Here is a 526,532-nt window from a genome sequence, read left to right as displayed (position 1 = left end):
TCTGGAACTTCCCTACAGATGGAGTTATACGATCAGAAGAGGTGGCCTCTTGTGTCTGGCTGCTTTCCCTTAGCCCATCATGTTTTCACTACTGGGTCATCCACGGGCAGCCCTTGCGAATCAGGCGCTTCCCATTCCTTTTCGGGCCAATAAGATTCACGTTGTCTGGAGAGACCACCGCGTTGTGTATCCATCCGTCCATCAGTTGATAGGCGTTTGGGTGATCTCCACCTCGTGGCTGTTGTGAATAGCACGCGCAGTGGCGTTCCCGTTACAGGGTTCTGTGGGAACACCTGTTTGCAGTGCTTTGGGGTAGATATCTGCGAGTAGGATTGCGAAGTCGTGAGGTAATTCTACGTTTAACTTATGGAGAGAGAACCGCCCAAGTGATTTCCACAGCGGCTCTACCATATCGCATTCCCAACAGCAGCGTATGAAGGTCCGATTTCTCTCACATCCTCGCCAAAACTTTGCTATTTTCCGGCGTCTGTTGTTTGCTAACAATAGCCATCCTGAGTGGAGTGTGGAGAAGTGGTAGCTCACGGTGGAGTTTGATTCACATTTCCTAATGGCTAATGATGTTGAGCATCTTTTAGTGTGCCTCTTGTGCCATTTGTACTTCTGCCCTTTGGAGAAATGTCGAGTTCCAGTCCTTTGCCCATTTTTAACTGGGTTGCCTTTCTTTTTCTTGTTGAGGCTGCAACAGTTCTTTATGCGAATTCTGGAAAAATAGGCCCTTATCCAGTTATATGATTTTGCAAAGTGTTTCTCCCACCCCATGCTGAGGTCCTGTCCTTCTAAGCTTTCTAGACAGAGTCGCTTTGCATGCACAAAAAGTTTTTTTGATTTGGGCCCTGGCCTACAATTTCTCTCTCTCTCTCTTTTTGTTTTTCTTTTGTGGCTGTGTGCTTTTGCTGTCATATTTAAGAAGTAACCATTGCCTCATCAAGGTCATGGGAATTTACATCTATGTTTTATTCCTATAGTTTTATAGGTTCATCCCTTACCTTTAGAGTCTGCTTGATTCATTTTTAGAGTTAAGTTTTGTAAATAGTGTGTGAGATTGGGGTCCAAACTCAAATTCTTTTTGTCTGTGGATATCCAGTTGCCCTGCACCCATTTGTTGAAAGAGATTGTTCCCATTCCTCCCATTGAATAGTCTTTGCACTGTTATTGAAAAATCCAACGCTATTTATAGATGTGCGGGTTTATTTATGACTCCAAATTCTAAAACATTGACCTATATGTCTGGCATCATTATGCCCCAGTACCACGCTTTTTAGGATTGCTGGAGCTTTGTAGTAAGTTTTGAGGAATTGGGAAGTATGAGGTCACTCCAATTTGATGTTCTTCATTCTCCAGATTGTTTTTGCATATTTTGCATCCCTTGCATTTCCATATGAGATTTTAGGATCAACTTGTCGAATTTTTTACAAAATAAGCCAGGTAGACTCTAACAGGCGTGGCATTGAATATGTATATTGCCTTGAGGGATTATAGCCGTCCTAACAATATTAAATGTTCAATCCATTAACTTACAGGATGCCTTTTTTATTCACGTCCTCTTTGATTTCTTTCAGCAATGTTTTCCAGTTTTACTAGCGTACAAGTCTTATGTATGCCCCTTTTATTAAATTTATTCCTCAGTATTTTTATTCTTTTTAATGATACTGTAAGCGGAATTATTTTTCTTAACCTCATTTTCCAGATTGTTCATTGCCAGTGCATGTAGAAATACAACTGACTGTTGCAGGTTGATCTGGGATCTTGCAACTTTGCTGAAGCCTCATCTATTGCATATTCAAAATGCGTTGTTGTGTTGTTTTCTAGTGGATTCTTTAATGTTTTATATATATATATATATACATATGTACTATATATATATATATCATCTATGAATAGAAGTAGTTTTACTTGTTCCTTCCCAATTTGGATGCCTTTAGTTTATTTTTCCTGCCTAATTGCACCTGACTAGAACTTTGGTACAATGTTGAATAAGAAGTATCCAAGAGCCAGACATCTGGGGCGGCCCAGTGGCTTAAGCTCCGCTACTGGTGTCCCGGGTTTTGGATCAGAGGCGCATACTGAAGAGCACTGCTTCTCCACGGCCATGCTGAGGCTGTGTCCCACATACAGCAGCCCCTAGAGAAGGATGTGCAACTATGACATACAACTATCTACCGGGGCTTTGGGGGAGAGAAAAAAAAAAAAAAAAGGAGGAGGATTGGCAATAAATGTTGGCTCAGAGCCGGTCTTCCTCAGCAAAAAAGAGGAGGATTGGCATGGATGTTAGCTCAGGGGCTACCAGTCTTCCTCACAAAAAGCAAACAAACAAAAAACAAAAAAATCAGCCTCTTCTTTTTTCCACAGAACCTTGTTCTTTCCTTATTTTTTCTAAGTATGTTAAACTTATTTTATGCTCTCTGTTAGTTCTATTATCTGAAGTTCTTGGTGGTCTAATCCTGCTCGTCATTGCTAACAATCAAAGAATTTTTTTTCCTTATGTGTTTTATAATTTTGATTGTGAGTTTAGGGATTTCTCAAGCAGAGCTTTATCTGTGGGACTTCTGTGAGGTCTAAAATGAGAATGAGTCTCTCAAGAGAGGTTGTGTGTGTTTACTCCTGCCAGGTGACCTAGGGGTATCGCTGTGGTGGTATATTGTTTTACATTAATTTGTGAAATTGGGGTTTCCTGGACTAAACAAGAGGCACTAATTCCAACCCTAGACCAGCATGACAATAGCCCTAGAGTTACAAATTATCAGGGGAAGCATTTTATTTTCTTCCACCAGAACCCACGGAGACCAAAGTCCCTTGTCATCTCCCCATGGTGATGGGCAGATTTTTTTTTCCGGTCCACCCTTTTTTTTTTTTATTTTTATTTTTTGTTTATTGCAGTAACATTGGTTTATGACATTGTAAAAACTTCAGGTGTACATCATTGTACTTCTATTTAAGCATAGATCACATCATGTTCACCACCAAAATACTAATTACAACCCATCACCACACACATGTACCGAATTATCCCTTTCACCCTCCTCCCTCCCCCCTTCCCCTCTGGTAACCACCAATCCAATCTCTGTCCCTATGTGTTTGTTTATTGTTGTTATTATCTACTACTTAATGAAGGAAATCATACGGTATTTGACCTTCTCCCTCTGACTTATTTCACTTTGCATTATACCCTCAATGTCCATCCATGTTGTCACAAATGGCTGGATTTCCTCGTTTCTTATGGCTGAGTAGTATTCCATTGTGTATATATACCACAGCTTCTTTATCCATTCGTCCCTTGATGGGCACTTAGGTTGCTTCCAAGTCTTGGCTATTGTGAATAACACTGCAATGAACACCGGAGTGCATGTACCTTTACAAATTGGTGTTTTCAAGTTCTTTGGATAAATACCCAACAGTGGAATAGCTGGATAATATGGTAGTTCTATCGTTGATTTTTTGAGGAATCTCCATACTGTTTTCCATAGTGGCTGCACCAGTTTGCACTCCCACCAGCAGTGTATGAGAGTTCCCTTCTCTGCACATCCTCTCCAACACATGTTGTTTCCTGTCTTGTTAATTATAGCCATTCTGACGGGCGTGAGGTGATATCTCATTGTAGTTTTGATTTGCATTTCCCTGATAGTTAGTGATTTTGAACATCTTTTCATGTGTCTCTTGGCCATCTGTATATCTTCTTTGGAGAAATGTCTGTTCCAGGTCTTTGCCCATTTTTAATTGGGTTGGTAGTTTTTTTGTTGTTGAGATGCATGTGTTCTTTATATATTTTGGAGATGAAGCCCTTATCAGATGTATGGTTTGCAAATATCTTCTCCCAATTGTTAGGTTGTCTTTTCATTTTGTTGATAGTTTCCTTTGCTGTGCAGAAGCTTTTTAGTTTGATGTAGTCCCATTTGTTTATTTTTTCTATTGTTTCTCTTGCCCAGTCAAACGTGGTGTTTGAAAAGATGTTGCTAAGACCGATGTCGAAGAGCGTACTGCCTGTGTTTTCTTCTAGAAATTTCACAGTTTCAGGTCTTACATTCAAGTCTTTAATCCATTTGGAGTTAATTTTTGTGTATGGTGTAAGGTAAGGGTCTACTTTCATTTTTTTGCATATGGCTATCCAGTTTTCCCAACACCATTTGTTGAAGAGACTTTCTTTTCCCCAATCTATGTTCTTGGCTCCTTTGTCAAAGATTAGCTGTCCATAGATGTGTGGGTTTATTTCTGGGCTTTCGATTCTATTCCATTGATCTGTGTGTCTGTTTTTGTGCCAGTACCATGCTGTTTTGGTGACTATAGCTTTGTAGTATATTTTGAAATCAGGGAGTGTGATACCTCCAGCTTTGTTCTTTTTTCTCAGGATTCCTTTAGCTATTAGGGTCTTTTGTTGTTCCATAGATTTTAGGATTCTTTGTTCTATTTCTGTGAAAAATGTTGTTGGAACTTTGATAGGGATTGCATTGAATCTATAGATGGCTTTAGGAAGTATGGACATCTTAACTATGTTAATTCTACCAATCCAAGAGCACGGAATATCTTTCCATTTCTTTGTGTCTTCTTCAATTTCTTTCAGAAATGTTTTATAGTTTTTGGTGTACAGATCTTTTCACCTCTTTGGTTAAGTTTATTCCTAGGTATTTTATTCTTTTTGTTGCAATTGTAAATGGGATGGTATTCTTAATTTCTCTTTCTGCTACTTCGTTGTTAGTGTACAGAAATGCAACTGATTTTTGTATGTTGATTTTGTATCCTGCCACTTTACCATATTCGTTTATTACTTCTAAAAGTTTTCTGGTGGATTCTTTAGGGTTTTCTATATATAAAATCATGTCATCTGCAAATAGTGACAGTTTCACTTCTTCCTTTCCAATTTGGATCCCTTTTATTTCTTTCTCTTGCCTGATTGCTCCGGCTGGGACTTCCAATACTATGTTAAATAGGAGTGGTGACAGTGGGCATCCTTGTCTGGTTCTTGTTCTTAGAGGGATGGCTTTCAGTTTTTCACCATTGAGGATGATATTAGCTGTGGGTTTCTCATATATGGTCTTTATTATGTTGAGGTACTTTCCTTCTATACCCATTTTATTCAGAGTTTTTATCATAAATGGATGCTGTATCTTGTCAAATGCTTTCTCTGCATCTATTGAGATGATCATATGATTTTTATTCTTCATTTTATTAATGTGGTGTATTACGTTGATTGATTTGCGAATGTTAAACCATCCCTGCATCCCTGGATTAAATCCCACTTGATCATGGTGTATAATCTTTTTATCGTATTGTTGTATGCGATTTGCTAGTATTTTGTTGAGGATTTTTGCATCGATGTTCATCAGTGATATTGGCCTGTAATTTTCTCTTTTTGTGTTGTCCTTGTCTGGTTTTGGTATCAGGGTAATGTCAGCTTCGTAGAATGAGTTAGGGAGCTTCCCCCCCTCCTCAATTTTTTGGAAGAGTTTGAGAAGGATAGGTATTAAGTCTTCTTTGAATGTTTGGTAGAATTCCCCAGGGAAGCCGTCTGGTCCTGGACTTTTATTTTTGGGGAGGTTTGTGATTACTGTTTCGATCTCCTTACTGGTGATTGGTCTATTCAAATTCTCTACTTCTTCTTGATCCAGTTTTGCAAGGTTGTATGATTCTAGGAATTTATCCATTTCTTCCAGATTGTCGAATTGGTTGGCATATAGCTTTTCATAGTATTCTCTTATAATCTTTTGTATTTCCGAGGTGTCTGTTGTAACCTCTTCTCTTCCATTTCTGATTTTACTTATTTGTGCCTTCTCTCTTTTTTCTTGGTGAGTCTAGCTAAAGGTTTGTCAATTTTGTTGATCTTTTCAAAGAACCAGCTTTTGGTTTTATTAATTTTTTCTATTGTTTTTTTGCTCTCTATTTCATTTATTTCTGCTCTGATTTTTATTATTTCCCTTCTTCTACTGATTTTGGGCTTTGTTTGTTCTTCTTTTTCCAGTTCCTTTAGGGGCATTGTTAGATTGTTTATTTGAGAATTTTCTTGTTTTTTTAGATAGGCCTGAATCGGTATAAACTTCCCTCTTAGAACCGCTTTTGCTGTATCCCATAAATTCTGGCATGTCGTATTTTCATTTTCATTTGTCTCCAGGTATTTTTTGATTTCTTCTTTGATTTCTTCGTTAACCCAGTCGTTGTTCAGTAGCATTTTGTTTAATCTCCACGTGTTTGTGGCTTTTCTGATTTTCTTCCTATAGTTGATTTCTAGTTTCATACCGTTGTGGTCAGAAAAGATGCTTGGTATTATTTCAATCTTCTTAAATTTATGGAGACTTGTTTTGTGGCCTAATATGTGAGCAATCCTGGAGAATGTTCCATGTGCATTTGAAAAGAACGTGTATTCTTCGGTTTTTGGATGGAATGCTCTGTATATATCTACTAGGTCCATCTGTTCTAGTGTGTCGTTTAAGGCCATTGTTTCCTTATTGATCTTCTGTTTGGATGATCTATCCATTGGTGTAAGTGGAGTGTTAAAGTCCCCAACTATTATTGTGTAACTGTCTTTATCTGTTTTTATGTCTGTTAATAATTGCTTTATATATTTAGGTGCCCCTCCATTGGGTGTGTAGATATTTACAAGTGTTATATCCTCTTGTTGGATTGTTCCCTTGATCATTATGTAATGCCCTTCTTTGTCTCTCTTTACAGTTTTTGTTTTAAAGTCTATTTTGTCTGATATGAGTACTGCTACCCCAGCTTTCTTTTCATTGCCATTTGCATGGAGTATCTTTTTCCATCCCTTCACTTTCAGTTTGTGAGTGTCTGTAGGTCTGAAGAGTGTCTCTTTTATGCGGCATATATATGGATCTTGTTTTTTTAATCCAGTCAGCCACCCTATGCCTTTTAATTGGAGCATTTACTCCATTGACGTTTAAAGTAGCTATTGATAAGTATGTACTTACTGCCATTTTTTAACTTTTTTTTTCTCAGTGTTTTAGTAGTCCTTCTCTGTTCCTTTCTTCTTCTATACAGAATTGATGGTCACTTTAGTATGACCTCTGTCTGAAAGCTGTACTCTTAACTCCCCTCCTCCCTCCTTTTATGTTTTTGATATCATATCTAACCTCTTTTTTGTGCATTTGTATCCATTACGTTCTAATCATGGAAATAGATAATTTTTCCTATTTGTGGTCTTCTCTTTTCCCCTTAAATCAGTCCCTTTAACATTTCTTGTAGCACTGGTTTCTTGGTGACAAACTCCTTTAATTTTTGCTTATCTGGGAAAATTTGATCTCTCCTTCCATTTTGAATGATAACCTTGCTGGGTAGAGTATTCTTGGCTGTAAGTTTTTTCCTTTCAGCACTTTAAATATATCATGCCACTCTCTTCTAGCCTGTAAGGTTTCTGCTGAGAAGTCAGCTGATAGCCTTATGGGGTTTCCTTTGTATGTAACTTGACATTCTCTTGCGGCTTTTAGGATTCTCTCTTTATCTTTAATTCTGGACATTTTGATTATGATGTGTCTTGGTGTGGGCCTCTTTGGGTTTATCTTGTTTGGGGCTCTCTGTGCTTCCTGTACCTGGATGTCTGTTTCCTTCCTTAGGTTAGGGAAATTTTCATCTATTATTTCTTGAAATAGATTCTCTGCCCCCTTGTCTCACTCTTCTCCTTCCGGGACACCAATAACATGGATGTTAGTGTGCTTGATGTTGTCCCAGAGGTCCCTTAGACTGTCCTCACTCTTTTTAATTCTTTTCTCTTTTACCTGTTCACCTTGGGTAATTTCTTCTAGTCTTTCGTCCAGCTCACAGACCCGTTCTTCTGTATCCTCTACTCTGCTTTTGAGTCCCTCTAATGAATTTTTCATTTCCAGTATTGTATTCTTCATTTCTGATTGGTTCTTTTTTATATCTTCCATTTCTTTGTTGACATTCTCACTGAGTTCATCTATTCTTCTCCCCAGATCAGTGAGCATCCTTAACACTCTTAGTTTGAACTCTCTGTCGGGTAGGTTGCTCATTTCTGTTTCACTTAGTTCGTTTTCTGGGGTTTTGTCCTTTTCCCTTACTTGGAATGTATTCTTTTGCCTCCTCATTTTGCCTCTTTCCCTGTGCTTGTGTCTACATATTAGGTAGGTCATCTACGTCTCCTGCTCTTGGATAGGTGACCTTATGTAAGTGATGCCTTAGGAGGCTTCCAGTGTGCTTCCCTCAGTTCTCAGTGTTCCAGGGGTGACTCCTATGTGGGCTACGTGTGTCCTTCTGTTGTTGCCTGTTTGCTCTCCCTGTAGACGCCCAGGGAGGCTGAGTTATGCTCCTGGCCAGCTGTTGTAATGCTCAGCTGCTTGTAGTTGTTGTGGGCCCTTCAATCTCTTTATCAGGTGTGGGGAGCCCCAGCACAGTTGGCTGCAAGTTCTAATACCGCATTTGTGTTGCAGTATTTCTTTTAAGTGAGTAGGCCCCCAGCATGGCAGGTTGTTAGGCTCAGGGCCTTACAATTGCTGTAAGCCTCTAGCCTACTAGGTCTCTTGTCAGCTCTCTGAGTATTGCAGCTGGGTGGGGCTGGCCTCAGGCACAAGAGCACCCAATCGTTTCAGGCTTTGGAAGGTGGGGCAAACTTCCTATGTGGGTCTTTGAGAAGCACAAGTCTTCTGCAGCTGACAAACCCTGCTGCCCACAGGTCCACACACACAGTCAACACAGTCCTGCCCCGTGTGAGCGCCCCGACCTCCCCAAGCAGACCCAGTCTTTCCACGGCAGGAGCCCCACACACTCCGCCACCGCCCCACACTCTCCACCCGCTCCTTGTGCACACCCTGCCCCGCTCAAGTCGGCTCAGTTGCCAGGCTGCAGAGAATCCAGTCACCAATCTATGCAGTTCCACACGCGTTGCCTGAGGGCTTGTTGTTGGATGGGGCCAGTCTCTAGGGTGGGCTGCCTGCCCTGGCTGAGCTGGATTAAATTGGTGCTCTAGCGGGTGGAGCAGACCCTGGGCTAGCAGGCCTCAGGGAGAACTCCAATGGCGTCTGTGTCAGCACGCCCACAGCAGGCCACAACAATGGCATCGCGCCAATGTCCCAGTCCCTGGAGAGGTCTCACCCCTCACCGAGATGCACTCAGGGCCTATTAGGTGAGTCTCTTTTCACCACAGCACTGTGCACCTTTCTTTCTGGTGATTTTAGGATGCTTTCTGACACGGGTGAGTTTGCGCGTGGGCCCTTTAAGAGCCAGTTTTAGTCTCTTTGTGAACCGGGTTTTCTGGGGGTACTCCCCAGTGTTTTAGCAGCAGGCACAGTCAGATATTATGCCACTGGTCTCGATTGTGTTTGGTCCACAAAATGCCCACAGTGGGGGCGCTCCCCAGCTCAGGGCCCCGTGCCTCCAGGGAGGCTGCGTACCTGTGAGCTGCTCCCGGCAGCCGTGAAGCTGGCGGCTTGTGAAGGCGGCATTTTTCCTCTCCAGAAGGGAGTCTCTGCCTCTTCTACCCCAGTTAGGATTGTCCGTTGTTGCAGGAGTTCCTCTTATGCAGTTTTCAGTTCTGTCTCAGGGGTAATTTTTCCACGAGTAGTTGTAAATTGGCTGTGTCCACGGGAGGAGGTGAGTTCCGAGTCTGCTTACGCCGCCATCTTGACTCCGCCTCCCCCGGTCCATCCTTTAATTGACTGTACAGCCCTTGTGATGTGAGGTGCCAAGGCTTTTCTCCTCTCCCTGATGGTCATTAAATCCTACCTGCCTAACATACACTCAAATGCCCATTGATCTGCTCTTCAGGTTCCTCTTTGGTTTTTGACACCCGAGAGTCAACTTCCATGGCCAGCTCATCATATATGCATTGACAGGGATATTTATTAAGTTTTATCCAGCTTCGTAAGGAGCTTGGTGGCAGGAGGGTTTTCAGGTTATGTAGTGTGCACTACTTCCAGAAATAAAATTACTTTACCCTTTATAACTCACGCAGCACTGAGAAGCTCCCACAAAATTTCTGGAAGAGGACCGTGATGATGGAGAACATTTTTCGTGAACACGTAGCCTCAGAGAAGGGTTAGAGCTCTGGGGTGCTGGACACCCAATGACAGCCTAAGATAAGGGTCAGCCTAAGATAAGGGTGGGGGAAGGGTCCGGGGAGTGAAAGAGCCTTAATTGCTCAAAGCCACATGTCATAAGAAATTTCTGGAAGAAGAGTTGCTTTATGAACTGGTTACCTTTGTGAGATTTTTCTGCCCTAGGATCAGAAGTGGAAAAATATGAAGATCCTGTCATGATGGGAGTCCTACCCTAGGCGAATGGTGATAAGACATGGTTGCTTTTTGTGCATTTATTACCTGGGGCCATATAAAAGCAGGTGCTGAAAAGTCACTCAAAATACGTGTGGTACTCAAGATACAGTTAAATCTACAACTCCCTGAGGCACAGGTAACTGATTTTGTGTGCTCTTTGAAAGAAAATGTGCAAAGTTGATTAGTATACCTTATTCAGAAAATAAAAAGCAGGAGTTAAGAATGAAGCAAAACTTTAATATGATATAATAGAAATGGTACAAGAGTGGACATTCTGCTAAACTCCAGATATGAGTATCCAATTGCCTCTTGGACGTCTTCACCTGGATGTTCCACGGGCACCTCAAACTCAAATATATCCAAGACTGAAAACATCATCTTCTCTCCAAGGTCTCTCCTCTTCTAATATCCCCTGTGTGAGCAAGGCATGCTCAGCTGACCACATCAATAACTGTCACTATTTGCAGATGACATGATTCTATATATAGAAAACCCTAAAGAATCCACCAAAAAAACCTGTTAGAAATAACAAATACAGTAAAATTGCAGGGTACAAAATCAACATACAAAAATCAGTTGTGTTTCTATACACTAACAACGAACTAGCAGAAAGAGAAATCAAGAATACAATCCCATTTACAATTGCAACAAAAGAATAGTATACCTGGGAATACATTTAACCAATGAAGTGAAAGACCTATACGCTGAAAACTATAAGACATCATTGAAAGAAATCAAGGAAGAGATAAGAAAATGGAAAGATATTCCATGCTCATGGATTGGAAGAATAAACATAGTTAAAATGTCCATATTACCTAAAGCAAGCTACAGATTCAATACAATCCCAATAAGAATCCCAATGACATTCTTCACAGAAATAGAAGAAAGAATCCTAAAATTTATATGGAACAACAAAAGACCCCGAATAGCTAAAGCAATCCTGAGGAAAAAGAACAAAGCTGGAGGCATCACAATCCCTGACTTCAAAATATACTAGAAAGCTATGGTAATCAAAACAGCATGGTACTGGCAGAAAAACAGACACACAGACCAATGGAACAGAATTGAGAGCCCAGAAATAAAACCACACATCTACGGACAGCTAATCTTCGATAAAGGAGCCAAGAACATGCAATGGAGAAAGGAAAGTCTCTTCAAAAAATGGTGTTGGGAAGGGGCCGGCCTGGTGGGGTAGTGGTTAAGTGCGCGCTCTGCTGCAGCCGCCTGGGGTTCGGATCCTGGGTGCGCACCGACGCACAACTTGTCAAGCCATGCTGTGGCGGCACCCCATATAAAGTAGACGAAGATGGGCACAGATGTTAGCCCAGGGCCAGTCTTCCTCAGCAAAAAGAGGAGGATTGGCGACACATGTTAGCTCAGGGCTAATCTTCCTCACACACACAAAAAATGGTGTTGGGAAAACTGGACAGCCACATGCAAAGAATGAAGGTAGACCATCATCTTACACCATACACCAAAATTAACTCAAAATGGATTAAAGACTTGAATGTAAGACCCCAAACCATAAAACTCCTAGAAGAAAACATAGGCAGCACGCTCTTTGACACCGGTCTTAGCAGCATCTTTTCGAATGCCAGGTCTACTCTGGCAAGGGAAACAAAAGAAAAAATAAACAAATGGGACTACATCAAACTAAAAAGCTCCTGCAAGGCAAAGGAAACCAGGAACAAAACGAAAAGACAACCCACCAACTGGGAGAAGACATTTGCAAATTATATATCCGACAGGGGGTTAATTTCCAAAATATATAAAGAACTCATACAACTCAACAACAAATAAACGAACAACCTGATCAAAAAATGGGCAGAGGATGCAAACAGACATTTCTCCAAAGAAGATATACAGATGGCCAACAGACACGTGAAAAGATGTTCAACATCACTAATTATTAGGGAAATGCAAATCAAAACTACAATGAGATATCACCTCAAGGCCGTCAGAATGGCTATAATTAACAAGACAGGAAACAACAAGTGTTGGAGAGGATGTGGAGAAAAGGGAACCCTCATACACTGCTGGTGGGAATGCAAACTGGTGCAGCCACTGTGGAAAACAGTATGGAGAGTTCTCAAAAAGTTAAAAATAGAAATACCATATGATCCAGCTATCCCACCACTGGGTATTTATCCAAAGAACTTGAAATCAACAATTCAAAGAGGTTTATGCACCCCTATGTATGTTCATTGCAGCATTATTCATAATAAGCGAAGACGTGAAGCAACCCAAGTGCCCATCAGTGGATGAATGGATAAAGAAGATGTGGTACACAATGGAATACTACTCAGCTATAAAAAAGAAAAAATGGTGCCATTTGCAACAACGTGGATGGACCTTGAGGATATTATGCTAGGCGAAATAAGCCAGACAGAGAAAGACAAATACCGTGTCATTTCACTTACATGTGGAAGATAAACAGATGATCAAACACATAGATAAGGAGAACAGATTGGTGGTTACGAGAGGGGAAAGGGGTTGGGGGAGGGCGAAAGGGGTAAAGTGGCACATATGTACGCTGGCAGATAAAAACTAGACTACTGGTGGTGAACAGGATGCAGTCTACACAGAAACTGAAATATAATAATGTACACCTGAAATTTGCAGTGTTATAAGCCAGTATGACCTCAGTAAAATAACTTTAAATAAAACAACCACCTGGGAGTCATCCTTGACACCTTTGTCGCCCTCAACCCCTCTCTCACAGTTAAGCGGACACCAAGTCCAGTAGACTCTACCTTCAAAGTGCCTCCCAAATCTATCAACTTCTCTCCTTGGCATTGCTGCTGGGCTGCAGGGCTGCAGGGCTGCAGGGCCCAGGTTCCTGCTCCTCTTGGGAACGACAGAGGTCTTGCCTCGTCTGCACCTTCCCCCAAGCTTGTGGAATCATCCTGTCTGGAGGCGATTTTTCCCCCTCATGTTTCTATAGAACACTGCTTAATGCTTTGAATTCCTTTCAGGCTCTGGGTTTTAGAATTCAACACAGAAAGAAGTTCAGGCTATTTGTTTCCCTCCAGGCTGAAATTAGAATCTTGAGGGCAGCGGGGAGGGCAGGCGTGTGCATTGTTGCAAACCCTCTCAAGTGATTCTGATGTGCAGCTCCGGTTAAGAGCCACTGCACAAGATGGTGAGCTATTTGAGTGTAGGGACTATGTATTTGTATTCAACTTTGTGTTCATCAGAGTACAACACAGCCAATACCTGATATAGAATGAGTGCTCAGTAAATGTTTAAGTGAATACAAGAACTAGAGAATGAGAGGGTTGAGAGAAGTGGACGAAAGGGATCTTAGGAGTTACTTAGTACCTTCCCTTCATTTTTTCAGTTGTTTCAGTGTTGGGATGGATTGAGGCTCCCAGATATTTGTAGGATGTCATTTTTGGCAACCATGGCCTAGTTATCCAGCTTTCCTAGGTGTTTTGTAGCAAGGATGGATTTCAGGTTATCTAGTCTGTGATGTTTCTAGAAACAGAAATTATTTCTTTTTCCTTTTACAACTCCCATAGCACCAGGAAATTCCCAGAAGAAGAACATGATGAAGAAAACCACTTTCCCTACACACACTTTTTATGGAACTGCCAATGAAGTAGTAGATGTGGCCAGAAGACACCACTTTCGTGGTATCTCCTGAGAACTCTTCTCTCACTGGTTATTTTCACCTGTTTTCTTCTGCAAGTTCCTTTTTGTTGAAGCTCACTTTCCATTTTCTCTCTACCCAGACTTGTTGGAAATGCAGGAGCCAATGTTTCCTGACCTTCCCACCCCAAATGTGTATGCATCTGTCCGTGCCGGCATCCGCACACACCCCCACTTCTGGAAGCTTGAGGAACTTCCAAGAGGAACTTAAAAGGTGAAGAGTTTTATCATTATTATTATTATTATTTTATATCTGAAATATAACATTTTGGACACATGGAGGTGCTCTAACCACAAAATTCCTGCCTATCACTGGAAAGGAGGAAGCAGTCTAGGATGGGCAGGGACCCACAAAATAAGTTATCTTCTCCCCATATGCATTAGGTCAAATGTATTTATAAAATAAAAGAGGCAGCTGTGGTGAGGCAGAAATAGTTTTGGACCCAGAGTTAAAAGAGCTGGGTTAGAGTCCTGGCTCTGTCACTTGCTAAGTCTCAGTTTCCTCATCTGTAAAATGGGGGCAGAGGTACCACTTCATATTAATATAACCTCTGCTGCAAAAGACTGGTTTAGGTACCCTTGTTCTGAGCACTCACAGACCCCTTGTGCTTACCTGGTATTACAATTGTCTGTTGATATGTCTGTCTCCCATGGTAGAAGGCGATCTCCTTGAGAGCAGAAATTGTAGTTGTCTCACTCCAAGACTGTGCCTGCCCTCTGTGTACAGCAGAGTAGTCAGTGAATGTTGGTTGAGTGAATGAAGAACACTGGAAACTTACATACTTTTGTCTGTCCTCTTAAGCTCTTACGTTTCTAAAAGAATAATTCCTGTTTTACAATTATCGGTAGGCTACCAGGATAGTACAAATCTATTTTTATTGTATATAAATTTGATGTATAGAAGTTGCAATTAATGAGAGTTGATTCACTCACCGTGTTACCTAACAACTAGTTTTGGAAACTTGTTAGATTCTCATAGCAGAATATTTCGGTCAATTTTCTCCCCTGGCTATTCAGTTGATGATGTGTTCCCAGGACACGTGTTTCCTCAATAATAAGCCTTTACCTGTGTGCACCACCACTTTAAAGATTTGTGAAAAGACATTTTCATGTGCACTGACTCATATGCTCCTCACAACAACCCCGTGAGATAGGCAGGGAAGGTATTCTTGCTACCAATTGACAGATGAAGAAACCAATGTTCAGAGACATTAATTGAGTCACCACATACCATACCAAAAGTGAGTTTGTGGCAGAGCTGGGCCTAGAATGGAACCGAGTTTCTCATTTCCCAGTCTGGTGTTTTTTTACACAATCCATTAGTTCAACCTGGTTGCATTTTGTGGTGTTGCTTCAATGACCTTTTTGCATGTCATTCTATTCCTGCTTTCCAACCGCCCCTCCCACTACTTGCCTTGGCACACTCTGTGCTCGACCAGGGCCTCTCTCTCTCTCTTCCCTGAACATGTCCTCCTTCGATTTCCTGCCTCTGGATCTTTGCATCGGTTTCCACCTCTTGGTGGGCACTCCCCGATTCCCACATCGCCGCCAGCTGAAGCCTTTGCACATCAGCTCTGCTGGATGAGATCTCTCTGCCCTTGAACCCACAGAGCAGTCTATGCATTGTTCTATAGGCATTTCCACACCTGCTTAATTCCCTTTACTCTACGGTGTCCCTTACTCTGTGCTCCCACCACCCCCTGTGCTGTTTTCACAGTGCTTATTGCTCTGTGTTGTAGGTCTGCTTTCCCACGATGACTGTGAGCTCTTTGAGGACTGGCATCTTGCCTGACTCATCTCGGTGTCTCCAGCACCCAGCACAGAGCCTGGAACACAGTAGTTGTCTCAAAAAACGTTGGATGAATGAGTGGATGGGTGAATCCTAGCACAACGCCTTGGATATACTAGTTGCAAAATAATAATGGATTGAATTGAGCCTTCACCCGAACCTCATTTCTTCTCATCCTATCCCAGTGGGGGCTGAAGGTGTTCTTCACTCTGCCTCAGGCTATCACTTCCCCTCGTGCTCTGGATTCCATCCCATCCTGCCTCCCCAGGTGTCTCACTCCATCAATGACCTCCTCTCTCCAGAATCTCTAATCTCACCCTCTTGTCTGACTGGCTCCTTTCTCTGCAGTAACAAACATGCTCAGGTCTCCCTTCCCTTTCTAAAAATAAATATCCTCAACTGGATGGGTCCCCTTCTCCTCCTCCTCTTCCTCTACCTCACAGTATCAAACTATGAGCCTCATTGTAGAGTAATCCATCTGGGACCTTTCTGGGGACACTTCAGTGTCAATATCCTTAGATATTTTTCTCTTGGGTTGTTCAAACGGCCCATAGAAGACTCTCCCAGCTGCCAGAATTTTAGGGTCAGAGTCAGAGAAGACTGGGGGTTTACAGCTTTCAGGATGCATACCTCCTCACTTAACCCCTCTGTTTTCAATATGAGACTCCAGCCCTTGGCTGGGTTTGGGAACTCCTAGTCCAGAGTCCCTCTGCTTTACCCTCTCCAGGGAACAACACTCCAGACTTCTGTCAGGGCAGGGAAGGGCCAGCCCCTCAGCGCAGTCAGGCATCGACTGCTGGAGGATTTGGAAATGAATCTACTTCTTAAACAATTTTCAAACAACCCTCATCATTTTGGTGCCCACCTCCCTTCACCTCCACTTCCAGGGTTACCTGTGTGCAGCCTTTGAAGATTCTTGTGAGGGGCGGAAGGGGAGTAGTAAATCAGGTTGCTTTTTGGCTTTTCCCACTAAGGGCTTATGATTCTTAGTTTGTGGCCTTCTTGGGTCAGCTAAGTCAATTACTACTCATCCATCTGCCTTTCAGCATTCAAAATTTAGTTGTTGTCTCCTTTCAAATATCATTTTATAGTAGTTTCAGTGGGGTTTTGGGAAGTGGTGGAGTTAGATGTGGAAGTATGTGTTCCACCTTAACTATGTATCATCACAGGCATGGGTGTCTGCCTGCCTGCCTCATTCACCCTACACACCTTTGTTACCAAGCCACTCTCCCTAAAACACTCCAGACTCAGCTTGTCTCATAAGGCTCTCTGATCCATTCCCTGGCCATTCTGCTCTTTCAGCTCTCAGCCCCCGGACCGCCTACCCCCAACCAACTTCCTATCCACAAACCCTCGGGCTGTGCTTAAAGTTCAGATGCCTTGCCAATATGTCTGTGCTTTGCTTTACGACCTGTCTACTCTCTCTGACCCCAGCATTTCCACATACTTTTCCAATTCTGACTCCCATAACTTTGCTCCTCCTCTCTGCCAAACACATAGGCTAGCCCTCGTCCCTCCTATTTGCTCAAATAACAATACTGATGACACGATAGACAACTATTAAGTACTGAGTGTTTATTATGTGCTGCTCACTGTGGTAGACACTTTCTATACACATGATCTCATTTTATTCTTCATCACAGCTTTATCAGGTAGATGGCATTTATTAGCCCCACTTTGCAGATGAAGAAACAGAGGCTCAAGGAGGGAAAGTGGCTTCCCCAAATTCACCAGGCTAGTAAGAGGCACAAATGGAATTCAAGCCCAGGTCGGTCCAAGTCCATGCTCTTCCTATGACACTACGCTGTCTCAGTCAAGGCATCAGCGAGGGAGACAGAAAGCAGAAGGTGAGAGGATACTGAGCACCTGAATTGCAGGAAGTGGCTACCATCAGTGGGACAAAGGGTAGAGCATGGAGAAAGATGGGGCTAACAGAGAAAAACCTTCACCAACTTCACAGGTTTGCATAGCGTTGGCCCTTGTGATCTTCACTTGTGCACAGGATAAATTACCATACCTATCTACCCACACAGAAAATAAGTTAGAACACCACTATTAATCTATATGATACACACCAACATGGCTTAAGATGATTTATCGCAATTGTAAAGGATGCTTGATTATTTTTTTCCAGAAAGCAAGCTTGCATTCCATTAATCAAGCTAAGACTTTATACTGCTTCATAGCCTGGCACAAAAACAGACAGTCATAACAATAAGCCTAAATCATCAAGAAAGCATGCAGTCATATTTTACAAACCCAATTTAGGGAATCAGGAAAGAGTAAAATCCACATGGGAAAGATTTCTATTGACTTCCCATTCAAGACAGTACAGTGAGTTCATGCTATGGATAGCCTGCTGCTCCAAACACATGGCAATGATGGACAAAATAAGGTAAAATCAAAAAGGAATGTCCAAGAGAAAAAAAGAAAAGACAACTGTCTCTCTGTTGAAGTGGCAGGCTTCAACTGGACTGGAAGCAAACAAAGGTAGCCAGAAGTTAAGCTCCTGTAGGGTATAAACGTCCAAAAGTACTCTGAGCAAGATGGAGGACAAAAGCCAGGCTCACAGCTTAGAGCCAAGGACTAGGATGGAACTATGCCCAAGCCCACCAAAGCTTGAATGTAAATCTGACCAAAAAAACCCCCTACTACCAGAACTGCCAGGGTCTTTGGCTCTGGCGAGCTGCAGGAGGTGAGGACATAGACATGGCCTGACCTCACATCTAGGAGCTGAGCGAAGCCACCAGCTGGCTCTGTGAGTGGATCTCCAATACACCCAAGAGCTCCCTGAGGCAGTGATATGAATACGTCCTGTAAAATAGTTTTGATCCTAACAACTGATTCGTATTTTGCAAGAGTGCAGTAAGAAGGAAAAATGCTGAATAGATTGATTTCCTTCTATCATCAAGCTTCCACCTTTGGAAGAGGTAAAATTAGAGAAGGTGGAAAACACATTTTAGAAAGTGAGGGCTTTTTTGTGGATGTTTGCAAACTATGTGCAAAACTAATCTAGATGTTCTCACGGTTCTTTTAAGATTTGTAGGAAGGACTGTGAAACTGGGGATGATGATTATTGTCTATGATAGGTCAGCCAGACTGTGTAAGTATGGAAAAGGGGGAGGGAATTAACATTTATTGAGCAATATGGCATATTAGTTAAAAGCACTGTCTCTATGGCCAGATTGTCAAGGTTGTAATCCAAACTGTGACATTTATTTAGCCATGTGTTCTTGGGTAAGCCACTTAATTTCTCATTGTCTCTATTTCTTCTTTTATAAAATGGTGATAGAGTTGCTGTAGGGATTAAAAGCACTTAGGACAGTGCGTAGCACATGGAAAACACTATGTAGGAGTTAGCTATTATTATTGGTCATCATCATGTGCTGCAAACATCTTATTTAATAATCAAAAATTTGTTAGAAAACCCTGTGAGGTAGGTATTTTCCTTACTGTACCCATATGAGAAAACTTAAGCTATGAGAGGTCAAATAAAATTACAGAGTGTCAGAGCCTGTAGATGCTGCCTAGTCCAAGGCCTCCATTTTAAACTGAAGAAGAGAAAACTGAAGAGTCCACCGTAGCTCAAAATAGGAGAGGGACATGTCTCAAGTCATTTAGTGAGTCAGTGGCATAACTTGGCCTAGAACTCAGCATCAGAGCTCTTCCCTTCAGTGGTTCTCGAACTTTGGCAGGCATCAGAATTCCCTGGAGTGCTTGCTAAAACACAAACTGCTGGGTTCCACCCCCAGAGTTTCTGATTTAGTAAGTCTGGGGTGGGTCCTGAGAATTTTCATTTCTAACAAGTTCTCAAATAATGCTGATGCTGCTGGTCTGGGGACACTACTTTGGGAAGCACCACAACACACTATAGTTCATATATCTTTTTTCCTTTTCATCATGGACTACCAAGGTCGTGATTCACAAGCAGTTGGACAGAAACAGGAAGCAGTGATGAAAACTAAAGAAAAATACATTGCTAGCAGTAAGAAGTTAGGGTGACCAACAGTCCTGGTTTATGTGGGACTTTCTCAGTTTTAAAACTGTTAAGTTCTGCAGCCCAGGAAACCCACCCCTCAGACCTGGGCACACTTGGATGGTTGGCCACTCTAGATGAAGGTGAACAAAATTCAGTGCCAGTGAACTGCCAAACACAAAAGGGCATGCTTATAGAGAATGTGGTAATTTCTGGTGAGTTTGTTTAAAAAGGATTTATCAATTTATTCTTATCCTGACAAATTTGTATTATGAAACACTGTTAGGTGCTGTGCTCCTGACCCTACTGATCCTATCCCACCACTGCAAAAGGTAAAAGTGACTCTACAGTGAGCTTGGTAGACATAGACCTGTGCTTACATTCTCAGGGACACCAGAGAGAGATGTAAAAAAGAAATGTCTCACATAGAAAGTTTTCAATGCAGCATGATAAGCACTCAAATAATTCCCTTCCCTCTTTCTTCCTCTGAAGGGAGTACGTTGTAGAAAAGTATTGATCGAAAATTCAGGAAAGTGAGGGTGAAATAATTAATGAATCAAGGTCCCAGGGGAGACAGAAGGTAAAGGGAGTCCTTTAGTGAGGGAGCAGATTGATCTGTGTCCTTGTCTCTCCAGGGCCATGAATGTGTCCTTCGCTTGTCATAAAGTCAATGCTGACCTCACTTAGAGTGTAATTTTCAAGGCTAATTTAGGCAAAACTTCAAAAAAGGTAAATATCCTGATGAAGATTAATGGCAACATATTTTAGGAGTACATAATAGTAGAAAGAAAAGATTGCCTGTTAAAATGTTGTTACTTCTGTTCTGATTGCTAATGGATATGGTCTTTAAGACTTGAACTTAATTATCAATCCTTTGACCTAAGAGGAAAATGAATTTCATGCAAGATTACTAAAGATTCCTATATAGTACAAGCAAAATGCAGAAATATTTTGAGGAGATAATTTGGAGCACTGGATGGGTCAATAAAATAATGCATAAACTATTAAATGTGAACTAGGAACTCCTTAAAAACATCAGATTAGGCTCTATTCTCTGTCAGAATACTGAGTGTTCTCTGCTTTGTGACTCTTATCCTCACTAACAATGCTTTTTTTCCCTCTTGTGCACATCCTAGCCTGGATTCTCTTTCATCATTCTACAGTGGTCAACGTGGACATTGTACAGCTTCACTTTCTACAAAAGCTAGGGGAAAATAAGCCTCATACCTATCTCAGTCTCTCTCTCTTCTCTCTCTCTCTCCATATATAAAGGAAGCCATTAAAAAATAAACGAAACAAGGTATTATACTTGACCTAGTCAAATCTTGGCAATTAACATGTATAATATTTTAAGAGAAGGGAAAAACAAAAAGAAAAAAGATCAGCAAAAATGGAGGAAAACAGATTGCATCCTAAATTTCATCAAAAGCCAAAGGGCAAGTTTAGATAGTAATCTCCAGTTCTTTGGAGGCACATCATCTCTCATGATGAGTTCCCCAAACAATCTTACAGGCTAACCCTCTGCACTCTCTCTTGTGTTGTGTGTGTGTGTGTGTATGAATTATCATATGGAACCTCAGAAGTCTCTAAAAACTTTCTGTAGTTATCCCTCACAGAACTACCAAACTGATGGGTTTCTTCCACAGGAACTATTGTGATTTCCTAGTTTAATTCCTTGAGAGATGACTTGGGTGGAGATAACCCTTCTCACAAGATAAAACACTATGTTTGTATTCAGTTCTCATCTTATCACTGAGCTTGTGCTATCAAGCAATTCCTACAATATCTGTAGTTCTAGGAGACTGTAGAGAAAAATCTAGGGTTTCAGCTAAACTCTTTAATCCACAGGCCTATGTAAAGAACTGTCCCAAGGTATCTGCCAGCCCATTGGTTCTCAAAGTGTCGTCTGAAGACACCTGGAGGGGTCCTTGAGACCCTTTTAGTGGTTCTGTGGGTTAAAAACTATTTTTATAACAACACTAAGATGACATTTGCCTTTTTTACTCTCATTATCTCATGAATCTACAGAGGAATTTTCCAGAGGCTACATAACATATGATAATGTCATCTCTCTGATAGCTGAGGGTTGTGTGCTTTTGTGTTCTTGAACTTTATACATTTCTCAGTCTTAATATTGAATACGATTAGTATCAATAGAGATAACCCACACTTAAGACCTCTTTGGCATCCTTAATAACTTTTAAGAGTGTTAAGGTGTCGTAAGACCAAAAATTTTGTGAATCCTAGAATGCATTTCTTTCTAACTGATCTAGTTGCAACAAGTTTTTACCTAGTGACTATTATTGTTTCCCTATCAATGTGGAGATTATATTTCTGAAGTAGATTGACCAAAACTATATCAAAAGGTCTAAAAAACAAATGAGCCCATGTTATAACTTGGAGAAGAGAGCTACCACACTAGAGGCCACTTTCCAACAGGTTTCTCCTACTAGAGAAAGAGGTGGCTTCTGTTTTGTGTGATGGGGTAAGGAGACAATTTGAAGTACATTTTGATACAACACTATTCCGCTGATATGAAATTCTGTAGCCAGGGTGCCAGGTGTGTTCATAATCGCAATGCTGTCAATTTTAAGCCTGAAGCCCCAAGAGATGAGCAGTGTTTAATACGTCATCCTCTGTTAAATAGCAGCCACAGAGTTGGCGGTAGCCAGTGAAGGATTCCCTGCCATGTAGGACACGCCAGTTGTCTATAAATAGGACCTGTAAATGGGCAAAGAGAGAGAAAAAACACCATCAGAACAAGGGCAGACCAAAGGAACTCTAAATCAGAGGAGATCATTTAAAAGAAAAGCTTTAGGTTGTTTCCTGGTTACATTCAATGAAGTATTTTTCTTTTGAGATTAAACAAACATTTGGAAACTACGATGTGCATAGCCCTGTAGAAGGCTAAATGGAAGTTACAAAGGCAACGGTAGGTAATAGACCTTGCACTTGAGGAGCTTATGTTTCTTGAGTAATTGTTTTCTTATCAAAGCAAATCAGATAATTTGTTTCTTTTTAAATTCTTATTATATACTTTCTCAAAGGGTTAAACTATTTCATTATGTTTTATGCTAAGCTGAAGATATTTTTCATCCAGAGGAAATATCAAGAGCAAAAGAAAAAGAAAGGAATTATAAAGCTGGAAGGACCCTTGGGGACTATCTCCCGCATCATACAAATAGAGTCACTGAGCCATTGATGCCTAGATACAGGGTGGGGCCTGCTTCCAGGTCATTCAGTGAGTGAGTGGCCGAATGAGGGCCAACACCCAGGATTCTTTTCTCTTTTTCCTTTGCAAGATTGTGACTCACATATTATATAAGTACCCATTCTTCACTCCTTCAGTATAACAAGCTTACTTGACATCTTCAGAGTTTGGCACCCATCCTGCCAGGCTTTAGTTTGACCCAAAACTCATTCTCAGGTCTCCTCAACTCTATTGTTAGGGTCCGATGTGCTGTATACCAACGATGGACAACATCATAAGGTACGGTATTGATGACAGCCCGGTCATAGTTGTTGTACCTAAAATGAAATCATGAGAAAGAAAGATCTCCTCAAACACATGTTAAAGACATCTGTTATTTATTGAGCAATTTTATATAAGGCTTTCCCTATATTCGTTACTTGTCCCAGAAATGAGGTGACAATAAGCCAACGTTCTCTCAGGACTATAGGATTGTAGAGAGGAGCTCCACTGCCTGCAGACCACATTTTGTTTTGTTTTGTTCTGTTTTTTGCTGAGGAAGATCGGCCCTGAGCTAACATCCATGCCCATCTTCCTCCATTTTGTATGTGGGATGCTGCCACAGCATGGCTTGATGAGCAGTGTGGCAGTCCACGCCCAGGGTTCGAACCCGTTAACCCTGGGCTGCCAAAGTGGAGCATGCGAACTTAACCACTACACCACTGGGCCAGCCCCCCTATTTTGTTTTCTTTAGAGAATCTAGGGGGTAGGGGGTGGAAGTAAGTTCTAGCTGGTTTCTCCCATCTTAGGATATGACGTTTTGCACATTCCCTTGGCCAAATTTCATAGAAGCACTGGGGAAAGATCTGAGCTTTCTCCTCACCAAGCTGAGGTGGGCAAGAGAGGTTGTAGTAACAAAGCTTTCTTTTTAACAGGAGGACTTACAACTTCTCAGGTGTTTCCCTTTGTGGGAGAAATCTCAGCTACAGCCTAGTGGACAGTTAACCCAGGGATCTTCATTCATCCATTCAACCCTAATATTTATATGAGCACCTGCTATGTGCTATGTGGTGTGTCAACATGATCACAGCCTTTGGGGAGTTTACATTTTATTGAGAAAGGTAGATGATGAACAATAAATACATAACTAGTTACAGATGCTATGAAGAAAAAAATAGTGTTACATGATAAAAAGTGACTGAAGTCTATTTCAGATGGACTGTTGAGTGAAGGAGTTTTTTGAAGAAGTAATATTTGAGCTGGCACCTGTATGATAAGAAACCAGCAAAGTGACAAGCTGAGGGAAGAGTGTTCCAGGCAGAGGGAACAGCAAGTACAAAGTCTTAGGGTGGAAAGAAGTTTTATTATCTTTGCGGAACAGCAAGAAGGCCATGTGGCTGGAGCTGAGTAAGCAAGGGAAATAATGGTAAGAAATGATGTGGAAGAGGTAGCCATGGGCCAGATCATGTATAGCCTTATAGGCCTTGGTAAGGACTTTGGATTTTATTCTGAATACTATGGGAAGCCACTGAAAAGGCTTTACTAAGATATTGGATTTCTTTTTCACCTAAGGCAAATTAACTGTCTACTGAAGGACAGTATATATACAGAAAAGTACACAAATCTGTGTCCTTAAAACACTGGAAGAATATCATTGTAGCTGATGGAAGAACACAGAGTACACCACTGAAACTCCACCCAGAGCCATCTTCTCTATCGCCCCTGCATTGAAAAAGCCTTAGTCTCCAGGAAGAACTTCAATACTGTAGCCTGGGGACACTGGTGGATATCAATGCAGCTGGGGAAAAGGAAGAGAGGGAAGTTCTACCCATGAAGGAGGAGTAAGAAAAATTTGTGAAGGCCATCCCCCAGATGCAGGTAGATGCAGGTGCACAGTTTTTATGAAAGCCTGAAAGCCTCAGAGAATGCCCTCTCCACTACACCCCACCACCATAATAACAAACATCAAGTAAAGATAACGGTGGAATATAGCTGGAACAGCTGTAAGAGACAAATGCTCTCTAGGAGCAGCACAAACGGAAGACCCAAAGCCAAGCAAGAAGACAAGAAATATACATCAGTAGAGGCATATGAACTAAGGGTACATAAGGGCATATGAACCATAAGAGGTGCCTGTAGTAACAACCAACTTCATTTCTGGTACCAAGAGCAATAACAAATCCCAAACACAGCTAAACTCCCGACCAGATTAACACAAATCCCTACACCAAAGGCCTAACTGAATGAAAGGTGTGCTATTCTCAAAACACATAAAAAATTTACCCAAGTATCAATTTTCCTATGCAACATTTGGCTTTCAACAAAATTTTACAAGGAATGTCAAAAGGAAAGAAAAAATACAGTATGAAAAGCCAAAGTAATCGTCAGAACCAGATTCACATATAAGACATGTACTGGCTTGCTCAGGCTGCCATAAGCAAATACCAAAGACTTGGTGGCTTAAACAACAGAAATTGATTTTTTCACAGTTCTGGAGGCTAAAAGTCCAATATCAAGGTGTCAGCAGGGTTGGTTTTGCCTGACACCTCTTTCCTTTGCTCACAGATGGCAGCTTTCTTGCTGTTTCCTCACATGGCCTTTTCTCTGTGCATGTGCACCTCCAGTGTCACTTCCTCTTCTTGTAGGACATCAGTCCCATTGTATTAGGCCCCCACCTTTTGACTTCATTTAACCTTAATTACCTCTTTAAAGTCCCTGTCTCCAATAACAGCCACATTGGGGGTTAGGGCTTCAATATATGAATTTTGGAGGAGTACAATTTAGTCCATAACAAGACAGATGTTAGAACTACCAAAAAGAAAATTTTAAATAACTATATTTAATATATTAAAGGATCTAATGGAAAAGGCAACACACAGGAAAAAATTGGTAATTTTAGCACAAAGATGGAAATTATAAGAAATAATCAAATAGAAGTGCAAAAAATTTTTTTAAAACTAAGTAAAATGAAGAACACCTTCAATGGGCTCATCAGTAGACTTGACATATCAGTGAGCATAAAGATAGGTCAATAAAAATTAACTGAACTGAAATGCAAAGAGAAAATAAAAGTGAAAAATCAAACAGAGTACCCAAGAGCTGTGGGATAGTATCAAATGGTGTAATGTATATATAATTAAAATCACAGAGAATAGGGGCTGGCCCGGTGGCACAAGCGGTTGGGTGTGCACGCTCTGCTGCAGTGGCCCAGGGTCCGCTGGTTCAGATCCTGGGCACGCATCAATGCACTGCTTGTCGAGCCATGCTGTGGCAGTGTCCCATATAATGTAGAGGAAGATGGGCACGGATGTTAGCTCAGGGCCAATCTTCCTGAGAAAAAAGAGGATTGGCATCAGATGTTAGCTCAGGGCTGATCTTCCTCATACACACAAAAAAAGAAAAATAAAAAATAAAAAAAATAAAAATTCTAAAAAAATAAATCACAGAGAATAAAGAGAGAGAGGGTCATAAGAAATATTTGAAAAAGTAATGGCTAAGAATTTTCCAAAATTTGTGACAGAAACCAAACCACATATCCAAGAAACTCAGATAACACCCACACATAGGCATATCAAATCACACTGCTGACAACCAAAGGCAAAAAGAGAATATTGGAGGGTCCAAAGGAAAAAAACACAATACTTACATAGAACCAAAGATAAGAATTATGTCATATTTCTCACAACAAACCATGCAAGCAAGAACACAATAGAGTCACATCTTTAAAGTGTTGAATGATTCAACCCAGAATTCTATGCCAATTAAAAATATCCTTTGGGGCTGGCCCAGTGGCATAGTGATTAAGTTCACACACTCTGCTTTGGTGGCCTGGGGTTCACAGGTTCAGATCCTGGGTGTGGACCTACACCCACTCATCAAGCCATGCTGTGGAGGCGTCCCACATACAAAAATAGAGGAAGATGGGCACAGATGTTAGCTCAGGGCTAATCTTCTTCAGCAAAAAGAGGAAGATTGGCAACAGATGTAAGCTCAGGGCCAGACTTCCTCACCAAAAAAAAAAAAAATATATATATATATATCCCAAGAAAATCTCCAGAAGAAATAAAGACTTTTTAGATAAACAAAAATTGAAAGAATTGCCAGCACATCTACCCTGCAAGGTATGTTAAAGGAAGTTCTAAGGCAGTAGGAATACAATAGAGGTTAGAAACTTGGATCTACACAAGGAAATTAAGAACTTTGGATATGGAATAAATGAATGTAAAATACAATTTATTTCTCTCATTTTAGGGGGTTAAAACATAACTGTCTGTTTAAAGCATTAATGGTAAAAATATATGGGAGGTTTATAGCATATGTAAAAATGAAATGTATGACAACAGTGACACAAAGGATGGATATGGTCCTTACACTACAGAAGAAGTGGTATAATATTACTGGAAGGTGAATTAAAATTATTTAAAAATTTATATTGTAAACTCTAAGACAACCACTGAAATAGTTTAAGAAAAGATATACAAATGATGTCAGTGGAGGAGATAAAATGGAAACATATAAATTGCTCAATTAAAACCAGAGAAGGTAGAAAAAGAGGGAAAACAACAGCAGATCTACAATGAATAGAAAACAGCTAGAAAGATGATGGATTTTAATCCAACTATATTAATAATAACTTTTAATGTGAATAAACTAAACACACCAGTAGAAAGACAGAGACTGTCACATTGCATAAAAAAGTTAAGACCCAACTGTATGGTGTCTTCAACAAACCCACTTACAATATAAAGACTTAGATAGATTATAAGTAAAGAGATGGAGAAAGACATAGCATGAAAACACTAACCAAAAGAAACCTGGATGACCTATGTTAATTTCAAACAAAATAGACTTCAGAACAAGGAAGATTATTAGGGATAAAAGAGACAATACTTAATGATAAAAGAATCAATTTTACAAGAAGACACAACAATCCTAAACAAATATGCACCTAACAACAGAGCTTCAAAATACATAATGCAAAAACTGATAAAAATGAAAGGAGAAATAGACAAATCCACATTTATAACTGGAGACTTCAACATCTCTCTATAAGCAACTAATAGAAGAAGCAGGAAGAAAATCAGTAAGAATACAGATAACCTGGACAGTATAATCAAACAACCTGTATTAGTCAGGGTTCTCCAGAGGAACAGAACACACACACACACATATATATATATATATACACACAGAGAGAGAGAAAGAGAGAGAGAAAGAGAGAGAGATTTATTAGGAGGAATTGGCTCTTGCAGTTATGGAGGCTGAGAAGTCTCATGATCTGCCATCTGGAAGCTGGAGATCCAGGAAAGCCAGCAGTGTAATTCAGTCTGAGTCTGAAGGCCTGAGAACCAGGGGAGTTGATGGTGTAAACCCCAGTCCAAGGGCAGGAGAAAATGAGATGTGATATCCTAGTTTCAACAGTGAGGCAGAAAAAGAGGGCAAATTCCTCATTCCTACACCTTTTGTTCTATTCAGGCCCTCAATGGATTGGATGATGTATCCACATTGGCGCGGGCAATCTACTTTATTGAATCCACTGATTCAGATGCTAATCTCATCCAGAAACACCCTCACAGACACATGTAGAAATAATGTTTAATCTTAGCACCCCACGGCCAGTACAGTTAATGTATAAAATTAACCATCACACAACTTGATCTGACATTTTTATAAAACTTCATCCTAACAACACTAGAATACACATTTTCCTCATGTACATAGAACATTCATCAAAATAGACCATATTTCTGGGCCATAAAACAAACATTAACAAGTTGAAAACAATAGAAATCGTACAAAGTATGTTTTCAGATCACGACAGAATTAAACTAGAAATCAATAATATAAAGGTATCTGTAAAATCCCCAAACATTAAGAAATAAGAGTGACATCATCATGATGATGAAATAAGAATTTCCTACCATCTTAGCTTCAAAGAACATCAATTTAGACAATCACCCATGGACAAGAGTGTTTGTGGAAGTCCAGGAGTCCAGCAGAGTAGTTCCTGCACACCATTGGAACAAAAATACCTGACATTGGACACATTGAAGAGGGTAAGAGGAACAGTTTAATTTTTCCCCATCATCCCTCCCCCAAGGAGGCACTGCTCAATGCCAAAGCAGACCATCTCAGCCTGTGATTTCTGCTACAGGGGAAAGTGAGAGTGTGTAAGTGAGCACATGGCTTCACCAGCTGTGCAGGGTGCTGCCAAAGACCCACTTCTTTCTTGCCCCTTCCAGAATACTGAGTGTGTTGCACTACTTGGGTGGTAGGGAGCTGCTGGAAAAGCAGCCGATAGAGCTGTGGAAGGCATTGGAGGGAAGCAGATCCTACAAACCTCATTGCAGACTCCATCAGGAAGCCTGCCCACAAGCTGCTGGGGACACCTCACCTGAAGATCCCCCCAACTGGCCCACAGGCACCCTCAGCATTCCATGCACCTCACCCACCCACCCACTCACACACACCCTGTGGCTAGCTCCCTGTGTGTGCTCCCAAAGGTGATGAGCCTTTGCAGATGGCTGGTGAGCATGTGCAGAAAATCAGCCTAACTCTGCAGGCCTGGAAGAAACACAAACTTGAGCACTCAACACCACCCTAAAGAAAGAAAAAGAGAGGCTGTCAGCACTCAGACTCACTTTGCAGGATAAAGAGAAGACATACAAGCTTAAGAATCCTGCCACAAGAGAAAACAAGAAGTGTGGAGCAGGCATACCCATAGTAAAGGTCTGAGAAAGCCTCAGAATCCCTAGGAGGGCTGAAGGAAGGTATTTCTTTCCTAAAGCCAGTTAGTAAAGACTGGAGGAGGTGACTGCTTCTTCAGATGCAAAGACAGCAAGGCAAGACTTCAAGGAACATGAGAAATCAAGGAAGCAATGTATTGACCTTATACAGACAGTCAGTTATTTCTCCAGAAAATAATGAGTTTATTAGAGATCAGCAAAGAATTGCAGTTTGGGGTTTGCAACCACAGCGAGTCATGTGCAAGTCCCCCAGCAGCAAGGGAGGAGAAACTCTTTCATAGAGGAAAGAGGAAGTAGGAGGGTTAATGTAAACAAAGAGTCCATTGGAGGAATTGAGAGCTCGATGTGTAGTGGCTTTTCATTGGCTGAGGTGTGACACACTGTCATTGGCTGAGCTTCTTGCTAGTCAAGAAGAAGAAGCCTTTCTTCTTCCTGTTGGGCTCTGCTATCAACATAGGGTGTGAGAGCTCCCCCTTTTGGCCTCCCAACTCCAATTTAATGAGGTTTCTGTTTATTAATTTCCACACATGACACCACCAACGGAACACAATAATTTTCCAGTAACTGACTGCAAAGAAATGGAGATCTGTGATTTGCCAGACAAAGAATCCAAAGTAGTTGTTTTAAGGAAACTCAGTGAGCTAAAGAAAACACAGAAAGACAATTCAACAATATCAGGAAAATAATACATGAACAAAATGAGAAGCTTAATAGAGAGATAGAAACCATAAAAAAGAACAAAGCAAATTCTGGACTTGAAGACTACAATGAACAAAATTAAAAATGTAATAGAGAGCACCACCAGCAGATTTGATCAAGCAGAAGAAAGAATCTGTGAAGTAGAAGATGGGACTTTTGAAATTATCCAACCAGAGGAGGATGAAGGAAAAAACTGAAAATGAGTGAAGAAAGCCTATGTGGACTATGAGATACCATTAAAAGAAACAATCTATGCATTATTGGAGTCCCAGATGGAGAAGAGAGGAAGAAAGGGGCAGAAAGTTTATTTAAAGAAATAGTGGCTAAGAACTTCTTAAATCTGGGGAGAGATTTGGACATCCAAGTTTATGAAGCTAATAGGTCACCTCGAAATTTCAACTCTAAATGATCTTCTCCAAGACACATCATAATACAACTGTCTATAATCAAAGACAAAAAGGGAATTGCAAAAGCCGTAAGAGAAAAAAATTCCTCATATACAAGGAAACATCCATAAGGCTTTCAGCAGATTTCTCAGCAGAAACCTCGCAGGCCAGGAGACAGTGGGATAATACATTCAAAGTGCTGAAATAAAAAAACTGTCAAACAAGATTACTTTACCTAGCAAAGTTGTCCTTCAGACATGAAGGTGAAATAAGACTTTCGCTAACAAACAAATGCTGAAGGAATTCATCACCATTAGACCTGCCTTCCAAGAAAAGCTAAAAGGAGTTATTCAAGCTGACATGAAAGGACACTAATTAGAAACATGAAAACACATGAAAACGTACAACACAATGTAAAGGTAAGTATATAGTCAAATTCAGAACACTCAAATACTGTAATATGGTGGTGAGTTAATTACTTAACTCTAGTATGAAGGCAAAAGGACAAATGTATTAAAAATAACTATAGCTACAATAATTTGTTAATGAATACACAATATTAAAAGAGGTAATGCGACACCAAAAACATAAAATGTAGGGGAGTAAAGGGGTAGTTTTTGTATGTGATCAAAGTTAAGTTTTTATCAGCACAAAACAGACTGTTATACCTATAATATGTTTTATGTAAGCTTCACGGTGACCACAAAGCAAAAACCTACAGTAGATACACAAAAGGTAAACAGAAGAGGATCAAAACATGCCACTATGAAATATCATCAATTAATAAAGTAAGACATCAAGAAGGAAGAAAGGAACAAAGGATCTACAAAAGAGCCAGAACACAATTAATAAGATGGAACAAGTAAGTCCTTACAATCAATAATTACTTTAAATGTAAATGAATTATTCTCCAATCAAAAGCCATAGAGTGGCTGAATGGATCAAAAAACAAGACCCAACTATTTGCTGCCGACAAGAGATTCACTTCAGTTCTAAGGTCACACATAGGCTCAAAGTGAAGGGATGGAAAAAGATAGTCCATGAAAATGGAAACCAAAGAGAGCATGGGGGTAGCTATACTTATATCAGACCCAATAGACTTTAATTCAAAAGCTGTAACAAGAGACAAAAAGATAATTACATGATGATAAAGGGATAAATTCATCAAGAGAACATAACAGTTATAAATATATATGCATTCAACATCAGAGCACCTAAATATACTAAGCAAATTCTAACAAATTTGAAGGGAGAAATAGACAACAATACAATAATAGTAGGGGACCTCAATATCCCACTTTCAGCAATGAATAGATAATCCGGAGAGAAAAACAATAAGGAAACATTGGACTCGAACTATACTTCAGACCAAAAGGACCCAACAGACATATACAGAACACTCCACCCAACAGCAACAGAATATACATTCTCAAATGCACACAGAACATTCTCTAGGCTAGATCACATGTTAGGTCAAAAAATGCCTTGGAAAATTTAAGGAGATTGAAATCACACCAAGTATATGTTCCAACCACAATCATATGAAACTGGAAATCAATAACAGGAGGAAAACTGGAAAATTCACACATAGGTGGAAGTTAAACAACATGCTCCTGAACAACCAATGAGTCAAAGAAGAAATCAAAATGGAAACAGTAGTGATGTCAGCATCATGGCAGAGTGAATTGCTCCCCTTGTCTCTCCCCTCTAATTTACAACTAAACAGACATTCATTAAGCAACAGAGGATTCCCTACACAGCACAACAGGGTGCCTGAGAGATCCACTCAGCCATACATCTGAAGGCGGGTGGACTGGACCCCCAGGAAGCAGTGGAACTAGATGAGTGGACCCCTCCCCCTCACCAGTGGCAGCGATCCAGGTCACAGATCTTCACACAGCAACCAGTGCAACTGTAAGAGGAAGTGGGGGCAGCCCAGCCTGCACGAGACTGCTTTCAGAATGGTAGGCCAGCCCACAGGAGCACCCACCATGCTGCAGCAGCCCCACCCATGGGAATGCTCCCCACTGAGTGCCGGCAGCTTAGCCCCTATGAAGGAGCCCCGTCCACCGGGTGCAGCAGCTCAGCCAAACCACCTGGGGCATAAGAGCTGGCCTGTATGAAAGAAAGCACCCTTCCTGCCTAGCACAGCAGCTCAGCTGGTCTCCTGCCGAGTGCAGCAGTCCCACCTGCATGAGAGCAACTCACCCACTGAGCACAGAGGCCCCACCTGAGCATTCATGTGAGATCTACAGAGTAGCTGCGGCCAGTCCATGCAAACACAGAGAAACCCTACTGGCACAACTTCCAGCAGTAGTGGAAGTGGAGTGGGATTAGAAAACAGCTCCTGCCCTCTCCCAGTGGTGGCATGTGGAATCTGCGACCTGATACTACCACAAATGTGCTGGCAAAGGATCAACTCATCAAACACCATGAAGAACTACAGTAACACTTCAGAGCAGAAGGAAAATGACAAGTCTCCAGAAACCAATCCTGAAGTCACAGAAATTTAAAATCTAAATGACATAGAATTCAAAATAGTTGTCATAAAGAAACTCAATGAGTTACAAGAAAACTCAGACAGTTCAATGAGCTCAGGAATAAAATTAATGAGCAGAAGGAACACTTCTCCAAAGAGGTTGAAGCCCTTAAAAAAAACTACACAGAAATTCTGGATATGAAGAACACAACTAATGAGATAAAAAATAATCTAGAACTCATAAAAAATAGAGCTGACCATATGGAGGAGAGAATTAGTGACCTAGAAGATAGAAATCTAGAAATGCTTCAGATGGAGGAGGAGAGAGAACTAAGATTTTTAAAAAATGAAGAAATTCTTTGAGAAATATCTGACTCAATTAGGAAAAGCCACATAAGGATTATAGGGATTTCCAGAGGTAGAAAGGAGCAGAGAGCTTGTTCAAGGAAACAGCTGAGAACTTCCCAAACTTGGGGAAGGAAATGGGCTTACAAGTACATGAAGCCAATAGAACTCCTAATGACATCAATGCAAAAAACCTTGTCCAAGGCATATAATATTAAAACTGGCAAAAGTCAATGACAAAGTGTTATGAGAGGTTTGGGGATTCGATCGGAGACGTAAAAGACACTTTCCACTCCAAACAAATGGACTGAAGGTATATTTTATTATATAGAGGATAGTAAAGGCGATAGTCCGCAAACAGATCCGAATAGGTCAAATAATAAGAGGGAAAAACACCAGCTCGACTGGAAAGGGAAAATATCCACATCGGCTGAGATAGCAGCAGATCCGAATAGGTCATATAATAAGAGGGAAAAACATCAGATCGATCGGAAAGGGAAACACTAGATCGACTGAAGGGAAATGACACAAATCAACCGGAAAGAGAAACACTGGGTTGACCGAAAAGAGAACACATCAAATCAGTTACTTCACGGTAAATCAATTTCTCATAACATCTATGCCCCACTGCCAGGAGAGTCCTGTCAATTGACACGGCTGGGCAAGGATCACACATCCTGGGCAAGGCGTCCCTTCCACAGGTGGAACTCTCACCGGGTCTCAGTCTCCAGCAGTTTATATAAGCAGTTACAGAGTTTACAGAGCAAGCATCCAGTGTTCCCATGCACAAATGGTTATCAGTGGCATACGTGCACTGAGCCCCTTGGCTAGCGTCCCAGCCCAGCAGTTGTGTACGTGCATTGTTTTCTTTGGTTATCGTCTTAGCCCGGTACAGATGGCCAGTCCATCCCGTGCTACAACGCTCCAAGAGCCTTGAAATGTTACAACTTGCAACTCCCTCCGTGGGAGAAGGGCCAATTCCCACCACGCAGAAAGCAGCTTTTATATTTCTTTTTGTGCTGGTGGCTGTAGGTCAATGGAGCAGCCAAACATGGCTGTACTCATGTCAAGACACAAAGAAAAATATTAAGGGCAGCAAGGCATACGAAAATAACGGACAAAGGAACCCTATCAGGCTGTCAGTGGATTTCTCAGCAGAAACCTTACAGGCTAGGAGAGAATGGAATGATATATTCAAAATACTGAAAGACAAATACTTTCAGCCAACAATACTCTATCCAGTGAAACTATCCTTCAGATACAATGGAGAACTAAAAGCTTTCACAGATAAACAAAAGCTGAGGGAGTTCATCACCACTAGACCTGCCTTACAAGAAATGATGAAGAAAGCCCTCCTACCTGAAACAAAAAGTCAAAGGTTTACAAAGCTTTGAGCAAGGAGATAAATAGACAGACAAAATCAGAAAATTGCAGCTCTATATCAGAACAGGTTAGCAAACACTTAATTATAACATAAAATGTAAAGGGAAGGAAAGAATCAAAAATAACTATAAGCACTTCAATTTAGTCACAAACTCACAACACAAAAAAGAATAATTTGTGACAACAATAACTCAGAAGAGGAAGAGGGAAGGGATGGAACCTGCTTAGGCTAATGGAGAAAAGATGCTATCAGAAAATGGACTATCATAAAAACCTCATGATAATCACAAAACAAAATATCAGAGCAGAAGCACAAATCATAAATAAAGAAAAAACTGAGAAAACCATCATAGAAAACCACCAAACTGAAATTGCAGTCAGAAATACAAGGGAAAAGAAAAAATGGAAATACAGACAACTGGAAAACAAGAGATAAAATGGAAGTATTAAGCCCTCATATATCAATAATCACTATAAATGTAAATGGATTGAATTCTCCAATCAAAAGACTCAGAGTGGCTGGACGGATTAAAAAACAAGACCCAACAATATGCTGCCTCCAGGAAACACATATCAGCTCTAAAGACAAACAAAGGCTCAGAGTGAAGGGATGGAAGATGATACTCCAAGCAAATGGCAGACAAAAGAAGGCAGGTGTTGCCATACTTATATCAGACAAAGTAGAATTCAAAATAAAAAAGTCAGTGAGAGACAGAGAGGGGCAGTATGTAATGATAAAAGGGACATTCCACCAAGAGGACATAAACCTTATGACTATATATGCCCCTAACACAAGAGCACCAAAGCAACTATTAACAGACCTAAAGGGAGAAATTGACAGCAAAACAATAATAGTAGGGGACCTCAACACCCCACTTACATCAATTCATAGGTCATCCAGACAGAAAGTCAACAAGGAAACAGTGGCCTTAAATGAAATACTATACCAGATAGACTTATTTATTTATTTATTTATTTGTGAGGAAGATCAGCCCTGAGCTAACATCCATGCTAATCCTCCTCTTTTTGCTGAGGAAGACCAGCTCTGAGCTAACATCTATTGCCAATCCTCCTTCTTTTTTTTTTTCCCCAAAGCCCCAGTAGATAGTTGTATGTCAGAGTTGCACAGCCTTCCAGCTGCTGTATGTGGGACGTGGCCTCAGCATGGCCGGAGAAGCGGTGCATTGGTGCACGCCCAGGATCCAAACCCAGGCCGCCAGCTTTGGAGCACACACACCCAACCACTAAGCCACGAGGCCAGCCCCTAGACCAGATAGACTTAATAGATATATATAGAACATTCCATCCAAACACAGCATAATACACAGTCTTCCCAAATGCACATGGAACAGTCTCAAAGATAGACCATATGTTGGGAAACAAGGCAAGCCTCAATAAATTTAAGAAGATTGAAATCATATTAAGCATCTTATCTGACCACAATGCTATGAAACTAGAAATCAACTATAAGACAAAAACTGTGAAAGTCACAAATATGTGGAGACTAAACAACATGCTACTGAAAACCCATTGGATCAATGAAGAAATCAAAGGAGAAATCAAAAAATACCTGGAGACAAATGAAAATGAAAACACAACATACCAACTCCTATGGGATGCAGCAAAAGTGGTACTAAGAGGGAAATTTATAGCAATACAGGCCTACCTCAACAAACAAGAAAAATATCACCAAGTAATCTTAAACTACACCTAACAGAACTAGAAAAAGAAGAACAAAGAAAGCCCAAAGTCTGCAGAAGGAGGGAAATAATAGAAATTAGAGCAGAAAGAAATGAAATAGAGACTAAAAATCCCAGAAAGGATCAATGAAACTAAGAGCTGGTTCTTTGAGAAGATAAACAAAATTGACAAAGTCTTAGCCAGACTCACTAAGAAAAAAAGACAAGGCTCAAATAAATAAAATTAGAAATGAAAGAGGAGGGCCGGCCCCGTGGCTTAGCGGTTAAGTGCGCATGCTCCGCTGCTGGCGGCCTGAGTTCGGATCCCCGGCATGCACCTAGGCACCGCTTCTCCGGTCATGCTGAGGCCGCGTCCCACATACAGCAACTAGAAGGATGTGCAGCTATGACATACAACTATCTACTGGGACTTTGGGGGGAAAAATAAATAAATAAAATTATAAAAAAAAAAAGAAATGAAAGAGGAGAAATTACAATGGATACCACAGAAATGAAAAGGATTATAAGAGAATACTATGAAATATTATATGCCAACACATTGGACAAGCTAGAAGAAATGGATAAATTCTTAGACTCGCACAACCTCCTAAAATTGAATCAAGAAGAAATAGAGAATTGGAATAGACAAATCACAAGTAAAGAGATTTAACCAGTAATCAAAAACCTCCCAAAAAACAAAAGTCCAGAACCAGATGGCTTCTCTGGAGAATTCTACCAAACATTCAAAGGAGATTTAATATGTATGCTTCTCAAACTATTCCAAAAAATTGAAGAGGATTGAACTCTTCCTAGCTCATTCTATGAGGCCAACATCACCCTGATCCCAAAACCAGACAAGGACAACACAAAGAAGGAAAATTACAGGCCAATATTGTTGATGAACATAGATACAAAGATCCTCAACAAAATATTGGCAAATTGAATACAGCAATACATTAAAAGGATCATACGCCGTGACCAAGTGGGATTTATACCAGTGACACAGGGATGGTTCAACGTCCACAAATCTATCAATGTGATACAGCACATTAACAAAATGTGGAATAAAAGTCACCTGATCATCACAATAGACACAGAGAAAGCATTTAACAAGATCCAACTTCCATTTATGATAAAAAAAAAATCTCAATAAAATGGGTATAGAAGGAAAGTACCTCAACATAATAATGGTCATATATGACAAACCCACAGCCAACATCATACTTAATGGTGAAAAATTGAAAGTCATTCCTCTGAGAGCAGGAACAAGAAAAGTGTGCCCACTCTCACCACTCCTATTCAACATAGTACTGGAGGTTTGGGCCAGAGCAATTAGGTAAGAAAAAGAAATAAAAGGGATCCAAATTGGAAAGGAAGAAGTAAAACTCATGCTGTTTGTGGGCAACATGATTCTATATACAGAAAACCCTAAAGATTCCACCAGAAAACTATTAGAAATAATCAACAACTACAGGAATGTTGCAGGGTACAACATCAACATACAAAAATCAGTTGCAGTTATACACATTAATAACGAACTGACAGAAAGAGAACTCGAGGATACAATTCCATTTACAATCACAGCAGAAAGAATAAAATATCTAGGAATAAGTTTAACTAAGGAGGTGAAAGACCTATACACTGAAAACTATAAGACATTATTGAAAGAAATTGAAGAAGACAAAGAAATGGAAAGATATTCCATGCTCATGGATTGGAAGAATAAACATAGTTGAAATGTCCATATTACCTAAAGCAATCTACAGATTCAACGCAATCCCAATCAGAATCACAATGACATTCTTCACAGAAATAGAAGAAAGAATCCTAAAATTTATATAGAACAACAAAAGACCCCAAATAGCCAAAGGAGTCCTGAGAAAAAAGAAAAAAGCTGGAGGCATCACAATCCCTGACTTCAAAATATACTACAAAGCTATAGTAATCAAAAAAGCATGGTACTGGCACAAAAACAGACACAGAAATCAATGGAACAGAATTGAAAGCCCAGCAATAAAACCCCACATCTATGGACAGCTAATATTTCACAAAGGAGCTAAGAATATACAATGGAGAAAGGAAAGTTTTTTCAATAAATGGTATTGGGAAAACTGGACAGCCACATGCAAAAGAATGAAAGTAGACCATTATCTTACACCATACACCAAAATTTACTCAAAATGGATTAAAGACTTCAATGTAAGACCTCAAACCATGAAACTCCTAGAAGAAAACATAGGCAGTACATTCTTTGACATCAGCCTTAGCAGCATCTTTTCGAATACCATGTCTACTCAGGCAGAGGAAACAAAAGAAAAAATAAAGAAATGGGACTACATCAGACTAAAAAACTTCTGCAAGGCAAAGGAAACCATCAACAAAATGAAAAGACAACTCACCAACTGGGAGAAAATATTTTCAAATCATATATCCAACAAGGGGTTAATTTCCAAAATATATAAAGATTTCATACAACTCAACAATAAACAACCCGATCGAAAAATAGGCAGAGGATACAAACAGACATTTTTCCAAAGAAGATATACAGATGGCCAACAGGCACATGAAAAGATGTTCAACATTACTAACCATCAGGGAAATGCAAATCAAAACTACAATGAGATATCACCTTACACCCATCAGAATGGCTATAATTAACATGACAAAAAATAACAAATGTTGGAGAGGATGTGGAAAAAAGGGAACCCTCAGACACTGCTGGTGGGAATGCAAACTGGTGCAGCCACTATGGAAAACAGTATGGAGATTTCTCAAAAAATTAAAAATAGAACTATCATAAGATCCATCTATCCTACCTCCAGATATTTATCCAAAGAATATGAAATCAACAATACAAAGAGATCTATGTACCCTTATGTTCATTGCAGCATTATTCACCATAGCCAAGATGTGGAAGCAACCCAAGTGCCCATCAACGGACGAATGGATAAAGAAGATGTGATATATATATATATATATATATATATATATATATATATATATATATATATATATATACACACAATGGAATACTACTCAGCCATCAAAAAAGACAAAATCACCCTATTTGCAACAACATGGATGGACCTTGAGTGTATTATGTTAAGCAAAATAAGCCAGACAGAGAAAGACAAACAGCGCATGATTTCACTCATATGTGGAAAAGAAACAAACACATGGACAAAAAGAACAGATTAGTGGTTACCAGAGGGGAAAGGTATGGGGAGTGGGCAAAAGGCATAAAGGGGCACATATGTATGGTGATGGATAAAAAATAGACTATTGCTGGTGAACATGATGCAGTCTATACAGAAACTGATATATAATAATGTACACCTGAAATTACACAGTGTTATAAGCCAATATGACCTTAATAAAATAATTTTTTAAAGAGAGAAATCAACAAAAGCACCCTCGGATATGACCCAGATGTTGGAATTATCAGACAGGAACATGAACATAAGTATAATTATTATGTTAAAGCTCTAGTGGAAAAGGTGGGCACAATGCATTATCATATAGGGAATTTCAACAGAAGATGAAAATTATAAGAAAGGCATAAATGGAAATGGTAGAAAATTTTATTTTTTATATTTATTTATTTATTTATTTATTTATTTTTATAATTTTATTTATTTGTTTTTTTCCCCCAAAGCCCCAGTAGATAGTTGTATGTCATAGCTGCACATCCTTCTAGTTGCTGTATGTGGGACATGGCCTCAGCATGGCCAGGGAAGCGGTGCATCAGTGCGCGCCTGGGATCTGAACCCGGGCCGCCAGCAGCAGAGCGCGTGCACTCAACTGCTAAGCCACGGGGCTGGCCCTAGAAAATTTTAAAATATGGTAAAAAGAAGTGAAGAATGCCTTTGGCAAACTCAATAGACTTGATGCAATGGAGGAAAGAATCAATAAACTTTAAGATTGATAAATAGAAGTTACCCAAACTGAAACAAAATGTTTCAGTAAGGACACTGGGAGAACATGAAATTTTTATTTAACTTTTTTTTCAAAAGTACCAAAGAGAGAATAGAATAATAAACCCATTACCTAGATTTAACAATTAAAAAAAGAGAAACAAAAAAAAATATCTTGAAACAAAGGAAAATGGAAACACAACATGCAAAAACTTATGGGATGCAAAAAAAGCAGTTCTGAAAGGAAAATTAATAGTGATAAATACTTGCATTAAGAAAAAAGAAAGGTCTTAAACAACCTAACTTTACACCTCAAGGAACTAAACCAAGAAGAACAAGCTAGGCCCAAAGTTAGCAGAAGAAAGGAAATAACAAAGATCAGAGCAGAAATAAAGAAATAGAGGCCAGAAAAACAATAGAAAATATCAACAAAACTAAAGCTGGTTTTTTGAAAAGATAAACAATATTGACTAACCTTTAGGTAGACTTACCAAGAAAAAAAGAGAGAGGACTCAAATATAAAATTAGAAATGAAAGAGGAGACATTACAACTGATACCTCAGAAATACAAAGCATCATAAGAGACTATTAAGAACAATTATACACCAACAAATTGGACAATGGAGAAGAAATGGATAAATTCCTGGAAACATACAACCTACCAAGACTGAATTGTGAAGAAATGGAAAATCTGACCAGACAAATAATGAGTAAGGACATTGAATCAGTAACCAAAAGCTTCCCAACAAAGAAAAACCCTGGACCAGATGTTTTCACAACTGGTAAATTCTATCAAATATTTAAAGAAGAATTAACAACAATCCTTCTTAAAGTCTTCCAAAAATTTGAAGAGGAGGGAACATTCCCAAACTCATTTTATGAGGCCAGTATTACCCTGATATCAAAGCGATATGAGGACACTCCAAGAAAACAAAACCACAGGCCAACATCCCTGATGAACACAGATGCAAAAATTCTCAACAAAATACTAGCAAACTGAATTTAATAGCACATTAAAATGGTCATACACCATGATCAAGTGGAATTTATTCCTGAAATGCAAGGATGGTTCAGCATATGCAAATAAATAAATGTGATACACCATATTAAGAGAATGAAGGATAAAAACATATTATCGTCTCAATAAAAAAAGCATTTGACAGGGGCCAGCCCAGTGGTGCAAGCAGTTAAGTGTGTGCGCTCTGCTGCGGCGGCCCGGGGTTCGCTGGTTCGGATCCCGGGTGCGCACTGACGCACTGCTTGTCAAGCCATGCTGTGGCGGCGTCCCATATAAAGCGGAGGAAGATGGGCACAGATCTTAGCCCAGGGCCAGTCTTCCTCAGCAAAAAAAGAGGAGGATTGGCAGATGTTAGCACAGGGCTGATCTCACAAAGCAAAAAAAAAAAAAAAGCATTTCACAAAATTCAATACCTTTCATGATAAAAAAAAAACAACCTCTCAACAAATTGGTTATAGAAGTAATTTACTCCTACTTAATAAAGGCCATATATGACAAACTTTCAGCTAACATCATAGTTAATGGTGGAAGTTTGAAAGCTTTTCCTCTACAATCAGGAACAAGACAAGGATGTCTACTCTCACCACTCTTATTCAACATAGTACTGAAAGTCCTACCAGAGCAATTAGGCAACAAAAAGAAATAAAAGGCATCCAAATCAAAAAGGAAGATGTAAAACTGTCTCCGTTTGCAGATGATATGATCTTATATATAGAAAATCCTAAAGACTCCACCAAAAACCTGTTAGAACTAATAAATGAATTCAGTAAAGTTGCAGGATACAAAATCAACATACAGAAATCAGTTGCACTTCTATACACTAACAATGAAATATTTGAAAAAGTAATAAAGAAACAATCCCATTTACAATAGCATCAACAATACTAACATGCTTAGGAATAAATTTAACCAAGGAAGTGAAAGATCTGTACATTGAAAATTATAAGACTTTGATGAAAGAAATTGAAGAAGACACAAATAAATGGAAAGATATCTTGTGTTTATGAATTGGAAGAACTAATATTGTTAAAATATTATGGTATGGTATGGAAAGTCCTTACTATCCAAAGCCATCAATAGATTCAATACAATCCCTGTCAAAATTCCAATGGCATATTTCACAGAAATAGAAAAATCAATCATAAAATTCTTATGAAACCACAAAAAACTCCAAATAGCCAAAATAATTCTGGGCAAAAAGAACAAAGCTGAAGGCATCACACTTTCTGATTTCAAACTATGCTACAAAGCCACAGTAATTAAAACAGTATGGTACTGGCATAAAAATAGACACACAGACCAATGGAACAGAATTGAGAGCCCAGAAATAAACCAATGTATATACAGTCAACTAATATTTGACAACTAATATATCTCCAAGAGTTCTCAATGGAGAAAGGATAGTCTCCTCAATAAACGGTGTTGGGAAAACTGGATATTCACATGCAAAATAATGAAGTTGGACTTATCTTACACCACTCACAAAAATTAACATCAAATGGATTAAAGACTCAAATGTAAGATCTGAAACTATAAAACTCCTAGAAGAAAACATGGGGGAAATCTCCTTGATATTGGTCTTGGTAATGATTTTTTGGATATGACACCAAAAACACAAGCAACAAAAGCAAACATGAACAAATGGGACGACATCAAACTAAAAAGCTTCTGCAGAGGAAAACAAACAATCAAAAAAATGAAAAGGCAACCTACAGAATGGGAGAAAATATTTGTAAACCATATACTGAATAAGGGGTTAATATCCAAAACATATAAGGAACTCAATAGCAAAAAAAAAAAAAAACAAATAATCTGATTAAAAAATGGGCAAAGGACCTGAATATACATTTTTCCACAGAAGTCATACAAATGGCTAACAGGTACATGAAAATGTGCTCAGCATCACTTATCATCAGGAAAATGCAAATTGAAACCACAATGTGATATCACCTCACACCGGTTAGAATGGTTATCATAAAAAAGGCAAGAGATAAATGTTGGCAAGGATGTGGAGAAAAGGGAACCCTTGTGCACTGTTGGTGAAAACGTAAGTTGCTACAGCCATTATGGAAAACAGTATGGAGGTTCCTCAAAAAATTAAAAATAGAACTACAATATGTTCTATCAATCCCACTTCTGGGTATACATCTGAAGGAAATGAAATCACTATTTTGAAGAGGTATCTGCACTCCCGTGTTCATTGCAGCATTATTCACAACAGCCAAGACACGGAAACAACCTAAGTATCCATCAACAGATGAATGGATAAAGAAAATGTGACTCTATATATTTCAGCCATAAAATAAGAAGAAAATTCTGCCATTTGCAACAACCTGGATGGACCTTGAGAGTATTATGCTAAGTGAAATAAGTCAGACAGACAAAGACAAATACTGTATGATCTCACTGATATGTGGAATCTAAAAAAGCCAAACTCATAGAAACAGAAAGTAGAACGGTGGTTGCCAGGGGCTGGGGGGTGGGGGAAATGGGGAGATGTTGGTCAAAGAGTACAAATTTCCAATTGTAAGATGAATCAGTTCTGGGGATCTAATGCACAACATGGTGACTATAGTTTAAAATAGTTTAAAATATACTTGAGGGCCGGCCCCGTGGCTTAGCGGTTAAGTGCTCGCGCTCTGCTGCTGGCGGCCCGGGTTCGGATCCTGTGCGCGCACCGACGCACCACTTCTCCGGCCATGCTGAGGCCGCATCCCACATACAGCAACTAGAAGAATGTGCAGCTATGACATACAACTATCTACTGGGGCTTTGGGGGGGAAATAAATAAATAAATCTTTAAAAATATATATATACTTGCAAGTTGCTAAGATAGTAGATCTTAAATGTTCTCACCACATACACAAAAAATGGCAATTTTGTGAGGTGACAGAGGTGGTAACTAACCTTATTGTGGTAATTATTTCACAATACATACGTGTATCAAATAATCACATTGTACATATTAAACTTGAACAGTGTTACATATCAGTTTTACCTCAATAAAGCTAGAAAAAAAGAAACAAAAGAGTACACTTCCAAATAACCCATGGGTCAAGGAGTAAATCTTTAAGAAAATGTAAAAATATTTTGAACTATGTGAAAATGACAATACAATATGTCAAAATTTGGAAATGCACGTAGAGCATTACTTTGAAGTAAATTTATAGAATTTAATGCTTGTATCAGAAAAGAAGAAAAATATAAAATCACTAACCTAAGCTGCCACCTAGGAAACTAGACAAAAAAGAGAAATTAATTTTAATTGGAGCAGAAATCAATTAAATTGGAAACAGGAAAACAATAGAGAAAATCAATGAAACTAAAATCTGACTATTTGAGTAGATCAATAAAATTGAAAAACCTCTAGCCAGGCTAACCAAGAAAAAAAAGATGGAAGAGAGGAGACACAAATTACCAATATGAGAACTGAAACAGGATATATCACTACTGGCCCCATAGACAGTAAAACAATAATAAGTGAAATACTACAACCTATGCCCATACATTTGATAACTTAGATGATATGGACCAATTCTTTAACTTTGTTGTTAGTGCCATTCAGTTGAATCTACTAACCTAGCAACTCTGTATACAGCAAAGCAGAACACTGCCCCATCTCTTCACACCATCCTCTCACATTCCAGCACTATATCAGACAATGCTCCACTGCTATTCACAGGGTTTTCATGGCCAATTTTTTCAGAAGTTGGGGCCAGGTCCTTCTTCCTAGTCAATCTGAGTCTGGAAGCTCCACTGAAACCTGCCCATCATGGGTGACCCTGGTGGTATTTGAAATACTAGTGGCATAGCTTTCAGCATCACAGAAACATGCAGCTGCCACAGTATGACAACCTACAGATGGATAGTGTGGTTCCCTGACTGGGAAATGAACCCGGGTCATGGCAGTGAGAGTACCAGATCTTAACAACTAGTTCACCAAATTCCTTAAATACTCAAACTAAAAAACTAAATCAAGGAAAAGTAGATAACCTCAATAGCCCAACATCCATTGAAGAAATTAAATTTGTAGTTAAAAACTTTTCAAAATAGAAAACTCCAGGCCAAAATGGTTTCACTCATGAATTCTACCAAACATTTAAGTAAGACATAATACCAATTTCACACAATATCTTTCAGAAAAAAGAAGAGAGAACACTATGCTACTCATTTTATGAAGCCACCATTATCCTAATTCGAAAACCAGACAAAGATGTTACCAAAAAAAAAAAAAAACCTACAGACCAATATCACTCATGAACATCTTACTAAAATATTAGCCAATCAAATCCAGCAATATATAGAAAGGATAATGAATCACAGTCAAGTAGGGTTCATCCAAGGAATTCAAAGCTGGTTCAACATTCAAAAATCAATCAATGTAATTCACCATATTGTCAGACTAAATAAGAAATGACAGATGATCATAGAAATAGATGCAAAAAAAGCATTGAACAAAATTCAATATCCATTCATGATAAAAGTTCTCAACAAATTAGGAATAGAAGGAAACTTCCTTAACCTGATAAGCAACTGGGTGATTTTCCCCTAAGATTAGGAACAAGTCAAGGATGTTCTTTCTCACAACTATGCAATATTGCACTGAAAGTCCTAGGTAGTGCAATAAGACCAGAAAAAAGAGAGAACAAAATAAAGGCATACATATTAGAAAGGGAAAAATCCTCTTTATGTAGAAAATCCCAAATAATTTATAATAAAACTCCTGGAACTACTTAGTACATTTAGCAAGGTCACAGGATACAAGGTCAACATATAAAAAACAATTACATTTCTATATACTAGGAATAAATTCTTGGAATTTCAAAGAAGAAGACAGTATCATTTATTATCAAAAAATGAGGTACTTAGGTAAAAATCTGAGAAAATACGTGCAGGATATGTATGTGGCAAGATATAAAACACTGAGATAAGAAGTCAAAGAAGGTCTAATGAAATTGAGAGATAAGTAATACTTATGGATTGGAAGATTCAATATTCTTAAGATGTCAGTTCTCCCCAATTTGATCTATAGATTCAATAAAATCCCAACCAAAACCCTTTTTTGTAGATATTAACAAGCTGATTTTAAAATTTGCATGGAAAAGGAAAGGTACTAGAATAGCCAAAACAATTCTGAAAGGGAACAACAAAGTCAGAAGACTCAAAGTACTCAAGTTTATTTCAAGATAAACTATACGGGCCGGCCCTGTGGCTTAGCTGTTAAGTGCGCGTGCTCCGCTACTGGCGGCCAGGGTTCGGAGCCCGGGTGCGCACTGATGCACCGCTTCTCTGGCCACGCTGAGGCTGCGTCCCACATACAGCAAATGGAAGGATGTGCAACTGTGACATACAACTATCTACTGGGGCTTTGGGGAGAAAAAAGGAGGAGGATTGGCAATAGATGTTAGCTCAGGGCCGGTCTTCCTCGGCAAAAAGAGGAGGATAAGCATGGATGTTAGCTCAGGGCTGATCTTCCTCACACACACACAAAAAAGATAAACTATAAAGCTACAGTAATCAAGACAGTGTATTACTGGAGAAAGGATAGACATATACATCAATGAAACATAATAGAGACCTCAAAATGGACCCATGAGAATATAGTCAAATATTTTTGACAAAAGTGCAAAGGCAACACAATAGTAAAAGGATCATCATTTCAACAAGTGGGGCTGGGACAAGTGCAGATTCATATGCAAAAAGAATGAACCTCAACATGTACCTCAAACCTTACGCCAAAATTACCTAAAAATTGATCATATGCCTTTATGTAAAATGTAAAACTATAACAGTCCTAAAAGAAAACATAGGAGAAAATATTCATTACCTTGAGTTAGACAAAGAGTTCTTAGGTATGACATTATAATTTTTAAAAGCAAAAAAATTTTAAAAATGGACTTTACCAAAATTTAAAACATTTGCTTTGTGACAGACAAGTGTCCAGAAAATGGAAAGACAAGCCACATTTAGGAAAAAAATACTTTTCAAGTCACATGTTTGATAAGTAACTCTTAATAAGATATAAAGTATCTTAAAACTCAACAGTGAGTAAACAAACAACCCAATAAAAAATGTCCAATGGTCCCAGAGAGTTATTTTGTGGATATCGATAAACTGATTCTAAAGTTTAGGAGCAGAGGCAAAAGACACAGAATAGCCAACACAATATTGAAGGAGAACATAGTTGGAGGGCTGTAACTACCCGACTTCAAGACTTACTATAAAGCTACAGTAATCAAGACAGTGGGGTATTGGTGAAAGAATAGACAAATAGAACAATGAAACAGAATAGAGAGCCCAGAAATAGACCCACGTAAATATAACCAACTGATTTTTGACAAAGGAGCAAAGGCAACACAATAGAGAAAAGACACTCTTTTCAACAAATGGTGCTGGAACAACTGGACATCCACATACAAACAAAATGAATCAAAATACAGACTTTATAAATTTAACAAAAATTAATTCAAAATGGATCACAGACCTGAGTGTAAAATGCAAGACTATAAAACTCCAAGAAGATAATACAGAAGAAAACCTAGATGACCTTGGGTATGGTGATGACTTTTTATTTTTTATTTTTTATTTTTTTTATTTTTTTTCAGTTTTTTTTTACTTTTTTATTTATTGCAGTAACATTGGTTTATAACATTGTATAAATTTCAGGTGTACATCATTATACTTCTATTTCTGCATAGATTACCTCATGTTCACCACCCAAATACCAATCACAACCCATCACCACACACATGTGCCCAATTATCCCTTTCGCCCTCCTCCCTCCCCCCTTCCCCTCTGGTAACCACCAATCCAATCTCTGTCTCTATGTGTTTGTTTATTGTTGTTATTATCTACTACTTAATGAAGGAAATCATACGGTATTTGACCTTCTCCCTCTGACTTATTTCACTTTGCATTATACCCTCAATGTCCATCCGTGTTGTCACAAATGCCTGGATTTCCTCGTTTCTTATGGCTGAGTAGTATTCCATTGTGTATATATACCACATCTTCTTTATCCATTCGTCCCCTTGTGGGCACTTAGGTTGCTTCCAAGTCTTGGCTATTGTGAATAATGCTGCAATGAACACAGGGGTGCATGTACCTTTACAAATTGGTGTTTTCAAGTTCTTTGGATAAATACCCAGCAGTGGAATAGCTGGATCATATGGTAGTTCTATCCTTGATTTTTTGAGGAATCTCCATACTGTTTTCCATAGTGGCTGCACCAGTTTGCACTCCCACCAGCAGTGTATGAGAGTTCCCTTCTCTCCACATCCTCTCCAACACATGTTGTTTCCTGTCTTGTTAATTATAGCCATTCTGACGGGCGTGAGGTGATATCTCATTGTAGTTTTGATTTGCATTTCCCTCATAGTTAGTGATTTTGAACATCTTTTAATGTGCTTGTTGGCCATCTGTATATCTTCTTTGGAGAAATGTCTGTTCAGGTCTTTTGCCCATTTTTTAATTGGGTTAGTAGTTTTTTTGTTGTTGAGATGCATGGGTTCTTTATATATTTTGGAGATGAAGCCCTTATCAGAAGTATGGTTTGCAAATATCTTCTCCCAATTGTTAGGGTGTCTTTTCGTTTTGTTGATGGTTTCCTTTGCTGTGCAGAAGCTTTTTAGTTTGATGTAGTCCCATTTGTTTATTTTTTCTATTGTTTCTCTTGCCCAGTCAGACGTGGTGTTTGAAAAGATGTTGCTAAGACTGATGTCGAAGAGCGTACTGCCTATGTTTTCTTCTAGAAGTTTCACAGTTTCAGGTCTTACATTCAAGTCTTTAATCCATTTGGAGTTAATTTTTGTGTATGGTGTAAGGTAAGGGTCTACTTTCATTTTTTTGCATATGGCTATCCAGTTTTCCCAACACCATTTGTTGAAGAGACTTTCTTTTCCCCATTGTATGTTCTTGGCTCCTTTGTCAAAGATTAGCTGTCCATAGATGTGTGGGTTTATTTCTGGGCTTTCGATTCTATTCCATTGATCTGTGTGTCTGTTTTTGTGCCAGTACCATGCTGTTTTGGTTACTATAGCTTTGTAGTATATTTTGAAGTCAGGGAGTGTGATACCTCCAGCTTTGTTCTTTTTTTCTCAGGATTCCTTTAGCTATTCGGGGTCTTTTGTTGTTCCATATAAATTTTAGGATTCTTTGTTCTATTTCGGTGAAAAATGTTGTTGGAACTTTGATAGGGATTGCATTGAATCTATAGATGGCTTTAGGAAATATGGACATCTTAACTATGTTAATTCTTCCAATCCAAGAGCACGGAATATCTTTCCATTTCTTTGTGTCTTCTTCAATTTCTTTCAGAAATGTTTTATAGTTTTCAGTGTACAGATCTTTCACCTCTTTGGTTAAGTTTATTCCTAGGTATTTTATTCTTTTTGTTGCAATTGTAAATGGGATGGTATTCTTAATTTCTCTTTCTGCTACTTCGTTGTTAGTGTACAGAAATGCAACTGATTTTTGTATGTTGATTTTGTATCCTGCAACTTTGCCATATTCGTTTATTACTTCTAAAAGTTTTCTGGTGGATTCTTTAGGGTTTTCTATATATAAAATCATGTCATCTGCAAATAGTGACAGTTTCACTTCTTCCTTTCCAATTTGGATCCCTTTTATTTCTTTCTCTTGCCTGATTGCTCCGGCTAGGACTTCCAGTACTATGTTAAATAGGAGTGGTGACAGTGGGCATCCTTGTCTGGTTCCTGTTCTTAGAGGGATGGCTTTCAGTTTTTCACCATTGAGGATGATATTAGCTGTGGGTTTCTCATATATGGTCTTTATTATGTTGAGATACTTTCCTTCTATACCCATTTTATTCAGAGTTTCTATCATAAATGGATGCTGTATCTTGTCAAATGATTTCTCTGCATCTATTGAGATGATCATGTGATTTTTATTCTTCATTTTATTAATGTGGTGTATTACGTTGATTGATTTGCGAATGTTAAACCATCCATGCATCCCTGGAATAAATCCCACTTGATCATGTTGTATAATCTTTGTAACATATTGTATGTGATTTGCTAGTATTTTGTTGAGGATTTTTGCATCGATGTTCATCAGTGATATTGGCCTGTAATTTTCTTTTTTTTGTGTTGTCCTTGTCTGGTTTTGGTATCAGGGTAATGTCAGCTTCGTAGAATGAGTTAGGGAGCTTCCCCCCCTCCTCAATTTTTTGGAAGAGTTTGAGAAGGATAGGTATTAAGTCTTCTTTGAATGTTTGGTAGAATTCCCCAGGGAAGCCGTCTGGTCCTGGACTTTTATTTTTGGGGAGGTTTGTGATTACTGTTTCGATCTCCTTACTGGTGATTGGTCTATTCAAATTCTCTACTTCTTCTTGATCCAGTTTTGCAAGGTTGTATGATTCTAGGAATAAATTCCTAGAATTTCTTCCAGATTGTCGAATTGGTTGGCATATAGCTTTTCATAGTATTCTCTTATAATCTGTTGTATATCCGAGGTGTTTGTTGTAACCTCTCCTCTTTCATTTCTGATTTTACTTATTTGTGCCTTCTCTCTTTTTTTCTTGGTGAGTCTAGCTAAAGATTTGTCAATTTTGTTGACCTTTTCAAAGAAGCAGCTCTTGGTTTTGTTGATTTTTTCTATTGTTTTTTTGTTCTCTATTTCATTTATTTCTGCTCTGATTTTTATTATTTCCCTTCTTCTACTGATTTTGGGCTTGGTTTGTTCTTCTTTTTCCAGTTCCTTTAGGTGCATTGTTAGATTGTTTATTTGAGATTTTTCTTGTTTGTTGAGATAGGCCTGTATCGCTATAAACTTCCCTCTTAGAACCACTTTTGCTGTATCCCATAAATTCTGGCATGTCGTATTTTCATTTTCATTTGTCTCCAGGTATTTTTTGATTTCTTCTTTGATTTCTTCATTAACCAATCATTGTTCAGTAGCATTTTGTTTAATCTCCATGTATTTGTGGCTTTTCTGATTTTCTTCCTATAGTTGATTTCTAGTTTCATACCGTTGTGGTCAGAAAAGATGCTTGGTATTATTTCAATCTTCTTAAATTTATGGAGACTTGTTTTGTGGCCTATTATGTGATCAATCCTGGAGAGTGTTCCATGTGCATTTGAAAAGAACGTGTATTCTTCGATTTTTGGATGGAATGCTCGGTATATATCTACTAGGTCCATCTGTTCTAGTGTGTCGTTTAAGGCCAATGTTTCCTTATTGATCTTCTGTTTGGATGATCTATCCGTTGGTGTAAGTGGAGTGTTAAAGTCCCCTACTATTATTGTGTTACTGTCTATTTCTGTTTTTATGTCTGTTAATAATTGCTTTATATATTTAGGTGCACCTACATTGGGTGCGTAGATATTTACAAGTGCTATATCCTCTTGTTGGATTGTTCCCTTGATCATTATGTAATGCCCTTGTCTCTTTTTACAGTTTTTGTCTTAAAGTCTATTTTGTCTGATATGAGTACTGCTACCCCAGCTTTCTTTTCATTGCCATTTGCGAGGAGTATCTTTTTCCATCCCTTCACTTTCAGTTTGTGAGTGTCTTTAGGTCTGAAGTGTGTCTCTTGTATGCAGCATATATATGGGTCTTGTTTTTTTATCCAGTCAGCCACCCTATGCGTTTTAATTGGAGCATTTAGTCCATTGACGTTTAAAGTAGCTATTGATAAGTATGTACTTACTGCCATTTTTTAACTTTTTTTTTTCTCAGTGTTTTAGTAGTCCTTCTCTGTTCCTTTCTTCTTCTATACCGAATTGATGGTCACTTTAGTTTGACCTCTGTCTGAAAGCTGTACTCTTAACTCCCCTCCTCCCTCCTTTTATGTTTTTGATAAGATATCTAACCTCTTTTTTGTGTATTTGTATCCATTACGTTCTAATCATGGAAATAGATAATTTTTCCTATTTGTGGTCTTCTCTTTTCCCCTTAAATCAGTCCCTTTAACATTTCTTGTAGCACTGGCTTCTTGTTGATGAACTCCTTTAATTTTTGCTTGTCTGGGAAATTTTTGATCTCTCCTTCCATTTTGAAGGATAATCTTGCTGGGTAGAGTATTCTTGCCTGTAAGTTTTTTCCTTTTAGCACTTTAAATATATCATGCCACTCTCTTCTAGCCTGTAAGGTTTCTGCTGAGAAGTCAGCTGATAGCCTTATGGGGTTTCCTTTGTATGTAACTTGACTTTCTTTTGCGGCTTTTAGGATTCTCTCTTTATCTTTAATTCTGGACATTTTGATTATGATGTGTCTTGGTGTGGGCCTCTTTGGGTTTATCTTGTTTGGGGCTCTCTGTGCCTCCTGTACCTGGATGTCTGTTTCCTTCCTTAGGTTAGGGAAGTTTTCATCTATTATTTCTTGAAATAGATTCTCTGCCCCCTTGTCTCACTCTTCTCCTTCCGGGACACCTATAACACGGATATTAGTGTGCTTGATGTTGTCCCAGAGGTCCCTTAGACTGTCCTCACTCTTTTTAATTCTTTTCTCTTTTACCTGTTCACCTTGGGTAATTTCTTCTAGTCTTTCGGTTATCATTCCACTCTCTCCTGGCCTGAGAAATCTGCTGATAGTCTAATGGGGGTTTCCTTGTAGGTTATTTCTTTCCCGTGGCTACCTTTAATATTCTTTCTTTGTCATTGACTTTTGACAGTTTTATTATCACGTGTCTTGGACAAGGTCTTTTTGCATTGAGATAATTGAGTATTCTTTTAGCTTCATGTACTTGTATATCTAGTTACTTCCCCCAAGTTTTGGAAGTTCTCAGGTATTATTTCTTTAGGTAAGCTCTCCACTGCCTTCTTTCTCTGTTCTCATTCTGGAATACCCATTATCCTTATGTTGTCCTTTCAAATGGAGTAGGATATTTCTTTTAGAATTTCTACTGTAAAAAAAAATCTTAGTTCTTTCTCCTCTTATACCGTGATGACTTTAGATACAACACCAAAGGCACAATCTGTGAAAGAAATAATTGATATGTTGGATTTCATTAAAATTTAAATTCTGATCTTGGTCATCATCATGGTGGTGTGAGAGGATCTCTTTGTCTCTCCCCTTCAATCCACAGCAAGTAAAACATCCATAACCCAACAAAGGCTACATTGCCCAACACACCAGGACACCAGAGAGATCCACCCATTGGTACAATCAAACGTGGGTGGATTGGAGCACATAGAGGGGGCTAAATAGGGAAACAGCAGAGGCTGAGCCCAGGGCCCTGGATGCCCAACCACAGAAGCTGAGCCATCCACCCTCACCCCCAGAGAACCCTCTGGGCACCAACAGAGGCAGGCCTGTGACTCCAGCCAGCCGCAGCAGCACCTGCAGCCACAGGGAGTGGAACAGCAGCAGAGGCAGAGCCCTGTAATCCTAGGCCTTCTGGCCACAGCTCAGAGGCTGACAGCAGGGAGACATGCACAGAACTCCAACATCCCAACCACAGCAGCACCTGCAGCAAGAAGATAATGGGCAACAGCTGAGACAGTGCCCTGCACACCTTGCTCCCTCCCTCTCTTCCCCCTCCCCCCACCACTATGGTGAAGCTTTCGACCCAGGTGATCCTGGAAGCAGCAGAGGTATCAGCCATTCCTGTACCCCGGCTGGAGAAGCCAGTGACCACAGCAACACTGGCAACAGCAAGGTATTAGTGACCCCCAGAGGTGCAGACTATGAGGACACAGTACCAGTGACCCCACCCCAAATAGATGCAGTGGAGGGTGAGTCGTGCAGATCCTCAAATATATCCAGAGGCAGGTCAGGTAAGAGAAACCAAAAACTAGTGCTGTAGTGGCACCTACTGAAAAACTTAAGAAAAGCCTCTAATAAGTTGGAATCAAAACAAAGCTATACCCAAATAAGAAAGGTGTTTGCTACAACAAATGCACCAGCAGAGGACAAACTCAGCAACTGCCACGAAAAGCCTCAGTAACATGCCATCACAAAAAGAAAATAAAAATTCTCCAGAAACCAAACATAAAGTCATGGAAGATTGTGATCTAACTGATAAAGAATTCAAAACAGCTGTCATGAAGAAACAATGAGCTACAAGAAAATTCAGAAAGGCAATTCAATGAGCTCAGGAATAAAATCAATGAACAGAAGGAGTACTTCACCAAAGAGATTGAAACTCCAAAAAAGGACCAAACAGAAATTCTAGAGCTGAAGAACTCAATAAATGAGATGAAGAATAAAGTAGAAAACTTTGGAAATAGCACAGATCATATGGAAGAGAGAATTAGCAAGGTTGAAATGATTCTGGTATAAGAGGAGAAAGAACTAAGATTTTTTTTTACAGTAGAAATTCTAAAAGAAATATCCAACTCCATTTGAAAGGACAACATAAGGATAATGGGTATTCCAGAATGAGAACAGAGAAAGAAGGCAGTGGAGAGCTTACCTAAAGAAATAATACCTGAGAACTTCCAAAACCTGGGGGAAGTAACTGGATATACAAGTACATGAAGCTAAAAGAATACTCAATTATCTCAATGCAAAAAGACCTTGTCCAAGACACGTGATAATAAAACTGTCAAAAGTCAATGACAAAGAAAGAATATTAAAGGTAGCCACGGGAAAGAAATAACCTACAAGGAAACCCCCATTAGACTATCAGCAGATTTCTCAGGCCAGGAGAGAGTGGAATGATATATTCAAAAATATTGAAAGACAAAATCTCTCAGCCAAGAATACTCTACCCAGCAAAGTTATCCTTTGGATATAAAGGAGAAATAAAGGCTTTCCTAGACAATCAAAAGCTGAGGGAGTTCACTGTCTTTAAGGCTGCCAAAGAGCTGAGCAGTGGAGGATGGTAACATGGTAACCTAAAATGCCACAAGGCTCTCTTACTGAAATTCAGCAGTTTTTTTCTTCATTAAGTATTCCCCTGGATATTGTAAATTTTTGGTTAGATTCTGCATTGCGGGTGCAGGTTGCTGCCAGAGGATATGATATGGACCTTATTCTCAAACAACTGTGGTTGTGTGCTTTGATCTGGTAGCACCCTGAAGGATTAGCTCAAGGATTTGCCTTTTTTTCACCTACTTTGGAGCTTTCCCAGAACTGAGGGAAACAGCTAACAATCCATAAAAGAAAAAAATGATAAATTGGACCTAATCAAAATTCAAAGCCTTTTCCCTTCAAAAGACACCATTAAGAAAATAAAAAGACAAGCCACAGACTGGGAGAAAATATTTTCAAATCATATACCTGATAAAGGACTTGTAACCAAAATATATAAAGAACTCTTACATCTCAATAATAAGAAGGGAAACAACCTAACTGAAAAATGGGCAAAATATTTAATAGACATTTCTCCAAATCAGATATACAAATGGCCAACGAGCAGATGAAAAGATGTTCAATATCATTAGCGATTAGGGAAATGCAAATCCAAACCACAATGAGATATTACTATCTATAGCTATAATATAATTTTTTAAAAAGGAAAAATAACAAGTGTTGGTGGGGATGAGGAGAAATTAGAACTCTCATACATTGCTGGTGGTGCATGTAAATGTAATAAATGTAAAATGGTGTAGCCCCTTTGGAAAACACTTTGGCAAAAGATTAAACATACCATTACAACAGGACCCAGCAATTCCACTCTTAGGTATCTACCCCAGAGAACTTAAAATATATGTCCACCCAAAAACTGGTATATGAATGTACATAGCAGCCTTATTCACAAGAGCCAAAAGGTGGAACTAACCCACATGTCCATAAACTGATGAATGGATAAATAAAATGTGGTATATACATACAGTGGATCATTATTCAGCCATCAAAAGGAATGAAACACTAATATGTGCCACAACATGAATAAACCTTGAAAACATCATGCTAAGTAAAAGAAGCAAGTCACAAAAGACCACATATTGTATAATTCCATTTATATGAAATGTCTAGAATAGGCAAATCCATAGGCACAGAAAGTAGATTAATGATTGCTTGATGTGGGGGGTGGCAACAAGGATTAACTGCAAATGGGCAAGGGAGAGGTCACTGGAGTCATGGAAATGTCTAAAATTGGACTCTGGTGATGGTTGCACCACTCGATAAATTTACTAAAAAATCTTGAAGTGTACACTTAAAATGGGTCAGTTTTATGGGATGTAAATTTTGTCTCAACACAAAATTTTAAAGACACTCTGGGAAGCAGAGAAAAAAAAGAAAGCTCATATCTTTGGCAACTTATTAGGTATCATACAGAGCTCATGAGGCTGTTGTATGTTGTTGTTGTTGTTGCTGTGGTGACAGTAGGAGTGGTGGTTTGCCCATGAGGGCTGAGGGTCAAGCAATGATGCTGGTATTTTAAAATAAAAATTTAAAAATCAATAAAACAGAATGTTGTTGGCTTGAAATTTGGAGTAGCAGTGGGGCAAAGATAAGTGGATGGGTTTAAAAATACTTAGGATGCAGAATTGACAAGATTTTGTGCTGAGTAGATATAGGGAATGGGGAAGAGTGAGGATGTCTCAGACTTGGCATGCTTACAGTTGAATTCCTGTTGTCCTCCCAAAGTTACTGTCCTCCTGTGCCGCTAATCTCAGTGAGTTGGATCAGCATCCCGGCACAGAGTAAGCATTCATTGATTGTCTTTGGAGTGAAAGAATGAGTGAACAGAGTGAAAATGTGGCCAAACAAAGCATTCACCAGGTCCTGCCAAACAGCCAGTCCTAAACTCACCCTCAAGGTTGGCTCAGCAGATGTCTATCACAATTTCCCGCTCACTTTATCGACCATTTGGGAAATCATCAGGTCCCATGCCCAGGAGAACACCCACCTTCATATCAGCCACACCTTGCCTAGAACCTGCAGGTGTGGCACAGACCAGGTTTTGCCAAGAGCCTCTTATCCTGCAAATTCTTTACGTGAGGGCAATGGCAGGTGCATGTACAGCATCGGGGACTGTTTTGGTGTTGTAGAAAGAGGGTCACGATGGTGCCCAACTGGTAGATCTATGTTCACTTTGGCTCCAGGCAGAAAGAGACTCTTCCCACCAAAGAGATTTATTAATCCAGGGACCTCCCTCCCCAGTCCTGACAGGCAGAAAACACAGCCGCCAGAAACACTGCAGATACCGAGTGATCAGTTTGGATATTTTACTGCTGTTCCCAGGGTTGACAAGCAGAGTCACGCAACTGCTTGTGTTTCCTGATATAGATACCAAAACCAGGAAGTGATCTGTCCCAGTCCACACTTCCCAGAAATAAAGAATGACGTGGGACACGCAAAAGATGCCCCCAGACTCAGGCAAACCAGCAAACATTCCCTGGTTATGGAAGAGAAGTGAAATTTGCAACCCAGAAGGGAAATCTGGCTGTGTGAGCAGTAGAATTGAGGGTGGAGACATTTGATGAAGTATACTTTTTTAAACCTCTGTTTAGATAGTATCATTAGATAAACATCCTTTTCAATGATAAAACCCAAGTCATTTCTGGCCCTTTTCCTGGAAGAGCTTTTTGCTGCCGTCAGTTTATAAGAACAGCAATAAGAGGCCATTTTCTGGGCATGGAGCCCAGGATTCAAAAGGAGGCTCTAGAGAACATCTGGTCTGCTTGATATATAGAAGCCAGCATTGCATGTGTGTGTTTGTGTGTATGTGTTTCTCCCATGCTGACTCATGGCATTGAAGCCTCTCTGGAAACACCCCCACCACTCTAGCCAGCCAATTTATACACACCCCTTCGGCTCCTCCTTGATTCAAATGTTAGGTCAAGAGGAAGAAGGAAACTGAATTCAAGAGCTGCTCTCAAGCATCTAGAATTCTCTGTACCTCACCTTTTGAGAAGAGAGACTGGCCCCAGCTCTGCCTCAGTCCACTGCAAGCTGGGCTCTCCTCTTAAAGCACCAACTTTATTTGAGCCTTTGGATAAAACTGAAAGAAAAGAGTCCACGAGTACTGTGGATTGTGCAGGAGGCAGGGGGCTGACAACTGGCAGTATAAACAGAAAGATGGCAGGCCCGATGCCCAGCATTGAAACAGACCCTGAAATTGAGCTTTTCGTGAAGGTAAGTCTTCTAGTTATAATAACAGCATATAGAATGTATTATTTCTTGACACTGGACCTCAGCTTCTTAAAAAATAGTCAACATTTGGGCTAGAGATAGGAAATAATTTTGTAGTTGTATTCCTACTCTGAGTCCTATAAGGATGCCTAGGTGTTTGGTTGCTCTTAGATGACAATAGGAAAACATCTCATCTGAAAAAGGCAAAGAGATATGGTGAAAAGAGCTCTAGACTGGTTGGTAGTCAGAGCAACTAAACTGTATTCTTAGTGGCTTCCTAAGTAACCTTGAACAAATCCTTCCCTCTCTCTGCACCTTTGTTTCTCCATCTATACAATGAAAGAGACTGACAAATGGTCCTTGAGGGCTCTCCAGCTCTCGCAATCTGTGTTTTATGAGGGAGGTTTTGGAAGGCCTGAATGGGGTGAAAAGAGGGCCAAGAATGGCCTGATAGCCCCATTCCCACACATAGCCCAGACAGAGCTTTCTAAAATTCTCCCACAATGGACGAACATCACAGCAGGGGCAGATGGACACTAGGGGAGAAAAAAGCCAGGAGTTTGTGTACCTTTTATACGAGGAGGAGGCATTTTAGAATGCTGCACTTCCTCTTTATGGTCTGCCTTGGGTTGTTTTTTTTTTATATCTTAACTTTTCAGAAAAGCCCTTTGGAAAACCCCTAAGGCAGGAGAAAGGAACATGTGTTTCTAAATTAGCTCATCAAGAAAAATGAATAATTTTGTGTGGGTTATTCCAAGTAGAAATTACATAGTTTTCTAAATCCTTGTTCATACTAATTATTTTTTCTCTATATTTTCATTGACTATTGGAAGTACTCAGGAAGATAATAATAATAATAAAAATATCTTGCTTGAGCCTTTTCTAAACACTTTACATATATTATCTCATTTAATCCTAATAACAATTTAGGAGATAGGTTACTAGTAGTATCAGCAGTAGTAGTGGCAGCAGTACACATCATTGTAATTTTTAGATAAGCAACCGAAGGCAATAAAGTTTAAGTAACTTGCCTCTAAAACTATATAGCCTCTTGACAACTTACAAAGACATAAAATAAGGTATGCTTACCAAATTTTAGGTTAAACATCTGTTAGCTGAAGTAATACTTTTATAATTATTTAAAAATATTTAACTGGTCACATATATACAGCAAGAACATAATCAACCTGCCTTTGCAAAATTATAGGAGAGAGATCCTTGTATGCCTGCATAGCAAAGTAATCCAAATAAGTGTTTGCTGGACTATGGGGCATAAGAGCTACTTCTCCTATCTCTGGATTCTAGAAAAACATGTGACTGCTCAGACGTGATATAAATAAGACTTAATTTCCTAACTGGCCTTTTACATCTACCAATTCTAGACCAGAGATAATGTCTCTTCATAGGGTAACTAAAGTGTTTCATTTGTCTAAACTATTCATTCAATCCAATCAAACTCCTGTAACCAGTTGTTGGCATTGATCTGTGTGTTTATATTCATAGACTTCCCATATTTGGGTGGTAATCTGGACAGGAGAAGTTAGCAAATCAAACATTGGATGAGGAAATGTTTAATTAAATAATAACTTTCAGGTTAAAATAATTAATCATTTATTGAGTACTGCTGTGTGGCAGGCACTGTGTTAAGAGGTTCATTATTAACTCTATTTTATGGATGCAGAAACTAAAGCAAAGAGTAGCTGAGTAACTTTGTCCAAGGTCACATAGCTAGTGAATGGCAGGGTTAGGATTCCAATCCTCTAAAATAGCTATGTCTACTATTATTCAATTGTTTTCAGTTTGGCAAACATTTTAGGAAAATTTTCCAGAATTTCATCGGGTAGAATCCTTTAGATGTAAGCTTATCTAATGACACTGATACAATTTACAGATTTTCTGGAAGAACCTTGAGTATCATCTGGTCCAGGTTTTTGTTTTGCTTTGCTTTAAGACGTGTTCCACAGATCTCTACAAGTTTCATATAAAATACTGGGAGGGGGCATAGGGATTGAGAGAGGTGAAAAATGTTAGAGTAAGTTTAAAAAACACGGCTCTTTACCAATGATACCAATTTATAGATAAGTAGTATCTTTCTAAAGAGTAAATGAGTCTATTTCTCCAGCTACCTCTGGCTGTTGCTTAAAAACCCTACCACAACTTCTTCCCCATACCACTGATAGCATCCCTACAAGAGGTTAAGCACTTTCCCATTACAATTAAGAATTTATATCACAGCACCTATGTGTTCCATGTAGTCAGTGAAAACATTGCCTTTCAGCTCTGAATAATTTGGGCAAGATTTATATCCAGGAACTAAGAACAAAGGATTTTCTAACACACATTTTATTTTCTCTAAATGCAGAGTTTATCTTATTGGTGTGTTGTTCTTTTTTTTTTTTTTTTTTGTGAGGAAGATCAGCCCTGAGCTAACATCCGTGCTAATCCTCCTCTTTTTGCTGAGGAAGACCGGCTCTGAGCTAACATCTATTGCCAATCCTCCTCCTTTTTTTCCCCCAAAGCCCCAGTAGATAGTTGTATGTCATAGTTGCACATCCTGCTAGTTGCTGTATGTGGGATGTGGCCTCAGCATGGCTGGAGAAGCGGTGCATTGGTGCGCGCCCGGGATCTGAACCCAGGCCGCCAGCATCGGAGTGCACGCACTTAACCGCTAAGCCACGGGCCGGCCCTGTTGTTCATTGTTAAATGGAGTTTTTGTGTTCTCTATCAAACGCTCTAAAATTTAGTTTTAGTAGATTTGTACATAACATTATATAATCTAACATTTGGGCCAAAATTCTGAATGTAATATTTTTGTCAAAAACATTTTATCTACATGGGAAAGAAGAAAGAGATGATACTCTTCTCTGAATGTTCAAACCATTTTCAAAGTCTCTTAGAACTATCATAAAGACTGACTAATAAGAAAATCCAACAAAACTATTAGATGGGAAAAAGCAATGTTTAAGATGGTGGGTTCTGGAGTAGACAGCCCTGGATTTGCTATGTGAGAAGAGTATATACATCATCAACGCTTGTCTAGCTGAGTGTTCTTGAGCGAGTCAACTTCTCTGAGCCTCAATTTCCTCATCCGTAAAACAAGAGTAATAACAGAAACTACCTCACAGGATCATCTTCATTGTGAGCATTAAATAAAACAAATACATAAAACACAGTAGCCGTTAACGTAGTAAACACTCAATAAATGTCAGATGTTGTGGTTATTATTATTTTTCATGTTTAGAAACTTAGATCACAAACACAAAGAGAAAAAGTTGTTTTGATGAATGAGCACATCCTGTGTTTTCCAGCTAAAGATACAGTACTTAAGAGGTAGATAATTCATCAATCAGGTTAAAGAATGTACATCCTAAAATTTTATGTGATGGCACTTTAAATCAGCATATTATAAACAGAAAAAAAAACTTCAGTTTTCCTGTAAAACTTTAGTGCATTTCCCCCACACCTCACTGTTTTGCCTTTCCTTTTGCCAAAGGCAACCCGCCCTTCCTGCTGTATCTATTATCAGACTCCATTCTTCTTCCTGCTTGCCACCTCTAATCATGTTTCCACTCACTAACCTCAGTTCTGATTGGATCTTTAGTCTAACTTCTGTTACAAAAGAAATGCAGCTACCAAGGTTGGTTGCCTTTTCCTGTACCTCTTCACTCCCTGACATCACAAAAGATCAACAATAAACATTATTTCTTCTGTCTCATCCACTGCCAGGGAAAAGAAAATTTGCCAAACAAATAGAATTATGCCTAGGGCCTCTGGGACCTTAATATTGCTAGAAATGACAGATCAGAGCAGCTTTAAGATGAACTACCCTCATTTCCTTCTACAGACTGAGGCAAAAGAGGAAAAAAAATTGGGTCCAAGACATGAGAGATGCTGATGGCTTGGACTTGGGTAGCTAGCACCTAACAGTGTCAGACAGATAGTAAGCATCAAATAAACATTAAATGAATGAATGATGTAATAACCATGGCAAATGAGAGAACTGAACTTATTTGGAGATATTTATAGGTAAAACTGACAAGAATTAGTGTTGGAATCAATGTTAGGAATGAAGCAGAAGGATTATTCCCAATTTTCTAGTTTGGGCAACTGAGTGGATGGTGTCTTGTCTGCTCAGGCTGCCATAACAAAATACCACAGACTGGGTAGCTTGAACAGCATTTATCTTCTCACAGTTCTAAAGGCTGTATGTCCTAGATCAAGGTGCTAGCAGGGTCGGTTTCTGGTGAGAACTCTCTTCTTGGTTTATAGATGGCTGCCTTCTCACTGTGTCCTTGCATTGTGGGCATAGAGAGAGGAAGTGAGCTTTCCAGTCTCTTCTTATAAAGGCATTAATCCCATCATGAGGGCCCTATCCTCATGACCTCTTCCATACCTAATTAACTTCCCAAAGTCCTCACCTCCAAATACCATCGCATTGGGGGGGTGGTTAGGGTTTCAATATACCAATTTGAGGGGGAACACAATTCAGTCCATAGCAGAAGGCAGTGCCATTCACAGGATTAGGAACCCTAAAGAAAGAGTAGGTCAATGTGTGGAGTAAAGAAAAAGGAAGGAATTCAGTTTGGGATATACTGAAGATTAAGGTGTCTAAAATCTGGATCTCCCATGAGGACACTACATTAGTTATAGCCCTCTCAAGAAGTGGTTGCCTTTTCTTCCTCACTCCTCTTGCCACTGAGCCTGGAGATGGGGTAGATGTTCTTGAAGTATCCTTGCTCCTCATTCCTGTTTCCAGACCATTCTACCTCCCCCATCCAGAGAAATACCTAGGTTGACTCTCCTAAAATCAGACTAAACCACCCATTAAGCCTCTTTGTTAGAGTAGTCTTCCCAACTCCAGGTCATTCTCCCTTATTTCTTGAGTATTTTAACTCCTGGATCATTGTCACTCTCTGCAACACTATTTCTGTCATAACGTTTGGTGATTTTAATATCTACACAGATGACCCTTACAATACTCTGGCCTCTCAGATCCTTGAGTTCCTCTCCTCCAGTGATCTTGTTCTTCACCATCTTTTAAGCACCTCCTTCCAGGGTCATACCCTTACCTTTGTCATTGCAACGTCTGCAACCCCTGCATAGTATTTATTTGAGGGTTTTTTTTCATAATATTTGTTCTGCTTTTTGAACTTTTGTATTTTAATACACCTTATTAAGGTATAATTTACATAAAATAAGATGCACCTATTTTAAGTGCACAATCCAAAGACTTTTGAAAAATGTATAAACACATGTAACCACCACCCCAATCAAAATATAAAATATTTCCATCACTTTAGAAAATTCCCTTGTGTCTCTTTGCAGTCAATCTTCCCCAGTCTACCCTGCTACTCCCCTGCCAGGCAATCACTGATTTGCTTTCTGTCAAAATACATTGATTTGTATTTTCTAGAATTTTCTATAGATTGAATTATACAGTAGGTACTCTTTTTTGGTCTGGCTTCTTTCACTCACCATAATTATTTTGAGATTTGCCTATATTGTGTGCAACAATAGCTCGTTTCTTTTTATTGCTAAAGTATTCCATTGCATGGATGTACAATGTTTATCCATTCACCCATTGAAGGACATTTGGGTTGTTTCCAGTTTTTGGCTATTGTGAATAAAGTTGCTATAAACATTTGTTTGCAAGTCTTTCTATGGCCATATGCTTTCATTTCTCTTGGGTAAATATCTAGGATTAGAATTGCTGGGCCATATGGTAGGTGCATTTTTAACTTTGACAAACTCTTTAGAAAGCAGTTGTACCATTTTATAATCCCAACAACAGTGTATCAGTTCCAATTGCTCCACATTCCTGCCAATACTTGATATGGTCAGTCTTTTTAATTTCAGCTATTCTAATGTGTGTGTAATGGTATCTCATTGTGGTTTTAACTTACATTTCCCTGTTGACTAATGATGTTGAGCATCTTTTCATGTCCTTAATTACCATCTGTATATCTTTTATGTAGTGTTTAAATCTCTTACCAATTTTTAAGTTGGGAAGTTTGTTACTGAGTTCTAAGAGTTCTTTATTCATATATTTCATATATTTTAGATACAAGACGTTTTTTATTTTCTTGTCAGTTCTTTTGAAAAGCAGAAGATTTTAGCTTTGATGTCGCCCAATTTATTGAATTTTCCTCTTCTCTCCCTCACTCTCTGAATCCCAGCCACACTGACCTTCTTTCAGTTCCTTATGTATGCCATGCTCAAACCTGTTGCAAGGTCTTTGTATATGCTATTCCCTCTGTTTAGAATGCCCTCTTCATGCCCATTCACCTAGTTAACTCTTACTTATCCTTTGAACTCAGTTCAAATGCCTCTTTTTCAGGAAAGGTCTTCCCTGACAAACCCCATATAGATTGCATTTTTCTGTTACACACTCTCATACCACGCATGTCCTTCCTTCAAAGAATTTATCTCGGTTTAAAGCTGAGAGTTAATCTGGGGGACTATTTTTTATTTTAATATGTTTTTCATAGATATAATGTCTGGTCTATGTTAAATACATGATTATTTGCTCAGTAAATATTTATTGGGAGAGTGGATGAATGAGTGAAGAATAGAGGGTCCACAGGTAAACTCAAGTATATATAAAACTTCAAAGCAGAAAAGTGCTGTTTTTCATCAGTAGGAGAAAGATGGATTTTTAAATGAATGGTTTTAAGACAACTATTAACTATTTGTAAAAAAAAAAAAAAAAGAAAGAAAGAAAGAAAGAAAGAAAAATACTAAAGCTGGAGTCCCAATACACTTCTTATGCCAAAATAAATTCTAAACAGATGAAACAAATGCAAAAATGAAACCATAAAGTTACTAGAAGAAAACAGAAGAGAACATCTTTATAGCAAAACAAAATAAGAAAGTAATTTTTTTATAATCTTGGTGTATATAATGGCTGTGTAAGCAGATCAGAAAAACCAGACTGCACAGAAGAAAAGAATGTGATAGATTTTATGTAAAATTTGTCTTACTTAAGACATGTTTTTCTGTAATGTGTATTAAAAAGAGTTAATATCTTTAGTAAACAAGTAATTTTTCCAAATCAATAAGGAAAAAGTCGTCACCTTAATTGAAAAATGTAAAATTGTCATGAACAAACAGTTCACAAAATAAGGAAATCAAATGGCCAATGAACATATGGAAAATATCTTTCAGAAAGGAAACTTGGCAGGATCTATCAAAATAGAAAATACACATACTCTCTTTACTCAGCACTCATTTTAAGAAGTAACTCTAAAGAGGATAATCTCAGAAGTGGAACAAGTTTTATGCCCAGAAATATTTGTTGCTGAAGTACTTAGAGTAGCAAAAATTTTGGAATATCTGAAATGTCCATTAATAGGAAATGTATATGTTATATAAATTCTGGTAATATATAAAATTTATTATTAGTAGTAGTACTCATCACACTTGTAATTTTGCAAACAATGAGATTATTTGATTCATTATCTCTCTCTATCCACAGATGGTAGAATCCATGGGATTAAGGACGTCTAACTTTGTCTCTAGCAACTAGCTCTTTTCCCAGTAGGCACTCAATACATACTTGTTGAGCAAATGAATGAAAGAGGTCTTTCTTCATCTTAATAGGCTGGAAGTGATGGGGAGAGTATTGGAAACTGTCCCTTTTGCCAACGCCTTTTTATGATCCTCTGGCTTAAAGGAGTTAAATTCAATGTGACTACTGTTGACATGACCAGGTAAGAGAAAGCATGACATGTTTCATTCTGGGGATTGAAATTGGTAGACACTAATACAATGTTGGTGTTTGTATAATGTGTACTTTATCTAGAGGCCTAACTCTGCTTATTTTCAATAATCATAGAAAGCCCGAAGAGCTGAAGGACTTAGCTCCAGGTATCAATCCTCCCTTCCTGGTGTATAACAAGGAGTTGAAAACAGACTTCATTAAAATTGAGGAGTTTCTAGAGCAGACACTGGCTCCTCCAAGGTACAGCATTTAACAGGATATTATTGTTCTTGAGATAATCTATTTTATTGGGCTATTTATTGCAGATTGACAATTCTTCTAAACATCTATTTTTCAATGTTAGACCTCTCTTTTGCTATCTTTCTAGAAAAGTTTGAAAAGATCCTTCTTGATCACTTCATATATTATTAGAAAACTTTGCTACAGAATTATTTATTTAATATATGTAAAACTATTAAAACTTTATGAGCTGTAGGTAGAATATTAGGGAAGGGAAAAGGATAGACTTGTAAACCTGGGAAACGCAGGTAAATTTGAGCCACATTTAATTTCAGTCACATTATCTGATCCATAATGAAGTTTGGGGGCATTTATACTGATAGAAATCAGACATTTTATTGTAGAGCCCTCAGAAGGTCTTCAATTTTGAAATAGCCTTTAATTCAGTCTGATTGCTTAGCTTTGCAGGTTGGGAAATATTACATCTACTATGCATAAACTTCCCCCTTAAACTTCAAATACACAAAGACAATAGATAGGACATTTCAAATTATTTTTTTAAATATATACCATAGTTGAAATAAGAAAGTAAGTTCTCTGTGGTCTAGAAATAGAGAAAGAACCTACAGTGGGGTAGGAGTGAGGGTGCAGGGTAATAACACTGTATAGCCCATGAGGACTGGTCAGGACTAGGCCTTCACATCACTGATGGCATGAGGGAAGAACATACCCAACACAAGAGCTAGAGGCCAGGAAACGTGTCTCACACAGTTAGCCAGAGCCCAGAACTGCGCTGTCTACACTTGAATGACAGCTGTATATCTCTGCCCACCCAGGATAGTATCTGGAAACAAGAAGCCTGCTGTACTCATTTTTTTTTTTTATTGCCGTGCAACAAATTACCACAAACTCAGTGTCTTAAAATGACATTCATTTATTATCTCACAGTGATCATCGGTCAGGAGTTTGGCTGTGAACTTAAAACTGCTCTAAAAAATAAAGTCTTGAGCCAGCCCTGATGGCCTAGTGGTTAAAGTTTGGTGGTCTCACTACCTCAGCAGCCCGGGTTTGTTTCCCGGTTGCGGAACCACACCACTCATGTGTCAGTTGCCATGCTGTGGTGGCAGCTCACATAGAAGAACTAGAAGGACTTACAACTAGGATATACAACCATGCCCTGGGGCAAGTCTTAATCATAAAATATGTATATAAAGGATAAATGACCATTTCTATCAGTCCATAGTTCTTCCTCCATAAGAAACTAGGGATACTATTCTAGATTCTCTTCTGTGTGCCATACTAGGTTTCTTTCATCCATTATTGATGACTTCTTAGATTTTAAGCACCTGCTCCAAGTTTGTCCTATAAGTATTGAGTCTTATTTTGTTCTTTTCTTATCCTCCTCTACTACTTCCTCCCCTTACACCATCTGCTCCCCAACCTTTTCTTGCTCCCCAAAAAAATCTATTGTGAAAAAATCTATTGTGTATCTTTCCATTCCTTTTTCTATGTTCATATAAGCATAACAACAGGAAGCATAATTTATAAATATTGCATCTTGCTTACCTCACTTCAAACAACATTGTTAAAATCCTTAAACTCTTCTAGGGTAGATTTAACTCATTATTTTAATGGCTGCATAATAATCCATGTCACAGATGTGCTACAAGTTGCTAAACTATTCCTCTACTGATGTACATTCCCTTTCCTTCCAGTTTTTTACCACTACAAACAGTGCTATAAATAACATCCTTGCTCGTGTGTCCTTATATACTGGTGTTTTTATTCCTATGGAATAGATTCCCTGGAGTAAAATTCAAATGGTATATATCTTTTAAAATTTTTACTGCCTTACCCATCAATGTATGAGAGTACACTTTTCCCACATATCTGTCATACTATGTGTTACCACTCTTTTTAAATTTGTGCCGATCTAATGGGAGTAGTGATATCTCATTGATCCTTTAATTTGCATTTCCCTGAATAATAGGTGAATTTGAGCACCTTTACATGTGTTGGTTGATCATTTGGTTTTGTTCTGTGAATCATTTTGTCAAATCCTACTGATTTTCTATTAGCTTATGTATCGGTTAAGGTTGCATTCAACTCTGGTAACTAGAGATCCAAAAAGTAGTGACTTAAGTAAATATAGGTTTTATTTTTCTCATATAATAAGAATCCAAGAATGAGGCATTGTAGGGCTGGAATGACAGCGCCATAATTTCACTGGGGATGCAGGTTCTTTCTAATCTTTCTTCTTTGCCATCCTTCAGGCGAAGCTTCCAGTCTCAAAGTTAACTCATGGTGACAATATTTCTGCTAGAATTCCAGGCAACAGATCTAACTCCCACATAAGAAGAAGAAGGGCAAAGGACAAAAGATGCAAGCCAGCTTTAATGAACTTTCACAGAAGCCACATTTAACAATTTCCATTTATAACTCATTATCCAGAAGTAATTCACAAGGTCATATCTAAGTACAAAGCGTAGCTAGGTAATGTAGTTTTTATCCAGTAAATATCTATATGTATATTACCACCTCTAACAAAATAAGGCTCAGTTAATAGAAAGAAAGAAACAGAAAAAGAAAATGGTACATAACTGTGTTATCTGCCATAGTCTGCCCTTCTAATCATCCAAGTAAATGTGTGCATCCTTCTTCCCATACATGGAACACACTTACTCCCAAGAGAGATAACTTCCAAGTCTCATACAGTTACTGCATCCAGCTCAAAGTCCAGGATTTTTGGATGATGTGCAACATCTCAATTAGATACTAATGGTCAAGCAATCAAACAAAATAAAAGACAAGTTCTCTCCACGCACTCCTTGACACATCCAGTATTCAATGGTGGAGCAGAAATTGGATAATTGGAATAAAAACTTCCATTTTAAAAAGGGAATATAGGGTAACACACACCAATCATTCATTCATAACAGTTACCATTGTTGGAGAAACAGCTGAAAGATTGTTTTTAAGTTTTGGTGTTACAAACAAAGCTAAAATCAACTTTCTTTTTACAAGGCTCTCCAGAGAAGTTATTTAGTCTGCCATATTGTTAGATGTGGGATCCCTTCCATATAAATGTGGTTTTATCTAAATTTTTAAAACCTGTTAGATACTCCATCAATGAAAATGGTGGAATAGAGAACTCCAAACTCCATCCCTCCATAAAAGCAATGAATATCCTGGTAAAAACTGTAAGAATCAACTTTTCCATAACTCTGGTGGACTTCTGAAGGATTGACTGAAGGGTCTGCCTTTTTTTCACCTACTTTGGAGCTTCCCCAGGCATTTGTGAGGCAGCTTCCCTAGTGGCATTCATGGAAGTTATTTAAAGGCAAATGTATTAGCCACTTCCACATGGGGCAATAACACTTGGGGAAAGCAATAGACAAACTTAAAATCTTGGGAAGTAAGAGGCTGGGATACTTGGGGGATACTTAGAGGAATAAGGGCTTTAAAAAGCATTCATGTATTCTAGGAAATCTAGAAGTCCACGCACATGTGCACATTGACTTATGCTCAGAAAAAGACTTGAGAAGACCCTAAGCTCTCACTTCTGGTTGAGCTTCAGGCACCATGCAAGCAGAAAGGGAAGGCTAAGGCAGAACTGCAAACTGCCTACCTAAGCATTGAAGGAGTGCCCCAACACAGAGCCAGCCTGCAAAGACTGGGAGAGCTTTTTTTTTCCTGGTTTCTTTGTTTTGGTTCTAAGAGTTTAAGGAAATCTCTGTCAAATCAATAACTGACTGAAGATAATGGGACAAAGATTTTAGTAGCTGTACACAACAAGGAACACAGACTACAAAATTACTTCAGAAAATTCACTAAACAAATAAACAACACCTCCCACAATGAGCAGCAACAACAAACTCTGGGGAAGGGAAGAATCTGATTTCCAGACTTTCCACATTAAAATATTCAAGTGTCCAGTTTTCAAGAAAAAAATATGAGGCATGTCAAGAAACAAGAAAGTATGGCCCATTCATGAGAAAAAAAGAAATTAATAGAAACTGTCCCTGAGAAAATCCAGATACTTGATTTAATAGACAAAGACCTTAAATCAACTGTCTTTTAAATATGTTTAGAAAGCTAAATAAAACCATGGACAAAGAACTAAAGGAAACCAAGAAAACGGTGTCTCAACAAGGAGAGAATATCAATAAAAAGATAGAAATTCTGGAATTGAAAAGTGCAATAACTAAAATGAACAATTCACTAAAGGGTTTCAACAGCAGATTTGAACAGATAGAAGAAAGAATCAGCAAAACTGAGCATAAGTCAATTGAGATCATCCAGTCTGAGGAAAAGGAAGAAAATGAACAGAACCTAACAGATCTGTGGAATACCATCAAATGTACCAATATACATATAATGGAAGTCCAAAAAAGACAGGACAGAGAGAAAGAAGCAGAAAGAATATTTGAAGAAATAATGGCTGAAAACTTCCCAAATTTAATGAAAAACATAAATCTACACATCCAAGAAAGTTAATGAACTCCAAGTGGAATAAATTCAAAGAGATTAACACCAAGGTACATTACAATCAAATTATCTAAAGCCAAAGCCAAAGATGATAGAATCTTGAAAGTAGCAAGAAAGAAATGATTCATCAGATAGAAGGGATCCTCAATAAGACTAACAGATGATTTTTCATCAGAAATCATGGAGGCCAGAAGGCAGAGAGATGACATATTTAAAGTTCTGAAACAAAAAAAGTAATCTAGGCAGAAATAGAAGTACAATGATGTACACCAGAAATTTTTACAATGTTATAAACCAATAAAAAAAAAAAAAACAAACAACAACAAAAAAGTCAACGAATTCCACATCTGGAAAACTATCCTCCAAAAATGAAGGAGAGGTTAAGATATTCCACATGAACAAAACCAAGGGATTTTGTTGCTAGTAGACCTGCTCTACAAAACATGCTATAGGGAGTCCTTCAGGCAGAAATGAGAGGTGACTAGACAGTAACTTGAAGTCATATGAAGAAATAAGGAGCACCAGTAAAGGGAAAAAAAGCACATGATCATCTCAATTGATGCAGAAAAAGCATTTGACAAAAATCCAACACTATTTCATGATAATATTCAACAAACTAGGAATAAAAGGGAGCTTCCTCAACCTGATAAAGAACATCAATGAAAAACTCAGATAACATAACTCAATGGTGAAGGGTTGAAAACTTAAACCCTAAGATCAGCAACAAGACAAGTAGGCCATTTTTGCCACTTCTATTCCACATTGCACTGGAAGTTCTAGCAGAGCAATCATGCAATAAAAAAAACATGAAAGTCATCCAAATTGAAATGGAAGAAGTAAAACTATCTCTATTTTTCAGATGGCATGATCTTTTACGAGAAAATCCTTAAAAATCCGCTAAAATTCTATAAGAACTAATAAATGAATTCAGCACAGTTGCAGATACAAATCAACATACAAAAGCAAATTGTATGTCTATACACTATCAATGAATAATCCAAAAAGTAAATTAAGAAAGCAATTCCATTTTCAATAGTATCAAAAATAATAAAATACTTAGGAATAAATTTAACCAAGGAGGAGAAAGACTTGTACACTGAAAACTACAAACCATTGCTGAAATAATTTAAAGAAGACCTAAATAAATGGGAAGACATCTATATTAGTTTCTTAGGGATGCCATAACAAAGCGCCACAAACTGAGTCGCTTAGCCCAGAAATAAACCCACACATATATGGACATCTAATTTTCAACAAAGGAGCCAAGAACATACAATGGAGAAAGGAAAGTCTCTTCAACGAATGGTGTTGGGAAAACTGGACAGCCACATGCAAAAAAATGAAAGCAGACCATCATCTTATACCATAGACCAAAATGAACTCAAAATGGATTAAAGACTTGAATGTAAGACCTGAAACCATAAAACACCTAGAAGAGAACATAGGCAGTAAACTCTTTGACATCGGTCTTAGCAGTAACTTTTTCAATAGCATGTCTCCTCAGGCAAGGAAAACAAAAGAGAAAATAAACAAATGGGACTACATCAAAGTAAAAAGCTTCTGCACAGCAAAGGAAACCAGCAACAAAACAAGAAGACAACCTACCAATCAAGAGAAGATATTTGCAAATCATATATCCAATAAGGGGTTAATATCCAAAATATATAAAGAACTCATACAACTCAACAACAAAAAACAAGCAACTCCATCAAAAAATGGGCAGAGGATATGAACAGAGATTTTTCCAAAGAAGATATACAGATGGCCAACAGGCACATAAAATGATGTTCAACATCACTAATTATTAGGGAAATGCAAATCAAAACTACAATAAGATATCACCTCACACCGTCAGAATGGCAATAATTAAAAGGACAAGACAAGAAATAAGTGTTGGAGAGAATGTGCAGAAAAGGGAACTCTCATACACTGCTGGTGGGAGTGCAAACTAGTGCAGCCACTATGGAAGACAGTATGGAGAGTCTTCAAAAAGTTAATAATAGAACTACCATACGATCCAGCTATTCCACTTCTGAGTATTTATCCAAAGAACAAAACACGCATGCATAAAGACATATGCACCCCTATGTTCATTGCAGCATTATTCTCTTAATAATACTACATTGTGTGTATATATATATATATATATACACACACACACACCACATCTAAGTGTTTTGTTTTCATTTTTTCATATTGGTTCTATACCTTTTGTATCAAATTGTTTCTAAATATTTTATACTTTTGTCACTATTATAAATGGATTATGCTGTAATATCCATTTCTATCTGGTTATTGCTAGCATAGAAAAGTTATTTTTTTTAATGTTTGACTTGTATTTAGTCACCTTGCCAAAATAGCTCATTAATTCTAGTAATTTTTTCCTATACTTTCTTGGGTTTTCTAAGTATACAATTATATTGTTGCTTCTCTTCCAATAATTATACTGATTGCTTTATGTTATTGCCTTCCTCCAATTGCTAGAACCTCAAAAACAGTGAATAAAATGGGCAAAAACTCTCTGCCCTAGTAGAATTTACATTCTAGCTGTGGAAGACAGTAAATAAGCAAGATAAAAAGAAAAACACAAACTATTTTAGATAATGATAAAAACCAAGAAAAAATAAAGCAAGGGAGGGATAACCCCTAACATAGTGGGTGTTAGGGACAGGGGAGAGTTTGCAATGTTAGATAGGGTGGCCAGAGAAAGGCCTCACTTGGAGGAGATATCAGAAAAAAGATCTGAAAGAAGAGGGGGAGCAGGCCACATGCATATATGAGGGAAAGCACTCCATTTAAGGGCAGACCAACTGAAACAGCCCTGGGGCGAGAGCTTGGCTGGCCTATTTGAACAAAAACAAGGTCAGTATTGAGTGAAATGAGTGAGGAAGAGAGTAGGAGGAGATGAGAGTGAGGAGGTAAGGTGGAGTCGGATCACATTGGGCTCTGAGTATGAATGAGATGGCCACAGTGCAGGGTAATGAGTAGGGAGAGACATAATATGACTTATATTTTAACACTATTGCTCTGGCAGCAAGTGGAGAATAGTCGGGGAGTGTGGGGGACAAGCATGGAAGTGGAGAGAATAGTCAAGAAGCCGTTGCAGTAATATAGGGCTTTGGACCACACAGTGGGCAGTGGAGGTGGTGAGAAGTGGACAGATTCTGGGTACATTTTGAAAAGTAAGCTGGCTGGAGTTGCCAATAGATCAAATGAGAGGATGGAGAGAAAGAAGGGAATCAAGGAAGATGACTGTTTGGTCTGACCATTTCTAGTTGCTGGTGGTGTTTTTTATGAATAGGAATTGATTTCCACTGAATACTTTTCCTGCATCTACTCATTATCATATGGTTTTCCTTTTTAATTTGCTAGTGTGATGAATTAAATTATTACATTATTTTATTTTATTATACTAAATGAACTTTGTATTACTAAGAGGAGGACATCTTGGCTACTTTTATTCATCCTCTCCATACTCTTTATTCCTTCATTTGTTTTATGAGTTACAATATTTAAAGTCATATTTTTTCCTACTACTTATCTTTGAAAATGTATTACCACCATATGTTCTGCCAAATAGGCTTTTAGGAGCAACTATGGGGACCTAACTACCATTTGAAACATTGTTTCTACAGGTAAATGAGCTCTAAACTCCAGACAGCTGATTTCCCAGTGAACTTTAGAAACTAAAGTATTCTGAGATTGGGGAAAATACATATTTCCAATGAGAGATTTCTCAGGACCTTCAGTTTCCAGCACAATTTTCCAAAACTTCCATTCTCAGTAGAGTGCAAGCTGGGACACCTTGTCTCTGTCTTGTTATGTGTGAATGATAGTGCAGTGATGTTTCTTTTCAAGGTATCCTCACCTGAGTCCCAAGAACAAGGAGTCCTTTGATGTGGGCTGTAACCTCTTTGCCAAGTTTTCTGCATACATTAAGAATACACAAAAGGAGGCAAATAAGAGTAAGATATCTTTTTTTAAATCTCTGTTTTTCTCACTCGCTCACTCTCACATTCTCAACCCAGATAAAATAGGATTTTCCTGAATATATAGTGTATGTTGGGGAATACCCTTCCTCTCATTCTCTGCTCTCTCCTCTGAAATTCCCTTGCATGAAGTTTTATTAGATTTAGAACCCAAGATTCAATTTAGCAATTACCAATTTAGCTCAATTAGAGCATTGACTTTCCAGGTGTGAACTAACTGCAGGACTGTATTTCTTAGCCCCTCAACTTTCCCAGTCCTGTGTACCTTTAAGATTTCTTAAATCATAGTACTACCATCTCCCACAAACATTCTTGAATAGGTTTAATATCCTCTGAATCATGAGAGCTATTAGTCTCTGATTCTACTTTCTGACTCTTCTGTGTTGAATGATAACATGCATCACTTTTCTTTCTTTCTTTGACTCTCCTCCCAACGCACCTCCTCAAGAAAAGTCCAAAAATATTTCCACTCACCATTTGATTAACATCTGACTCTGTCTTATCAGTGGGTAGCTGAGCGTTCTAGTTAACTATTTAGATTTTGAAGAGCCAGTGTAAGCAATGTGTATAGATAAAGATGTCCAAATGTGTGAAAAGCATATTGAGAATGTATTTAGTCATGAAGACAATACATTTATAAGTAACCCTATGACTTCATTGCCTCAGATTTTGAAAAATCTATGCTCAGAGAATTCAAGCGTCTGGATGACTACTTAAACACCCCACTTCTGGATGAAATTGATCCAGACACTGCTGAGGAACTCACAGTTTCCAGAAGATTGTTCTTGGATGGAGATCAGCTGACACTGGCTGACTGCAGCTTATTACCCAAACTGAACATTATTAAAGTAAGTCTTTATAGGGTAGGCTGAATGGTTTGTGAGGGGTTTTGGAGTTGTTAGCACAAAGCACAGTGACCATCCAGTACGAGGTTGTTATATGATGGCTTTTGTCATCATCATCATGCACAGTGTATGTCTCCTTTTTCTCCTCAGAGGAAAAATCCATAATCATCTCCTCTGGGAAGCATAAAAACTTCTTGTTTCCTTCTTCCTAAATCAGAAGGTATTTTCTACTGTCTTGTCTATAAAACAAGGGTAATATTACCTATTTCACAGAGTGGTTTAGAAAATTAAATAAATTAAGGCATTATAAGTGATCGTGTGGGCTATTAATATTATTGTGATAATTTAATCATTAATTTAACAAATTCTTATTGAACAGAACTTATTCTTTCTCAGGTCCTATGTGTCTACATGTCTATGCCAGACACAGAGATTACATAAAGAAATAAGACATAGTCAGGACCCTAAACAAATTCTTAGTCTAGTGGGGAGATATGTGCTCTTTTTCTGTGCTTCCTTCTTCTAAACATATTCATAATTAAATACAGCATAAATGTAAATATGATTACAAGCATATAGCTTTGTTTACATTTGTAGGCAAAATATTAAAGTAATAAATCCTAAATTCTTTAAGTTTATTTTGTAGTACTTTTTGTGTAGATAACATGTCCTCAATGATCTTGACGTTTGAGATATGTTTCTACACACTAGGCATGTTAATGTTGCCTCTTAATACCAACTACGTTTTTCTCTTTTTTTCCCTAAAACTTAGGTTGCTGCCAAGAAATACCGTGACTTTGACATTCCAGCAGAATTCTCAGGCGTCTGGCGCTATCTACACAATGCCTATGCCCGTGAAGAATTTACCCACACATGTCCTGAAGACAAAGAAATTGAAAATACCTATGCAAATGTGGCTAAACAGAAGAGTTAGGACAGCTCTTTCGGTAGAAAAAGCTCTCTTTTCACTTGTTATCATATTAGAAAGGTTTTTGGAAATAAGAATATGGGAAACATTGTTTCCTCTATCCAACTCTATTACGAAAGAGAGCACTATATTATCTGTATCTAGTTAGTCAAAACTATCTGCCCACTGTGTATTTTAAAAGTCTTAATATTGTCACTTCATTTTCTTTATTCCCATGGCATAACCACCACAATCTTAAAGACATGGAAAGCATCAAGATCTTTTGCTATATGATTGAGTTCCTAGACTGCATCATGTGTAAGCTCAACAGATGGCTGAAGTTACAAATGACATAAGTAGAGCCACAATCTCAAACTGTTCCTTAGAAACATTTCCATCTAAATCATTAAAACAATTTTACATTTTTCTTAGTTTAATACATACATGAATTTATTTCTGATGTGAATAATGAAATCAGAGAGTGAGCATATCAGAGAGGCAAATCCTTAAAAAATGATTTAAAAAGATCAGCTCTAGGAAGAGATCAAGACCAACTGGTTTTAGCATGGCAATCAAGACCTAGAAATATGACTGCCTCATAGTCAGAGATGCGAATATGATGTTTATGAGCAGATTATATTGTCAAATGAGCAAGCATTCATTGGATAACACATAATAATATATTTTTTAAAAAATCAGAAGCAAATACATGGCAAAGTTGCAAAGTAAATTGGATCTTTTATTCAATAGAAATAAGAAGGAAACCAAGAAATTTGACCAACCAAAAGGTCTTGTTGCTGTCCATAAAAGGATAAGGCACACCATCCTTAGAGGATAATCACAAAGCTTTCTACAGATTTTAAAATGTTCCATTACTATATATACTCAAATTTACATGTTAAAGTACAATCAAGTCACTCAAATCTGAAAACAAAAGCTGAACTGAATTCTTGGTCCTTCAAAGGAGAAACAAAGTTCAGCCTCAAAAAAGGAAGAGAATGTTACAGGCTTTAGGGGAAGGATGGAGTTTAGATAATTTTTTTTTAAAGTAAGGCAATGAGTAAAGAGTTAACAGGCATAGAAAGGGCTCAAAGTCCTGTCCTTGGAAACCACAGAGTTAAAATAAATGTGGTGTCTCCTCTTTGCTGGAAGCCCCCTGAAGTGAGAAATTGCACCTGGCCTAGATGGTGGGGTTGTGGATTTTCTGAACAGCTCAGATCCTTTCAATGTCACTGATGTGATTTCCAAGAGTAAAGTTTTTTAAGATCTATGATTTTAAAGAACAAAGCTTCTCAGTACCATGCCCTAAAACTCATTAATAGAAGCAGTTTTTACAGATTACACCATACTTAAAGTGCATTCATGTCACCATAAAGCTTCAGCATATAGCAAGATGGACAGTTGTGACAATTCAATTTAGTAACTACCTATTGAGTAGTTACTGTTGTTATTATTATTTAGTTATTTAATCATCACAACAACCCTATGAAGTATGTAAAAAAATTCTGCCTCATGCCAGAGGAACAGTCCCTGCTCTCACAAAATACACAATTCAATAATGGAGACAGGCAATTAGACATGCAATTACAATACATACGTGTTATGAAAAGAATACGCATAAGGTTATATAACAGAAGTATATCCTCATGTGTTCCCCCAGCCTGACCTCAAACAAGTTCCACCTCGTCACATAGCCTTTGCATAGCACGACCTCTGTGAAAGATGTGTTTTTATGAGCAGGTGAATATAGACCTGACACATATTTTTTCCAACCCGGAAAGACACATGACTCCAAGGTGGGGTCCTGGATAAACCTAGCACCAGCAACTTCTTCCCCTGATGTAAATTACCCAAGATGGGAAAGGGAATTTTTACCCTTTAGGATCATATTTTTAAAAAATAAAAAGGAAAATTTTTCTTATTATGAAAGCATTACATGTTGGTGCAAAAATAGATGGTAGTGGTATTCCAAACATGATAGAGAGATGTATGAAAACTTACTATCTGATAAGGTGGCATTTCTGATCAGTGGTGAAACACTAGAACACAATTCAGGCAAGTTCTTTGCCACTTTATAACAAGGATGGCTTTTCCTCCAGTTCCCAATAACATGTTTCTCATTTCCATGTGAGATCTCACTAGAACGGCCTTTACCATCCATATTTCTACCAACATTCAGCATATGATTATTTCTCTAAGAAGATAAAACTTTTCTCTATAGCTCTCCTCTTTTCTTTCTGAGCCTTCACTAGAATTACCTCTAACGTCCGTATTTCTAGCATGCACCTCAAAACTCTTCTAGCTTCTATCCATTACCCATTTAAAAAGTTGCTTCCACATGTTTAGGTATTTGTTATGGCAGCACCCCACTTCTCGGTACCAAAATCTGTCTTAGTGTGCTCAAGCAGCCATAACAAAATACCATAAACTGTGTAGCTTCAACAACAGACATTTATTTACATAGTTTTATTTTACATAGAGAAATACATTTATTTTTCATAGTTCTGGAGGCCAGAAGTCTGAGATCAGAGTGGCAGCATGATCAGGTTGTAGCGAGAACTCTCTTCCTGGCTTGCAGACAGCTGCCTTCTTGCTGTGTCTTCACATGGTGGAGAGAGGAAGTAAGCTGTCTGTTGTCTCTTCTTATACGGGCACTAATCCCATCATGGGAGCTCCACCCTCCTGACCTCATCTAACCCTAATTATCTCCCAAAGGCCTCATCTCCAGATACAGTCACATTGGGGGTTAACATTTAAATATATGAATTTGGGGGAGGGACACACAATTCAGTCCATAGCAGTAAGACATCAAGGTGTCCTACAATGTGCATGTGTCCCACACCTATAGATCACCTCTGCTGTTCCTGGGGCTCATTTTACTCCAGATTCTGCCAACTACGCCAAATTGTGGTGAAAAGAAAATACTCCACAGAATCAGAATTTTAAAACAAGACTGCTATTTATAAGAAAGAAGGAGGTAAGTGTATACCAGCCAGTGTCTGGGGATAGGCTTTCTTTTATACAAGTTACAAGCTGAGCCCACCTCCAAGATCTGCTTTGTGATCAGTAGGGGTGGAAGGGCCTTGAGACACTCAGGTAAGGAAAACAATATCTTGTGAATTCAGCAGAGTAGGGGATGGTGGATCTGATTTTCATAAGTTAGGAAACTTCAAAAAGACTATTTGATAAGACATCCAGGTTGCCGAAGACAGTGGTGCCTGCCTTGGTCTGTATCTTCCAATATTTCCTCCAAAAACAGTACGGAATAATAAGAACAAATTTTAAAAAGAACTAAAACCATATGGTAAGCATAACTTGAAGACAGATAAATCCCCAAACCTCACTATAACTGTAAGTTTAAAAAGAGAAAAAAAAAAAAAAAACAAATCCTAGCAAATACTCTCTCACATTCACGCTTCACCACAAATTTTTGTGGTGTAGTGAGCAAGGGTGGGCTGAGAAAAACTATAGGGAATAATGGAGCTAGTCATGGGCCTAAAGTTGATCTAAAATCATTGACAGAAAGAATAAGTCCACCCTAAGTATGAAAATATTTTTTAAGTGCCCTGGTAGACCAAGTAACAGCAAAGTAACTTAAAAGTATGCACAATTTGAAGTATCAATCTTCAAAAGACATGGTTTCTAGGGAAGAAATAAAAGGTACAAAATAACTAAGAAGCAACTTTTGGTAATTGGGTGTTGAAGGGAAAAAAAAGTAAAAGGAGAACATGTAGGGTCCTACAAGAAAAAAGAGAATCAAAAAAGATAAGAGAAACACAACTCCTCCCTTCACTATCAAAAAATAATAAAGGCTCTGGAATTGGGTACACTGGCAGAAGGTGGTGTGCCTTTAAACTAAGAATATTATAAACCATCACAAATCCACAAAAGGACTAGAACACACCTCAATAAATCTATACATAGTTATTACCAAAAAATCAGGAAACAAGATTCAGCACACCTCAACTGATAAAACATCCCATTTCAGAAATCAACTATGAAGCAGGAAAAAAAAACTGCAAGACAACATTGCAAACCGAATTAGGTATCTGCAAACAAATACTTGGGGATATGAAAAAAAATCACCTTGATTCAGACTTTCAATCAAGAAAAATCAAGAAAAAATAAAGAGAAAATTGATCAAACTAAAAAAATAAATGAAGAAAGAGACAAAATTATCCGAGAAGTGAAGATAAATTAAAAGCTTCCCAAGGGAAAACAGACTCAAGAAAATTTAATAAGGTGCATTCAAAAAGGCAGAAAAATAACTGAGAGAATGAAAATGAAATAAAGAAGGAAATAAAAAGGATCAGAAAGAAGTTGGTGAACTGAAAGAGAAGCAAAGAAGGAATAGCAGGTTTTCTATAAAGCAAATTTCTTATTTGTTTTTTGTGAGGAAGATCAGCCCTGAGCTAACATCCGTGCTAATCCTCCTTTTTTTGCTGAGGAAGACCAACTCTTGAGCTAACATTTATTGCCAATTCTCCTCCTTTCTTTTTTTTCCCCCAAAGCCCCAGTAGATAGTTGTATGTCATAGTTGCACATCCTTCTAGTTGCTGTATGTGGGACGCTGCCTCAGCATGGCCGGAGGAGCGGTGCGTTGGTGTGCGCCCGGGATCCGAACTTGGGCCGCCAGTAGCGGAGCGTGCGCACTTAACCTCTAAGCCACGGGGCTGGCCCCGGAATAGCAGTTTTATAATTGAAATCACTGGGAAAGAAAAGCAAAATAATAAAACAATGGAACAGAACTAATATTTAAAAGATTTAAAACTATAATCCAAGAAAATTTTCCAAAGTTAAAGACCTCAGTCTACACATTGCAAGGTCCCACTGGGTTCTTGGGAAAATTAACCAAAATGATCAACTCCAAGATATATCCTAGTAAAACTATTACACATGAAAGATAAAGAAAATATATCCTCAAGTCCTCTAGGCAAAAAAAAAACAATCAAAAAATTTATGAAGGCAGATGAATTAATCTGGCATCAGCCTTTCCAAAAACTACATACAAAGCAAGACAACAGTGATGCAGTATTTTCAAGAAATTCAAGGAAAGAAAGTGTGAACCAAGGATTTTATATACTGTGAAGCTGGTCTTCAAATATCAATGTTATAGAAAAAGAAAAAGTTTTAAACACACCAGAACTTAGAAAATTCTGGACCAGTGTGCCCAAAAGCAATTTTAAAAAGTTATAAGGACAATAGTTATGTAAACATTACTGCTGGGGGAAGCTACGTGATGGTTTTGTACCTCCTTGTACAATTTTCGAAACTTCTTTTGATTTTAAAATTACTTCAAAATAAAAAGTTTCAAAAAGGTATAAGTACAAAGGTAACCACTAGAAAAAAATCTTTCTGAAAGCACATCTTGTAGAGAAGGAAATATATAATATACATAATTATAAGATATTGTGACTAAATTGAGGCAAACATATCAGTTAGATCAATAAATGTGAATGGGCTTAATTCATCTATTAAAAGAAGATTTTCAATTTGACTCACAAAGAAAGACCCAATCATACGCTGCATGCAAGAGACCACGGAAAACAAAATGATTCAGAAAAGCCAAAAATAAAAGAAGGGATAAAGATGAGAGGATGGTGTAAAAAGACCAGGCAGAGTTCCACTCTGCTGTACACAGGATTGCTAGGAGCAGGAATCCACTCAATGGTATTAACAACAAAAAGATATACTAGGCTAATGGAAACAATAAGAAATCAGGGGTAGTGATTTTTATACCAGACAAAGTAGAATTCAAGCCAAAAAGCATTGACTGTGACAAAAAAGGGTGCTTTTTGATACTGAAATCCACAATTCAAAATGAATCAAATAATACAGCAACCAGTTTTATGAAGCAGAAAATACAGGAGATGCATAGAGTCATAGATAAAAACACACTAATGATATGAGACTTTAATATACCACTCTCAGGATAAGCAAGCATAAAAAAGAAGTAATAATATAGAGGACCTACACAACATAATAATGTTGATCTTATGCATTTCACACTAATATTAAAGAATACATTTTCTCAGATGCCCACGAAACAGTCACAAATTTGATCATATGTTAGATCACAAAGGAACAATCAGTAACTTCCATAAAGTACAAATATTACAAACGATACTGTCTGATCATAATGCAATAAAACTAGAAAGTATTAACAAAATATAAAAAAGGGCCTTCTGGGGCCAGCCTGGTGGCATAGTGGTTAAGTTTGTGTGCTCTGCTTTGGCCACCTGGGGTTCACGGGTTCGGATCCCAGGTGCGGACCTACACACCACTTATCAACCCATGCTGCGGTGGCATCCCTCATATAAAACAGAGTAAGATGGGCACGGGTGTTAGCTTAGGGCCAATCTTCCTCAGCAAAAAGAGGAGGATTGGCAACAGACGTTAGCTCAGGGCCAATCTTCCTCACCAAAAAAAATGGTAAAGATGGTGATTTTTGTGTTATGTTTTTTATTACAATTTTTTAAAAAAGGATCCAAAAGGATCTGAGTGAAGCCTCCCCCCTCACAAAAACTAGAAAAAGTACAGCAAAGTAAATGAAAGAGAACACAAGAAACGGACTAGTAGAAATTAATGAAATAGAGAATAGAAAAATAATAGACCTAATTAATGAATCAAAATCCTGTTTTTTAAAGATGAACAATATAGACAAACAACTAGCCAAGCTGATCAAAATAAAATAGAGAGGGCCGGCCCTGTGGCTCGGTGGTTAAGTGCGCGCGCTGCGATGCTGGCGGCCCGGGTTCGGATCCCAGGTGCACATCGAGGCACCACTTCTCTGTCCATCCTGGGGCCGAGTCCCACATGCAGCAACTGGAAGGGTGTGCAGCTGTGACATACAACTATCTACTGGGGCTTTGGGGGCAAAAAATAAAAAAATAAAACCTAAAAAAAAAAAAAATAAAAAAAAATAAAATAAAATAGAGAAAGCAAAAATACAAAAAATAAACAATGGGGAACTAGTAACTATTAAGCAGACGACATTTAAGACATAATAAGAGACTACTTTGCAGACCTCTATGCAAATAAATTTCAAAATCTAGATGATAGAGATAATTTTCTGGGAAAGCGAAGATTACCAAAAACAATTCCATTAGAGATAGAAAAATTAAAGATACCAATTTTCATAGAAGAAATTGAGTCAATTATTAAGGAACTACCCACAAAAAAGTACCAATGCCAGATGGTTTTGCAGGGGAATTCCACCTCATTTTCAAAGACCACATAGTCCCAATGTTTCATAAATTGTTCCAGTGCATTGAAAATGGAGGAAAATGTCCTAATTCGTTTTATTAAGTATATCATTGATAATTAAACCTGATGAAGATAGTACAAAAATAAAAACTACAGACAAATATCACCTTTGGACATTGATACAAAAGTACTAAATAAAACATTACCAGCATCCAATCACGTTAAGAAAATAACACACCATAGCCAAGTAGGATTTATTCCAAGAATACAAGGTTGTTTCAATATTAGTAATAATAATATATTCCTAATAATAGTAAAATATATATACACATATATTATTTAGATCTATTAATATGGTATATGATATTAATACATATGATTATCACCATAAATCCTGAAAAAGCCTTAGATTAAATATAACACCTAATAAAAACACTCAAGAAAGTAGGAAACAATAGTTATAGTCTTTTAACAATAAATTATATATACTTCAGTCCTAAAACCAGCATCTTACTTAATGGGAAATCACTACAAATGTTTCCACTAAGATGAGCAACAAGGCAACAATGTCCTCTACCTACTTCCACTACCATTAAACCTTGTACTAGAGAGGTTAGCCAATGAAAATATACAAGAGAAATAAATTATAGGCACAAGAATTGGAAAAGAAGTAAAACTATCTCTACTTACAGATGATATGATGGTGTACCTTTAAAACCTTAGAGGAAGAGTCAGCAAACTATGGCCCACTGGCCAAATTCAGCCCACTGCCCACTTTTGCATTTTTAAATGGTTGGAAAAAAATGAAAAGAAAATAATATTTTGTGAAATGTGAAAATTATACAAAATTCAAATTTGTGTCCATAAATAAAATTTTATTGGCACATAGACACACTGATCTGTTTAGATTTTGCCTATGGATTCTGAATGTTGCACTTTTAAGGCACAATGGAATGAGGATTATTTTGTTATCAAATTAATGGCAAAGAATTGTGTTTATTATGTAATGAGACTATAGCTGTGCTAAAAGAACCCAACATACATTGATATTATCAGACTAAGCACTCATTACAATATTCCTGACTCATAGAAAAGCAACAGTCAGAAAAATCAGAAACTATAAATAGGAATATCTCATAACAACACAACTTCTTCACAAAAATTTTAAAAAATGAAAAGAGGCTGCAATCCAAATAAGCTGTTGAGTGGCTCGTTTGTTAGCCAAACAAGAAGGTAGGAGAAAAAAGGAACTGGCAAAAGTAACTCTGGAAAATAGCGTTTTCATTGGAAAACATAAGACTACAGACAAAAGAAACTGTACATAAACACTGCATCTAGTTTGCAAAGGGGATATGGTTAAACAATTCTGAAACAGCCATATATGTATACTAGGATTGAAAAATAAGTAATGGATGGTGAATGAAAGAAACCAGGTTTCTCACTGTTAGAGAGAAGTTACAAATAAGCAAGGGAGGGAGGCTACAATGAACCATGTGCTTTTAGATTAGATTCAGAGACATCAGAATGTACCTGCGTTTAGCTTAATGTAGATAGAGGTGAATAGATACAAAAATAATTATAGATATATGTGTATACCTGGGTCAGTATACATACACAAATGTCCTAGCTCTGATGGCTGAGAGGGTCCAGAAGCAATGGTACTCCAGTAGCAACATGCACACTCAGTGCCAAGATATTGGTTTCACACCATTCTCCAAAGAAAGGAATCAGGACTCTAGTGCTGGAGCAGGGAAAATACATGATGAGCCTAGAGCATCTTGTAGCACCAGAAAGGAAGGAAGTGCTCAAAAAACAAAAGTATGGGGGCATGGCAGAGGGACAGAGGAGCCAACCTGAAAGAGTTCCCAATGACAAAAAGTGGAACAATTTGAACAAAAATGAATACTGCTGTATTGGATTATAACCCAAAGTATAAAATAAATATCCATGAGTCCATATGGATATATATAAATGATTAAATAGAGAAGAGGCAAGTCTCCCATACAGAATAATTCCAAACAATTTATGTAGATACTGTCCCCTCAAGGAAGTGGAGCTTAACTCCCCAGCCCTAGAGTGTGGGCTGAGCTTAATTACTTGCTTCCAAAGAGTATGAAAGTGGGAGGGTAGGAGGAAATTTACAGTGGAGAAACCTAACAAACAATACCTCAAAACAAGTGTATTTGTCAGGGTTCTCCAGAAAAACAGAACCAATAGGATATATATAGATATGTATAAGAGAAGATTTATTATAGTAATTGGCTCACACAGCTATGGAGGCTGAGAACTCACAATCTGCCATCTGCAAGCTGGAGAACCAGGAAAGCCGATGGTATAATTCAGTCTGAGTCTAAAGGCCTGAGAACAGGGTTGGGGGCTGTGCACTAGTGTAAGTCCTGGAGTCTGAAGGCCCAAGAACCATGAGCTCCAATGTCTGAGGGCAGAAAAAGATAGATGTCCCAGCTCAAGAAGAGAGAAGGAATTGGTCCTTTTTTTGCCATTTTGTTCTCTTTGGGCCCTCAATGGATTGGATGATGCCCGCCCACATTTGTGAAGACAGATCTTCTTTACTCAGTCTACCAATTTAAATGCTAATCTCTTCTGGAAGCACGCTCACAGAGACGCCCAGAAATAATGTTTTACCACATATTTTTGGCATCCTTTAGCCCAATTTGACACCATAAAATTAACCATCACAAGTCCACCTCTTGTCAAATCAGCACTTACATGCATCTCCTTACATCATATCTAATCTTCAAATAAGGACAGTAACAAGGTCATAATTCCACCTCACATGATACAACCATCCTGGATAAAGCTGAAAATGCACTAACAAACCCCTTCCCCAGAAAAGGAGTTAAAGTCATTGAGTGGTGTGTCCTCTTCCCCTGATATCCTATAACTAACTTGAATACAATGATGTAAAGTTAACAATACTTAAGTACTATGATATAAAGTCAATACATCTTATGTTACATGATAAAGGAATAGGAGAATTAAAACAAAGATATTTGTTTAATATATGTATATATACTCACAAACATATTGATAACAAAATAAGAAGGAAATACTCATGACAACTACAGTGCTTGTTTCTATAACTCGTCACATGGTCCTAGCCGGTATTTATAACTACTTTCTTCCACTATCTGTTCCATATTCCATTTGCCCTCAGCAAGCACCTCAACTGGTTGTGGTTTCTTAGCTGGTAGAGTGACCCAAGCTTCATTCCTCAAGTATAGTAGCCCTGCCTGAATTGGGTTATTATAGTTTTCCATTGGCTTTAATCATAGGGCATGGTAAGTAATCCTAGGAGATACCCTAAGAGACCTTCTATACTCCAGACATAGTCTTCCTTACCTCCATTCCCTAGTGTGGAGTAGCAGTCCAACGTCCCTTTGGTAGTTAGGATCAATCACTGCAGCCAGCACAGTAACTCCCTTCTTTGCCTGTTGATTCACAGAAGGGGCTCAAAGGCACCGGGTGGCAGCCTTAACTTCCAGTTCAAGGGAAGCATTCCTTCCTCTGAAACTAAGATCTTTAGGCCAGCAGAGCATAGGGTCACAGGGACAGGAAGCAAAAGTTTTGCTAGTGGGTCACTAGGGGTAATAGTGAGTGGTCCCACCACCATTTCCACCCCTTGGTTCCTGGACCCATGAATCCTTGTTATTGGAGAAACAGCCTTCCGGAGAACCTTGTCCCAGCCCTGTAAAGTATTGTCACCTAGCTGGCACTGTGACTGAGTCTTCAAAAGGCCATTCCATCGTTCTGTCAAGCCAGCTGCTTCGGGATGGTGGGGAACATGGTAGGAACAGTGAATTCCATGAGCGTGGGCCCACTGCCACACTTCTTTTGCTGTGAAGTGAGTTCCTTCATCAGAAGCAATGTTGTGTGGAATACCGTGAAGAAGATAAGATATTTTGTAAGTCCATGGATGGTAGTTTAGGCAGAAGTATCATGTGCAGGGAAGGAAAATCCATATCCAGAGTAAACGTCTATTCCAGTAAGGACAAAACGCTGCCCCTTCCCTGATAGAAGTGATCCCATGTAATCAACCTGCCACCAGGTAGTCGGGTGATCACCCTGGCAAATGGTGACATGTTGAGGGCTCAGTGTTGGTCTGTTGCTGGAATATTGGGCACTCAGTGGCTGTAGCCAGGTCAGTCTTGGTGAGTGGAAGTCCATGTTGCAGAGTCCATGCATCACCTCCATCCCTGCCACCATGGCCGCTTTGTTCACAAGCCCATTGGGCAAACACAGGACTGGCTGGGGAAAGAGGCAGACTGGTACCCACAGAACGGTTCATCCTATCCACTTGAATATGAAAATCCCCCTCTGCTGAGGTCGCCCTTTGGTGAACATTCACAGGGGACATAGATATCATCACACTTTTTTGCCCAGAGAGGCCTGTCCACATACCTCTTCTTCAGACTTCCCTGTCACCAATTTTCCAATCGCGTTCCTTCGAAGTCCCTGACCTACAGCCAGACCACTGGTCAGAGCCCATGGACTGGTATATAATCACACGTCTGGCCATTTCTCCTTCCAAGCAAAGTGAACAACCAGGTGCACTGTTCGAAGTTCTGCCCCCTGGGAGGGTTTCCCTTCACCACTGTCCTTCAGGGAGGTCCCAGAGTGGGGCTGTGGTGTTGCAGCTGTCCACCTGTGGGTGGTGCCTGCACATGGTGCAGAACCATCTGCAAACCAGGCCCAAGTCTTCTCTTCCTCTGCCAATTGATCAGGGGGAACTCCCCCACGAGGCCATAGGTGCAGGCTGGGAGAGAGAAAGTCATGTGGCAGGAGCAGGGACCATGGCCATTTGGACCACTTCTTCGTGGAACTCATTGGTGCCTTCAGGACCTGCTCAGGCCTGGTTGCATCTATATCACTTCCATTTGACGATGCAGCACTGCCGTGTACCCCCAACTTCATGGCTTGGTCAGATAACACTCAGTTCATGAGGGGCAGCTCAAGTCGCATGGTAACTTGGTGGCCCATGGTTAGGTGTTCAGTCTCTACTGAGGCCCAGTAGCTGGGGCCAAAAGCTGTTTCTCAGAAGGAGAGTGGTTAAGTGCAGATGATGGCAGTGCCTTGCTCCACAATCCTATAGGGGCCTGCCAGAAGCTCCAAACAGCATCCCTATTCGCCACTGATACTTCAAACAGCGTTGGATCTGCTGGATCACATGGCCCAAGTGGCAGAGTAGGTTGCAAGGCAGCCTGGACCTGTTGCAGAGCCTGCTCTTGTCCTGGGCCCCACTCAAAGCCAGCAGCTTTTCGGGTCACTCGGTAAACAGACAAGGGTAACACATCCAAATGGGGAATATTTTGCCTCCCCAAATCCAAAGGGGCCCAGTAGGCCTTGTGACTCCTTTTTGGTATAAGAGGGGCCAGATGCAGCAACTTATCCTTCACCTCAGAAGGGATATCCCAACATGCCCCACACCACTGGACCCCTAGAAATTTCACTGAGGTAGAAGACCCCTGATCAAGTTCAACTTCAACAGAGACAAGCCATGTTGATAGTAGCCTTGATATGCTGGATATGATGTGATGAAAATAGCACTTTACCTCTATGATCTTCCTACCAAAATCCCATAGCCCAGTCTAATCCTAACCAGTCTAAGCATGAGAAAAACAAAGAAATCCCAATTGAGAAACATTCTACAAAATCCCTGATCAATACTCCTCAAAACTCTCTATGTCATCAAAAATGTGGAAACTTTGAGAAACTGCCACAAACCAGAGGAGGCTAAGGAGACACGATTACTAAATGTAATGTGGTCTCCTAGATGGGATACCGGAAAAGAAAAAGTGACATTTGAATAAAGTATGGAGTTTAGTTATTACTAATGTACCAATGTTGTTACCTCAGTTTTTATAAATGTACCAGGGTCATGTAGATGTTAACAATAAAAGAAACTGAGTTAAGAAGATGTGGAGCTCTCTGCACTATCTTTGCAACTTTTCTGTGAATCTAAAATTATTCCACAATAAAAAGTTTATCTAAATTTTAAAAAATCATACGTTTATGGATTGATGTCAGTATTTGACAGTACCCGTTTAAAAAGATATATTCAAAAATGAAATATATAAAAATATCATTACAGATCAGCATTAACAGATGAACATTTGAATTGATTTTGATGGCAGTGATGGCAAGGAACACTAACTTTGAAACTTAGTTAAGCAAAATGTTATCCCAAAAAAGAATTGTAACCTTTACATTAGTAGACCTGTATTACAAAAGAAAATTGTATTTTATTATTACTATATTTTGAATTTCATGAATAAAAATTTTGTGGAATTTTTTAATTCTCTTGTTACATATATATTCTCAGTTTTGCCTCTTGGCCCATTCGGTTTAAAATATTTACTCTCCAGCTCTTTGCAGAAGATTGCCAACCCCTGCAGAATTGCCAACCCTTAGAGAATTAATAATAAAACTACCTCAAAAAAACAAAACAAAACAGAGGTCACTAAAGTAATAAGATATGAAATTAACATAGAGAAATCAATAGTCTTCATATATATAAACAATAACCTGTTAGAGGATATGATGGTAGAGAAAGCTTCATTTACAATAGCAGCAAGAAAGATGAAATATTTAGGAATAAACAATAAGAAATATTCAAACTTATACTAGAAAAAGCTTAAACACTCCTGAAAGACACAAATGAAAACTTGAGCACATGGAAAGACCTTCCTTATTCTTAGATAGGATGACTCAACACCATACAGATGTCAGTTCTCTGCAAGGTAACTTATAAATGTATTGCAATCCCAATAAAAGAGCCAACAAGTTTTTTTATGGACCTAGACATATTGATGATAGTAAGTTCATATAGAAAAAAAAAAACATGAAAGAATAGCCAGAAAAATACTAAAAAAGAAAATTATGAGGGACAAGGTGACATCAGATATTAAAATATTCAATAAAGTGTCTTTAAGTAAAATAGTGTGGTACAGGTGCACGAATAGACAAACAGACCTGTGAAGTGAATAGAATGTCCAAAAATAGACCCAAATACATATGAAAATTTAGTATAAGACAAAGATGGCATCTTAAATCTCTAGAGAAAAGATGAGACAACTGGAAAGCTATTTAGAAAAAGATAAAGTAGATCCATATCTCACACCATACACAAAAATAAACTCCAAATATATACGGGTCTAAATATTAAAAAATGAAACCATACAAGTATTAGGAGAAACCATGAGAAAATTTATCTTTAGCTTTAGTGAAGGGAAAGAATATCTAATTATGACTTAAAACCAGATGTGAAAAAATTGGTAAATATGACTTCATAAAAAATTTTAAAAATTAAAAACCTTTACATGGTAAAAAAAAAAGCACCATAAACAAAGTCAAAAGACAATTAACAAACTAGGAGAAAATATTTACAACATATATTGCAGATTAATGGCTAATATTTATAATTTATAATTTATAAATATATATCCATGCATGTCTTTTACACATTTTTCCATTGGGATTTTGAGCCTTTGTCCCTCAATTTTATATATATATATATATATATATGTATATTTAAATCTCACTCATAATTAGAGAAATATTACAGAAATGAAAATTAAAACAACACTGAGATACCATTTCTCACCATCTCTCATACGTTGCTGTTGGGAATGCAAACTGGTACAACACTTTTGGAGGGTAACTTAGCAGTATCTTTACATATGTACTTACATTTTGACTCAGCAATCCCATTTTACTGAATTTACCTCAAGATACACTTCTAACAATATGAAAACGTATATACACATGATTATTAATTGCAGCATTGTTTGTAATTGCAAAATATTAGAAAGAACTTAAACGCTAATACATAGGAGAGTTATTGAGAAAACTAAGGTAAATCCACACAATGGAATACTAGACAGCTGTGAAAATTAATGAGGAAAGTCTCTATGAACTGAAATGCGATTTTCAGGATATGTTTATTATAAAGTTAAAAAATCATAGTGCAGAAGAGTTCATACTAACCTAATTTTAGTAAGAAATAAAGGGAAATGGAGGCCAGCCTTGTGGCTTAGCGGTTAAGTGCGCGCGCTCCGCTACTGGCGGCCCAGGTTCAGATCCTGGGCACGCACTGACGCACTGCTTGTCAGGCCATGCTGAGGCAGTGTCCCACATACAGCACCTAGAAGGATGTGCAACTATGACATACAACTATCTACTGGGGCTTTGAGTAGAAAAAGGGAAAAAAAAAGAGGAGGAGGATTGGCAATAGATGTTAGCTCAGGGCCGATCTTCCTCAGCAAAAAGAGGAGGATTGGCACGGATGTTAGCTCAGGGCTGGTCTTCGTCACACACACAAAAAAAGAAATAAAGAGAAATAAGAGAACATGCTTATCTACTTATTTATATAGCATAAACACAGAAACAAATGAAATTAGCTACCCAAAGGGTGTGAAAAGGGTAGGGAAGGGGGGAGTATACATTTTTGTTGACTTTTGTAATAATGATAATGCTCTACATATTAAAAAGATACAATGAAATCAACAGGGATAGGAGAACAATAATCCTAAAACTAAATGAAAACAAACAAATGAATCCAACGATACTTCAAATAATTAACAACCACACTCAAGGGAAAAAAAAAAAATCCCAGTATTTTTTTTAAGCACAGTTCTTTGGCTATATATTCTCAACCTAAAGAAAAAAACAGAACATCAATAATATCTTGAACTCTTATTAGTTGGCTTGTTTTTTGAAGGGATATGGGAATAGCAATTCTGAAACTATTTTCTGTTTTATTTTAAATTGTGAAGAAAAAAGATTATTTGTATTGATGAATATATTTGAAATTGGTCATAGTAGTTGCCAAGGGGAAAAAAAATAAGGTCTATAAACAAGTCACAGTATATTTTTCAAGGGAATAATACATTAAAAATACATTTAAAAATTCCTTAGTTAATTGAGATTTTTAACTTTTAAAATATGTGACACAAAGATCTATTGCAAACAGCAATGGAGAAATATCTATCAAGAAAATCTACAAAAATTTTATAATAAAGGCAAGAGTCTGTAGTATTTGAACCAAGACCACTCTCTCCCTTTTTCATCCTGACTTCAGTTATATGTTGCTGAGGCTGAGTCCCAGGCAAGTGCAGTTGAGAAGTAAGTTTCCCTTCTTCCACCCAGCCCCCACTTGTGGGACAGAGGGTCTACCCTGGGTGCAGTTTGCTGAGAAGACTGGGATCCTGATCACCTTGTCCTTTCCCTGACTCATGAGTTAGTGGTTCCACTTCAGGCTAATGCCCTCCACCAAGTGTTCAACTCCTAGAGCAGGGGTGTCACTTAGAAAGAAGCTCGCCATTGTTCCCAACCCCAGCTCCAGAGCCCTGTCTCAGAGATTTTGCCTAGAGGGAAAAGAAGACCATAAAACAGCTCCTAATCTCTTCCCAAAGGAACTGATTTTATTTACAACAGAGCATGGAGAGGTTCAAACCTAAGGACATTCTCAAGAACAGTGGATATTGTAGTGAAAGGCACCAGGTAGGAGACTCATAGATTTAATGAAAATACAGACTATAGCCCAGGTAGTTGGCAGGAGAAAACCAGGAAGAAGATAGCTGGGAAGAGCCTTCTTGGGGTCTGAACAAATATCAAGCATGAACCTCAGAAACTATTCTTCAAAGGAGCCACAATTTGATTGAATTAGTTTGAAGAAAAATGTATGCCCCCTAAGGCTTTGATGAAAACAATAGAGCAATCAGCTGGCAACTAGTGGAGTTTAACAGCTGGATGTGGTTAGGGAAAGAGAGACAGAGAGCCCCACCAATATCACGGTTATTCCAGGGTGATTGTGGGCACACCCAAAGCTGTGCCTCCTCAAGGAACAACATCAGATGCTTAACACTGTATGTGGGGTGGGGGTCAAGATCTACTTCACTAATATAATCCAACTAGTCACCAAAAAAAATTAATTAGGGGCCGGCCCCATGGCCTAGTGGTTAAGTTCAGCATGCTCTGCTTTGGCAGCCTGTGTTCAATTCCTGGGCATGGCTCTACACACCAATCATCAGCAGCCATGCTGTGGCAATGACCCACATACAAAATAGAGAAAGATTGGCACAGATGTTAGCCCAGGGCAAATCTTCCTCAAGCAAAAATAGGAAGATTGGCAACAGATGTTAGCTTAGGGCCAATCTTCCTCACCAAAAAAAATAAATAAATAAAATTAATGATAACAAGCCCCAGGGTGGGGAGGGGACCAATACCCAGAGTTGCTACAATACATTATCTAAAATGTTTAGTTTCTAACAAAAAATTATGAGACGTGCAAAGAAACAAGAAAGTATGATTCATACATTGGGAAAAAAAGTAAGCAACACAAACTGCCTGTGATAGCAAGCAGATGTCAGATCTACCAGAAAAGGATTTCAAAGTAGTCATTACAAATATGTTCACAGAACTAAAGGAAAGCATGGTTAAAGAAGTAAAAATAGATATGATGACAATGTCACATCAAATATAGATTATCAATAAAGAGAAAGGAATTATTTTTTTTTAAAAAGAACCAAAGGGAAATTCTGGAGTTCCAAAGTGCAACTGAAATAAATAATTTACTACAGGTGCTCAATAGTAGATTTCAACTGGAAAAAGCAACAATTAGTGAATTTGAAGATAGTTCAATAGAGATTAGGCAAGCTGAAAATCAGAGAGAAAAAGAATGAAGAAAAGTGAACAGAACCTCAGAGAAATGTGGGACACCATCAAGTGCATCAACATAGGCATAATGAGAGTACCAGAAGGAGAGGAAAGAGAGAAAAGACTAGAAAAAATGTCCAAAGAAATAATGTCAGAAAACTTCCTAAATTTATTGAAAAACAATAACCTATACATCCAGGAAACTCAATGAACTGCAAGTAGGATAAACATAAAGAGATTCACAAACAGACACATCACAGTAAAAATGCTGAAAGTCAAAGAGAAAATCTTGAATGCAACAAGAAAAAAATGACTCATCACTTAAAAGGGAACACCAATAAGATTAATAGCCAACTTCTCAAAATAAATAATGCAGTGGGATAACATAGTCAGAGTGATGAAAAAAAAAAAAACTGTCAACCAAGAATCATATATCCAGCAAGGCTATCTTTCAAAAAATGAAAGCAAATAAAGACATTCCAAAGTAAGCAAATAAGAACTGAGTGAATTTGTTGCTAGCAGACCCACCTTACAAGAAATACTGAAGGAAGTTCTTCAAACTGAAAGCAAGTGACCTCAGATGGCAGTTCAAACACACACACACACACACACACACACACACACACACAAAACAGAGAGCACTCGTAAAGGTAATTATGTAATTATAAAAGACTGCATAAATGTATACTTCTCTCCTCTTTTTCCTTAACTGATTTAAAAAACAATTGTATAAAATAATATGTATATGGTGTACAGTTGGGCCTATAACATATAGGAATGTTATATATTTGCCAAAAGCAGCACATAAGACGTGGATGGGAGTCAAGCTATATTGCTAAGGAAATGACTACAGATGGTAAAGCAATAATTATAACAATGTATTGTTGGTTTTATAAAATTAATGGACATTACAAAATTAAAATAGGTCTAACAATAATATCACTAAACGTGAGAGAAGGAATAGAGCTATATAGAAGTATGTTTCTATATATCATATATTATATATACCTATATATTCCATATATATGGAATTAATCTGGTATACACCTGAAGGTGATTCAGATAAGATGTATTTGGTAAACTCTAGAGCAACTATTTAAAAAATAGTTCAAAAATATAGTGAAAAAATCATTAAAGAGATTAAAATGCTATGTTAGAAAATATTCACTTAATGCAAAAAAAAGTCATAAAGAAGGAATAGAGGAACAAAAAATAAGATACATAAAAAAGGAAAAAGTAAAATGGCAGATGTAAATCCAACCTTATAAATGATAACAATAATAACAATTCAATAAAAGAGCACAGATTGTGAGATTGGATAAAAAAATGATACAACTATAAGCTGTCTACAGGCAACACACTTAAGATTCCATAATACACATTGATTGAAAGTAAAAATTTGGAAAAAGTTATATCATGAAAACAGCAACCACAAGAAAGCTGAAGTGGCTATACTAATATCAGACAAAATAGACTTCAAAACAAAAGAAAGTTACTAGAGATAAAGAGGGACATTTCATAATGATAAAAGGGTCAATCCATCATGAAGATACAGCATTTACAAACATATATGCATCTAACAACAGAGCTCCAAAATATATGGGGCAAAAACTGATAGAATTGAAATGAGGAGTAGTTCTACAATAATAGTTGAAGACTTTATACTCCACTTCCAATAATGGATAGGAGAACTATACAGAAGATCAACAAGGAAAGTGAAGACCTGGGCAACACTAAAAACCAACTAGACCTAACACATATATATAGAATACTCTACCCAACAACAGAATATACATTTTTCTCAAGTGCACATGGAGCATTCTCCAGAAAAGATCATATGTTATGCCATAAAAGGAACCTCAAGAAATTTAAAAGGATACTAACAATACAAAGCACGTTCTCTGATCACATGGAATGAAATTAGAAATCAATGGCATGAAAAAAATGTGGGAAACTCACAAATGTATAGAAATTAAACAAAACACTCCTAAATAACAGATGGATCAAAGAAGAAATCAAAAGAGAAATCATAAAATACTTTGAGATTAATGAAAATGAAGATATAAGATACCAAAACTTATGGGGCGCAGATAAAGCAGTGCTCAGAGGGAGATTTATAGCTGTAAATGCCTATATTAAAAAAAAGAAAGGAAGATCTCAAATCAATAACCTAACCTTACACCTTAAAAATCTGGAAAAAGATGAGCAAACTAAAAGTAAATCAAGCAGAAGGAGGAAAATAATAAAGATAAGAGTAGAGATAAATGAAATGGAAAGTAAATAAAAAATAGAATCAATGAAACCAAAAATTGGTTCTTTGAAAAGATCAACAAAATTGACAAACCTTTAGCTAGATTTACCAAGGAAAAAAAAGAGAAAAGACTCAAATTACTAGAATCAGAAATGAAAGAGGTGGCATTACTACTGACTTTAGAAAATCAAAAAGGATTATAAACGAATACTATGAATAATTGTATGCCAACAAATTGGATAACTTAGATGAAATGGAGATATTGCTACCAAGATACAAACTACTGAAACTGACTTAAGAAGAAATAGACAATCTGAATAGACCTATAACAAGTGAAGAGATTGGATTAGTAATCAAAACACTACTCATGGTAAGTGAAAGAAGGCAGCTACAAAAGTCCACATATTGTATGATTCCATTTATATGAAATGTCTAGAACAGGGAAATCTATAGAGACAGAAAGGAGATTATTGTTGCGTAGGTCTCGAGGTTGAGGGGAAAAGAGGCATGACTGTAAATGGATACAGGATTTCTTTTTGGGGTGATGAAAATGTTCTAAAATTGATTGTGGTGATGGTTGCACAACTCTGCGACTATACTAAAAACCATTGAATTGTACACTTTAAATGAGCGAACTGTATGGTATGTGAATTATATATCAATAAAGCTGTTTTAAAAATAATTGAATAAGGCAATGATAAAGGATTACATATAAAAAAAATACAAAGGATTTGAAGAGGCAATTCCCAGAAGAGGAAATGCAAATGGTCAATGCAATGAGACACCTTTTTATTTAACTACATCAGATTGGCAAGAATTAAGAATATGATATATGATGCTTGGAATAATGGAAAGAAATGGTCTTTTCCCACATTGCTGACTAGAATTTAAATTGCTAAATATTTTTTCAAAGTATAGTGCCTGTATGTTTTACATTTAAAATATGCATACTCTTTGATTATCTGGTCCCTCCTGTAAGACTTTATCTCATAGAAATAATGTGTGTGACTATACTTAGAATCTTTATTGTAGCATTGTTATGGCAAAAGGAAAATGAGTTGGAAATGCAGAGATGTCTATGATTCTTTAACTGCAAAAAGCAAGTGTCAGAGTAATGGTCCAATCTGATCCAATTTTTGTAAAATCAAACAGCAATAAATGTGTATAAATACACGTGGAAGAAAATATACCAAGCTATTAATACCTTGGGGAGGGAGGGGGGCAGATAATTATGGAGTTTCCTTTTTATGTACATTTTTATATTGTTTCACTAGTTTTAAAGAAAAGGTATTACTTTTTTTTTTTTTTTGCTGAGGAAGATTGTCCCTGAGCTAACATCTGTGCCCATCCTCCTCTATTTTGGTATATGGGATCCTGCCACAGCATGGCATAAGCGGTGCAGGTCCGCGCCTGGTTCAGGGCCTGCGAACCCTGGGCCGCTGAAGCGGAGCGCCGGGACTTAACCACTATGCCACCTGCCGGGCCCCCTTACTGTGGCAATTTGAAAGATAAAGAAAATTTGTAATTAAGAAGAGGGGTTGGGTGGAGGAATTAGAAATAAAGGGAACAGAGCTGTTTTCGTGGCCGTTTTTGTGTGCGCTCCTCTTAGAGACAGTGCGGCGGACCCTGGCGTAGCGTCTACTCGAGCGATTACAGTAACCTGGTTGTCAGTGATGAGTCAGAGTGCGCGGTGCTGATGCTGCTGCCATTTCATCACCCCTGCGAGCACAGCATCCATCCCTCCGCTCTCCCTGCGCCTGGGCCTACCTCGCCTCGGGCTCCCAGGCCAGCGATGCGCTCGCGGCCGATCTAGATCCGGATCGAGCCGCGCTCTCCGAGTCCTCGGCGGAGCGCCCCCTCTCGCCGCCCACGGCCCAGGCCAAGGAGACCTGCCGAGCCCCGGCCATGGAGGCCATTTGGCTGTACCAGTTCCGGCTCATTGTCATCGGGGATTCCACGGTGGGCAAGTCCTGTCTGATCCGCCGCTTCACCGAGGGCCGCTTTGCCCAGGTTTCGGACCCCACCGTCGGGGTGGATTTTTTCTCCCGTCTGGTGGAGATCGAGCCAGGAAAACGCATCAAGCTCCAGATCTGGGATACCGCGGGTCAAGAGAGGTTCAGGTGGGAGCGCAGTCCGGGCCCGCGAGCAGTGGGAGGGTCTTCGGGGCTTGCACAGTCCCTGGGGAAAAAGGACTTCCTGGTCCTGGTCGCGGCCAGTAGGGACGATACCAAGGGTCTGGGGGTTTCTGCTCAAGCCCACCTTCAGCTAGCTGAAGTGCAGGGAAAGAAGCGCCCTGGCAGGGAAGGCCCGTCTATAGTACGTATTGCTTGCACCACTACTCCACCAACCTGCCCCTTGGTGGCTAATAAACTAGCTGGAATTGATTACTGTAATTCATCAATCTCAGTGCCTATGCTACATACTTTTAAAAATGTTCCCGGGTCATCCTGACATAACTGTCACATATAGATAGATAGGCGATATAGAGATAGATACAGGTATAGATATATTATATCCATATGAAATAGATACTGATGATTGACGACTTCTTGCAACCAGCTCACATTCAGTGATCATCCGCTACGTGCAAGACACTGGGCTTGTTTCTGGGGAAAAAGCCTGAGGAAACTCACACAAGGGGATGCCATGTAAACAAAACAGACACAGGCCCTTCCCTCTTACAACTTCTCTGCTAGCATAGTAGGGGGAAATAGATAATGAGCAATTACACAAAGGAGTGTCTTGTTCATATTTGTATGCCCACTCCCTACTATAATGCTTAGCACATAATGAGTAATCAATGAACAGGTTTAATTTTCTCTTACAATGCTTTGCTTTTCCTTTGTAGTATGTATCGTTTGTAATTATATGTATGAACACAGAGGAGGGTAGGCTTCCTGGAGAAGATGAGGCCAGATGAGTATGACTACCCAAGAAAGACAGGAAAAGCCCAGAGAGAGGAAATACCATGTAGAAAGACAGAAGTGCGAGAGAGCAGTGTACACACAAAACTTTGAGAGAGCAATTTGGGTTAAAGTCATGTGGTGTAGCAGGAACTAGATCAAAATGACTCAGTAGCCCATATTTATGATCATTTATTTACTTATCTATTGAACACTAATTCAGCATAGAAGATACTGGTTAGGTAGTTGAAGAGGAGTAGGGAGAAGAGATAATTACAAACTTAAGTTGTCTCCAACTCCCTACCTTCACAAACAACACTTTGACAAATATCCTTGTACAGGTTCACTTTGAACTTGTCATTGCATTTCTCATATTATAAGTGAAGAAAGGTGTCTTTTACATGTTTATTGGAATTTCTGTATGAACAGCCTTTTCATATCCACTACTTATTTATTGGATGATATTGATTTGTAAGAGTTCTTTATAGATTAATAATATTAATTATTTTCTGTCATGTATGTTGTAAAATATTTTCCCAGTTTGTCATTTGTTTGTTAACTTTGTTTAAGAAACATTTTTAATGTAAAGAAGGTTTTAATTTTTATGTAGCCTTATGTTTTGCTTAGAAAGGGCTTGGTTGCTTTCTAAATACTCACAAACCATTAATGTAATAATGTATTTTAGACTTCTGACAGGGATCTACAGCTTGCTTATTGATTTCTTAAACCAAGCTGTTCATAAATCAAAAGCTCTGTTTGTTCATGTCAAATTTTCTGGTACACCTACCATTCTCCATGAATCTTCAAACATAAGGGAATTAGAAATGCTTTCAGTCTCCAGGGCTGATTTGCCTGGTCCTGGAGACTTGAACTCACTTGTAAGGTTTGCTCTTATCATCATGTAGCTTGGACTTTAATTCACTGGACAACGTTTTTTTTTTTGTGAGGAAGATCAGCCCTGAGCTAACATCCATGCTAATCCTCCTCTTTTTGCTGAGGAAGACCGGCTCTGAGGAACACCTATTGCCAGTCCTCCTCCTTCCCCCCCCCCAAAGCCCCAGTAGATAGTTGTATGTCATAGCTGCACAGCCTTCTAGTTGCTGTATGTGGGACGCGGCCTCAGCATGGCCGGAGAAGCGGTGCGTCAGTGCGCGCCCGGGATCCGAACCCGGGCCACCAGTAGCGGAGCGCGCGCACTTAACCACTAAGCCACGGGGCCAGCCCTCCCTGGACAATGTTTGTTCTGTTATCATTTGGCTATTTGCCCTAAGTCTTAAGCTATTGAGTCCCTCATTGTTTATCTTCTTCATCCAAGGAGATCGAAAACCTAAAAATAGACATAGATCAAAAAGCACAGTCATCTAAAACAAGTGATTGTAGAAGCAAATAGTTGTACACCTTCTAATAAGCTCTAATGCACTCTAAGCAAAGTACCATAATGTATATTGATAATGAAGCTCCTCAAATCAAGAAGTTAAAATATATGAGGTTTCTTCTGTTTAAGAAGTACAGCAAATGTATAATAGGATTTAGAAATATTCTAATTACAATCCTTTAAATAAATCATGTCATTTCAAAGGGAAACTTTGGGTATTTAGGCAGTTTTTGCCAGCTGGGGGCTCCTGAGTCAGCCTCTCTGAAATGTGTCAGGAAGTAGAGCTGACAGGCACTTTGCTCAAGGCCTTTGCAGATCATCCCTCTTTTTCCCATTCCCACATGGCCTGAAAAGTAAAAAAAATTGTGTTTCTCTTCACAGAAGAGATTGAGGACCCCTGTTGGATTATTAGAATAATAATAATAACAATAGAAAGACAAACATGGTAATGATAAGTGGAGTATATTGCAATATACCTATATATTTATAAGCATTTTCTGTCAATGATCATAAATTCATTTTTATTTTTTAAAAAATCCTGTTTCAACTACTAGAATTTGTGATGAGCTCTCCTGGTCACAGAACACTATAATATCTATTATTTCATTTTGCCTCATGATAACCTGGGACTTAGGTATCCCATTTTGCAGAAGAGGAAGTCTCATTCAGTTTTCCAGATGTAGGGGTGGGAGAGTTAGCTTTGGTTCTACCTGCATCAAAGAAAAAATGCCTGTAAGTCCATGAGCATTCATTTCTAGAAGATGCCATCTCAAAGTTTTGCCCCATTGAAAATTCACATATCATTATTATTATGGAATGAAAATTTGTATTCCTTTGTTAAAAAAAAAAAGAATCATTTTTACTAAAGGACTGTGTCAGTAACCAGAGACACTAGAATACCCTATCTGAGTTCATTGAAGTGCAGGAGTTTGGGCATGGCCTTTATTCTTTACTTCTTTCTTGTGTTTTAGATCCATCACTCGCGCCTACTACAGGAACTCAGTAGGTGGTCTTCTCTTATTTGACATTACCAACCGCAGGTCCTTCCAGAATGTCCATGAATGGTTAGAAGAGACCAAAGTACACGTTCAGCCCTACCAAATTGTATTTGTTCTGGTGGGTCACAAGTGTGACTTGGATACACAGAGGCAAGTGACTCGCCACGAGGCAGAGAAACTGGCTGCTGCGTACGGCATGAAGTACATTGAAACGTCAGCGCGAGATGCCATTAATGTGGAGAAAGCCTTCACAGACCTGACGAGAGACATATATGAGCTGGTTAAAAGGGGGGATATTACAATCCAGGAGGGCTGGGAAGGGGTAAAGAGTGGATTTGTACCAAACGTGGTTCACTCTTCAGAAGAGGTTGTCAAATCAGAAAGGAGATGTTTGTGCTAGTCAGCCCTTTTATTTCCAAAACATGCTCTCCCACCTGAACTTAAAAGTGATCAAAATGAATAGAATCTTTGTGTGATTGAAGAGAACTCAACCTCCATTTTGAATACTAAGTGAGCCTCCTTCCAAAGGGGGACTCTGACAGGCCATGGGTGGGCAGATGGGGGAGCCTGGGTGCTGTGACTGAGGGACTAAATTATTGACATGGGCCAGGCACTGTTTTCCTGCGGGGCAGTGGCTGCTCTGTGTGCCCTTTGTGGACCACATGTCAAGGGGCTGAGATTTGGGGAGTTAGGCCCCAGAAAAATATACCCACAGACAGGACAACTATTTCTTGGTATTTCAGCTCAGTCATAGGTCACAAACAAAAAGAAATATGTAAAGGGGAAAAAAGTATCACATTGGCAACAATTAGCAAAAGCAGAAAAGACTATGAGATCAACTTAGTGAGAATATCCTACACCAAATCTGTGTGCTGGGTTTGATTAACAGGTACCAATTAGCTTATAAACAGCTCATCTGTAAAATGAGGGGTGTGGACCAACTATTTACTAAGACCCTTTCAGGGCCTGGTGTTCTACTAAAAATGGTGTGAATATGAAAAGGGAGGCTATTTACACAGCTGTGTAAAAGAAATTGTCCCATGCAAATATGGTGTAAGTAGAAGAGAGAAACACTGCAATCCAAACACCACGCCCTTTCTCCCCTCTGACAATGCCTGGGGTTTCACCGCATTGGCGACTGCAATCTAGAAGTAAGCAACCTGTGGCCTCTTCAGGTACCCGAAGGCAACAAAACAGGGATTTGCCTCTGGTGGTGAGCATGATGCAGTCTATATAGAAATTGATATATAATAATGTACACCTGAAATTACACAATGTTATAAGCCAATATGACCTCAATAAAATATTTTTTTTTAAAGAAAGAGCCCTGAGGCAAACACTTGCTCATCAATCCTGTACTGAGTACCTGCTCAACAGGAGGCGCTGTAACCCTTACAAACATGGTACAGTCACTTGAGTTACTTATTTGATCATTATAACAGGCCTGTGAGGTTTTCTTCCTCATTTTACAAAAGAATAAACTAAGAGCCAGGAGACTCACTTGGCCAAGGTGAAGGTCTCCTGACTCCTAGTTCTTGTTTCACTGCATCATCCTGCTGTCAGATGAATGAACTGTTATTAATTTGTTTACTTTGGAAGAGATATAACTGTAAATAAATGTTCTCTCCATGTTAGGATATGTTTCCTTATTGATTACAACTCAGATATAATCCTGAGGGAACCTGGGGATGAATCATAGGTAAAGCCCTTTCAGGTATTATTGACAAGAGGACTTTAAACAAGTGAATAATTGCACAACTGAGAATACATTAGAACTGTGTGGGCTATAAGTGTTCTTATCACTGAAACATAGTGGACATATTATTGAAAGGAACCAAATGCAGCTGGGGAGTGGGGTGGGGGAAAAAGACTCACCTTACAATGACCTTGGCCACCTGTTTGCCATATACCTACACTGGGTTCCTGTCTACCCTCGAGAGTCAGCTCTTAATTCTCAGGTGAACAGACAGCTAACTGAGTCATAAAATTGGAATCGTTGGCTTGAGGTTCCATTATCTTCTTGAAGAGAGGTGATCCTTTAAATTTTTTTTTGGATTATAGCCAGTTCAGCTAGGCAAAAGCCATACTTTTCACAGTAAGAAAACAATTCTGATTAGAGTCAGGTTTCTCATATCCATTGTAATAGGAATGCCTGAGAATGGTAAATTGCTTTGAGAACTTCAGTATGAATGTGACTGAATCTGAAAGTTTGGGAATTTACTTCAGCCAGAATAAAGAAGCCAAATGATGAAAATTATGGAAACAAACCACCTTGGACCAATCTGCAGCATCAACTACAAGCAAACCAATCATCATCTCTACATTCGTTTAACATGACCTGGCTAGGGTGGAGTCATTAAGTTGCCAGCTTTGTGGTTGTAGAAGGCAAATAAAAGATGATAAATTGGGTTAACACAAAGCAAGTTATCCAGTGGATAAACAAGAGTTGACTGGATTCTGTCAGTTCAAAAAACAGGATACAAACAAAACTTCTCTATGGTTTTCTTGACTAAAATACATTATTTGTATACTTTTCCCACTCCTTCCATTTGTTTAGGCAGGTTTAAAAATACTCAGCATAGATCCAGCAGAGGTGACTGGGCTTAAATTGCTTAAACAAATTCTAGAAACTTTAAAAGTCATTTTAGTAGACTTCAGTGCTGTTGTCCCTGCACTAAGTGGGTTTTAGAAAATAAGTGTGAAAAAATCAGGTGTTAATACAATACTAAGGATAAAGCTTTAGAAGCTATTTTACTACATAGGTAAAGAAAAGATAAACTAACTTGTAACGAAGACCACAACTGCATGTTGGATTAGATTGTCTCATATTCCAGAATAAAATGTACTGTATACTTTTCCTCACTTTGTTGTGCACTGTAATGAAATGTGAAACAATGTTTTCTTTAGCTGTATGTGAATGAAAATATGCTTGTACTTTAGTAAAATGGTTGATTATGTGACTGTGAGATTCCAAGTGTGTATTATAGCTATTTCCAGAGTCTGTCAGTACAGTGTAGCAAACACTACCAAGGATATCAATTAGGTATGACATATACTATGCACAACATTATTCACCAGTATCTCAAAGCCAGAAAGAGAATATGATTTTTGAAAGTTATGTGATCATCATGTTGAAAGTCACAGAGACCTCACTACTGCATGGGAATCCCATGCCATTTTGGAAAAGTTGGTCTGTTAAGTCTAAATCTGAATCATTGCAATTTTCAGTCAAGGATCTTAATTCTGATGTCAGGTAGCTGATTACAGCTATGGTCTTCCCTGGAAGGTCTTCTTTTCTCCAGGCTAACTTGCCTCAGCTTTTTCAAGTCCTACTATGGCATGCTTTTTGTGTCAGGATCACTTAGAGTGTGGGGCCCAGATTGGAACATAATAGTTCAGAACATTGCCTAGGGTTTATAGTACATATTTAGGGGAGAGTGAAAAAAGGGAAAGATGTTTCATTCTGAGTCTAGGCATAGGTAGGCTGAGTTCTGCACAGCTTTATCGCTTGTATAATCATGAGTGAATGAGGGAGGGAGGGAGCAAGGAAGAAAGGAAAAACCAACAATGCAACAGCATATAATATAGTTCATTACTCTGTTCTCCTTAAAACACTCCCCAGGGCTTGATCATCTTTTCCTCAGTTCTATTAATTCCCTTGGCGACCTCATTCAGTCCCTAGTTGTAAATACCATCTATAAACCAATGAATCCTGAATTTATATCTCCAGCTTGTCTCTTTCCCATGGACTCTAGACCTTTATAACCAACTGCTTACCCGACATCTCCATTTGAATGTCTATTAGGCATCAGAAATTTAACATATCCCAAACCAAGCTCCCAATCTTCCTCCCCAAATTAGTTCCTCCCTTAGCCTTCCCCTCCTCAGTAAATGGCAACTTTGTCCTTCCATGTACTCTTGCCAAAAACCTTGGAGTCATCCTTGACTCCTCTCTTTCACAGTCCACATTCAATCTATCTGGAAGTTATGCTGGCTCTACCTTAAAAGTATAACCAGAATCTGACAGCATTTCACAATTTTTACTGCTAACACACTGGTCCTGGCAACTATCATTTGTTGCCTGAGTTATTGTAATAGCTGGTCTCCCTGTGTCCACTCTTGTCCCCCCCACAGTCTATTCTCCACACAGCAGCCAGAGGGAGGCTGGTAAAACATTAGCTATAAGCAATCATCTGTTCATAATTCTCCAGTGGTTATCCATTTCACTCAGCTTAAACCCAAAGTCCTTCCAATGGCCTGCAGAAGGACCCTTAGAAATGAATTCCATCCCCATCCCATCACCTCTGTAACCTCGTTTCTTACTGCTGACCCCTTGATCATTCTACTCCAGCTACACAAGTATCTTTCCTGTTCTTCAAACACACCAAGTCCATTTACATCTCAGGGCCTTTGTACGTGCTCTTCACTCTATCTGGAATTCTCTTTCCTGAGATATCTGCATGGATTTCTCCCTCACCTCCACCAAGTTCTGGAACCAACAGCTTCCAAAATCTGCAAGCAGCTTCCTGATCCTAGAGAAAAGTGGCTCCAGAAGCCATTTCTGACAGCTCAATGTAAAGTCTAACTCTTTAGCCTTCCCTGGGGAACAACAAAGTTTAGGGTGTACAAAAAACGGAAAGGAAACTTAGAAGGAGAGAATGGAAAACCTGGAGAGTACTGTTTCACAGGAAGGAGTGGACAATAGTATCACAATGCAGCAGTGGTTTCAGAAAAAGACTAAAAAATGTATCCATAGGATTGGATATATTCCAATATAGGAGCAGGAAAGGAGGGAGCAGGAAATCATGAGTGACCTTTGCCAGCATAGTGTTGGTGGAATGACTTCTGCCTACCCCAAGACTTCCTTCTCAGGAAGATGGTGTTCTCAGTTCTGTTGGAGGCCCAGTTCTTTTCTTGCTCTTCATCCTCTCCTCTCTCTAGACATTCTTACCTACTCTCATGACTTTAGTTACTATCTTTGCATTGATGACTCCTAAATGAAGGACTCCAGCCCACTCTTCTGAGTATTATACCAATACAGCCAACTTGCCTACTAAACACATCCACAAATTCCTCAAACTCAACATATCCAATATGAAATCAACATCTATCAAAATATGCTCGTTTCACCCCGGTCTTTCTCATCTCTATAAATGACACCACCATCCACCTCCTTGTTCAACAGAGAAATTTAGGCGTTTTATCCTTAATTCCTCACTTCCCCTCACCTCCCATATCAAATCCATCATCAAGCACTACCAGCTCTATTTTCAAAATATGTCCAAGTCGGCCATTTTTCTCCATCTCCATCGCTATGACCTTAGTCCAAGCCACTATCAACTCTTTCTTGAACTACTTCAATATCTTCCTAACTGGTCTCCCTACTTCTCTTATTCCCATGATACATCCTCAACATAACAGCCAGAATGATCTTTTCAAAACAGAAATCAGATCAAGTCATTCCCCTGCTTAAAACTCACCAATGGTTTCTGATCACATTTAGAACAAAATCCAAATAAACCTTACATTTCTTAACGTGGCTACAAGGCCTTGCATGATCTGGCCTCTGCCTCCTCCAATGGTAAGCTCCATGAAGGTAAGAATCTTATTCATCTTGTTCACCAGTACTTCTGCAATCTATAGCATAGACATATGCTTGAATAATCAATTTAAATAATCATTGACTTTGTTTCCCTCCCTCTTTCTCCTGGCTTTTGTGGTCAATTGCATTTAAACCATCAGTTCCTAAAAAAATAGTTGTTAAAAGTTTGGCCTATTTCCTTCTAGATTTTTGTATTTTAGTTTTCAAAAGGTTATTTAACATAGTGGTTTAAGAGTATAGATTTTGGAGTAAGACAAATATGGGTTCAAATTCTAACTCTGCCAGTTAATAGATGAGTGATTCAATCTCTCTGAGTCTCAGTTTACACATATATTAAATTGTGTAATAATAGTGTTTAACTCATAGGGTTGTTGTCAGGATGAAATGAGATAATCCATATAAAGCACAAGCCCTGGCACTTGGTAAACATCACATAGTAAACATACGCAGAAAATGTTTAGGTATTATAATATGTTTGCACCTAAATGAATCTTTTTCATAAATGGTCTCACGTAACACACACTGTGCTGTTGCCTTTTTCACATACAGTATATTTTCTGTAAATACATGAGGGCAGGAGCTATCTATTTTTGCTCATTATTATATCGCTATAGTCAATCAGTGCCTAGTACCTATTTGTTGAATGTGATTAGGAGGAGAGTTAGTTGACATATTGAAGATGACAAAGCAGACATAGAAGAGAGCTAGGTCCTGATGATGCCCTTGAGCTACAGATTTAAGTACCCTGCAGGCACTCTATGCGAAGACAACTACATGAGATCATGAATCTCCTTTTAGTGTATGCCAATTTTTTCCACTTGTAGCTGAAAGTCTCCTAACTGATACAACAGCATTCTACTGTATGGATATACAAAAAGTTATTTAATCAATTCTCATTGGAGGACATTAGGTTGTGTACAATTTTGGCTGTTATAAAGCAATTCTGCAATGCATATATATCTTTGTGTATTTGACCAATTATGTCCTCAAATGAAAATCATAAAAGTGGGATTTATGAATCAAAGAATATACATTAAAATTTTGATATAATTAATCAGATTGCACTATAGAAAAGTTTTACCGAATGCCCATGAACAGTGTATGATAATGCCTATACTATTATTGTCAATCTTTTAATGCTTTGCTAATCTGAGAGGTGAATAATATATAAATATTCTTAAATTTGTATATCTTTGGTTATTGGTTTTCTGTTGCTTGCAGCTGAAAATAGTCCTAAAATGTGCCAGCTTTTTTCTTATTAATTAGTAATATCTCCTTATATATGGAAATCAATTCTTCATCCATCACATATATTACAATATTTTTTCAAGTTTTTCTGACTTTTAACTTTATTTATGGTGTTCACTAATACAGAATTATTTAATATTTAGTAATAAATAATATTTATTATTGTGTTAATTGATTATAATTTTATTATCTAAAATATAATTGTTATATTAATTAATTATTAAAATAAATTAATATTATTAATAATGTTATTTATTATTTAATAATTATTTAATATGTTGTCTACAAGAAACTGGAAACAGTCATCTCATAGTTGGGGAACTGGGTGGTTGGAGGACAAGGTGTGAAGAAGACAATTTCTATTGAATAACATTTTGTACCTCTTGATTTTTGTACCATATACCTTGTTATTTTTCTTACATAGCCTGTTGTCTTAATGTTTTGTGGCAATACTGTTAGTTTTATTTATTTATTTATTTATTTTTATTTATTTATTTTTTGTGAGGAAGATCATCCCTGGGCTAATATCAGTGCCCATCTTCCTCCACTTTATGTGGGACGCCGCCACACCATGGCCTGGCAAGCGGTGCGTTGGTGAGCGCCCAGATCCAAACCGAGCCGCCAGCAGGGGAGCACGCACACTTAACTGCTACGCCACGGGGCCGACCCCTACTGTTAGTTTTAGATAGGCCTTCTCCACCCAAATACTAGAAAACCATTTTCGTATGATTTCCTGTAATGGATTTAGGGTTCCATTAGAAATTGGCATATGTATAGGATATGGAGGTAGGGATAACAACTATTTTTCCCAAATGGCTATTTACCCCCCACTATCCAAAGAATACTTCATCCTTTCTTCAATGATTGGAAATTCTACCCTTTTCACATATTAAATTGTCATATGTACATGGGTCTGTTTTGGGACTCCTGTTATACAGTTCATAAATCTGTTTGTCTATTCCTGCCGTAATACTACATTGTTTTTGTCACAGTAATTCCATAGTATGTTTTTATTATCTTTCTTCCCTTCAAAATTTTCTTTGATGATATGCTCATGTAGTATATCAGAATTTAAGAATAAATGTGTCAATTTCTTTATCCATTCATTCGTTGAAAAAGCCAGACACAGAAAGAAAACAACTGCATGATCACACTTATATGTGGAATTTAAAAAACTCGAATACATAGAAGCAGAGAGTAGAATGGTGGTTACCAAGGGTGGGGAGGTGGGGGAAATGGGGAGATGTTGGTCGAAGGGTACAGAGTTGCAGTTACACAGAATGAATAGGTTCTGGAGATCTACTGTACAGCATGATGACATAGTTACTAATGGTGTATCGAATACTGGTAATTTGCTGAGAGACTAGATTTCAGGTGCTCTCACCACACACACACACAAATGGTAACTATGTGAGGAGATGGATATGTTAATCAGTTTGACTGTAGTAATAATTTCACTATATGTGTATATAATATATATCTCTCAAATCATCATGTTGTACACTGTAAATGTATACAATTTTTATTTAAAAAATAAAATAAAATAAGAATAAATGTCTCATGTTTCCCCTCAGGGAAGGATGTTGAGATTTTGGGTTAGGATTTTGATTGCATTAATTTACTGACACTGATAGAATATGTCGTTCCATTAATTTAATCCTTCAGTTTATGTTTATGTCCATCAGTAAATTCTCATAGTTCACTTGTTTTAGCTATTTTCTGTTTATGCCTAGATATTTTAAATATTTATATATCATAAGTATGATATTTATACTTTATTTGAATGGGTTCCTTTTCTCATTACATGTTCTAATTGGTCATTGCTAGCATGTAGGAAATCTGTGGATTTGTGTATGTTTACATCTTGTAACCAGACACCTTACTAAACTCTTATTACTTCAAACAGTTTTTCAATTGATGTCTTCTGTTTTCTAGGTAGACATTATAATCTACAAATAACAATAATTTTCTCTCTTCCTTTCTAATATTTGTGCTTCATTTCTTTTTCTTGTCTTTTTACACTGGCTGGAACCTGTATTAAAATGATGAATAACAACAGTGATGGTGGGCATCTTTGTCTTGTTCCTGCTATTATATGCTTCTAGCATTTTAAACGTAAATTATCTTTATTAGGTTATAGAATTTTTCACTGCATTACTATTTTACTAAGAGCTTTTAGAAAGAATGTATGTTGAGTTTTTCAAATGTCTTTCTTGTACCCATTGAGATAATCAAATGGTTTTCTTCCCTTAACCTATTAATGTCATTAATTGTATTAGTAAATTGTTTAAGTTTAACCATCTTTCTTTACATTCTTAGAATAAACTCTACTTGTTCATGGTGTGTTTTTAAAATACCGCTCGATTTAATTTACCAATATTTTATTAGGATCTTTGTATCTATATTCATGTTTGAGATTTGTTTATAACAGTATTTCCAAAAAAGTATGCTACACGAATTAAGAGGAATGGTGGGAGTATCTACAGTCAAATAAATTTGGAAAATTGTGGATTAAACAAAACAAAATAGTATTCTGTAGGACTACACTATCATATATTAGGGTTCTCCATTGGGAGGCAATTCTGTACAGCATCTCCTCAACTTATATGACCAAATACCTTATTTTCTGGAACATTTTAAAGGACTACTGTTTAGTGAGAAACACATTGGAAAATGCTGGTCTTTTGTGCTTTCTGTCAGGTTATGGCATCATGGTTATTCTGGCCTCATGAAATCATGAAATGGTTGGGAATCTCTCCGTTTTTTCCCCCTCTACTCTAGAACAGATTATATAACATGGGAATGGTCTGTTGCTTGAAAGTTTGATAGAATTCACTCATAAAAGCTTTCAGGTCTAGCTTTTTTTTTTCCTTCCTTTCTTCCTTCTTCTTTTTTTTTGCAGAATAGAGTGTAGATATTTAACAATTCTTTTAATTTATTTCATGGTTATGGTTAGACTCAGTTTTAAACCATAAGATAGACTATTTTGTTGTTCACATATACTCATAGCCCTTCCCTGGAATAGAGTTACATTTCCCTCCTGTGATGTAGGCTTGGCCATGTGACTATCAATGTCCTAGTTAGAGGTTTCTGTATCAGCCTGGATTCCAGAGTGAAGTGAACATGGAGCAGAGCCACCCCAACCTGCAGTGGACATGTGGCCACAGGGATTGGGAGTGACTACCACAGCATCACATGGCCTATCCAGATTAACACATACATCCTTGTAAGGAAATTTTGGTAATTTATATTTTCCTTGCAAGTTATCATTTCCATCTAGATTTTCAAATGCATTGGCATACCATTGTACTTAGTATAATTCTAAAGTCTCTGTATTGGTGGATAGAAACCTCTCATTTGTAATGTTATGTGTTTTTTCTTATTATACAGAGTTGTTAGAGGTTTGTCTAATTTTATCAGCATTTTCAAAAAACCAGTTCTTGGTTTTATCAATTTTTCTTTTTCTGCATTCTAATTTATTAATTTTTTATGCTATTTACATAAAGTTATACTTTGTGTTTTTTTCATGTGAGTGAATATTTTTCTGGTTCTTCATATGCCAAGTAATTTTTAATTGTACTCTGAACATTTAGAATACTATGTGATTCTGAGTCTTGTTTAAATTCTATGGAGAATGTTGGATTTTTGTTTTAGCTGACAATTTATCTGGATGGGTTCAGGTCACCCATTCCAACCTGGCCTCTGTGGGCTGTCATTTCAATGCCAGTCCAGTTTTCAAAGCTTTTGCTGAGACACTCAGATCTTTCCTGTCTGTGCACCATCCAGTGGCCAGTCTGGAAACCAGGTAGTGGTCTATCTTTTTGTTCAGTTCTCGAAGTCTTTGGTATGCTGATTAGGAACACGTACGCAACCCAGGAGTTCATAATCACTGTGGGGTGCTTTCCCTAGCTTCTCCCTCTCTATGTGTCTCACTCCAGAATTTAATTCTTTTTAGCACCGCTTTCTACTTTCAATAGTGTCCCAGCTTGGTTGGGATTTCTGGCTGGAGCACATAAAAGGGAAGCCCCAAGGAACTGGAAAGTACTGGGCATAATAATCAGTGCAGAGATGGTATTTCCCAAGATGAGACTGGATGATTCCTCAAATACATAGAAAAGAGCTCTAAGGAGTAAACCTTAGGGAACACCAGAACCTAGAGTCTAGAAGATTAAAGAACCAGCACATGAAACAGAAGAAGCAGGCAAAACCAGGCAAGTATCCTAGAAACCAATGAGAGAGTGTTAAAAGGAGAGAGCAAGCAACTTCGTTAAATGCTGCTGATAGATCAAATAAGATAAAGAGGAAGACTGACCACTGGAGTTATCGATGTGCAGGTCTGGAGACCTTGAAAACAGCAGATTCTGTGGAGGGTAGCACAGAAAACCTGGTTTGGGGAGAACAGGAGGAAAAAAATGGAGATTTGAGTACAGGCAACACTTTTGAGGAATTTTTTCTGAAGGGAAGAGAAATGAGGATGATAGCTTGAGGGAAAGTCAGGCCAAGAGAGAATTTTTTTAAGATAAGAAAGATTCAGTGGAGAAAGACTGAGAATGTAGGAGAGAGAGGAACTGTGCAGGGAATCTTCTCTTTAAGATTGCAGAGACAGTTCATTCATAGTAACAGGAGGGGAAGTAGAATACAGTTTGTTCTATGTACTACAGTGCAATGCATGCATTCCTAAAAAAATTTAACATTCTGAAAAATTGCACATCAACTGTTACGGGTTGAATTGTGTTCCCCAAAAAGATATGTTGATGTCTTAACCCTCAGTACCTGTGAACATGACCTTACTTGGAAATAGAGTCATTGGCAGATATAATTAGTTAAGATGAGGTCATACTAGAGTAGGGTGGGCCCCCAATCCTTTTAAAAAGGGGACATTTGGACACAGACATGCATACAGGGAGAACACCATGTGAAGACTGGAGTGATGCTGCCACAGGCTAAGAAATTATCAGAAGCTGGGAGAGAGGCCTGGAACAGATCCTTTCCTAGCACCTTCAGGGGGAGTGTGACCCTGCTGACACCTTGATTTCTGAGTTCTGCCTCCAGAACTGTTAAGACAATATATTTCCTTTGTTTAAGCAGCTCAGTTTGTGGTACTTTGTTACAGAAGCCCGAGAAAACTAATACAGCAACAATAACAAGGCCTAAGGGAAAAAACAGGTTTGGGGCATATCACTTAAAACGGATGTGGTCATTGGTACCTGGGAGATAACATGTGCACTGCCCAAGCCAGAACTTGGCTGACTGGAGGCTGCCCTCAGGATGTTAAAAACGCTCCACACACTGCCAGGAAATGCTTACAATGCTTCTAAGGTTTTGGCTGGGGGCTGAGATGAGGAGGATGGAGCCGAGTCAGTGGGACAACCACGGAGGTAGGCACAGGAGGCAGAGCGACCTGCCAGCAGAGAGCGCCACAGGCTGGGAGCTGTGCTCAGGAAGGGGGCTCCCATACAACAGCTTTTTTTGTTGTGGTGGCTTTTTTTTTTTTCAACTTTTGTTTTTGTTTAGTTTTCTTAAAATACAGCCCAATGGGCTCCTGCTGCCAGCAAAACAGTTGAGCTGAGGATGTTAGTTATGATTCTTCTCCTTGCTGGTCTGACTCCTCTTGCCTAGAAAAAAGCCTGAATCAAAGCCAGCTCGTCTTACACTGATGTTGACCTCTATTTACCAATCTAACGTGAGGGAAGTAACAGCCAAGGGTTATGAATATGGGCAGACGGTGGGTAGACAGATATGGGGTGGAGCACGTGTTGATTCCTCTGGTTGCTTGGATCTTCTTGGCCAAACAGGAAGCAGCAGCAGCAGCTGAGAGCAAGAATAGGAGAGGGAGTGTTGGTTTGGGGCCAGGGGAGAAGGCAGGAAACAGTTCTGCAGAGTAGGGGAGTGAATGGATGACTGCGCACCATCACTGCCCACTTGTTCCTCCTGCCTTTTGTCTTCCAGGGACATTTTTATTGTCTTGGACCTTCCCTAGGATAAAATCTACTTTCTCTAGGACCTTCTTTCCCCATCATCTGACCTGTACAGACTCTAGCCGGAAAGCCAAGATCAATCCTAGACCTTAGTTATCTCTCAGATAGCTGAAGACCAACTGGAGAAGACGAGGGCAATCACAGCCCACTTTTTAACCAAACACTGGTGTCGGTGTTTCAGTGTGACACCAAATAGATACTGAAAAGCTAGCACTGTCACTTTGTTCTGGTATTACAACCAATAGTTATAGTAGAGTTGAAAATTAAATACCTCGGGTCAATTAAAATTTAACTCTAAAGTGCCCCTGTACTACTTGACTGAGAAGAAATTATTACCCAATCTAGTCCAGACATGGGCTGAAGTAGCCAGGGATGTGAGTATTGAGGAAAATGTTATCTGCTGACCTTTTGCTTTTTAATTTCTGTATTTTTACTTTCTAGAATCCATATGTTTGATCTGGGCAAATTAAGCTGATTCAGTCTAAGATGGCTTTACTTGGGGAGTTACAAATTCTAGAAGAGGGGCCAGGCTGGTGGCGCAAGTGGTTAAGTGTGCGCGCTCTGCTGCGGTGGCCCGGGGTTCGCCGGTTCGGATCCCGGGCGCGCGCCGACGCACCGCTTGGCAAGCCATGCTGTGGCGGCGACCCATATAAAGTGGAGGAAGATGGGCATGGATGTTAGCCCAGGGCCAGTCTTCCTCAGCAAAAAGAGGAGGATTGGCAGATGTTAGGGCCCATCTTCCTCACAAAATAAATAAATAAATAAATAAAACCCACCTCCAAGACCTTAAAATTAAAAAAAAAAAAAAAGTTCTATAAGAAATGTCCTCCAAATAAAGTATCCCCAAAAGCCAAGTTGTCACACAATCAACTAAACATAAAATTATTTGAAAACCATGGCCAAGAGGCATGATCCTTTATAAACAAACTGCTCAAAATATACTGTGTACACCAGGTCCATCCTTTTTATTTAATGTGGCTATAACCAAATCTGACATCAGACGAGAGAGAAGGACACAAACAGAAGTTCTTTAATTGAGCTTTGAGGCACAATCCACACCTGAGTTTTCACGTGCAGATAGAATCCTGGGCCATCTTCTGCTAACAACACAAACAAGAAAAGCAGCTCTGTGCACATAACTAACCAGTTTTTACAGCCTCAAACACTTCCAGTCTGAAACCGTTGCCTTCTCACAACTGGTCAAGTGACTACTCTCTGGATACAGAAGCGTATTAATATGTAGAAAACACGGTTATTAGCAGGCCCATCTATTTTATGATGCTGGTTGTACTTACAGTTACAAAATTTCAAAATAAAAAGTGTAAAAAAAATGTTATCAACTAGTTTTTGCCACAAAACTAAAAAGTCACTCTGCAGTGACTTCATAAATAGTTTCATTAGATTTATGGCATCACTTGGTTTTGGGTCAAGAAAGCTCTCCAATCCATCATAGAATTATAAAACCTCCCAGCAGATGCCTTACTTTCACCTAACCTGGACAGAAATGCTTCCAATCTAGCCCTTTAAAATACCTGCACTATTACTACCTTTTCTGCAGAGGCAGTTATTACCTAAGGGTCCTTATAAAAGGAACCTGAGAAGGAAGTAAGCCATTGTCAAAAACTGAGCCAGGATTATGCAAGATCCAATAGGCTATGAGAGGTGTTCAAAACCCCTTTCTCCTTTGAGGTGGGGAACTGACCTTGGATTAGCTTTCTAGCTCAGTTCCCGTGGAAACCTGATAAAAGTGGACTGTCAGCTGTGTGACCAAGGGAGCCTGCTTCTGGTAAAACAGGCTGGGTGGTACCCTGCATCTGGGTTGCGAGAGCCTGCTAGGGGTCACAGCTCAGGCTCCCCGAGTGCAGTATACCTCTTGTTCCTGCGCCTTGTCCCTGGCTGGGATCCAGGCTATGCAGAGGGGACTGTTGCAAGGAGTGGTCTCTTATGGCTTCTAAGCCAGGGTGGCTCCTGTACCCATCTGTGTAGTCTGTGGGGACTGCTGCAAGAATTCCCACAGAAGAATAGTGCCCAAAGCCACCCCCTGGTGTCTTGTCTCTCCCATGTCCTTCAGAGTAAACTGGTGTCAGACATGGCCTATCCAGGTCTTGAGAGTTTAAATGTGTAGTTGAACCCAACACCAGGTGTGATGGGCGTTGCACATGCCCTCAGCAGTGTCTTCATAGACAACACAATCCCACATTAGCACCAAATAGGCACAGACATGGCTATAAAGGGTTATAGGATTAGAACTAACCAAGACAAACTTTTAAGAAATGGTTCAAGACCATTAAAGCTATCACTGAGTTTTAGGGCAGAGAATACCAAATATACAGAGAAAAGAGAGTATTCATTCATTGACAGATTGAACTTAACATGTTTACCAAATTTAGTTATTAGCTATTTCTAAATAAAGGAGCGAGGCATCATGGTACAGAGGAAAGGAAATTGGCCCAGGAGCTGAATCTGGGTCTCCTTCTGGCTATGCAGCCTTGGATAAGGCCCTTGCCTCTGCAGCTGTCAGTGTCTATAAGGTAGAGGAGGGGAGAGGCAGCAGGGGTGATGGCCGTGTTTTTCATCATCCCCGGCTGTTGCTACTGACAAAACTACTCACAGTCAACCTCAGAAAATAAAACGCTATAATCTTTGACTTCATAATTCCATTTTCGGTAATCTAGTCTCAGGAACAATCCTAAATACAAGAAAAAGCCTTATGTAAAAATGTAAACTGCTGAATCATTTCTTACTTTTAATAGAGAAAAAAATTTAAAAACAACCAAAATGTGTAACTGTGAATCACAGTTTACTATAGTTCACCCATTAGAATACTACGAGGGCCGGCCCCCTGGCTTAGCGGTTAAGTGCGCACGCTCCGCTACTGGCGGCCCAGATTCGGATCCCAGGCGCACACCGACACACCGCTTGTCTGGCCATGCTGAGGCCGCGTCCCACATACAGCAACTAGAAGGATGTGCAACTATGACATACAACTATCTACTGGGGCTTTGGGGAAAAAAAAAGGAGGAGGATTGGCAATAGATGTTAGCTCGGAGCCGGTCTTCCTCAGCAAAAGGAGGAGGATTAGCACAGATGCTAGCTCAGGGATGATCTTCATCACACACACAAAAAAAACACTACTACTATGATATAATGTTAATGTAATAGAATTATATATAAAGAAAATTTTACGTTAAGAAAGTAGGATAAAAATTATAAAGACAAAATTATTTCAATTATGTTTTTAAAAACCTATGCATATAAAAAGAAATGGAAGACACAGAAATGTAAAGGGGAAGTCTAAGTGGAACTTAAATGTCTTTTCTTCTCCCTATTTTCTAAATTTTCCCAAATGAACACCTGTTTTATAATGGAAAAAGTTAAATTTCACTTGCATTTCCAACACATTTGTTAGTTGGTATCAAATTTCGTAGTCAATCTTTTGCCCATATCCTCTCTGGGTATACTATACTAATATTAAGATTAAGCTTGAAAATATCATGTCAAATCAGGATGGTTATGTTATTCTGAAAATGTAAACTGTTATAAGAGAAACAATCTGGCAGAGCCAAGATTTACATATCTTTCTTTTATTTAATTAACAGAGAGCCTAATACCGTTCCCGACACACACTGGGTGTTTGTATATATTTGTTGAAAAATTAAATTAATTTTGCTCTGTAATTCATATCTCTAAAAAGCTGTTTCTTCATATTGCCTGGAATACCTAAAAATTCATATTTAGATTTTCATGGACTTTAAGACAAAATAAAGATCTTCTGAGCAAATCACTCCCATCTTAATATGCTCAGGGACATTTTGTACCAATATATTTATTATAATAAAGTTTGGGAAAAAGTAGCACCTATAACATCTCAAGATGTTTACAAACCTCAAATTCTAAAATATGAGAATTTAAAATTATGAAACAAAAACTGACTCAAGGAACTTTGGTATCTTTCAGATTTAGCTTCTCAATTGTTTGCTTATCTGTATTGCTTCCAATGGGATTTTATGTTGTTTCTACAAACATAAGACGTTCTTGAGACACAGTAGTTATACATGCAAGTAAATAAATTTTACAAATATGTGAAAAGACCCATGTTAACTTCAGAAAGAATAACATGAAAAAAGGTGCGATGCCACAGTTTTAACTTCACTGTTTTAATATCATGAAATACAAGTACAAAATATTGTACAAGTATACTTTTTACTACATGGAGATGGCATAATACATTTGTGTTTTTACCAGAATCTGTAACACCCAGTATGAGCCACTGTACCAACGGCTTTCCACAGGGATTTTCTACTATTCCTATGAGGTTTGATCATGAATAAAAAAGCCCACAACTCTTCAACCATTGCAGATTTATATCTATCATAATATTCCTGTTCAGCTGCTATGGAGAAATGTTAAGAAATACAAAATTGCTTAGCCAACAGTTTTGAGTGGGTAATTTTGTTATTTCATGTTGGCCAAGATCTCCTTTGTGTTGGCATTGCAAAGACACTATGCACTTACATGGGGTAACAAAAAGTGTTGTCTCAATAGCTCTCTTACTATTTAGGAAGGCAAATTACTATTTCCTGAAAAGTACAGAATATTATAATAGACAGTTATTGGCTAAGCAGTAATTGATGAAACTCCATTTACATAAGACAAATAATGGCAACAAAGGACCATAAAGTCCACTAAAGAAAAACAAGTTCGCAAATATTCAAACTGTTTTTCCTGCCTCTAACCTGGTTTAACCACATCAAGTGAGAGTAACATCAGCCAAAAAAGAAAAAGTAAAATGTGCTAAAGTGTCCAGAATTCAGCTTCCATAGCATACCTCACCGTTTTAAGCCATTTCAGCTAAGAATTTTCTTACGATAAACAAACAACAAAAAGATAAAAGCAGCATTTACTTTGTCGGAAATGTGAAAAAAAATTAGAATACTGCTAATTTCATAAAATATTTTAAACTAATTTTGTTTTTATAAATAAATAAAATGGTTTTATCTTTTTTGAACATTTTAATTATCATTCTTGCTGTTAAAAAATCATTCAAAGTTATGTCAACCTTTAAGGATAAACTGTGGGGTATTTCAAATAACATGTTTGGAAAACTGAACCACATTTTTAATTGCCAGCATTATGCTTTGTTCTTGGTAGAATCATCTTTGTTTCTTCTTTTTACATCCCAATTATAAACCCTGGCCATATCTGCAGGAAGTGTCAAAGAAAAGGCAAATCTAATTCTAGAGATAACATATGCAATGACTAGGTATTGACTCACACACTGAATCAAAGACAGAAATCACACACACAAAATATTGGTTACAAGTAGTGTTGCGAGCTATCTTGCTATAATATCATTTGATAAGAAAATACTGCAGGGGGCCGGCCCCGTGGCTTAGCGGTTAAGTGTGCGTGCTCCGCTACTGGCGGCCCGGGTTTGGATCCCGGGCGCACACCGACGCACCGCTTCTCCAGCCATGCTGAGGTGGCATCCACATACAGCAACTAGAAGGATGTGCAACTGAGACATACAGCTATCTACTGGGGCTTTGGGGAGAAAAAGGGGAAAAAGAAAAAAAAAAAAAGTAAAGAAAATACTGCAACTAAATTCCACTGAAACCAAGCTAAAGCCTCAAATCAACAATTGTTTTGCATATCTAGTCAACTATGGTATTATATTTAAGAAATATATGCTTGACACTGTCAAGTTTTAAGAAAGCCCCTCATCCACAAAATTTCAAAGATCATTCAAACCATATCCTGACATGTAATATTTAAATTAGTGTTATTTAATTATCAATAATTTTATCTCTTATCCTCAATTTATTAAGCACCACCCTGCGTAGGCCCTTGCATATTAATTCTTTCTTTCATGGATCATGCCTTTGGTGTTGTATCCAAAAAGTCATCACTGTACTCAAGGTCATCCAGATTTTCTTCAATGTTATCTTCTAGAAGTTTTATAGTTTTTTTCCTCTAGATGAAGTCTCCACATTACTAGTCACACACCAACTCCTGCTCTAGGCCTCAAACAGACCTGCCTTCCCTCAGCCCAGCACTCAGTGCCTGCTGCCTGCTACATGCTGTGGAGAAGAGACAGTGCAGCTCCTACACTTGAGGAGCTCCCAGTTTGGCATGCGAAACAGATAAAACACCACGTGCAAAGTGCTAAGTAAGCACAGAGGAACGACAAACACCCTGAGAGGATTAGAAAATGTTCTGATGCTTGAGCTGAAATATGAAGGATAAAAAGGAGTAACCCAGGTAAACAGGCGGAAATCATTCCAGGTAGGAGGAACAAAGTGAGGAAATGCAAAGGGCATGGCACATTTGGGGGGTGAGAATAACTGATTAGGGCTATTTGGAAACCAAGGTGCACTGGAGGAGGGCCAGGGCAGGAAAAGGTGAGTAGAAGGAGGTAAGACTGGCTGGGGACACCTCACAGAGTGCATATATGCATACTTTACATGTAACAAGGAGCCACTGAAGGATAAAAATAAGACGTGTGACTCAATAAATTTATGCTGGAGATAGTGTGAAGGACAGATGGGTGGAAAAGAGACTAGAAAACTACCAAGTCTAGGTTCTGGAAAGCCAAAACAAGAGTAACAGCAATGGGCAGAAAGGTTTACAAGGGAAATCTGACAAGAATCTGGTGATTATATGGCTCTTGGTGATGAAAAGGAGAGGAGTGAAGGACGACTCCCAGGTTTCTGTCTTGGGTGACTATGTGGAGCCAATGACTGTGACAGGAACCAGGAAGAGAGACAGGTCAGAGAGGAAAGGCAAAGAGCTGAGTTTCAACACACCTGCCCTCCCCCTTGACCAAAACACCCACCCCCCCGCCTGTTCTCTCTGCTGATCTAAATCCTACACTGCCTTTAAAAATAGCCTAAGTTCTATCTTCTCAAAGCCTTCTTTGAACTAATTCCAGCTCACATCTATCTTTCCCTAACTTTAAATTGCCTTGGTGTTGCATACATGAAATGAACTTACTTACATTTTGCTATGAAATTATCATTTAGCTGTTCTACACATGCAGTTCTAACAAAGCAAGACTTTGCCACTCTTTCTTTTTTGTACTGATTCCCTCACCATCCTGTGCCCCCCCACATGGCTTAGCACAGTTGCAGGAACATAGGAGATCCTTAATAAATGCTTGTGGAATTAAACTATCCAACTAGCTATGAAGGTGTCTTGAGAAAATATTTGAAAGAAATATGTTCATTCACTAATTTCAATTTGCTATTTTCACACTTCAGATTAATCTATCTACAAACTTATTTAAGTATTAGTTCCAAATATGTTATTTATTACTCTCATAAAATCTGCAACTTCACAGTAGTCTAAGAATAAGGACATTTTTCTCATTAAAGCAATGCAAGTAAGAATGTTAAAAACATCTTTCTCCTTTCCTCCCTTTGTTTTTTTTCTTAAGAAAGGATACTGACTTCTGTGGTAGTAAATTGATCTCGAAGAAAGTCAAGGTCTTCCTCAAGAGAATCAAGATTCTTTGTGGCAGTCGATAAATTCTTTTCCAACAATGCCTGAGCTTCATCAATATCATATTCAAGCATTACATTAGCCTGAAGAGAGAAAGTCATGACAATTACTAAACATTTACATGGTGCTTTATAGGTCAGAGCAGGGGTTGGCAAACTATAGCCCTCGGGCCAAATCCGGCCGCTGCCTTTTGTCATAAGCTAAGTTTTATTGGAACCCAACTATCCTCCATTCCCCGATGCTTTCGTGCCACAGTGGCAGAGCTGAGTAGTTGTGACAGGCAATGTGGTCTGCAAAACCAAAAATATTTACTCTCTGGCCTTTTACAGAAAGTTTATTGGCCCCTGGATTAGACAATATATTTACATACATTATATCATTTACTCCTCATAACAACCCTGGTGAGGCAAGTTATCTTCTTCTTTACAGTTAAGAAAACGGAGGCTCAGAGAGGTCGGGTTGCCTGTGCTTGCATAGCTAGTAAGTAAATGGGAGAATTAGGATAAGAGCCAATAAGTTTAGATACTAAATCCTATCTTTCTACTACCTCCATTGTGACACTAAATAGTATTATATTTGAATCAATTTAAATAGTTGTTTCTGAGCTTAAGATACAATAATTTAAAAGTTTTTAAAGACATATACATTATCTACATTTGATCCAATAAGAAAAATAGCTAGCTTTTACTGTCCTCTTCCTACTTCCAACAGATGCTAGGGCACAGGCAAAATGACTGCGTCTGGAATTCTCGAGATTGGGTGTCACTGCTGAAACTTGGGGATGCGTGCACTCTGGAGGTGGAGAACCGTAGCTTTCCCAGCTTTGCACTCCTCCTATCACCTGACTTCCTACCGGGCATTTCCTGAATCACTTTCCTCATTTGACAAACGGAATTTAAAAATTACTCAAAGGACTGTTGTAAGGATTAAATGAGATAACATGAAAGTGTGTGGCACAAAGTAAGTGCTACACAAATACTTAGTGACTGAACAACCTAATCCATGCTAATTAGAAAAACTGTATAAAAATTCAAATAGGACAAAAAAAAATCAATGAAAAGTATGTCTCTCCAATCCCAAATCCCCAATCTCATTCCTCAATTACCGTTGTTTCTTATTACGTTTATTTTTAGAAAATTTCTACACTTTGATTACTTTTCACAAGAAAAAATACAATACATTCAAAAACAGTTAATTCATGTCAAAAAACATCCATCATTCATTCAGGAAGCACCCTGTGCCAAGTATTTCTCCTTAGTTGATTTACTCCTCAAACACTGCCTTATCAAGCCTCTCCACTATGATGTTCTAACAGGCATCTCAAGACTGACATGCCCACAACACAACCCCAAGTCACCTTGCAAACCTGTTAGTCCTTTGCCTGCAATATGAGTTACAAATATTTTTCCTATTCATTGTTTGTCTTTTGACTTTGCTTATGGTTTCTGACTTTTGTGGCCTAAAAAACCATCTTTGTTCCAGGGTTATGAAGTAAGTTATGACTTGGCCTAAAACTCTGATGGCGTCAGTATTTCATGTAAGTATGTGATCCATTTGGAATTCATCCTTGTGTGAGGTGGGTTCCAGTCATAATTCTTACCAGAGAGTTCCTTATTGTCCCAGTCTAGTTTATGGAATCATCTTATCCCCACTTGCTGATGGAATGTGGGCCAAGGAAAAAGAAACCAAGGAGGATGACCTGTAGGATTTGAGCCACTAGGTGGATAGCTGTTCCATTTACAGAACTAAAACTAAACAAGTATGGGGATTATGGTTGTAGAATTAAATGTACAAACTCTGAAAATATCACAACTAACAAAAATCAGGAGGAGGAAGTAAGAGATAGAGAAGTGAGTTTCTGTGTACTAATCTGCCAATCTTTCCTAGCACCAGAGTACCTCTCAGAGGTGATTCTACAGGACAGCAGCAAGGGGAAATCCTCCCAGTAGGGAGAGCTGAGAGCAGTAAACTTGGCTTGCTACTTTGTATGGGAACTTGCCTGAGGTAATAAGATCTATGGACAGCTAGCTGGACAGTCAGGAATGGCAGGGCTGTTGATCAAGTGAATGAGAGGAGTCTAAGACAGGAAAAACCACAGACAAAGCCTATGAACTTATCTAAAATTGAAATACATGGTTTAAAAAATGGACTCTAACCACCTCAAGGTTTTTGTTAATAATCATTTCCCCCCTTAAGTTTAAAGATCTTTCTAAAACTAATAAACTCTTATGGGGGAGAAACATTTTTATCTGAGATTCAGCAGTACCTTCTATTTTACTTTTATGGCTCTTCCTTCTGTTGCATTTAAGAGATAAAGCACTAGCTGGAGGGGAAGTAGGGTTTCGGTCAGTTTTGTTTTGATTGGGAGAGACTTGAGCATGTTTCTGCAGCAATCTTTGTCATATTCCCAATTCCAGTCAGTTTCTAATATGGACCACTTGAACTCTACCCCTTCACTCCCTCCACAGTCAAAGGGAGATGAGCACTTTACACAGCTCAAATAATACTGTTGGGCTGGGAAAAACTCAGTGGTTTACAAATGTCAGCCAAGGAAGCTGCAGCTATTACATTTACTTACCCCCAACCACAGACACACTTTATCGGTAGGAGGAACTGAAGCCTTGCAATACAGGTTATCTGCCAGTAAGAATCTGGTCTCCAGTGAATTGGTGGACTCCTTCAAAAGAATGACAGTACTGTCAACAGGCCAGTTTAATACCAAAGTTATAAATGAGAGACTGCAGAGCTGAACCTAAGCCATTTAAAACAGTATCATCATGCAGACTAAGTGTAGTGGTAAAAGAAATGAATGCTGGAACCAGAAGGCTGAGCATGGAGGGCATGGAATCTGGCTCACCTACTTACTACCTGTGTAAATTTGGCATATCACTTAACCTCTCTGTGTCTCAGGTTCCTCATCTGTTAAATGAGGATAACAATAGTCCCTTCACCTCTGAAGGTGTACGTACACACACACACACACACACACCAGTGCCTGGCACAGAGTAAGTGCTATACAAGAGTTAGCTATGATTATTACTTCATCACTGCTTCATGCCCAACCAATCAGTTTTCTGAAGTCTCTTACAGAATTCACCACATAAAATAATAGAAATGTAGTTATTCTAACAGTCAAGTAATAAATCATATATATACATACAATCTTTTAAATACAGTATGCTTATGAAATTTAATCTTCACAGCCTGCTTTTATTTAATGAGTATCAGATTAAGACTCAAAGATCCTTAAATCCAGTTCTGCCAGTAACTGGCTATGTGACACTGGCCAAGTACAACCTCTCTCTCACTGTTTCCTCAATTGTGAAATGAGAACGTGAAACATAATATCTAAGATTCTTTCCAGCTCTATAAGTCTTGGACTCACTCCTTACTCTTAGGGAGAACAAGAGCAACAACAACAACAAAAACAAAAACTCTTAGATGCTGCTACCTCAAGATAAGACATTTTCTTCTGGTACGTAAAATAATTTCAAATTGCATTTAAGTTTTGCAAATACTACATTTAAGTAAAATAATCCAAAAAATGTGGGCCCTAGAATTAAACCTGACTTTGGGGGGAAAGCCACAAAGCAATGTTTATCACACAAGCATACTGTCTGTAATATCAGTGCATGTGCTCAGGAAGACAGACTGGAGCTTCTAGCACAGATCAAATACCAGTGACCAAAGAGTCAAGGAAGACAGACTGGAGCTTCTAGCACAGATCAAATACCAGTGACCAAAGAGTCAAGGAAGACACATCTCTGCTGAAGTATCCTGGTTCACTCTTATTTACAAACAAAAATGCACTTACTTTTTTCTTCTGCATGTATTTTAGAATTTCTAAAGTCTGCTTAATTTCAGGAATCTGACCTTTTAGCCTGTGAATAAGAAAAAGGTTAACTTAGTATTTTGCAGGCAAGAATAAACACCAGGACACAGTCTTACTACCTTTGCGTTTTCTATTGCTATGTTTTTAGGAACTATTCACAAATATAAAATATTTAAAATATATTATATTTAAAATATTTAATAAATTTTATTAAAATATCAAAAATATTTCAGATATAAATATTTACTAAAACATTTAGATATAATAGCAAATATTTATGGAATGCCTTTTGTGTACAAATCCCTGTTCTACATGTCAACCACCTCATCATTATTTAACATTTCTAGAGCAAACCATATTACAGAGGTGACTCACAGGTTCTGCATTTAATTAGCATTGCATTTTAAATAGATTAATTTTTTAAATAACATGCATTCAAATATTATATTCTAAATTCAAAACCACTGGAAACCACCAACTCCTTATCCAGTGCTGCATGTAGCTGTTCCCGGTGAGTATACTCAGTGCAGAGACATGTACGTCACAGTTAGCTAAAAGCCAGCAAAGTACAGTGACAGCTTCTTAGTGCTTGTGCTTTTCACACTGTAAGAAATGTGTGATATCACCTGAACACCTAACACACCACATTATGATATAGTTTAGTGATTCATTTAATCTTTGGGTAATTTTTCTTTAACTTTTATGTTGATAAATGCTATTTTCAAGTTAGGTAACAACTGCTCTTAAAATTATGAATGGATCACTGGTTTGAACACAAGAAATTTAAGAAAACGATGATGGGCATGATGAGACCGATCAGACTTTAACAGGTAAGCTATATTATAGCAAAACTACTAGCCTGGGACAATTGGACATCCACATGCCAAAAAATCAGTCTAGACAGACCTTAAACACCTCACAAAAATTAACTCAAAATGGATCACAGACCTAAATGTAAAACGCAAAACTATAAACCTCCTAGAAGATAACATAGGAGAAATTCTAGATGACCTTGAGTGTGGCAATGACTTTTTAGATACAACACCAAAGACACAATCCATGAAAGAAATAATTGATATGCTAGACTTCATTAAAATTAAAAATTTCTGCTCTGTAAAAGGCACTGTCAAGGGCCGGCCTCGTGGCTTAGCGGTTAAGTGCGCATGCTCCGCTGCTGGCGGCCCCGGTTCGGATCCCGGGTGCGCATCAACACGCCGCTTCTCCAGCCATGCTGAGGCCGTGTCCCACATACAGCAACTAGAGGGATGTGCAGCTATGACATACAACTATCTACTGGGGCTTTGGGGGGGGGAATAAATAAATAAATAAAATCTTTAAAAAAAAAAAAAAGGCACTGTCAAGAGAATGAAAAGACAAGCCACAGACTAGGAGAAGATATTTGCAAAAGACATATCTGGTAAAGGACTGCTATCCAAAATATACAAAGAACACTTACAACTCAACAATAAGAAAATAAACAACCTGACTAAAAAATGCGCCAAAGACCTCAACAGACCCCTCATCAAACAAGATATACGGATGGGAAATAAACATATGAAAAGATGCTCCACATCATATGTCATCAGAAAAATGCAAATTAAAATAAGGAGATACTTGGGGCCAGCCCCGTGGCGTAGCGGTTAAGTGTGCGTGCTCCACTGCTGGTGGCCTGGGTTCGGATCCCGGGAACGCACTGAGGCACCGCTTGTTGGGCCATGCTGTGGCGGTGTCCCATATAAAGTGGAGGAAGATAGGCACAGATGTTAGCCCAGGGCCAGTCTTCCTCAGCAAAAAGAGGATTGGCATGGATGTTAGCTCAGGGCTGATCTTGCTCACACACACACAAAAAATAATGAGATACCACTACACATACATTAGAGAATGGCTCAAATCCAAAACACTGACAACACTAAATGCTGGGGAGGATGTGGAGAACAGAAACTTTCATCCATTGCTAGTGGGAATGTAAAATGCTACAGCTACTGTGAAAGATAGTTTGGCAGTTTCTTAAAACTAAACATACTCTTACTTACCATACAATCCAGCAATCGTGCTCCTTGGTATCTGCCCAAAGGAACTGAAAACTTATGTCCACACACAAAGCTGCACATGGATGTTTATAGTAGCTTTATTCATAATTACCAAAACTTGGAAGCAACCAAGATGTCCTTCTGTAGGTGAATGGATAAATAAACTGTGGTCCATCCAGACAACAGAATATTATTGAGTGCTAAAAAGAAATGAGCTATTGAGCCATGAAAAAACATGGAGGAATTTTAAGTGCATATCACTAAGTGAAAGAAGCGAATCTGAAAAGGCTACATATTGTATGATTTCAAACATATGACATTCTGGAAAAGGAGCAACTATGGAGACAGTATAAAGGTCAGTGGTTGTCAGAGGTTAGCGGGGAAGGGAGGGATGAATAAGAGCACAAAGAATTCTCAGGGCAGTGAAACTACTCCGTTATGATACTATAATTATAGATATATGACATCATGCATTTGTCAAAACCCACATAATGTACAACACAAGAGTGAACCCTAAGATAAAATATGCACTTTAGTTAATAATAAACATCAATATTGGCTCATCAAATGTAACAAATGTACCACTCTGGTGGGCAATGCTGATAATGGGGGAGGCTGTGCATGCTTAGGGGGCAGGGGGTATATGGGAAATCTCTGTACCTTCTGCTCAATTTTCCTAGGAACCTAAAACTGCTCTAAAAAATAGTCTATTAAAAAATAATTTCAAAAAACTACTAGCAACTGATTTGCAAGTGAAATCAACCACACTGATAAGAAAATAAGATAAAAATATGCTAAAAACACTCAAAGTCACTTAGAGAGGGAAGAATGAAACTTTTTTTCTTTTTTGGTCACTGAGGTTTTACCTCTTTTTTATGATGATTAGAAGCCACCCAAGGCTTTAACATGTTTTGCATGGAAAAATGTGCAAAATAGTTCTGGGGTCCTTGTCTAATCACAATGTAATTTGTAACAAAACAGACTAAAGATACAAAAACAAAGCTGTGGTTCTTTCAGAATACATTTAACTAAATATTATTGGAGATCAGTATGTAAACAAAATTTAAATATGATAATGAAAATGTACTTATTGCATCATATAAAGGAAGTAACAGTATGTGTGAAGGAGGCCAGCAGGGCAAACTTTATTACACCCTGTGCTACTGACCTGGTGAAAAATGTGTTAGATGAGCCTGGTGCTTAAAAAAAAAACAGTATCACTATCTGGTAATATAGTCCAGTGAATAATCTAGAAACATACACTTAGCATTCATTTTTTTTGACTTAGTTTGAAGGCTAATGTTCTACGAACTCTTTACAATTCCATATGGATGTTGTAGGTCTCTCAATTTTGCTTATTTTTGTGTTGATATAGGTAAATGTTAGAAAGATGTAGATGTATTCATTTGTAAAATATCTGAAACACATACAACATAAGAATTATGTCCAGATTAAGTTTTTTGTTCAAGTAAATAATTTCTCATATATTTCTGTATGTATAAATATCACACGTAATATATAAGCTATGAAGCATATTAACGAATCAAGCAGCTGCAACCCCAGCCAACTTAGGAACCAGACAGCCAAGGCCACTGCACCTGTCCAAGCAATACACCGCGCCCCACCCTGCTCTGTCCCAAGAGTTAGCAGCTCTCCTAAACTGTGTGTTTACAGTCCATTGTTTTCTTTTTCAGAGTTTCATCACATTTACTTGTATCCCTAAACAATATATTCTTTGCTGGTTTTGTAGCTTAATACGAATGGTCTCATGTTGTAAACATTTTTCTGGGGTGTGCTTTTTTAACTCAATTAGGTTCCTAAGATTTGTTCATTCATCTTCACTGCTGTGTAATATTCAATTATGAATATAAGACAACTTCTTTATTCACTCTCCTGTCAATGGACACTTGGGTCAGTTCTAGGTCTTTGTTACTATACATCCCAGGAGTGGGTAGGGGAATGAGAGGGGAGACAGTAGCTTAGAAGGGAAGTGGACCAAGTCTTCAAAAGAGAAGTAAGGCTAAAGGAGAATTTTCTAGGTGTTTTTTATCCCTCTAAATTACCCTGGGTGACTCAGATTACCTACCCCATCACTGCAAGGGGTAGAAAAAGAGTAGAGTTGGCCAGAGGCAGGGAGAAGGACAGGCTGAGGAGCTGAGAAGATAGTAGTACTGGCTCCCAGCAGTGTCTCTCTCCCCACTCCCACTGCCAGGGGTGATGACAGTGAAGACAGCCAAGGGCAGAGGGACAGAAAGAATCCGCCAGAGGCCAAGTTGCCTGGCTGGGGAGAAGGAGCATTTGTCCAATGGCTGTGCCCTAGATTGTAACACCAGCAGCATTCTTCCTACCTCTACTCAGCAGAAGGGACTTAAACTACTCCCACCTCCACGATACATTACTGGCCAAAGTAACTAATATCCCTGAGGGAATATGAGCTGACAGGTAAAAGAAATGATAATCTGATAAACTCAACTACAATAAAATAAAGACAATAAACTCAACAACCTCTATCAGATGAAAAAAATTAAATAGTAAAAGATAAGATTATAGTAATTTAAAAATACCTCAAAGACAAAAGACACGATATTGGTAATATGCAGAAGAAACAAGTAGCGGTAAGAACCAACCAAAACTACTAGGTATAAAAAATGTAATAGTTGAAATAAAGAACTCATGGATATCCAGCTAATTGCCAAAAGACAAATTACCAAAGTCAGCAGAAGAGAGGAAATAATAAAGAGAAATAGAAGGCAGAATTAGAAGCATCAACATCCATATTAACAGGAATCCCAGAAGGAGAGAAGGAAAAAAATTAACAGATGATAGAAAAAGAAAAATATGATAATCATAAAATTCCCAGCTAAAGAAAGATAAAAAGCATACGATTCATGTGTCAAAGAGGAGTCACCACAAGAGAATTATGAAATACTGAAGAACTTTTATACAGCTGAAGGTAAAGTTAAAGATAAATGACAGGCTGCAAGAAAAGATTTACAACATGTGTAAAGAAAAAGGTTAGTATCCAATCTAAACAGAGCCATCTGCTGCAAAACAACTTGCTCACACACAAAAACAGTTTTTGTTGCATAGCTGATATCACAGATGTGAGAGAAATTCCAGAAAAAATAAAAGGGAAAACAACTGGAAAAGGCTTTGAATAGAGCAGTGAAGACTAGAGAGAAGCAGGTATCATGAGGCAGATGCAATACCAGCTGTAGACCTGAGCCTGGGCCCTGACTTGCAGCTCACTGGGGGAGTTCACATATTAAGCACAAGAACTTGGAACAGGGCTCAATTGGTCCAAGGCTGATACAGACTCACAGCTCCCCGCAAAAGCATAATCTTCTACAGATAAAGGCAAACCACATGGGTATCCATAGTTACAGGAAGCTGACATATAGTTAAAGATACCCACACACAGACAAACCATAGCGAAATAAAACCAAAGAGGTGATGGTCTTGAAAGTATCCAAAAAGAAAAATTACTTTATCTAAAAAGATAGGCTGGATTTAAAAACAATAAGTATATGTTGTTTACTTGGTACACTCAAATATACATAAGTAGGTTGAATGTAAAGGGACTGGAAAAGATACACCAAGAAACTGTTAGCCAAAAGAAATCTGTGGTAGCTGTAAGTATCCAACAAAATAGACTTGATTAAACAATAAGCATTATTTTACATAGGGTTGAATTCACCAAGAAGGCATAATAATTCTAAAATTACATGCATCTAATAAAATAGACTAAAAAGTTATAAAAAAAAAAAAGGATAGAAATTGTTTCAGGTTAAGATGGCAGCTGACCAGCACTTGCACCTCTAACTGCTCAAATAGCTAGAGAAAATAAACCCCTCCTTTGTTGGAAGGCAGCAGAGAGCTGCTGAGGTGATAGGAACTACAGGGCTAAGACTCCAGCAAGGGAAAAAACTGAGAGGTGAGCTGATTCCTGTGGCCACTTTTACCAAATAGTACATGAGGGGATGGTTCTCTTTACAGAAGTATGACAGCTTATTAATAAATAAAAAAGAAATAACTGAATTAGAACATCACCATTTTGCAATTCATAATTAACAGATCTAGGCATTATCATACAAAGAGACAAGCAGATACTATCTGCCTCTTAATGGAAGAACAATACACAAATCTATGAAGCAGTGTTGCCAAAAAAACAAACAAACAAACAAACAAATCCTAAATATGATCAAGACTGCAGATCCAACTATCAATTTATAATAAATAGAGAGGACAAAGAAACATGCTTGAAAATCCCACAATTGCTTTGAAATTCAGCAACATACTTCTGAATAATTCATGGATTATAGATCTAAACGTGAAAGATAAAACAATAAAGCTTTGAGAATAAAACATTAAGAGGATATCTTCCTGAACTTGGGACAGGCAAATATTTCTTAAACAGGATACAAAAGCATTAACCATTAAGGAAAAAGATTGCTAAATTGGACCACACTAAAATTAAATGGTGCTGACTCACATAGTATATCCATGATAAATCCATTAAAAAAAGAAGAAATCAGAAGCCTACCACACACCATACATAAAAATAGATTTAGGATGGATTAAGAAGTTAAATGTGAAAAGCAAAATTTTAAAACTTTTAGAAGAAAATATAGGAGTTTGTCTTTTTGAACATGGGTATAGGACAGGAAATATAGGATAGGATTTCTTAAAGACACAAAAAGCAATAACTGTTTAGGGTAATTTTGACTGAAAACATTTAAATTAAGAACTACTCATCAGGGGCTGGCCCAGTGGCATAGTGGTTAAGTTTGGCTCTCTGTTTTGGAGGCCCCTGGGGTTCACAGGTTCAGATCCCAGGTGTGGACCTACACACCGCTCATCAAGCCATGCTGTGGCAGTATCCCACATACAAAATAGAGGAGGATGGGCACAGATGTTAGCTTAGGGCCAATCTTCCTCAGCAAAAAAGAGGAAGACTGGCAACAGATGTTAGCTCAGGGCCAATCTTCCTCACCAAAAAAAACAAAAAAAAAACAAAAAACTACTCATTAAAAGAAACCATAATGAGGGCTGGCCCCGTGGCTCAGCAGTGAAGTGCGTGCGCTCCACTGCTGGCGGCCCGCGTTTGGATCCCGAGCACGCACTGATGCACCACTTCTCCGGCCATGCTGAGGCCGCGTCCCACATATAGCAACTAGAAGGATGTGCAACTATGACATACAACTGTCTACTGGGGCTTTGGGAAAACAAGGAGGAGGATTGGGAATAAATGTTAGCTCAGAGCCGGTCTTCCTCAGCAAAAAAAAAAAAAAAAAAAAAAAGAGGAGGATTAGCATGGATGTTAGCTCAGGGCTGATCTTCCTCACAAAAAAAAAAAAGAAACCATAATGAAAGAAAAAAGACAAATTACAAAAGGAAGAAAAATTTCTCACATATATAACTTAAAAGGATTAGTATCCAATATATAAAGAACTACAAATAAAAAAAACAACCAACCCACTACTAAAATGGGTAAAATTCTTCAAAAAAGTTTTCCATATTTACTGTCTCCATCATTCCATCATTTTCTTTTAAACCACTGGACCAACACTGTTGTCATCCAGAACACCAATGACTTCCACTTTGCTAAGTCCAAGTCCATTCTCAGTCCTTAGCCTACTAGAGCCATCAGCAGTATTTAACGCAGGTGATCATTCCCTCCTCCATGATACATTTCCTCAGCTTGGCTTCCAGAATCCCATGATCTCCTGGTATTCCTGACCTCACTGGCAGCCTCTACTCAGTCTTTTTTGCTGGTTATCCCTCTTCTCCCTAACTTCTTACTGTTGAAGTGCCCAGATCTTTGATCTTCTCTTCACTTACATGCACTCTCTTGGTGATAAAGCTCATTCAGTCCCCTGGCTTTAAATGACTCCCAAATTTTTATCTCCAACCCAGGTCACTCCCAAAATTCAGACTCATATATTTAACTGCCTACCTAACATCTCCACATGGATGCCCAAAAGGCATCTCAAATGTGTACAGAATTGAACTCCTGATCTTCACCCAAACCTGCTCCATCCAGTCTTCTCCATCTCTTCTGCCTCCAAACTCATAACCAGCCTTCAAAATTCTACACAACCATGTGCTCCTCTTAGAAGCTTTCCCTGAATCCCTTGTCCCCCTCAAGATCATGCCTTCCCCTGTGCTAACTCATTACTTTGTACCAAAGCACCTCAACTGCTATACTTTGTGTACTTATTTATATATCTATCATGCCCCTAGAAAGTGTCCCTGTTGAAAGCAGATGATACCGGACCTTATTTCACCCAAAATAGTATCTGGCACCTAGTAGGAATTCCATAAATATTTAACGGACAGAAGAATGCTGGCACATGTGCATAGCAGATATCCATAAATATTTATTACAACTAGTTGACTTTATAAGCTACTACAAAATTATAGGGAAATAAAGGATTGAGAGCAAGAATACCTTTGTCCTATGCCTATTAGCTATGAAATCTCAGGGAAGTCATAACCTCTGTGGGTCTCTCATCTCATTGGCAAAATGAGAAGAATGAACTAGACATCTAAGATGTTATGATCCTACAAGCTTTGGAATAAGGTCCTCAATATTCATTCTATTATGTTTTCAAAACCATCTTTAGACTCATAATACGAAGTGCTGGCGAGGCTGTGGAACAACTGGAACGCTCATACATTGCTGGTGGGAGTGTAATATGGTACAGCGACCTTGGAAGACTTATGGCAGTTTCTCATAAAATTGAACATACACTTACCATACAAGTCAGCAATTCCACCTAAGTAATTACCCAGGAGAAATGAAAACATGTCAACACAAAGACTCAAAACCAAATGGGGGTGTGGGGCCGGCCCTTGGGCTTAGCGGTTAAGTGTGTGCGCTCCGCTACTGGCGGCCCGGGTTCGGATCCCGGGCGCGCACCAATGCACCGCTTTTCCGGCCATGCTGAGGCTGCGTCCCACATACAGCAACTAGAAAGATGTGGAACTATGGCATACAACTATCTACTGGGGCTTTGGTGGGGGAAAAAAAAAAAAACTAAATGGGGAAACAACCCAAATGCCCATTGACAGGCAAACAGATAAAATTTGTGGTACATCCACATACAATGGACCATGACTCAGCACTAAAAAGAGACGAATTTACTGATACACACAAAACACGGGTGACTCTCAAAAGCATTATACTAAGGGTAAGAAGCCTGACATAAAACAGTAGTTACCATATGCTTCCATTTATATGAAGTTCAAGAACAGACAAAACTAATTTACGGTGCAAATAATCAGAACAGTGACTATCTCTGACAATGGGCAGGGGTGGCTGAAAAGGAGTGAAAGGAACTTCCTGGGGTAATAGGAATTGCTCTACATATTGATCTGGGCAATGATTACAGAAGTGGATATATTTGTCAAAATTCATCAAACTGAACATTCAGCATCTGGACATTTTACTGTATGTAAATAATGTCTCAATTTTCTTTTAAAGTGTAAGCCATACAAGGTTAATTAAAAAAAAAAACTTGGAAATTTTTACACTTACCTCCTTTTCTTTTGAGCAAGGTTGAGTTCCATAAACTTATACTTCTGGTACTGTTCATCCAGCTTCTTTAGTACTGTATCTGCAGTCTCATTCCCAGGCTGTTTCATGAAGGAATCTACATCTTCCTTTAATATCAAAAATAATACATTACAAATTTTAGAATTCAAACTTCTAATCTTATTTTTGACTGCTTTAGCTTTATCTGTAAAACATAAAAGAAAAAAAGCTTGTTTTTCATTTTCTCCACAGGCTTGTTTTTAACTAAAAAAGTAGTTATAAAAAGTTAGAGGCCATTTTAGACAGTGCACATACATTATGTAGCTAATTTATTCTTCCTTCATCTTCCTCTTTTTATTTTCATTTATATATAGGGAAAGAAAGATGACCTTGCCTGCTTTATGCATCCTCCATGCAGCCCTAGTAATAAATATGAAAATTACCAAGAATCAAACACATTTCCCAGTCCTGTGCTCTAGCCACAAAATGATTCAATAGGTTGTGTGCCAAAATTATGGATTTTATCACTTAAATTTTTAATTCAACAAGTTCTGCCATAGAAATCATGCTAAATATGGTCATTAGGTTCCCAAGGCAAGCCCCAAATGCCTCCTTACATATCAAGTGGTTGAAGTAAAGGAAACTTAAAAGGCAAACAGAACAATCTTTTGTAACAGGAATAATTAAGCACAAGAAAAGCAGTAAAACCGAATAGCATTTTTAAAATGTACACTATATGTTGGTCCTTGAAGAAAAGCTAGTTAATTAGATGAGGATCAAGAACTAGATGAAAATACATGGAAACTTTAAGGAGATTCTATAAGAGCCTTCTAGTACCGTAAAGAACTTTAGTCCTTCATTGTAAGTAAGTTAAATTCAATTATCTTATGGTTTATGGGATCTCTTAGGTCATTATTCTTCTCCACACTTACTAGCTATGAGGGAATATTTTAGCTTAAGCAAAGCAAGGAGAAAAAGGAAGAGAAACACAGCAAGGGAGTGAACTATGAAGCCATCAAGCTAGAGACACAGTAAAAGAAACTGAAAAGGTGAGGCTGAGGCAAGGGCTGAGCTCTGCATGTAAAATGGATATACCATCTTCCTAGAAGGGCCACTGCAGGAAAGAGAAATAAGTCAAAGTTTCTAGTACATGGTACCTGTTATTAGGAGCTTAGAGTCTAACATGGAGAATTAATTATAGCAGCATAGGACTGTGGTTAAGAGACAGGGGCTGCTTGGTTTGAATTCTGGCTTCACCACATACTAGAGGTGTTGACCTTGGGTAAGTGATTTAATCTCTCTTTTCCTCAATTTCCTCATCTGTAAAATCAAAAAAAAGTACCTTTCCTCACAGGGGATTAAATGAGTTAGCATGTGTAAAATGCTTAGAAGAGTGCATGACAGCTAGGAAATGCTCAACAAACATTAGCTATCTCTGTAACACAATGTGCTAAGGGAACAGATGAAAGTACCAAGAATTCCGTCTTGCAGCAGTGGTCAGGAAAAACTACAGGGAAGTCATATCTGAACTAGATATGAAGTTCTAAACATGAAGAGGTCAGTAAATGGACAAGGGGGAAAAAAAGCAAATTACTGCACCACTGGGAATGGGGAAAGGGGAAAGGGTGAGGTCTGACTTCTAACCAGTATGGTATACCACCTCCTATCATCACAGAAACTAATATATATTAAGCATCTACTTGCAATACTGAAAGCACATTCTCCATTTCTCACGGCAACTCTGTAAGTATTGTTATTCCTATTTCAGTTAAAGAAACGGAGGCTCAAAGTGGTAAAATAATATGCTCAAGATTAAGCAGCAATTGGGAAGTAGAGGCAGAATTCAAACCCTGGTCTATTTAGATGCCAATGTTCTTTCTACAATACCATACTATTCCCATTAGTTTGGGAACATAAAAATAATTATGTAAAATTTGGATTGCTTATTATATCATATTGGTAGAAATTTTAAGGTCTAGAAAAAATAACCCATTAACATTTTAAGATAAGACTTTATAAAGCCCTCATAAAGTTTATCCTCCTGAATTAGATTTTTGAAGCCATCTCCAGCTAAGCACCATGAATGTACTATTTAAGGCACTATGGAAATTCAATTTGACATCCAGTTACAAGCTTATACTATGTGTCAGCACTGTGCGAGGACCAGGAGAAATGACACTGAGCAAGGTAACTACCTCACTTTCCTCCCAGTAGCAGAGCACGATGTGTAAGTACAGGCTCCAGAGCCCCATAGGTTGCCCAAGTTCAAATCCTGGATAACTCACTTACACCCTGTGTGACTCCGGGCAAGTTACTCAAGGGTTCTGTGCCTCAGTTTCATCATCTACAAAACGGGAATGACAACAGTATCTACCTCCTGGAGTTTTGTAAAAGCATTAGGAAAGTGCCTGGCACTCAACAAATTTTCTCTCTCGTTACACTTAGTTGGGAGATGAACGTAAAGAAATAAATGGCACAGCTCAGGGAGAAAACGCAAAATAACTACAAAACTGAATCGGCAAATGCAAATATACAATATAGAGTGTATATAAAAGTGGTATAAATAAAAGAATCAATAAAACAAATGGGTCTTTTGAAGGATGTAAGACACGATTAACAAAAAGGTAGAGATAACACAACAAAAGTACAAACCAAAAGGTCGAGAAAATTCCATTAAGATTTTATAGTAACTCAGCCAGAACTGAGTGGGGAAAGACAGATGATACCGGCTTGGAAGGCCAGTCAGGTTTTCTGTCATTATTCAAACAGTTTTCAAATACTATTTCTAGATTAGCCTGATGGAAAGACAGGGTTGAAAGCATCTACTTGCTTCTCTTTGGACTTGGGTTGGTCTCCCTGTTCTGTGAAGCCTCCAAATTGCATTCCCTGCCTCTTGTCTCAACTCGACACGATTCATTCTCTACTAAGTTGTTAGAATGATGTACCTAAAACCAAATATGATTATATCACGGCTTTATTTAGACACCTTCTAACGACATCCCGTTGCCTACTGGATAAACCCTCAATTCCTCAGCAGAACACACAAGGACTTCACATTTTCACCCTATCCCACTTTTCCATCAGTCTCTTATTCCATTCCTCTAAGGCAACAGACCACCGCATTCCTTCAACACACTAGGCGTCATTTCCTGTTTTCACACCTTACCAGCAGTTATTCTGCCTACTCATGGTATCCTAAGTCACCGTTTATCTGTCAGTCTCTCCAGCACTTAAGCTGAGTCTCGAGCTTCTCACCGCTTCCCTTTTTCCAGGCAGCAGGGGACGAAGCCCTGCGTCCGGGAGCGGGAGAGCGGGGGCGGTCTGAGGGACCGCCCCCGCCCCCGGCCCGGCTCCCGCGTCCTCTCGCCCCGCGCCCCCTTCCCTTCTCGGGCCTTCTCGGACCACGGTTCACCCCCGGGCAGAACCCAGCACAGCTCAGTCCGTCCAGGCGTGGAGGGAGAGCGGACGGAGCACTCTCTTCCCAGGTCCTTTAGCTCAACTCCTTTCCCCAACAGTCGAGGCCAGGGTGGGGACCGGCAAGGAAGGGGTAGCCCACGGCCTAGTATCAAGATGCCCAGGACCAGCGTGCTCTTACCACAAACACGGCCTCCGGAATCCCTAGGTGGAGCCGCCGCCCGTTCCCTGCGGGCACTTCACCTAAGCCACAACTGTCCTTAGCGGCCGCCATCTTGGGGAAACAAGCGTGCGACTAACTGCTCCGCCAGCCGCCAGCCGCCGGGGGTCCGTGATTGGCTCGCTCACACCAGCAAGCCCTCCCCTCCCTTGTGAGTCTGCGCGTTCATTGGTGCGCAGGAAGTAGCCGCCCCTTCTCCCTCGGACTCAGCCTGTGGGTGCTGACTGGCTGCGCGCAGGTGAGTGACAGGCGTGGAAGAGCCGCGGAGGAGAAGCTGGTTCCGGGGGAAGGACCAATACAGACTCCTGCGAAAAACGGTCTCGGGGATGTTGTGGGTAGGCAGGGGTGGAGACCCTGGGAATTGGGGACCAAGTCGGACCCCACTCCCACCCCAAAACAGGCAGCACCCTCCAGAATGGCCTTCGAAGTGACTCGATCACCTCTCGAATACAAGCGAACCTGGGACCTAGACGGCACCATGGGGCTTTGGCTTCAGTGCCTTTCTGGTCCCAACATCCCAACGAGCTTCCTGGCCCTTGAAGGGGGCTTGTTTTGTGCCTGTTTCTGGAGTCACTGGCCTGATTCTAATAAATACCCCGCCCATTGCACCAGCCTTTCTTGAAAGCAACCTTTGATCAGAATCTCGCCACTCCAGCTCAAACATTTTCAAAACTTAAGTCTACATAAAATCCTAAGGACTCTTCTGAGGCTTCTAGTCCTAAGGACTTCCACAGCATTGCCCATCACTACAACTCTTTGAGAGCAAGTGCATTATACATACCCAAGTAATTATTCTTTGGTGTCTTTTCTGACATCTAACCACCATGTTTATTCTTGCCTTTGCTTGCTCTGCAGTGATTCCTAGTGAAGCTGTGCTTCATCCGCACCCACAAAGCCTACCATGAGCCAGGCCCTTTATGAATAAAGGATAAATGTCAGTTCCCTTACCTAGTGGGGACACACACAGTGATTAACATTTATTAGAAACCAACTATGTACCAGTCACTGAGTCATGTTATTTAATCCCCACAGCTCAGTGTGAGAGGGACTGCTATCACTCCTAGTTTACATACAAGTAAAGGGCCTTAAAAATGAACCATTTGTAAGATAATAGGATAAATGTTATAATAGTCACATCGGGTAGGAAGGGAGCACAGGTGAAGACACTACCTAAGTCATATTTTAAAATGAGAATAACAATGTGTACCAACAAGGCTGTTGTAAAGATTGCCACACAATAGGGCAACCAAAGAATTTATTTGGATTATCTTGTTTCACCCAACATCCTGATAAAGAAATAACAAGCAATAGGATATTGGAGTATATGAGGAAGCCATTTGGTATAAAACTAATTCAGCCTGAACTTGTTTTTTTCCAAAAGGGCCTGACACAGCCGTTGAGCATGCATTGTATATCTGCTTTAAGTATTTACTATGTCCCAAAGACAAGAACAATGCCCTTAAAGATAAGGATATAACTTCCTCCACATCAGCATTTCCTTAAGGACAAGCATCTTTCCCTAAACTAGGGATTGATTGCTGACCTGCTATGACCACCCACCTCCAGACCACTGACCTGCTGTGTTCATGGAATTGCAGTGCCAGCAAAGCAATCTCGTGACCATTGTAAAAGGGACATTCCAATCATATGTGATGCATTTGGAGTGATCCATTCCTTTGTGAAAGGACTCTCTGGGGCTATATGGTCCTCAGATCTGGCTCATAATAAACTCACCCCAATTTTGATTTATAGATTGGTTATGGATTATTTTTGTTGACAATCCCAACATCCTTCCTGTCTGGTCATTATGAGCACATATATAAAGTGACCTTGTCATGGTAGGGTGCCAGCAGAATGAGAAAGAGGTTGATGGGGTTCAGGGCAGGCTGCCCCAAGATGTGCCACTCTGGTATGTGGATTATTTCAAACTGAAGACAATCAAGGCTCAGAAGACTCTGAAAGAAACTTTGACCCCCCCCCCAACTGCCTTAAAGGATTTAAGATAGAAGGCCTATCCCCAGGACAGGCCATCCCTATAGATAACTCTGGGTATGGATAGACTGGGAGGGTCCTTGCTAAGCCCACTCTTATCAAAGTTCTGTTTACCAAAAATTTATGTTTGTAAGGGAAATCTCCATTTGTAAAGGTATCTCCCTCTCTGTACTGGGAAGAAAGGGGGATGACTTCATCTGTAGAAACTTATCAATGGGGAAGGCAAGGCCTTAAATCTGCATAATAACATTACTCTTGTTTACTGTGCTTTTCTGGTAATCTCCCATAACTGACTCCCCCAACATCCTCTTTTATCTTTAGCTGAAGAGGGTATTTAAGAGGAGAACCTCAGCCATTTTGTCGAGTTACCCAGTCTTTCCTGGGTTTCTCTCATGTATGCATATTATAAAGCTTTGTTTGATTTTCTCCTGTTATTCTGTCTCATGTCAATTTAATTCATACCTCAGCCAGAAAGGACCCAGAGTGGGTAGAGGATAGTCTTACTCCCCTTCAGGGTCAAAGAAAAGCCTCTCAAGGCCAAAGAAATGAAGCTACATGCAAAAAGATCCTGGACTAGAGAACCAAGAACCCAAAGTCACCCCAACACTGAGTCAAAGAAGGGGTCAGGCTTGGGAAGCCAGAACTCCATGCCTCAAGTTCCAGGAAGGCAGGCTGCAGCAGGAACTCTCTAGCTCCTAATAGTATAAGGCAATCTAGATTAGTACTAATTAGTACAGACAGTCATAGAAATAGAAATAATCTAGTTGGAGCCTCTCATGTTACAGATGATGAAACTGAGTCCTAGAAAGAGAAAAGAATGTGCCTAAAATCTCACAGAAAGTCTTGGGGTAGAGCAGAAAAAACCCAAATAATTCAGTTCCAAGTCCAATGTTCATTTTTGCATGAAGAAAGACAGACTTGTGGAATAAAGAATGTCCAGAAACAGACAAGTACACAGGGAAATTTAGTAAATGACAAGGGTGGCATCTGAAATCACTGAGGCAAAGATGTACTTTTTAATAAACAGTGTTGTAACAGCTGGGTAGCCATTTGCGATGTAGGGGAGGAAGACAATTCCTCTATCCTCTAGGTCTTTCTGGCTGGCCTAAGAAGTAAATTGACGTGAGACAGAATAACAGGAGAAAATCAGAGCTTTATAACATGTATACATGGGAGAAACTCAGGAAAGCTGAGTAACTCACCAGAATGGCCAAAGCCGCCCTTAAATACCATTTTCAGCTAAAGACAAAGGAGGATGTTGGGGGTAGTGGCTTGGGGCTTCAAAGGGGAGGAAGGCAATTCACATGGAGATGGAAAAGCAAATGTTTAGTAAAGAAGTGTTTGCTGGGCCAGCTAGAGACAATGTTATCTTATGGTATTAGCTCCTTCCTGGAACAGGCCTTCTATCTTAAATTCTTTTAGGCAGTTAGGGGGAAGGTCAAAGTTTCTTTCAGAATCTTCTTCTTAAAAATAATCAAGCCAATGAGACACCTTTTGAGGTGGCCAATTATGATCCCTCACAGGGAAAAAATAAAATTAGATTAATATCACAAACTATATACAAGAATAAATTCCAAATGGATTAGGAAAATAAATGTAAAAAAAGTAAATCATATAAGTACGAGAAGAAAATATGGGGTAATTCCCCCTTTAATTGTGGTGTAAGGAAAGACATTCTATGACTTATCCAGGGACAATAAAAGAAAAGGCTGATACATTTGCCTATTTATAAAAAACAACAACATAACTCTTACAAAAATGACACCAGAACAAATTCAAACTGTTAAGAAGCTGGGAAAAAATATTAGCGAAATTGTACCAAAGAAATAGACTAAACGTCATACTGAAAAATGGGCAAAAGACAATTAACAAATAAAAAGACATAAGAATTTCCTGTAAACATGTGAAAATGTGTTAAACCTCACAAAAACTAATAAATTTCAAAATAAAACTACTCTGTGGGGAAAGCAGTAGGAAGAAAGCAGGCCTATCTGAGAGCTGAGGGAGGGGGATGGGGATGGGGGCAGGGAAAGGACAGTGGACAGAGGGTAGAGCAGAGCAGGATGAGCGTGGAGCAAGCGCCAGGGAAAAGGATTAAAGAGCAGAGAAGAGAAGAAGAATGACATAATTAAAAGAGGGGGCAAGGCCAGAGCACAATGAGCAGGAATGGAAATGTGGGACACGGAGCAGTACAGGATAGAGGAAAGGGGGCAAGTTAGGAAAACTGGAGGTAGGGCACACTCTCCACTCTGAACACACTCAGGAACCTGCTCAGGGAGGGGAACGTGGCTGGAATAGGGAGGAAACTGGGCCTGGTCAGAGAACTCGGGAGAGGGAGGCAGATGGATTGGAGAGAGAGGCCGGGCTAGAGGACTGGGGGCAGAGGGAGGCTGGAGGATTGTGGAGAGGAGCAGGGATGGGATACTGAGAGAGGGGTCTGGCTGGAGGAGAAGGGAAAGCAGGCAGGGCTGCAGAACTGTTGATAGGGCAGGGAATAGAGGACTGGAGAGAGGAGAGGGGTTGAAGGGCTGGCGAGATGGATGATGTTGGAAGAGTGAAGAAATTGGGTAGGGCAGCAGGACTAGGAGGTGGAGGAGATGAGGACTGGAGACAGTGGTGAGGCTTGAGGACTTGGAATAGGGGTGGTGGTGGAGGACAGTTGGAGCTGTTCATGATTTGGAAGTGCTGATATTCTAAAGATGTCTTTATGTCTATCTTCTCCAAACTTAACTATAGATTCAATGTAGTCCCAAGCAGCGTTCTCACAGGCCTTTTTTTTTCCATAGAAATTGATCAGCTAATTGTAATATTTTTCATGGAATTCAAAGAGAACCTGAATACCTGAAACAATCTTGAAAAATATGAATAAACATGGAAGACAAAAACTACCTGATTTTGAGAACTACAGAAAACTATGGTAATCAAGACAGTGTGTTATTGGACTAGGGATAGAGGTTTGGATCAATGGAACAAAACGAAGTAAAAAATAGCCCCTTAAATATGTTGCCAATTGATTTTTGAGAAATGTACCAAGGCAACTCAAGGAGAAAGGAATTTCTTTTCACAGTGTTGCAGGAACAACTGGATAACTATATGGGAAAAGTAAATCTCTACCCTTACCTGTCACCAAACATAAAAATGTATTTAGATGGATCATAGATATAAACATAAAAGCTAAAACTAAAGAGCTTCTAGAAGAGAACCGAGGATATCTTCATGATGTTGGGATAATCAAATATTTCTGAAGACACAAAAAGCACTAATCATAAAAGAAAAACTTGATAAATTGGACTTCAAAATTAGAAAACACCTGCTCATCATATGATACCATTAAGAACGTGAAAAGGCAAGCCATAGACTGGGAGAAATTATAATATATCTATCATAGAATTAATATTCAGAATATATAAAGAGCTACAAATCAATAATCACAAAGAAAAACAGGGGCTGGCCTGGTGGCATAGTGATTAAGTCTGCGCACTCCACTTCGGTGGCCCAGGTTCATGGGTTCGGATCCTGGGGGCAGACCTGCACACTGCTAATCAAGCCATGCTGAGGTGGTGTCCCATATACAAAATAGAGGAAGATGGGCACAGATGTTAGTTAGGGCCAATCTTCCTCAAGCAAAAAGGGAAAGATTGGCAATAGATGTTAGCTCAGGGCCAATCTTCCTCACCAGAAAAAACCAAAGAAAAACATCAAAATGGACAAAATAGTTGGATGCTTCACAAAACAAAAGATATTGGAATGGCCAATAAGTATATAAAAGGTTGCTTAGTCATCAGGGAAATGTAAATTAAACCACAATGTTATATTACTACAAACCCTCTAGAATGGCCAAAATTTAAAACATTGACAGCAGTAATTGTTGGCCACAATTTGGAGCACCTGGAATTCTCATATATTTTCGGTGGGATAAAGTGGTACAGTCATTTTTGTAAAACTTTTGGCAGTTTTAATTTTAGACAAACACCTACTCTATGATCTAGCCATTCTACTCCTAGGTATTTACCCAAGAGATATAACCACATTTGTCCACAAAAAGTCTCATACAAGAATGTTTATGGGTACATCATAAATGTCTCTGGGTACATAGAGCTTGTATGGGTACATCAATTTAAAGTTTAGTTTTAAAATAATGAGTATGAAGAAATATATTTTCAGATAAACAAAAACTGAGTTTTGGGGCCGGCCCAGTGGTGTAGCGGTGAAGTTTGCGTGCTCTGCTTCAGTGGCTCGGGGTTTGCCAGTTTGGATCCTGGGAGCGGACCTACGCACGGCTCATCAAGCTGAGGCCGCGTCCCACATACAGCAACTAGAAGGATGTACAACTATGACATACAACTATCTTCTGGGGCGTTGGAGAGAAAAAGGAAAAAAGGAGGAAGACAGGGCCAATCTTCCTCAAAACAAAACAAACAAACTGAGTTTATCACCAGCATAACTACACTAAATGAACTTCTAAAAGATGTACTTCAGGAAGAGGGAAATGATTCCAACACAACAAGGGATGGTGAATAAAGAATTTGTAAACATGTAGCTAAACCTAAAATGAAAATGTTTCTGTAAATACTAATACTTTTAATTTGTGGGGCTAACAAAATGTGACAGGGCTAAAATATTGGGCCACCACAGTATGTATGTTGGAAAGGAATGCCCTTGTCGTTGAAAAGTGTTCTAAGGTCCTTGTGTTATTTGGGAGCAAAGATTAAGATATTACCTGTAGTTTTTGATGATTTTGCAGGGTAAAATTTCAAGGATAACCATTAAAACCAGACAAATAGAGTGCATCACCACCAAAACATTGAATTGAAGAATCTCAAAAGAGTATTGAATGCCCAAATGAATGTTTATTTTACTTGGAAGATGTGGATGATACAGTTCAGGCTGTAGAGAGATCATCATTTTTTTCACTTTTGAATCTGAATCTTTTTGCTGTGGTACTTCTACATGGATTGTGTCTGCGTGAAAGAAAGAGATATGTGAATCTTTCATCATTTCTACATATTTTTCTTTGTGGTTATAAAATAAATTACAAATATTTTTACACAAAACTCTGGTCAATCTTCTCATTATCTAATCCTCGAAGCTTTGTCAGGCCTCTTAAAACAAACATTCAGGAACCAGGGAGCCCCATACATTGGCTGAAGGAAGGAAGAAACCCTGTAAAAACTTCTAGAAAACAATACTGAGGCAATAAACACCTGGATCATGACACTCTCCCATATGCTTCAGCTGCACTCATCCATGTTATCACCACCTGCTTCTATGTTCATGCTCAAGCTGTTTTCTCTGCCTGTAATGCCAAACTTCTATCATGTATACATCTACTAGTTGAAATCCTCCTTATCATTTGATACTCATTGCCCTGAAACCTTCCATCCCTGAGTTGGTCATTCTTTCCTTTGACCTGCCATGGTACTTTGTGCTTTCCTATCTGTTTATATGTTTGTCTGGAATATCATTTCCCCACTCCATTGACTGGCTATTTTTAAATCTTAGCATTCAACTTAGGTATCACTTCTCTGGGGAGTTGTCCCTGAAATCTCCAGACTGAGTTATCTACCTCTCCAGCACTGATCACAATTGAGTTTGTTGAATGAATGAATAAAAGGATTGCTGAATAGGTATCAGAACCCAGTTGAGGTTTAACAACACAAGTTTGTAGAGGACTGGTCTGCATGGTTCTGTGTCTTTTTACAATGCTGAAAATGTTAGATTTAGTTTTTCTTCTATGAGAGACCAAGAGCGCACAAAAGATATATATACTGTAAAACTCTATTCTAACACTGGTCTTGCCTCCAGTGACTGCACATCTCTACCAAGGCCCTAAGCAACAACAGCTCAAACATACCTTATTTCTTGTGGATGGAGTGGAAGGATTGCTGGTCCTTAAGTCTGGCTGGGTGTAAATCATGGGTTGAGGTGCTATTAGGGAAGGACCTCCCATTGGAGTTGGAACCTATGAATTCAAATGGAAAAGAAAACAAAAAGTGAAAACCTAATTAGTATTTAATTGCTGTCCCAATACAATAGCACCAATAGGGCAAGTAGCCCCTCTAGAGTAAATACTACATTTAATGAATGTCAACTAAAAGGAATGCTAAATGCCAAATACAAAAAAAAAGAGAGAAAACCAGATCTGTGAAGGAGCTGCTAATGATAAAGTATGAAAGGGAAAGACCTAAAGAATACTTCTTGAAAAGAAGGGATGAATTAACTGCCATTAAGGCCCACAAAGGACTCTCTATGAGACAAAGAACTCCTATATCTCAAGGCCAATAGTCCTCATGGGAAAGAGAAGGCAAGTCTGTAGGCAGACATGGAACATATTAAATATATAATGGTATGTGTGTATCTTTGATGAAATATGTTAGTAAAAGTATGTGATTTGATATGACCATTTAAAGGCTAAATGTGAACGATGTGTGGGAATTTTCCTGGTGAAATGAATGAGGAAAGGGCAGGCACACCAGGTCAAGGGGGTGAGTGGAGCTAGACAGGCATTCAGGCCTGAGAATTGATGCCCCATCAATTCTTGCTTTGACATCTCTCTAGTTTGTATTATCTTTCCAGTGACCCAAGGAGCTCAGATTTTTTTCCCGCTTTATTGAGGTATAATTGGCAAATAAAATTGTATATATTTAAAATGTACAACACGATGACTTGGCATATGTATATACATTTTAAAATATATTCAAAAGATAAAGAGGGACATTTAATGAAGGACAAATATAATGAGGCGGCACAGACCCATTAAGATAAGACTCTGACCATCTCCCTCCCCTGTTTAAAACCCTTAAATGGATCCTCACTGACTGTAGATAGTGTGTAAACTCCTTGGCATGTCTTACCAAGCCTACTGTTCCTCTATCTTTATCTACTGCCCTTTTCCCTCACAAGTTGAGGCAATATGAGCTACACTTGAGGACAACTGGGTAAATTAGAAACTGTTCACGTGTCTCATATGTAAAAGTTAATGATTAATGTGTTGACCTGCCGAGAGGTTTCTGGTGATATGCTGCAGGACTATCTCCCTGGTCTTCTAGGTTATCTTTATCCAAATTATCAATGAAAATGTAGACGACATACTCACTGAACATGTGAGTAACATACATATTAGAAGGTTAATGAATATATTAAATAGAATCAGAAACATTAATGTTCTTGACAGGCTAGAGATAGAGTCCCAATTGAATAAGATGAAGTTTAACAGAGATAACTATTAGGTTTTGTGCTTGGACCCTAAAAAATACCCCCATGGGGAAGAAGTGAATGGAGGAGAAGTGAAAAAGACTAATAGAATTTTAGTTGATAGTAAGGTTAAGTTTTAAGGTTAGGGGCCAGCCTGCTGGCGTAGCGGTTAAGTTCGTGTGTTCTGCTTTGGCGGCCCGGGATTCCCCGGTTCGGATCCTGGATATGGACCTACTCACCACTCATCAAGCCATGTTGATGCACTGTCCCACATAGAAGAGCTACAACTCTACAACTATGATACACAACTATGTACTGGGGCTTTGGGGAGAAAAAAGAAAAAAGAGGAAGCTTGGCAACAGATGTTAGCACAGGGCCAATCTTCCTCAAAAAAAAATTAAAAACAAAAAAGTTTTAAAGTTAAGTTTTCCTGTCCTTCCTCCTGTCTTAACCCCATGCCAGCAATTTAGAAGCAGCTCCCAGCTATTTTCAGACTACAGGGCTGCCACCTCTGCAGGACTAAACAAAGGGCCTGAGGACGATACCAAGACTTTTTGCCTTACAAACCAGCGCTGCTGAGAAATCGTCAAAGGTACTCTTGCCCAAGGATGGAGACCTTGGTGCATTTCCATGATGCTATCAGATATTGCACCCTGGAATAGCTCCACGCGGTGACTAGATGGAGCACCTTGTCCTTTTGGGGAACCTAGTGTATATGCCTCCTTCAATCCACCTGGGTCTGTAGTTACTCGTGCCTGAAGAGTGGGACCCCCGTTCCATAGTCCCGCCAATGCTGGGGCCTACTTTGTGTCTGGTTCCTGTCAGCGTGCTAGGAAATGGACCCTATTCTGTTCACTTTTATTTGGAAAGAATCTGTGACATAATCTGGCTCTTTATGTGGCTTTTCCATTTTTACTCTGCAATCCACACATTTTGCCTCAAGCCCTGTTATACTAACAATAGATGCTCTTTGGTTACTGTTGCCTAACCCAGAATCTACCACACTCCTTTTGGGACTTGGACCCTGACTGCCCATCCTTTCCTGTGCAATATCTCAGCTCTACTCCTATTCCCTTATATTCCTATTAAGTCTACTTTCTCCAGGCTTGGGTTGACACTTACTTCTAGCATACAGGCACACCTAGCATCACATAATACTCTAATCCTCTTTTGGGGATTAACTGGCAAATATAGTTTATTATTATAGAGGTTGCACAGAGAAGTTCAAAAAGAAGACTGAAAAGAGGTGTGAGGTAGGAGGAAAACTAGGAGAGTATGGTGTTTCCAAATCTAAGAGGAAAGAGTGTTTCAAGAAACATTCTTCTTCCCTTACTGGCCACTCCTTTTCTACCTCCTTTGCAACTTCCTCCTCATCTCCCTGCCCCATTAATGACAGGTATTCCCAGGGCTCACTCCTTGGACCTGTGCTCCTGTCTACACTCACCCCTAGGTGATCTCATCTACTCTCTCATCACACTCTTCAGGGCCTTTGCACTGACCATGCCCTCTCCCTGGAATGATCTTCCACATGGCCTGTTCCCCCTCCTCTTTCAGTTTTCTGCTCAAGACTGAGTCACATTCTCAGTAAAGAGTTCACTGACCAGCCTATTTAAAATGGAAACCTACCTCAAAACACTTAATTATTCTTCCCTGCTTTAATTTTCTCCATAGCACTCGTCACCTTATTTACTTTTTTGTTTATGTTCCCCCCCCCTTTAGAATGTATGTCCCACAAGGGCATGGAGTTTTGTGGGGGGGTTTTATTATTGCTATATTCCCTGCTCCTAAAACAGTACCTGGAACATACTAGAGGCTTAATGAATATGTGCTTACTGAGTGATAGGAGAGAAGGGTTGAGTAAGATAAGGACAGAGAAGTAACTATTAGATTCTGTCACATGAAGGTCATTGGAGACTTTCATGTGAGCAATTTAAGTAGAATAGTGGGGACAGAAGCTACATTAATAGTATGCTGCTATTTATATGGGGTAGTCAAGAAAGGACTCATTTGGTCAGATCCCTGAAGTAAGTAAGGTGGTAAGCAAAACAGGTACCTAGGAAAAGAGTACTACAAGCACAGGGCACAGCAAGTGCAAAGGCCCTGAGCTGGGAGGGTGCCTGGTATGCTCAAAGAACAGCAAGGAAGCCCTGTGCCCAGAATGAACTAAGCAAGGAAAGAGTGCCAGGAGATGAAGGCAGAGAGGTAGCATGGAGAACCCTGGCTTTTACTCTGAGAGAATTGGGGGACAGTTGTAGCAGAGTGGCTTAATCTAACTTACACTGTAAGCCAATCACTCTGGCTGCAGTATGGAGAAGACTGTAGGGCACGAGGGCAGAATCAGGGAGACCAGGTAGGAGACTACTGCAGTGATCCAAGTGAGAGATGATGGTGACTTAGAAAAATTGAGGATGCATTCTGAAAATAAAGCCCATAGTATTTGCTCATGAATTGGATATGGAGCGAAAGAAAGAGAGGCGTCAAGGAGGACTCCAAGGTTTTTGGCCTGAGCAACCGGAAAGACAGAGTTGCCATCAGCCGTGATTGGGAAGGCTATGGGTAGAAGAGCTTTGGAGAGATCAAGAGTTCAGTTTTGGACATGTGAAGTTTGAGATGCCTATTATATATCTAAATGAAGATGTCAATTAGGCAGTTGGATATATAAATCTGGGTAACAGGGAAGAGCCGTAGGCTGGCGATACAAGTTTGGGAGTCAGTATATAAATGTACATTTAAAGCCATGACTTGGATGGAATCACCAAGGGAGTGAGTGTTGATAGAGAAGGTGCTCAAATATTGATTCTCTGGCACTCCAATATTTAGTGGTGGGAAAGAGAAGACTGAGAAGAAACAACCAGTTGAGACCATGGTGTCCTGGAAGTTAAGTGAAAAAAGCAATTCAAGGAGGAGAGAGTGGTCAATTGTATCAAATGCCACTGATAAGACACGATGTGGACTGAGGAGTGACCGCTGGACATGGTAATATGGAGGTCACTCATGACTGAGATAAGAACAACAGTGGCAGGCAGAATCTTTACTAGAAGAGGTTCAAGAGAGAATGAGAGGAAAAGAAGTAGTGACATAGCATATAGAGAACTCTTTTGAGGAATTTTTCAATAAAGGGATAAAATACACTACTAAATGGTAGTATATACATATGTGGAATACCATTGAGCCATTATAATTAATATGTAGCAATCTAGATAGATCTCAAAAACATAAGTACAGAATGATGCCAATTATAATTAATTTTTTAAAATAATGTAGAATAGTACTACATATTTTTCCATAGTAAAAGTATGGAAATGTTCTGGAAGGCCATACATAAAATTCATCATAGTCATTGTCTCCAGAGAAGTGGAGGGTGATTGGGACCAGCGGTGTGCCAGGGAGACTTTGGCTTTATTCGTAAAATTTCATTTAAATAAGATCTGAAAAAATTATGACAAAATGTTAACATTTAGTAATTCAGGATATCGAAGCACAGATGTTTGTTATCCTCTGTATTTTCCTGTATTTTTAACATTTTTCCTAATTGACACCAACAGTAAAAACATGAGTGAATTAGGGGTGAGGCTGTGTGGACTGAATGAGTTAAGTTTCCATTACCTGAATTACATCACATGAAATTTATGCAACGCACTGAAACTATAAAAAGGAGAACTTGTGATTGCAAACAATTTTTAACTAAGTAAAGAAAAACTTTAAATAATGAAAACATTGCCAAATAGGCAGAACAGAAAATAACAAACTGAGTTAGTAAATGTTGGATAAAAAGCCTGAAATCAGAAAAATTCCAGATATTCTACCTGTATTAACAATTTCTCCCATTAGAAGTCTTGAACAATAAGAACAAATTCAGCATTATTAAATTCCACTTATTTTTTTACCTGCTTAATGCTGGGTGGAAGTGATCCCAAACAGCAAAATGGGAAATAAAACAAAACAAAATGAAACAACAACAAAATCCTTGCAGAAACAGAGGAAAACCAGCAGCAAACAGTAGCTCATAACTCTTGGAATAAACCAAGAATGTAAACTAAACTAAATTATACTTGAATCTCTATTATGTGCATATTGATTATTCCTATTTTGGATTATCTATTAATTCTGGAACAGCTTTCTCTTAACTATTCCACCTCCACACATCCCTTCTCCTCCTCATTTCTAGTGCTCGTTTCTGTATTCCCTTTAGCTATCTCACGAAGCTTTTGCTGTATTATTTGTCAGAGGAAAAGGATATGGATGGATTTCCTTCCATTTTAAATTATCTATATATCATGTTTTTTTCTTTTAGTGCAAACGATGGGGAGTTTTAACTATATCTCCCACTCTTGATATCTTAAAAGGGTTTTTTCTTACCATTCTATACATAGGCACTTGCTGTGAAGTCACTGGATAGGCCACTGGAGGTGGTACCTTGAAGAAAAGTGTGGCACATTTTCTACTAGTATTTAATAGGAAATATCATAAGATACAGAAAACATTCTGCTATAGGTTTAATATTGAGAACAAATATAGTGAACCATTTACAGTCAGGACAATGATCTTTCCTTGAACATGACAGATTTAGGAGGTTTAAGGACTTCCAATTATTGGCATGTTGTTTTGGAAGCCATAGCAGAGTTCACAGCAGCTCAACTTCCCTGAGTCCTAGGAATTTGCATGGATAATATTCCACACCCAAGAGAAATATGAAGTTAGCTAAGAAAGAAAGAGTTATCACTCTTCTTTTTATACTGCATAAATAAAATAATAGCACTAATAGACAAAATGAAAGAAAGAAAAATTCAACCACAATCTCACTAGCTCCAACAAATAAAAGTTTCTTAATTTTTCAATGTTCACTTCCAGTCTCTGGTCCTGACATCTTTCCGATGTGTGAGATAATGTGAAAAATGAAGATAATTTGGCTTTCATCACAACAGATGAAAAGCAGAGTAATATGTTTAATGCTATCAGCATAATGTCAAATTATGCCTGGCTCTCAACCCTGAATTAGTCTCCTTGCCTATACCAGTCATAACTTTAATCCTTGTCTTGGTTTCTTTGTCTATTACTAGGTGATATAGCATAAGAGACAGTAGTCTTTGACCTTAGACATTTGACTCCAGAGTACTAGTGATTGGCCAGAAGGCCTTGAACAAAGAGGCAGAAGTAAATCTTTAATATCAATCTTCCTGATCTTTCCCAAAGTATTCTTAAACCTGGGCTCCTAATTCTGCTATAAAAAGTTTCTTCATTCTTGATATATATCATCTGAGCCAAAATTTGTCCCATGAATAATTTTTATTCTTGCTGCTTGTGCCCTATTACCAGGCACTTACCATTAAGCCTTGCTACTCAAAATCTGATCCATGTACCAGAGGCATCAACATCAGCTGGGAGCTTGCCAGAAATGCATAATCTCAATCCCCATCCCAGACCCACTGCATTTTAACAAGACCCCCAGGTGAGTGACAGGCACATCAAAGCTCAAGAATAAGAAAGTGTAGCAACAGTCTAGAAAATTCTGTCAAGGGAGAAGTATGCCCAGTATGTTCACAATTCCCCCAGAGCATCTTCATTGTTGTTAGGGGGAATGCTTATTCTCCTTGCCTTCCTATTTTCATATCCCTCTCTGAGGGCTGAGGGTATTTAATTTAATGGTCTATGTTTCACATACTAGTGGGTGGGAGTACTGTGCCACAAAATCACTATCATCATTATCATCATCATCACCATCACCATATTGCTAGCTAATATTTATCGAGCACTTACTGTGACCTAGGCAGTTTTCTAAGCAGTTTACATGTATTACCTCATTTAATCCTCATAACGACCCTATAAGGTAGGTGCTATCTTTAGCCCCATTTTGCAAGTGAGAAAACTGAGGCATGGAGAGGTTCTGTACTTTGTATAAGGTCACACAGATAGTAAACAGGCTCCACTAGGTTTCAAATTTTAGGCAGTCTGGCCCCAGAGCCACACTCTTAACTTCTATGCTATAGTATGACAAATTCTTCCTGGTCTGTTGAAGGCTTGCCAGCAAGTGGCATGCATTACTACTACTTTCTTCTTCCTAAGAAGTAAGCTCATCTGGACAGGTCTTCCTGTCCCTTCGAAGTCTCCACTATGAACAAGAACGATTTGGTGATCAGTTCAATTTCAAGTGGGAAGTAGAAGGCCTTGTCATCTTCTCTAATCTAGCTTTACTATGGAGTTCTGTACTTTAAGTAATAAAACTCGATCTGAATTTTAATTCCCACCTGGCTCCTACATGTACTTCTTAAATTTCACAGGAACTGTGATTAATTAAAAATTCTCTAAAACACTAATACTTTCTTGAAAAGAAATGCCACAAAGAGAAGAAAATGTGGGCAATACAAATAACTGACAAAGGAATAGTATTCAGGATTTGTGTATACCTCATAAATCACTAAGAAAAAGACAAATAACCAAACAAAAAATAGGTAAAAACTTGAACAGACATTTCACAAAAAAGGAAATTAATGGTTAATAAATATATCAAAAGATGCTCAACGAGATTTTGAATTAGACACCCACCAAAAAGAAAACATACCATGATAACATTAGATACCTGCAAGAATGGCACATTTTAAATTATAATATTTATATTTTAGTTTTAGGTAAATATTTGTATTTAAATATTAGTGGATAATTAACATTACTATTATTTTATGTAAATAAAATAATTAAAATAACATCAAGTGTTGATGACACTGATAACACTCTCATACCACTGGTGGGAGTATACACTGTTATAGCACTTTTGGAAAACAGTTTAAAATTACCTAGTAAACCTAAACCCTATGGCCAAGCAATTCCACTCCTAGGTAGATCCCCTAGACAAACTCTTGAATCTGTACCAAGAGATAGTCAAAAGAATATACGTAGCAATCTTGTTCATAAGAGCAAACACCTTGAAACAACATAAGTACATCTCCAACATAAATATTCATACAATGAAATATTATACAGTAGTAAGGATGAAGGAATTACACCTGCAAACATTAACATAAATGAATCTTACCAACATGATACTGATTGAAAGAAGCAGGTCAAAAGAGAATATGTACAGTATGATTCCATTTATATAAATTTAAAAATTGGCAAAACCAACAACACAAAAGAAGACTGGAGTGAGCATATAAAAGTGAATTTAAAACAAGCAAACAAAGAAATTGCAGTGAACAGAAGAGAACAGAGTCATATAAAACAATATTGTACTTACGAAAAATGAACAGGATATTATAAAAAAAGAGCAGATAATGAGAACATATTCTTGGAAATTAAAAGCATAACTCACAAAACAGAAACTTTAACAGAAGAGTTGAATAATAGGAGGACTTGGTTGAAGATGGACATATTCACTTTATGAAAATTCATTTGTACACTTTTCTTTTTTTTTTTTTTTTATTGCAGTAACATTGGTTTATAACATTGCAAAAATTTCAGGTGTACATCATTGTACTTCTATTTCTGCATGGACTACATCATGTTCACCACCAAAATACTAATTACAACCCATCACCACACACATGTACCGAATTATCCCTTTCCCCCTCCACCCTCCCCCCTCCCCCTCTGGTAACCACCAATCCAATCTCTGTCCCTATGTGTTTGTATATTGTTGTTATTATCTACTACTTAATGAAGGAAATCATACGGTATTTGGCCTTCTCCCTCTGACTTATTTCACTTTGCATTATACCCAAATGTCCATCCATGTTGTCACAAATGGCTGGATTTCGTCGTTTCTTATGGCTGAGTAGTATTCCATTGTGTATATATACCACAGCTTCTTTATCCATTCGTCCCTTGATGGGCACTTAGGTTGCTTCCAAGTCTTGGCTATTGTGAATAAGGCTGCAATGAACACAGGGGTGCATGTACCTTTGCAAATTGGTGTTTTCAAGTTCTTTGGATAAATACCCAACAGTGGAATAGCTGGATCATATGGTAGTTCTATCCTTGATTTTTTGAGGAATCTCCATACTGTTTTTCCATAGTGGCTGCACCAGTTTGCACTCCCACCAGCAGTGTATGAGAGTTCCCTTCTCTCCACATCCTCTCCAACACATGTTGTTTCCTGTCTTGTTAATTATAGCCATTCTGACTGGCGTGAGGTGATATCTCATTGTAGTTTTGATTTGCATTTCCTGATAGTTAGTGATTTTGAACATCTTTTCATGTGTCTGTTGGCCATCTGTATATCTTCTTTGGAGAAATGTCTGTTCAGGTCTTTTGCCCATTTTTTAATTGGGTTGGTAGTTTTTTTGTTGTTGAGATGCATGAGTTCTTTATATGTTTTGGAGATTAAGCCCTTATCAGAAGTATGGTTTGCAAATATCTTCTCCCAATTGTTAGGTTGTCTTTTCGTTTTGTTGATGGTTTCCTTTGCTGTGCAGAAGCTTTTTAGTTTGATGTAGTCCCATTTGTTTATTTTTTCTATTGTTTCTCTTGCCCGGTCAGATGTGGTGTTTGAAAAGATGTTGCTAAGACCGATGTCGAAGAGCGTACTGCCTATGTTTTCTTCTAGAACTTTCACAGTTTCAGGTCTTACATTCAAGTCTTTAATCCATTTGGAGTTAATTTTTGTGTATGGTGTAAGGTAAGGATCTACTTTCATTTTTTTGCATATGGCTATCCAGTTTTCCCAACACCATTTGTTGAAGAGACTTTCTTTTCCCCATTGTATGTTCTTGGCTCCTTTGTCAAAGATTAGCTGTCCATAGATGTGTGGGTTTATTTCTGGGCTTTCGATTCTATTCCATTGATCTGTGTGTCTGTTTTTGTGCCAGTACCATGCTGTTTTGGTTACTATAGCTTTGTAGTACATTTTGATATCGGAGTGTGATACCTCCAGCTTTGTTCTTTTTTCTCAGGATTCCTTTAGCTATTCGGGGTCTTTTGTTGTTCCATGTGAATTTTAGGATTCTTTGTTCTATTTCTGTGAAAAATGTTGTTGGAACTTTGATAGGGATTGCATTGAATCTATAGATGGCTTTAGGAAATATGGACATCTTAACTATGTTAATTCTTCCAATCCAAGAGCACGGAATATCTTTCCATTTCTTTGTGTCTTCTTCAATTTCTTTCAGAAATGTTTTATAGTTTTCGGTGTACAGATCTTTCACCTCTTTGGTTAAATTTATTCCTAGGTATTTTATTCTTTTTGTTGCAATTGTAAATGGGATGGTATTCTTAATTTCTCTTTCTGCTACTTCGTTGTTAGTATACAGAAATGCAACTGATTTTTGTATGTTGATTTTGTATCCTGCAACTTTACCATATTCGTTTATTACTTCTAAAAGTTTTCTGGTGGATTCTTTAGGGTTTTCTATATATAAAATCATGTCATCTGCAAATAGTGACAGTTTCACTTCTTCCTTTCCAATTTGGATCCCTTTTATTTCTTTCTCTTGCCTGATTGCTCTGGCTAGGACTTCCAGTACTATGTTAAATAGGAGTGGTGACAGTGGGCATCCTTGTCTGGTTCCTGTTCTTAGAGGGATAGCTTTCAGTTTTTCACCATTGAGGATGATATTAGCTGTGGGTTTCTCATATATGGTCTTTATTATGTTGAGGTACTTTCCTTCTATACCCATTTTATTCAGAGTTTTTATCATAAATGGATGCTGTATCTTGTCAAATGCTTTCTCTGCATCTATTGAGATGATCATGTGATTTTTGTTCTTCATTTTATTAATGTGGTGTATTACGTTGATTGATTTGCGAATGTTAAACCATCCCTGCATCCCTGGAATAAATCCCACTTGATCATGGTGTATAATCTTTTAACGTATTGTTGTATGCGATTTGCTAGTATTTTGTTGAGGATTTTCGCATCGATGTTCATCAGTGATATTGGCCTGTAATTTTTTTTTTTTTGTGTTGTCCTTGTTTGGTTTTGGTATCAGGGTAATGTCAGCTTCAGAGAATGAGTTAGGAGCTTCCCCCTCCTCAATTTTTGGAAGAGTTTGAGAAGGATAGGTATTAAGTCTTCTTTGAATGTTTGGTAGAATTCACCAGGAAGCCGTCTGGTCCTGGACTTTTATTTTTGGGGAGGTTTTTGATTACTGTTTCGATCTCCTTACTGGTGATTGGTCTATTCAAATTCTCCACTTCTTCTTGATCCAGTTTTGGAAGGTTGTATGATTCTAAGAATTTATCCATTTCTTCCAGATTGTCGAATTGGTTGGCATATAGTTTTTCATAGTATTCTCTTATAATCTTTTGTATTACTGAGGTGTCTGTTGTAACCTCTCCTCTTTCATTTCTGATTTTACTTATTTGTGCCTTCTCTCTTTTTTTCTTGGTGAGTCTAGCTAAAGGTTTGTCTATTTTGTTGATCTTTTCAAAGAACCAGCTCTTTGTTTTATTAATTTTTTATTTTTTTTTTTGGTCTCTATTTCATTTATTTCTGCTCTGATTTTTATTATTTCCCTTCTTCTACTGATTTTGGGCTTTGTTTGTTCTTCTTTTTCCAGTTCCTTTAGGTGCATTTTTAGATTGTTTATTTGAGATTTTTCTTGTTTGTTGAGATAGGCCTGTATCGCTATAAACTTCCCTCTTAGAACCGCTTTTGCTGTATCCCATAAATTCTGGCATGTCGTATTTTCATTTTCATTTGTCTCCAGGTATTTTTTGATTTCTTCTTTGATTTCTTCGTTAACCCAGTCGTTGTTCAGTAGCATTTTGTTTAATCACCATGTATTTGTGGCTTTTCTGATTTTCTTCCTATAGTTGATTTCTAGTTTCATACCGTTGTGGTCAGAAAAGATGCTTGGTATTATTTCAATCTTCTTAAATTTATGGAGACTTGTTTTGTGGCCTAATATGTGAGCAATCCTGGAGAATGTTCCATGTGCATTTGAAAAGAACGTGTATTCTTCGGTTTTTGGATGGAATGCTCTGTATATATCTACTAGGTCCATCTGTTCTAAGGTGTCGTTTAAGGCCAATGTTTCCTTATTGATCTTCTGTTTGGATGATCTATCTGTTGGTGTAAGTGGAGTGTTAAAGTCCCCTACTATTATTGTGTTACTGTCTATTTCTGTTTTTATGTCTGTTAATAATTGCTTTATATATTTAGGTGCACCTACATTGGGTGCGTAGATATTTACAAGTGTTATATCCTCTTGTTGGATTGTTCCCTTGATCATTATGTAATGCCCTTCTTTGTCTCTTTTTACAGTTTTTGTTTTAAAGTCTATTTTGTCTGATATGAGTACTGCTACCCCAGCTTTCTTTTCATTGCCATTTCATGGAGTATCTTTTTCCATCCCTTCACTTTCAGTTTGTGAGTGTCTTTAGGTCTGAAGTGTGTCTCTTGTATGCAGCATATATATGGATCTTGTTTTTATCCAGTCAGCCACCCTATGCCTTTTAATTGGGGCATTTAGTCCATTGACGTTTAAAGTAGCTATTGATAAGTATGTACTTACTGCCATTTTTAACTTTTTTATTTTTTTTCCTCAATGTTTAAGTAGTCCTTCTCTGTTCCTTACTTCTTCTATACAGAATTGATGGTCACTTTAGTTTGACCTCTGTCTGAAAGCTGTACTCTTTAACTACCCTCCTCCCTCCTTTTATGTTTTTGATATCATATCTAACCTCTTTTTTGTGCATTTGTATCCCTTACATTCTAATCGTGGAAATAGATAATTTTTCCTATTTGTGGTCTTCTCTTTTCCCCTTAAATCAGTTCCTTTAACATTTCTTGTAACACTGGTTTCTTGGTGACAAACTCCTTTAATTTTTGCTTATCTGGGAAAATTTTGATCTCTCCTTCCATTTTGAACGATAACCTTGCCGGGTAGAGTATTCTTGGCTGTAAGTTTTTTCCTTTTAGCACTTTAAATATATCGTGCCATTCTCTTCTAGCCTGTAAGGTTTCTGCTGAGAAGTCAGCTGATAGCCTTATGGGGTTTCCTTTGTATGTAACTTGACATTCTCTTGCGGCTTTTAGGATTCTCTCTTTATCTTTAATTCTGGACATTTTGATTATGATGTGTCTTGGTGTGGGCCTCTTTGGGTTTATCTTGTTTGGGGCTCTCTGTGCCTCCTGTACCTGGATGTCTGTTTCCTTCCTTAGGTTAGGGAAGTTTTCATTTATTATTTCTTGAAATAGATTCTCTGCCCCCTTGTCTCGCTCTTCTCCTTCTGGGACACCTATAACACGGATGTTAGTGCGCTTGATGTTGTCCCAGAGGTCCCTTAGACTGTCCTCACTCTTTAATTCTTTTCTCTTTTACCTGTTCACCTTGGGTAATTTCTTCTAGTCTTTCTTCCAGCTCACTGATCCGTTCTTCTGTATCCTCTACTCTGCTTTTGAGTCCCTCTAATGAGTTTTTCATTTCCAGTATTGTAGTCTTCATTTCTGATTGGTTCTTTTTTATATCTTCCATTTCTTTGTTGACATTCTCACTGAGTTCATCTATTCTTCTCCCCAGATCAGTGAGCATCCTTAACACTCTTAGTTTGAACTCTCTGTCGGGTAGGTTGCTCATTTCTGTTTCACTTAGTTCCTTTTCTGGGGTTTTGTCCTGTTCCCTTACTTGGAATGTATTCTTTTGCCTCCTCATTTTGCCTCTTTCCCTGTGCTTGTGTCTACGTATTAGGTAGGTCAGCTACGTCTCCTGCTCTTGGATAGGTGACCTTATGTAAGTGATGGCTTAGGAGGCTTCCAGTGTGCTTCCCTCAGTTCTCAATGTTCCAGGGGTGGCCCCTATGTGGGCTACGTGTGTCCTTCTATTGTGGCCTGTTAGCTCTCCCTATAGGCGCCCAGGGAGGCTGAGTTATGCTCCTGGCCAGCTGTTGTAATGCTCAGCTGCCTGTAGTTGTTGTGGGCCCTTCAGTCTCTTTATCAGGTGTGGGGAGCCCCAGCACAGTTGGCTGTAAGTTCTAATACCACATTTGTGTTGCAGTATTTCTTTTAAGTGAGTAGGCCCCCAGCATGGCAGGTTGTTAGGCTCAGGGCCTTACAATTGCTGTAAACCTCTAGCCTATTAGGTCTCTTGTCAGCTCTCTGAGGATTGCAGCTGGGTGGGGCTGGCCTCAGGCACAGGAGCACCCAATTGTTTCAGGCTTTGGAAGGTGGGGCAAACCTCCTATGTGGGTCTTTGAGAAGCACAAGTCTTCTGCAGCTGACAAGCCCTGCCGCCCAGAGGTCCACACACACAGTCAACACAGTCCTGCCCCGTGTGAGCGCCCCGACCTCCCCAAGCAGACCCAGTCTCTCCACGGCGGGAGCCCCACACACTCCGCCACCACCCCACACTCTCCACCCGCTCCTTGTGCACACCCTGCCCCGCTCAAGTCAGCTCAGTTGCCAGGCTGCAGAAAATCCAGTCACCAATCTATGCAGGCCCACACGTTGCCTGAGGGCTTGTTGTTGGGTGGGGCCAGTCTCTAGGGTGGGCTGCCTGCCTTGGCTGAGCTGGATTAAATCGGTGCTCTAGCGGGTGGAGCAGACCCTGGGCTAGCAGGTCTCAGGGAAAACTCCAATGGCGTCTGTGTCAGCACGCTCACACCAGGCCACAACAATGGCCGCCGCCAATGTCCCAGTCCCTGGAGAGGTCTCACCCCTCACCGAGATGCACTCAGGGCCTATTAGGTGAGTCTCTTGTCACCAAAGCAGTGTGCACCTTTCTTTCTGGTGATTTTAGGATGCTTTCTGGAACGGGTGAGTTTGTGCGTGGGCCCTTTAAGAGCCAGTTTTAGTTTCTTTGTGAACCGGGTTTTCTGGGGGTGCTCCCCAATGCTTTAGTAGCAGGCAAGGTCAGATATTATGCCACTGGTGTCGATTGTGCTGGGTCCACAAAATGCCCACAGCGGGGGCGCTCCCCGGCTCAGGGCCCCGCGCCTCCAGGGAGGCTGCATACCTGTGAGCTGCTCCCGGCGGCCGTGACGCTGGCGGCTTGTGAATGCGGCGTTTTCCTCTCCGGAAGGGAGTCTCTGCCTCTTCCACCCCAGTTAGGATTGTCCGTTGTTGCAGGAGTTCCTCTCATCCAGTTTTCAGTTCTGTCTCAGGGGCAATTTTTCCACGAGTAGTTGTAAATTGGCTGTGTCCACGGGAGGAGGTGAGTTCAGAGTCTGCCTACACCACCATCTTGACTCCGCCTGTACACTTTTCTATATGAATGTTATGTTTCAATAAAATTTACCAAAACAAAAACCAAACACAAACCCTCAATGGATCTAATAAATGGCAAGTTAGAGAGACATGGAGAGAAAATTTGTAAACTAGAATAGAAATTTGGAAAAAGTACCCAGAATGAAGCACATAGGGATAAGGAGATGGGAAACATGAGAGAGATGTTAAGAGACAGGGAGGAGAGAGTGAGAAGGCCTAAACAAAGTCTAATTGGAGTACCAGTGGAGACACTAGAGAGAAAAGAGGAGAGCCAATATTTAGAAGTAAAATAGCTAAGAAATTTTAGAACTGAGAAAAATCATCAGTTTTCATTCTGGAAGCCCAAATGAATCTTAAGCAGGATAATTAAGTAAGTAAATAAATAAATCTACCCCTAGAAACATCAAGGTAAAACTAATTACAAAAAGACAAAATCTTAAAATCAATAAAATAATTCAGAATATCTGTATTAGTCTTCTATTGCAGCCATAAAAAATTATCTCAAACTTAATGGCTTAAACAATACAAACTTATTATCTTCTAGTTCTGGAGGTCAGAAGTCTGACATGGGTCTCACTGGGCTAAAACTGAGGTGTTGGCAGGGCTGCATTCCTTCTGGAGGCTCTAGGGGAGAATCAGTTTAATTGCCCATTCCAGCTACTAGAGGCCACCCACATTCCTTGGCTTGTGATCCCCTTACTCTATCTTCAGAGCCAGCAACATGGCATTACTTTGACCTTGCTTCCGTCATCACATCTCTCTCCCTGACTCTCCTGCCTCCATTTTCTACTTTGACACTTGTGATTTTATTGGGCCTGCCTGGGTAATACACGATAATCTGGTTAGCAACATTAATTCCACCTACAGCTTTAATTCCCCTTTGCCTCATAACCAAACATATTCACAGGTTCCATGAATTAGGATGTGGAAATATTTGGGGGTATATTATTTTGTCTACCATACCTATGAAAGTAAAATAATTAGACTGAAAGCTGACTTGTCAGTGGTAATTATGGAAGCCAGAAGAGATTGGGATGATATCTTTAGAGTACTAAAAGAAAATAACTGTCAAACTAGAGGGGATACACAGATGAACAAATATTGAGTTGGCCACCAATACACTTTCACTAAAGGAAATTTTAAAGATGTACTTCAGGTGATCCCATACAGAAGGTCTTAAGATGCAATAACAAATGATGAGAAAGAAAGTAGCAACTAATGTAGTTAAATCTAAACAAACACTGACTCTGTAAAACAATGATACTTATGTCTAATTTGTGGTGGTTAAAAGAAAAAGATACTGACTCATGAAGAAATAGAAAATCCGAATAATAAATCCATATTGAGTAAGAAGATTGAATCAGTAATCAAAAACCTCCCAACAAAGAAAAGCCTAGGACCACATGGCTTCATTGGAATTCTACCAAACATTCAAAAAAGAATTAACACCAATTCTTCTCAAACTCTTCCAAAATATTGAGGAGGAGGGAACATTTCCTAACTCATTCTATGAGGCCAGCATTACCCTGATACCAAAGCCAAAGACAATACAGAAAAATAAAACTACAGACCAATATCCCTTATGAATATTGAGGCAAAAATCTTCAACAAAATACTAGCAAACCAAATTCAGCAGCATATGAAAAGGATTATTTACCACGACAAAGTAGGATTTATTCCTGGAATGCAAGGATGGTTCAACATATGCAAGTCAATCAATGTAATACACCCCATAAATAGAATGAAGGAAAAAAAACACACAATAACACCAGTTGAGGCACAAAATGCATTTGACAAAACTCAACACCTTTCATGATAAAATCACTAGGAATAGAAGGGAACTTCCTCAACACAGTATTATATACAAAAAGACCACAGCTAATATCATGCTCAAGGGTGAAAGACTGAAAGCTTTCTCCCTAAGATCAGGAACATGACAAGGATGCCCACTTCCACCACTTATATTCAAGATATAGCTAGAGCTATTAGGCAAGAAAAAGAAATTAAAGGCATCTAAGTTGGAAAGGAAGAAGTAAAATTATCTCTGTTTGCAGATGACATGATCTTATATGTAGAAACCCTAAAGATTCCACAAAAAACTGTTAAGAGTTATTGAACGAATTCAGCAAAGTTACAGGACACAAAATCAACACACAAAACATCAATTATAGAAGCAGCCCTGATAGCCTAGTGGTTAAAGTTCAGTGCTCACCACTTCAGCGGCCCAGGTTCATTTCCCAGTCGCAGACCCACACCACCCGTCTGTCAGTTGCCATGCTGTGGCGGCGGCTCACATAGAAGAACTAGAACGACTTACAATTAGGATATACAACCATGCACTGGGGCTTTGGGGAGGAAAAATAAAAGAGGAAGATTGGCAACAGATGTTAGCTCAGGGTAAATCTTTTCCTGCCAAAAAAAAAAAAAAAAGATCAATTATATTTCCATACACTAGCAATGAACAATCCAAAATGAAATTAAGAACACAATTCCATTTATGATGGCATCAAAAGGAATAAAATATTTAGAATAAATTTAACCAACAAGGCAAAAGACTTGTACACTGAAAACTACAAAATATTGCTGAAAGAAATTAAAGAAGACCTAAGTAAATGGAGAGACATCCCATGTTCATGGATTGGAAAACTTAGTATTGTTAATATGATCATACTACTCAAAGTGATCTACAGATTCAATGCAATCCCTATCAGAATCCCAATGACTTCATTTTCAGAAACAGAAAAACCTATCTTAAATTTCATATGGAATCTTAAGGGACCCTAAGTAGCCAAAATAATCTCAAAAAACAAGAACAAAGTTAGAGGACTCACACTTCCTGATTTCAAAAGTTACTACAAAGCTACAGTAATCAAAACAGCGTGGTACTGGCATAAGGACAGACATATAGACCAATGAAACAGAACAGAGAGTCCAGAAACAAACCCTCACACATATAGTTAATGGATGTTTGACAAGGACGCCAAGACCATTCAATGGGGAAAGGACAGTCTTTTCAACAAATGATGCTGGGGCAACTGGATATCCATATGCAAAAGAATGAAGTTGGACCTTTACCTCACACTATATACAAAAATTAACTCAAAATTGATCAAAGACCTAAATTTAAGAGCTAGAACTATAAATACCTTATAAGAAAACATAGGGGGAAATCTTCATGACACTGGATTTGGCAATGATTTCTTGGATATGACACCAAAAGTACAGGTAACAAAAGAAAAAGATAAATTGGACTTCATCCAAATTTTAAAAATTTCGTTCATGAAAGAATACTATCAAGGGAGTAAAAAGACAACACAGAATGGGAGAAAATATTTGCTAAACACATAGCTGAGAAGGGATTAATATCCAAAAAATATCAAGAACTGCTACAACTCAACACCACCAAAACAAACAACCCAATTAAAAAATGGCCAAAGATTTGGAATAGACATTTCTCCAAAGTAGATATACAAATGGCAAATAAGCACATGAAAAGATGCTCAACATCACTAATCATTAGGGAAATGAAAATCAAAACCACAATGAGATAGTACTTCACACTCATCAGGATGGCTATTATAAATCTTTTTAAAAATCTAGAAAATAACAAGTATTGGTAAGGTTGTTGGGAAGTTGGAAACCTCATGCATTGCTGGTGGGAATATAAAGTGGTTTAGCCACTGTGGCAAATGGTATGGTGATTCTTCAAAAAATTAAACATAGAATTACCATATGATGCAGCAATTCCATCTCTGGGTATATACTCAAAGAATTGAAAGCAGAGACTCAAACAGATATTTGTACCTCAATGTTCACAGCAGCATTATTCCAAATAGCCAAAAGGTAGAAACCACTCAAATGTCCATCAGTGGATGAACAGATAAACAAAATGCGGTAAATATTTACAACGGAATATTATTTATCCTTAAAAAGGAATGAAATTCTGATACATGGTACCATATGGATGAACCTTGGGGACATTATACTAAGTGAAATAAGCAAGACACAAAAGGACAAATGTTGTATGATTCCACTTATATGAGGTACCTGGAAGAGTCAAATTGATAGAGACAGAAAATAGAAAATAGAAAAGTGGTTACCAGGGGCTCGGGGGTGGGAGGAATGGGGTGTTATTGTTTAATGGGTACAGCGTTTCTATTTGAGATGATGAAAAAGTTCTGGAAATACATAGTGGTAAGGCTTACACAACATTTCAAATGTATGTAATGCCACTGAATCGTACACTTAAAATGGTTAGGATGGTAAATTTTATGTTATATATATTTTACCACAATAAAGAAGTAAAGAAAGAGATAGGAATAAAATACTGTACAAAAATAGCATATTAAATCAGCAGGGAATATGATCAGGGTTAAAGTTTTCTGAAGTCCTTATGTTGTTTCAGAGGAAAACACTGATTAACTTGAGACTTTGGTAATTTAACCATGCATGTTGTAGTCTCTAGAGTAACATCAAAAAGACAGCAATAGAGTGTATAAGTTCGAAGGTAACAGGGTAAAAAATGAAGGGAGAAAAAAAGAATTTAATTATTGCAAAAGAAGGCAAAAAATGAGAGAGGGGAAAAAAGAAAAATAAGGGAAAAAAACCCTATAATAGAAACATCCAAATATATCCATAATCACATAAAAATATGTTAACTGAACTTAAGTTAAAAGACAAGGATTGGGTTCTAGTTCCAGTTAAAATTGAGCAAGCATAGACAACCTTCTTCTCCCACTGAACACCTAACTATAAAACCTGGATAGGATGCATGGGCAGCTATCAGAAAACTCCGAAACGTACATATCAGGAAACAACACCAGAATTCAAAGTAGTGCTGAACTGGCAGTGAATTTATCATTTTTCCCTTCCAGTATCACCCACACTGGACTCAAAGCAGCATGAAACCTGGAAGAGATCATGGTTGAGCAGATGAGAGAAAACTCCAGAAGTCCTCTAGTTCTGGCCTGAGTAGCTATAAAGAGAACTCCTAAAGCTCAGTGCAAGTCAGAAAAATCCCCTAGTGTTTTTTCTTTTTCTCCTTTTTCTCCATTCTCTCACATCCCAGCTCCCAGGCAATCTTGAAGCAGTGGCTATGGTGGCAGCAAAAGCGGAAAACTGCAAGAGCCAAATATCTGAGGGAGAGGGACTCCATGAAGGAAGGGACAAAAAATGTTTTCTAATTCTCTCTGTCCTACGACCCCTCAGAACCTTGACTTATCTCAATCACAGAAGTGAGTGGGGTTTTTGGCAGAGTAAAGAGAACGGGAGTCCCAAGAAACTGGAAAATAGAGAGAGAGCAGAGATAGAGAAGCTCAGGAAAGCTGTTTATGAACACCTGGGCTCACCCCTACCTGTGCAGGGGTGGGTCTGTTCTTGGTGAGCATACTGAAGACTTTGATTACTAAGCCAGGGGAGAACCAACGCCCAGGTCCCAGGCTGACCACTGGGTGGTGCACATGCAGGACGGGCCTGAATAGCGGCACAAAGCTGTGGAAACCGAGCTGACGCTGGGACCACAGTCCAGAGGAGAGGCCTGGAACTTGTAGCTTAAACTTAACCAGGTTAAGTGCCTGCTAAAACACAAATATTAACATTCTCCATAAAATTTAACAAGACCCAGAGTCAAAGTAATAGTCAAAATGTCCAGGACACAATCCAAAATTAGTTGGCACAGGAAGAACCATGGAAATCGCAAGTTGCATGAGAAAAGACAATCAACAGACACCAATGATGAGATGGCACAGATGTTGGAATTATCTGACAAAGACTTTAAAGTGGCTATTATAAAAATGCTTGAATGAGTAATCATAAACACTCTTTAAACAAAAATTAAAATAGCATCAGCCAAGAAACAGAAGATATAGAGAAAAGCCAAATGGCAACTTCAGATCTGCAAAATACAATAACTGAAATAAAAATTCCCAATGGAAGGACTCAATATTAGAATGGAGATGATAGAGGAAAGATTCAGTGAACTTGAAGATAGACCAATAGAAATGACTCATTCTGAAGAACAGAAAAAAAAAAAGATTTAAAAGAACCAAACAGAACCTCAGGGACCAGTGGGACAACATCCAAAGGTCTAATATTTGTGTTATTAGAGTCTTAGAAGGAGAAGGGAATGACTGCAGTGCTGAAAAAAATATTAGAAGTAATAATGGCAGAAAACTGTCCAAGTGCGGCAAAAGATATAAAAAGGCAGACTTAAGAAGCTGTACAAACCTGAACAGAATAAACCCCCTAAAATCCATGCCAAGACAAATCATAATCAAAGTTCTGAAAATGAAAGACAAATATCTTTAAAGCAGCCACAGAAAAATGATGCAATATCTAGAGGAGAACAATGATTCATATGTCTGTGGATTTTTCATCAGAAACCATGGGGGCCAGAATGAAGTGGCCTGTTTTCCAAGGGCTGAAAGAAAAGAGCTGTCAATCCAGAATTCTATATCCAACGAAAATTGTTTTAGGCATAAAGGTGAAATAAAACCATTCTCAAATGAAGGAAAAATAAGAGAATTCATAGCCAGAATTGCTAATGCCAGAATTGCCAGAATTGCTAATGGTTGTTCTTCAGTTAGAAGGGAAACGATAGCAGAAAGAAACTTGGAATATCAGGAATGAAGGAAGAGTGCCAGAAATGCTAAATATCTGGCTAAGTATAATAGGCTATTCTTCCACTCTTGAGTTCTATAAAACATGTTTGATGGTTGATAGCAAAAAGTGTAAGATCGCCTGATGGTTTTTTTCAATGTAATGTATGTATAGACAACTAACATAAAAGGAGGAAGATAAGGGAACCTATATGGTGCTAATGTTTCTATATTTCAATTGAAATGATAAAATATTGATTCTAAATGGACTGTGAAAAGTATGTGTTTTGTAATTGCTAGAGCAAACACTAAAAAACTACACAGAGATATAGACCAAATCACAATACGTAAATTAAAATAGAATACTAAAATAATGTTCAAAGAACCCAAAGGAAGGCAGGAAAGAGGAAACAGGACAATAACAAACACACCAATAATGAAATTAAATGCAAAGGGTCTAAACACACCAAATAAAATACAGAGATTGTCAGAATGGACTTAAAAAGTATGCACCGTACAATTTATACAACTATACACTTTAGACAAGAGACTCACTTAAAATACAATGATATAGGCAGCTTAAGAGTAAAAGGATGGAGAAAGATATACTATGAAAACACTAATCAAAGGAAAGCGGTTACATTAATATCACACAAAGTAGACTTCAGAGCAAAAGAAAACTACCAGGGATAAAGAGAACATTATGTATTGATAAAAGGGTCAATTCACCAAGAAGATACAATAATCCTAAATGTGTATGAACCAAACAACTGAGCGTCAAATTACACAAAGCGAAAACTGGCCAGACTGAAAGGAGAAATGGACAAATCCACAAGTATAGCTGGGGAGTCAATACCCCTCTCTGAGTAATTGACAGAATAGCTACACACAAAATCAGCAAAGATGTAGCAGAACCGAATGATGCAATCAACCAACAAGATCTAATTGACATATATAGAACATTCCACGCAACAACACCAGAATACACTTGGTTTCAAGTGCTCATGGACTGTTCACCAAGACAGACCATAACCTGGGTCATAAATCAAAATTTAACAAATTTAAAAGAACTTAAAGCATACAAAATACTTTCTCTGAACATAAAGGAATTAAACTAGAAATTAGTAATAGAAGGATAACAATAAAATTTGCCAACACTTAGAAATTAAACAACACACCTCTAAATAACCTATGAGTCAAAGAGAAATTAGAAAATGCATTGAACTGGACAAAAGTGAAAATAAAACATAATAAAATGTGTGGCTTACATTTAAAGCAGGGCTTAGCGGGAATTTTATAGCATTAAACACACATTAGAAAAGAAGAGGGCCGGCCCCGTGGCTTAGCGGTTAAGTGTGCATGCTCTGCTACTGGCGACCCGGGTTCGGATCCCGGGCGCGCACCGACGCACAACTTCTCCGGCCATGCTCAGGCTGCGTCCCATGTACAGCAACTAGAAGGATGTGCAACTATGGCATACAACTATCTACTGGGGCTTTGGGGGAAAAAATAAATTTAAAAAATTAAAAAAAAAAAGAAGGAAAAGAAGAAAAGTTTCATATCCATAATCTAAACTTCTACCTCAAGAAACTAGGAGAAGAGCAAAATAAGCCCAAATCAAGCAGAAAGAAGGAAATAACAAAGATAAGAGCAGAAATCAACACAAAAACAGAAAACCAATAAAGAAAATTTAGTGAAACTAAAAGTTGGTTCTTTGACATGATAAATAAAATTGATAACTCTCTGGCACAACTGACAAAGAAAAAAAGAGAGAAGGCACAAATCAATATCAAGAATGGAAGAGTGGAGATCACCACAAATCCTGTAGACATTAAAAGGAAAATGGGGAATACTCTTAATAGCTTTATGAACATAAATTTAACCCAAATTCTTATGTTTGTACATTTCATCCTTCTTACTCCAAACCCAAAACTTCCTTGCTATACCCTTTCTAGGTTCTTAGTCATCTGTGTCCTCTATTAAGCATGCAATTTCCTCAAACTGACCTATGTTATTCTCAAATCTACTGCAGCAGCACAGCACACCTTTCCTCAGTATGTTTCAAAATTACTACTTTCTGCTTCCCAAATCCTATCAAAATTCTCATTCCTAGAATGCACCTCAGCTGCACGTTAGAAGAACAAAGTCACTATGTACTCAATAGTTAATATGCAGTTTGTTATATCATTGGACCAATGAAGTTTTAAAGCAAAATCACACAAAAAATAGCATAAGTCCATATGCTTTATTTTAAATCCTTGGGGCCAAATGTGTTTTGGAATTCAGAATGTTTCATATTTTAGACAGATAATTTAGAAATTACACATAGAACATATTAGTAACACCCCAGGGGGGCTGAAATAACACTCTCTAATGAAACACATTAATATTTCTGCAGCAAAATGAAAATGCAAAATTCATGCGTGAATATTCCCACTTAGTGAGATAAATGTTGACTATAGCCTCATTTAGTTCAGGTAAAGATGCGCAGCCAAAAGAGTTTGTTGCAAACCTAACAAAAAAAACTTGTTTTCCAGAGCTTTTTGAATTTTAAAATTGCAGATAATTCATTGGGGACCCATATTCCCACTTTCAATCTATTAGCAACTCCTATCAATTCTATCTGCATACCCATCTCTCAAATCTCTTTATTTCAATCTACTGCCACAGTTCTAGCATTCTAGACCAGGCCACTCTAGATCTCTTGCCTGGACGACTTAAAAAGACTTCTGTGTCTTATTTCCCTATTATCCATCTTCCACATTCCTCCCAGGCTAATGTTTCAAAAATGTAACAGCGATCGTGTTATAGCTTTGGCTCCCCACTCCTTATAAGATAAAGCCCAAACTCCTATACAAGTTCCTGCAAGATCTAGTCTCTGTTCAATGCTCTAGCTTTATCTCTTGTTGTACCATCATACATTATGCTATAGCCATGTTAAACTACTTACAATTCCCTGAAAAGCCCACGGAGTTTCCTGCCTTTGCTCACACTGCTCCCTCTGCTTGGCATGAGCCATTTGCCAACCAGTGACTGGCAATTCACCTCATCTCCTTTTACCTCACGCTCAGATCCTTTATAAAATTCATAGCACACCCTCTAAAGTACTCCACCTCAGCAATTATAATATTCAATGCCTCTATTTGATGACACGCCTATCTACTCTTACAGCTCCTGTGTCTTCATCTTTCAGCATAGTGCCTGATACCTAATAGGTGCTCAATAAATGTGGAGCAAAATAGTAGAATAGTTAGCCTAACAGGTCTATAAGAAATCTTAGCACAATACATTAAAAATTATTAAAAATAAAACATTTCTTGCTCTATCTACTTCCTCATTACAAATTTCTATGTTATATGTATATATCAAAAAAGTTTTTAAAAGTAAGGTATGCGTCACAAATGTTACCATGTGGGGAACAGGAGGAATAGAAATGGGATTCCAGAGGGTTGATGTGCAGGTGCAGGTATTAAGCTGCCAGTTCATTCCACCAGTAATTTCCATCTCTGAAGGTTGACGCCACTTCGTGTCAGATCTAAAATGGGATTTATAAATCAGCTCGTTTTGGGGGTGACAAATCTACCATCTAAACATCTAGTCAGGATACAGCCTTTAATACAATGTTTATGCTTATCAACAGGTAAGAGATAATAGGAAGGAATCACAAAAGAAAGCCCCCCCAAAAAGACCACTGGCTATTTTCTATACGAAATTAAGTTATTATAAAAGTAAATGTTTCAGCTTAGTTTTGATAGATAATGCCTAATTTAAATTCCCCACTAACAGAGTTTGAAAGATCATGGAAAAAATTCAATAGTAGCAGTTTCTCATAAATAAAGTGACTTGAATGAATACATTTTATCCTAAACTATTTTAATAGTTTATCTAAAGAAAAAAACTAGTATTCCCCATGGGGGTGGGTCAAGAGGGCTCTAGGGTAGGAGGCAGAAGTATTGAAATCTGAGCCCCACCAGGCTATTCACTAGCTGTGTAACCTTGATGAGAAAACTGTCTCAGAGAAGACAAATATCTTGCTCAAGGTCTGCAGTTAATTAATGGCAGGACTAGGAGTCTATACTCCCTGCCAGTGGTTAAGATTATTACCTTTATCTTCTACATCTATTTCGACTCCTCCACCAAACCATGTAATACTCTATTCTGCAGATACTTTAGTGTTAATTCTAAGATATGGTTCTTGTCTCTAAAAGCTCATATTTATTTATTTATTTATTTATTTTTTAAAATCTTTTTATTTTTTTTTTAATTTTTTATTTATTGCAGTAACATTGGTTTATAACATTGTAGAAATTTCAGGTGTACATCATTATACTTCTATTTCTGCATAGATGACATCATGTTCACCACCCAAATACTAATTCCAACCATCACCACACACATGTGCCGAATTATCCCTTTCGCCCTCCCCCCTCCCCCCTTCCCCTCTGGTAACCACCAATCCAATCTCTGTCTCTATGTGTTTGTTTAAGGTCAAATACCATATGATTTCCTTCATTAAGTAGTAGATAATAAAAGCTCATATTTATTTTGTATTCATCATTTGACTTAACTAAATTTAGGTTTTATCTAGGTGATACAGAGTTTAAAAAGTCAAATACTGCTAAAAGATCTAAAACCAAAAACAGCAGTCACCACCTCCCCTTCCCCAAAGTAGCCACTCTTTCTCATGGTATTTAATTCTATAATCTCAAAGATATTTATACTACTATATCTGAATTTATAAATTTCAGACATTATTGATTTCCTTTGGAAAATTTTGTACTCTCATACCATACCCTACTTCCCTCCCACCTCCCCTCATCTCTGAAGTATATATTTTTTAAAAAGAATATATATATATATAGTTTTATACTATAGAGGTTAATAGCCCCGACTCTGAGTTCAAATCTCAGTTCAACCATTTAATAACTGTATAAGGTTGGGCAAGTTACAGAATCTCTGTAGCTCAATTTTCTCAGGTGTGAAATGTGGATTCATTCAACAAATATCCATTAAATATCTACTAGGTGCAGGCACTATTCTTGGTGCTTGGAATATATAAAACAGACGAAAATATATACCTTCATGGAGCTTATGATCTAGTGGAAATCATAATTGTCTCAAGTAGAAAGATGAAATGAGTTATTACGTGTAAAATACTTAGAATGAATAATATCTGGCTCAGAGTAAATAAACCGTCATTTTGATTTTTTCTTGGAGACATCTGTCCTGGAGCTCTATATCCTTCTGTTCCAATCTAAACTGACTGCTCTCTAGGCTTGCTGTACTAATGTCACCCTGGGACTTCCACCGTTGTTATACAATCCCGCGTCACTTAATGACGGGGATACTTTCTGAGAAATGCATCGTTAGGCAGTTTCATCGTTGTGTGAACATCATAAAGTGTACTTACACAAACTAGATGGTACAGCCTACTACACACCTAGGATACAATACTAATCTTATGGGACCACTGTTGTATATGCAGTCCATCGTTGACTCAAATGTCATTATGCAGCCCATGACGGTATTGGGAATTCTCTCCACTTCTCACTTAAGTAGGGCTCTGTGTTTTCCTGAACCCCACGGGTTCCTCTTTCTTAGTTTACTTCTCTGTTTTGCTGGAGCACACCTAATAGGAGCTTCCTGAGCAAAGGTGCATGGTAGGTAATTTTTTTAGATTTTGGGTGTCTGAAAATGTCTATTTATCTCTTGCATTTGGTTGAAAGCTTGTCTGAGTACAGAATTCTAGATTGGAAATAAATTTCACTATGAATTTTTTTTTTTTTGAGGAAGATCGGCCCTGAGCTAACATCCGTGCTAATCCTCCTCTTTTTGCTGAGGAAGACCCGCTCTGAGCTAAGATCTATTGCCAATCCTCCTCCTTCTTTCCCCCACCAAAGCCCCAGTAGATAGTTGTATGTCATAGGTGCACAGCCTTCTAGTTGCTGTATGTGGGACGCGGCCTCAGCATGGCCAGAGAAGCGGTGCGTCGGTGCGCGCCCGGGATCCGAACCCGGGCCGCCAGTAGCGGAGCACGCGCACTTAACCGCTAAGCCACGGGGCCGGCCCCCACTATGAATTTTTAACAGGTTGAAGTATTGTCTTCTGGCTTTCAGTGTCATTATTTAAAGGTCCAATGCTACACTTATTCCTGATCCATTGTTTGTGCTTTGTTTTCCTCAACTCTTGACACTTTAACCTTCTCTATTCAACCTCTACAATATTAGGATGTTTTCAAAGTTCAGTTCTGGACCTACCATTATCCTCTTTATTCTCTACCAAGATTAGTTAATCAAGTCTTAAAGCTTTAACTACCACATTGATGACTTCACAACTTTTTATCTCCAGCCCTAATCTCTGGACTCGTATGTTTACCTGCCTCTTGGATGTCTAATACATATCTCAAACATAACATGTCAAAATAGAACTCTTGTTTCAACTTACCCACTCCAACTATTTCTCCTCCAGTCTTTTCCGTCATGATCCGTGACACCAGCATCCATGCAGTAGCTCAAGCCCGAAACCTAAGCACTACCCCTTGATCCCTCTTTTCCCCTTCACTTCTAACAGCAAGTGCTGTCAACTCTACCTCCAAAATACATCCCAAATGCATCCAATTTTCATCATACCACCTCCACTACTACCATCCCAGACAGGGGGCTTTGTATGGCACACTCTAAGAGAAAAGCAGTATGCACAGGTAGTGGAATTTTTAAATATATTCCTGGACTTTATTTGTGAATATTTTATCTAGAATTCTGACATCTATAATGAATAAGTGAGATTGGTCAGCAGTTTCCTTTCTTTGTTCTATCTTTACTGGGCTTTGATATTAAAGTCATGTGATTTCATACACTGAATTGTAGATCTTCCCTTTTTTCTATAGCCTGGAATTGAAATTTCCTATTCTTTAAGGGTTAGATAAAGCTCATCCATGAACTCGTGATACACTGGTAGATCTTCAATTCCTTTTTCAAAAACTTATGTGGTAATTGGTCTATGCATATTTCTGCCTCTTCTTGGATAAATTTTGTTATTTATATTTTGCTTGGAAATCATCAGTTTCCTCTAGATTTTCAAATATGTTGTTGCCAAACAGTTGCACAAAGTATTCACTTATAATCATTTTAATCTCTCCTGCGTCTGTGGTTATGTCAGCTCTTATTACTCATATTGTACAATTTTACATTCTCTTTTCTGTTTAATCAGAGGAGCTTATTTTATTGGACTTTACAAAGAAATAAGTTTTGGATTTATTTGTTTTTGTTTGCAATTTTACTAGTTTAAGCTCTTATCTTTAAAAATTTTACCTTCGTAATATATTTTTTATTTTATATCTATTTTCTTAAGATAAAAACTAAAATCTTATTAATTTCTCTTCTTTAACAATGATGAAATTTTCCTCTGAGTTTAGTTCTCACAGTGCCCCATTACCTTTGGTATAAAGTTCTCTTTTTCATTACCTTCAGATAGTTGATAACTTTCCTTTTGTGATTTCCTCTTTGGCAAAAAGATTATATTTTTAAATGTATAAGTAGTTAAGATTTTCGTGGTCAAATTTTTATTAATTAGTTCTAATTTTATTGGATTATGAACGAATGTAGTCTGTAAAATTCTTTAGTTTTTTTGTTAAGGTTTTCTTTGTGATTGCTCTGAAGAAAATGAACATTCTGTGTGTGTACACAGGTTTATTTACTTTTTATTTATTTATTTATTTATTTATCATTTATTTATTATGTATTATTCAAATTCTTCTATGTTCTTACTTATGTTTTATCTATTAGATCTGTCCAATAATGAAAGAGGTGGTTTGAAATCGCCCATTATAATTGTATTTTTCTCAAGTTCTCTGTGTATTTCTAATATTTTTTGCTTTATGCCTGTAGCTTTGTGCATACACAAAGACAGTTATAGCTCCATAAACAGTGCCTTTTATCATTATATGGTATCCCTCCTTATTCTGTTTAGTGCTTTTAACCTTACATTCCACATTATTTGTTGTTAATATTATCACTTTTGCCTTCCTTTGGTTTCCTTTTGCCTTTTTTTTTTTTTTTTTGGTTGAAAATGTAGGGATTCACTCACTGAAGTAACACTGATTATCTTATGATGCTGAGGAGCTCCAACTGGTAGTTTTATTGTCTTTGTTTAATAAAATAAAAAATAAGTATTACTCATTTAACACAGTCAATAAGAATTTAATACAGTCTATATTATAAAGTAAGAAAAGAACCGAGAATACAAAGAACTAGGAGGAATGCCGATATTTAAGACATGTTTAGAAAAAGAAGATCCTTCAGATGAACCATGAAGAGACTGTCAGAGGGGTAGGAGGAGAACTATGTAATACAGTATACTTTAACCAAGAAGTTTACCTACAAAATTGGGATAATATATAACAAATAAATTCTCTACTTTAATTATTTAAATAAAAAAATTCACATATTATAGAGTTTTATAACAAATGATTCTTATATCTAATTTAAAAATAATTATTTTCTAGTTGTTACCCTCATGAGTCCCTTCCTCTAACATTTATTTATTGGTTATCTTTTTTCAATAATAAAAACTTACTTGTTGACTGGGTTTTCTCCACAGTTAATATCTGTTTCATAAAACAAACACAAATTTTACATTATTTTTGTACAAATACTTTTTCTTAAAATGCATTTAAAAATATATATGTATATACATAAAATATTAATTTAAAATAGATGCTTACTTCCTACAAGGCTAGCAAGTGAGCCGTCCAGGTTGTCTGCTATAATTGTTTCACCTTGCTGTCTGGCTCCAACAGGTTTGTGGGCTTGTGAAGGGAATGTTGGTTGTGATATATCATGTAGGGAAAATAATCTGAAAATAAGAGACAGAATTAGATACAAACCTAGACTAAATTTATATCAATACAGCAATGACATATATGTATCTTCCCATTACAAACTAACAGGACCTCAAATTATTAGGTTAATGAGTACAAAGTCATGTTAAATTATTCATGAAATAAATTTTAATTGAGCACTTGTTATATGCTAGACACTATACTAGGAGCTAAAGACACAGCAGTGAATAAAAAAGATAAAAATCCCTGCCTTCATGTAGCTACATTCTATTGGAGACAGAAAATAACCAAGGCAAATAATGTATATAATATGTTTGATGGTAACAAGTGCTAAGGAAAAAATATCCGGGACAGGGGCATGACATGTTGGTGGAGGACGGGATATTTAAATTTTAGACAGGAAAGACTCATCACAGGGACTTTTAAGTAAAGACCTGAAGGATTTGAGAGAGTGAACCATGTGGATCCAGCACAGGGAGCAGCATGAGCAAAGGCCCTGAGGAAGGTGTGTGCTTGGTGTATTTGAAGAACAGTGAGGAGGCCAAGGTGTCTAGATTCAGAGTGATCCAAGGAGACAGAAAGGCAATAGTGGGCCTTCTAAAGAATTGTAAGGACTTTGGCTTTTACTCTGAGGCCACCATCTCAGGCCAACTTCCCTGAGATGGGGAAGCCACTGAAGGGATTTGAACAGAGAGACATGATCTATCTGACTTGTGTTTTAACGAGATCACTCTGACTGTTATGTAAAGAATGGACTGCAGGGGGCAAGGGCAGAAGCAGGGAGGTGGTCAGAAAGATCTTGTAATAGTCCAGGTAAGAGAGATGGGTGGTTAGCACTGGAGGTAGTGAGAAGTGGTCAACGTTTGGATATGTTTTGAAGGTAAAGTCAACAGATTTTCTGATGGATTAGATGTGGGGTATGACAGAAAGAAAGGAGTCAAGGATGACTCCAAGGCTTCTGGGCTGAGCAACTAGAAGAAATGAGTTGCTATCTGCCATTAACTGAGATGAGGAAAACCATGGAAAAAGCAGGTTTGGGGTGGAGTATCAGGAGCTTAGTTTTGGAACCCTATTAGATATTCAAGTGAAACCACTGAATAGACACTTGGATATACAATTCTGGAGTTCAGGAGGAATGGCTGTACCTGGAGACGCTAATTTGGGAGTCCTTATCATGTAAATGGTATTTAAGGCAATGAGCCTGGATGAGCTCATCTAGGAAACAGTAAGTATAGATAAAGAAATGAGGAGGAACCAGTGAAAAAAGTCTAAAAAGGAGCCAAGATTTAGATAAGAATAAAACCAAGAGGCAAACTGAAGTAAGTGTATGAACATGGAGGTCACTGGTGATTTTGACAAAATGATTCTATGCTAGACCATGAAGCAAGTATCAACAAATTCCAAAGGAGTGAAATTATATAGAGAAGGCTCTCTGACATAGTGCAAGTAAGCTAGAATTCAATAACAGAAAAGATAATTAGAGGATCCCCACACGCATGAAATTAAAAAATGCACTTCTAAGTAACACACAGGCCAGGCCCTGTTCTAAGCACTCTACATGTATTGACTCATTTATCCTGGCAGCAACCTTATGAGGATAAGAAAGCTGAGGCACAGAGAGGTTAAGTGATCTGCCCAAAGCCACACAGTTCATGAAGGGTGAAGTGAAATTTGAACCCAAGCACCCTGGTTCCATGGCCAGTATTTTTAAATCACAACAATTTGAGAGAAAAAGTGGTTTTGATCTGTTGGTAATCAGGCCCATGGGCCTTTAAAACAGCGTGGTAGTAGTTCCCCTCCTCCCTCTACTCTCCTTGGGATTCACATTCACATCAGACTGAATCCACAGCTTGTCAACAACCAGGTTTAACGTATTTTGTCACACCTGTTGTAAGCACTAATGATTCCCAAACCATAGGCACTCAGAAAAGTAGTGATTCTTTTAGAAACGAAGCAAGTGTACAGTTTTTGCTATACATATGGTTTTACTCAAAGGACTTTTGTTCATCATAGTTTTGGTCAAACTCACCCATTGAAAATGCAGAAAGTGTGTCCATTTGAGAATATATGTATAAAAGAAAAATAAAAACATTTAAAATAGATACAGTTTAAGTCTTCAAGTTAAATTAACAACAAACTTTAATTCAAATACATATAAACCCCATGAAAATATAGCTCATTACTACCTGGATTTGTGTCTAGAGTAGAGAATCAAGTAACATTGTTGAAACACAATTACCCATTAAAAAACAGAATATGGCTGATTATGAGTAGTCATGTGCCAATAAATGTATAACAACCAGCTCTCCACAAAAAACAAAAGGCCTATTTTGTAGTATCTGCCCATTTCTGCAGTGCAAATACTTCCATCATGGCCAATTTCAAGTTACCACTGTGACATAAACCAGCTTGCAAAATTCCAGAAAATGCAGCAATTAGCTCTTGTGAGCTGTTATGAGCCAGATCTAGCACGTGATTGAAACATGAGGCACATCACCCGTAAGACACGACAAAGGAGTTCCACGTTGGGCATTACAAGGTATCACACTGGATGCATGTAAGTATGTGTTTCTTTGTAAAATTGATCTTTAATTAGTAATTATTTGCATGTACAAAATTCAAAAGTTACAAAACGGTATACAGTGAAGACTCTCCTACCCATCCTTTTCCATGAACAACCAAGTTCTTCCTGGAGGCAGCACGTTTTATTCATTTCTTGTATATCCTTCCAGAAGTATTCTTTAAGAAATTACATAAACATATGTATTCTTTTTTTTTCTGTTTTTAAAAACAAAGATGGTAGCATACCATACTTTGTTTCATACCTTGTTCATTTTCCATTTAACAATACATCTGGGAGACCATTCCACTTCAGTACATAAAAACAAGCCCCTTATTGATAGTCATTTTGCGATTACAATGTTGCAATGGATAGCCTTGTTCAAACATCATTTCACAACTGTGAATATAAATGTTGAATAAATTCCTAGAAATGAAATTGCTAGGTCAAAGACTGCTTCAGGAAGAGGCAGCAGATGTAGCAGGTGGTTAAGCAGTAGAAGAATGAAAAATTCTAATTCTGTCCTCGATTATTACTGACATAATCTTATAATAGAGTTCTATTACCTGCAAACCAAGGTCTGCTTGCTGAAGCTTTCACAACTGGACTGTTTGGGATGGAGGGAATCAATGCATGCTGGAGACTTAAGAGATCACAAGAAAGATGAGGCACACTGGAGAATAAACAGATTGAAATATATCCTACCCAGCTGAGCCTACATTTCTTTAATTCATTCATCTATGAATCCATCCATCCAACTATATACTATCTGTGATAAAGATATAATTAAGAAATACTCAACAGACTTGTTGTCTAATAGAGGGTGATACTATAAATCAATTAACAATCAATATAACCTAAAAAAGTGGAATGAATGAATAATGCATGACCCTTCTAGAAATTTTGGACAATACTGAAAAGTATGAAAAAGAAAATTGAAATCAACCATAATTTTTCCACTCAGAAATAGCTAATGTGAACATTTTGAAGTGATATACCTCAAAATTTGTATTATTCAATTTGTCTGTATATGCATATATAGAGGAGTGCATGTATGTGTATATATCTGTGTGTATACCCACAGACACATATATGTCTTGAATGTTACTATGCACACTATTTTGTTGATGAACAGTTTGCATACCATTAAATAATCATCTGTAACAGTTATTCTCACTAGAGGAGCCCCTAAGGGAAGAAATCAAATTCTTCAAAAGCGGGGGTTATTCGAATCCCAACCTCTGACTTTGAGAATCACTCACTGTAATAAAAGACATTCCTTTGCGAAGCATATCACCCTGGTGAAGGGTATGGAATCCCACAAAAAAAAAAAAAGACTGAAAAATGCTATTCCATATTATCATTAAAAATCACTGCATAGCATTGCATCATATTCAAAGCCCATAAATTATTTAGTCACTCTTATGTTGTTGAAATGAGGGAAATTATTTAGAGGGAAACAAAATTAACCTATATGAAGACATTGATTAAGTTACCTATGAGGAGGTAAAATGTCATTTTTCTCTTCCAAAGAAGCTAAATGCTGTTTTAGCGCTTCAAGTAAGCTGTGGGGTGCCTAAAAAATAAAGTTATTATGAAAGAGTTATTTTCTGATATTCTTAGTAAATTCATACTCTCCTACATCATATAAAGGTTTTAAACAAAAATTAAGATGCCTGTATAGCAAATGCTTTAAACCTAAATAATGGCTATGAGTAAATTCATTATTAAAAGTAGCATCTTGGTATCAAATCAGATTTTCAAACTATGCTTTTATGTACACTTTTTTAAAACAACAACAAAAAAAGCCTCTTAGAATGATCAAAGGACTGCTAAAATATCTACTCCCTTTGGAGAAGATAATGGACTTGAAATCATTCATTATTTGTGGTTCCTTTGTGAGTCACCAGACCACTAAATAAATTTAAGTAAAACACATTAAGCCTAGTGGAGAAGAGAGAGAGGGGAGAGAAGGAAACAGGGAGAAAAAAAGAAAAAAAGGGACAGAGAATTTCCCTCATTAGCAAATTCAATCATGGTTTCTGGTCTCTGCTAAAACGTCACCTCCTCAATGGGGATTTCCTCGACTACTCTATATAAAATAGTATCTACCAATAGTCTCTTTACCTTCACTATGTTTTATTTTTCTTTGCAGTATTTATCTTCACTGAAATTATAGGTTACTTTCTCTGTATGTTTATTCTCTGTCTCCATGAAGACAGGTGTTCTGTCAGTTTTGTTCACTAAGGAATCTTAAATGCTTGGCACATGGTAAGTGCTTAATATTTCCTGAATGAATGTGGATGCATCTTTTCATTCTCCATTCCCATTAAAAATGGAAAAAGTGGGCTTCTTACATAAGGTCGATTCCTCACCAGGGTTCTATATATCCCACCATCTCTCTCCTGATGCAATGAATCACTCTTCAATAAAAGTTTATTGACAAACTACTATACATCAGGCACTATGGATACAGCCACGAGCAAAAACAACCTGGTCCCAGGCTTCATGACCTGGGAAGTTCCAGTCTACAGAGCTAGGGGAACCGTGATATCAAATAATCACATGAATAAACATAACATCAAAGTTGTGAAAAGTACTATGGCAGAGAGGTACATGACACTCAGATAGTGTTCAAGTCAGGGAATCTGACCAAGTCAGGAGGGTCAGAGAAGCAAGTAGCAGTTGAGGTGAGATCTGAAGGATATCCAGGAGATAAGTAGGATGGTAGGAGATGAATGAGCATTGTAAGCAGGAGAATAGCATGTACAAGGCACAGACCAAGAATAAAGATGAACTACATTGCTAGAGCAGAGAGAGCAAAGGGGAGTGTGGGGGAGATGATGCCGGAGAGTAGGTAGGGATTTGATGATGCAGGACTTTAAGTTAAAGGCAATGTTGGCAAGTACGGACTTTATCTTAAGAATACTGGGTGACCATTGGAGGACTTTTAAGTGAGGGGTGAAATTATCACATCTGTATTTTGCAAGTTATCAGATCAGCATTCTGGTTGCATTGTGTAAAACAAACAGCAGGGGGCAGAGTATATACTTGGCAGACTGGTTGGAAAAAGAGATAAAGGAAGATTAAGCTAGGATGATGGTGTAGTGGCAGAGATAGTCATAGATGGCTGCTGAACTGGTAGTGGGGAGACCAGGAAGTCCAGGGCCCAGGGTGAACTACGAACGTTCAAACATACAAGATGGGCAAGAAGGAGTGGAGGGACTCCCAAACATGATCAGGGGACTGCCAGTGTCCCCAGGGCAAATATACATGTTTGGCAAAGGGACAGAGTATTTCTGGTTCTTTCATTCAGTCATTCTCTAAATACATAACAAAATAACAAAAAATAAATAAAATTTTAAAATAACAAACATTGTCATTACTTGAACAATGTTGGCTGGAAACATTCTTTTTCATCTGACTTGCTTTCAGACAATTCACTGAGAGCTATAAATTTGTGGAAACCCTGCCACCCAAGGTTAGCAAACATGATTAGCGGAACACTGCTTAGAACTACTGAAAACTTAAAATGCACCAAGGTGCTTTATAATGAAAGGGTAGATGTGAGGCCGTAAGATCTCTTTTGTGAGGCACACCGTTACCCTCCACCCACAAAAACCACGGAAACGCTGTGGTGAAGGTGGGAAAATGCATCCAGGTGCACATCAGGGTGGAACCATCTGGTAGATCCCCAAGTTTGTGTCCCTGGAGCTGTGATGAGGGGTGTGGCCCAGAGATATCTGTTTGAACTATTCTAGTGAAAAATGAAAATGCATCGGGTTGCAGACAGAGCAGACCCTGCTACGTGAGTTTCCTAGAGTTGGGCACCCAACATGAACTGCACGGAATGGTCAAAAGGAGAGGGACAGACACAGACAGACACACCAGACAGCCGCTCACAGAAGGAGGCTCTGTGAGGCCCAGACGATGTCAAAAGCAAGGCAGAAAGGATTAGCCGAGGAAAGGAGGGAGATTTCTACTTAAGAAAACAGAAGGGTTTTGGTGAGCCAGCACCTAAGAGTCCAGCATCCATTCACATAAAGTGAAGACTGCTGGAAGCACAAGGAGAAACTGGCCAACCTACAGGCACAGAGGAAGACTTAACACCCTTCGAGAGATCTAGCAGCAGATCAGCTGTAAATGCTCCTTGAAACTGTGCATTGTTTTGAGTAGACCTCTGTCAAGGAGACTGACTGAGTGGGGCAAGAAGAGGCTGACTTAATTCTTGCCTCCTTCACCTCCTCCCCCAACCACCCCCCATGGAGCCCTGCACTTCACTCCATTCCAGGGTTTCCAAGACACCCGAGAAAGTACGTGGCAGGAGCAGCTCTGCCAACCCAAGGCCATGACAAATGACTTTCTGTACTGGCTGGAGGCCAGGGGCCAGTGTACTGATAAGAAAGCTCTTCCAGTAAAAGGAGTTGATTTACAGAGGAAGGAAGAGGGATCTGCATGAAAGTTTACCAACAAAGACCCTCACGTGCCTTCCACAGCCTCTCCCATAGCCATCTACTTTGTTTTTGATTCAGGAGTCCTGAGTAAGGAGAAGAGAGGGTGGCCCAATGGGAACCGTGGACCTCCATCCTGCAGCTGCTCCTGTCAGATGTTTCCCTAGAGCTCCGGCCACAGGCGCTGAGCACTGAAGGAAGCAGAAGCCAAGATGCCAAGACCAGGTCAGTTAATGCTCGTCTGTGCCCCCACGATGGCCAAGCTGTGGTTCTCAGCAAAGGACTCCTTGCCACCTCCACCATCTCCCTTGAGGAAGTGACGTCAATGTGGAAAAAAAAATCAGAGGACTACATTTTGATAACCCTGATCAGGGTATTGGGGCCGGCCCCCTGGCTTAGCGGTTAAGTGCGCGCTCTCCGCTACTGGCAGCCCAGGTTTGGATCTGGGCGCGCACCGACACACCGCTTCTCCGGCCATGCTGAGGCCGCGTCCCACATACAGCAACTAGAAGGATGTGCAGCTATGACATACAACTATCTACTGGGGCTTTGGGGAGAAAAAGGGGGAAAAAAAAGAGGAGGAGGATTGGCAATAGATGTTAGCTCAGGGCCGGTCTTCCTTAGCAAAAAAAGAGGAGGATTGGCATGGATGTTAGCTCACGGCTGATCTTCCTCACATACACACACACAAAAAAACAGAAAGCCGTGCATTATTTCACCCCACTCTATGGAGTTCCATGTCTGTCCACAAGTCTCCCTTGTATTTATCTGTACACGAAGGAATGCTTGTGCTGTGTATACTTGAGAGGACACATTTCTTTCCTTTAAAGATTTATGAGAAGACATTAGACAGAAACTCCGTCCTTCTCTGCCACCAAACCTAACAGTTGTTTGCATCTGTGACCATCCTCTCCTCCTTGCCTCCTCTATCCTCTTATTTGAGGCCATTGTTGGATCCACTGTATTCTTGATCCAATATCCTATCTCATTCCCTAGGGGACCTCAATATTACCCCTTTCTCCCCCTATATCTTCACCCTTTCTCTCTTCACAGGCTTCTTCCCATACACAAGACTACCACCTGAGCCAGGCACTGTCTGAGTACTCCACATTCCTCCAATCCCAACCAACGCAGGTCTCCCACACCAGGGTCAAGGTCCTGGTTGGAAACGAGTAAAATCCCTGACTTATGGGATGGGGAGAGCTGGGGGGATGATCATCAAAGTCCTGAAGAACTGTCCTCCTCCTCCCTTGTTGGAGATGATACAGAGACCTCTACCTCACAAGTTACATGCTCCATCAGGATCTATCCCCACTCTTCTCCTGGCCTCTAGACCTCTAACTACTCTTAAGTCACAGCATAGCCTAGCTGGGGACATGCCTCTGAAACACCCTCCACCTGCCCTCTAGGCAAAATAGTAAATAAAAAATAAGATCACCTCCCAGGAGGATGGCAGAAATTAATGCCAATCTTAAAGATAAAAAGGATGCAGGGGTGATGGTCCCCATCACATATCCATGTAATTCACCAGTATGGCCCCCAAAACCAGTCAGGCCCTGGAGAATGACAAACTACAGCATAATCAATCAAGTAGCTACCCAATTACAGCCACGGTTACTATAGTTTCTTTGGTAGAGGTGGGTTACTGTAGTCTCAGGTAGATGGTATGTGGCTATCAGTTTGGTGAATGTTCTGCTTTCCACTGCCATCAAAAGTATGGATCAGAGTTTGTAGGCACATGGAATGGACAATGGTATACATTAACAGTTCTGACCTAGGCTGCGTTAACTCTTTCAACCCTCTGTGATAATATGGTCAGAAGAAGTCTAGACCATCTGGTTACCCCTCAGAAAAATCACATTGATCCAGTTATATCCATGATGTCATGCTAATTGGATCAGATGAGCAGGAAGTGGCCAGTACAGTGGAGACCTTGGAAAGCTACATGCTCTCCAGAGAGTAGGAGATAAACCCTACAAAGATTCAGGAGCCTTCTACATCAGTAAAATTTTTAGGGTTCCAGTGGCCAGGGGTCTACCAGGAAATCCCATCCAAAATAAAAGATAAACTATTGTATCTTGCACTTCCCACCATGAAAAAGGAAGCCTAACACCTGGTAGGCCTCTTTGGGTTTTGTAGACAGCACGTTCCCACACAAGGGAAAACTGCTTTGGCCCATATTCAAGGTAACATAAAAGCCTGCCGCATTAGTTTGGGGCCCACAGCAGGAAAGGACTCTGTAGTAGGTCAAGGCTGGGCCAGCAGTCCTGCTGTTCCAGCCCTATGGTACATCTGGAATGGAGCACTGGCAAATTCAGAGGGCACAGGCAGGCTGCATGAGCTCCTCTACCTCACATCATACCGATGGTCATGTAAGGGGTTCCTGATGATCAGCTTCTGGGGAAGGAAAAAGCCTGAGTTCATTTGATTCCCACAACACTGCTATGAGACAGACAATAGTATTACACCCATTTTGCAGTTGCAGAAATGAGGCACAGAGAATGGGAATGAGTTGCTTGAGATTACACACCTGAAAGGCGGACAAGGCATCCTCAAACCTACATTCATTATTCCAAATACTCTACTGTTTCCACTGATCAGTTCTCTCCACTGAAAAAGCATGGTCTAGTTGTTATACTATGAGTCACCATTTACCACTCAGCAGACAATGGCCTCTTTTATAAGACCAACAGCTCACAGACCTGTTGAGAAGACACAAGTCTATGTATGTATGTATGTATGTATGTATGTGTGTGTGTGTGTGTGTTACTCATGGAGAAATGAAAATACACACGTTAAGTACATGGCAAAGAATGGCCTCTCAGATGATGGCTAATATAATAAACACACAAACCTAAGGAACAAAAAGTCATTTAAACACATAGGAGAGATACACTGACCTGAGTAAGATGTGGAATGTTGTTCTGGTCAATTCCAACTTGCTGAATTCACAAAAACAGGGTAAAAAAGTACACATTACAGCATGGAGTGGCAACAAAGAAAAGCAACTGTGAGCCCAAGAGCATGAGTGCTTTGCTGGGCTGCAACCTATCTGATCAAGAAAAACACATCAGGCTAAAGTATGCCATGGATATTTAAGTACAAATTTATATTTGTCCTAAGGATAAAACCACAAAAGATTGGCCAGATATTGAGTCTTTCCTGTTTTGAGAAGAGCTAAGCTGCATTTTGGATATCACACAAATGTGTTCTAATTTTTCAAGCAGTCAGAAATCAGCTACTATTCATATTGTTGTTCTCCTGTGGCTAATATGCCTTTTTGCTTTCGTTTTCAGAAGTTCAACTATTGCTTGTCTCAGGTGTGGTTCTCTTTTCTTTTCTTTTCTTTTTTTTTTGAGGAAGATTGGCCCTCAGCTAACATCTGTTGCCAATCTTCCTCTTTTTCTTTTTCTCCTCAAAGCTCCAGTACTTAGTTGTATATCGTAGTTGTAGGTCCTTCTAGCTCTTCTATGTGGGACGCCGCCTCAGCATGGCTTGATGAGCAGCGCATAGGTCTGTGCCTGGGGTTCTGAACCTGCCAACCCTGGGCCCCCGAAGCGGAACGTGCAAACATAACCACTATGCCACCGGGCCGGCCGCTAGGTATTTGTATTTGTCCTGCTTGGGTTCCTCTGGGAGTCAGGGCGAATGTGGGGCTCACCTCATGTGTTTCCTTCTCTCATTGATCACAGAACTGTTCTACCTGTTATCCACTGCCTGAAAAGACTTATGTCATATATATTCTGGCCTAGTTTTACAGTTGTTTCTGGTGGGAAAGTAAGCTTGGTATCAGTTATCCTCATGGCTGCAAACAGAAATCCTTGTAAGATTGCTTTTGAGCACAAGTGTGCATTGGATGGTACATCTGAAGTACCTAATTTTAGTTTTTAGTTTTACTGTTTACAAAATAGTTAAAACTACTACCAGTTTCTGTGTGTTTGTGTGGTGGTGATGAGGGGAGGTATAGTTATACTGGATAATAAACTAATACAGAAAACAGCAGAAAAGCCTTGGATAGAAATAGATTTCTATACCTCTGCAACTTTTAGAAACTGTGCCAATCTGGTCGTTCTTCTGAGGAACTTGATGTAAATATCCAAACTTTCCTTGCATTGGTTCTTCCTCATGTCAAAATACTTGTCTATAAATAGAAAAAAAAATTACCATGAAGGAGCCAATATCTTAGCAATTTTCAAGTTTCACTCCGTTCTGAAGATTCTATTTTAAGCTGATTCTGGATATGATTTTAACTTGTTCAAAATAATTACAGTTTTAATCCAGTTATTTTTTGTTTTAACAAGCCACAACACTGCTCAATCTGTATAATCAACAGATTTTTATGGAGTAACCACTGCATGCCAAACACTGGTGCTGGGAATATATATAGAATTTAGTAGCATACACGGATAGTTTAGATAGTTTAGTTTAATTTCTACAACTTCTGGTCTGTAATCTTTTTGATTAACATCAAGTCTGAACCTCTCTGAGGGAAGGGGCTGTGTTTCCTATTCTTTTATAATGCTACAAATGTACTAGGTACTCCTTCAGTATAAGAAAAACCTCAAATTCTCATCAATGAAGTTTGGAGAACTCTTCTTATAAAATAAATCATCCATTAGGGCTAAATGATGACAGAAATTTCCTGAAGTGCCTAAGAAATACATGCCTGTATATAATGAATAACACTTACATATGTTACAGGCCCTATCTTGTTAGGAAAGTCAGAACTGTATTATTTGACTTTGGTGGAGTGGACCTTAATGTCTAATGTATAAATATGGCAACCCATGTTGATTCCCTGGTAAGTTTCCCAGAAATATCAGTTAGCACTTATATAAAAACTGAACAGTTCTGTTGCTAATTACCTAAAAAGTTTTTAACCAAAAAATCAATATAACGTCTCATTATTTAAAAATATATGACCCTGCAAAGATCTTCTGTTTTGAATCTAAAACAAAAACAAGTCTAAATGTAGAGATAAAAGATTTTTACAAATAATTTTTACCAGTTTATTTTTTACAAAGTAATGTGTATTCTTTAGCCTACCTAGCAGATTAAGGATCCCCTCATTATAGGCTGCGAAGAGGCGAAGAGAATCCTTAAAGAGGAGCATGAAAGCGGCATGTATTATACCATTAGTTAGTTCGTCTGAATTTGCCTGAAAATTAAATAAAAGAGTAATCAATTACCACTACAGTTTAAAATAATTCCTTCTCCCACTTACAGTTAAACAATGCCATATACCAATATTTTAGAAAATGATTTATAAAGCTCTTACATTAAAATTAAGAAGAGCATCAAACTGGATTTGAATAACTGGAAGTGTGTTCAGCAGCTCTTTAGTATTCATAGTTCTCATCATACCATTCGTCCTATAAAAGATAACAGAAATGCATAACACCAATAATTAAGAGTTTGAGACGTACTGTGACATCAGCATCTTGAAATAAAGCTGTGTTTTTGACAAACTACATATCAGAGCACATATGTATTTCAGTATTTCTTGCTTACAAACTAATGATATATACTGACCCTCTCTTGGTTTTGGTGATGTCAGATGCGATCAGTCTATACGCGAGCGACTTTTCATTCAAGTACCTGCTATATCGTCTGATGAAGGTCGACATAGTATAGCCTAAAAATGAAACATTTTTATTTTTTCCAATTTAACCAATATTAACCATTTACAATATATGTCAATAAATGCAAAGACTTATCATTCCACATTCACCCATATACCTCAATAATATCTTTTAAGCACAAAAGCTAGAATGGTCTTTATTAATCATCTAGTCCAACATTCCTCAAACTTTCTGTTAAAGATTATTTTTTTATTTCCTCAAAACCTTGCTATCACCTCATGATGTGGTGTTGATAGTGACATTCCTGAACAGAGGAAATAATTGAACTTTATCAGTTTCTTTCACATTTCAACAGAAACTACTGTAAATTCTTAGCATTTTCCTGAAACATCTCATTTCACTGTCACCATCCCTCTCTCACTCTCCCTCCACTCAGCAAATGACCTTATTCCTTACTTCATAGACAAAATGGAGAAAGAAAGGCCATGATGGAAACTCAACTCCTCACTACTCAACCTCCAAATGCACCTTGATTCATTTATTCAATTTATTTATTCATTCAACAATTGCTGACTGCCTACTATGAGCAGTGAACAAAACAGACAAAAATCCATACCCTTGTGGAACTGCCATTCCAATACGGATAGATAGACAAGCAAAAGAAAAGAAAAACACAGAGATGGTTAGTCGGTGAGAAGCAGAAAGAATAAGACTCAGGCAGAGAAGGGGCACAGGGGTATGCCATAACTTTTGGTAGACTGACCAAGGAAGGCCTCACTGAGTAAACACCTGAAGACTTCAATTTCCTCTATCTCTAGCACATATTCTGTTATTCTTAGTAAGCACTCAAATATGTGTTGTATCAATGAATTTAGAAAATATTTACCACTGTAAAATGTACAACACACCACACCCTTCATGATTTAGAACCACTTTTTTGACCAAGCATAGTTTTCAGAACTTTTCCCTCCTTCCCAAATAGAACTACTTCCATCAAAGAATCACCTTACCTTCCATGACACTTTCATCCAGAAAATTGTGTAAAGTAAACAAAGAGTTTCTAGATGCAAGATGTTCGATAAAACGCTGTCAAACAAATGTGCCAAATTCTAAAATTAGGTTCTGTCCACAAAAAGAGTGCATTAATGATTTTGTCATTGTGAATGCATATTTAACATAATTCTATCACACAGCTTCTATCTATTTCAGGAACATTGATTAAGGTGAGCACAAGCATATCCTGGGCTACCCAATAGAAGGATCTGCAGTGTTGTCAGCTCTCCTCTATATATATGACCCCCAAATAAACAAGGGGGTAGACATTAAAGCTCATGTGAATACACACTCTTTTACCCCAAGACTTTCTATGGAGCCATTCCCCAGTTTTTGATTTTGAGAGGTTTTAATTAATTACAGTCGTCCCTCAGTATCCATGGGGGATTGGTGCCAGAACACACCCCCCACCCTGTGGATACCAAAATCCACAGCTGCTCAAGTCCCTTATATAAAATAGCGTAGTGTATGCATATATCCTATGCACATCCTCTCGTATACTTTAAATCATCTCTAGATTAGTTATAATGCCTAATACAATGTAAATGCTATGTAAATAGCTATTATACTGTATTGTTTAGGGAATAATGACAAGAAAAAAAGTCTTTACATGTTCAGCACAACTATCGTAGGCCTTTTGATCCGCAATTGATTGAATCCACGGATGCAAAATGAACGAAGGGCCAACTGTATTTCAATAATTAATATTAACTTATTTAATAATTTAATTTACAGAAAAATAAAAAGAAGAATTAGATACATCTCTGTACCCCACTACCCAGAAATGACAACTGCTAACTTTTTGACATATCTGATTCAAGATTATTTTAAACATAAAAGGAATAAAATATTACAAATAAAGTTAAAAGTACGCTTTGCCCCATCCCTAAGTTCCATTTCCTTCTCCTACCTGGAAGTAACCGGTATCATAATTTTAACGTGCTATCTTTACATTTTATTTTCTTTATAGTTTCATATATATTTGTTCCATGGACAAATATTAAGTGTGTATTTTTTAATTTACATAAATGATATTGTACTCTAAATGTCATTCTGCCACTTTCTTCCTCTATTAGCATTGTTTTTGAGATCTACCTGTTGGTACACATCCCATCTAATGTTATATAGTATTTTGTTGTATAAACACACCTTGTTTTACTTATCTGTTCCCTACTGCTGGAAATTTAGGTGATTTCTACTTTTTAATTATTATAAATATGCTATGAGAAGTAGATTTGCTGGGTCACTGGGCTGGTGATTTTCAATTTTACTAAACATGTCTCAATGCTCTCCTCTCCACAGTGATAAACTGCAGCAACTAATATTTACATGTCATCCACAGGGTACGCGAGTTTCCATTTCCTCAAGGTCTTCCCAACTCTTGATACTGTCATGCATTTTAAAACAGTTTTATTTATTTATTTATTTATTGTGAGGAAGATCAGCCCCTAGCTAACATCCATGCTAATCCTCCTCTTTTTGCTGAGGAAGACCGGCTCTGAGCTAACATCTAATGCCAATGTTCCTCCCTTTTTTTTTCTCCCAAAGCCCCAGCAGATAGCTGCATGTCATAGTTGCACATCCTTCAAGTTGCTGCACGTGGGATGTGGCCCCAGCATGGCCGGAGAGGCGACGCGTCGGTGCGCGCCCGAGATCCGAACCCGGGCCGCCAGCAGCGGAGCGCACACACTCAACCGCTAAGCCACGGGGCCAGCCCCTGTCATGCATTTTAAATCTTGCTTATCTGAGCATGTTCTCAGATAGTTATCAGCCATCTTGATTTCCTCTTCTATGAACTCTCTGTTCATTTCTTTTGGTCATTATTCCATTGGACTGCCTTTTTCTTACTGATAATGTACTCTGAATATTAATCTTTTGTCTGCAATATATTTGTTGCATATATCTTATTCCAACTTTATGATGTCTTCCCTAAGCGAATGTCATAATCATATTCTCCTACATTTTCTTCAATTTTAAAATTTAGTTATTTGCATTTATATATATTTCATTCATGTGGAATTTATTTTTGTATATGGGGTAAGACAATGATCTCACTCTATTTTTTTCCTAGGGATGTTATTTGTACCAAAAGGCTTTATTTTAAATTCCATACTTTCCCCCACATCTTTAGTGCCACCACGCTCTCATAAGCGCAGTTCTACTTCCAAGCTCTCTATCATGTTCCATTTATATATACGTTATATTTTTACCAATAACATAATGTGTAATTATTGTTGCTTTATAATAAGTTTCAAAATCCAGTCAATTTCTAAATTTTAATTTTTTAATGCAAAGGTCACTGAGACAAAATGTTAATTTAAAGTAGAAAATAATAAGTAATTTAATGTTACAGAACATTTCAGTTGTTGTGTAAAATACAAAGAGTGTTTGGATGTGGGGAGAGGTGGAATACATTCAGGTATGCAGTTTCCCTTGGTAAAGTAAAGCAGTTACGCATCAACACATTTTTGAGAGTTTTCTTTTTTTTTTTTGGTCTAAATCATCTAAATAATTGAGAGAAATATCCACTCTATTATTCACTTTATTATCCAGTGGCTAGAATAGTATACCTCAAATACCGATTGCAAAGATATAGTCATAAGTAAAAATGGAAAAACAGTTTTTAATACCCACTGCTATTCACTTTCCCCAATTGTCACTAATGAAAGTAAAAGGTAGGAAGCCCTTGACAAACCAAGAACATATTGCAATTGTACTGACAGTGCTTTGGACTAAAAGGAAGGCAATTTGAACACAGCCCATGCTCACCTCATTTCCATGTACCATAAGGTGATGCACAGTAACCAGGGCTTTGAAAACCACCACCCAGCTGCTGCTCCCAGTTCTCTCAGAAAGAATATCAGCCAGATGTTCAACACTCATATTCGTTTCATTAATGTACTGTATTAGATCTAAATTAGAGAGAATGACAAGAATTAAAATATGGACTGAGAAATAATTTTCAAACCCAAAATTGGTAACTTTAACTTAAATACAGATGCAATCAAATCTCAAAGAAATGACAAAGGGAATAATCCAAAATATTTTCTTCATTACAAATATTACAATTTGTACTGATATATGTTACATGATATTAAATGCCTGTCTATTCGATTGTTCTGTATACTTGATGATCATAGGGACTGTGTCCATTTTGGTCACCACTGTCTCCCCAAGACCCGGCACAGTAGTTAGCACATAACAGGTTATGGTAAATACTTGTTAAATGAATGAATAGGACTCAAGAAGGTAAGTAATATACCCAAGGTCATACAGGTAGTTAAGCAGCAGGGCTGGGATTTGAATTCAGATTTGTTTGACCCTGGAGACCCAGATATTAACCATTACGTCACACAAGACAAGCGTCATTCCATGAAGGTTTAGTCAGGAGCTGTAGCATCACCTCATGTCTGACCCTTTTGTTTGCATCCTTTAATCCCTCATTGCTTTTTCTTGAGTCCACTTCCCCATAGCCTTGTACCCGGTTTATTGCAACAGCTTCCCAATTTCCTACCTCAGGGTTATAACCATTCATCAATTTACTTCATACAGCCCCTCAAAAGCTAAGTTTCATTTCATTTTCCCATTCAAAAACATGCAATGATTCTCTACTGTTTATCAGTTCAAAATCCTCTTTGCTTTCAAAACTATTTATAAACTATTGTCATAAAACAACTACATCTCTAGCATTTATTCATTAATCAGCATCTTCATATACATAGCCCTAGGATAGGTACTGCAGAGGGTGCTTAACAAATATGCTAGTGGACTGGAGCTATAGGCTGACTCTAACTGTAGACCCAGATTCATTTATTCAACAAGTGTATATACTCAGTGTCAATACCTAATATATGCCAGTTGCTGTGCCATGTTTAAGGTTATGAAGAGTGCGATGTTCTCATATTTTTTTTATCTCTAAGTCTGCTTCATTTCTCTTTCTGCCAAGTTTCCTCTGCAAGTTTTTTTGTTTCTGCTTTCCCATGACTTCAGCCTTTGGACTGAACCTTTGGGCTATCATGGTACTGACTCAAGTGCTCCTCTTCTGTTCCATGCATCTTTCACATACATAACTACTGGTCATCCTTTAGGTCTTGAGAAACCAATTCTAGACATATTACATAACCATCCAGGGCTGGATAATGTACATTGCCGCAGAATCTAGTATGCGGCATGCCCAGAATAATGTTTAGCGAACTTGTAAAATATATATATATATATATTTAAATATAAAAAACATATATATATATTTTATATATATATATATAAAGGAAATTAATCTGTTTAACTTAGGGAACTGTTAATTACTGTAATAACACGCACATTATCATGATGATAAGAGAAAACTTCAGAAGGCAAATACATATTGTCAATGGGTAGTTTTTAAGCAAAATACCAAAATAAAGAGGTGATCAAAAGAGTGAGTCAGCTACGAAGGGTTCAAAAGCAGTAGGATTTATGTATATTGCCAATAGCACATATTGTTTATGAAGTCACTGCTCAGTATGAACTCAAACACCAGGGAGTGGGGCTAGGCTGGGAGTCTATTCTGTCTGAGCAACAGACAACTTTAAGAATCAAAATTCTCTCCTGTGGAAACACATAGGAGCACAAAAAATGTTGCCATGGACACTGTAAAGCCTATTCATGGACCTTAGGTTAGGACTATCTACGGGAAGATCTGCTCGATAGACTTTTCCTTCCTTGATTTCAGAAGACTCACAGAATGTCATGATTTATAAGGAGGGTGGGGTGGACTTTGGAATTGAGAGCTTTCTCAGAAGTCTGGGTTGTTATTTTACCACCTCTTGCATCCTAAGTTATTTGAATAGCTTGTAAATAGTTTGGAGTTTGGAGTTAAAAGGCTAGTGGTTTTCTTCTAGGCACAATCAATGATTACTAGAAGTGAGAATTCAATCTCCCTACTCTGGCAGGGGCCAGGACCGGAGACGAGGGCTAGCAGGGAGGGTAGCCATCAGAGGCTGTCAGACCACGCTAGCCACGTGGGCCGCTTGCGCCAAGCCTCCTACTCACCCGCTAGGTGTTTCGGCTCGGGTTCCGTGAGCTCATCGGTGGTCGCCCCGAGGGCAGCCTTGGACGCAGACGACCCCATGCCTGCGCCGTTGCAGACCGCCAGCCTCGAGGATGATGGCTGCGGAGTCTGGTCCCTCCTCTTCCCGACCAGCGGACTGAGCAAAGGACCGGCACCCCTCGCGACGGATGCGGCACCCGAGGTGGCAGAAGAAAGGCCTGGGCCTGTAGGTAAGCTTCACTAGGCGACCTTTTCTTCGCAAGGCCTGACGCAGATCTGCAGCATTATGAGGTGGGATTTGAAGTCACTGGGCCCTAGGGTTCTGCAGGAATGCTGGGAAAGATGGCCGTGGGGCCCAAGAAGGGGGTTCCGAGACAGGGTCGGGCTTGGGGCGGGGCATATCCAGAGGCAGACCCTTTACATAGCAGACACTAAATAACAGAATAAACAACCATTGAATGAACGTTATGAGGAAGGATTACATGTTGGGGACTCCAGATGGAAGGTCTGGAGATCTTCAGCTCTTGGGAAGTTAAGCAGTCCTAAGACGGCACTTTGTAAAACCTTGATGTGGCATTGTTACGGAAGCTTCGGTCACATGTTATGGGAGCTGTGTGCTGCCTAAGGTCATGTCCTCCTATCCTTCACCCGACATCAGATACAGAAGTCCAAAGAGTTGCTCATAGTATTCCTTTATTATCCTTTTAATATCTGTGGAATCTGTAGTGATGTTACCTCTGTCGTTCCTGATATTGGTAATGTATGTCTTTTCTCTTTTTTTCTTGATAGGTGGGGCTAGAGAGTTATCAATTTTATTGGTTCTCAAAGAACCAGCTTTTGGTTTCATTGATTTTCTCTATATTCTGTTTTCTATTTCATTGATTTCTGCTCTTAGCTTTATTATTCCCTTCCTTCTACTTGCTTTCAGTTTATTTTGCTCTTTATTTTCTGGTTTCTTAAGAAAGGTTAAGTTACTTGAGATTCTTTTATAATACAGGCATTTAGAGTTAAGTACTGCTTTTGTTGTTGTCAAAGAACATATTTCTTATGATTTCAACCTTTTAAAATTTGTTGTCAGTTATTTTATGTAAGAGAATATCCTCTATCAAGGTAAACGTTCTGTGTACCCTTGAACAGATGCATATTTTTCTACTGTTGGGTGCAGTGTTCCAATTAAATGTGTATTACAATTTTTGATATTGTATCACAAGTGACTGAGGCTCTGTTCATTTTCATTTTTTAAATTATTTTATTGAGGTCATATTGGCTTATAACACTGTGTAAATTTCAGGTGTATATTATTGTATTTCAGTTTCTGTATAGACTGCTTCGTGCTCACCACCAATAGTCTAGTTTTTATCCACCACCATACATAAGTGCCCCTTTACCCCTTTTGCCCACCTCCCACCCCCTTCCCCTCTGGTAACCACTAATCTGTTCTCCTTATCCATGTTTGTTTATCTTCCACGTATAGTGAAATCACATGGTGTTTGTCTTTCTCTGTCTTGCTTATTTTGCTTAGCATAATACCCTCGAGATCCATCTATATTGTCACAAATGGCATGATTTTGTGTTTTTATTATAGCTGAGTAGTATTCCATTGTATATATATACCACATCTTCTTTATCCATCTATCCATTGATGGGCACTTGGGTTGCTTCCACATCTTGACTTTTGTGAATAATGCTGCAGTGAACATAGGGGTGCATAAATCTCTTTGAATTGTTGATTTCAAGTTCTTTGGATAAATACCCAGTAGTGGGATAGCTGGATCATTTGGTATTTCTGTTTGTAATTTTTTGAGAAATCTCCATACTGTTTTCCATAGTGGCTGCACCAGTTTGCATTCCCACCAGCAGTGTATGAGGGTTCCCTTTTCTCCACATCCTCTCCAACACTTATTTCTTGTCTTGTTAGTTATAGCCATTCTGACGGGTGTGAGGTGATATCCCATTGTAGTTTTGATCTGCATTTCCCTAATAATTAGTGATGTTGAACATCTGTTCATGTGACTGTTGGCCACCTGTATATCTTCCTTGGAAAAATATCTGTTTATATCCTCTGCCCATTTTTTGATTGGGTTGTTCCTTTTTTTCTTGTTGAGTTGTATGAGTTCTTTATAAATTTTGGAAATTAAACCCTTATAAGATATATGATTTGCAAATATTTTCTCCCAGTTGGTGGGTTGTCTTTTCATTTTTGTTGATGGTTTCCTTTACCTTCCAGAAGGTCTTTAGTCTAATGTAGTCCCACGTGTTAATTTTTTCTTTTGTTTCCCTTGTCTGAATAGACACGGTATTTGAGAAGGTACTGCTAACACCAATGTCAAAGAGTGTACTGCCTATATTTCCTTCTAAGAGTTTTATGGTTTCAGGTCTTATGTTCAAGTCTAATCCATTTGGAGTTAATTTTTGTGTATGGTGTAAGATAATGGGCTACTTTCGTTCTTTTCCTTGTGGCTGTCCAGTTTTCCCAACACCATTTATTGAAGAGTTTCCTTTCTCCATTATATGTCCTTGGCTCCTTTGTCGAAAATTAGCTATCCCTAGATGTGTGGGTTTATTTCTGGGCTCTCAATTCTGTTCCATTGACCTCTGTTTCTGTTTTTCTGCCAGTGCCATGCTGTTTTGATTACAATAATTTTGTAGTATATTTTGAATTCAGGGACTGTGATACCACCAACATTGTTCTTTTTTCTCAGGATTCCTTTCACTATTTGGAGTCTTTTGTTGTTCCATATAAATTTTAGGATTCTTTGTTCTATTTCTGTAAAGAATGTCATTGGGATTCTGATTGGGATTGCATTGAATCTGTAGATTGACTGAGGTAATATGGACATTTTAACTATGTTTATTCTTCCAATCCATAAGCATGGAGTATCTTTCCACTTCTTTATGTCATCTTTGATTTCTTTCAATAATGTCTTATAGTTTTCAGTATATAGGTCTTTCACCTCCTTGCTTAAATTTATTTCTAGATATTTTATTCTTTTTTTTGCGATTCTAAATGGGATTGTATTCTTGACTTCTCTTTCTGCTAGTTCATTATTAGTGTATAGAAATGCAATGGATTTTTGTAAGTTGATTTTGTACCCTGCAACTTTGCTGTAATTGTTGATTATTTCTAATAGTTTTTTCTGATGGATGCTTTAGGGTTTTCTTTATATAGAATCATGTCATTCACAAAGAGACTTTACTTTTTCCTTTCCAATTTGGATCCCTTTTATTTCTTTTTCTTGCCTAATTGCAATGGCTAAAACTCCCAGTACTATGTTAAATAAGAGTGGTGAAAGTGAGCATCCTTGTCTTCTTCCTGTTCTCAGAGGAATGCCTTTCAGTTTTTCATTGATGAGTATGATATTGGCTGTGGGTTTGTCATATATGGCCTTTATTATGTTGAGGTATTTTCCTTCTATACCCATTTTATTGAGAGTTTTTATCATAAATGAATGTTGCATCTTGTCATATGCTTTCTCTGCATCTATTGAGATGATCATGTGATTTTTATTCCTCATGTGGTTAATTTGGTGTATCGCATTGATTGATTTGTGGATGTTGAACCATCCCTGCATCCCTGTAATAAATCCCACTTGATCATGGTGTATGATTCTTTTAATGTATTGTTGTATTTGATTTGCTAATATTTTGTTGAGGATTTTTGCTTCAATGTTCATCAGTTATATTGGCCTGTAATTTTCCTTTTTTTTGTTGCCCTTGTCTGGTTTTGGTATCAGGGTAATGTTGGCCTCATAAAATGAGTTAGGAAGCCTCCCGTCCTCTTCAATTTTTCGAGGTAGTTTGAGAAGGATAGGAACTAAATCATCTTTGAATGTTTGGTAGAATTCACCAGAGAATTTTTCTGGTCCTGGACTTGTTTTTTGGGAGGTTTTTGATTACTGTTTCAATCTCCATACTGGTGATTGGTCTGTTCAGATTCTCTATTTCTTCTTGATTCAGTTTTAGGAGGTCGTATGATTCGAAGAATTCATCCATTTCTCCTAGGTTATCTGGTTTGTTGGCATATAGCTTTTCATAGTATTCTCTTATAATCCTTTGTATTTGTCTGGGAAACTTTGATTTCTCCATCATATCTGAAGGATAATTTCTCTGGACAGAGTATTCTTGGATGATAGTTTTTGTCTTTAAGTATTTTGAATACTTCATTCCACTCTCTCCTAGCCTGTAAAGTTTCTGCTGAGAAATCCCCTGAAAGCCTGATGGAGGTTCCTTTGTAGGTTATTTTCTTCTCTCTTGCTGCCCTTAATATTTTTTCTTAGTCACTGACTTTTGACAGTTTTAATATTATATGCCTTGGCGAAGGTCTTTTTGCACTGATGTAATTAGGAGTTCTGTTAGGTTCATGTACTTCCATGTCCAGTGTGGTTCCTGATGCTTTTGGTTGCAGGTTCTGCCTGCCACTGCTTGGGGGGGGGCAGGGGCAGTTTTTTCTGCTCCTGCCCAGTCTGCTTGCAGCTGCGTGGGTTGGGCCACTGCTGCTGCCACTCTGCTGGCAGCCGTGTGGGTGGGGCCACCACTGCTGCCACTCTGTGGGCAGCTACATGATGTGGGGTTGCCACTGCTCCATGGGCAGTCATGCACAGGCCAAGCTGCCCTCACCTCCACTCACAGTTGCATAGGCCGCTGTGTGAGTCTCCATGCCCTTTATCACTGCTGCTGGGGGAGGGGGAGGGTACTGCTCCCCTAGTTCCACTGCTTCCTGGGTGTCCAGTCCACCCACCTTCAGATCTATAGCTGCAAGGACCTCTTAGGCATCCTCTTGTGCTGTGTGGGAATCCTCTGTTGATCTATGGATGTCCATTTGGTTGTAACTTGGAGGGGAGAGTCAAAGGGAACAACTAACTCTGCCACAATGCTGACATCACTCCCTGTACATTTGCATTTTTAGAGCCTTTTTCCCCCCCGTGCTTCACACTGGAGAGTTTCTTTCGCTATGTCTTCAAGTTCACTCATCTTTTTTTCTGCAGAGTCTAATCTTCTGTTAATCCCATACAGGACAGGCTGCATTTCTTTTTTTTTTTTTTTTTTTTTTTTAAAGATTTTATTTATTTATTTTTCCCCCAAAGCCCCAGTAGATAGTTGTATGTCGTAGTTGCACATCCTTCTAGTTGCTGTATGTGGGACGCGGCCTCAGCATGGCCGGAGAAGCGGTGTGTCGGTGCTCGCCAGGGATCCGAACCCGGGCCGCCAACAGCAGAGCGCGCGCACTTAACCGCTAAGCCACGGGGCCGGCCCGACAGGCTGCATTTCTAATATAGTATTTTTAATCTCTAGAAGTTCTATTTGGTTATTTTTATATCTTTCCTTGCTCTCCTCATTTTGTTCACATTTTCCTTTAAACCCTTGAGGATAATCATAATAGCTCTAATGGTTATGTCAAAATGCTTGTCTGCTAATTCCTTCATCTTTGACATTTCCATCTCTGTTTCTATTATTTTTCTCTTGTATGTGGGTCACATTTTTCTTCTTCTTCTTATGCCTAGTAATTTTGTATGGGATGGCATATCTTGTTAATTTTACTTTGTTAAGTGCTGTATTTTGATGTATTCCTTTAAATAATGTTGAATTTTGTTTAGACAAGTACATACATTACTTTCATATAAACTTTTATCCTTTCAGGACATATTTTCTTTAACACCTTTATTGATATTTAATTCACATATCATACCATTCACCCATTTTGTCTACAATTCAGTAGTTTTGTAGTATATTCAGAATTGTACAACCATTATCAAGATCAATTTACAACATTTTTACCATCTTCAAAAGAAGCCCTGGACACATTAGCCGTCACTCCCCATTTCCCCCTAAACTTCCCATCCCTAGACAACCACTATTCTACGTCTCTAAAGATTTTCCTATTTTAGACATTTCATATAAATGGAGTCATTCAATATGTGAGCCTTTGGGACTGCCTTCTTTCATTTAGAATAATATAGTCCAGGTTCATTCACATTGTAACATGTATCAGTACTTCATTCCTTTTTATGGCCAAATAATATTCCATTGTATGGATATACTACAATTTGTTTATCTATTCATTAATTGATGGACATTTGGGCTGTTTCCCTTTTTGAACTCTTGTGAGTACTGCTTCTTGTGCAAGTATTTGTTTCAATACCTGTTTTCAGTTCTTTTGAGTATATACCTAGGAATGGAATTGCGTGGTCATGTAGTAATTCTATGTTGAACTTAATGGGAACTGCCAAACTGTTTTTCCACAGTGGCTGAGCCATTTTACAATCCCGTCAGCAATGTATGAGGGTTGCAGTTTCTCCAGATCCTTGGCAACATTTGTTTTCCATTTGTCTGATTATAGCCATCCTAGTGGGTGGGAAGTGGTATCTCTTTGTGGTTTTCATTTGCATTTCTCTGATGACTAATTATTTAATGGATATTTTCATGCGCTTATTGGAAATTCGTGTATTTACTTTGGAGAAATGTCTATTCAGATCCTTTGTCCGTTTTTAAATTATCTTTTTTTTCAGCTTTATTGATGTATGATTGACAAATAGAAATTGTATATATTTAGACTGTACAATGTGATATTTTATTTTAAGGTGTACAACATGAGGATTTAATATATGTATACATTGTGAAATGATTACCACAATCAAGTTAATTGGTACATCCATCATCTCACATAGTTACAATTTTTTTTTTGTGGTTAGAACACTCAAGATCTACACTTTCAGCAAATTTCAAGTATACAATACAATATTATTAACTATGGTCACCATGCTGTACATTAGATCCCCAAAACTCATTCATCTCTTTTTTTAACTAATTCATCTTATAATTGAAAATGTATACCCTTTGACCAACTTACTCCCATGTCCCCTACCCTCCAGCCTCTGGCAACCACTATTCTACTCCATGGTTATATGTGTTCAACATTTCAGATTCCACATATGAGATCATACATTATTTGTCTTTCTATGTTTGGCTTATTTCATTTAGCATAATATCCTCCAGGTTCATCCATGTTGTCACAAATAGCAGAATTTCTTTCTTTTTTGTATGGCTGAAAAATATTCCATTGTATACACACACACCACATTTTCTTTATCCATTCATCTGTCCATGGACAGTTAGATTGTTTCCATATCTTGGCTATTGTGAATAATGCTGCAATAAACATGGGAGTGCAGATATCTCTTTGAAATCCTGCTTTCATTTCCTATGGATACATACCCAAAAGTGGGATTGCTGGATCATATGGTAGTTTTATTTTTAATTTTTTGACTAATCCATGTTTTCCATAGTGGCTGTACCAATTTACATTCCCATCAACAGTGTACAAGTATTCCCTTTTATCCGCACCCTCACCAATACTTACAATCTCTTGTCTTTTTGAGAATAGCCTTCCTAACAGGTATAAGGTGATATCCCATCGTGGTTTTGATTTGCATTTCCCTGATGGTTAGTGATGTTGAGCACCTTTTCATTTACCTATTGGCCATTTGTGTGTCTTCTTTGGAAAAATGTTTATTCAGGTCCTTTGCCCATTTTTTAATTGGGTTATTTGGGGTTTTTTTGCTATTGTAGTATTCCTTATATATTTTGGATACTAACCTCTTATCAGATATATGGTTTGTAAATATTTTCTCACATTCCATAGGTTGCCTTTAATTTTGTTGATGGTTTCAATTGCTGTACAGAAGCTTTTTAGTTTAATGTAGTCCCACTTGTTTATTTTTGCTTTTGTTGTCTATGCTTTTGGTGTCATATCCAAAGAAATCATAACCAAAATGAATGTCCAGGAGCTTTTTTTCTTTAAGTTTTTTCAAGGAATTTAATGGTTTCAGGTCTTACATTTAAGTAATTAATTTTGAGATAATTTTTGTGTATGGTGTAAGATAAGGGTCCAATTTCATTCTCTTGCATGTGGATATCCAGTTTTCCCAACACCAGTTATTGAAAAGACTGTCCTTTCTCCATTGTGTATTCTTGGCTCCCTTGTCAAAGATTAGTTGATTGTGTATGTGTGGGTTTATTCCTACGCTCTCTATTCTATTTCACTGGTCTGTGTGTAGTGTTTTGATTACTATAGTTTTTAAATATCATTTGAAATCAGGGAACCTCAAGCTTTGTTGTTCTTGCTCAGGATTGCTTTGGCTCTTTGGAGTCTCATGTGATTCCATATGAATTTTAGGATTGGTTTTTCTATTTCTGTGAAAAATGCCATTGGAATTTTGATAGGGATTGCATTAAATCTGTAGATCACTGTAGGTCCTATGGACATTTTAACAATATTGATTCTTCAAATCCATCAACACAGGATAGGCTTCCATTTATTTGAGTCTTCTTCAAATTCTTTCATCAATATCATATAGATTTCAATATACAGATCTTTCACTTCCTTGGTTAAATTTATTCTTAAGCACTTTTTAATGCTATTGCATATGGAAATGTTTTCTTTATTTCTTTTTCAGATAGTTCTTTGTTAGTATAAATTTTTTTGGGGGAGTCTTGGGGTTTTTCTACATATAAGACCATGTCATCAGCAGAGATAATTTTAATTCTTTCTTTCCAATTTAGATGCCTTATCATTTTCTTTCCTGATGTCTCTGCCTAGGACTACCAATATTATGTTAAACAGAAGTAGTGAGAGTGGGCATTCTTGTTTTATTTCTGATCTTTGAGAAAAAGCTTTCAGCTTTTAACCATTGAGGATGATGTTAGCTATAGGCTTGTCGTATATGACTTTAATTATATTGAGGTACATTCCTTCTATACGTGAGTTTTTTCCATGAAAAGATGTTGGATTTTGTCAGATGCTTTTTCTGCATTTATTGAGATGATCATATGATTTGTATCCTTCATTTTGTTAATGTGGTGTATCATGTTTATTGATTTGCATATGTTGAACCATCCTTGCATCCCAGGGATAAATCCCCTTAATTACATTGTATGATGTTTTTATTGTGCTGTTGAATTCAGTTTGTTAGTATTTTGTTGAGGACTTTTGCTCTATATTCATCAGGGATATTGGCCTGTAAGTTTCTTTTCTTGTATTGCCCTTATCTGGCTTTAGTATGAGGGTAATGCTAGCTTTATTAAGTGAATTTGGATGTGTTCCTCCTTCTTCAATTCTTTGGAAGAGTTTGAGAAAGATTAGTATTAATTTTTCTTCAAATGTTTTGTATAATTCACCCATGAAGCCATCTGGTCATGGGATTTTCTTTGTTGGGAAGTTTTTGATTACTGCTTCGATCTTATTCATTATTGGTCTGTTCAGATTTTCTATTCATGATTCAGTCTTGGTAGGTTGTAAGTTTCTAGGAAATTATCCATTACTTCTATGTCATCTTATTTGTTGGCATATAATTGTTCATAGTCTCTTATGATCCTTTGTATTTCTGTGGTATCGGTTGTAATGTCTCCTCTTTCATTTATAATTTTATTTGAGTCTTCTTTTTCTCTTGGTTAGTGCAGCTAAAGGTTTGTCAGTTTTGTTCTATCTCTTCAAAAAACCAACACTTAGTTTTGTTGATCTTTTGTATTGTTTTTCTGGTCTCTATTTCATTTATTTCTGCTCTAATCTTTATTATTTCCTTCTTTCTGCTAACCTTGGATTCAGTTTCTTCTTTTTCTAGTTCCATGAGATGTAAAGTTAGGTGGTTCATTTGAGATCTTTCTTTTTTCTTAAGCATGCATTTATTCCTATAAACCTCTGTTATGAGAGGTTCGGGGATTTGATCGGAGACGTAAAAGACACTTTCCACTCCAAACAAATGGACTGAAGGTATATTTTATTATATAGAGGATAGTAAAGGTGACAGTCTGCAAACAGATCTAAATAGGTCAAATATTAAGAGGGAAAAAACATCAGCCCGACTGGAAAGGGAAAACACCCACATCGGCTGAAGAGAAATGACACAAATCAACCGGAAAGAGAAACACCAGGTTGACCGAAAAGAGAACACATCAAATCAATTACTTCATATCAAATCAGTTACTTCACATCAAATCAGTTACTCACAACATCCACGCCCCACTGCCGGGAGAGCCCTGTCAATCGACGCAGCTGGGCAAGGATCACACATCCTGGGCAAGGTGTCCCTTCCACAGGTGGAACTCTCACCAGGTCTCAGCTTCCAGCAGTTTTTATACCATTAGTGATTTTCAGAGTAAGCAATTACAGAGTTTGCAGAGCAAGCATTTAGTGTTTCCATGCACAAAATGGTTATCAGTGGCGTGTGCACTGAGCCCCCTGGCTAACGTCCCAGCCCAGTAGTTGTGTACGTGCATTGTTCTCTTTGGTTATCGTCTCAGCCCGGCACAGATGGCCAGTCCATTCCGGGCTACGACGCTCCAAGAGCCTTGAAATGTTACAACTTGCAACTCTCTCCATGGGAGAAAGGCCAGTTCCCGGGAAAAGGCCAGTTCCCACCACACAGAAAGCAGCTTTGTATTTCTTTTTTGTGCTGGTGGCTGTAGGTCAATGGAGCGGCCAAACATGGCTGTATTCATGTCAAGAGATATTCGGCCGTGGCCGTCTTCATTAACCATAAGACACCATACGCACAGACAATGAACTTTGTACGCAAGTACATAAGGCACATCTAAGAATCCAAAATCTAATGACTACAATAATTATAAAACTGTCTCGCAATAAAGGACCCAAACCCCAAGGTAACCAATCAAATAACCCCTTAGAATATGAAATGTTATTAACTTGATCTTGCAAATCATGTACAGCATCAAAGATAACATTAGATAAGGTAATACTTAGGCATAACAAACCAGCTTGTAGAAGTCCAGATCAGCCCCCATCACGGAGGGTAACAGAAGGCAGGGTAATAGAGAAATTATAATTAGTTTTGCGTGACTAATCAGATACAGGCTTATACCGAGAGATTGCTTGATGTTTCTGAGACCAAATTTCTCGGCCATTCATAGTCCAGGTTATAGGTCCCACTGGTGTAGAGCAGTTGGTCTAACAGTAGAGGGTCAAAGGTTGTCCTACAGAGGCATTAGTTGGTGTGTAGGTCAGCAGCAGACATGGAGTTGTAGCACAGCATAGCGAACACAGCAGGAGTATCTATTCACGCAAAGAAACAGAATTTTTAGGAACATGATATAACTGTTCATTTCCTGGATACATAACTATGAGTGTTGCAGTGGGCCCTTGGGCCACTACTTCTGCGGCACGGGGAGCCGCATTGGGTGGATGTGTCACTCACACCTTTGCTCCAGGTTTCCATCCATCTGTAGACCCAAATCCTTGTATTCCTCTTTTAGTTAATTCACTTGGAGGTTGTCTTTGTGACACATTTGGAGTCAGGAGGGGAAGCACCAATAATTGTCCCACTTGTTCCCTAGACTCTACCGTTAGTACTGTGTCACTACCATTATATAATATAAATTTTATTTCTCCTTGGTAATCTGGATCAATGACTCCTCCCAGTACGTCAATACCTTTTGCTGCCAGTCCAGAGCGTCCTTTTAACAAACCAAAGGTATTTTTGGGAAATTGTACCCCTATCCCAGTAGGGACTATAGACTGCTTCTTAGGGGGCAATTGAATAGAATGAACAGTAGATAAATCCAATCCAGCCGCTTCGGCCGTGGTACCTAAAAGGCGGTTTAGCAGACTGAGTCAGGGGCCAATAGGTTAAGGTCATAAGCTCATGGGTGGCGGCTGCCACTTCTGTAATCTTTGCTGGTAACAACCTTGACAGAGCAGTCTCATTAGGGCCTAGTGGCCTGTTATTTAACACATTTAGAGCAGTACTTAGATGGTTGTGCCACCCCTTTAGTGAGCCATGACTAAGTTTCCTTAATTGTTGTTTAAGCAATCCATTCATTCGTTTTATGAGGCCTGCAGCTTGGGGGTAATAAGGTATATGATAAATCCATTCTATATAATTTTCCTTGGTATAAGTTTGAATCAACTTACCTGTAAAGTGGGAACCATTGTCACTCTGAATTTGCCTTGGTGTCCCATAATATAACTTAATTGTATCTAATAATTTTATGGCACTCTGTTGGGTGGCCACTTTAGCTGGTATAGCCAATAAATAACCAGAATATGTATCAACAGCAGTGCAGGCATAAGTATATCCACAAGAATTTGGCAATGGTCCAATAAAATCTATTTGCCAGGTATAGGCGGGAAATAATCCCTTTTGGATATGACCTTGGTAGGGGTGTGGAACTCCCCGTTTATTTAACTGTTGGCATAACTGACATTGTTGTACTGCAGTGGCAATATCATCATGAGTGACAAGGATTCCCCTTTGTTTTGCCCACCTGTATGAAGCTTGTTCTCCCAAGTGTCCACTCTTTTCGTGGACCCATTGTGCTAAGCCTGGGTTGTGCGTTGCACGAATCTGCACCAGCTGATTAGCATGAGAATTATGCTTTCGTTCTGCAGAAATTAAAGAACTGTGAGCATCAACATGAAATACAGTAACAATCGTGTTTTGACACCATAACCATATGTCTTCCCATAATTTATTTCCCCATATTACTGGATCATTGGACAAAATTACAAATTTAAAAGCATCTCTTGCATCCAGATTAATTCCTGTAGCGCCCATATCATATAGGCGAACAAGCCAGGTTATAATGGCTTCTCCAGGCTTTTGTGTAGCCCAGGCTAAAATATCAGAAATTTCTTGTTGGTTAAAATCCTCAATCACATCTTTCCTTACAGGATGATTGCCATCCATTTCCATCCGCCGACGGCGAAGAGGACGTGCCTCTGTGCGTTTGGGCGGTTTTTCCTCTTCCTCATAATCAGTTTCAGAATCATCATCCCAGATATCACCATCACATGTGTCCGGGTCCCACTTAGGACCGGCCGATGCTATGGCCATATGAACTTTTCGTTCATTTACCTTTCCTCTCCTCTTTCTATATTTATATTTGGCAACTCTTACAGTAGCCTTTTCTGCTATAGCTTGGTAGTTACGAGCCTGATCTCCCAGTGCAAGATATTGACATTGAATCATAGCCAAGCGAGACTGCAAATCTAAATTTTTTTTTCCGAGAGTGCCTTCTCTTTTTGTATCTTATCCCTATCTTCTATAGCCCAGCGATAAGCAGTCAACAAACACCAACCTCGCCGTGTCAAAAAAGAAACATCATCTTTCTCTTTCCTTTCCACCGTCTGCAAAGCTTTGGTCACATCCAACGGTTCAAATTGTCGCAGACGAGCATCCCAAGCTTCACATAGCCCTGACCTACAAGCCCACTCCCCAGCCAGAGTGCAAAAGGGAGGGTCCTCCCATCCTGGAATTTCTTCCACCTTGACTTCAGTTACCTTTCGTTTGAATAGGAAAGGCATCTCCTTAATCGAATCCTGCTCACAGCGCCAATTATGTTATGAGAGGTTCGGGGATTTGATCGGAGATGTAAAAGACACTTTCCACTCCAAACAAATGGACTGAAGGTATATTTTATTATATAGAGGATAGTAAAGGTGACAGTCTGCAAACAGATCTAAATAGGTCAAATATTAAGAGGGAAAAAACATCAGCCCGACTGGAAAGGGAAAACACCCACATCGGCTGAAGAGAAATGACACAAATCAACCGGAAAGAGAAACACCAGGTTGACCGAAAAGAGAACACATCAAATCAATTACTTCATATCAAATCAGTTACTTCACATCAAATCAGTTACTCACAACATCCATGCCCCACTGCCGGGAGAGCCCTGTCAATCGACGCGGCTGGGCAAGGGTCACACATCCTGGGCAAGGTGTCCCTTCCACAGGTGGAACTCTCACCAGGTCTCAGCTTCCAGCAGTTTTTATACCATCAGTGATTTTCAGAGTAAGCAATTACAGAGTTTGCAGAGCAAGCATTTAGTGTTTCCATGCACAAAATGGTTATCAGTGGTGTGTGCACTGAGCCCCCTGGCTAACGTCCCAGCCCAGTAGTTGTGTACGTGCATTGTTCTCTTTGGTTATCGTCTCAGCCCGGCACAGATGGCCAGTCCATTCCAGGCTACGACGCTCCAAGAGCCTTGAAATGTTACAACTTGCAACTCTCTCCGTGGGAGAAAGGCCAGTTCCCGGGAAAAGGCCAGTTCCCACCACACAGAAAGCAGCTTTGTATTTCTTTTTTGTGCTGGTGGCTGTAGGTCAATGGAGCGGCCAAACATGGCTGTATTCATATCAAGAGAACTTCCCTCATAGACATGCTCTTGCTGCATCCTATAGGATTTGGTATGTTGTGTTTCCATTTTTGTTTGTCTCAAGGTATATTTTTATTTCTCTTTTGATTTCTTCTTTGACCCAACGATTATTTAGGAGTGTGTTAATTTCTACATATTAGTAAATTTTCCAATTTTCCTCCTGTCATTGATTTCTGTTTTCATACCATTGTTCTTGGAAAAAATACTTGATATGATTTCAATATTCTTAAATTTGTTAAGACTTATTTTGTTCCCCAATAATGATCTATCCTGGACAGTGTTCTAGTTGAATTTACCTATTTTTTCTTTTGTTGTTTATACTTTTGGTGTTATATCTAAAGATCCATTGCCTAAACCAATGTTATGAATATTTACCCCTATGTCTTCTTCTAAGAGTTTTATAGTTTTAGCACTTAACATGTAGGTCTGTGATACATTCTGATTAAACTTTTGTATGTGATGTCAGGTAAGGTTCCAGTTTGATACATTTGCATGTGGATATTGAGTTGTCCTAGAACAATTTGTTCAACAGACTGTTCTTACCCCACTGAATAACTTTAGTCTAGACATAGTCTATATGTCTAGCCTTATGCCATTACCATACTATCTTTATTACTGTAGCTTTGAGAAGTGTTAGTCTTACTGCTGTATTCATTTACAAGATTTTTTTGGCTGTTCAGGGCCCTTTGCAATTCCACATGAATTTTAGGATCAGCTGGTGAATTTCTGCAAATAAGGCAGCTGGAATTTTTATAGAAATTGCATTGAATCTGTAAATCAATTTGGGGAGTATTAAAATCTTAACAAAATTAAGTCTTTCAATGCATAAACATATCTTTCCATGTATTTAGGTCCTTTAAAATTTCTTTCAGTAATGTTTTTAGTTGTTAGTGTTCAAGTCTTACACTTCTTTGGCTGAAATTATTCCTAAGGATTTTATTCTTTTTGATGATACTGTAAATTTTTTTTTCAATTTTTTGTTTATTGCAGTGACATTGGTTTAGAACATTGTATAAATTTCAGGTGTACATCATTATACTTCTATTTCTGCATGGATTACATCATGTTCTCGTGTTCACCACCCAAATACTAATTACAACCAATCACCACACACATGTGCCTAATTATCCCTTTCGCCCTTCTCCCTCCCCACTTCCCCTCTGGTAACCACCAATCCAATCTCTGTCTCTATGTGTTTGTTCGTTGTTATTATCTACTACTTAATGAGTGAGATCATAACGGTATTTGACCTTCTCCCTCTGATTTATTTCACTTTGCATAATACCCTCAATGTCCATCCATGTTGTCACAAATGGCTGGATTTCATCGTTTCTTATGGCTTAGTAGTATACCACATCTTCGTTATCCATTCGTCCCCTGATGGGCACTTAGGTTGCTTCCAGGTCTTGGCTATTGTGAATAATGCTGCAATGAACACAGGGGTGCATGTATCTTTACGCATTGGTGTTTTCACGTTCTTTGCATAGATACCCAGCAGTGGAATAGCTGGATCATATGGTAGTTCTATCCTTAATTTTTTGAGGAATCTCCATACTGTTTCCCATAGTGGCTGTACCAGTTTGCACTCTCACCAGCAGTGTATGAGAGTTCGCTTCTATCAACATCCTCTCCAACACTTGTTGTTTCCTGTCTTGTTAATTATAGCCATTCTGACAGGCGTGAGGTGATATCTCATTGTAGTTTTGATTTGCATTTCCCTGATAGTGAATGACGTTGAACGTCTTTTCATGTGCCTGTTGGCCATCTGTATATCTTCTTTGGAGAAATATCTGTTCAGGTCTTTTGCCCATTTTTTAATTGGGTTGGTAGTTTTTTTGTTGTTGAGATGCATGAGTTCTTTATATGTTTTGGAGATTAAGCCCTTATCAGATGTATGGTTTGCAAATATCTTCTCCCAATTGTTAGGTTGTCTTTTCATTTTGTTGATGGTTTCCCTTGCTGTGCAGAAGCTTTTTAATTTGATGTAGTCCTGTTTGTTTATTTTTTCTATTGTTTCTCTTGCCCGGTCAGACATGGTGCTTAAAAATATGTTGCTAAGACTGATGTCAAAGAGCGTACTGCCTATGTTTTCTTCTAGAAGTTTCATAGTTTCAGGTCTTACATTCAAGTCTTTGTGTACGGTGTAAGGTAATGGTCTACTTTCATGTTTTTGCATGTGGCTGTCCAGTTTTCCCAGCACCATTTGTTGAAAAGACTTTCTTTTTTCCATTGTATGCTCTTGGCTCCTTTGTCAAAGATTAGCTGTCCATAGATGTGTGGGTTTATTTCTGGGCTTTCGATTCTATTCCATTGATCTGTGTGTCTGTTTTTGTGCCAGTACCATGCTGTTTTCTTTACTATAGCTTTGTAGTATATTTTGAAATCAGGGAGTGTGATATCTCCAGCTTTGTTCTTTTTTCTCAGGATTCCTTTACCTATTTGAGGTCTTTTGTTGTTCCTTATATATTTTAGGATTATTTGTTCTATTTCTGTGAAAACTGTTGTTGGAACGTTGATAGGGATTGCATTGAATCTATAGATTGCTTTAGGAAGTATGGACATCTTAACTATGTTAATTCTTCCAATCCAAGAGCACGGAATATCTTTCCATTTCTTTTTATCTTCTTCAATTTATTTCAGCAATGTTTTATAGTTTTCAGTGTACAGATCTTTCACCTCTTTGGTTAAGTTTATTCCTAGGTATTTTATTCTTTTTGTTGCAATTGTAAATGGGATTGTATTCTTAATTTCTCTTTCTGCTACTTCATTGTTAGTGTATAGAAATGCAACTGATTTTTGTACGTTGATTTTGTATCCTGCAAATTTGCTGTATTCGCTTATTACTTCTAAAAGTTTTTTGGGGGATTCTTTAGGGTTTTCTATATATAAAATCATGTCATCTGCATATAGTGACAGTTTCACTTCTTCCTTTCCAATTTGGATCCCTTTTCTTTCTTTCTCTTGCCTGATTGCTCTGGCTAGGACTTCCAATACTATGTTAAATAGGAGTGGTGAGAGTGGGCATCCTTGTCTGGTTCCTGTTCTTAGAGGGATAGCTTTCAGTTTTTCTCCATTGAGGATATTAGCTGTGGGTTTGTCATGTATGGCCTTTATTATGTTGACGTACTTTCCTTCTATACTCATTTTATTCAGAGTTTTTATCATAAATGGATGCTATATCTTGTCAAATGCTTTCTCTGCATCTATTGAGATGCAGATGGTGTATCACGTTGATTGATTTGCGAATGTTGAACCATCCCTGCATCCCTGGAATAAATCCCACTTGATCATGGTGTATAATCTTTTTGATGTATTGTATGCGATTTGCTAGTATTTTGTTGAGGATTTTTGCATCGATGTTCATCAGTGATATTCCTGTAATTTTCTCTTTTTGTGTTGTCCTTGTCTGGTTTTGGTATCAGGGTAATGTTTGCTTGGTAGAATGAGTTAGGGAGCTTCCCCAGCCCCTCAATTTTTTGGAAGAGTTTGAGAAGGATTGGTATTAAGTCTTCTTTGAATGTTTGGTAGAATTCACCAGGGAAGCCATCTGGTCCTGGACTTTTATTTTTGGAGAGGTTTTTGATTACTGTTTCGATCTCCTTACTGGTGGTTGGTCTATTCAAATTCTCTATTTCTTCTTGATCCAGTTTTGGAAGGTTGTATGATTCTAAGAATTTATCCATTTATTCCAGATTCTCCAATTTGTTGGCATATAGCTTTTCATAGTATTCTCTTATACTCTTTTGTATTTCTGAGGTGTCCATTGTAATTTCTCCTCTTTCATTTCAGATTTTACTTCTCTGAGCCTTCTCTCTTTTTTTTCTTGGTCAGTCTCCCTTCAGGTTTGTCAATTTTGTTTATCTTTTCAAAGAGCCAGCTCTTGGTTTTATTAATTTTTTCTGTTGTCTTTTCAGTCTCTATTCCATTTATTTCTGCTCTGATTTTTATTATTTCCCTTCTTCTACTGATTTTGGGCTTTGTTTGTTCTTCTTTTTCCAGTTCCTTTAGGTGCATTGTTAGATTGTTTGAGATTTTTCTTGTTTGTTGAGATAGACCTGTATTGATATAAACTTCCCTCCTAGAATCCCTTTTGCTGTATCCCATAAATTCTGGCATGTCATATTTTCATTTTCATTTGTCTCCCGGTATTTTTTGATTTCTCCTTTGATTTCTTTGTTGACCCAATCGTTGTTCAGTAGAATTTTGTTTAATCTCCACATATTTGTGGCTTTTCTGATTTTCTTCCTATAGTTGATTTCTAGTTTCATACCGTTGTGGTCAGAAAAGATGATTGGTATTATTTCAATCTTCTTAAATTTATGGAGACTTGTTTTGTGGTCTAATATGTGATCCATCCTGGAGAATGTTCCATGTGCATTTGAAAAGAACGTGTATTCTTTGGTATTTGGATGGAATGTTCTGTATATATCTATTAGGTCCATCTGTTCTAGCGTGTCGTTTAAGGCCAATGTTTCCTTATTGATCTTCTGTTTGGATGATCTATCCGTTGGTGTAAGTGGAGTGTTAAAGTCCCCTATTATTATTGTGTTACTGTCTATTTCTCTTTTTATGGCTGTGAATAATTGCTTTATATATTTAGGTGCTCCTATGTTGGGTGTGTAGATATTTACAAATGTTATATCCTCTTGTTGGATTGTTGCCTTGATCATTATGTAATGCCCTTCTTTGTCTCTTTTTACAGTTTTTGTTTTAAAGTCTATTTTGTCTGATGTGAGTATTGCTACCCCAGCTTTCTTTTCATTGCCATTTGCGTTGAGTATCTTTTTCCATCCCTTCACTTTCAGTTTGTGAGTGTCTTTAGGTCTGAAGTGTGTCTCTTGTATGCAGCATATATATGGGTCTTGTTTTTTTATCCAATCAGCCCACCTTATGCCTTTTAATTGGAGCATTCAGTCCATTGACATTTAAAGAAGCTATTGATAAGTATGTGCCTACTGCCATTTTTTAACTTTTCTTTTTCTCAGTGTTTTAGTAGTCCTTCTCTGTTCCTTTCTTCTTCTATACAGAATTGGTGGTCTCTTTAGTTTGACCTCTGTCTGAAAGCTCTACTCTTTAACTCCCCTCCTCCATCATTTTATGTTTTTGATATCACAGTAACCTCTTTTTTGTGCATTTGTATCCATTACCCTCTTATTGTGGAAATAGATATTTTTTCCTATTTGTTCTCTTCTCTTTTCCCTCTTAAATCAGTCCCTTTAACATTTCTTGTAGTACTGGTTTCTTGGTGACAAACTCCTTTAATTTTTGCTTGTCTGGGAAACTTTTTATCTCTTCTTGCATTTTGAATGATAACCTTGCTGGGTAGAGTATTCTTGGCTGTACGTTTTTTCCTTTTAGCACTTTAAATACATCGTGCCATTCTCTTTTAGCCTGTAAGGTTTCTGCTGAGAAGTCAGCTGACAGCCATATGGGGTTTCCTTTGTATGTAAATTCTCTTTCTCTTGCGGCTTTTAGTATTCTCTCTTTAATTCTGGACATTTTGATTATGATGTGTCTTGATGTGGGCCTCTTTGGGTTTATCTTGTTTGGTGCTCTCTGTGCGTCCTGTACCTGGATGTCTGTTTCCTTCCTTCGGTTAGGGAACTTTTCATCTATTATTTCTTGAAATAGATTCTCTGCCCCCTTGTCTCGCTCTTCTCCTTCCGGGACACCTATAACACTGATGTTAGTGCACTTGATGTTGTCCCAGAGGTCCCTTAGACTGTCCTCACTCTTTTTAATTCTTTTTTCTTTTACCTCTTCAGCTTGGGTGATTTCTTCTAGTCTTTCGTCCAGCTTGCAGATCCATTCTTCTGTATCCTCTACTCTGCTTTTGAGTCCCTCTAGTGAATTTTTCATTTCCAGTATTGTATTCTTCGTTTCTCATGGGCTCTTTTTTTATATCTTCCATTTCTTTGTTGACATTCTCACTGAGTTCATCTATTCTTCTCCGCAGATCAGTAAGCATCCTTAACACTCTTTGAACTCGCTGTCGGGTAGGTTGCTCATTTCTGTTTCACTTAGTTCCTTTCCTGGGGTTTTATCCTGTTCCCTTACTTGGAATGTATTCCTTTGCCTCCTCATTTTGCCTCTTTCCCTGTGCTTGTGTCTATGTATTAGGTAGGTCAGCTACGTCTCCTGCTCTTGGATATGTGACCTTATATGAGTGATGCCTTAGGAGGCCTGCAGTGTGCTTCCCTCAGTTCTCAATGTTCCAGGAGTGACCCCCTATGTGGCTTATGCGTGTCCTTCTGTTGTGGCATGTTTGCTCCCCCTGTCAGTGCCCAGAGAGGCTGAGTTATGCTTGTGGCCAGCTGTTGTAATGCTCAGCTGCTTGTAGTTGTTGTGGGCCCTTCAGTCTCTTTATTGGGTGTTGGGAGCCCCAGTACAGTTGGCTGCAATTTCTAATACCACATTTGTGTAGCAGTATTTCTTTTAAGTGAGTAGGCCCCCAGCGTCATCAGTTGTTAGGCTCAGGGCCTTACAATTGCTGTAAGCCTCCAGCCTATTAGGTCTCTTGTCAGCTCTCTGAGGATTGCAGCTGGGTGGGGCTGGCCTCAGGCACAGGAGCACCCAATTGTTTCAGGCTTTGGAAGGTGGGGCAAACCCCCTATGTAGGTCTTTGAGAAGCACAAGTCTTCTGCAGCTGACAAGCCCCACCACACACAGGTCCACACACACAGTCAACACAGTCCTGCCCGATGTGTGTGCCCCGACCTCCTGAAGTGGACCCAGTCTGTCCATGGTAGGAGCCCCACACACTCCACCACTGCCCCACCCTCTCCACCTGCTCCTTGTGCACGCCCTACCCCACTGAAGTGGGCTCAGTTGCCAGGCTGCAGAGAATCCAGTCACTAATCTATGCAGGCCCACAAGATGCCTGAGGGCCTGTTGTTGGGTGGGGCCAGTCTCTAGGGTGGGCTGCCTGACCTGGCTGAGCTGGATTAAATTGGTGTTCTGGTGGGTGGGGCATACCTTGGGCTAGCAGACCTCAGGGAGAACTCCAATGGCGTCTGTGTGAGCATGCCCACACCAGGCCACAACAATGGCTGCCGCCAATGTCCTAGTCCCTAGTGAGACCCCAGTGAGGTCTCACTTCTCACTGCAATGCACTCAGAGCCTATCAGGTGAGTCTGTTTTCACCAAAGCACTGTGCACCTTTCTTGCTGGGTATTTTATGTTGCTTTCTGAAACGGGTGAATTTGTGCATGGGCCCTTTAAGAGCCAGTTTTAATTTCTTTGTGAACCAGCTTTTCTGGGGGTACTCCCCAATGTTTTAGTAGCAGGCAAAGTCAGATATTATGCCACTTGTCTGGATTGTGCTGGGTCCAAAAAATGCCCACAGTGGGGGTGCTCCCAGATCAGGGCCCCACTCCTCCAGGGAGGGTTGCGTACCTTTGTGCTGCTCCCGGGAGGCCATGACGCTGGCGGCTTGTGAAGGTGGTGTTTTTCCTCTCCAGAAGGGAATTTCTGCCTCTTCCACCTCAATTAGGATTATCGTTTGTAGCAGGAGTTTCTCTTATCCAGTTTTCAGTTCTCTGTCCTGGGTAATTTTTCCACGAGTAGTTGTAAATTGGCTGTGTCCGTGGGAGGAGGTGAGTTCAGATTCTGCTTATGCCACCATCTTGACTTCTCTCCTACTGTTCAAAATTTTATGCTATTGTTCATGGAACTGTTTTTCTTAATTTCATTTTCAGATTGCTCATTGCTAATATATAGATGTACAACTGTTTTTTGTATATTCACCTTATACCCTGCAACTTTGATGAGCTCGTTTGTTAGCTCTAATAGGTTTTTTGGTTCATTCTTTAGAGTTTTCTGTGTATAAGATCATGTCTTACGAAATTAGTTATAGATTTATATCTCCTTTTCAATTTGGGTGTATTTTCTTTTTTTCTGCCTAATTGCCCTGGATAGAACCTTCAGTATAGTATTGAATAGAAGTGGCAGGAATAGGCATCCTTGTCTTGTTCCTGATCTTATGCAGAAAGCAATCTTTCACCATTAAGTATGATGTTAGCTGTGGGTTATTTGTATATGAATTTTATCAGGTTGTGGAAGTTCCTTTCTCTTCCTGGTTTGTTGTTTTCATCATGAAAGGGTGTTGGATGTTGTCACATGCCTATCTTTCATCTGTTGTGTTTTTCACTCTTTATTCTTTTAATATGTTATATTACATTGATTGATTCTTATATGTTGAACTAACCTTGCACTCTTTGGATAAGTCCAAGTTGGTCATAGGGTATAATTCTTTTTATATGGATTATATAAAAAGATTATATTGATTATATAAAAATATATAAATTTCTGGATTAGATTTATTAGTAGTTTGTTGAGGAATATTGCCTCTATATTCATAAAGAATATTGGTCTCTAGTTTTCTTGTGATGACTTTGGTTTTGGTATAGGGTAGTAGCAGCCTCATATAATGAGTTGAGAAGTGTTTCCCCCACTTCTGTTTTTGAAGAATTTGTGAAGGATTGGTGTTAATTCTGAATTGGTATTAATTCAAATGTTTGGTAGATTTCACCAGTGAAGCCATCTGGTCCTGGGCTTTTCCTGGTGGGAAGTTTTTAAATCACTAATTCAATCTCTTGACTTCTCATAGGTCTATTCAGATTTTCTGTTACTTCTTGGTGCAGTCTCAGTGGTTTGTGTGTTTCTAAGAATTTGTCTATTTCATCTATGTTATCTAATTTACTGGAATACAGTAGTTCATTGTTTACCTTAATAATCCTTTTTCTTTTTGCAAGGTTGGTAGTGTTGTCTCCTATTTCATTCCCAACTTTAGAAATTTCAATCTCCTTTTTTTTCAGTCCAGCTGAAGGAATGTCAATATTGTTGATCTTTTCAAGGCACTTTTGGTTTTATTAATTTTTCTCTATTGATCTATTCTCTATGTCACTGCTGAGATCTTTATTATATCCTTCCCTCTGCTAGCTTTGCATTTAGTTTGTGCTGCTTTTCCCAGTTCTTTAAGGGAGAAAGTTGGCTTATTAATTTGAAATCTTTTCTCTTCATTATGTAGGCATTTTCAGCTATAAGTTTCCCTCTGAGCACTGCTTTCACTGCACCCCATAAATTTTGGTGTTATGTTTTCATTTTCATTCATCTCAAAGCATTTTCTTTTTTTTTTTTTTTGAGGAAGATTGGCCCTGCGCTAACATCTGTTGCCAATCTTCCTCTTTTTCTTTTTCCTCACCAAAGCCCCAGTACATAGTTGTAGGTCTTTCTACCTCTTCTATGTGGGAAGCTGCCTCAGCATGGCTTGATGAGTGGTGAATAGGTCTGCACCCAGGATCCAAACCAGCAAACCCTGGGCCACCAAAGTGGAATGCACGAACTTAACCTCTATGCCACTGGGCCATCCCCTCAAAGTATTTTCTATTTTCCCTTGTGATTTCTTCTTTGACTCATTGGGTATTTAGGAGTGGGTTGTTTAATTTCTACTTTTTTTTTTGGTGAGGAAGATTGGCCCTGAGCTAACATCTGTGCCAATCTTCCTCTATTTTGTATGTGGGACACTGGCACAGCATGGCTTGATGAGTGGTGTGTAGGTCTGCACCTGTGATGTGAGCCTGTGAACCCCAGGCCACCAAAGCAGAGTGCATGAACTTAACCACTATGCCACCAGGCCAGCCCCATGTACATATTTATGAATTTCTCAAATTTCTTTGTTATTGATTTCTAATTTTATTCCCATGTGGTCACAGAATGTCATGATTTCAGTCCTTTAAATTTATTGAGATTTATGTCCTAAAATATGGTTTAATCTGGATCATGTTCTACTTGCATTTGAGAAGAATGTGTATTCTGCTGTTGTTGGATTGTCTTATAAGTTGTCTATTAGGTCTAGTTGATGATAGTGTTGTTCAATTCTCCTGTTTTCTTGTTGATCTTCTACTTAGTTGTTCTATCCACTATTGAAAGTGGAGTATTGAAGTCACCAACGGTTATTGTTAAATGGTCTATTTCTCCTTTAATTCTGTCAGCTTTTGCTTCATATACTTTGGGGCTCTGTTGTTAGATGCATATATGTTCATAATGGTTTACCTTCCCAATCAGTTGACCTTTTTTTTTTTTTTGGTGAGGAAGATTGGCCCTGAGCTAACATCCATTGCCAATCTTCCTCTATTTTTTATGTGGGTTGCCACCACAGCATGGCTTGATAAGTGGTGTGTAGCTCTGCGCCCAGGATCTGAACCTGCAAACTCTGGTATGCCAATGTGGAGCACACGAACTTAACAACTACAACACTGGGCCAGCCCCTGGGTTGACCATTTTAATTTTATAAAATGTCCCTCTTTATCTCTACTAACATTTCTAAAATAATCCATTTTGTCTGATATTAGTTTAGCCATTCCAGCTCTCTTATGGCTGCTATTTGCACGATATCTTTCCCCATTTTTTACTTTTAGTCTTTTCATATCTTTGAATCTTAATGTGTGTATCCTGTTAACAGCATATAGTTGGATCTTGTCTTTTTATCTAACAATCTCTTCTTTTTGATTGGAGTGTTTAATTCATTTATATTTAATATAATTACTGATAAGTTAGGATTTATTTCTGCCATTTTGCTCTGTTTTCTGTCTTATATGGTTTTTGACCTTCCATTCATCCTTTACTGCCTTCTTTTGTGTTAGATATTTTCTAGTGTACCATTATAATTCTCGTTTCTTTTACTATATTTTTAATAGTAATTGTTCCTTCTAGACTGCAGCTAAGTGGTTTTATATTCTGTAGCTATACCCTGAGTGGGGCAGGACGGAGAGCCTCATACTTCATCAGAATCCAGAAGGCAATGAGAAACTGTCTCATGACAGCCTCCCAGGGGAGATAAGGTGAAAAGGAGATGGCCTTGAGGCAGCAGCTCACAAGCCTCCCATCCCCTTGTGTTCTGGGAGGATCACAAGGCATCCTGTTAAGACCCAGATAAGTCATGGTTCAAGCTTTGCTTGGATAGATACATGCAAGGTCATGAGGGCACCTTGGTGGACCCATTCTCTACAGCTCCACCACTGACCTTTCACACACCCAACTAAGAATTCTCAGGCACATAGGCCACCCCATCAAATATATTCTAACTGATAGAGGGTTATACCAAATCCATTCTGTTTGTTTTAGCCAACATAGGACAAGAGTGATAGTGACTATGATTTCCTAGTATTATGGTCAGACCCACTTGGAGGACAGACTCTAGCCAGGCTCCCCAACTGGAGGTAACCCAGTTAAATGTGTCATTGATCCAGGTATAGTAAGGGGTTTTGATGGTTGCACATACCCTGCCTTAACCGACCAGCAGTAAGTCCAGGGCAATGAGATATTTTTCATTATCATTACCACTTACACTAGAGAGTATAGAACAGTTTGTATGTGGCAGGCTAGTACAAGCCTGACATTCACATAAGAAGTCATAGTGACCTTGGCAGCAGCATTCTGTTGAGCTGGGGATAGAGTCTAATTCTATTAAGTTTTTGTACAAAAGAGCTTTATTAGTTTCCATAAAGTAAATCTTGTTCTATCATCTTGAGTGGAGGCTGTTCACTCCTGGATTCAGCAGCTGGGATGTTTCTGAGAATCCTGAGAGATTCTTTGTTGGTCAACCATCAAGTTGAGAGTGGTGGTGGCAATCTAGGTTAAATTGTCCAAGTGCCCTGCAGACAAGAGCTGAGAGGTTAGTGGTCCCCCCTCCACTCCTGACCTCCTGTGCTGTCTCCACCAGTGAGGACTGTGCCCACCCTTCCACAGCCAGGTGATTGGTAATGACCAGTCCCTGCAGCAGTCACTTCACTCTTTTCCAGTCTTCCCCTTGTCTCACCTACACCCTGCTCCTGGACTTCTCTCTGAGTGGCTCAGCAGTTTCTTCTTTGTATCCCTTGTACCTAGAATATCTCCCACCTCTGACACATGGGCCACACCAGTATCACTTTAGGAGTCATCATCTCATATTTATGATCATTATAATCAATATCTATAATTACTCAAATCCAGCAAGCAGTCAAGTGACAAAAGGAGCACCAGGTTAGAGTCACCAACCTCAAACTCCGCTTTGCTACTTCCAAATTCCAGTAGCCCAGGGTCCCAGGGGTAGCCACGGAAGGAACAAATGTAGAGTGAGAAGGGTTAATTCTGCACTTTGGGTCTTGTAAAGCCAGTGTAAGCTTCTTCCCCCTTCACCACCTTATAATTAAACATTCTATTTTGATGGGAGGTACCCTTCTGTGGAATTGTCACATTTATAGCCCAAACTGTCATGAGTGTGTGCTAAACTGAGAGCTGAGCCTCAGTCATCCAGTTGTTTTTTTCAGTGTTTCCTTTGAGTCCATGCCATCTTTCAATAGTGCCTGCTGGCTGGGCAGGACAGGTCTGATGAATGTGTGGATTCTAGTGTTCATCCTCTGAGGCTCCTTGTCCATGGGCATCCACATGGCTCACGTGGGTCTTGTACAATCTGTTGCTGTAATGTTTGTCCCACAGAGGCTGACTTGATCATCCAGTTGTCCCATCAGGTGCCAGCCTACCCTGCCCAAATTGCCGATATGTTGGCTACTGCCCATGAGGCAGTGAAAATGTAACGAGGTGCATTTGGGGGGATGTTCTAAGGCTAGCACCACAGCAACTCTGCCCATTGAGCAGAGTTCCCTTTTCTATGCACAGTTTTAAGCAGTGTTTTTTGGACCTGCACAGTTGCAGTAGCCCAGTACTGAAAAAGATAAGTGGACCACGGAGGCTTGGTCCCAGTGCAGCACACACTTGAGAGGCAGTGCAGGTTGTAAATGTGGCAATTCCCTGGAAAGGTACCTCCCATCTAAATAAAATATCTAATTATGGGGTTGAGAGGGGGTAAGAGGCCCAGTCTGGCCTTAAGAGAGCTGATCCATCTTTGAGCCAGGCCCAGGCATCCTCAAGAACCTGTGTATCAAAGGCCTCAAGGAAAGAGAAAGGGGTGGGATAAAGATCAGGCCATACAGACTTCATCCTGTTTCTACTAGCTCCTTCCTCAGGATAGTGATCCCCCACTTCTCTTGCCCTGGCATCCTATACTGCCCTTATACCACACAGATGGGGTGGGGAGCCAGGTGGGCTCCCAGAGGTGCACTCATCCCACCATCACTGTTCTGATTGTGGCATTCTCCCACTGGGCACATCCCTGACAACCTGAAAAAGTCTTAAACATTCTCAAGACATCTAGTCCCACAGTACATTCAGCAGTATCAGCCACGAGCATGGGAGTATGAAGAATGTCCATCAAATAAAACAGAACACAAATTAGTTTCAAGGACCTCAGTGGTGTGACCATAGTCAGCTGACTGCACTGAAATAGCAACATTGTAACCTGAAAAGGTCTTAATGGCAGTGAGGCACCACCAATAGCCCAAGAGGGGGTCAAAAGTCTGATGCAGCCTCTTTTACCATAAAACCAATGGGCCAATTTTTGACAGGAGTTACAGCCTTTTTTTTTTTTTAATCAGGAACATAGAGTTCTTTACCTTGTGAAACACAGCTGTTTTTCTTTGACTGACAGCATTATAAATTCACCCCATTGTTTCAAGAAATATTCCTTGGCAAACAGGCATCTGAATTTTGTTGTGGCTTATCAGTCACTCCATCTGGTGGGCAGCCACGGCCACTGAGACTGAGACTTTCAACTTGCTGACAACCAAGACGTTATTTATATAGTGAAAACTCTGGACATCAGAGAACATTTCCAACATGTTATGAACATGTACAGTTTAAACATGTAACATACTTCAACACCAGTTACACATTTTTACAAGAATACATACAATTAACTGGCCCAAGCCTCACTCACAAGGTTACTTTAAACTCTTTTATCCAAAATCTAAGAGGAATTTTTTGTTTGTTTTTCCAAAAAGAAATACTACATCTTATCTCCTCAGCTAGGAACTGAGGGAGTACAGGGAAGATTCTTCTTTTTTCATTTTTATAAACAGCTTTATTGAGACATAATTTACATACAATATAATTCACCCAAAGTGTACATGTAATTCAATGGTTTTTAGTAGTCACAGAGTTGTGCAACCATCACCACAGTCAACTTCAGAATATTTTCATCACTTCGAAAAGAAACCCAATACCTTTATGTTATCATCCCTCTATCCCCCCTCCCTCTAGCCCCTGGCAATGACTAATCTACTTTCTGTTTCTATAGATTTCCCTATTCTGGACATTTCATATAAATGGAATCATACATGTCCTTTTGTGTCTGCCTTCTTTCACTTAGCATCATGTTTTCAAGGTTCATCCATGTTGTAGCACGTGTCAGTAATTCATTCCTTTTTATGACTAAATAATATTCCATTGTATGGATATACCACATTTTGTTTATTACAGTTTATGGACATTTGGGTTGTTTCCACCTTTTAGTTATTATGAGTAGTTCTCTTATGAACATTCATATATAACTTTTTGTTTGAATACTTGTTTTCAATTCTGTGGGATATATACCTAGGAGTGGACTTGCTGGGTCTTGTAATATTTTATGTTTAACTTTTGAAGGAACCACCAAACTATTGTCTAAATTGGCTACACCATTTTACATTCCCACCAGCAGTGTACAAGGGTTCTAATTTCTCCACATCCTTGCCAACACTTGTAATTATCATACCTTTTTATTCTAATGGGTGTGAACTGGTATCTCATGGTTTTCATTTGCATTTCCCTGATGCCTAATGATGCCTTTATATCTTTTCATGTGCGTATTGACATTTTGTATATCTTCCATGGAGAACTCTCTATTCAGATCTTTTGCCCATTAAAAAAAAATTTAGTTGTGTGAGTTGTCAAAGTTCTTTATATACTCTGGACACTAGACCCTTATTTATATGATTTGCAAATATTTTCTCCCATTCTTTGGAGTGTCTTTTCACTTTCTGATAATGTCCTTTGATGCACAAAATTTTCGATTTTCATGAAGTCCAATTTATCTATTTTTTCTTTGTTGCTTGTGCTTTTGGTGTCATATCTGAGAAACCACTGCCAAAACCAAGGTTATGAAGATTTACTGCTATGTTTTCTTCTAAGGTTTTTATAGTTGTAGCTCTTACATTTACGTCTTTGATATATTTTGAGTTAATATTTGAATATGGTGTGGGGTAGGGGTCCAACTTCATTCTACTGGATGTGGATATCCAGTTGTCCAATCACCAGTTGTTGAATATTTTTTCCCCATTCAATAGTCTTGACACCCTTGTTGATAATAAGTTGACCATTGATGTGTGGGTTTATTTCTGGACTCTCAATTCTATTCCAATGATCTATATGTCTATCCTTGTGACAGTACCAAACTTTTTTTTTTATATTTTATTTTTGTATTGTGGTAACATTGGTTTATAACATTATATAAATTTCAGGTGTACATCCCACCTGAAATCAATGTCTTGATTACCATTGCTTTGTGTAAGTTTTAAAATTAGGAAGTGTGTTCCTCCTGCTTTGTTCTTCTTTTTCAGGATTGTTCGGGCTATTCACTGAGTCCACAAACTGGCTTTCACCACAATCTCTACCATTTTTACAAGCGCCCTTAGGCTTGAACTTCTCCACATTCTGTTGCAAATGTAGTCAGTTCCTCTGGGAAGAGAGCAGGAGCTATCTGTTTTATGTCCTGTTTCTCCCCCTAGGCAAAATCTCTGAGCCAGGGCTCTGGAGCTGAGGATAGGGATAATGGCAAACTTCTCTCTGAGTGACACCTCTCCTCTAGGAGTTAAATGGTCAGTGGAGGAGGGGGCAGTAGCCTGAGGTCCTTTCAGCTTGTCTCTCCTGGCATGGAACTACCACCCCATGAGCTGGGGCAAGGGTGATCAGGGACCCAGTATTCTCAGTGCACCATGACCAAGTTAGAGCCTCCATCCCACGAGTAGGGTCTGGATAGGAGTAGGGAGCCCTCACACCTCTCAACTGTACTTAGCCTCAGCAACAGGTAGTGGGGGGAAGGATGAGAGATGCTGAAGTCCTGCTCCTCCTGGGAAGAAAGCCCACCAACTGGGAGCTGGGGGGAGAGGGAACCCTGTGTTTTTGGCTGCACCAGTCCAGAGTGGAGTCTCCTTGTTGAGATGGGAGAGGGGAAGGAGGGAGCAGATTTCAGTTCAAATACTCGAAATTCTTAGCAAATTTTTTGTAGATTTTCTTCAGTAGATATTTTTTGACTTGCTGTTTGCCCTTAACCACTTCCAGACACTTGAAGTTTTTTAAAAATAATTTTCACCAGTTTCACTGGGGAGTGGGTCTACAGACTGTCATGCTGGAAGTTGACTGAAGTTTCTTCTCTTAAAGTAGCTGAAGTTAGGGAGCAATTTGGGGGAGGCTGCAAAGCTGCTCGTACCAATAAGCACTGCTTTGAATTGACTTTTGGTTTTAAGTGGCCTTTTGTCAGCTATAACAAATGAACTTTTAAGGACAGCTAAGGCACCAATCAAATGACTTGTTTCAGTCCTACTTCCTGCTGCTTAACTTCCAAATGTTTATCAACAGGTAGCATATGCTATTTGATCTCAGGGAGTCCTTTTATATCCTCTCAGACCACGTAGCCCCTGAACACATAGGACAGTGGGAGGACCCTTACTCTCCCTGCTCTCACCCAACACTTAAGTGAGAGCTGTATCACCAGATCCTGGGGAGTTTATCTTATCCCCTAACCTGGCCGTTTGTCTTTTAAAACGGCATTTTAACTTTACCAGCCCCATGTTGGGCACCAATTTTGTCAAGCACAAGACTAAGACTGACAGATTTGGCTGGTTAAGCCACACAAGCCCTTTTTAGACTCAGTTTATTACTTACATAGTCAGCAAAGGGAAGAGAAACCAAAGGTACCAGCTCCCTGTGGTCCTTGTCCCACACACCAAAATGGATGAAACTGCAATGAAAGAGGCTGGATGACTGTGATGTGAACTGTGAGACACCCCATTGCTGAGGAGCCCCTGCTAGACTGCAACTAAGCAGTTTTATAGTCTGTATTCATACCCTGAGAGGGGTGAGGAAGTGAGTGATCCTCATACCTCAGCAGAACCCAGGAGACAATGAAAAACTGTCTCATGACAGCCTCCCAGAGGAGGTAGGGAGGTGGGTGGCAGATGGCCTCAGAGCAGTTCTTTACAGGCCTCCATCCTCTCATGTAACAGAGGATCTCAAGCTGTTCTGCCAAGACTCAGATTAGCTGTAGTTCAGGCCTTGCTTATGTGGCATATGTGGATACCACATGGGCACCAGGTCACCATGGCAGAGCTGTTATCCTATACACATCTCCCTCCTAATCAGGTAATACAACACTACAATTCAAAGACCCCATTCAAATATTGCAACTGCTCTAACAATTTCTTTTTCCTTTCTGTTCCAGAATCCAATATAGGAACACACGTTGCACTTAGTTTTCATGCCTTAAATCTCTTTCAGTCTGGGGACACCCCTTGGCCTTCCCCTATTTTTCATGTCTTTGACAGTTAAACCTCCACCCATCAACCTGACTTAGCATCCATTGATGACTCACACCTGAATCAGCCACTACTATGATGATTACCCAAGGGTATTTTCTAATTTCATTCTTCCTTCTAAGTTTACTAGTTGGCTTTCTTCTTAAAGAAAGAGCTTACTTTCTTCTCCCATTGATTTATTTTTATCAATGTGGACTCAAGATTCTTATAGTAATTTATATAATGCTTTACTCTCATTAATTTTATGCACAAATTGTCCAGATTTTGCCAATGGGAACCCCTTCAGGCTGGACCCATTTCCTTACTTTATGGCTCAAAAAGATGATCTGGGCTTATCTTGTACTTTCTCTGCCCCAGCCCTGGAACCAGCCATTTCTCCCAGGGGAGCCCTGGTTACCCTTACTGAAGGATAGTATTTGAGAACAAATATCTGGGTGCTGGATGTGCTCATAGCTACTGGGGTATCACTTTCAAATTCTTACATTATTCAAATGGCCATAACTCTATCAATGTAAATAGTTTAGAAGGTGATGGAGAGAGGAGATGTTAAAGATGTCTGTTTGGTTTCTGGTTTGTGCAAATGGATGCTCCATTCACTGAGGTAAAAAACATTCGAAGGGAATATGGTTTAGATTGAAAACCAGGAGTTCAGATTTAGATGTATCAAGTTTGATGTGCCATTAAGACAGTCAAGTGGAAATGTGTAGTAAGTGGGTGGAAATGTAGGTCTAGAGTTCAGGGAGAGGTCTGGATGGAGACACAAATTTGTCTGTCAACTGCATATAGGTGAGCAAAGATGGAGAAGCCTATGAATGAATTTGAGAAGGAACAGCCAGAGCAGAGAAAAACCAGAAAAGAATAAAATAGCAAAAGCCGAGAGTGGTAGATTTCAAAGAGTGGCTAATTGTCTCAAGACTGAGAGATTAATTAAGGACAGGAAAAGCACCTATTGACTTTTACTATGGGCAGCTCATTGGTGACTTTGGCAGGAGTGGTTTAAATGGAGTGATGTGGGCAGAGGTCAGAATGCAATGAGTTGAATGAATAGGAAATGAGACAACAGAGAAAGAAAGCAGGTGTATATTATTCTCATCAGAGTCTTGATTGAAAATAGAGAATCTGCTGACCAGAAGGGGATACAGGGTTGTGAGTGGAATGCATTATTTTGTGTGAAGGTGAGCCAGATTGGTACAGGTAGGAAAGTAATGATACATCCTGTTCACATCACTGTTCCTTGTGATGCTCAACACTTTTAAAGACTGAACACTGAGCTAAAGGTACCTTGGTGGTCTCTAACCTTATAAATGAAGAAAATGAAGCCCAGAAAGGGAAAGGGTGTTCAAGGTTGGCCGCTAAAAATATTCACATCATTTTATTCCCCTCAGATCTTCTTTTTATAATTCTTTTCTTATTTCATAAAATAAGTACCATACATCCTAGTTCCCTATTTAATACTTATAACTTTTTATTTTGCAATAATTATAGATTTACAGGAAGTTGCAAAAATAGTACAGGGAGTCCCATGTACCCTTCACCCAGTTTCCCCGAGTGGTAAGATTTTACATAACTATTGTACAACTTCAAAACCAACATATTGACAATGGTTGACACTACAGACCTTATTCAGTTTCACCATATTTTACGTGCATTCATTTATGGGTGTGTGCAGGTCTATGTAGTTTTAGCAAAGACAGAGATTCATGTAATCAACACCACAAGCAAGATACAGAACTCTTCCATCAGCATAAAGGAACTCCTTCTGTTATCCCTTTATAGTGACACATACCCCATACTGCCTCCAGTCCCTATCCCTGGCAACCATTAATCTGTTCTTGATTTCTATAATTTTGTCATTTCAAGAATGTTATATAAATGCAATCATACAGTATATGACCTTTTTTTGAGACTGGCTTTTTTCATTCATCATAATACCCTTGAGGTCCAACCAAGTTATGTGTATCGATAGTCTGTTCCTTTTCATTGCAGAGTAGTATTTCATGGTATGGATGGTTGGTTTAACCACCCACTCAACTGCAGGACATCTGGGTTTTTTTTCCAGTTTTTGGATATTAAAATAAGGCTGCTAAGAACATGTGTGTACAAGTTTTTGTGCCAATATAGGTTTTCATTTCTCTGGGACAAATGGCCAGGACTGCAGCTGCTGGGTTGTGGTACCTGCATGTGTAACTTTATTAGAAATTTCCAAACTCTTTTCCAGAGGGGCTGTACCATTTTACATTCCTATCAGCAATGTATGAGAGATCCAGTTTGTATGCTCAAAAGCATCTGGTATTTTCATTATTTTTTCTTTAGCCATTCTTATTGATAAGTATGTAGCCATAATTCATTGTGGTTTTAATTTGCATTCCCTGATGACTAATGAAGTTCAACATCTCTTTATGTGCTTACTTTCCATCCATATATCCTCTTTAATGAAATGTCTATTCATGTCTTTTGCTCATTTTCTAATTGGATTGTTTTTTACTGTTGACTTTATATAGTCTAGATTGATCACATATATGGTTTGCAAATAATTTCTCTCAATAATTTCCTCCTTTTAAATTTTTTGCAGAGCAAAAGTTTTTTATTTTGATGAAGCCCAATATGTCAACTTTTTCCTTTTAGGATTGTGCTTTTGGTGTGAAGGCCAAGAACTTGTTGCCTAGCCCAAGATTCTGAAGGTTTTTCTATGATTTTTTTCTAAAAGTTTTATAGTTTTACGTCTTACATCTAAGTCCATGATAGGTTTTGAGTTAATTTTTGTACAAGGGATGCAGTTTAGGTCAAAGTTCATTTTTTTGCCTATGGGTGTCCAATTGTTCCAGCATCATTTGTTGAAAAGACTATCCTTCCTCCATTGAATTGCTTTTGCAACTTTGTCAAAATCAGTTGGGCATATACCATACCGTCTTGATTATGTAGCTTTATTGTAAGTCTTGAAGTCAGGTAATATGAATCCTCCAAAATTTTCTTCTTCAAAATTGATTTAGCTTAATTAATTTTATACCTGGATATTTTCGTCTTTCCTACAGGGAAAGAAAAGAATTGAGAAGAACTGTGGTTGTGGGAAATGAGGGAAAATACAGCATTTATACTCCATATGCCCTAGGGTAATGGTTTTCAAACATTAGTATGCCTCAGAATCAGATGGAAAGTTCATGAAGATTTCTGGGTACCACCTCAGAGACAAAGTTTGACCTCCAAGTGATTCTGGTGCAGGTGGTTTTGGACTACACTTTGAAATTTGAAAAACAATAATCTAGGGAGAAACAAAAAGAACAAACAAAAACCAAAACCAGCCCTTTGTCCCCATTGTTGGGATCAGGCTCTCTTTGTTTTCTTTCTTTCCACATCCTCCAATTCCCACTTTAATTTCCCGTATGCAGTAGGCTTGACTCTTTTCTGAAGACACACTTATCATTTGTGGTTACATACCGTAAGAATAATGCAACAGAACTTTTTAGAACATGCTTTTTTGCTACATCCTAAGTTCTAAATGTTTCTGGAAAAACACATTTATATTATAAGGGAAGTTCCTAGGTAAATAGCATCTGTTCAATAGGAATTTCCTTCAGAGTCAAATATGCAAGAACTCATCTATTTGGTTAGAAAGGGCACCCAGGGGCTGGCCCGGTGGCGCAAGCGGTTAAGTTTGCCTGCTCTGCTGCAGCGGCCTGGGGTTCACCGGTTGGGATCATAGACGCACACCGACGCACTGCTTGGCAAGCCATGCTGTGGTGGCGTCCCATATAAAGTGGAGGAAGATGGGCATGGATGTTAGCACAGGGCCAGTCTTCCTCAGCAAAAAAAAAGGGTGGGGGGAGGATTGGCAGATGTTAGCTCAGGGCTGATCTTCCTCAAAAAAAAAAAAAAGGGCACCCATACAGATTCAACCTTTGATAGTTATCTCAGAATACATATTTTAGAGATCAAGAAGGAAGACATAAGACATATGCCTCTCAATGAGAGCAAAGAGTAGAAGCTGACAAGTCACCTTCACTTCCTTCCACTAACTCTTGTGTACTTATTTACTTGTTCAACATAAGCATCATAACTACAAAATTGAAACATGAAATACTCTTCTTCCTTTAGCTTATTCTAGGGAGTGAGTGTATCTGAAAATGAAAATAAAGACTTCCTAGTTAAACAAGGGATAAATAAACATTTAAAATATACTCCCTGGACATATATTACAGGATGTCCTTGCCAATGTACCTTCCATAGCCTTTAGAAAAAAACCTTTCATATTCTACTTAAATCATCTTGCATATGCTCTTTGTAGGCCAGTTACAGGTAGGAGGGCTCATTAAGCCCTAATGAAACTTTTACGAAGACATCTTGTGTTTACTGCATGCATAAAACTCATCCATTGGGATATAAAAAGAGCTGCTCCTACAAAAAGAGTTTGCCTACACATGAGGTATATGAATTTTCAGACCATGTTTAATACACAAATTGAAAAAAAAAGTTTTTTACCCCATGTTGTCTCCTGCTTTATTCTAGAGAAGAAAGTTCTTGCATAAGCTCTTCCTTTTCCTGTTGCAGCTCCTGCAAATGCTGTTGGTTTTGCTCCAGTCTGTCCTCCAACCACTGTAGGAGAGGCCCACTGACTGCCGACATCTGACTGCACAGATTCTTGGTAAACACTTCAATAGGAAAAACACAGATAAGCTAACACTCCACCACCACCAACAGTCCTCCAACTGTGAGCACTGAAAGAAGGGGTTGGAGGAAGAAGTAGAACAAGTACAATAAGTAGGACTAGCAGATGATTTTGTATGGCCAGCCAGGGGAAAGACAGAAGAGCTGAGCCAAGAAGATACCTATCTGGAGGCCATCCTGAACATCCCTGGATCCATAGGCTGGAGGGAAGCCTGGCTATGCCGAGAGTAGAAAGATGACCAGCTCCTTACTCCCTTAGACCAAAGGGCTAAGAGCTACGGAAGGGTTTCTTTGCCCAGACCTCAGACCTTCTCACACTGTAAATGACCATAACGTCCTAAAGAGCTAGAACTCTGCCTTCTGCAACTTAGGTTTCCACTAAGTCCAGGCCAGTAGGAAAACTGCTTATCAAACGTTACATACCTTGAAGAAATAAATACGTTAATCCAAGTCACCTGAAAGCTCCTCTTTTAAAATGAGGAAAAAACAGAGAGATGAAGAGTAAGGGAGTTAGCATCTTTCATGCCTTACTATGAATGTTCAGCTTCATGATGAGACAAAGATTCTATGGCACTCTTCTTAAAACAAATTCCGCCTAATAGAAATATCTTTTTCTCTCTCATAATACCTACCTTATTGAAAATGACCACTGTCATACTGTGGGGTATATCGTCCACGATATACATGTATGTATATGTGTGTGTACGTGTGTGCAGGTATATGTATACTTTTGAATAAAACCTGTATGATTTTGGATGTTACTTTTTCTCCACATAACAATATGCCATAGACGACATTCTGTGTCAGTAAAGATCTAGCTTGCTTTCTTAAGGGCTGCACAATGTTCATCGGAATGGATGTACCTTTTTAATAAGTCCTCTATTGATGGACATTTCAGTGACATCCAATTTCTTGCTATTATAAAGACTGCAATTAATATCCCTTTAAATTTACTTTTGCACACTTGTCCTACAAAGTTTTGAAGGATACATTTCTAGAAGTGAAACTGCTAGATTCAAGTCCATGTACATTTTAAAACTGATTATCCAGTATTTTCCAGATTGTACCAAATTATACCTCCAGGAACAGTACATGGGAGTGTTCACTTCCTCCACATCCTCATCTAATTATCTCAATTTAATCTTAGCCAAAAGAAAAAGTGAAACACTGATAACTTTATCTTAATCCATCCTTCTTTTAAAGATTATTATCAACAATTTGTGAGTTCAGGGTTTCAGATTATACTTATGCCACCACCTCCCAAGAGTTTGAAAAACATCCTTTTATATTGTCCTTCTGTACTTTTTTCCCTTTAAAATGAGCTTTATAGAGGTATAACTTGCAGACAATAAAATGACCCCATTTTAAGTGTCGAGTTCAACGAGTTTTGACAAATGCATACCCCTTGGAACCACCTCTAATCAAGATATAGACTATGTCCAGCAGGCCACAAGCCCATCTGCAGTTCCCTTTTGCAGTCAATGCCCCTTCACCTCTGGCACCAGCAGCTACTGATCCCCTCACTGCCACCACAGATTAGTTGCCTATTCTTGAATTTCATATAAATGGAACTATAGAGTATACAGCATTTTGTGTGATGCTTCTTTCACTTGGCATAATGGATTCATCCAGGTTGTTCATGTCTCAGTAGTTTGTTCTTTTTGTTGCTGAGCAGCACTCCGCTGTATGGATGGCTCATACTTTGTCCATTCCCCCACTGACAGACACTTGGCTGGTTCCACCCTTTGGCTCTTGTGAATAATGCTGCTATGAACATTCCTGTACGAGTTTTTGTTAGAACACTTGTTTTCAACTCTTTGGGGTATATGTCTAGGAGAGGAACTGGTGGCACATTTGATAATCGTAATTGTCAACCTGTTTTCCAAAGTGGTTGTACTATATTTAATAGTAAAAGTTTAAATACATCTGGAGTTTATTTTTTGTGTAGAGTGTTAGGTAGGAATCTATTTTTTCCCCAAGTGGAAATAGAAGAATATAAATCCATTAAGGTTAAGACTGTCTCTTTTGTTGAGCAATGTTCCCCAGTGCCTAGAATAGTGCCTAGCTGAGAGTAGGCACTCAGATGTTTCTTGAATGAATAAACTAACAAACAATGAACTGTCCCTACACTATTCAGTGAATAATCCATCCTTTTTGTTTTATTTGGAGTAACATCTTTCTTAAATATAAATTCTAATATATACATGGGCCTATTTCTGGGGTCTATTCAGTTCTACTGATTTGTCCATTTTTGAGTTATTACCATACTTTTTAAATTACTGTGGCTTGAGAGTATGGCTACATATCATATATTACCCACTTTTAACTCTGTCATGTTTTACCTTCAGATAGAAATGATGGGACAGATAGACAAAGTTATCTCTCTCTTCTTTTCCTCCCAAAGTAATTGCCCATACCACTTGAAAGCCTCCCCTTCTTCCTCACTGGTGACTTTGCTAGTCACAGGGGAAGATCGCACAGAATGGCGTGGGAGTCAAGGTTAGTCAGAGAGAAGGTGCAAATGGGTAGGTGTGTATGTTGGGGAAGAGTGATTTAGTGTGTATATTATATTGAGCTTTCTGTTCCTTGGCCTTGTATAGGAATTCCTTCTACATTTACTGACATAAAAAGATTTCCTCCCTCAGGCCCTCCCTCTTATTTGTCTGTCTGTCTGTCTGTCTATCCATCTCTTTCATCTCCCACCACAATAGGCTGGTAGTGGTATGCTGGAACCAGCTTAGACCAGCTCCTGAGAGCTGACTGTTGAAATTTCAGGAAGTTTGTGAGCTGGTTGAAGCCATGTTAGTTGTTTGAAATCAGCCATGGTAGGGGTATTACACCATGGAAACTGGCAAACACAAAAAAATCAGTGCCCTCCCTGCTCCCCGTTCCTGTCTTTCCTCCAGTCTCACTCTAGGTAGCATTTACAGTGTTCAACAGTCCACAGGGTTCAACAGAAAGGTTGGGAGCAGGATTAATGAATGGCAAAGCTCTTAGGAAAGGAAACTTGAGGATAACTTGTACCCATCACTTCAATCACTTAAACTACATTTGCTTCTGTCAGCTGAATATTTCAGGGATCACTGCCTATACTCAAGAAAAGAAAATCTTACCTGAGCCATTATGGATCTTGGTTACTGAGTCCAGATGTGTGAGGCTAAAGGGATAAAACAGTTCAGATTAGTAGCAAAGTAGCAGTGAAGGGAAAACAAAATGGTCACGGACTAACAAAATGAGAAATGACCCCAGACCTTTGCCAACTGGATTAGATGAGTATATATAATTTAAATTCTAGTTATTGGTAAATTTTTCATGATTTTGGGGACATGATTTTATTCAGAACTTTGAGATAATTCAAGGAGATAATTTTGAAATTACTGTCTCTGACTGAAGCCTTCACATAGTACACATTTGTTGGGCAAGACCTAGTGCTTGGCAACAGGACTACTAAAATGTTGTAGTTTATTTTTTTTACAACCAAAAAAAGTGTCTTTGCCCTTGAAGGATATAAAGTGCAGCAGGAGAGAAACAAATGTTAAAGAGATTATTATCATACAATGTGAGAAACATTATGACTCATAGAGAGGTGAAAGGAAAGCGGGCTCAAGAGTTGAGCTGCTAAAGGTGAAAGGACAGAAGATGGGAGTAGGGACTATGCCCTGAAAGGTGGAGAAGAGGAGTGACGAAGGTTTCTACCTGTGGATCCTCCTATATGCATCCTGCTCCTCCTGGCAAAGAATCTTGGGCAGCTCAACTGCTGATTCAAGGCACACTTTTCCAATGGTTACATGAGGTACAATATGGATTGGGATTTCAATTCTCTCATACCTGCAAGACAATCAATTCAGGTCAGTTTTTTGTTTGCTTTCAGCTTTATTGAAGTATAATTGACAAATGGGAATTATATATATTTAAGATGTACAAATTGGTATTTTGATACATATACACAAGTTGCTAAATGATTACTACAGTCAAGCTAATTAACATATCCATCACCTCACATAGTTACCATTTTGTGTGTGTGTGGTGAGAACATGTAAGATCTACCTTCCTAGCAAATTTCAAGTATATCATACAGTACCGTTAACTGTAGTCACCACATTGTATGTTAGATCTCCAGAACTCATTTATCCTGAAACTTTGTATCCTTTGACCAGCACTCCCCCCATTTTCCCCTGTACCAGCCCTGCCACAACAATCACCATTCCACTCTCTGCGTCTATGAGTCTGACTACTTTAGATTTTACATATAAGTGAGGTCATACAGTATTTGTCTTTCTCTGTCTGGCTTATTTCACTTAGTATAGTGTCCTCCAGGTTCATCCATGCTGTTGAAAATTGTATGCATATATACATATATATACACACACCATTTTCTTCACCCATTCATCCACTGGCAGACATTTAGGCTGTGTTTCCATATCTTGGCTATTGTGAATAATGCTGCAATGAACATGAGAGTGCAGATATCATTTTGAGATCCAGATTTCATTTCCTTCGGGCATACACCAAGAAGTGGGTCAGTTTTTAATGCTGAGTTCTCATAATCAGAAGTTTTCTATAGTTTTAATAGAAATTTTGGGATACAGCATGCTTCAAAGATTAAACATTCCTGTAATTCGTCTATTAAGTCGACTTCAAAGTGGACAGAGTTCAAACTGAGTTCATCTGGGGAGCAAAGTGGAAGCACATTTGCAGAGCCAATATTCTCTAGTCTCACAGAAAACCTGAGGCCACTTCTGTAAACTTAATAGAAGCCTTGGGAGCTCAAGGTCCTTATGCTCACTCCCCAGAAAAGGGAAATAGCTAATTAATATTGTTTTCAGTCAGGAAGTTGCCAGTGAGGTTGAACACATTGATCACAAAGCCTGGGGAAGAGGAACTGCAGAGTCTTCAGTGACTCTATCAGATTCATTATTTAGATGGGATTACTCATATAAATGCTCACTTGTTCTAACTCAGTGTTCACCAGTGGTCCTCGTTTCCCGGTCTCTCCCCTGGAGGGGAATAGGTAAGAAATTCACAAATACTTGCATTGTCATGCTAGAGTGGGAGAAACAGATATGCTTGTTACTGAGGCCAACCAATCTACCTCTACCTACTTCTCACCCCAAGTACACCTAAACTCCACTTAACAGTAGGTTCAGTGGAGCATCCAGGTTGAGGGCCCCTGGCACTGTGAGGCCTCATTGGCACATGGTGGTACAACAGCATAAGATCCAGCTCCGCTCTCTCTCTTTCCCACCCAGCAGAATGTGTCTGGGCCCCATACCACAATCTAGATGGAACACTAATGATGGAGGATGACAAGCACCCCTCCCCTCCCCACATCCAAGTAGTCAGGGAGAAATTCATGAAAGAGTATGCCATAGCTGCTTGTGGTTTGCAGATGGCCCTTTGAAATAATACACAGTGACTATTATTAATTATGTTTCCAGAAACCCTGAAGAACTTAATCTGCTGCTGCTATCAGTCTACTTAACAGGGTTTCCCACTGAGATTATCAGGACCATGAGCAGAAATGGTTCCAATGGTTCACTGAGAATGGACAAACACCTTTATAAATTCCTGAAATAGCTAGAGCTTCTGCAGTTTACTTAAAACTACAATCCCACGAGCTAGATAAGTAGAGACCCAAAGCTGAGACAGAAATTCTGCTTCTGCTAATGAACCAGATGGTTAAGACCAATCCTCCTGTTGAGAGCAACTAGAATAGCGGGGCCAAACAAAATAGCATCTGTTGGAAGTCACTGGAGAGCTACCAAGGCAGTGAGTAATTGTGGGGTCAAGATTTGGGAGAGGAGGAAAATCCAAAGAGATGAGCCTGGCATCTAAGGACAGCCTTCCTGGAAAGGCATCTGCTGATTCCAGGGAGGAAGCTTATAGGCTGGGAAGTTTCAGAGAGTTTCCTAAAGGGCTTACGGGTCTTGGGTGACAAAATTGGAGTTCAGGGCCTATCAAGGGGGAGAGGCCTGGGTAAAGTCGTCTCCAGGCTTTGGGTTGGGACCTCAACAGTATACATACTAGGAATAAAAATAGACCAGCCCTTACAGGGACTAGAGGCTCAACTTTGAATCATCTCAATTCCTAACTGGATTGATGTGATTTGATAATTCTGCTATCAGTTAGGATCTAGAAGGTTGCCAAAGACCATTGCACCCACCATAACAACAAGAAAACAACAGATAAAACAAAAAAATTATAGATTAAAAAAAAGACCCCAGAGAGCCATGGATACAAAGATAAGTCTAAATGAACTACATTCCTGAGAGGAACAATGAGTAGATGAGTAGAGACCAGTGGCCACTCTCCTCTATGGGGGCATTTGTCTTGTCTGGAGGCACAGGCAGGTGAAGGATAGGGATTGTCATACATAGATGAACTTTGCTGGGGTAAGAGAAAGGCAATTGGGGCTTGTAACAAGCACGTGGGCTGGCCACTGAAATATGTAGAAGCCTGAAAAACAGTTAGTTCTCCTCTCGTGCTGATTCTACCTGACAGCACTTGCCTAGAATATGGAGGCATAGGAAGCTGGGACCTGAGCTAGAAAACAGAAAGAGATATATTCATAATTTCATGTGGATTAGCTCTAAAATTCCCGGTAGAAGGTGGGAACTGGAACACACATATAGAAGATCTCACCCTGTGCTCAAATCCCGGCAAATTAAAGTAAAACTGAAAATAACTAAAGTAGCAACACAGCTAACTTCTGACTGAATGGAAGTGATAAGCCTCTCATCCTGGCTGTTTGATAGAGGGATGGGCATGCCCTCTCTAGGGAATAATAATATTTAGTCTAGTCTCTATGGTTCTTCTAACCACTATGCAATAAAAAGAAAAAAAGAGAGACATAAGGAAACAAGAAAATATGACAGATGATCAAGAGAACAAGTCAATAGAGGAAGACCCACAGTTGACACAGATACTGGAATTACTAGACAAGGAACTTTAAAATAACTATTAAAAATATATTAAAGAAATTAGAGGTGAACATGGGCAAAATGGATGAAAAAAATGGAGAATTTCAACAAGCTCCAAAAAGGAACCAAATGGTGGACTAGGAGGCTTCAGGCTCTCACATTCCCATAGTCACTGAGTTAACAATAACATATGGAACAGAATACCTTTGCAAGAATTCTAGAGATCAGTTGAGAAATTATAGCACCCGGACCAATGTAAAACTAAGAAGAGATTCCAGCGAAAGGGGTAGGAAAAGTCATAGTATTTTGCATGCCTGTTCACGCCCGTCCCCCTATCTGCCGTAGTGCAGCACAACTGGGAGGAAACCTCCCACACTGGGGATCCTCTCTAAGGACAGAAACAAAAAAGTGGACCTTGAATCCAACATTCTTGCTTGTCTGGCAGCTGCACAAGGGACTGGTTTCTTGGCGGACTTATTTGGAAGCCACTGAAAACAGACACAATCACCACTTCACATTACAGCTGCAGTTCTGCAGGCAGATGCCAGGCAGAGCAAGAGATTATGGGCCTCTGAGGAGAAGCAGGGACAAGCTGCTTAGGGAATTTGAGACAACTAAAATCACATGCACAAGCACAGACAAGATAAATCCTGAGAAAAGGTTTGAGAGGTTCTAGAATCTCCAGCTGGACTGATCATTGAAGGTCTTCCCCTGCATGAAGCCAGTCCATAAAGACTGGGAGCTGTGGTTGTTTTTCAAATATTTTTTTTTTTTTAAAGATTTTATTTATTTATTTGTTCCCCCAAAGCCCCAGCAGATAGTTGTATGTCATAGCTGCACATCCTTCTAGTTGCTGTATGTGGGACGCAGCCTCAGCATGGCCGGAGAAGCGGTGCGTCGGTGCACGCCCGGGATCCGAACCCGGGCCGCCAGCAGCGGAGCGCGCGCACTTAACCGCTAAGCCACCGGGCCGGCCCTGTGGTTGTTTTTCAAATGCCCAAGTCTCAACAACAAAAATCACAAAGCATACAAAGAAACAAGGAAACATGGCCCAATCAAATGAACAAAATAAAATTCCAAAAACTGACCTAAAGAAATATCTACTTAAGTCCTTTGTCCATTTTTAAATTGGGTTATTTTGTTGTTGAGCTATAGGAACTCTATATATATTCTGGATATTAACCCCTTATCAGATATATAATTTGCAAATATTTTCTCCCATTCTGTAGGTTGCCTTTTCACTCTGTTAATTGTGTCCTTTGATGAACAAAAATTTTTAAGTTTAATGTAGTCCATTTGTCTATTTTTGCTTGTTGCCTGTGCTTTTGGTGTAATATCCAAGAAGTGATTGCCAAATTCAATCTCATTTGCAGTTCCCATTTTCTTCTAGGAGTTTTATAGTTTTATGTCTTATGTTTAGGTTTTTATTCCATTTTGAGTTAATTTTTGTATATGGCATAAGGTAAGGGCCCAACTTCATTCTTTTCCATGTGGATATCCAGTTTTCCCAACACCATTCATTGAAGAGAATGTCCTCTCCCCACTGAGTGTTCTTGGCACCCTGGTCAAGGAACATTTGACTATATACCTGAGAGTTTAATTCTGGACTCACTATTCTGTTCCACTGGCCTTATGTCTGTCTTTATGCTGGTACCACACGGTTTTGAATACTGTAGCTTTGTAATAAGTTTTGAAATCAGAAAATATGAGACCTCTAGTTTTTCTTCTTTTTCAAAACTGTTTTGGCTATTCAGGGTCCCTTGATATTCCACATGAATTTTAAGATAGATTTTTCTATTTCTGAAAAAAAAATGCCATTGGGATTTTGAGAGGGATTGCATTAATTCTGTAGATCACTTTGAATAGTACTGACATGCTAACAATATTAAGTTATTCAATCCATGTATACAAGATGTCTGTTTGCGTCTTCTTTAACTTCTTTCAGCTGCATTTTGTAGTTTTCAGTGTACAAGTCTTTTGCCTTTTGGATAAGTTTATTCCTAGTTATTTCATTCATTTTTATGCTATTGTAAATAGGTTGTCTTCTTAATTTCCTTTTTGGATTGTTCATTGTTAGTGTATAGAAATGCAAGTGATTTTTGTGTGTTGATTTTGTATCCTGCAACTTTGCTGAATTTATTAGTTCTAAAGTTTTTTTGGTGGAGTCTTTACGCTTTTCTATATAAGATGATGTCATCTGTGAACAGAGATAATTTTACTTCCTCCTTTCCAATTTGGATGCTTTTTATTTCTTTTTCTTGCCTAATTGCTCTGGCTAGGACTTCCACTTCCATGTTGAATGCCCATTTTTAAATTGAGTTGCTTGTCTTTTTATTTGTTGAGTTGTAAGAGTTCTTTACATGTTCTGGATGCTATATCATTATCAGATATATAATTTGCAACTATTTTCTCTTGTCTTGTGTGGTTGTTTTCACTTTCTTGATAATGTCCTTTGATGTATCAACTTTTAAAATTTTTATCAAGTCTAATTTATTGTTTTTTATTTTTTTGCTTGTGCATTTGGTATCATATCTAAGTATCCATTGCCATATTCAAGGTCATGGAGATTTACCTCTATGTTTTCTTCTTAGAGTTTTTATACTTTCAGCTCTAATATTTGGGTCTTTGACACATTTTAAGTTAATTTTTGTATATTGGGTGTGGCAGAACTTCATTCTTTTGCATGTGGATGTCCAGTTGTCCCAGCACCATTTGTTGAATTGCCTTTTCTTTCCCATTGAATTACCTTGGCACTCTTGTCGAAAATCAATTGACCCTAGAGGTATGAGTTTATTTATGGACTCTTAATTCTATTCCATTGTTCTATATACCCTTCCTTTGCCACCTCTTGTTTTTCTACAGGTCCCTGAGGCTTTGTCCCTTTTTTCCCAATCTTTTCTGTCTGTTGGATAGTTTTATTGATTTATCTTTAAGTTCACTTACTCTTCCTCTGTCATGTCCACCGTGCTGTCACTTTTCATCTAGTGAGTTCTTTATTTTGGTTATTATATTTTAGAAAAATATACCTCCATTTGACTCTATTTTCTATTCCTCACTTTATACTTTCTTATTAATATTTGTTTCAACATTGTTTGTGAATGCTAGTTTGAGCATTTTCATAATGACAGGTTTAAAGCATTATTAGATATTTCCAACGTTTCTTCTTGCCTTTTGTGTCTGTTGATTGTCTTCTCCCATGCAAGATGAGATTTCTGTGGTTCTTTATATGTTGAGTAATTTTGGTTTGTATCTTGGTTATTTTGGATATTTCATTATAAGTCTTTAGGTTTATAGCCACAGCTTGTATGGTATTTTGAATTTTGGTGCCCTTCCCTAATCCACCTGTTGTTATTTGCTTTACAGAGTTCACAAGTAGCTGGGCCTGGAATCCTGTCCAGGTTATATAGTTCAGTTCAGTGGGAGACTGGGGTAGTATGTGTTTAGTGCATCTTATGTGTGAAATCACGCAATGTTTTGAAGTTTAATAATACACTTATAAATAATCCATGAATCATTGAATAATCACAAGGGAAATCAGAAAATATCTTGAACTGAACTATAATGTTTTTTAAAAAACATGAAAATTTGGGATTCAGCTAAAGTTGTGCTTAGAGGGGCATTTATAGCTCCGGGGTTCTTTCAAAGTGATTAATCAAATTAATAAACCCCCAGCAGGACTGATCAAGGAAAAAAAAGAGAATACAAGCATTACTAATGTAGGGAATGAAAAAGGAGAAATCATTTGTAACCCTACAAATTTGGAAAAGATAAGAAGATATTATGAAGAACGCAAATTAAATGGATAAATTCTTAGAAAAGCACAACTTTCTAAAACCAACAATATATGGAAAATCAGAATAGTCTTACATCTTTTAAAGAAATTGAATTTATAATTTAAAACTTTTCATAGAGAAAACTCCAGGCCAAGATTGCTAACCTGTTAGATTTCATCAAATGTTTAAAGAAAAATAATACCAATCTTATCCAAGCTATTTCAGAAAACTGAGATACAAATTATACTTTGTATTATGCAGGCACTATAACCTTGACATCAAAATCTAGCAAAGGCATTTAAAGAAAACTATAGATCATAGTTACATATAAAGGTATAGAATTCCTAAAAAGATTAGCCTATTAAATAGTACACCATGACTAAATTGGGTTTATTCTAGGAAGACTAGGTTGGTTTAAGATTTGGAAATTGGTCTATGCAACTTACCACATTAAAAGAATAAAGGTAAATAATCATATGATTATCTTAATAAATACGTAAGGAGCATTTGATAGAATTCAACATTTATTCATGATAAAGCATCTTAGAACACTAGGAATAGAAGGGAACATCCTTAATATGAAAAAGGCTATCTACAGAAAATCTACATTAAACATCAGAGATAATGGTGAAATTTTGAAAGCATTCTCTTTGAGATTTTATTTTAAAATTTTACTGGAAGACTGAGCCAGCACAATAAGGCAAGAAAGAGATATAAAAAGGCATAAGGATCGGAAAAGGTGAAATCAAACTGCCCTCATTTGTAGAAGACATGATTGTTTATGTAGAAAATCCCAAGGAAATAAAATCGGCAGATAAATCATTAGAATTAGCAAGTTCATTTCACCAAGGATGCTGGATATAAAGTCAATATAGGAGAGGCGGAGTCAAGATGGCGGCGTAGGCAGACTCTGAACTCACCTCCTCCCGTGGACACAGCCAATTTACAACTACTTGTGGAAAAATTACCCCTGAGACAGAACTGAAAACTGGATAGGAGGAACTCCTGCAACAACGGACAATCCTAACTGAGGTGGAAGAGGCAGAAACTCCCTTCTGGAGAGAAAAACGCCGCCTTCACAAGCCGCCAGCTTCACAGCCGCCGGGAGCAGCTCACAGGTACGCAGCCTCCCTGGAGGCGCGGGGCCCTGAGCCGGGAGCGCCCCCACTGTGGGCATTTTGTGGACCCAGCACAATCGAGACCAGCGGCATAATATCTGACTGTGCCTGCTACTAAAGCATTGGGGAGCACCTCCAGAAAAGCCGGTTCACAAAGAAACTAAAACTGGCTCTTAAAGGGCCCACGCACAAACTCACCCGTTTCAGAAAGCATCACAAAATCACCAGAAAGAAAGGTGCACAGTGCTTTGGTGACAAGAGACTCACCTAATAGGCCCTGAGTACATCTCGGTGAGGGGGGAGACCTCTCCAGGGACTGGGACATTGGCGGTGACCATTGTTGTGGCCCAGTGTGGGCGTGCTGACACAGACGCCATTGGAGTTCTCCCTGAGGCCTGCTAGCCCAGGGTCTGCCCCACCCGCTAGAGCACCGATTTAATCCAGCTCAGCCAGGGCAGGCAGCCCACCCTAGAGACTGGCCCCACCCAACAACAAGCCCTCAGGCAACTTGTGGAACTGCATAGATTGGTGACTGGATTCTCTGCAGCCTGGCAACTGAACCGACTTGAGCGGGGCAGGGTGTGCACAAGGAGAGGGTGGAGAGTGGGGGGCGGTGGCGGAGTGTGTGGGGCTCCCGCCGTGGAGAGACTGGGTCCGCTTGGGGAGGCTGGGGCGCTCACACGGGGCAGGACTGTGTTGACTGTGTGTGGACCTGTGGGCGGCTGGGTTTGTCAGCTGCAGAAGACTTGTGCTTCTCAAAGACCCACATAGGAGGTTTGCCCCACCTTCCAAAGCCTGAAACGATTGGGTGCTCTTGTGCCTGAGGCCAGCCCCACCCAGCTGCAATCCTCAGAGAGCTGACAAGAGACCTAATAGGCTAGAGGCTTACAGCAATTGTAAGCCCTGAGCCTTACAACCTGCCACGCTGGGGGCCTACTCACTTAAAAGAAATACTGCAACACAAATGTGGTATTAGAACTTGCAGCCAACTGTGCTGGGGCTCCCCACACCTGATAAAGAGACTGAAGGGCCTACAACAACTACAAGCAGCTGAGCATTACAACAGCTGGCCAGGAGCATAACTCAGCCTCCCTGGGCGCTTACAGGGAGAGCAAACAGGCCACAACAGAAGGACACACGTAGCCCACATAGGGGTCACCCCTGGAACATTGAGAACTGAGGGAAGCACACTGGAAGCCTCCTAAGCCATCACTTACATAACATCACCTATCCAAGAGTAGGAGACGTAGCTGAGCTACCTAATACATAGACACAAGCACAGGGAAAGAGGCAAAATGAGGAGGCAAAGGAATACATTCCAAGTAAGGGAACAGGACAAAACCCCAGAAAAGGAACCAAGTGAAACAGAAATGAGCAACCTACCTGACAGAGACTTCAAACTAAGAGTGTTAAGGATGCTCACTGATCTGGGGAGAAGAATAGATGACCTCAGTGAGAATGTCAACAAAGAAATGGAAGATATAAAAAAGAACCAATCAGAAATGAAGAATACAATACTGGAAATGAAAAATGCATTAGAGGGACTCAAAAGCAGAGTAGAGGATACAGAAGAACGGATCTGTGAGCTGGATGAAAGACTAGAAGAAATTACCCAAGGTGAACAGGTAAAAGAGAAAAGAATTAAAAAGAGTGAGGACAGTCTAAGGGACCTCTGGGACAACATCAAGCGCACTGACATCCGTGTTATAGGTGTCCCAGAAGGAGAAGAGCGAGACAAGGGGGCAGAGAATCTATTTCAAGAAATAATAGATGAAAACTTCCCTAACCTAAGGAAGGAAACAGACATCCAGGTACAGGAAGCACAGAGAGCCCCAAACAAGATAAACCCAAAGAGGCCCACACCAAGACACATCATAATCAAAATGTCCAGAATTAAAGATAAAGAGAGAATCCTAAAAGCCGCAAGAGAATGTCAAGTTACATACAAAGGAAACACCATAAGGCTATCAGCTGACTTCTCAGCAGAAACCTTACAGGCTAGAAGAGAATGGCATGATCTATTTAAAGTGCTAAAAGGAAAAAACTTACAGGCAAGAATACTCTACCCAGCAAGGTTATCATTCAAAATGGAAGGAGAGATCAAAATTTTCCCAGATAAGCAAAAATTAAAGGAGTTTGTCACCAAGAAACCAGTGCTACAAGAAATGTTAAAGGGACTGATTTAAGGGGAAAAGAGAAGACCACAAATAGGAAAAATTATCTATTTCCATGATTAGAAAGTAATGGATACAAATACACAAAAAAGAGGTTAGATATGATATCAAAAACATAAAAGGAGGGAGGGGGGGAGTTAAGAGTACAGCTTTCAGACAGAGGTCAAACTAAAGTGACCATCAATTCTGTATAGAAGAAGAAAGGAACAGAGAAGGACTACTAAAGACACTCACAAACTGAAAGTGAAGGGATGGAAAAAGATACTCCACGCAAATGGCAAAGAAAAGAAAGCTAGGGTAGCAGTACTCATATCAGACAAAATAGACTTTAAAACAAAAACTGTAAAAAGAGACAAAGAAGGGCATTACATAATGATCAAGGGAACCATCCAACAAGAGGCTATAACACTTGTAAATATCTACCCACCCAATGTAGGTGCACCTAAATATATAAAGCAATTATTAACAGACATAAAAACAGATATAGACAGTTACACAATAATAGTAGGGGACTTTAACACTCCACTTACACCAACGGATAGATCATCCAAACAGAAGATCAATAAGTAAACAAGGGCCTTAAACGACACGCTAGAACAGATGGACCTAATAGATATATACAGAGCATTCCATCCAAAAACCGAAGAATACACGTTCTTTTCAAATGCACATGGAACATTCTCCAGGATTGATCACATATTAGACCACAAAACAAGTCTCCATAAATTTAAGAAGATTGAAATAATACCAAGCATCTTTTCTGACCACAACGGTATGAAACTAGAAATCAACTATAGGAAGAAAATCAGAAAAGCCACAAATACGTGGAGATTAAACAAAATGCTACTGAACAACGACTGGGTTAACGAAGAAATCAAAGAAGAAATCAAAAAATACCTGGAGACAAATGAAAATGAAAATACGACATGCCAGAATTTATGGGATACAGCAAAATCGGTTCTAAGAGGGAAGTTTATAGCGATACAGGCCTATCTCGACAAACAAGAAAAATCTCAAATAAACAATCTAACAATGCACCTAAAGGAACTGGAAAAAGAAGAACAAACAAAGCCCAAAATCAGTAGAAGAAGGGAAATAATAAAAATCAGAGCAGAAATAAATGAAATAGAGACTAAAAAAACAATAGAAAAAATTAATAAAACCAAGAGCTGGTTCTTTGAAAAGATCAACAAAATTGACAAATCTTTAGCTAGACTCACCAAGAAAAAAAGAGAGAAGGCACAAATAAGTAAAATCAGAAATGAAAGAGGAGAGGTTACAACAGACACCTCGGAAATACAAAAGATTATAAGAGAATACTATGAAAAGCTATATGCCAACCAATTCGACAATCTGGAAGAAATGGGTAAATTCATAGAATCATATAACCCTCCAAAACTGGATCAAGAAGAAGTAGAGAATTTGAATAGACCAATCACCAGTAAGGAGATCGAAACAGTAATCACAAACCTCCCAAAAAACAAAAGTCCAGGACCAGACGGCTTCCCTGGTGAATTCTACCAAACATTCAAAGAAGACTTAATACCTATCCTTCTCAAACTCTTCCAAAAAATTGAGGAGGGGGGGAAGCTCCCTAACTCATTCTACGAAGCTGACATTACCCTGATACCAAAACCAGACAAGGACAACACAAAAAAAGAAAATTACAGGCCAATATCACTGATGAACATCGATGCGAAAATCCTCAACAAAATACTAGCAAATCGCATACAACAATACGTTAAAAAGATTATACACCATGATCAAGTGGGATTTATTCCAGGGATGCAGGGATGGTTTAACATTCGCAAATCAATCAACGTAATACACCACATTAATAAAATGAAGAATAAAAATCACATGATCATATCAATAGATGCAGAGAAAGCATCTGACAAGATACAGCATCCATTTATGATAAAAACTCTGAATAAAATGGGCATAGAAGGAAAGTATCTCAACATAATAAAGACCATATATGAGAAACCCACAGCTAACATCATCCTCAATGGTGAAAAACTGAAAGCCATCCCTCTAAGAACAGGAACCAGACAAGGATGCCCACTGTCACCACTCCTATTTAACATAGTACTAGAAGTCCTAGCCAGAGCAATCAGGCAAGAGAAAGAAATACAAGGTATCCAAATTGGAAAGGAAGAAGTGAAACTGTCACTATTTGCAGATGACATGATTATATATATAGAAAACCCTAAAGAATCCACCAGAAAACTTTTAGAAGTAATAAACGAATATGGTAAAGTTGCAGGATACAAAATCAACATACAAAAATCAGTTGCATTTCTGTATACTAACAACGAAGTAGCAGAAAGAGAAATTAAGAATACCATCCCATTTACAATTGCAACAAAAAGAATAAAATACCTGGGAATAAACTTAACCAAAGAGGTGAAAGATCTGTACACCGAAAACTATAAAACATTTCTGAAAGAAACTGAAGAAGATACAAAGAAATGGAAAGATATTCCGTGCTCTTGGATTGGAAGAATTAACATAGTTAAGATGTCCATACTTCCTAAAGCCATCTATAGATTCAATGCAATCCCTATCAAAGTTCCAACAACATTTTTCACAGAAATAGAACAAAGAATCCTAAAATTTATATGGAACAACAAAAGACCCTGAATAGCTAAAGTAATCCTGAGAAAAAAGAACAAAGCTGGAGGTATCACACTCCCTGATTTCAAAATATACTACAAAGCTATAGTAACCAAAACAGCATGGTACTGGCACAAAAACAGACACACAGATCAATGGAATAGAATCGAAAGCCCAGAAATAAACCCACACATCTATGGACAGCTAATCTTTGACAAAGGAGCCAAGAATATACAATGGGGAAAAGAAAGTCTCTTCAACAAATGGTGTTGGGAAAACTGGATAGCCATATGCAAAAAAATGAAAGTAGACCCTTACCTTACACCATACACAAAAATTAACTCCAAATGGATTAAAGACTTGAATGTAAGACTTGAAACTGTGAAACTTCTAGAAGAAAACGTAGGCAGTACGCTCTTCGACATCGGTCTTAGCAACATCTTTTCAAACACCATGTCTGACCGGGCAAGAGAAACAATAGAAAAAATAAACAAATGGGACTACATCAAACTAAAAAGCTTCTGCACAGCAAAGGAAACCAGCAACAAAACGAAAAGACAACCTAGCAATTGGAAGAAGATATTTGCAAACCATACTTCTGATAAGGGCTTAATCTCCAAAATATATAAAGAACTCATGCATCTCAACAACAAAAAAACTACCAACCCAATTAAAAAATGGGCAAAAGACCTGAACAGACATTTCTCCAAAGAAGATATACAGACGGCCAACAGACACATGAAAAGATGTTCAAAATCACTAACTATCAGGGAAATGCAAATCAAAACTACAATGAGATATCACCTCACGCCCGTCAGAATGGCCATAATTAACAAGACAGGAAACAACATGTGTTGGAGAGGATGTGGAGAGAAGGGAACTCTCATACACTGCTGGTGGGAGTGCAAACTGGTGCAGCCACTATGGAAAACAGTATGGAGATTCCTCAAAAAATTAAGGATAGAACTACCATATGATCCAGCTATTCCACTGTTGGGTATTTATCCAAAGAACTTGAAAACACCAATTTGTAAAGGTACATGCACCCCTGTGTTCATTGCAGCATTATTCACAATAGCCAAGACTTGGAAGCAACCTAAGTGCCCATCAAGGGACGAATGGATAAAGAAGCTGTGGTATATATACACAATGGAATACTACTCAGCCATAAGAAATGACGAAATCTAGGCATTTGTGACAACATGGATGGACATTGAGGGTATAATGCAAAGTGAAATAAGTCAGAGGGAGAAGGTCAAATACCGTATGATTTCCTTCATTATGTAGTAGAAAATAACAACAATAAACAAACACCTAGGGACAGAGACTGGATTCGTGGTTACCAGAGGGAAAGGGGGGAGGGAGGAGGGTGAAAGGGATAATTCGGTACGTGTGTGTGGTGATTGGTTGTAATTAGTATTTTGGTGGTGAACATGATGTAATCTATGCAGAAATAGAAGTACAATGATGTACACCTGAAATTTTTACAATGTCATAAACCAATGTTACTGCAATAAACAAAAAATTAAAAAAAATATATTTAAAAAAAAATAAAATAAAAATAAAACCAAAAAAATAAAAAAATAAAACCATAAAGTCAATATACACATATCAATTTACTATCTAAATAACCAGTACCTATTAGAAAATAAAAATTTTTAAGATACCAATAGCCTAAGACACCAAATGCCCAGGCATAGTTTAAATGAAAAATGTGTTAAGACCTCCGCATTGAAAAATATAAATGATTATTAAGAGAAATTAAATAAAATCTAAATAAATGGAAGGATGTATCATGTTCACAGAGCAGAAGACTGAATAAGATGACAATTCTCCAAACTGACAAATATATTCAATGCTATCTCAACCAAAGTCTCAGCTGATACATCTTAGCAAGTTTTCTTGTGGAAACAGATTGATTCTAAAATTTATATGGGATTATAAAAGGCCAAGAACAGCTAAGACAACCTTAAAGAACAACAAAGGGGAGACCTAACTCTATCAGATATCAAGACTTACTATAGGCATACCCCAGAGATATTGTGGGTTTCATTCCAGACCACCACAATAAAGCAAATATCACAGTAAAGTGAGTCACATAAATTTTTTGGTTTCCCAATGCATATAAAAGTTGTTTACACTGTACTGTAGTCTATTAACTGTGCAATAGCATTACGTCTAAAAAAACAATGTAAATACCTTAATTAAAAAATACTTTATTGCTAAATAATGCAGACCATCATCTGAGCCTTCAGCAAGTCATAACCTTTTTGCTGGCGGAGGGTCTTGCCTCGATGTTGATGGCTGCTGACTGATCAGGGCGGTGGTTGCTGAAGGTTGGGGTGGCTGTGGCAATTTCTTAAAATAAGACAGCCATGAGGTTTGCTGTATCAATTGACTCTTCCTTTCACAAACTATTTCTCTGTAGCATGTGATGCTGGTTTACTAGCATTTTATCCACAGTAGAGCTTCTTTCAAAATTGGAGTCAATCCTCTCAAATCCTGCTGCTGCTTTATCAACTAAGTTTTTGTAATATTCTAAATCCTTTGTTGTCATTTCAACAATCCTCACAGCATCTTCACCAGGAGTAGATTCCATCTCAAGAAACTACTTTCTTTGCTCATCCATAAGAAGCAACTCCTCATCTGTTAAAGTTTGATCAGGAGATTGCAGCAATTTAGTCACCTCTTCAGGCTCCACTTCTAATTCTAGTTCTCTTGCTATTTCCACCACGTCTGCAGTTACTTCCTCCACTGAAGTCTTGAACCTCTCCAAGTCATCTATGAGGGTTGGAATCAACTTCTTCCAAAATTCTGTTAATGTTGATATTTTGACCTCTTCTCATGAATCACAAATGTTCTTAATGGTATTTGAAATGGTGAATCCTTTCCAGAAGGTTGTCAATTTACTTTGCCCAGATCCATCAGAGGAATCACTATCTATGACAGCTATACAGCCTTATGAAATATGCTTCATCAGTAAAAACACTTGAAAGTCGAAATCACTCCTTGATCATGGGCTGCAGAACAGATGTTGTGCTAGCAGGCATGAAAACAACATTCATCTCATTGTACATCTCCACCAGAGCTCTTGGGTGACCAGGTGCATTGTCAATGAGCAGTAATGTTTTGAAAGGAGTCTTCTGAGCAGTAGGTCTCAACAGTGGGCTTAAATTATTCAGTAAACCATGTTGTAAACAAATGTGCTGTCATCCAGGCTTTGTTGTTCCATTTATGGAGCACAGGCAGAGTAGATTTAGCATAATTCTTAAGGGCCCTAGGATTTTTGGAGTGGTAAGTGAGCACTGGCTTCAACTTAAAGTCAGCAGCTGCGTTAGCCCCTAACGAGAGAGGCAGCCTGTCCTTTGAAGCTTTGAAGCCAGGCATTGACTTCTCCTCTCTAGCTGTGAAAGCCCTAGATGGCATCTTCTTCCAACAGAAGCCTGTTTCGTCTACACTGAAAATCTGTTGTTTAGTGTAGCCACCTTCATCAATTGTCTTAGCTAGATCATCTGGAGAACTTGCTGCAGCTTCTACCTCAGCACTTGCTGCTTCACCTTGCATTTTTATGTTATGGAGACGGCTTCTTTCCTTAAACCTCATGGACCAACCTCTGCTAGCTTCACACTGTTCTTCTGCAGCTTCCTCACCTCTCTCAGCCTTCATACAATTGAAGAGAGTTAGGGCCTTGCTCTGGATGAGGCTTTGGCCTAAGGGGATGTTGTGGCTGGTTTGATCTTCTATCCAGACCACTAAAGCTTTCTCCATATCAACAATTAGGCTGTTCATTTGTAGCTTTTGATTTAAAGTGAGAGACGTGTGACTCTTCCATTCAATTGAACAGTTAGAAGCCATTGTAGGGTTATTAACTGGCCTAATTTCAATATTGTTGTGTCTCAAGGAATAGGGAGCCTGAGGAGAGGGAGAGAGATGGGGGAATGGCCAGTCGGTGGAGCAGTCAGAACACACACAACTTTTATCAATTAAGTTCGCCGTCATATATGGCTGCGGTTTGTGGTGTCCCCAAAACAATTACAATAGTCACATCAAAGATCAGTGATCACAGATCACCATTGCAAATATAATAATAATGAAAAAGTTTGAAATATTGTGAGAATTACCAAAATGTGACAGAAACACAAAGTGAGCAAATACTGTTGGAAAAATGGCGCCGACAGACTTGCTCAACACAGGGTTGCCACAAACCTTCAATTTCTACAAAGCACAGTATCTGTGAACTGCAATAAATTGAAGCACAATAAAACAAGGTATGCCTGTATAGAGCCACAGTAATTAATACAGCCTTATTGGCATATGGATAGACATATAGACAAAATGGAACAGACTAGAGTCCAGAAACATACTCAGACGTATATGGACACTTGATTTAAGCCAAAGTGGCAGGGCAGCAATAAGTGGTTCCAGGTCAATTGGGTATACATATGGGAAAAACAGAAACTTAAATTTCATCTCACATCATACCCCAAAGTTAGCTCTCAGTGGATTATAGGTTTAAACCTGAATGGTGAAACAAGAAAGCATGTCTTGGGGATAGGGAAATATTTTGTAGTAAATAACACAGGACACTAAAAGCACTAGATTGAAAAGATAATTTGGACTCATATTAAATAAACATCTTAGGCTCATCAAGTGATATTACTAAGACAGTAAAAACTAGGCCGGGGAGACAGAGAATATACTTAGAATAGATAATAGCTGACAAAGAGCTTGTATCCAGAATATATTATAATTCCTTCAAATTAATAAGAAAGTGATAGAAAAACAGATTAAGACTTATACATGAGAGGATATCCAAAAGGCCAATAAATATTTGAAAAGGTCCTCAACCTAATTAGTCACTGGGGCAATACAATTAAAACCACAATGAGATACCACTACATACTTACCAGAATGTCAAAAAATGAAAAAGTCAGAAAATACTAATTGTTAATGAAGCTGTTAAAGCCATGAAAATCCTCAAACACTGTTGGCAGGAATATGAATTTGTACAATTACTTTGGAAAACTGTGAGACATATTCTACTATAGTGGTAACCCAGAAATTCCACTCCTACATATATACCCAAAAGATATGCAAGCATATGTGCAACAGGAAGCAGCTTTATTCATAATAGCCCCAAACTGGAAACAACCCGAATGCTTAACAACAGGAGAATTGGAAAGTTAATTATGGTAAATTCTGACAATGAAATATGGCACAGCACTAAAAAAGAACTAACTACCAGTATACATGACAACATAATATATCAGACACTATGTTGAGTGAAAGAAGTCATACACAAAACTGTACTTACTGTATTTTCCCATTTATATAAAATTCAAAACAGAATTATTCATCTGTATTGTTAGAAATCAGGATAATGGTTACCTCTGGAAAGGAGGGAGGGGGTAGCAATTGGGAGGAGCCACAAACGGGGCTTCTGGAATGCTGGTAAGGTTCTATTTCTTGATATATGTGTTGCAGTTTCATAGGCACATTCAACTTTGTGAAAATTCATGGAGCTGACCTATGTTTTGGTTGCATGGGTATCTTCACTTCGTGAAAGATGATTGAGCTTGCAACCTTATAATTAATGTACTGTTCTGTGTGTTACACTTCAGCTTAAAAGCTAAAAATCAATCAACCAAAGTTTATGACAAAGAAGCTCTAGCATTTGCTAAAGCTCACAAGTCAGAACATATGTATTAAAATACTAGTTTTGAAGTTGACAGCTGAAGGGACATTCAACAATTATTTATTGAGCACCAGGGGTACAGCAATAAAAGGAAAGCATTTGTCTCAAAGATCTTACAATGTTAGTAGACAGACAGAATATTAAACTATATAAGTATGACAAAGGAAATATAGGATCCTATTTAATTCCCAGAAGGAGTACTTGGTATTGAGGGTTGAGGAGTATCAGAAAAGGATTCCTAAATTTGAGCTTAGTCTCCAAAAGTGGGTAGGCGTTAGCCAGGTGGTACAAGGTGAAAGGACATTGTGGGCAGAGTTGGTCATATGACTAGGAGAGAGCAGGGCTTGGAGAAACAGGTGAACCATGAAGGCTTCAGGTGTGGGGCTTTTTTCTGAGGGTGTTAGAGAGCAGGACCATTTTACAAAGGCCACAGCATAGATACCAGATTGGAGGGAAGGAAGACTGGAGCACACAGGGTGGGTGAAATGGAAACAAAAATTAAAGGATTTTTAAAAAATAATGAAAATGAAAATACTACTATCCCAGTATCTATGGGATATATTTAAAGCAGTGATCAGTGGAAATTCATAGCTTTAAGTACTTTATATCAATAAAAATGAAAGACCAAAAATATATTAAATTCCAAATTCCAAATGCTAAGATAAAGTACAACAAAATAACCAAAATAAAACAAAGAAGGAAATAATAAAAGATAAAAGAAAAATTAATGAGGTCGAGAGTAGGAAAAAACCATCAAATTAATAAATAAAAATGATTATTTTGGGGGAAATTAACAAAATAAACACACCACTAGCCAACATAATCAAGGAAAAAAAGGAAAAAGCACAAACATACAAAATATGAAATGACAAGGGGGAGAGAACTATTGAAATAGAAGAGATTTAAAATACCATAACAAACTATCTGGGAGAGATCTCTATGCAAATAAACTTGAAAACAAGACAAAATGGATAATTTCTTAGGAAAATACAATTTACCAAAATTGACCCCATTAGGGAAGAAAGCATAAACAGATCAATTCCCATAGCAGGAATAGAGAAATTTATCAAGGAACTACCCTCACCCCCCCAAAAAATAAAAAGCCCTGTTGCTTTCAAAGGGGGATCTTCAAAGAATACATTGTCCCCAATGCTACATACATTGTACCAGAGCCTAGAAAATGAAAAAAAAAACTCCAAATAATTCTCATGAAGCAAGTATAATATGGATACCTAAAACTGATAAAAACAGTACAAAAAAAATTCCAAAAAGTTATCACTTATGATTATGGATGTACAAGTACTAAATAAAATATTAGCAAAATAGCCCCATAACACATTAAGACAACCTAGTAGGATATTTTTACAGGAAGGCAAGCTTGGTTCTATACTAGGAAATCTATTAATATAATACATTATCTATTCTATAATACATTATATTAACAGATCTGAAGAAAATCTTAATTGCCTTCATCTAATCTATTATATAATAGATATAATCTCTATATAATCTATTATATATTATCTAATGTAACAATCTATTATATAATACATTACATTAATAGATCTAAAGAAAATCTTAACTGCCTCCATAGATACTGAAAAACAACAAAATTAAACACTCATTCCTGATTAAAACACAGAATAAAAGAGGAAAGTAAGAATTTATGGATACTTTCTTTTTTTTTTCTTTGTGAGGAAGATCAGCCCTGAGCTAACATCCATGCCAATCCTCATCTCTTTGCTGAGGAAGACTGGCCCTGGGCTAACATCCGTGCCCATCTTCCTCCACTCCATATGGGACGCTGCCTCAGCAGGGCCTGACAAGCAGTGCGTCGGTGCGCGCCCGGGATCCAAACCTGGGCCGCCAGCAGTGGAGCACACGCACTTAACCACTATGCCACAGGGCGGGCCCTATGGATACTTTCTTAATATGAAAAAATATGTATACCTTAGTCCTGAATACAATCTTACTTAATGGAAAAATACTGTAGGGAATTTCCACAAGGATCAGAAACAAAGCAAGATTGTCTACTATTTCCACTACTATTTAAATGTCATAAAGGAGATATTAGGCAATGCAGTTACACATAAGAAATCAATTAGAAGCATAAGAATTGCAGAGGAAATAAAACTATTTCTATTTGCAGACGAGACATGATATTTATCTGGAAAGTTCGAGAGAATCAAAGAATGAAAGAATTCAGGAAGGTAAAAATTTACATACAGAAATAATAGCCTTCAAATATACTACCATAACAATAAAAATAGTCACAATGGAAAAAACAAACCCATTCAAAATGCAAAAAAGAATCTCATGTGCAGCAAAGTTTGAGAACCACCGTGTTGGAACACACAACCTCCTTCCCATCTCACCCTCTCCCACATGCAGTTTCCTCTACCTGGAGTTTCCCCTTATTTTTACTTGGCTTACTTTTACTCATCCCTCAGAAACCAGCTTAAGAATGCTTTCTTCAGCAAAGGCTTCCCTGACTGCTCCCTAACTACCATACAGTGCTTATCACAGCTGCAATGAATTGTGTAACTGTCTTTTTCTTTTTCCCTATTCTTTTTTTTCCAGCTTTATTGAGATATAATTGACATATAACTTTGTGTAAGTTTAAGGTGTACAATGTGATGATTTGATACACTTATATATTGCAAAATGATTACCACCGCAGCATTAGCTAACACCTCCATCAGGTCACATAATTATCATTTTTTTTTCTGTGGTGAGCACATATAAGATCTACTCTCTTTTACAAGTCCTGACACCCAGGCCTCATCATTTACCTATTATAAAAATCACAGTCTCTCGGGGAGGGACCCAGGCATAGGGAGAGAAGGAGGGGGGGGAGAGAGAGAGAAAGAGAGAGAGTTTAAAAAAATTTTAGAGAAGTTTTATGTTCACAGCAAGATTGAGAGGTAGGTATAGAGATTTCATATATACCCTCTGCTCCCACACATGCATAGCCTCCCCCACTGTCAACATCCCCCACCAGAGTGGTACGTTAGTTACAACTGATGAATCTACATCGAAGCATTATTATTACCCAAAGTGCATAGTTGACATTAGGGTTCACTCTTGGTGTTATATACTTCATGGGTTTTCACAAATGTATAATGGCATGTATCCACCACTACATCATACAGAATAATTTCACTGACCTAAAAATCCTCTGTGCTCCTTATTCATCCCTCCCTCCTCCCTAATCCCTGGCAACCATTGATGTTTTTACTGTCTCCATAGTTCTTCCCTTTACAGCATGTCGTATAGTTTGAATCATACAGTGCGTAGCCTTTTCAGACTGGCTCAGTATATTTTTTAAAATGCTCAGGTGATTCCAATGTTCAGCCAAGTTTGAGAATGAGTGGTCTAACTCATTTTTCTTTCTCCATGCCGTCCAATCTATTCAGCTCAAACGTTCCTTAACTTTTGGTGACAAAATATTCCTAGAGTTGCTAAAGTAAAGCCTATTATCCCTTCTTCAGAAGGAAAAAAAAAAAGGTCAGGTACATGAGTTTTTTCCCACAATAAAAGAAAGGTTCTGATCAGCAAAGTGCATCCACCCACAGGGCCTTCAGGGCCCAGTGCTCAGAAATACAGACCCCGGACATTCTCCCTAGGGCAGAGCTGGAAGCGGGCCCTCAGCCAAGCACTGAGGGCCAAGGAGGAACGGAGGGACCCGAGGGACATCCTGGGCTGACCACCGACTGCCAGTGGTGCAGGCAGCAGGAGAGCTAGTGGCCTGGCCTGGCTCTGCACAGGTGACAGTCTCACACACCAGGCGGCAGTCGTGGCACTGAGAAAGGGGAGCTGGCTCTGGGAGTGCTGTGCTGGACAGGCCTCTGGGAGGAGGTGTCGTGGGGCCCGGGTGCAGGGAGAGCTGGTGCCATAGGGACAAGGCAGGAGCCCTGGGGGCACGCACGTCCAGAGGACAGAGACCCAAGGGGGGTTTACCAGCACCCTGCTTGTCTCCCCGCCCACATGGAGGCCGTCTCCTCTTGGATGTGAGCCCACACCCCACCCAGGGTGGGAGTTGTCCCCCACAGCATGGACCTGGGGCACCACAGGTCCATCTCCAGGCCTGAGCTCAGGGTCCCCGCCAGGACCACAGCAAGCCCCAAGGTGGGCTGTTTTCTCCAACCCAGGACCTCAACTCCCAGGGGTCAGTCCCACACGAGCACACCACAGGGGAGGCTGCCATGGAAATTAATGAAGAAACCTTAACTAAACTGGGTCAGGAAGGCCTGCAGGGGGAGCTCTCATGCCCATCACACATGGTCAATTACACCAAACAGGAAGAGACAAAGGCTTCAGGAATTACAACTACTTTACTACTGAAGGAAGATTTCTCTCCCTGCCTGGCAACAGCCCAGCCAATCAGAAATGCCATGCTCAGCCAATGAGAAATGCCACAGCCCAGCCAATCAGAAACGCCATAGCCCAGCCAATCAGAAATGCCACACTCAGCTAATGAGAAACACCACAGCCCAGCCAATCAGAAATGCTACAGACCAGCCAATGATAAACACCACAGCCCAGCCAATGAGAAATGCCGCAGCCCAGCCAATGAGAAATGCCGCAGCCCAGCCAATCAGAAATGTTGCAGCCTAGCCAATCAGAAACGCCACTCTCAGCCAATGAGAAACACAGCAGCTCAGCCAATGAGAAGCTGCTGCCCTGAACTGTTACTTCCCCCCAGTGGACTTTCATTTAGAACAGCCCCTTCCTATTCCCCCTTCTTCTCTATAAAAGCAGCTCCCCTCCTTTGTTTGCTGGATTTGCCTACGGTCCAGCATAGCATACACATCCCAACCTGCAATTCTTTTGGCTATTCCTGGATAATCTCATTTTGAGATAAAATAACAGACAAATTTGCTGAAGTTGACAGTTGTAAAACCCAAGAGATGCAACAAGTGCTACTTAAAGGAGGCTGTGGCAAAACTGTACTGTGTGCAAGAAATGGTGAGGCTTGAACTTGATGCAGAGAGAATGCCACAACAGAGACTGCAGTCATTTGGAATATGAGGCCCTTGATTTCCTCAGAACAGCCGCAAGGTTGTCTCGTGACAGACATCCTCCCAAGATGTTAGGAGAAAGGACGACTGAGAAAAAATGAAAACGCACCTTGCTCCAACATTAGTTACAAGCATGGTCTGTGTGGCTCAGACTGGCTTTCAGTGGAGAAGCCTCGAGAATACCCGGGAGTAAATACCTGCCCCCGGGAGGACGGGACCCTGCGGCCACTGCTGCCCACATTCCATGGTCAGAAACCACAAAAGGACTGAGAGAAACATCCAGAAAACTCTCAGTAAATGCTAACTGCAGTTATCATTAGAAATTAGGGGCGGGGTAACTCGACATACTTGTATATTATTTGAATTCTGAACACAGATCACATACTTCTTTTGTCAACCTTAAAAATAAAACAGCCAGTTGTTTTACCAGCAAAATGAGTTTATATGGGAATAGACAAAGAATTGCAATTTGGGAAGTGCATGCTATGACGGACCACAGGCAAATCCAACAAACAAGGGAAAGGAATGTCATTTCATAGGGAAAAAGGAGGAAATTGGGAGGGGTTGTTTTGAACGGAAGTCCATTGGAGAAAAGCACGAGTTCAGGGTGGTGATGGTTTCTCATTGGCTGAGTTGCTGGGGTCGTTTGGGATGCAATGGACATTTCTTCCTGTAATTGACTGTCTTTTCTGTTGACGACTTCTTGTCTGTTGGGATCTGTAATTGACTCTTTCCTCTAATTGACCTCAAGCAGTACTGCGTGGGAGCTCCCCCTTCTGGCCTCCTGACCTTGTTTTAAATGAGGTTTCCCTTTATTAATTTTCACACTTTGCAAGAAAGAGAAGTGAAAGACAAAATTTGTTCCAGGAAAAGGGAGTGGCTGTGGGAGCCTCCTGGGGTCAGAGAGCTCATGGTCAGGTACTGGGCAGCTGGGTCGCTGAAACAGGCAAGGGCCTGTGGCATAACGAGAAATATGTATCTGGCCTTTGTCTCCAGTTCCTGACACTGAGCTCCTGAATCCCTTAGAATTTCCTGGGTGACAGAAACGTCTTTTGTTCTGATGAGGTGACTCTTGGTGACCCATAGACAGCTTCAGGATGGGGGCTGGTCACCAGAAAGACCAAGCCTTGATTAGAAGCTTGGAACTTTCAGCTCCACCCCCCATCCTCCAGAGAGGGGAGAGAGGCTGGAAATGGAGTTAATGATTGATCATGCCTACATGATTAAGCCTCCATAAAATCCCAATAGTATGGGCTTTGGGGGGATTCTGGATTGGTGAAACGTCCACACCGGGAAGGTGATGCACCCCAACTCCACGGGGACAGAAGCTCCTGCACTCAGGACCCTTCTGGACCTCGCCCCATGTGCTTCTTCATCTGGTTGTTCACCTGAATCCTTTACTACATCCTTTACTATATAATAAACCAGTAAATGTAAGTGTTTCCCTGAGTTCTGTGAGCCGTTCTAGCAGATTATCAAACCTGAGGAGGGGGTCGTGGGAGCCCTGATTTATAGCCGGTCGGTCAGAAGTGCAGGAGGCCTGAAGTGGGGGCAGTCTCGTGGGCCTGAGCCCTTAACCTGCGGGATGTGACACTATCTCCAGGTAAATCGTGTCAGAATTGAGATAAATTGTTGGACACCCAGATGGTATCTGCTAAGAATGGGAGAATTGGTTGTGGTTGTTGGAAAACACCCCAGGACCCATCTGTTCTAAAACCTTAAGGGGCATTGTAATTGTAACAGAGAACTTTACTGAGGATACACTTAACACTTGTGGGGAAAAAAAACCATAAGGAATAAAGATACATGAACTAATCCTGTCACCTGCACACACACAGCCACCCTGTACGGCCATTTAAAAATTCAAGTCAGGGGCCGGCCCCATGGCTTAGCGGTTAAGTGCGCACGCTCCGCTACTGGCGGCCCGGGTTCGGATCCTGGGCGCGCACCGACGCACTGCTTATCTGGCCATGCTGAGGCCGTGTCCCACATACAGCAACTAGAAGGATGTGCAACTATGACATACAACTATCTACTGGGGCTTTGGGGAAAAAAAGGAGGAGGACTGGCAATAGATGTTAGCTCAGAGCCGGTCTCCCTCAGCAAAAAAAGAGGAGGATTAGCACGGATGTTAGCTCAGGGCTGATCTTCCTAACAAAAAAAAAAAAAAATTCAAGTCAGTATTTCACGTTTCAATTCTGTTAACATCCTGATAAATTGCTACTATACAATGGAATTTTATAAATGCTGAATATTTAAATTAAATAGCTATTTTGCTTTGCAAAACATCAGTCACCTGCAGAAATTACATGGCGCAAAGAGGTTCTACCTGTGCCTGTGCCCTCGTATCACTAGAAGAATTCTTCTCGTGTCTTTGAAAAGACTTTTTAACAAAGACCAAAGAGTAATCACATATTTTCGCAAATAATCGAGAGGTGCACTGGCACCCACAGGTGCGTCAAATATCATCCAGGATGGGACGAGGCCAGTGTTTCTCCAGAACGAGTCTACGCCTTGGGGGGCTTCACACAGAGAAGCTTCCCTTGTGTTTCCTCCTTCCTTCCCCCATATTATTCACATCAACACAAAGCAATCCAACGGCCAGGCCGCAGGGTTTTTAAGCTCCTCCCAGGTGACCCCAATGCATTCAAGGCTGAACCACAGGCGTCACCCTTTGTTCATACACAAGGTAGAAAGGGCCCACTTCCAGGATGACAGAGAGCTCTACAGACTCACTCCACAGCAAAATGGGCAAAACTGGAGAAAGCTAACTAAAAAAAACAAACATTTATAATCTCTGGAAATTGTCCTCCGTACACACAGCAAATGAAGAGACATTGATTCAAGAAAATCTACTAAGACTTGGTAAGAACAGTGAGTATCTGGAGCACTTTAGCCAACCCCACCCATGCTCATCTTGACAAAGCTCCACTCGGAGTGGGTGTGGCCAAGAAGACAGGGCTCCCTCTCCCCCAGCTCCCAATGAGGGGTGTGGAATCTCACCAAGGGGGCAGACCAACAACATTTCTCATCCCCAACTCCAGGTCAAAGAGGCTAATTTCCCAGTGAGTTATGGCCAAGAGTCTGGGGGTGCCCTTCCTCCACCCAGCACCCACCCCTGGAAGAGGCTCTACTCCATCCATGGAGGCATGGCAGGCTGAGGATACTGGGGCCCCGAGTGTTCCCCCAGCTTGTAACAGAGGAAAAACTGAAAAAGTCCTGTAACTTTTTATTCTCCTTAATTGAAACTTTATGCACTATAGCCTACAATTATCTTCGGAAGTTTCCTTTCTCCCCGAGAGCCCAATTTCTGGTGAAGCAGGAGAATTGATCTATGGAACACAGGACCTCCTGCTGTAGATGAAGATAACAGCTGTCCCAGCACCAGAATGTCTGGGACCCTCATCTGAGACCCTTGCACAACTGCCCCACCAGATGTCTGTGGTCACGTAGACAGCACATTCTTACCCATGAATTTCCCTTTAAAAACCCTAACTGTTAGTGCTTCAGGAGGATAGTGGGTTTTGGGGCACAAGCCTGCCACGTCCTCATTTGCTAGAAAATTATTAAATTTCCCCTTTCTTTTCCTCAATCCCTTGTCAATGTGTTCATTGCTTTGGCTACAATGACAAGGTCCTGGTTTTTGGCAACAAGCTGACTACCAGAGCAGAGGTTCCAGCTCAGGAGAAGCTAACCAAGAAGAGCAGGGCTGCCGCTGCCCAGAGCACCACCTCACAGATCTGCCAGGGGAAAGACAGTTCACAGAGGGCTCCAAAGCTCTCCCCAAAGGACACAAGTATTTTTGAAAAACAGAGAAAGCAAGCACAGGGAGGAGAACCCCACATAGAGTTTGTTGGTATCCTTGTGCTGAGACTCTGGGAAAGCCAAGGAGGCTTGAATTTGCAGGGCAAGGACTGTAGAAAAGAGAGCTGCATAGAGAGAGGGTGCTCTTTAAGTGTTTAGTTGAGTACCGATCAGGACATGTATGTGAGGAAACCACCCAAGGCCAGGGAAATACCAACCTAGAGGGATTACAGGGAATCGTCCTTGAAGTGTACTCAGGGCCAGGAACAGCATGTGCTCCCAAGAGCCTGAAGGGGAAATCTCATAATTTAGGAGACAACAGATCTTGTCTCAGTAGTAGGGAAAAATGAATCATACATTAAATACTGCTTTGTTTCTGCCTAACAAAGGTTAAAAACAAGACTCAAAAGGATCAAACTGTTTCCTAGTAACTTAACAATATCTCACAATAAAGCTCAAGAATATTTTTAAGAATATAAATATACCTAACACTCAATAGGTAAAATTCAAAATGTCTGCATCCAATAAAAAATTGCCAGGCATGCAAAACTACAGAAAAATCCAACTCATAATGAGGAGATAAAATCAAATGAAATTGACCCAGAAATGATGCAGATCTAAGTGACAGGAATTAGCAGACAAAGACATTAAAACAGATCTAACTATTCTATATATTCAAGAAGCTAGAGGAAAGATAGAATGTGTCAAGTAGAGACAGGAAGAAATAAAAAGACCCAAATTGGACCTCTAGAGATGAAAATTATAATGCCTGAGATAAAAAGTGTACTGGATACAATTAACAGAAAATTAAACATTACAGAAGGAAAGATTAGTAAACTTGAAGACATAGCAGAAACTATACAAAAGAAATCACAGATAGAAAAAAAGGCTGAAAAGCAATGAACAGAGCATCAGCAGAACTGTGAGACAATATTAAGTGGTCAAACATATATGCAATTGGAATATCCAAAGAAGAAAGTGGAACAAAAAAAATTTGTAGAAATAATGGCTGAAATTTTTCTAAATTTGATGAAAAATGTAATTCCACAAGTCTAAGAAGCTCAATGAAACCCAAGCATAGGACATATGAAAACAATTACACCATGGCACACTATAATCAAATAGTTTAAAACCAGTGATATAGAGAAAATCTTAAAAGAAGCCAGCACAAAAAACAAATTAAGTAGACAGGAACAAAGGTAAAGATGATAGCCACTTTCTTGTTAGACAGTGGAGAAATATCTTTATAGTTCTGGAAAAAAAAAGGTCAACCTAGAGTTCTTTACCCAGTGAAAATGTATTTTTAAAACTGGAATTGAAGTAAAGACGTTTTTCAGAGATACAGAAGTTGAAAGAATGTATCGCCAGAAGACCTGCACTGCCAGAAATATTAAAGGATGTTCTTCAAGAAGAAAGAAAATGATACCAGGTTGAAACAAAGAAATGAAGAGCACTTGACCAGAATAAAGGTTTTTTTTTCTGCTATAAGAGATGTTACTAGGAAAACTGGTGATATTTGAATATCATCTATAGATTATAGTATTGTATTAAATTTTAATGTCATGATATTGACTATTTTATTGTTGTTATGTGAGAGAATGTCCTTGTTCTTTAGGAAGTGTCCACTAAAGGGGCATCATGTGTGCAACTTACTCTCAAATGGTTCAGGAAAAATTATCCATACATATAAAAAAATGGAAATATGATAAAATTTTGACATTTGGGGAAACTGGGTGAAGGGTATACAGGAATTCTTTGTACTATTCTTGCAACTTTTCTATAAATCTGAAATTATTTCAAAACAGAATGTTAAACAAGCTGACTTCTCAGCAGAAACCTTACAGGCTAGAAGTGAGTGGCATGATATATTTATAGTGCTAAAAGGAAAAAACCTACAGCCAAGAGTACTCTACCAGGCAAGGTCATCATTCAAAATGGAAGAGGAGATAAAAAGTTTCCCAGAGGAGCAAAAATTAAAGGAGATTGTCACCAAGAAATCAGTACTACAAGAAATGCCAAAGGGACTTATTTAAGGGGAAAAGAGAAGACCACAAATAGGAAAAAGTATCTATTTCCATGATAAGAGGGGAATGGATACAAATGCACAAAAAAGAGGTTAGATATGATATCAAAAACATAAAATGTGGGAGGAGGGGAGTTAAAGAGTAGAGCTTTCAGACATAGGTGAAACTAAAGAGACCATCAACTTAATATAGATTCCTATATTCGTAGGTTACTGTACATGGACCCCATGGTAATCACAAACAGAAACCTATAATAAATACACAAAAATCTAAGAGAAAGGAACCCAAATAGAATACTAAAGAAAGCCATCAAACCACAAGGGAAGAGAGCAAAAGAAGAAGAAAGAAACAGAGAAGGACTACTAAAACACAGAAAAAAAAAGAGTTAAAAAATGGCAATAAGTACATACTTATCAATAGCTACTTTAAACGTCAATGGAGGGCCGGCTCCGTGGCTTGGCGGTTAAGTGCGCACGCTCTGATGCTGGTGGCCCAGGTTCGGATCCTGGGCACGTCCCAAGGCACCACTTCTCCGTCCAACCCGAGGCCGAGTCCCACGTACAGCAACTAGAAGGATGTGAACCTATGACATACAACTATCTACTGGGGCTTTGGGGGGAAAAAAATGAATAAATAAAATCTTAAAAAAAAAAAAAAAAGTCAATGGACTAAATGCCCCAATTAAAAGGCATAGGGTGGCTGATTGGATTAAAAAAAACCAAGACCCATATATATGCTGCATACAAGAGACATACTTCAGACCTAAAGACACTCACAAACTGAAAGTGAAGGGATGGAAAGAGATACTCCACGCAAATGGCAATGAAAGGAAAGCTGGGGTAGCAATACTCATATCAGATAAAATAGACTTTAAAACAAAAACTGTAAAAAGAAGGGCATTACATAATGATCAAAGGAACAATCCAACAAGAGGATATAACACTTGTAAATATCTATGTACCCAACACAGGAGCACCTAAATATATAAAGCAATTGTTAACAGACATAAAAAGAGAAATAGTAGCACAATACTAGTAGGGGAATTTACCACTCCACTTACACCAATGGATAGATCATCCAAAGAGAAGATCAACAAGGAAACATTGGTCTTAAATGACATACTAGAACAGATGGACCTACAGAACATTCCATCCAAATACCAAAGAAGACACGTTCTTTTCAAATGCACATGGAACATTCTCCAGGATGGATCACATATTAGGCAAAAAAAACAAGTCTACATAAATTTAAGAAGATTGAAATAATAACAAGCATCTTTTCTGACCATAACAGTGTGAAACTAGAAATCACCTATAGGAAGAAAATCAGAAAAGCCACAAATATGTGGAGATTAAACAAAATGCTACTGAACAACGATTGAGTCTCAATGAAGAAATCAAAGGAGAAATCAAAAAATACCTGGAGACAAATGAAAACGAAAATACGACATGCCAGAATGTATGGGATACAGCAAAAGCGGTTCTAAGAGGGAAGTTTCTAGCAATACAGGCCTATCTCAACAAACAAGAAAAATCTCAAATAAACAATCTAATAATGAACCTAAAGGAATTGGAAAAAGAAGAACAAACAAAGCCCAAAATCAGTAGAAGAAGGGAAATAATAAAAATCAGAGCAGAAATAAACGAAATAGACTAGAAAACAATAGAAAAAATTAATAAAACCAAGAGCTGGATCTTTGAAAAGATAAACAAAATTGATAAACCTTTAGCTAGACTCACCAAGAGAAAAAAGTGAGAAGGCTCAGAGAAGTAAAACCAGAAATGAAAGAGGAGAGTTTACAACAGACACCTCAGAAATACAAAAGATTATAAGAGAATACTATGAAAAGCTATATGCCAACCAATTCGACAATCTGGAAGAAATGGATAAATTCTTAGAATCATACAACCTTCCAAAACTGGATCAAGAAGAAATAGAGAATTTGAATAGACCAACCACCAGTAAGGAGATCGAAACAGAAATCAAAAACCTCCCCAAAAATAAAAGTCCAGGACCAGACGGCTTCCCTGGTGAATTCTACCAAACATTCAAAGAAGAATTAATACCTATCCTTCTCAAACTGTTCCAAAAAATTGAGGGGCTGGGGAAGCTCCCTAACTCATTCTACGAAGCGGACATTACCCTGATACCAAAACCAGACAAGGACAACACAAAAAAAGAAAATTACAGGCAATATCACTGATGAAGATCGATGCAAAAATCCTCAACAAAATACTAGCAAATCGCATACAACAATACATCAAAAAGATTATACACCATGATCAAGTGGGATTTATTCCAGGGATGCAGGGATGGTTCAACATTCGTAAATCAATCAACGTGATACACCACATTAATAAAATGAAGAATAAAAATCACATGATCATCTCAATGGATGCAGAGAAAGCATTTGACAAGATATAGCATCCATTTATGATAAAAACTCTGAATAAAATGAGTACAGAAGGAAAGAACCTCAACATAAAAAAGGCCATATATGACAAACCCACAGCTAATATCATCCTCAATGGAGAAAAACTGAAAGCTATCCCTCTAAGAACAGGAACCAGACAAGGATGCCCACTCTCACCACTCCTATTTAACATAGTATTGGAAGTCCTAGCCAGAGCAATCAGGCAAGAAAAAGAAATAAAAGGGATCCAAATTGGAAAGGAAGAAGTGAAACTGTCACTATATGCAGATGACATGATTTTATGTATAGAAAACCCTAAAGAATCCCCCAAAAAACTTTTAGAAGTGAGAAGTGAATACAGCAAAGTTGCAGGATACAAAATCAACCTACAAAAATCAGTTGCATTTCTATACCTTAACAACGAAGTAGCAGAAAGAGAAATTAAGAATACAATCCCATTTACAATTGCAACAAAAAGAATAAAATACCTAGGAATAAACTTAACAAAAGAGGTGAAAGATCTGTACACTGAAAACTATAAAACATTGCTGAAAGAAATTGAAGAAGACACAAAGAAATGGAAAGATATTCCGTGCTCTTGGATTGGAAGAATTAACATATTTAAGATGTCCATACTTCCTAAAGCAATCTATAGATTCAATGCAATCCCTATCAACGTTCCAACAACATTTTTCACAGAAATAGAACAAATAATCCTAAAATTTATATGGAACAACAAAAGACCCCAAATAGGTAAAGGAATCCTTAGAAAAAAGAACAAAGCTGGAGGTATCATACTCCCTGATTTCAAAATATACTACAAAGCTATAGTAAAGAAAACTGGCACAAAAACAGACACACAGATCAATGGAATAGAACTGAATGCCCAGAAAAAAACCCACACATTTATGGAAAGCTAATCTTCGACAAAGGAGCCAAGAGCATACAATGGAGAAAGGAAAGTCTTTTCAACAAATGGTGCTGGGAAAACTGGAGAGCCACACGCAAAAAAATGAAAATAGACCCTTACCTTACACCATACACAAAAATTAACTCCAAATGGATTAAAGACTTGAATGTAAGACCTGAAACTATGAAACTTCTAGAGGAAAACAGGCAGTACGCTCTTCGACATCAGTCTTAGCAACATATTTTTAAGCACCATGTCTGATCGGGCAAGAAAAACAATAGAAAAAATAAACAAACAGGACTACATCAAACTAAAAAGCTTCTGCACAGCAAAGGAAACCAGCAACAAAACGCAAAGACAACCTAACAATTGGGAGAAGATATTTGCAAACCATACATCTGATAAGGGGTTAATCTCCAAAATATATAAAGAACTCATGCATCTCAACAACAAAAAAACAACCCAATTAAAAAATGGGCAAAAGACCTAAACAGACATTTCTCCAAAGAAGATATACAGATGGCCAACAGGCACATGAAAAGACGTTCAACGTCATTCACAATCAGGGAAATGCAAATCAAAACTACAATGAGATATCACCTCACGCCTGTCAGAATGGCTATAATTAACAAGACAGGAAACAACAAGTGTTGGAGAGGATGTGGAGAGAAGGGAACTCTCATACACTGCTGGTGGGAGTGCAAACTGGTACAGCCACTATGGAAAACAGTATGGAGATTCCTCAAAAAATTAAGGATAGAACTACCATATGATCCAGCTATTTGACTGCTGGGTATCTATGCAAAGAACATGAAAACACCAATGCGTAAAGATACATGCACACCTGTGTTCATTCCAGCGTTATTCACGATAGCCAAGACTTGGAAGCAACCTAAGTGCCCATCAAGGGAGGAATCGATAAAGAAGATGTGGTATATGTACACAATGGAATACTACTCAGCCATAAGAAACGATGAAATCCAGCCATTTGTGACAACATGGATGGACATTGAGGGTATTATGCAAAGTGAAATAAGTCAGAGGGAGAAGGTCAAATACCGCATGATCTCACTCATTAAGTAGTAGATAATAACAACAACAGACAAACACATAGAGACAGATTGGATTGGTGGTTACCAGAGGGGAAGGGGGGAGGAAGGAGGGCGAAAGGGATAATTCGGCACATGTGTGTGGTGATGGATTGTAGTTAGTATTTGGCTGGTGAACATGAGAACATGATGTAATCCATGCAGAAATAGACGTATAATGATGTACATCTGAAATTTATACAATGTTATAAACCAATGTTACCACAATAAATAACAACAACAACAAAATAACTGAGGAATGCTGAGAATAAAGGAACGGAAAACATTTTAACAGGAAAATGCCTCTAACAAGAATTACAAGATGCAACAGGCCAGTAGCAGAAATTGCTGGCTGCCTAATTCAAATGTCCAGTCTCACCTTCCTCCTTGGTCACAGATTGTCAATTTTTAGCCAAGACAGAGCTACCTGACAGGCCTCTCTGGTAGCTTAGGTGTTGCCACTTGACAAAGTCCTGCCAATGAGATGGAAATGGAATTATTTCCTAGGACTTCTGGGAAGGTCACTTATTAGAAATTGGCTGAGCTGGGACAGCTCCCCTTTTGCCCTCCTACCTTTCCTCTTCTTTATGGTGCTCAATGGAGTGTGCTGGCTGGAGCTCCAGAAGTCTCGTGGACCATGAGGGGGCCTTAGAATGGAAACCATATACCCAGATGGTAAAGCAAAAGATAGGAGCCTGGGTCCCTGATCACATCGCAGAGCCCTGGAATACCTATCTCTTGCCTTGTTCTACCCAAGAAAGAAATAATCTTTCTTGTTTAAATTAATTTTATTTATTATTTATTTTTTCCCTAATATATGTAATTGAATCTAATCCTGACAGGAACAATAATATTATTTAGAGACAAAGAATTCAAGGCATGCATAAATAAATGAGATGAAGAGGGCTATTTTATATTTTATGAAGGAAAAACACAGCAGGATGATATAATAGTTATGAACCTTTATATACTCTTTATGCACTAACAATATAGCTTAAAAATATATAAAGCTAACCCTGGCAAAATATAGAAAGTGGACAAATTTAGTTATGATGGGAGATTTATACACATCTCTCTTAGATATGTATAATCAAAATCACAAACAATGAGGAAGGATATAAGGATCAGTAACACAACTCAACAAGCTTATTCTAACAAGGATATAAAGGACTTATACTCAAAAGACAATACACATATTTTTCAATCTATAGGAAAAAGTCACAAAAATTGACCATGTTTTAAGTCAGGGGTCAGCAAACTTTTTATGAAAACGCCAGATAGTATATATTTTAAGCTGTGTGGGCCACAGGGTTTCTGTCACAACCACTCAGCTGTGCAGTTATAGCTGGAAAGTAGTCATAGGTGGTATGTAAACAAGTGGGCGTGGCTATGTTCCAATAAAATTTTATTTCCAAAATAGGCACCAGGCCCATGTGGCCTACAGGCTGTAGTTTATGGATCCCTGTTCTAGGTGACAAAGGAAACACCAAAAATATCCATACTCTCCCCCACATCTACACGCCTGGAAATTTTAAAATGCACTTCTCAATAACTCTTGGGTTGAAGAGAAAAGAAAAACGGCAAACACAAATGAGTTAGAAGTAAAACAAACAAACAAAAACCATTGGAACTACTATACATCATATGGTGGGGCCAAAGTGAGAATGAAAATTTATGGCCTAAAATGTATTTATTAGAAAACAAGGAAGACCAAAAATAAACTTAGTTTTCACCTCAAGAAGTTAAAATAAGGATAACGATAAGAACAACACAGCAACAATAAGACGTATAGAAAATAGAAGGAAGAAATTAATAAAGAGAAAAGCAGAAATTAAAAAAAAAAAAGAAAGCTAAGAAACTGAGTTGATCAAGAGAACCTAAAGCTGATCTTTGAAAAGACCAACAAAGTAGATAAGCCTCTGGCAACAGAATCAAGAAAAAAGAGAAAACACAAGTAAACAGCATTGGCAGTGGAAAAGGGGACATACAGTAGTCCCCCCTTATCCCTGGTTTTGCTTTCTGCAGTTTCAGTTACCCATAGTCAACTGCGGTCCAAAAATAATGCTACATCACAATGCGTACGTCATTCACTCACTTCATCTCATCACGTAGGTGTTGTAACATCTCACATCATCACAAGAAGGATGAGTACAGTACAATAAGATATTTTGAGAGAGAGACCCCATTCACATTTTTATTACAGTATATTGTTATAATTGTTCCATTTTATTATTGGTTGTTGCTGCTAATCTCTTACTGTGCCTAATTTATAAATTAAACTTTGCCAGAGGTACGTATGTATAGGAAAAAACATAGTATATATAGGGTTTGGTACTATCTGTGGTTTCAGGCATCCACTGGGGGTCTTGGAACGTGTCCCCTACAGATAAGGAGGGGGGACTTCTGTACTTAAAGAAACAGATCACACAGTCATCCACTCAAGAAATATTTACCATGGCTACTATGTGGCAGGTAGTAATGGCTCTAGGTTCATTCCTTTTTCGGGCCAGCCCCATGGCTTGGCGGTTAGGTGCGGGCGCTCCGCTGCTGGCGGCCCGGGTTCGGATCCCGGGCGCGCACCGACGCACCGCTTCTCCGGCCATGCTGAGGCCGCGTCCCACATACAGCAACTAGAAGGATGTGCAACTATGACATACAACTATCTACTGGGGCTTTGGGGAGAAAAAGGGAAAAAAAAGGAGGAGGATTGGCAATAAATGTTAGCTCAGGGCCGGTCTTCCTCAGCAAAAAGAGGGGGATCGGCATGGATGTTAGCTCAGGGCTGATCTTCCTCACCAAAAAAAAAAAAAAAGTTCATTCCTTTTTATTGCTGAGTAGTTCTCCATTGTATGGATGTCTTAGAGTTTGGTAATCCATTCACCTATTAAAGGAATTTAGGTTGTTTCTACTTATGACAATTATGAATAGAGCTGCTATAAACATATACATACAGGGTTTTGTGTGAAATTGTGTTCATTTCTCTATGGCATATAACGAGTAAGACTGCTGGGTTACAAAGCAAGCATATGTTTAAGTTTATATTAAACTGTCCAATAGTTTTGTAAAGTGACTGCACCATTGTGCACCTCCACCATTATTTTATGAGAGTTCCAGTTCTGCATCCTTGCCAGAACATGGTACTGTATTTTTTATTTTAGTGACTCTAACAGATATGCAGGGCTATCTTCTCATCATGGTTTCAATTTTCATTTCCCTAATAGCTAGTGATGTTCAGCATCTTTTCATGTGCTTCTCTGCCATCCTTATATACTTGTTGGTAAAGTATCTGCTCACATCTTTTGCCCATTTTTAATTGGGTTGCTTTTTTATTGTTGAGTTTTGAGAGTTCTTTATACATTCTATCAAGTCTATTGTAGGATATGTGATTTGCAAATGTTTTCACTCTTTCTGTTGCCAGTCTTTTCATTCTCTTAACAGTTTCTTTCACTCAGCAAAGTTTTTAACTTTGATGAAGTCTCATTTATTAAATTTTTCTGTTATAGAAAATGCTTTTGATTCCACCTTTAAGAACTTGTTGGCAAACCCAATATCATACAGATTTTCTCCTATCTTTTCCTCTAAAACTTTCATAGTTTTATGTTCTCTATTTGGACTTATGATCCCTTTAGAGATAATTTTTATATGATGTTTGGCATGAGCTTAGGATTGATGTTTATTATTTCATACATGGTAATCTAATTGTTCTAATGCCATTTGTCAAAAATGCTATCCTTTCTCCACCAAATACCTTTTCCAGTTTTGTCAAAAATCAACTGGCCATCTTTGTGTGGGTCTATTTCCGGGCTCTATTCTGATCCACTGATCTGTTTATCACTTAACCAATACCACACCATCTTGATTATTGTAGTTTCATAGTAGGTCTTAAAATTGTGTAGTGTAATTCCTCCAACTTTATTCTTCCTTTTCAAAATTGTTTAAGGTATTCAAGTTCTTTTGCCTTTCCATATAAATTTACAATCAGTTTGTCTATATCTCCAAAAAAAGAATCTTGCTGAAATTTTGATTGCTATTACTCTAAATCTATAGATTAATTTGGGGAGAACTGAAATCTTCACTATGTTAAGTCTTCCAATCCATAAATATGGTACATCTTTCCATTTAATTAGGTTTTCTTTGATTTCTTTCATCTTTTTGTGATTTTTCAGCATATAGATCTGAAACGTGTTTTGATAAATTTACACCTAAGTATTTCATTTTTGGGAAGTATTGTAAGTGGTACTGTGTTAAAATTTTCATTTCTAATTTTATATTGCTAGCATATAAAAATATAATTGCTGGGCCGGCCCCGTGGCTTAGTGGTTAAGTGCGTGCGCTCTGCTGCTGGCGGCCCGGGTTCGGATCCCGGGCGCGCACTGACACACCGCTTCTCCGGCCACGCTGAGGCCGCGTCCCACATACAGCAACTAGAAGAATGTGCAGCTATGACATACAACTATCTACTGGGGATTTGGGGGGAAAAAATAAATAAATAAAATCTTTAAAAAAAAAAAATAAAATAAAATATAATTGCTTTTGTATGTTGACAGTGTATGCTGTGACATCACTTAACTCACTTATTCTATGAATTTCCTTGTAGATTCTTTAGGATTTTCTATGTACACAACCATGTCTTATGCAAATAGGGATCAATTTATTTATTCCTTGCCAATCTATATGCCTTTTATTTCTTGTTTCATTGCACTGGCTAAGACTTCCAGTACAAAGTTGAATAGAAGTGAGGAGAGTAGACTTTTTCAGCACCACATTCTTTCTACTCTACTTCTGGGATTATGATGACGTGAATGATATGTCTTTTAATCTACAGGTCTCTCTCTGGCTGTTTGCTTTTTTAAATTGAGGTTAAATTCAGAAAACATAAAATTCACCAATTTAACCATTTTAAAGTGTGTGATTTGGTGACTTTTTTTACATTCACAACATTGTGGAAGCATTACTACTATCTAATTCCATAATATTTTCACCACCCCAAAAAGAAAGCCCACATCTATTAAGCAGTCACTCCCTGTGATGGTCTGAATCACCTTTCCCCCAAATTCACGTTGAAGCCATAACCCCTAGCATCTCAGAATGTGACTATATTTGGAGATAGAGCCTTTAAAAAGGTGATTAAGGTAAAATGAGGCCGTTAGGTTGGGCCTTAATCCAATCTGACTGGTGCCCTTACAAGGAGAAATTTGGACAAAGTGACGAGGGATGTGCACACACAAAGGAAAGGCCATACGAGGACATGGTGAGAAGGCAGCCATCTGCAAACCAAGGAGAGAGGCCTCAGAAGAAACCAAACCTGCCAACACCTTGATCTTGGACTTCTAGCCTCCAGAATTGTGAGAAAAATTTCTGTTGTTTAAGCCACCCAGTCTACGGTATTTTGTTATGACAGCCATAGCAAACTAATACACTCTCAATTTTCCTCTCTCCTTTAATCTACTTTGTGTCTCTACAGATTTGCCTATTCTGGACATTTCGTACCATATGTGGCCTTTTGCTTCAGTCTTCTTTCACTTAGCATGTATTCAGGGTTCATCCATGTTATAGCATTTATTAGTAGCACTTCATTCCTTCGTATGACTGAATATTCCATTGTATGGATACACTACATTTTGTTTATCCATTTATCGGTTGATAGACATTTGGGTTGTTTCCACATTTTGTCCACTACGAAAAATGTTGCTACAAGCATTCAAGAACAAGTTTTTGTCTGAGCACCTGTTTTCAACTGTCTTGAGTATGTACCTAGAAGCAGAACTGCTTGGCCATATGGTAATTTTACATATAAATTTTTGAGGAATCACCCAACTTTTCCACAGCAACTGAACCATTCTATATTCCCACCTGCAATGGATCAGGGTTCCACTTTCTCCACATCCTCAGCAACACATTATTTTCCTTCTAAAAAAAATATTGCCATCCTAGTGGGTGGTAAGTAGTATCTCATTATGTTTTTTACTAGCATTTCCCTAAAGACTAATGATGTTGGGCAGCTTTTTATGTGCTTACTGGCCATCTGTATGTCTTCCTTGGAGAAATGTCTACTCAAGTCCTTTGTCCATTTTTAAAAATTAAGGTGAAATTCACATAACATAAAATTAATCATTGTAAAGCATACAATTCAGTAGGACTTAGTACATTCACAATGTTGTGGGACCATAACCCCTATCCAGTCTAAAACATTTTCATGACCCCAAAATAAAACCCCATGTCTATTAAGCAGCTGCTACCCATTCTTCCCTCCCATCAGCCCATGCCAACCACCAATCTGCTTTCTGTCTCTATGGATTTCACTATTCTGGATACCTCATATAAATGAAATCATACAATACGTGACCTTTTGTGTTTGTTTTTTTTCACCTAGCATAATTTTTTAAAGATTCCTCCGTATTGTAGCATGTTTCAGTACTTCATTCCCTTTTTATGAATGAGTAATATGCCATTGAATGGACATACTATATTTTGTTTATCCATTCATCAGTTGGACATTACAGTTGTTTCCACTTTTTGGCTATTGTGAATAGTGCTGCTATGAATATTCATGTACAAGTATTTGAGTACTTGTTTTCAATTCTTTTGGGTATATACTTAGGAATAGAATTACTAGGTCACATGATAATTCTATGTTTAACTTTTTGAAGAACCACCAAACTGTTTTTCAAAGCAGCCACACCATTTTACATTCCCACCAGCAATGTCTGAAGGTTCCAATTTTTTCCACATCTTTGCCAACAATTGTTATTTTCCATTTTTAAAATTGTGGTCAACTTAGTGAATGTGAGGTGGTATCTTGTTTTAGTTCTGATTTTCATTTTCCAAAGGACTAATGACATTGAGCATCTTTTCATGTGCTTGTTGGCCATTTGTACATCTTCTTTAGAGAAATGTCTATTCAAGTCCTTTGCCCATTTTTTTGTGAGGAAGATTGGTCCTGAACTAACATATGTTGCCAATCTTCCTCTTTTTGCTTGAGGAAGACAGTCCCTGAGCTAACATCTATGCCAATCTGCCTCTATTTTGTACGTGGGATGCTGCCACAGCATGGCTTGAGGAGCAGTGCATTGGTCCGTGCCTGGGATCCAGACCTGCAAACCCCAGGCCACCAAAGCAGAGCCTGCAAACTTAACCACTGTGCCACCAGGTCAGCCCCCTTTCCCCATCTTCAAATTGAGTTGTTTGTTGTTTTGTTGTTGAGCTTTAAGAGTTCCTTATATATTCTGGATACTACACCCATATCAGATATATGATTTGCAAGTATTTTTTCCTATTCTGTAGGCTGTCCTTTCACTTTCTTGATAATGTCTTTTGATGCATAAAAGTCTTTTAATTTTCATAAAATCCAATTTACCTATATTTTCTTTTGTTATTCATGCCCTTGGTGTCATATCTAAGATTCCACTGCCCAATTCAATGTCATGAAGATTTACCCCTATGTTTTCTTCTAAGTGTTTTATGGTTTTAGCTCTTCTATTTAGGTCATTGATCTATTTTGAGCTTATTTTTATACATAGTGTATGTAAATATCCAGTTGTCCCAGCGTCGCTTGTTGAACAGACTATTCTTTCCTCATTGAATGACACTGGCACCCTTGAAAATCAAATGGCCGTAGATATACAGGTTTATTTCCGGACCCTCAATTCTATTCCATTGGTCTATATGTCTATAGTTATGTCTGATCCACACTGTTCTGGTTACTGAAGCTTTGTAGTAAGTTTTGATATGTGGAACTGTGATTCCTCCAACTTTGTGCTTCTTTTTCAATATTACTTTGGGTACTCAGGGCACCTTACAATTCTGTATGAATTTTAGGATCACGTTATCCATTTCTGTAAAAAGTACCATTGGAATTTTAATAGGGATTGTATTGAATCTGTAGATCTCTTTGGGAAGTAGTGTCATCTTATCAAGATTAAGTCTTCCAATACATTAACATGGGATGTCTTTTGATTTATTTAGGTGTTGTTTAATTTTTTTCAGCAGTGTATTCTAGTTTTAACTCTAAAAGTCTTTCCCCCTCCTTGGTCAAGTTTTTTCCTAGGTATAATTTTATTGTTGGATGCTATTGTAAATGGAATTGTTTTCTTAACTCCCATTTTGGATTGTTCATTCCTGGTGTGTAGAAACACAACTGACTTTTGTGTGTTGATTTTGAAAACTGCAACTTTGCTGAATTCATTTATTAGCTTTGGGGGCTTCTTTGGGATTTTCTATATATAGGATCATGTCATCTGCAAATACAGATAGTTTTACTTCTTACTTTCCAACTTAGATGCCTTTTCTTTCTTTCTTTGCATAATTGTTTTGGCTATAACTACCATTACACTGTTGAATAGTAGTGGTGAAAGCAGGCATCCTTGTCTTGTTCTTGATCTTAGGGAGAAAGCTTTCAATCTTTCACCATTGAGTAAAATGTTACCTGTGGGTTTTCATAAATGCTCATAAATGTTGAGGCATGTTCCCTAGATTCCTAGTTTTCTGAGTGTTTTTACTATGAAAGGGTGTTGTGTGTCCTCCTTTGTCTCATAATAATTTTTGTCTTAAAGTCTATTTTGTCTGATATTAGTATAGCCACTCCAGCTCTTTGATTACTACCTTTTTCCATTCTTTTACTTTCAACCTACTTTTGTCTTTGGATCTAAAATGAGTCTTTTGTACAGTTTTTTTTCTTCTTTTATCCATTCTGCCAATCTCTGCCTTTCAATTGGAGAGTTTACTTATATTTACATTTAATATAATTACTGACAAGACTTCTGACATTTTGTTATTTGTTTTCTATATGTCTTATATCTTTTCTTATTCCTCAATTCCTCCATTATTGCCTTCTTTTCTATTAGAAAGACATATTCTAGTGCACCATTCTGATCCCCTTCTCATTTTTTTTTTTTTTTACTGTATATCTTTATTTTCTTAATGGTTGCCCTGGAAATTACAATTAACATCTTAATTTATAACAGTCTAGTTCAAGTTTCAATCATATACACATTGCTCCTATATAGCTCCATTCCCATCCTTTTATGTTTATTATCACAAATTACATCTTTATACAATATGTGTCTATCAACTTAGATTTGTAACTGTTGCTTTATGTAGTTGTCTTTTTAATCACATGAGGGGAAAAAGAGGAGTTACAAACTGAAAATAAATTAATACTCACTTTTATATTTAACTATGTAGTTACCTTTCTGGTGTTCTCTATTTCTTCGTGTGGATTCAACTTACTGTCTAGTGTCCTTTCATTTCAGCCTGAAGGACTCCCTTTACCATTTCTTGTAGGGCAGATCTATTAGCGACAAAACTCGCAGTTTTTGTTTACCTGGAAATGTCTTAATATCTCCTTCACTTTTAAAGGAACATTTTGCTAGATATAGAATTCTTGTTTTGGTAGTTGTTTTTTTTTTAATCAGCATTTAGATTATGTCATCCCACTGCCTTCTGGTCTCCCTGGTTTCTGATGAGAAATTGCCTTTCAATTTTATTAAGGATCTCTTATATGAAATGACTCACTTCTTTTTTGTTGCTTTCAAGATTCTCTGTCTTCCACCACTTTGATTACAATATGTCTAAATGTGGATCTCCTTGAGTTTATCCTTCTTGGAGTTCTTTGAGATTCTTGGTTGTACAGATTCATGCCTGCCATCAAATTTGGGAAGTCTTTGACCATTGCTTCATATATATTTTCTGCCCCTTTCTCACTCTCATCTTCTACTGGGACTCCTATTATGAGTATATTGATAATATTTTAAAAGGTGTCCCACAGGTCTCTTAGGCTCTGTTCATTTTTCTTCATTCTTTTTTCTTTCTGCTCCTCAGACTGGGTAATCTCAATCAACCTATCTCGAAGTTTGGTGATTCTTTCATCTTCTCAAATCTGCTGCTGAATCTCTCTAGTGAATTTTTGACTTCAGTTATTGTACTTCTCAGTTCCAGAATTCCGATTTGGTTCCTTTTTATAATTTCTCTTTTTATTAATATTTTATTTTAGATATTCTCTATTATTCTCCTGGTTTTCTCTAGTTCTTTGTACATGGTTTCCTTTAGCTTTCTGAAAATATTTTAACTAGTTGATTGAAGGTCTTTGTCTAGTAAGTCCAACATCTGGGCTTCCCCCAGGAATGCTTTTATTAATTTATTTTTCCTGTTTATGGCCCCATATTTGTTGCTTTGAATGCCTATTTTTTGGTTGAAAACTGGACATTTTGAATATTATAATGGGGTAACTCTGGAAATCAGATTCTACTTCCTCCCCAGGGTTTGTTGTTGTTGCTTGTTTTATCTGATTTTGTTTGTGTGTTTAGTGACTTTCCTGAACTAATTTTTTATAGTCTATATTCTTTGTTATGTGGCCACTGAGCCATAACATGATGGCTTAGTGGCCATCTAATGACTCAACAGAGATTTCTTTAAATGCTGAGACTGTAGTGTTTTTTCTTAAGCATTTGCCTTGTTGCTATAAAGTTTTGATTAGTTTCTAGAGTTCCAATCAAGTTGATTCTGACAGCTTTTGCCAGATTATTTGCTGCTTTTGTGGAGGACTTTTGAAGCTTCCTATTTTGCCATTTTTGTCAATGTCACTCTCTCTATTCACTTTTTTAGTCAATATTTTTTCTCTCTTATTCAGATTGGAGAATTTCTACTGATCTATCATCAAAGTTTATTGACTCTTTCCTCTGTCCTTTGTTCCTCTGCTGTCAAGTCCATCCAGTGAGTCTTATATTTCAGTGATCGTATTTTTCAGTTCTCAAGTTTGCACTTGGTTCTTTATGTCTTGCATTTGTTTGCTGAGACTTTCTATTTAAACATTTGTTGCAAGAGTACTTGTGATTTTTTTTTAACATTTTTGTAATTGTTGCTTTAAAGTCTTTATCAGATATTTCTTACCTCACTGTCATGTCTGTGTTGGCATCTGTCGATTATCCTTTTCAATGTAAGTTGAAATTTTTGTGGTTCTTCACATGCCAAGTAATTCTGAATTGCATTCTTCTTATTATGTTAAGAGATACTGAGTCTTGTTTATATTCTATGGAAAACGTTATTGTTTTTGTTTTAGCAGGCAATCTGAATAATTAAGTTGAGGTTGAAATTTCCACAGTGGGCTGTGGTTCCAATGTCAGTTCAATTTTCAGAGCCTCTGTAGTGTTCTTCAGATCTTTCCTGCATGTTTGCTACCCAGTGGTCAGTATGGGACCTATGTGGTGGTCTACCAGGTTAATTCATTTCTCAATTACGCTAATTAGGATCAGACCTGTGCATACATGGCTCAAGAGTGAGCCCATAAACTTATAAACAACTTTATGAAGTTGCTTTATCACACTCCTCCTTTTATGTGATTTCCTGGAGGTGGCTATCCCTTTTGGTCCTCCTGACAGAAACCTGGGACTCTAGTTTTAATTCTCTTTTGTGTTCTTCCACGATTGGGCCGCTGTATACAAAGAACGTTTAGTAACCAGGCTTCCATTCTTAAGCCAAAATCATCATCATCATTAGCAGTAACAGCAGCAGCAGCAATAATTCTCCTAACTAACAGAATAATCTATCTAGGAGGAAAAAATGGCAGCAATTGTTAAGATTGGTATCCCAGAGCAAGACACCTGAAATCTAACATTTAGTGATCCCTCAGAAAAATGGCTGGCTCTCAACCCAGTCACCCTAAAATGACGCCTCCTGTTGACAAGCCAGGGCTACAAATAATGAGCTATCACTCATCTTTTTATTGCCTTGTTGTTAAAAGAGGATGTTGGTCAAGAAAGATAAAAAAAATAAATAAATAAACAGAAAAAAATGACCACAGAGGAAACACATAACTGAAAAAAAACAAAATAAAATTTAACATTTCAATATTGTATCAATAAATCAAGAACACGAAAACGGTGAAATGGGAATAAACACTAAACAAGGAAAAATCTCTTGGAAATTAAAAATATAAAATTGCTAAAATAAAAATTTCAATGTAAGGGTTGGAAGATAAAATCAAGAATATACCAGAGAAATTAAAACAAAAAAAAAAGAAAATATGATTGAAAGGAGTCACTATGGTCCATCTGGGACCTTTAGTATCAGACTAATAGGAGTTCTAGAAAGAGAAGGGGAAAACAGGGAGGAATTATCAAAGAATAGAGAAAAAAAATATGACACACCTGTTCTACTAACTTATGGAGAGAAGTTGGGAGACAGTCATATGAGAGGAAGCTATTAAGGTATCTCTTTATGTTGGCGCTTCAAGCCCATGAGAGAGGATTATACTGGGTAAGTGAGAGTGAGCGCTGACCATGAATAGAAGGACTCCAGCCCTGATTCCCAAAACCAGCACAAGACCAAGAAGCCTCCTTTACTTACAGCATAAGTTCATTTACACCATCTCCCCAATACTTCAGACACTGTCTTAGAGTCAAACATGGGGAGAAGGCAAGTAATTGAAATAATGAGAAATTATCCCCCAAAGACTGATTTAAATTTAAAGAAACTTTAAATTATGGAATTGGATTGAATTATAAATAAGATTTTCTCTTCCCAGGAACTGGGTAGGTTATGGATTGTTTTATCTGGGGATACAAAAGAAAATGATAACAGAGAACTCCCAGAGCTGAAGGAAAGTGTCCAGCAGTTTGAATCACAGAATATTCACTCTCTAGATATATCATATAAAATTTCACATCAAGAATAGAGAAGTTCCTAAAACCTCTCAGAGAGAAAGAAAAATGTACCCTACAAAAAAAACAAGAATTGGACTGACAAAAGACTTTTCATCAGTAACACTGGATGTTTAAAAACAGTGAAACAATGCCTTTAAAGTTCTGAGGGGGAAAATGTCGATTTAAAATTCTTTACCAATTAGGATTATTAACAAAGAATAAAAACATTTTCAGACAAGCACGAACTTAGGTTTAGCTCAAATGCACACCTTTCTTAGGAAGTTGCTAGAGGGTCTTTAACAGCAAAATGACAGAGTGAACCAAGAAAGAGTACATGAAATCCAGACAACAATGGATCCAACCCAGGAGAGTAATGAAGGAAAGTCCTGGATTAGGGTAAGAAGAAGGAGGGTTGCAGCGAGCGATTCTAGGAAAAGCAGGGATTCCAAAGATTTTTATATTACTCTTAAGAATTTGGAACCCAGGGAAGTGATAAAGGCAGAAAAATAAGAGGGGAAAAGCCTTTCAAAAACCCCATGCAAAAAACAAAAAGCTATATAAGAAAGGAAACGGAATCATAGTCTACTACTTTACACTGCTTGGTTGTACCAGAATAATATTTACATAATCATAATAATATAAACACTTCATTTTCTACCCTCAGAATCAACTAGTAGACAAAGGAGAGAAAATATAATTATGGTTAAAACACAGAACATAGATGTTTGCAACTATGAAAATATAAAGGTTTATGGTAAAACTGCAAGTAACAGTAGCGAGCCAAAAGATATTGTCTATTGTCTGTTGTTGATAGAATAAATAAAATGGCAAACTTTATTTAAGATTAGAAAAGTAACCAACAGAAGAACAGAATGAAAAGTAGTAATATAACTACATTGGGGACAATGGAGATGGGGCAGTGTAAGTGAGCCAAATCCTCATTTGTGAGAGCAAGATAACATAATAAGAATAGGTAATATCTAAAATGATTAAATCAAGAAAGAGTATCAAAAGTATATTATTTAAAGATATCAAAGTAAACATCAGAAGAACTAAAAAGAAAATTAGGAGAAAGAAGTGATTCCTTCTAAGAAGTGAGACTATTTATTATATGTTCTTCTGTACCATTTGATATTTTTATGCATATGCATCTATTACTTTAATGAAAATTTTAAAAATTAAAGTTTCTTGACCAAGTAACACTTTTGTATGGTTCAACTTTCCAAAGCTATGTAAAGGATACAATGAAGTCTCCACACCCTCTACTCCCTCATTCCCACTTCCTCTCTGCTGAGGTGACGGATATGTTTCCTTCCAGATATTCCATGTATTTACAAGCAAGTATGCTGGTGTGTTCATGTATATATTTCTCTTCCATAGCCTTACACAAATGGCAGCATGCTATACATACTATTCTTGTACTTCACCTTTTTTATTTAACAACTTATCTTGGAGATATTTCTGTATTACTACCGAGCTTCCTTGTATTTTTTTATGGCACAGCAAAGACAAGTGTCTATACAAATCTATAATACTCTGCATACTCTGTCTTTGTTTTACAACTCACCAGAGAAAGGAAAAGTAGCAGGGCAATTCAGTTTAGAATAACTGTAGGAAAGGAAATGTGGGACCAGGTCTGTGGTGATGTAATTGCAATGAACAGACTGCTTATATGATCCTCAATATGCAAGATGCTAAAGAGATTCTAACTCCTCACAGAGATGTTAATGGGTCTAAGTAGCCTATAGAATTCTTAGTGTCTTACCAGTGAGAGAAATAAAATTAAACAAAACAATCGATTCCCCAGACTGGAGATTAACCCACCAATACAATACATGTCTCTGTCATACTTACTCTGAGCTCTTTTGGGCCTGTATGGATTGAAAGCAAGTGTAGAGTACCCGACCAGTCTACACAAAAAAAAGAAAGAAAGAAAGAAATGTCACACAGAGAAAGATTAATATTGAAAAAGCTATAGCAATTTAGTAGACTCTAACCTAAAACTCAAAGGCCCCTCTGGAAGTGGAAGGTTAAAAGAGATTCCAAAGATGGAACATGCCATAAATCAGTTTCTGTAAGAAGGGTCATATACTGAGTCAACATGAGATGGCCATGCTCATGTGACAGCAGAGAATTGCTCATGAACATGAGAACCAAGGAACTAAGAACCAGAGCATTCAAACTGCTTTGTTGGAAGCTGACCAACTTATTCAACAACTATTTATAATGACAATAAATAAATTCATGATGACAAAGGCAAAAGCATTTCAAATGAAGTATAAAGTTCAAGACACTGAACTTCAATGTTTCTGGACAAGAGCGATTTTATGAAGAATATTCACTAATAACAGATTCTGAGAATATAACTAATGCACTAAACAACAGGACACACTTGACAGTCTTGACAAAATTTATACCTACAATGTTAAATAGTAATTTTCTTTTTGTTTGAACTGACACATAGTAAAACCTCTTGATATGAACATAGAATTCAAACAGAAGCACTCTAAAGAGGATGGCAAGACTAACCATTGATTGAGCTGCTTAACTTCTCTGAGCTTCAGTTTGCTTATCCATAAAATACAGATAATAATAATCCTCATAAGGCTTATTGTCAGGGTTAGAGCATATTCATGTAAAACACCTAATAAATAGGCACCATACAATAGGTGATAAATGGTAGCGCTTGTTACTATTATTAGCCAACAAAATAGATGCAGAATCCAGTCACCTCTCATTGCTTCCACTCCTACCACTGTGGTCAAACCTCCATCATCTCTTGTGTAGATTACTGCAATATCTTCCTAACTGGTTTCACAGATGCCATGGATTCTGCAACCCCTCCCTCCCTATGCTCCCACCTCCACCGCCTGTCCAGCCTATTATCAACACAGTAGCCAGAGAGATCCCATTAAAACATAAAGTCACCCTCTAGTGGCTTCCCAACTCAGAGTCAAAGCCAAGGTCTTTTAAGATCTGGCCCCCAGTTATCTTTCAGATCTCACTGTGGGATGACCAAATGAGTTATTGTCCAAACCAGGACACTTCCAAGAAGGCAAGGTGCTAACTGAATAGGAGCCTGGGATTATGGGGTAAAACTGGGACTGACAGAGGCAAACCAGGACATACGGTCCTAGTATTCCTCACTCTGCTGCAGCTACACTGACTTCCTCAATGTCCCCTGAACATGCCACACTCACCTCAGGGTCTTTGCACTGGCTATTTCCTCTGCCTGGAACACTCTTCCCCCAAGAAATCCACAAGACTTGCTCCCTCACTTTCTTCAGGTCCTGACTCAATGACCCTTCTCATTGAAACCTTCCCTGGCCACCCTATTAAAATTGCAGAAGTTTTTCTCTATTCTGTGTGTGTGTGTGTGTGTGTTTACACACACACACACACACACACACACAATACCTTTGTGTTTTTATCTTCTATGAAACAGGAAAAAATAAGTCCTACAAAGCCTTGATCCATCATCTGGTACATGGCTTGTGTACGAACATCTGCAAATAAACAAAAATAAAAATCTGCTGTCAATAAACTATATCTCACAGACACAAAGATTTAAAGAAAAGAGTGGCATACAATCCTCCCAGGATTCAGATTCTACAGGCAGGACAGGGACATATCCTAAGGACAATATGATTGTCAAAGTATAAACATTTTACTAGGCTAGGGAGATATTATGGAAGTCTGCAATTAAATAAGAAAACTTATTAATAACTCTAGGCTGCCTAGCCCAAGACTAGCCCTGCTCTGAAATGTGGCATAGAAAGGGAAAAACGGAAAACTTCAGTTAGCCCCCAAAACACTTGGTAATTTCTTCCAAGGGGACTCAAAGAGAAAGGAAGGCATTGGAAGGAGACAAAAAGATTTCCTAGAATAAGCCTTTTAATGGACAGCTTCTAGGGAAGTGAATATATTAGACTTGATACTAAAGAATGGAAGTGTAAAACTATTATGGAGGAAATTCTTACAGAGGAAACCATTGTATAGAAGCAACTGCAATAGAACTCCATTCCACATTTCAGGGAGTAAAAACAAAACCTCACTATATGGTTATGCAATTTTTGAAAAGAAATCATAAACAGGCACCAAACAACATTTGAAAGGATTAGTTAAAAGATTACCAAAAACTGAACAGAGGCTAAATTAAAGATCTGAAGTCTTCAGACCATTGTTTATGAAGAATACAAAAGATCAGGTAGTACAACAAAACACTGCAGAGCATGGTATGGTCCAGTGACTTATGCCCACTTAGTTTGGCAATATGTTCTTAAACATTCTTTGCATTTATACTTTTTGATCTGGATTGGGACTTCTCCCTGATGTGTTCCTAAGTAAAAAGGGAGACCAAATAGTACCCAGCAATGAATATGAAGGAAATACTGGCTGAACTGTTGCTGAAAATATATAGCATTGTATAAATGGTCTCTTTACAGCTATATGACCTTGATAAAATTTTAATACCTCTAAGCCTATTTCCTCATCAGTTAAATAAAGATAAACATCATCCCCACTCTCACAGGGTTTTGTACTTTTTTTAAATGCAAGAATTTTTTAGCACAATGCCTAGCACATCAAAGATACTTCGTAAGCATTCGTTCCATTCCATTTCACCCACAACCATTGTTGAAGAACTGCTATCTCAGTCTGAAAAGGATTACTGTTCATAACATGTCAAGATCACCAATGATCTATTATTATTGGCCCTCAATTTACCTGATTGCTCCCTCCTTGAAATACTGTCTTTACTTGGTCTCACACTCCCACTCTCCCCATCTGTCCTCTTAACTTCCTGGCTGATCTTTTCCAGTCTCTTCTGCTGAGTCCTTCTCATCTTCCCACTCTCAAAATATTGGCATGCCCAGGGCTCAGTCTTCAGTCCTTTTCTCTATCTGTACTCACAACCTGGGATTTCATCCAGTTCTGTGGCTTTAAACTCATCTCTATACTAGCCACTCCCAACTCCTGCCCAATAAGCTCTAGTCCCAGACTTCTAACCCGAACTCCAGATTCAGATATCCAACCGTCTACCTGACACTTTGACTTAGCTGTCTTAATACAGTGCTACTCTGAGTAGCAAGTCTGTGAACTATTCACTACCTGTTCACAAGGAGATAAGAGCTTGAGCTGGAAGGCAAATTAATGCACTGCTTCCTTCATTGAGAAAGTCTTCTTAAGGAAGAAAATGTCAGCTGAACTAAACAACGTGCTTAGTGACATAAGGATTTATGTTCAGTGTGAGCTCCTTATTTCATAGGTCACAAACAGCTCACAAACCAAAGCAAGTCTATGTGGGTATCACTTGCCAGACATTTGAAACTCAACATGTCCAAAACCAAACACTTGATTTCCCCCACAAAATCTACAACCTTCCCCATCTCAATCAGCAACAACTCCATCCTCCCAGGTGTTCAAGTCAAAAAACTTGAGAACATTTTTGACTCCTCTCTTTGTCTCATATCCTATACCCAATTCATCAGCAAATCCTGTTAGTTCTACCTTCAAAACATAAATGGAATTTGATTACTTCCTACCACCTCCTCAACTACTACCATGATCCAACAAAGCCACCATCATGTCTATCTTGGATCACTGCAACAGCCGGCTATCACCCTACAGTCTGTTCTCAACCTAGTATCCAGTGATCCTTTGAAAATTTAAGCCAGGTCAGATCACGTCACACCTCTGCTGAAAACTCGCCAATGGCTTCTGATCTCACTTAGAGTAAAAATTAGAATCCACAATAGCTTACAAGGGTCTACAAATCTTCTGGTGCCCCCATTAGCACCCTGCCCTCATTTCCCATCACTCTCCCCATTCCTCACTTGGCTCCAGCCACAGTGGCCTCGCTGCTTTTCCTCGTACACTCCTCAGGGCACTGGCTGTTTCTCTCTGCCTGGAATGCTCTTCTCCCAGATATTTGCATGACCAACTCCCTCACTTCGTTCAGGTTTGTGCTCAAAATTTTAGTTCAGCCTTCACTTATTCTATACCTCGTCCTAATGGAGTTTCCATCTAAGTCTGCTAAGAAGGGCATATAAATGTACTGTAATATCGAAAAATTTGTTTATAATGATTCGAAGGAGTCCTGACTTGTAACCTCTAGAACAGAATGCTTGTTTAGGAAAATACAATTTGTTAAAATGAGTGGTTGTAGAAAACTGCTTAATTATATTTGTCATGGGAGGTTGATTTGACCCACCAACTCTGTTGATAAATTAACTCACTATGACATCACTGTTTGTAGCAGTGCTAATTACCTCACTGTATGAAAGAATTGAGCAGATCTTAAAATTAGGAACATAGCTACAGGCACATTTCTCCTTTTAATATGCACTTATAAGGACAATAAAGTGAATACAAGAGTAACTTAAAAATAGTGCCAAGTCTCACGAGATTTATGAAATAGCCTGCACTATTTAAATTACTTCCCCTTTTCTTTTGCAAATCACGTATAGGTAAAATTTGCGTAAGCTAATTGTGTGGGTGTGATGTACTTCAACTACATCTCTTTCCCCACCACCAAACCTATACTTCCTCCTCCATTTCCTGTTTTCAAAAACAGCATTCGCACTTAACCAGTGAAAGCAAGATGCTGTGGAATGCCTAGGCCCCTGATTCATACAAACCTCAGTTCAGATACTGACCCTGCCACTTACTGGCCATCTGGTTTTGGACAAGGTATTTCAACTCTGAGCCTTACCTTAGTTTCTTCCCTTAAGAGCCACACACTCTTCGTGATTACTTGGAAAGTGTTTCAAAAAGTAGAGAGTGGTTGTAGTGTCATATGCCACATAAGATGGATACTTAAAAGGTTCACTAGATTTTCAACATGGATGTCACTGATGCCTTTAGCAAGATCCACTTCAACAGAGTGATGGGCTAGAAGCCAGACTAGAGTGGGGTGAGGCATGTGCGTGAATGGTAAGCAAGTGTAAATGTAGATACCTCTTTGAATTTGGCAGTGAAGGTGAGGGGAAAGACAAGATGGACCTGAAGGGGAAGCGGGATTGGGAGAAGTGTTTTTTGCTGTGTTTTCTTCAACATGTGAAGTATGGACATGTTTGAAAGCTCCATGAAAGCAAAGACCTTGTTTCTCCCATTCACTGCTTTATCCCTCTCACCTTGAAGAGGGCCGGACACATACTGGACACCCAAATTTATTTGCTGAAGGAACAAATAAATGATGGGAAGAATCCAGTACAGCAGAAAGGGACATAAATGTAGGACAGAGAAGCACAATGAAGAGTGTAAGGTTCTTGAGGATGTGGAAGGCAAAGACTGAGAGCAGGAGTGGATGGATGGGTATTAGCTGAGAGGACACATTCTCTATTATAAGAGGAGGGAAAAGGAGAAGATGGGCACAGTGATAAGTAGGTGCGTAACGAGAAATGGAGAAAAGCCCTCTCTAATGACTCCTGTTTCCTCTTATTAAAGTAGGAAGCAGTGTTATCTGCTGAAAGCGAAGGAGGCAGTGGGGAGTTCAGAGGTTTGGGAATGAGAAAAAGGCTGAGAAACCAGTACAGATTGAGATTAAAATGACATGAGACTAAATGCCATGCATGATCTGAGATTGGATCCCAGAGTGGAAAGGAAAAATTGCTAAAAAGACAGAATTAGGATAATTGGCAAAAATTTAATAATAAGCTGTGTACATTACATAATAGGATTATATCAGTATCAAATTTCCTGATTTTGATAATTGCACTGTGGTTATGGAAGTGAATATCCCTGTTCTTGAGAACTACACAATGAAGTATTTAGGAGTAAAGGAGCATCATGTCTACAACTTACTCTCGGCATGTGCATGTGGATGGAGAAAGAAAATGATAAAGCAAACATGGCGAAAGGTTAATTGTTGAATCTGGCTCTCTACACTATTCTTGCAATTTTTCTGTAAGCCTGAAATTCTTTTAAAATCAAGTTTTAAGGTTTTGGTGTGTGTGCTTGACCCCTGCTCCTCCGCTGCAAACTCTAACCCAAAGCTAAAACACTCACTTTATACTCTTGAAGGAATGACTTACAACTCTGAAAGTGGGTTATCAAGCTCTTCTACTTCAACTAGTTTCCATTCTATTCCTTACGTGTAAAACTTTGTCCTTTGTACATTTTATTGCTATGGTGGGGAACATAATTTAACATTGTTAGAGTTTCATTATTTACTGTGCCTTTTATTACAGAATGACCTATCTTCTCTCACCCTTTTGCTAATGATGTAACTGCTACCTTTATTTTCTCCATATAGCTTAACCTAGCCCACTTTTTTGTTCAAAATTTTAGGTTTGTAGCTTGTCTTTAATGACATCACATTGGCCCCATGGCTTAGCGGTTAAACGCGTGCGCTCCGCTACTGGCAGCCTGGGTTTGGATACCAGGCGCGCACCGACGCACCGCTTCTCTGGCCATGCTGAGGCCGTGTCCCACATACAGCAACTAGAAGGATATGCAGCTATGACATACAACTATCTACTGGGGCTTTGGGGGCGGGGGGATAAAAATAAATTTAAAAAATGACATCATATTATTGTGTTCATTTCTTAATCCCGAGGCTTTTATCTTTACAGGTGTTTACCCTGTTTAAATTTCCTGGTACAAAAGTTCTATGTGGACTACACCCCATTTCTTTATTGTTGTTACTTTGTTTTCCCCTTAGTACTTTAACTGTCTTTCCTCTCCACAAAATCCTCAAGTCCAAGACAGCAGAAACCGTGACTATATCATTCCATACAGGTATCCAATAAATTTGTTGAATAATCATTTATGTAGTAATCATTTTGAAATATGCTTAGAACACAGTCTTATTTAACCCACTGGAACATAACCTAATTCTACTAATTACCTTATCATAAAGAACATTAAAATTCTTGTTACACACAGTCACATCCCTCTCCCTTCCTAAAGCTTTTCTTAATCGGGAAAAAAAAAATTTCGCTCCTTCTCATTTGTCATTCTTTAACATAGCTTGGAATTCCTTTCCTATTAAACATACTTACTGTACACACTTTAAATCAACCTGTTTTTATTCATCAGTCATTTTCTTCCAAGGCTTACTAATACAGGGCCTCTGCACTTAATTCTTGAACTGCTGTTTTGGAGATGAGTTGTATCTTTGCATCTACAAAGTCCCATAGACTCTGGAAATCTACAACAATGTATTCCTTGTAAACATCAGCTTAGTTGGGAGACGATTTTTTCTTTAGTTCTAGCCATAGTTTTATTGCCACAGATATTCTGAGATCTGTTGAGAGACCTGATGTATCCTTATTGTTAATCCTTCGAATGTTGTCTGCCTTTCAACTTTAGATATTTAATCGTACTGTGTCCTCGAGAGTTTTACAGATAAATGCTTTGGTATCTATCTTTGGGAAGCATGGGACAAAATGCCATATACATGATTTCATATACTGCTTTTTTTTTAATAATTTTATTTATTATTATTTATTTTTCCCCCAAAGCCCCAGTAGATAGTTGTATGTCATAGCTGCACATCCTTCTAGTTGCTGTATGTGGGACACCGCCTCAGCATGGTCAGAGAAGTGGTGTGTCGGTGAGCACCCAGGATCCAAACCCGGGCCGCCAGCAGTGGAGTGCGCACACTTAACCGCTAAGCCACGGGGCCGGCCCTCATATACTGCTTTTAACAACTCTGAGACCAATAACATGCTCTCCTTTTCCGTCCAAGAGGAAACCATGGCACAGAGAAGTCAAAAGATCTTCTCAACTAGTAAGTGACTGAAACGAGATTCTAACACAGACCTGTTCCGTAACAGAATCCAAAGCTGGTGTTTCCAGCTCTCATGCTATGATAACTCTCTGAACTTTCTATTTGCAATTTAAAAAATTAACGATCTTAGAAGTGTTTTTGAGCATAGGCTTTATTACATTTTCTGTTATTTGTTTCTTTTGCTTACCCAGTCAGGTGTTATTATTTCCAGGTAAGATCTCAATGCTCTAGTCTCCAAATCTATTTTGTGTTGAATTATTTTCATTTGGCTCCTTAACCATTTCATAATTTAGAGGGGTTTTTTTCAGTTACATTCTGCAGTATCCTTGTTTTCCTAACTGTTTTTTGTAAAGATGTCATTTGCCCTACCTGCTCTCACCACCTCCCCAGGTTCTTGTTTAACAGCTTGGATCTTCTACCTAGGAGGAAACTTCAATCATTCCCTGAATTCTGAACACTTTTTGGGTGTTCCACTTTAGAGATCAATAATTTTTTTTTTCCTAAGTTCTTAACGGAGTTTCTTTTTTACAAAACATTATATCTTTTCCATTCTAATTTATTACCATAATGACAATGATCATTCAGGAATATACACTCCAAACTTTCTTTCATTAGTTTTTGGTACTTACTTCTTTCTGGCTAGTGGCATTACCACAGGAGAAATTTGAGGCCAATCTAATTTTAGCATTGATGGTGGCAGGAAAACAACAGCTATTATTTTGAGGTAAAAGTTAGATGTGATCAAACATGTAATTTATTCAGTGATATTAAGGTTTTACAGGAATATACTTATAACTATAAAAACAACCTTTATTGGGACATTAGTGAGCCAACTAAAGAACTTGAATGAGGTCAGTAATTTAAATGATAGTATTATATCAATGTTAATTTCTCAATTTTGATAAATGCACTGAGGTTATATAAGAGAATATCTTTGTGTTTAGGAAATTCACACCAAAGAGTACTTAGGGATAGAGGGGAATAGTATCTGCAACTTACTCTCAGGAAAAAAATTTTACTCAGACACACACATACATATACATATACACATGTATACAGAGAGAATGACACAGCAAATGTTGCAAAATGTTAACATTTGGCAAATCTGGGGGAAGAGTATTCAGGAATTCTTTGCACCATTTTATCAACTTTAAGTCTGAAATTATGTCAAAATAAAAGTTAAAAACACCTCTAGTTATTGTAAGTTCTAGCTTCAAACTTTTTCTTTTCCATTGAAAAAACTGTTTTGATAATAAATTTTTAGTTAATACAGGACATCTTAGGTATGTCACTATTATGTCACAGCAGGTCAGGTAAATGTCTGTCAGCAAAAACAGAACAAGTCTATTATCTCCCTTATTCTAAATTGGTATTTAACTGGGGCTATGCACTGGAATTCCTTGAGTTTTTCACAGTATACCCACCTAGGACTCACTCCCAGAGGTTGTTACAGTAGGTCCAGGTTAGGAAAGATGAATTTAGGGCAGGTACATTTTACAAAAGCTCTCCCAGGTGACTCTCCTGACACTGAGAACCGCTACTCCAGATGCAGGACCATTTGTCTGCTGTTGATTTTTTGGCAGTCATATCATGTAGATGAATATAGAATTTTGCGATCAACTCAAGCCCTTATGACTAGAAATAGAACCCCACAGTGGAAAGAGCACAGACTTGAAAGAGACCTAGGTTCAAACCTCAGCTCTGCCACTTAACCCCTGTGAGCCTCTGTTTACTCCTCAGTACAATGGGGGGAAGACCTCTAATTCACAGGTTACCATGAAGATTAGAGGAGAAAACGTTTGTAAACCATTAGCACATAGTTAAGTGCTCAAGAATGTTAATTCACTTTCCCCAAGTGAAGTTATTCTATTTCTCTCAAGAGAGTCAGGTAGAGGGTCGGCCCCGTGGCTTAGCGGTTAAGTGCGTGCGCTCCGCTACTGGCGGCCCAGGTTCGGATCCTGGGCGCGCACCGACGCACCGCTTATCCCGTCATGCTGAGGCCGCGTCCCACATACAGCAACTAGAAGGATGTGCAGCTATGACATACAACTATCGACTGGGGGTTTGGGGGAAAAATAAATAAATAAAAATTTAAAAAAAAAAAAAAAAACAAGAGAGTCAGGTAGAGGGGGCTGGCCCAGTGGCGTAATGGTTAAGTTCACATGCTCTGCTTCAGTGGCCCGGGGTTCGCAGCAGTGCGTAGGGCGCGGACCTACGCACTGCTCATCAAGCCATGCTGTCGCAGCATCTCACATACAAAATAGAGGAAGAAGGGCATGGATGTTAGCTAAAAGAGGAAGATTGGCAAGGGATGTTAGCTCAGGGCCAATCGTCCTCACCAAAAAAAAAAAGAGTCAGGTAGAGACAAAAAAAAGACCATGATTCAAGAAAACTGGTAAAGATAAAAAGAGAGAAAACAATTTTGTTACATTATACTGATTAGAGAGGTGAGGAGGTAGGTTGAGAGCTCCAACAGCTAGGATGGAATATGTGTTAAACAGAGACTGTAAACATCAATTTTGTAAACTGCACCCTTCACACCTTGGAGTCTTCCGAATGGGAGTGTACTGGACAGTGATATTCAGCAATCAGCAATTTGCAGTTACAGTTCAATTTTTTTTGGATATCAGCCAATTGTCAGGCTTTAGTTAGTCTTGATTTCCTGAATACAGTCAAAATGGAGTACTGAAAATTTTATCTCTATTAAAAACAATCAATATGACATAAATCATCACTTTTAAAACGTAGCTAAATAAAAATAAGGACACCTGCTTAAAGACAGTTAAATTTTGGTTTAAAATAACCATAGCTCATGTAATGGAGAGGGAAAAATGATATTCATTTCTAAGAACAATAAACATTGCAAGCCCATAATACTTACCAACATGTGAAGGCCAAACCGTTATATGAGGATGGGAATGATACCAGCCCACAACTCTCATGGGGCGACCTGTTAGTTCAGCCAACCTGTGTGTCTGTCAAGGTATTTTCATCTCGTGGGAACAAAATTTGTGATGCTAATAAGGGCTGAGAAAGTATCTTGAGGTGTGAAATAAACCTATTACAATTTAATGTCAACAAAAGAATGAAATAAGGTTGATGCCCAGAATTTCCCAGACTTCCCATTTTAAGCCAAAGGTGTTCCTTTTTTTAAACAGATTCCATTAGGTTTCCATTATTGTATATAGTTACATCCTCTTAATCCAATTTTGCTAATGTTTCATCACTCAAACACTTAAATCACTGTGCTATATGAAAAGAAGCTTATCTAAACCTTTGGAAGTCACTTACATTATTAACTTGAGTAATCTTCTATCCTCTCTACTCCATCCTACTCCCATTTTTGAAAAAAAATATAAGATTTAAAAAATTCATTTGATTTCTCTCTGGCAGGCTGCCAATGGCAACAATAGCAACTAGGGCGGTTTCAGACACTAAATGAACAAAGACCCCCGGTTTAGTCTCTCCATTTGTCTAGAAACATCCTCCAAGAAAATATGTTCCTCTTTTGCTCTAGAAATAAAAATTTCCCATAACTCTATCTGAGGCTCTAACTTAAGATAAGAACTCCACTCCGAGATAAGCAGCTGGCCGTTGTGCTGCTGCACACTGAGACTGCAGTTGCCATCTGGTAAAATGCTGATTCATTTTCCTGCAGATCACTTACATTAAAACACAATAATCCTTTCCATACATCTAAGTCTGAGAAAGAATACTTTGTAAATAATTTTTTATTTTCAAATGCCAAGAGAAGTTACTTCTCTAAGCCCATTTCTTCAGCTACAGACTGGTAGGAATTCCGCTTCACACAGCAAGGTGCTCAGCATATGCCTGACGCCTAGTAAATGCTTAACAGACAGTAACTGTAATGTCAAAGTGCAGTAACTTGCAATAGTGTGTCCCCCCTATTTTGGGAATGGACCAGGGACCGGACTTATCCTCCTGCTTGAAACAAACTGGACAATATATATGAAACAGGAAGGCCAGCAGACAGGAAACAAACAAGGTGAGCCCTCGAGAGAACTTCCAGGCCATAGAGCAGGAAGGGGAACTGAAGCAGAGCCCAGAAGATGCCCTGGGTTTAGGAGATGGATAGGAGAGTCCAGGCAGCTGGAGTTTCTAAAGCAAAGGACTGGAGAGAAGAGAGCGGCAGAGGGAGAGAACCCTGCATACCCGCAGGGAGTACCCTGCATGCTCCGCAGGGAGCATTCCACAGACCACTGACGAGCACAAGTGTGGGAGGACACTACGCAAGGGAGGCCAGGGAAAGGAGACCTCCCTGCCCCGAAAGGATGAAAGGTAACTATGCCCAGTGCTCAACTATGCCCTGTCCCAGGACAGGGACTAGCAGCTATCCCCGCTTCCGTCCCCCCCAGCCACAATGGCAAACCTCACAATTCAGGAGGCATCGGGCAGGGTGCTCAGAAGGGTCTCGCCTCAGGAGTGTGGAAAAAAATGACTCTGACACTGAAAGCTGCTCTGGTCCCACGTAGCAAATCTTCAAAGCAAGACTCAAAAGGATCCGACTGTTTCCAAGTCACTTAACAGCATCCCAGAGCAAAGCTCATAAAGATGTTGAGGAATACAAAGGTACCCAGCACCCAAGGGAAAATCATAATGCCTGGCGTCCAATCGAAAATTACCAGGCATGCAGAGCAGCAGGAAAACCCAACCCATAATGAGGAGATGGAGAACAGATTAGCATGTGGTTGCCAGGGGTAGGAATGGGGGGAGGGGCAGAGTGAAAAAAGCCCATCTCAAAAGGTCACATAATATATGATTCCACTTATCAAACATTCTTGCAATGACAACACTATAGAGATGGAGAACAGATTGGTGGCTGTCACGGGTTGGGGAGATGAGGGTGAGGGGGTGGCTGTGATTACACAGGGGGAGTATGAAGCAGATCTTTGTGGTGATGGAACAATCCTGCATCTTGACTGCTGTGGTGGTTATATCTATCTACATATGTGACAAAATGGCATAAAACAACACACATTGTATCAATGCCAATTTCCTGGTTTCCATATTTTACTGTAAATTATGTAAGATATAACCTTTGGGGGAAACTGGGTGAAGGGTACAGGGACCTTTCTATACTATTTTTGCAACTTCCTATGAATCAATAATTATTTCAAAATAAAGAGTTAAAAAAAGATGCAAAAGGTACACACCATAAGAAGAGACTGATACATCTGATTACATAAAAGTAGAAAAACAACAATTTGATTGGAAAAACACACACACACACCATGAATAAGCTGAGAAAAATCACTACCCTCATCACAAAGGGCTAATTTTCTTAACATATAGAGTGCCTATAAATTATTACAAAAAAGCTTTCCAAATCAATAGAAAAATGGGCAAAGGAAATAACCAGATAATTCAGAGAAAACAAATGACTCAAAAATTAAAAGCTGATCAAATTTACCCATAATAAGAAAAATGCTAATGAAAATCCCAAGAAATAAGATATTATTTTTTGCTGATCAGGTTGGCAACAAAAACTTTCATCTACAGAGCGTGGTAGCACAAAAACAAAACTTTGATAACACACAATGTTTGTGAGGGTGTAGGGAAACAGGTACTCTTGCATAATGCCAGAGGGAAACTGGTAAAACAGCTAGCTACAAGTGCATATAGCCTTTGCCCTAGCAATTCCAATTCCAGGAATTGATCCTACAGATACACGCACACATTTGTGAAATGCAGTATGCACAAGGTTATTCACTGCAGCACTATTAGTAAAAGAATACAAACAACCTAAACATCTGCATGAGGATGGCACAGTCATCCAGGGCTGTATTATGCAGTCATCAGAATAAGGCATCTCTATATATTGATGTGGACAATTGTCTAGATACACTGTTAGGTAACGTCATAAGCTATCCTATGTATTAAATACTTTAAAAAAAAAGAAAATATTCACATATGTTTCTTTATGCACAGAATTCACCTGTAAGGATACATGAAAACCTGATAACCCTGGTTATGTCCAGGGAGGGACCATGGGGAAATTGGGGCACAGAGACTGGAGAGTAGTACTTACTCTGTACACCTTTTTGTGCCTCTTAAAGTTTGTACCATGCATGTGTACTACCTATTTTTATTTTTATTTATTTTTTTTTGTGAGGAAGACCAGCCCTGAGCTAACATCTGTTGCCAATCCTCCTCTTTTTGCCAAGGAAGATTGGCCCTGGGCTAACATCCGTGCCCATCTTCCTCTACTTTATATGGGATGCCACCGCATCATCGCCTGACAAGCGGTGCGTCCATGTGCGCCCAGGATCTGAACCTGCGAACCCCAGGCCGCTGCAGCAGAGCACGCGCACTTAACCACCACGCCATCGGGCTGGCCCCTATACTACCTATTTTTAAAAGTTACTTTTTAATGACTACAAAATTAACTTAATCCAAAAGAATGACAAATTACCAAAACCACTGATGCAACTTTAACTTGCTATAGCTGAGGTATGGAGTCCACATCACAGGAAGCAAATGTCCCATTTGATCATTCTTTGGTTATACTTAACAAGGAATACTGCATTCAGTTCTCAGCATTTCATTTTTTTTTTTTTGTGAGCAAGATCGGCCCTGAGCTAACATCTGCCAATCCTCCTCTTTTTTTTTTTTTTTTTTTGCTGAGAAAGACTGGCCCTGGGCTAACATCCATGTCCATCTTCCTCTACTTTATATGGGACGCCGCCACAGCATGGCTCAACAAGTGGTACGTTGGCGCATGCCTGGGATCTGAACCGGCGAACCCCGGGCCGCCGCAGCGGAGCATGCGCACTTATCGGCTTGCACCACCAGGTTGGCCCCAGCATTTCATTGTTCTTGAGAGGCAGCCTCAAAAGAGAATCTCTCCAAAGGATAGAAACCAAGATAGTGAAAGGCCTAGAGATTAAATGATATTTGGAAAACTGCGGCAGGGGGGGAGCAGGGGAGATTGGAGATGGGCAGAGGGGGAGTAGGGAGGAAGGAGGAGGAAACTCTCCATAGAGTTTATTGTCATAGGATTTGACCCCGGGATCTTCTGGCATTTAAGGGCAAGAATGTTAGAAATTCCTAATTTTTCCAATAAAAGCCACTCAAAAGGGGAAATGGAGAGAAATTCTGATTAACCAAGCAATTGGATCTAAGGGGTAAATATGAAAACTGGGAAAGAGTCACCAGGAAGAAAACCTGTGAAATCTCCTAAAGCAAGCTAAGGCAGCAAACAGAGGACCCTGGCCTGGAAGCCCCAGAGCACATAAAAGCTTCTTATCAACCAAGAAGGATATCTCCGCCTCTGTTGAGGCTGCAGACAGCTGCTCTGGAGAAATTTCCACTCGATCCTTCCTCTTATCGGAACGTCGCAAGATGATGACAGAATGAATGTGAATAATTCTGACGGTGTCAACCTAAAGGAAAATCCACAGAAATATTTACTTCTGTTTCTCTCCAATATCTCTCCCTGCAGTTACAGAATTGCATTATGTTACATTATCAGGTAAAAGATTCCATTTTAGAAAAGTGACATTTTTCTCATGAATAATGAAATGTTTCAAATAAAGGACATCCAACCTCAATATATACATTTCACAACAAAAATATAAAGGCTAATACTTAGATCAAGGAAGGACTTTTTGAATGATCACCTAATAACCATTTGATTTACAACTATGTGCAAGAATGTCACACACAACAATCCAAGTCAGAGTACTGACACTTGGATTAAGTGTCATACGTGATGTAATGTAGTAAATCAGTGCTACAGGAGCTCAGAGGAAAGGAGTCACTTCAATTAGAAAAAATCTTTACAGCAAAGGCAGACGAGTGTAGCTATTTCCTGATTGCTCCGCGTGTGTGCATGTGCATGTGTGTGTGTAGACAGAATTTCTGTAGATGCCAAATGGATGTGAGTGAGATGTTTGGGAGACAAGTTAGCCGACTGATTTAAATACAGAACTTGAGGTGGAATGGCAGACAGTAAGGCTAAGAAGGAAGGCTAGAGTGAAAATGTGCAGGGCCTCAAATACCAAGCCATCATCTGCAGGATGAACTGGAAGGAAGGAAATTATTTCAGATAGCCTGGACAAGAAGTAATAATAAAGTACTGGACTAAGTGGATGGCAGAGATAGAAGAAACAGATTTGAGATTCATTAAGAAGGAAGAATCCACAAGATTATGGACCATGGTTGATAGAGGACAGGAAATTGTGAAGGATGACTTTCAGGTTTCAAGGTTGAAACCTAGTGGAACACAAGAGGCAGATCTAAGTTTAGAAAGGATCAGGAAGGAAGGAAGATTAGCATGTTTTCAGATGAGCTGATCTGTAATCAAAGGATGTAAATAAAGGCAAGGAACAGTGCAGGGAAAGGGAGCAGAGGTCCAGGCCTGAATCAAGGGGGATACCCACACTTAGGATGGGGTACAACAAGAGGAGCCAGGAAAGAGGACAGAGAAGTCAAAACCAGAACAACGAAATGGTTCAAGAGTTTCAGGGGAAAAGACAGGTGTGGCACTGCCAGATATTAAGGGACAAGGTGAAATATGAGAGGAGTCTTTTGAAGTAAGCTATAGACCTCCACTGTGTAATACAGCAGCCATTAGGCACATGTGTCTATTGAGCTTGAAATGTGGTCCCCTTTCATGCCTTTTCTTCACCTGGTGAACTCTTTTATAGCCTATAAATTCCCTGCTCATCCTGTAAAGAATTAATCATTCTCCCCTCCCATGTGACTTTTTTTTTAATAATATACACACATTTCTGCTATTGTTGACATAATTTTCTCCTCTACTAGAACCCTAAGCTCCTTAAAGGCAGGGAACATGTTTTAGTTATGTTTTTATCCCCAGCAACCATACAATGTCTGGCAGGTACAGAGTACACAATAAAGGGAATCAAAAGCAGACATAGAAAGACACTTGACCTTCCAAGGAGCAACAAGACAAAGAGCTGACTTTTCACTAGAAACAATGAAAATCTAAAGAGAACGGGTGACAGGTCAGAATGCAAAAAGAAAAGATCTGCCAACGGAGAATTCTATATCTAAAGAATACATCCTTCAAAAATGAAAGCAAAATAAAGACATTTTCAGACACAAAAAATTGAGAGAATTCATTATCAGCACAGAAATACTAAAGAGTTCTTCAGGCAGAAGGAAAATCCCAGATATGAAGGAAGGAATGAAGACTACTGTAAAGAGTAAAAAAAAAATATGTGAATAAATACACAACAGTAATAACAATGTCATGTGAGGCTTAAAATATCCATAGAATTAAAATGCATGACAACAATAATCTAAAAGGTGGGAGAGTGCTAATGAAATTATATATCAATAATTACATTAAATGTAATTGGACTAAATACTCCAATTAAAAAGATTATCAGACTGGATCTTTCTTTAAAACAATATGCTGCTAGGGGCCAGCCTGGTGGTGTAGTGGTTAAGTGTGCGCCCTCCGCTTTGGCGGCCCGAGGGTTCGCAGGTTGGGATCCTGGGCACGCACCGACACACCGCTTGTCAAGCCACGCTGGGGCAGCATCCCATAGAAAGTAGAGGAAGATGGACACAGCTGTTAGCCCAGGACCAGTCTTCCTCAGCAAAAAGAGGAGGATTGGCATCGGATGTTAGCTCAGGGCTCATCTTCCCCACACACAAAAAAAAGAAAAACCAATATGCTGCTAAGAAGAGACACACTTTAAATATTAGAACACAGAAAGCTAAAAATAAAAGGATGGCAAAAGATATGCCATGCCAACACTAACTAAAAAGATAAGGTCACTGAACTCATGAAGTTTAATATCTAATTTGGAAGGTACAAACTGACACAGAATTCAAGATGAGGGTATGAACTCTGGAAAAATAAAGTTACATCGTTATGATTGGGAATGTATTTCAGTAGGAGTTGATGCCCAGGGTGAATTTTCTCTCTCCACTCAGAGGTTTCAGTGCCTAAGAGGAATGAGCAAAAGAAGTTCAGGATCAGATGGTGAGAGCAGCCCAGGAATAGATGAAAAACAAAATAAAACTAGCCTAAATTAAGGCCACAAAGGACTGACAGGTGTCCCTGAAAGCCACAGGTAGCCGAAGGGCTTGAGGAACAGACTGTTACCGTCATAGTCACATAACAAATAAGATATTCCAGCTTGGCTAGATCCGCCCCTATACCTTTTCAATCTTGGAATTAAGGTACTAAAACCTGGTTCCTTTTGCTCCTCTGTCTTGGTACAGAACAAGGGTTGGCAGACTATGGCCTGCCGGGCCTCCCTCGGGCCAAATCTGGCTACATTCATCCGTTTTATGTATTGTAGCTGCTTTTGCGCTCCAGTGGCAGAGCTGAGTAACTGCAACAGAGACTATATGGCCCGCAAAGCAAAAAATATTTACCATCTGGCCCTTTACAGAAAGTGCACGCTCCCTGACCATGGCTCTCCATGGGTCACAGGCAGGTAACACGAATTTCCTATTGTAGGGAACGTATGTTCATTCACACAACATGTATTTATCGAGTACATACTATATGCGAGGCACTACATGAGGGCCTAAGTATACAAAGATAAACAGGATACACTAGTCACATCCAGGAAGAGAGACAGGTAAACAACTCTAAGACAACAGATAAGCACTGTAATAGATCTGCCCAAGGAGCCAGTGTAGCACAGAGGAGGCTATCTAAACTAGCCTACAGGTCAGGGCAGCTTTCTTAAAGGAGGCAGGTGGCACTTGGGCTGAAGTGCAAGGGATAAGGAGTTAGCCAAGCAGAGAAGGAGAGGGATGCAGTCCAGGCATAATACCCAGCAGATACAAGGAGTGAAACAGCACAGCATAATCTGGAAACTGACATAATATACTACCATAGTTAGAACTTGGATCCACATGGAGAAATCTAAGGAGATAAACAGAAATGATATTACGAAGGGCCCTGAATGCTTCACTAATGAGACTTCATCCTAAAGGTAATGGGAAAACCACTGAATTTTAAGCAGAGGTATGTCAGACTTAGATTCTCTAAAGATCACATCCCAAGCAGGAGGATGGCAACTTTGAGGCAAGGAGACCAGCGGAGAGGCTACCGCGGTATTCGAGGAAAGTAGTGATAATGACCTCAAATAAGGTAGAAGCAGTTGAGATGAAGTGTTGGAAACAAATATGAAAGCAATCTAGGTTAATGGTTCTGAATGGCAGGCAGTGGTTCCCAACTTGGCTGCACATTAGAATCACCTGAGGAGATTTTCGAATTCTTGCTGCCCAAGTCTCACCCCAAACCAAATGAGTCAGCATCAGGATTTTGTAAAGATTACTGGGTGATTCCAAAGTGCAGCCAGGCTTGGAAACTACTGTGGCAGGAGGAATGCTGGAGAAGTGGGTTTGAGGAAGAGGAAAGGTTCAGTTTTGAACATGTTAGTTAAAGATGCCTGTGTCTAGCTAAACTTGGATGTCCAGCAGGCAGTTGAGTATGAAGTTCTGGAGCTTGGGATAATTTATACTAGCATCTATTGGGCATTAACAACAACAACAACAGTCACAGTGGCCAATATTTATGGGCTACCTACCATGTGTCAGGCACTTGGAAAAGTGTTTTTCATGTATTAATTTAATTAACTCTCCTAATGACCCAATGAGGTTGGTACTAGTGTTACACCCATTTTACAGATGAGTGTTTTACATACATTACCCAAATCCAACCCTCCCAACAACTCTATGAGGTTGGTGGCTGTCATTATCCCTGTTTTACAGATAAAGAAAGCGAAGCTCACAGATGTTAAGTAACATGCCCAAACTCACACAGTAAGTATCAGAGAAAGGATCTGAAGACAGATCTTTCTAACCTCAATGTCTGTTGCAGCTAAAACCACAGGGAAGGTAATGTTGCCCAGGAAGGCATTCTGGGAAAAGAAGGAGGCCAAGGCAGAAACTTTGAGAATACCAATATTTAATGCTCAGGCAGAGGAGGAAGAATCCATAAAGGATGGGAGGGAGGGGGAGGATAGGGAGACACAGCAAAAACAAAACACAAACAAAAAACACCCCATGAGAGTTCAGAGTTCCGAGGAAAAAGATTAAGTAAGATAAGCACCAAGAAATAACGCACTGATGTAGCAATGAGGAGGTGGCTGGAGAGGTAGAACTGGAAATAGGACCTTGATAGGTTTGACTGGAGAAGGTAAAGAAGAAATGATTGTAGCCTATTCTTTTAAGAGGTCTGGCTATTAAAGGAAGGATATAAGAGTAGTGACTACAGGAAGATACAGGATTGAGAAGTTATTTTTCTTTCCTTTCTGAAAATGATAGTAATTTAAGAACATTTTTATCCTAAAGGAAAAGAGCCAGATGACAGCGAAAGGCTGAAGACTCAGAAGAGAGATGGGATATTTGATAAGCAAGGTCTTTGAAGACCGTAGTCAGAACTTGCAGCTCTGGATAGGAAGTGGACTTCTTCCCTTGATGTGGAAAGAAAGGAGGCCAAGTGGTTCACATGGAGAAGGATTTGTATGTGGGGGTAATAAGTAGATGCAGTTGTTGCCAATAGCCTTGAACACCTCCATCATCTGCTTGGTGGGAGGAGAGGATGTAATGTATTTTTATTGTATTTTACAAAAGCATTGGTCTGCAACATATTGGAAAAAAATTAACTGGTCCTATACCATGATTAGGTTGAGAAGCATTATACTAGACCATAAAGGCTAGAGCATGCCAGAAAAGGCAGGGTGGGAGCTCAGACAGGAGAAAAGTCAAGGTAGACTAAGAACTATGAGCTGTGGATAGTTGGCCTGTAAGAAGAGAGGACTTGCCCGAGTAGATATTGGGATTTGGGATAAAGAGATAACAATCATGTGAACCAGCCAAAGTCTCAAGGAAGGTGGGAGAATGGCCAGAAAATAGGCAGATGACAGCAAGGAGGAGAGCTGACAGTGACTACTCATCTTGCTCAAGTAGTAATAATTCACTACAAATGAAAATTAGGTCCCTAATTCCCAGTGAGTAGATTCTCCATCTGATTTTACTAGAGAGAACAGCCACCCAGCTACAAATGTGGGCCTGCACAAACTGGATTAATCCCTGGCTGAGCTCATCAAACACAGTACAGAAATCCCTCCCCAACTGCAAATTTCCATCATGCACAATTCCAGCACACATACCTTTTCAGCAACTGTGCGCATTTCAGTTCCAGTATATGTAAATTTAGAGTCACTCCTTTTGGGGATAAATTAGAAAAAAAGGTAACTGAAGTTTGGAACATAAAAAGGTATTAAAGGAAAATAACAGGATTACCAGTTTTTGCAATGAAACCTTAGCAGAGACAAAGGAAGAGGAGGAGAAGTAAACTGAGAATAGAGCTGTGCTCATACATCTGCTAGAAACAGCCTGGGACACATGCAGAAGTGGCTCAGTGCCTAAAGTTTTTTCACCGGCAAAGCTAAACTCCTAGAATCCTGGGTATTAAGGAGGTGGACTTGAGAAGCACATACTCTGCTATGCTTTGAAGTTTAAATAAAGGTAACCCAAAGCTTTTGCCACCTCAAGCATTCAAGCTACTGGGGATCTCTGAGATCATTGTAGGGCCCTCCAGGGGGAGGCAGAAAGCCATAGACAATTTAGAGGGAAGAGTGGGTCAATAGGGGAAAATGTCTCTTAATATGCACATTATCTGTTGCAAAGAAAATTACCAGTATGTCATTGTCATTTCAGGGGAGAGAGAACATAAAACATATCCAGCAACAAAATGGAAAATAATAGCACCATATCAGTCAACAAAATTCTACTTATAAGAGCTTTCACAGGTTCATTCACGATCTTGGTCTCCCCAACCATAATTTTCACATAAGGTCATACATATCTCAACTGAAAATCCTCCTACTAGGAAGTAAGATGGAAAGCAACCTTGAAGGTTGGGGTGGAATTCAAACTGTATCACTGAGGGAGCTCCGGACTCATAATGGTAACTTAAAATACAACCCATACACAATATTGCCAAAATTGTCATAATTTTGAGTTAAAAATGACGTAAATTAAAAGATATCAGTGAACAAATATAGTCTTACCTTGTGTCATCATTCAACTGGAGTGGGAAAGAGCAGAAAACATTATTGATCACATCATGCTTATTTGATGTAGATAGATGCAGATTATATTAAAATTAGGTCATGTGTTCCCGTACACCGGCATGAAAGACTGGAAAATTCTTCGGATTGTAAACAACTAAGCACTATTTCCTCATCCTCTTTCGCCCCTCTGCCACACTTAACGCAGCAGAAACTTTTGCGTCTTTGAAACCCTCTCCTCTCTTAGCTTCTTTGATACACTTAAAATGCTTCCTAGAGGGAAGACGGGAGGTGAGGCAAGGGGCCCTAATCGTGGTCAGCTGCTTCCTAATACACTGATGTCCTCATTATACCATAATGTCTTTCTGGCTTGACTTGCGGTTTTGGTCAATGGGGTGATAACTCCATATCTAAAGAAAAGCCACAGACTAGAAGAGAAAAGGCAAGGCCCTCCCCCCGCCCCGCAGGCTCAGGCGGATCGCTGGGGGCTTGCGGGAGGCTAAACAAGCGTCAAGTGACCAGAGGAAATGGGGCCCCAGCGACATGACCATCCAAAGGATCTGTCCGGGGATCTAAGTCAGGGGTGCCTGTGCCCTCCTCCGCAGCCCTGGGAGCTACCAGCACCCACCCCAGGGACACGCTGGGACTGCTCAGCAGGCTTCCAGCCAGGCTGAGTGACCTACTCACCTCCCCTATACACAGCCCCATCACCTCCTCCTTCTCTGTGCTCAGAGCATGGTTGAGACAAACTAAGAAAGCATCCGACTCGAGATGAACCGCATGCACAGCCTGCACCACCTGCACCGCCATCTTGGTCCGACTCTGCTCACGTCCGCCTTGGGCCCACTCGGGCCTGGCCAACCCGCTGCTTGGGCGCGCGGGTTCCGCGGGGGCGGGGCCTGGGGAGTGCGGGCGGGGCGGGGCGGGGCGGGGCGGCGGGGGCGGGGCGCTGCGGGCGCGAGGCGGGAGCGCGGGGGCGGAGCTTGGGGCGCGGGGCGGGGCCGGCCCGGCGGCGCCTGGGAAACGCCCGTGCCGGTCGGGGCAGGCGTGGCTGTCGGGCCGGAGGGCGGTGGCCGGCCGCGGTCGGGGCGTCAGGCCGGGCGGCGGGGGTGGCAGGGAGGCGGCGCTCTGGGGCCGCAGGTCGACGTGGTCTGTGAGCTGCGCCCGGGCCACCGGGCAGGCGCCTCCCGAGTGCCGGCGCCCATTTTGCCCGCCCGCTGTGGAGAGCCGTGCGCGGCCTACACGCTCCGGGGACAGCCCTTTGAGGCGGTATCGCCGCGCGCGCCGGCCTCTTGAGCCAGGGGGACGCTCTTTTGAAATTCGGTCCTAAGACAGTTAAGGTTTTATTTTGTTTTGTTTCCAAGTTACGGCCCCTGAATTTTGTACAACTCTCCCTGGACCACTTCCGGTTGCCGGCCCGCGCCTCAAAACTTCGGTTCGGGTGACCTCGGCCGGGGATGCCCCTTGGCTCGCCCCGGGCTCACGTCCCGATCCCGGCTTGAGTGGCCCGGGGTGGGGGACCTGGAAGTTTTAGCCTCGCTGCTCTCGAGGCGGATTAATTAGTCCAAGAAACATTATATTCATGTGAGTAACCTCTTGCAGAAACAGTGCTATACTGTATCTGAAAAAGTATCACTCTTAAGCTTGGCTGCTGCTACTTTCTACAAAGGCTTTTAGGTATCTATTTGTTTGATACAGGGAAGGGGAATGGAGGACTTCAGCTTTTTTCAAGGTCGGATGTATCACAGCAGATATTCACAATACGAGTTTCCTCAGCTCTCCTTGTCTTGATATGAGACATGGTAAAATTACATGTAAAAGTAATTTTCTTTTGAGGTATGTCAAACGTGCCATGGGTGAAAGTACAGATATTCCAACTCCCCAGGTTAGGAGTTACACGTGGATTTTAGGAACGATTGTAAATCAAAGAAAAATATATGCCGTGTTGCCTCCACAGCCCATCAGTGTTTACCTTTGTTCGATCTGGTTTTCTATTCCCTGTATACTTTTGAAGCCAGGCAGACAAGGCAGTACTGGAAAGGGAACATTCCCAAGGTGCTACTTGAAGAGGTGTTGATGCTTTGCTCTTTTCTCCCAAGTCAGTTCCAACCTAAGTTTCCCCACAGATGGAGCCCGCATCCAGTGGAACTATCTTGTGATACATAAGCCAGCAACCTCCATTTTTACCTAATGCTTAAGGATCACATGGCACATCCTTCCGTGATTAATTTTAATAATGATTAAGCTTGGGTGAAATTTCAAGTGTGCAATTACATCAGATCCATTTAAATTTTCTCTCAAGTTTCAATTTCACACCATATATTATTTTCAATTATGTACTGTTTATGGCTAGTATACCCTGCCCTGTTGGGGTAAGGGTGGCTGTTCTCGTGTTTGGCAGTGGCATATTTTGAGTATCTAAAGTGCCTTTAGGCACCTTCAAAAAGAAAAACATCTTTTGTTTGTTGTCATTAGTTAATCTCAGATTCCAGAATGACTTCTCTAATTTTTATAATACTCATAGGCTGCATTTTACAGCTCTAAACATTTAATTGGAGTAGGAAAAAACTATTAACATTTATGGCAAGCTTATTATGTGCTAGACACTCTACTAAGCATTTTTATACCTTGTATATGTAAACTGCTCCAGTTGTAATTTGCCTCTGCAACTTCCTAGCTATGTGACTTGTACAAGTTACCTAACTTCTCTGTGCCTTACTTCCCTTATCTTTAAGTGGGGGTAATAGTATCCATCTAATTGGGTGATTGTGAAGATTAAGAGTCAATATATTGGCAAAATCAGGATTCATACACAGGCCAGACTGACTCCAGGACCTGTGTTCTTGGTAACTTCACCCATTGTAATTGGATGAGTTTATTAATTGACTTCAAATAAAATAAGTGTATTCAACTGACTGTTTAAAAACTGTTCAAACACCTGGAAATTAAATCAAATTATACTTTTTTAAAAAGACACAATTCATTCTGTAAAGGAAAAATAATGGTTTTATTTAGATTGCTACCTAAGGAAGCACTTCTGTGTTGTATATCATCCATTTAAAACAGTTACAAAATGCCTTACTAAGAAATAGTCTGTCTAGGCCAGTGTGGTCTCTGGCCGTGGCATCAAGGTGACCCCCATGGGTACAATCTCTTCTAGTGCCTTCATGGATGATAATGCTATATAAACACATTTTTTAATCCATTTGAATTTGCAGCTGGTAGTATTCCTTGAGTTGAGTGGAACAGGTTTATGTTCCGTGTATTGTATCGCACCTTGTACCTAAATTTATCTTGAGATTTTAAGAGATTCATCTTAGTTCAAGGGGTCCTGAATTTTGTGAACAAGAGTAATGTTCACATTACAGAAAAGTGTTCTCTAGTCAAATAAATTTGGGAACTGTTAAAGTAAAGTTTCTTTACCGCATAACTTGCCAGAGCTTTTACTATGCTAATGTGCTTTGTGACTCGACAAGATTCCCAAACTTATTTGACCAAGGAAAAAGTTACCAGCAAGTGTTACAAGAATCACATTTAGGGAAATGGTGTTCTATGCATACAACCTGTGGTTTTGTGGGCTTTGATCTTAATCCCTCTCAGCCTTTGCTTTTCTCTGCTGAGGATGTTGTTGGTTCATGCTCATATGGCGGCTTTTCAGTGCCTTGATCAAGTCAGTTTCCTTTTGCTGAGTCTTCATGCTGTCTCTAAGTGGTAGCACACATACAAGTCCAGGGTCGTGTGTTGAGCTTTGTTCCCAGGCTCATCCTGCTGCTGCCCAGCCTGTTGGCCTTTGGGTCACAGCAGCACATCATGCTGCCTTTCTCCTGAGAATATTTTGTAGTGACTCGTAGACCTCTTTGTAGTGATTCATAATATTTCAGACCATTATCTCCAATTTGTTCACCCTCTATTCCACTGGAATTATTTCCTTTTAATGTCAGTGTAACCAGAAAAATTTTGCCTTTTCAAAACAAATTTTCAAAACTTTTAAATGTCAATATGTTGGTTGCTGCTAGGACCTATCTGTGAAGTTGAGATGGTCCTGAAACCCTTAACACTTGATTTCTACTTAAAAAAACAAATTGGCCTTATTTCTTTTGTACTTGAAATCCAGACTTTAGTATATTTAATTTTGACATTAGTATTGCCTGGGTTTTTGTTTGTAGCTCTCCAAAGCGCTGGGGAGGAGAGGCAGAAGAGTTGTATCTGCTAAATGGAAAAAAAAAATGGCTTTGAAAAAAATAATATATAGCTATATAATACACCTAGAGAATCAATGTATATGTATATGTGCATACACATGTATACACATGTATACATGCCCTTCATCTGTTTCCCCTCTCTAGTCACCATACATATCCACCCACTCACAGGAACATTGATTACTATTTGAGAGTTAGGGTGCCCAGTACTGTAACATTCCTGCTATTCAGGAGACTATAATACTGTATTTGGAGGAAGACAGGACTTGTGAAATAAGCAGGGCAAATATGCAAGGCAATTTATAATTTGAGGGCAAAACATTAGCGTTAGTTTAGACATAAATGCTACAGTAGTCATAAGAGGCAAGAAGGTGGCAGGCACCTGCACTTTGCTGTAATGGTACTGAGATAGGCAGAGAGGCCTACAAGGCATTTTAGGCAAGTGGAAAGCAAAAGCAAGGATATGGAGCTAGAAATGAGCCTGGTATTTGGGGGAAAGTTTGTCTCAAATATGTTGGTAGTAGTGCTTGCTGGAACTGGTGACAGATAGGATGTAGCAACTGAAGAAGAGGAAGAAGTCCAAGGTAACTCCTAAGTTTTGAGTCTGCAGGATCAGGAGAGTTGGTGTTGCCATTGAGAGAACATCAGGATTTCTTTAAAGGAGAAGAGGTTCCACTTTTTAGGTGAGTTTGGAATGAGAGAGCCCTATAAGATGGGAGCTCACCATGGGTTCAGAGTCAGATCCACTCAGGGTAGAATGGGCAAAGCAACTGCGATGCTCTTAAATTATTAAGTAAAATTAGACCATTTCTTAACTCTATAAAAGATATTTTCCACTTTGCTTTTAGGGAAAGTAAACTAATAGTGTTAAGGAAAAAAATCAAATCAGACTCAGATTGTTGTCCTTGAAAAGAGGGCTTGGTTTAGCTCAATTAGTTCTTTCTGGCTAACTTTTTCCTGGGCTGCATCATACTGCGTTCTGGCATCTCAGTTTGCTCTTGACAATCTCACTTTGAGGGTTTAACAACCTCCCAAGCTGTGCTGCAGTTCCTTTCCCATCCAATGGCCACCTAATGGGAACAGGAGGCTTTTGTTTTGTGGAGCAAATCCCCCAATGCTGTATCTGTCCTCTGCCAAACATAGAAATACAGTGAAACCACGCCGTGATACTATGAGCTGGGTCCAAAAGATTCATTCTTGCAAAATGCAGGTCAAGTTATTGTGAGGCCCTGTAATGAGATCCAGGGCTGGGCAGAGGATCCTTATGGGATTAAGCCGAGTCTGCGATATGGAAGTTTGCCCAGGAGGTGTGCTTCCTTTACTTCTCTCAAAGGGCAGAGGGGCTTTTCTGGCCTTCTGACTTGGGAAATCAGAATTTAAAACCACACTTCTATGGAAAAATGGACTCCCGTGACATCCTGAAGCATTATGAAAATGAAACAAAGACATAGGTGGATAACTATCATTAGCTCTCAGCTCCGAATCCCCATGATCCCCAAAGTCTCTTGCAGCTCAAAAATTTCATGAAGCTACCTTAAATATTTTCCCTAACATGAAAACCCCCTTCTGGAAATGCCCAGCCACTGTAAATAACCTTTCTAAATAAACTAATAGGTCGTTTGCCCTTAAACTTTTAATTTCAATTTAGAAAGTCATGCACATGATTTGACCTTCACAATCTTACCTTTTAAAATGGAAACTGCTTGGAAGGGGCTTTTACCTGGGGAATATGGCATTCATGTGTCTGTTATACTGCTTTCTTGCCCAAATAAGTGGGCCCTTAGGAACCCTCCTGTGCATGTTCTGTTGCTATCTACATTTCGTTAGAAGCTGCTTTGTGAATGCAAAGACTGTGAGACCACTGCCTAGCTTCCTGTAGTGCTAGTTCTACATTTCCACAGAACTCACCCAAATTCCTGTGATTCACAGTCGACAATTAGCATTACCCGAGATTCTGCCTGAGTGTCACTTCAGTGTCTTGCAGGGAACTTCAGTTGTCTTCTGTTGTATTTAGGCTGTGCAAGTAGACATATATCAGGTTTGGTTCTGGTTGGTGTTGCTAGTACCAGGTCACCTTACTCACTGGTGAGTTCATTCAAACCCAAAAAGTCACACCTGTGTCCTGTGCGCGGGTGCTGCAGGCGTAGGTGGAGAAAAGCAGGGCTAGAATTGGAACCCAAAGCCCAGAATGGCAGGAGAGGATGTGGGGGCTCCACCCGATCACCTCTGGGTTCACCAAGAGGGTATCTACCGGGACGAATACCAGCGCACGTGGGTGGCCGTCGTGGAAGAGGTAACTGTTTACATTTTGCTTATTTCTTTATTGATTTTGCTTTCAAGCAACTTGGTTTCTAACCAGTCTCAACATCCTGAAGTCTTTGGTTTTATTTTTGATCATTTCTTTCCATTAGGAGACAAGTTTCGTAAGGGCACGAGTCCAGCAAGTTCAGGTTCCCTTAGGTGACGCAGCTAGGCCAAGTCACCTTCTTACCTCCCAGCTACCTCTCATGTGGCAACTCTACCCTGAGGAGCGCTACATGGATAACAACTCTCGCTTGTGGCAGATCCAGCATCATTTAATGGTACATATGTTGCTTAATCATTTTCCATTGTATTGGGACTCTTATAACAGAGTACTCTATAAACTTTTCTTTCTCTGACAGGTCAGGGGAGTACAGGAGCTGTTGCTTAAGCTTTTGCCTCATGATTAACCTGGTATGTATTTCTATTTCTCCCTTGTCCCTCCTTCTTTTTCACTCTATTTGGTTGTGGTGATTTTAATGATCTATTTTTTTTCCAGGTGCTGGGATTCTAGGAAGATATGCTCCTCTGTTCTGTTCAGTATATGGCAATCACTTCATCCACCACTGCAGTACACCCACCTGTGGGCCTGGGGGGAGGGAGTGGGTTGAAAAACTGCTCAAGAACACAGAAGTTTAGGAAGGGTCATGAAGAACACCACAAGTGGAACTGCAGAGAGAGGGTTATACAGGCAGAAAGCCAGTCAACAAAAGCACTTAGTCAGGATACGTAACTTGAAATTGACTCCTTTGGAAATTGCCATAGAACCTTTAATGGACATCATCAGCTGGAACTGGGATCTGATGAATCCCACAAAAGTCAGCACCTGCTACAGAACAGATGCCCTGATCACCAAGGACTTGGTACTGATTTAGAGAGAAGAGAGCAGCTCCTAGCAGCATCAACATCTATTTGTCGCTTATTTGCCCTGCAGCAATTCACCTGCCTTTCCTTCTCCCATCCTGTAAATATCCTAGGTTTTGCTCCAGTGTTTCCCATCCCAGTACTGACCTAACTTGGATCTACTGAGAACTTAGGGGGCTCTGAAAAAAAAACAAAACAAAAAAAGGAGGTTATTTGCATTAATGAAATTAGCTACAAAGGCTCCTGTGCCTTTTTCCTTTCTGAAATTGTCTTCAAATTATTAGAAGTTGCTGATCAAAATCGTGGGCACTTAAATTCATTCTATGGTTACAGATATTTTAAATAAGTTGGTTTCTGTAAGAGCTCCAAAAAACATTTTAGCTGCTTAATTAGCACCTTTCCCAGGAAGTGATAATAACACCCAATATTGCTGACTCCTAGGAAAGAATTTACTACCTGATAAAGAATTTCCTGAGTTAAAATAGTCGTAACAGTTTATATACATTAAAAGTAAGGTTTTACTTTTTTAAAAATCTTGGAAATAACAGCTACCATGTATTGAATCCTTACTGCCTTCCAAGCACTATCCTATGCACATTATATACTTTATCACATTTAACCTTTCCATCAATGCTTTGAGGTAGGTATGATCCCCATTTTACACATGAGTAATAAGGAAAAAGGCTCAAGGAGTTGAATCATTTACCAAGGGTGGTTCTGTGACTGATAGTGCTGGGCAGATCCGTCCAGAGTCGGCTCCTCTAGCCCAATGTTGGTTTACGATATTCAAGATGAGTTGATTGAATTCAAGGGTTTTCTTTTTTCATGTAAAGCTATTTATATCTTCCAAATCGAATGAAATGGATGTTATAAAAATATAGTTGATTCATCCTATGAATGGGAAGAGTATTTTTTAATGTAATTGTTTTCCAGCAATTGTAAGGGCATACTGCTTGTCTCAGAAGAAAATTCCATCTACAGGGACTTTAAAGTCTTTATGAATAAAAGACAAAATAAAAATCATTTTTCTTATTTTAGTTTTCTGGATATGCCGCAGAAGGATCCGTGCCAGAAACAAGCCTGTGAAATACAGAAATGTTTACAAGGTAGTATGTTAAATGCTTTTTTATATTTTTCCATTTTATCTGTGAACTAACTACAAGAGAGCAGTTGTTCTTTTTATCAGCAAACTATATTAATCTTCTCAGAATGTAATATTTCTGTAATTACCTTATCCTGAAGATATTCCTCACTGTATTATCAAAGATGCAGAAAATAAAAAGTGATGTGATCTAAGTTTGAGGTTTGCAATCCTGGTCGTATGTTAGAATCACCTGGAGAGCATTAAAAACTTGCCTAGAACAATGAAATCAGACTTCCTAGGGGTGGGGTCTAGGTAACAAAAATCTGTCTAAAAAGCTACCCAGGTGATTTTAATGTGCACCCAGCATTGGGAATTACTAAACTGAGCAAAGTCCTTTTTTAAAAAGACTAGTTTTAAATGGGTTGGTTATACTTCACTGTGGCTAACAACTCCCTTTTTAAAAGCAATCAGGCTACAAGGGGTGGGGGGTGGGGGTTGAAAATACAAGTGGAATTCAGGCCTCCAGAGTCAGCAACTAACTCTTAAAGGCAACAGTGAATTTCAGCTAAAGCATATTTGACGTGATTTGTCCATTTGGGTTTAAATCAGCCGATAAGTTTGACCAAATGCTCAAGGATTTTATTTTTTTAAATCAGCAAATGATAATTGGCAGAAGAACAAATAGAAAAAGCTACTGGGGCCGGCCCCGTGGCTTAGAGGTTAAGTGCGCGCGCTCCGCTACTGGCGGCCCAGGTTTGGAACCCCGGGCGCGCACCGACGCACCGCTTCTCCGGCCATGCTGAGGCCGCATCCCACATACAGCAACTAGAAGGATGTGCAACTATGACATACAACTATCTACTGGGACTTTGGGGAAAAAAGGGAGGATTGGCAATAGATGTTAGCTCAGAGCCGGTCTTCCTCAGCAAAAAGAGGAGGATTAGCATGGATGTTAGCTCAGGGCCGATCTTCCTCACAAAAAAAAAAAAAGCTACAAAGCTATCTGAATTTGAAAACTGACTTTTTTGATAATTTTTTCCCATTATTAAAGTAAAAGAGATGGATGGGCCGGCCCCGTGGCTTAGCGGTTAAGTGCGCACGCTCCGCTGCTGGCGGCCCGGGTTCAGATCCCGGGTGCGCACCGATGCACCGCTTCTCCGGCCATGCTGAGGCCGTGTCCCACATACAGCAACTAGAAGGACGTGCAACTATGACATACAACTATCTACTGGGGCTTTGGGGGGAAAAAATAAAAATAAATAAAATCTTAAAAAAAAAAAATAAGATGGATGCCCACGAAAATATAGAAAGGTAGGAAGGAAAGATGTTCAGAGTTCATCCAAAGATTCAGCACCAAAGAACACCCTTGTTTGTATATTTCCTTTGACTTTTCACTTTCATTCTTGGACTTTTCATCTTATGATGTAAGCAATGTTTTATAAAATCTTTTAATCTAAAATGTTAAGGTATAATAATAATGCCTTTTTATTCATCTCTTTCTTCCCTACCTCCAAATTTAACAAAAAGGAAAAATGTTCTTCACAATTAGTTTCTTTTCCCAAACAAATTCTTGCATGATTTGAATTAGCAACCCATGGCTAAGGGAGAACAAGAATCAAGTTAGAGCTGGTTACACCCCCTTGCTAGTGTGGAAGGATTGAGGGCTAGAAGGACTAAGAGTTAGCATTAAGGACTCCCTGGATGACAAGCACGGTCATAAGGGCTTTAAGCGTATTTAGTAATTTCATCCATGAGGTAGATGCTACTATGACCTCCATTTTATAGATGGGGAAATGGACACAAGTTATGCAGTTTACTCAGGGCCACACAACTAGTAAGGGGTACAGGGAAGATTTGAACCCCTTTGGTCTGGCTCTAAGCCTGGACTCAGCCACCCCACTATACAGTCATGTGTTGCTTCATGACAGGGATATGTTCTGAGAAGTGCGTTGTTAGGCAATTTTGTCTTTGTGTGAATATCATAGAGTGTACTTATACAAACCTAGGTGGTACAGCCTACTACACACCTAGGCTGTATGGTACTATCTTATGGGACCACCGTCATCTGTGTGGTCCATCGTTGACCAAAATGTCGTGATGCAGCACATGACTGTACTCTAGTCAGAACTGTCTTTCCTATCCTGGGCTAACTCCCATGCACCCCATATTAGTACCAGGGGACTCAGATCAACTGCAGCTGACCTAGAACCTTCAGGTCAAATCCTCCTTGACTTAGGGTCTGTGTATAGCAGGGGTCTGCAAATGTTTTCTGTAAAGGGCCAAACAGGAAATATTTTAGGCTTTGGCAGCCAGGAGATCTTTGTTGTATAGTGTGTGTGTGCTTACAACCCTTTAAACAAGTAAAAACCATTCTTAGCTCACAGCTGTGAAAAAGGGTTGAATTCAACCCTGAGGCTGTAGTTTGCCAACCTGATTCACTGACTTGGTAGGGAAGGTCCAGCAGCCACCTTAAACTGTATGCAAAATAATGTGCATTCTGCCTGCATTTTTCTAATTCACCAAATTAAGAAAGGGGTTAGTGACCCCAAGAAGAGGAGAGGGGAGGTTAAAAACCACTGCCCTAGAAAAAGGCACAAAAGCTATTAACTCAACCTTAAAGCAAAGGAAATTAAATATAAAAATATCTTTCAACCACTTTGTAAATCCTACTTTTCTTCCTAAATAACCTGTTGACTGTCTCTAAATCAGAAATAATTCAGTGAACGTGGGTACATCCTCTTTCTTCCAGGTCTGTAGATACAATAAAGTGGAAAGGAGTGGGAAGTGCTGATCTAAGTGCCTCAGTCCTAGGAGATCATGACTAGGGTCTGCCTGTCTTGTTTTTCAGCCAACAACTACATGGAATCTAAGTGTCAGGCTGTCATCCGAGAACTGCGTAAGTGTTGTGCTCGATATCCCAAGGGAAGATCTCTCATCTGTTCAGGATTTGAAAAAGAAGAAGAAGAAAAGCTGACACTGAAGTCCACATTAAAGTTCTGCTGAGAAGTTAAATGCTGCACCACTTTTCCACCAAGCGAGTTTTATTTATTCCCTTGACTCTTTCTTCAGGCCAGGTAGCAGCAAATATCAAACGAAAAAGTCAACTATAAAAGTTAATGAATATGCTATCTATGCAGAACAGATAGAAATATAAATATATTAAAAAAATATGTAGAATGTAATGAAACTGAGCTGCTAAAATAAACCTGTTAAGTGAAAAACTTTGGTTTGGTACTTGTGATATTGTGACTTATAAGAAATATATCTTTGGTCCTTGTCTCTGGTCCTGGCATAGAGCCCCTAAAACCCTTGAAATTTTCTAATAAGAGCCATAGAGGTGTCTTTTTTTACGTTCATGCGGTGACTTTTGGAAAGCCCTTGGGTAACCTATGGCTGGGGGCTGGTTGCCAGTGGAACAAACATGTGATCAGAAGGCTGGTACTTTCAGTCCCCACCCCCACCTCCCACCCCTGACCTCTGGGGAGGGGAGAAGGGATGGAGAAGATTGAATCGCCAATGGCCAATGATTTAATCAATAGTTTAATCAATCATGCCTGTGTAATGAAGCCTCCATAAAAGCCCAAAAGCACGGGCTTCTGAGAGCTTCTGGGTTGGTGAACTAGAGGGTTGTGCACTCTAGTTCCCTGGGGACAGAAGCTCCTGTGTGTGGGACCCTTCCAGACCTCACCCTGTGTACCTCTTCATCTGGCTGTTCGTTTGTATCCTTTATAATACCCTATATAATAAACTGGTAAACATTTAAGTAAATGTTTCACTGAGTTCTGTGAGCTGCTCTAGCAAATTAATGGAACCCAAGGAGGGCATTGTTGGGAACCTCAGATTTATAGCCAGCCAGTCAGCAGCACAGGTAACAACCCAGACTGGCAGTAGGTGTCTGAAGTGGGGGCATCTTGTGCGACTGAGCCCTTAACCTGTGAGATTTGACGCTAACTCCAGGTAGTGTCATAACTGAAATAAATTTGTAGGACACCCAGTCAGTGTCCACTGAGAATTGGAGAATTGCTTGGTGGTGGTGGAAAAAACACACAAAGGAGTACTAGATGTATTCTTAAGACTGTTAGATAAAGGTGTTAATGATTTCTCTTTAACATTTGAGTTCGGACTACTAGTACCATTCATAAAACTAAAGACATGAGGTATGTTAGGTGAAAAGACTCACTCCTCCAGAGTTACAATTATGACACCTTTCATAGATTACGTGCTAAATTCAAAGGTTTCTCTAACCCAACTCCATACCTGTGGCATTTCCAATAATTCAGAGTAAAATGAGTGGTAGGAAAGGCATAGAAATTATTCTTGTAATGTTTAACAACCCCTAATTTATCATGAGAGAACTGAAAAAAAAATACGTCATGGAAGTCAGGCAGGCAGCAACAGAATTAGAATTCTTAGGTGGTTTATCTACTCGTTATAACCTTATAATCAAAACCTATTACTGCAGATCCTGATGATGTTAATACAAGGCTGCTGAAGGCAGCCTGTTGGCAGTTGTCAGTGACTTCATACGTGGTGGTGGGTGGACAGTATCGAACAGGCCATTTGCTTTCCTCAAATAGGTGCTAGAACACCATTGCTCCACCCTCCCCCCCCCCAAAAAAGAAAAAACAGATGATTTTCTAAGCAAGAGCAGAAACATTGTTACATCCCTCTCTTAGTCCATTGGGACTGCTATAAGAAAACATCACAGATGGGGTGGCTTATAAACCACAGACATTTATTTCTCACAGTTCTGGAGCCTGGAAGTCCGAGATGAAGACACCAGGTGTCTGGTGAGAGCCTGCTTCCTAGTTCATAGAGAGATATCTTCTCACCATGTCCTCACACAGTGGAAGGGGCAAGGATCTCTCTGAAATCTCCTTCATAAGGGCACTAATTCCATTCACCAGGGCTCCACCCCCATGAATTAATCACCTCCCAAAGGCCCCACCGCCTAATACCATCACTTTGGGGGTTAGGATTTCAACATATGAATTTTGGGGAAGACAAACATTCAGTCCATAACAGGGAGGGTCCTTCCTTGCCTTTTCCAGCATGCTAGAAAAAGCCTACATTGCCACGAAGGGACTAAGATAGTCTCTGATGTTCAAATACCATTATTTTTTGAGACTAACTGTTCTTTAAAGCAGCATTCCCCAAAGTGTTTCTAGGAATTGCTATAACGGGAAAAAAAAGACTTCTATGGTCAGATAAGTTTGGGGAATGCTAGGCTAGACAGAAGTAAACAGGTTTCTTTTCTGTAAGACTTCAGAGCTTTTCATATGCTAACGTGAATTATGATTCTTTGGAAGGGACTATTGTATGGAGTACTTGCCAAAATGTACCTAGTGAACCCATTTTGCAGACAGCATCTCTCAGGGCGAACATTCTCCAGAGAGACTTGGAGAAATGCTGCCATAGAGATATTCGATCAACAAACCAGGGTAACAGTGCTACATTCTCATGAAATCATTTAAATGAACTCTTAATAGTAACACAATAAAACATTTTACAACTATGTTTACATCATATAGAAATCTAAATCACATTTAAAATTATCAATTGATAGTGGTGCTAGGATTTACATAAGGAATCACTACATGCTCAAAGATTGCTTTCCTGTGCTTTATTACATTATTTTTATTGAGTTAACTAGTCAAGTTTCAGACTTTTAAAATTTTTTCCTAAGGTATACTACTTTATTTGGGCTTTTAAAGCTTCAAATCAATTGTTCCTTCCTATCTTTAAACTCAGTCCTGTCTCAGTTTAAGTCAACATCTATTGGCAGACATTGATTTAAATCTTATTCTTCTTGGCTATTACGACATACAGAAAAATAAAACAGCCATTGGAGGAGCTTAACATTTACTGTTTTTTATGTGTTAGGGACCACGATTAGCACTGAATCACAGTCTTCAGGGAAGAACTGGGAAGGTGAGAACTATGATCTCATCCTCCATTTTAGAGACTAAAAATCCTGTAAGTGGGCTATCAGTGATGCTAAGTTTGATCACTTGGTTAACTAGTGACTGACAGACCTCTCTGCTGGAAAGGTAGTTTTCCCTTTGTAATCAGTAAGTCATTTGTGGGGTGATATTTTGGCACGTTACAAATATCCCAATACGCCACAACCTTTCACCCAATAGCTTTAGCATCCACTGATGACAAAAGCCCCTGCTCTGCCATTATGCTTCGATGTGACAACGCCCTTCCCTGCATCCACTCCACAGGATTCCTATAACATTTAATAAACTGTAATATTACATTCATGTTCGGTATCAAGAAGGCATCTGAAGTTGTATGGCACTTTATTTAAAAGGTATTAAAGGCCTGTTAAGTAGTCACTTGTTAACAGCAGAACTATAATTTTATTAGCACCAGCTTCCAACTCTGTACTTCAGTGGTTCTCAGCCTTGGCTGTTCATTAGAAACATCCAAGGCATGTTAAAAACTCAGGCTGGGGCCGACCCCGTGGCTTAGCGGTTAAGTGCGCGCGCTCCGCTACTGGCGGCCCGGGGTTCGGATCCTGGGCGCGCACCGACGCACCGCTTCTCTGGCCATGCTGAGGCTGTGTCCCACATACAGCAACTAGAAAGATGTGCAACTATGACATACAACTATCTACTGGGGCTTTGGGGAGAAAAAGGGGAAAAAGAAAAAAGGAGGAGGATTGGCAATACATGTTAGCTCAGGGCTGGTCTTCCTCAGCAAAAAGAGGATTGGCATGGATGTTAGCTCAGGGCTGATCTTCCTCACACACGCGCACACACACACACACACACACACACACACACAAGCTCAGGCTGCTCCCACGGGACCCCAGACCAGTGAAATCAAAGTCTCTAGGATGAGAGCCAGGTGTCAGTAGTTTGCAAAATTCCACAGGTGATCCCCATGTGCAAGCAAGGATGAGAACCACTGCTCTCAATAATCCTAATGGCATTTCTTACCATTTAAAATTCAGACAGGTAGACAGTTTTGATGAGTCAATAAGCTGACTTGACAAGTTTTATAAAAATGTGAAAAAAGTGCAACACTGTCAGTTTTCTTTAGAAAAGTAGTGCTTTTAAAATTCATGATTCCTTAAGAATCAAAGATCACAAACGTAAGTGACACCATATGATTTCTGGGAAATCAGGTCCAGAATAAGATATATTTTCTGCCCAATTCTCCAAGAGACCACATTACCACTGTATTAGTGATTAAGAAGGCCCCATACCTGGACTTCATGACAAAGAAACAAAGCTGATAAGTTGGAGGAAGCAGAGGGCAGCAGTCTAATTTTGCCTACAGTATTGAAAGCTGGCCTTAAGTGAGCTTCCCTCAGAGAAGAAACTGAGATGATCATGAAACATTAATTATACTCAGAAATTTCAAATCCATCCTTATACCATTTTTTTCAACAAGAGATTTACTGTATTTTCCCAAACTATACAAAAGTAGAAGTTTCAAATAAGAGCCCAACCATTAGTCACGCCCATATGTCCGGCAAATGTCAAACAAAAGGATGATGGCGAGAACATTCTTACAACAGTTAACTACGCAGTAACTGCATTTTGAAAGCACAAGCACCTACCCCAAGAGTAAGTTAGCTAGAATTATCTAAGATTCATTCTTTCTGGAATACTGTTGTTAGGGAGGGGGGAAATTCCCCCTTCTACCCTTCTTTTGTTCTAATGGCTGGACTAATAATAAAATTGACAGAAGACCAGATTAATAGGAGAAAAACCCCATTTAATTACGTGTGCATGGGAAAATCATGGAAATGATGCTTGGAGAGTGAACAAAGCAGGCAGTATACATACCTTTTACATAAAGAAGCAATAAATTTGTGAGGAATGACAGGACAAAGAAACTTAGGTTTGAGGTACATAATTAGTGAGGAATTTAAGCAGAGTTTAGACTTGAGGTAGTAAAATTAGCAGTCTGTTTATATAGGCTTCTTGGCTCTGAATTCCCCAGCTCTGGTGATAAGGATGCAGGGAGAGCACCTCTGACATGGGAGATTTATTTCCTGCTTTCAGGGGGAACAGAGACAGGAGGATCAGATGCCCTTTTGCTTCTCAAGTAACTTTAATTCAAAATAATATGCCATTATAGGATATTTTGGGGTGGCCTGCCCTGGGCTCCAACACTGTCCTCCATCTTTAATCACTTCCTGTCACAATGACAATGACACTCATGACAATGGGGCTGCTCAGGCGGGGTACTCCCGAGCTCAAACAGTGTCAGCAATGAGGTTACAGAGCCTTAAGGAGACTGAAAACATTGAAGCCTATTTGTTGAGCCTGAGCGGGCAGCAGCCATAAAGCGAAAGCACCCCTGGATCCGCCCCGCCCCCCCCCCCCCCCCGCCTCCTCTGACACTAGAGTGAATTTCGGGGAGAAGGGACTCAAGCATTACAGCTCTACTGTATCAGGTTCCAAGTCTCCATCCTACCGGGTCCTATCCTGTCGCGGGAGGGACTCTGGGTTAAAGGGTGGCCCAGAGTGACGAAGACACTAGGCTGAGCCGCGGTGGCCTGGGAGGGGACAGAAAGGACACCGCAGGGTGCATTGGAACGGGGCGGTATGGGCCCCCGGGCAACAAACCAAAGGGGAGAAAAGCCTCGCAGACTCTCCAGGCACCAGGTGCGGATGTGTTATGTGGTGGTACCGACAACTCAGAGATTCTCCCAATCCGGACCAAACTACGCGTCAAGCCCCGAGTGCAGTGTTACCACATCCCCTCCTGCAGGGGGCGCCGAAATCCCGAACAAGTTCAAAGTGAAGCTGCTGGAGACTGTACAGACAGTACACACTCAGAGGGCAGAATTCAAGGCCATTCTCCTATCAGCAGGATGAGGCCAACCTGCAATACTGACCTCAACCATGCCCCTCAGGGTCCCAGAAGCAGCCAGCTGGGAATAAACTTCAGGAGGGACCTATAGATCTTATTTCAGTCTATCATCTATTACAATCCACTCAAAGAGGCTTAGCCCAGCCCTAATCTTTGTTGTCATCACCAATAATCACAGGGAAAAGAGATGGACAAAAGGCAACCCCACTCAACTTGAGAGGCATTCAGTGGCCACTTACCCCTACATGCAACCCAAAGGGGCACAGGGCACTTCAATTAGGCTTTGCAGTCACCATTCCAATGGTCTGGGTGAGTCACATTAGCCGAATGCAATGTGGACCTCATGGATTTTGATTAAAACAAACCAAATGTAAAACACTTAGGAAATTTTGAACACTGTCCGGATATTTGATATTAAAGAATTATTATTAATGTTTTGGCATGATAATAGGGTATTTATGATTTTTAAAGAGTTCTTACCTTTTAGAGATATATACTGAAATATGATAAAATGATACATTTGGTATTTATTTCAAAATAAGCTATAATTTGATGATCATTGAGGGTGTGTGATGGATACATGGGGATCACTGCACTATTTTCTCTACTTTTGCATATATTTGAAAGTTTCCATAATAAAAAGTGAAAAAAGATTAAGTTCTTGTACAAAAACATGCAACAAAGAGGTTCATACCATTATGATTTCGGGATGATTCATACATACTGCAAGCAAAATAACTTACGTTGCCTGAAAATACTATTGTAATATAAGGAGAAAAACGCACATGGATGAATTCCAAAAAGTTGCACACATCCACTTGTAGCTACAATTTCCAAATTCAATGCATCATTCCCAAGATAAATTAAAAGGCAAACATTTTAAAAGGAAGGCCTCAAAAACATACATTTTACAAGGGATCACCCACAAATTTAAGAATCCCAAGTTTTCTGCAATCTCAGAACTCAAAGTCTCAAATAATTCTTTGGATCAGTCCCTTTTCCAGACGCCTTCCTATGAGGTCATCATTCATTTATTCAACAAATACTGAGTACCTATTAAGTGCTCAGCTCCATAGGTATAATGATGAAGACACAAACCATGCCCTCCAGAAGCAGATACTCTAGATGGGGTCGCAGGCATGGTAACAGGCCATTACAGCAAAATGTGCTAAGATTCTAAGTGTGTGTGCATGTGTATAAACTTTTATTTTAAAGAATAGAGTTGGGGTCATCATGAGACAGCAGATTACATTTGATGATGGAAATAATTTATTTCACACATGCTACTGTTTTTTTTGTGTGTGTGTGAGGAAGATTAGCCCTGAGCTAACATCCATGCCAATCTTCCTCTTTTTGCTGAGGAAGACCGGCTCTGAGCTAACATCTATTGCCAATCCTCCTCCTTTTTTTCCCCTTTTTCTCCCAAAGCCCCAGTAGATAGTTGTATGTCATAGTTGCACATCCTCTAGTTGCTGTACGTGGGACGCTACTTCAGCATGGCCGGACAAGCGGTGCGTCAGTGGGCGCCCGGGATCCGAACCCAGGCCGTCAGTAGCAGAGCATGCGCACTTAACCGCCAAGCCACAGGGCTGGCCCCTGTGCTACTGTTCTCAATTCTGAATACCTGGAATTCTACCTCTTTAAAACTCTGGTTCAAATGTTATATATTTCATACTAACTGGATAAAGAAATAGTAGAATTGGCACAGAGGAGCTATGGTTACTCCTAATGTTTTGACAAGAGGTAAAGAATACTTCACATTTCGAAGCTTCGAACCTTTTCTATGAAATAAAAATCCAAGAGCATCTTCCCTCTTCCACCTAAAAACGCTTATTTTCCCATTAAAAAACTCTTTGGAAATAGCCAAGAAATGCATTATCCTATATGGTGGAAAATATCCCCGGATATCTTAATGCCTCTAAACGATTCACTAAGTCTGACCATCCAATGATGTATCTATTGGTTGTTTCCATAATGAACTTCCTACTAAACACAATACCTTCAGTGCAGCATATATATACCTTTTATCCCATATTCAGCACAAGTTCATTCCATATTCAGATTTAATTACAGTGCTTATGCTTCCATTTTTGTCAGGATAATTATAGCAGGTATAAACAGCTCTCTTTCCATAATCTAAAACCAACTAATAAAGAAAGTAGACACTAAGATATCAAAATCTTTCACATTTAAAGGCAAATGTATTCAGTCTCTTTCCATGCAGCACATAATAAGGTATCTATCTACGTGCTTGTTATTTCTTTTCCAAATCAAGTTTGGGACAACCTTTGAGGATCCACTCATCCTCCACGGTGAGCCACCTTGCACCATGCTCTGGTATCTTATGTAGGGGGAAAAGAACATTCTTGCCGACCTACAGATTAGTCAACTGGGGAGTGTGCTGGGAGAAGAGCTAGTGTCTATTGTCTCTTCCATCGCCGTCAAGCTCACAGTAGGGCTGTACCAACTTGTACCAACAGATGCCTATAGAAGCCATTCAGATATGCCACAGCAGGGAGAAAGGCATAGGCTAAGAGGAGGAGGAGGAAAGACTGATGTCCTAATGATGGAGTGAAGAGGCTGCTGGTTGGAAAAACCAGGAATAATGGAAGTGAAGTTGTCCTCCTTAGGATGCCATGCCGAGCAGAAAGCCTCCAAAAAATCCACCAGTCACTAGAACATTCTTCTTCACAAATGACACCACCTAAGAACAAAAGGTAGCACAATGGGTTATTTTGCTAAGGATATTATTATTAGGAATCATCTGTATTACCTATGCAATCTTAACAATGTCAATCCCCTCACCTGTTAAGTAGTTTGTACTTTACTCAAGGGGCAATGGAATCCATGAATGGACTAACGTGAAAATGACCACTGGCTGCTGTGGGGAGAATAAGACTATAGGGAGCCTGAGAGGAAGCAGGACACAGATCAGGAGGTGAGATGATGGGTCTTTGGATCAAGGTGGTGGCAGGGGTGCTTGTGCACAGTGATCAAATTCAAGAGATGTTTCTGAGACAGGACTTTGTGACCTGATGAATGACCATATGGCAGATGAGGAGGAGAAGTCAAGGGCAACTCCTTAGATCCTGTCTTTAGTAATGCTGTTTAGAGAGGTAAGAAATCCACCCGAGAGTAGTTCATGCAGGAACAGGGAAGGACAGAGGCTCACGTGGATAGTTATGGGGAAAGAGTAAAGCTTCATTCAACAAACTGGTTACAGAAGCCATTTTCCCCAGTTCCAATTTCACTCCCTCCATTCTCTTCAGCACCTCCTCTTTAATGGAGGCTGCTCACTCTGAAGTCTCTCCTCCAAACCTCTCCATCCATTCATCCTGTCCATCTGTCTGTCTTCCCATCTATCCACTCATCCCCCTCTGAGACCTCCTCTCAAGTAGATGCTACGAATTCTCAATCTCACACTTCACTACATCAGAGGATGATTAACTGGTGACGTCCTATTCTTAAATTCCCAAAGCTTCTCACATCCCGTAAAAGTTCCCACTCATCTGCGGCTCCCATGTTTGTGCTCTATCAATCTCCATTTCAGAGAGAACTTTGGTAAATGAGTCAGACTCCCTCTTTCTCCCAAGTACAACCACTACCTTAGAAAGTGTTCATAAGGACACCACATCCACTATCCTGAGCTAATCATTTCTTGAACTCAACTACAGCAACTTCACCTCCCAACCATTTAAGCCACTCATACCCTGATCTTCCCCTGACCTTTTCCACTCTACTACTCCAGCCTCCTGGGACTCTCTAGCTTCCTCACTCCCACTGTGTCACTTCCACTCCTCTCCCTGACTCGACTGGACCCCACATTTCCCTACTTGAGGCATTGTCTTTTGTCATCTGCCACCAGAGGGAATGAAAAAAATCATACAACTTCCCGAAAAAATTGCTTTTGTTCATTATCCTTACTTTCTTACTTCCTACTCATTCCTCAACTTGCTACAGTTGGCTTTCAACTCTACCACCCCACTAAAACTATTCTCACTGAAGTCTCTGATGACTTTCTTGCTGCTAAATACTGAACTTTTTTTTGGGGGGGTGAGGAAGATCGGCCCTGAGCTAACATCTGCCAATCCTCCACTTTCTGCTGAGGAAGACTGGCCCTGGGCTAACATCCATGCCCATCTTCCTCTACTTTATATGGGACGCCGCCACAGCATGGCTTGCCAAGTAGTGCGTCGGTGTGCACCCGGGATCCGAACCGGTGAACCCCAGGCCGCTGCAGTGGAGCACGCGCACTTAACCGCTTGCGCCTCTGGGCCGGCCCCCTAAATACTGAACTTAACATCTTCATTTCCTGCTTCCCAAATAAGACCACGAGCTCTGAGCAGGAGAACCAGCCACTATTCCTGGGACCTATGACAGTGCCAGGCTATGAACAGGAATACAAAAATTTGTGGAATGAACCAATTCCAAATCTTTTGGTTAGTTTATAAGACGTTCCCTCTGTGAGTCAACAGTTGGTTCTAATCAAGCATTAATATTATACTTTTACTATATACACTTCCTATATCACTATATGTATTTCTTGTATCATTAAAGAAGTTTTCAACAATCATGTATTACTTTTGTAAACATTAGAATAATAAAGTTTTGGTGAAATGAAAAAAGTGTAGGCCGGCCCCGTGGCTTGGTGGTTAAGTGCGCGCGCTCCGATGCTGGTGGCCCGGGTTCGGATCCCGGGCGCGCACCGAGGCACCACTTCTCCGTCCATCCTGAGGCCGAGTCCCACATACAGCAACTAGAAGGATGTGCAGCTATGACATACAACTATCGACTGGGGCTTTGGGGGGAAAAAATAAATAAATAAAATCTTAAAAAAAAAAAAAGAAAAAAGTGTAACTTTCATAACCTTGAGCTTTAGAAGAAGGGATGAAAGGAGGGAAGGAAGGGGGAGCGACTATCTGTGCTCCTGAGTCCCGACAGATGCCACTTTCCATTCTGGGTTAAGGACCAGCTTCAGCCAACCACTCGCCACCATAGAGACTGTCACCACGTACCTGGCAACGCAGAGTTCTCTGTTCAGGATTTTTCTGGTCTGATAAGTCATTTACCACTCATCTCTCTGCTTTCCACCTTCCAACAATTTGCTGGCATTTTTTGTCTACTGGTATTCCTGTCCTATTGTCTTGGTCCTTGTGAGTTTAGCGTTTTTTTTTTTTTTTGTTATCATCAGTTAGAAATATTTCAGAAGGAAGTAGAGATAAATGCATGTGTTTAATCTGACATGTTCAATCTAAGTTCACCTACTACCACCTATTCTCTTTGATTAGATAACTTTTTTCTGTCACTGCTACTACAGTGTGAGTGCCTCAAGGACAAGGCCTATTTCAATTTAACTCTAAATCCCTCCTCTGCATTCATTCTGTCCCTTCTCTGTGAATGCAGAACACTGTTACTCCAGGCTATGGAAGGTGTCAGGCACCTTCTTGATATCTTGATCCTGGTTTATTTCTCTCCAGTTCAGTGCTCTTATTTCTTTGGGACATTTGACATATTTCTAAAGGTAATAAAGAAGTAGCAAAATACATCCTTTTAAAAAGGAAGGACTTCTCCTGTCCCTCCAGTGCCAGCCAATGTAACCTAACCTGGTTTTATGCATTAGACCAGGGGTTAGCAAAGTACACCCCGGGGCCAAATCTAGCCAGCCGCCTGTTTTTAAATAAAGCTTCATTGCAATACAGCCACACCCACTTGTGTACATATCATTTATGGCTATTTTCACACTACACAGTAGACTTTAGTAGTTGTGACAGAGACCACATGGCCTGCAAAGCTGAAAATATTTACCATCTGTCCCTTTACAAAAAAAGTTTGCCAATCCCTGGGCTACACATTGCTGCTAGTTATGTGTAGAACAAGTAAGGACGTTTCAGAGATGTGTGTGCATGGAGACAAAATATGACTTGAAATGATCATATCGGCTATACAATCTACCTCCTTATTATCCTCCCCACTTGCTGTGCTACCTCCATCCCTACAAGAACTAGTTCAAGGGACGACTGATCCACAGATGTGCATGTATCACTTTGTACTCTCACTCACTGATAAAGGTCACCAAACATTTCAATTACCCAGTGTTAAAAAAACGCCTCCAAGGTGAAGATCTTCCATCCAAGGCTGACATACTGGTGTGTCTACTCCATTTGTGTACACACAAAATCGTCTGCACCATTCACACACTGCACTCATGTGAACAAAAAAGTCTCACCTCCTCTGCTTTGCTTTTGACCTCTGTAGGTATATGGTTGCTCTTACGGATCTTCAGCTGTTCCTTGGCTTTCTTCATGTCCTTCTCTACTCGCTGCCAGTCAACTTTGATGTACCCAGTATGGTTTGCAAGCTATAGTTTCAACAACGACAGAAAGAAATAAGAAACACAAGCTTGTTACTTCTTTTTGTCAGGATGAATCACTGAAGTACATTATCAAAAATCCTTCTAATTTTCCATTTTTGGAGACAGTTGCCATCCAGTTATTTGTATGACAATCACATTCACTCAACATCTATTCAGCATCCACCCTATGTGCAAGGCCCTATGCCTGATGCTGGAAATCAACAGACTGGCCTTCAATGATTGCTGGTAACTCTTTTACTTTATTTATTCTCTTACCCCTCTCTACAAAGTTGTTAAGTTAGCTTAAAAAAATAAAATGGTAAAATGAAAATCAGAATTGGAAGTCAAGATGTAAGGTGAAGAAACAGACCTTACAGCCAACATAAGTCTGAGTTTCTTGACAATGTGAACAGAGCAAGGCTGTCAGGTAGTAATCACTGGTTCTCTGAGAGAAGTCTTCTAGCACATGGCCCCACAGAGATTTCTCATGAGCGACTTCATACAAGGGGTACTGGGAGAAGCACATCCAAATATCCCTACAGAATATGCCTACTTCCCTTGGTAAAGACAGCAGGCACAACATGAAAACTCAGTGCAAACGATTTCACCAAGAATGTGTGAACAGGATAAAAGTGATTCAAGTATGTAGTTTTCTGATGGATTACTGTTATCCAAAGAATGGAGCCTCTGATTACAGCCCATCAATCAATCCTCCATCAAGATGAAATCTCCCCACCAAATTTTTGATAAGTCATATCCACCTGGATATCTCAAAATACTTAAAACTGCAACTCTTGTCCTCTCTGTAGTCTCCTCCTGCATTGTGGCTCTTCCTCTAGTCTCTATTTCAGTTAATGGCACCACCAAGTAATCAGTCACCCAAACCAGGCTGGAGAAAATATTTGCGATATATATAATAAACAAACATTAAGGAAATTCAAATTAAAATTAATGAGATACTATAATTTTTTATCAGACCGGAGGGAATTAAGAGATTGAAAATATCCAATGTTGGGAAGGATGTGGGGAAAGAGACACTCTTATCTACTTTTACTGAGAGTGTTAACTGGCAGCCTTTTAATAGAGCAATTTGGCATTACCTACCAACACTGCCACTGCATGTGCCATTATGCCATCCAGAATGGCAGCTCTTGTCATAGTAGCTTTACTTGTAACAGTCGTCAATAACTGGAAATAACCCAAATGTCCATCCACATGTGAATGGATAAACAAACTGTACCATGTTTACACAACAGGATATTACTCAGTCCTAAAAAGAACAAACTACTTATAGCAGCAACATAGTTGGATCTCAAAAATTGTGTGCAAAACCAAAGTTCCAACTCCTTTACTCCACCCTGACCCTCCCACAGGACAGGAGACATGGAACAGCTACTTGACGGCTCATGTGTTTCCTGTTTTTCCTCCAGTGCCACCTGGCCTAGACTCAAGGCAGGATTCAAAAACATCTGACAAAATTCAACACGCATTCATGATAAAAACTCCCAGAAAAACAGAAATAGAGGCGGAACTTCCTCAACTTGATAAAGAGCATCGACAAAGAAACCTAAAGCTAACATTGTACTTATGGGTGAAAGATTGAATGCTTTCACCCAATGTTAAGAACAAGGCAAAGCTGTCTACTCTCTCCACTCCTATTCAACACCATACTGGAAATGAAGTCGTAGTGAGCACAACAAGGCAAGACAAGGATCGAAGAGGCATCCAGATCAGAAAGGAAAGTGTCCAACTGTCACTATTCATAGCCATGTTTGTCTACATAATCTCAAAGAATCCAACAACAAACAAACAAAAGCTCCTACACCTAAAAAGGGCGTTTACCAAGGTTGCAGAATACAAGATCAATACACAAAATCAATTGTATTTCTATATGCTAGCAATTTGAACAACTGGAAATGGAAATAAAACTATGATTTACAATAGCTGCAAAATAATTAAATACTGGGTATAAATCTAAACAAAAATCATACGGTATCTGTATGCTGAAAACTACAAAATGCTGTAGAAAGAACCCAAAGATGACCCAAATAAATGGAGGGACAGGCTGTGTACGTGGAGTGGAAAACTCAATGCAGAAATGATGTCCAATTCTCTCCAGACTGAGCTATAGAGTTACTGAAACACCAATCCCAGGAGAACAGTTTATAGACATATAAACAAGCTAGTTCTAAAATGTATATGGAAAGGCAAAGCAACTAGAACAGCCAAAACAATCTTGAAAAAGAACAGAGTTAGAGGAATCACACCACCTTATTTTAAGATTTACTATGCTACAGCAATCAAGACAGTGCGATATTACAGAAGGGACAGACACACAGATTAATGAGACAGAATAAAAAGTACAGAAACAGACAACCCAATTTAAAAATGGGCAAAAGACCTAAATAGACACTTCACCTAAAAGGATATTTGGATAGCAAATAAGCACATGAAAAGATGTTCCACATCATTAGTTGTATCATTCTCAGTGCAACTGGGAGACAGCCTTAGGGCTGAGAGCAAGTGACCAAGGAAAGCCACAACAGTGACTAAAGCTCTAAGGTACCTAGCAATAAAATCGAACCACAGATGTACAAGATCTATATGGACGAAAATAATAAAAGTCTATGCACAGACATTAAAGAAGACTTAAACAAATAGAAAGAAAGCCCACGTTTACAGACAGATAACTTAGTATCATAAAAGATATTAATTCCCAAATTTACCATACGGTTCCCATGCAATACGAATCAAAATTTCAAGAGAATTTTTGAAAGTAATTGACAAGCCTATTCTAAAATTTAGACGGACAAGAAAAAGCAGCCACAATACTCCTGAAGAATATGTGGAGGAACTTATCTTACCAACTATCAAGGCTTAGTAAAGGCAGGAAGTTGACCAGTGGAACAGAATAGAGAAACTAGAATCAGATCCACACATATTTTGATATATGATATATGATAGAGGCAACACTACAAATATTGGGAAAAGGAAGACTTGTTCACTAAATGTTGCTGGGACAATTTTCAGTATAAAAGAAATTGGATCCTTACTTCAAACCATAACCCCTGATCTCTCAACATCATGCCTACTTCCCCACCCTCATCCCTCTGATGACAGACAACATGAGTGCATACCAGACTCCCCATGCCCATGCCCCCCCAGCAAGGAGGCATCCCTGCATTCCTTGAATATCCCACCCACTTTGAGGGACTTTCCTGGAGATACTTTCAATACCAATTACTTCTGCCAGTCAGGGCCCAAAAAGAAACAGAGGTATGCTCAGATTAAGACATTTCAAAGCAATATTAAGATATTTACAAACTTTAGGGCAGGGTGTAGCGGAAACCACAGGGATAGAGCAGGACTGTGGATCTAGCAGCAACAGAGCTGTCACTGCACTTCCGCCTGAAGGACTAAGAGGAAGGAAAAATTACTGCAACCCAGAAGGAGACAGAAAGGTGTGAGGAGGGGGCCCCGCCTTGTAAGGAGTCTAACCTGTCCAATAACAGAGTCAGCCCCTGCCAGGCCCACAGGGAGGGAGCCAGGAACCTAAATATTGAATCGGGGGCGGGGGGAGGCTGCTAGTAACCAGCAGAGTGCTGCAGAAGTGATGCTGCATGAGTTTCAAGGCTAGGGCAGAAAACAAGGTGCAACTTTCACCATGTTTCTGGAAGACTTGTGCTTGGAGCCCTGAGGCCACAGTGGTGTGAGAAAGTTTAAACTAGCCCATGTAGAGGGACCATGTGGAGGAGCTATGAGACTATGGAGAGCGAGGAAAGGGAGGAAATGTGGGGGAGGAGGTGAGAGAGACAGAGAGACGCCCAGACCCACCTCAGTCCTCTGCTCATCTTGCTCTAGCCATCACCTGCCTGGTAAGCCAGCCAGTCAGTCACTAGCCTCCTTCTTCCACACATTTAATTTCTAACCCACCCATCTGGGAAACTCACTCCAACTGCGGTTCTAATGTAGAACTTACCTTGGTAAAATGAGGGATGCCAACTGTGGGAGGCGACAAAGGGCTGTGAATTCAGAAATTCTGGCACAATTCAACAAATTATGGCTTCTACAGAGCACCGGTTCTCAAACTGTTCTGCACATTAGAATCACCTCAGGAGTTTAAAAATATTCCAGTGTGCAAGCATGCCTACCACCTATGAAATCAGGCAGGGGGCTGGGTAGACCCCAAGCATCAGTGCTTTTTAAAACTCCCAGGTGATTCCAATGTGGAGTCAAATTTGCAAACCAATGCTACAGAGCATCCTAGCACACAGAGGTTCCGAAATAAACTTCAGGTCAAGGAGACAACAGAGGACATCTACCTGTACTGTCATTTTGCCCTCACTTCTCATCAACTACTCTGGTATCAAAGCTGGCTATATTAGTGTATAAGAATAAATCATATCACGGGGCACTTGTATCACACTTTGTATTTTTGAAATCACATTTGCTTAATATTTCAACTGGTCTTAAAAACCCTGTAAGGGAGCAATGATAAGGAATATGTAAGTATGTCCCCATGTTAAAAATGATGACTAGTAACTGATGAAGTTTGACTCAAATGGTCACTAGCAGTTCAAATAGTACATGAAAACAAGAGCAAAGGCTATTCTAGCGTAAGACGCCAGGACTATCTAGATTACAGCTCCTCACACCACATTCCTAATGGGCAAGTGGAATTTCCAAACTTCTAGGAATATTTCACATACAGACCTGAAGGAGAAAGAATCCACCTCCCACAGCTGTTGCAGCCAACTTTCCAACCTTCTGGAATATGAAACCCGTGCACCTACAAAAACCAAACCAACATCAGACAAGTTGACAGGCTGTCAGATATGCACAAACATGCACTTCTAATAATGTTCAGATCCTACTTACCTTGACATGATCCAGCTCCTTCCTACTCCATACATAAAGCCAGCCCCCAGAGGGAGCATGGTGTAAGTAAACAGCAGAGGCTCTGAACTCAGAAAGACCCTGAGTCAAATCTTGGCTCTACCACTTACTGATTTTGTGGTCTTGAGCAAATCCCTTAAAACTCCCAGGTTGCATTTTTAAAAGATGACTCGGGCTACCGTGTAGATGATGGATCAAGGCAGAGACTCCAGTTGGGAGCCTGCAGTAGCAATCTGGAGGAGAGATGCTGGCAGACTGAACTGAGGTTGTATGGGAGAGACCGCAAGGAGGGGGCAGCCCTGAGAACTGCCTGTGAAACAAATAAAATATGCCTGAGCTTGAAGACAGGGTGGTTGCAAGGGATAAGGAACAAGATTCTGCCCTGAACGCGTAGGAGGACGTGGTAACATTTTGAACAATATGAAAACATGGAAGAAACAGATGAAAAGGCAGGGGAATATGCTGAATGAAATGTTCTTCTGCTATCTGATGGGCTAAATCTAGCAGCCAATTTAATCTAATTATTTGATTTGTTTCATTATTATTGCCTATGTCCCTTCTGCAACTCTGCTCCATGAGGGTAGGGATTTCGTTTTGTTCATTACTGTACACTAAAATGCTAAAATTATTAACCATCATTGAAAATGTCCTCCCTAAACTCCCATTCTTCTCCAGCCACCTTCCCTTTTCTCTGCTCCCCTTTACAGCAAAACTACTCGCGGGGTTATCTATCCTTGCTGTCTCCATCTGACCCCGCCACCCATTCTCCCAAACCCACTCCAAGTAGGCTTTTGTCACATGAAATCAAGGAAACCATTCTTATGAAGGTTACCAACGATCTCGACCTTACCAAATGCTAATGTTGACTTCACAGCCTTCATCTCACTTGACCTATCAGCAGCTTTGACACAGTGGATTACTCTTTTTTTTTTTTTTTAATTTTTATTTATTTTCCCCCAAAGCCCCACTAGATAGTTGTATGTCATAGTTGCACATCCTTCCAGCTGCTGTATGTGGGACGCGGCCTCAGCATGGCTGGAGAAGTGGTGCGTCAGTGCGCGCCCGGGATCCGAACCCGGGCCGCCAGCAGCAGAGCGTGAGCACTTAACTGCTAAGCCACGGGGCCGGCCCTCGATTACTCTTCTTAAAATAACTTTTTTGCTCTGGAATACCATTCTTTCTTGGTTTTCCTCATTCCTCGCTGGCTGTTCCTCTCAGACTCTTTCATTGATTTTTCATCTTCCTGACCTCTAAATGTTGAATTGCCCCAAGGCTCAGTCCTGGGACCTCTTTTCTCTACGTGTACTCACTTCCTAGATGTTCCCATCTAGTTCTACGGCTTTAAACGACATCTCTGATACACACTACCACATGGATGAACATCAAAAAGCATTATGCTAGGCTTATGATCAGATTTAAGAATTAATGATTAAGAGTCTTTATCATTAATTTACAATTCTACCAAAAAAATGAGAGAATAAAGGCTAGGTAATGATCCAGTTGTTTGCATTTATCACTGATTAAACAATCTTAGTTGAAAAATGTCAGTTAATGGCTTCATGTAACGGACTTAGGGCCAGTGGAAGCCAGATGCACAAGGTCACATATTATATGATTCTATTTATATGAAATGTCCAGACTAGGCAAATCCATAGAGACAAAAAGGAGACTGGTGGTTGCCAGGGGCTGGGGGAAGGGGAGAAAAGGTAGTAACTGCTCAGTGGGTATGGGGTTTTATTTCTGGGTGAGGAAAATGTTCTGGAACTAGACAGAGGTGATGGTTGAACGACACTGTGCATGTACTAAATTCCACTAAATCATACACATTAAAATGTTAGTTTTATGTTATATGAATTTCACCTCAATAAAAATTATATAGAGACACATATATATAATATACATATTTATATTATACATACATATATATATAATATACATATTTACATATTTGATACAAAAGAAAACAAAGAAAGTGCCTCTTCCCTTGGCTGATTTTAATATGTATCCTTTTGCTGTAAAAAATCGTAACCATGAGTATACCAGTTCTCAGTGAGTTCTGTGAATCCTCCCAGGGAATTATCAAACATGAGGGTGGTCTTAGTGATCCCCAAACTCTGCAAACTAATAAGTGACTTTGACAAGATTGCAGTATACAAGATCAATATACAAAAATCAATTGCATTTCTATATATAAGCAATGAACAATGAGAAATTGAAATTTTAAAATAATAGCATTTACAATAGCATCAAAAATATGAAATACTTAGGGATAAAACTGATATGAGATGTGCAAGACCTACAAAGCATTGCTGAGGGAAATTAAAAGAAACCTAAACAAAAGGAGAGATAAACCAGATTTATGGATCAATATAATCCCAGTCAAAATCTCATCAGACTTTTTGTAGAAACTGGCAGCAAGCTGATTCTAAAATTCATATGAAAATGCTAAGTACCTAGAACAGTCAAATCAACTTTGAAAAAGAACAAAGTTGTAAGATTTACACTACCTGATTTTATGACTTATTATAAAGTTATAGTGGGGCTGGCCCCATGGCTTAGTGGTTGGGTGCGTGCGCTCTGCTGCTGGCGGCCCCGGTTCGGATCCCGGGTGCGCACCAACGCACCGCTTGTCCAGCCATGCTGAGGCAGCGTCCCACATACAGCAACTGGAAGGATGTGCAACTATGACATATAACTGTCTACTGGGGCTTTGGGGAGAAAAAGGGAAAAAAATAAATAAAGTTATAGTAATCAAGACAGTGTGATATTGGCACCAAGATGTACAAATCAATTTAACAAAGAGTTCAGAAACATTACAGACATAATAGTCAACTGATTTTTGACACAGGTGCAAAGGTAATTCAGTGTAGAGAATTATAGTCTTTTCAACAAATTGTGTGGGCACAATTAGATATCCATATGCAAAAACAGAGCTTGGATTCCTACCTTACAACATATACAAAAAGTAAATCAAAATGGATCACAGACCTAAATGAAAAATCTAAACCTATATATGGTCTAGAAGAAAACATAGAAGAAATCTTGGTGACCCTGAGTTAGGCAAATATTCTCAGATATGACACCAAAAGCTAGAGCTATAAAAGAAAAACTTGATAAATTACATTTCAAGATTAAGAACTTCTACTCTTTGAAAGACACTGTTAGGATGAGAAGAAGCTATAAAGTAGAAGAATATATTTCCAAATCACATATCTGATATAAGACTTGTATCCGGAATATATAAAGAACTCTTACAACTCAGTAATGAGAGAAAACCAGCATCCCAATAAAAATATGGAGAAAAGATCTGAACAGATACTTCACCAAAGATACATGGATGGCAAAAATAAGCCCATGAAAAGATGTTCAACATCACTAGTCACTGGAACATGAAAATTAAAACCACAAGGAGATATCACTTCACATCCACTACGATGGCTATAATCAAAAAGACATTATGCCAAGTGTTAGTGAGGATGTGGAGAAACTGGAACCCTCATACATTGCTGGTGGAGATGCATAGTAAAGGTACTTTTAACTGTGTGGCAGGTTCTTAACTAGTTAAAACATTTACCTACTATTTGACCCAGCCATACTATTCCTAGGTATTTACCCAAAAGAAATGAAAGCATATGTTCATACAAAGACTTGTACACAAATATTCATAGTAGTTTTAGCTAAAAAGTAGAAATAAACCAATATCCATCAAAGGTGAACGGATAAACTGGTTCATCCATACAATGGAACACTACCCAGCAATAAAAAGGAAGGAACTGCTGATAAAGAGAAAATCACAGATGAACCTCAAAATCAGCATGCTAAGTGAAAGAAAGAAGTCAGAAAAAAAGAATATATACTGTATAATCCATTTATATATAATTCTAGAAGACACAAAGTAATCTATAGTGATAGAAAGCAGATCAGTGGTCGGTGAGGGCATGAAAGGGAGGAGGGTGGGATCATAAAGAGGTATAAAGAAACTTTTAGAGTGATGGATATGTTCATCATCTTAATTGTGGTGATGATTTATGGGTGTGTACATGTCAAAACTTATCAAACTGTATACCTTAAATAGGTGCAGCTGATGATATGCCAATTTTTTTATTAAACTGTCAAAAAAATAAGAAATAAAGAGAATAGCCAAGAAGTTCCTGAAGAACAAGATGGCAGGCAGACAGACACACACAGACACACACACACACACACACACACACACACACACACACACACACACACGGACGCCAGACATATGGCAGAGGTGGTGCAGTGGAGTAGTGGGGAAAGGATAGCTTTTGCAATAAACTGAGTTGGGACAACTGGTTATTCCACATGGAATAAACAGCAGAATCTACCACACACTAAGCACAAAAAACAATTCCAGGTGGATTTATAAATCTAAATGTAAAAGGTAAAACAATAAAGTACTAGCACATGGGGTAGGCAAAGATTACTTAATGAGGACACAAAAATTACTAACAATTTAGGGAAAGATCGATAAAACTGACTATATTAAAAATAAGATCAGTTCATCAAAAGATACCAAAAGGCAAATGAAAAGACAATCACAGAATGCAGAATGAGTGAAAACATCTGCAATACATACAACCAACACAGGACTCATTCCGAAAACATAAAGATCTCTTATAGCTGAATAAGAAAAAGAATGACAACTTAATGGACAAATTACAGAAGATTAGAATGGGACTTCATCAAAGAGGAGATCCAAATGCTCCACAAACGTATGTAAAAGTTACTCAATTTCACCACTACTCAGGGAAATGTAAATGAAAACCATGTGAGATACCACTATCTATCAGACTGCCAAAAATTTAACAGTCTGGCAATATCAAGTGCTGACAAGACTGTAGAGCATCAGGAACACTCACTCAATCATTGTTGTTGGGAGGGTAAACTGTTACAACCACTTTTGGAAAACAGTTTGACATTATGTAGCAAAGCTGAAGGTACTTATACTCCATGACCTAGCAATTCAACTCCCAGGTATAGACCCTACAGAAATGTGTACACGAGTGTTCATATCAGCATTGTTTATATTAGTCAAAAACTGAAACAACACAAATGTCAGTCATCAACTGGATAAATATACTCTGGTATATTCATACAATGGAATTCTAAATATGAATGAAAAGGAAGAAACTACAACTACATACATGATTGAATATACAAAACATCAAGCTGAGCAAAAGAAGTAAGACTCAAATACACATGATTGCATTTATTTAAAGTTCAAAACCAGGTAAACTACAGTATATTATTTAGTGACAGAATTGGAGTTAAAACTACAAAGAAAAGCAAGGAAATAATGCATAACAGCCAGGACAGCATTTATCTCTAGAGTGTTTGGGGTACTAGCCACATTTTTTTAACCTGAGTGGTTGTTACATAGGTGGTCACTCTATTTGTATTCATTAAAATGTACACGTATTACATGCACTGTTCTATATTTGTGTTATATTGTGCAATAAAAATTTTCAAATGTAAAAAGTAGAGCTTATAAGATTGATAGATTTCATATTCAATTACTAAATTTGGTATTAAAAGTTTCTGAATTTATTACAAATGAAGCCATAAGCTGTGTCACATTAAGGAAGTTATCATCTGACAGAGCTAATCAGTGGCTGGTTCCTTATTCTACCACTTACTAGCTCTGTGGCCCTGGGTAAGTGAACCCTGCTGAACCTTAGTTTCTGTAAAATGAGGACAGATAATAACAGTAACAATTTCAGGGTTGTTGTGAGAAGAAAATGATATTTCTATACAAATATATATATATATATATATATATTTTGGTGAGAAAGATCAGCCCTGAGCTAACATTCGATGCTGATCCTCCTCTTTTTTGCCGAGGAACATTGGCCCTTAGCTAACATCTGTGCCCATCTTCCACTACTTTATATGGGATGCCACCACAGCATAGCATGACAAGCAGTACATCGGTGCACGCCGGGGATCTGACCCCGAGAACCCTGGGCTGCCGAAGCGGAGTGCGTGCACTTAACCACTTGCGCCATGGGGCTGGCCCCTTAAAATATTTTTTTATTTTATATTTTTATATTCTCCACTTCTCAATGTGGAGAAAAGGGAACTCTTGTGCACTGCTGGTGGGATTGTAAATTGGTGCAGCCACTAAGGAAAACAGTATGGAGGTTTCTCAAAAAATGAAAAATAGAACTACCATAGGATCCAGCAATTCCACTTCTGGGAATATATCTGAAGGAAATTAAATCAGGATCTCAAAGAGTTACCTGCACCCCCATGTTCATAGCAGCATTATTTACAATAGCCAAGACATGGAAACAACCTAAGTGTCCGTCAATGGATGAATGGATAAAGAAGTTGTGGTACATAAATACAATAGAATATTATTCAGCCATAAAAAAAAAGATGAAATCGTGCTATTTGCAACAGCATGGATGGACCTTGAGGGCATTATGCTAAGTTAACTCAGAAAAAGACATATACTGTACGATCTCATTTATATATGGAATCTAATTAAAAAAACGCAAAATCATAGAAAAAGAGATCAGAATTGTGGTTACCAGAGGCGAGGGTGGGGAGGTGGGGGTGGGGGAATTGGAGGAAGGTAGTCAAAAGGTACAAACTTCCAGTTATAAGATACATAAGTACTAGGGATGTAATGTACAACATGATGACTATAGCTAACACTGCTGTATGCTACGTAGGAAAGGTGTTAAAACAGTAGATCCTAAGAGTTCTCATCATAAGGAGAATTTTTTTTCTTTACTTCCTATTGTATCTATATGAGATGATGGATGTTAACTAAACCTATTGTGGTAATCATTTCACAACATATGTAAATCAAACCATTATGCTGTATACCTTAAACTTATACAGTGATGTATGTCAGTTATTTCTCAATAAAACTGGAAAAAATGAGGATAAATAATAACAATACCAATTTCAGAGTTGTTGTGAGAAGAAAATGAGGTATCTATATAAATACTTAAAATAGTACCTGGAATGTAGTAAGTACTAGGTGTAACCATTAAACAGCACTTTAACATGATGTTTAGCCGAACACTATACATTAAGTGATCAACTTCACAAAAGTCAATGTGTTTTCACTTGTTAAAGGAGATGGTTCCTATAACCACAATACTAAATCCTGCAAAAAAAAGACGCTGCACATCTTTCACATCACTTACCATCCAGTGACGCCTCCAATTAACAGCTGGGTGGCCACACTATACTTTTCGGCTGAAGGCCCAGATTCTTGCCCGAACAGCTTGCGCCACCATGGCTGCTTTTTAGCAAATTCTGCAAGGTCCAATGACTCAAAATTTCCCTCAAAGTTTCCTAGAAGAATTAAGATACTGAATAAGAAAACAGTTACTTTTACAATAAATCACTACCATTCCTAAATTAAGAGGTGTTTAAGGAAACAGAGATAGTTGTAATAAGAACCTCTAAATATTATTCTATTTTAAATAGTAAATTAACTTTGAAATTCTGACTAGCAATTTTTGAAAATCAGACTGAAAATACTATCTGTCTTAGAGGAAAAAAACCTAGACAATTTACAATTGTACTCTAGTTTTTCCTCTCAAATTCAAAAACAACCAAAAGGACCCAGGAAACACTGCTAGTAGTACTTAATAAACGCATCCTAAATGAAATGGATTTTCTTCATTTGCCTTTCGTTTTCAGGAGTAACTCAATACTATTCAGTAACCCACAAATTCAGAAATTCTCAGTATTATTTGGATCTCCAGTGATAATAAAGATAAGAGGTAATGTTTGAGCTCTTACTATTTACTAGGCAATGTACTAAGCAATAAACATGTATATTTAATTAAGTTCACAGAACAAAGTAGGTACAAAACAAGGTACTATTTATTAACCCCATTTGATAACTAAGAAGTGGAGATTCAGAGGTTAAGCAATTTGCCTAAGAAGGGAAAAAGTTAACAAAATGTCGAATCCCTTTCTGTGGAAAGATAACAGAGGGATAAATTTAATGAAAGATGCACAATATCTCTACACTGTAAATGACAAAACACTGCAGAGAGAAACTGAAGATGACCTAAATGAATAGAGATATACACCATATCTAAGTTTTGCAAGACTCAACATTTTTAAGATGTTCCTTCTTTCCATATTGATCTACAGACTCAATGCAATCCCAATCAAAAAGTAGGTTTTTATCTAGAAATTGACAAGCTAGTTCTAAAATTTATATGGAGGTGCAAAGGACCCAGAATAATGTTCCAGTTACTACTGCTATACAACAAATTACCCCAAAATTTCATGGAGCAAAACAATCATTTATTATGGTCTCAGATTCTGTGGATCAGGAGCTCAGACAGGATACAGCATTACAGCTCATCTCTGCTCCATGATGTCTGAGGCTTCAGATGGAAGACTTACTGGCAGGGGTCTGGAATCATCTACTAGATTCACACATACAGGCTGCCTCTCTATGTGGGTTAGTTTGGGCTTCCTTATAGCATGGTGGCTAGGTTCATGGGTGCCTGTCCCAAGGGAGGGAGGGACTGTGGAAGGGAGCTTGAGGGCTAGGCAGAAGCTATATTACCATTTAAGACCAAGCCTCAGAAGCCATGCAGTGTTACTTCCACTGAATTCTGCTGGAGCAGTCACAAACTCCCACTCAGATTCAAGAGGGAATATAGACTCCATTACTCAGTGGGAGGAGTGTCCAAGTTACACTGAAAAAAGAGCATGTGGAATGGAATATTGCTGCAATCATTTAGGAGATACAATGTGCCACAAGTGGCCAAAACAATTTTGGGAAACAAAGTTCAAGGAATTTCAAGACTTCTTATAAAGCTATGGTAGAATACAGCTACCAAATTTCAAGATTTATAAAGCTACCATATTTGACACAGTGTAAAACTGACCTAACGATACACAAATATATCAATGGAAGAAAATACAGAGTCCAGAAGTAGATCTACACATACAGTCATCTGATTTTCAATAACATGACACCAAGGTAATTTAACAGGGAAAGTCAGTGTTTTCCACAAATTGTGTTAGAACTACTAGGTATCTGTACTAAAAAAAAAAAAAGAACCTCAATCCCTACCTTACACCATACACAAAATATAATTCAAGAATTCATTCATTCAAGATGGATCATAGATCCCAATTTAGCAGAACCAAAACATGGATGTTTGAAGAACTGGGCCTTATATGGCCTCACAAGTAGTTAAATGAAAAATTTTCTTCTAATCTAACAACAAAATATGACTGCTGTGTTGAAGAAGAAACTTCCTCCCTGGGTTAAAGAATATCACTGAAAATAACAATGAGTTTTGAGTTTTGTTTGAATGTAATTTTACCAAGCCCCTTATCTCAATAGGGAACTCCAGTCAAAAGGGGGATCCAATCAGAGGCATACAGTTCACCCAACTTCATTTGGTCATTCAACAAACATTGCTAAGCACTATGTAAACAAAAGTAAGTCACTAGCCTTGCCAGGAAACCAGTGATCACAGTATCATATGATAAAGATTGAAATTCATCATATCAACCTCAAAATTTCTCACAACAATTTCCTAGGTGCAAATATCTGATCAACCTATATATTTTTTTTTATAATTTTATTTATTTATTTTTCCCCCAAAGCCCCAGTAGATAGTTGTATGTCACAGCTGCACATCCTTCTAGTTGCTGTATGTGGGACGCGGCCTCAGCATGGCCGGAGAAGCGGTGCGTTGGTGCGCCCCCGGGATCCGAACCCGGGCCGCCAGCAGCGGAGCGCGCGCACTTAACCGCTAAGCCACGGGGCCAGCCCCACAACCTATACATTTTAAGTGAATGAGGGCAGTCTGCTCTGCAGGAAAATAATGATATTGTACATTCCAACCCCTTAGAGTCACCTAAATTTAGTGTTGTGCTGGTACATGTTTAACAACCGGCTTGGGGAGGGGAGAGGACGTGGTGATTTGCAGTGTATACCAATTTCCACAGTGCACTCACTCACCGTGAGCGTGACATCACTGAACGCAGAGCTGGGAAGAGATGCACTGTTGCGCACCACACTGTGTCATTTCCACCACATAGACACAACAGATGTAAATAACGTGAAGAGCACAGATAACAGTAAAAAGTAGCAAATAATAAGGAAGTGATAAGGTCGGAGTATTTTCACTGCCTTTGTTTTTAACACAATTTATGTAATTTTAAGTTTATGTGATCAAATTTTCGATGATGGCCCTGTTTAGCAATCGGATCTTGTGAGCTAGTACTGAAATGAATATAACCTGAAACATTAAAAGAAGTAGGGGAAAAAGCATGACTTAAAGACGTGCTCCACTGCGTATGATATTACAGAGAATCTTCCTTTGACTACGCGGACTCCATAAAAGACTATTTCAAAGTATCATCCCATGTGTACTACTCTTTCAAAACCATCAATAACGCAAATGGAGGCAGGCGCCTTGCACACAGAAAGACGCTTGCCAGCTGTCTGAGATGAACGTCGAAACGGACAAAGAAGCCACGTTCGGCTCAAGGTGCCAGAGCGCTTCCGAGAACAGGAACGGAACGTCTCCAGGCTTAGGCTGCTGGGGGCGGCGCCGGAAGGCTGAGCGAGCTAGACTGGAGACAATACCCCGGGGCAGTTCGGCCCCAGTCTGGCGCCTGACCTTGGCCGGAGCCTGGGAGCAGCTGGGCCGGGGGTGAGCCCTGGGCGCGCTTTCCACCCCCGTGCCGCTTAAGCTCCATGGGGAGCTCTTCCGGGACTGGCAGACGCAGAGCCCTTCCCCTTCTGGAGCCCAGGAAGGCGGCTCCCCGCGGCGCTGGCGGCGCGCGCGCCCGCCCTTACCTTGACTGGAAGCGGCCATTTCGGCGAGCTTGTCTCGCGATGACACCAGCAGGGGCTCAGCGCAGTAGGACGCTGAGTGGTGCGCCGTCGTCGCCTCAAGCTGGCTTCCGGCACGTGGGCCAGATGTTTCCATTCCTACAGCTACAGCGGAAGAGGGCGGGCTGGGCGCACGACGGTCACCCCTCACCCCACGCGCGCAGCTGCGTCACAAGCCTCGCGGCCCCGCCCAGCAGACATGCCGAGACGCGCTTGCGCAGAAAGCCGCCCAGGGCGCCAAGATGGTGGATGTGTTGCTCGCCTAGAAGAAAATTCCTAGGGCGCGACCGCGACGTGGCCCTTCTCTAGTAAAGACTGTTTTCCCCATTACTTTACTAAAAATAAAGACAGCAGTCTTATCGTATTTGTTCATGTAAGTATTGAGGACATATTTATTACTGCCTGCTATGTGCCGGACGCTGTTCTAGTGGAGAAAAAACATTTAAAAAATCACTGCAATAACAATAACTAAGAGGGGCGCTCGGAAAGAAAAGAGCTTCCTTTCCTGGAATGCCTAGGGAGCCCTTTAACCATGTGCCAGGATGCATCTCCCCACCCCACCCCTAAGCTACCCCTCTCGCTGTCACGCCATGCCAGTTAATGGCAACTTCACTGTTCCAAAAACCTTGGTGTTATTTCAAGCTTCTCTTTCAAAGCCCACAAGTCCAATTCATCAACAACTCCCATAAACGCTACCTTCACAGTGAATTTGTAGCCGGAAAAACCTGGGACCCTGTCACCGTAGCTGAATCAATGAACACAGTGACCAGGGATTGAGGAAAAGAAAAATGGTTTAATTTTGCCAGGAAAATGAGGCTGTGGTGGGCTGGGGCCCCAAAACCCACAGTCCTCCAGAGGCATTAGGAGTTGGGGTTTTAAAGGTTGTGAAGAATGTAGCAAGCCTGTGGCCTTGCTGGTCACCGCTTTCTCACAAGACTGTATTTGGACTTGTGAGGCTGCTGGCAGGGAGGAGGATGGCGAGATAAGGGACTTGCAGGTGGATGTCCTTCAACTGTCTCCCTGGTGGATGGTGGAGTCGGTGCCAGGAACCAGGAGTTGGGGAGCTTCAGCTTGTTGATAATTTCGGGATATCAGTCTCCCTGTAACAAATCTCAAGAACTGGTGATTAGCCAGAACTCAATGTGAAGCCACCTGGGCTTCTAATAATTTATTACCTCCATTTGCCTTGTGGAATTGAGGGATATGAAGGCTAAAACAACCAATATCTACATGTGAACAGACCTTAAAGAAGCGGGGAAGGGGGAATGAGTGCTTTTTAGTTTTTAACCCCATATATGCTGGGTTCAACATAGGGGAACAGATATCAGGGCTGACGTCAAATCCAACCATTTCTCACCCCTCCAGTGCTACCATCCTAGCCCAAGTCACAATCACTTCTCGCCCCCAGTTAACAGGTTGACCTGCCCCTACCCTTGTCTCCCTAAAGTCTATTCTCGCCATTGCGACCAGAAAGATCATGACCCTCCTCTATTGAGAACTGTACCGTGGCTCCCTATTGCCCTCAATGTAAAAGCCGAAGTTCCTTTGCTGAAATGTAACCTCAGTGAGACTTTCCATGACCATCCTAATTTAAAATTGCAACCTGGTACCTCCTTCCCCTTCCCCAGCTTACTCTTCTTTTGTGCACAGCACTTATTTTACATTCTAACATACTGCATAAGGTACACAAGTATTATAAGTACTGCTTGTTGTCTTTCGGTTGTTTATATATTTCACTGCGGTGCACCTAGCACCTAGGACAGTGTCTGGCTAGGACAAATGGGTAGTTGTGTGGCCTTAAGCAAACCATTTAACCTTTCTGTGCCTCAGATACTTCATCTGTACTCGCTTTGCAGTCTCATCCTGAGGATTAAATCAGATAATGTGTAAAGCATCTGGCAGAGAATTTATCACCCTGTATTGTAACTGTCTACCTTTCTGTCTCCCCCATTGGCCTATGACTCCCAGAAGGCAGGAACTGCATTTTATTCATCTCTGAGGCAAGGGAGTATAGCATAGCGGTTAGGAACATGACTTCTGGAGCCAGATTACGTGGATTTAAATGCTACCACTTAAAAACTGTGTGAGCATGGCCAAGTTGCCTAACCTCTTTGTGCTTCAGTTTCATCACCTGTAAAATGAGGACAAGAATAGCAGCTGCATTAGAAAGCACTTAGTTCCTGGCATATAGTACATGCCAACTAATATCTCTGCATCCTGGTGCCTGGTAGAGAGAAGGCCTCAGCAAATGTTTACCAAAGGATCTTTTTCCTGCTTATTTCCAACCTGCACAACACCTCACCACTTGCTCCCAAACACATTCTTATCTGTGTGGAAAAGGACTCTCAGTAATAACATTGCATATAGCAACCCTGGTCAAGTTTCTTCTTAATAATTTTTTTTATTTATTTATTTTTCCCCAAAGCCCCAGTAGATAGTTGTATGTTATAGTTGCACATCCTTCTACTTGCTGTATGTGGGACGCGGCCTCAGCATGGCCGGAGAAGTGGTGCGTGGGTGTGCGCCCAGGATCCGAACCCGGGCCGCCAGCAGCGGAGCACGTGCACTTAACGGCTAAGCCATGGGGCCGGCCCTCAAGTTTCTTCTTATTAGCTCCTATACTTTGAGGCCCTTGGGGAAACCCTCACTCCCCTAATATATGTTTACCAGAGTAGAGTCTCTGCTTGAGCTCAGCATGGCTACACTTTGATGTAAAGAGGTATATGCTATACCTGGGCCACATGTAAACAACCCTAGGAAGCATCAGGTAACAACGATGCAAGGTAAATATATACATAAATTCCGGGTGGTGGAGGCATATCAGTAGTACTGGTGGGAGTAGAGAGCTTACAATGTAAATGTGGTGGTCCATATTTGAACTCATTGAGAAGGCAAGATTTGAGCCAAGACTTGAAGGAGATGTGGGAGTGGAAACATGTGGAGATCTGGGAAAAAGGTGTTTTGGGTAGAGGAAATAGCCAGTGCTAAGGTCTAGGCACAAGTATGTGCTTGGTATTTTAAGGAAGAACCAGAGTGAGATGAGACCACAGAGGTGGAGGGAAGGGACGTGCAGATCCTGGGGGATGCTCTAGGTCATGGTAAAGAGGTAGAATTTTACTCTGAGTGAGGTCAGAAGCCAGTGGAGGGTTCTGAGCCAAGGAGTGATAGGATCCACTTTATAGTTTTAAAGAGTCACTTGGTGGTGGCTGTGTGAGGGGCAAGAGTAGAAGCAGAAGACTATTAGAATACTGGTTAATCTTGCTTATGCAAGTGGATTTCAGAATCTTCAACAACATCCACAGCTTCTCTTGCTGCTGCTACTAAGGAAGAGGTTTGGAGTAGTCTAGGAATGTGAATACAAATTAAAGCTCCTCTTTACCTTGACCTCTCCCTCCCCCTCTCCCTTTCTTTCAAGATTCTGATTAAAGCAGCTTTCTTGTGCCCCTACTGCTCTCAGAGGTGAATGGGTTAAGCTTTAGCTCAGCCTCCCTTTTCCTATTCAGTTCTTCCTGTGGCTGCTTCCCACTGCCAAAAAGGAAGCAATCTTATCAGTTACTGCTTAGTACTCATGCTGCTGTCACATCCAGCAGGTAAAGTTCCCTAAAATTCTCTGCAAAACTTTTGGGACCTTTCACTAAATCATAGAGAATTTACCTGTTTTTCTCCTGAGAGCTGAAGATATTTTAGAGAAGAATTAATCTTTCCTTTCTGCAGTTGAACATTTTCTAGCAGTAAGAGCCATGCAAATAGAGCTCTCCAGCTGCTTCTTTCTGTGCCTTTTGCCATTCAGCTTTGGTGCCACCAGAAGATATTACCTGGGCACAGTGGAACTGTCCTGGGACTATATGCAAAGTGAACTGCTCAGTGAGCTGCACGTGGACACAAGGTAAAGGCATGTTCTATAGAGTCCGATCAGGATTGTGGGGATGTGACTCTGGTTGGAGGAAGGTGCAGACATCAGGTTAGGATGACTGTGATGCTAGTTAAGCCCTGAAAAAGCATTTCCAGGTAAGGCATGCATGCGTCTGTGCTATTAGCACAAATGCTTATTGCCAATCCTTTTCATAGTTCTGACCTATGTGTTGATATTTTGTTCTGTTTTGTCCATTGCTTCTCTTGGTCACATGCCGCCACTCTCGAAACTAGAGGGTGGAGTAGAGAGACTGCGAAGAGGCAAGGAGAAAAAGAGAACAAAGCTTTCCTCAGCCTACCCCCAAGCTTCCACAGAGAGAGGCAGAGCAATGAGATCCCATCAGTATTACACACAAGTTTAGTCTTAGTTCTCTTGTGTGTACATATGGTGTGGTTTTAATATCTTTGCCCACTTTTGGTGTAAGGATAGTACTAGCCATGAGTTCAGAAGCTTTTCATCTTTTTTGGTTTCTGGTGCATTTTGGGAGAGTAATATTAAATAATCTTTTCAGTATTATCTATGGTCATCAATTTATTCAGATTTTTCTACCTCTTCTTCAGTCAAATTTGGTTATATATGTTTTCCTAGAAAGCAATCTGTTATCCCTAGATTTGATAATGTATTGGCGTCAAGTTATGTAATAGTCTTCTGCTATTGTTAAACTGTTCTATATCTGTAGTTATATCTCCTTTTTCATTCTTATGTTGTGTATGTTCTCTTTCCTTCTCTTGAAAATAATATTTCCAGGAAGTTTCTCAATTTTATTGATCTTCTCAGGGACCATCTTTTGGTTCTATCAATTTCTGCTTTTACTTTCATTAATTCATTCCTTCTTCCTAATTTCCTTTGGTTCATTTTGTTGATCTATTTTTTCCTTATTGAGTTGAATGCTGAAATCATTCATTTTTAATTTTGTTTTGTTTTCCTTAAATGTGTATTATAAAGATTTAAACCCAATACATATATAATGGCAATGTCAATATTAAATGTGGTCATATCATACATACTTTATAGTCTTTTTTGTTCTTTCTGTTTGGCTCCCCACCCTCCTTCTACATCATCCCCCTTCTTGCCTATCCCCAACCAGGTCACCCAAGCAGGATACTATATATTCATGTACACACCCATATACATATATATGCAAATAAAAGTTTTCTTGGTCATTCTTTGTTTTACAAAAATGGGATATTATACACACTTTTCTCACTCGTTAACACCTAGTAGAATTTTGTCCCAGTTAATTGGCATAGCTTCAATTCGTTCTTTTTAATGACCATTATATCCTAGACCATTACATACTGGTGCTTTTATTCCTATGGGACAGATTCTCAAGAGGGATATTGCTGGAATGAAGGGACTATTTCCTTTTTAGTTTTAATTTCTAAAAAGGCCAAAACTCTTCAAACATTTTTACCATCAACGTATAGGAATGCCCTTCTCCCTGCATTCCCATCGGAAATAAGTTTTATCCTGCTTTTTAATTTTTGCCAGTCTAGTAGGTATAGACTGATAGTGCATCATTACTGTAACTGCATTCCTTTTATTTCTAATGAGGTTGAGCATCTTTTCAAATTCTTGTTGGCTATTGCATTTATATTTTGAGATTTGACTATTCATGTGTTTTGTCCATTTTTCTTTGGGCTCTTTCGTTTTTTTTTTTTTTTTTTTTTTTAATTATGAGAACCCTTTTGTTTTAACCCTTTGTCAACCCTACATGATAATACCAATGTATATTGCAATTTCCTCCAAGACCTACTGTTTGTCTATTGACTTTGTTTATAACTTTTATGAAAAAAGTTTTTAATTTTTATAGTCAAATATATCTATCTTTTCTTTCATATCTTCAGAGTTTCCAGTATTGGTTAAAAATGTTTTATGCATGTCAAGATTGTATGTGTATTCTCCCAGATTTTCTTGCAAGATATTTACTATTTTGCTTTTTACATTTATGGCTTTAATTCATCTGATAATTATTTTTATATATGGTATGGGAGTGGGATCTGTCTAGTTTTATTTCCATCCAGATCAATAGCTTATTGTGATGGCACCATTTATCAAATAATACATCTTTGCCACTGATTTGAATAACCACATTCATCATATAAAATTCTCATATATATTTATATCTATTCCTGGATTCATTATGCTGTTTCACTGATCTACTTTTAGGTTGCTATGCCAGTACCATATTGATAAGATTGCAGTAGGTCTATAATATCTTCTGATATCTGATAGGAGGTGAAATCAATCCTCACTGCTCTTTTTATACCTTTCTTAGCATTTCTTAGACATTTTATTCTTCCATGTAAAAATGTTAAAATATTTTTCCAATTAAAAAGAGCCAAGCCCTATTGTGATTCTAATTGGAATTTCATTAAACTTATACATTAATTTTATTAATATAAGTGTAAGTAATTTATTATTGCATTTATCCCTATGCATTTTATGAATGTGTTGTTATTGTTAAAAAAATGTTTTCTCCTATTTCCATTTCTTGGTGTTTAGTACCAGAATAGAGAAAAGCTGTCGGTTCGTGTATATTCATCTTGAATCTAGCTGCCTTACCGAATTCTCTTATTAATTCTAGTAATTTTACACTACAGTCTCTCTGGATATTGAATCATAACCAAAATGAGCAAAATGAGACAGATTTTAGCTCTTTTCTAATGTTTATAGCCAGTTATTTCTTTTTATTATCTTTTTGAATTTATTAGAAAATACAAGAAAACGTTACATAATAGTGATGAAAGTGAGCATTTCTGTCTATTCCATGATTTTACTTGAAATAGTCTTAATATTTTGCTATTTGGAATAACATTTGCTGTTTGTTTTTGATAAATGGTCTTTGTTACTTCTATTCCCATTTGCCATAAAATTTTTATTAGAAATGACTTTTTAGTGTCTAGCATCATCTGAGTTTTCTTCTTTAACATGTTGATGGACAAATAGATTATGTTAATACATTTCCCAACACTGAATACTCTTACTTTCTTGGAGTACAATGTACTATTCATTTAATTGGATTATTGCTGGGTTCTATGTGCTAATATTTATTTAGACAATGTGTGCCTTTATTATGTGGGATTGAGCTATAGCTTTGACTATTATTATTAGATTTTGGTCTTAAAGTTTTGTTGGCTTTATCAAATGAATTGGTGAGTGCTCCATCTTTTTTATTGCCTAGAATAGCTCAAATAACATTAGAACTATCTATTGCTTAAAAGTTAAGACACACTTATGAATCCATTTGGTCCAAGTGACATTTGTATTATCTTTAATCATCTCTTCAGGCTCTTATATGATAATTAGTCAAATCAGGTTTCAACTTTTTTTGGAGTCAGCTTTAATAATTTTATACCTTTCCAGGAAATCATTTCCTTTATTTTTTCAATTTTGTTGCCACAGTGTTGCATATAGCACTCTCATGATTCTTTTTCTCCACATTATTTGTAGTTATGTGCGCTTTCTCATTCTTAAATTCCTATATCTTTGCTATTTATCTTTTATTCACAAACAAGTTTGCCAGGGATTTGTCTATTTTGTTGTTGGTGGTGGTCTTTTCAAAGAATGAGCTTTTGGGTTTCTTTGTTCTTCCTAGTTGTTTTTTAATATTCAGTTTAGTTTTGGACTTTATCAATGATCTCTTCTTAGTTTCTTTTGGCTTATCATGCTGTATTTTTTCTTTTTTTTTTTTTTTTATAATTTTTATTTATTTATGTTTTCCCCCAAAGCCCCAGTAGATAGTTGTATGTCATAGCTGCACATCCTTCTAGTTGCTGTATGTGGGACACGGCCTCAGCATGGCCAGAGAAGCAAGCGGTGCGTCAGTGTGCGCCCAGGATCCGAACCCGGGCCGCCAGCAGCAGAACGCGAGTACTTAACCGCTGAGCCACGGGGCCGGCCCTATATTTTTTCTAATATCGCAGGAAAAGTAATATGTTCTTTTCTCTTTCTTTTGTTCTTTGTCATTAATAGTGAAAGGATTTAAAGCTATACATTTTTCTCTGAGAACAACTGTTCCATATCCCGTAGGTTATGGTATGAAGAGTTTTCTTTTCGTTGTTTTCAGTATAGTTTGTAATATCCTCTTTGATTTCATTTAGGAGCATGATTTTTAATTGCATTTTTTATTTGCTTGTCAAGTTATATTTTAATATTTGGATCAACTTTGAATATCCTATTAGTTTCCTATTGCTGTGTAACAAATTACCTCAAACTTAGCAGCTTGCAATAACACCCATTTATTATCTCACAGTTTCAGTGGGTCAGAAGTCCAGGTGGGCTCGACTGGGTACTCTGCTCACGGTCATACAAGGCCAAAATCAAGGTGTCGACAGGGCTGTGCTCCTTGCTGGAGGCTCTGGGGGAGAATCTACTTACAGGCTCATTTGAAATTCAGTTTCTTCTCTCCATTTCCATGTAGCGCCTTCCATCTTCAAGCTAGCAAGAGTCCATCAAGTCTCTTTCATGTTTTGAATCTGTCTGACTTCAGTTTCCACCATATCTCTCTGACCTTCTTTTCTGCCTCCCTCTTCCACTTTTAAGAACCTTCGTGATTACATTGGGCCCACTCAGATATTTCAGGATAATCTCCTCATCTCAAGGTCAGCTGATTAGCAACCTTAATTCCATCTGCAAAGTTTCTTTTGCCATGTAACACAACATATTCATGGGTATAACACCAAAGGGCAAAGGTCATGAGGGACAAAATGTTGCCTACCACAGGTATAATTTACATACAGTGAAACACACAGATTTTAAACGTGCGGTTTGATAAGTTTTGACAAATGCATACAAGTTACATAACCACTACCCTAATCAACATATAGAACATTTACATCAACCCTCCAGCAACTTTTCAGTGAGTCTCACTACTCTGACCTGGCCCCAGGCAATAAGCTGCTTTCTGGAATTATAGATTCATTTTTGACTTTTCAAGACTGTTATATCAGTAGAATCATAGAGTATGTACTCTTCAGTGTCTGGCTTTTTATCTTCAGCTTCATGATTTGGAAATTCATCCAGGTTATTGCATGAAGTAGTTCTATCCTTTTTATTGCTGATTACTGCTCCATTATGGGAATATATCATAATTTGTATATCCGTTTACTGCCACATGGATGTTTAGATTGTTTCCAGTTTGGGGGCTAATATAAATCTGCTATGAACATTCCTGTACAAGTTTTTGTGTGGCCATCTATTTTCATTTATCTTGGTTAAATATCTAGGAGTGAAATTGCTGGATCATATGGTAAATGCATGTTTAACTTTATAAGAAACTGCCAACAGATTTCCAGAATGGTTGTGCCATTTTATACTCCCACCAACAACACATGAGAATGCCAGTTGCAACACATCCTGGACAACATTTGATGTTGCCAGTATTTAATTTTAGTCATTTTAATGACCATGTGGTGGTATCTCACTGTATGTTTAATATGCATTTCTCTGATAACTAAAGATACTTAGCATCTTTGCATGCGTAATTGGCCATTCTTGTGTTTTCTTTGATGAAACATCTATTCAGATCTTTGGCCCATTTTTAAATTGGGTTGTTTGTCTTGTTATTGTTGAGTTTTGAGAATTCTTTATATATTCTGGATAAAAGTACATTTTCAGGTGTACCTATTTTGAATATTTTCTCCAAGCACAGAGTTTTTCATTTTCATAAAGTCCAATTTATCTATTTTTTTTTCCTTTGGTTGCTTGTGCTTTTGGTGTCATATCTAACAAACCATTGCCAGATCCAAGGTCACAAAGATTTACACCTATATTTTCTTCTAAGAGTTTTATAGTTTTCACTCTTACATCTAGGTCTTTGATACACTGAGTTACTTTTTGTGTGTGGTGTGAGGAAGGGATCCAAGTTCCTTTTATAGTCTATATAGCCTGAAGTTATGCAGTGTTAATGACCCTGAGGTAGAGGCCCAGACGGTTAGTAACCTGGTGTATAACTGAACAATTAGCTACTTATCCATTAATGTTGGTCTTGTTAAAAATTAATATTGAGATAATTGTACATAATACATTGTGCTTTGTATTGTAGCTTCCATCTAGCATGGAGCTTGAGGCATAGTGAATAATAGTCTGAGTGTCAAATTGAATTGAGTGGAGAAAATGATTTATTTGTTATCTAGCTTTCTATTGTTGTTTAGGCAGTCACATGTATTTACCAGGAAAAAGTTGATAGAATTTTTATTTTGATGATACCATTTTATAGTCTAGATTATTTTAATACTGATTAACAGGATAAGCTGACTCTGGACACATCCTGACAACCTCTGCCAAGGTTGAAATAAACATCTGGGGAAACTCAATTTTATATTATCTGTTCCTGCAGCTGCTCAACTTCTTCTAAGCAAAGGTCGGGGAATATAATAGGTTTTCCGATTGGTTTTAGATAAAATGTGAAAGAACAGTTCATGTCAAGGACATTGTTGCCAAGTATATTTGGCAAGATTTATATATCAAATCCCAAGGGAAATACACAAACAAAAACCCCACAAAAGTTAGGAAGGAGTAAAACCCGTGAACCCTGGAACATTTTGTCATTTACTGTGCAGATCACCCTGAAACTCAGACAGGCGCATAAATCACATGTTTCTGCTCCAGTGAAAAATATTCACTCTAATGGAAAAGGTCCCAGGCTGGGGAGCTGGATATGGTCCTGTATAGGCTCATCTCAGAACTGAACCACACACCTTTGTGCTGCTGATGCTCCTAGGAATGTCTAATATGTCCCTTTGAATAGGGAGTCCTACTCTGAACCATCTCTCACAACCTTGTTTCTTTATGTAGCCTCTGTTTTTTCACTTTTCCCTCAGAGGGAAAAAAAAGTGTTTCAGTGTGCTTTTGACCCTGTTCCCTTGCTGCTCTTCCAAGCTCTTGCTCTAGTAAACATTTTCCATGTGTCTTATATTTTCATTTTAGTCAGAAATATTAAAGCAAAAGCACTGTCCTAGTGTACGTCAAAATACTTACCTCTGGACATGGGTCTGAGTCTTGTTAGAAACCAGTGGAAACTTTAGAGAAACTGGGTAGGGTAGACTCAGTAGAACCAAGGAGATGAAATGGAAAAAGGGGAAAGGAAACAAACTAGGGACGCGTTTATGAGTGTGGAAGGGCATAAGTCTCAAAGTGGCCAGGAGATGAGACAAATGTACTGAAGGGAGGAATGTACTCAATGATATACAGTAGGCATCAAATAACGTTGTTAGATGACTAAAAGCCATGTAGGTATATACTAAGGGTAGTGCCATGGAAATTTTTAGAGATGGATGAGATTAGAGCACATTTAAATATGAATTAATATGACAGGTTGAATTCCCCGGAAGCAGACTATGAGATGAAAGTGCAGGAATTCTGTTTAGATTGCTCTCTGGATCAATACCTGGGGAAGTGTGGTTGGGGGGAGGGAGAAGCTGGGCTGCAGTGCAGGCCGACCTACAGGGAGCTCTGGATCTGGAATGACCCTTCTGAGTTGTCCCAAGTTGGGCCAACACGACCGGGCCTTCGTGTCTCTGCTCTGATCAGTCATTAAGCCCTGGCTATCCTGGCAGAGGGCGTGGCCTGCCTTGGGAAGGGTCTGTGGGTGCTTTGGGAAAGGGGGAGGTGTGGGCCACCCTGGGCCAGGAGGCTCACTGAGGAGACCCCAGGTGAGGGCCATCCTCCAGCAGCCCCCTCTCCCCAGGGGGCTGGGAGTCGAGTACTTTCCTGGCCGTCCCATCCCTGTCTCCATCACAGCGCCGCTCACTCACCCTGCACGTCCTCACCTGGATCCAGGGCAGCTTCTCTAGGTCCCAGTGGCCGTTGCACTCTGCCTGCCCGTGGCTGCCATGGAATGTGGCACATTCCTGCCTGCCCCACCTGGGACAGCGCCCCCCCCGCCCCCGCCCCTGCTGAACCCACTTCGTGATCATGCCCCCGGGGCTCCTCCTCTAGCCTGCTGCTCTTTTGGTACAAGGAGCCCCAGGTGCCCAGGTGGCACTCCTAGCTTCCAATTCAGTGAGACTCTCGCGTTTCTGCTGTGGGGACCTTCTAGACCACGGAGCCCAGCAGGGAGGGGCGGCACAGACTCCACATGTGGGTCTCGGGGAGTGGTGGTGAGTAGAGCTTCTTTTGCTGCCACTGTGGTTCCTAAACGCATGTGTCCTTTTATTGAAGACATCTTGGAATCAATGCAATGCATGTGCAGCACCTTGGAAGTTGGCCCTCCATCCTCAGAGGGCCTTGCCTCCAAGCTGGAGCTTTAGCTGTGCCTTTAAGAGGTTATTCCACTGCTCTCTTTCTCTCTGTCTGGCAGCTTCTAGATGGGGTATCATGTGACAAAGCCAATGGATACCATGGTCATGGGCCCGTTCCACTCCTCCTTTGCTGTACAGTGGGTCCCCTGGTCTGACGTGATGTTATATGCGATCACACATCAGTGAATCAACCCCTCTGTAAGGCCTCAGATAGTGGCGCTGGCTGAGGCCCTGCAGGTAGGAAAGGCTAACACATATCTGGAATACATGTCTTTTCCTATCAGAATGAAGTACTATCCCTTCTAGGATGGAAGGGGTCCAATGCAGTCAACTTACCACTGAGTAACTGGCTGGTCTCCATGATGGAAAGTGCCATATTGGGAACTCAGCGTTGGTTTCTGTTGCTGTCGGGCTGGATTTTTGGAGGCAACACTAGCTAGATTAGCCTTAGTCCGCGGGAACCCACGCCACTATAGCCAGTTAGCTTACATCTTGGGAGCACTGGGATGGCCCATGCAGAGGCTGGCTGATGTTAATTGTCAGTCATTTCGTTAGTGTCATTGACTACTGTTGTCCACAGTAGATGCTCTCTGGTGACATTAACATATGACATGAAGACCTTTCTATTTTGTGCCCACTCACTAATATACCTTTACCCCACACATCGTTGTCCCTGATCTTCCAGTTCTTTCCTTTCTAGGCCCCTGACTGGACAGCTAAGCCATTTGCTGCTGTCTATTAGTCTGTATATATTTGAACCTCAGGCATTTCTCTTTCTCACACATAGTGGACAACTAACAGCATTGGCCAAAGTTTGGCCCATTGGGGGATCGTCCTTCACCATTGTCTATTAAAGCCACTCTTGAGTGGGGCTGTAGTACAGCAGTGGTCAATTTTGGGCTCGCATCTGCATATCAAGCTGACCCATCTGGAAATAAACCTCAGGCTTTTCCCTCCAGTAGCATCTTGTCATCAGAGATCCCCCACATGGCATGGGTGTGATTTAAAGTAAAGGTGGCAGTGTAGCAGGAGTGGATGAGATTGGCCTCTGACAACCTGTTCGCACAGCCTGCCTGTGCCTTCTGGTCCACGCAGATCCCTCTTCCTTCCTCTGTAAATCAACTCCTTTTACTGGAAGAGCTTTCTTATCAGTACACTGGCCCCTGGCCTCCAGCCAGTACAGAAAGTCATTTGTCATGGCCTTGGGTTGGCAGAGCTGCTCCTGCCACGTACTTTCTCGGGTGTCTTGGAAACCCTGGAATGGAGTGAAGTGCAGGGCTCCATGGGGGGTGGTTGGGGGAGGAGGTGAAGGAGGCAAGAATTAAGTCAGCCTCTTCTTGCCCCACTCAGTCAGTCTCCTTGACAGAGGTCTACTCAAAACAATGCACAGTTTCAAGGAGCATTTACAGCTGATCTGCTGCTAGATCTCTCGAAGGGTGTTAAGTCTTCCTCTGTGCCTGTAGGTTGGCCAGTTTCTCCTTGTGCTTCCAGCAGTCTTCACTTTATGTGAATGGATGCTGGACTCTTAGGTGCTGGCTCACCAAAACCCTTCTGTTTTCTTAAGTAGAAATCTCCCTCCTTTCCTCGGCTAATCCTTTCTGCCTTGCTTTTGACATCGTCTGGGCCTCACAGAGCCTCCTTCTGTGAGCGGCTGTCTGGTGTGTCTGTCTGTGTCTGTCCCTCTCCTTTTGACCATTCCGTGCAGTTCATGTTGGGTGCCCAACTCTAGGAAACTCACGTAGCAGGGTCTGCTCTGTCTGCAACCCGATGCATTTTCATTTTTCACTAGAATAGTTCAAACAGATATCTCTGGGCCACACCCCTCATCACAGCTCCAGGGACACAAACTTGGGGATCTACCAGATGGTTCCACCCTGATGTGCACCTGGATGCATTTTCCCACCTTCACCACAGCGTTTCCGTGGTTTTTGTGGGTGGAGGGTAACGGTGTGCCTCACAAAAGAGATCTTACGGCCTCACATCTACCCTTTCATTATAAAGCACCTTGGTGCATTTTAAGTTTTCAGTAGTTCTAAGCAGTGTTCCGCTAATCATGTTTGCTAACCTTGGGTGGCAGGGTTTCCACAAATTTATAGCTCTCAGTGAATTGTCTGAAAGCAAGTCAGATGAAAAAGAATGTTTCCAGCCAACATTGTTCAAGTAATGACAACTTCTGTGCTTCCTTGGGTGATTTTATAGCTTTTTAAGCACACAAATTAAAAAACAGGATTATCTGCTTTTTTCTTTTTTGTGTGTGTATGTGTGCAGGAAGTTCATTGGGAGGAGTTTATTGATGCTTACTGAGGCTCATCAAGTGTCTGGATAGTTTCCTTGAGGAATGATGACATATCAGGGACTTAGTGTTTGTCTCTGTTGCTGGCAAGTTGGAAATTCGCAGCAGCAGTAACTAGATCAGCTTTGGTGAGTCCATGATGTTGGACCCATGCATAGCCTCCACCATGGCTCCTCTATTCATATGTCCATTTTGGCAGCTTTGGGGTGCCAATGACTGAGGCTGGCTAACATCAACTGACTAAGTCATTCAGTCTACTTGCTTGTTTGGTGCATTTCTGTGGTGGGTGTTTTCTTAACTTATTGTTTCTCTGATGCTCTTCTTTTCTTTATGTAGATCTGAGTTTCTAACCTATATTAATTTCCTTCTCTCTGAAGAATTTTTTTTTTAATATTTCTTGCAAGGCAGATCTGCTGGCAACAAATTCCCTCAATTTTTGTTTGTCTAAGAAAGTGTTTATTTCTCCTTCACTGTTGAAGGATAATTTCTCAGGGTACAGAATTCTAGGTTGGTTGTTTTCTTTCTATCCACACCTTAAATATTTCAGTCCACTCTCTTCTTGCTTGCATGGTTTCTGAGGAGAAGTTGGATGTAATTCTTTCATTTGCTCCTCTTTAGGTAAGGTGTTTTTTTCCTGTGGTTTCTTTCAAGATTTTTTCTGTATCTTTGATTTTCTGAAGTTTGAATATGGTATGCCTAGGAATAGTTTCTTTGGGCATTTATCCTGCTTGGTGTTCTCTGAGCTTCTTAGATCTGTAGTTTGATGTCTGACATTAATTTGGGGAAATTTTCAGTCATTATTTCTTCTGTTCCTTTCTCTATTTTTGCTTCTGATATTCCCATTATGTTATTTTACACCTTTTGTTGTTGTCCCACAATCCTTGGATATTCTATTCTGTTTTTTTCAGTCTCTTTCTTCTCTTTGCTTTTCAGTTTTAGAAGTTTCTATTATCATATCCTCAAGGTCAGAGATTCTTTCCTTAGCTATGTCCAGTCTATTAATGAACCTATCAAAGGTTCTCTGGATTTCCATTACAGTGTTTTTGATCTTAGCATTTCTTTTTAATTCTGTCTTAGAATTTCCATCTTTCTGCTTACATTATCCATTTGTTCTTGCATGTTATCTACTTTTTTTCATTAAGATCTTTAGCATATTAATCATAGTTTTAAAAAATTCCTGGTCTAATACTTCCAAAATTCCTGCCATATCTGGCTCTAGTTCTGCTGCTGTTCAGTCTCTTCAAACTGTGTTTTTTTGCCTTGTAGTATGCCTTGTAATTTTTTGCTGAAAGGTGGACATGATATACTGGGTAAAGGGAACTGTGGTAAATTAGGCTGTTAGTAATGTGGTGGTGAGGTGTGGGGGGAGGGGAAGCATTCTATAGTCCCATAATTAGGTCTCAGTCTTTTGGTGAGCCTACACCCCTGGACTGTGAACTTCACCAGTGCTTCTCAGTCTCTCCCCTTAAGTGGCACAGGATGGCTAGAGGGGGCTGGAGTTGGGTATTTCCTTTCCTCCATGTGGAAGACTAAAGCAGGCTGATGTTGGGTATTTCCCTTCCCCTGGGTAGGTTAGGCTGTGATAAAAATCCCAGCATGTTAGGCCTGGTAAAATAGTTTCTCCTGAGGGCAGCCACTGTTAAAAAGAACAGAATGCTCTGGCATACTTCAAAACGGTTACTTTTCCCCTTCCCCTGCTGAAAGCATGAGGAAATTTTTCTCTGATATTCACTGTGAGGACCTAGTAGAGCTCCTGGAGTTTACCTCACAAAATGTGGGGGGCCCTGATAATAGGGCCCCCTTGGCATTTTTAACTCACACTCAGACTTCTCCACACGAGCCTCCAGCAATTCATCAATTACAGTTCAGTTTTTCCTACCCTGGCACTGGTTCCCGCAGACATTTCTCCTTGAAGGTTTCTGCTCTGGTAAGGTGTGCTTTTCTTTATTCACCTGTCTCCAATTTTGGAGGCAGCAGTTTGCCCTGTGACTTCACTTCTCTGATGGATCTAAGAGGAGTTATTGATTTTTCAGTTTGTTCAGCTTTTTACTTGTTGTTAAGATAGGGGGTGACTTCTAAGCTGCTTACATGCTGGACTGGAAAACAGAAGTCTGATTTTCTGATTTTTAAGTTATGTTATCTTTTAAAAAATTAAAATTTCCTAACACCAATTCTCAAACTTTTCCAAAAAATTGGAGAGGAGATATCACTCCCTAACTCATTCTAAGGCCAGCATTACCCTGATACCAAAGCCAGACAAAGACACTACAAGAAAACTGTAGACCAATATCCCTTATGAACATTGATGCAAAAATCTTCAATAAAATACTATCAAACTGAATTCAGCAGCATATGAAAAGGATTATACACTGTGACCAAGTGAGATTTATTCCTAGAATGCAAGGATAGTTCAATATACAAAAATCAATCAATACAATACACAACATTAGCAGAATAAAGGGAAAAAAACCACATGATCATCTCGATTGATGCATAAAAAGCATTTGACAAAATTCCACACCATTTCATAACAAAAACACTCAACAAACTAGGAATAGAAGGAAACTACCTCAACATAATAAAATCTATATGTGAAAAACCCACAGTGAACATCACACTCAATGGTAAAAGACTGAAAGTGTTTCCTCTAAGATCAGGAACAAGGCAAGGATGCCCACTTTTCCCACTTCTATTCAACATAGTACTGGAAGTCCTAGCCAGAGCAGTTAGACAAGAAAAAGAAACAAAAGTCATCCAAATTGGAAAGGAAGAAGCAAAATGTTCACAGATGAAATGATCTTTTATGTAGAAAACTCTAAAGATTTCACACAAAAAACCTGTTAGAACTAGTAAATTCAGCAAAGTAGCGGATACAAAGTCAACACAAAAAAATGAGTTGCATTTCTATGTGCTAACAATCCAAAAAGGAAATTAACAATTCCATTTACAATAGCATCAAAAAGAATAAAATACTTAGAAATTAACTTCACAAGGTGGTGAAAGACTTTTACAGTAAAAACTACAAAACATTTCTGAAAGAATTTAAAGAAGACATAAATAAATGGAAACACATCTCATGTTCATGGATTGGAAGAGTTAATATTGTTAAGATATTTACTCCCCAATAGTGATCTACATATTTAATCAATCCCTATCAAAATCCAAATGTTGTTTTTGCAGAAACAGAAAAACCCATCCTAAAATTCATATGGAATCTCAAGGGATCTTGAATAGCCAAAATAATCCTGAAAAAGAAAAAAGTTGGAAGACACACTTTTTAAAAAAAAATTTTTTTGTTTATTGCAATAACATTGGTTTATAACATTGTATAAATTTTAGGTGTACATCATTATACTTCTATTTCTGCATAGATTCCATCATGTTCACCACCCAAATACTAATTACAACCCATCACCACACACAGGTGCCGAATTATCCCTTTCACCCTCCTCCCTCCCCACTTCCCCTCTGGTAACCACCAATCCAATCTCTGTCTCTATGTGTTTTTGTTTGTTGTTGTTATTATCTACTACTTAATGAGGGAAATCATACGGTATTTGACCTTCTCCCCCTGACTTATTTCTGATTTCAACACTTACTACAGTCATCAAAACAGTGTGGTACTGGAATAAACACAGACCTATAGACCTATAGACCAATGGAATAGAATAGAGAGTCTAGAAATAAACCCTCACATATATGGTCAAATGATTTTCCACAAGGGTTCCAAGACCATTCAATGGGGGAAAGACAGTCCTTTCAACAATAGTGCTGTGAAAACTGGATATCCACAGGCAAAAGAATGAGATTGAATCTTTACCTTTTACCATACAAAATTGACTCAAAATAGATCAAAGACCTAAATATAAGAACTAAAACTATAAAACTCTTAGAAGAAAGCATAGGGCAAAAGCTTCATGACATTGGATTTGGCAATGATTTCTCAGATATGACACCAAAGGCATAGGCAACAAAAGAAAAAATAGACAGGGGCCGGCCCTGGGGCATAGCAGTTAAATGTGCAAGCTCCACTGCTGGCAGCCCGGGTTCGGATCCTGGGCATGCACCAATGCACCGCTTGTCAGGCCATGCTGTGGTGGCGTCCCATACAAAGTGGAGGAAGATGGGCACGGATGTTAGCCCAGGGCCAGTCTTCCTCAGCAGAAAAAGAGGAGGATTGGCATGGATGTTAGCTCAGGGCTGATCTTCCTCACACACAAAAAAAGAAAAAGTAGACAAACTGGACTTAATGCAAAATAAAAATTTTGTGCTTCATAAGACACTATCAACATAGTAAGAAAGAACTCACAGAATAGGAGAAAATATTTACAAATCATATATCTGGTAAGGAATTAATATTCAGAATATATAGAGAAATCGTTAAAACTCAACAACAAGAAAGTGAACAGCCTGATTCAAAAATGGGCAACAGACTTGAATAGACATTTCTCCAAAGAAGATATAGAAATAGCCAATAAGCACATGAAAAGATGTTCAATATCACTAATTATTAGGGAAATGCAAATCAAAACTACAAAGAGATACCACCTCACACCCATTAGGATGGCTATTATACAAAAAAAAAAAAAAACCACATAAAATAAGTTTTAACAAGAATGTGGAGAAATCGGAACACTTGTGCACTGTTGGTGGGAATGTAAAATGGTACAGCTGCTTTGGAAAACAGTATGGTGGTTCCTCAAAAAATTTAAAAATATTACCATGTGATCCATCAGTTCCATTTCTGGGTATATACTCAAAATAATTGAAAGCAGGGTCTCGAAAAGATATTTGTACACCCATTTTCATAGCAGCATTATTCTCAATAACTAAAACATGGAAGTAACTCAAGTGTCCATCAACAGATGAATCAATAAACAAAATGTGGTTTATACATACAATAGAATATTATTCAGCCTTAAAAAGGATGAGAGTTCTAACATATGCTACAAAATGAATGAACCTTGAGTAGTTTATGTTAAGTGAAATAAGCCAGTCACAAAAAGCCAAATACTGTATGATTCCACTTAAATGAGGTACTTGGAGTAGTCAAAACCATAGAGACAGGAAGTAGAATGGTGGTTTCAGGGGCTAGGGGGAGTGGAGAATGGAGAGTTATTATTTAATGGATATAGAGTTTCAGTTTGGTGAGATAAGAAGAGTTATGGAGATCGATGGCGGTGATGGTTGTACCACAATATTAATGTCCCTAGTACCACTGAACTGTATACTTAAAAATGTTTAAGATAGTAAATTTTATGTTTTGTGTATTTTACCACAATAAAAAAATTGGAAAGAAATTTTAAATCCCTGAAGGTCACTGATTTTCTAATTTAGCAATTTTCACCATGTTTAGATTGCGTTTTCCTTCTCTACCTCAGCATTCCCACTAAAGCCTTTATAAGAAAAAGCAAAATTTCTTATGGGAAGGAATGATTCTCTGGTGTGGCTTCTCCTGAAAGGAACAGTGAGATTTTTGTTATTTCAGCATACGACTGAGAAAGAAATAAGTAAGCAATAAATGCCAGACACCTTGTTATTGATTTCACATCCTGGTAATCCCAGGTATGATGTAGCTTTCACTCCAAACATACCAGTACCCACAGTCAGAAGCTGCCTCTCCTTTCCCCTGCTTTATCTTTATTGTTGTCATTTGTAACAAGGGAGTATATGTCTTACTGGCTGATGTTTGGAGTTCCTTCTTCAGTGACCCCTTGTGCTGAGCATATCCACCATTTATTTGTGCCATCCTTCATCTCTCACATCTCCTGCTTTTCAAAAGCCTCTGAAGTCGACAAGACATAAGAAACAACACCCACTCCACATTTAATTATATTTCTTTAAAAACATCTCCCTGGGGCCAGCCTTGTGGCGCAGCGGTTAAGTGCGCGCGCTCTGCTTCGGTAGCCTGGGGTTTGCGTGCCTGGATACCCAGCGCGCACCAACGCACCGCTTGTCAAGTCATGCTCTGGCGGCGTCCCATATAAAGTAGAGGAAGATGGGCATGGATGTTAGCCCAGGGCCAATCTTCCTCAGAAAAAAGGAGGAGGATTGGCATTGGATGTTAGCTCAGGGCTAGTCTTTCTCACACACACACACACAAAAACAAAAAAACCTCTCCTTTTCCATACTTATATCTAACGGTGTGTTTTGTGACATATGACACAGTGGCATGTAATATATGGCTTATAAGTGAATGAATATACATCTGTGGGGGGTGAATGCTCAATATTTTTTGAATAATTGAAGTTTGGAGACCAGGATCTATACATTAAAGCTTTCTTCCAGGGCAGGAGCCATGCTTTCTCCACATGAATCTTCATTTCCCAAATGTCCATACCTTGTGCCTATACTCCCTTGGCACAAGGGAGGTATTGTTGAAACAATACCAATTGGTAAAATCTGGTGAGAGATAAGAGTTAGACATCCAGAAGCGTAAGCCAAGAAGAGAGGCTCTCTATGGTATATAGAAAACTGCAGAACTACTCCATGGGGTACAAAAATGATCAGCACATGAAAACCAGTGGGTGGAAATGGTCACCTACAACCACTCTGTCCTTTCTACCAACTCACCTGGGGCCTTCTTCATTAGGATTCACATTGTCCTTTTGATTACTCAACCTAGACTGGGCCCCAGGATACAACAACATTCACCTAAAAAAGTTTTAATAACTGAGGCAAAGAATAACATTTGGGGAACACTGATATAATTAATTATAAAATTTATGATTCAGTAGCTGATCCATGAATAAATGGATAATTGGGAGTATCTGACTGGAGACAAGAATGAGCATTAATGGAAGAATGACTAAATTACAGCTCCTGGCATCAGTAGATCTCAACATACATAGTCTTCATTGGAAGGTAATTTTCTCTGTGACATTCCTGGTATCCCTAAGAAGGGAAGTATAATTTTAAGTACATACTGACAAAATTTGAATACAAGGTACTTAGATGAAAGTTATAGTCTGTTTTAGAAATGAAATTGAATGGTGCTATAGTTATTGCTTTGGCAAAGGATTTTTTGGCTGATGCAGTGCATGAGTACTGATTTTATGATTTATCTTATCATATGGCACCTAATGTATCAGATGAGTTTTGAAAACAGTGTTTGGGTTTGATAGATGTTAGGCATCGTCTTAGTCTGTTTGGGCTGCTATAACAAAATACCATAGACTGGGTGGCTTATAAACAACAGACATTTATTTCTCACTATTCTGGAGGCTGGTAGTCCAAGACGAAGGTTCCAGCAGGTTTGGTGTCTGGTAAGTGCCCTCTTCCTGGTTCATAGATGGCCATCTTTTCATTGTAATTTCACATGGTAGAAGAGGTGAGAGATCTCTCTGAGGTCTCTATTTTTATAAGGGCACTAATCCCATTCATGAGGGCTCTGCACATAAACATTCAGTCTATAGCAGGGATGCATATACAACTTCCAGTTTGCCTTATGAACAATAGAGGAGAGTACGATGGAAGCATTACTTCCAGATGCTTTTCAGAGTGAATTCAAAGACAGGTCCACCAAAATGAATGACTTTCCTTTGTTCACACAGGTTTCCTCCTGGAGTGCCAAGGTCTTTTCCATTCAACCCTTCAGTCATGTACAAAAAGACTGTGTTTGTAGAGTTCACAGATCACCTTTTCAACGTTGCCAAGCCCAGGCCACCATGGATGGGTAATGTAAACAATATTGACTATTTATTATGAAACTGGGTTTCTTATTTCCTAGCAAAGATTCCCCAGTCTTGGAGCTACAGTTGAAGAGGGCAGCTGCCAAAGAGAACGTTTACTTGGTCAGGCTTCCCTTACTACCACCTCTCAGGGAAATACACTAGCTGAATGTTCTCAGTTGTTTTGCTTGTTCTCTAGATGTTAGAGTGCCCTGGGTCTTGGACCTGGGTTCATTTTATTTTTCTATAACTTCAGCCCCTATCTGATCTTATACAGTCTCGTAGCTGTAAAATATCATCTATATGCCAATAACTCCCAAGTTTATATCTTCCGTTCAGACTGCTTGCTTGGTATCTCCACTTAGATGTCAAAAAAGCATGTAACAAGATGTTAAGATGAGACATTTTCTACCTTAGAATTATTGCTAAGAATTATAGGTGACGAGTATCCCCAAATTCTAAAGAGAGATATCAGCCCACCTATTCAGGGCTTATTCGGGTAGTGGTCCAAAATTGGTTCTGCAACCATTAGCCCATCATGTACCTCCAGCCTATGTAAAGGAAGGCTAGGAACTTTATGAAAGAGTTTAGATTTGAGGATTTCTTTGGAAAGCATTTTTGGTGTTTTGTAAGTCCCCTACCCTGTGGTGGGAGGGAGGCCTCCCCCTCATGTCAAGTTGTAGTGAGGGAGGCTTCAGGAGAACCACTTAGAAGACTTGACATAGGACCTCTGGAGCTTGGGAAACACTGACTAGTGCCTGGTTTTCTATCTGGAAAACATTTCAAGGCCAGAGTCTTGGGGGAACTTCCCCTGATGGCGTAATAAGGAGAGTGGGCTACACTGAAAGCTAACTGCACTGCTACTGTTCATGTGTGAGGCCAGGAAGGTCACAGGACAAGACTTATCTCAAGAAGACCCTGCCTGAGAGGTCTTCCTGCCGGAGCTAGGTGACCCCAACAGAAACGGTCTATGTGATTGTACTGCCAGAAGCAGAAACTGAGAGGAGAGATACAAGTGACAGCTTCAAAGGGCATATCCCACACCAGAGAGAGGTGGAGTGGGTTACCCCATATTGGGAGGGAGAGAGTCTCCAAAGAAGTCATATAAGAAAGAAAGAGCCAGAATTTTGGCATGTGCCACAACCAGAGGTTACCAAAACTACATTACCATTGCTCCTTCCAAGAAAGATCTTGTCATCATACCTCTTGTTCAACCCGTCCTTTTCCTGCTAGCTCCAACCTTAGAGGGTCCAGAGGCACTAAGGTGAGTTGGGGAGGAGGATTAGGAGAGGAAAGTGAGAAAGCAGTGAAGCTGCCAACTAAACAACCTTTTCCCATTACAGGTTTCTGAGCCTGTCAGAACTTAGCTGGAGGAGGGAGGGACCCTTAAATGGCAGGGGACATCAATTTGGTATTAGACTGGACTGGGCTTATTACTACCTAAAAATGATACTGTTAATATGTGAAGGTTTCTGGAAAAAACTGGGGATTGTTTAAAGTGCAAGAAAGGGAATTTCCACAACACAATTAAAAACTATGAAAAATAAAGCTGTTTTATGTTTTCATCCCATTGAATCCAGTTCATTCAATAAACCACTTGTAGGCATCTTATACTTAGTATGTCTATAAGTTAGAAGTCTTGATTTTCCTTTTAATTTTCTGTGTCATGGCTTGACTACCATCCACTTGCACAAACCAAAATCGTAGGAGTCATCCCTGGCTTCTCTCTCTTTTCTTTCTTTTTCTATTTCCTACATCCAATCCATCAGCAAGTCTTGTTGACTCTTACTCCTAAACAAGTTCCAAGTCTGCTTATTTCTTGTAAATTCCGAATTCTTCCAAACTCCTGTGGCCTACAAAGTCCTACATGTTATGTTCCCTGCCTACCTCTGTAGCCTTATTTTCTATTACTCCCCTGCTCATTCACTTTGTGTCAACCACATGTTACTCAACTATGCCAAGCTTATTCTTGTATCAGGACTTTTGCATTCGTTTTATCTGCTTTGAATGCTCTTCCACTAGATCTTTGCAAATCTTGCTTATTTTTCATTAGTTGGATCTCTGCTTAAATGCCATCTCCTCAGAGAAGCCCTTCCTGACTATTATATTTAAAGTATCCTCAAAAAAAAAAAATCCTCTACCTCCTGCTTCATCATTTTTCTAGCACACCACTATCTTTTATAGCATCTATAACAATCTGAAATTTTCTTGTTTATTTCTTTACATGCTTAATGTCCCTAGAATGTGATATCCATGATCTGTCTTGTTCATTACTCCATCTCCAGCACCAAGAACAGTTCCTAGAATACAGTAGGAACTCAACTATTCATTAGAATGAATGAATGCATTGAATGAATTGCCAGAAATCTGTCCTTAGAACAATGAGACTGAGCTGGTGATAACAGTTTATGCATTCATTCATTCAACTACTACTTTTTATTAATAATCACAGAGGCGTGCTTTTCCACTGTGACTTTGACCATCACTTTTGTAATAACAGGTTTTCTGGAGTGCCACCCTCCAAGTGACCTTTGGGGGACATCTCATTCTTGCAGGTCTACTGGGTCCTACCATCCGGGCTGAGGTTTATGACACAGTGGTCATTACACTTAAGAACATGGCTTCTCATCCTGTCAGTCTTCATGCTGTTGGCGTATCCTACTGGAAAGCTTCTGAAGGTGAGATGCCCTCCTATTGTCCTGTCATCCTAGGGATAGAAGAGTATTGAGTACAACGTCATCCAGCTAATGAATGGTAGAGTCAGCTTTCAAACCTAGGCCCATTTCATGAGGTCAAGAACATTGTCACTTTAGTATAAGCCCCAAAGTTCTCCCTTGGGGAGCTAGGCCTCAGATCCTAAAAATCCTACTTTATCTGCCTTCCTGTGCCCGGAAAGCTTCCTAGGGAGGGTCAAGACTCATGGTATGGAGGTGAAACAGATTTCTCCTTCTTTTTCCTTAGATTCTGACTTTCCAGATATTTCCTCTCCCTCCCTTACCCCAATTTCTAAATATGGATGCCACCATGTGATGAGAGCCAACTAGCAGAAGCAGAAGCTGACTTCATTAAAACAACCAACCTGTTTGGCCACAGTCCCCACTTCAACTAGCTTCTCCTAAACCTTCACAATGCAGGAAGGGAGTGAAGGGGGTACCACAATTGACTATGATATTCTCCAGATAGTCTATGGCATTTATATATCAAGAAGATTCAAGCAATAATTAATAAATTATTGCAGCAATGCCCTATGTTGTAAAGCCTAACTGTGCTTACATGTTGACTAATTTTTCATTCTGAAATTGAAAGGCCTTAATTCTTAGGGTTGTACTCATGAGGCCATGAGTTTGGGGAAGACGATAGGAGGGGCCAGGCAGTATAGAGGAAAAGTCAGGCCACGTTCTGACTGGAGCCTGGCAGGCTATTTCTTTGAGGCTTATCCACTTGGGAGCTTCCAGAAGTAATCTAGGGGCATTTTAGAGTGGTCAGGCTTCCCACAACTCTGCAGCTGTGGGTTGAGCGTAGAGATGACTCTTTTGCACTCTAAGCCTGGTGAGGTCTGGGAAAATGGACTGTCTAATCTCTCACATGTGCGTCCACAGCATTTCTGCCCAGGAACAACACAGTGAGGCAATGGCCTAATGCGCATGTGATTTATGGTTCTATCATGAGCCTGTATATTTATGATCCACAAGCTCCTGGCCTTCTTAGACTAGCCTGGGGGCCCAAAGATGTCAGTTAAATCTGTGATGATGTTGAGTATCATTTCATATGTGTGTTGACCTTTCTGATATCCTTTTGTAAAGTATCTGATCAGATAAAGTATTTGTAAAGTAAGTGTTTAAGTGTTTTTCCTGTTGAAAAAAATGAGTTGTTTATCTTTTTCTTATTGATTTGTAGAGGTACTTTATATATTCTGAATACAAATCCTTGGACAGATATGAATATTTGCATATCTCCTTCCAGTCTGTGGCTTGAATGTTTACTCTCCTAATAATTTTCTTGGTAAGCAGAAGTTCTTAAAGTTAATGAAGCACAAAAAAATTATCACATTTTTTTCTTTTATGTTTTATGTCCTGCTTTCCTTTAAAAGTTTTATTATTTTGTGTTTCACATTTAGATCTGTGATCCATCTCAGATTGATTTTTGTATACAGTTTTCCCATAGTATTTTTTTTGTGTGTGTGAGGAAGATTAGCCCTGAGCTAACATCCCTTGCCAATCCTCCTCTTTCTGCTGAGGAAGATTGGCCCTGAGCTAACATCCATGCCAATCTTCCTCTATTTTGTATATTTGACACTGCCACAGCATGGCTTGATAAGCAGTGTGTAGGTCCATGCCTGGGATCCGAACCTGTGAACCCCTGGCTGCCAAAACAGAGTGTGCGAATTTAACCACCATGCCACCGGGCCAGCCTCCCCATAGCATTTTTATTTATTTATTTATTTTATTTTTATTTTTTCCCCCCAAAGCCCCAGTAGATAGTTGTATGTCGTAGCTGCACATCCTTCTAGTTGCTGTATGTGGGACACAGCCTCAGCATGGCCGGAGAAGCGGTGCGTCAGTGTGTGCCCGGGATCCAAACCCGGGCCACCAGCAGCAGAGCGCGCACACTTAACCGCTAAGCCACAGGGTCGGCCCACCATAGCATTTTTAAACAGCTTTATTGAGGTATAAGTTACATAACACAAAATTCACCCATTTAAATTAGTTTGATAACTTTTAATAAATTTAGACCGTTGTGCAGCCATCACCGCAATCCAGCTTTAGAACACTTCTGTCACTTCACAAAGTTCTCTCTTTGCAGTTCAAGCCCCATTCCCACTCCCAGTCCCAGACAACCATTGATCTGCTTTATATCTCAATAGCTTTGCAAGCCTGTCATTTTTATATCCCAAGCCAACTCTAGTAAATTGTACTACTATTCAGCAAATAGTCATCCCCTACCCTAGAGTGGGAGGAGTACATTTCCCCACCATATTGATGTTGGGCTTGGCCATATGACTTGCATTGGCTAATAGAATCTAAAAGTGCATGATGTAAGCCAAGATAGCTAGTTCACATGAAGTGTCTGTCAAAGGAGCCAGAAGAGGAGTGAAAAGCAGGTCCAAGGAAATTTCAAGTTTGATCTTGAGCTGAAAATGGAAGCCCAGTGCTAGAGAAAAGTTTTTAATTTCTTTTCTGGACAAGTTGGGTTATAAGACACCAACCTAAGCTGTAAATAGGTCCACAAAATGGACCTATTTACACAAAATGAGGCTCTGAATAGGAATAAGATAAGGTTGGCCAGGAGCTGCAAAACTTGGAGGGAGATCTGGAAGACAGCATGGGGGCATACAAATCAAGAAGCGTCAACCCAAAGCCGCTGAGCAGAGATCAGGCAAAGGAAAAACAGCTGAAAGCACCAGAGAGCGGGGTGGAGTAGCCCCTAAGGCACAGCATTTGGCTTGTGGTGGAGCAGTTGTGCCCAGGGACCACTGAGCTGTGGCCCTCCAGGACTGAGACCAACAAAAATCCTTGGCATGGGGACTCAGAATGTGTGTCTTAACTCCTACTGGACACACAGGAATTTGGAATGTCTGAGCAGGCTAGCTTATGGGGGCCTAGACTAGGCCTAGGGAAAGTTTGACCCACCAGCTGCAGGGGGTTGAACAGAGGGTTATCCAGGACAGACAGTACAGCAGAGGCTGGGCAGAGGGAGGATGGAGATACAAGGCCATAGACAGACACCAGGGGACACAAGAGGATTAGGGCTGGGGGTGGAAGATGGAGACCAAAGAGATTCCCACAGTCCCTGGGCCTAGCCATGGGTCTTTGTATAAACTACCCAGCAGTCTTGGTTACTGAGAGCACATTGCTTGCTGAGACAGCTGTCAACTTCAAAACACTTGGTTGCTCATTTTCACAATACCCTGGTGTGGTGGTTTTAAAACATGGTAGCAGGTGCCTTGACACTCCCATTGAAAACTGGAATCTATATTTCTCCCCCTTTAATCTGCATGGGCTTGTAACTGCTTTGACCAATAGTGTATATCAGAAGTGATGCTATGTGACTTTTGAGGCTGAGTCATAAAAGAACATGCTGCTTCTGTCTTGTTTGTGGGAATATTCACTCTTAGAGTCCTGAGATGCCATATAGGAAGGCTGATGCCCTGAGGTCCTCATGCTGTGAGGAAACGGAAGCCAAATAGAAAGGCCGTGTGTAGGTGCGCTGGTCGATGGTCCCAGCTGAATCCAGTTTTTAAGTCATCCCAGCCCAGCTACTAGATCTATAAGTGAAAATGCCTGCAGATGATTCTAGCCCTCAGCTGTTTGAGTCATGCCAGCTGATGCCCCAGACATCATGGGGAAGTTCGTTATGCAGTCTTCTCAACAGGAAGCCCTGTGATTTTCTCCTCAACTTTTCTCGTTTCATTGTGTATCTCAAGCCCAAAAGCACTTAAGAAAGCTTTGACTGGCTCAAAGGATCACTACAAAATAAGTTCCTTTCAGAAGTGGATTTCTGTTGATTCAGTACACTCCTTAGGATATCTTCCATGCAAAAGTCATGTTGCAAGCAGACAGGCAGACTCCATGAACTCTCAAATGTCCCAACAGTGTTGCTCCTCATATAATAGAAGATGTAAATCACACAAAACACATTCTGCTTAGAATATTTGCAGGTGGCTGATGTATAAGCTGAGATAAGACTTTGATAGAGGCAGAGATCTTCCAAAGGAAATACACTTTCGTAGATATGTAAACATTAAGGACTGTGCACAGTGCTTTTTCCCAGGCACTGCCTACTTCATTTGGTCTTCACAAATCACTGTTTTCCTCATTGAAGGATAGACCCTGTTATTAGCAACTTAAGCTAAGTTCATAATACCTCACCTCAAATGGTCCCTCAGGACTGGCAGCCGTCCTACTGCTACATTTCTCCCAATCCATTCACTGTCCCTCTCCCCAAGACAGTTATAGTGTTTCACACATTCTTGGCCTCTCATCAAACCTCCCACACTCCTCTCCCAACCTTAGTATTAGGAAAAGAGGTATTCTTTTCCTAAAGAAATATTTCAAAGACAGGTGCAGGAAAAAATGTAGCAAACAAACATGTACCCATCACACGACTTTGCCAAATCTTAACATTTTGCCATCTTTGCTTAATTTATTTTAAGAAATTAAGCATTATAGATACAGTTGAAGCCCCTTCTGTAGTCCTCCATGATCCCCTCCCTCCCTATCCAAATGTATCCACTATCCAGAATTTGATACCAACCCACCATCACACAGCCACCTGAACCACACACTCCATCCTCAGATGCCAATCAGGTTTTTTTAAATGTTTATCGGGCTCTGCTAAGCATAGGTGTTGGTCTGCTGTTGCTTCTGGATGAAACCAGCTGTCCCTGGTGCCTGCTGGAGGGGGTGCCCCTATACCACAGAGAGGCTGACTTTACAGTGGGGACCACCCATGTGCACTTTGGAGGTGGCCTTTGGCTGCTGAGAGTTTGCAGTAAAAATATGGACAGAGCAGGGGCATTGCAGAGGTCTCTTGCACCGCTCTGTTGGAGAAGTCCCTCTCTCAGATGTATAGATGTTGTGGGATAAGATGGGGGTATAAATGAAGAGCACCCTGAATGCCTTGGGCTGCTCTGAGTCCCAGAGACCATTATGAATCTGGGAAGCTATGTGAGTTGCTAGAAAAATGTTTCAATACAAGCATAAGTGTTATGGTCAGTGTATTTAAATATTTTCTGCTTTGTCCAATGAAATTACCTAGAAGCATTGATACTTCCTTAACAATGAACACATATAGAGCTCAATTTAGAATAGAGGTGTCAGGCTAATCCAGGGGTCAATTTTAACCTCGCTAAGGATGGGACAGCCAGAAAATATCTGCCCCTGATGTGATCTGCCCCTCCAGAGAAGAACCAAGTTAAAAACATTTTTTTTAATTTTTTGTTTATTGCAGTAACATTGGTTTATAACATTGTAAAAATTTCAGGTGTACATCATTGTACTTCTATTTCTGCATGGACCACATCATGTTCACCACCAAAATACTAATTACAACCCATCACCACACACATGCACCGAATTATCCCTTTCACCCTCCTCCCCCCCTCCCCTCTGGCAACCACCAATCCAATCTCTGTCCCTATGTATCCGTCCATTGTTGTCACTATCTACTACTTAATGAAGGAAATCATACGGTATTTGACCTTCTCCCTCTGACTTATTTCACTTTGCATTATATCCTCAATGTCCATCCATGTTGTCACAAATGGCTGGATTTCGTCGTTTCTTATAGCTGAGTAGTATTCCATTGTGTATATATACCACAGCTTCTTTATCCATTCGTCCCTTGATGGGCACTTAGGTTGCTTCCAAGTCTTGGCTATCGTGAATAAGGCTGCAATGAACACAGGGGTGCATGTACCTTTGCAAATTGGTGTTTTCAAGTTCTTTGGATAAATACCCAACAGTGGAATAGCTGGATCATATGGTAGTTCTATCGTTGATTTTTTGAGGAATCTCCATACTGTTTTCCATAGTGGCTGCACCAGTTTGCACTCCCACCAGCAGCGTATGAGAGTTCCCTTCTCTCCACATCCTCTCCAACACATGTTGTTTCCTGTCTTGTTAATTATAGCCATTCTGACAGGCGTGAGGTGATATCTCATTGTAGTTTTGATTTGCATTTCCCTGATAATTAGTGATTTTGAACATCTTTTCGTGTGTCTGTTGGCCATCTGTATATCTTCTTTGGAGAAATGTCTGTTCAGGTCTTTTGCCCATTTTTTAATTTGGTTGGTAGATTTTTGTTGTTGAGATGCATGAGTTCTTTATATATTTTGGAGATTAAGCCCTTATCAGATGTATGGTTTGCAAATATCTTCTCCCAATTGTTAGGTTGTCTTTTCGTTTTGTTGATGGTTTCCTTTGCTGTGCAGAAGCTTTTTAGTTTGATGTAGTCCCATTTGTTTATTTTTTCTATTGTTTCTCTTGCCCGGTCAGATGTGGTGTTTGAAAAGATGTTGCTAAGACCGATGTCGAAGAGCGTACTGCCTATGTTTTCTTCTAGAACTTTCACAGTTTCAGGTCTTACATTCAAGTCTTTAATCCATTTGGAGTTAATTTTTGTGTATGGTGTAAGGTAAGGATCTACTTTCATTTTTGCATATGGCTATCCAGTTTTCCCAACACCATTTGTTGAAGAGACTTTCTTTTCCCCATTGTATGTTCTTGGCTCCTTTGTCAAAGATTAGCTGTCCATAGATGTGTGGGTTTATTTCTGGGCTTTCGATTCTATTCCACTGATCTGTGTGTCTGTTTTTGTGCCAGTACCATGCTGTTTTGGTGACTATAGCTTTGTAGTATATTTTGATATCAGGGAGTGTGATACCTCCAGCTTTGTTCTTTTTTCTCAGGATTCCTTTAGCTATTCGGGGTCTTTTGTTGTTCCATATAAATTTTAGAATTCTTTGTTCTATTTCTGTGAAAAATGTTGTTGGAATTTGATAGGGATTGCATTGAATCTATAGATGGCTTTAGGAAGTATGGACATCTTAACTATGTTAATTCTTCCAATCCATGAGCATGGAATATCTTTCCATTTCTTTGTGTCTTCTTCAATTTCTTTCAGCAATGTTTTATAGTTTTCGGTGTACAGATCTTTCACCTCTTTGGTTAAGTTTATTCCTAGGTATTTAATTCTTTTTGTTGCAATTGTAAATGGGATGGTATTCTTAATTTCTCTTTCTGCTACTTCGTTGTTAGTGTACAGAAATGCAACTGATTTTTGTATGTTGATTTTGTATCCTGCAACTTTACCATATTCGTTTATTACTTCTAAAAGTTTTCTGGTGGATTCTTTAGGGTTTTCTATATATAAAATCATGTCATCTGCAAATAGTGACAGTTTCACTTCTTCCTTTCCAATTTGGATCCCTTTTATTTCTTTCTCTTGCCTGATTGCTCTGGCTAGGACTTCCAATACTATGTTAAATAGGAGTGGTGACAGTGGACATCCTTGTCTGGTTCCTGTTCTTAGAGGGATAGCTTTCAGTTTTTCACCATTGAGGATAATATTAGCTGTGGGTTTCTCATATATGGTCTTTATTATGTTGAGGTACTTTCCTTCTATACCCATTTTATTCAGAGTTTTTATCATAAATGGATGCTGTATCTTGTCAAATGCTTTCTCTGCATCTATTGAGATGATCATGTGATTTTTGTCCTTCATTTTATTAATGTGGTGTATTACGTTGATTGATTTGTGAATGTTAAACCATCCCTGCATCCCTGGAATAAATCCCACTTGATCATGGTGTATAATCTTTTTAACGTATTGTTGTATGCGATTTGCTAGTATTTTGTTGAGGATTTTCGCATCGATGTTCATCAGTGATATTGGCCTGTAATTTTCTTTTTTTGTGTTGTCCTTGTCTGGTTTTGGTATCAGGGTAATGTCAGCTTCGTAGAATGAGTTAGGAGCTTCCCCCTCCTCAATTTTTGGAAGAGTTTGAGAAGGATACGTATTAAGTCTTCTTTGAATGTTTGGTAGAATTCACCAGGCAAGCCGTCTGCTCCTGGACTTTTATTTTTGGGGAGGTTTGTGATTACTGTTTCGATCTCCTTACTGGTGATTGGTCTATTCAAATTCTCTACTTCTTCTTGATCCAGTTTTGGAAGGTTGTATGATTCTAAGAATTTATCCATTTCTTCCAGATTGTCGAATTGGTTGGCATATAGTTTTTCATAGTATTCTCTTATAATCATTTGTATTTCTGAGGTGTCTGTTGTAACCTCTCCTCTTTCATTTCTGATTTTACTTATTTGTGCCTTCTCTCTTTTTTTCTTGGTGAGTCTAGCTAAAGGTTTGTCTATTTTGTTGATCTTTTCAAAGAACCAGCTCTTGGTTTTATTAATTTTTTCTATTGTTTTTTGGTCTCCATTTCATTTTATTTCTGCTCTGATTTTTATTATTTCCCTTCTTCTACTGATTTTGGGCTTTGTTTGTTCTTCTTTTTCCAGTTCCTTTAGGTGCATTGTTAGATTGTTTATTTGAGATTTTTCTTGTTTGTTGAGATAGGCCTGTATTGCTATAAACTTCCCTCTTAGAACCGCTTTTGCTGTATCCCATAAATTCTGGCATGTCGTATTTTCATTTTCATTTGTCTCCAGGTATTTTTTGATTTCTTCTTTGATTTCTTCATTAACCCAGTCGTTGTTCAGTAGCATTTTGTTTAATCTCCATGTATTTGTGGCTTTTCTGATTTTCTTCCTATAGTTGATTTCTAGTTTCATACCGTTGTGGTCAGAAAAGATGCTTGGTATTATTTCAATCTTCTTAAATTTATGAAGACTTGTTTTGTGGCCTAATATGTGATCAATGCTGGAGAATGTTCCATGTGCGTTTGAAAAGAACGTGTATTCTTCGGTTTTTGGATGGAATGCTCTGTATATATCTACTAGGTCCATCTGTTCTAGTGTGTCGTTTAAGGCCAATGTTTCCTTATTGATCTTCTGTTTGGATGATCTATCCGTTGGTGTATGTGGAGTGTTAAAGTCCCCTACTATTATTGTGTTACTGTCTATTTCTGTTTTTATGTCTGTTAATAATTGCTTTATATATTTAGGTGCACCTCCATTGGGTGCATAGATATTTACAAGTGTTATATCCTCTTGTTGGATTGTTCCCTTGATCATTATGTAATGCCCTTCTTTGTCTCTTTTTACAGTTTTTGTTTTAAAGTCTATTTTGTCTGATATGAGTACTGCTACCCCAGCTTTCTTTTCATTGCCATTTGCGTGGAGTATCTTTTTCCATCCCTTCACTTTCAGTTTGTGAGTGTCTTTAGGTCTGAAGTGTGTCTCTTGTATGCAACATATATATGGGTCTTGTTTTTTCATCCAGTCAGCCACCCTATGCCTTTTAATTGGAGCATTTAGTCCATTGACATTTAAAGTAGCTATTGATAAGTATGTACTTACTGCCATTTTTTAACTTTATTTTTTTTTTTCCCTCAGTGTTTTAGTAGTCCTTCGCTGTTCCTTACTTCTTCTATACAGAATTGATGGTCACTTTAGTTTGACCTCTGTCTGAAAGCTGTACTCTTTAACTACCCTCCTCCCTCCTTTTATGTTTTTGATATCATATCTAACCTCTTTTTTGTGCATTTGTATCCATTACGTTCTAATCGTGGAAAGAGATAATTTTTCCTATTTGTGGTCTTCTCTTTTCCCCTTAAATCAGTCCCTTTAACATTTCTTGTAACACTGGTTTCTTGGTGACAAACTCCTTTAATTTTTGCTTATCTGGGAAAATTTTGATCTCTCCTTCCATTTTGAACGATAACCTTGCTGGGTAGAGTATTCTTGGCTGTAAGTTTTTTCCTTTTAGCACTTTAAATATATCGTGCCATTCTCTTCTAGCCTGTAAGGTTTCTGCTGAGAAGTCAGCTGATAGCCTTATGGGGTTTCCTTTGTATGTAACTTGACATTCTCTTGCGGCTTTTAGGATTCTCTCTTTATCTTTAATTCTGGACATTTTGATTATGATGTGTCTTGGTGTAGGCCTCTTTGGGTTTATCTTGTTTGGGGCTCTCTGTGCCTCCTGTACCTGGATGTCTGTTTCCTTCCTTAGGTTAGGGAAGTTTTCATCTATTATTTCTTGAAATAGATTCTCTGCCCCCTTGTCTCGCTCTTCTCCTTCCGGGACACCTATAACACGGATGTTAGTGCGCTTGATGTTGTCCCAGAGGTCCCTTAGACTGTCCTCACTCTTTTTAATTCTTTTCTCTTTTACCTGTTCACCTTGGGTAATTTCTTCTAGTCTTTCTTCCAGCTCACAGATCCGTTCTTCTGTATCCTCTACTCTGCTTTTGAGTCCCTCTAATGCATTTTTCATTTCCAGTATTGTATTCTTCATTTCTGATTGGTTCTTTTTTATATCTTCCATTTCTTTGTTGACATTCTCACTGAGTTCATCTATTCTTCTCCCCAGATCAGTGAGCATCCTTAACACTCTTAGTTTGAACTCTCTGTCGGGTAGGTTGCTCATTTCTGTTTCACTTAGTTCCTTTTCTGGGGTTTTGTCCTGTTCCCTTACTTGGAATGTATTCTTTTGCCTCCTCATTTTGCCTCTTTCCCTGTGCTTGTGTCTACGTATTAGGTAGGTCAGCTACGTCTCCTGCTCTTGGATAGGTGACCTTATGTAAGTGATGCCTTAGGAGGCTTCCAGTGTGCTTCCCTCAGTTTTCAATGTTCCAGGGGTGACCCCTATGTGGGCTACGTGTGTCCTTCTATTGTGGCCTATTAGCTCTCCCTATAGGCGCCCAGGGAGGCTGAGTTATGCTCCTGGCCAGCTGTTGTAATGCTCAGCTGCTTGTAGTTGTTGTGGGCCCTTCAGTCTCTTTATCAGGTGTGGGGAGCCCCAGCACAGTTGGCTGTAAGTTCTAATACCACATTTGTGTTGCAGTATTTCTTTTAACTGAGTAGGCCCCCAGCGTGGCAGGTTGTTAGGCTCAGGGCCTTACAATTGCTGTAAGCCTCTAGCCTATTAGGTCTCTTGTCAGCTCTCTGAGGATTTCAGCTGGGTGGGGCTGGCCTCAGGCACAGGAGCACCCAATCGTTTCAGGCTTTGGAAGGTGGGGCAAACCTCCTATGTGGGTCTTTGAGAAGCACAAGTCTTCTGCAGCTGAGAAGCCCTGTTGCCCACAGGTCCACACACACAGTCAACACAGTCCTGCCCCATGTGAGCGCCCCGACCTCCCCAAGCGGACCCAGTCTCTCCACGGCGGGAGCCCCACACACTCCGCCACCACCCCACACTCTCCACCCGCTCCTTGTGCACACCCTGCCCCGCTCAAGTCAGCTCAGTTGCCAGGCTGCAGAGAATCCAGTCACCAATCTATGCAGGCCCACAAGTTGCCTGAGGGCTTGTTGTTGGGTGGGGCCAGTCTCTAGGGTGGGCTGCCTGCCCTGGCTGAGCTGGATTAAATCGGTGCTCTAGCGGGTGGAGCAGACCCTGGGCTAGCAGGTCTCAGGGAGAACTCCAATGGCGTCTGTGTAAGCACGCTCACACCAGGCCACAACAATGGCCGCCGCCAATGTCCCAGTCCCTGGAGAGGTCTCACCCCTCACCGTGATGCACTCAGGGCCTATTAGGTGAGTCTCTTGTCACCGAAGCACTGTGTACCTTTCTTTCTGGTGATTTTAGGATGCTTTCTGGAACAGGTGAGTTTGTGCACGGGCCCTTTAAGAGCCAGTTTTAGTTTCTTTGTGAACCGGGTTTTCTGGGGGTGCTACCCAATGCTTTAGTAGCAGGCAAAGTCAGATATTATGCCACTGGTGTCGATTGTGCTGGGTCCACAAAATGCCCACAGCGGGGGCGCTCCCCGGCTCAGGACCCCGCGCCTCCAGGGAGGCTGCGTACCTGTGAGCTGCTCCCGGCGGCCGTGACGCTGGCGGCTTGTGAAGGCGGTGTTTTTCCTCTCCAGAAGGGAGTCTCTGCCTCTTCTACCCCAGTTAGGATTGTCCGTTGTTGCAGGAGTTCCTCTTATCCAGTTTTCAGTTCTGTCTCAGGGGTAATTTCTCCACAAGTAGTTGTAAATTGGCTGTGTCCATGGGAGGAGGTGAGTTCAGAGTCTGCCTACACCGCCATCTTGACTCCGCCTCCCTAAAAACATTTTTTAAAAGTCTATCTTACCCTTCCCTGACACTCACTAGTGCTTATTAAAGAGTCCGGGACAAAGTACATACCCAATGTATATCTGTTGAGTTGAATTAACTTGAATTACGCAAAAAGATGCAATAATGGAAGCAATATTATTAGTTAGAATCTAGAAGTCTCAGTGAGAACCACTCAACCACTGATGTTTGCATTAGTGGTCTAGAACTCCTCTGGAATATATGAGGCTTCTCCCCATTTATAGCTGCTGCTTGTTAGTCTTCCAAATTAAGTTGCAGAAAGGCTGTTTCTTGTGTAGAATCTACTAGTGACAATAAACTTGATATGTTTTCTTGAGTGGACAATGGGCATAGAGAGGATAATTTTATCCCTTCTTGCTTTAGGTGCTGAATATGAAGATCAGACCAGCCAAAGGGAGAAAGAAGATGATAAAGTCATTCCTGGTGAAAGTTATACCTATGTCTGGCAGGTTCTGAAAGAGAATGGTCCAATGGCCTCTGACCCTCCATGTCTCACCTACTCATATCTTTCTCATGTGGACCTGGTGAAAGACCTGAATTCAGGCCTCATTGGAGCCCTTCTGGTTTGTAGAGAAGGTAAGTGTAAGAAAGGGTATGAGTGAAATGAAATAAGCAGAGAAGTACAAACACCCGGGTCTATTCATAAAAAATAGCATTTGTGTTCTTTCATCTGAAAGAGGTTTCTTTTCCCTAGCATCATGCCCATGGAAAGGAGAATAATCCAGTCTCTGACAGGAACAGATGCCCATCCTATGTAGCCACAATATGCTCTAATAGTCAAGAAAAGCCAAGTTGTGGAATTAGGTCTCTCTTCTCAAAACACTGCTACTTTCTACTTCAAATGTCCTATGGGCTGTCTCAGTAGTGCCTTTTGTAAATGTTGCATTAGGTTCCTTGAAAGCTCCATGGAGGTAAAGACATCCAAGTGTGTGATCAATGGTGGAAAGACCAGTTCAGGAGGTTAGTTTTTCATCTGTAACCCAAAAGCTTATAAAAATATGAGAAAAGCAAGCATTTATTTATGTTTGTAACTTGTTATTCTAAAAATCATCTTAATTTTAACAAACCTGTTTTTAATTTATAGTTTAACAGTATAACTAAATTAGGGAAGTAAACTTTGCATAATTTATTTTAATCCCAATTTTAAATGGTGAAATAAGCTTCACTAGACCTTTTTGTGTTCCACTTATCTGTTACTGCATATCTCCATAATTTAGTGGCTTAAAACAACAACAATCATTTATAATTTCTCATGGTTTTTGTGGGTCTGTCATGGAATTTGGGACTGGTTTGACTTGGTGGTCTGTCTTAGGGTTTCTCATGAGGTTGTGGTCAAATAGTGGCTGGAGTTGAGATCATTCTGAAGGAAACTTTATTTATATGTCTGGCACCTAGGCTTGGAAGACTCAAAAAGCCAGAGCTCTCTCCACATGGTCTCTCCAGTATGGGAGCTACAGGGTAGCCAAATTTTTTTTTTCCTTTTAAATAAACTTTATTATCTTTTTAAGATTTTATTTATTTTTATTTTTCCCCCCAAAGCCCCAGTAGATAGTTGTATGTCATAGCTGCACATCCTTCTAGTTGCTGTATGTGGGACGCGGCCTCAGCATGGCTGGAGAAGTGGTGCGTTGGTGCGTGCCCGGGATCCGAACCCGGGCCGCCAGCAGTGGAGCATGTGCACTTAACCGCTAAGCCATGGGGCTGGCCCTAAACTTTATTTTTTAGAGAAGTTTTAGGTTCACAGAAAAATTGAGCAGAAAGTACAGAGAATTCCCTAATACCACCTGTCCCTCCCGCACAGCCTCTCTCACTATCAACATCCTGCACCAGAGCTGTACATTTCTTACAATCAACGAACCTACATTGACACATCATTATCACCTGAAGTCCATAGTTTACATTAGGATTCACTCTTGGTGTTGTACATTCTATGGGTTTGGTCAAATGTATAAAGTCATGTATCCACCATTATAGCATCATACAGAATAGTTTCACTGCCCTTACGATCCTCCACACTCCATTTATTCATTGTTCCCTCTCCTCCCCCTGGCAACCACTGATATTTTTATTGTCTCTGTAGTTTTGCCTTTTCCAGAATGGCATATAGTTGGGATCATACAGTATGTAGACTTTTCAGACTGGCTTCTTTCACTTAGTAATATGCATTTAAGATTCCCCCATGTTTTTTCATGGCTTGATAGCTTGTTTCTTTTTAGCACTAAATAATATTCTATTGTCTGGATGTACCACAGTATATTTACCTATTCACCTACTGAAGGACATCTTGGTTACTTCCGAGTTTTGGCAATTATGAATAAACCTGCTATAAACATCCATGTGCAGGTTTTTATGTGGACCTAGTTTTCAACTCTGGGTAAATACCAAGGAGCACAATTGCTGGATCATATGGTAAGAGTATGCTTAGTTTCGTAAGAAACCACCAAAGTACCTTTCACAGTGGCTGCACCATTTTACATTCCACCAGCAATGGATGAGAGTTCCTGTTCTCCACATCCTCCCCAGCATTTAGTGTTGTCAGTGTTGTGGATTTGGGCCACTCTCTAATATATGTGTCGTGGTATCTCATTATTTTAATTTGCATTTCCATGATGACATATGATGTGGAGCATCTTTTGAGATGCTTATTTCCCATCTGTATATATCTTGTTTGCTGAGGTGTCTGTTCAGGTCTTTTGCCCGTTTTTTTTTTAATTGATGTTTTAATAGTTTTTAACATTGTGAAATTTTGGGTTGTACATTTTTGTTTGTCCATCACCATATATATATCTCCCTTCACCCTTGTGCCCACCCCCCACCCCCATTGCCCCTGGTAACCACAGTCCAGTTTTCTCTGTCCATGTGTTGGTTTATATTCCACATATGAGTGAGATCATACAGTGTTTGTCTTTCTCTTTCTGGCTTACTTCACTTAACATAATACCCTCCAGGCCCATCCATGTTGTTGCAAATGGGACGATTTTGTCTTTTTTTATGGCTGAGTAGTATTCCATCTTATATATATACCACATCTTCTTGATCCAATCGTCGGTCGAGGGACACTTAGGTGGCTTCCACTTCTTGGCTATGGTGAATAATGCTGCAATGAACATAGGGGTGCATAAGCTTCTTTGGATTGTTGATTTCATGTTCGTTGGATAGATTCCCAGTACTGGGATGGCTGGATCATAGGGCGTCTCTATTTTTAATTCTTTGAGGAATCTCCATACCGTTTTCCATAGAGGCTGCACCAGTTTGCATTCCCACCAGCTGTGTATGAGGGTTCCTGTTTCTCCACATCCTCTCCAACATTTGTTGTTCTTTGTCTTGGTGATTATAGCCATTCTAACGGGCATGAGGTGATGTCTTAGTGTTGTTTTGATTTGCATTTCCCTGACGATTAATGATGTTGAACATATTTTCATGTGCCTATTGGCCATCTGTCTGCCCTGCCTCGTTCCTGTTCTCAGAGGAATGGCTTTCAGTCTTTCCCCGTTGAGTACGATGTTGGCTGTGGGTTTGTCATAAATAACCTTTATTATGTTGAGGGACTTTCCTTCTATTCCCATTTTGTTGAGAGTTTTTATCATAAATGGATGTTGTATCTTGTCAAATGCCTTCTCTGCGTCTATTGAGATGACCATGTGGATTTTCTTCTTTGTTTTGTTGATGTGGTGTATCACGTTGATTGATTTGCGAATGTTGAACCATCCCTGCGTCCCTGGTATAAATCCCACTTGATCATTGTGTATGATCTTTTTTAATGTATTGCTGTATTTGGTTTGCCAATATTTTGTTGAGGATTTTTGCATCTATGTTCATCAGCGATATTGGCCTGTAATTTTCCTTCTTTGTATTATCTTTGTCTGGCTTTGGTATCAGGGTGATGTTGGCCTCGTAGAATGATTTAGGAAGTGTTCCATCTTCCTCTATTTGTTGGAATAGTTTGAGAAGGATGGGTATTAAATCTTCTTTGAATGTTTGGTAAAATTCACCAGAGAAGCCATCTGGTCCTGGACTTTTATTTTTGGGGAGGTTTTTGATTACTGTTTCAATCTCTTTACTTGTGATTGGTCTATTCAGATTCTCCATTTCTTCTTGGTTCATTTTTGGGAGGCTGTATGAGTCTAAAAATTTATCCATTTCTTCTAGATTGTCCAACTGGTTGGCATATAATTTCTCATAGTATTCTCTTATAATTATCTGTATTTCCGTGGTATCCCTTGTAATTTCTCCTCTTTCATTTCTAATTTTCTTTACTTGAGCCGTCTCTCTTTTGTTCTTAGTAAGCCTGGCTAAGGGTTTGTCGATTTTGTTTATATTCTCAAAAACAAACTCTTTGTTTCATTACTCCTTTCTGCTGTTTTTTTGGTCTCCATTTCATTTATTTTGGCTCTGATTTTTATTATTTCTCTCTTTCTGCTGACTTTGGGCTTTGTTTGTTCTTCTTTTTCTAGTTCTGTTAGGTGTAATTTAAGGTTGCTTATTTGGGATTTTTCTTGTTTGTTAAGGTGGGCTTGTATCACTATGAGTTTCCCTCTCAGGACCACTTTTGCTGCATCCCATATGGTTTGGTATGGCATATTTTCATTTTCGTTTGTTTCCAGATAGTTTTTGATTTCTCCTTTAATTTCATCAGTGATCCATTGGTTTTTCAGTAGCATGTTGTTTAATCTCCATATTTTTGTCACTTTCCCTGTTTTTTTTTTTTCGTGGTTCATTTCCAGTTTCATAGCATTATGGTCTGAAAAGATGCTTGTTATGATTTCAATCTTCTTAAATCTATTGAGCCTTGCTTTGTTTCCCAACTTATGGTCTATCCTTGAGAATGTTCCATGCGTGCTTGAGAAGAATGTGTGGTCAGCTGTGTTTGGATGGAGTGCTCTGTATATGTCTACTAGGTCCATCTCGTCCAGTTTTTCATTTAAGTCTACTGTTTCTTTATTGACTTTTTGTCTGGATGACCTATCAATTGATGTAAGTGGGGTATTAAGATCCCCTACTATTATTGTGTTGTTGTTAATGTCTCCTTTTAGGTTTGTTAATAGTTGCTTTACGTACATTGGTGCTCCTATGTTGGGTGCATATATATTTAAAAGTGATATGTCTTCTTGGTGGAGTGTCCATTTTATCATTATATATTTCCCTTCTTCGCCTTTCTTCACCTGTTTTATCTTGAAGTCTACTTCGTCTGATATGAGTATGGCAACACCTGCTTTCTTTTGTTTGCCATTAGCTTGGAGTATTGTCTTCCATCCTTTCACTCTGAGCCTGTGCTTGTCTTTAGAGCTGAGATGTGTTTCCTGGAGGCAGCATATTGTTGGGTCCTGCTTTTTAATCCATCCTGCCACTCTGTATCTTTTGATTGGAGAGTTCAATCCATTTACATTTAGGGTAATTATTGATACATGAGGGCTTAATGTTGCTGTTTTGTCACTTATTTTCTGGTTCTTTTGCATTTCCTTTGTTTCTTGTCCCATTTGTTTCGGACTGCCAATTCAGTTTGGTTGTTCTGTCTTATGATTCTTCTAGTTTTCTCTTTGTTTATCATATGTGATTTTGTTTTGATTATTTGTTTAGTGGTTACCTTGTGGTTTGTGTAAAAAATCTTGTGTATGAGATAGTCCATTATCTGATCGCCTCCTATTTCCTTATACTAAGTCAGTTCAATCACTTTCCTCTTCCCCTTCTAAGTCGTTCTTGTTATACCTTATTCTATCTTGTCTTGTGGCTGTGTGTTTACATTGATGAGGTTAAATTTATTTTTGGTGAATTCCTTCCTTTGATCTGTGATTTTGGGATTTAAGTGGTTGCTAACCTAGTCCAGTAAAGATCTATTATTTTTCTGAGTTTGTCTACCTATTTTTCTCCTTGCTCCAAGCTTTGTATTCCTTTTCTCTTCTTTTTTTCAGGCCTGAGGGCTTTCTTGAGTATTTCTTGTAGTGGGGGTCTCGTGGCCATCCCCAACTCCCTTAGCTTTTGTTTATCTGGGAGAGTTACTATTTCTCCATCATATTTGAAGGATATTTTTGCTGGATAGAGTATTCTTGGCTGAAAGATTTTGTCTTTCAGTATTTTGAATATATCATTCCAGTCTCTCCTAGCCTGTAAAGTTTCTTTTAAGAAATCTGCTGAGAGCCTGATGGGAGTTCCTTTGTATGTTAGTTTTTGTTTTTGTCTAGCTGCCCTTAATATTGTTTCTTTGTCATTGACTTTGGACAGCCTTAGCATGAGGTGTCGTGGAGTGGGCCTTTGCCTGTTGAGGTATTTAGGCGATCTCTTGGCTTCACTTACTGGTATTTCCTGCTCCTTCCCCAGATTTGGGAAATTCTCAGCTATTATTTCCTTGAGTAGGCTCTCTGTTCCTCTTTCCCTCTCTTCTCCCTCAGGAATACCTATAATTCTTATGTTACATTTCCTAATAGAGTCAGATATTTATCGGAGACTTTCTTCATTTCTTTTTAGTCTTAGTTGTCTCTCCTCTTCCATCTGGAGCATATCTGTATTCCTATCCTCTAAAATGCTAATTCTTTCCTCTGTATTGTCAGCTCTGTTCTTTAAATATTCCAGATTCTCCTTTATCTCCTCCACTGTGTTCTTCATCTCCATCAGTACGGATTGGTTTTTCTTTATGATTTCAATCTCTTTTGTGAAGAGACTCCTGATCTCATTGAATTGTTTGTCTGTGTTGTCTCGTATTTCGTTGAGTGTTTTTATGATAGCTATTTTGAAATCTCTGTCATTTACATTATGGATTTCTGTGTCTTCGGGGCTGGTTTCTGGATGCTTGTCATATTCCTTCTGGTCTGGTGATTTCATGTATCTTTGCATTGTGGTTCCTGCATTGGCTTTGTTTTTCCTCATCCTGGATATCTCTGGTTGCAATTTCCACCCGCCGCCACTGTGTGGTGGTAAAGGGTTGTGTAATCTGAGCCCCCTGCACTCTGCTGTGGCTGTTACCTGCAATCCGCGGGTCACTTGGTCTTCTCTGGTCAGCTGAGCTGCAGAGTCCGGTTTGCGGGGAGTGGGGTGCTCTCTCTTTTGCCCGCTGGGTCCCTGGCATGGGAGGGGCTTCTCACTCACCCCTCCTTATCTGCACTCCTGGGGTGCTCAGATGTTGATGGTACCCCATAGCAGTTCTGAGTCCTCTGTGTGGGAGTTTCCCACTGGCTGAGAGAGCCTGAAGAGCTACAGTTTCCCCGCACAGGGCCGCCCCTCCCCCATCTCTGGGAGCTGCGCAGACCAGGATCGCTGATCTGATGGGGAGGGAGAGGAGTTCTCCTTACCTCTCCCCACTTCCTCCAGGGGTCCAGCACATTCCACTCTCAGATGTGCGGCAGTGTCGATCTTTCTGATCTTGCTTTTCACTGTCTAGGATTCGTTGTTGGTCTGTGACTGTTGCTTTTGCTGTATCTTATCGGGGGAAGAGTTTACAGAAAAGCTCACTCCACCATGACGCTGACATCACTCCTCTGCCCATTTTTAAATCAGGTTGTTTGTTTTCTTGTTGTTGAATTTTAAGAACTCTTTGTACATTTTGGATAACAGTCCTTTGTCAGATTCGTCATTTGCAAATATTTTCTCCCAGTTTGTGGCTTGTCTTCTCTTTCTCCTGAGTAGCCAGATCTCTTATATGGTGGCTCATGCTCAATCTTTTTATATGGTCTCTTTTTTAACCTGGCCTTGGAAGTCACACAGCGTTACTTCCACCACATTCTATTTGTTAGAATGAGTCATTAAGGCCAGCCCATTGAAGGGGAGGGGAATTAGTCTCCACCTTTTGATGGGAGGATAGGCAAAGAATTTGTGAAACATGAACCACTGTACTCTTTCTGAATGATGATGATAAATACAATTCTAAAAAAAAACAAGAGGGGAGGAAGTAGAAGAAGAAGACTGGAAGAATTTGTACTAGTTTCATTTGGAAGTATAATCTCTCACATACTGAGTTTAGTTTCATAGCCATAATTTATGACAAAGTACTAAAACCACAGTTTGTTATTTGTGGGATGCAAAGGCTAATAAAATAATAAAATTATCAAAGCATGTGTTTACATATAAAATATAAATAATAAGTTTAAAATCAAAATAATTCTTTGAAAACTGAAAGCTATCCCTCTAAGAACAGGAACCAGACAAGGATGCCCACTCTCACCACTCCTATTTAACATAGTATTGGAAGTACTAGTCAGAGCAATCAGGCAAGAAAAAGAAATAAAAGGGATCCAAACTGGAAAAGAAGAAGCGAAACTCTCACTATTTGCAGATGACATGATTTTATATATAGAAAACCCTAAAGAATCCCCCACAAAACTTTTACAAGTAATAAATAAATACGGTAAAGTTGCAGAATACAAAATCAACATACAAAAATCAGTTGCATTTCTATACACTAGCAACGAAGTATCAGAAAGAGAAATTAAGAATACAATCCCATTTATAATTGCAACAAAAAGAATAAAATACCTATGAATAAACTTAACGAAAGAGGTGAGAGATCTGTACACTGAAAACTATAAAACATTGCTGAAAGAAATTGAAGAAGACACAAAGAAATGGAAAGATATTCCATGCTCTTGGATTGGAAGAATTAACATAGTTAAGATGTCCATACTTCCTAAAGCAATCTATAGATTCAATGCAATCCCTATCAAAGTTCCAACAACACTTTTCACAGAAATAGAACAAAGAATCCTAAAATTTTTATGGAACAACAAAAGACCCCGAATAGCTAAAGGAATCCTGAGAAAAAAGAACAAAGCTGGAGGTATCACACTCCCTGGTTTCAAAATATACTACAAAGCTATAGTAAAGAAAACAGCATGGTACTGGCACAAAAACAGACACACAGATCAATGGAATAGAATCGAAAAGCCCAGAAATAAACCCACACATCTATGGACAGCTAATCTTTGACAAAGGAGCCAAGAACATACAATGGGGAAAAGAAAGTCTCTTCAACAAATGGTGTTGGGAAAACTGGACAGCCACGTGCAAAAAATGAAAATAGACCCTTACCTTACACCATACACAAAAATTAACTCCAAATGGATTAAAGACTTGAATGTAAGACCTGAAACTATGAAACTTCTAGAAGAAAACATAGGCAATATGCTCTTCGACATCGGTCTTAGCGACATATTTTCAAGCACCATGTCTGACCAGGCAAGAGAAACAATAGAAAAAATAAACAAATGGGACTACGTCAAACTAAAAAGCTTCTGCACAGCAAAGGAAACCATCAACAAAACGAAAAGACAACCTAACAATTGGGAGAAGGTATTTGCAAACCATACATCTGATAAGGGCTTAATCTCCAAAATATGTAAAGAACTCCTGCATCTCAACAACAAAAAAACTAACAACCCAATTAAAAAATGGGCAAAAGACCTGAACAGACATTTCTCCAAAGAAGATATACAGATGGCCAAGAGACACATGAAAAGATGTTCAAAATCATTAACTATCAGGGAAATGCAAATCAAAACTACAATGAGATATCACCTCACGCCCGTCAGAATGGGTACAATTAACGACAGGAAACAACAAATGTTGGAGAGGATGTGGAGAGAAGCGAACTCTCATACACTGCTGGTGGGAGTGCAAACTGGTGCAGCCACTATGGAAGGCGGTATGGAGATTCCTCAAAAAATTAAGGATAGAACTACCATATTATCCAGCTATTCCACTGCTGGATATTTATCCAAAGAACTTGAAAACACCAATTTGTAAAGGTACATGCACCCCTGTGTTCATTGCAGCGTTATTCACAATAGCCAAGACTTGGAAGCAACCTAAGTGCCCATCAGGGGACGAATGGATAAAGAAGATGTGGTATATATACACAGTGGAATACTACTCAGCCATAAGAAATGATGAAATCCAGCCATTTGTGACAACATGGATGCACATTGAAGGTATTATGCAAAGTGAAATAAATCAGAGGGAGAAGGTCAAACACCGTATGATCTCACTTATTAAGTAGTAGATAATAACAACAACAAACAAACACATAGAGACAGAGATTGGATTGGTTACCAGAGGGGAAGGGGGGAGGGAGGAGGGCGAAAGGGATCATTAGGCACATGTGTGTGGTGATGGGTTGTAATTAGTATTTGGTGGTGAACATGATGTAATCTATGCAGAAATAGAAGTATAATGATGTACACCTGAAATTTATACAATGTCATAAACCAATATTACTGCAATAAACAAAAAAAAGAAAAAAAATAAATTTCATTACCCTAAAAAAAAAAAAGAATTCTTTGACAGAGAATTGAATTAAAAAGTCAACAATGGTTCTAATTGTCCGTAAGATGGAGGAAACACACGCCACCCTTTATCTCCCATTGAACTTAACTATAGAACCTTGACATAATGCACAGCCCAGCCATTTGAGAATTCTGAAAAGCAAATGGAACAGGTGGATCATTTCTCAAAAGATATACAAACGGCCAACAGGTATATGAAAAGGTGCACATCACTAATCATCAGGGAAATGCAAACCCAAACCATAATGACATATCAGCTCATACCTGTTAGGATAGCTATTATAAAAAATACTAGAGAGGGGCCGGCCCCATGGCTTAGCGGTTAAGTGCGCACGCTCTGCTGCTGGCGGCCCGGGTTCGGATCCCAGGCGCGCACTGACGCACCGCTTCTCTGGCCATGCTGAGGCTGCGTGCCACATACAGCAACTAGAAGGATGTGCAACTATGACATACAACTACCTACTGGGGCTTTGGGGAAAAAAAAAGGAGGAGGATTGGCAATAGATGTTAGCTCAGAGCCGGTCTTCCTCAGCAAAAAGAGGAGGATTGGCATGGATGTTAGCTCAGGGCTGATCTTCCTCACACACACATGAAAAAAAGACAAGAGATAACAAGTGTTGGCAAGGATGTGGAGAAAAGGGAACCCTTGTGCACTATTGGTGGGAAGGTAAATTGGTACAGCCATTATGGAAAACAGTGTGGAAGTTCCTCAAAAAAACTAAAAATAGGACTACCATATGATCCATAAATCCCACTTCTGGGTATATAGCCAAAAGGATTGAAATCAGGATCTCAAAGAGATATCTGCACTCCCATGTTCATTGCTGTACTATTTACAATAGCCAAGACATGGAAGCAATCCAAATGTCTATTGACAGATGAATGGATTAAAAAAATGTGATATAGGGGGCCAGCCCAGTGGCATAGTAGTTAAGTCCACATGCTCTGCTTTGGCAGCCCGGGGTTTGCAGGTTCAGATCCCAGGCACGGACCTACACACCAATTGTCAAGCCATGCTGTGGCAGGTGTCCCACATATAAAGTAGAGGAAGATGGGCATGGATGTTAGCCCAGGGCCAATCTTCCTCAGCAAAACGAGGAGGATTGGCAACGGATGTTAGCTCAGGGCTAATCTTCCTCACCAAAAAAAAAAAAAGGTGATATATATATATATATCACAATCACATGGATATATATATAATATGCATATAATAATAGAATATTAATGGAATATTATTCATCCTTAAAAAAGAAGAGAGTCTTGCCATTTGCAAAAACATGGATGAACCTGGAGGGCATTATGCTAAGTGAGATAAGTCAGTAGCAGAAAGAAAAATACTGAAAGATTTCACTTATATGAGGTATCTAAAATAGTCATAGAATAGTCTAAAATTCTCATTGAAGCAGAGAATATAATAGTGGTTGCCAGGAATTGGGGCAGGGGAAATAGGGAGTTGTTACTCAAAGGGTATAAAGTTTCAGTTATGCTAGATAATTAAGTTCTAGAGATCTGCAGTACAACATAGTGCCTATAGTTAACAATATGGTATTATACACTTCAAAATTTGTTAAGAGGGTGGATCTCATTTAAGTGTTATTAACACACACACACACACACACACACACACACTGAGACAAGGAAACTCTGGGAGGTGTTGGATATGTGTATTACCTTGATTTGGTGATGGTATCATAGGTGTTTTCATATGTCCAAACTCATCAAATTATACACATTAAATATGTGCAGCTCTTTGTATATCAATTATATGTCAATAAAGCTATTAAAAATAAATTGTATTCTATATATTATCAATGAATAACTAGAAACCAAAATTTAAGAAAGAATAATGTTTGCAATAGCTCAAAAAATTGAAAACTTAGATGTAATTCTAACAAAACATGTACATGATTGTATGGTGAAAACTACAAAGTGAAAGAAATCAAAAAGACCTAAATAGAGAGACATACTACGTTCGTGAACTGTAAGATTCAACATAGTGACGATCTCAATTCTCCTCAATCTATAGATTTAATGTAACACCAATCAAAATCCCAGGAAGATTTTTTTTGTAGCTACCGACAAGCTGATTCTGAAATTTACATGGAAAGGCAAAAGTACTAGATGAGCTAAATTGATTTTGAAAAAGAAGAATAAATTTGGAGGAATAATCCTACTTGATTTTACAACTTATTACAAAGCTGCAATAATCATAACATGTATTGGTTAATGGAAAACACCCATAGATTTATAGAACAGAATAGAGTCCAGAAATACATCCACACAAGTGTTCCCAATTGATTTGATGCAAAAACAATTCAATGGAGGAAGGATAGTCTTTTCAACAAATGGTGTTGAACAATTGAACATCTATATGTAATGATCCTAACACTTACTTCTTATACAAAGATTAATTCAAAGTGGACTGTAGATCTAAATGTAACACGTAAAACCATAAAACTTTTAGGAAACATAGCAGAAAATCTTCATGACCTGAGATTAGGAGAGGGTTCTGAAAAGACACCAAATTGATAAATTTGACTTCATCAAAATTAATAACTTTTGCTTTGTAAAAAAAACACGGTTAAGAGAATAAAAAGACAAGCTACAGACTGGGAGAAAATATTTGCCTATCACATATCTGGCAAGGCACTTATCCATAGTATATAATGTGCTCTCAGATCTTAAATATCAGTATGCATGGTGTTCACTTAAAGTGTGAGTATAGGTGTTTAATATGGACAATTGTTATTTTGCTCATAACTTTTTGTCTGTTTATAGTTGCAGAAGTAAAAAAAGTTAAAAGCGTGATAGAAATTATATTAATTGCCTATATGCACATTTTTCATGAACAGTGTGGATAGTTTTTGTAACTTTTCTTTTTCTCTTTTATATTTGTTTTGAATATATACACATATATGAAATACGATTAAATGGGCTTGTATTTTGTATGTCTTTTTAATTTAATTTTTGTAGTAATTCATTTTTATTGTACTTTAAAAAAGAAATGGTCTGCAACAAATTTGAAATTAAAAAAAAAGACCTGTACCCCAAATAGTTTTAAAAGCATTGGTACAGGAGACCTGACACCAAAGAAACAGCGTTATGGTAAAGTTAACAAGAGACCAAGAGACTGAGGACTACATTCGTGCTTACTCTCAAGTGTTTGATGAAGTAATGTTTCCTCCTAGTGGCAATTTCCTATAATAGGCTTTTCAGTAAAAGGTAAATGCTCTCACTTCTTTTTCAGGGAGCCTGGCCAAAGAAAGGACACAGACCTTGCACGAATTTGTACTGCTTTTTGCTGTATTTGATGAAGGTTAGTGAGCTGCAATCTGAATTTTGGGTTCCTGAAAGAAGTCAAATATATTAATTTAATCTGGTACTTGAGAATGAGGGCTACTATTGTCTAGAGGAAGTGATTATAGAAAGATCATAAACTACATTACTGTTCAGGAATGAAGGAGATGGGGATGAAAATGAATTCCAAGAAAATGAGTTCCATTGGCAGCTATGAGGTTAGGAGATAGAGGAGCTGGGTAACAGGTTGGCCTCGTCCCCCTCATTAAATCTATCAACAAAGACGTTTTGCTCTACTTTCTAAATATTTCCTCTTATCTTTTAAAGAAAACTTTAATAAAAATTGTATACATTTAAGGTGTACAACATGATGATTTGATATACATATCCATAGTGAAATGATTACTACAGTCAAGCTAATTAACATATCATCTCCTCACATAGGTATCATTTTTCTGTGTATGATAAGTGCTCCTGAAATCTAGTCTCTTAGCATATTTCCAGTGTTTAATACAGTATTATTAACTATAGTCATCATGCCTGTACAGTAGATCCCTGGAACTTATTCATCTTAAAACTGAAACTTCGAACACTTTGACCAACATGTCCCCATTTCCCCCACCTCCCAGCCTCTGGCAACTGTCATTCTACTCTCTGCTTCTATGAGAATATCTTCTCTTATCTTCATCTCTTACTTCTTTTAAGTAACTTTTAAGTAACTTTGACAAGTTACTTAACCTCTCTGTGTCTCAGTTTCCTCACATTTAAAGTTTAAATAATAGTACTTTTTTCATAGGATAGTTGTGAGGATTAAGTGAGTGATTTCAATTAAGTAACTTAGACCACTACGTGGCACAGAGTCCTCCACAGTGTCGGTACTTTCTGCCTCCTCCTCCTAATATAATCATTATATAACCGACAACAACAACATAATCATCTTCTCTCCCCTCTTATCTTCCTACACTGCCATCTTCTGAATGGAGGCCCCCATCATCTCTCTCTTGACTAGGCTCCCTGTCTTTTCATGTCCCCTGACACTCCATTATTACTATAGTAGCCAGAGGGACCTTACTGAAATGCAAATCTGATCTTGTCACTCCACCCTTTAAAATCCTTCAATTTTACCTCAAGGCAAAATACAAACTTCTTAACACAACGATGGGTACACGATCTAGTCCCTGATGACCTGTCTAACTCCATTACGCTCCTCTTCCTGCCTCACTGGCCAGGCTCCAGCCACACTGAACACATTTTGTATTTCACCTAAACATGCCATGCTTTTTCTTGCACCCAGACCTTTGCTTATGCTGTTTCCTCTGCATGGAAAGCCTGTCTCTGTGTTCACACCAAGAAAAGTTTCTCCTTCTCCTTCCAGTCTGGGTTAGATGCCTCTCTATGTATTTGCACAGCACCTTGAGCTTCCTCCTTATCACACTAAATCATCATCTTCTCCTCTCTGCTCCCATAATACCCTGTTCTCATCTCTGTCACATCACTCTTCCCTCTGTTCAAGCTGTAAGCACCCTGAAGGCAGAGGCTGTGTCTTCTTCTCTGTCATCAGTACCTAGCATCCCATAGTGCTCAGTAAATATGTTTTGGATGAATGAACAAATGAATGGATAAATGGATAAATAAACTTGTGAGAATTCCCCAAAGGCTGGGTGCTTCAGAAAGTTTCAGTATTACCTGCCAGTCCGTCACACAAAGGGGCAACTTAAAGGAGCTGCTGTCCAGCAATAATATTTACAGTTCTTTTGCTCTTACTAATTTCAGGGAGGAAATTGGGACACTTTCAGGTTCTTGAGTTTTCATTACTACAAGCTGGATCAAGCAAGTTGGACAGGGACAGGGACTGGCAGCCCTTTCTGAGGATGATTTTCATCTGCTTGCTTTGAAATAAGTCAGCTAATGAATAGAATGAAATCCTCATGGTGCAAACTAACCAATATTCTCCCTTCTCCTAGCTATCATTTGTCATTATCCTTTCCCACCTACTGTCATTGACAAGTATATATAGAGAGAGTCGGTTTGAGCAAGAAATGTCTGCCTTTTGGTAATTGTCTTCTCCCTTTCTCTTATTGACTTTGAGGGCAAGTCATCTGTGCCTACTGTGCTGACAAAAATCCTTAAGGTGTGAGCAACCTTTGCCCCATGGGAGGGAGGGAAAGAGAAACGGAGGGTCAGTCATGAGACAGACACTTAACTGGCCCTATATTTGCCTCCTTTCTCCTCAGGGAAAAGTTGGCACTCAGAAACAAATGAGTCCTTGACACAGGCTGTGGATCCTGCATCTGCTCGGGCCCAGATTGAAATGCACACAGTCAATGGCTATGTAAACAGGTCTCTGCCAGGTATGTACACGCCTGCTCAGTACCTCAGGGTCTTCTGCATTTACCACCAGTGCTCTCTTCTCCGGTTCTCCTCAGACAGCTCTGTACCCCAGAGGAAAGCCCACTGAATTCTGGCCTCTGGGGGGTCTTAAAGTGCAGTGGCTGATTCCTTTTCCAGTCACCTAAGAATGAAGGGCTGCCCCCATACACAGAGCTCACAGATTTCTCTTTCCTTTTGCTTAAACATAAGTGGGCAACAAAGGATGCAGAGATATTTAAGGAAAGCCTGAAACAGGAAAGAGACATGCAAAGATAAACAAAGAAAATAATAATCCCAGAAGGAAAAGAAATGCTTAGAACAGAAGAGAACTTGTCAAAAGCTGTAATTAGTATTTTCATAAGGATTCGAGAAGATACTGCATTGATAAAATAATAATAGGATTCTATGAAAAAGAAACAATAAAAACAAGAATGTGCTCACAAAAATTGAGAATACAATTGTCAAAATCATATTCTTCACTAGAAGGTAGATAGGATAGAAAAAATCTCCTAGAAAGTAAAACAAAAGGGGGTTGAGAATATATGTTAAGACAGATTTTAAAAATCAAAGAAATGATAGAAGAAATTATTAAAAATAAGAAGATTTGAGTATTCATATTAAAATTTCCCAGCAGGATAAATAAAAAACGATCCCCACACAAAATCATGATCGTGGAATTTCAGAAAACACAGAGAAGATATTTAAGCTTCCGCTGGGAGAAACAAGTCACGTACAAAGGCATGAGAGTTAGACTGGCAATATAATGGAGCAACACCTTAAAAGTTCTTTGCAGCCTAGAATTCATAGCCAAACTATGAATCAGCTTTGGGGGAAGAATGAAGACATTTTCAGAAATGGTAGCCCTTAGAAGCCACTGAATATGTACTACAGTAAAACTAGAGAGTAAACCAAGAAAGAGGAAGTTGGAAAATCCAGAAACCCAAGAGAATAATGAAGGATGAGGAAGGACATCTTCTTCTTAATTCTTTTCTGTATTGTCCAATAGTTCTATAATGAATATGCATGATTTTAGAAAAGAAATTAACTTTCAGAACATGCAAGTTCCTGCTCTCATATAGCTTATAGCATAATAGAGAGACAGTAATCAAATAATCACAATAATAAGTACAAAATTATAAACAAAGAATTACTCTGAATGAAAATTACATAATTCTATGTAAGCATATAATAAAGGAGCCTGATCTAGACTAAGGAATCAGAGAAGGCTTCCTTGAGGAAGTGCCACTTGAATTGAGCTTTGAAACAAGATTAGGACTAGGGAAATGAGGTGATGTGAGATAGCACTGGTGAGGTACCAGGGATCGAACCATTCAGGGCTTTCTAGGCCTTACTGGAGAGTTTGGACTTGATTCTATATGGAATGGCAGCCACTGAAGAGTTTTAGGCCAGAGGATACTATAATCCGATCTGAATTGCAAACATATTATGCTAGTTTCCTTGTGAGTGAAAGGCTTAGAGGTGAATATGACCAGATCTGGGAAGACCTACAAAGAAGCTATTCTAGTGACTCAGACAAGAGATAATGGTAGCTACCTCAGATTAAGATGGTGTGAGTGGTAACGATGGTGAAAGATAGATATACTTGAAAGCTTCAGGAGCCGAAATAGCAGATAGCTGTGCCATAGTAGTTAATAGTGTGAGATCTATGGCTGCTTGGCTTCAAATTTGAGCAAGTTAATTAACCTCTCTGGGCATCAATTTCCTCTCCTGTAAGAGAGGGATGATAATAATACTTTCCACATTCATAGGGTTATTGTGAGGAGTAAATGAGTTAAAACTTGTAAAGTACTTTGGACTGTGCTTGACACAAAACAAGTACTCAGTAAATATTAGTGTTATTAATTATATTGCCATAATTGGTGTTAGACTGGTTGTGAGAAGTGAGACTGGTGACAAGAATAACTCTCACTTGCATAATTGAATGCAAGATGGTGCTAGTCAGTGAAATAAGGAACTCTGGAAGAAGACGAGGTGATGAAGATTGCAAATTTGGTTTTGGACGTGTGGGTTTTATGAGATATCCAGGTGAAGATATTGAGAAGGTGATTGACTGTATGAGTCTGGAGTTCTGGGAGACGTCTGAAACAGGAGCGTTATCAGCATATGGATGATCATTAACACCATGAGAATGGATGATATTGTTCAGGGAGAAAATATTGAATAACAAAAGAATAAGGCCTAGGGCTGAGCCCTGAGGTGATCTATCATATAATGGATGGGTAGAGAAGAAGGAGTCAGGAAAAGAGACAGAAGAAGGAGCAGTCTAAGCAATGGGGGCACAAAACCCAGACAGCTGTTGGCACAGAGGCCAAGGGAGGACAGAATTTCAAGACGGAATGAATGGTCAACAGGTACAGATGAAGACTGAAAAATATCCATTGGATTTAGCAGCATGACAGTCATTGGTGACCTTGGCAAGAGCTGTTGGTTTGACAGTACCCTAGTGTTCTTGGAAAGTTTGATTCCATGTCAAGATAAAATTTGTAAGGTCAATTTGTTCATCCCATCCTAGAAAGTGTTTTCCATTTCAAATTCTCTACTTCTTGACCATAGCTGTCTTATTCCTACTTTACAGGTCTGATTGGATGTCATAAGAAATCAGTCTATTGGCATGTGATTGGAATGGGCACCACCCCCGAAGTGCACTCAATTTTCCTTGAAGGTCACACATTTCTTGTGAGGAATCATCGCCAGGCCTCCTTGGAGATCTCACCAATAAGTTTCCTTACTGCTCAGACACTCCTGATGGACCTTGGCCAGTTTCTACTCTTTTGTCATATCTCTTCCCACCAACATGGTAATATCTGTTGATCTTAAAAATGAGTATTATAAATGTCCAGCTCTTCTTTTAGTGGAATTTATTGTCCACTGTCCACTATAAGATTATGTTAGATCTCAACTGAGATTTCCTAGTTGCCAGTATTTAGAGTAAAGATTTTACCTTGAGTATTAAAGGGCTTGAGTATTAGTAGTACTGGTGAATTTTTAGTTAAATACCTGTGATGGGGGGTGGGGGATGGTTTATGGATGAATGAGGTGGTGAAAGTGAGGAGGACAGTATATCCTTGGTTTCCCAGCCTGATCCCATTAACTAGGCTTCAATACTATGGAGAGAGGGATTGCAGGTCATAGCTGATGAGATGTTTTATGAGAAATTTGGGGAAATGGAAAATAACAGCACTGCCTAGGTTGTAACTATAAGGGCTCCAGGATGTCAGTAGTGATGCCCAGGGCAATAGATAGCAAATGCAAGAGGATGTTGCTGTGCTCAATATGAGACACCAGACAACTGGTGTACATGGAGGCACTCTTAGATACCTGGTAGGAGATGAGAGACATCTGGGAAACTCAGAGCACATCAGGGGATAGTGGATACTGAGAGAAGCAACATGGAATTGGAATTTCATGAGCATATATAAGGCACCACATGAGGTTTTCAAGGACTATTTGATGGGGACTTTGCAAAGTGTCAAAAGTCCTATGTAAGCAAGTTGGAACAATGGTACCTACAGTTTCAAATTATTGTTAATGTGACCTCATTTGTGGCTACAAGCTATGAAAATTCATATTACAAGCTCATCTCACCCCCATGTTCCTTCTTGTGTGTTAACTCTGCTAACTCTTAATCTTGGACCAATCAAACAAGCCTCTTTGTCTACTCCTCTATTGTGGCCATGGAGGGCTGTTGGAGAAAAATGTTGAGGAGGCCTACTCTTTCAGGTTTAACAGTACTTATTTGTTCCTGTCACTCTCATATTAACCCTCTCTTCAGGTTCCTTGGTTACCTTGGAAAAGAGATTTTTTTCCCCTTATAGTCTATGAGTGACCTTGTTTATAGTCCTCTGTAGTGATGAAGAATAGGGACCTCTTTTTCTCATCTGTTACATAACATTTATAGGATTTTTGACAAGACATTAAGAGACAAAGCGTGTCATACTGGGTGAGTAACAGGAAGTTGATCCTATAGGTAGAGAGGAATAGGTCATTTACTTTTATGCAGGTTGATCATTATCTAGTTTGAGCCTGATTTCATTTAAGGGGAGTTTGTTTTATGTTTTGTTTTGTTTTATTCTTTTGACAACTTCTTTACACTGATTTTTATCCTCGTTTTTCAGAAAAATGCTTTGTCTTATTGGACCTCAGACAAAACCCTTCATTTTTAGATCTAAAATGAATTATGTTTAAGGCCACATGAGCCCCAGACTAGTTGTTTGCTGCTCCTGAAATCTGCTCTGTTTCCCATCATCCAGTAATCAGATCCCCCTTCTTAGTATTGTTCTTTAAAATAGCCGTATGGCATAGATAGGGTAAGGGTTATTATTACCCTCATTTTATAAAGCATGAAGATGAGATTGAGATTGTTGAATAGACTTACTATAGGGCTTACAACTAGTCACAGGCAGACATGGTCTTAAAATATGTAACATATTTCCTTGATTCTACGTTGTACCTTTCCATGTTTTTATGAATTTGGAATGTGTCTTGAAATTTATATCTACACTAATATTTTTCCTGATAAGCTATTATTAAATCAATGGTTTGTATCATAATTCAATGGAGTAAATATGGAAATCATTAGGTAACTGTGGGGATGGAGAGTTGGTCTGACCTGGCCTTCCAAATGCTGAAAATATGCAGTTCCTCAAGTCTCCTTGTTTATAATTTGGGAATTAGGGAGTGATAGGCTCAGAGCCAGTTCCAGAAGGGAAATATTCATATATATTATAAGAGAAAATGAGTGAGTCTTGAAAAAGGGGTAAAACATATATTGGAGGAGAGTCAGGAAGAAACCAGCAAGCCCCAGCTATAGGGAACGTAATCCATATAGGAGAGGGGCAAGAAAGGGTATTGGTGTGGAGAAGAGAACACTTACGTGAGGGCCTTGAAGGCTTAACGAGAGAGAACGAAGTTGTGGAAGTTAAGGCAAGGAAGTCTTGTAGGAATCTGACATTGTTTGGTTTGTCTGACTCCAGATGGTATGGAAGCTTATGTCAAAGTAGATAGCTGCCCAGAGGAACCTCAACTACGGATGAAAAATAATGAAGAAGAAGATTATGATGATGATCTTTATGACTCTGATATGGACGTGGTCAGGTTTGATGGTGACAACTCTCCTCCCCTTATTCAAATCCGCTCAGTTGCCAAGAAGCACCCTAAAACTTGGGTCCACTATATTGCTGCTGAAGAGGAGGACTGGGACTATGCTCCCTCAGTCCTCACCCCCAATGATAGGTAAGCACCTTTTGACTCTTGGTACTATCTCTTCCCCATACTCAAAAGGTTCTTCTCAGTTATTCAAAACAACAAATCCTCAAACCATGTTTAGGGTTAGGTACAGATATGGAATCAATTGGCAAGAGCATAAATATGTTTGTAGCTAACACAGCTAAGCATCAGGGATGCTTGTATTTTTCTCACTCCTTTCTGTGATTAAATCATATAAGCTGTTTTAGACTTAGATTTTAGCCACCTGTCCTCTACCTAGAATTCTCAATCCCAACATCTCATCTTTTTGTGTCTCATACAGAAGTTACAAAAGTCTATATTTGAACAATGGTCCTCAGCAGATTGGTAGGAAGTACAAAAAAGCCCGATTTATGGCATACACAGATGAAACATTTAAGACTCGTGAAGCTATTCAGTATGAATCAGGAATCCTGGGACCTTTACTTTATGGAGAAGTTGGAGACACACTGTTGGTAAGTTGAGGAAAAGATATAAGCTTGGGTAAGAATTTGAGGATTATTTTTTGCTTTTTATATGGAAATTTTCAAACATATCCAGAACTAGAAAGAATAGTAAAATGAACTTCTTTGAACCCATCACTCAGCTTCAACAGTTATTCACAAATGACTAATCTCATTTCATCTATAAACCAACTAGGCCTAACAGACATCTATAGAACAGTTCACCCAACTCCAGTAGAATACACATATCAATGTTCTCCAGGATAGACCATACTTTAGGCCACAAAACAAGACTCAAAATTTTAAAGAAAACTACAGTCCAATATAGAATATAGATGCGAAAATCCTCCACAGAACATTAGTAAACCAAATCTCACAACATTTAAAACTGATTATACACCATGACCAACTGGGATTTTTCTCAGGAATGTAAGGGTGGTTCAACATATGAAAATTAATGCAATACACTATTTTAATTGAATAAGGGACAAAAACCCCATGATCATGTAATAGGTAGAGAAAAGGGGTTTGACAAAATCCACTATCCATTTATGAGAGAAAAAAATCTCAAGGAACTAGGAACAGAAAGCAAGGTCCTTAACTTGATGAAGAACTTCTAAGAAAAATTTATAATGTGGTGAAAGACTGAATATTTTCCCTTGAAATTAGAAACAGGTTAAGATATCTGCTCTTGTCACTTCTATTTAATATTGTACTAGAAGCCAGTGCAAGAATCCAAAAAGAAAAAATTGGAAGCATTTCGACTGCAAAGGAAGAAACAATACTGTCTTTATTTGTGGATGACATGATCTTATATGTAGAAAATCTTAATGCATCTACTAAAAAGGAATTAGAACTAATAAACAAGTTCAGCAAGGTTGAAAGATACAAGATCAATATGAAAAAATAAGTTGTATTTCTATACACATTACTAGTGTATTCATTAATACACTACATTAATTATTCATTAATAATTTGCAAATGAAATTAAGAAGACAATTTCATTCACTATAACATCAACAAAAAATAAAATAATTTGGGGAGTGACGTCAGCATCATGGTGGAGTGAGCTTTTCCGTAAACTCTTCCCCCGATAAGATACAACAAAAGGAACAGTCACAGACCAACAACGGAATCCTAGACAGTGAAAAGCAAGATCGGAAAGATCCACAATGCTGCACATCTGAAAGTGGAACATGCTGGGCCTGCAGAGGAAGTGAGGAGAGGTAAGGAGAACTCCTCTCCCTCCACATCAGATCAGCCATCCCGGTCTGTGCAGCTCCCAGAGAGGGGGGAGGGGCGGCCCTCTGCCGGGAAACTGTAGCTCTTCAGGCTCTCTCAGCCAGTGGGAAACTCCCACACAGAGGACTCAGAACTGCTACGGGGTACCATCAACATCTGAGCACACCAGAGAGCGGATAATGAGGGGCAAACAAGAAGCCCCCCACACCAGGAACCCAGCGGGCAAAAGAGAGAGCCCCACCCCTCCCTGCAAAACAGACCCTGCAGCTCAGCTGACCAGACTAGACCAAGCGACCCACGGATGGCAGCGAACAGCTGGGGCAGAGTGCAGGGCGCTCAGATTACACAGCCCTTTACCCCCACACAGTGGTGGCGGGTGGAAATTACAACCAGAGATATCCAGGATGAGGAAAAACAAAGCCAATGCAGGAACCACAATGCAAAGATACATGAAATCACCAGACCAGAAGGAAAATGACAAGCAACCAGAAACCAAGCCTGAAGACACAGAAATACATAACCTAAACGACAGAGATTTCAAAACAGCTATCATAAAAACACTCAACGAAATACGAGACAACACAGACAAACAATTCAATGAGGTTAGGAGTTTCTTCACAAAAGAGATTGAAATCATAAAGAAAAACCAATCAGTGCTGATGGAGATGAAGAACACAGTGGAGGAGATAAAGGAGAATCTGGAGTCTTTAAAGAACAGAGCTGACAATATGGAGGAAAGAATTAGCATTTTAGAGGATAGGAATACAGATATGCTCCAGATGGAAGAGGAGAGAGAACTAAGACTAAAAAGAAATGAAGAAAGTCTTCGAGAAATATCTGACTCTATTAGGAAATGTAACATAAGATTTATAGGTATTCCTGAGGGAGAAGAGAAGGAAAGAGGAACAGGGAACTTATTCAAGGAAATAATAGCTGAGAATTTCCCAAATCTGGGGAAGGAGCAGGAAATAAAAGTAAGCGAAGCCAACAGGTCACCTAAATATGTCAACAGGCAAAGGCCTACTCCACGACACCTAGTGGTAAGGCTAGCCAGAGTCAATGACAAAGAAACAATGTTAAGGGCAGCGAGACAAAAACAAAAAATAGCGTACAAAGGAACTCCCATCAGGCTCTCAGCGGATTTCTCAAAAGAAACTTTACAGGCTAGGAGAGACTGGAATGATATATTCAAAATACTGAAAGACAAAATCTTTCAGCCAAGAATACTCTATCCAGCAAAAATATCCTTCAAATGTGTTGGAGAAATAGTAACACTCCCAGATAAACAAAAGCTAAGGGAGTTCACGGCCACGAGACGCCCACTACAAGAAATACTCAAGAAAGCCCTCAGGCCTGAAAAAAAGAAGAGAAAAGGAATACAAAGCTTGGAGCAAGGAGAAAAATAGGTAGATAAAATCAGAAAAAATAGTAGATCTTTACCGGAATAGGTTAGCAACCACTTAAATACCAAAATCAAAGATCAAAGAAAGGAATTCACCAAAAATAAATTTAACCTCATCAATGTAAACACACAGCCACAAGACAAGATAGAATAATGTATAAGAAGAACGACTTAGAAGTGGAAGAGGAAAGTGATTGAATTGACTTAGTATAAGGAAATAGGAGGCCATCAGATAATGGACTATCTCATACACAAGATTTTTTACACAAACCACAAGGTAACCACTAAACAAATAATCAAAACAAAATCACATATGATAAACAAAGAGAAAACTAGAAGAGTCATAAGACAGAACAACCAAACTGAATTGGCAGTCCGAAACAAATGGGACAAGAAACAAAGGAAATGCAAAAGAACCAGAAAATAAGTGACAAAACAGCAACATTAAGCCCTCATGTATCAATAATTACCCTAAATGTAAATGGATTGAACTCTCCAATCAAAAGATACAGAGTGGCAGGATGGATTAAAAAACAAGACCCAACAATATGCTGCCTCCAGGAAACAAATCTCAGCTCTAAAGACAAGCACAGGCTCAGAGTGAAAGGATGGAAGACAATACTCCAAGCTAATGGCAAACAAAAGAAAGCAGGTGTTGCCATACTCATATCAGACGAAGTAGACTTCAAGATAAAACAGGTGAAGAAAGGCGAAGAAGGGAAATATATAATGATAAAAGGGACACTCCACCAAGGAGACATATCACTTTTAAATATATATGCACCCAACATAGGAGCACCAATGTACGTAAAGCAACTATTAACAAACCTAAAAGGAGACATTAACAACAACACAATAATAGTAGGGGATCTTAATACCCCACTTACATCAATGGATAGATGATCCAGACAAAACGTCAATAAAGAAATAGTAGACTTAAATGAAAAACTGGACGAGATGGACCTAGTAGACATATACAGAGCACTCCATCCAAAAACAGCTGACTACACATTCTTCTCAAGTGCACATGGAACATTCTCAAGGATAGACCGTAAGTTGGGAAACAAAGCAAGGCTCAATAAATTTAAGAAGAGTGAAATCATAACAAGCATCTTTTCAGACCATAATGCTATGAAACTGGAAATGAACCATGAAAAAAAAAAAAAAACGGGGAAAGTGACAAAAATATGGACATTAAACAACATGCTACTGAACAACCAATGGATCATTGATGAAATTAAAGGAGAAATCAAAAACTATCTGGAAACAAGCGAAAATGAAAATATGCCATACCAAACCATATGGGATGCAGCAAAAGCGGTCCTGAGAGAGAAACTCATAGTGATACAAGCCCCCTTAACAAACAAGAAAAATCCCAAATAAGCAACCTTAAATTACACCTAACAGAACTAGAAAAAGAAGAACAAACAAAGCCCAAAGTCAGCAGAAAGAGAGAAATAATAAAAATCAGAGCCACAATAAATGAAATGGAGACCAAAAAAACAGTAGAAAGGACTAATGAAACAAAGAGTTGGTTCTTTGAGAAGATAAACAAAATCGACAAACTCTTAGCCAGGCTTACTAAGAACAAAAGAGAGAAGGCTCAAGTAAAGAAAATTAGAAATGAAAGAGGAGAAATTACAAGGGATACCACGGAAATACAGATAATTATAAGAGAATACTATGAGAAATTATATGCCAACCAATTGGACAATCTAGAAGCAATGGATAAATTCTTAGACTCATACAACCTCCCAAAACTAAACCAAGAAGAAATGGAGAATCTGAATAGACCAATCACAAGTAAAGAGATTGAAATAGTAATCAAAAACATCCCCCAAAATAAAAGTCCAGGACCAGATGGCTTCTCTGGTGAATTTTACCAAACATTCAAAGAAGATTTAATACCCATCCTTCTCAAACTATTCCAACAAATAGAGGAAGATGGAACACTTCCTAAATCATTCTACGAGGCCAACATCACCCTGATACCAAAGCTAGACAAAGACAATACAAAGAAAGAAAATTACAGGCCAATATCACTGATGAACATAGATGCAAAAATCCTCAACAAAATATTGGCAAACCAAATACAGCAATACATTAAAAAGATCATGCACCATGATCAAGTGGGGGGATTTATACCAGAGACTCAGGGATGGTTCAACATTACTTAAATAAATCAACGTGATACATCACATCAACAAAACCAAGAATAAAAGCCACATGGTCATCTCAATAGAGGCAGAGAAGGCATTTGACAAGATACAACATCCATTTATGATAAAAACTCTCAACAAGATGGGAATAGAAGTAGCTCAACAAAATAAAGGTTATTTATGACAAATCCACAGCCAACATCGTACTCAACGGGGAAAGACTGAAAGCCATTCCTCTGAGAACAGGAATGAGGCAGAGCTGCCCACTCTCACCACTCCTGTTCAACATAGCACTGGAAGTTTTGGCCAGAGCAATTAGGCAAGAGAAAGGAATAAAGGAATCCAAATAGGTAACGAAGAAGTGAAACTCTCACTATTTGCAGATGACATGATTTTATATATAGAAAACCTACAGAATCCGTTGGAAAACTGTTAGAAATAATCAACAACTACAGCAAAGTTGCAGGGTACAAAATCAATCTACAAAAATCAGTTGCATTTCTGTATGCTAATAATGAACTAACAGAGAGCTCAAAAAGATAATACCATTTACAATTGCATCAAAAAGAATAAAATACCTAGGAATAAATCTTACCAAGGAGGTGAATGACCTATACAATGAGAACTACAAGACATTATTGAAAGAAATCGATGATGACATAAAGAAATGGAAAGATATCCCATGCACGTGGATTGTAAGAATAAACATAGTTAAAATGTCTATATTACCTAAAGCAATCTACAGATTCAATAAAGTCCCAATCAGAATCCCAATGACATTCTTCATGGAAATATAAAAAAGTATACTAAAATTCATATGGGGCAACAAAAGACCCCAAATAGCTAAAGCAATCCTAAGAAAAAAGAACAAAGCAGGAGGCATCACAATCCCTGACTTCAAAACATACTACAAAGCAATAGTAATCAAAACAGCATGGTACTGGTACAAAAACAGACACACAGATCAATGGAACAGAATGGAAAGTGCAGAAATAAAACCACACATATACGGACAGCTAATTTTCGACAAAGGAGCTAAGAACATACAATGGAGAAAGGAAAGTCTCTTCAATAAATGGTGTTGGGAAAACTGGACAGCCACATGCAAAAGAATGAAAGTGGACCATCTGCTATCGCCATTCACAAAAATTAACTCAAAATGGATCAAAGACCTGACGGTGTGACCTGAAACTATAAAACTCATAGAAGAAAATGTAGGCAACACACTATTTGACATTGATCATAAAGGAATCTTTTCGGATGACATGCCTACCCAGACTAGGGAAACTAAAGAAAAAATAAACAAGTGGGACTTTATCAGATTAAAGAGCTTCTACAAGACAAACGAAACCAGAATCAGATGAACAGACAACACACCAGCTGGGAGAGAATATTTGCAAAACATACATCTGACAAGGGGTTGATCTCCATACTATATAAAGAACTCACACAACTGAACAACAAAAAAACAAACAACCCGATCAAAAAATAGGCAGAGGAAATGAACAGACACTTCTCCAAAGAAGATATACAGATGGCCAATAGGCACATGAAAATATGTTCAACATCATTAATCATCAGGGAAATGCAAATCAAAACAACACTAAGACATCACCTCACGCCCGTTAGAATGGGTATAATCACCAAGACAAAGAACAACAAATGTTGGAGAGGATGTGGAGAAACAGGAACCCTCATACACAGCTGGTGGGAATGCAAACTGGTGCAGCCTCTATGGAAAACGGTATGGAGATTCCTCAAAGAATTAAAAATAGAGATTCCCTATGATCCAGCCATCCCACTACTGGGAATCTATCCAACGAACCTGAAATCAACAATCCAAAGAGGCTTATGCACCCCTATGTTCATTGCAGCATTATTCACCATAGCCAAGAAGTGGAAGCCACCTAAGTGTCCCTCGACCGACGATTGGATCAAGAAGATGTGGTATATATGTACAATGGAATACTACTCAGCCATAAAAAAAGACAAAATCATCCCATTTGCAACAACATGGATGGGGCTGGAGGGTATTATGTTAAGTGAAGTAAGCCAGAAAGAGAAAGACACTGTATGATCTCACTCATATGTGGAATATAAACCAACACATGGACAGAGAAACCTGTATTGTGGTTACCCGGGGCAATGGGGGTGGGTGGTGGGCACAAGAGGTGAAGGGAGTCATATATATGGTGATGGACAAACAAAAATGTACAACCCAAAATTTCACAATGTTACAAACTATTAAAACATCAATAAAAAAATGTTAAAAACAAATAAATAAATAAAAGAATTTGGGATAAGTTTAACAAAAAGGTGCAAGACTTGTACGTTGAAAACTACTAATCATTGCTGAGATCATTTAAAGAAGATCTAAATAAATGGAAAGGCATATTATGTTCATGAAGTGGAAGAGTCAATTACTGGTAAGACTCTTCCAAATTTATCTATAGATTCAATTCAATCCCTATCAAAATCCCAGCTGTCTTTTTTGCAGAAATTGACAAGCTGATCCTAAAATACAGATGAAATTGCAAACGACCCCAATAGACAAAAGAATCTTGAAAAAAGAAGAGCAAAGTTAGAGGACTCATGCTTCTTGATTTCAAGACTTACCACAAAGCTACAGTAATCAAGAGTGCGGTACTGGCATAAGGACAAACATATAGATCAATGGAATACAATTGAGAAACCAGAAATAAACCTTTATATCTATGGTCACTTGACTTTTGACAAAAGTTCCAAGACCAATCAATGGGGAAAGAATAGTCTTTTTAACAAATAGTGCTGGGACAACTGGATACCCACATGCAAAATAATGAAGTTTGACCCTTTCCTTACACCATATACAAGCATTAACTTAAAGTGGATCAAAGACCTAAATGTAGGAGCTAAAACTATAAAACCCTTAGAAGAAAATATAGGAGTAAATCTTTGTACCCTGGGATTAGACAATAGTTTCTTAGATATGACACCAAAAGCAACAAGCAACAAGAGAAAAAATAGGTAATTGCACTTCATCACAATTAAAAACTTTTGTGACTCAAAGGACACCAACCAGAAAGTGAAAAGACAACCCATAGAATGGGAAAAAATGATTGCAAGTCATATGTCTGGTAAGTATCTAGTATCCAAAATATATAAAGGACTCTTACAACTCAATAATAAAAAGGCAAATGACCCAAGTGAAAAATGAGCAAGGGATTTGTACAGACATTTGTCCAAAGATGATGTGCAAAATGGCCAACGAGCACATGAAAAGATGCTGAACATCATTAGCTATCAGGAAAATGCAAATCCAAACCACAGTGAGATACCATTTTATATCCACTAGAATAGCTATAGTCAACAAGACAGATAACCGGTATTGGCGAGGATGTGGAGAAATTGGAACCCTCACAAATTTCTGATGTGAATGTAAATTTTGCAGTCACTTTGTGAAACAGTTTGGCAATTCCTCAAAATGTTAAAGATGGAGTTACCATGTGATCCAGCAATTCCACTCCTAGGCATATACTCAAGACAAATGAAAACATAGGTCCATACAAAGACTTGTATGCAAATGTCCATAGCAGCACTATTCATAGTATCCCCAAACTAAAACCATTCAAATGTTCACCAATTGGTGAATGGACCAACAAAATGTGGCATATCCATATAATTAGAACACTATTCAGCAATTAAAAGAAATGAACTACTCATACATGATACAACATGGATGAAACTCAAAATATTATGATGTTAAAGAAGTCAAACAAAAAAGACCTACATATTACATGATTTAATTCACATGAAATATCCATAAAAGGCCAATTTATAGAGCAGAAAGCATATTAGTGGTTGCCAGGGGCTAGGGGTGGGAGCAGGGATTGACTGTAACCCAGCATGAAGGATCTTTTTTGGGCTGATGGAAATGTTCTAATTCTGGATTATGGTGATGATTGCAAAATTCTATAAATTTACTAAAAATCATTGAATTGTACACTTAAAATAGGTGAATTTTTTGGTATATAAATTATACCTCAATAAACATGTTTTAAAACTGGACAGAAAATCGGACAGGAAAAACAGATTACATTCAAAGAAATGATAATAAAATTGTTCTGGTTACTACTGCTGTGTACCCTACAACCTCAAAACTCAGTGGTTGAAACAACAGCCATTTTATTATTCTCACAGATTATGTGTGTCAAATTCAGCCAGGGCTCAGTTGGGCAATTCTTTATCTCTTTGGCATTGACTGAAGGTCCCTTGATGGTAATCAGCGGATCTGGAGGGACCAACATAGCTTCACTCACCTGAATGGGGAAGACTCAAAGACTAGAACTGCCAGCCAGAGCACATGGCCTATCCATGTGCCTTGGCTTCCTCACACCATGATGGCCTCAGTATAGGGCCTTCTTACCTGGTGGCTCAGGGCTCCAACTGTGTGTGTTCCACTAAGCAAGTCAGAAAGTACATCACATTTTATGACCCAGCATCAGAAGTCACACAGTACTTTATGCCATAATCTGTTAGTCAAAGCAGCCAAAGCCCACCCAGAATCAAGGAGTGGGAAAATTTGGCCTACATCTTGATGTGAGGAGTGTCGAAGAATTTGGGAGACATGTTTTAAAACTGCCGCATAAACTTATTTTCTTTTTTGTTTTTTTGAGGAAGATCAGCCCTGAGCTAACATCCATGCCAATCCTCCTCTTTTTTTTTTTTTTTTGCTGAGGAAGACTGGCCCTGAACTAACATCCGTGCCGATCTTCCTCCACTTTATATGGGACGCCACCACAGCATGGCCTGACAAGTGATGTGTCGGTGCGCGCCTGGGATCCGAACCCAGGCTGCCAGCAGCAGAGCATGTGCACCTAACCGCTATGCCACGGGGCTGGCCCCTGCCACATAAACTGACAGCTTACTTCTCTAGAGCAACAAAAGAAGCCAGAAGACAATGGAATTATGTCTTTACTGTGTTGAAAGAAAATCACTATCAACCTAGCAAAAATTGCCATTTTATTGGCAATTTATACCAATATTCAAGGAATACATAATTGTACATTAAAAATTTTAATGTAGGGTATAAGAAAGGAAAGACCCAGCAGTTCTTTTTTATTGGGCTAGCATAACCTTGGTTGTAAACCGGACCAGGGTCTGTAATTTAAAATTAAAATTAAAATTACAGACCAATTGTATTATAAACATAGGATTCAAAAAATCCTAAACAAAATTTAATAAACTCAATACAGCAATATATAAAAAAGGTAATACATTGTTTCTAATACCATTCTCTAATAAAAGGAACCAAGGCTCCTTGGAGAAATGGATAATTCTAGGGCTGGGCCAGGGGAAATACAAGATGAGCCCAGAGCATCTTGTGGTTCCAGAAAGTAAGAAAGTGCTCAAAAAATAAAAGGATAGAACAATATCAAAGGGGTACAGGAGCTAACTTGGCCAAGGTGGAAGAATTTGAGCAACAAAATAAATAAAATACTATTGGATTATACCCCAAAGTATAAAATAAATATCCATGAGTCTTTATTGATGTAAATAAACGACTGAATAAATAAATAAATAAATAAATGAGGGAGTAGAGACAATGTGAGAAGACAATTCTTCTCACATACAGAAGAATTCCAAAAATATTATTTAGTTCTATGATCCATTTCGCGTTAATTTTTGTAAAAGGTGTAAGGTCTGTGTCTAGATTGTTTTTTTTTTTTTTGCGTGTGAATGTCTAGTTGTTCCAGCACCAATTGTTGAAAAGACTATATTTGCTCCATTTTATTGCCTTTGCTTCTTTATCAAAGACCAGTTGACTATATTTGTGTGGGCCTATTTCTGGGCTCTCTACTCTGTTCCGAAAGGAAGCTTTTAAAATGGAAGATGCTACAACCTTATTGTGTACTAGCGCAAAAGAGGAGATGTTGGCACTAGGTAGGAGCTGATTTTTAACAGGATAGAATATGGCCATATATGCATATAGGTGGGTAGATCTGATGGCGGGAGGATGAGGAAGTTCTTTTCTGAGTGCTTAAGCACTCGAGAGTGAGGATTAGGAAGCAAATATTAGTCAACTAAGTAAGCGGGAAGGTGAATTTCTAGGAAAACATAATAGGATAGCTAGGTAGCTTGAGTGCCCACTTGAGATTTGTGGTCATGCATTTGAAGAGACTAGTTCCAGAGCTGTGTGATTTTTCTCCTACGTCATTCTGCTGCTTAGGTGCAGGCAAAGAATAGACTGTTTAGTGGGTTTTACCAAATGAGTGGGTTTTAAGACAAGAATGCAAGTGGAAGTTGGTTTTTTTATCTTCATATCAAACAACCTCAGATCTAGAGGCTGGGTTGATGTCTTCAGGGTTCTTAACTGTTACTTCCATGTTATTGCTCTTTCATCCTTCCTCTGTTTTAAAGCTCATGCAATCAGACAATGCTGGCTACCACCCTTGCTTAATGCTGTAATCAGCTGTCCTCCTAGTCATGCCTGCTCATTCAGTGACAATTTTATCATCTGAGTCACTGTTTTCCTCTCCACTATTGGGGAATTCAGTGCCCAAATGATGGAAAAGGCTGAGGGGAAGCAGTGTCCTCAGCAGACATCCAAATTTCAATTAGTGTGAGAAGGTGCAAGGAAAACTTCCGGAAACAATTGTAATAATTTTAAAGAAATGGAAAGTGGCCTTTAGTGAGAAACCTAAGTATCTGTCTGAGCAATTTTATGAAAAGAACAAATGTTTTGAGCTTCATCTCGGCTCAAACCCCTGTAATGTGGATGCAAGGCAGCTTTTGTTTTCTGGAGATAGGCCACACTTTTCTTGTTGATCTTAGTTGTCTTAGTATTTGATCTTATATCTCATTTACACTTTCAGATTATATTTAAGAATCAAGCAAGCCGACCATATAACATCTACCCTCATGGAATCACTGATGTCAGTCCTTTGCACTCAGGGAGGTTGCCAAAAGGTAAGTGTTACCTCAGTTTTATAGGTCTTACTTACCTGTAGATACAGATGAGGTCACAGCCTCCGTAACAACTAAAATGATGCTGGCCCTTGCCCCAGCAGTTATCTAGCATATAGGCACATTTATCACCCTACTATCCTTTATGCTATAATTTCCACATGTATTACATCTATATACTTTACAATGCCCACAAGAAAATCCTATCATTTTTGCTTTAAATAGTCATATGTAGTTTTAGAAAATTATGAGAAAAAATATTCCTTCATGTTTACCCATGCTTTTCACGCCTCCTGAAGATCCAAATTTCCTTCTGGCATCACTTCCATTCCATTCATTTCCCTTTAGCCTGAAGAACTTCCTTTAACATTCCTTGTAGTGGAAGTATGCTAGAGATAAATTCCCTTAATTTTATATTTGAAAATGTCTTTATGTTGCTTTCACTTTTGAAGGATAATTTTACTGGACATAGAATTCTCAGTTGAGAGTTTTTTTTTTTTTTCCTTTTAGTGCTTTCGAAATTTTGTTTTGCTGTCTTCTGGCCTTTATAATAACTAAGTCTAGATTCCATTGACTCATTATTCCCCTGTACATCATTTTTCTCTGGCTGTGGTTTTCTTCAAATTTATCCTACTCGTGATTCACTGATCTTTCTGGATCTGTAAATTTATGTTTTTCACCAAATTTGGAAGATTTTGGTCATTATTTCTTCAAATATTTTTCAACCCTGTTCTTTGTCCCCTTTCTTGAGACTCTTGGTATTGTCCCACATGCTGTAATGTTCTGATCCTTTCCTTTTTATCTTTCTCCTTCTCTTCTGCAGAGTGGGTAGTTTCTATTGATATATCTTCAAGTTTACTGACCTCAAACTGGAATTTCTGAGTCACGGTGTATATACATATATTTTTAATAAACAGCCAGACCTTTGTCCCCAAATGAAGTAATAATCTGCACTCCTACTAGTCGTGTATGAAAATATAATTTCCCACATCCTTGATAGCTAGACAATAATAGTCTTTTAAAATCCTGTCAATCTTTTTCGTGAAAAGTCATGTCTCATTGTTGGTTTAATTTTAATTTCTTGTAGTGTTGACCATCTGTTTGCATTTTATTGGCCATTTGGATTCCCTCTACTGTGAATTTCCTGTTCATTTCTCCATTTATTATTTTTCTGCTGGGTTGTTTACCTTTCTATCTATCATTTATCTTCTTACTTTTTTTGATTATAGGCATTACTTTTTCTTAGGAGGTGCATTTAAGGTCATACATTTTTTTCTGAATAGAGGTTTTGGCTACATTCCACACTTTTGATATCTAGTAATCTCTTTACCTTTCATTTCAGAATAGTACACAACTCTAGTTTTTATTTGCTATGTTTTTTGTTGTTTAAAAATTCATGACATCTTTCTCATGGATTGTACCTTTTATCAATAAAAATATCCTTCTTGGTTCTGTTTTATGCTCCTAAACTTGAATTCTATTTTGCTAATTTTAGTATTGCTACACATGGTTAGCTAGTTTATCTTTCTCTTGCTGTTATTTTCCCATATTTTGGTTTATCTTGTGTTAGGCTGGCCCATGTAAAGAGCATATATCTGGGTTTAGTTTTGTTTTCAGCCTAGTCACGTTTGTATTACTATTGATCTGTTTGTATGTGTTCTGATAATTTTATATTTTTATTTACAATTATTTTATTTCTTTTGTCAGTGGTTTTCTTTGTTATATATTTTTCCTTTAGTAGGTTGGATGTTATACATATTCTTTCTATTCTTTAATTTTGGGTGAATATTTTATCAAAATAATAGATACTTAAAACTACAAAAGGGCTGTAAGTCCCACTCCCTGGAGGCATCCATTTTTAAGCATTTCTGTTTTAGGTTTTTGGTGGTTGGTTATCTGTATATCTCTAAAAAATTACATATATGATAATCCTTTGTTTTTCAACTTTAGACATTATGTATTTACTTTATTTTGTGTTAAACAAGAATTTAGCATTGTGCTTCTTCCCACTCCAGTTGTTTTAGACTTTTATTGGTGTTTTTAGTTCCTGAATTGGCTATCATTAGAACTTTAAAAATATTTCTCAACTGCTGCCAGCCATACCTTTACTTTGATAAAATTAAAGTTGATAATATTTACATTTTATACTACAATCTTAAATAACTCCTTGATTTGTATATATATTTATTCTAAACTTTAAAAATAAAAAGAACAGCATTTATATTATTTTAGTGTGTGTTTCTGAGCTGCCATCTTTGGATGCTTTTCTTTGGACTTGTAGGTTAGTGCCATTATCTTGTACCTTTCTGTTTTTAATTTCTTTTGTTGTTCTGGAAGTATATCTTCAAGTAATTTCCAAATACATTTAGTACATAGAGGGTAAACTTTACGAGTCCTTCAGTATAATATGATGTATAGATAGGCTGGTGATAAATAGTTTTCCATCCACTTTTTTCTTTTTTTTAATTGACGTCACATTGGTCTATAATGTTATATAGATTTCAGGTGTACATCGTTTTATTTTGACTTCTGTGTACACTACATTGTGTTCACCACCAAAAATCTAGTCTCCATCCATCATCGTACAAATGTCCCCCTTTACCGCTTTCTCCTTCTGCCTACCCCCTTTCCCTCTGGTAACCACCAATCTGTTCTCTATATCTATGTTTGTTTGTTTGTTTGTTTATCTTCCACATGTGAGTGAAGTCATATGGTAGTTGTCTTTCTCCATCTGACTTATTTTGCTTAGCATAATACCTTCAAGGTCCATCCATGTTGTCACAAATGGCATGATTTTGTGTTTTTCATGGCTAAGTAGTATTCCATTGTGTGTGTGTGTGTATACATATATATATACACCACATCTTCTTTATCCATTCATCCGTTGATGGGTACTTAGGTTGTTTCCAAATCTTAGCTGTTGTGAATAATGCTGCAATGAACATAGGGGTGCATATATCTTTTCAAATTAGTGGTTTCATATTTTTCAGGTAAATACCCAGAACTGGAGTAGCTGGACCATATGATAGTACTATTCTTAATTTTTTGAGAAATCTCCATACTGTTTCCTCAGGCAAGGGAAACAAAAGTAAAAATAATCAAATGGGACTACATCAAACTAAAAAGCTTCTGCACAACAAAGGAAATCATCAACAAAACAAAAAGACAACCTACCGAATGGGAAAAGATATTTTCAAATCATATATCTGATAAGGAGTTAATATCCAAAATATATAAATAACTCATACAACTGAATAGCAAAAAAAAAAAAAATAAACAACCCAATCAAAAACTGGGCATAGGGTCTGAATAGACATTTTTTCCAAAGAAGATATACAGACAGCCAACAGGCACATGAAAAGATATTCAACATCACTAATTATTAGGGAAATGCAAATCAAAACCACAATGAGATATCACCTCACGCCCGTCAGATTTGCTATTATCAAAAACACAAGAAATAACAAGTGTTGGAAAGGATGTGGAGAAAAGGGAACCCTTGTGCACTGCTGGTGGGAATGTAAACTGGTGCAGCCACTATGGAAAACAGTATGTAGATCCATCCACTCTTTTCTAATATTCATTGTTGCCGATGAGAATTCTAGTGCCAGTTTGATTTGCATTCCTATATGGGAGAAGGGCATGGTAACAGAATTCTGAGGAGATATTGAATGTACACTCTGAAATTTAGAGGCGTGCATGAACACAGTTACTAGTGATTTGCTTTTTATGTGGAGAATTCTGAAGGCTGTACTGCCCATACTAGCAGACAAGAAGAGAGGGTAAGAATGGAGCAGTCTGCCCTTCTGTTTTTTGATCTGAATGTATGAGTTTTCTCTGTAGTAAGTGGATACTGTCGAAAGTAGCTGGCTTGATCTCTTTTGAAGATACTCTGCCTAAGAAGGCAATCTGGCATAGTGAGGGATACCAGGAATAATAGTCTCTTGCATATATCACTGAAGGTAAAAAGAGGTGATGGGGGGAAGAGGGTTGCAGAAGGATAGCTGAAGTAAACAGCTCTCATGTCATGGAACTATGCAGTGCCGAGGTCCCCATGGAGACTCCAAGGAAACCATACATGTGTCCTAAGAAAAGACCAGCATTTGGGCACCTGCCACACAGGAAGCATTGGTGACCAAATAGTGTTGTCAAAGAGAGGGTGCTCAAACAGCAGGACCTATTAAGGAAAAGTCTATTTGCCCTTTCCTCTAATACCCATCCACCATCACTTCCAGCTCCTGGAAAAGGGAAGAGAAAAGGCTGAGAAATACTGAAAGAAGATACCATGCCATTCTCTTTTTGTAGGTTCCCTAACCATAGGTCAGGCTTAACCTAACAGGGATGAGGAAGATCTTAGAATGGATATAAAGTTGAAATTTTGATTTAGACTGTATCTTCAGCTATTAAACATACCCTGAAGTGAGTTTTAATTACTAAAATCAGACGGTTCTTGCCCTGAGGACCCATTAGCCGAAGGGCAGGTCTCAAATATTGCTCCTGCTCCTCACAGAGATCAGATACCATATCTCTTGATACCATATGTGAGTTAAAACTTCGGTGGCCTATATTCAGGCCTGAAACTCTCACGGTCAACTGGATCATCAACTGTAGCTTTACCACTCTGGCTTTAGTCTCTTTTTTTAGCACTTGGGATTTTTTTTCTTCTTCGTATATTTTCAGCTATGTATTTAAAATATTTAAAAAATGTTATTATCTAATATTTCTATGTATTTGTAATAGTGGGTAGATCTGCCCATTTCAAGTCAAACTAGTTATGCTAGCAAAAATTTCCTGGACCCATTTTTATTGTAAAAAATTGTGAATCTTAAACATACAATAGGTGCAAATTTAGTTTCCATTTATTGAGAAACTTCATATGTACCTATAAATTTGTAGACCCCTTGCAATAACAACACAATTAACAATATATTGCTTGTTATATTCTAATCAAGATATTTTGGGGTTTGGGTGTGGGTAGGTGTGAAACATTTGAAAGATATGCCAATTCTGCCAGGAGAGATATTCAAGTATAAATGGACAGTGACTGTAGAAGATGGGCCAACTAAATCAGATCCTCGGTGCCTCACCCGATATTACACGAGCTTTGTTAATCTAGAGAGAGATCTAGCTTCAGGACTCATTGGCCCTCTCCTCATCTGCTACAAAGAATCTGTAGATCAAAGAGGAAACCAGGTGAGTTCTTCTCTTTCCAAGTGCTGGATTTGAAGCTAAACATGGAATGATGATACATATGAACTTCCAGATAATATTTCCTATGTTTTCTCAGTGTATGCCCCCCTAAATCCTGCTGACAATATAGTAGTCTGCAATGTTGGCCAATACAACAAATGAGCTGGATTTCTCACAGCTGTTACTGAATTGGACTTTGGTGTAATAAACTTGCTTGCTGGATGGATAGGAGAGCCTGGGCCCTAGATTATTTCTATAATACTCATTCCCAGTTTAAAATTCCACTCGCAGTAGGTGGTTTTGCCCATTTTTACATGCTATTGCCACCTATTTTTAGTTGTCCCACAAATCTATATCACAGCCTAGAATTCTCTCCTGGACATCTCATCATGAGTGACACAAAAATACCTCAAAATTAACATATCTGTAGCATGTAGCATAGTGCACGGCATTAGTAGGAGTTCAATAAATATCTGTTAGGAAAAATACAGAGAAAGATAGAAAATATTTCGGATATGGTTAGAATTTGGACCATTTCTGCTGCTTTAAGAAAATAAAATTCTCTGAGTAAGAAAAGCTTAATTCTTCACAGAAACTCATTGCTTAGTTCCAGAATAATTCATTGCCATATTGCTGAGCCTTGACTACATGTCCATTTGGTTATTTATGATACATAGGATCCCCACTAGTCTGAATACATTTCATTGGTTTAGAGGGTAAAGCACATGAACTTTAATGCAGGTAAAACATATGTCACACAAACCCAGAGAGTACCTGTCCTGACAAATTGTTTCTAATTATAGTTTTTCCACCAGTTTATGGAAGAGAACTGAAATGTACCTCCAATCTCTTCCCCTCTGCATTTTGGTTTCTTTAGTGATAGGTTATACAAAATGAAATTTATACATATTAGTGAAGTTTACACATTAAATCTTAGGAGATTCAACTAGTGAGGGACTAACTCATGACTTTGGTTCATATACAAACTGCTTTTCTGAAAAAGACTTAAAACTTTTTAAACAGAAAACAAGATATTAGTGTTAGTTAACATTTTATGGTTCATCTTAGCTTTGATATTTGATTTCTGTTTTCTATTTTTAATTTTTTATAGATTGGTAGTCTTGCAGAAGGGTGGTTAATAGATAGAAGTTTAGGACAGGCATTAATCTTACTTGACTTGACTAACTTGTTTAAGAAAGACACTGAATAATCACTTGGGTCTTTAAAGAGTGAAAATCCTCTAATCTGAATATGGAGAGAATGAGGTTACAGATCCAGAAGAAACTAAGTTTAATGGGTCCAGTCACCCTCTTGCCCTGAGGACACATTTGCTCCAAACATACACTCATGGCTCCTAGTACCCACTCCCACACCCAGGCTCTGGTATGTGCCATCATAGTGATCCTAGAGAGAAATGGAATTGAGCCAAAGGATTATAGGTATATTGCATGCATGCTATCACTTTCATCGTAGGCTGCTAATTCCTATCTGACAATACTAGTAGCATTTCTTTCTTTCTTTCAATGTATGTAACTAACAGATGATGTCAGACAAGAGAAATGTCATCCTGTTTTCTGTATTTGATGAGAATCGAAGCTGGTACCTCACAGAGAATATGCGGCGCTTCCTCCCCAATGCAGATGGAGTGCAGCCCAAGGATCCAGAGTTCCAAGTCTCCAATATCATGCACAGTAAGTAAAGCAGCACTTGAGTCCAATGGGTAATGGATAAGGGGAAATTGAAGCCACCAAAGGGAAATTGAAGCCATCAAATTGATGTCCAGCTAATGGATTAATTATATGCCAAGTAAGAGTCATATTCCCTTAAAAATTGTTACATATGAATGTATATAATTTTATATAAATGCATAAATATGTTCAGATAATGTGTATTTTTTGTTTTAGAAGGCAACAAATATTCAGAGAACTTTACTTTTAAAGGATAAATCAAATAAGACACAGCTTTCATTTACCCAAGCATGCATAATCCATCCTTAATATAAAATGCAGGCAATTGGTAAATTACATATGAAATACAAATGGAATGCAATTTTACATATGTAAAACGATTGCCAGCTATAGCAATTTAACAGTCAAATTAATCAAGATATTATACATAAAAAAACCAATATCTTTTTTTTACAGCTTTATTGAGGCATAGACAAATAAAAATTGTATATATTTAAGGTGTACAACATGATCCTTTCACTATTTACTTGGCTGCCCCTCCCTCTTGTCTCCTCATCTCCTTCCATATTACAACTTTCCACTAACTGTTCCGTGTCCAGGTAGCCCATACTAAAACACACCACAGACTGGGTGGCTTCAACAGCAGAGATATATTTCCTCACGATTCTAGAGGCTAGAAGTCCAAGATCAAGGTGTCAGCAGAATTGGTTTCTTCTGAGGCCTCTCTCCTTGGCTTGTAGTTGGCCGCCTTCTCTCTGTGCCCTCACATGGTCTTTCCTCTGTGCATGCACATGTCTGTGTACAAATTTGCTCTTCTTATAAGAACACCAGTCATGTAGGATTAGGGCCCACCTAATGGCCTCATTTTAATGAATTACCTGTTTAAAGACCCTATCTCTAAATGTAATCACATTCTGAAGTACTAGGAGTTAGAACATCAACATATGAATTTGGGTGGGAGCACAGTTCAGCCCATAACATACATACATAGGTATATGTGTTTATATATAAACACAAATCAGAATGGTCAAAAATATGATAAATTTTCACTACAGGGAAATGCAAAATAGAATACCAATGTGATAGCATTTTATACCTATCAGACTGGCAAAATTATAAGAATTATTACTAGTGGGCTTGTGAGTAAAAGGGCATTCTTTTTTTTTTTTTTTTTTTTGGCAAGGAAGACCAGCCCTGGGCTAACATCCAATGCCAATCCTCCTCTTTTTTTCTGAGGAAGACTGGCCCTGGGCTAACATCCGTGCCCATCTTCCTTTACTTTATATGGGACGCTACCACAGCATGGCTTAACAAGCAGTGCGTCACTGTGCGCCCGGGATCTGAACCGGCGAACCCCGGGCCGCTGCAGCGGAGCGTGAGCACTTAACCGCTTGCACCACCGGGCCAGCCCCAAAAGGGCATTCTCATACAATGCTGGTGGATAACTAGTATGGTCATTTTGAAACCAATCTGATTGAAACCATCAAAATTACAAATAAATGCCTTTTGGAGTTCTGGTTCTGGTTAAGATGAAATAAGTACATGTCACTCTGTCTACCCCACTTAAGGCAACTAAAAATCCTTAACAGAAAGCCTGGAGCAGCCATCTGAGAATGCTGAAAAGTAGTTGGCAGCAGGTAAATTGGAGAAGGAAAATAGAAAGATTTAAAAGCGTGCATATTGGAGTGAAGAAATAAAACAGAATATGAAATGCTTATCTACATAGAAAATCTCAAGAACTCAAAAAAAACCTCCTAGGATTAATAAGTGAGTTTAGCCTGATTGCAGAATACAAGGTCAACATATAAAAGTCAGTCATATTTTTATATACCAACAGCAAACTATTGGAAACCTAAATTACAAAAATAATACCATTTACAGTAGCTCAAAAAATGAAATACTTAGGCATAAATCTAACAAAACGTGCAGCATCTTTGCACTGAAAATTACAAAACACTAATAAAAGAAATTTTACAAGACCTAAATAAGTGGAGAGACATACAAGGTTTACAGATTGGAAGACTCAATAGAGTGAAGGTGTCAGCTATCCTCAAACTAATCGATAGATTTAATGCAATTCCTATTAAAATCCCAGCAGGATTTTTTCTTGGTAGAAAAAAGCATATTATAAAATTTGTATGGAAAGGCAAAGGAATTAGAATAGCCAGACAATTTTGAAAAACAAAAATTAAGTTGGAGGACACATATTACTTGATTTTAAGACTTACTCTAAAGCTACAGTGATTAAGATAGCATTGTATTGGCAAAGATCAATGACACAGACTATAAAGTGCAGAAATAGACCCACACATAAATGGATAATTGATTTTTGACAAAGATGGAAACACAATTCAATGGAGAAAGGATAGTCTTTTCAACAAATGGTGTTGGGACAATTGGTCATCCATATACAAAAACATAAATTTCAAACTAAATCTCACAGTTAAAGATTAACTCAAAATGGATCACAGATCTAAATGTATAATGTAAAACCATAAATGTTTCAAAGAAAATATAGGAGGAAATTTTCATGACCTGGAGTTAGGTGAAGAGTTCTGATAAATGACACCAAAATAAAAATCCATAGAAGGGAAAAACTAATAAATTGGATTTCATCAAAATTTAAAACTTTTACTGTACAAAAGATACTGTGAAAGAGAATGAAAAGACAATCCACAGATCGGTATAAAGTATTTGCAAATCATATACCTGAACTCTCAGACTCAGCAGTAAGAAAACAAACCCCTAAAAATTGGAAAAGATTTCAACAGACACATCACCAAAGAAGATATATGGAAGGCAAATAAGTACATGAAAAAATACTCAACATTATTAGCCACTAAGGAAATGCATATTAAAACCACAGTGAGATAACTCTATATGTCTATTTTAATAGATAAAATAAAACAAAACGGACAATATTAAATATGCTGCCAAGACTGCAGAGCAACAGGAACCCTCATACATTGCTGGTGGGGATGTGCAATGGTATAGTAACTCTGGAATACAGCTTGGTTGTTTCTTTTTTTTTGGAAGATTTGCACGGAGCTAACATCTGTTGCCAATCTTCCTCTTTTTTCTTCTCCTTTTTCCCTAAAGCCCCAGTGCATGGCTGTATATGACAGTTGTAAGTTCTTCTAGTTCTTCTATGTGAGCCACCACCACAGCATGGCTACTGATAGACCAGTCAGTAGTGTGGCTCCAGGACTGGGAAATGAACCCAGGCCACTGAAGCAGAGGGCGCTGAACTTGAAACCACTAGGCCATCAGGGCTGGCTCGGTAGTTTCTTATAAAGTTAAACATACACTTACCATATGATCCAGAAATCTCACTCCTGGGTATTTAGCCTAGAGAAATGAAAATTTATGTTCACACAAAAACCTGTCCATGAATGTTTATAGCAGCTCTATCCATAATCGCTAAAACTTGGAAACAATCAGAGAACCTATGCCAGCTCCAAATCCCCGAGTCTTGAGCCAGGAGCACCCCTGGAGCACTCACCCATGGGTATTCTGCCTGCCCACCAAGCGGCCCCAAGAAGGAAAGTCACAAAAGTAGGAGAGAAACAGGAGCTTCTGGAAGAGGTGATGAAAGAATTGCAGAGAGTTAAGAGGAAATAATTGAAGCCTTTGTCCAGGAGCTGAGAAAGCGGTGTTCCCCTGCCCCCCAGACCACAGGGCCCCAAAAGATCACTTTTGTCCTTTCCGCACACCCCACCTGTCACCCTGCTTTCCTACCGTGACTTGACTTGGAATTCGCTGAAGACTACAGAAGAATGTATCTTTCCCACTCCCCATCGCACTTGGAAAATTTTTTTCTCTTGCTTTTGATAAAATTGAGTCTGAGGAGTTTTTAAATGCTATAGCGCCAGGCTTGTCCCATTTGGGGCAGCTATTTAAGGGGGGATGTCCCATCAAGTTGGAGGTGCCTTCCCACACCCCAGGGACTTCCCTTCCCTCTGGCTCCTTCCTCTTTTCTATAAGGAATTAAGATGTTGTAACTTGTTGTAAACCCAATTTTTTTGGTTTTTTATTTAGGTAGGCCTAAATAAAAGGGTACAGGCCATTTTTATCCCCTGGGGAAAACACATGACAGAGAAAGGAAAAGGGGAGGAAACCTCTTCTCTCCTACCTTCACCTTTAGTGTCTGGAAAATGGGCCCCTGCAGAGTAAATCGGCCAGTTTTTATAAAAAGCAAAAACAAAAACTTGGCAACAATCAAAATATCCTACGTTAAGCAAATGGTTAAACAAACTGTGCTACATCTATACAATGGAATACTATTCAGCAATAAAACAGAATGAACTATTGATACACACAACTTGAATGAACCTCAAAGGCATTAAGCTGTGTGACAGCATCCGGTCTCAAAAGATGACATACTATGTGATTTCATTTACAAGGCATTCTGGGAAAGGCAATTGTATCAGGATGGAGAATAGAACAGTGGTTGTCAGGGCTTAGGTGGGAGTAGGCAGGACTTTGACTGTTTGCAATGGAAAGCTCCAGTACAACGAAGTTTTTTATGTTGATGGAGATGTTTTACATCCTGATTGTGCTGGTGATTACACACATCAATATATGTGCTGAAACTCATAGAACTGTACACCAAATCAAAATCAATTTTACTATATGTAAATTTTTTCCAATTAAATATATATTATATAAACTTTATAAAATATATAAATAAATTTATATTTATATTATATAAATATAAATATATATATGCTTTTTGACCCAACATTCCTACTGCTGGGCTATACCCCAAAGGAATAAAAGCACCAGTACATAAGTGCAGATGTATAGGATGTGTTGTAGCAGTTCGTAGTACTCCAACAAATAAACTAAAAACAAAGACAATATCTATCATTAGAGGAATGTTTGAATATATTGTGCACACCCGTAAAATGAAATACTATGACGCCATTAAAAAGAATGAATTAGAGCTAGACCCAGGCTACTTAGAGCAATTTCTATGAGGTATTGTTGAATAATAAGACACAGGTGCAGAAAAGTGTCTGTAATATGATCTCATTTTTGTAAAATAAACAATGACCACAAAACAAAAACCATAGGCATGGATATATGTGTATGTAGCGTATGATATGTTTTTCAAGACAGTATGATATGTTGTAATCATTCTGAGTTAGGAGTCTTTCCTCAATGTTTGTATGCATATCTCTATCACTTTATTCCCACTTCATTTCAAGAACAAAATCATGTAAGTTATATCATGAAAGAGTGTGGCAAGATGAGTCTAGAGAAGAAGGGTTATATGTTTGATCTTTTTCAAATCCAATTTGACCATCTCTCTCTTAAGTGGGGATTAGCCCATCTGCATGGGATTTATTTGTACTATCTTATTTTGCGTTTCCTATTTTTTTCTGAATTTTTCATTTTTTCTTCTTTATTGCTTTTTTGGTTAAGATTTTTTTAAATTCTATCTTTTTCCTGTACTATTTTGGGAGTTATGCACACTTCTATTTCATTCGAAGGGAATTACCCTTGAAATTTTACCCTTCATACAAAGTCTGTTGTTGCTTGTTTTTTCCCAGCATTATTGAGAGGTAACTGACATATAACATTGCGTAAGTTTAAGGTGTATACTGTGTTTTTTTGATACACTTATATATTGCAACATGATCACGACCATAGCGATAGCTAACACCTCCATCATGGCACATAGTTATCATTTCTTTTTTCTGTTATGTGATGAGAATGTTTCAGATCTACTCTCTTAGCAACTTTCAAGTATATAACACAGTATTATTAGCTATAATCACCATGCTGTACGTTAGATCCCTAGGACTTATTCATCTTATAATTGGAAGTTTGTACCCTTTGAACAACATCTCCCCATTTCCTCCACCCTCAAGCCCCTGGTAACCATCATTCTACTCTCTGTTTTTGTGAGTTCAGCTCTTTTGGATTCTACATATCAGTGGAATCATACAGTATTTGTCTCTCTGTCTGAATTATTTCACTGATGATCACATTTCTCTGATGATTAGTGATGTTGAGCATCTTTTCATGTACCTATTGGCCATTTGTATGTCTTCTTTGGAAAAACGTCTATTCAGTTCTTCTGCCCATTTTAAAAATCAGATTGATTTTTGGTTATTGAGTTGTATGAGTTCTTTCTATACTTTGGATATTAACTCCTTATCAGATACATGGTTTGCAAATATTTTCTCCCACTCCGCAGGTTGCCTTTTCATTTTGTTTATTGTTTCTTTTGCTGTGCAGAAGCCTTTTAGTTTGATGTAGTCTCACTTGTCTATTTTTGCTCTTGTTGCTTGTGCTTTTGGCATCATATACAAAAAATTGTTGCCAAGACCAATGTCAAGGAGATTTTTCCCTATGTTTTCTAGGAGTTTTACAGTTTCAGATCTTATGTTTAAGTCTTTAATCCATTTCAAGTTAATTTTTGTGTATGGTATAATGTAGGGGTCCAGTTTCATTCTCTTGCATGTGGCTGTCCAGTTTTCCCAGCACCATTTATTGAAGAGACTGTCATTTCCCCATTGAGTGTTCTTGGCTCCCTTGTCAAATCTTAGTTGACCATGTAAGTGAAGGTTTATTTCTGGGCTCTCGATTCTATTCCATTGGTCTATGTGTCTGCTTTTATGCCGGTAGCATACTGTTTTAATTACTATCACTTTGTATTATAGTTTGAAATCAGGAAGTGTGATGCCTTTGTTCTTCTTTCTAGGATTGCTTTGGCTATTCAGGGTCTTTTGTGGCTCCATATGAATAGTCATATTTTCCATCAGCATTTACCAATAGCTCATTCTTTCTGCTACTAGTTTGAGCTGCTGCCTTTATCATATGTTAAATTTCCATTCATATCTGTGTCTGTTTCTGGACTGTATATTCTGCTTGACATATTCATCTATACCTGTATTAAGACCATGCTTTTAATTATAGTAGCTTTATGATATCTTTTAATACTTTCTAAGGCAAGAAACTTTGATTCTCAATTAGTTGCATTAAGCTAGTGTCTGAGCATTGCTTATTGGATTTGCGCCACCACCTTGCGGAGTAGACAAACGTTTATTGAATGGATGGATGGATAGATGTATGGAAGAGGCTTTCAGAAACAATTCCCTTTATAGACTGAAGTCAATGTTACTTTTGTTTAGCTTTTATTTTATTTTATTTTTCCCTTTTTCTCCCTAAAGCCCAAGTAAATAGTTGTATGTCATAGTTGCACATCCTTCTAGTTGCTTTATGTGAGACACGGCCTCAGCATGGCCGGACAAGCGGTGCGTCAGTGCGCACCCGGGATCCGAACCCGGGCCGCCAGTAGCAGAGTGCACGCACTTAACGGCTAAGCCACGGGGCCGGCCCCTGTTTAGCTTTTTATTTAGAAATAATTTCACACTTACAGAAATGCTGCAAGAATAGTAGAGAGAACTCCCATATACCCGTTACCCAGATTCATTATTTTTTAACATTTTGCTGTATTTGGTTTATCATCCTCTCTTTTCTCTATATACATGCTGTTATTACTTATTTTACATTTGAGAACAGGTTGCAGAGATCATGTCCCTTTATCTGTTAATATTTCATTGTCTATTTCCTATGAATAAAGATATTCTCTTATATAACCCAAGTAGAGTTATGAAATTCAGAAAATTTAACATTGATACATTTATCTAACTGGCAGCCAATATTCCAATTGTATCAATCAATGCTGTCTTTTGTAGCATTTCCTCCGTCTAGTTCAGGGTCCAGTCCTGGATCCTGCACTGGATCTAGTGTCCTGCTTCTTTGAAATGTTTGTTTCCTTTAATTTGGAACATTAGCAGCTGTTAATTTTGATCACCCAATCAAGGTTTTTTTTTCTGGTTTCTCCTCTTGCAACTAATAAGCAGTTTGTAGGGAGACACTTTGAGACCATGCAAATGCCCTGCTCCTCATCAAACTGCCCCTCTCATCATATAGCATCCAAGTCCATCTTTACCATGATAGTGTATGACTCTCCTCGCTTTGGGATTGGGACCTAGCTGATCAAGTATTAACAATATACTTTTTTGGAAGGTATAATGCTATCTTTTCTTGGGAATAAGGTAATGGGCATAACATATAATCATTTCTAATCACATCATGACAATCCAAAATAATAAATCTGGATACTGCTAAAACCTCTTCTTCCCCATTTCTTTTGCAGGCATCAATGGCTATGTTTTTGATAGCTTGCAGCTGTCAGTTTGTTTGCATGAGGTGGCATACTGGTACATTCTAAGTGTTGGAGCACAGACTGACTTTCTCTCTGTCTTCTTCTCTGGATATACCTTCAAACACAAAATGGTCTATGAAGACACACTTACCCTATTCCCATTCTCAGGAGAAACTGTCTTCATGTCAATGGAAAACCCAGGTTAGTTATTTACATTATTCTTTTACTGACAGCTGTGATTGCTTCACAAGCCTTTCATATGCTTTTTTGCACACTAGCTCACATTTGGGCAGATATCAAATGGTTCAAGTGATTTTGGTAATCACAAGGTATTTTAATGACAGCACCATATCAAGTATTTAACTTAAAAGTCATTTCTCTAAAAAATGCCTTTACTTGCTATGGGCCAAAGTTTTTAGTGTGTTTAGTAAACTGTAGTGGTGAATATATTTATACATGCAATTAACATGTGGGGGCTAAATATGTTTCTGTGTGCTTTGTGAACACTGGTATTGTTGGATAAATGCCACCTAGAAGCCTTTGGGAAGTGCATAGTAATCTCCCTTTGCACACATACCCTCAAACCACTGTGAAGCCTTCAGGACGAATGTAGCTGTCAGCTTCTCATCCTCCCTCTCCCTCGATAACCACTGCAAGGTTTTTGACAGCACCAGCCCTGTGATCAGGAGGACCACTGACCTGGCCTAAATCCAACACAGATTGTCACTACATTCATACAGCTTAGTAATAAGCACTAGGCCACTCCGTGGGGATGCTCCTGATCCCTCCCACTCCCATCATCTGCAGAGGGAAGTACATGAAACTACCAGCAGATTGTAGTTATTCTCTTACACTGATGGCTTTTCTGGAGATAAATCCTCATGGGGAAATTTCTGGGGAATAAAAACCAATCTCATCATATAAAAATGTATATTCATGTTCATACCCAGAAACATATGTTACTTCAAGTGATATATTTTTGTGGGAAGTGAATGAAGAAGAACCTGAAAGAACTCCAATAACATCTCTGAAAATATCTTGTTTATTTATGTTTATGTCTTTGTTATCTGTTTTCCTATAAGTTGCAAACTCTCTGAGGACAGAGACCTTGTTTATCTTGTTCATCACTGTATCCCCAATATTTACAGTGCCTGGTCTATAGTAGATGCTTAATAAATATTTTTTCAATGAATGAATTAATTAAATATGTGGAAAATATTATAAAATAATATGTATAATATGGTTGTAATTGTCTAAACCAAAGAGAAAAAGTGTGTGTATGTGTGTGTGTGTGTGTGTGTGTAGGCAGAGAAAAAATATTTAAAATATCAATATTTTGAGAAGCTTTTAAACTACTTTGGTGATCACTTAAATTCTAAAGACAAATTAAAACTCTGTGTCTTGAGGGAAAATTTTTTAATATAGTATCATTGAGTACAAAGCTCAAGCTAAATAAAGCTCTTAGAGAAGATTTCCCGTGTTCAGTATGGTAAAGTCTGATCTCTTTTATTTGTTTACTGAGGTAAATTTTACTGAGGTAAAATTCACATAACATAAAATTCACCGTCTTAACCATTTAAAAGTGTACAACTCAGTGGCTTCCAGTACATTCACAATGTTGTGCAACCATCACTACTATCTAATTCCAGGATTTTTTCATCACCCCAAAAAGAAACCCTTTCATTAAGTCACTCCCTATTACCCCTCCCCCAGCCCTTGGCAACCACTAATCTACTTTCTATCTCTATGGATTTGCCTCTTCTGGATATTTCGTATAAACAGAATAATGAAATATTTGTTTTTGGTATCTGATTTATTTCACTCAGCATAATGTTTTCAAGGATTCATCCATGTTGTATCGTATATCAGTGCATCATTCTTTTTATGACTATACAGTTCACTTTACACCCTGATTTAACCACATATTGCCACAAAAAAGAAATGATAATTATGTGACGTGGTGGAGGTGTTAGCTAACGCTACTGTGGTAATCATACTTCAATAAATAACTGTATCAAATCAACACGTTGTACACCTTAAACTTACACAATGGTACCTGTCCTTTATGTCTCAATAAAAAAAGAAACTATAGCCAGCAGGTTGGTCACCTGTTTTTGTAAATAGCAGGTTTGTCACCTATTTTTGTAAATAAAGTTTTATTGGAACACACATGCAAAAGAAATACAATTAATTTTTGTATATTGACCTTGTGTCTTGCAACCATGCTAAATTCACTTATAAGATCTAGCAGTTATTTTATAGATTCCCATAAAGTTTTCTGTGTACACAAATTGTCTGCGAATATTGACAGTTTCAGTATTTTCTTTCCAACCACATGCCTTTTGTTTCTTTTTTTGTGCCTCAATTTTGAATAAAACACATAAGAATAGAAAAAACCACCCTCATATCACAAGTTTTGATGAGTCATATTTTTACCATCGCTGAGTTTGAAATATTTTCTGATATCCATTGTGGGTATTTTCTAGTTATCTCTCTGTTGCTGATTTCTTGTTTTTACTTTACTGTGGTCATATAACATACTCAATATGATTTCAATTGTTTGGAATTTGTTGAGACTTGCTGTATGCCCAGTGTATGGTTTACTTGGTCTAATGGCCCATTTGCACATAAAATGAGTATGTTTTCCGCAGTGTGGGTGGACTGTCACATATTTGTCAAGTATGTCAAGTAGCTTTATCATGTTATTAAAATCCTTGTAAGTTTAGGATATTTTATCTGCTTCTTACAGTTACTGAGAGAATTGTGTTGAACTCTAACTATGACTGTTGAGTTTGTTATTTTTCTCTTCATATCTGTTACAGTGTTTCAAAATAAATGAGGCAAAATAAAATTAGGTGCTTACAAATTCAAGATTGTCATGTACTCATTAAATTAGCCATTTTATCATTGTAAGGTATCCTTCTTTGTCTGAAGTAGTACTTGCCGCCTTAACCCCTGCTTTGTCGGAAATTTATGAGCCTCAACCACCTTTATTTTGGTTAATGTTCGTGTGGTATATATTTTTCCATTCTTGTACTTTCAACCTATCTGTGCCCTTATATTTATAATATATCTCTTTAACATTTTTTTTGTGAGGAAGATCAGCCCTGCGCTATCTGCCAATCCTCCTCTTTTTTTTTGCTGAGGAAGACTGGCCCTGGGCTAACATCCATGCCCATCTTCCTCCACTTTATATGGGATGCTGCCACAGCATGGCTTGCCAAGCGGTGCGTCGGTGCATGCCCGGGATCCGAACCGGCGAACCCCGGGCAGCCGCAGTGGAGCACACGCACTTAACCGCTTGCATCACCGGGCCAGCCCCTCTTTAACATTTCTTGTAGTGCAAGTTTGCTGGTTAATTAATTCTCTCAGTTTTTGCTTGTCTAAAAAGACTTTATTTCTCCTGAATTTTTGAATGATATTTTCACTGTGTATAGAATTCTGGGTTGATAGGTTTGCTTTGCTTTGTTTTATTGGCGTTTTTTCCCCAGCACTTTAAAAATGCCACTCCAGAGGAGTGACATCAGTAAGATGGTGGACTAGGAGGTCCCAGAACTCGTCTCCTCCACAAAAACAACAAATAAATAACTACATACCAATGAAAATAGCTCTGGGACAACTTCAGAGCACAATGAAGAAGCATCAGAAACACAGCGGAGCAAAAAAAAGCAAGGATGGCCACGTAGAAAAGCATAGGAAACATTTTACCTGTGTCATTCCATCCCTCAGTCTGGAACATCTTGGTGCCAAGGGGGATTCCCTCTGCCTCTGAGGGATTTCCCTTCATGGGGAAAGGAGAACAGGAAAACCCTAGCAACTCTTGTCACCACCAGAGACACCTGAAACCTTCAGCACCTGAGGACCCCCATAGTTTTCACAGATACTGAAGCCAGCTGACAGAGCTTCTCAGAGTCCAAGCTATTGTGCTCTCCCCAGAGAAGGAGCTACATCCTCTCCCCAGGGATGTGCTGCTGCTGTGCCCTTCCCCCAAGGCCTGGGCCTCCACAACACCTGCCGCCCTCAGGGCTTGAGTTGCTGCTGTGGCCTGCTCCCCAGGGCCTGAGGCACTGCAGTGCCCCATCATCCCTGGGACCCATGCTGCTGCTGTACCCTGCCCTCCAAACACCAAGCCACCACTGCACTCCACCCACCAGGGCCTGAGCTGATGTGGCATGCCCCCAGAGACCTGGACCCCAGCTCCATAGGCAACCTGTGTGTGCCTATGCCTTGGACACTGGCACCATCACAGCAGGTGTGCCGATGCCCCAAGACCCAGGAGCCATGGGGTTCCATGCACACCTGAACCTGGGACCCTGACTTCACTGCTACTCTGAGCACACACTCCAAACAGTGGTGCATGCACATCTCTGCTTTAGAACCCAGCACCACTACTGAGGCCTGTGTGCTCCCATGCCAGACCCAGCACCAAGAAGGAACCCCCAGGACTTACCCCTGTGGGTGAAAAGGAGAGCCCCAGTCTTCCCCACCCAGGAGTCTGATAACAGTAACCACCACAGCCACCACAGACACTCACAGTCTTGGCCACCAGAGACCCCTCATAGTCTTTGCTGACACTGACCTCATCTGACAGAGCTGCATGGAGGCTATGCTGCCATGCCTTCCCTGGAACTGGAGCTGCTGATCCTCACCCAGCCAGCATGCTCATAGCCACCCACAGGTGAAAGTCTTTTCCCACAAACTCAGTCCATAAAGACTGGAAGAGGTGATTGCTCCCTGAAATACACAGAAATCAATGCAAGGCCATAAGAAACACAAAAAAAACAAGGAAACGTCACCACCAAAGGAACACAATAATTTTCCAGTAACTGACCCCAAATAAATGGAGACCTACAAATTGCCTGAAAAGGAATTCAAAATAATTATTTTAAGGAAGCTCAGGAAGATACAAGAGAATACAGATAGACAACTCAATGAAATTAGGAAAATAATACAGGAACAAAAGGAGAAGTTCAACAAAGAGATAGAAATCATAAGAAAAGCCACCTAGAAATCCTGGAGCTTAAGAATACAATGAATGGGGGCTGGCCCAGTGGTGTAGTGGTTAAGTTCACCTGCTCCAGTTCAGCAGCCTGGGGTTCGCGGGTTCAGATCCCAGGTGCAGACCTACATACTGCTCATCAAGCCATGCTGAGGTGGCATGCCACATACAAAAACATAGAGGAAGATTGGCACAGATGTTAGCTCAGTGACAATCTTCCCCAAGCAAAAAGAGGAAGATAAGCAACAGACGTTAGCTCAGGGACAATCTTCCTCGGCAAAAAAAAAAAAAGAACACAATGAATGAAATAAAAAAATGCAATAGAGAGCTTCAACAACACACTTGATCAAGCAGAAGAAAGAATCTGCAAACTCAAAGACAAATCTTTTGAAATTATCCAGTCTGAGGAGGAAAAAAAAAAAAGAATGAAGAAAGCCTACAGGACTTATGGGATACCATTAAATTTTTCCAAAGAAGACATACAAATGGCCAACAGGTACATGAAAAGGTGCTCAATATCACTATTGATCAGGGAAATGCAAATCAAGACCACAATGAGTTATCACCTTATACCTTTTAGGAAGACTATTATCAAAAAGACAAGAAATAACAAGTGTTGGCAAGGATGTGGAGAAATGGAACCTTTGTGCACTGTTGGTGGGAATGTAAACTGGTGCAGCCACTATGGAAAACAGTATGGAGATTCCTCAAAAAATTAAAAATAGAACTACTGTATGATCCAGCCATCCCACTTCTGGGTATATATCCAAAGGAAATGAAAACAGTATCTTGAAGAGATATCATCACTCCCATGTTTATTGCAGCATTATTGACGGTAGCCAAGACATGGAAACAACTTAAGTGTCCATTGATGGATGAATGGATAAAGATGATGTGATATATATATATATATCATATATATATATTTATATATGTATATGTAAAATGGAATGTTATTCATCCACAAAAAAGAAGGGAAAACTGCCGTTTGTGACAATATGGATGAACCTGGAGGGCATTATGCTAAGTGAAATAAGCCAGACAAAGACAAATACTGTATGGAACCACTTATATGGGGAATCTAAAACAAAAGAACAAGTTGCACTCATAGAAACAGATAGTAGAATGATGAGGGTGTTTTGTAACCTGCTTTTTTCCCCTCACTTAATAATATATTTGATGTTTTTCTGTGCCAATAAGTATTGATGAACATCATCATTTAAAAAGATTGCTTAAAATTCCATACTAGGGATATTGTACTAGCCTTGGATGGTTAAAGAACTCTTGTCTATTGAAGCCTGAGATGTGCTCCTACCCACTTGTGATTAGCTGGGCTCTGTCGCGCTGGGTTACTTTGATAGGGAATAGTTCCAGGATTGGATAACAGCTTACAAAATTAATTAGTTCACTGAAAGCCTTGGTTATATCACTGAAGCAGGAAGCTGGTTTCATATATTTATAATGCTGACCAAGTCTTAAACTTGGCCAGGCATCCTATGCCTGTGTCAGAAGTTGGAGGAGGAGATTGGCAGCTGAGGTGTCTCCAAAGGAATTATAATTCTTTTAATTTTCTTTGCATCTGTGATTATATGTCCTTTCTTCTTTCAAATTTTGTACATGTGGAATTTCTTATTTTTATTTAGTTATTGATTTTATCCAGTTTTTTAATCAAAGAATCAATTCTTCTTTAAGCTCTTGAACTGAGATTAATTAATTAATTGTTTTAAATTTATCTTTATTCACACATGTAAGACAAAAAGATGTTCTCATTACAAATTCAACCAATACAGATATAACTAAAGTCCCTCTTCATCATTATTCCCAATCCCAGGCCCTTCACAGAGTTTGGTGTATGTCATTCCAGACCTGTTTATGGAGTTTCATTTCCCCTTTTCTTACCCACTTACCATTCTCCTCCATAAAAGGAAGATATTAGTTTTGTATAAGTTATAACAGTGGAATTTTAAGAGTTAAAACCTTATTTAAATACTCATTTCAGCTCCAATCCTGGTCCACTCTGACTCAACATGGTTTTATACCATCAAAAATATGCTTTAAATATCATGAAATTGGGCTCCCAATCCCCAAATTTATGATATAGTTATGTCCCTATACTTAGTGAAATCACATTATTAGGACTATATAAATGTTCACTGTGGAACCAAATAAAGATTACATTTCCTATTTTTATAACTTGTTTAACTGGAACTTCTAATTGTCCTCCTGTTCTTTTTTTTTTCTGAGGAAGATTGGCCCTGGGCTAAAATCTGTGCTCATCTTCCTCTACATTTTTATATGTGGGACGCCTGCCACAGCATGGCTTGATAAGCGGTGTGTGGGTCCGTGCCCAGGATCCAAACCTGCGAGCCCTGGGCTGCTGAAGTGGAGCACACGAACTTAACCACTACACCACTGGGATGGCCCCTTCCTGTTCTTTTTTTAATGTTTTCCCTTTACTTATTCTCTTTTTTTCAAGAGTTCCATCATACAACATATTCTTTTTTACTTAGAGACTGACCTCCTGGACCCATTCACCCTCCTACTCAAATCTGGGCTGGTTCTCTCTAGCTCTGAGGCTCAGTTATCCACTTGGGACTTTTCTTCACCCTACCTCAGGATAGTGCCTGGTTCCTGGAGCCTATGTCTTCCTATTTTTTAATATACTCCTTTATTTTGGTAGAAAACATTCTCTAATCACTTCCTGAGAATGGCTGCATTAGAGGTAGATTTTCTGAATCCTTGTATGTTAGAAAATGTCTTTATTCTCATTTCCCATTTGATTGATTATCTGGCTGCACATAGAGTGCAGTGTGCATTAATTCCAAAATTTATGTTTGACCAAATAAACGTTTTCCATGGGCATCCCATTATCTCACAGGGCTCTGTGGAAATATACTTTGGGGAAAGTCTTCCCTTTGAGATAAAGCTGGATTCAGTTCAGATTTTGCAAATATTGTGTAAGATGATGAGACTGTTGAGGTACCTGATGTGGAGCTTGGTAAAGGTGTCCTTTTTCACTTACACTTATGCATCTACTTTACCACCATGAAGTGCCTTCACTCAGATAATTCTGTCCATAGTAGAAATTAATATTGCTAGCACTGTGGTGGGATTTTATATTATGTGTATCCTAAACCTAAGTCCTGCTCCCTTGTGCTTACTTATCCCATAAATTGGTGACAGTGGATGCTAGGCATTGTGTTATGTGATTTGAATGCATTATATGATGGGGTAGATACCATTAGCTTCACTTACAAATTAGAAAACCGGAACTCAGCTCAATTGACTTGCTCAAAGTCACACAGCTGGTAAATGGTAGAGCTATGATTTGAACCTAGGCAATTTGATTCTAGAACCTATGCCACTATGCTATATAGCAATAACAGCTAGCCTATATAAACTTTCCTGAATTAAGGCACTGTCATCATCAAAGAGTTCTGTGTGACTATTAAGACTCTCCACTATTGTGTTTGTTAAATACATTTCTCAATTTTTATCCTAGTGTCTATTCATTTTTAATCACAGCCCTTTCTTGTGGTCACAAACAGATATATCACAACAGTAGCCATGGAAAAACAATTTTTACTACCACTGTTGGACTATTATCACATGTGTCAGGGATTTAACCCAGTGACCTGTAATATAATGGTACTGACTAGTGCTAGTATTTTTTCATTTATCTGGGAATAAGAGAGAACCTCTAACACAGAACTTGCTTGGGACCTGAGTTATGAGTAACCAGAATCTTATTCTTCCTCATCTCCAGGTCTGTGGGTTCTGGGGTGCCACAACTCAGACTTTCGGAACAGAGGCATGACAGCCTTACTGAAGGTTTCTAGTTGTAACAGGAACACTGGTGATTATTATGAGGACACATATGAAGATATTCCAACCTCCCTGCTGAATGAAAATAATGTCATTGAACCCAGGAGCTTCTCCCAGAATTCAAGGCACCCTAGCACTAGGCAAAAGCAATTCAGAGCCACCACAACTCCAGAAAATGACGTAGAGAAGATTGACCTTCGGTCTGGAGAGAGAACACAGCTGCTTACGGTACAAAGTGTCTCCTCTGGTGATTTGTTGATGATCTTGGGACAAAATCCTACTCCACATGCATTATCCTTACCTGATCTCCAAGAAGTCACATATGAGGCTGATGATCATTTGCCTAGAACAATAGAAAGAAACAAGGGCCCATCTGAAGTGGCACGTCTCAGACCAGAGCTCCATCACAGTGGGGATAGAGTATTTACCCCTGAACCAGAACTGAAATTAAGATTAAATGAGAATTTGGCGACAACTATAACAGTAGAGTTGAAGAAACTTGATTTAAAAATTTCTAGTTCATCAAACAATCTAATGATTTCACCAACAATTCCATCAGACAAGTTGGAAGCAGGTACTGAAAAGACAGGTTCCTTAGGACCCCCAAATATGCCAGTTCACTTTAGTAGTCAATTAGGCACCATTGTATTTGGCAAAAATTCATCTCACCTTATTGAGTCTGCTAGACCTTTGGACTTGAGTGAAGGAGATAATGATTCCACGTTGACTAAAGCAGCTTTAATGAATAGTCAAGAAAGTTCACTGGAAGAAAATGTATTATCAGTGGAAAGTGACAGGTTATTTAAAGAGGAAGAAGTTCATGGACCTGTTTCATTGACCAAAGATAATGCTTTATTCAAAGTTAATTTCTCTTTGGTAAAGACAAACAAGACACCAATTAACTCAACAACTAATAGAAAGGCTCACATTGATGGCCAAACATTATTAATTGAGAATAGTACATCAGTCTGGCAAGACATTATATTAGAAAGTAATAGTGGGTTTCAAGAAATGACTTCTTTGATTCATGATGAAACGTTTATGGACAACAATACTACAGCTTTGGGGCTAAATCATGTGTCAAATAAAACTACCTCATCAAAAAATATGGACATGGTCCACCAAAAAAAAGAGGACCCTGCGCCACTAGGTGCAGAAAATCCAGATATATCATTCTTCAAGATGCTGCTCTTGCAAGATTCAGCAAATTGGATAAAAAGGACCCATTGCGAGAACTCCCTGAGCTCTGGGCAAAGGCCCAGTCCAAAGCAATTAACATCTTTAGGATCAGAAAAATCTGTGAAAGATCAGAATTTCTTGTCAGAGAAGAACAAGGTGGTAGTAGGAGAAGATGAATTTAAAAAGCACACAGGACTCCAAGAGATGATTTTTCCAAACAGTAAGAGCATATTTCTTACTAACTTGGCTAATATCCAAGAAAATGATACACACAGTCAAGAAAAAAACTCCCAGGAAGAGATAGAATGGAAGGAAAAATTAATCCAAAAGAATGTAGCTTTGCCTCAGGTGTATACAGTGACTGGCACTAAGAATTTCCTGAAGAATCTTTTCTTACTAAGCACTAAGCAAAATGTAGAAGGTTCAGATGAGGGGACATATACTCCAATACTTCAAGACAACAGGTCATTAAATGAGTCAGCAAATACGGCAAGGATTCACATGGCCCATTTCTCAAAAATAAGGGAGGAAGCAAACTTGGAAGGCTTGGGAAATCAAACAAAGCAAATGGTAGAGAGGTATCTGAGCACCACAAGGATATCTCCTAATCCACGTCAGCAGAATGTCATCACTCACCATGCTAAGCGGGCTTTGAAACAATTCAGACTCCCACAAGAAGAAATAAAACTTGAAAGGGGGGTAATTTTGAATGACACCTCAACCCACTGGTCCAAAAACATGAAATATTTGACCCAGGGAACCCTCACACAGATAGAGTACAATGAGAAGGAGAAAAAGGCCATTACTCAGTCCCTCCTATCAGATTGTTCTGTGAGGAGTCATGGCATCATTCAAACGAATGGCTCTGCATTACCCATTGCAAAGGTATCAGCATTTCCATCAATTACACCTACAGATCTGACCAAGACCCCATCCCAAGGCAATTCTTCTCATCTTCTAGCAGCAGCCTGTAGTTATACCTTTAGGGAGAAGAGTTCTGGGATCCAAGAAAGCAGTCATTTCTTACAAGGAGCCAAAAGAAATAACCTTTCTTTAGACTTCCTAACCTTGGAAATGATGAGAGGTCAAGGAAAGATCAGCTCCCTGGGGAGATTGTCTGAAGCATCTGGCAAAGTTGAATTACTTCCTAAAGTTCATGTTCATCAGGAAGACTCTTTCCCTACGAAACCTAGCAATGGCTCCCCTGGCCACCTGGATCTCATGGAAGAGATTGTCCTTCAGAAAACACAGGAACCTGTTAAATTGAATAAAGTAAATGGACCTTGGAAAATACCCTTTCTGAAATGGGCAGCAGAAAGCTCTAAAAAGACTCCCTCCAAACTGCTGGGTCCCCTTGCTACTCAAATACCAAGAGAAGAGTGGAACTCCCAAGAGAAGTCTCAAAAAAACAAAGCTTTTAAGACAAAGGACACCATTTCACCCTTGGACCCTTGTGAAAAAAATAATTCAATAGCAGCAATAAATAAAGGACAAGATAAGCCCCAAGGAGAAACCACCTGGGCAAAGCAAGAAGAGACTGGAAGGTTGTGCTCTCAAAACCCACCAGTCTTGAAACGCCATCAGAGGCAAATAACCTTTACTACTGTTCAGCCAGAGGAAGACAAAACTGACTATGATGATACCTTCTCAACTGAAACAAAGAGAGAAGATTTTGACATTTATGGTGAGGATGAAAATCAGGACCCCCGCAGCTTTCAAAAGAGAACACGACATTATTTTATTGCTGCAGTGGAACGGCTCTGGGATTATGGGATGAGTAGATCCCCCCATGCACTAAGAAACAGGTATGGACACATTGATTATTCCTTTGTCCTGCGGTTGTGACCTTTGACTTTACCATGTGCTGAAACAACAGGAAAGCATCGCCAATCTGCAGCAGTGAAGAAGAGGAGTTTACAAAAGGGTGGAAGGGTCAGGGTCAAGAGCATCAATGGGGAGCAGAAAGAAAGTCAACCTTAACTTTCAGCCTTATGACCTGCAGGAGAAGTCTTAGTCTCATGAGAGAGCCCTCAGAGAGGCAGGAGGAAGAAGTGAAGTGTGTGGTAAAGAGATTGAGGATGCAGGGAAAGTTCTTTTCCATGGTACTGAGGATCCAGAGGGCAAAGTAGGAGGATTTGATTGTTAGTGGAGCAGAGGGAGGTTGGGTAGGGGAGAAAGAGCACAGAAAAATGTGGAAGATAAACATAAGGAGAGTCAATCAGTCAACAAATATTTATCGAGCACCTACTATATGCCACACATTTTTGCAGACACTGGAGTGCAGAAAAGCAGTTGCTTACAGTCTGCTGGGGAGCGCAAGAGATAACAAATTAGTAGAAAAACAAATAAGGGAATCTTTTTTTATTGAGGTCATAATGGTTTATGACACTGTATAATTTCAAGTGTACATTATTATATTTCAGTTTCTGTATAGACTGCATCGTGTTCACCACCAATAGTCTAATTTTTATCTGGCACCATACATAAGTGCCCCTTTACCCCTTTGACCCTCCTCCCACCCCCTTCCCCTCTGGTAACCACCAATTTTTCTCTTTAACTGTGTGTTTATCTTCCACGTATAAGTGAAATCACACGGTGTTTGTCTTTCTCTGTCAGGCTTATTTCGCTTAACATAATACCCTCAAGATCCATCCATGTCGTCACAAATGGCACAATTTTGTCTTTTTTCTGGCTGAGTAGTATTCCATTGTATATATATACCACATCTTCTTTATCCATTCATCAGTCCATGGGCACTTGGGTTGCTACCACATCTTGGCTATTGTGAATAATGGTGCAATGAACATAGGGGTGCATAAGTCTCTGTGAATTGTTGATTTCATGTTCTTTGGATAAATACCCAGTAGTGGGATAGCTGGGTCATAGAGTATTTCTAGTTTTAATTTTTTGAGACATCTCCATACTGTTTTCCATAGTGGCTGCACTGGTTTGCATTCCCACCAGAAGTGTATAAGGGTTCCCTTTTCTCCACATTCTCTCCAACATTTGTTATTTTTTGTCTTGGTAATTATAGCCATTCTAACAGGTGTAAGGTGATATCTCGTTTTTATTTGCATTTCCCTAATGATTAGTGATGTTGAACATCTTTTCATTTGCCTGATGGCCATCTGTATATCTTCTTTGGAAAAATTTCTGTTCATACCCTCTGCCCATTTTTTGATCAGGTTGTTTGTTTTTTTGTTGTTGTGTTGTGTGAGTTCTTTATATATTTTGGAGATTAACCCTTTGTTAGATATATGATTTGCAAATATTTTCTCCCAGTTGGTGGGTTGTCTTTTCATTTTGTTTCTGGTTTCCTTTGCCTTGCAGAAGCTCTTTAGTCTGATGTAGTCCCATTTGTTTATTTTTTCTTTTGTTTCCCCTGCCTGAATAGACATGGTATTAGAAAAGGTGCTGCTAAGACCAATGTCAAAGAGTGTACTGCCTATATTTTCTTCTAGGAGTTTTATGGTTTCAGGTCTTACCTTCAAGTCTTTAATGCATTTTGACTTAATTTTTGTGTATGGTGTAAGATAATGGTATACTTTCATTCTTTTGCATGTGGCTGTCCAGTTTTCCCAACACCATTTATTGAAGAGACTTTCCTTTCTCCATTGTATGTTCTTGGCTCCTTTGTCGAAGATTAGCTGTCCATAGATGTGTGGTTTTATTTCTGGGCTTTCAATTCTGTTCCATTGATCTGTGTGTCTGTTTTTGTGCCAGTACCATGCTGTACTGATTACTATAGTTTTGTAGTATGTATATATATATATGTATATATATATATATATTTTTTTTAGCTTTGTAGTATATATATATTGTGTGTGAGGAAGATCAGCCCTGAGCTAACATCCATGCTAATCCTTCTCTTTTTGCTGAGGAAGACCGGCTCTGAGCTAACATCTATTGCCAGTCCTCCTCCTTTTTTTTTTCCCCAAAGCCCCAGTAGATAGTTGTATGTCATAGTTGCACATCCTTCTAGTTGCTGTATGTGGGACATGGCCTCAGCATGGGTGGAGAAGTGGTGCATCAGTGCGAGCCCGGGATCCGAACCCGGGCTGCCAGTAGCAGAGCACGCGCGCTTAACCGCTAAGCCACAGGGCCAGCCCAGCTTTATAGTATATTTTGAAGTCAGGAATTGTGATGCCTCCAGCTTTGTTCTTTTTTCTCAGGATTGCCTTCACTATTCGAGGTCTTTTGTTGTTCCATATAAATTTTAGGATGTTCTATTTCTGTGAATAATGTCATTGGGATTCTGATTGGGATTGCATTGAATCTGTAGATTGCTTTAGGTAATATGGACCTTTTAACTATGTTTATTCTTCCAATCCATGAGCATGGAATGTCTTTCCATTTCTTTATGTCATCTTTGATTTCTTTCAATGTCTTATAGTTTTCAGTGTATAGATCTTTTGCCTCCTTGGTAAATTTATTCCTAGATATTTTATTCTTTTTGTTGTGATTGTAAATGGGATTGTATTTTCGAGTTCTCTTTCTGTGAGTCCGTTATTAGAATATAGAAATGCAACTGACTTTTGTAAGTTGATTTTGTATCCTGCAGCTGTGCTGTAGTTGTTGATTATTTTTAATAGTTTTCTCTTTTTTTTTTGTGAGGAAGATCGGCACTGAGCTAACATCTGCCAATCCTCCTCTTTTTGCTGAAGAAGACTGGCCCTGGGCTAACATCCATGCCCATCATCCTCTACTTTATATGGGACGCTGCCACAGCATGGCTTGACAAGCGGTGTGCCGGTGCCCGCCCAGGATCCAGTGAACCCCGGGCTGCTGCAGTAGAGAGCGTGCACTTAATTGCTTGTGCCACTGGGATGGCCCCTTTAATAGTTTTCTGATGGATTCTTTAGGGTTTTCTATATATAGAATCATGTCATCTGCAAACAGTGAGAGTTTCACTTCTTCCTTGCCAATTTGGATACCTTTTATTTCTTTTGTTTTTTTTTTTTTTGCCCAATTACTCTGGCCAAAACCTCCAGTACTATGTTGAATAAGAGTGGTGAGAGTGGGCACCCTTGTCTTGCTCCTGTTCTCAGAGGGATGACTTTCAGTTTTTCACCATTGAGTATGATGTTGGCTGTGGGTTTGTCATATATGGCCTTTATTATGTTGAGGTACTTTCCTTCTATACCCAATTTATTGAGAGGGTTTTTTTTTTTGTCATAAATGGATGTTAAATCTTGTCAAATGCTTTCTGTGCATCTATTGAGATGATCAAGTGATTTTTATTCCTCATTTTGTTAATGTGGTGTATCACATTGATTGATTTGCAGATGTTGAATCATCCCTGCCTCCCTGGTATAAATCCCACTTGATCATGGTGTATGATCTTTTCAATGTATTGCTGTATTTGGTTTACCAATATTTTGTTGAGGATTTTCGTATCTATGTTCATCAGGGATATTGGCCTGTAATTTTCCTTCTTTGTGTTGTCCTTGTCTGGTTTTGTGATCAGGGTAATGTTGACCTCATAGAATGTGTTAGGAAGCATTCCATCTTCAAGTTTTTGGAATAGTGAGAAGGATAGGTATTAAATCTTCTTTGAATGTTTGGTAGAATTCTCCAGAGAAGCTATCTGGTCTTGGCCTTTGGCTTTTTGGGAGGTTTTTGATCACTGTTTCAATCTCTTTACATGTAATTGGTCTATTCAGATTCTCTATTTCTTCTTGATTCAGTTTTGGGAGGTTGTATGAGTTTAAGAGTTTATCCATTTCTTCTAGGTTATCCAATTCATTGCCATATAGTTTTCCATAGTATTCTCTTATAATCCTTTGCATTTCTGTGGTATCCATTGTAATTTCTCCTCTTTCATTTCTAATTTTGTTTATTTGAGCCTTCTCTTTCTTTCTCAGTGAGTCTGGCTAAGTGTTTGTCAATTTTGTTTATCTTCTCAAAGAACCAGCTCTTAGTTTCATTGATCCTTTCTACTGTTTTTTTGCTTTCTGTTTCACTTGTCTCTGGTCTAATTTTTGTTATTTCTATCCTTCTGTTGACATTGGGCTTTGTTTGTTCTTCTTTTTCTAGTTCTGTTAGGTGTAGTTTAAGATTACTTTGTGAGATTTTTCTTGTTTGTTGTGGTGGGCCTGTATTGCTATGAATTTCCCTCTTAGAGCTGCGTTTGCTGCATCCCATAAGAGTTGGTATGATGTATTTCATTTTCTTTTTTCTCCAGATTTTTAAAATTTCTCCTTTGATTTCTTCATTGATCCAATGATTGTTCAGTAGCATGTTGTTTGGTCTCCACATATTTCTGACTTTCCCAGCTTTTTTCTTTTAGCTGATTTCTAGTTTCATAGCATTATGGTCAGAAAAGATGCTTGATATGATTTCAATCTTCTTAAATTTATTGAGGCTTGCCTTGTTTCCCAACATAATGTCTCTCTTTGAGAATGTTCCATGCGCACTTGAAAAGAATGTGTATTCTGATGGTTTTAGATGGAATGTTCTATATATATCTATTAAGTCTATCTGGTCTAGTATTTCATTTAAGGCCACTGTTTCCTTGTTGACTTTCTGTCTGGATTATCTATCCATTGACATAAGTGTGGTGTTGAGGACCCCTACTACTATTGTGTTGCCGTTAATTTCTCCCTTTAAGTTTTTTAATAGTTGCTTTATATACTTTGGTGCTCCTGTGTTAGGTGCATATATATTCATAAGCGTTATGTCTTCTTGGTGAAATGTCCCTTTTGTCATTATATACTGCACCCTTTGTCTCTCATTTTTTTTTTTTTTATCTTGAAGGCTTCTTTGTCTGATATAAGTATGGCAACCCCTGCTTTCTTTTGTTTGCCATTTGCTTGGAGTACTGGCTTCCATCCCTTCACTCTAAGCTTATGTTTGTCTTTAGAGCTGAGACGTGTTTCCTGGAGGCAGCATATTGTTGGGTCTTGTTTTTAATCCATCCAGCCACTCTGTGTCCTTTTATTGGAGAATTCAAGCCATTTACATTTAGAGAGATTATTGATATATGAGGGCTTAATGCTGCCCTTTTACCTCTTGTTCTTGGTTGTTATATATTTCCCTTGTTTCTCTTCCTGTGTATTTTCGACTACCATTTCAGTTTGGTGATTATCTATAATGGTTTCTCAGTTTTCTCTTTCTTTATCATTTGTGTCTCTATTCTGCTTTTTTGTTTAGTGGTTACCATGAGGTTTGTATAAAAGATCTCGTAGATGAGATAGTACATTTTCTGACATCCTCTTATCTCCTTAGCCTAAGTAGGTTCCATCCCTTACCTCTTCCCCAACTAAGTTATTGTTGTCACAAATTATTCCATTTTGTGTTATGAGTTTGTGATTAAAATGAAGTGTTTATAGTTATTTTTTGTGCTTTCCTTCCCTTTATCTTTAATGTTATAATTAAGTTTTTGCTAACCTGTTCTGATAGAGATCTTCAATTTTCTGATTTTGTCTGTCTATTTATCTCCTCACTCAAGGCTTTGTAAACCTTTTCCTTTTTGTTTCAGGTATGAGGGCATTCTTCATCATTTCTTGTAAGGGGTGTCTTGTGGTGATGAACTCCCCCAGCTTTATTTATCTGGGAAAGTTTTTATTTCTCCATCATATCTGAAGGATAGTTTTGCTGTATAGAGTATTCTTGGATAGTTTTTGTCTTTCAGAATTTTGAATATATCATTCCACTCTCTCCTGGCCTTAAGGTTTCTGCTGAGAAGTCTGCTGAAAGCCTGATAGGGGTTCCTTTGTAGGTTATTTTCTTCTGCCTTGATGCCCTTAATATTTTTTCTTTGTCATTTACTTTTGGCAGTTTTACTAATATATGCCTTGGAGCAGGTCTTTTTGCATTGATGTAATTAGGAGTTCTACGGGCTTCATTTACTTGTAATTCCAGTTCCTTCCCCAGGTTTGGGAAGTTCTCAGCTATTATTCCTTTGAACAAGCTCTCTGCTCCTTTCTCCCACTCTTTTCCCTCTGGAATACCTATAATCCTTATGTTGTATTTCCTAATTGAGTTGGATATTTTTTGCAAAATTTCTTCATTTTTGTTTAGTCTCAGCTCTCTCTCCTCCTCCACCTGAAGCATTGATATATTTCTGTCCTCTAAATTACTAATTCTGTCCTCCATACTGTCAGCTCTGTTTTTTAAGGTTTCTAGATTGCTTTTTATCTCATTCATTGTGTTCTTCATGTCCAGCATTTCTGTTTGGTTTCTTTTTTTTTTTTAGAGTTTCAATCTCTTTTGTGAAGAATTCCTTCTGCTCATTAATTTTATTCCTGAGTTCACTGATATGCCTTTCTGAGTTTTCTTGTAACTCAATTAGTTTCTTTCTGATAACTATTTTGAATTCTCTGTCATTTAGATTCTGAATTTCTGTGACTTCAGGATTGGTTTCTGTCTTGTCATTTTCCTTCTGATCTGAGGTGTTAATGTATTTCTTCATGGTGTTTGATGAAATGGACCTTTGCTGGCACATAGTGGTAGTATCTGGTTGAAGATTCCACCTGCCACCATGGGGGGGCAGGAGCTGTGTTTTCTGAACCCACCACATCCGCTGGTAGTTGTGCCCATCCACTGGAAGTTGTGCCGATAGGGCTTGTCTGCATTTTCCTGCTGGCTGCTGCTGCTTGGCAGGTCCCACACACAGGTGCAGGCACTCTGGTGCAGATCCATTGCCCTGGCCGACTGGCTGAGCTGGTGCACCAGGTGGGAGGGAGGGTGGGGGCTTTATTTCCCACGCATGAGCCTGCTCTGCACTCACTGGCAGCCTGCCTGGGCTGCAGGGCTTGGTGGAGGTGCCCATGTAGTGGCTCAGCTGTCTCAGTGTGGAACATTCACATGGGCTGGGATGCAACTCTGAAAGTGAAAGTGTTCCTGCATATGCCTGCCTGTTCCCCTGTCTCCTCTTAGAGTTGCACGTGGGCTGCTCTGTGAGGTCCCACACCCTAGATCACTGCCACTGGGGAGGGGGAAGAGATCCACTCACCTCCTTCCACTTCTTCCCAGGGATCCAGTACCCTCACCTTCAGATGTATGGCTGCACGGACCTCTCAGACATCCAATGTGCTGTGTGGGTGTCCTCTGTTGGTTAATGAATGTCCTTGTGGTTGTATCTTAGGGGGGAGAGACTAAGGGAACAGCTCACTCTGCCATGATGCTGACGTCCAACTCCAAATAGGGGAATCTTGATGGTGCTATTTGGAAGATACAATCAAATAATATGGTAGAGAGTGACTGGGGGTGTTACTTTAGCTGTGGTGGTCAGAGAAATCCTCTTTGTGGAGTTGAGACCTACATGATGATAAAAGGCCAGCTGATGGAGCTCTGAGAGAAGACAGTTCCAGGCCAGGGAATAGGAAATGAAAAGGCCCTGAGAATGGACCAAGTTTAGCATTGAGGAATGGAAAAGGACCAGTATGACTAGAGTACAGTAAAGAACTTGGGGGCGGTGGTTGTAGGAGATGAGGTGGTAGAGATGAGCAGTGGTCAGATAATACAGGTCCTAGAGGAAGGATAGGTGCCCTCTTCATTACCCATTGTCACTTTCAGATCTTGCTTTCTACCTCAAGTGAGCTCTTATTGTTACACAGCAACCATAGACTATTTCCCTAGTCCACTGACTTGCCCATTTTCCTGGACCTCTATCTTACATTTTCTGCTTTTTCCTTAAATCTCCAACACCTTTCATCCATTCTCCAACACCCCTTCTCACTGTTAGCTGATGCTGTGCAATGAACCTCCACAGACTTCCAAAACCACATTTATCAACATCTGTACCCACATACAGTCTTCATGCTTATGACAATATGACAATAAATCAACTGCCTGTGCTCCTAAGGCCAACCTCTCCAGTTTTTCACTTGATCTCATCGTATCTCCCATCGTAAAAAATGTTGCTTCAGCAATTCCCCTTTTCTCTCTCACATCATCAAGTTCTCCCTCTCCACTGGGTTACTCTCATCAGCATCAATCATGCTATTATTTCTCCCCTTATCTTTTCATAAAACATTTTAAAATAATTCTCCCTATTTGCTACCTTCATTTATTTTCCTCTTATTCTTTCTTTAACCCACTTCAAAGAGGCTTTTATCTCCATTATTCCATAAAAAAATACATTTTCAAGGTCACTGTTGATCTTTACATTACTAGTTCTCAGTCCTCATCTTAGTTGAACTCTCAGTAGTATTTGATAGTTGATACATGTTCTCACTTGGTCTCTCTGATGCCACTTTTCTTTAATTTTTCTACTAAACTCCCTGCCAGTATTTCTCTGTCAGCTTAGCTTTTCTTCATCTCTCTGAGCATTAAGTGTGAGAGTGCTTGGGGTATTAGTTCTCCCAACTCTCCTTTCTGTTTACACTCACTCTTGTGATGATTTCACTTACCCTTATGGTTTTAGGTACCATATATATGCAGACAATTTCCAGTTGTATATCTCCATCTCAGATGTCTCCCTTGAACTTGAGATTCGCTATCAACTCCATACTTTAACATGTACAAAATTAGAATCTTAATTTCTGCCCCTTCGCCAAACCTGCTGTTTACTCAGCCTTCTCCATGGCAGTCAATGTCCATTCCTTCCTTTCAGTTACTCAGACTCTAAACCTTGAAGTTATTCCTAACTCCTCTTTTTCTCTCATGACCACATCTAATCTATCGAAGAATTCTGTTGGCTATAACTTCAAAAAATAACCAGAATTTGATTATGGACTGAGTATTGGATAAGAGGAAAGTGAACTGAAATGGAAAGTTAGAGATGGTTGACTAGGAAAAAAAAACAAAAACCAGGTTACAAAACAACAAGAGAAGTCATATATAAAATGTTGCTATAGATGCTGTAAAAGTAATGTTTTTAATTTAAAAAATGTTATTTGTCTGTATTTTCAAATTGTCTACAATGCATATGCAGTGCTTCTATAATAACAAAAAACTATTAAAAATATTAAAATCAATTTTATAAACACACACACACAAACACCCAAAATCTAGCTACTTCTCTCTATCTCAGTGGCTACTATCCTGTCTTTTCCCAACACAGCAGCTAAAGTAATTTTTCAAATTATAATTCTGATTATTGTTCTCTGCTCTAAATCCCCCAGTGGATTTCCATCTCACCCTCAGTAAGTTCCAAAGCCCTCATCATGGCCTTCAATTTTCTGTGAGATTCGACCCTCTGAAACCTCTATGCCCTCATCTCTTACTGTTGTTTCCCACTCATTCTGTTCCAGCCACACTGGCCTCATTGCTCTTCCTTAAATGGAACAAGTATGTGCCTATCTCTGGGCTTTTGTACTTTATGTTCTCTGCTTAGAATTCTCTTCTCCTGATATCCTAATATTAGTTCTCTCACTTCCTTGCTGCTCAAACTTCATTTTATCAGTGAGGCTTTCCCTGAACACTGTATATACATATAGCTCCCACCACTAGTTTTCAGTGCACTCACTAGCACCTGAAATATTATACATTTGTTTATTGTATATCTTCCTCAACTAGAAGGTAAGCTCACTGACAGCACAAACTTTGAAGGTGTTGTTCAATAGTATATCTCCAGAACTTTGAACACTGCCTGCCATGTAATAGAAGCTCAAATAAATATCTGTTGACTGAATTAGTAAATGATGGATTGGGAAGCAAGAGCAGGTCTTTCATGTATGTCCAAACTCCAATGAACACCAATTAAAAGGAATTGTGTAATACAGCTTCCATGGGCAAGAATGGAGGCAAGGAGACCAGTTAAGAGGGTATTGCAGTCATCCATATAAGAGAAAACAGTTGTTTAGACCAGGGCAGTGCTGGTGAAAATCGAAAGAAATGGAAGGATGTTAAGTATAATTTGAAGACAAGCAGAGAGGGCTTGCTGTTAGACTGAGTATGGGGGGAATGGAGAGAGAGGACTCAAAGAAGATTTTTAGTTTTTGTTCTGAGCAAATAGGTGGATGATGGTGACATTTAATGAGATATGGAAGGCTTGAGGTAGAACAGATTTATTTGAGGAAACACTCAAGGGTCTGTTTTGTACATACTTAGTTTGAGATGCCCCTTAGACATTCAAATTGACATGTTCAGTAGGCAGTTAGAAATATGAGTCTGGAGTCCAAAGAAGAGGTCTGTGCTAAGGATATAAATTTGGGAGTCATTAGCATATTGACAGCATTCAAATAAGACTAGATGGGATCAACAAGGGAGTGAAAGTAGATGTAAACTATGCCCACTTTAATCTGAGTCCCCAAAGGGCTACATCCTCAAGGTAATGGGTAAAGCAGTTAACTTGCATTTCCTTAGTTTACAGCCCAGTTTTCTTCCATCTGTGTTGTCCATGAAATCTCTATTCTTGATCATAATTTAAGCAAGTCTTGGATTGGTAGTGCCTGCAGACGTCTGGCAGAAGAAAACATAAAACCTCTGTAGTGGAAGAAACCAACATCCTAGACCTTAACTTATTTTCACAAATATTTCAGATACAATGTCTAGAACACAAAGATACTGTGTACAAAACAAAGCAAGAAAAAATAAGCAAGAATCCACAGAAACGATAAAGAGCCAAAACAAACTCACAGACTTTAGATCTAGGAATAATTAGATACGTTATTAAAACACCTATGCATCACGTAGAAAGAGTTAGTGAACTAGTAGGTAAGTAAAAAGAAATAATACGGAATTTAGCATGCAAGGTTTTTTGTTTTTGTTTTTGCAGGGAAAGATTCACCCTGAGTTAACATGTGTTGCCAATCTTCCTCCTTTTTTTTCCCTCCCCAAAGCCCCAATGCATGGTTGTATATCCTAGCTGTAAGTCTTTCTAGTTCTTCTATGTGAGTCACTGCCACAGCATGGCAACTGACAGACGGGTGGTGTGGTTCCATGACTGGGAAGCGAATCTGGGCTGCTGAAGTGGTGAGAGCACTGAACTTTAACCGCTAGGCCATCAGGCCTGGCTCACGAGGATTTTTTTAAATGGATAATACAAAAGAGATAATAAATGATTATGGTCAACTATATTTTTCAAAGATAGATGTCCTACATGCTCTTGTACAATATGATCTTGCCACTTGCCCATTCAAGAGGTAGAGTCTAATTCCCCTCCCCTTGATCTGAGCTGGCATTATCACTCATTTGTGACCAATAGAATATAACAGAAATTTGTAACCTGTGTATGTGGTGGAAATGATGCTGTGTGATTCCTGAGGCTAGGTCAGAAAGTACCATGCAGCCTACATCTAGTTCTCTTGAGACCCTCTCTCTAGAAGAAGCCAGCCACCATGTAAGAAATCTGACTACCCTGGTGATGTCTTGCTGGAAAGGTCACATGTAGGCTCTCTAATCAAGAGTCCCAGCTGAGTCCAGCTTTCCAACATTCTCCGTCAAGGCACCAGATATGTGACTGAAGCCATTTTGGACCCTCCAGACCAGCCCAGATGCAAGTTGTATACCACTGGGTGACCACATTTGACACCATGAGGAGCAAAACTATTAACTAGCCAAGCCCTTCTAGAATTCCTCACTTAATAGAATTGACAAGTATAATAAAATGGTTGCTGTTTTAAGCCACAAAAATTTTGAGGTAGTTGTGATACAGCAACAGACAACCAGAAGACAGACATAGAGGATAGAATATGAAGGACTAACCTATTTTTAAGTGAAATCTCAGAAGGAAAGGAAAGAGTTATTAGAGGAGAAGCAATATTTGAAGAGGTAGTGGCTGAATATTTTCCAAAATTGAAAAAATCCATCAATGCAAAGATTCGGGGAGCTCAACAAATCCTAAACAAGATGAATAAAAAAATCAACACCTAGGCACATTTCATCATAGTGAAACTGCAGAAAACCCAAGAGAAAACTCTTAAGAGCAGCCAAAGAAATAAGACAGCATAGATTCAAATGAGATACAGAGAGGTGACTTTTCAATAGTACTAATTACAGGTAGAAGACAGGAGAATGATATCTAGAAGGCATTGAAATACAATAACTGCCAACCTAGAATTCTATGCCCATCAAAAATATGATTCAAGAATCAAGGTGAAACAAGGACATTTTTATACAAACAGAAACAGAGAAATTTCACCACTAGCAAAAACCCACTAAAAATATTCTATTGATGTACTTGAAACAATAGAAAAGTGATACTGAATGAAAGATGTGAGAGGCAAAAAAGACTAAAAAGCAAAGAAAGGGTAAATATATGGTAAATATAAAAATTTTTGTTTGTATAAACAATGATAAAATCTTTTATGAGCTTTCAGATATATAGAATTGCTTTTTTTCACAATGGGTTTGCCACCAGAAGACAGGTGTCAATGAAAACCACCCCTAAACTTAAGCCAAAATGGGAAAGCAAAAAACTCATATCAACATTGTCATCATTGGACATGTAAATTTAGGCAAATCCACCACTAATGATCATCTGATTTACAAATATGGTGGGGTCGACAAAAGAACCATTGAAAAATTGGAGAAGGAGGCTGCTGAGTTGGGAAAGGGCTCCTTCAGGTATGCCTGGGTTTTGCACAAACTGAAAGTTGAATGTGTGTCTGGTATCACCATTGATATTTCCTTGTGGAAATTCAAGACCAGCAAGTATTATGTGACCATCATTGATGCCCCAGGACACAGAGACTTCATCAAAAACAAGATTACGGGCACATCTCAGGCTGACTGTGCTGTCCTGATTGTGTACCATAAAGTGTGTACCATCCAAGAGTAAAGGGAAAATGGAATAATATAAAATAATCAATATAAAAGAAGGCAAGAAAGGGAAAACAGAAACATAGAATAGGAAAAAGAAGATGGTAGCTACAAATCCAAATACATCAGAAATAATATTAATTATAAATGGGCTAAATTATCTAGTTAAAAGACAAAGATTGGCATACCTGACTTTAAAACAAAATATAACTAGATGCTGTTTCCAAGCTACATATCTAAAACATAAGAGTATAAAAGGTTGAAAGTAAAAGGATGGAAAATGGCATGCCATGCAAATATTAACCAAAAGAAAGCTAGTGTGACTCCTGCTTCTGGGTAGAAAGTAGGTCATGGCAGGCCAACACTCCTGCTGTGACAACTATAAAACTAGATAAATAAAAAATTCATATTTTAAAAATCATTGGAGGGCTGTGGAGCAATAAGAATTAGATGAACCAAAATTTAAGTGGAGGAGGGGGAGAGGACTACCTAGTTGAGGTGATAATCACCAGCTATTTTCTTTCTTGGTGTCCTTTGCTGAAATGTCTTAAGGGCTGAGGGAACAAAGACTTTCTAAGCTCTCAGTCAGAAGTCTAGGAGGGCCATGCCTGAGAAACAGGGATAAACCAGAGGTCAACTGAGTTGTACCAAAATTGCAAGCAGCCCTGACCAAGTGAAAAACTTGATTGGATTCATTCCTTCTGCCTAACAGAATGAAGGGGGCATGCTCTCTGCTAGAAAATATTATCTAAAGCCTCCATAGCTTTTTATATACAATATACAGTATAGAGTAAAGAATTACAAGACTGAGAAGAGGCAGGAAAGTGTGATTGATAATCAAGAGAAAAAGTAGACATCAGAATCAAACCACAGATGATGCAGATATAGGAATTAGCATACAGGGACTTTAATATAATTTTTGTAAATGTTTTAAAGAAAATAGAGAAAATATTGACAATATTGATGAGAAGATGGAGAATTTCAATTGGAAATTGGAATCTATTTTAAAAAATCAAATGGTCATTCTGAATTGGAAAACACAACATCTAAAATTAAAAATTCATTGGATGAGTATAATTTCAAGAAAATCGCCACAGAAGACAAGATTAAGGTCAAGAAAATATATCTAAACTTAAGCACAGAAAGGAAAAAGAATGAAAAGAACAGAATATAGCATAAGAGACAGGTGGACCACTCTCAAATGATATAGCATAAGTGTAATTGGAGTCCTTGGAGGAGAGCATGCAGAAAATGGGACAGGAAAAAAATTAAAGAGATAATGTCTAAGACTTTTCCAAAATTGATGAAACACAAGTCACAGATTCAAGAAAATAAATATACCCCAAGGAAGATAAATACAAAAAAAATGTTACATAGGCAAATAAAAATCAAACTTAGGAAAACCAAGGATAAAGGGAAAATATTAAAGACCAGAGAGAAAAAATATACATTACCTCCAAAGGAACAACAATAAGATTGATAGCTGACCTTTCAATGGAAATTACAAAACAACACTGTGCAATAGAACTTTCTGTGATGATGGATATGTCCTAGATCTTCACTGTTTAATATGGTAGCCACTAGTCATATGTGGCTATTGAGCACTTGAAATATAGCTAGTATGATTGAAGAACTGAATGTTAATTGTGTTCAATTTTAATTAATTTAAATGTAAATAGTCACACATGGCTAGTGGCTACTGTATTGGACAGCACAAATATTAGAAGAAAATGGAATGATATCTTTAAAATGAGATATATTGAAAGAAAAAATGCTAACCTAGAGTTCTCTACCCAGAGAAAAAATGTTTCAAAATGAAGTTGAAATAAAGATGTTTTCAGAAAAACAAAAGCTGAGAGGCTAAGTCACAATAGATTGGTGCTATGATGAATACTGAAGGAAGTTCTTTAGGCTGAAGGAAAAAAAGTCACAGATAGAATCAAAGAATTACAGGAAGGAATGAAGAAAAACAGAAGGAATAAATGAGTATATTAAAAACAATATTGACAGGGTGACATCAGCGTCATGGCGGAGTGAGCTTTCCCGTAAACTCTTCCCCTGATAAGATACAACAAAAGGAACAGTCATAGACCAACAACGGAATCCTAGACAGTGAAAAGCAAGATCAGAAAGATCCACAATGCTGCACATCTGAGAGTGGAACGTGCTGGGCCCCCGGAGGAAGTGAGGAGAGGTAAAGAGAACTCCTCTCCTTCCCCATCAGATCAGTGATCCTGGTCTGCGTGGCTCCCAGACAGGGGGGAAGGACGGCCCTCTGTGGGGAAACTGTAGCTCTTCGGGATCTCTCAGCCAGTGGGAAACTCCCATACAGAGGACTCAGAACTGCTACGGGGTACCATCAACATCTGAGCACCCCAGAGAGCAGATAACAAGGGGCGAACAAGAAGCCCCCCATGCCAGGGACCCAGTGAGCAAAAGAGAGAGCACCCCCATCCCCGCAAACGGGACCCTGCAGCTCAGCCCACCAGACCGGACCAAGCCACTCGCAGATCGCAGTGAACAGCCAGGGCAGAGCGCAGGGGGCTCAGATTACACAGCCCTTTACGCCCACACAGTGGTAGTGGGTGGAAATTACAACCAGAGATTTACAGGATGAGGAAAAACAAAGCCAACAGAGGAACCACAATGCAAAGATACATGAAATCACCAGACCAGAAGAAAAATGACAAGCACCCAGAAACCAACCCTGAAGACACAGAAATCCATAACCTAAACGACAGAGATTTCAAAATAGCTATCATAAAAACACTCAATGAAATACCAGACAACACAGACAAACAATTCAATGAGATTAGGAGTTTCTTCACAAAAGAGATTGAAATCATAAAGAAAAAACAATCAGTGCTGATGGAGATGAAGAACACAGTGGAGGAGATAAAGGAGAATCTGGAATCTTTAAAGAACAGAGCTGACAATATGGAGGAAAGAATTAGCATTTTAGAGGATAGGAATTCAGATATGCTCCAGATGAAAGAGGAGAGAGAACTAAGACTAAAAAGAAATGAAGAAAGTCTCTGACAAATATCTGACTCTATTAGGAAATGTAACATAAGAATTATAGGTATTCCTGAGGGAGAAGAGAGGGAAAGAGGAACAGAGAACCTATTCAAGGAAATAATAGTTGAGAACTTACCAAATCTGGGGAAGGAGCAGGAAATACCAGTAAGCGAAGCCAACAGGTCACCTAAATATGTCAACAGGCAAAGGCCCACTCCACGACACCTAGTGGTAAGGCTAGCCAGAGTCAATGACAAAGAAACAATATTAAGGGCAGCTAGACAAAAACAAAAACTAATGTACAAAGGAACTCCATCAGGCTCTCAGCGGATTTCTCAACAGGAACTTCACAGGCTAGGAGAGACTGGAATAATATATTCAAAACACTGAAAGAAATCTTTCAGCCAAGAATACTCTATCCAGCAAAAATATCCTTCAAATATGATGGATAAATCGTAACTCTGCCAGATAAACAAAAGCTAAGGGAGTTGGGGATGGCCACGAGACCCCCACTACAAGAAATACTCAAGAAAGCCCTCAGGCCTGAAAAAAAGAAGAGAAAAGGAATACAAAGCTTGGAGCAAGGAGAAAAATAGGTAGATAAAATCAGAAAAATAGTAGATCTTTACCGGAATAGGTTAGCAACCACTTAAATACCAAAATCAAAGATCAAAGAAAGGAATTCACCAAAAATAAATTTAACCTCATCAATGTAAACACACAGCCACAAGACAAGATAGAATAATGTATAAGAAGAACGACTTAGAAGTGGAAGAGGAAAGTGATTGAATTGACTTAGTATAAGGAAATAGGAGGCCATCAGATAATGGACTATCTCATACACAAGATTTTTTACACAAACCTCAAGGTAACCACTAAACAAATAATCAAAACAAAATCACATATGATAAACAAAGAGAAAACTAGAAGAGTCATAAGACAGAACAACCAAACTGAATTGGCAGTCCGAAACAAATGGGACAAGGAACAAAGGAAATGCAAAAGAACCAGAAAATAAGTGACAAAACAGCAACATTAAGCCCTCATGTATCAATAATTACCCTAAATGTAAGTGGATTGAACTCTCCAATCAAAAGATACAGAGTGGCAGGATGGATTAAAAAACAAGACCCAACAATATGCTGCCTCCAGGAAACACATCTCAGCTCTAAAGACAAGCACAGGCTCAGAGTGAAAGGATGGAAGACAATACTCCAAGCTAATGGCAAACAAAAGAAAGCAGGTGTTGCCATACTCATATCAGACGAAGTAGACTTCAAGATAAAACAGGTGAAGAAAGGCGAAGAAGGGAAATATATAATGATAAAAGGGACACTCCACCAAGGAGACATATCACTTTTAAATATATATGCACCCAACATAGGAGCACCAATGTACGTAAAGCAACTATTAACAAACCTAAAAGGAGACATTAACAACAACACAATAATAGTAGGGGATCTTAATACCCCACTTACATCAATGGATAGATGATCCAGACAAAACGTCAATAAAGAAATAGTAGACTTAAATGAAAAACTGGACGAGATGGACCTAGTAGACATATACAGAGCACTCCATCCAAAAACAGCTGACTACACATTCTTCTCAAGTGCACATGGAACATTCTCAAGGATAGACCGTAAGTTGGGAAACAAAGCAAGGCTCAATAAATTTAAGAAGAGTGAAATCATAACAAGCATCTTTTCAGACCATAATGCTATGAAACTGGAAATGAACCATGAAAAAAAAAAAACGGGGAAAGTGACAAAAATATGGACATTAAACAACATGCTACTGAACAACCAATGGATCATTGATGAAATTAAAGGAGAAATCAAAAACTATCTGGAAACAAACGAAAATGAAAATATGCCATACCAAACCATATGGGATGCAGCAAAAGCGGTCCTGAGAGAGAAACTCATAGTGATACAAGCCCCCCTTAACAAACAAGAAAAATCCCAAATAAGCAACCTTAAATTACACCTAACAGAACTAGAAAAAGAAGAACAAACAAAGCCCAAAGTCAGCAGAAAGAGAGAAATAATAAAAATCAGAGCCACAATAAATGAAATGGAGACCAAAAAAACAGTAGAAAGGACTAATGAAACAAGGAGTTGGTTCTTTGAGAAGATAAACAAAATCGACAAACTCTTAGCCAGGCTTACTAAGAACAAAAGAGAGAAGGCTCAAGTAAAGAAAATTAGAAATGAAAGAGGAGAAATTACAAGGGATACCACGGAAATACAGATAATTATAAGAGAATACTATGAGAAATTATATGCCAACCAATTGGACAATCTAGAAGCAATGGATAAATTCTTAGACTCATACAACCTCCCAAAACTAAATCAAGAAGAAATGGAGAATCTGAATAGACCAATCACAAGTAAAGAGATTGAAATAGTAATCAAAAACATCCCCCAAAATAAAAGTCCAGGACCAGATGGCTTCTCTGGTGAATTTTACCAAACATTCAAAGAAGATTTAATACCCATCCTTCTCAAACTATTCCAACAAATAGAGGAAGATGGAACACTTCCTAAATCATTCTACGAGGCCAACATCACCCTGATACCAAAGCTAGACAAAGACAATACAAAGAAAGAAAATTACAGGCCAATATCACTGATGAACATAGATGCAAAAATCCTCAACAAAATATTGGCAAACCAAATACAGCAATACATTAAAAAGATCATGCACCATGATCAAGTGGGGGGATTTATACCAGGGACTCAGGGATGGTTCAACATTCGCAAATAAATCAACGTGATACATCACATCAACAAAACCAAGAATAAAAGCCACATGGTCATCTCAATAGAGGCAGAGAAGGCATTTGACAAGATACAACATCCATTTATGATAAAAACTCTCAACAAGATGGGAATAGAAGTAGCTCAACAAAATAAAGGTTATTTATGACAAATCCACAGCCAACATCGTACTCAACGGGGAAAGACTGAAAGCCATTCCTCTGAGAACAGGAATGAGGCAGAGCTGCCCACTCTCACCACTCCTGTTCAACATAGCACTGGAAGTTTTGGCCAGAGCAATTAGGCAAGAGAAAGGAATAAAAGGAATCCAAATAGGTAACGAAGAAGTGAAACTCTCACTATTTGCAGATGACATGATTTTATATATAGAAAACCCTAAAGAATCCGTTGGAAAACTGTTAGAAATAATCAACAACTACAGCAAAGTTGCAGGGTACAAAATCAATCTACAAAAATCAGTTGCATTTCTGTATGCTAATAATGAACTAACAGAGAGCTCAAAAAGATAATACCATTTACAATTGCATCAAAAAGAATAAAATACCTAGGAATAAATCTTACCAAGGAGGTGAATGACCTATACAATGAGAACTACAAGACATTATTGAAAGAAATCGATGATGACATAAAGAAATGGAAAGATATCCCATGCACGTGGATTGTAAGAATAAACATAGTTAAAATGTCTATATTACCTAAAGCAATCTACAGATTCAATAAAGTCCCAATCAGAATCCCAATGACATTCTTCATGGAAATATAAAAAAGTATACTAAAATTCATATGGGGCAACAAAAGACCCCAAATAGCTAAAGCAATCCTAAGAAAAAAGAACAAAGCAGGAGGCATCACAATCCCTGACTTCAAAACATACTACAAAGCAATAGTAATCAAAACAGCATGGTACTGGTACAAAAACAGACACACAGATCAATGGAACAGAATGGAAAGTGCAGAAATAAAACCACACATATACGGACAGCTAATTTTTCGACAAAGGAGCTAAGAACATACAATGGAGAAAGGAAAGTCTCTTCAATAAATGGTGTTGGGAAAACTGGACAGCCACATGCAAAAGAATGAAAGTGGACCATCTGCTATCGCCATTCACAAAAATTAACTCAAAATGGATCAAAGACCTGACGGTGTGACCTGAAACTATAAAACTCATAGAAGAAAATGTAGGCAACACACTATTTGACATTGATCATAAAGGAATCTTTTCGGATGACATGCCTACCCAGACTAGGAAACTAAAGAAAAATAAACAAGTGGGACTTTATCAGATTAAAGAGCTTCTACAAGACAAACGAAACCAGAATCAGATGAACAGACAACACACCAGCTGGGAGAGAATATTTGCAAAACATACATCTGACAAGGGGTTGATCTCCATACTATATAAAGAACTCACACAACTGAACAACAAAAAAACAAACAACCCGATCAAAAAATAGGCAGAGGAAATGAACAGACACTTCTCCAAAGAAGATATACAGATGGCCAATAGGCACATGAAAATATGTTCAACATCATTAATCATCAGGGAAATGCAAATCAAAACAACACTAAGACATCACCTCACGCCCGTTAGAATGGGTATAATCACCAAGACAAAGAACAACAAATGTTGGAGAGGATGTGGAGAAACAGGAACCCTCATACACAGCTGGTGGGAATGCAAACTGGTGCAGCCTCTATGGAAAACGGTATGGAGATTCCTCAAAGAATTAAAAATAGAGATTCCCTATGATCCAGCCATCCCACTACTGGGAATCTATCCAACGAACCTGAAATCAACAATCCAAAGAGGCTTATGCACCCCTATGTTCATTGCAGCATTATTCACCATAGCCAAGAAGTGGAAGCCACCTAAGTGTCCCTCGACCGACGATTGGATCAAGAAGATGTGGTATATATGTACAATGGAATAGTACTCAGCCATAAAAAAAGACAAAATCGTCTCATTTGCAACAACATGGATGGGCCTGGAGGGTATTATGTCAAGTGAAGTAAGCCAGAAAGAGAAAGACAAACACTGTGTGATCTCACTCACAAGTGGAATATAAACCAACACATGGACGGAGAAATCTGTATTGTGGTTACTAGGGGCAACGGGGGTGGGGGGTGGGGGGTGGGCACAAGGGCTGAAGGGAGTCATATATATGATGATGGACAAACAAAAATGTACAACCCAAAATTTCACAATGTTACAAACTATTAAAACATCAATAAAAAAACAATATTGTCTAAGTCAACAGTATTGATACTGTCTTGTGGGCATTTATAACATATGTATAAGTAAAATACGTGACAATAATAGTATAAAGGGCAGGAGCGATCTATATGAGTTTAAATTGTTGAAAGGCTCTTACGTTGTTCAGGAAGTGGTACAAGTACTAATTTGAAATGGACTAATAATCAAGGATAAAATTTTATCTCCAGAGTAAACAAAAGAATGTATGACTAAAAAATTTACAGTGGAAATTATATAAAATTAATTAAAATCTTTATTAGTGCAAAAAAAAAGACATGAAAGAAGGAAGATAAGAGATAGGATGAATAGAAAAAAAATAACAAAATGAGACTTAACCTCAACTATATTTTGAAAAGTAAATGTAGATGAATTAAACATATCAATTAAAACATAAAAATTTCAGACATGAATAAAAATTAATGTCAACTATATATTGTTCACACTTAAAATATAAGGACTCAGTTAGCTTGAAAGTAAACTGTAAAGAACGAGGTTTCTAGAGATAAAGAGGAAATGTTATAAAAATAAAAGTGTCAATTCAATAGGCAGACATAACATCCCCAAATTTGTATGAACCTAATAATATAGTTTCAAAATACATAAAGCAAAACTTGACAGAATTAAATGGAGAAATAGATAAATTCCAATCATATTTAGAGATAACTGATTTAAAGAACAGACCCAAACATTAATAAGATATAGAAGATTTGAACATGATTAGGGAAGCACACGCAGCAACTGCAGATTTAACATTTTTTCAAGTTCACATGGAACATTTACTAAAGTAGACCATACACTGTGCCACAAAACAAGAAATTTTATTGGGTAGAAAACATATAAAATATGTTCTCTAATAAATTAAACATTAAATCAATTAGAAAGTTACCTGGAAATTAAGCAACACACTTCTAAATAATCTGTTTGTCAAAGAAGAAATTACACGGGGCCGGCTCCGTGGCTTAGCGGTTAAGTGCGCGCGCTCTGATGCTGGCGGCCCGGGTTCGGATCCCAGGAGCGCCCCGAGGCACCACTTCTCCGTCCAACGCGAGGCCGAGTCCCACGTACAGCAACTAGAAGGATGTGAACCTATGACGTACAACTATCTACTGGGGCTTTGGGGGGAAAAAACTGAATAAATAAAATCTTTAAAAAAAAAAAAAAAGAAGAAATTACAATGGAAATTAGAAATATTTTTAACTAAATGAAAATGTAAATATAACATATTGAAACTTGTGATATATAGCTAAAGCAGTGCATAGAGAGAAATCTTGAAGAGGAAGGAATGACACTGTCAGATATCTGCACTTACTGTAAAGCTACAGTAATTAATAAAGTGTGATATTGATACAAGGATAGACAAATACGTCAATGTAATCCCTGGATTACGACGTTGGTTTAACATTTTTTAACACCACTGTAATTTTTCGCATTAACAAGGTGAAATAGAAAAAATATGTAACCCTCTCAATACATGAAGTGTTTGCTTAAAATTCAGCATCCGTGCATGATTTTAAAATTTTTAGCAAATTAGAATAGAAAGGAACTCCCTTAACTTCAGAAAGAGCATCTACAAAAATCCCTACACCAAGCATCATATTTAATGCAGACCCATTGAAAGCTTTCCAGTCTAAGTACATGATATATCTTTGCAATATGGTGAAAATGTAAATTATCCCCAAACTCATCTATAGATTCAGTACAACCCAAGTGAAAATGCTCAACCTCATTATTAATCAAGTAAATGAAAAATAAAACCACAGAGACACTGCTACGCAACCACTAGAATGGCCAAAAATGTAAAAACAGTCAATATCAAGTGCTTGTGAAGATTTGGAGCAAATGGAACTCTTATACATTGCTGACAAAAATGGAAAATGGTGCAGCCACTTTGGGAAACAGTGTGGTAGTAGCTACCAAAGCTGAACATATGCATACTCAGCAATTCCACTCCTAGATATGTGCCCAACAGAAATGCATATATATGTTCACAAAAAGACATGTACAGGAAGGTTCATAGCAGGACTATGTGTAACCATCAAAAATTAGCAACAAGTCGAATGTCCTTGATTGTGGTATATTCACACAATGGAATACGTTATAGCAAAAGGAATGAACAAACTATAGCGACACACAACAATGTAGATGAATCTCGCAACCACAATGTGGAGCAAAAGAGGCCAGAAACAAACGAATGTATACTGTATGGTTCCATTTACGTACGTCACAAACAGACAAAACTAAACTACATTCTTTAGGGAGGTGTACATAAGTGGTACAATTATGAAGAAAAGCAAAGAAATAATTATCATGAACATCAGAATGGGGGTTACTTTTAGTGGAGAGGGAGAGGATATAATATACAATGTTCTTAACTGGATGGTAGTTGCATTTTTGTCCAAAAGCATTTATGTTTTATGCACTTTATTGTGTAGTTTTAGTTCACAATTTTAACAGATTTTTTTTTAAAGTAAAGAAAAGAGGTCCCAGGACTGAACCCTGGGGCTCTCTTATATTTAGAATACGTTTATAGACCCACATCCAGTCAACAGGCAACAAATATTTTTTAAGCACCTACTATGTGCCAGGCACTTGTTCCAGCTGCTGGGAAAACAACAGTGGTCAAAACAGACAAAACCCCCTGCTTTCATGGAATTTACACTCTAGTGAAGCCTGGAGAGAATATGTCAAGGAGGATGGAGTGGTTAACTATGCAAAATGTTGCTTACATGTCGAGTAAGATAAGGACATAACAAAATTGACTATTGGATTTGATAAACCACTCACATGATTTGGACACCATCTAAATATGGATGATCTTCATCCAGACCTCTTTTGGGAACTCCCAACCTCTGTGTATTTGCCAATTTATTTCACATAGATGTCCTGTGTGTCCAAAACTATATACCCCAACCTACTCCTCCTCTGAGGTTCCCCATCTCAGTGAATTGCCTCACCATCCATCCATTTGCCCAAATCAGAATCCTGGAAGTTATCTTTAATCCCTCTCTCTCCCCTCCCTGCCCCATTACACTTCCAATTCATCATCACTTCTACTAAATGTATCTCAAATACAGCAAAGGCAATAATATGAGGCACTTCTACCCACCTGGTCCATGAGGATGTTGTTTTCCTCTGCTTTTTTCTCCAGGGCCCAGAGTGGAGGTGTCCCTCAATTCAAGAAGGTGGTTTTCCAGGAATTCACTGATGGCTCCTTTACTCAGCCCTTATACCGTGGAGAACTAAATGAACACTTGGGACTCTTGGGGCCATACATAAGAGCAGAAGTTGAAGACAATATCATGGTGAGTTGAGGACGATGGAATTACAAGCAAATTAATCCTATATATTTTCTTTGTTTCTGATTATAAAAATAATATATTCTCACTTTTGAAAAATTTTAAAGTATAGAAAATAAAGAAGTTGAAAAATAATCCCATAATTATTTTAGTGTATATCATTTTCCTATGTATTCTCTTTATGTATTCAAAATTATACAATGTATAATTCTACTTTTTTGACTAAATATCATGTCATAAACATTCCTTATGTCATTAAAAACACTTCCTAAGTATCTTTTAAAAAAATGGCCTAATAGTCTATTATATGAATTTATGGTACACTTAACCATTTTACTTTGAACAACCTTTTAGATCGTTTATTTTTTCCCTATTTAAATAATGCTGTGATCACAACCCTTTTCCTCGACTAAAATTCCAGAAGTGCAATTTACATGAACGTTTTAAAACTTTCTCTAATGAATTATCTGTTAATGACCTTTGCACATTTGACATTTTTTGAGAGAGTGCTTTTCTTATTAATTTATATTACCTTATATATTGTAGATCATTGGTATATTAATGATCATTGACTATTTTAGTGAATAGTATCTTCCCAGTTTGTTGTCTCTTAATTTTATATATAGTGGTTTTTGAAATAAAACATGTTTGAATTTTAGATAGTAACCCATAAATCTTTCCTTTATGACATTTTCATAGCTTTAATGTTTATAAAAGTCCTTCCCTATACAGAGATTTTTTTCTTAAAATCACCTATACTTTCTTCAACTTTCTTTTACAGTTTAATTTCTTAACATTTAACTTTTTAATCCATCAGTAATTCCTGTAAACTAGAAGTTATTTTGGTGCATCATGTGAGCCAAACATCAAAGTAGTTTTATTTTTTTCCAAAAATATTCATTCATTGTCCCAATTGATTGTTTATATTAAGTACATAGAAGGATCTAAAATTATGGGATGGTGAGTGGATTTTTTTCTGGCTTGAATTTTATTTTACTTTCCATATGTCCTATGAAACATGTATAGTTTTTTTTAAATCTGAAAAGCAAGTGTTTTTTAAAGATCATATGCATTCATCCTGGAATTTGTCATGAAGAACCTTAAGTATCGTCTCCTGGGGTTATGGTCTCTTACAACTCCTGTGGTGATATTTTCCCTTTTACTTTGGAATTGCTTTTAAGTATTTAGGAATTTTCTCCTTTGCAACTTTGAGTTCATGCCTTAAAGGTTTTAGAATTCAAAGATTCCTCAGAGTTTCCTCTGTAGATCTTTAGGTTTGGGTTCTAACAACATCCATCCTCTGTACCACTTCCTCCGGGTATTAAAAACTTGGATAAAATCCCCCAGATAGGCATTACTATTAGAGATGTAAACCCTAAGGTCAGGACTTATAGGATCCTAAAACATGATACTTGCATTTTTGTTTTTGTTTTTTTTTGCTCTGCAGGTAACTTTCAAAAACCAGGCCTCTCGTCCCTACTCCTTCTATTCTAGCCTTATTTCTTATGAGGATGATCAGAGGCAAGGAGCAGAACCTAGAAAAAAGTTTGTCAAACCTAATGAAACTGAAGTTTACTTTTGGAAAGTGCAACATCATATGGCACCCACTAAAGATGAGTTCGATTGCAGAGCCTGGGCTTATTTTTCTGATGTTGACCTGGTAAGCAGGTCTGTGTTGTGCTGGCCACTTTCTGGTCTAAAAGAAAGGGTCTGTGTGTTATCTACTAATAATTTTTGGTATTTATTATAAGCATAATGGGAAGCTTTAAATAGGGGAGGTGCCATCATATTTGTGTTTTAGAAATATCGCTCTGGAATCTACTGAAGAGGATGAATTGTATTGTGGGAAGATGAGGAGTGGGTTGGAGTGGCATAAAAGTTGATGAGAAATCCATTCTGGTTGCTCATAGGATTGCTGTCTTCCCTCCCAGGACAAAGATGTGCACTCAGGCTTGGTTGGACCCCTTCTGATCTGCCGCGCTAACACGCTGAATCCTGCTCATGGGAGACAAGTGACAGTGCAGGAATTTGCTCTGTTTTTCACTATTTTTGATGAGACCAAGAGCTGGTACTTCACTGAAAACATGGAAAGGAACTGCAGGGCTCCCTGCAATCTCCAGGTGGAGGACCCCACTTTTAAAGAAAATTATCGCTTCCATGGTAATATATCCCACACCCCAATATTACTTACTGTGAAATCTGGCATGCACTATGACAAATGAGCCTTGAGCCTGAGGCTTGCACATTGTATGAGTTGAGACTATATATATATGGGAGTGGAGTCTTCATAGGAATAAATATTTTTGACTGGAGTGGAGGGAAAGAAACTTCTACCATGGATTTTAACAGCCTTCTCTCTGTTCTTCTCTAGCAATCAATGGCTATGTGATGGACACACTACCTGGCTTAGTAATGGCTCAGGATCAAAGAATTCGATGGTATCTGCTCAGCATGGGCAGCAATGAAAACATCCATTCTATTCATTTCAGTGGACATGTGTTCACTGTACGGAAAAAAGAGGAGTATAAAATGGCAGTCTACAACCTCTATCCGGGTATGAGCTAGTTCGTGCTCTTTCTTCTACCTGCTGTTCTTGTTGAGGACTAACTTTAAATGGTCTAGGCACTGGGGATATGGTCAGTGAACAAAGCAGACCAACTCCTTGCTTTTGGGTAACTTACTCTTTCAAGTAACTTTACCCTACAGAGAGATAATAAATAAATTAGCAAATGAACATGATAATCTCAGATACAGATAATGTGCTACAAAGGAAATAGAACAGAATAAATGAGTAATTAATGTCGCAGCACTTTCCTAGGAAAAAGGGACTTTTTTTCCATTGCAGGACATCAGTAGTTATCCAAAGAGTGATTTGTTTATGTATGTAACCAGTATATTGATTAAGCACTACTCACAATGTTGATCAAAACACAGCTTCATTTTAGTTCTCCAGCGTCCATTTAAAACAGGTTTAATAGTGGGAGTAGACTTCCTCTGTTTCTGCGTAAAAATTCTGATATGCTCGGTGACTTTTCTGCTCACTCTTAAGTAATAGAGTTAAAACTATATTACAAATAAAGATCAAGTCAGAAATTACAATGTCCTACTCCAAGATATTAATCAAAATTCTGAACTTGATTTAACTTCAGTCTCTCCTCCCCCAACTTGAGCCTGCACCAGGCTGGAAGGTCTGGAAAAGGGAGGTGTGGTTGAGTCCTCTGTCTCTCTGCCTTATGCTTATTGTGCTTCCCCCTAACCCCTTGCACACTCCCTGCACCTGGCAGATATTTCAAGCTGACTCTTTTCCTTGCAGGGTACTTCCAGGGGCTCTTCAGAGACTCCCTGTTGGGACTCTCTCTCATAAAATCTCCTTGACCTGGTTGGTTCCACCTTTATTCCAGGTGGTTCACTTGTGACCCATTCCTCAGCCTGTCAGCATTCACCTCCAGCTTCTTCCTGCTGGGGTTACTTTTTAGCCCTCAAGCCAGCCCTAGTAGACTAGATCCATGAGGACCTCACCCTGACTGGCTTCTCCCAGGCAGCTCATGTCTGGTTGGTGGGAAATACACCTTTGGCTCTGAAAAATCCTGAGAGTGCAGGCCAATCCTAATGCAGTAGCTTTCTCCAGTCTCCACCAGGAAAGCATTCTGTCACCCTGTCACTCCCATTTCCCAGGGTGGGGGGCTGTCAGAACTCAATCTCCAGTACCTCCAACGGTAAGCGTCACATAGCAAGCACTTTGGGTTTGAGGGGTCCAAGAGTGGTGGAAATAACTTAGGTTGATCTCTTTTGTTATTCTCATAAGCCAATTTATCTCATGCTCATTTTTTTTTTTTAGTGAAAAGAGGTACTTTTTGTTACTTTTATTTTTCATAAGGTGTTTTTGAGACAGTGGAAATGCTACCACCCAAAGTTGGAATTTGGCGGATAGAATGCCTTATTGGCGAGCACCTACAAGCTGGGATGAGCACTCTTTTTCTGGTGTACAGCAAGAGTGAGTACCACTGTGGGCAGAGGCTTGCTGCCTACCCAGCCTACTTCTATACAGCTTTTCTCCTGCCTAGAATGGTTGCCTTTGTCAAGAAATAAATACAAGCTCACAGTCATTATCAAATCTAAAGTGAATGTTGCTGGTAGAAATTATCAGAATCCTCAGGGGAGGGCAGATATGGTTGAAGCTTTGAACTCTTTGAACCTGTAGCTCTAAATATTTAACAAACTGGTGCTAAAAATATCTCTTCATTTTCACAACTTTGTGAAGCTCCAAGATCTCCAAGAGGAAATTTTGAAACTTAACTTTGCTTCAATTATCAAATATAACTTATAAATATTGCTTGGAAGAGTTTGTGATTTAACCCTAAACAAGTAAGAGAACTACTGGTCTACTTATGTATGGATCCTTATGTTTCCTCTGCTGCAAAATGTGAATACTTCTAGCACCCATACGTTGGGGTGATTTAAATCAAACAATACAATAAAATATTTAGTACAGTTCTTGGCACATAGTAAACACTAAAAGATATGAGCATTTGTTGGCGTTCTCCCATTTTTATTGACTTGCATTTGTGAAGCTGAATTGTATGCGCTTCTAGCTATCGTGTTTTCCTTGTTTGATTTCAGAGTGTCAGACTCCACTGGGAATGGCTTCTGGACACATTAGAGATTTTCAGATTACAGCTTCAGGACAGTATGGTAAATACTATTATTTTCTCTCCAAGAACTGGGCTGATTATATCTTTTTTATTTCTATTGGAGAGATTCAGATAACCAATCCATCTCCATGCTTCTATTAATTATACTCCATAGTTGCCTCTCAAATCCATTTTCTCCATTTCCCACTGTGACCATCTTAGTTCACGCCACCATCACTTCTCACCTGGGCAATGCCACCACCTCCTTAAATGTCCTGCCTGCCTTCAATATTTCTCCCCTTGAGTCCATTCTCTTCACTGTAGCAGGAAGCTACACTTTTCTATGAGCAGTGATAGTAAAGCTTTAATAGGATCCATAGAGAGTTCTCAAATTTCAGTGCCCATAATTGAAGTCTTATATTGGCACAGAGCCATACTCATTCATTTATGCAGCTATGGCTGCTTTCACTCACAAAAGCAGTTAAGTAGTTGCAACAGAGACCAGATGATCTGCAAAGCTTAAATATTTTCTATCTGGCCCTTTAAAGAAAAGTTTGCCAACTCCTGTTTTAGAGGGAAAAAAAATTCCCTTTGAAAAAGAGGTTTGAGAGGTATATACTAAAATGGTAGTTTTCTCTGGGTGGAAGGATGATGTTTTTTGTTTCTTTTTATTTTTACTTATGTTTTAATTTTATTTTTGATTTTATAATATTTTGACAATGAACATACACATTTTATAGTAAAGAAATAATAATATCATTTGGTAGTGCTGGTAACACATTCCGGTATCAGTGAATTAGAGGTGCTAACAGTCAACAAAATTATTAAATTCTAGAAAATAAAATGGACAAGGACCAGCAAAACACTTAGGGAGTCATTGATACCACCATGCTTTATACCTTTGTCTTCTCCATAGCTAGGATTAACCTTTCTCAAGAGAGTAATTTTCTTCCCAAGTGTCTAGGACCAACCCAGCTGAATCTAATCTCTCTCCCCTTTCTTGGGCAAAGGACAGTGGGCCCCAAAGCTGGCCAGACTTCATTATTCTGGATCAATCAATGCCTGGAGCACCAAGGAGCCCTTTTCCTGGATCAAGGTTAGAAAATGCATCACATTCAATCATATCATGTATTCTTCTTGCAAGCTCAAAGCATTATGCATCTCCTTTATATGGAAGTCATTTTCATCAAACTCCAGGTAACAGACGAGGAAAGAACTGAAGAACAGAGTGGCTTTTTATTTGTGCAAAAACAGTCAGGAATGAAAGACTTGGCAATAGAATTGAGTACACTGATGTGTTCTATTCCTGTGCTTTTAAGCTTTCTACTGGGATTAGAACAGCTGAATACTTTTGATAACATTGAACTCACCACCTCCCAAGACCGTGTATTCTATTATTAGATGCCTCCAACTGCCTAGGTATCCTTGAGTCCTCCAATTCCCTCATTTTAACACAAAAACAAATGGCTCAATCCCCCATCCCACAAGCAGAGAAAATGTGGCTTCTTTGCTTTCTAAAGCTGAATCTGTCTTCTTCACAAATTCTACACCACTGGGGTAGTAGTAAACACCTACTGCAGTTGGTCTAATCTGGTAAACTAACTTGGAGCCAATAACCGAGATAGTGTCTTTAGGTTAATTCAATTTCCTCTTAATGACTCAGTCTTTCAGATTTTCTCAGTCCCCCATCTCCTCTAGAGTAGTGCTGTCCAGTAGAAATATAATGTGAACCACAAATGCCAACCACATGTGTAATTTTACACTTCCTAGTAGCCACATTAAAAAAGAAACATGTGAAATTCACTTCAATAACATACTTTATTTAATCCAACATATCCAAAAATATTATCATGTCAACATGTGATCAGTCAGGACTGTGACCTTTTCAAGGGAATACCTATTGGAACTTCCGAGTCCCTTCCATTGCCACATGAGAGCTGAGGGCAGCTGGGAAGTGCCAACTCAGTCTCTCTGCCTAACCACTAGGGTAAGTTCCTTCTAGAGCCCAAACAGGAAAATAGAGAAAACTTCTCTGCTTCCAGCTTTGCTCTCAACCTCTCTACATGCCTCCCACCTCTGCTACTCACAGCCTGGAGAGGGACTAATGCACACACGTTTTACCACCCACTCCCCCACCTCCATCCTCTTCTCATAATGCACCAGCTTCCTTCTTCCTCTTCTTAGTTGGCTGAGGACATTCTCCTACATATTTTCCTCCTTTGTAAGTTTGCATCTGATCTTCTATTTTTCCTGAGGTTAAAATAATAAATAGGGATCAGGGAAAGATAAACTGGCTTACCAGTAAGCAGATGCAAAGAGCGCACCTGTTAATGCCTCATCAGCTCATCTGTTTTTGTTTTGTAGGCACTGCCAATTATGACTCAATTTGAGCTGACTGTTCACTAATCCCTAAGTATTTTTGTTTGTTTATTTGTGGGGCTCCTAACCAAATGTTCTCACCTTGTATTTCTGTAGTTAGCACTTTCAACCTTACATGTATCCCAGTGTAGTGAGCATTTTAATCTATTTGGCTGCCCTGCATCTGTTCTATTTATTTTTTTTGTAATAGTGTTCTCATTTCCATTTGGGGAATTACATCTCCCTCACTGGATATAATCTGATGAGACTAGTAAATACAGTGCTTTTTCCATGCCTCACCAAAGAACCCTGAGTGACACACTCTGTTTTCGCTTATTAGATTTGGTCCATTGTTCCAGCTCGCCAAGCTTCTGTCTTCCAAAGTATTTCCTAGTATACCCAGTTTCATATAATTTACTGACTTGATAGTAAACTTTTTTATACTTTAGCAAAGTCATGATCAAAATATTGAAGTATACAGGGCTTCCTTACTATGTGCTTAAGACAAATCAAGCTATTAAATCCTTACCACAATCTTATGAGGTAGATGTTATTATCATCCTCGTTTCAGATAAGGAAGTTGAAGCACAGAAAAGTTAAATAACTTGCCCCAAGTCACACATCCAGTAAGTGGCTGAGCCAAAAATTCAAACCCTGATAGTTGTGCTGCAGAGCCCTAATTTGTAATGATTAGACTATACTGCTCCTAGATGCTCCCTTTAGGTTGATAACCATCTATTAACTACCACTGTTTGATTATGGTTATTGAACCAGTTACGAATCTACCTAATTGTATTATTATCCAATCTGTATTAAATCACCTTATGCTCAAGGTGTTTTTTGCCATCTGTCCTACCGAAGTCCAGATACACATTTTCTTGATCTGGTAACTTTATAAAATAAAATGGTTCCAAGGAGCCAGCAGGCAGGGAGTTAGAGTTGATAGGGTGCTGACAGGGAGGGCAGTTGGGGTAGGCTTCTATTCTGGTGAGAGGGCCTGAAGAGTGCACAACAGCCAGGCCACCAGGCATAAGAGCACTGGGCTGGCTTGAAGGGCATCAGGTGACCAAGGCCAGGCAATCAGCAGCAGGCAGTCAGCAGGCTCCATGGAGGTGTCTGGCCGCAATATTCGTATTTGTACATTGTGTGACTCATTACCACCTTGCTTACTTCCTTGTAGAAAGATGTGTCTTGCTGTCACACATACCTGGCTGGATACGTAGGTGAAAACATTGAATCTGTAATTGCCAAATTGCTCCAAGATTCCAATTATAATGTAGAAGAGACATAACAAGAAAATGAAGTAGATAAGATTGGCAGCTTGCCAAGACTTCATCAGTTACAGAATGTAGGTGGAAAAAGTGGCTGGCAAGGCTCTATTAAAACTGCTAGAAGGTACCATAGTCAGTCGTCCAAAAAAGACCTCTCCTATGCTACATGAAGAAACAGTACAAGTGAATTCAACAAAAGGCATGGTCTTTGTACCTGGTGCTTTCAGTTGTTTATGCCCCAATACCAAGAAGAAACGTGAAGTGTCTTCAGTTGGGAATAACATCTAATCTGGGAAAAGATAGTGCTGTAGCTTCTGAAGACCTTGCCACTCTCTCTCCTATTGCCTGCTTCATTTTTCTCCTGTACTCATCACTACTTGATGCTGTAAAGTAATAAAAACATATATGATAGATAGTCTGTTTCTCCAACTCAAATGTAAGCTCCCTGAGGGCAGGGCTTTGTATTTTCTTGTTCACTACTCTATTCCCAGTACCCAGAACAGTGCCTGGCACATACAAGTGCTAAAGATATAGTCTTTGAATGAATGAATGGATGGATGGAACTTACAGTCAACTGAACGAGACAGTCATTAAGCACAAGAGTCATGACAGTACAATTTGAGTGTCCCAGGCATCTGTGAGAAGTTAATTTTCATTTGCTTGTTAGGGTAGTAACTGATGCCAAAATTCCTGTGTAGATACCCCCTTGTAACGCTTGCATAGTCCATGCCCTCTTCTTTAAGAACCAACCGTTCCTTCCCACTCTGCCATTATTCACTCATTTATTCCAAACATTTGCTAAGCATCAGCATTATACTAGATGCCATATTAGGTGCTGGGGCTAGAGAGGAGAGAAAAGCACTGAACTCAGCACATTACATGTATTAACTCTTTAATCCTTCTGGTAACCCTTTGAGTTAAACCATTATTATCTCCACTTTACAGATAAAGAAACTGAGACACAGAGAGGTTAGGTGACTCAAACAGGTTCACTGCATAATGATCTCAGTCTAATAAGGAAGGCAGATAAGCAAAGAAACCTTTATAATATGGTACAACAGTTTGCTATAATAAAGTTATATACAAAGTGAAATGGAAGCATAGAAGAGGCAGTACTAAATTTGTCTGGGTGAGTCAGGAAAGGCTAACCAGGAGAAATAGTTTCTGAACTAACTCTTGAAGGAGGGGTATCAGTTTATCACTGATAGCGATGTGGGGCTGAGGGCTGGTCTGAGGAGAGGGGAGGAAACTGGCTTTGGCTAAGCTGAGGCTGAGGTGTGGGCAAAGCACTAGGTTATGTGGGTCCATATGTGCAGCACAAAGGATGTGTGTAGAGGAAATGGGGGCTCAATGATTTGGAAGTGGTCTGGTTTGCCAGAAAGTAGGCTGGGAACTCAAAAGGCACCTTTCCTTCTCGTTCCTATCATTTATCCCTCAGCTTCACACACATCCACATTTCAACATCGGTATCTGCTTTACCTACACATCCAACGTAATACTGGGAATATCTGTATCAATGTAGATTCTTCTTATGCCAATAATTTCAGAAGGTGGTACATACATTTAAAATAAAGTGTTGTTTTTAATTGGTAGGTGGATCTGTTGGCACCAATGATTATTCACAGCATCATGACCCAGGGTGCCCGTCAGAAGTTTTCCAGCCTCTACATTTCTCAGTTTATCATCATGTATAGTCTTGATGGAAAGAAGTGGCAGAGTTATCGAGGGAATTCCACTGGGACCTTAATGGTATGTAATGAGTCCTTTCAAGAGAATGCATGAATATTTTAAAGAGCTTTTGACAGATTTCAGATATGGGACAAACGTTCCTAGCTTCTACAAACTTAACTCCAAAAAAGAATTTTCCATTTATGGGCAATAGAAGTCATTATGGACATATGGACAAAAAAGTGGTAGCATCAAGGATCTCATAGAGAATAGAAATGAAGAGATGTTCTATTGACAGAAATATGTGACTCGGGACTGGGTGGATTGATAAGACTGTGAATTAGCTTATGGATATTCTAGGTTGGAGGTGATAGTAGGGTAATCATGTTGAATGGCCAGTAGGCAGTAGATTAAAGACTTGAGTTTAGTGGGTAAAATCATGAATGGAGGTGAAGATTTGCATCTTCCGCATAAAGGGATGGGTGAAACCTTGGGAAATGATGACTTCTCTAGGGGTGAGCCCAAGACCCTTCATTAAACAGGCTTAAAACCTTAGCACCATCATCTACTCTTCCCTCAATTTTTATGCCCCCTCATGAATTGATCCATAAATGCAGCCAATTCTTTCTTTTAATGCCTCTCACATCTCTTCTGTTTCTTTTATACTGTCGTTACTACAGCCTGAGGCCCCATCACCTCACACTTGACCTATTAGATTACATTCCTAACTAGTCTTCGCTTGTTTCTAGTGTCTTCTCTAATAAAAGCTGCACATCATTTTCGGGATAATCATCTTATCAGTCCCCTGCCTAAAACCTTTCAATGTCTCCCTCTTGTCTTCAGAATAGAGTTCAAAGTCCTCAAATGGCCTTGTGCAAGATAACTTCCGTTTTCCCCTTTAGATCCATTTTCCTGCTTCTCTACCCTGCTTCTTGTTCTGAGCCTGGCATGTGTGGAATACATCAACAGGCTACCTTATCCTCTAGCTTTTGGTTGGGTTTCACCAACAGGGAGCACTGGCAAGAGATCACAGGAAGGGAGGAGAGCAAGATCAGGATATTTATTTTCCTGGCTCCCTCCTTGTAGACAATTTGGCTGTATCTCTCCACTGAAGGTCACTGCTTCCCTCAAAGTGGCTTTCTCTACCTGTTCCAGTTACTATTGCTGAGTACCAAACCACCCCAATACTTAGTGTTGTAAAAACAACCATTTTGTTTTGTTTATGGATTCTGTGGGTCAGGACTTTGAACAGGGCACAGCAAGAATGGCCTGTCTCTGCTCCAAAATATCTGGGGCCTCAGCTGAGAAGATTTGACAGCTGGGAGCTAGAATCATCTGGAAGCATCTTCACTTGCATGTCTGGTGGTTGGTGCTGACTAACCTAGCTAGGACAGCATCTGGGACTGTTAAGACTGAAGTAATTTTGTATGGCCTTTCTGTGAGGCCTGGGCTTCTCACAGCATGACAGTCTAAAGGTAGTTGGACTTCTTACATGGCATCTTAGGGACTCTAAATATGAGTGTTCCAGCTAACAAGGTGGAGACTACATCACCTTTTCTGATCTGGTCTTTTAAGTTATGTAGCATCACTTTCAATACATTCTATTGGTTATAAGCAAGTCACACGTCCACCCAGATTCAAGGGGAAGGGACACAGACCCCACTTCACAATGGGAGGAATGTAAAGAATTTGTGGTCGTTTTTGTAAACCACTATAAGAATCTATCTAATTCTCTCCTTTAGGATTCTGCTCCCTCTTCTCATTCCTGCAGGCCTAGGGTGGTAATACCCTGCCTCTACCTTCCTAACTAGTACCTTCATTAAAGTTTCCTCAAATTATCCTAATTTGAGTGCTCCCTGTTTCTTGTTGGAACCCTGTCTCATACAGTCAATGATGCCAGAAGTAGCCCCAGGAAACAGACCCTCAAAATGGAATTCTAGAGTTATGTTGCTAATATATTCAAGGAACACAAGTATAATTTCCTTGCTTGGGTAGAAGATTGGATGTTAGGTAATCCATGACATCCATGTGGGCATGACAGTTTCTCAGATTATCACTAGTGATACTATGACATGAGTTACAGGTGGTGAGGAAGACACTGGGAGATTAAATTGACAGTGCTATTAAGTTGCCATGGCAACAACTGTAGTGTCACCTGATTGTAGAGTGACCTGTCTTCTTTTTATGGCCCTTCTTTTTGCTGCATACATAGGGAAAAAAGAAATTAAATGTATGAATATATACAAAGAAGAACAGCCATGAATACATATGGAGAATCGGGACACACCCAGGGAGCTCCGGAGTTTTCCATATCCTGTGGTTGTAGGGAGATACTTGGACCTAAGACCAAGTCTAGGGGCTGAGCATATGAATTGCAGAGTTGCAGTGACAATTAAATGGTCAGCCCCACCAGGTCTATCTATTATGCTAAGGTAAGGGCACTGGTGGAAAAGAGTAGAACTCTGAGACCTGGGATGGATACATGTAGGCAGACATGGATGAGGCTGAGAATTGCAAACCTCCAAATCCCCCTGAACCTCCTTTGCCTGAGGAGGCATCCTTTCCCCAATTTCTGAAGCAGTCATCCCTTCTCTTCTTAAGACTTTCAGTGACTATAGCTGGAATAGTTGCCTCACAAGCCGGTGGCTAGTCTCCTTAGGGCCCCTGTTTGGCCACTACAAAAGCTAGATGACTCATGGAAAAATGACAGATCATCACAAATTTAATCAGGTGGTGATGACCAAAAATTGCAATTCCAGATGTGGTATCTCCTCTGGAGTAAATTAACACAGTCTCAAGCACTTGATATGGAACTATTGACCTGGAAAATGCTTTTTTCTTCATTCCCATTGATAAGCAAACTCAGAATAGATTTGCATTTATGAGGTAGGAATAAGAGTATTAACTTTACTGTTCATGCCTCAGGGTGATGCCAGCTCCTTGTTCTTTGTCATAACATAGACCCAAGGGACTCCAAACCTCTTGACATCCTACAGAACACCAATAGGTCCATGACATTGATAATGTTATGCTGACAGGACTGGGTAAACAGGAAATAGCAATCACCCTAAATGCTTTTGTGATTAATATAGGTACAGACACACAAACACATACATATACATATATATATATGTATATTTGTTTATATATGTAAAACAAGCCTATCTTGTTCCTGACTTTAATTGGAATGGATCCCATATTTCACTGTTTAATGTTCACTGTTAGTTTCAAACAAATCCTTTTTATCACGTTTAAAAAGTTTCTTTCTACTCCTACTTTATTTAGAATGGCTGCAGAATTTCATCAAATACTTTTTTCAGCATCTTTGATATGATCACATTTCTTCTCTTTCCTATTGTCAAATTATACTTACATTCCATGGTGTGCTGGCAAATGTTTAACAACCGGCTCAGGGACAAAGTGGGGGCAGTTAAGAGGAAAGGCTTTGATTTGTAGCATTTGCTGATTTCCACAATGTAAAGACTCCCAACATACCTGATTTCAAGCTGATGATGTAGTGTCGTTGAATGCAGGGTTGGGAATAGATGTGCACAATGGGATCTCACAAGCCAGTACTGGTGAGCTCCAGCACAAAACCGTGCTCCATTCCTGGGAAAACCGCCCTCTGCCATAGTGTATTAATCATTTAAAACTTAGCTGGATCCAATTTGCTAACATTTTATTTAGAATTTTTCTATCTATACTAATCAATAAAATTGGTTTACCTTTCTTGGGGGCTCCATTTATCAGGTTTTGGCATGAGAGTTATACTAAACTTGAAAATAAAGTGGAAAAGCTTCCATCTTTTTCCATTAAACTATTACTCTAGAATACTTTAATTAATGTAGTAACCACATGTTTAATGAAAGTTAGATGGAAGAGTCACTTGAGCCTTGTGCCTTATTTAGTGGTAGACACTTGACTATCTTTTCCATTCCTTATCTGATTATTGGTATTCTCATTTTCTGTTACCTATAGTGAATTTCTGTAAATGTATACATTAGAGTTCTATCTCCCTTCCCACACCATATATCTATATCTACATACACGCATATATCTCTCTTTTTTCCCCTTTATCAAAGTTGGCAAGTGTTTGTTTTTTCTATTGGATTTTCAAAGAATCAACTCTTGATCTTAAAATCAAACATAGATTTGAAGCTGTTGTTTTCTAATTCATTAATTCCTGTTCAAAACTTTTAAAATTCTTTCATTTCCTTTTGGTTTATGTTTTTTCATTTCCTAGAATCTGGACTTGAATGACTAGTTCATTTATTTTCAATCTTTTGTGCTCAATGATAACGATAAAGTCGTTATTAACTACTCTGATGAGGCTCTTTCCTTTAACAAACAGTTATTGAGTAACTACTATATTGTAGGTTTTAGTAAAGCAGTGGGCAGGCTGGAGCCCATGGATTTGGACTACAACCTGCTTTTGTATGGACTGAGTTAAGCATGGTTTTCACATGTTTTAAGGTGCAAAAAAAAAAAAAAAACAAATACATAGGGGGCCAGCCGGCTGGTGTAGCAGCTTAGTTCGTGTGCTCTGCTTCTGCGGCCCAGGGTTCTCGGGTTTGGATCCTGGGCACAGACCGACGCACCGTTTGTCAAGCCATGCTGTGGCGGCATCCCATATAAAGTAGAGGAGGATGAGCACGGATGTTAGCCCAGGGCCAGTCTTCCTCAGCAAAAAAAGGATTGGGAACAGGTGTTAGCTCAGGGCTTATCTTCCTCACAAAAAACAAAAAAAAACAAAAAAAAAAAAACGAAGACTATGCGACAGAGACCATTTGTGGCCTGAAAAGGCTAAAATATTTCCATATGGTCCTTTACAGAAAAAGTTTGCAGACTGGCGGTCTAGTCTAACGGCAGAAGAGATGCCTAGACAGTTAACATTAACCAGAACCCTTCCATCCCAGAGCTTGCCTAATTTACAAATTTCAGTTTTAGTCATCTTCCTCCAGTGCAGTGGTTCTCAAATGTTTTTATACTTTGTACCACCATTCACATACAAAATATTTTTTCATAAGCAATATTTCTCATCATAGAAGTCCCTCATAAAGGAGGGAAAGGGGAACCCAAACACCCTTTAAGGATCACTTCTTCACTGTGACCATTTTCAATAGTTTATAATATTTTGATGTTAATTTTGAATTGTCAATGAACATTTCAATGATGTGGATCTTTCCCTCTGACTTTCAAATTAAAAAGAAGACTAATCATGTCCTTTATAAATATTTATCTTTGGTCATGTTAGAAATCAGTGTTAATTTTGATATTAAGTTGATATATAGCAAGAGACCTCTGTCAAATTGTTGAAATCTGGCCTTGGCCCAGCGATTCGTGCTAAGAAGTTTCTGAGGGATATACATAAACGAGCCAATGACAAATGGAAAATGACCTTTAGTGTTTCCTAAAATTACACTTGAATACCCATTAGCAGGCTCTCTGGCAATCCCTCCCCCCACCTCCTCAATGCAAGGAGTTTAGACCAGAGGCCTAAGGAGGTTTTTCCCTAAGCCCAAATCCAAATACTATCACCAGTCCCATGCCATACTTGGTAAGCATTCTTCTCACAAGACAGTAAGACAGCCGGCCAGGCCTGCAGCCCGGATTGAGAGGAGTGTACCAGAAAAAGCAAAAGCACAAGGGGGCATATGCCCTTCCCTCTTTTGCAATAATTTGGACTATGCTTTTAGGGCTCTGAAGGACCCTTCCTGGCGGCCACATGAGAGCACAGGAATGCTGGCTGACCCTGTCTCAAGCGGGCCTCTCCGAGTGTACGTATTTCCTTACCTATTGCTTCCACACTGTTGAAATAGGAGAAAAGAATACCCCAAAAGTCCCACCCATTTTGAGGCACTTAAGTCATACACAACCCTCCACACATCTCCCCCAAATGCAAAACAAAAATCTACCCCCAAACTGTGTCCTTAAATCTCACCCCAAGGGATTAGTATTCAATTTCAGCCTAAAGGATGCATCTTCCCAAAGCTGAATGATTGAGAACGAGATTATATTCTGAAGAGTTCTGGTTGTCACTCTCAAAACTGTAAAGAAAATTAAACCGAATTAAAAACAAACAAAAAAACCCAGCTAAGCCGGTTTGCATGTAACATTGGGACCAAAAAGCCTTGGAAATTTAGTGTTTTAAAAATGGATCGCCATCCTGCTTTTGGGGAACAAGGACGCTGTCTTGCATATACCTGATCACACAGGACCACAGAACCAGGCTGATTTTACATACTTAAGTAAGAGTTGCAGAAAGTTCCCCACTACAAATAAAAGTTATGTGGATTACCCGTATCTCTCAGAATAGAACTGGAACTGTGAATTCCAATCTGACACTTGCGCTGGACTCGCCCCGGGTTGCGGGGTTACTGGAGACATCTGCATCACAGCTATCTGAGTAAAGACCACATTGCAAGTGATCTCTGCAGATTCACTGCCTGGCATAACCCACATACCAGGCAGTGTCAATTCCAAACGAACCAATACATCTTGGAGCCGAAAGACAACTGTCTGTTTCTGCTTTCTGCCTCCCGACATGCAGATAAGCTACTGTCATTTCATAGATGAAGTAAATCTAAACCACAAGTTAGGAGTACTAGAACGGCTTTATCGTGGACTCATGGCTGTAGCAACAAAAACGACATATGGGATCGAATGATTCCCACGAAATGTACAGGGCAGATGAAACAAAGGAGAAAGAGAGTGATCACACAGATAGACATAGAAATACGCTAAGAAATCAGAGTCACGATAAAAAAAATCATATAGCTTAAGTATTTAGACAGCTGGGCAAAATAAAATCCTCACTCTGAAGCAAAGACGTGGGGAAGGGGGTAGGAGGCGCGAGAGTTGGGCGGGAGAAGAAGGGGATAAAAGGGATTGTTAGTTTATGTCGCAGTTTTTGGAAAGAGAGCCATGGCCTTTGCTCCGATTCCATCATATTGTATTTCCCCCCCATTACAGAAATAAGTCTTCGGGGTACAGGTAACTTTCAGTCAACTAAATTCCTATGGTGGCAAGAGGAACGAGATAAAGGTAGAACCGCCGGGATCCGTGTCTTTTATTCCTCCCCCCCGCCAAATGCAAAGGCGGATGGAGGCGTGAGGTCTGGTAACAGGCAGAAAGTCACTTGGTTAAGGTCATTCGTCAGATCCCCTGACCTGAGGGGGAGATGGTTTCTTGCAGAACGAGGTGCAGGAGGTGGTTCTGCTCAGCACTCAACAGCGGCCACATCACCACCTGCAATGACTTGACAGCCTCCGTGTCCTTTTCGTGGGTGGCCATGACCAAGGACTGGAGCAGCAGGAAGAGCTCCTCGGGAAGCTGGCCACTGCTCTCCTGCCCGTGGCTGTCGAAAGCCTCCCAGGAGTACTTCTCCAGGGTGTGGGCATGCTCCGGCAGGAGCTTGGCGGGCGGGGGTTGCAGAAGGAGCAGTAGCAGCACGCGGGACACCTCGCAGCGGACCAGCACGTCCGAGAAGGCGCCCAGCGCGGCGGGAGAGGGCGCGGCCGCAGAGACGGCGTTCGGAGGGAGCAGCGCGGCCGGCAGGGTGGGGGCCGCGCCGGGTCCGGGCTGGGGCCCTGGCGGCGGCGGCGGCGGCGGCGGCGGGGGCTGCACCGGGTGGCTGCCGTGCTCCCGCGCCAGGCGCTGCATGCGCGTGAAGACCGCCAAGGCGCCGCTGTAGTCGCGCGCCAGCAGCTGGCAGGAGGCGGCGTCGCCGAGCGCCTGCAGCGCGGCCAGGGGCAGCTGGGGCAGCTGCAGCTGGGCGGCGCGCTGGAAGTGGCTGGCGGCGGCGGCCGGCTGGCCCAGGTCGCGCAGGGCGGTGGCCAGCTCGAGGCAGAGGGCGGCGGCGGCGGCCGGCTGGCCCAGCTCGAGCTGCAGGCGCACGGCGGCGCCCAGGGCGCTGGCGGCGGCCTGCAGCGGCTCCCCGTAGGCGGCGGGGCAGACGAGGCGCTGACGCGCGTCGCGCTCCTGCCGCAAGAAGAGGCGGGCGGCCTCGGTGAGCGCCAGCGCCTCCCCGGGCCCGTGGAAGAGCGCCTGCTGGCAGCGCGCCACCGCCAGCTGGCACCAGGCCGCGTACGGCAGGCACTCCTGGGCGCGCAGCTCGCGGCCCAGCTGTCCGAACTGCTCACCGGCCTCCGCCACGTTCGGCTTCCGCAGGAAGCGCTTCTTCAGCTTGTTCGACACCTGGCGGTACCGGGCCAGGAAGTCCCCGGCCTCGGGCCCCGGGCCTGCGCCCCCGCCCAGGCCGCTCGCGGACGCCGCCATGTTCGCCACCCGAGCGCTTCCGGGCGCGCTGACGCAGCCGGGCGGCCGTGCCCGCGCCGCTGGCGAGCTGCGACGTGCGCTGCGACCCGCTCGGGAGCCCCCGCCTGTCCCGTGGCCGCGGTGATATGCAAAATACCCGGGACGGAGGCGGGGCCTGGCCCGGCTGCGAGCGGCGTATGCAAATCGGGGACCCCTGGGCGGGGCCCGGCCGGGCGCCCGCTGTTGCTAGGTGACAGCTCGTTTGCCCAGGTTGCTAGGGGCGTCTCCTAGCGTCTCCAAGGGAACGCGACCAAAACTAAACTCGGGGTCCGCGTGGCCCTAATCCCGACTTTGCCAATCATTTCTCGAGCGCCCGTCCCTCCTCCGTCTTCTCCGCGTCAAAGCCCCTGCCCGGTTGGAGTCCTTGCCATCCGCTCTGTCCGCCTCCTCCCCCGCGTCCCGCACCCCGCACCCCCCACGCGCCACCCCCGGTCGCCATTGCGAGTTCACCGGGTCACGACGCCGCAGTCCTGGTCTGGAGCTCCACCCCAGCGAAGACCGTCCTTCTGGGGACTTGGCTGGGCTCTGACTTGCTCAGGGCCGATGGCGGAGTCTTCCGTACCCCAGCCTCACCCCCGACCCCACCGCAGCCAGCCTCTCGCTCGCGGGGCCCCACCCCACCCCGCACTGTCCACCGCTCCTCTCTGTCATCCGCGACTCCTCCCCACCACCCCCAGCCAGACCGCCGCCGGCCCCCACCCCTCCAAGGAGGGATGTCCCAGCACCAGCATCTCCCGCGCAGAGTGACCGAGGCACGCACACGGGTTTCCTGAAACACTTTATTGATTTTTCCATGACTGTGCCCAAGGCACCAGACAGGCTGGGGCCGCCCCGGGGCTGTGCGCGGGCCTGGCGCCCGACGGGCGGACACACGGCCGGCTGGGTGGACGGCCGGCCGGCCAACCGAGGCCCGCGGACCCGGGTCACGCCGGGCAGCTACTCCCGGGTCGGGGCCACCTGGGAGATGGTCGTAGCCCCAAAGAAGCCGCTGAGCAGCGCGTTGTTGTGGACCGCCATGTCCACGAGCTCTGGGGTGATGCGCCTCCTGCCGCCGTTGTGGGCCTCGTTGCTCGCCAGCTCCAGGACCTTGGCCGTCAGGTACTGGACGACGGCGGCCAGGAAGACCGGGGTGGAGGGGCTCAGGCGCCGGGTGTAGTGGCCCTGCCGCAGGAGGCGCTCCACGTGGCTCACAGAGAACGATAGCTCCGCTCGGGCGGTGCGGGAGCGGGGCCGACTCTGGCCACCGGACGACCCTCGGCAGCGGCGACGACGGCGGCGGCGGCGACGGCAGCGGCGGCGGCTCGGTTCCCGGGCATGCTGGGCTTGAGCCGCGCCTTCTGCTCGACGGGACTAGCTCTTCTGCGGTGGGATGAGGTTCAGCTCAGTCCGGGTCGCTCAGGTGAGGTGAGGTGAGGTGAGGTGAGGTGGGTCGGCGGGTCCCAAGCTCTCAAGACGGCGGGTACTCGGCCCCTACTCCGTATCCTAGCGACCACGCACCGGCCCCCCCATTGGTCGGGGCGCACGCTCGCTGACACGTCGATCCGGTGACGTCACTGCTTTCCCATTGGCTCCCGGAAATGGCGGGCCTGGGCCTGCAGCGAAAGGGCGCCGGCACGAGCCCGCTCGCCCTGCGCCCTGGACCCTCTCTTTGAGGAACCCTCCCTTTCCACCGGATGGGAGCGTGGGCCGGAAAAAGGCGACAGCCTTGGACGACCCGGTGCCACCAAGTGGACACTCGCGCGGTCAGGCGATCGTCACAACCACCCAGATCCAAAACGTGGGCACCACCCGGAAAAGAAAGCCCTGTACCCGTCAGGCAGTCGCTTCCCACTGCCCCCCCCCTCCTCCCACCCCCTGGCCGGCCCCCAGCCGGCACCTGCCCCCAGCAGCCAGGCAACCACTCCTGGGCTCCCTGTCCATAGAGGTTTGCCTATTCTGGAGACTTCCTACAGATGGAGTTATACGATCAAGAGGTGGCCTCTTGTGTCTGGCTGCTTTCCCTTAGCCATCATGTTTTCACTATGGGTCATCCACGGGGCAGCACGAATCAGCGCTTCATTCCTTTTCGGGCCAATAAGATTCCGTTGTCTGGAGAGACCACACGTTGTGTATCCATCCGTCCATCAGTTGATAGACGTTTGGGTGATCTCCACCTCGTGGCTGTTGTGAATAGCACGGCAGTGAGCGTTCCCGTACAGGGTTCTGTGGGAACACCTGTTTGCAGTGCTTTGGGGTATGTACCCATGAAGAGATTTATGGGTTTATTTCTGGACTCAATTCTATTCCACTGATCCATGTGCGTATCCTTATTTTAGTACCACATAGTTTTGATAACTGAGGCTTTATACTAAGTTTTGAAATAGGGAAGTGTGAGTCCTCCAACTTTTTTCTTCTTTTTCAAGATTGTTTCAGTATTCAAGTCCCTTGAAATTTCATATGAATTTAGGATTGGCTTTTACATTTTTGGAAAACAGATCATTGGGATTTTGATAGGGATTGCACTGAATCTGTAGATAACTTTGGGTAGTATTGCCATCTTAACAATATTAAGTCTTCCAATCCATTAACACTGACATCTTTCCATTATTTTAGGTCATTCTTAATTTCTTTCAGCAATACTTTGTAGTTTTCAGAGCACAAGTCTTGAACCTCCTTGGCTAAATTTATTCCTATGTATTTTTTATGCTATTTTAAATAGAATTGTTGTCAATTTTACTTTGGAGTTTTCATTGCCAGAATATAGAAATACAACTGAGGCGCCGGCCCCGTGGCGTAGCGGTTAAGTGCTCGCTCCGCTGCTGGCAGCCCCGGCTTGGATCCTAGGAGCGCACCGACACACCCGCTTGTCAGGCCATGCAGCATCCCACGTAAAGTAGAGGAAGATCGGCTGGGATGTTAGCCCAGCGCCAGTCTTCCTCAGCAAAAAGAGGAGGATCAGCATGGATGTTAGCTCAGGGTTGATCTTCCTCACACACAAAAAATGAAATACAACTGAGTTTTGTGTGTTGATCTTGTATCCTGCAACTTTGTTGAATTTGTTTATTAACTCTAATAGTGTTTTGTGGATTCTTTAGGGTTTTTCTATGTATAAGATCATGTCCTCTGAGAATAGAGACAGTTTTACTTCTTTCTTTCCAATTTGGATGCCTTTTGTTTCTTTTTCTTGCCTCATTGCTCTGGCTAGGACTTCATTACAATCTTGAATAGAAGTAGTGAAAGCTAGCATTCTTGTCTTATTCCTGATGTTAGGGGAAATGCTTTCAGTCTTCCACCATTGAATATGATGTTAGCTATGGGTATTTCATAAATTCCCTTTATTATATTGAGGAATTTCCCTTCTATTCCTAGTTCGATGAGCATTTTTTATCATGAAAGGTTGTTGGATTTTGTTGAATGTTTTTTCTGTATCAACTGAGATGATCATGTGGGTTTTTTCTCCTTCATTTTATTAAGGTAGCGTTGATTAATCGATTTTCTTATGTTGAACCATCCTTGCATTCCTGAGATAATTCCTACTTGGACATGGAATCTAATATTTATAATATGCTGCTGGATTCAGTTTGCTAAAATTCTTTTGAGGATTTTTGCATCTATTTCATAAAGGATATTGGTCTGTAATGTTTTTCTTGTGGTATATACATCTGACTTTGGTATGAAGGTAATTCTAGCTTTACAGTATGAGTTAGGAAGTTTTCCCTCCTTTTCTATCTTTTGGAAGAGTTTGGGAAAGATTGGCGTTAATCCTTCTTTAAACATTCAGTAGAATTCACCAGTGAAGCCACCTAGCACAGTTCTTGGCACATAATACATGAAATCTAGGATTTGTGTAGTCATTAGCTATTTGTTGAATTAATATATTGTCTCCCTAAGAAGGTTTCTAATCAAGACACAAGGATTGAGTAAAAAAATGAAGCAGATATATTTACCAAAAATAATGCTGTGATTTCTGGGACAGTGCTATAAATTTATTAATATTTTTTATCCTAAAGGAAGAAAAAATTGTTACATGGCAGAACAATTTTTTTTAAATTCCCCATAATACTATAACTCTGATATGTGATTATATAACAGACATATTGATTCCTATTTTAGTGTATTTAAGCAGATACAGAATCCCAGGTATTTTATGAGAGATGATTTTCAACTTTCCTTATACTATATGACATGGCTTAAATCTCGGCCTTTTGAATTGGCATTAGTACCATATTTCTCAAACTGTGTTCCTTTTCCCTTAAATATGTCATATACTTTTCTCTAGAACCTAGACATGTCAAGGTCCTAAACCCCACATGTTGGATATTAACACACATCTCATGGATTCACACACAAGGAATCATGAATTAATGTTTCACAGTTCACACACACACACACACACACAGGCATGCAAGCACACACAGCCCACATTCTTTTAAAGATTTATTTATTTATTTTTCCCCCTCAAAGCCCCAGTAGATAGTTGTATGTCATAGCTGCACATCCTTCTAGTTGCTGCATGTGGGACGTGGCCTCAGCACGGCTGGAGAAGCAGTGCCTCCGTGCGCCCCCGGGATCCGAACCCGGGCCGCCAGCAGCGGAGTGCGTGCACCCAACTGCTAAGCCACGGGGCTGGCCCACAGCCCACATTCTTGGAAGATCATTCTAAGACCAGTGTGGTAGGCTCCCTACTCCCAGTGCTCTTTCACAGCTGACTCTGCCCTAAGCTAGTGCTTCTCAAACTTCATGTTCTGATTCAGTAGATCTGGAATAGGGCCCAAGATACTGCATTTCTAATTGCTCCCAGGTGATGCCGATGCTGCTGGTCTGTGCCCCACACTGGATTAGCAAAGCCCTAAATGGCTTCCTCAACTTTGAGAGCCTTTTACAGGACTCCAAAGTAGAAGACTACTTCGCCTGCTCAGACCTAACCTCCCTTGTTCCGTTCTTCTTCCTGGTGTTTTTCTCCTTCATGTATTTCATCCTAACATCTGTCTAGCCAGAATGGTTTTACTTGAGTGTTGGGTACTGTTGAGAAATGCACAAAGCAAAATGCGAAGGAAGATATGATTGGGAGGAATTGCTTTTTACTCTGTCTTCACTTTCCATTTGTCTGTGCTAATCCCTTCCTACAGGTCTTCTTTGGCAATGTGGATTCATCTGGGATAAAACACAATATTTTTAACCCTCCAATTATTGCTCGGTACATCCGTTTGCACCCAACACATTACAGCATCCGCAGCACTCTTCGCATGGAGTTGATGGGCTGTGATTTAAACAGTAAGTGCCGTGTCATCCCATATCCCTCCCTTTCCCAACCATGGGTAGGATGACTAACCGTCCTAGTTTTCCCAAGACTGAGAGGATTTTCCAGGACACAGAACTATCAATGCTAAAACCAGCACAGTCCTGGGCAAACCCAGGACTTGGTATTCTAACCATGGGATTCCCCAGGGGCAGCCACCTCCTACACTACTATTAACAAGGCAAATCAAAGTCAAATAGAGCTGAGCAGAAAACAGGGGGCATGTTAACAATAACAGAATCTGTACAAAAGTTAATTTCTGGGGACTGGCCCGGTGGTGTAGCAGTTAAGTTCGCGCTTTCCGCTTCAGCGGCCTGGAGTTCACCAGTTTGCATCCTGGGCGCGGACCTACTCACCACTCATCAAGCCATGCTGAGGTGGCGTCCCACATAGAGGAACTAGAAGGACCTACAACTAGGATATGCAACTATGCACTGGGGCTTTGGGGAGAAAAAAGAAAAAGAGGAAGATTGGCAACAGATGTTAGCTCAGGGCCAATCTTCCTCAAAAAAAGAAAAAAGATTTATAAAAAAAAAGTTAATTTCTGGGAAATGATGTCATGATGACAGTAGCCCTCGAGTGTCAGTGGAGACAGGCCAGTGGAACCTAGGCTGTATCTCGTCCTCGTGATTATGTTCTCCTTTCATTTCTTTGAGGTTGCAGCATGCCACTGGGAATGGAGAATAAAGCAATAGCAGATGCACAGATAACTGCCTCATCCTACTTAAACAATGTGTTTGCCACCTGGTCTCCTTCACAAGCCCGACTTCACCTCCAGGGGAGGACTAATGCCTGGAGACCCCGGGTAAGAGGCAACAAATTTGCCATTTAACTGATGTAGAGGAGGGAGTAGTAGTTGGGAAGGAATAGGGAAAGCCCTTGACTGTTTCTTCAGAGGTATTTCTGTCACCTGGTTTTCCCAAAAAGAGTGTCAAGGAAGGTTGACTATGGGCAGAAAACCCCACAGATATTTAGTGGATGTACCATGTGATTTCACGCAGCATTCATTGGGGGAAATGATCCCTAATTGAACCTCCTGGAAACAAAATCTCTATGTACAGTACTGGGCTACTATCCATCAAAGAATTGTAGTAGCTGAAGTCCAGTTTTACAGAGAAATATCAACAATTAGCCCTCTTTGCAGAGTTCTCAGCGCCTCAAAGGAAGGAGTCACAATCATGTACAGTTCATTGGGCACAGGTCTTTTCCAAAACCACTCAGTTTGTGATTTTCAATCACTGAATAGCTTTTGGGGATGAATGGAGTTAATGGTTTCTGCTCCTCCAGGGGCTTATTTTAAACAAAACAGGTTGTATAACACATTGCCAAACTTTTGATGCTCTAGTCAGTCTACCTATGGTTCATATATTCATTGAGCAAAGATTTACTGGGCACTTATTAAATGCCTAGCCCTGGGGACACAGAGATGAACCATGAAAAATTTCCGCCCTCAAGTTGCTTAGAGTGTAATAACAGAGACTGATAAACAGACCATTAAAATGCAGAGAGATAAGTGCTGTGCTATGGTTAAGAAGAAGGGATTTGGTGATTTCTGGGAGCAAATAGTGACCAACAGGATACTAGTCTAACTAACTTCCTCAGGTGAATAATCCAAAAGAGTGGCTGCAAGTGGACTTCCAGAAGACAATGAAAGTCACAGGAATAACCACCCAGGGTGTGAAATCTCTCCTGACCAGCATGTATGTGAAGGAGTTCCTCATCTCCAGTAGTCAAGATGGCCATAACTGGACTCTGTTTCTTCAGAATGGCAAAGTAAAGGTATGCTGGTCTCATAGGAAAGGCACAAAACCTCCCCTAGAGCTTGACATTTAGAAACATAACAAGGTTGATATATGACCAAACTTTCAGGATAATTATACTGAATACCTATAGTAATAGGACACTATAAAAGGCATTCTGGCAGAACACAATGACTCCAAGCAAGGATGTATAATCCCAGGAAAGGACAGGGTAGAGCCAAAAGTTATTTATCCTAACAGATGTTGATGTCCTCCAGGATGACGGCAAGAATCAGAGGGATGAAGAATGAGAGTTATTTGCCAAATGCTGAATGATGTCTGTATCCTCATTCAGCAACTTAGATTCCAAGCGTCACTGACCTTTACCTTTAGTGACCCAGACAGTCTTCCTTCCTGGTGTGAGTTTGCTGGAGAAGTCAACAAATTAATTAGAGGACATGACATAAAGTCTTGCTATCCCATGAGTAACGGGAGAATGAATAGTTCTTTTCTATGATCTCTTTCATCTTCTTTTTCACCAAGTGTTACCCATGATGTGGTCCTAACCAGTCTCTCTAGTACAATCTCTTGCCACTTGCTCCTTTGCTCTCTAAGCTCCACCTGTACTCTTAAGTCCCTAAAAACAGCACGTCCCTAAAACTCTCAGGTCCCTAAAAACAGCATTTTCTTTTTCACACTAGGCTTTTGTACATACTGTTTCTTCTACCTAGAACATTTCTTCTACATACTTCCCATTGCCCTTTTCACCTGGATCATTCTTTAAGTCTCAGATAAACATCATCTCCTCCAAGAATTTCCTGATCCCTCAAGGTTGGATTAAAGACTTCTGCTTCTGGCAGTTCAGTGGACTAGACGATAGATAATATATACTATTCTAGAGGACATTCCCATTTTAAAAAGGGTATGTCTCTGATACATGCTACAATATGGCTGAACCTTGAAAACATTATGCTAAATGAAATAGGCCAGACATAAAAAGAAAAATATTGTATGATTCCACTTATATGGGTACATTAGTCAGGGCTCTCCAGAGAAATAGAACCAATAGGATGTGTGCGTGTGTGTATATAAAGAGATGTATTATAAGGAATTGGCTCACATGATTATGGAGGCTGACAAGTCCCAAGATCTGCAGGGTGAGTCGGCAAGGTGGAGACCCTGGAGAACCAATGGTATAGTTCTAGTCCGAGTCTGAAGGCTTGAGAACCAGTAGAGCTGATAGTGTAAGTTCCAGGCTGAAGGCCAACAGGCTCAAGACCCAGGAAGAGCTGATATTTCAGTCTGAGCCCAAAGGCTGGAAAAAGGCAATGTCCCAATTCAAATGCAGTAAAGCAGAAAGAATTCTCTCTTACTCAGTGGAGGGTCAGCCTTTTCTATTCCAGCTTCAACTGATTGGATAAGGCCCACTCACATTAGGAAAGGCCATCTACTTTTCTCTGTCTACTTATTCAAATGTTAATCTCATCTGGAAACACCCTCACAGACACACCCAGAATAATGTTTGACCAAATACCTGGGCTGTCCATGGCCCAGTCAAGTTGACACATAAAATTAACAATTACAGTGAGGTATCTAGAATAAGAAAATTCATAGAGACTGAAAGTAGAATAGAGGTTAACAGAGTTTTTGTTGGGGATGATGAAAATGTTTTGGGTCTAGAGAGTGGTGATGGTTGCACAACGTTGTGAATGTACTTAATGCCACTGAATTTTACACTTAAAAATAGTTGAAATGGTAAATTATATGTTATATATATTACCACAGTAAAAAAGGCTATAGTACTTACAGTATATACTTCTTAATGCATTGCTACACTCAATGCAGAAAGGGGAATCTCCAGCCTCCGCACAAATGACAGCAGAAAAACCCATGAGCTTTTATTTAAAAATAACGAGCTTAAATCAGAGCAAAGAGAGGTGAAAATGAGAAAATGTAAAATGGAGGACTTTTCCTAATGGAAAATGCTGATATTAGTGTTGTTATTGGGAGACTAAGCTTTGAGCAAAATGCCAGGAGACCTGAATGTGAGACTTCTGCACTAAGTAATGAACTCCAAAAGGAAGATAAAGTTGTTGTGGATAAGTAGCACCTCCTTTCTCAAGTCCACTCTAGAAGAAAGCACTCCCAGTTGAGGTCTCTAGGATTCTCACATATTAAAATGATAAGATCATGAACATAAATCAGCAACCATGCAAGACAGCAAGTCAATGTCGCTACAAGTGAGCAGAAACAATCCATGCAGATTTAGAATCTGAAGAACATCAGATACTGACATCATCAGATATATATAATGAAATAATTATGCATAAAGTATTTAAAGCAATGAATTATGGACACATAAAAATAGATGACAAATTATCCAAAATTATTAGGCAGTTTGGGGAAAAGCACCCAGTACTTTTAGAAATGAAAAATATAATTATTGAAGTTTAAAAATCAAAGAAAGACTTAGCAGATTAGACACAGCCAAAAAGAATTTAGTCAATTGAAAGATATATCTAAAGAAATTACCCAGAATGGAGCACAGAAGATGAAACATAAAAAAGAAATGAAGAGAGAGAGGGAAACAGAGAAAGCCTAACATATATCTAATTAGAATCCCAGAGTGAAAGGAAATAAATAGTGGAGAAGTGACAAACAAACAAGGATGCCCACTTTTGCCACTTTTACTCAACATTGTACTGGAAGTTATAGCCAGAGAAATTAGGTGAGAAAAAGAAATAAAATGCATCCAAATTGGAAAGGAAGAAGTAAAACTATCTCTCTTCGCCAATGATATGATTTTATATGTAGAAAATCCTAAAGAATCCACCAAAAAAACCCTATTAGAGCTAATACATGAATTCAGCAAAGTTGCAGGATACATAATCAACACACAAAAATCAGTTGTATTTATATATACTAGCAATGAAAAATCTGAAAAGGAAATTAAGAAAACCATTTTATTTATTATAGCATCAAAAAGAATAAAATATTTTAGAATAAACTTAATCAAGGAGGTGCAAGGCTTGTACACTGAAAACTACAAAGCATTACTGAAAAAAATTAAAGAAGACCTAAATAAATGGAAAAATGTCTGGGTTCATGGTTTGGAAGAGTTAATATTGTTAAGATGGCAATACTACCCAAAGCTATCTACAGATTCAGTGCTATCCCCATCAAAATCCCAATGGCCATTTTTGCAGAAATGGACAAGCTGATCTTAAAATTCATCTGGAATTACAAGGGACTCCAAATAGCCAAAACAATCTTGAAAAATAGCAAAGTTGGAGGACACAAACTTCCCAATTTCAAAACTTACTACAAAGCTACAGCAATCAAAACAGTGTTGTATTGATGTAAAGATAGACAGATAGATCAATGGAATAGAATCAAGGTCCAGAAATAAGCCTATACACCTATGGTAAATTGATTTTCAATAAGGGTGCCAAGACTATTCAACGGGAAAGGAATAGTCTCTTCAACAAATAGTGCTGGGAAAACTGTATAACCACATGTAAAGAATGAAGTCACCACACACCATATACAAAAATTAATTCAAAATGGATCATATACCTAAATATAGGAGCCAAAACTATAAAACTCTTAGCAGAAAATAGAAGTAAATCTTCATGACCTTGGATTTGGCAATGGTTTCTTAGATGTGACACCGCAATCACAAGCAACAAAAGAAAAATAGATATAGTGGACTTCTTCAAAATTAAAAACTTTTGTTCATCAAAGGACATTATCAAGAAATTTAAAAGACAACGCACAGTATGGGAGAAAATATTTGCCAATCGATAAAGGGTCTAGTATCCAGGATATGAAAAGAACTATTAAACTCAAGAACAAAAAGACAACCAAATTTAAAAATAGGCAAAGGACTTCAATAGGCATTTCTCCAATGAAGATATACAAATGGCCAACAAGCACATAAACATCAACATCACTAGTCATTAGGAAAATTCAAGTCAAAACCACAATGAGATATCACTTCGCACCCACTAGGATGGCTATAATTTTTTAAAAATACAGAAAAAAGTGTTAGCAAGGATATAGAAAAATTGGAACCCACATTACTAATGGGAATGTGAAATGGGGCAGCCACTGTAGAAAACATTTTGGTAGTTCCTCAATAAGGTAAACATAGAATTATGATATGACCCAGCAATTCCACTACTGAGTACATACCCGAAAGAATTTTAAAAAGGAAATTAAGAAAACCTTGTAAGCAAATGCTCATAGCAGCACTATTCACAATAGCCAACAGGTGAAAATGACCCAAATGTCCCTCAACTGATGGATAAACAAAATGTGATCTATCCATACAACGGACTATTATTCAGCCATAAAAAGAACAGAAATACTGATATAATTGCTCCAATATGAATAAAGTTTGAAAACATGCTAAGTGAAAGAAGCCAGACACAAAAGGCCACATATTGTATGATTACATTTATATGAAATGTCCAGAATAGGCAAATATATAGAGACAGAAAACAGATTAGTGACTACCAGAGATTGGAGGGAAGGGTGAATGGGGAGTGGCTTCTTAATGGGTACTGGATTTCCTTTTGAAGTGACAGAAATATTCTCAAACTAGATAGTGGTGAATATACCACATGCCACTGAATTTTACACTTTAAAATGGTTAAGCTGGTAAATTTTATGTTATGTACGTTTTACCGCAATAAAAAGAAGCCAGTAGACACATACATTACCATAATGAATGATGAACTGACAGCTGATTTCTAAACAATAATGAAAATCAGAAGATAATTAATGGTATCTACATGATGCTGAAAGAAAAATTTTGAAACCTCCCCCAAAAAAGAAAATCTAGTGAAAATTTCTTTCATGCATTAAAGCAAAAACTAAAAAATTTTCCAATATACACGAGTGATTTTACCACTCAGTAAAATCCTGCCAACATAAAAAATGAGGATATTTATTAACCTTATGACAATAAATTTGGAAAATTATTTAAAATAGATTAATTCCTAGTAAATATAACTTAAGAAAGAATAGAAAACCTTAAAACTCTCATAACCTTTGAGAAATTGAATTGGTGTTCAGAAATATTACTACAAAGAAAACTCCAGATCCCAGATGGCTATACTAAATACTCTGCAAATTTTCAAGGGAGAAATAATACCAATATTACAATGATTCTTCCAGAAAATGGAAAAAGGTTGTACATTATCCAGCTCTTTTTATGATAACAAAACCCAAGAAGAACAGTTTTATTAGGAAAATAATAGGCCAATTTTATTCATGAACATAGATCCAAAACAAAATATTAGCAATATATATCCAAGTTGGATTTATTCTAGGAATGCAAGGTTGGCTTAATACTAGAAAATTAACATAATCCATCACATTAATGGAATAAAGGATTATATGACCAATACATGCTGAAAAAAAGCATTTCATAAAATTCAACATCTATTGTTTTTTTTTTTAATTTTATTTATTTATTTATTTTTCCCCCAAAGCCGCAGTAGATAGTTGTATGTCATAGCTGCACATCCTTCTAGTTGCTGTATGTGGGACGCAGCCTCAGCATGGCCGGACAAGCGGTGTGTCGGTGTGCACCCGGGATCCGAACCCAGGCCGCCAGCAGCAGAGTGCATGCACCTAACCACTAAGCCACGGGGCCGGTCCCTCAACATCTGTTGTTAATGAAAAAAATTAGCAAACTACGACTAGAAGGGAAATTATTTAATCTGATAAAGGGTATTCACAAACATCTTACAGCAAATGTATTTTAGGTGAAACACAGAAATCTTTCCCTTTAAGATTGAGAATAAGAAAAGGAGGCCCACTGTACCACTTATCTGTTGCTGCATAACCAACTACCCCGAAACTTGGTGACAATTTTGAGGATCAGGAATTTAGTTTGATCTGGCTGGCTGATTTCTCTGTGATCCATGTGATGTCAGTGGGGATGGATGGACGGACGGATCTACTTCCTACATGGCTTCTTTGCTCACATGTCTGCCACCCTTGGTTTTCTTTGACTTTTCTATCCACGTGGTGTCTTTTCAGGGCCTTTCCGCATGTCATGGGCTTCTCACAACATGGTGGTCTTAGGATAGTCACTCCTCTTACATAAGAGCTAGATTCCAAGAACCCAGGTGGAAGCTGCCTGTCCTCTTGAAGAGGCCAGACCCAGAACCGGCACAGCATCACTTCTGCCATACTCTATCAGTGCAAAGAATCAGTGGCCAGCCCAGATTTAAAATAAAGCAAAACAGACCTATGTCTCCATGGGAGGAGTGTCAAAAAAATTCATAGCAATCTTTAATCTGCCACATCCACTTTTGTTAGAAACCGTATTGGATGTGCTAAGTGGTGCCATAAGATAAGAAAAAGAAATAAAATGTGTAAGGATTGGAAAAGATGAAACAAACTCTCATAATATGTGGAAGATATGATGGCATACATAGAAAATCCAAAAGAACCTGTCTGTCTGTCTGTCTATCTATCTATCTATCTATCTATCTAAATTGTTAGAATTAATCAAATAATTTTGCAAGGTTGCTGAAAACAAAATCAATACAAAATTTAATTGTATTTCTATATGCCAGAAACAAATAGTTGGAAAAATAGTTTAAAATAGCATTTAAAAATTCCAAGTACTGAGTTGCACCTTCTCGTCAGATAATAGCAGCTGCCTAAATCTCTCCATAGACTACTGTAAGTTTCAGTTTGCAAGTAAGTAGGAAATAAACATGCAAAGCTAGCTGCCCTAGCTCTAGAGCTCGCTCTGGAGAGAGTCCAGGAGAGACTGTGCAAAAAAGAGGAAAGGTCAGTGTGAGACCTAGTAGTGGTGAACACAGATAAAATCACTTCTGGAAAGAGATGGTCCTGCCTTGAGTGATGAAATACTAATATTTGAGACCTGCTGGATCATAGCATTGGCTTCTGGAGGACTGAAAGGAAAGGGAATGAGAGTAAGTGGGCCTAGAGGTGGCAGATTTGGAAAGGCACTGGTTCTGGTGAAGGGGGATACATTTCTTGGAGGCTTGGTGATGAACAAAAAAAGCAATCAAATGGTGTAAATTAAGTGTCCTGTAAAAGCAAAAACAAATCGCAAAAGCGCAAGACACAAACATCTTCTTGTCCCATCAATTAAGGAAATTGTACTTCACATTATCAGCAGTAGAGGGCTCTCCTGGATTAAGAAACCCCATAATCCGTCCAAACTTCTTATCTCTGCCTACATAAAATTGCTTCTTATTGCTGGAACAAGAAAATATGGCATTTCTAAATGAATAGAAAATGGCAGATGAGGTAAAAGGTATTATTCTTGATTTTTCACTCCCTCCTTCCTTGAAAACTCCATTGACTTTGGGCTTGGCAACAGGACTCATTTTGAGCAATGAACATGCTCAAATGGACATGCTCAATGGACATGACAGTCACCACTTCCGAACAGAAGCTTTCAATGTGATTGTATGTTTGCCTCTGCCATGAGATAAAAATGTCCAATCTGAGAAGACACATTGTATGTGAGCCTCAGCCTGGAACAGAGCTTTAACCAACCAACACTTTTTGAATATTCAGACTTAATTTTCCCAAACCTCCACCTGGTTCATAGGCGGGCTTACCTCCAAAATCCCAGAGTGGCAAGATGCCTTTTCTTAGATTCTCTCCCCTCTGCACCTGCTCCACCAGAGTCGCCTGGCTACACTAAATTGCATGCCTTGCTGTGTGGCTTTTGTTATCATTATAAAGTTGCTACTAACATGTGTGAAACCAGCTTATCTGACTCATGACTGTAGCTACCATTTATTGAGCACTTACTGTGTACTCTTCTTGTAATAGTAAATGCACTGACGAGAGAGTCAGCTGGCTGAAGCTTGACTCCCATATCCAGATGGCCCAACACACAGACGCTGTGTATAACTTAAGACAAAACACTCAGTTTCACTGAGATTTTGGCAAGTGGGTGAGAACATTCCAGATATAAGGCATAGCTGGAGCAAAGGCCTCCACAGAAGGCAAGCAGAGTGCTCTTAATTCTAGATATCATACCCGCTTTCCCAGGCCCGGATGTGTAGGACACAGAGTCATCCAGTCACCTACCAGGGTTCAATCCTGGACTACTGGAAACATGGACTACTCAATTGGAAGTGAAAAAAAAAGTCTCTGCTTTGTGATGGATGCCAAAAAGGGTGAGGGCCAAGTTGGGGGAGGAGCTACGGGTAAATGAGTGACAGAGTAGGAGGCCAATGGACCTGAGGAGCCTGGCGAGGGATGGGGGTATGAACATTATAATTCTTTTCCTGTCAGACAGCTAATAAATGCTATCTTTCCTCTTTCAGGTTTTTCAGGGAAACCAAGACTCCTTCACACCTGTGGTGAACTCTCTAGACCCACCTTTACTGACTCGCTATCTTAGAATTCACCCCCAGAGCTGGGGGCACCAGATTGCCCTAAGGCTGGAGGTTCTGGGCTGTGAGGCACAGCAGCTGTACTGAGGGAGGCCCAGGCTGTTCCCCAACTCCAGTCCAGCATCCTTCTCAGGCTTGCCTTCTACCTCTGAGCCCAGCCTCTGGGTTACTTCCTGCCCAGCACTGCCCATGGCACCATCAGTTTTCTATGTATGTAAACTATACAGTCCTAGTAGACACTGCCCTGAAGCCTCCCAAAGAAATTGTCATTAATCCTGCATTTTCTGGGAGTGTTGCATCCAATTTAACTCTTGCCCATTTGCTACAGCTGCTCCCAGCGTGCTCCCTCCTTCCATTTCTCATCTACACACAACTTTTTGAGCTAGAAGAGACTATTCTTGATTTTACTAATGGAGAAAACCCACCTGGAAAGTATTCTCCTCCTGACATGTTAGGTCTCTCACACAGCCACCACTTCCTCCTCTGTGGAAAAACAATGTGTTTCAAGTTGGCAGAAGATATTCATGATGTAAGCATTTCAGATTAGGCTTCATACATTTAAAATAAAACTCTCACTCGTTTATTATCCTGGTCAAGTATAGAGCAAAACATGTTTGGAGATCATATCACCACAGCCTTGAAGTCAAAAGGAGATAATATAAGAACTACTACATTAAAGTCTGTTTTTGTCTCCTTATAGATAGATATAATTATCTTATTTAGTCATCTTGGGGCACTGTTAGGGGCACATTCTTACCTCAAAAACTAGTTCCTAAACTGAGGCTTATAGATGGGATTCAGAGCCCCCAAATCCCCTGAAATTATATACACCATGATGTATGAATGTGTATGTGCATTTTTCTGACAGGAGTGTCCAAACATTTAATCAGATTTTTAAAGGAGCCAATGACTTTAAAAGAGGTCAGTTTAATCTCAGAAGGATATGGAAATTAAACCATTTGGTCATAATTCTAATCAACAAAAAAAAAAATAGGTTAGGATCACAGAAGTATTGGGAACCTTGAAATAAAATGACAATGTCCCCTTGAAATTTGTGGTGACCAAGAAAGGTAATGATTATAGTAGGCTTCTAAAGGACATATTTTTAATATTTCCACAGAAAAATGAGGAAAATCCATGGCTATCTGGGAATGGAGATACAACATTATAATTCTAATAATGCACTCATTTTACTCCCTCCCACAGCTAATTTCCTACTGAAACAACACAACAAAAATGTAACGGGAAATTCTATACCATGATTGAAAACTAGAGTCCCGCTTACACAGTTGAAATATGAAGGAGTCAGAAGAACATTGAGCTGATGAAAGCAGAGAGCAAACCCTCCAGTCTGCCGCATCCACCACACAAAAGGACCCCCCATTGTGGCCCATGTCGATAGATAAGGTTGTGAAGGGTTTGCTGCTCCTTACATCTGCCTGCCCCTTCATGATGACTACACAAACATCCCCTGCATGGTAAAGGGGGCTAGAGGTGAGACTAAGCCAGAGAGCAGTTGGAGGAAGCAAAGTTTGCAATCCAGTGCAATATGAAAACAGGGGTTCCTAGTATAAGAGAAAAATTTATTGCAATCTCAGAAAAGGCAAGAGAAGAGTTGCTTTTTTTTTTTTTCCATGGTAAAACATTTTCTAATAATCCTGCTTGACCCTGATCTGACCTTTTTGGGGGCTGGAACATAGCTGTCACAGTATAGCCACAATCCACAACTGATGAAGGTGCAAATGGTTTATAGTCCTATAAAATTCTGTTAAGGTTAGAGTTTAATTTACAGAAGTCAATAAGTTGTTTTGCTTTATAGCCTGGTAGAGAAGTTAATCCCAAAGGTGATATGGTTTTACTTCCTGTAAAAGGTTAACTACTCTTCTGTCTAACTTAATAATCTTGTTTTGGCGTTCTTCTCCCATTGAGTGTATACATCTCTATTTCTCAAGTGCTCTTGGAACCAGCTCTTTTGTCTTCCTGCTGATTTTCTCAATAATCAGTTAAATAAAACATTGACACATACAAACAAATGCCTTTGAGGCTTGTGTTTTTTATGCTGGAAATAAAAATGTGAACAATGATATTAAAAAAAAACAGAGGCACTAAATAGCAGGATGGACACTTTAGAAAATCAAATTGGTGAGTTAGAAAACCAGGTTAAATTGAATGCAGAGTAAAAAGTGATATAATTTATGAGAGGTGAAATAAAATTTAAAAAATTAGAAATGGAGCATTGATCCAGGAGAAGAGCTTACATAAGAGAGACACAGAGAGATGAGGAGTTGCTGTTCGATGGGTATAGAGTTTCAGTTATGCAAGAAGAATAAGCTCAAGAGATCTGCTGTACAACATGGTGCCTGTAGTTACCAGTCTCATTCTTCTACATTAGCCCTGGAATTTAACATTTTTGTTTTGTTCTAGTCTTTCTTTAATTCTGCCTTGCCTTGCACTAAGAGACTCTGTTGATCTGAAGATTCAAGTTTGTTTTATTATTATTTCATCTCAAAGAAATTTTCTCCTATTGTTTTACTTGACCACAGGAACTTTCAATTTTTATTGTGGTAAGAACACTTAGTATGAGATCTACCCTCTTAACCAATTTTTAAGTGCACAATACAGTATTGTTAACTATACGTTATTCCACACTATTTTATAAGGCTAGTTGAGTTATTTATAAGATCACTGAGATCATAGCAGGTTAATTATCAGAAGATTGGTGGCAAGATCACAAGATTGAATTGGCAAATTCAATCTCCTATGACAAATATAGTTTGTAACTTTAAGTGAGCAAATATAATTTACTGTCACAAATATTTTATCAAACATCAACTCAAGATTACAAGTCAACAATCTTTGAAAGATACATATTAAAACAAGTCTATCTCTCAATGTTATAGAAAAGCTTTATATCCTTCTTAATAAACAGACTGTATAGAAACCCAGCTTTATGATGACAAGATACAGATTAAGTGTAGACTTAATTTTAATGTTTACGAACTGACTGTAACCATTTCTAACCTTCTTCCCTGGCTATCTAATCAAAGAGTAGTGCCTGAATAAAATGTTCAAAACATCCTGTCAGAACAGATCACCTACAAAGAAGAAAGAATTAGTGACATTGGTGGTGGTCACCTGTTCTTTGTCTACCTGGCATCCCTTCCTTTGGGAAACTGCCCCCCCTCACTTCCACAGTATTCCTACTTGGTCCCTGTTTTGTGAACCAAGATTCCATTTTGTTCCTAAACTTTTTGAGTTTGAGTTGGGTTTCTGTCACTTGCAACCCAAAGAGTACTTTCTAAACTTCATAATTCTAGATTGCAATCTTTGATTCAACAAGACAGTGAGGAAACATTTACAGAGATGTGAAGAAAACATTTTCTCAACGCAATCCAAGAATTTTCCAGCCAAAGTATATATGTTCACGCATCTCTATTTTTATGCCAACTTTTCTCCTATGCACAACATCTAAATATCCAAGTGCCTACTGTACACTTTCCCTCATGAGTCCCATACATCATATTAATTGTCCTCTCTCCTAGATCGCCAGCATTTCCATTCACTGTTTGGATGACTATTCATCAAACCAGAAACTCAAGTGTTATCCTTGACATGTCCCTCTCCCTCACTGCAGCTTTTCCTATGATTCAGTAGGTCCTATCCATTTTACCTCAAATAGTTCTCAACTCACATCCAGCTTTGTCACTCATCACTCCTCCATCTCCTACTTTGCAATTGCTCTGATTTGTCATGCTCCCTCTTGCCTCCAGTCTTTTATAACACTGTTCCTTCTGTATCACACAATCTCTCTCTGACCCTTCACAAAACTAGCTAATTCCTATTCATCTTTTAGGTCTCAGCTTAAATATTACTTAAACATGATTTCCTCTGGGGAGCTTTTTCCTCCTGTGAATCCTGCTCATATTGGTTGCATGGCCCTCCTCTCCAGTGCTCCCACAGCAGCCTTATATCACTGTTTTGAACTTGCCTGAGGATTTCCAACCAAAGATGGTAAGTTGAATGAAAACCTAACCTTTACTCTCATCTGAAACTCCAATAAAATAATCATAAAATTAAAAGGAGAGGAGGAGCTCCATGAATTCTTAAGGAAGAGGAGACCAGGGTAACAAAATTTTAGAAAGTAGAAAGAATATATACAAGTGGTAACTAACTGAGAAATCCCTAGAAAGCTGAATCCTAGAATGTCAGTAGACAGCAAGAAGCAACTGGATTTACACTACAGAATCCTCCAAGATAGCCAGGAATTGGTGGCTTTGGGTAATTCTGGAAATGGTGAAGGTGGAGTGCTAAACTAAGAAACTGTCTAATTAGACCATTTGAGAAGTAGTTTAATCCTACAATCTTCTATTCAGCTTCACACAGTAACAGCAGCAGAAGCCTGGAGGTTTATTCTCTGGAGAGGGTAGGATAGAAAGTCTAGGAACTGGGAGACACCAGGCAAGGTTGAGGGTAGAGTCTATCTTATTGAAAGCAGAAGGATCAAGATTGCTTACTCAATCTTGTGCCCCATTAACACTCTTTCCTTTCTTACCTCACAGATAGGAGTTGCCATACTAGCAGGAGTAATTGACCCTGATCTTCACGAGGAGTTGGGGCTGCTGCTACACAGTAGGAGCAGAGGGGACTATGCTTGGAACTCAAGTGATCTACTAGGTCATCTCTTAGGACTAAATGCAGCCGTGAGGGCTGTGGCTCATCCCACTAACCCTCCTTTTGTAAGTTTTCTAGAGATTGTGACCAACCAGAATCCTGGGGAAGCTGTGGCAGAATGTAGTGAACCTAATGTGAGAAATAAGTGAATTCGAGTGGTGGAAGAGATAGACCATAGCAGATGCTGTAACTGTGCTACCTAGATCTCCTGGGATCCCTTTTACCAGTTCAGTGTTTGCACTTGTCCCCTCAACTGCTCTGGCTAATGGCTTCCACTTGCAATATTCTCCAGCGGACTGTCCTTGGGTTATCTAAGCTGCTTGACTCAAAGGTACTTGAGGGTTACTCAGCCCATTCCCCACCCCTGACAGACCAGACTGAGGACTGACTGGAGCAAGGGTACAAATCTTGGATCCTGAAGGCAGGACATGCTCTGAGGTGCAAATTATACTCCAGTTCACCCTATGAAATCAAGCTGAAGCAACATTTTATCTGAAACCACAATTTTGTATAGCTCCTTCCTTTTCCCTATCCCTCTTCCCTCACTGCCTCATGGGTTTCTTCAGAGTGAACTCCTTCAGTAAATTACATGCACAGGAATTCCCGTCTCTGAATCTGCTTCTAGGCAACCCAAACTTAAAATACTTCAATTATCAAGTTCTAAACACTTGTGTTAGTATTTTCATTGGAATTTTATTAAATTTATTGATTAATATATGGAGTGTTGAAATCTTTACAATATGGAATCATTCTATTAAAAACTGATGTGGTAAGTAGCCTCTAAGATGGTCCCGATAATCCCTGCCTTCTGGTATTCATGCTTTTATGGCATATCCTCCCTGTTGGTGTGGGCTGGACCTAGTAACTCACTTCTAATGAATAGAATGTGGCAAAAGTGATGGGATGTTCCTTCTGAGATTAGGTTACATAAAGACTGTAACTTCCTTCTTACTCACCCTCTTATTCTTTCTCACATGGAGCCCTCACTCTGAGCAAAGCCAGTATGTTGCAAGCTGCCCCACTGAGAGGCCCATGTGGCAAGGAACTGTCTCCAGCCAATAGTCAGCAAGCACCTAAGGCCTGACAACAGCCCCTTGAGTGAGCTTGGAAGGAGATTTCCTCCCTGTTGAGCCTTGAGATGATTGCTGTACTGACTGATAACTTGATGGCAACCCCACGAGAAACCCTGAGACAGAGGCGCTCAGCTAAGCTATGCCCAGATTCCTGACCCACCAAAACTGTGAGACAATAAATGCTTATTGTTTTAAGCTACTAAGTTTTTGGGTAATTTGTTATACTGCAATAAATAACAAATAACAAATACAAATATTGGTACCTGGAAGTGAGGCGCTTGCAAAAAAATAACCAAAAATATGAGAGTGGCTTCAGAACCAGTCACTAGGTGGAGTCTGGAAGGATTTTGAGGAGCAGGCTAGAAAAAGCCTAACTGGCCTTGAATAGACTGTTATTAGAAATCTGGATTTTGAGGATGTTGCTGGTGAGGGCTCAGAAAGAAGTGTGGAACATGTTATTGTAAACTAGGTGAAAGAGGATCCTTGTTATATAGTGACAGAAAGCTTAGCAACACTATCACCTTCAGTAACATGAAAAGTATGAAATGTGTCTAATGAACTGGGTGATCTAGCTAAGGAGATTTCCAAGTAAACTGTTGAAGGTGCCACCTGGTTTCCTCTTGTTGCTTATAGTAAAATGTGAGAAGAGAAAGATGATTTGTGAAGACTGTTAAACATGAAGGAACAAGGGCTTGAAGGTTTTGAAAATTCTCTGCCTCTCCAGACAGCAAAAGATGCTAAAAATAAGAAATGGCTTCTGAACAAAAATCACAGCTGGGGGCCAGCCCCGTGGCTTAGCGGTTAAGTGCAGTGCTCCGCTACTGGCGGCCCAGGTTCGGATCGGGGCATGCACCAACTCACTGCTTCTCCAGCCATGCTGAGGCCGCGTCCCACATACAGCAACTAGAAGGATGTGCAACTATGACATACAACTATCTACTGGGGCTTTGGGGGAAAAAAGGAGAAGGATTGCCAATAGATGTTAGCTCAGAGCCGGTATTCCTCAGCAAAAAAAGGAGGATTAGCATGGATGTTAGCTCAGGGCTGATCTTCCTCAAAAAAAAAAAAATCACAGCTGACTGATATCTCACCAACAACAATGAAAGCCAGAATACAGTGGAATATCATCAACGTACTGAAATAAAATAACTGTTGACCTAAAAGTGTATATTCAGCAACTGTATCTTCCAACAGTGAAGGCAAAATGAAGACATTTTCTGACAAACAAAATATGGAAGTGTTTGCCACCAACACACCTTCACAAAATGAAATTTTAAAGAATATATTTCAGTCATAAAGAAGGTGATCTCATATAGACTGTCTTAGATGCAAGAATTAGCGAACAAGAGAGAGTTAAAAATGTAGATAAAGCTAAATAAATATTGGCTAAATAAAACAGCAACAATGTCTTGTGGTAATAAAAATAATCCCTAAAATAGCCAACAGCATATAAGTCAGGAGGAGGAGAACAGAATTAAAGTGTTAAGGTCCTGTGGTTCAGAAGAGAAGGTAAAGATTTTGAACTGCTTTAGACTTTTCCCCACCATTTTAACTATTTTAAAGTGTGAAATTCGGTGGCTTTTAGTACATTCACAACATTGTGCAGCCATCACCTCTATCTAGTTCCAGAATATTTTCATCATCCCCTAAAGAAATCCCATACCTATTAAACAGCAACTTTCCATTTTCCCCTCCACCCAGCCCCTGGCAATGACTAATCTATTTTCTGTCTCTATGGATTTCCCTATTCTGGGCATTTCATATAAATAGAATCTTACATTATGTGGCCTTTTTGTCTGGCTTCTTTCACTTATCATAAGTTTTCAAGGTTCATGCATGTTGTAGCATGTCAATACTTCATTCTCTTTTATGGCTGAATGATATTCCATTGTGGATACACCACATTCTGTTTACCCATTCCTTTGTTGGTGGACATTTGGGTTGTCTCCACTTTTTGGCTGTTGTGAATAGTGCTGCTATAAACACCTGTGTACAAGTTTTTGTCTGAATACCTGTTTTCAGTTCTTTTGAGTTGCTGGGTCTTATGGTAATTTTATGATTAACTTATTGAGGAGCCACCAAATTTTTGCACAGCAGCCACACCATTTTAGATTCCCACCAGCAATGTATGAGGTTCCAATTTCTCCATATTCTCATCAATAATTGTTATTTTCCATTTTCTTAATGGTCATCCTAGTGGGTGTGAAGTGGTATCTCACTGTTGTTTTGATTTGCATTTCTCTACGGCTGATGACATTGAGCATCTTTTCATGTGCTTATTGGCCATTTGTATGTCTTCTTTGGAGAACTGTCTATTCAAGTCCTTTGCCCATTTTTTAAATTGGGTTGTCTTTTTGTTGTTGAGTTGTAAAAATTCTTTATATATTCTTGATACTACACTATTAGAAATATGATTTGGGAATATTTTCTCCCATTATATGGATTGTCTTTTCATGTCCTCACAGTGTCTTTTGATGCAAAAAAATTTAATTTTGATGAAGTCCAATTTATTTTTTCTTTTGTTGCTTGTGCTTTTGGTGTCATATTTAAGAAACTATTGCCAAATCCAATGCCATGAAAATTTACCTCTATATTTTCTGCTAAGCGTTTTAGTTTTTGCTCTTATATTTACGTATTTGACCCATTTTGAATTAATTTTTGTATATGAGGTGAGGTAAGGTTCCAACTTCATTCTTTTGCATGTGGATATCCAGTTGTCCAGCATGATTTATTGGAGACATGGTTCTTTCCTCATTGAATAGTCTTGGCACCCTACTCTTGTTGAAAATCAATTTTCCATAAATGTTTAGGTTTAGTTCTGGATTCTCAATCCTATTCTATTGATCTATATGTCTATACTTATGCCAGTATAGTATAGACATATAGTATAGTATAACCCACACTGCTTTGATTACTGTAGCTTTGTATTTAAGTTTCAAAATTGGGAAGTGTGAGTCCTCCAACTTTGTTCCTTTCTTTCTGGATTGCTTTGGCTATTTAGTATCCCTTGGAATTCCAGATGAATTTTAAGATCAGATTGTCCATTTCTGCCAAAAAAAAAATGGCCCTTGGGATTTTGATAGGGGTTGCATTGGATCAGTAGATTGTTTTGGGCAGTATTGCCATCTTAACAGTATTAAGTCTTCCAATTCAACATAAGAATTTTAAACAAAGAAATAAAATTGTTATTATTCCCAGACTGAAATAGTTGTGTATGTTGAAAATCCAAAATAATCTACAGATAAGTTATTCAAATTAATAGATCAGTTTAGCAAGCTTTCTTGACAGAAGTTCAATATGAAAATTGTATGTCTATGTGCCAGCAACAAAGGTAGAAAATAAAAATTTTCAAAGGTAACATTTACAATAGCATCAAAAATATCTAACACCTAGAAATAAATTGTATGAAAGATACCCAAGAACTCTAATTAGAAAACTGTAAAATTTTATTGAGAGACCTAGATAATTGGGAGGATGTACTATATTCAAGGATTAGAAGATTCAATATTATAAAGATGTCAATTCTCCTCAAACTGATCTATAGATTCAACACAATCTCCACGTAAATTCCAATATTTTTTCCTGGTGGAATTCAAGTATGTGGAAATGTAAAAGGCCAAGAATAGCCAAAATATTCCTGATACCAGATAGAAAGATTTATTTTAAAGCCACAGCAATTAACACCATGTGGTATTGGCACAAGGATAGACCAATAGACCAGTGGAACATATTAGAGTCCAAAAGTAGATCCATAGATATATTGACACTTGATTTATGACAAAATAGCTCTCTAGAGCAGTGGTACTGGGTCAATCAGAAATCCATATGAAAAAGTGAAATTTGACCCCTTCCTCACACTATACAAAAAAAAAATCAATTCCAGATTAGATAAAGCTCTATGAACAGCAAACAATAAAAATTCCGGGAGATAACAGCTTTGGGTCATGCATAGATTTCTTAAACAGGACCCCAAAACCACTAACCATGAAAGAAAAGATTGATAAATTTGACCACATTTATATTCAGATCTTCTGCTCATCTACAGGGTGGGAGAAGATATTTGTGATATGTACAGTTGATAAATGGATATGTAGCAGTTGGAACGCTCTTATGCTGTTTGTGGTATAATTATTTTGGAAAACAATCTGGCATTATCTACTAAAGTTGAGCATACAGATACCCTATGGCAATTCTGTTGGATGATAACCTAGGAGTAGAGTTGCCATGTGAACCAAGAGACAGGGCAACACTATCCATAACAGCTCCAAACTGGAAGCAACCCTTATTGTAGATATTTCTTAGTGGCTCATTTGAATTTGTGGTGTAGTATTCCATAATATAACGTAGACCACAATTTATTTATCCATTGCTTTTCTGATAGAATGCTGATACATCATTTATGCCAGTTCTTCTATGGAAGTGATCATCTTTCTTAAAAAATTAATTTGTAAGTGTTCTTTGCATGTTAAGAATATTATTATCTGTCACATATGTTATAAAATGTATTACCTAATTTGTCATTAATCTTTTATCTTTCTTTAGAGTATTTTGCTGTATGAAAGCTTCATATTTTATGCAATAAATTTATCAGTATTTTTATTTATGGCTTTTGGGTTTTATGACATGCGTAGAGTAGCTTTTTCCACACCAAGATTATAAAAATGTCCACCCATATTTTATTCCAATATGTATATGGTTTTATTTTTGTTTAGTCCTTGATCCATCTAGAATTTATTTTTCTGTGTGTAGGGCTCTGACTTCAGTGCATCCAAATGAAGAGTCAATCATCATATTAAACCATGTCTTTTTTCCACACTGATATGAAATGCCACCTTTATCATCTATTAAAGTCCCATATATACACTATTATAAGGTGTAGTAGATACCACGCGGCAAATAAAATATCTTAGAATTCTTCAAGCTTAAGAGGATACAGCTACTGTGAGAATGGGTTTCAGTATCAACACAGATATTTATGCATAGACAGAAAAAGATGTCTGTATGTTTAGCTGTCAAATAGAGACTGGGAGAGGGTCAAATGCAGTAAATGATGTCACAAGGAGTGATAGAATTCTATTTGGAACTTCAGAGACCTTAGAGGAAGACTCTGGCCAGCTTCTTCTGAAGACTGCTGCACTCTGAGGCCTCATTCACTGGCTTCTTTGGATTCCTTGGTGCTAAGCCAATTTTCAGGTAAGTGACTTCCCAACTGACACAGGTCTCTTTAAGCCCTATCAAAAAGTGGATGAGTGTATCAATTATACGTCTTAAGTAATAGAAAGTGCAAATTATAATGGCTTAAACAGGGGTTTATTTTTCTCACATCAAGCAATTCAGAGGTGGGAAGATAGAGGTGTTGGTTTAGTGGCTTGAAATGATCAGAGCCAGAAGAGATGTCATTTTCTTGGCCTTCTCCTCATGCACATTGCCTCATGGCCACAAGATGGCTGCTGCAACAGTTAATGTTTGAGGCAGCACGAAGGGAAAATGGTAGCTCTATCTTTTTTATCAAGACAGCAAAACATCTTCCCAGAAGCTACTCATCAGATTTCCGTTATGCTTCAACAAAGCAGGATCTCTTTGGCTACTCAGTGGAAAAGAGGCTGAAGGGAGGCAAGGATGGAAGAAGGGAGACAGCAGTGATGGTGGGTAGTAGTGGAGGTGGTGAGAAGTGGCAGGATTATGGATACACTTTGTAGATAAAGCTAGCCAGACTTTTCTGCTAGATCAGATGTGGGAGTGAAAAAGAGGAGTCAAAGTTTTCACCACAGATTTTGGCCTGAACAACTCAAAGAGTTTCCACTAATTGAGTTAGGGAAGCCTGAAGGGAGATCTAGTTTAGGAGGGAATGTCAGGTATCTGACCTGACAGAGAACAGTAAATTTTTGTTTTGTGTTGTTTTGGTTTTTGGAGTGGGATACATTTTGCTTTGGAAACTGACCACATTCAGGATTCAAGTGTCAGCCCGTGAATTATTCTTGTGTTCGTGACAGGGGAGAAGCTTTTTGCAATAAAAACTAAACCACCACTTTCTAACTTTTCAGACAAAGCTACCTAACCTTGGAAAGAGCGGAGGAAAAAGCAATCTCCCCTTGTCCGAGTGAGCTAGGAGGACAGCTGAGTGGCCCTCAGGAGAGTCCATGGACTCTCCCCAGAAGCTGCTGAGCATCGGATTGCTGCTGTGCTCTCTGTCTTGCCTCTTGCCGGAGACTGTAACTTCCTCACCATCGCCTTTATCTGCCTTTGGAACAGAAGATAAAGCAGGATCAAAACTACGCTCGAGGGGTGTGTTTGCTGTTAGGATAAATGTTCCTAGCTGCGTAAGACATAAGATTTATGTCTCAGGTCAGGAAAAACTGATTTTGTATTTAAAAATAATGTTCACTGGAAAGCAAACTATTCTGGTTTGGTTCAATTTAGTTCAACAAGCACTAACGCACTTACTGTGCACCAAGCCCTTTGCTGAATGACATGAATTAGGAGTTCAGAGATGTGCAGCCAAAGCCGTAGATGCCAACCTTCCATGGAATATGACAAATGCTCCCTGAGAAAAAAAGGATAAAGTTGCTACAAATAAAGTAAAATAAGTAAATAAAATAAAGTAAATAAAAATAAAGTAAATAAACAAAGGGATAAATAAAGTTGGGGAAGGGGTCAGGGAGGACTTGACAAAGGAAGTGAAATTCAAGCTAAACTCGATGATCCACTGATCTGTGGCTTAGGTGCTCCCAAAACCCAGCTTCCAACATGCACCCCATGCTGTTCAGGTCCTTTCCAGAACTCCAGCTATGGAAAGTGTCTTGCTGGTGAGTGGTGAATCCTCTTGACTCTATGCCACAGACACTGTTGTTTCCCCTACCTCTTTCCTTGGGGTTACATCACAGTCCCCTCTCCTTCCTCCCCTACTTCCTAAAGAAAAGACCCAGTATCTCGAGCCTTACCTTCATCAGCAGACTCCCTCTAAAGTTCCTTCTGCCAGTTGCCCTGGCCCCTTCCCTCTCTGGATGCTCCTGGAGCTGGTGGCCTTTTTTTTCTTCCTGAGGCACTCACTGCCCTCAGCCTCCTGTAGAACTCCCAAAAATACTCTAAGGCAACAACATGTTACTTATTAATTCATGTTACTCTTTCACAAAGTATCCCATTTACTCACCAAGACCTCAAAACAACCCTTAAGATGTCTGGGGCAGAGATGATTGTTCCTATTGATTTATGAGGAGGCAAAGATGATATTCATCTGAGGATACCTTTTGTGTATGTGTGTTTACGCCTTGAATATCTTAGACACAGCACAGCAAAGTAGTCAAGAATATGGGCTCTGGACAACTATAAGAGCATGATATCTGAGACAACTATTTGAACTTGAACCAAGGTTCAAATCCCAGCCTCATCATTTACTTGACCTCTCCTCAATGAACATCTATGCTCTTTCTGCAGAAAATCACAGGTCCTGGCTGAGCAACTTCAGGGAGTACTTGGGGGATCTCATCAAGAGCTCCATATCTCCAGCAGCCATTTTTGTTTGCTTATCATCACAGCACTGATGGGGACCCTCTGCTGCCTCACGTAAGCTGCTGCGTGACATGAAGAGAGGGGAGGAGAGAGGGAACCTGAGGGAGAGACAGGAACAATCAGATTCCCTGTCAGCCTGCGCATCTGTAATTAAGGGAAAGTTTTAAGAAAGGTAATTCTGGGAACAAAACTCTGAAAGCCCATCCAAGTCCCTTTTAAAAAGTCTCCTCTAGGGGCCAGCCCCATGGCCTAGTGGTTAAATTTGGCACTCTCCGCTTCGGTGGCCCAGGTTTGCTGGTTCAGATCACAGGCAAGGACCTACGCCACTCATCAGCAGTCATGCTGTGGCAGTGACCCACATATAAAATAGAGGAAGATTGGCACAGATGTTAGCTCAGGGTGAATCTTCCTTAAGCGAAAACAGGAAGATTGGCAACAGATGTTAGCTCACAGCAAACCTCCCTCAGGAAAAAAAAACAAAAAGTCTCCTCTAGGGCCGGTCCCATGGCCTAGTAGTTAAATTTGGGGCACTCCACTTCAGTGGCCTGGGTTTGGTTCCCGAGCACAGACCTATACCACCCATCGGCGCCCATGCTGTGGTGACAACCTACATACACACACAAAAAAAATAGAGGAAGATTGGCATAGATGTTGGCTCAGGGTGAATCTTCCTCAGCCAAAAAAAAAAGTCTCCTCTTCTTTCTCTTTTTTTCTCCAACCTGCCCTGTCCATTACCAATGACTTACAGGTGACATTTAATAACCAGTGTTTGCAACTGATCATTTTTTATTTATAATTTCATTAACTCCTAATCATCCTTTTCTTTGCTATAGGAATTATACATGGAAAATATATAATTAGCTGGTTTCAATTGCCTGAAAATTTCTCAAAATATTTAGCTACATAAATCATATGAAGCCGAAGAGATTCCTGAAATAGTTAAGAAAATAGTTAAGCGTAGCTAGAAAAGCCTACATTCCATTAATTCAATCAATATTTACCAAGAGATGACTACTTGCCTGTCTCTGTCCTAGTTGCTAGAGAGACAAAGAAATAAGACAATTGAATAATTATAAACTGGTGGGTCAGTGCTATGGTGGGAGACAGAATCCAAGTGGGGGAACCTATGTAAGTGTGTGGCAGGATTAAAAAAGACTTTGTGGAGGCCAGCCCCGTGACTTAGCGGTTGAGTGCGCACACTCCACTACTGGCAGCCCGGGTTCGGATCCCGGGCGCGCACCGACGCACCGCTTGTCCAGCCATGCTGAGGCGGCATCCCACGTACAGCAACTAGAAGGATGTGCAACTATGACATACAACTATCTACTGGGGCTTTGGGGAGAAAACAGGGAAAAAAAAGGAGGAGGATTGGTAATAGATGTTAGCTCAGGGCCGGTCTTCCTCAGCAAAAAGAGGAGGATTGGCATGGATGTTAGCTCAGGGCTGATCTTCCTCAAACACACACATTAAAAAAGGCTTTGTGTAGTAAAGGACTGTTCAGACTTCACAATCTAATAAAGTGGCTGAGGGCAAAGATCAGATTAAGGTTGTGGCGTCCCCACTCATGGCTTCTAATAACCTCAAAATGATCACAGGATCAAGAACCTTGTCTAGGAAACAACCTTGGATATATACATATTGGCACATAGAATTGATTAGATCCAAATAGAAGTCAGCTAAGTTTTGAGAGAAGCTTATTGCCAAAGAAGCTATGAGCCAGAACTAGATGAGCTATCAGTTGTTTGGGCCTTAAAACAGTATTCGGACCTCTGATCTTCCATGAGAAGGACACAGGCTTTGAAGGCCCCTTGGAGGGGCTCCCCAACACTTGCTGCAGATGCAGCCACAGACAATAATAGATAGGAAGAGCCTCCCAGAGGGTGGGCAATGGGCCAGGGAGCTCCTCCTATAAAGCAAGGTCTGGAGTTTAATCAATGCCTGCCCAGCAGGATTCCAGGATTACTATAGAGCAGTAACTGCTGTGTGTCTCTCATTTTTCCTCTTTTGAAATGGGAGTGTTTATGGTGGTTGTCCTCTTCCTGCTCCAGCATTGTATATGGGGTGTGGAGATCAGGGACAGATAACTTGTTTTAGTTCATAGGTCACTTAATGAAGAAGAGCCAAACTCAGACTTGAGAGACCCAAGCATCACCCAGATACTCTGGACTTTGAGGTGGAGACAGTGGTTTTTAATTAAAACCCTGGAGACAGGGTTTTAGTCTTCGAGAAAAGTTGTGCCACAAGTCAGATGTTCTGGAAGCAGACAGAGAGACAGGAGTTTGGTGTGCAGGGTATTCTCCGGGATTATCAGGGATCAATGCCTGAGGATCAACGCCTGTGGAGGTAGGGAGAAGCTGAATTGCCTTGCAAGCTCAATAAAGCCTCAGTTGACCCCATCAGAGATGTCCTACATTAGCCTGAAATGGTTGGACCTTTGTAACCACACCCCAATCAGTATTGGATGTGGGCTGCCCCAGGAGGTGCAGGTAGCTCTTGGCAGCTGAGGCAAACGCTGAAAGAGCTAACAGATAGAGGCTGTGTATTGATAGCACTTTCAGCAGCTAGAGAAACCAGGCAGTTCTCAAGGAGGGGATCTGGGTGGCGTATTTCTGTGTGCACTACAGGGTGGCTGTGTTCCGTGTACGGAAGGAAGAGTGAAATAGAGAGCAGGTGGTCAGTAAGACAGACTGTGACAGAAACTGGCTATATGTTCACCAATCCCGTTCCTTCTTCCCAAGCATTCCTTCTTCCCAGAGGAAGACTGCATTTCCCAGCTAAAGAAGCCAGGACTCAAGTCAAGATATATCTGATTATATATCTTTTAAGTAATTTGTTACTTAAACTATGGCCAGCAGGCCAGCTGTATCAGAAGCATCTGAAGTATTGGTTAAGCACAACCTGAGGCGAAAAACCGGTAAGTCCTCGCTAGGAACAAGCAAGCTGGCTAGTGAAAGAAAAAAACAGCAATGAGGACAGTGAGGGCAAGAGGGCGGGCAAGAGAGAGCAAAACAAAAGAAGACATTGATGAAAAAATATGAAAGGAGATCTGAAGAACAGGATCAAAAAAACCAACACCGTGAAGTAGAGATAAGCAGAGACTTTAGTGACAGTAAGATTAGAGAAAAAATGATGGATGCAGGAGACACATAGTAGACTCTCAATGATACTTGGTGACTTTTATTAATATATTTCACAGTAAGGATTGCGGTCTCTCTGGGTCTCTTTACTCATCCTCTGTACTCACCTATGCGCCACTAGCTGTAGCTGTAATGAAGGCTTAAGCTGGCAGCTTGTTCATTATCTGAGGAAATCAAGATGGAAGCCTGGCCAATCTCTCCGTATTCCAGTGGCAATCAGAAGGACTGACTGGCGCTAACAAATACGCAAAGATACATGTAGTGTAAAGATTTTTTAGTATGGTTCATAATAGTGAAAAAATAGAAACAACTTAAATGTCCATTGGCTGGTTAAAGAAAGCATTGAACATTCATACAGTGAGTACTACATAGTCACCAATGTTGTTGTAGAAGGACAATTACATGGAATCATATTCATGAAATATTGTTGAGTGGAAAAAAGTAGATTATAACAGAAGATATACAATTTAATCTAAGTTATTAAAAACTATGGGTACAGGGAAAAAGCCTTTAAGGACCTAACCAAAGTATTAGACATTGGATACCTCCTTGTGGTAGTGAATTGGTGGTTTTCATTATTGTTTCTATTGTTGTTATTATTTCCATGTTTATTTTTGTCTATCTGCACTTCCCAATCTTTCCACAACACACAGGATTGTTTGATGAGTATGTTTTTAAAAAGATACTTTGAAAACAAAAGAAGAAAAACCATTTTGCCATATTTCTCCCTCTACCTCCAATCCCAACTGCACTAGAAACACATTCTTTTTTTTTTTTTTTCTTTGAGGAAGATCAGCCCTGAGCTAACATCTGTGCTAATCCTCCTCATTTTGCTGAGGAAGACCGGCTCTGAGCTAACATCTATTGCCAATCCTCCTCCTTTTTTTTCCCCCAAAGCCCCAGTAGATAGTTGTATGTCATAGTTGCACATCCTTCTAGTTGCTGTATGTGGGACGCGGCCTCAGCATGGCGGGAGAAGTGGTGCGTCGGTGTGCGCCTGGGATCCGAACCCGGGCCACCAGCAGCGGAGCATGCGCACTTAACTGCTAAGCCACGGGACCGGCCCTAGAAACACATTCTTACTCTTATTTTCCCAAGTCATCGAAGCATTTTGTCTGTATGAAATCATTTAGTTCATATTAAGAGAAGAAGCAGTCTAAAATCCTATCTTGGAAAAGGTGATGTAACTACCAAGTAACTGTGCAGACCAAAGAGAGTGTATAGGAATTTAGACTTAGTTCAGCATTCATCATTTTCTCTTCCTTTCCCAGTATTCTTGTAGGTGAAACATTCCAATGAAGTACTAGAAGATTCAATTGGTCAAGCATGGCATTTGGTTTGCTGGATTCCAAGACAGTGGAGAATGTGCTATTGCTTACAATGAGGAAGTATCTGTCAGTTCAAATTAAATTGTTTTCCATCTTAAACTATCTTTGCCTTCATTTAAAACATGTGATTGAAAAATGGGAATAGCCTTATTACTATTTTGAATATAAAAATCATACATACTTAGTGCAAAATATTTCTTAAAATATAGCAAGAAGAAAAAGTATCCATAATCCTAAAGCACCCAGAAATAAGCATTGTGAGCATCTTGGTGTATCTCCTTTCAAACTTTTTTTCTATGCTTCTGTTATCAGTTTCCCAAAATCTGTTCCGTGAAACAATAGTTCCGTTTTAATAAATGTTATTAGATAATAGGGCTCTGTGGTCAATTAAGTTTGAGAGATGCTAGATTAAACACATTTAAACGTTTCTTTGTTCTAGGACTTTTAAGAGCCTTTGACAAGCTAATATGAATCTCCACAAGAGGCTATAATATGCGGCATTTCCCAAACAAATTTGAACGTGGGATTTTTTTATGGAGTATCCTACACTCTTTGAGAAATGCTGATGCACACACTGTCGCAGAAACTCATTTACATAGATACTTGATCTTTTACCAGAATATCATAGTACGCATGCTATTTTGTAGCCTACTTTGTTTCTTCACTATAAGACAAATTATGGACATCTTTCTGTGTTAGTTAATATATAAGTCTGTATAATTTTAAGTGTTGCATAATATTCCTTGCAGAAGATATGACATAAATCATTTTACCACCCCCTATACAATAATTATTTAGTGTGTTTCTACTTGTTCACCCTTATAAATGTAATGCAGGTCATAGTTTTACAAATTATTAATTTGCTTTTCCCCTTTGCTGTTCTGAGTTTGAAATCATTCACTCAGTGGACATTCATTGAACACCCACTGTGAGGCAGGTGCTGTTCCAAGTAGGTGACCAACCAGACACTAATCTAGGACCTTATGGAGCAGTGTGCTAGTGGGAGGATTTGGATCATGCAAACAGCAACAACAGGCAGTCCAGGCAGAAGGCACAGCAGGGCACAGGTGCTGGGACAAGAGCAGGTTGCTAGGTTCAAGAGGCAAAGACACCAGAGTCAACGAGGGACAGAGTAGGGCCTTGTGGGCCGATGAAAGGGTTTGTGTTCTTCCTGAGGATGATAGGGGAGCCAACAGAAGGTTTGGAGCAGAGAAGGAAGGTAATTTGATAGACATTTTTAATGGGTCATCTCAGCTGCCACGTTGAAAATGTAGGGGAGCGAGAATACAAGCAGAGAGACCAAATCCAGGTGAGAGACAATTTCATTTGGACTGGGGTAGGGAGCAGCATAGTTTCAGGACATGTCAGATTCTGGAGATATTGGGAAGGGAGAGCTGGCACGGTTTGATTATGGGTTGGATGAGGTGTGGGGCGGGGAGTGAGGCTTTAAGGATGCCTCCCAGGCTCTTGGCCTGAGCAAGTGAAGGGATGGAGTTGTCATTTACTGAGCTAGGGAAAATTGTGGAAGGTTATGAATTTACAACATGGCAAAAGCCAAGAGAAAGAAAGAGTGAAGTGCTAGTCTAATTGATACTGAGGCGAGCCCCAGCGAGTTGCCAGCCCCTTGGCCTGTTGTGTGGCCTGTGGTGGCAAAGCAAGGTGAACTCAGTTAAGACTACACTGGAGCTGAGTGGAGGGTCTGAAAGAGGCTACTGAAAGCATTGCTCAAACCAAAAGACCATGGCCTGCACTAGAGGCCAATAGGGGACAAGAGACAACAAAGAACAAGAAACACCCCTGTGGACACCAGTGGGTGCCAGCTCGCACTTGCAAGCTGAGGCGAGGGGGCAATTTCACTCTATAGCATAGTATGAGCCACATACCCTTTGTCCCACACTTCCACATGTCAGGAGGAGAACATCATTCTTCACAAACCTGAAGTGACCATTTAACTTGTCAACTTACAGTAAGCTTTAAATCAGATTGGACATTTACTTAAATTTTTTCCACTAACAAGCAGGTGGGAGCTTGGGAGGGAAGTCATAAGTTACAATAAAACAGAAGAGCTGCATTTTCTCTGAACATCCAAGTTTCCATGTTGGTAGCGTTTGGGACTCTACTACACAAACAGTAATTTGATGAGCATCCTTACACACATCTTTATAGTCTCTATGTCTTTTTCAACTTGTTGTTTAAGATAAATTGCTGAATGTGGAATTGTTGGGTTACAGGCTATGACCACTTTACGGTTTCTGATACTGTTCCACATAAGGTTTGTACCAATTTACTCTCCAGGCTCACAGCCCTCTCTCTTCCTACTGTCCTAAACATTGTGTTATTACCTTGGTTTTCTTTATACTTTTGCCGATTATGTTTGGCAATATATCATTTAATTTTGCCTGCATTTTTTGAACTCTTGAAGTATCCTGAGGCTTGGTACCCCAGAAATTTTAAACTTCCTTTTTTGAAGTATAGCACACCTACAGAAAAGAGCACAGAGTGAACAAAGTCATTGTCCTCCTCCCCCTCCACATCACCAGCCCCTTCTCACCCCCAAGGTAACCCCCGTCTTGTCTTCTAACACCACAGCCTTGCCTGCTTTTTTTTTTTTTTTTTTGGTGAGGAAGATTAGCCCTGAGCTAACATCTGTTGCCAATACTCCCCTTTTTGCTGAGGAAGATTGGCCCTGGGCTAACATCCGTGCTCATCTTCCTCTACTTTATATGTGGGATGCCTGCCACAGCATGGCTTGACAAGCAGTGTGTAGGTCCCTGCCTGGGATCTGAACCGGCGAACCCAGGGCCACTGAAGCAGAGTGTGCGAAGTTAACCACTAGGCCACCAGGCCGGCCCCACCTTGCCTACTTTTAATCTTCATAAAAACTAAATCATATGGATGTATTCTTCCCTGATTTTCTTCTTTTACTTGTTTTGTTTTGAGACTCATCCATGCTGATGCTTGTTGCTTCACCCATTCTGTATAACGTCGTATTGTATGAAAAGAGCCCTACTCATTTAGACCATCAACTGTAGAAGGACATTTGTATTGTTTCTGGATTTTTAATAAAGCTTCTACAAACATTATTGCACAGGTCTCCTCATGCACATGCGCAAGAGTTTCCATAAAGACTATACCCTGTGATTGACTTGCTGGGTCAAGGGAAGTGCACGTTCCACCTCAGTCTCAAAGCAATTGCCTCAAGTTACGCTACTACCAGCAGTAGGAATGTGATGTTCCCGTCATACCACATCCTTGAGAACATGCAATATCATCAGTCTTTCACTTTATTTGCCCATCTGGTGGACGAAAAATTGTATCTTATTGTTTTCTTTTTTTTTTTTTAAAGATTCTATTTATTTATTTTTCCCCCCAAAGCCCCAGTAGATAGTTGTATGTCACAGCTGCACATCCTTCTAGTTGCTGTATGTGGGACGCGGCCTCAGCATGGCCGGAGAAGCGGTGCGTCGGTGCGTGCCCGGGATCCGAACCCGGGCCTCCAGCAGTGGAGCGCGCACACTTAACTGCTAAGCCACGGGGCCGGCCGTACCTTATTGTTTCCTTACTTTCACTTCCCTGATAACTGATGAGATTGAAGACTTTTTCATATGTTCATGGATCATTTGTCTTTCTCTCCTGTGAAATTCCTGTTAAGGAATTTTGCCCATTTTTCTAATTTGTAGTTTCATCTAGTCCTTATTGATCAGAGGAATTCTTTATATATTCTGTATATTAATGTTTTGTAGGCTATAGATGTGGAAAATACCTTCCTCCAGTTTGAGGACTGTATTTTCACTCTCAATATGATGTATTTTGGTGAGTGGAAGTATTTATTTTAATGTAGTCAAATTTGGCAATCATTTTCCTCTATGTTAGTGTTCTTGGTGTGTGTTTAAGAAATCATTTTTCTACCCCAAAGTCATAAAGGAAGTCTCCTATTTGTCTTCTAAAATTTTTATAGTTTTGCATTTCACATTTAAGTCCTTAAGCTACTCAGAATTATTTTTGGTAAGGTGTGAGGTCAAGTCCAATTTCATTTTTTTTAATACAGGTATTGTGAGAAGCTATACTTTTCCACTCATGAACTTTGAACTGAATTTCTGTGCCTAAAGGTAGTTCTAGGAATTGAGAAAAGGAGGTAGTTGCAATAAATTCCGAGAAGCAATAAATTCCAAGGAGCAAAACCAGATTCTGAGCAATGAGCACCCTGAACCAGAACTGGCTGACCAGCAAAAGGCCTGAGAATGTTGAAAAAAAGACAAGCTGTGTGACCGTCCACCCTCTGAGTCAGCCGACTTGTTCTCCCAGTACTTTTCCACCCTGAGCTTTGCCTCAATAAAAACTTCAACGAAATTTTGCTCAAAGAGTCACTCTCTCTGAAGTTCTTCCAACTGCAATTATTTGGATAAAGTGTTTGCCTTCACCTCTAACCAGTCTTGGTTTCCATTTTGATAATATGGATCCCCAAAACGCCCAGTACCACTACTACCACTCAGTGCAAGTCCATCCTTTCCCTACTGCTCTGCAATGCCACCTGTCATGTTACCAAGCATCTAAATATGCACAAATCCGTTTCTAGTCTCTCTTCTGTTCCATTGGTCTATTTGTCTACTTTTGTGCCTATGCCCCACTCTCTTAATCACCATAGCTTTCTTACAGGTCTTGCTATCTGGAAGGCAGGTCCCCCCACCTTGCTCTTCTAGAGAGCTTCGGCTATCCTTGTTCTTTACAACTCCACACATCTTTTAAAATCAGATTGTCAAGTTTCACAAAACATATCTGTTGAGATTTTTATTGGAATTGCATTGAATCTATAGGCCAATTTGGGGGGAACTGACATCTTCATAAGAAAATAGGTTAGTGGTTGCCAGGGGCTAGGGACAAGGGACTGGGGAGTGACTGCTAATGGGTACAGGGTTTCCTTTGAGGGTGATGACAAAGTTCTGGAATTAGATAGTAGGGGATGGTTGTACAACTCTGTGATTATACTAAAAAACACTGAATTTTTCACTTTAAATGGGTGAATTTTATGGAAAGAAAGACAGAAACTATTTCTTAAGTATTGATATCAATCACTATAGCCATTTAACATATAAAAACGGGAAAATTGGACCCAGTTTATACCTCTCAAGCTCAGTCTGACTAGACCCACGGAGATTCTGACACCTCCTATCACTTCTAGATCCAGCACTGAACTGTGGCATGTGGGATGACTCCCTAGTGACTGCCAAGACCCAGGCAACACAACTCAGAGGTGTGGGAAAATTAACACATGGCTGGGTAAACTTTGACCAGTGAGAGAGATGAGACCAAAAGACGCTGGCAGATCAGTTCCTTTCCCCTCCTTGACAATTTCAAGATACTGTGGTTCTATACAGCATGTCTAGACGCATCTAGGGAGACTGAGAAACAAGCTATACTTTCTTCAATAGCAATGGCTAGCTCAGGAGCACACCAATTTATAGTTTCTGTCCATCCTTCTCTGCCTCACTTCCCTTTTTCCCTCACTCATACACCCATGGGATTGGATCCTACCATAAAGGTTTAGCACATATGTTCTGATTCAGGCTCTGTTTTATAGTGAACCCAGAAACCAATCTTCCAGCTATAATATCTTGCCTTGGGCTTCAGAGGAGGCCTGCTTCATGGGGAGCTGGGGGAAAGAAGAATGGTTTGGCTCAGGAGAAGGAGCAAGACCATGCATACTATGGTTTCTTTACCTGGACAAACAAGGCAACTCTAGTTTTGAATATTTTGTATGTGCAGAGAGGAAGGCCTGGAAGGTTACAGACCAAACTGGGGAAGGTTGTTTCCTCTAGGGAGTGGGAAGGGGTGAGGAAGTGTTTTTCTCTATTTTATATATGCATGTATTTCTGATTCGTTTTCTTCTTGTTTCAATAATATTCCATTGTGTGGATATGCCACAGTGGATTGGCATTTGAGTTGTTCACAGGTTTTTGCTATTAACAAAATATTTTTATGAACATTGTTGTACATGGCCCTCGTTGTACCAATTCAAGAATTTCTGCTGGATATATATACCTAGGAATGGAATTGGTGGATGAGAGGGTAGATGCATGTTCAATTTTAAGAGATAATGGAAAACGGTTTGCCTAACTCGTAGTACCAAGTTTGACTCCCAGTAGCAGTGTTCAAGAACTCATATGGATTCACATCCTCTCCAGCAGTTGATATTGTTAGACTTTTTAATATTTGATAATTGAATGGGTGTACAGTGGTATTTCATTGTAGTTTTGATTTGCATTTCCTTGTCACTAACGTGGTTGAATATCTGTTCATTTGTTTATTGGTCATATGTGTTTCTCCATCTGTGAAATGTTTATTCACACTTTTTACCCATTTCTCTACTGGATTGTTTGTGTTTTTCTTATTAATTTGTAGTCCTTTATATATTCACAATACGAATCCTTTGTCACTTGTGTGTATTGAAAATACTTTCTCCCGATGCATATCTGGTCTTTTTTGCTTTTTACTTTGTCTCTTGATAAGTAAAAGTCGTTAATGCTAGCAAAGTCAAAGTTATCAATATTCTGTTTTATAGTAAATGGTTTGTTTGCATTGTTTAAGAAATCTTTCTCTACCCTAAAATCTAAAAGTTCCTTGCTGATGTTTTCTGTCAAGAGCCTTAAAAGTTGTGTTTTTAACATTTAAGTCATTAATCCATCTGGAGTACATTTTTTTTTCATATGGCATGGAGGAGGGTTCCAGTTTCATCTCTTTCAATATAAATAACCATTTTCCAGTTTCAGTTAATGAGTTCCTCTTGACTTCCTTAACACGCCACCTCGATCATATCCCACAGTTTTACACATGCAAGGGTGTGTTTCTGTATTCTCTAATCTATCCCATTGCTCCATTAGTCTATTCCTGCAGCAAAATCACACTCTGAATTTCAAAGGTCTTGCTCTCTCTCTGTCTCAGTCTCTGTCTGTCTCAGTCTTCTATGGTTCCTTTAGGGTAATCTTGGGGAAGGGAGCCATCAATCACGTGAGCTCAAACCTTTTAGCAGAGAAAACTGGGCGATCCGGCTCCAAATTCTTGCCCTTGGATTTTCTCCTCTTGGCTATGAGCCATTGGAAGGTCTGAATCAGATTATACAGAGAAATGATCTGCTTATGATACTGTGAGGTTACTAGCTTGGGGTAAAGGGGGTCAGGTTTTTATCAGGTAAAGGTGTATACAGATGGTGGACAGCCCTGAGCCCTGTAAGCCCAGTAAATGTGTGTTTTGTTCAGAAAGCTTTCCATCATTTAGACTGCTGTTTTAACGCCACCAATGCAATAGGATGCTAAGGAATCCTGCTGTAAGATTCCTAAGGGATATCGGCTCCCGTCGCTTTCACTGATCCCTCAAAATTTTCATGGCATT

General features: G+C 39.2%; 11 protein-coding genes across 24 annotated transcripts; 6 read left to right on the top strand and 5 right to left on the bottom strand.

Moving 5' to 3' along the window:
* Nucleotides 1–58,434: 58,434 nt before the first annotated feature.
* On the top strand, nucleotides 58,435–76,878 carry CLIC2 (CLIC family member 2). The gene is made up of 6 exons (XM_004443565.3): nucleotides 58,435–58,491; nucleotides 66,088–66,197; nucleotides 66,323–66,448; nucleotides 74,774–74,880; nucleotides 75,571–75,752; nucleotides 76,522–76,878. Exons 1-6 carry the CDS (start codon nucleotides 58,435–58,437, stop codon nucleotides 76,681–76,683), a joined length of 744 nt encoding a protein of 247 aa, XP_004443622.1. The 3' UTR covers nucleotides 76,684–76,878.
* Nucleotides 76,879–98,500: 21,622 nt separating this feature from the next.
* RAB39B (RAB39B, member RAS oncogene family) lies at nucleotides 98,501–105,029 on the top strand. Its single transcript, XM_004443564.3, has 2 exons — nucleotides 98,501–98,907; nucleotides 102,037–105,029. The coding sequence occupies exons 1-2, from the start codon at nucleotides 98,693–98,695 to the stop codon at nucleotides 102,461–102,463; spliced, it is 642 nt and encodes a 213-aa protein (XP_004443621.1). The 5' UTR covers nucleotides 98,501–98,692; the 3' UTR covers nucleotides 102,464–105,029.
* Nucleotides 105,030–119,027: 13,998 nt separating this feature from the next.
* On the bottom strand, nucleotides 119,028–194,711 carry VBP1 (VHL binding protein 1). Of its 2 annotated transcripts, XM_014779573.2 has the most exons (19): nucleotides 194,598–194,711; nucleotides 191,786–191,861; nucleotides 190,726–190,828; nucleotides 190,472–190,565; nucleotides 190,240–190,351; nucleotides 189,228–189,334; nucleotides 188,094–188,135; nucleotides 182,239–182,318; nucleotides 181,309–181,385; nucleotides 178,066–178,149; nucleotides 177,918–177,948; nucleotides 172,752–172,878; nucleotides 152,970–153,026; nucleotides 147,271–147,378; nucleotides 135,794–135,918; nucleotides 126,206–126,272; nucleotides 124,970–125,068; nucleotides 122,336–122,474; nucleotides 119,028–120,093 (listed from the first exon to the last, which is right to left on the bottom strand). In XM_014779573.2, the coding sequence occupies exons 1-19, from the start codon at nucleotides 194,709–194,711 to the stop codon at nucleotides 120,023–120,025; spliced, it is 1,713 nt and encodes a 570-aa protein (XP_014635059.2). In that variant the 3' UTR covers nucleotides 119,028–120,022. The 2 variants fall into 2 exon arrangements, with proteins under 2 accessions (XP_014635059.2, XP_004443620.1); XM_004443563.3 differs by lacking the exons at nucleotides 147,271–147,378; nucleotides 152,970–153,026; nucleotides 172,752–172,878; ... (9 more) ...; nucleotides 191,786–191,861; nucleotides 194,598–194,711 and adding an exon at nucleotides 139,386–139,518.
* An 11,902-nt stretch (nucleotides 194,712–206,613) lies between these two features.
* BRCC3 (BRCA1/BRCA2-containing complex subunit 3) lies at nucleotides 206,614–307,938 on the bottom strand. Of its 9 annotated transcripts, none has more exons than XM_087427068.1 (11): nucleotides 307,783–307,938; nucleotides 307,096–307,112; nucleotides 306,193–306,247; nucleotides 300,346–300,465; nucleotides 295,944–296,031; nucleotides 286,747–286,835; nucleotides 285,184–285,239; nucleotides 236,832–236,963; nucleotides 236,249–236,292; nucleotides 209,134–209,251; nucleotides 206,614–207,922 (listed from the first exon to the last, which is right to left on the bottom strand). In XM_087427068.1, the coding sequence occupies exons 1-11, from the start codon at nucleotides 307,903–307,905 to the stop codon at nucleotides 207,871–207,873; spliced, it is 894 nt and encodes a 297-aa protein (XP_087283194.1). In that variant the 5' UTR covers nucleotides 307,906–307,938; the 3' UTR covers nucleotides 206,614–207,870. The 9 variants fall into 9 exon arrangements, with proteins under 9 accessions (XP_087283194.1, XP_087283201.1, XP_087283196.1 ...); XM_087427069.1 differs by lacking the exons at nucleotides 206,614–207,922; nucleotides 209,134–209,251 and adding exons at nucleotides 219,338–222,680; nucleotides 232,950–233,119; XM_004443562.3 differs by lacking the exons at nucleotides 206,614–207,922; nucleotides 209,134–209,251 and adding exons at nucleotides 229,914–231,499; nucleotides 232,950–233,119 and having other exon boundaries at nucleotides 307,783–307,937.
* A 611-nt stretch (nucleotides 307,939–308,549) lies between these two features.
* Nucleotides 308,550–319,294, top strand: CMC4 (C-X9-C motif containing 4). Of its 3 annotated transcripts, none has more exons than XM_004443561.3 (3): nucleotides 308,550–308,679; nucleotides 315,501–315,568; nucleotides 318,395–319,294. In XM_004443561.3, exons 2-3 carry the CDS (start codon nucleotides 315,511–315,513, stop codon nucleotides 318,547–318,549), a joined length of 213 nt encoding a protein of 70 aa, XP_004443618.1. In that variant the 5' UTR covers nucleotides 308,550–308,679; nucleotides 315,501–315,510; the 3' UTR covers nucleotides 318,550–319,294. The 3 variants fall into 3 exon arrangements, with proteins under 3 accessions (XP_004443618.1, XP_014635072.1, XP_014635071.1); XM_014779586.2 differs by lacking the exon at nucleotides 308,550–308,679 and adding an exon at nucleotides 314,403–314,461; XM_014779585.2 differs by lacking the exon at nucleotides 308,550–308,679 and adding an exon at nucleotides 314,433–314,562.
* On the top strand, nucleotides 308,592–314,230 carry MTCP1 (mature T cell proliferation 1). The gene is made up of 5 exons (XM_014779583.2): nucleotides 308,592–308,679; nucleotides 313,439–313,590; nucleotides 313,709–313,879; nucleotides 313,961–314,012; nucleotides 314,098–314,230. The coding sequence occupies exons 2-4, from the start codon at nucleotides 313,486–313,488 to the stop codon at nucleotides 314,006–314,008; spliced, it is 324 nt and encodes a 107-aa protein (XP_014635069.1). The 5' UTR covers nucleotides 308,592–308,679; nucleotides 313,439–313,485; the 3' UTR covers nucleotides 314,009–314,012; nucleotides 314,098–314,230.
* On the bottom strand, nucleotides 315,439–346,619 carry FUNDC2 (FUN14 domain containing 2). 2 transcript variants are annotated; one of them, XM_087426774.1, is made up of 5 exons: nucleotides 346,461–346,619; nucleotides 342,817–342,967; nucleotides 335,447–335,522; nucleotides 330,608–330,739; nucleotides 315,439–315,542 (listed from the first exon to the last, which is right to left on the bottom strand). In XM_087426774.1, exons 1-5 carry the CDS (start codon nucleotides 346,591–346,593, stop codon nucleotides 315,492–315,494), a joined length of 543 nt encoding a protein of 180 aa, XP_087282900.1. In that variant the 5' UTR covers nucleotides 346,594–346,619; the 3' UTR covers nucleotides 315,439–315,491. The 2 variants fall into 2 exon arrangements, with proteins under 2 accessions (XP_087282900.1, XP_004443616.1); XM_004443559.3 differs by lacking the exon at nucleotides 315,439–315,542 and adding an exon at nucleotides 324,894–327,085 and having other exon boundaries at nucleotides 346,461–346,614.
* A 3,585-nt stretch (nucleotides 346,620–350,204) lies between these two features.
* On the top strand, nucleotides 350,205–503,445 carry F8 (coagulation factor VIII). 2 transcript variants are annotated; one of them, XM_014779576.2, is made up of 26 exons: nucleotides 350,205–350,382; nucleotides 368,499–368,620; nucleotides 371,171–371,293; nucleotides 383,672–383,884; nucleotides 396,824–396,892; nucleotides 399,108–399,224; nucleotides 401,840–402,061; nucleotides 404,238–404,496; nucleotides 404,792–404,963; nucleotides 416,609–416,702; nucleotides 421,678–421,892; nucleotides 423,430–423,580; nucleotides 431,751–431,960; nucleotides 440,525–443,567; nucleotides 467,618–467,771; nucleotides 469,213–469,425; nucleotides 469,676–469,925; nucleotides 470,137–470,319; nucleotides 471,643–471,759; nucleotides 472,386–472,457; nucleotides 473,407–473,492; nucleotides 477,619–477,774; nucleotides 491,118–491,262; nucleotides 491,944–492,092; nucleotides 492,890–493,066; nucleotides 501,360–503,445. In XM_014779576.2, exons 1-26 carry the CDS (start codon nucleotides 350,237–350,239, stop codon nucleotides 501,513–501,515), a joined length of 7,014 nt encoding a protein of 2,337 aa, XP_014635062.2. In that variant the 5' UTR covers nucleotides 350,205–350,236; the 3' UTR covers nucleotides 501,516–503,445. The 2 variants fall into 2 exon arrangements, with proteins under 2 accessions (XP_014635062.2, XP_087283589.1); XM_087427463.1 differs by lacking the exons at nucleotides 350,205–350,382; nucleotides 368,499–368,620; nucleotides 371,171–371,293; ... (17 more) ...; nucleotides 473,407–473,492; nucleotides 477,619–477,774 and adding an exon at nucleotides 487,332–487,408.
* On the bottom strand, nucleotides 484,289–486,050 carry F8A1 (coagulation factor VIII associated 1). The gene has a single exon (XM_087427531.1). The coding sequence runs from the start codon at nucleotides 485,968–485,970 to the stop codon at nucleotides 484,849–484,851; it is 1,122 nt and encodes a 373-aa protein (XP_087283657.1). The 5' UTR covers nucleotides 485,971–486,050; the 3' UTR covers nucleotides 484,289–484,848.
* Nucleotides 486,933–487,326, bottom strand: H2AB1 (H2A.B variant histone 1; the record flags this gene model as incomplete). Its single annotated transcript, XM_004443580.3, has 1 exon — nucleotides 486,933–487,326. A coding segment is annotated over one exon (381 nt), but the record flags the coding sequence as incomplete, so codon positions are not given.
* A 9,867-nt stretch (nucleotides 503,446–513,312) lies between the features above and the next one.
* On the top strand, nucleotides 513,313–519,117 carry SMIM9 (small integral membrane protein 9). The gene is given in 4 exon segments (XM_014779575.2): nucleotides 513,313–513,457; nucleotides 514,607–514,687; nucleotides 514,690–514,735; nucleotides 519,090–519,117. Coding segments are annotated over 4 exon segments (300 nt in total).
* The last annotated feature ends 7,415 nt before the right edge of the window (nucleotides 519,118–526,532 follow it).

Source organism: Ceratotherium simum, chromosome X (assembly GCF_057802395.1).
Source record: "Ceratotherium simum simum isolate JZ-2026a chromosome X, ASM5780239v1, whole genome shotgun sequence".
NCBI lineage: Eukaryota > Metazoa > Chordata > Mammalia > Perissodactyla > Rhinocerotidae > Ceratotherium > Ceratotherium simum.
The sequence above is the reverse complement of the archived record's forward strand: the minus strand, read 5'-3'. Positions and strand labels throughout refer to the sequence as shown.

Coding starts and splice junctions, on each gene's coding strand:
- CLIC2 (XM_004443565.3), top strand. CDS start 58,435: ATGGCAGGCCCGATGCCCAGCATTGAAACAGACCCTGAAATTGAGCTT. Junction 66,198..66,322: donor ACTACTGTTGACATGACCAG/GTAAGAGAAAGC, acceptor CAATAATCATAG/AAAGCCCGAAGAGCTGAAGG. Junction 74,881..75,570: donor ACAAAAGGAGGCAAATAAGA/GTAAGATATCTT, acceptor TCATTGCCTCAG/ATTTTGAAAAATCTATGCTC.
- RAB39B (XM_004443564.3), top strand. CDS start 98,693: ATGGAGGCCATTTGGCTGTACCAGTTCCGGCTCATTGTCATCGGGGAT. Junction 98,908..102,036: donor GCGGGTCAAGAGAGGTTCAG/GTGGGAGCGCAG, acceptor CTTGTGTTTTAG/ATCCATCACTCGCGCCTACT.
- VBP1 (XM_014779573.2), bottom strand. CDS start 194,711: ATGAGTGTTGAACATCTGGCTGATATTCTTTCTGAGAGAACTGGGAGC. Junction 172,879..177,917: donor GGAGAAAACCCAGTCAACAA/GTAAGTTTTTAT, acceptor ATCCCATTTTAG/ATCTGACACGAAGTGGCGTC. Junction 125,069..126,205: donor AATACATGCAGAAGAAAAAA/GTAAGTGCATTT, acceptor ATTCTTTTGAAG/GAGTCCACCAATTCACTGGA.
- BRCC3 (XM_087427068.1), bottom strand. CDS start 307,905: ATGGCGGTGCAGGTGGTGCAGGCTGTGCATGCGGTTCATCTCGAGTCG. Junction 296,032..300,345: donor CAGCCTCAACAGAGGCGGAG/ATATCCTTCTTG, acceptor TGACAGACACAC/AGGTTGGCTGAACTAACAGG. Junction 286,836..295,943: donor GGTTTGGCCTTCACATGTTG/GTAAGTATTATG, acceptor GTTTATTTGCAG/ATGTTCGTACACAAGCCATG.
- MTCP1 (XM_014779583.2), top strand. CDS start 313,486: ATGGCAGGAGAGGATGTGGGGGCTCCACCCGATCACCTCTGGGTTCAC. Junction 313,591..313,708: donor GGGTGGCCGTCGTGGAAGAG/GTAACTGTTTAC, acceptor TCTTTCCATTAG/GAGACAAGTTTCGTAAGGGC. Junction 313,880..313,960: donor AGATCCAGCATCATTTAATG/GTACATATGTTG, acceptor TTTCTCTGACAG/GTCAGGGGAGTACAGGAGCT.
- CMC4 (XM_004443561.3), top strand. CDS start 315,511: ATGCCGCAGAAGGATCCGTGCCAGAAACAAGCCTGTGAAATACAGAAA. Junction 315,569..318,394: donor AATACAGAAATGTTTACAAG/GTAGTATGTTAA, acceptor CTTGTTTTTCAG/CCAACAACTACATGGAATCT.
- FUNDC2 (XM_004443559.3), bottom strand. CDS start 346,593: ATGGAAACATCTGGCCCACGTGCCGGAAGCCAGCTTGAGGCGACGACG. Junction 335,523..342,816: donor ATTGGAGGCGTCACTGGATG/GTAAGTGATGTG, acceptor TGGTTTTTGTAG/GTGCACGGGTTTCATATTCC. Junction 327,086..330,607: donor TCAAAAGCAAAGCAGAGGAG/GTGAGACTTTTT, acceptor TTTTGTTCTTAG/GTGGTGTCATTTGTGAAGAA.
- F8 (XM_014779576.2), top strand. CDS start 350,237: ATGCAAATAGAGCTCTCCAGCTGCTTCTTTCTGTGCCTTTTGCCATTC. Junction 421,893..423,429: donor TAGATCAAAGAGGAAACCAG/GTGAGTTCTTCT, acceptor TGTAACTAACAG/ATGATGTCAGACAAGAGAAA. Junction 469,926..470,136: donor AGAAAATTATCGCTTCCATG/GTAATATATCCC, acceptor GTTCTTCTCTAG/CAATCAATGGCTATGTGATG.
- F8A1 (XM_087427531.1), bottom strand. CDS start 485,970: ATGGCGGCGTCCGCGAGCGGCCTGGGCGGGGGCGCAGGCCCGGGGCCC.